This window comes from Saccoglossus kowalevskii, chromosome 5 (assembly GCF_978046115.1).
Source record: "Saccoglossus kowalevskii chromosome 5, keSacKowa6.1, whole genome shotgun sequence".
In the NCBI taxonomy this organism is placed as follows: Eukaryota; Metazoa; Hemichordata; class Enteropneusta; family Harrimaniidae; genus Saccoglossus; species Saccoglossus kowalevskii.
In genome coordinates, this window is record NC_140645.1 from 37,101,028 (window position 1) to 37,659,838 (window position 558,811).

The window sequence follows — 558,811 nt, forward strand, 5'->3', positions numbered from 1 at the left end:
TTTATGGTCCCGTTGGTGGCGCCATTTTGGCAACACTCGTAATGCCGGAAAAAACTCTAAGGTGAAGGGAGAAGAGGAGCGTGCCCGATTTTGGAATATCATTTGACTGTTTACCCAATTTATATACCCTTTTCACTTGATTTTTTTTTCATAATGTTTATAAATAAATTTTGCACACAAAAAAAAGTCAATTGGCCCAATTAAGTTACACTTTAAAATACAAGACTTGGATGCAAAGAATTCAACCAAATATTAATTCTTTATTACATTTAATTTCAACTCACAAAGAAGCAAAGTAAATGTTTATTTAAGCTTCTTTTTGGGACGCAGGTTGTTTGTGTGGCCACATTTCTTCTTGCGACAATTGGTGGCACGGGGATGTAGACGTGCATAACACCTGTGGGAAAAAAAAGAATAGAAAAGAGTTAAGGCAGGTGTGGTTTTATACAGCCACATAATCGGGTGTTTTATTTATGGTGACATACAGTAGATACAATCAGCAACCCAATTCTTATTCAGTCATGCATTGCAGCAGCACATGCACCAAAACAAGATTTTGAAATTCAAAATGCAACCGACTTACTTTCTACAGATCATCTTCTCACAGTTGTATTTTTGTGCCAACATACGTAAACTGGGTTCAATGATACCACCACGTAGACGTAACACAAGATGAAGTGTAGACTCTGAAGATAAAGCATATCATCAATGTTCAGCAATGCATGGACTAGTCAATTTACCTAACTGGAAGACCTTTCTTACAGTTAAAATGCCCCTCCCAACAATTTGTCAAGTTACATTGTTCCATCCTGACTGACAATTTAATTTTACCACGGCTGACACCTCAAAAATCACAAACTTTTCAAATACTGTAAAATATTTTATTTAATATTATTCCTTCAGCAAAAATAGCATTTTTATTACAGTGAAATTTGAATTTATCTGGGCTTTCCACTGAGAGTGAAAAAGTTTTAGCCATGGTGGCTCATACGAAATTGTATTCATTTAGACAAATACCAAAAGCAGAACATGACAGATCATAATATTTTTCTGTTTTATGCAAGTAGGAATATGTAGTAACATTTAGAGACAATATGACTTAATGTTTGAATTTTCTTTTTTTGGGGTGATGAACATCTAATCTGTTAAACCAAGACTTATTTATCTTTATCAGATGGGGGATATGGCATTTGGAATACATCTGATGCTAGAAATAATACCAACAGTGAAATAAATGTTCACTGGTACAAAACCATACTTGTGCCATAAGTATAGTAGATACATTCAACAGTTCTACATACCTTTCTGGATATTGTAATCTGACAGTGTGCGACCATCTTCTAACTGTTTACCAGCAAAGATTAATCTCTGTTGATCAGGGGGGATACCTACAGCAGACAAAAACAATGGCAGAATTTATTGGCATTCTTTAGAACCATCTTGTACTGAACAAATGGATAATGTCTGAATGTGATCCTATTATTTTTTCTATCTCGGCCAGACTTTTTTAATCCTTGTTTCTCGAGTTTTTATAAGGCAATTTTATTGAGAGCGAAAAAAAAATAAAATTAATTCTTCTTTTCCATTAAATTTGTGTGATTCTCAAAGAATTGTAAGTGAGATCATTGATCGGAGAGAAGAAATGAGATAAAATTTTATTCCATGTATAACCTTGTTTCTCATTTGCGCAAGACTTCGGTACTTTGATCATGATACAGTGTTCTCCCCAAAGCGTTTTAGCGTAGCGGGGCCGCTACTCCATTATTTATGCCGCTACTCTGAGAGATTGCCCGCTACTCTGTGGCATTTCCTGTTACTCTTTGTTTTAGCTTGTTAATACACATGCGAATCTGTTAGTCAGCGTCATCAGCGTCCGGTACTGTGAGCCAAATCAGGTGTGAATGGAAACATGTCAGTGATTACGCAAAGACAATGGACTAATACAGCTTCGTACTTCGACAATAAACACTTTCGCCCTATTTAATTGGGGTAATAGCGAGTATTTTCTCAGTAGCATATTTGGCTGGAAGAAGCAACGATGTCAAACAGCAGAAATATTACGTTGTGGTTCCGCGTAGAACGCCCTGCTGGGCCCCTGGTTGCGAGCGATAAACCCACCAGCAACGCGGTCACCGGTACCCCTGTCGGCAGTGGTACTAAACGTGTCCAAGATGATGTTACAACGAAAAGTGCAAAAAAATAAACTCTAGATTTGATGCACAATGGACAACAAAATATACGTGGCTGAGAGAAACATCCGATGGCAAAGGTAAAAAAAGTATTTATTTGTAGCGTTTTACTTGGAAGCGAGTTTTGACCTAGTTTAGTAAATTTTTGTATGGCTTCATTTTTTGCCGATCGTCGAAACATTTTTTTGGAAACGACCTTCTTTCTGGAAGTTCAAAAATTGTTGGCTACGATTTATCAAAGTAACTAATACTAGTATTGTGTTTTGAAATAGTTGGGTAAAGTTTATCGTGGCAATTTTTAAGTTTAGCGACTTTTCAAAATGGCGGCAGTTTGTTTATTTTCGTGTTGATCGTGACGATATTTTTTAAATACAAGTATTGATTCGCTCCTATTTCTTATCTTTTAGGAATGCTGTGACACATATGTGGAAAATTCAACTTAAAAACATCCAGAAATAGTTCTTTGGTATGGAATTCTATGCCATGTATAACTATTACGAAATATGCTATCGATAAACACGCACACTCGGAGATGCACAAGAACTTAGAAGGCCATGTCATTCGAAGTGGGATCATGGCGCTCTCAAAAGCTGCAGACCACTGGGCTTCCATGAAAGTCCGAAGAATGAACTTTACATAGAAAGTACACAACAGCAGATTTATTTAATCTTGTACATAAATTTGTTAAAAAATAAAGACACAATTTCATCCACGCAAGCCTGTTATTGTTTATTTCCAGACATATGCTAATGATATGAAAATTATATGCAAATTAACCACCACTTTAAGACATTTTTCAGGGGAGAACACTGACACTATCAGTGCATACACATTTTTTTTACTGAAAACATATTCAATGTTTAGGACTATGCGACAGGGCTGTGTGATTAATTTCCTAAAATAATGGCATTATCGTATTTACTCTATTAGCAGCTAATAGGTTATCAATTACCAAAATAAGTATTTTAATAATTCAGTATACAACAAACCATGGTATAGTTTGTTTATAGTAATATAGTTGGAACATAAACATATCAGAGATATCGATAATTTTTTAATGAGATGTGCTTCTAATAGAGCAAATACAGTATGGCAAATCTGATGGAACAACTTGTTATGCTACATAGTCATCATACACACCACAAGTATATTGCTGAGGAGAAAATGCTACCAGGGTGCCATCTTGTTCTCATTTCAAACAGATCGACTCAATATTATACCTTCTTTGTCTTGGATCTTTGCTTTGACATTTTCAATAGTATCTGATGGTTCAACCTCTAGGGTTATTGTCTTCCCAGTCAGTGTTTTAACGAAGATCTGCATGATGAAATCCTACAAACAATCAATACAACTGTATTAGCCAAGCCATGTACTCCACAATGGAGACATATATGGGCAATAAAGGGGTAATGTTTGATAACCCTTAACTATTGAGTTGCATACAGTTCAGTGATAAAATCATAAAGCCAGTCATTTCTGTCTCATTTTTCATTCTTGTGACTGTTTAATAAATATTACCAAATGGCGACATTTTTTATCATGTGATAGGAGAAAATAGTGTTCTTTCATTGACTTTTAATTGTTAATACACTTCTGCATTGCAAGCTGGTGGATGCAAGTCTACAAAATGGGCTGAGATACAATGTAGCTCTGGCTACAGTAAAGTATTTGGTATGTACAATTTGTATCACGAAAATTGTTTCAAGTGATTACTACATACCCCTATTCTACACCAATGCCACAGCATTTTTGACAGTATGATTTTTAAGCAATATTTCAACACTAAATGAGGACCCAGTGTGTTGACACCGGTAATTCAGGAATTACTTGTAATGAAATCGCTAAGAACGAGTTGAACACGTGCAAGACCTCATCATTGACTGTAAAGTCTAAAAATGTCACAGTTTGCTGGTCGATTGGCTCAACTCCCTGATTGACATTTGTCACGCTGTAAATACTGAACTGAACGGCGCCATCTTGTATTGTGATAAATATGGTCGCACTCGCTTTATTTTGGGGTTAATTTCATACGGAATTAATGCCATTCAAAGCGCAAGAAATGAATAAATGATTTAGAGAGACATCTGAAAGATATAATCAAAACCGAATTGTGATGAAAATTGTACAGAATACAATAAATACGCACAATTTGACAGTTTTTTCTACACTAACCTGAGACCTACACCAACTCAACACACACAGGTCAATCAAAAGGACGGGAAACTGGACGGGTTTCTTGATCTGACCTTTGACCAACCTTACTAGGTACCGTAGAGGGCGTATTTGTTGAACTATTTACAATGCAGTTCTTTTCATCCATCTGTTTTTATTTACTATTTTTTATAATTCTGATAATTCTAACTTCCCCATAGCTAAACATTTTTCATTTAATAGTTATACATTAACCCCTGGAGTAATCTGGAGGAATTTGATAGCAATTTATTAGAAGTGCGCCATCTAAAGTTAAAATTTTTTAAAACTTCGTTTAAGTTGTTATTTCCTGTTTGAGCCTGGATTGTTGTATTTGCGTTTCCTTCTTCGTATATGAACATGGAAAACGTCAATTACAGACTATCGACATCTAAGTTACTATTAGGGATCATCACATTTTAATGTGACTGTTTCCACGTCTGTCTTCCACTTGACATATCGCGTCGATTTACTTATATCAAAGGTAAGTAAAGTGTTGACACTGACAACATACCTTAATGAAGCATTATCATGTCGTGTAAACGTCGTGCTGTTTGTTTTATTCACGATTGTGTATGAATCATGGCAGCTCTACAATGACAACCAGGAAATATGTGAGAATACACATGAACAATAGTGGTCTTTTATCTCGTATACTTTGGGCAATATAAGGGTATCTTGATTACATGTATGCTGAATGTAAATGCAAACTTCTGTGACGCCATCAACCCGACATGTTAAAATTTTTAGACTTGAGACTTAACAAAAAATGTAACATTTTCTATTCTATTCTATTCTATTCTATTCTATTCTATTCTATTCTATTCTATTCTATTCTATTCTATTCTATTTATGCCCTAAGCCTAACTTATTCTATTCTATTCTATTCTATTCTATTCTATTCTATTCTATTCTATTCTATTCTATTCTATTCTATTCTATTCTATTCTATTCTATTACAGCCAATTGATTGGCTGGAACAAAGTCTTATAATTGGTACTAAAAGAGTTACGATTCTGCCCCAAAACTGAATAAACTAGTAAAATTAAGTAGAAGTCCACTTTGAATAAACTCAATTTTGCATAACCCTGATGGTAAATAAACCACCCTTTGTTATCTCTCTATAATAATTTTATTAAAGGGGGAAAAACTCTAGGATTTAATGTTATATTCATGCTCACTGATGCCTCTGGATAAAATATAATTAAAAAAATAGGTCATATGTATCTTTTATTGCTTCATTACACGGGTTTGAAAATGGGTTATTAAGTTGGTGGCAAGTCGCTGTTCTCAATGGCGAGATCTGGCCGTAGAGGGCTGAACAGTTGCGTTATCACACGTATACGCTGATAGTATCCCGGGACAGTATCAGCTCTCCACAACGCCCTTGTTTCGATGGAAAACTCCTGTGTTAGCAAATATGAAAGTGAAACTAAAATGGAATTTGACATGTATGGTACAGTTATAAAGCCATGCCAGTTTGAACCAACATACTGTGCAGGCAATGGTAAAAAATGTCTAACAGAAAGTGAAAGTTCTTCTGATGAATCGGAAGCCAGTGTTAATGTGGACAGACTGAATTGCAGAAAATTGGGTTTGTGTCAATTGCCAGTTGATGCCAACTGTACTGGAGTGCATTTGTTGCCAAGAAATATCGGGATTACCGTAGATTTATTCGTGGTCCGAATCGTGTCATGATCACATTTAGTATCATGGCTGTTATCAGTTACGATTATCATTCAGTATATCTTGCTTCCATTCTGGATAAACCAGGTCATTTTCAAACAATAATTACGTGAATGAGTGAACTTCTACAGTTACTCAATTGCATTGTGGTCTAATTATTATTTCTTTTTTACTAAATACATCCATGCAATTCAGTCGTCCTAAGAATGGACACTGCGAGAAATAACCAATTGTCATGTGCGTGGCGATGTGTGAAATTAATTGGTTCGCACCCAAGATGTGCTAAAATCTGGTCTGACTTGTGTACTTCTATGTACATTGCTATTACATGTATACACTGTTTTCTAGATATAGTAATAATTGAAACAAAATCCAATCAAAAAGATCGCACTACAACATCGGCAAATCTTCTACATGTTGCATTCAATAACATTAACATAGTATCATTAGTATGATAATTTGAACATGTTGGTACCATCCATCATTTTGATCGGTTAATTAGTGATTTGACCTATTAGGTAGATATTCTCCAGCATCGAATGTTTAATATGCAACCGGAATCATTCATTTACGTTGAAACTAAGTTGAAATTTATTTGCATTTCATTATAACGATGTCATATGACAATGCACAGACTTTATATGTTTTGGGTTAATATTCATGTATATTAATGACCTAATTTGTATATTTTTTGACTTTCTGCTGATATTTCAACTACTAATCATTACATTTCAATGAAACGTAGTACATAGATGCCCCAGGATATTGCACAGACCTGATTAGTTTTTGGTTGAAATCCTGTGCAAATTAATGAACTAATCTGCATATTAATTAGCATTTTCATTTAATTCTCAAAAATCATTTCAACGAATTTCAATGAATCTTGAAACACAGATGCTCCAGGATAATGCACAGACCTGATTGGTTGTTTGAAACCATGCATATTAATGACCTAATTTAAATAATAATTAGCAAATTTTAAGCATTTTCACTTGTTTCTCAAGTACCATTCAACAGATTTTAATGAATCATGGTACAAAGATGTTTAGATGACTATATATGGTTATGTGACCTCAATAATATGCATAACTATAATATCTTAAGTACTGTTGCAGATAGGGACATGCAACTGGCGATGTATCACATTATATATGATCATTATTCCATTAAATATTTATAATTAAATATATATTTTACATATTAAACCATAGCTAATTGGAACCAACCTGATCATTGCTTACAGTTACATGTATATTTTGAATTGGTGTATTTGCTCTATTAGAAACGCGTGTGATTACTTTAAATATATAATAAATATATAATAAAGTACATGTATTCCTTATTTGTACGTGATGCCGCCAATACCTTCAACATATGGGAGCTTTCTTTTATCAAAATATGGGGTAAAATTTGGCTGAAATCAAACATTCTTTAGATGTAGAAATAAGAGAACATATTGAAAACATTTATACAGCTATATGTAGATCCCATCAAAATTGTTACATTTTTACATTATTTTTTTAGAGCAGCTCCCAGACTATCGGGGATTTTTATACAATTCATGTTTTATTTCTTTATAATGGTTATTAGTCCCCATTCGGACATGCAGTGGTTTAGCGATTCGATTCAATATGGCCGGCTGGAAGCCATCTTGTTTTTTGAAAATGTTGTATTTTGGACATGCTTTGTCAGTTGTCATTCAAACTTGGTACATAGATTATACATGTTAGGATACATGTCCATGACGATTTATTTGGCAATTGGATTGAAGATGGTCGACTGACAGGCATCTTGTTTTGTTTTTTTATGCGGTATCTTGGAAGTGCTCTGTCATTTTTCATTCAAATTTGGCACATACATGTACTTTATACATGTTAGGATGCATGTCCATGACAATTTGTTTCAAAATCTGGTCAAGGATGGCCGATTGACAGCAATCTGACTTTTTGGCCTTACTACTATATTTCCACAATTTATGTACCATTTTCATTCGTATTTGGCATGTACATCATACGTATCAGTGTGTTTCATAATCAGATTAAAGATGGCCGAATAACGGCTGTTTTTATTTTTGGCCATATTACTACTACACAGAACATGTGTTTTGATGTAAATACACAATCTGTTGTATACGCCACTTGGAACTCAAGTTTCAAGGACACGCTCACGACCCCCCCCCCCCCCCCCCCCGGTTTAATATGACAAGCACAAAGAGAACTTTCAAAAATTTAACAAGGACTTTGTCATTTTCAATGACTTGTTGAAATTAATACAGCACATGTAACATTAATTGAGGAACATGAATATCAATTTAAACCACTGTGGCAGCCTAATTTGCATATAATTTGCATATCATTTACATAATAATAGAAATTGATCAAAGCGCATTTACACCCACACATAAACAACATATATTTTCAAAAACAAAGTGGCAGATATTTATTTGCTTCACAGTGTTATAAACACTTTTATTTTGGGCACTTTTGTAATATTAATGAGCTCCGTCACAGTGCAAATATTTTTTTGGGGGTTCAAAATATTAAGTTTCACAATTTAGAAGAGTTTGAATTTAAAAATGAAACATTCTCGAAATGCAAATGCTGCAGACTAAAAATAAAAAGGAAACAAATAAATTCTAAAAGGTTAAATGAAACTCATTTGAAACGTTTCAGTCAGGATTATGTTCACGACTTTCATGATCTTATTTATTACAAAATTCTCCTTCAAAAAATCGACCACGTAATTATTTGGCGAATTGCTGGTTAATATTCCGACCATCAGCTTCTACAACGTTTACATTTACAGTATTAGTGAACGAACAAATAGCACTTCCAAACGATCATCGAAGTTACGACGTGACATAGCTTACTTTGCAATGTTATACACCGGTTATACCAATAATTTCTCTTACTCAGTCATGATGCCATGCAAAAATTAAATACTTCTTTTTTTTATACGAAAAAAACGTAAAATTTGAACTAGTTTTAACGAGAGAAATTATTTTTGATCACTCGATCACACAGACCCACCATGATAGTTATGACGCATTCATGTCCTTTGACCCTGTGGGTCAAAAACGCCATTAACCAATCAGAATGCCGCATGGTAATGCCGGTAGAACCTGAAGTTTTCCGAATGATCGTGATCATAAAAATTACATTGCGGAAGTATAGCGATGTCGTAGAACGATGTGTAGGTGTGGATTTCAGATGAAAACTGCATGGTGGTTTTCGAAAGAGGCGATTAGCAATTTTTAAAAGGTAAAAGAAGTCTTGAAAGAAGAGTTTTTACATGATTCACGATGATAACAGTTCAAATGTATTTTACCCAATCACGCAATAAAACACTTTGTTTATTCTTGTAAACTGATCGTGAACTCCGCTTTTCCCATGTTACATCGGGTTGGAATTGATTTTGAAAGAATTTTAGCTTTCAATCTAAAGACTGCGTCTATCATCAGAAAGTATTTACTTACAAAGAGGTGCTAATTTTACAAAATTGACTTGTATTGTTTAAAGACGCTACCACATCGCGCGACTATGTCTATTGTTTACAAATTATTATCCACAACTGACAGGATGCGTGTCGGTTGGCATGCAAGTATAATAACAATATGACAATAGTCCTGGTCGGGCCGACCAGCGTGACGAGATCCCCAATGAAAAAAGCACTGTGGCGGCCTTGCTAATCACCGTGGCGGTGTCAGACCGGTGTGGCGGCAAAGAGAAGCACTGTGGCGGGACCACCACGCTGTTTACATCCTGGGGAGAACACTGTAATCTAATCTCAAATTTGTAATTTATTTATATATTTCCTATATCTGTTTCTTGCTTCCAATTTCCACAGCACATGGAAATTCTTTCTAATTTTTTTTTTATTTTCATTTCATGTTTCAGAGAACAGCACAATGGCTAGCTATATTCCACATAACACTGTACGAGTGTATCTATATAATTCAGCAGAGCCATTACAATTCTATAATTTAAATGGATTAACGGCCGAAAAACTCTGCTATATAGTAGCTGCTAAAATCAAGTATCATACATGTGTGTTGTCAAATAGAGACATTACCTCATTTCAACTGGCGACAAAAGATGACGTATCATGGCTTAGTCCGAGTCGGAAGATAGAAGGGAAAATGGATTTATGGTTCCGTTTACGCTACCAATTCAATCGTGATAAAGACTGCACTGGATTAGGTATAGCTGCAATGGAATACTACTACCATCAGTGTCGAGCTGACTTTCTTCAAGGTCGTTCATGGGACATCTTTGAAGATCAAGAGGTCATGGGATTGACGGTGATGGATATGATGCGCTACGCGCTTGAAAACGACATCAATAAAAACATTATCATGAAGAAAGTAAACTATAAAAATTATCTACCATATCCACTACCAGCACGATTAGATTGGGTGTTCAAGAAGAAGACTCTGAAGAAACGAATTAAGGAAGGTTTGTGTGAGTTTGCGCAGTCTAGCTGGCAGGTTGCTGACCTTAAACGTACCTATATAGCACACTTTGAAAAGAAACATGATAATCTAGGCATGGAAATATTTCAGAATGGGACTCAAAAGATTAAAGTCAGTGGAGATAATGGTGTAGAGATCACTGATGGAAAGGTAAGCTACTTTCCAGGGAATCATAGTGAGCACAATTGACCACAAAATATCTACTAAATATATATATATATATAACAATACATGTACCCTAGAGGGTAACACATCCATACATATTAACATGCAAGATGCCCTCTCCAGATCTTTTTTGGTTCCTGTTCAACCGCAGTCTGAAAGGGACTAATGGATTGACATCTGTCTGTCTGTATGAATGTAACATTTTCTCAGAACTTCTGCAGCAGATATCAATAAAACTTTGCATGTTGATGAACAATTATGTCTTAATTAAGTTCTCTGTCATTTTTCCCCCAAATCTGAATATCTGAAGTTGGTTCATTTTATGATTTTAACCCTTAATCACCTTTGAAAACCCATTAAAACCATTACTATTGTATAATTAGAATGAGATTCAAATCAGATACATGAAGTTAAAGATTTGGGATTCACAAGTTGTACATTGTATTTGTGATTTGAAATAAGTCTGACTGTGTACTATGAATAGAAAATACAGAGTTGTCATCAATGCAAAGATTGCCAGACACTGAATAAAAGTAATAATGAGCAACAAGTGTTTATGAATTCAAGTAACTAAATTAAATTATATGATTACTGTATAAATTATTAAAACAGTTTTATGGAAATAATCAATCTTTTTAAGAGGTAATGATTGGCATAATAAATCCTGAAAATCGTATTGGTGAATCATGTTTACTGAATCAAAGGACATACTAATCTGAGTCAGCTTAGTCTTATCCACGAAACGAAACGAAACCAAACGAAACACTAACCCTAACCCTAACTCACACGAAACACGAAATGAAACACGAAATGAATAGCGCCATCATTGTTCAACAATTCCAAAATGGCTGTCACGTCATGTCAACACAAATGAATCAAGCTGCAAAGTAGGCGGAAAAGAGGTGGAAACTAAATATTCTCGACAAATTTATTTCTGTGACGTGGCGATGTTTGAAGTTGTTCAAAATTTAAGATTGGGATTAGGGTTAGGGTTTCGCTTTGTTTCGTTTCGTGGAAAAGACTAAGCCATCTGAGTCTGTGAATATAGAAGTAACGCTGCATGACCTCAATGTGATACACATTTGCTTTATTCCACAACAAAACAAGACAACACAATTAATTTACTGTGGAATACTTTATTTTTGCTGGAATTAATTTTCGCTGAAAAGGCTTTTTGGGCGTTTTGTATGGAATTTATTTTCACTGATTTTTGATGAGTTTAATGTGAAATATAGAAAAAAAAGTATATTCGCTGGATTTTATTTTCACGGAATCATCGCTTCAGCGAAAATAGCAAAAATAAATTCCAAGCGAAAATAAAGTATTCTACAGTATGTTGTTGTTCTTTTTGCATGTTTCTGAATGTCAGCAGTAGAAATAACAAATTACATTGAGTGAATTCTGTTAGAAATGGAATTGCAAATTTAATAATAAACAACTGCAATAAAGAAGTAATCAAGATTCAATGCAAACTGAAATGTTGCCACCTTGTTTAAATTTGTATAGAAAAGAAAATCAGACTACATGTATGAGAGCACCTTCACACGGTTGTCCAAAAAACCTGGAACTAGAACCGGAACCGGAACGTAAAATTAAAAATATTTTGAAGCAACAAGGGCGTCACAGAACTTAAGTGTAACACATCGACCCAAGACGTGAAGTGCGCCCTCAAGCGGAAACATCGTAAACATGCGCTTTCTGCCTATTATTTCATCCACATTATTAGAATGAGTGTACCCACAACTACAAATTGCGATTATAATAAAATAAATAATATTAATAATATACAAGCTAAGTTCAATAATGCAATATTACTTATATTCAACAACCTGTATGTCGAAATATTTTTAATTTCATGTTCCGGTTCCGGGTTTTTTTAGACAACCCCTTCACACATCCTCCTGTTTTGAATTTAAATACAAATACAAATAAAAAATAAACTGAAATTAAAATTATTTCTGTTATATTAAATAATTATAGAAAGCTATCCCAAGGTGAATGTACTCTACAAACATGCATAACTACATTTTAAGATGGTTTCAATCTGTACTTGTATCTAAAATTAAATAGTTGTTGTTTAGAATCTTAGACTTTCCATCACTATACTGTATTTACTCTATTAGTAGCATATGTGCTTTTGTAAATTGTACTTTGAATTTGTTAGTGTCTGGTAATTTTTATAAAATCTCAATTTTTATTCTTCAAACATTATTGTTGTCATGTTTTGTTATGCAATGCATATGTGTTCTACGTGTACATTCTTGAACTGTGATTCTGTTTTGGGTTCAAAATGTTCTAAATTTCTTCAAACATTTCAGACAAAGAGCCTAAATTTTTTCTGTTAAATTTTCTGTTTTGCACCTAAAATATGGCAAATAATTAGAAATGCTAGTTGACATTTTGGACAAAATGTTGTAAGCTAATTTTAAGACAACTGAATTTCTGCATGACCTTTGCAATGTTTTATTTGTTCTTTGACTATTCATATTCTGCACCTAGAATATTTGACTCTCATTTGTGCTTAGATGAGTGCCCCACCCATAACTTTTGATCTTAAATGAGTGCTTCACCCATGACCTTTGACATGTGCTGGTATTTCAAGGATATATTAACATTTTTTACATTATTTCTTTGTAGTTGGTGAGAACGTTTGATTTCTGTGATATAACTGATGTAATGGCAGTTCATACAAGATTGAATGGTAAAATTGATGTCACAATTAACTTGCGTAAAGGACAACCAATTGTAAGTAAGACACTTAAATCTCATCAAAATCAGATTTCAATATATACTTTTTATAACAAATTGTTTTGTTATTTTTAGAGATCCTGTGAAATGGAGAGTGAGCAGGCGGAATCATTGATTAGTCTGTTAGATGGTTACTATCGGTTACTTGTCGATTATTACCATTTTCTTTGTGATGAGTACAAGTCACCAATGCTGGGCAATCTTCTAGAAGCAAGGTGTCATGGACCGATATCGTAAGTATTATTTTTGTACTACGCTATTAACCTAGCAAGGTGTCATGGAACGATATGGTAAGTATTATTTTTGTACTACGCTATTAACCTAGCAAGGTGTCATGGACCGATACCTTAAGTATTATTTTTGTACTACGCTATTAACCTAGCAAGGTGTCATGGACCGATATCTTAAGTATTATTTTAGTACTACGCTATTAACGTAGCAAGGTGTCATGAACCGATATCGTAAGTATTATTTTAGCACTACGCTATTAACCTAGCAAGGTGTCATGGAACGATATCGTAAGTATTATTTTTGTACTACGCTATTAACCTAGCAAGGTGTCATAGAACGATATCGTAAGTATTATTTTAGTACTACACTATTGACCTAGCAAGGTGTCATGGACCGATATCGTAAGTATTATTTTAGCACTACGCTATTAACTTAGCAAGGTGTCATGGAACGATATCATAAGTATTATAGCACTACGCTATTAACCTAGCAAGGTGTCATGGACTGATATCGTAATTATTATTTTAGCACTACGCTATTAACCTAGCAAGGTGTCATGGACCGATATCGTAAGTATTATTTTAGCACTACGCTATTAACCTAGCAAGGTGTCATGGACTGATATCGTAATTATTATTTTAGCACTACGCTATTAACCTAGCAAGGTGTCATGGACCGATACCTTAAGTATTATTTTAGCACTACGCTATTAACCTAGCAAGGTGTCATGGACTGATATCGTAATTATTATTTTAGCACTACGCTATTAACCTAGCAAGGTGTCATGGACCGATACCTTAAGTATTATTTTGTACTACGCTATTAACCTAGCAAGGTGTCATGGACCGATATCTTAAGTATTATTTTAGTACTACGCTATTAACCTAGCAAGGTGTCATGAACCGATATCGTAAGTATTATTTTAGCACTACGCTATTAACCTAGCAAGGTGTCATGGACCAATATCGTAAGTATTATTTTAGCACTACGCTATTAACCTAGCAAGGTGTCATGGACTGATATCGTAATTATTATTTTAGCACTACGCTATTAATCTAGCAAGGTGTCATGGACCGATATCGTAAGTATTATTTTAGTACTACACTATTAACCTAGCAAGGTGTCATGGACCAATATCGTAAGTATTATTTTAGCACTACGCTATTAACCTAGCAAGGTGTCATGGACTTATATCGTAAGTATTATTTTAGTACTATGCTATTAACCTAGCAAGGTGTCATGGGCCGATATCGTAAGTATTATTTTAGCACTACGCTATTGACCTAGCAAGGTGTCATGGACTTATATCGTAAGTATTATTTTAGCACTACGCTATTAACCTAGCAAGGTGTCATGGACTGATATCGTAAGTATTATTTTAGTACTACACTATTAACCTAGCAAGGTGTCATGGACCGATATCCTAAGTATTATTTTAGCACTACGCTATTAACCTAGCAAGGTGTCATGGACTTATAACGTAAGTATTATTTTAGCACTACGCTATTGACCTAGCAAGGTGTCATGGACCGATATCGTATGTATTATTTTAGCACTACGCTATTAACCTAGCAAGGTGTCATGGACTGATATCGTAAGTATTATTTTAGCACTACGCTATTAACCTAGCAAGGTGTCATGGACCGATATCGTATGTATTATTTTAGCACTACGCTATTAACCTAGCAAGGTGTCATGGACTGATATCGTATGTATTATTTTAGCACTACGCTATTGACCTAGCAAGGTGTCATGGACCGATATCGTAAGTATTATTTTAGCACTACGCTATTAACCTAGCAAGGTGTCATGGACTTATAACGTAAGTATTATTTTAGCACTACGCTATTAACAGTATTATTACTAGTGTAGGCATTTTAGTGTCAGGACGTTCAGGGGTCAGGAGTCATAAGGTCATTTTCAGTGGTTTGACAAATGTTTATTCTTCATTCTAGGAGACAAGTTGCTGAAGCAAAGTTGAAAGATGCAAGATTGTGTAATGGCACCTATTTAATCAGACAAAACCCAGAATCTGGCAAACTTGGGAGTTTCATTCTTAATTTGTGTTACGACAATCATATAAAGAATTTTCTGATTAACGTTGATTCAGGTGAGTTATGTCTATGGCTCAATTTTCGATTCCAACAGCAGGAACAACCATACAATAACCCATTTTCTGTTCATAGCGTGTAAGTGTGAAATTGAACGTAAAAACAAAAAAACTCAGCATTGTAGTGCCGGCCTTAAAACATTGAACGGGATTCGACAAGCAGAAAAGTATTTATTAGATATTTCCATGCATAATGTGATATACACATTTAATGATGGTTAATTTCGCTGGAGTAAGTGTTTGTCAATTGAACATTGAACTGTAAAAAAAGAAATTCAATTTCAAAATAAAATCATTTGCAGCAGTTGTTCAGTCAGCACCTTCTTTTACTCATACCCTACATAGGTTTACCATACCCTAGACCTTTACCAATACCATATAGCCTGTATCCATATTTAAACCATTCTATCTTTTCAGATAATCAAGTGGGCCTCACAGACATGAAGTTTTCATCCTTGAAAGAATTGATAGAAGCATATAGAGAGTCTAATGAAGATCTTGATGTGCCATTGAAAATTGGTGTATATCCAGACCCCAAAGGTGAATGATGTGTTTCATTACAAATTACAATTGATGTTCAGTACAGGCATGTGTATCACTTTAGACACAGTTTAAGGGTATAGGGATTGTGTTCTGTCTGTTCATTCATTCATGCATTGATTCATCTGTTCAATGGTGCACCCAGATGTCATAAAAAAATGTCATTGAAGGATATACATTAGACACACACATGGATGATTTTTCTAAGACAATGTAACTTTGATTGAAACAAACTGTATGAAATAGAGCACATAAGTGGAGAGCTGTGAAATGGATTGTCATTATAAAAGGGAGTTCTTAGTGCAAAGTTTATACTACTGTAAAATACATTATTTTAGCTGGAATTTATTTTCGCTAAATAGACTTTTTGGGTGTTTTGTATGGAATTTATTGTCACTGATTTTTGAATGTAAAATATAGAGAAAATAATATATTCATTGGATTTTATTTTCACTGAATCATTCCTTCATCGAAAATAGTGAAAATTAATTCCAAGCAAAAATAACGTATTCTACAGTAACCTGTGCTTTGAAAAATGCAGCAAATTCAAATATAAATTGGTTATCAATGTGACAGTGACATGTTTTCCTCTGAAAAAAAGTTTTTAAATTGAGTCTCACTACCGGTACTAGTAAACCATGTATTTGTGATTAACTTCTGTTGATCTTCTTAAATGAAATCTACAGAGAACTCCTTATTGGTCAGACGAGCTGGTAGTGGGCCGGATATTCAGCGTTCACCAAAATCTGGATTTAAACGAGATAACAATGGTGTATGGATACATGAAGATGATGTTAAGAAATTGGATTTTCTTGGAAAAGGAGTCTTTACTGAAATATACAAAGGGACGTATAAATATAAAACATCAGCAGATATGACTACATATGAAGAAAAATCAGTCGCTATAAAGTACATATCATCACATGAATATGAGAAGAAGTATGAAAAGGTAAAGATACAAAATGAAATCTGTAAAAGATTGTATAATTACATCAAGGATTTACAGGATAATGTACTGTAAAATACTTTATTTTCCTTGGAATTTATTTTCGCTATTTTTGCTTAAGGAATGATTCAGTGAAAATAAAATTCAGCGAATATATTTTTTTCTTATATTTCACATTTAACTTGCAAGAAATCAGTGAAAATAAATTTAATACAAAACACTCATGTGTTCTTCAGTATTGCTGACAGTATAATGTTCTATTTACATGTGTTCTTTAGTATTGCTGACAGTATTATGTTCTATTTACATGTGTTCTTTAGTATTGCTGACAGTATTATGTTCTATTTACATGTGTTCTTTAGTATTGCTGACAGTATAATGTTCTATTTACATGTGTTCTTTAGTACTGCTGACAGTATAATGTTCTATTTACATGTGTTCTTCAGTATTGCTGACAGTATTATGTTCTATTTACAGGTGTTCTTTAGTATTGCTGACAGTATTATGTTCTATTTACATGTGTTCTTTAGTATTGCTGACAGTATAATGTTCTATTTACATGTGTTCTTCAGTATTGCTGACAGTATTATGTTCTATTTACAGGTGTTCTTTAGTATTGCTGACAGTATAATGTTCTATTTACATGTGTTCTTTAGTATTGCTGACAGTATAATGTTCTATTTACATGTGTTCTTCAGTATTGTTGACAGTATAATGTTCTATTTACATGTGTTCTTTAGTATTGCTGACAGTATAATGTTCTATTTACATGTGTTCTTTAGTATTGCTGACAGTATTATGTTCTATTTACATGTGTTCTTTAGTATTGTTGACAGTATAATGTTCTATTTACATGTGTTCTTTAGTATTGCTGACAGTATAATGTTCTATTTACATGTGTTCTTCAGTATTGTTGACAGTATAATGTTCTATTTACATGTGTTCTTTAGTATTGCTGACAGTATAATGTTCTATTTACATGTGTTCTTTAGTATTGCTGACAGTATTATGTTCTATTTACATGTGTTCTTTAGTATTGTTGACAGTATAATGTTCTATTTACATGTGTTCTTTAGTATTGCTGACAGTATAATGTTCTATTTACAGGTGTTCTTTAGTATTGCTGACAGTATTATGTTCTATTTACATGTGTTCTTTAGTATTGCTGACAGTATAATGTTCTATTTACATGTGTTCTTTAGTATTGCTGACAGTAATATGTTCTATTTACATGTGTTCTTTAGTATTGCTGACAGTATAATGTTCTATTTACATGTGTTCTTCAGTATTGTTGACAGTATTATGTTCTGTTTACAGGTGTTCTTTAGTATTGCTGACAGTATAATGTTCTATTTACATGTGTTCTTTAGTATTGCTGACAGTATAATGTTCTATTTACATGTGTTCTTTAGTATTGCTGACAGTATAATGTTCTATTTACATGTGTTCTTTAGTATTGCTGACAGTATAATGTTCTATTTACATGTGTTCTTTAGTATTGCTGACAGTATTATGTTCTATTTACATGTGTTCTTTAGTATTGCTGACAGTATAATGTTCTATTTACATGTGTTCTTTAGTATTGCTGACAGTATAATGTTCTATTTACATGTGTTCTTTAGTATTGCTGACAGTATTATGTTCTATTTACATGTGTTCTTTAGTATTGCTGACAGTATTATGTTCTATTTACATGTGTTCTTTAGTATTGCTGACAGTATAATGTTCTATTTACATGTGTTCTTTAGTATTGCTGACAGTATAATGTTCTATTTACATGTGTTCTTTAGTATTGCTGACAGTATAATGTTCTATTTACATGTGTTCTTTAGTATTGCTGACAGTATAATGTTCTATTTACATGTGTTCTTTAGTATTGCTGACAGTATTATGTTCTATTTACATGTGTTCTTTAGTATTGTTGACAGTATAATGTTCTATTTACATGTGTTCTTTAGTATTGCTGACAGTATTATGTTCTATTTACATGTGTTCTTTAGTATTGCTGACAGTATAATGTTCTATTTACATGTGTTCTTCAGTATTGTTGACAGTATTATGTTCTGTTTACAGGTGTTCTTCAGTATTGCTGACAGTATTATGTTCTATTTACATGTGTTCTTTAGTATTGCTGACAGTATTATGTTCTGTTTACATGTGTTCTTTAGTATTGCTGACAGTATTATGTTCTATTTACAGGTGTTCTTTAGTATTGCTGACAGTATTATGTTCTTAGATAATCCGCACATCGTGAGAATTTACGGTGTGCGTAACTACATGATGGTAATGGAGTATGTGCAGTATGGTTCATTGAATACATATCTGAGTGGTCTTACAGACATCAAGATTGAGGAGTTATTCCTCACAGCCATTCAAGTTGCTGAAGCATTGGAGTACCTGGTGAGACTTTTGAAATCAATACCATCAAATTAAAATTAATGATTAAGGTAGAATTTTGGTTCTGAAATCCAAAATTTTTTCTGTCTCAATTTTTGAAATCCTGTAAATACCTTTGACCCATTGTCCTTCAACGATTTGTTTGTTAACTTTTGTACACTTTTACAAAATAGAACCCACATAATTTATCAAATTTAAAAAAAATTATGCTTCATGAGTCATCGTAATAATGAATGCATATAATAGACATGTTTTGTAATATTGTAAGCTTAGCCGATTATACGATGTACTATTTCATAAGTAAGAAAGAGAAAGAAAGAAATTCACTACGTTCAATTACCCACCATAGACTCCGGTCAGTCAAAATGACTTTTTGCCAATGACGGAGAGATAGAATCTAGGTCAGGGGAAGCCCCATGACCCCAAGATTCTTTTTCCTTACATCACGAACCACGTGAGGTCATATGGTGGCGCCATTGTGGCTGGCTATTTACTCTATCTTTATCTCCGCATCGACAGGGATGAAGTTTTAGCGGCTCTGCCTGCCGAGCCTGCTTTTTCCTGTCCGGGTTTTTGGCTTGGGTTGTTACTGTGTCATGGTAACCAACATTGTAGCTGATAGGATAAGTTTTCCTTGTCATTTTACCCTCGTGTCGATTTCCCCTTTGTGTGTAGCATTTTTCACAACAAAGTAACGAAACCCAGGGACATAACTTAATCACTTGTTGGTTTGGTTGCATCATCTTTTCCAACTGTATTTCGCTTCCCTCATGCATGTCGTGTTCATTTTATGCTTTATCAATGTATTTAGAAATGGATAAATGTTTTTCGAAGCGACTGTGCAGTGATTATAATCAGAATTTACCAGCATAGAACCCGCATCGAATGCTATTTTTGCTGTGGCTGCATGCAGGGTTCGAGGTTTTTGCCTTGAAGGCGTGTGTTTTTCACTGGAGTTCTGAGGCCTGGGATGTTTTTTTCAGAGCCATGCAAAATCGCTGAGACTGACCGCGTCGCTTGTATTTTCACAGCAAGGTCGCCGTCCAGTAAAAATAGGTTAAAGTGACTTCCGTGTTTGGCATGAGTGGAAAGTCTTCACGCTCGGCTACAGGTACTTTGTGTACTGGGATGTCGAGTAGGAGGCCCGATGGTGGAAGTATCGATATTTCTCGGTCTCCCTTGCTGATCGGAGGGCATCCTCACAGTCTGTGTTTTCAGGCGGTGGTTGACCCGATTTCACTGGCTACCGGCCTTTGTGGATTCGTCCTTGCACGGCACCGGATTTGCCTCCGAGATGAGGGCTTTAGTCGAAGGACTGTCGGGGCAAATTGCGTCCCTGGCAGGCCGTGTGGATCAGATGCAGTCGGAGCAAGCTGTCTCCACTGCAGCCCCTCGGTCGGCAAGCAGGAAGAAACACAAAAGCATCGCTCGCATTCAAAGCATGTCTCTTCCGGGGAATCCCCCATTCCCTGCTGCGACTCTCTCACTGATTTGGGTGAGGCCAAGGCTCAGGCTAGTTGCACCGGGTCTCTTCTGGGACCTCGGGCACTGAATGCCAACAGTGATGCTGGTAGCCAAGCCTCTGATTTCGGGGTAGGGCTTTTAGCCATTCAGGGTTCGTCGCGCGGTACATGTACAAGGATTTTACCCTTGAGTCCGGGCTCCCCCTGTCCGGCCGAGTGTTGAGTGGGGTGCAGGGCGCACAGATGGTGTTGATGGGTGGACGTTGGTCAGCTGCGGAGGAGGTAATGCTTTGGGCCCCCGCTGGACCAAACGCTACCCGCTAGCGTCAGGTGCCCCCCTTGAACATTTTCTGAGGGCAGGCTTCTGGAGAACGCAAACGTCTTTATCAACTACTACCTAAAAACACCCAATCCATTGAGGAGGGCCTCTTTTAGACTGGGTCCCGTCGTAGTAGGTCAGACTCTGGTTGCTGACCCAGCCCGAACGACCACAAGGGTCCCTGCGCATAGGCGATAAGTCGGTCTCAGCATTTTTGCGGACAGATTTCTCTACCATCAGCACTCCTTGGAAGTTTCCAGGTCTCATGCAGAACTGTTTTGGTCTTTACTTCGAAACCATACTATCCCCTACATTTGGTTTTGGGTCTAGCTTTCTCGGGCACACCGAACCCTGTCACTGTAGCAGCATTTTTGGCTTTTTGCTTCGGGGACAGTACAGACGAGGTAAGAAACCACCCTCTTTTGGGGTCTTAGCTAGGTGATGAGTGGTGGTGTATCGTCCCGGACTGGGAAAAGACTTTCATCATTGTCTGTTTGCTCGGAAAACCCGCCACCTATCGGGGTCTGACTCTGCCTACAGTTCGAAATAGCCAGCCGTAATGGCGCTGCCATATGGCCTCGGTCTCGTGGTTCGTGACGTAAGGGAAAAGAATCTTGGGGTCATGGGGTTTTCCCTGACCTAGATTCTGTCTTTCCATCATTGGCAGTATCGCTGATTAATATCTACAGTTTAAAATAGTCATTTTGACTGACAGGAGTCTATGGTGTGGATGAACTATGTGAATAGGCGGGTTCGGAGAACCCTCTGCCTAAATCCACTATATGGTCATCTAATTGATGCACACTCTTCCTCTTGCAAACACTCAAATAAAAAAAAGTTCAATATACATGTAATTCCATTAATTTAGTTAATTTTTATTATCAGGAAGATAAATCCATAGTGCATGGAAGCATTTGTGCAAAGAATGTCCTGGTTGCAAGTAAACCGGGTGATAGTCTATTTGTCAAGCTGGCTGATCCAATGTTTGGTACCAAATATTACTCGCTTAAGTCACAAAGTGACGCAAGACTTAGTAGGTATGTATGCATGTATGACATATGGTGTAAGAATTTAATCAGCAATAAGTCTGTAACTAGTTAGTCCCTGTTTCAAGCACAGCCTGAAAGGTGGACTATTAATTCTTATTTCCAGTTTCCGTCTGTGACGTCTCTTACATTTTCTCATTCTGCAGCAGATATTGATGAAACTTGGCAAGTTGATGAACAAGTCTCTGCCGAATATGCACGTAATTTTTTGTTTTCAGATCTGAAAATCCTAAGTGGGTCTTTTTCATGATTTTCATCCAAAACTACAATGTACCTCTCCCAACACCACTGAGATAATAACTGAGCATGCTCAGAATAAATAATTAGCTTAGATTGTAATGCTTGGGTTTTTAGAGATTTCATTTCTTGATTTGCTGGTTTTGAGTTATTGTAGGAAAGAAGTTAATCGTTTTATTTATTTTGTTCATATTGTCATAGATAAAGTTCATATTATATATGAGAGGTTAAATGCCTGTCCTCATTGTTAGTCCCCGTTCAGACGCAGTCTGAAAACGGGGACTCATGTTTTGACCTTCGTGTATGCGTGCGTGTGTGTGTGCGGACCTGTATCTTAGAAATGCCTGGACCAATCACAATCAAACTTCACACATACATCATACATGATATTATACATATGCACGTCAATTTGTTTCACGATCTGGTTCAAGATGGCCGAATGGCGGCCATTTTTTTGCTAAAAATCATCAAAATCAAGCATTTCCCAGCTGTTTACATGGATTTTGTTCAAACATTGTATATACGTTTGACATTTTAGGACCTTGATGCACATCGGCTGTTTACAGATGGATTTTGTTCAAACTTGGTATATACATTAGACATTATGGGACCTTGATGCAAATAATTTTGTTTTTCAGATAAGATTCAAAATGGCCGACTGGCGGCCATTTTGTTTTAATGAATGTGGTTCTCGTGCCATATCTCTGACTTGCTTTCATTGATTATGTTCAAATTTTTAAATATTCATTTTACATCATGTCATAGATAGACAGATGTATTGGTTTGACGATCCTATTCAAAATGGCCAAATGGTGGCCATTTTTGTGCTAAAAAATCATCAAATATCAAGCATTTCTGGCATTTATGGATGGATTTCGTTCAAACTTGGTACATACATTAGACGGGTTCCTGATGCACGTCATTTTATTTTTCAGATTGGATTCAAAATGGCTGACTGACGGCAATTTTGTTTTAATGAATGGGCTTCTAGACCTATATCTCTGACTTGTTTTGACTGATTATGTTCAAATTTGATATATTCGTTATACATCATGTTATACATGTATTCAAAATGGTTGATTTTGAATGCTGTTCCAGAGCAATATCTCTCAATATGGACAAGTACTTGTTTGACGATCAGATACAAATGTCAATGATTTTAATGTTAAAAAATCATATTCCTGACATGGTTATATTCCAGCTATATTACTATAAACAAAACTATATATCTTAAATTTGATAACTAACGGGAACTATGCCATGCATGGCTTGTTATTGTTGACTCTGTTGTAAAACTTTCTCTTATGGTTACAATAACGCAAACAGATTTTATTCAATTTCTTTCAAACTAGGATATGATATTAACCAGTTTGGGATCTTTTCTAAGTTTGAGTAATATTTTTCAAGATATTTGTTAAATTACACTTAAAATTGTCTTTTCTCTTGGTTACAATATATATATAAGGGTAAAATTTGACTGAATTAAAAGAATTTAGACGTAAAAATAAGTGTACAGAATGAAGACAATTATACTGCTGAAAACCTGATATTAGTATTATGCTCTCCAAGATCTGTCAATTACATAATATAGTAAGTTGTATAAATAACAAAAATGACAAGTGCAGTGTTCTCTGTCTTTTTCAAATCTGGCTATTATTTTATTATGCATTATGTAACATTATTTTATAAGGTACATTGAGACTTATACAGTATATGTAGTATTAATTGAGGAACACTGTCTAGTATTTTAGCTAGTATTTTCCCTGTCAAATTTTGCTTAGATATGTTGCTGTACTATTATTTGTTATTAACTTTTATACAAGTAATGTTATTCTATAAGAGACATTTAGATTAATACAGTATATGTAGTATTAATTGAGGACATTGGCCAGTAGTATTTTCCCTGTCAAATTTTGCTTAGATATGTTGCTGTACTATTATTTGTTATTAACTTTTATACAAGTAATGTTATTCTATAAGAGACATTTAGATTAATACAGTACATGTAGTATTAATTGAGGACATTGGCCAGTAGTATTCTTGCTAAATTTTGCTTAGATATGTTGCTGTACTATTATTTGTTATTAACTTTTATACAAGTAATGTTATTCTATAAGAGACATTTAGATTAATACAGTACATGTAGTATTTATTGAGGACATTGGCCAGTAGTATTCTTGCTAAATTTTGCTTAGATATGTTGCTGTACTATTATTTGTTATTAACTTTTATACAAGTAATGTTATTCTATAAGAGACATTTAGATTAATACAGTACATGTAGTATTAATTGAGGACATTGGCCAGTAGTATTCTTGCTAAATTTTGCTTAGATATGTTGCTGAAATATGATTTTTTAGAAATTTCTATAATTCAAGTTATGTCATTCTTTGAATGAAGAAAATAACACATGTAGTATTATTTGAGGAACATGAATATTAATTATTTTTTTTTTGTACTTATGATGACTTCATTATTTAGCCTGTATGTACTTTACAAAATGCTCAGATAATATATTATTGCATTGTTTCAGGACTTTTATACTCACTTTTGTCGTGCAAAGAAAAGATGTTACATTGTTAGTTTGTATCCATCCATCCATTTGTTATGAATGAATGAACTTTATTGTCCCCATGTAAAAAAAAGAGTAGGTTACATAGGGTGTTTGCAACAATAAAAAAATTTTGTTAACAAGACAATATTTTGAAAATAACTAGAATGAATGTACTTAACATTTACAAATAACTAAATATGTATAAAAATACATACACAAATAAATTATTAAAGAAATCTAATTTTGGTCGCAGCTAAAATAAAGTTTGATATCTCCTGATATTAATGTAGATTCTCAATAGACAAGGTTGTAGTAGTTAATGCTATTTTTTATTTTCAGAGTACCTTGGACATCACCAGAACATCTTGTGGGTGCAAAAAAAGTCACTTTAGCTTTAGATAAGTTCTCATATGGTGTTTTATGCTGGGAAATATTCACTAAGGGCAGAGAACCATTTAAAGATAACAGAACTGAAGATGTAAGTTTTTTTTTTTTTTTTTTCTTAATTAGTTTTTTGTGTGCCAGGCGACAGTTCCTGACATTGAATGTCACTGTCATCTAATGTATGTGCAAATTGCAAGTGCTACTGCTGACACATTTTGCCACAGAAGTCATATTCATGTTTGGGACTACTTGACAGGGCTGTGTGGCCATTTCTCTGTCAAAGGGGAATTTTAATGCGTTATCCTGGCATCAACCAGGCTCGATCGAACACAAGCACCTGCGGTCCTTAACCAAGGTTGCCCCAAAGTCGCATTCGTTAGTGAATGAATTTCGGCCAGTGGAATTGGCCTCCCCATTGAGTCTGTGGCACATTCACCCGGGGTAGGGGGGACCCTTTTGGTGTTCAGCCAAAAGATTTGAACCTGGGTCTATCGGTCATGAGTCTGATGCGACAACCATTAGGCTACCAGTGATCGTTTAGCTGAAGTCATGTGATACTGCATATTTTCCAAAACTAGAGTTTCCATACTTTTTTTTTACTTAAAGATATTTTTTATTGAGTCAAGTCTCTTAAAACATACATTTCATTTTTACTTAACAATCATATGAAATACTTTTACATAGTCATATATATAGTCAGAAATTGACCCCATTTCTTAATATGTGCTTTTAATTTCCCTTTGTTGTTGTCAATAACATATTCAGTCTTCTGAATAATTTGAACAAAAGGTTTAAGATGTTGGAAACATGGAATTTTTCCAATATATTTGCAGATATAAATAAAATTCTTAGATACTAAAAATAAAAATTAAGCAACCATGGCTCATGTGGATTGATTGAGTATTTCTCAACCCTATATGTTTTCCCCATCACTCAGAAAAGAGTGTCAAGAGGACAGCATATCAAAAGGTGCATACTAGTTTTTGCTTCCCCTTTACAGAATGTACACATTTTAGATGATTAATTTAATTAATGATAAGTGTTTTATTTTTAGATCAGACACAAATACATCATAGGTCAACGACCTACATTATCGATACTGCCCAGTGATATGTGTGATATTATCGATGCATGCTGGCACCAAGATCCCAAAGAAAGGCCTGCATTTAAATCGGTATTACGAGATTTACGAACGCTACTCAATCGTCTATGTAATTCAGGTAAGAATTATTAACTGGATTATTTGGTTCAGTCAAATGTATTTGGAAGCTTTCTTGTCATTAATGCTATAGAAGATAGGAAACAATGTACATCACATGTACGTCACATGTACGTCACATGTACATCACATGTCCTTCACATGAACATCACATGTTCTTCACATGTCCTCCACATGTCCGTCACATGTACATCACATGTCCGTCACATGTACGTCACATGTACGTCACATGTACGTCACATGTACACCTCATGTCTGTCACTTGTACCTCCTATGTCCCTTACATGTTATTATTATTCACTCGTTCAACGTTCTTTTTGCAGATAATTTAAATGATGCAAAAGAAACTTATAAACGTGCATGGACACGTTCTGTGTCCGAAACTTTGTACATGGATTGCAGCCAGTCTGCTCATGGTGAAAATGGTGACAGTGGAGTTGGTATAACACTCTCTTCTAATAGACATGATACCGTTCATCCTAGTGATGCCGACTCTGACATTGTCAATGGAGATGCCCATCTCTCGGTATGCTTTTGTTACTCACCTATACATATTGATTAGCTTGATTTGCATACTAATCAACCATTTTCTTAAAAATATCAGAATGAGGATAAGTACCAAATATTCTTTGAGATTACAACCTTGTTTTACTTCTAGACATCTACTTTATTTTTCAGGTTAAATTGTTTTTATATACATGAAAACTGAAAAAAATATTATGACCAACAAATTTTCAATAAAGCATTGCTACCTGTAGGATTCTTTGTGAGAAAATATCAAATCCCCCAGAAATGGGTTATTTAACAACATGACTTTGTTGACCATTTTTTCATTGGCTCAAAATCTATCTGTCACACTAAAACATGTCAACTTAGGGCAAAGCAGTATCCATTTTGCATGATAATTTAGCAACTTTCCACTGCTGTTGTGACACTTATTTTCTCTTGTAAACTTATTACCCCTGCGACTACCAACAGTCAACCATGTTTATTACGTCTTAATTTGTTGGCAGCCTGGTCCACTACCGGCAGAGGGACCAGTATTTGATGATATTGAAGAGGAGCTAGAGGATTATATGATTGCCCCAGATGCATTGGACATTGGTGACTCCATCGGAAATGTAAGCCATCTCAAACCACTATGTATTGAACACTTGCACTTACAGTGAGTGCAAAGTATGGGAGACAAAATGAACTACAGTCATGGTAGTTGCAATTACAGTTTCATACTTAATATTTGTAGTTCAACATAATCTGTTCAAACATGTATAGATTTTATTGGTTCTATTGGTGGAATGGTGGGGGATGTGCACAGGTTGAATGACAGGGATTTGTACTGGTTGAATGGCAGGGATGTGCACTGGTTGAATGACAGGGATGTGTACTGGTTGAATGGCAGGGATGTGTACTGGTTGAATGGCAGGGATGTGCACTGGTTGAATGGCAGGGATGTGTACTGGTTGAATGGCAGGGATGTGCACTGGTTGGACAGCCATGATGTGTACTGAAGGAATGGTGGGGATGTGCACTGATTGAATGACAGGGATGTGCACTGGTTGAATGACAGGGATGTGTACTGGTTGAATGGCAGGGATGTGTACTCGTTGAGTACCCGGTAGAAGGGATGTGCACTGGTTGAATGGCAGGGATGTGTACTGGTTGAATGGCAGGGATGTGCACTGGTTGAATGGTGGGGATGTGTGCTTGTTGAATGGTGGGGATGTGTACTGGTTGAATGGCAGGGATGTGCACTGATGGAATGGTGGGGATGTGTGCTTGTTGAATGGTGGGGATGTGTACTGGTTGAATGGTGGGGATGTGCACTGGTTGAATGGTGGGGATGTGTGCTTGTTGAATGGTGGGGATGTGTACTGGTTGAATGGTGTGGATGTGTACTGGTTGAATGGCAGGGATGTGTACTCGTTGAGTACCCGGTAGAAGGGATGTGCACTGGTTGAATGACAGGGATGTGTACTGGTTGAATAGCAGTGATGTGCACTGGTTGAATGACAGGGATGTGTACTGATTGAATAGCAGTGATGTGTACTGGTTGAATGACAGGGATGTGTACTGGTTGAATAGCAGTGATGTGTACTGGTTGAATGGCAGGGATGTGTACTGGTTGAATGGCAGGGATGTGTACTGATTGAATAGCAGTGATGTGTACTGGTTGAATGACAGGGATGTGTACTGGTTGAATAGCAGTGATGTGTACTGGTTGAATGGCAGGGATGTGTACTGGTTGAATGGCAGGGGTGTGTACTGGTTGAATGGTGGGGATCTGCACTGGTTGAATGACAGGGATGTGTACTTATTGAATAGCAGGGATGTGTACTGGTTGAATGGCAGGGATGTGTACTGGTTGAATGACAGGGATGTGTACTGGTTGAATGACAGGGATGTGTGCTGGTTGAATGGTGGGGATGTGCACTGGTTGAATGACAGGGATGTGTACTGATTGAATAGCAGGGATGTGTACTGGTTGAATGGCAGGGATCTGTACTGGTTGAATGGCAGGGGTGTGTACTGGTTGAATGGTGGGGATGTGCACTGGTTGAATGACAGGGATGTGTACTGGTTGAATGGCAGGGATGTGTACTGGTTGAATGGCAGGGATGTGTACTGGTTGAATGACAGGGATGTGTACTGGTTGAATGGCAGGGATGTGCACTGGTTGAATGACAGGGATGTGTACTGGTTGAATAGCAGGGATGTGTACTGGTTGAATAGCAGGGATGTGTACTGGTTGAATGGTGGGGATGTGCACTGGTTGAATGACAGGGATGTGTACTGGTTGAATGACAAGGATGTGTACTGGTTGAATGACAGGGATGTGTACTGGTTGAATGACAAGAATGTGTACTGGTTGAATGACAAGGATGTGTACTGGTTGAATGACAGGGATGTGTACTGGTTGAATAGCAGGGATGTGCACTGTTTGAATGACAGGGATGTGTACTGGTTGAATGGTGGGTGTGTGTGCTGGTTGAATGGTGGGGATGTGCACTGGTTGAATGACAGGGATGTGTACTGGTTGAATGACAGGGATGTGTACTGGTTGAATAGTAGGGATGTGCACTGGTTGAATGACAGGGATGTGTACTGGTTGAATAGCAGGGATGTGCACTGGTTGAATGACAGGGATGTGTACTGGTTGAATGGTGGGGATGTGTGCTGGTTGAATGGTGGGGATGTGCACTGGTTGAATGGCAGTGATGTGTACTGGTTGAATGACAGGGATGTGTACTGGTTGAATAGCAGGGATGTGCACTGGTTGAATGACAGGGATGTGTACTGGTTGAATGGCAGGGATGTGCACTGGTTGAATGACAGGGATGTGTACTGGTTGAATGGTGGGGATGTGTGCTGGTTGAATGGTGGGGATGTGCACTGGTTGAATGGCAGGGATGTGTACTGGTTGAATTACAGGGATGTGTACTGGTTGAATAGCAGGGATGTGCACTGGTTGAATGACAGGGATGTGTACTGGTTGAATGGCAGGGATGTGTACTGGTTGAATGACAGAGATGTGTACTGGTTGAATGACAGGGATGTGTACTGATTGAATGGTGGGGATGTGCACTGGTTGAATGGCAGGGATGTGTACTGGTTGAATGACAGGGATGTGTACTGGTTGAATAGCAGGGATGTGCACTGGTTGAATGACAGGGATGTGTACTGGTTGAATGGCAGGGATGTGTACTGGTTGAATGACAGGGATGTGTACTGGTTGAATGACAGGGATGTGTACTGATTGAATGGTGGGGATGTGCACTGGTTTAATGACAGGGATGTGTACTGGTTGAATGGCAGGGATGTGTACTGGTTGAATGGCATGGATGTGTACTGGTTGAATGGCAGGGATGTGTACTGGTTGAATGGCATGGATGTGTACTGGTTTAATGACAGGGATGTGTACTGGTTGAATGGCAGGGATGTGTACTGGTTGAATGGCATGTATGTGTACTGGTTGAATGGCATGGATGTGTACTGGTTGAATGGCAGGGATGTGTACTGATTGAATGACAGGGATGTGCACTGGTTTAATGACAGGGATGTGTACTGGTTGAATGGCAGGGATGTGTACTGGTTGAATGGCATGGATGTGCACTGGTTGAATGGCATGGATGTGCACTGGTTGAATGGCATGGATGTGTACTGGTTGAATGGCATGGATTTGCACTGGTTGAATGGCATGGATGTGTACTGATTGAATGGCAGGGATGTGTACTGGTTGAATGGCATGGATGTGCACTGGTTGAATGGCATGGATGTGTACTGATTGAATGGCAGGGATGTGTACTGATTGAATGGCAGGGATGTGTACTGGTTGAATGGCATGGATGTGCACTGGTTGAATGGCATGGATGTGCACTGGTTGAATGGCAGGGATGTGTACTGGTTGAATGGCATGGATGTGTACTGGTTGAATGGCATGGATGTGTACTGATTGAATGGCAGGGATGTGTACTGATTGAATGGCAGGGATGTGTACTGGTTGAATGGCATGGATGTGCACTGGTTGAATGGCATGGATGTGCACTGGTTGAATGGCAGGGATGTGTACTGGTTGAATGGCATGGATGTGCACTGGTTGAATGGCATGGATGTGCACTGGTTGAATGGCATGGATGTGTACTGGTTGAATGGCATGGATGTGCACTGGTTGAATGGCATGGATGTGTACTGATTGAATGGCAGGGATGTGTACTGGTTGAATAGCATGGATGTGCACTGGTTGAATGGCATGGATGTGTACTGGTTGAATGGCATGGATGTGCACTGGTTGAATGGCATGGATGTGTACTGATTGAATGGCAGGGATGTGTACTGGTTGAATGGCATGGATGTGTACTGGTTGAATGGCAGGGATGTGTACTGGTTGAATGGCATGGATGTGTACTGGTTGAATGGCAGGGATGTGTACTGATTGAATGACAGGGATGTGTACTGGTTGAATGGCATGGATGTGCACTGGTTGAATGGCATGGATGTGCACTGGTTGAATGGCATGGATGTGCACTCGTTGAATGGCAGGGATGTGCACTGGTTGAATGACAGGGATGTGTACTGGTTGAATGGCAGGGATATGTACTGGTTGAATGACAGGGATGTGTACTGGTTGAATGACAGGGATGTGTACTGATTGAATGGTGGGGATGTGCACTGGTTTAATGACAGGGATGTGTACTGGTTGAATGGCAGGGATGTGTACTGGTTGAATGGCATGGATGTGTACTGGTTGAATGGCAGGGATGTGTACTGGTTGAATGGCATGGATGTGTACTGGTTTAATGACAGGGATGTGTACTGGTTGAATGGCAGGGATGTGTACTGGTTGAATGGCATGTATGTGTACTGGTTGAATGGCATGGATGTGTACTGGTTGAATGGCAGGGATGTGTACTGATTGAATGACAGGGATGTGCACTGGTTTAATGACAGGGATGTGTACTGGTTGAATGGCAGGGATGTGTACTGGTTGAATGGCATGGATGTGCACTGGTTGAATGGCATGGATGTGCACTGGTTGAATGGCATGGATGTGTACTGGTTGAATGGCATGGATGTGCACTGGTTGAATGGCATGGATGTGTACTGATTGAATGGCAGGGATGTGTACTGGTTGAATGGCATGGATGTGCACTGGTTGAATGGCATGGATGTGCACTGGTTGAATGGCAGGGATGTGTACTGGTTGAATGGCATGGATGTGCACTGGTTGAATGGCATGGATGTGCACTGGTTGAATGGCATGGATGTGTACTGGTTGAATGGCATGGATGTGCACTGGTTGAATGGCATGGATGTGTACTGATTGAATGGCAGGGATGTGTACTGGTTGAATGGCATGGATGTGCACTGGTTGAATGGCATGGATGTGTACTGGTTGAATGGCATGGATGTGCACTGGTTGAATGGCATGGATGTGTACTGATTGAATGGCAGGGATGTGTACTGGTTGAATGGCATGGATGTGTACTGGTTGAATGGCAGGAATGTGTACTGGTTGAATGGCATGGATGTGTACTGGTTGAATGGCATGGATGTGTACTGGTTGAATGGCAGGGATGTGTACTGATTGAATGACAGGGATGTGTACTGGTTGAATGGCATGGATGTGCACTGGTTGAATGGCATGGATGTGCACTGGTTGAATGGCATGGATGTGCACTGGTTGAATGGCAGGGATGTGCACTGGTCGAATGGCAGGGATGTGCACTGGTTGAATGGCAGGGATGTGTACTGGTTGAATGGCATGGATGTGTACTGGTTGAATGGCAGGGATGTGCACTTGTTGAGTGGCATGGATGTGTGCTGATATCTCAAGAACTGTATGTCGGTTTTTGATGAAACTTGGTGTATAGATGCTCTGGGCCGATACTCAAATTTTATTAGATTTTGGGTTAAATCCATACATATTAATTACCTAATTTGCATGATAATTAGCTAATTTTTAGCTGTTCCATATCTGTTCCACTGATATCTAAAGAACTACTAGAAACTTGGTACATAAGCAGCTCTGGAACAATTACAAACCTGATAAATTTTTGGTTAATATCTGTGTATATTAATCACCTAATTTTTCATAAAGATTAGTCATATTTTGGTTAATCATCACATTTCAATGAAACTTAGTACATGGGCAGACCTGTTTAGGTTTGGTTTAAATCTGTGCATATTAATTACCTGATTTGCATAATTATTCATAATTTTGGGGCTTTTCATTGATATATCAAGGTACAATCACATTTCAGTGAAACTTGGTACATTAATGGTCTGTGACATTGCAAAGACCTTACTTGTTTTACATCTTGGTATGCAAATACACTAAGACAGTGCAACTGAATAGTTTTGGGTTTATATACATCCATAATGAATCTTCACATTATAATGAAACTTGGTACATAAACCTTATTAATTTGGATTGAAATCTAAGCATAATAATTGCTTAATTTATATAATAATAATCCATTTGTATTCAAAATACAATTATTGCATTCCAATAAGACTTGCTTTATAAGTGCCATGGAACAATGCATTAGTTTTGGGGTTAAAATTCAAGCATACTAATTATTATTATCTAACTTCTGGTATCTCATAAATCTGATTTAATTTGAACTTGTGGTAGAGGTGCTTTGGAATAAATCAGACTGAAAAACACAGATGTAAAATCAAATGTATTTTCTCTAAGTATTATAAACTTATTAGGTTTCCATGTTGTACATCTCAAATAGTAGACAAATATTAGTTGCCAAGCTACTAATTCATTTTTCATATTTCTCCATTACTCTCAGCACACTGAGTTCTTTGTAAGCGTTCTTTTATCCTAATTCTGTAATTTGAATTAATCAAAATCGACTTTAGGGTCATTATGGAGTGGTCTATAAAGCTATGTGGAAGCAATATCCGAATATACCTGAAATGAATGAAGAAGTAGCTGTCAAAACATTACCAATTTCCTACAAAAAAAGCCGTTCACATGTTGATGATTTCAAGCGAGAAATTATGAGTACAGTTAAGTTTGATTCTCCAAGGGTTATTCAAGTTAAAGGAATTTCTATTGGTAAGTATAAAAGGACAGTACCTAGGTTTGGTCAGTTCTACCTGGGTTTGGTCAGCTGTACCTGGGTTTGGTCAGCTGTAACTGGGTTTGGTGAGCTGTACCTGGGTTTGGTCAGCTGTACCTGGGTTTGGTCAGCTGTCCCTGGGTTTGGTGAGCTGTCCCTGGGTTTGGTCAGCTGTAACTGGGTTTGGTGAGCTGTACCTGGGTTTGGTCAGTTCTACCTGGGTTTGGTCAGCTTTACCTGGGTTTGGTCAGCTGTACCTGGGTTTGGTCAGTTCTACCTGGGTTTGGTCAGCTGTAACTGGGTTTGGTCAGCTGTAACTGGGTTTGGTCAGCTGTAACTGGGTTTGGTCAGCTGTACCTGCGTTTGGTCAGCTGTACCTGGGTTTGGTCAGCTGTAACTGGGTTTAGTCAACTGTAACTGGGTTTGGTCAGCTGTAACTGGGTTTGGTCAGTTCTACCTGGGTTTGGTCAGCTGTACCTTGGTTTGGTCAGCTGTACCTGGGTTTGGTCAGTTCTACCTGGGTTTGGTCAGCTGTACCTGGGTTTGGTCAGCTGTACCTGGGTTTGGTCAGTTCTACCTGGGTTTGGTCAGCTGTACCTGGGTTTGGTCAGCTGTACCTGGGTTTGGTCAGTTCTACCTGGGTTTGGTCAGTTCTACCTGGGTTTGGTCAGCTGTACCTGGGTTTGGTCAGCTGTACCTGGGTTTGGTCAGCTGTACCTGGGTTTGGTCAGCAAATGGTACAGTGTTAAGTGTGTTCACCTCAGGTAAATTGTTAGTATGATTCTAGTTGCATTTATTCACTTGCAACCAAAAACTTAATAACTTAGTCACTTGTAATATATTTTCAGATCCAAACTCTGTTGGACTCATGATGGTAATGGAATATCTACCCCTTGGTGCCTTAAATAGTTACTTAAGAAAGAATCCTCAATTACAATTAGAAACATTGTACAGATTTTCTAAACAAGTTGCTGAGGTAAGTACTTTAGACAGTTTCTGATTTGCCATATTTTGTTCTCAAAGCATGTAACGATTATGTTTATCCATGCCTCCATCATCATTTCTTGGAAATGCCTGGGCCGGACTGATGTTGTTCAAAGGTAATACAAAGCCAAGTCATAATGGGATTTATATAAAAAGTTGATTTTTTCTGTTTGGTCAACCTTTGACCAACTAGCAGCCATTTTTGTCCCAAAATGTCATCAACTGTTTCTTTGCGATTTCATTCAAACTTGTAACTGTCATCATTCATGGTACATGTACAATATTTGTGATTTTGCGACTATTTTGTGTATATTCAAATTTTTTGCCTATTTCTTATAGAGATTTTTCAAGATTCGGCTTAAAGTTAGTGTCCTTAACTATTTTTTGGATGTGCTTTTATAAAAACTAATTAATTATGAGTCAGCAATACCTCTTGTTGGCTTAGCATAACTACAATCTTTTTAAATATTGCACAAAAAATAAACCGCAGCACACCATAGTATAATTATAGATGTAATTTAATGTATTTTTTGTATGTTAATGGACAATGAATCTTGTAACTTGTATGCACTTTTTATCTTTTACTGTCTTTCACTTTTTAGCTCCACTGTTGAATTTGTCGAGAGGAGCTTATCATATGAGTGATTGTCCGTTGTCATCTGTCGTCGTTCGTCTCAACTACAATTGTTATTGCTTTGATACTTGGTGTATATGTACCTTGGGTAGACCTCTTTGTTAGCTTCGCTGTTGACTTTGTCGAGCAGAGCTTATCATATGAGTGATTGTCAGTCGTGGTCTGTGTCAACTTTTTATTTTTTCAACTTCTTCTGGAAAACTACAATTGTTATTGCTTTGATACTTGGTGTATATGTACCTTGGGTAGACCTCTCTTAGATTTGTTCATTTTGTGATGATATCTTTAATTCTCTAATGTTGGTGAGTATTCTTGTCATTTTTGGTAAAAAGTGATATTTTTGACTTCGTGTTGAAAACAGAAAGTCTGATTGCTTTAATATTATTATTATTTATTTCCATTTCTCTAAAGAAATACACTCCACTAACCTGGGGGAACAGGTTACAATGCATATAAAAAGAAAGTTACAAGCGTGACTTTAATTGCCTCAATAAAAGAAAATATTACAACTCATCTATTGGACTCACACTAACAAATTATATCTAATCTGAAAAGCTGTGTATACAAATCTTGCAAGAATTTTGATGATTTCATGGTTATCCTGAGAAAAAATATATATAGATTTACTGATAGGCCAAAGGAGCTCAAATTGTGGTTCAATGCAGTTAATTCGATCAAAAAGTGGTTTTCGAATATGGTTATATGCTGGACAAACTGCCAAAAAATGAGTCTCATCTTCAACAGCATCTATACATATTTTGCAGGTTCTATTTCCCACTGGAGTTCCATAATGTCTATCGATCTCAATGTGTACCTTATGATTAGAGCACGGAAGTTTAGTTAAAGCTTGTCTGTACAAGGGAACACAAACGATATCTAAATAATTCTCATAAAAAATATTTGTTTTAAATTGGCGAAACGTTCGTAAATTATTTCTACTCTTTGGGGACATATAGATCATTTCATAGTGATATATAGAGGATCTCCAATGAGTGACCGTGTAATATCGGATTTATTAAATGAGTGTAGTAATTAATTACTAGACTAGTAAGTGTAGTAATAATTAACTTGAGGATCGGCTGTTAGGCCCCGGGGTCACTAATCACTCTTGGGTGTGTGTTTACTGAGTGGAACAGCATTCGACCCTGCGTTTCACATGAGTGTAGTAATTTTCATATGTTCCGAGCCAAAGGTTCGGAACATATGAAAATTACTACACGAGTTTAATAAATCCGATATTACGCGGTCACTCATTGGAGATCCTATTTATCACATGTATTCTTTTTTGTTGTAATTCAAAGCCAAATGTTTCCACTGTCGTCGGCAGCCGAAATCGACAACGCAAACACTGGGCGCATTGATTCAGTCGAACAAGTAAAAGTGAAGAGTCATTGAAGAGACAAAAGCGATCAAAAAGAACTTTAATAAAAGTCCAAACACCAAACTAGTTAGAATACAAATAAACAAATTACATTATTTTTAACTTAAACACTTAAAGCGAAAAACGAAAGCAGTAAAAACTATTAAATACATCAAAAAGCTGTAGGAACTACAAGTATTTATCGGGGGTTTCCCTGTCACTCCATGACGTCATTGACATGGTCCTCGAGATCAAACATGGAAGTCAATGCTACGTCGATTGAAAGTTATTATTTAGTTCTCATCTGATGACTGAGAGGAATCAAACACATATATCCAACGTCTTTTCGGTGGAATTGTTGAGCTATCATTGTTGGCAATGTTGTAATGTACGTGTACATTAAATACTCCGCCGGAAATGGGGCCTTCAAATATCGGTGTGGATTGTGAACTCAGGGTCGAGGCCAGATGGCTGATATTGGTTGATGTCAACTGGGACGCGATGTTACGTTGTGGTTGAGGTTGCATAACAGAAGGTATTGATGTTTGGCACGGGTTTGATGTGCTATAGTTAGGGGTGGCTACTTGATGATTTAAAATGCCAGAAATTTCTCTGTGTTGGTTTTCTGATATAGTGCTGTAGGCATTGACGGACTGAATGTAACGATGACCGGAGATCTGCATTATTTGTGTCGGTGGTATATTTTGGTCACTTAATTTCTGGATGAGATGCTTTCTGGCACTATGATTTGTGAGGCGTTTGTTTGGGGGTAAATTTGCTGCAGTTGCCATATTTTTCATCAGGGAACCTATTTTATTAATTCCGATAGGCTGGTGACGGAACCACTGCTCACCCGGTCTGGGCAGTCCGCGAGAATGCGTGGCGATGTAGTATGGGTCGTCACTATTTGTGTAACCAGCTGGCCGTAGACTGAGGTATTTTTTGAAAATAGCAACTGGACATCTTCTGGGATTCGCAGGGACGTCCCATATCTTTGGCTTCACTTTTCTGGTATCCCTTGGATTTTCTCCAGTCCAAGTTTTAGTTTGCCGTTCAGAGAACTCACGACCGCTACTATCAGTACATAGGCTCACATCTCCCCAACACATGTTACGGTGCTCGGTATTACCCCTCAGACCAAAATGTACTGTGTTATAAAACCACATAGTATTTATTATGGCTTCAGGACTGTGGGACCCAAACTGTCCCGATTCCCACAGAATTTCGATTTCCTCATCTGTAGCCGCCTCAGCTGTTCGCGGTAGGTTGCCTTTACCATCTTTCTTTAATTTCTTCTGTTTTGCTTTTATTGTTTCCCGCACCTCATTAAACTCAATACTACTGATCAGTGAATACATGTATTTGTGTCGTTTCAGGTGACGTTCAAAGCTAGAAAGCATAGATCGTAAGGAAGTAGGCTCGTAGTCATCACCGCTTGGTTTACGGACACTGATAAAAAATTTGCATAAAATTGTTTCCAGTTCATTTGGAGGGATTTCGTGGATTTCTCTAGCTTCGTTTATTTCTGGTGTCTTCAAAAATTGGCCCAGTAATCTCAGTTTTCTTGGCTGTGTTTTTGTTTTGTTGAGTTTTGATTGTTCTTCTGACATCGTCATCGGTGACTGGCACAAATCTACATGGTCGTGAAGGCCCGGCCTCGGCGCCGTCGCTGTCAGTGGTCTGTGCTGTCGCTTCACCCAAGGAAGCATTTTCTGTGACAAAAACAAAATGTTACATTTGTTATTATAAATATAAAAATAAATTCATGTTGTGGAATCATTTTATTTAGTACTCGCAGTATTGTGATGTATTTTTACCCAATGCATTATGCGAGCATACAATACGCCCAGTGATCATGATCTCAGTTTATCAGTTCTGACGAAAGAAAAAACGTAAACGTACCTTCACTTGGTCTTTCTTGCTCATCATTCATAAATTCTGTCACGTCTATATCAAAAGTATTGACTAAGTCGCCCATATGTATCATGATTTCGAATGTTCGATCAGCTGAAGGTTTGTTTACTTTGAGATGCAAATTTGTACGATTGACAGCAGACGAAACATTATCATGCCCGAACTATTTTTGGGTTGGGAGAATTGAGACTGTGATGAATATCTTTAATATTTTGTTTATTCAACAGCGATAAAATCAGAGATTATATAGAATCTAAAAATCTAATAAGTATAATATGTAATAATTTCTACATAATTTGTCATTAAAATCTGCCTCATTATAAGTGTTGCATAATTCAGTACTAACTTTACTGATTAGGTCAAAGGTGAAATTAGCTGTATTGGCCTATCACATCACAGACTTAAAGTGTGACGTCACTTTCAAAGTGTGTAATACCAAAAATATCACACAGGTGTTATTACACCGAAAGTGCATGATACATGTGATAAATAATATCTTTTTTACGGAAAGCGTTTAGATATATTATTGAATTGTTCACTACTATTACAGTCAAACCTGTGTTAACGGCCAACTGAATACAGCAGGCCACCTGCCTATAGCGGTCACATATAAACAGTCCCTACGAATTTTACATGTAAAGTACCCTGTTTATAGCGGCCACCTGCCTAACGCGGCCAACGGCCACGCTTCAGCGGCCGCAGTGATCAGTTGAACTGCATATAACGGACATAGTTCCCGGATGTCTTGCAGACGACTGCCTCCCACCTCAGACAACGAATAAGCTCACAAAGGTCAAAGTTAGCACGTTTTCACATCTTTCATTCAACCGATGGCTTCGGCAATTATGTTTTATTCTTGTTTATAATTTGGTTTACCACAACAAGCACACCGTACCGATGGCTATGGAACGCCAAAAACATAATTAAGAATTTGAAAGTGCCTTGATAAAAAAACATGCTGTCATTAATGTTTTGTTGAAATATGTTTACCATGGGAATAACTTACAATTTTGTTCAATGAATGAATCGAGCAACCACAACGATGACGACCCGCAAAAGTTTTGTGAGTTGCTGGGACACAGTCACTGTTCCTATGCATGTGGCTGGGGTGAATCGGAATGCCGACGGTAAATCCCTGATCGAATTGATTACCAACAAAAAAACATAACAACTCACTTGTTATTTAGTATCGATATTTATTCACTTTGAACTCCTATAAATATCGATAAATATGCATGTAACTGGAACTGATAGCAAAAAGGAAACAAATCAACGCAACGGCCATGCCTGTTGTTTATCCATCCAAATAAATTATGCTAATTAGCCTTGCATATGTACGTTCTTGTTCTTATGATAACTCAAAAAGTAGAGTCGCTTCCGTTACTGCCTATCGATCACTGTGAGGGAATGTGTGCGCAGTATCGTCTCGTTGTCCAACTAAATTCATTCAACTATTTTGTTTTCTCGGTTGCTACTGCCTCGGTACATTTAACAATAGATGCTTTTAACAATGATGTTAAATTGACCTCAGTTCACTGGCCAAAGTCGCCAGGCATATTTCACATGTTTCTATTGTTGCATCAGTACAATAACATGGAAGTCGCACAGATTTTGATTGCGCAAAGTAATGTTTTGATTAGGGATCAACCATTTCGTAAGTGAGGTAGGTCGAGAAGATTTTTGAAAAAAAATGAACAAAATGTTATGGGAATTGTGATTGGGGATGAAACTTTCAAGTTGTCACGTAACTGGAAGGAGATCCATCACTACAATAGATAAGTGTTCTTTTCGTATACGTAACGTTTTAGGGATCAATAAAGCACTGCTAACTGTCCTTCTCCCTTCTCCTTGAAAGAATTTGCTATAGCCCAGAGACACTCCGATTTATTAGAACAGTTACCAGACACAATAGATATTAAAAGAAACATGCAAATTCAGAATAGCTAAGCAAAGAAAGCTGAGTGATTACAAATATTTAATTTTCATACTATTCATTATTGTGCACAGTTTACATAATACAATTTAAAATCAACATTTTTTATTTGTAATAATGTGTTTGGATACTGTGTACAGTAGTGTAATAGTGTGTGTCAAATGGGGTTTCGAGATCTGTTTTAATACATTGATTCAATGCCTAATTAATATTCATGAATAAATTAGTGAACCTATATAGAAAGGTCACTTGTCTATAAAGGCCAAAATTTTGAAGTCCCTTGGTTGACCGCTATAGACAGGTTTGTCTGTACAATGAAAAATAATATTGTGCATATTTAGTTTGTTTGTTCCCAAAAAGGAAACCTGTTGAATTTTGGGATTTCTGAAACTGAAAATCAGTGTAAACTGATTTGGCTGATTTTGCAATAGATTTCAATATTATTATAAGGTTATTACGAAGATACCTCAAAGTATGCACGAAGACAGTACAGTGGCAGTATCGACCAACGCTCAGCGGAGGTCACTGCGACAGCGTACTGTCTGAGTGCATACTTTGAGGTATCTTTGTAATAACCTTATTATTATACATCTTTTCCTAACAAGGATACATCATGGGAATGTCGAAATCTAAAAAGTTTAGAACAGAATCATCGAACTTCTTTGTATGGAGACCGGTCAAATCCTGGTGGCAGCCATGTTTGTTTTTATTATTAAAAGACACTTACGCACGTAATCATTCCATATTTGGAATTTGCATTTCCTTATATGGTAGGATGAAAATAACCTGTAAAATACCGCAAAATTACGGCATGCTGTAACTTATGGCGTTACGGTGACAGATGTATAATAATAATTTGTATGTTGACAGGGTATGCATTATCTAGAAGAACAAAAAGTGGTACATAGAGATCTTGCTGCTAGAAATATTCTTGTTGTAACATCAGATACTGAAGACTCAGATAAAGACTTGGTCAAGATCAGTGATTTTGGATTGGCTCGTGTGATGACTGGCAATCCACAAACTATGTATTACAGACAGAAGACTGATACTCCAAATCCAATCATCTGGTATGTATACGATTACATTCTTCTGTATTATGTTTTGTTTCAACAAGCAGCTATTTTAATTTCAAAATACTGTTTCAGCATAATATATGCCTGTTTGTATTTGTACACTTCTATATATAATACAATGGTGGAAACATGTGCACATGCATTATGTCAGTTTGAAAAATAACATGCCTGGACCAAAGCCTGCCACATTGTCTGTACCAGCGCTTGCCACATTGTCTGTACCATAGCTTGCCACATTGTCTCTACCATAGCTTGCCACATTGTCTGGGCCTTAGCTTGCCACATTGCCTGTACCATAGCTTGCCACATTGTCTGACCACAGCCTGCCACATTGTCTGTACCATAGCTTGCCACATTGTCTGACCACAGCCTGCCACATTGTCTGTACCATAGCTTGCCACATTGTCTGACCACAGCCTGTGCCTGCCACATTGTCTGTACCATAGCTTGCCACATTGTCTCTACCATAGCTTGCCACATTGTCTGGGCCTCAGCTAGCCACATTGTCTGTACCATAGCTTGCCACATTGTCTGGGCCTTAGCTTGCCACATTGTCTGTACCATAGCTTGCCACATTGTCTGACCACAGCCTGCCACATTGTCTGTACCATAGCTTGCCACATTGTCTGACCACAGCCTGCCACATTGTCTGTACCATAGCTTGCCACATTGTCTGACCACAGCCTGCGCCTGCCACATTGTCTGTACCATAGCTTGCCACATTGTCTGTACCATAGCTTGCCACATTGTCTGTACCATAGCTTGCCACATTGTCTGGGCCTTAGCTAGCCACATTGTCTGTACCATAGCTTGCCACATTGTCTGAACCATAGCTTGCCACATTGTCTGAACCATAGCTTGCCACATTGTCTGTACCATAGCCTGCCACATTGTCTGGACCACAGCCTGCCACATTGTCTGGACCACAGCCTGCCACATTGTCTGGACCACAGCCTGCCACATTGTCTGGACCACAGCCTGCCACATTGTCTGTACCAGCGCTTGCCACATTGTCTGTACCATAGCTTGCCACATTGTCTCTACCATAGCTTGCCACATTGTCTGTACCATAGCTTGCCACATTGTCTGTACCATAGCTTGCCACATTGTCTGTACCATAGCTTGCCACATTGTCTGACCACAGCCTGCCACATTTGTCTGTACCATAGCTTGCCACATTGTCTGACCACAGCCTGCCACATTGTCTGAACCATAGCTTGCCACATTGTCTGTACCATAGCTTGCCACATTGTCTGTACCATAACTTGCCACATTGTCTGAACCATAGCTTGCCACATTGTCTGTACCACAGCTTGCCACATTGTCTGTACCATAGCTTGCCACATTGTCTGTACCATAGCTTGCCACATTGTCTGAATCATAGCTTGCCACATTGTCTGGACCACAGCCTGCCACATTGTCTGGACCACAGCCTGCCACATTGTCTGGACCACAGCCTGCCACATTGTCTGGACCACAGCCTGCCACATTGTCTGGACCATAGCTTGCTACATTGTCTGGATCACAGCCTGCCACATTGTCTGTACCATAGCTTGCCACATTGTCTGGACCACAGCCTGCCACATTGTCTGTACCACAGCTTGCCACATTGTCTGTACCATAGCTTGCCACATTGTCTGTACCATAGCTTGCCACATTGTCTGAATCATAGCTTGCCACATTGTCTGGACCACAGCCTGCCACATTGTCTGGACCACAGTCTGCCACATTGTCTGGACCACAGCCTGCCACATTGTCTGGACCACAGCCTGCCACATTGTCTGGACCACAGCCTGCCACATTGTCTGGACCATAGCTTGCTACATTGTCTGGATCACAGCCTGCCACATTGTCTGTACCATAGCTTGCCACATTGTCTGGACCACAGCCTGCCACATTGTCTGTACCATAGCTTGCCACATTGTCTGGACCACAGCCTGCCACATTGTCTGGACCACAGCCTGCCACATTGTCTGGACCACAGCCTGCCACATTGTCTGGACCACTGCCTGCCACATTGTCTGGACCACAGCCTGTCACATTGTCTGGACCACAGCCTGCCACATTGTCTGTACCATAGCTTGCCACATTGTCTGGACCACAGCCTGCCACATTGTCTGTACCATAGCTTGCCACATTGTCTGGACCACAGCCTGCCACATTGTCTGAACCATAGCTTGCCACATTGTCTGGACCACAGCCTGCCGCATTGTCTGGCCCATAGTTTGCCACATTGTCTGGACCATAGCTTGCCACATTGTCTGGTCTAGTTACATTTATATTTCAACTTGATTGATTGATGGTGATCAATCATTGGTAGCATAGTAATTGTCACTAAGATATGGCATTCAGTTGTTCATAATGTCATTATGATAGAAAGTTAACCCTGTCATTTGGACTACGACCATGGCGGAAATGCACTATATATGCAACTAGCATGAAAAGACGAGATTTTCAATGCTAACTACTGTTACCTTGAACAAAAAGTTTTCAACAAAACATTGTACTTGATTTATAAAATAAAAACTGTAGATGATAGTCATGCATTACCTATAATGGGTTAAATATTTCATCTTGTCTAGGCATTGTCCGGAAGGAATTGAAGATAAGAAGTACACTTCCAAGGGTGATGTATGGGGATATGGAGTTCTGTTATGGGAGATATTCAGCTATGGATCACAGCCAAGGTAAAGTTTCACTCTTCACCTTGACATTCTTGAGACTACAATCATTTTAAATATTTGTGTGAATTGCAAATAATATGTTCTAAATTTCACTGATTTGCATTTCAAGGTTTCTGTTTTTGGTTTTAATTGTGCGTTTGAATTTCCCCTGTTAATGCTTTCAAATAGAATTCTGATTGCATGGGTTTATCAATTAATCGCTGCTGATCCAGATTAATGCACCAATACAGAACAAATCTGGGTGAAATATTTCCAATAGTAAGAACTCAAATTGTGGTAGCAGGACTACATCACAAAATTTTCTTTGTTTTTTGGACATGCACAACATTATACTGTATTTCTAAGAAAACATCTAAAGGTGAGAAAATAGCACAAACTCAACTTTGAGGCAATCCTGAACAACAAAATTGATATATGTTAAATATGTAGGAGTATTCTTGTCTCAGCAACTATCCTAAAATACAGTTTTCTGAAAGTTTTTGACTTTTGTTTTCATCGTGATGATTGCCAGGCAACATACAATAGGCTGCTTGTATAATTTGACCTGTGACCTTTTACATTATTGCACTTTTCTTCCAGATATATATACAAAAATAATGAAGTTCCTTGTCTGAATGTTATTGACTTTATTAAGAAAGGTCTTCGACTGCAAAAACCACAGCAATGTCCTGATAAAGTCTACAAGATGATGCTAGAATGCTGGAACATTAAGCAACAAGAAAGACCAACATTCAAGGAAATTACAGATGAAATATTACATATTTGGTTTGATGAGGAACACCATAGTGTGAAGTTCACATAGAAATAAACTGTGATATTTAATGTTGCATGTCAATTCTTATCTAATCATGTATTGCTCATATAGTTGATATTTGAAACGAACTGAAATGCAGTTATAGTTGGTGTCTGCTTACATACATTGCACCAGTATCTGGAAAATGTGAAATGTGCTGTATTTATTAGAAGCAATTTTAATCAATGCTAGATTATTGAAATTCAACGTTTAACTAACGCCACACCTCTGTTATTTACATAAGTACATATGCTGCTAATCCAAATTTAGTGGCATCAGTTACATCAACAATGTTTGAACTTATAATGCAATGAGAATGTCTTTTAATCTGATAAATTATTGCAATTGTATTGGTGATAATGGGTAAACTCAAAGACCAATCAACTGAGTTGCTTCATTATATATGCGCATATGGTCTTTTTTGTCAGATGAATATTGATTATGATTGATATACCTGGTGTAATTCATACAAAATTTATATCCATAAAAATATCTAGTTTGTGATCCAATTGTCTAACACTTAAAGCTTTAAATGCCAGAACTTATCCCTCCAAACATTTGTATGCATATTTCTATCACTTCTTGCTAGAGTTTGGATCAAATGGATATAATTTCCCAGTCTTGATCAAAACAATTTATGTGACAAAAGTCAACTTTGGTATAAAAAGGTGTCATATTTATTAGTGTCAGCCTTCAGTAGATGATGCAACTAAATATGTATGTGAAATGAATACTGTAAAATGACTAATTTTCGCTGGGTTTAAATTTCACTGATTTAGCATTTCAGGCATATTCTGTGGGTTTTAAACTCACAGTTTTATTATTTAGATAATGTGCTCTATCCTCAATTTTACATATTCACTGGGTTTTAATTTAGCGCATTTTCCAGTCAGCGAAATTAAAACCAAGTGAATAATTAATCATTTTACAGTACATATACTGTATTTGCTCTGTTAGAAACAAGCATAAATCAAAACTTGTGTTGGTGATAGAAAATGTATCTATTGTTAATATATGAATACTGTGGAATACTTTATTTTCGCTGGAATAAATTTTCGCTGAAAAGGCTTTTTGGGACTTTTGTATGGAATTTATTTTCACTGATTTTTGATGAGTTTAATGTGAAATATAGGAAAAAAAGTATATTCGCTGGATTTTATTTTCACGGAATCTTCCCTTCAGCAAAAATAAATTATTCTACAGTATATTACGCTAATTCAATCACTTGCAGATAACAAAACTAGTGTAGTTTTTCTGGACAGTGGTAAAGTTGTAAATAAAATGTTGTCTTTTTTTTACATATTGAGTTTATATTGTCAGTTTCAAGCCCTCATATTTATACACCTTTGATTGCATATAATTCTACATCTTAATGTGCGAGAGTTTTAAACTATTCATTGCCTTTCATCCATCTATCTATAATGCCAAGTAATTTATATATCACCGAGATCAGATTACCAAAACTGTATTCGTCTGTTCTTGTTATCGTAGTTGTCATCTCCAGCGTAAATTATTTGTTGTGGTTAAAGCAAGTTAATCCAATCTTTTTCAAACTTGGATATTTTATTAACTGGGGTGAAATCTTGGCATGTGTTATGTAGATTTTTGAAAATATTAAAATAAATTGTCAAACTAGGAAATTATGAGAACCAGTTAGGTAGGTAGTATTATGTTTTGTTAATTAGGTAGTGCAGTAACCCAATATTATTTTTCAATAAAAATTATTTTTGTCATCAAAAATTGACATGTTCTTTTCCTGCCAAAATGTTGACTTGTATTTTTAGAAACTTTTATACAATTCATGTAACATTTTAGGTTATTGACATTACTAGTAATAAAGTACATGTAGTATTATGTAATTACTTAACTTCATTGTTATTCATTTCTGGTCACAAATTGTATTTTAATGTAATTAGGGGCCCAAGCCTGTAGGGCGTGGCCCCTATTCTTATTGTTCGGTTTTTTCTTCATCTTCTTTCTTTCTTCCGTAACTTTTTTCGTCAAGCCGTTTGAGAAAACCGCTGAACGGAATGGTCTGATAATGCTCTATACTGATAGTCCCTAATGTGAACTGGTGCAACATGCTTTCAGAATTTTGATTGGCCAATTAGTTTGGCAGCCATATTGGATTGAAATAAAACCGGAAGTGGCTGTTTGACCACTTTCTGAGGGTCTAGGCGTCTAGATTTTTTTTATGGTATATAGTACAACTCATGTGTAATAAATATCAGAAATAAAAACTTGATTGATTGGCTAACTGCTTTGGTTTTGACTGAACGGTTGGCTTTCTAAACTCGCTGGCACTGTCATGTGGTCACACCCACTCTGGTTGAATCTATATAACAGTAAGGGTTGTCATACTTTAGTTGGATTGCGATTTCGCTTTCAAATATACCAGGGAAAGTGTTCTATTTTCTTTGTGTAATGATGTGTTCGTATACAGGAATTGTCCATGCAAACACGAGAAATGAGGTCGAATTTTATTAGCGGTTGGTTTAATGTTAACCCAACAAATCGTTTGGATGTGAAAATTTATTTTCTCCTTGATTTGTAGGCAACTGTTAGTTTCAATCAGTGTTCAAGATGGCTACCACCATATAGTAAATATCGGTGGATTAATCGCATTTATCATATTATCACTTGTACGCCAGCTGACTGGGGCCATTCTCAGGCAGACCAGGGAAACTACTTTCACATTATCACGCCTCGCGAAGCAAATCATTTAAGAGGAATCCAGACATGTACCAGGCTACGTAAAAGCATTCCATGTTCCCTAATGCAATATAGACTCGCCCAGAGTGGACGCAACCATGAGACGGCGCCAGCAAGATTCAAAAGCCAACTGTTCAGTCAAAACCCAAGCAGTTAGCCAATTTGCTAGCGAGTTTGTAAATTGGCTGCCCCAATATTTCTGAGACTTGCTGTAACACAGCTTTCAATTGACTCAATCAAAAAGTAATTCGCTCACCTAAAACAATATTCTACAGTATGCAGTATGTGTATCAAGTCGACATAAAACTGCCATATAAAAAAACTGAGCATTGCTGCTTGTAAAATGATTTGTTAAACAGCTTTATTCTGAAAATGAATGGGAATGTTTATGTGTTCATATCTCAGTGGTGCAAGTCTAAAATATTTATATGCGTTCATATCAGAGCAGTGAAAGTCTCAAATTCGTATAATAAAAGTAGAATAGGAAATGATATATTGTATTTATACATAATGTTTACTTGCAACATTTAAAGAGTATTTGAAGTGAATGATTCATGCAAGATTATGTGGTCAAATTGTGTTAATATTATAATTCACAAAAATATCTGTTGCGTTCAGGTGTACAAGGATATGGAAAACATGTGTTAACTATGAAAGACAAACGTCAACAGTCAGCCTTTGAAGTTCTCATGCGACCAAGTAGTATTCTTGGATTGATTGATGTACACATACTGATCAGTTTGTGAGGTTTCTTCATGATGGGGAGGGACTGCAAAAGGATTGTTTCTTCCCAGCATAACTTACTTAATAAGTATATACAAAATGTTACGAAACGGTCACAACTCCATCCTTCCGAGTGCTCAGTGGGTCATTTGTGTCAATGCCTGTATTTGATGTATACAGTCTATGAACTCAAGGTGATCACCAGACATTCCACATATGTGTTTAACAAGGATGATAAATATAGGGTGGAATGTTCATTGTAGCAACTATAAGTCATCACAGCTGTCAGTCTGCTATAGCCACACAGTGGTTTAGTGCCATGTATGATGCAGTATCATAAAACTTATTTATCAGGTGATCTGTATCGATTAGCTACTCTTTGTTGTTGTTTCAACACGCACTCTGACACTAGTTTATTCAACTCTGCAGCATTGTATCCTAATAGGTTCCGTAAATCACACACAAACTTGTAAACAAATCTTTTTCCATGTACTTTTGCAATCATATCCCCGTCATAGTAGTATCTCAGTGCTCGACTCAATTTCTCGTAGTTCATAGTGGGTTTGTTTTTCCTCGCTCCCCATTTCTGTGCCACCAACTCTGGATTATTCAATTTAAATTCCCCATTGTCACCGACCCAAGAAATGCAATCTTTCTCATCTTTGTCTGTTAATAACTCCAACAGAAATTGCCATAATTGTATCTGACCATTATTTCCTGAAAATAGAAGAAATAATTTGTCATACACCACTAAAAAAACGGCCCAGTGTTCCATCACAATAATGTAAGTCTCATTGTACACCAACTACTGTGTAGGGTACAATAACGTGGTATTTTCAACTCTTACCTGTGCGGTTACCGGGCGATGTACGTTCTTGTCCAGTTATTGTTGGACCCCTTGTTGTCTTTATTGCCATCGGTGATGTGACAACTATTGTTTTGATAGATGTTGTAGATGTAGGAATCTTGACACCTGGTAAACCAATTGACACAATTGTTACTTGAACTTGCCAAACTGTATACATCATCATTTAACAAGCTATGCATGGCACAGCCCCCGTTAGTTATCAAATTTACGATATATAGTTTTGTTTATAGTAATATAGCTGGAATATAACCATGTCAGGAATATGATTTTTTAACATTAAAATGATTGACATTTGTATCTGATCGTCAAACAAGTACTTGTCCATATTGAGAGATATTGCTCTGGAACAGCATTCAAACTCAGCCATTTTGAATACATGTATATATATAACATGATGTATAACGAATATATAAAATTTGAATATAATCAGTCAAAGCATTTAAGAGATATGGCTCTGGAACCCCAATCATTAAAGCAAAATGGCCGTCAATCAGCTATTTTGAATCCAATCTGAAAAATAAAATGACGTGCATCGGGAACTCGCCTAATGTATGTACCAAGTTTGAACGAAATCCATCCAGAAATGCTTGATATTTGATGATTTTTTAGCACAAAAATGGCCACCATTTGACCATTTTGAATAGGATCGTCAAACCAATAAATCTGTCTATCTATGACATGATGTATAATGAATATTTAAAATTTGAATATAATCAGTCAAAACAAGTCAGAGATAGGGCACAAGAGCCACATTCATTAAAACAAAATGGCCGCCAGTCGGTTGAAAAACAAAATTATTTGCATCATGGTCCCATAACGTCTAATATATATACCAAGTTTGAACAAAATCCATCTGTAAACAGCCGAGAAATGCTTGATTTTTAGGATTTTTTAGCACAAAAATGGCTGCTATTCGGCCATCTTGAATCAGATCCGCCGCAAGACCTCGGGCCGTAAAAGCCATATCCAGTCCATAAAGAAGAGAATGCCACACTGTATATGTCATCATTTAATAACAATGAATGCTAAACTGTATACAATATCAATTGATAACACAATGAATGTCACACTTTATAAGTGATCAATGTCACAATATATACATCATCATTTGATAACACACTGTCATACTGTATACATCATGTGATAACACAATGAATGCCAAACTGTACAAGTCATCATGTGATAACACAATGCCACACTGCATACATTATCATTTGATAACATAATGTCATACTGTATACATCATTTGATAACACAATGTCACACTGTATACATCATCATTTGATAACACAATGTCATACTGTATACATCATCATTTGATAACACAATGTCACACTGTATACATCATTTGATAACACAATGTCATACTGTATACATCATTTGAGAACACAATGTCATACTGTATACATCATCTTTTGATAACACAATGTCATACTGTATACATCATCATTTGATAACACAATGTCACACTGTATACATCATTTGATAACACAATGTCATACTGTATACATCATTTGATAACACACTGTCATACTGTATACATCATTTGATAACACAATGTCATACTGTATAAATCATTTGATAACACAATGTCACACTGTATACATCATTTGATAACACAATGTCGTACTGTATACATCATCATTTGATAACACAATGTCACACTGTATACATCATTTGATAACACAATGTCATACTGTATACATCATTTGATAACACAATGTCACACTGTATACATCATTTGATAACACAATGTCACACTGTATACATCATTTGATAACACAATGTCACACTGTATACATCATTTGATAACACAATGTCATACTGTATACATCATTTGATAACACAATGTCACACTGTATACATCATTTGATAACACAATGTCATACTGTATACATCATCATTTGAGAACACAATGTCATACTGTATACATCATTTGATAACACAATGTCACACTGTATACATCATCATTTGATAACACAATGTCATACTGTATACATCATCATTTGATAACACAATGTCATACTGTATACATCATCATTTGATAACACAATGTCACACTGTATACATCATTTGATAACACAATGTCATACTGTATACATCATTTGAGAACACAATGTCATACTGTATACATCATCTTTTGATAACACAATGTCATACTGTATACATCATCATTTGATAACACAATGTCACACTGTATACATCATTTGATAACACAATGTCATACTGTATACATCATTTGACAACACACTGTCATACTGTATACATCATCATTTGATAACACAATGTCATACTGTATACATCATTTGATAACACAATGTCATACTGTATACATCATTTGATAACACAATGTCACACTGTATACATCATTTGATAACACAATGTCGTACTGTATACATCATTTGATAACACAATGTCACACTGTATACATCATTTGATAACACAATGTCACACTGTATACATCATTTGATAACACAATGTCACACCGTATACATCATCATGTGATAACACAATGTCATACTGTATACATCATCATTTGATAACACAATGTCATACTGTATACATCATCATTTGGTAACACAATGTCATACTGTAAACATCATCATTTGATAACACAATGTCATACTGTGTACATCATTTGATAACACAATGTCACACTGTATACATCATCATTTGATAACACAATGTCATACTGTATACATCATCATTTGATAACACAATGTCACACTGTATACATCATTTGATAACACAATGTCGTACTGTATACATCATCATTTGATAACACAATGTCACAATGTATACATCATTTGATAACACAACGTCACACTGTATACATCATTTGATAACACAATGTCACACTGTATACATCATTTGACAACACAATGTCACACTGTATACATCATTTGATAACACAATGTCACACTGTATACATCATTTGATAACACAATGTCACACTGTATACATCATCATTTGATAACACAATGTCATACTGTATACATCATTTGATAACACAATGTCACACTGTATACATCATTTGATAACACAATGTCGTACTGTATACATCATTTGATAACACAATGTCACACTGTATACATCATCATTTGATAACACAATGTCACACTGTATACATCATTTGATAACACAATGTATACATCATTTGATAACACAATGTCACACTGTATACATCATTTGATAACACAATGTTACACTGTATACATCATTTGATAACACAATGTCATACTGTATACATCATCATTTGATAACACAATGTCATACTGTATACAACATCATTTGATAACACAATGTCACACTGTATACATCATTTCATAACACAATGTAATACTGTATACATTATTTGATAACACAATGTCATACTGTATACATCATTTGATAACACAATGTCACACTGTACACATCATCATTTGATAACACAATGTCACACTGTATACATCATTTGATAACACAGTGTCATACTGTATACATCATTTGATAACACAATGTCATACTGTATACATCATCATTTGATAACACAATGTCACACTGTATACATCATTTGATAACACAATGTCGTACCGTATACATCATCATTTGATAACACAATGTCACACTGTTACTCATTTGATAACACAATGTCACAATGTATACATCATTTGATAACACGTCACAATGTATACATCATTTGATAACACAACGTCACACTGTATACATCATTTGATAACACAATGTCACACTGTATACATTATTTGATAACACAATGTCACACTGTATACATCATTTGATAACACAATGTCACACTGTATACATCATTTGATAACACAATGTCACACTGTATACATCATCATTTGAGAACACAATGTCACACTGTATACATCATTTGATAACACGTCATACTGTATACATCATTTGATGACACAATGTTATACTGTATACATCATCATTTGATAACACAATGTTATACTGTATACATCATCATTTGATAACACAATGTCACACTGTACACATCATTTGATAACACAATGTCACACTGTATACATCATTTGATAACACAATGTCATACTGTATACATCATCATTTGATAACACAATATCATACTGTATACATCATTTGATAACACAATGTCACACTGTATACATCATTTGATAACACAATGTCATACTGTATACATCATTTGATAACACAATGTCACACTGTATACATCATTTGATAACACAATGTCACACTGTATACATCATCATTTGAGAACACAATGTCACACTGTATACATCATTTGATAACACGTCATACTGTATACATCATTTGATGACACAATGTTATACTGTATACATCATCATTTGATAACACAATGTCACACTGTATACATCATTTGATAACACAATGTCACACTGTATACATCATTTGATAACACAATGTCATACTGTATACATCATTTGATAACACAATGTCACACTGTATACATCATCATTTGATAACACAATGTCACACTGTATACATCATTTGATAACACAATGTCATACTGTATACATCATTTGATAACACAATGTCACACTGTATACATCATTTGATAACACGTCATACTGTATACATCATCATTTGATGACACAATGTTATACTGTATACATCATCATTTGATAACACAATGTCATACTGTGTACATCATTTTATAACAATGTCATACTGTATACATCATTTGATAACACAATGTCATACTGTATACATCATCATTTGATAACACAATGTCACACTGTATACATCATTTGATAACACAATGTCATACTGTATACATCATTTGATAACACACTGTCATACTGTATACATCATTTGATAACACAATGTCATACTGTATAAATCATTTGATAACACAATGTCACACTGTATACATCATTTGATAACACAATGTCGTACTGTATACATCATCATTTGATAACACAATGTCACACTGTATACATCATTTGATAACACAATGTCATACTGTATACATCATTTGATAACACAATGTCACACTGTATACATCATTTGATAACACAATGTCACACTGTATACATCATTTGATAACACAATGTCACACTGTATACATCATTTGATAACACAATGTCATACTGTATACATCATTTGATAACACAATGTCACACTGTATACATCATTTGATAACACAATGTCATACTGTATACATCATCATTTGAGAACACAATGTCATACTGTATACATCATTTGATAACACAATGTCACACTGTATACATCATCATTTGATAACACAATGTCATACTGTATACATCATCATTTGATAACACAATGTCATACTGTATACATCATCATTTGATAACACAATGTCACACTGTATACATCATTTGATAACACAATGTCATACTGTATACATCATTTGAGAACACAATGTCATACTGTATACATCATCTTTTGATAACACAATGTCATACTGTATACATCATCATTTGATAACACAATGTCACACTGTATACATCATTTGATAACACAATGTCATACTGTATACATCATTTGACAACACACTGTCATACTGTATACATCATCATTTGATAACACAATGTCATACTGTATACATCATTTGATAACACAATGTCATACTGTATACATCATTTGATAACACAATGTCACACTGTATACATCATTTGATAACACAATGTCGTACTGTATACATCATTTGATAACACAATGTCACACTGTATACATCATTTGATAACACAATGTCACACTGTATACATCATTTGATAACACAATGTCACACCGTATACATCATCATGTGATAACACAATGTCATACTGTATACATCATCATTTGATAACACAATGTCATACTGTATACATCATCATTTGGTAACACAATGTCATACTGTAAACATCATCATTTGATAACACAATGTCATACTGTGTACATCATTTGATAACACAATGTCACACTGTATACATCATCATTTGATAACACAATGTCATACTGTATACATCATCATTTGATAACACAATGTCACACTGTATACATCATTTGATAACACAATGTCGTACTGTATACATCATCATTTGATAACACAATGTCACAATGTATACATCATTTGATAACACAACGTCACACTGTATACATCATTTGATAACACAATGTCACACTGTATACATCATTTGACAACACAATGTCACACTGTATACATCATTTGATAACACAATGTCACACTGTATACATCATTTGATAACACAATGTCACACTGTATACATCATCATTTGATAACACAATGTCATACTGTATACATCATTTGATAACACAATGTCACACTGTATACATCATTTGATAACACAATGTCGTACTGTATACATCATTTGATAACACAATGTCACACTGTATACATCATCATTTGATAACACAATGTCACACTGTATACATCATTTGATAACACAATGTATACATCATTTGATAACACAATGTCACACTGTATACATCATTTGATAACACAATGTTACACTGTATACATCATTTGATAACACAGTGTCATACTGTATACATCATCATTTGATAACACAATGTCATACTGTATACAACATCATTTGATAACACAATGTCACACTGTATACATCATCATTTCATAACACAATGTAATACTGTATACATTATTTGATAACACAATGTCATACTGTATACATCATTTGATAACACAATGTCACACTGTACACATCATCATTTGATAACACAATGTCACACTGTATACATCATTTGATAACACAGTGTCATACTGTATACATCATTTGATAACACAATGTCATACTGTATACATCATCATTTGATAACACAATGTCACACTGTATACATCATTTGATAACACAATGTCGTACCGTATACATCATCATTTGATAACACAATGTCACACTGTTACTCATTTGATAACACAATGTCACAATGTATACATCATTTGATAACACAACGTCACAATGTATACATCATTTGATAACACAACGTCACACTGTATACATCATTTGATAACACAATGTCACACTGTATACATTATTTGATAACACAATGTCACACTGTATACATCATTTGATAACACAATGTCACACTGTATACATCATTTGATAACACAATGTCACACTGTATACATCATCATTTGAGAACACAATGTCACACTGTATACATCATTTGATAACACGTCATACTGTATACATCATTTGATGACACAATGTTATACTGTATACATCATCATTTGATAACACAATGTTATACTGTATACATCATCATTTGATAACACAATGTCACACTGTACACATCATTTGATAACACAATGTCACACTGTATACATCATTTGATAACACAATGTCATACTGTATACATCATCATTTGATAACACAATATCATACTGTATACATCATTTGATAACACAATGTCACACTGTATACATCATTTGATAACACAATGTCATACTGTATACATCATTTGATAACACAATGTCACACTGTATACATCATTTGATAACACAATGTCACACTGTATACATCATCATTTGAGAACACAATGTCACACTGTATACATCATTTGATAACACGTCATACTGTATACATCATTTGATGACACAATGTTATACTGTATACATCATCATTTGATAACACAATGTCACACTGTATACATCATTTGATAACACAATGTCACACTGTATACATCATTTGATAACACAATGTCATACTGTATACATCATTTGATAACACAATGTCACACTGTATACATCATCATTTGATAACACAATGTCACACTGTATACATCATTTGATAACACAATGTCATACTGTATACATCATTTGATAACACAATGTCACACTGTATACATCATTTGATAACACGTCATACTGTATACATCATCATTTGATGACACAATGTTATACTGTATACATCATCATTTGATAACACAATGTCATACTGTGTACATCATTTTATAACAATGTCATACTGTATACATCATTTGATAACACAATGTCATACTGTATACATCATTAAGATAACACACTGTCATACTGTATAAATCATCATTTGATAACAATGCCAAACTGTATAAGTCATCATGTGATAACACAATGAATGCCACACTGCATACATTATCATTTGATAACACAATGTCATCATGTGATAACACAATGAATGCCACTGCATACATTATCATTTGATAACACAATGTCATACTGTATACATCATCATGTGATAACACAATGAATGCCACACTGTATACATCATCATCATTTGATAACACAATGTCATACTGTATACAACGTCATTTGATAACACAATGTCATACTGTATACTTCGTCATTTGATAACACAATGTCATACTGTATACATCATCATTTGATAACACAATGAATGTCACACAGTACACATCATCAACAACCTGCATGACATGCTTCAAGTGATTCTGTGTAATACAAATCTTTCCTTTTAACATGTTTTTGGTACTTACCTTCCGTTACTATCTCACCAGATGCGGTCACCGCCTCTGTGAAAACAAATATTAATCGCATATTATTTCCACTAAAAAAAGGACAATTGAACTGAACATAATTCACATGTACATTTCATTCATACACAGTACAACACATCTTTTCAGCAAGCATCTTATTTTTACTTACTTAATTACCCTTTGAATTTATTAAATCATGTAGCTGACACTGTCATACATCATTCATATCATATCTTTGGAGGCTTTCAGTGGGAGATGTGTTAAACAGTCTTTTCCTAAAACAAGATTGTTGGAACTACAATCAATCATTTTGTTAAATTCATTACAACTCACCTTCTGCTCCAACTGTTGTTTCTATAGGAACTGTTGCAGTCTGAGCAGTCGCTACAAAGCAACATCAGAGATTGTATTTGTTAATTATTTAATAGCAGAAATATCAAATCGTTAAAGTCTTGTTTTTGTGCAATTATGTAAGTGAGGTTTTTCAGTGAAACTTGAAAATCTGAGATACATTCTTTTTCATTTTAAGCATTTTTCAATGCCTAATTCAAAGAGGTTTTGTCAGATGCATTAAGGATGTAGTAGATTTTCGTTGGGCAAAACAGAAAAAGTTTGATAAAAATAATAAAACAATTTTTACATGTTATTGCAGCCCTTGCAACACTATCAAAAAATTATGATAACAATAATGTCAACATTAATTACGTCACGTGACTGCTAAGCAACAAAATCGATTGTTCTGCTATTTTTACTGCTACTAGAAAACGAAAACAGTTAGGCAATATATTTTTATGAGAAAAAGAAGACTACAATGTTCTTAACAATAATGTAAAAGAGATAGTTTCTGAATTGTTTGGTTCTTTTACAAAGTGGTGGAGAAGAATTCTGTAATAAATTAGAGTGCTCTCTTTTCACAGGTCAATTAGTAATGAAATATTACTGATACTTGAAAAATATTTTACATTTTGTTGTCAATTGATCTTGAGTTCAATCTCTGAAAAAATCAATGGAATCGGACAAGAACTGTTCGCGTAATCGTGATTTTTGTGGTTTTATACAAGTTACGTTTCAAATGGCTGAAAAGACTCAAAAACCAAAAGTAGCACAGTCGAGAGGATATTTTCTGTTCAGCGCATCGTATTCAGTTATTTTTTGATGTTTAATATAGCTATTGTGTTGGTTTTATAGAAATCAGAAGAACACGTTTGGTACATGGCCGATAAAGTTATGAAAAAATCGATAATTTGAAAAAAGCAACGTGAAAACGAAGCATGGCCGCCTTTGAATAAACAGTGTAATCCCGTTATCAATTTAAGTTTATTTGCTTGACAAGCTTAGTTTCGAGTGTTATACCATATCACAACAAACTTGGCAATTGTTTATGTACAAACGTGATATGTGACCGTTAAACTTGAACACTGTTGTGTCTAACGCTCCTTTTCTCGCAACTTTCTCGTAAGCCACGGCACCTGAACTACATAATGAGACGCGAGTACTCGGTAAAGCCACGCTTTTTATTTTTACTAAATATCGGCGATGACACTTTTATTGTTGATTATCAATTAAAAATTGTAATTGAAGTAAAAATAGGCCTACTATTTGCTGACTAAATCCGCTTGAAAGCAAGTCAGTCAAGCTTGCCGACAGTACTGCCGTGAATTACAGGTCGTCATTTTTGCTCTATAACTCCTTACAATCGGAGTTTCGTTTAAGTTCAGTTTTGTCGACTTGCAGTACGATTGTTATAAAATTATTACCAGCACAAAACAGTTTTCATTTCCAAGAGCTAAGAATGTACGTGTAACTGCTTTGTCTACGAATCACCGATGCGTCACTGAAATTTGAAAGTCAGTCTGCTGTCCCACATGACACAATGGACCTGATTAGTCTATTTTTGACTACCTCGTATTCTTAGCCAATCCGCGTGCATGTGCTATGTTCGAAAGGTCGCATGTGCACCGGAAACTAAAGTAAGATTCCCATCCATAACGAGATTCTTCATGGATATTTATTTTTCCCTTTTTACACCGAGAACATTTACAGTGGTCAGCCAGATTCGAAATCAATATATCACGGTCGACGCAATGTTTATTTGCGGGATTAAGCTAATTACAAATGTTATTGTTTTGGCTCAGAAGGGCTTAGCTGAAGTGCACATTCCCGGGGTTTCCGTTAATTGTAAATTATTTTTTATTTTTTAAAAAGCCGTTTTTTTCTTGAAATAAAAACGTGATTTAATAAAAAAGCAAGGTCGTATGGCTGCCTATAGGTATAAGTCACCATTTAATGAAAGAAAAAAAAAATGAAGAAAAAAAATCACCACGAAAGTCTACTACATCCTTAAATGACATTTATATTACTTACATTTTCTAAGCAGCTCCAAGTGTGTCCAGAATATATCACCACCAGGCCTTGGTAGTTTCTTTACAAACTCCTCTCGTTGCATCGCACACAATTCTTTCCCTGATACTTTTAGACTATCAGTATCAGACGTGAGTTCTGTACTGAATTCTTTACTTGCCCAATTCAGCCAATGTATTGTCTGATTTGGAGTCCATTCAACAGGATCTAAGGGCAAGAAAAGAGAGGAAATCCTGTTATCCTCAAATTTTTTTTCCCGACCTCCACATTAAAGCGGAATCCTTATTTTGCATCCCATGATTAGTATGTTGCTAAGCAACTAAACCTTGTACAAAATGTGTAATATTATTTTAAAAGCACACACTTGTGGAGGGAGCAGATAATCAAATATAGTTTTAATCGTTCTGGTCAAGACATCACTTTACACAAATATAAAACCAACTGTAGGGTTTGGATCAGTGACAAGCTAGGGGAAAAGGTAGAGGTAAAAAAGACAACAGATAACAAATAGGACTCAACTGACATATGTAAAAAAAATGGTTTTGTGAACTTTTTGGAAAAATAACCATGTAGATATGAGACTCACTTACCGATAGGAATTGAAAGTTTTTCTTGTTCCAATCTGTAATTGTTGCAAACTATCCATCTAGTTACATGGTCACTCTCTTCTGAAAGTGGAATATTTTTCTCACTAACTGCTTCTGCCTCTACCGTTTGCGTTGTTCCACCTTCTGATGGTAAGGAAATTAAATATATAATAACTTTAAATAGCAATATTAGGATATGATAATACTGGTATTACTCATAGTAATGATTTGCTTGAAATTCTTAATTTCAAGAACTGTATGTGTTATTGGTACAATTTGTCAACTTATGGGATTTCAAGATATATCGAGGGGGGGGGGGTCTGTGTTATGGGGTCTATATGGGGTTATAGTTATGTGTCAACTTGTGGGATACAAGAGATGTCATTCATGGAGGAAGGGAGGGGGGGTTACTGCTGACGTATTTCCTTAAAATGATACATTTCACATTTTTTAGTTTAAAAAATAAACAAGTAAATTCGAAAAGACTAGTTCGACCATGTTTGTCATTGTCTGAATCATTAGTATATACAGGGTGAACTCGAAACCATTCAGTATGGCATTCAACTATAAAAAACAGGCATCCTAACTTCATGGTTTACCACACAGATTTCGTAAAATAGGGAACTGAAACAGCCAAATAAATGTTTCACTTCCTTTATACTTTCACATCCTGACTTGCAACATAGTAATATAACGCAATCCCTAGAAACTAATCTGTGCATCTTGATATCATATGTAAGTTTCCAAATTGTCGTAACACAATACCACGTATGATATACTGTACAGGGCTTAATTATCAACTGGGGTTTTATTTCTGGCTAAATGAACTAACTTAAAACCCATTGAATATGCAAATTTAACCACAGAATATATTGTTTCCTTCACAAACAAGTCAATTTAAAATCAGGAGAATACATCTGCAAATAAAGTAGTCTTTATTTCTTCTTTCACAGTAATTGATATGTCACGATTTAGACTTCACTTCAAACCTCACATAAGGGAACAATTATGGAATCACATAGCAAACAGGATCTTTGCATCATATTACAGCAAACACACATGACTATGCAACTTTAATAGGATCCGTTTCCAAAATGAAGCATAGCAGAAATTATAGATATAGAGAGATTTAAAACTTTTGAGATACCAGTAACACAACCCGGGTGTGGTACAGTGGTTAACGCATTGGCCTTACACTCGGATGTGGTACAGTGGTTAGCGTATTCTCCTCACATCTTGACATGGTACAGTGGTTAACGCATTGGCCTTACACTCGGATGTGGTACAGTGGTTAGCGTATTCTCCTCACATCTTGACATGGTACAGTGGTTAACGCATTGGCCTTACACTCGGATGTGGTACAGTGGTTAGCGTATTCTCCTCACATCAGGACATGGTATAGTGGTTAGCATATTGGTCTCACATCTTGACATGGTACAGTGGTTAGCGTATTCTCCTCATATCAGAACATGGTACAGTGGTTAGCATATTGGCCTCACATCAGGGCATGGTACAGTGGTTAATTAGCGTATTGGCCTCACATCAGGACATGGTACAGTGGTTAGCGTATTGGCCTCACATCAGGACATGGTACAGTGGTTAGCGTATTGACCTCACATCAGGACATGGTACAGTGGTTAGCGTATTGACCTCACATCCGGAAATGGTACAGTGGTTAGCATATTGGCCTCACATCTTGACATGGTACAGTGGTTAGCGTATTCTCCTCACATCAGGACATGGTACAGTGGTTAGCGTATTCTCCTCACATCAGGACATGGTACAGTGGTTAGCGTATTCTCCTCACATCAGGACATGGTACAGTGGTTAGCGTATTGACCTCACATCAGGACATGGTATAGTGGTTAGCATATTGGCCTCACATCTTGACATGGTACAGTGGTTAGCGTATTCTCTTCACATCAGAACATGGTACAGTGGTTAGCGTATTGGCCTCACATCAGGAAATGGTACAGTGGTTAGCGTATTCTCCTCACATCAGGACATGGTACAGTGGTTAGCATATTGGCCTCACATCAGGACATGGTACAGTGGTTAGCGTATTGGCCTCACATCAGGACATGGTACAGTGGTTAGCGTATTCTCTTCACATCAGGACATGGTACAGTGGTTAGCGTATTGGCCTCACATCAGGAAATGGTACAGTGGTTAGCGTATTCTCCTCACATCAGGACATGGTACAGTGGTTAGCATATTGGCCTCACATCAGGACATGGTACAGTGGTTAGCGTATTGGCCTCACATCAGGAAATGGTACAATGGTTAGCATATTGGCCTCACATCAAGACATGGTACAGTGGTTAGCGTATTGGCCTCACATCAAGACATGGTAAAGTGGTTAGCGTATTGGCCTCACATCAGGACATGGTACAGTGGTTAGCGTATTGGCCTCACATCAGGACAGGGTACAGTGGTTAGCGTATTGGTCTCACATCTTGACATGGTACAGTGGTTAGTGTATTCTCCTCACATCAGGACATGGTACAGTGGTTAGCATATTGGCCTCACATCAGGACATGGTACAGTGGTTAGCGTATTGGTCTCACATCTTGACATGGTACAGTGGTTAGCGTATTCTCCTCACATCAGGACATGGTACAGTGGTTAGCGTATTCTCCTCACATCAGGACATGGTACAGTGGTTAGCGTATTCTCCTCATATCAGGACATTGTACAGTGGTTAGCGTATTCTCCTCACATCAGGAAATGGTACAATGGTTAGCGTATTCTCCTCATATCAGGACATGGTACAGTGGTTAGCATATTGGCCTCACATCAGGACATGGTACAGTGGTTAGCATATTGGCCTCACATCAGAACATGGTACAGTGGTTAGCGTATTCTCCTCACATCAGGACATGGTACATGTACAGTGATTAGCATATTGGCCTCACATCAGGAAATGGTACAGTGGTTAGCGTATTGGTCTCACATCTTGACATGGTACAGTGGTTAGCGTATTCTCCTCACATCAGGACATGGTACAGTGGTTAGCGTATTCTCCTCACATCAGGACATGGTACAGTGGTTAGCGTATTCTCCTCATATCAGGACATTGTACAGTGGTTAGCGTATTCTCCTCACATCAGGAAATGGTACAATGGTTAGCGTATTCTCATATCAGGACATGGTACAGTGGTTAGCATATTGGCCTCACATCAGGACATGGTACAGTGGTTAGCATATTGGCCTCACATCAGGACATGGTACAGTGGTTAGCGTATTCTCCTCACATCAGGACATGGTACATGTACAGTGATTAGCGTATTGGCCTCACATCAGGAAATGGTACAGTGGTTAGCGTATTGGTCTCACATCTTGACATGGTACAGTGGTTAGCGTATTCTCCTCACATCAGGACATGGTACAGTGGTTAGTGTATTGGCCTCACATCAGGACATGGTACAGTGGTTAGTGTATTGGCCTCACATCAGGACATGGTACAGTGGTTAGCATATTGGCCTCACATCAGGACATGGTACAGTGGTTAGCATATTCACCTCACATCAGGACATGGTACAGTGGTTAGCGTATTCTCCTCACATCAGGACATATTACAGTGGTTAGCGTATTCGCCTCACATAAAAACAAAACATGTTTGGGATAATGGTCTTGAATTGATGAGGACTTAAAGTTGTCTGTTCCATGAGCTGTTCCCGTATTCAGTGTACATAAAAAAACACAGTATACTCCTCAACATGAGTAACAGATTTTCTGTGGGATTACCAAGCCAACCAATGGGGCTAGCTTACTTTGGTCTTCCAAATAAAGAAATGAAACATAAAAATAGAACACGATGAATTACTTTACACTCTGAGATCATTCATAAAGCTTTGTTTTACCAGGCACCTGGATGCCAAATATTTTATGGTCTGAATTTTGCTGGAAATATTTACTCTACATTTAACAACATTCAGCTGGTTTCCCACAAATCTCATAATTTGTATTCACAAGACAAAGATTACCTTTTGTTTTCAAACAAATTCTGACAGTTAATTAGAGCAAAGGAGAATCAGCCATTTATACAATTAAATATTTCATATATAAGCTTTATGAACATTCTCAGAGTCTTAAGATAATTAATGTTTGCATACCTTGTGGTGGTGGAGGTGTGGTGTCTACTGTAACTTCCATTGGTTCAACTATAGGTTTAACAATGTCTACAATATTTATACGTGGTTTGACACCTGTGAACATTTAACAATACATTTCAGACAATTTTAGATAAGCAATCAGCATGCATGTAATTTGGATCAACAAATCAAAATACAATTTGTGTCGAGCAAGAAAAATTGCTTTTTAAAGCTGTGTAATCAAGTCTGAAAATTACAGCATTCATGCGCTTTTGGTGCAAACACAACAAACATAGGAAGTACATACCGTATTTGTCTGACTAATTGCCTAGGGTACTGAGGAAATCCTGTCTTTTAAGGGTGGGTAATACCTTCCTCGAAAAATTATCTGAATGACAATTTTCAATTGTACACTAACTCTCCAAAGCAAAGAAATTTTAGCCATAATGTTTTTTAGCACGATTTTTCCTGAAGGTTAAGTCTGTTATTAATAAGAATCAGAATACTGTATTGTACTGATATTTTCTAAGAATTTCTGAAAATCAAAGACATTTTTATAAATTGCACTACGAATATAAATTACTAATGTTTGAATATAATCTGTTGGCACTGATTTCTAGAAAAAAAATAGTGAGTTTTTTTTTTTTAAAAATGGTGATAATACTGATTCAAAATTTTTGAAGGGTAAACCAAGCGTGGAAGAAGTGTGTGACACCTTTCATGGCCGTCAACAGTTGAATTATATGTAGTTTACCCATTCACACTGCATTCACGTTAAAAACATTGGACACTGTAATCAGTCAGAAAAATAAGAAGATGACTGGGTTTGATGTCTATGGGGTTTAATTTCAGCAGTGACTTGAGAGCAAAAACAAAAGTACAGAAAAAAAATCAAGTATGTCTGCTCATTAGTACTGTAATGTTCAATGCAGGCTTGTATACAGTGTTACCATGAGTGAAAAAGAGGGTTGGATTGTGGATGGTAATAACATTTATTTTTCAGAAGGGCAAACACAGAAATTCAAAATAAAGAATAAATAAAAGTTTACTGCACCTACAGTACCTTGTGTTGATATAACTTGACAACTAAACTGTACAGATCCTTCAGCAGTGACACCCTGATCTAACAAACTCTTAGTAGAGTCCAACTGAAATAAAAAAGAGTTAACTTTGTACAACTGACATTCAGTCAAATCATGGTTGAATCATTATGTCTTTGTTCAACCAGAATTACATTGTAATTAAATTATAAAACAAGCATTGACAATATTCAGTCTCAATTTTGTATTTAATGCCAAATTCCATCACCAGTAGCGTGGGTATATACATCAATGATGCTACTCAAAGTCCTATTGATCTGCAATAAATGATTCATTCACCGACTGCCATTTTAAGGATGACAATTGATTTGACAAATAACATCAGCTATGGTATTACCTATGAGTATAGTATGTGCAAACTTAAATCAGGCAATACATTAGAGAGGAATCAGCATGGACGTAACAAAAACAAAATTGTCACGAGTTGGCAATTTTTTTGGCTTTCAACCAGAGTTGAACAATTTGAACGCTGGCAACATTCCTTCCAATTTTAGCATTTTGTATTCAAATACAATTGTTTTTGAGAAGAAATCACACTATAATTTTAGTTTGAGGTATTTGCTATTATGACTCAACCCATGTAGTATTTCACATTTAATATAGTGATGTAATAGTATTACCGTACACTTACCAGTGCTGTATTCTGTAAGTACACTTCATGTTCTTCTAGATTGCACTGTAATCTGATTTCTAACAACTTCTTGAGTGTACTCAGTGGTTCAGCAATATCCATCATCTGAGTTATTATATTTGGTGATTGCAGTGTGACTGTCACAACATCCCCACCACTGTAACAAATCAATCACAATACAGATTGTAACAAGCCATGCATTGCACAGTCCCTGTTAGTTATCAAATTTAAGATATATAGTTTTGTTTATAGTAAGTTTTTGTTTATATAAGTAACATGTCAGCGATTTTGATTCAGAAGATGATGCTTATGATTTTTTAACATTAAAATGATTGACATTTTTGCTTGTGAAAGTACGGTCGCAGGATACACCGCATCACCCGCGAAAATAACTTCCATACGCAACGAAAGCCACAGGGAGGGTGTGGAGTTGTCATATTATTATATGAATGTGACAGTATAACCAGGGCTAAAAAACAGATGAATCTTTCAACATGAACTATAGACCCTAGATTAATATCTCTAAAAGACTCTCAGATCTATTTATGAATGTGACTAGATCTTTTATGGTGACTAGAGCTGGTTGTTACATCCCTTGTCTCTTCCGGCTCCAGTTAATATAGGAATTTAAATTAGATCATTTCAGTTTTCATCAGGATTCAAATTTCAGTTTTCATGTGTTGCTATGGCAAGTTAGGGGAATAAACAAAATGAGAATACATTTTTTTAATGCTACTACATGGTCTGTCGCAAAACCTTGGTGAATCCACAGTACTGTAAAAATTATCCATGGTGAACATGAAATTATGGGTCAAGTGATCGGTTCACTGCACATTACAATTTCAATTGCTGTGGATGCTTTTACACTGTATCACTGAAGTGTTTTTGCATTGTGCTGAAACATGCATTCATTTGCCTAATTTTTTCCATGAACTTTGAAAAATATCCCACAGACAAAAAATAAGTAGTGAGTGATGAAGCAGTCCTACATTTCCTATATAAATACTTGACAGAAACATCTCTTTGAATGTTATTTATACTAGTGGCAAATGAACTACCAGATTCAGAGTTGTAATGTCCTGTATTAACCAGGGACTACACGAACCAGGGCCCAGGGTCACAACATCTAGAAATCTTGATGGGGTTTGAACAAAAAACAAATACCAGTTAATCGTAACATTGTCACTCAAGGAGTGTTGAGACACCACAACTATGTAGTGGAATATACATTGACATAGCACAGGGTTAGCATGGAAAACACAACATGGAAATTCTCCCTCTCACAGTTAATGGTACCTGGTAGTTAACGTTGCTTCTTCGATTTTGGGTTTTTTGTTATCCTCCTCCAGAAGAGGATCACTTGCTCTCTTCATCCTGTATGACCAAAAAAGATCATGATTAGTTGAAATTTGATCATCAACCACTATTTCAATAGCCCCGATATGACGGTACTATTACTGTCATATGTTCATCAATGGGATTATGTTAGCTTTAACTCTATGTTGTAGGCCTAAGCATATTTTTTAAAATATCTGCATAGAATCAGAAAAGTGCTTTTTGTTTTTAGTTTGGCATCTCGGTTCTCTCGCAGTGACTTCTTATGGTTCACACATTATCGAACACCAAATAACGTAAATCAGATATACACGAGTACATTGGCAGGTATAAGCTGCATAAACTGACGAACACCTAAAAGCATCTAGGAAATCAGAAATATGTGTTCCAGCGCAAAAAAGGGTTAGTGTAATGTTATAATCAACAACAACACATGTAAACTACGTAGTTTTATTCTGTCTGCTGTGGTTTGAGAAGACGCGAAATCTGCCATATGAACGATTTATAATGAATTGCCCTTATCCATTATTTTTAAACAATCCTTGTTCACTAAACATGGCCAGAACAAACATAAAATGTACTTACCTGCTTACTATTGTGAAATCTTCGATGTATTTGGGAAAAAAAGAAGAAATTTCGAGCGGAAAGAGATCAAAACAGGAAACAGTATGGACGCCAGGAAATAGCTGTAATCACGTGACCGGATAATGGGGGTTTGGGAGAATTGACGAGTCGATCAGAGCGCTTGTACTCAATACTTTACTTGTTGAGCAAAGCATGGCGGTTTGTAGTTGGTTTGGGCACAGCATGGGCACAGTCACTCTAGTAGAGTGACTATGGTTTGGGCATAAACCCTACAATTTGGAGTTTTGTTTTTTGTTTTTACTTTGTTTTGCAAGAATATGTTCATATACCAATCTATCAAAGAAATGCTGACACAAATTTGAGTCTTTTAGTCATTGCATTTATTAAAACCAGTTTTGTTTTTCATAAATGTTGCATAAAACTGTTCACAAATGTAAGTACTATATGCTTCAAAGTTTATTTTGGGTATGTTTTTATTAAACATATTATGAAAAACTTCCTAGATAACCTAAGTTATTGTTTTATTGTGGTCCTACTAAAGATGAATACAGGTAACTTATTACAATTCAATATAGAAATGCAATTTAATTAAAATTCAATTAATCTCAATTAATTTTCAATTAAAGTTGCAATTTAATTACTATATAAATACACTCAATTAAATTATAATACTATATAGGTGTGAAATTTAATTACATTTTCAAATAAACTGTATCTAGTTAAAATAACCTAAACTCGATGAAAATTGACTTTAAATAAAGTCTTGATATTAGCATTAGGGTCAAAGGACAGGTATACAGTTGATATCAATCTAAACCCTCATCCACAGACACATATTTCTTTAAATTGACTTCAATATCATTTCATTTGCCTACATTTCTAATCTTTTTATTAGCTCTATGATTATTAAAAAAGTGTGAGTTTTGTGAATGTAAAAACATAGCCCCGCCCGAGGATATCAAAATTAGAGTGAGAACAGCAGGCAATGTGTGAAATAGAACCACTGTGGGATTGATCATTAGAGAAAATACTACAAGAGAATAAATCAATTTTAATATAAAAAAAATCCCAGGAAAAACAATACACTCTTAACGAATGCAACCCAAATCTAAGCGAAGGAAATGATCTATGTTCAGTTGTTCTACCATTCTATTCCTACCCCCTGAGTATCTATCCTCTAATTACAATCCCTGTGATAGATAGATAGACTGTGCTCAATCTGATTATAATCCAATGTAGGTATGAGGCCCCATTTCTTTTTCTTTTTTATATATAACCCTTTATATTATATTTATTTGTAATTTAGTTCGAATATGTAGTTTTTTTGGTTTTTCTTGCAGAGGCGACTGAGACACGATTTTCTAAGAACTGATTAACGGCAAGAAAAAACAAAAAATCGATATATTCAAACTAAAATACAAATAAATATAATATAAAGGGTTATATTATATAAAAAAAAAAATAATAAAAAAAAAAAATTGGAGCCTTATACCTACATTGGATTTTAATAAGATTGGACTGTGCTTTAATCCTAATTTACTGAAGTACATGATGTGCATTGTTAAAGGGCGGCCGTCGTCGCGCCGTGTCCTGTTCGATATGGGACTCATAGCGACGTATACAACGCGTGTAAAATACATTGTTTATTTACATGAAATAAGAATACGTGCTGCGCGACGACCACCGCGCTTTGACAGCAATTAAACCTCCATTCCCACGATCAATCTTACAATTCTGAGGTACAGGTAATACTAATATTCTATTGCATCTTTATGCCATTTCATTTCGCGTTGTGAAGCACCTGTTTACAAAACTTTTTATCATTGGCTTATCTCTATTTAGCAGGGAATTCAAGATCTGTCAGGATTTTTTGTTGGTCTAAATGTGTAATACATCTTCATTGTCATTTGGCGAGCATTGTTTACAAATTCTGTTTTCTAAGAATATCTTTGGCTGGGTATGCCTTCCTTTTTCAATTGCTAAATTGTGGTTACTTGTTCAAAATTAAGACATAATACTTCTTTGTAAGATTCAAAACTATAGTTGTTTTTCAACTTTGAATTTTCTTTCTTAGTATTTTGTACCCAGGAATTTATGTAGTTTTTTGTTAATGTTTTATAAATAGCTTCAGAATATCTGAATTTGTTGAAGCTAAAACATCTTTTTTTTTGTAGATTTACTTTTTTCAGTAAATTTTGCACGAATAGAATCCACAATAAATTTCAGTGCTTTTGTTCATGAAATGCTTGATTCACCAGACTGTGTCTAATTTTAACCTCAAATGGACATTTACTAATTATATTATTTTGGATTAGGCCGAAACAAACAAATTTTGTTGCCCTCAGCGACCAACCGAAAAATATGAAATATTGGGTCAAGTTTTTTTTTTTTTTTAATAGGCCCCAATATCAAAAACTCACCATTTTAAGCAGTAAAAATTAACGATCCAAGACCGCTGTTTTATCCCCAGGGTCCCCGGGGGATAATTGGCAACTTAGAACCTCAGGTTGATCTGTATTTCTCTGACATGTTCCGAATACTATGAAGTCCATATACCTAGGCTATTTACGATACTCTTAGTTTTTTTTTGGCCTTATCGTTGGTTTTTCACCTTGTGCTTGCATTTTTAACAATTTTGTTGAAATCTTCTAGGGCCTCATTAATTCCTTTGTTATATTCATTATGATTGTTTATAAATATTTTCATATGATGCCTGCAAAGGATTTATGATTATATGTACAACCGGATTATGCGAGTAAGGGTTTAGTAGTGTAAGTAGTAGTAAGTTAGAAAACAAGGTAACCACTCCTCACTGGCAATAACTCGTAATCTAAGCCTTCTTTCTCTAGTTGACAACCCATATCTCTAAAATTCAGGGTTTGACAGTGACAGTGGTCACTCCATGAGCTGTTTACTGGAATACATAAGCATGCATCACTAAAACTGGCACAGCCATGAAAACAATATCAATGAGAAGAGTAGTACAAGATTTTGTTTTGTGTTTTATTTCAGAAGACTTAAAAAGTTGAACAATAATGGAGCAAAAAACGTACATGAAAAACTAGAATACTGTCATTGAAAGTAAATATACTTAAATATACTTATATATGGCAGTCTGTTTTAATGTCATCACAGGTGATTGGTGGAATTTGCATACATTACTAACAGTACTACATAATTACCGTAATAAATCCAAACAAAACATGTTTAGTACTAATTAAAATAAAATTCATGACAATTTTCAACTGATATGATATAATAATATCTTAGAAGAAAGTCTTGTCTTTATAAGTAATGTTATTGCATCACTGTTTGAACGTCTGTGAAGAATACAGTTACTGACATGACAAGAGTTGAAATTAACTCAAGAAAATTAAAACTTGCCCCTTCGTCCAAGCATGTTCAATTAAATCCCATAAGACTCTCTGAATTGATATTTAGTTTTCTCAAAACTCAAAGTGAGAAAGAGTCATGTGAGGTTGATATATGTGCTAAGAAATTAAACAATTTTACAATTTTTCATCTGAAAAATAAACATTTAAATGGTTGTACCAGTAAACAGAAAAATGACTACTGTGAAATACTTTATTTTAGCTGGAATTAATTTTCGCTGAAAAGGCATTTTGGGTGTTTTGTATGGAATTTATTTTCATTGATTTTTGACGAGTTGAATGTGAAATATAGGGAAAAAAGTATATTCGCTGGATTTTATTTTCACGGAATCATCCTTTCAGCGAAAATAGCGAAAATAAATTCCAGGCGAAAATAAAGTATTCTACAGTATAAAGTACACTTATTTCAAGATATTACTTGGATGATGCTTTTCTAAAAACAGTTACAAATACAACATTATTTATAACATGTAACTAGGTTTGTTCACTCCCAACAAATAAAATTGTCAGCTGTTGAGAGCACCGGAGTACACTAAATCTCACATTTACAGGAAGGCTGAAATAACATGAAAGTTGCAACCTTCTTCATAATAAACATGTCATTCTCATAAACTGTGTACAATTGTAAGAAATGAAAAACATAAGTAGACACTTGTCAAGCATTATTGCAAGCATTATCAAATCCAACGGAACCACTTCAAAATACCAAGATATATAATCAAAAATTACGAGTCACAAGTTCGAAAAACTTTTAGCCAAACTGGTCATCAAGTCACTGTTTTGTCATCCATTTCAGATAGCCAAAATTAATTTTGTTTTGCATCTTACCAATAAATTTAGTTTTTGATGAATTGACAAATAGGTAGTGGGAGCCCTGGGTCAAATGCGACATATACAACACAAGTAAAAAACATAATTGGTGGTGACCGAGGCATTTTTCAAAAATTTAAATAATGTTGTAATCTAGAAATGTAATACAAGTAGATCTAAATCTGTCATTTCTCGAAGGAACAGCTGGCAATAATGAAGACAAATCATATAACAAACTTTACCAAAATAAACGACAAACAATCGATAGAACACAAAAATCAATTTTCTAAAAACGCCCTGATCGTTCTCTACTACGGCTCCGATGATCTTTATCTTTACTACGACTACGAGATCGCCTTTTATCACGACTTCTGCTGCGGGACCGACGTGACCTCTCACGACTGCGAGACCTTGACTTGCGATCCCGAGAACGCGACCTCTTTTTTGTTCTGACACGTCTTCCATAGAGTTCTCGGCGGAGTTCACGAGATATAGGCTTTAAGTGCATGAAGTTACAGAATCCTCCCCTGGTACATTCACTGAAATAAACATCATTTTTGTTAAATTCTGAGAAAATAATCACTCCTTGATTCATGCGAACACTAGTGGGCGATTTATAATGGACCAAGAGAGAATGCTTCCTTTCGAGTCGAGCTGCTGTAAACAAGCTCCTATCAAAAAAGGGACAGTGGTTTTGGCCTTCCCATTGAGTCTGTGGCACACCAACACAGGGTACAGTGGATTAACAGTTTCTATTGAGTTTATGGCACACTCTCCGAAGGGACAGTCGATTTAGTCTCTCCTTTTAGTCTGTGGCACACTCACCCAGGGTACAGTGGATTCAGCCTTACCATGAAGTCTATGGCACACTCACAGAGGGTACAGTAGATTTGGTCTCCCTATTGAGTCTGTGGCACACCTCATTCAGGGTACAGTGGATTTGGCCTTCCCACTGAGTCTGTGGCACACTCACACAGGGTACAGTAGATTTGATCTCCCCCAGGGTACAGGCATCCTCCACCTATTTTTCGAAATACTGTTTTCAACTCAAGGTAAGTTTGGAAGACAGAATATAGTACCAATCATGGGTCTGATCCAACATCTACTTTGCTACCAGTGACTGGATGTTGCTAACAGTTAACCTGAACCAAGAATATAATAACTTACCCCATTTCATACTGTCGACAACAAGCTTCTCTAAAATCAGTCACTGGAGACAACTCTGCTCTGATTGGCTGACCATTAAACCAACGATTATTAAGATCATTCACAGCTTTCTCAGCATCTTCCTCATTACGAAACTAAATTGTATAAATTAAAGGGACACATTCTGTAAGTAAGATCCGCTTTCATTTAGGTGAGGCACTTGAATAACATGAATAAAAACCGAGCAGCAGAAAGCTTCAAAGAAATGGTACATTCACTCTGTGAATCAGGTTGTGGGTTGGATTCTTGTGTCTACCTAAGCCACTAAGTAGCAGTCTGTCAGCTGATATAGCTTCACTGTTTGATATGCATAATGAGAAAGGAATATCACATCAATCAGTCTAGTCATATTCAAGATAAAAAATATTTACTAAAAGGAGAAAAAAACGAAATTTAGACAAGCATTAGATATGTTTGGTAACTGGTCAATCAAAAGCAAAGAAAACTCAATTAATGCGACCTGCATGCCAATTGAGGGGGTAGTAGAAGTCAAAAATAGCAATTTTTACCAAAAATGACAAAAAAATTCATCAAAGAGTTTGAAGAGCTGAGCTACACTTATACCAAGTATTGAAGCAAGCGGACTTGCTGTTTTCAAGAAGTCAAAAATGTTAAGTTGAAAATTTTTTTTTCAACACCTTGAAATTATTCCCGCAAGTCGAATCAGTGACCTATTTTTCACTCTCCAGCCAATTTTAAAAGAAAAGGCCTGATTTACTTTGTAAAATGTGACAAAAGTTTTTTTACCTTAACATACACATTGCCTACGAGATGATCTCCAATGTTATCACATACATTCATTTCTTCAATTTCTCCATATTTGTCATCAAGTTCAGTGAACACCTCTTCAAAGAAATCATCAAAATGCTTCTGCATGTCCACATCACTCATGCCCTTAACTGGAAAACAAATAAACATGTGTATTCTATATGAAGCAATCAAACAGATAATTAAACAGTTTAGCACCGGGTTTGGGGTAAAAAAAACACAAAAAACACCAGCTTTTCATTTCCAGATTACAGAATGTGTTTGGGTAACAAGTGGTTTAAATTGTTGTTAAAGACTAAATTATAAACTGGAATATCACAGTTGGTTGTTGAACTTTTCAGAAATTTAAAAAATAAACTGATGTGAATGATTAAACAAATTGTTAGCCAAAGTAGTCTACTAAATAGATCAAATAATTTGCAGTACAGTAGAACGTCGATTATCCGAACTGTTGGGGGGACATGCTTTTTGTTCGGTTATGCAAACAGTTCGGATATGCGATCTTGTGTGGGCGTGCTCAAGTTTACAGGCTCACGACACACAAATTCTAACGCACATGACTGTAATGAAATCAAACAATAATACATGTAAAGTACGTCATTAAAAACATTTTTATTTAATCAGTAATACATTGTAATAAAAATGTTGCATGCTAATGTTAAAAAGTGTTTCAAAATGTCCGTAAAATGTAGCGATAATAAAGTTCTTGGGAAAACCAAGTCCCGGAACCAAGTGAAGACGGATTTCTCTGAACGATCGTCATAGGCTGTTTTCGTTATCTTTCGTTTCAGTTCTGCACTTGAATCCATTTTACTGAAAAAATCCAGCAGCTTTTGTTTTGCCTTGATATCGGATATCATCGATTTACCAACACCATACTCGGTAGATAGATTGCTTGCGGTTTTGCCATGTTCTAGTCGATTTATAATTGACAAATTTGCGTCCAAATCAAGCACACCGCGTTTGCATTTCACTGGGGGGTAGCCACGCCAACGCTAGATAAAAGATGCTGATAAAGTAAACAGGTGAAAGGTCGCTTCGTATTCGCTGTGTATAGATCGGCTAGCAGCTCGATGTTACCAGATTGCTCGGGGATTTTCGAATGGTAAACTGCTACAAGATGTCCCGATTTTATTGGATTCAGCAAAGTTTTTAACACCTAGAACGATTGACATAATAAATTGTTGTAAAAATCCAGGTTGGCTACTGTGATCATCGGACGTAAACACTTCGACGCTGTGAACCATCAAACGGCCCGCCGACTGTGGTCGTTGGTTGCCGTTGTCTGCTGATAAACCATCGTCTCTCTTTTTCACTGCACTATTAAACTGGCGTCGCTTCTGTGGCAAGACATCCCAGAAGTTATTTTCTTTCTTTTTTATTCCGAAGAGGATGTGACTTCTCATACTGAACATTAAAATTAAAAATCGGAAAAAACATGGGATCGGCTCATGGCCGCGTTTCTTTGACGGCAGTGGAACCCCGTACAATTTTCCCGGGAAACGTATCCGAACTGCGGTGACTTACAACTTGGTAAAGTCATAGAGGGTCTATGGTAAAGTTAAGGATCTGACTGTAAACAGTGGAGAAGACATTTGATGAAGTTTGTGTTTTTAGGACATTTTTTATTTACAGTGGAACACTGGTGTGGCGAAATAGGCTTGTCTGAATTTAGGAAATTATTGGATACTGTAATTCGTTTCATTGTTTGCGCAGACACTGTAAACAATGGACGTACACGTGAAAGACGTCGGATTACATGTTGATAACAGCTTTATTGAAAGTGTTGCACCAGGAAATCACACAAGGCGACTGTAGTATTTATTGTTCACAGTTGACTTTTGTATTATACGGAACACAGCCAGACATGCATACAAACTTTGGGGGACACACAGTAGGTTCGGATAACCGATCATTTCGGATAATCGACGTTCGGATAATCGACGTTCGGATAATCGACGTTCTACTGTACTAATATTAATTGCTTGGAAATTAGTTTTTTACGCGTGTAAATCAATTCAATAAATAATGATATTTTATTTGCAGATAAATTTATAATTTATTATTGGCAGGGTGAGCAAAAAATGTATGTACATGATTGGCAGTGAAGCTTTATAGACAGTATGCAAATTTGTCAAAAAATAATGATGTAACATCCAATTTACCAATCAACCCCTCGCCCATGGTCGAGATTTTGGCAAGTGCGCAATCTTTTGGCTACACATTGTAACTGAAAATTTTATTTTTAGGTGTCCATTATATTTAGATAATAATATTTTGTGAAATTTGGAGAATTGTATGCCATCCTGTTTTGGTTGCACTAACAAAGATTGATGTGATATTGTTTGAAAGCCATCAGGGAACATATTTTACCACCTAATTAAATGTCATCTGACTTTTTATTCTTGTACCTACGGTTTGACTATAATTTAGACTTTAATAAAAACTAACACCATCGAGTAACTGTACATGTTAGATACAGTAGAAGAATGAAAACATTTTGTAAGCAATTATCTAGACTAGTCTTACACACAATAATAGCTTTCATTTCAGCATTGATTATTATTTAATCATGGTTTGCTATGAAATGTTTTAGAACACTCAATCGATTCTGTACAAAGCTGAGATCTGACTTCTTGAGCAGAAGCTGATCTGCCATGGTGTCCTTTGACCTAATTGGTCACGAATGCCATTAATTAACCAATCAAGACATTTATACAGCGTTAACTCACACGCCATAAGCTTTTTTGGCCATGAAACATCAACAATGATTGTGTTTTGATGCAAATGTTGCTTTCTGAACAAAGTATAGACAGTTCTTGAGCCACCACATGCCCAAAAATATGACAACTTCTCTTCCAAGAGATCACCTAGGATGGTATTGGACAGGTAGGATACGCCCAAAATGAGCATTCAGAAAACTAGGTGTCTTGTCAAAATAACTTAGACCCAATCAGTAATGCAAAATTAGACAACTGCAAGCTCTTAATAAGTTTGGACCGCACACAAAATTATGACACATGGTAAGCACTTATCAAAGACTTAAATTCATATATCAGGTTATTCATATATAAATACGATGAACTTGACCTTTCAACAACATGGCAACTTGTGGTTATCGCTTTTCAACCTGATGGTGCTTTCTATCAATGCCTGGTGCATCTCTCCCTAAATCAGTGCACACTGTATTCAAAACTTCATTGCTGAAGACTGTGTGTGCATGACATTCAGCAAACCTGCTGATGTTAGATCATAACATGGCAAATGTTATGTCTGTCAGTATCCATTTTCTGATTGTCCTTTTAAAATACAAAACAAATCACCACTGAATTGGTGGGAACTTATTTAAATATCATTTTAATTTGAGCACCTGATAATTTCTATTCTATCACATGAAAATAACTATTAAAATATCCTACTAATTTGCGCACTTGAAAAAACAAAATTTAATTATCTTTTGAAAATGAAGTGGGTTCGCAAATTAAGAAATCAAGTTTTACGGCAAGTTCAGTCGTATGCGTATAGTCCTCAAATTAACTGTCAAAGATAACTGGTTTAGCCAGATGTAAAATTGTAAAAGTGGAACAATCAATAGCGGCATTTTTTTATCAGATGAGCTAGGTAAGGTTAGACAAGTATTAGATAATGTTTAGTAACTGGTCTATCAAAAGCAAAGAAACCCAAAACTCCATCAAATGGCATCAATTTGGAAAAGCCTAGACCCATCTTCATCCTGCAAAAAATTTCTGATTTTGCAAACACTTGGCGTGGCATATAGCAATGGTCATAAAACAAAATAGTTGGATATTGAATTGCCAAAGAGGGTGCTGTTCAATACACACCCTCTGAACAGGATCTGCCAAGATCGAATAAATGGACTTTGACTGGCATTGACGATTGCAAAAATACATTTTATGTTTCTAATGTGTGTGAATGAAACAAACTAACCTGTACGATGTAATCCTGCAATATCTCCTAAGCCTGTTGAGATTACGAGTAAAATTTATAACCCTCAAAACCAACATGTTTGTTCAAATTTTATTGGACTCAAAAAAAAAGTCAATAAAGCCAAATTCACATTATACGAAACATTCTGCATATTGTAGTGTTTTCTCCAGCCCTATTTTGTTACAATAATTTGCATATCTGTGTTCCCCGTTATTCACTGATTTCAGGAAGATAACATGGACATGTTTTAAAAACATTGTAACCCAATATTTATGCTAATATGAGTATATTTAGTATCAAAATCTACAGAAGAAAGTCTGATGACCTGCATAGCCTGGAGGTTAGCTATCAATATATCTAAAGAAATTATTGAAAAAACAAAAGTCATTTCCCAGTTTTTATTTATTTATTTTTTTCCTGCTACCAATAAAAATGTTTTGTTTTGGAAAATTTGTTTTTATTCACCGCCACCACAAAACTTATTTGTACAACATTAATACAAATAAATCATTGTCCGAGTAGTAGACAGAAGTGAATTTCACTGTAATTTACGAAAACTTTCAAATGCCAGTGACCAGAACAAACATAATTTGTGAAGCCAACTGTGGGCATGAAAGGAAAGAAGATCTTGTGAGATCCATGTTGATGTTGGCGTAATACTATCATTTAATTGAGCTTGATTAGTTCTCTTCTGACTTTTTGTCAACCAGGCCAGAGGAAACACAGTATATACTCTTTTGAAAGGCTCTGAAGAGAACACTATTATAGCAAATTATATAATAATGTAATAGAATAGTTTGAAACACATTTTACAATACAGACACATGGATTCTGAAATTTCATCAGTTCCAACATTAACATAGAAATCAAAGAATGATTGCACAAAATATCATCATTATTGCAAAGAAAATGATGGCAAATTTGTTTGATAATGGCAGAAAGAAAAATACAATTGGCAGTTGATTTACACTGTTCCAGCCTAACCTCCAATATGACATCACAAGGGTACATGTAGGATGTCACCAGTCAATGATGTCAAAAAGGAATTCATTGATTTTGTCATCGAAAAAACATTTTCAGCCCCAAATTTGTCGCAAAATAGATATATTTTTTGAAGACACAATAATGTGACAATTAGAAGAAATTTAGAGAACATGAGGAACCAAAACATAGTCATACAATGTACATTATAAACTGCAGGATTATAGGATAGTGAATTTGTAAAGATACCAACCAATTAGTTACACCAAAATGTTATACTGAAAATTATGTACTGCAAAGGTGAATCATACTTACAATGAGTGCCCTCTGCAGTCTGTGCACTGTTCTGTGGATTTTGATAAACATTCAATAATACAATTGTTTGACTGAAGGTAGGTTTATTATGGAGACGAGAACAACGGTCGCCATGCCGACATGCTCCAATTTTAAAATAGAAGGAGCAGTTTACTCTGTATATAAAGAAAAGATAATATTAAATACTAGTAAACAGCAGTTGGTAATTTACTCAACAGAGGTGCATTCTTTGAGTAACTTACCTTGTATTATTTTTTTACAAAACGTGCATAAAAAAACATGTCATACAAAGACAAAAGTTAAACAATGATGTTGAACAACTTCAATTTCATTTCAAAGATTCAAATTTAACTTTATTACTCAACAGTAGTGGGTATAGGATGGTAAACATAACCACAACATTCAAAACTATCACACGACTCATAACATCACATGGTTCTCTCGTTCTTTGGATTGGTGCTTATTTATAAACTGTAGGTTTCAGGTATTAAGAAACTGCAAAACTATTCATCATAATTTTTACGAAAATTCATTTTTTCTATTATTATTCATATTCGAGCAGTCTTCAAAGAGTTGTTTTCTTTTTGAAAAACAGTCAAAACAACCAATTACGAAATGATTGGATTTGCATTTTTTGCACAACTTTAATTGAAGTTAAATTTAGAGTTTACAAAATACAAATTACAAAAAAAATGTTATTACGGCATTCACAAATCTAATCTTGATCGGTAGGTTCAGCTTCTAAACACCGACACGAGTTACGTCCAGTAATTGCATTTTTTATTCCAGGCGAAAAACCAAATGTTAACACCATTCTTTGTTTTATTGGCATGACACGACTGGGCACAACGTACAAAAATCCACAACAGACTGATTGAAACTTTTTAAATGAGTTAGCCAAAAAACGAGGAGCTCAAGTACTTGTCTGATCAGGAGGAGTTGTTTTTGCAAAGACTCAAGTTTCACTCAGTAACATACGTTCAACCAGAATTTTAAACGTTGTTCTTATGAATGCAACCAAACACACGCTGCCTACAAACGATTCGTACTGGTGAGAAAATCGTGTACTATGAGAATAAAAATTGTTATTTTGACCATTCTATGCTCGGGCAATTTATCTTTTAAATGTGTCCATATTACAATATACATGGTAGCCTACAAACTGAAAACTTACTTGTCTTTTTCGGTACCAAAAATCGACGCCAAGTACTCGGCCATGTTGAGATCGGCACTACACGCAATTTGATGACGTCATGCGCTTGTGGGATCTCCAATTTATTTGTTTTTTTTGTTTTTTTTAAAGCTGTTAAAAAGAGCGTGAAAGAATTGTGTTCTTGTGAAAAAGTAACAAGAAATCTAAAAACTGGTGTCCGACTATCAAACACTATTCTGTAAAAATGATTTTACTTATTATAATCTCGCGTGATTTCGCGAGATCAATAGTTCGGTGACGTATTTCACATACGCCGCCTACAGAGATACGGAAGTGGAAAATCTACGTCGAAGAAAACCCCTTGTTTTGGTTTACGTGAATTTTGAAAATTCAAACCCGATCGTTCAGCATACTATAGTTAAGTAAGTAGATATTTGAGAGTCTATAACACGATAAACAAGCACATCAGACAAAAACAGGTGTTTGAAAGCATAATTTTGTCTTCGCTTGTCGACGCTGTCACAAGTAAGATGAAATGAAACCCCTGCCTTTGATGCTTGGATTTAAAGGACGTCTGTCATTTCCGGGTCTACTTCTCATGTTTCTATCAGATGTTTAGGTTTAGGACTTTGATGAACATGAGAAATTAACCCTTATCGTAGTTAACATTATCGCGGACACAAATTGTGTTAAAATACGAGTGACTTGGAACATCCCCAGACACTTTCCATTATAAGGCGGACAACGGAGCCAGGTTTCAAATGGGTTTATTAACTTGTGAGCGTTCAGTTGAACATTTAACAAACAATGTTTTATTCATTATTATTATTTCATGTATACATATGCTCGTTATCAATTTAATAAGTTAATTATATTTTGATTGTTTTTTCTGAAAATAATAGATCCTTATGAATCTTTAAGGAACACCCCTAACATATAATTTAGTTTTGTATGTTTTTGATTTTGGACTCATCGTTAACCAAATCTATACAATTATTGCTATTCAATAGCAATGTTCTACATTTCCGTTTGTTGGATGTTCTGGAAAACTGGCAATGGGACATTCAATTATATGGAAAACTGAGAACATGACACTCACAACGCTCCTATTACTAATATAAACTCAATGACAACATCAAATAGCAACAAACTACCAATCAATGAAATTTACAATTATTATTCTAATTTTTATGTTCGTATTACATTTAATTGAAGTGTTTTTAACGGCAATATTTTTAACATACAATAGCAATGGAATAATTACACTATGCCATCCCATGTTCAGTGTTTTATTAATCAGTAAGAGTTACCCCAGTATTCAAGGATGTTGCAAAGCCCCTTGGTAATTGCCTACTAGGCACTTTGGTTGGGTGTATATAACTATTTTGTACTCCCCCTGAATTAAACAAACCTTGTTTGGTGAAGTAACATACCTTTATTATATGGGTGTTTTGTTTTGTTTTGTTTTCAAAGAAGGTATTGACATTAATAGTCTTGTACTATTTGCATTTCAGATTATTTGACATGGATCTCAAAAGAGTGGCGAATCCAGATAAATTGGATTTATGTAGAACTTATTACAAAGGTACATTTCTTTATGACTCTGAGATATGCATTAACAATATACTACCTTTCCATGATGGGTAGAGTATACTCTGGTTGTTCCTGGCTCATTATTCATTGTAAATCATTGTTCAATTTTTTTCACGTCCAATAATTTTCATTTTACGGTACACCATGAACATTTTCAGATACAATGGGATATAGCAAGTACTAAATTCTTTTATATTTTATTTGATCTGTTGTTGACTGGGTCGGGAAATTTTTTTTGTTTAGAATAGAGCCCCAATGAATAAAATTTTGTTATGTAATCAAAAATAACTGAAAAAATGTTGTTCCTTAGAGCAGTAAATACAGTCTTGATACATGGGATATTATTCTTAATGAATCCAATTATTTTTTAGCTATGTTGAAGCTAATCTGATTTTGTTATTACAGGAGGATTTTTCTGTTTACCATTTCTCTGGATTGTCAATTTTATCTGGTTTTTCAAAGATGCTTTCATTAAAGAGGAGTTTCCACAACAAAAACAAATGAGAACATGTGAGTACTCTTATGAATCTTTAAAAATATACATACTGATACTATACTATTATGTTCAGAAAATAAACACCTGTAAACTCACCTGTAAACACACATGTAAATGCACATGTAAATGCACATGTAAACGCACCTGTAAACGCACCTGTAAACTCGCCTGTAAACTCCACAGCAGTCCATTGGCACGAGTCTGATCCCTGTGAATTCATACTAATTCTACATATGTTTTGTTATTGGAGTAAGACAATTCAACATTGAGACAATAGTAATAAATCTTCTTTTATTTTATATTTTCAGATATTATTCATTCAGCAATAGGATCTGTGGTGTGGCTAGCCATTATAGCATCCTGGGTGGTTGTATATCAGATATATAGACCTATATGGCAGCCATTTGCAGACTATATTGCATTCATTATTCCAAAAGGGATTCCTTGAGTGATCTAATTTGACAATTACTATAAGAACGCTTTAGCCTTATGATGTATAATTCTCATTCAACAGTTACAGTGGTAGTTACTTGTACTACATGTTGTCATCATAGGAAACATGGAGACAATGTGATCACTGATGTAACCCTATTGTGTCAAACTGAGTGTATGGTTTCTGCAGCTGAATCACAGTCATTAATGATTCAGCACAATGTTCAATATGATTTGTGAAATTTCCTTTTGCATACATTTTAAATTGACCCCTAAAAAATAAAGCGGTTAACTGTAATTAACTTTAATAGATGATGACATGGAATCTGGTTGTGTGGTGCAAGGAGCCAGGAGGTGACAATCTGTGTGTGTGTTCTCCTCTACATGGTATTTCTCAAACTAGTCAGTGTATTTCACGACTCCATGAATTTATGATGTTTCCAAGCTTTTAACACGTCACTTCCTGAAAGCCTGTAGGGATAGCTAAAATGAATGAGAAAAATAATGTCAGCAGGCGTTATGTTAACTATATAAACCCGGAGTATAATTCAATATGGGGGTCAACATTTAAATGGTTTAGCCTAGCTCTACTGGCACATCTGCATTTTCAGTTTTTCTTTGTAACATTAAGTGTTTTTAATATTTATTTATAACTCATACAATTTATTGCTAACAAAACTGTAGACTAACAATTTTACAGTAGTAAATACACCAACATGTTTATTTTGAAGTAGTCAAACAACGGACATTAATGTAAGTGAAATTGGACACTACCATACTCCATTCAACATATTTGTTTCTTATTGTCACATTGTGTTTATTAAAGTGCAGGTCGTGTTCGAATTTCATGTAAATAAACAATGTATTTTACACGCATTGTATACGTCGCTATGAGTCCCATATCGAACAGGACGCGGCGCGACGACTGCCGCCCTTTAATATGAAGTTTATACAAATATGTAAATTAGAGCCAGTCCTAAAAAGTTGCCCAAATAATGGTGCAGTGAGAGCACTTTTCTTATTCATTTGTCCGATATTTTGGCAGAACACCTCTTCCCCCCCCCCCCCAAAAAAAAAAACGTTTTGAGTACCCACTGTTCACTGGACTCGCAAGACCAGAAAGAAACTTTTATCTTGTAATAGCACAGTCCTTGAAAACATTTACATAATTTACTTCATTTTACTCAGTAGTGAGTTTTATATACATATAATAAAGACTTGTAATAAAAATTGTGGTCGATGAAATTAATGTATATAAGATTGTGTGTTTATGTACTTGTTAAGTCTTAGTTTATGTAAGTTTATGTACTTGTTAAGTCATGGTTTATGTGTGTTTATGTACTTGTTAAGTCATGGTTTATGTGTGTTTATGTGCTTGTTAAGTCATGGTTTATGTGTGTTTATGTACTTGTTAAGTTATGGTTTATGTGTGTTTATGTACTTGTTAAGTCATGGTTTATGTGTGTTTATGTACTTCTTAAGTCATGGTTTATGTGTGTTTATGTGCTTGTTAAGTCATGGTTTGTGTGTTTATGTACTTGTTATGTCATGGTTTATCTGTGTCTATGTTCTTGTTAAGTCATGGTTTATGTGTGTTTATGTACTTGTCAAGTCATGGTTTATCTGTGTATGTTCTTGTTAAGTTATGGTTTATGTGTGTTTATGTACTTGTTAAGTCATGGTTTATGTGAGTTTATGTACTTGTTATGTCATGGTTTATGTGTGTTTATGTACTTGTTATGTCATGGTTTATCTGTGTCTATGTTCTTGTTAAGTCATGGTTTATGTGTGTTTATGTACTTGTCAAGTCATGGTTTATCTGTACGTTCTTGTTAAGTTATGGTTTATGTGTGTTTATGTACTTGTTAAGTCATGGTTTATGTGAGTTTATGTACTTGTTATGTCATGGTTTATGTGAGTTTATGTACTTGTTAAGTCATGGTTTATGTGTGTTTATGTGCTTGTTAAGTCATGGTTTATGTGTGTTTATGTAATTGTTAAGTCATGGTTTATGTGAGTCTATGTACTTGTCAAGTCATGGTTTATGTGTGTTTATGTACTTGTCAAGTCATGGTTTATCTGTCTATGTTCTTGTTAAGTTATGGTTTATGTGTGTTTATGTTCTTGTTAAGTTATGGTTTATGTGTGTTTATGTACTTGTTAAGTCATGGTTTATCTGAGTTTATGTACTTGTTATGTCATGGTTTATGTGAGTTTATGTACTTGTTAAGTCATGGTTTATGTGAGTTTATGTACTTGTTAAGTCATGGTTTATGTGTGTTTATGTGCTTGTTAAGTCATGGTTTATGTGTGTTTATGTACTTGTTAAGTCATGGTTTATGTGAGTTTATGTACTTGTTAAGTCATGGTTTATGTGTGTTTATGTGCTTGTTAAGTCATGGTTTATGTGTGTTTATGTAATTGTTAAGTCATGGTTTATGTGAGTCTATGTACTTGTCAAGTCATGGTTTATGTGTGTTTATGTACTTGTCAAGTCATGGTTTATCTGTCTATGTTCTTGTTAAGTCATGGTTTATGTGTGTTTATGTACTTGTCAAGTCATGGTTTATCTGTGTATGTTCTTGTTAAGTTATGGTTTATGTGTGTTTATGTTCTTGTTAAGTTATGGTTTATGTGTGTTTATGTACTTGTTAAGTCATGGTTTATCTGAGTTTATGTACTTGTTATGTCATGGTTTATGTGAGTTTATGTACTTGTTAAGTCATGGTTTATGTGTGTTTATGTGCTTGTTAAGTCATGGTTTATGTGTGTTTATGTACTTGTTAAGTCATGGTTTATGTGAGTATGTACTTGTTAAGTCATGGTTTATGTGTGTTTATGTACTTGTTAAGTCATGGTTTATGTGAGTTTATGTACTTGTTAAGTCATGGTTTATGTGTGTTTATGTACTTGTTAAGTCATGGTTTATGTGTGTTTATGTACTTGTTAAGTCATGGTTTATGTGTGTTTATGTGCTTGTTAAGTCATGGTTTATGTGTGTTTATGTACTTGTTAAGTCATGGTTTATGTGAGTTTATGTACTTGTTAAGTCATGGTTTATGTGTGTTTATGTGCTTGTTAAGTCATGGTTTATGTGTGTTTATGTACTTGTTAAGTCATGGTTTATGTGAGTTTATGTACTTGTTAAGTCATGGTTTATGTGTGTTTATGTACTTGTTAAGTCATGGTTTGTGTGTCTATGTTCTTGTTAAGTCATGGTTTATGTGTGTTTGTGTAATTGTTAAGTCATGGTTTATGTGAGTTTATGTACTTGTTATGTCATGGTTTATGTGTGTTTATTTAATTGTTAAGTCATGGTTTATGTGTGTTTATGTGCTTGTTAAGTCATGGTTTATGTGTGTTTATGTGCTTGTTAAGTCATGGTTTATGTGTGTTTATGTACTTGTTATGTCATGGTTTATCTGTGTCTATGTTCTTGTTAAGTTATGGTTTATGTGTGTTTATGTACTTGTCAAGTTATGGTTTATCTGTGTCTATGTTCTTGTTAAGTTATGGTTTATGTGTGTTTGTGTAATTGTTAAGTCATGGTTTATGTGTGTTTGTGTATTTGTTAAGTCATGGTTTATCTGTGTCTATGTTCTTGTTAAGTCATGGTTTATGTGTGTTTGTGTATTTGTTAAGTCATGGTTTATCTGTGTCTATGTTCTTGTTAAGTCATGGTTTATGTACTTGTTAAGTCATGGTTTATGTGTGTTTATGTGCTTGTTAAGTCATGGTTTATGTGTGTTTATGTACTTGTTAAGTCATGGTTTATGTGTGTTTATGTACTTGTTATGTCATGGTTTATCTGTGTCTATGTTCTTGTTAAGTCATGGTTTATGTGTGTTTATAGACTTGTCAAGTCATGGTTTATCTGTGTATGTTCTTGTTAAGTTATGGTTTATGTGTGTTTATGTACTTGTTAAGTCATGGTTTATGTGAGTTTATGTACTTGTTATGTCATGGTTTATGTGTGTTTATGTACTTGTTAAGTTATGGATCATGTGTGTTTATGTACTTGTCAAGTTATGGTTTATCTGTGTCTATGTTCTTGTTAAGTCATGGTTTATATGTGTTTGTGTAATTGTTAAGTCATGGTTTATGTGTGTTTGTGTATTTGTTAAGTCATGGTTTATCTGTGTCTATGTTCTTGTTAAGTCATGGTTTATGTGTGTTTGTGTATTTGTTAAGTCATGGTTTATCTGTGTCTATGTTCTTGTTAAGTCATGGTTTATGTACTTGTTAAGTCATGGTTTATGTGTGTTTATGTACTTGTTAAGTCATGGTTTATGTGTGTTTATGTACTTGTTAAGTCATGGTTTATGTGTGTTTATGTACTTGTTAAGTCATGGTTTATGTGTGTTTATGTGCTTGTTAAGTCATGGTTTATGTGTGTTTATGTACTTGTTAAGTCATGGTTTATGTGAGTTTATGTACTTGTTAAGTCATGGTTTATGTGTGTTTATGTGCTTGTTAAGTCATGGTTTATGTGTGTTTATGTACTTGTTAAGTCATGGTTTATGTGAGTTTATGTACTTGTTAAGTCATGGTTTATGTGTGTTTATGTACTTGTTAAGTCATGGTTTGTGTGTCTATGTTCTTGTTAAGTCATGGTTTATGTGTGTTTGTGTAATTGTTAAGTCATGGTTTATGTGAGTTAATGTACTTGTTATGTCATGGTTTATGTGTGTTTATTTAATTGTTAAGTCATGGTTTATGTGTGTTTATGTGCTTGTTAAGTCATGGTTTATGTGTGTTTATGTGCTTGTTAAGTCATGGTTTATGTGTGTTTATGTACTTGTTATGTCATGGTTTATCTGTGTCTATGTTCTTGTTAAGTCATGGTTTATGTGTGTTTATGTACTTGTCAAGTCATGGTTTATCTGTGTATGTTCTTGTTAAGTTATGGTTTATGTGTGTTTATGTACTTGTCAAGTTATGGTTTATCTGTGTCTATGTTCTTGTTAAGTTATGGTTTATGTGTGTTTGTGTAATTGTTAAGTCATGGTTTATGTGTGTTTGTGTATTTGTTAAGTCATGGTTTATCTGTGTCTATGTTCTTGTTAAGTCATGGTTTATGTGTGTTTGTGTATTTGTTAAGTCATGGTTTATCTGTGTTTATGTTCTTGTTAAGTCATGGTTTATGTACTTGTTAAGTCATGGTTTATGTGTGTTTATGTGCTTGTTAAGTCATGGTTTATGTGTGTTTATGTACTTGTTATGTCATGGTTTATCTGTGTCTATGTTCTTGTTAAGTCATGGTTTATGTGTGTTTATAGACTTGTCAAGTCATGGTTTATCTGTGTATGTTCTTGTTAAGTTATGGTTTATGTGTGTTTATGTACTTGTTAAGTCATGGTTTATGTGAGTTTATGTACTTGTTATGTCATGGTTTATGTGTGTTTATGTACTTGTTAAGTTATGGATCATGTGTGTTTATGTACTTGTCAAGTTATGGTTTATCTGTGTCTATGTTCTTGTTAAGTCATGGTTTATGTGTGTTTGTGTAATTGTTAAGTCATGGTTTATGTGTGTTTGTGTATTTGTTAAGTCATGGTTTATCTGTGTCTATGTTCTTGTTAAGTCATGGTTTATGTGTGTTTGTGTATTTGTTAAGTCATGGTTTTTCTGTGTCTATGTTCTTGTTAAGTCATGGTTTATGTACTTGTTAAGTCATGGTTTATGTGTGTTTATGTACTTGTTAAGTCATGGTTTATGTGTGTTTATGTACTTGTTAAGTCATGGTTTATGTGTGTTTATGTACTTGTTAAGTCATGGATTATATGTGTTTATGTACTTGTTAAGTCATGGTTTATGTGTGTTTATGTACTTGTTAAGTCATGGTTTATGTGTGTTTATGTACTTGTTAAGTCATGGTTTATGTGTGTTTATGTACTTGTTAAGTCATGGTTTATGTGTGTTTATGTACTTGTTAAGTCATGGTTTATGTGTGTTTATGTACTTGTTAAGTCGTGGATTATATGTGTTTATGTACTTGTTAAGTCATGGTTTATGTGTGTTTGTACTTGTTAAGTCATGGTTTATGTGTGTTTATGTACTCGTTATGTTATGGTTTATGTGTATTTATGTACTTGTTAAGTCATGGATCATGTGTGTTTATGTACTTGTTAAGTCATGTTACTTGGTAACCTGCCATATCCATCACATGACAGTGATTTATCTAATTTATATCATGACTGTTGTGATTGAAGCGTTTCGACCAATCAAATTGTTGATGTGAATATTCATAGCATTATTTGTCAGTACTTTGATCTGTCATACCTTATGTTCTTTTATTTTCATTTCATATTTATGTCTTATTTCATAAAATGTTATTCTACATACTGATGGAAACTTGTATTTCTAAAGATGTAATGAGTTATATTATTATTATTATTATTGTACCATGTCATAAGCCGGTTACAGCATATAACCATAGAAATTCCATTGTATTTTATTTTGGGTATTTGCCAAAAAACGCCTAAATGTCAGATTGTCCATGTATGGACATGAATTTATAACAGTGAGTTCAGTGTGAGTTTTGGAAGGACGGTGGATCTGCATGTTATTTCCGAGTGCATATTGAAGTAAATATCATGCATAGAGAATAATATTGACATAGATCATTTTACCATTTTGTTCAATTGCTTGCCAATATAATAACAAGAACTTTAGAAGTGGACAGTAACACGGAGAAGTAAAATAAATAAACACTTAAACTTAAGCCCTGGCATATCCTGACAAAAACAAACACTATTTCCTGCATTTTGAGAGCAAATTTAGCTGACACAAACGGTTTCCACTTGATTGGCGGGGGGGTCGCCGCCATAGTTCCTGGAAATTTGGTAGTGATGCTACCAAACAGAAAATCCCACACCCAATTTTCAAACTAGTGCAATTTTAACTCAAACTGACACCCTAGTTTTAGACATATACCATTTTTCACTACACCGCACCTGTGGACTTTATGTTCATTTAAAAATACCTATACAATAACCTAGTACAATTTATTTTCTTTCTTAAATTATGCTTTGAATACATCTATCGCATATAATAACAATAATCTTGCATACCCGCATTATAAACCCAAATATACTAGTAGTTTATACCAGAGAGCTCCTCAAAATGCGGCACATCCAGGAAATTTGAAAGTATTGATTCTATTTTGAAATTATTTGTTCATAGTTCAAATAAAAGAAAATATCAACCAACGGCAACGGGGTGAGATAACTCATTTGATTTAATAGAGCATTATGAAAAATTATTCCCGGAATTATTCTAAGGACAATGACACGGAAACGAGAAAATGCACGCAAAGGGTCAGTAATTCGTTGAGGGCGCTAAATATGCCCAGCATTCCTGTGCAATCATGGCGGCCACGGAGCAGAAAAACAACCAGACCACCACGAAAAACGCCCCATTTAACATCGCTGGCGAGTTCAAGACACTCCGATCATTATGCATCGACAACATCGAATACTTCCAAAGAAGCAAAAGTCAGTACAAAGACCGTTATTTCACTGCTTTCTGTGTTATAATGCAAACAGCTGATGCGACAGAGCCGTTGTTGGAAGGATTTCAACGCATCGTTCACCACTTCGATTTCGATGAAAACACACCCGGAAATGGATACAGAAGTCTTCTACACGTAGTGTTCTGCTGTATTAAAAAGCTGATCGAAACTGCCAAGTATATAAAAAATGGTAGAAGCGGTTTGATGTTCAGATCTTCTGTGTATTGTTGTGAAATCGAAGGATATTCTAATGTATTCGGACAACTGAAGCTGTTACTAGGGCAGGCACAGAAACTGTTAGGGGGATCCAAGCCCGGAGAACTCTTCCCTGATGAAGAACTTTTTCCGTTGATGGATGAAATGTTGGTAGAAGCAGAATCTCTCTACCGGGAATGCTTTTATGGACGATGTCTTGGTTTCCAGGTGAGAACAAAACTATATTTAGAGTCGTGACTCACCACGACCACACGATCTAACTTGTTCTGCACTCACAATGCTGTAAAACACTTTGAAAAAGCTACATCTAGTTTAGCGAATTTGGCTGAATGCATGAATTTTCAGAATCTTAATTTAGCTAAAGTAAAATGTACTTTCTTTTAAATTAGCTATAAATTGAGTTAACTAAATTATAGATTAGCTAAATTATCTAAAGGAACATGCTAGCTAAAAAGACCATTAAAAAGTGTGAGGGAGAGATGGTGGATTTTGACACAATTAATCTGCACAGAGAAAAAGTTTTAGAAAAAAAAAAAAACATTATACAGGAAAAGCAAACTAATATATTCATAAAAAACATGTTATACATACATGTATACTTGAAAGAGACATCATTGTAAAAAACTAGGAATGAGAAGATTTCTCCCTCAAAACTTTCTTATGGTTAACCCCTAAATTGGTCTTTTTTTTTGGGGGGGGGGGCAATAAATTATGTAACAAGTTAGAGAGGGTATGAAGAGTTCTTTAGAACCTGTACTTGCAAAACAGTCTAGGCAGCTTATCATATTTTCGGTTGAGTGAGTGGATGATATATAGACACGACATTCTCCGTACAGTTCAGTCTATGATCAGCCTAAGGTCACAGGTCACTGAAGTCACATAACAAGAAACAAAAACAGGACAAACAAAAGTGCACATAATAAGAGGTACATGTAACACACACAGTGCGAGTGGAATCCAGGACTGAATTGTTTGGTTTGGTTTGTTTTGTATCACAGAAAAAGTTTGTAATTATTATAACTCACTAATAATTCACTATTTGATGCCAAAGATCATGTCAAGGTTTTTATGTAAAAATTCACAAGAAATCTAATTTCTAAATTCTACTTCACAGGAACATGAGTTACATATGTATGAATTTCAGAAACAAACGTATGCTGATTCAGTATGGTGTAGAAACAAATCTGTGTGTTTTGAGTAATTAAATAAATCGAAAGCATGCTCCACTTTGCTGGTCCTCAGACAACTATTAGTTGACTGTGGCTGGTCTCAGCAAAAATACTGTAACTGAGGTGTTTAGTTTTGAAGCATTGATGAATGAGACTTCCAGTAGTTGTGATAGTTGTTTTTCACAACCATCCTGGATTCTGCTTTGGACATTTGAACATTCATCATCAGTCAGCTTCAATGTTGCCCTTTGGTGATGTCAGAAATTGACATTTCTATTTTCCCAGGTACATGTTTTATTTTTTTTTTTGGAAGGCTGGCAGACATGAAACAGGGATATTATTTTTCTGCATTAACAACTTATATTGAGAATTGATTACAATTACTTAATGTGGGGTGGGAGAGATTTTGGAAGTAAAACATTTTTTATTGGTAAAGAGAAAAAAAAATAAGAACGTTCATGACTGCGTAATGTAAAAGAAAAAAACATGAAAATAATTTTGTTGTCTGGCTAAATAATTAATAAATAAAAACTAAATCTGTTCTTATTTTTATTATATACATTTTGTACCCTGGTAGTACATTGTACATTTTTGAGTACCCGGTAGATAACTTACTATTACATGCTATATACTTCTTATGTTTTCACACTGGATTAATACTGTTATGCATTGGTTGGTTCATAGAAACAGACAGACAGTGAAATGATCTATAGTGTAGCATAATATAAATGCAATTCTATTAGAGATGCGCTTCTAATAGAGAAAATATGGTACTTAGTCACCAGACATTCATGAAACAAAATAGAATTTTTTTTTGAAAGTTATAATCATTACAGGAAGAATGCAGTATAGATATGTACAATAGAGTTACCTTGCGTGTCTGCGTCATTCATTGGTCATGTGACATTCATTGGTCATGTGACAACAATAATAGTAACATAACACATGAATGCCTTAAGTGTATATAATAGTCTAGTGCTGTACAAAACATAGCAATCCTCAAAATACAAAGGTAATATTTGACTGACTGAGTAATGTACACCTCATTAGTAACTCTCATAGCATTTGTGTCAGTGCTCTTCAAAACCTAGTGAATGAATGTATTTAAAAAGAAAAAAATATTATTAAACGCAGTAAATATTATATTTAACCAGATTTTCCATATCAATATTGTGTGTCGTTAAATATTACATTGATTATTGACATTGTCATTATTTAGATATTAATAGAGATGAATAAACTTGTCAGTTAGTCATTTACAGTGATATATGTACCTGGTGCTTAAAATTAATTAATTAGTATCAATATTCATTACCAACATTGCAATTTTTTTAATGTAAACTGTTAAATTAGAAATTTTGAACCAGTGAAAATAAAGAAGGTATTCAAAATCTTCTTAGAATGAAAAATACTGTTCATTCACATTTCCTTGGTAACAAACCTTGGAGTACACAAATAACACACCCAAAAACAATATCCAACGTCATGCTAAATAGGCTTTATTGCAGTTACCACAATGAAATACAGTTCAAATAAGATCTGAATAAAATAATAATATTGATCTAAATATGTAGTCTAAATATGAAGGTAATTTTATTGACACATATCTGTTTAAATTCACTGTAGACACCGCTATCATTCACTGTAGACACCGCTATCATTCACTGTAGACACCGCTATCATTCACTGTAGACACCGCTATCATTCACTGTAGACACCGCTATTATTCACTGTGGACACAGCTATCATTCACTGTAGACACCGCTATTATTCACTGTAGACACAGCTATCATTCACTGTAGACACCGCTATCATTCACTATAGACACCGCTATCATTCACTGTAGACACCGCTATCATTCACTATAGACACCTCTATCATTCACTATAGACATCGCTATCATTCACTGTAGACACTGCTATCATTCACTATAGACATCGCTATCATTTACTATAGACACCTCTATCATTCACTATAGACACTGCTATCATTCACTATAGACACCGCTATCATTCACTGTAGACATCGCTATCATTCACTGTAGACACCGCTATCATTCACTGTAGACACCGCTATCATTCACTATAGACACCTCTATCATTCACTATAGACATCGCTATCATTCACTGTAGACACCGCTATCATTCACTGTAGACACCGCTATCATTCACTATAGACATCGCTATCATTCACTTTAGACACCGCTATCATTCACTGTAGACACCGCTATCATTTACTGTAGACACAGCTATCATTCACTGTAGACACCGCTATCATTCACTGTAGACACCGCTATCATTCACTATAGACACCGCTATCATTCACTATAGACAACCGCTATCATTCACTGTAGACACCGCTATCATTCACTGTAGACACCTCTATCATTCACTGTAGACACCGCTATCATTCACTGTAGACACCGCTATCATTCACTGTAGACACCGCTATCATTCACTGTAGACACCGCTATCATTCACTGTAGACACCGCTATCATTCACTGTAGACACCTCTATCATTCACTATAGACACCGCTATCATTCACTGTAGACACCGCTATCATTCACTGTAGACACCGCTATCATTCACTGTAGACACCGCTATCATTCACTGTAGACACCGCTATCATTCACTATAGACACCGCTATCATTCACTATAGACACCGCTATCATTCACTATAGACACCGCTATCATTCACTATAGACACCGCTATCATTCACTGTAGACACCGCTATCATTCACTGTAGACACCGCTATCATTCACTATTGACACCGCTATCATTCACTGTAGACACCGCTATCACAAATGCCTGCACTACAAATAAAGTGAATATGGTAATTAATGACCCACTATTATTATACACACTGACTGATCTCTCAACTGGGTTAAACTACCAACTTAATATATGTACACATTTTCCATTTTTTTGTCAATTTACATCATGAATTATTTTCTTTATGTATAGGTACATGTAATTATAAAAATACTACAAGCATCTGCATCAGTTTGTTTTCTGCTTGACATTAAATCTGGATGATTATAAACTACATGTATATTATATTTTCTAATGTTTATTTTTTATGGATTCATGCATTTGCATTATATATCGTTCTTCCTAATTTGCATAACAAAGCTTACTGTTTATCATTGTTCACAGTGACACCAGCTGATTACAAAGAGACTTAGAAGCATTAGATTTTATTGCCATGTGCATGGTAGTGTGGTTTATATAGATGTATCCAATTTTTTCTATGCCATAGTTTTTTTTTTCTGCACAACTTTTGGTGTTAATTTTCATTAAATTCTGTGATTGATTTAATCTTTAAATAGAAAATAACTGCACAGGTACATGTGTGTGTCTGATATTGAAAGAACCACTTATTAGATTTTGATGAAACTTAGTACTTAGATGTTCTGGGCTAATGCGCAGACTTGATTAGTTTTTAGTTGAAATTTGTGCATATTAATTACCTAATTTGCATGATAATTCACCAATTTTTATCTCTCCATGACTGTTCCACTGATACAAACTGTATCTAAAAACTCATTTAATGGATTTTGATGAAACTTGGTACATAGGTGCTCTGGGCTAATGCACAGACCTGATTAGTTTTTGATTGAAATTTCTGCATATTAATTACCTAATTTGCATGATAATTCACAAATTTTAACTCTTCCATGACTGTTCCACTGATACAAACTGTATATAAAAACTCATTTAATGGATTTTGATGAAACTTGATACATAGATGATCTGGGACAATGCGCATAACTGATTAGTTTTGGATAAAGTCCTTGCATATTAATTACCCAATTTGCATAATGGTTAGTCAGTTTTTGGCTGATATTTCAACTACTAATCATTACATTTCCATGAAACTTGGTACCTAATAATTAGTTAATTTGCATAATAATTACTCAATTTTCTAACTGTATATCAAAAACCAGTTAGTATTTCAATAAGTATTAGTATATGAAATGCCTGGGAAGAATGGTGAAGACCTGATTAGTTTCAGATTGAAATTTGAGCTTACTAATTTCCTAATCTGCATAATGTGCATAATCATCGCACTTCATTGAAACTTGGTTCATAGATGATCTGGGGGTAATCCAGACATGATTAGTTTAAAGTTGAAAAACATGCATAGTGGTAGAGGTGTCCTGGAATAAATTAGAATGAAAACCCTGGATGTACAATCAATTTATTTTCTGTATGTGTTATAAACTTCAATAATGTGGCTCACATTGTTTTCGCATTGTGCATCTGCAATTGCAGACAAATATTAGCGGCCAACCTTCTTGTTTGAAAGGCTAATCTTAAATTTTTTTTAATTTCAAATATGTCTCCAGTACTTTCTAGCACATAAGAGTTCGTTCTAAGCTTTCTTTGATTTCAAATTTCATTTTTTGACAAATCGTAAAATGAACATTTGAACTTTGGAAAATAAATAATTACTCTGAATCTCTTACAAGAATGGAAACTATACTTTCAATGTCTTCAACTGATATTGTTAACTTAATGGACTTAATTTCCTATTAGCTATACATGTAGGTCTTGCAAAAAAATAAAAACATATTAATGTCATTTTTATACTTTTGCATTTTGCTCTACAACACAAGAATCATCATCTGTATTGCTGTCATCATTCTGTTGCATTGTGGGATGTCACCTTTGAACTCAATGGCATTGCTACATGTATGATACATTAAAACACATTGTTTCAGAATTTACATATTGTGTAATATTTAATAGTGACAAGATTGTGAGTTCAACTCCAGAGGTCAGCTGACCAAATGTGTGGCATAATGATTAGTGTGATTGCCTATCATAACAGAGATTGTGAGTTCAACTCCATCGCTCTCATGTGGTGTTCCTGTCCTCAATGCCTGTACAAATCCCAGTATTCTATTGTGAATTATCGTGATATGACTTACATGTACCTGTGTAATCAATAAATAAATAAATAAAAACTAAACAAAATTTCTAAATCAAATATTTCCCGTTGGCAGTAAAAACAGGTTTCAATGTCAATTCTTTGGGGAGTGGTAGATAAAGTAAAGGAATATTTGCACAAAGTAAAAAAAATACAGTGTACATACATGTATATGTATGATAAAATTTAATTTAATCAATGAATATTGTTCTGTTTTTAGTTGTTTTTTCAGTGATATTTTGAGTCCAGTGATAATGCTTGACTTATTCCAAACCCAATTTGCCTGTTATTCAATTCACCATCCTGTAGTGATAAAAGTGGATGAGTAAAATAAATAAAACAATGACAACAATTCTCTTTTTTACAGCATTCTCTTTTTCACAGCATTGCTGTAGAAAATGTCATACATAATAATATAAAAAAATAATATAAATATTTATTCTGCCTCATAGGCCATTGTGCCAAAGTACACAGCCTGTAATAATAGGAATAAATAGTAATAAGAAATGAAGAAAAAAATGAATAAGTAATTGAAAACACACGAAAGCAATTGGTAAAAGCTGCCTTACATTAATAGATATGTGTCTATCCAGACGTTTCACAAATGCATTTAATAGCAGGCCATCATCCTGTAACAACAGGCCAATAAAAAATAAAAAGGCTTTTGGCGGTGCGAAATGCTGTAGCGATACCAGCGTAGGTGGTCGGGAGGGGAGAGATCAGAAAAAAGACAGCCAATTTGGGCCATGGAAACTCCTACTATCTCAGCGTGTTGCACAAACATTGCTAAATAGCATAAAATGCATAAAATAAGATTTACCTTAAAGTATGAGTCTGCATTGTAACATTAATGTCATACAGTGAACAGCTGAACTTCCATGCTGGCTATCATCTAGCTTTGGCTTTTCTAATGCGCAACCAAATCTCTGGATTGGCTAAAATTTGGGGTTTTTAGCTCAAAAATAGTCACCATTTAGCTATCTTATGTTGAATTGGGTTTTGAAACAAATGCATGTCTTCGTTGATAAAATTTACATCTCTAATACTGTAAAATACTTTATTTTCGCTTGGAATTAATTTTCGCTATTTTCGCTGAAGGGATGATTCCGTGAAAATAAAATCCAGCGAGTATACCTTTTTTCCTATATTTTACATTCAATTTGTCAAAAATCAGCGAAAATAATTTTTTACAGTATTACTGGAATACATGTATGAGTGTTTTCACCCAAACACAGCAGATGGTTTTGCCTGATGCTACAGATGAAATGTTTTCCTTGTGTGATGGTACAAACACCAGTTTTTGGGCTGTAATATTTTTACTACTCACCTCTCAGATAATATTCATGAATTTTAATGCAATCTACTGTAGCTGAATTTTTGTGAGCATTGCCATCTTTAACATGTGTTAATTTTTTGCACCTTTGACAGAATTAAATTCCGACTGAAGTGGCTCATCTAATATTCTGATCCTTTTTGAGATTTCAGTTTTAAAATACAATAAATTTAGGAATCCAATATTTCATGTTTTTATTCTTTTCCTCAGTACCATGAGTCAATGCTGCAGCCACTTCAAGTTGTCGCTGTTGCCATGGCGTCATTTTCAGAAAGCCGGAAACAACATGAAGGAGGATTTGCCCGATTTGCATCCACGCTGATGAACAGGTAAGAGCCACTTAAGATTTCACTTTAAGATTCATAGCATTTGACCTTGACTCACAGACTGATATGTTTATTAATTACACTAATTACTGAGCACTTAACCGTTTGTCGTACTCACTATACAAGAAATGCATTTAGATTACTGTAGCAGTTTTGTCTCGATTTCATGTCATGTTTTCCAAAGTTCATGATATGAAGTGAAATCTTCATTGTATATTACTCATGTTGCATGCCCTTATCCTTATCTGCCTTTGATACTGTCTAATGTTTAAGTGATGCTATCATGAAAACTACACATTTGCATTTGGAAGGCTCTCAAAAACATGAGTTTGTACATAGCAACCTGTTGTTGAGAGCTGCTTTATGTGTGTAATAATTAGTGAAAATTGATAAAATGATGTTTTGGTTAAGTTATTAATATGTTTAAGCACATTCCTGTTCAGTATTTAACAAGAACTTCATTGATGTAATAAAAGTTGTATTTTCATATCTTCTTCTGTTTTCCTCATTATCATCTATCATTTTCCTTTCAGTGGTAAGTATATGATGGACTCGGCATTGAGAGCAGATCAGATCGTCAAGGTGACCAGGAATGCCGACATCAAATTTTGTAAAGAATTTTGGTCATTAACCGAGGGTGACATAATGCAGGTATGTTGTTAACACTAGTTTTCAAAATCTTGGTTAAATCAATTTAAAAATGGGGTTTCATAAAATAGTTAATGTTTCTTGTCAGCTTTTTAGCTCTGTTGTTATCAAAGATGATAGGTATTATTGTTGCTATAGTTGTCCGTCATCTTGTGTCTTGCGTCAACTTTTTTTAGCTCCGCTGTCGACTTTGTCGAGCTGAGCTTATCATATGAGTGATTGTCCGGTGTCCGTCGTTCGTGTCAATATTTTACTTTTTCGACTTCTTCTTGAAAACTACAAGCCTGAATGCTTTGATACTTGGTGTGTATAAACCTGGGATAGACCTCTCTTAGATTTGTTCATTTCATGATGATATCTTTAATTCTCTAATTTTGGTGAATATTTTTGTAATTTTTGGTGAAAAGTGATATTTGCGACTTCTTGTTAAAAACCAAAAGTCCAATTGCTTTGATATATAGGTACTACATGTGGACCTTTCTCAGATTTGTTCATTTCGTGATGATATCTTAAATTCCCTATTTTTGGTGAATATTTTTGTAATTTTTGGTAAAAAAGTGATATTTGCGACTTCTTGTTAAAAACCGCAAGTCCAATTGCTTTGATATTACATATACCGGTAGGTACTACATGTGGACCTTTCTCAGATTTGTTCATTTTGTGATATCCTCAATTCTCTAATTTTGGTGAATATTTTTGTCATTTTTGGTAAAAAGTGATATTTTTGACTTCTTGTTAAAAACTGCAAGTCTGATTGCTTTGATATTACATATATAGGTACTACATGTGGACCTCTCTCAGATTTGTTCATTTCATGATATCTTCAATTATATAATTTTGATGAATATTTATGTCATTTTTGGTAAAAAGTGATATTTTTGAATTCTTGTTGAAAACAGCAAGTCCGATTGCTATACATATTATACATATTGTTCATTTTCTAATGATATCTTCAGTTCTTTAATTGAAATGTGCATTGCTAACAGCGGAGCTATCTCAGCTGAAAGGCTGCTTGTTTTAATTTTAATTTTAGCAAATATTTTTGTCATTCTTGGTGAAAATGTGATTTCGTCTTGAAAACTGCTAGGTTATGTGTGAATTTGAACGTGAAAGCAGGTCAAACAAAGGTCATAGTGTTGTCAACACATTGTATCAAATTCACTCTTGGTGTTGAAATAATTGTATACAATGCCATATTCTTCTCTGAAACCTCTGAAATTCAGTATTGAACTATGAAAAAAGAAATTTAAATTCAAAATCAAATTATTTGATTTTTGCAGCAGATGTTCAAACTTTACATGCGTTATGCAAGATCTCAAAGTGAACTTGGAAATTGATAGAAAATCTGCTGATATCCTGAATTTTATGATGCTAATAAATTATGCTGGTGTGTTTTAAATATGGTTCTCATTCACATGTTATTTTATGAATGTTCAAACTAAAAAATATCAGAATACCGAAAATTGAAAAAAAAAAAAAATCAGGTCATCGGACAATTATTTTGAGTTTTTGGAATGGATAGTATTTGTTTTTATTTTGTTACAATGTATGCATGTATGTGTTATGAGTACTATTTTTTGATTGCAGGCTGTCCCTAATTTTATGTGTCCCTCTGTCAGTGTCAATAAACTGATTCAGATTCAGCCGCATTGCTTTGAAGTGCCCACAGCTGATGGTGATGATACACGGATGATAACACCGCCATGTGCACATACTGGACCAGGACCATCATTCATCAGATTGATATCTTGTGTACAGAGAGAAGGAGCTGTGAGTATAAGACACAACACAACCTGTCTAATCTGAACCCTGTCTAAACTGAACTCTATCTAAACCGAACCCAGTCTAAACTGAACCCTGTATAAACTGAGCTGTCTAAAACTGAACCCTGTCTAATCTGAACCCTGTCTAAACTGAACCCTGTCTAAACTGAACTCTGTCTAAACTGATCCCTGCCTAAACTGAATACTGTAAACTAATCCTTGCCTAAACTGAACACTATATCTTAACCGAACCCCTTGTAAACAGAACTCTTCTTGAACTGAACCCTGTCTCAACTGAACCCTGTCTAAACTGAACTCTGTCTAAACTGAACCCAGTCTAAACTGAACACTGTAAGGGAACTGATCATTACCACCAAGCCGGTTTCCTGTGAGTCTCCTGCGGCATGCGTTTCTTTACCGTACCGGCCGCTGCTTTACCGTACCGGCCGCTGCTTTACCGTACCGGCCGCTGCTTTACCGTACCGGCCGCTGCTTTACCGTACCCGAAGGTCATTAGCCGTACCGGCAAGGCCGTTACCGTACTGGCAGGAGGCAATTCACACTTCTGACAAGTTAATTTATGCATTGATTTTCCGGTTTACCGGTAAAATGCCGACCTGTTTAAATTTCAGTTTTATGCACAGGATCGCCTAAGAAAGCAAAACTGTAGAATTAATTTGAGTAGAATTTGTTTAGTTTGTAGTTATAGTCAGTTTATAAATCATTTTGTTCATGTTTGCTATGCAGTAGCTTTCGAGGTCAAATACACCACCAGGTCAATTTGTTGCGTCTTTTTATTTGTCAGAGATTAAACTTTACCATTATTATTGCATAATATTTACATTCAAGTTGCGCGTGATAATGCTACACATGATTTTTTTGAGACCATGGAGCTCCCAGTACGTCCATGTGAACTGTTGGATATGACTACAGACGGAACTGCGTCTTTATTTTATACGATATTTTTATTTTTTTTAAATTGGGATCAGTGCTCCCAAATCAACTGAGCCGACAAAGTGGGTTACAAAAATAACAGTTCCATGAAAGTGGCTATATTTGTGTATGATGAATCCTGAGTCGGTAGTTTTGGCATGTAACCTAATGGTTTTGGTTATTGTTAAAAATGCACAGTGCAGACGTAATTTTGTTTTCATTTTTTCACTTTATCTGGCGCCAGTGCACGTGTGCTTGGATGTTTTTTTATTCAGTGATTGGGCTAAATATTTGACGACGTTGCCAACGTATTCAACATACGAAAATAGCATGTGTGTGCGTTTGCGTGAATGATAGATGCAGACGAGATTTTTCGTCGCAACGCGTTTTATTAGTTTATTTCCAACGCGAGTGGTCGGCGCCTTTGATTGCGTTTAGTTTGTTCTTTCATTCGCAAAATCTATCGCTGGCACCGTTTATTTTGTTATGTCTCACAACTGAATGTCCAAGCTGACTTTGTATTGGCTGTAATTATATTTTTTTTGTAAAACAAAAAAAAGTCCCGACCTTTCCAGTCTAAATCGTATTCTGCCCCAAACCAAACAGCCCTTTTCAGGGCCAATCGCATGTTCCAAAAAGAGATATACCGGCACATTTGCACACTCTGTTTTGTTATAATAAAGTTACATTGGGGATTGTTGGAGGAGGTGTGTAAATATCGGGTAAATATGTTTGGACAATTCCATAAGCAAACTCACAAAATGAGGTCGAAAAGCAATAGAAAAATGTTGACCTAGAGCAAGGTCAAATTCCGTTTTACGCACTTGAATTTTATCTGGACTACGTGCACGCGTTGCGCGTGTTATTGTCAACAAAGTATCAAAACAGATTTTCGAACGCCCAAGCCCGAATTTAAATACATGTGAGCTCGGCCAAGCGAGTCACGCTGACACATTATGCAAGTATCATCGAATTCATGCGACAGGTTGAGACGTTTTATTTAACGTCGTGGGTAAGCTACGATGTAGGACTGTCGTTTTATAGCGTTACAGGCGATCATGAATATGTGAATAACACACATATATTGAAAAAAAAACATGAAATTTCAGAAAGACTTTTTTATTTAATTTATTTATTTGTATTTCGACGGTTGTCCGACTTTCTTTCCACTGTGTGAGCTACTGACAAATATAAACAAATAATTAACCCATCGAGTCCTCTAGTCGACTGGGACGTAACACTCTGTTGTACAAGTCATGTCCTTTTCAAATTATTCACTTTCAATGGGTGGGTAAAAAAAAATTCTTATTGTTTGCAAAATGCCCAATTAATTCATGCATGACTCACGGTTACCGGCAGGGCGCCGATCAGTTACCGGGGCTTTGTTTACCATACATTCATTAATCGAAGGTGATAAATAGTCGGTATTGGTCCTATCAGTACGGTAATTGTCCGGCCGGTACGGTAACGCAACGGTCGGTACGGTAAAGCAACGACCGGTACGGTAAAGCAACGACCGGTACGGTAAAGCAACGACCGGTACGGTAAAGCAACGACCGGTACGGTAAACCGAGTCAAACTCACAGGAAACCGGCTGGGTGGTAATGATCAGTTCCCTAAACTAATCCCTGCCTAAACTGAACACTATATCTTAACCGAACCCCTTGTAAACAGAACTCTTCTTGAACTGAACCCTGTCTCAACTGAACCCTTTCTAAACTGAACCCAGTCTAAACTGAACCCTGTCTAAACTGAACTCTTGTCTAAACTGAACCCTTTCTAAACTGAACCCTGTCTAAACTGAACTCTGTCTAATCTGAACCCAGTCTAAACTGAACCCTGTCTAAACTGAACCCAGTCTAAACTGAGCTGTCTAAAACTGAACCCTGTCTAAACTGAACTCTGTCTAATCTGAACTCTATCTAAACTGAACCCAGTCTAAACTGAACACTGTAAACTAATCCCTGCCTAAACTGAACACGGTAAACTAATCCTTGCCTAAACTGAACACTATATCTTAACCGAACTCCTTGTAAACAGAACTCTTCTTGAACTGAACCCTGTCTCAACTGAACCCGTTCTAAACTGAAACCAGTCTAAACTGAACCCAGTCTAAACTGAACCCAGTCTAAACTGAACCCTGTCTAAACTGAACCCAGTCTAAACTGAACCCTTTCTAAACTGAACCCAGTCTAAACTGAACCCAGTCTAAACTGAACCCTGTCTAAACTGAACCCTGTCTAAACTGAACCCTGTCTAAACTGAACCCTGTCTAAACTGAACCAAGTCTAAACTGAACCTTGTCTTAACTGAACTCTGTGTAAACCTAACCCTGTCTAAACTGAACCTTGTCTTAACTTAACTCTGTCTAAACTGAACCCCGTCTAAACTGATCCCTTTCTAAACTGATCCCTTTCTAAACTGAACCCCGTCTAAACTGAACCCTTTCTAAACTGAAACATGTCTAAACTGAACCATGTCTAAACTGAACTCTGTGTAAACCTAACCCTGTCTAAACTGAACCTTGTCTAAACTGAACCCTCTCTAAACTGAACCCTCTCTAAACTGAACCCTCTCTAAACTGAACCCTCTCTAAACTGAACCCTGTATAAACTGAAACCTGTCTAAACTGAAACCTGTCTAAACTGAACCCTGTCTAAACTGAATCCTGTCTTAACTGAATCCTGTCTTAACTGAACCCTGTCCTAACTGAATTCTGTCTTACCTGAACACTACCCTAAATGAACCCCTTTTATACAGAACCCTGCTTGTACTGAATTCTGTCTAAACTGACCTGTCTAACCTGAACTGTGAACTTATCCCTGGTTAAACTGAACACTGTGTGTGAACTGAATCCTGTGTAACTTGTACTCACCACCAGACTTTCTTGCCCAAATTTTTCTGCACTTTTTTTCTCATATTTTCTCATATTTTTGGAAATGAATAAATTTTCAGTTTTGACTAAAAAAAATTGACTATTTTCTGAAGGAAAGTGCAGACTATAAATGGGACTATTTTGTGAATTTGTGATGAAAAAAGGGAACTGGTGGTGAAAAGGTTAAACTGAACGCTATCTTAACTAAATCCTGTGTAAATAAATCCCTGCATGAAATGAACACTGTATGAAATGAATTGAAGCTTGTGTATAAGAAACTCACCGTATATGAAATGAAAAACAACTTCAGACGAACCATAGACCTCAGAGAGCACATACATGGGGGGGGGGGGGGCAACTATCATACTCATCCCTATATTTGATAAACCAAATGTGGAATGTTACTACGCAATGTGAAACACTAGTGTGCATCATTGAACTTCAAATTGATTCACTTAAATTTCTATTTTTTTTTGGTGATAAATCCTGAGTTTGAGGTCACATGAAGGTTTAGAGAATTTTGTGAGACAACGAAATTTTGTTGCTGTAAAATTGTGTCTTGATGAACGTCAAAATCATCTAATAAAATTTGTCTTTTATATTAAACTTTTTAATGCAGTTACCTTTATATTATACCATTATTTTTCGAATCAGTTTTGTACCTCATTTATTTCAGTTAATGGCAGACACAATCCATCCTCCCAATGAGGAGCCAGCACCCCCGCCACCTAATAAGAAGGTCGCTGCACTATCAAGATCCTTACTCATTCATATCCATGGTGGTGGCTTTGTGGCACAGTCATCAAAATCACATGAGGTAAGATTTATACAATGCTATATTAAAATATTGCAATCTGATTGAGGTAAAATTTCCAGTTGCTATACGACCTTCAGTGTCATCGGCTCTAACTACATCTGACCTATCAGCTCGCTTCATGCAGGATTTACCAACTACTGTAAAATTACTAATTTTCACTGGGTTTAAATTTTGCTGATTTACCAATTCAGGCATATTTAGTGGGTTTCAAATTTACGGTTTTATCATTTAGATAATGTGTTCTATGCAAAATTTTACATATTCACTGGGTTTAAATTTCGCTGATTTACCATTTCAGGCATATTCAGTGGGTTTTAAATTCACAGTTTTATCATTTAGATAATGTGTTCTATGCTAAATTTTACATATTCACTGGGTTTAAATTTCGCTGATTTACCCCTTCAGGCATATTCATTGGGTTGTGATTCACGATTTTACATATTCACTGGGTTTAAATTTTGCTGATTTACCATTTCAGGCATATTCAGTGGGTTTTAAATTCACAGTTTTATCATTTAGATAATGTGTTCTATGCTAAATTTTACATATTCACTGGGTTTTAATTTAGCGCATTTTCCAGTCAGCGAAATAAGCAAAATTAAAACCCAGTGAATAATTAACACTTTTACAGTAATCAGTGCACGTCCTATTGTAATGAAACTTAGGGACGACGTCAAAAGATTATTTCCTTATTTATTTCCTTTAGTTTGGGGGTGGGGGTTGACCTCAAAAAGTCAAAAAAATCTTGGAGTATTTGTAGTTTGTTTTTTTTCTATCGAATCATGGACAGAAATAACCGAAAAGGGAAAAAAACAGAAAAATGGTTTGGTTCGAGTGTAAATCTGTGCGTCAAATGAGGTGCATTTGTAAAATCTTTTTACACCCACCCGACAACCAACTGCTATGCAATACTACTGTCAAATTATCAATTTGTATTTAATGATGAATGTAGTCTGACGCCATGACCAATATTTATCAATTAAGTTTCAGTGGCAGGTAGGGGGGTTTGGAAAAAAACTAAAGGAATTAAGTTTTTTATCCGACATCGATCTTTTGACGTCGTTTCTTATGTTGCTGCAGAAAAAGATCTGTTACACAAGTTCTGATTTATTCCTTATACTAACAGATTTGATGGCTGTATATTACATCAATGGCGGTATAAAATAAAAGAACCGAACTCACTTAAATTCAATTTTATTTATATTGATTACATCAGTGTATGATATCCATCTATATAATTTGAAAAGATTTTGTTACAATTCTCAGTATACAGCAATTCAGCAGTGGCTTTCAAACTATCAAAACATTTTGCATTCTAGAAATCATTTGTTTACACTAGCAGCAGCAGTGTAGTATGTGATGGTGCTGTATCTCATTAAATTATTATTAGAAAAAGAAGTAGGTTATCATGAGAATACTGCAAAGTATGCACTCAGGCGGTATAGGATTGCATTAACATCTTTGGAGATATTTTCAATATAACTGTTTATTATATGTCTGTCACCATGCCGTAATTTTGTGGTATTTTAGGGGATATTTTCATCCCACCATATTAGGAAATGCGAATACCAAATATGGAATGATTACGTATGTAATTGTCCTCTAATAATACAAATAACATGGCTGCCACCAGAGTTTGACCAGAGTCCACACAGAAGTTCGATGATTCTGTTCTAAACATTTTGGATTTCGGCATTCCCATGATGTATCCTTGGAAGGAAAAGATGTATAATAATAAGGTTATTACGAGAATTATGCACTCAGACAGTATGCCGCGCATCAACCTCCGCTGTGTGTCGGTCGATACTCCAGCTGTACTGTCTTTGTGCATATTTTGAGGTATCCACATAATAACCTCATAATATTACATGAGATACCATTAACATTGTTTCCTTATTATAGGTTTATTTAAGAAGTTGGGCCAAAGAACTTGACATTCCTATCGTGTCTCTGGACTACAGCCATGCTCCTGAGCAACCGTTTCCAAGAGCATTTGAAGAATGTTTCTTTGCATACGCCTGGATTGTTAGAAATGCTCCTGCACTGGGTAAGAGTTCATGCTTGATGCTGTACCTTTATCATCACCATGGAAACACTTAACACTGTCTTGTGAAATGTTCACCAATTGGTGTCTGATTATTCCCTGCCAAGCCATAAAAATTAAAGCAGTTTTCAATAACACCTTGTGTATCTATGTGGCTCGTGCAATATGCAAATTACCTAATTGGCGAAACATAAAATAATGTCTGTCTTTATTAGTTTCTATCAATGTTTAATTTATTTGATATCTTCTATTCATTCTAGGTTCTTCTGGGAAGCATATCTGTTTAGTCGGTGATAGTGCTGGTGGGAATTTAGCTGTTGCCGTAGCAATGAGAGCAGCCAATTATGGTATTCGTATTCCTGATGGCATTGTCACATTCTATGCACCATTCCAAGTTCGTTACTCTCCTTCACCATCTCGTATCCTCTCTTTGATGGACCCATTGCTTCCCCTTGGTGTCTTGTCTTGTTGCCTAGCGTCATATGCAGGGATGAAGGAAGAAATGGTTCCCATGTCTATGCCTGATTATGTCAATTCACCAAAATCAGAGCCTTCAACCCCAAGAGATGCTCCAGAAGGTGCCCAGAGTTTGACTAATGATGAGGCAGTTGCTGGTCCACTGTCTACTGATAGTAGTGGTATTGAAAATAATGTGGATACGAAAACGCCGACTAGTGTATCAGTATCAGATCTGAAGGTTGATGAAAAAGATGGATCAGAAATGGAGGAGATTCCTTTATCTGATGATTCTCCAGTACAGGTTGTCAATAGCAACAATGAAAACGATGAGAAAGAAAAAGGGAAGAAGCCAGCACCATTGTATTTCAACTCTCCGACACAGTTGTACCAGAATATCACAGTAGGACCACCATATGCCAGTTCACCTATTAGGAAATACCGTAATATTCCCATTGTAAATAATCCATATATATCACCATTGGTTGCCGATGACGATTTACTGAAAGGTTTACCACCCATGTTTATTGTTGTAAGTACACAATGAGTTATCATCATTTTCATTATGCATGATTTTATATGTGATTACAATCATAGTTCTAATCTAATGCGTTCTTTTTTTTCCCTTTTTTTTTAAGGCATGTCAGTTAGATCCAATTCTTGATGACTCAATCACATTTGCAAAAATGCTGAAGAGAATAGGTGTTCCTGTTAAGGTGAAAGTGGTTGAGAATTTGTCACACGGCTTTCTCAACTTCAGCATCGTCAGCAAAGAAGCCAAGAGGATGTCAGAGGAGTGTTTGAAGTTTATCCAAGAAGGATTGTATGGGCCTACAGGAAAGGAACACTGGGAGGTCTTGGATGCTGGAGTGCAGACTGATCCACATGAGTTACGAGCCATGTATAAGGCAGAACAGAAAAGAGAAGCTGAAGGAAGAGTTGCTGCAGCTGGACAACCTCCTGCAGACCAAGGAATAGCGGCTGAACGACCACAGACAGCTGGAGAGGAACAGCCAAGCAGTTCCCAAGCTCCACACGGTTCTGTGACTGAGCATCAGCCAGAGAATCCCAGAAGACAAGTTAGGACTAGTGCTGCTGGAACTAAATATGAACAGGGAACGTCAACAGAAGTTCAGAAAGAAATTCCTGCATCATCAGTTCAGACTGTAGCAGTGCAAAATGTGGAGGCCAGAAAAGAAGTTCTCGAAGAAAAAGTCCCGGAAGGACCTGCTCAGGGAGATAAAAAGAAGACTGAAGAGGTTGTTGAGATGAATACGAATGTTGCTTCAAGTGAAGATGCAAAGAGAGTAGTTCCAGAACTTGTAGTGTCTGAAGTGAAAGATGAAGAAGCTGCGAAAGAAGTTGAAACACAAGAAGATGCAACGCCAGAGAAACAACCAGAGAATAAGACAACGCCTGAGGTTGAGCAACATACTGAGGCGACGTCAGAGGAACAACCAGAGCATAAGACAACCTCTGAGGTTGAGCAACATACTGAGGCGACGTCAGAGGAACAACCAGAGCATAAGACAACATCTGAGGTTGAGCAAAATACTGAGACAACATCAGAAGAACAACCAGAGCGTAAGACAACATCTGAGGTTGAGCAAAATACTGAGGCAACATCAGAGGAAACATTCCAAGATAAACCACAACATGAAGAAACCACAGATCAACCACAAGAAACAGAAAAGAAAACTTCTACTGAGGATGATGTAAATAATGTTGCAGAAGAAGATAAAGCCAACAATGCCAACCCTCCAGAAGGATTACAAAGAGGTGAAGGAGAAGGTGAGGAGAGTGATAAAGAAGACCAAGCTGACAATTAACAGATTGTTGGTCATAAAGATGAAACTGCCAGTGAAATAGAACAGACATATCTGTAAATGTTTACATTTGACAAGTCAACTTGTATTTAATATTCACTATTTTCATTGACGGATCAGAATTTACAGATTATGAGGATTATTGTAGAATATTTCAAAATGTATTCCTTATATTAAGTGGTCTCGGAAAGAATAAATTTTCATATAATTTGCATAAATAGGATGACATAGGATGCGTGTTTTTAAGTATTTATGTCTACTTCCATCACTTTATACCATGTTTGTTTTCTCGCTTGTCAGTATTCTTTTAAGAAGAATAATTTTAATAAAAAATGTACAAATTAGAAACCACTTAAAGTAGCAACAGGGTTGAAACAGGGGTCTGAATCACAGTTTAATTTTTAATGCATTTTTCACCTGTTGTTTATTTTTTCTTAGTTTCCATATATATCCCAAAAATATTTCTGATTTTTCATAATGTTGATTTTTATACACTGAAATTTTGCTTCAATTCGATGTGAATTGGAGTTTTGTCAGCTCTGCTATGTACACTCTGTACAAATGGCTATTGACATTGCCTAGACCCTGAAATGATGACGTATATTCGTAACTACGGCTTGTACACACGTTTTAGTTGTATACCCTGAAATGATGACGTCTGTAACTACGACTTGTACACACGTTTTAGTTGTATACCCTGAAATGATGACGTTCGTAACTACGGCTTGTGTACACGTTTTAGTTGCATACTCTGAAATGATGACGTGCATTCGTAACTATGGCTTGTACACACGTTTTAGTTGTATACCCTGAAATGATGACGTTCGTAACTACGGCTTGTACACACGTTTTAGTTGTATACCCTGAAATGATGACGTCCGTAACTACGGCTTGTACACACGTTTTAGTTGTATACCCTGAAATGATGACGTCTGTAACTACGACTTGTACACACGTTTTAGTTGTATACCCTGAAATGATGACGTTCGTAACTACGGCTTGTGTACACGTTTTAGTTGCATACTCTGAAATGATGACGTGCATTCGTAACTATGGCTTGTACACACGTTTTAGTTGTATACACTGAAATGATGACGTCTGTAACTACGACTTGTACACACGTTTTAGTTGTATACACTGAAATGATGACGTCCGTAACTATGGCTTGTACACACGTTTTAGTTGTATACACTGAAATGATGACGTCTGTAACTACGACTTGTACACACGTTTTAGTTGTATACACTGAAATGATGACGTGCATTCGTAACTATGGCTTGTACACACGTTTTAGTTATATACACTGAAATGATGACGTCCGTAACTATGGCGTGTACACACGTTTTAGTTGTATACCCTGAAATGATGACGTGCATTCGTAACTATGGCTTGTGCACACGTTTTAGTTGTATACACTGAAATGATGACGTCCGTAACTACGGCTTGTGTACACGTTTTAGTTGCATACCCTGAAATGATGACGTATATTCGTAACTATGGCTTGTACACACTTTTTAGTTGTATACACTGAAATGATGACGTCCGTAACTATGGCGTGTACACACGTTTTAGTTGTATACCCTGAAATGATGACGTCCGTAACTATGGCTTGTGCACACGTTTTAGTTGTATACACTGAAATGATGACGTCTGTAACTACGACTTGTACACATGTTTTAGTTGTATACCCTGAAATGATGACGTCCGTAACTATGGCTTGTACACATGTTTTAGTTGTATACACTGAAATGATGACGTCTGTAACTACGACTTGTACACACGTTTTAGTTGTATACCCTGAAATGATGACGTCTGTAACTACGACTTGTACACACGTTTTAGTTGTATACCCTGAAATGATGACGTCTGTAACTACGGCTTGTGTACACGTTTTAGTTGTATACACTGAAATGATGACATCCGTAACTACGACTTGTACACACGTTTTAGTTGTATACACTGAAATGATGACGTCCGTAACTACGGCTTGTGCACACGTTTTAGTTGTATACCCTGAAATGATGACGTCCGTAACTATGGCTTGTACACACGTTTTAGTTGTATACCCTGAAATGATGACGTCTGTAACTATGGCTTGTGCACACGTTTTAGTTGTATACACTGAAATGATGACGTCCGTAACTATGGCTTGTGCACACGTTTTAGTTGTATACACTGAAATGATGACGTCTGTAACTACGACTTGTACACACGTTTTAGTTGTATACACTGAAATTATGACGTCTGTAACTACATCTTGTACACACGTTTTAGTTGTATACCCTGAAATGATGACGTGCATTCGTAACTATGGCTTGTACACACGTTTTAGTTGTATACACTGAAATGATGACGTGCATTCGTAACTATGGCTTGTACACACTTTTTAGTTGTATACACTGAAATGATGACGTCCGTAACTATGGCTTGTACACACGTTTTAGTTGTATACACTGAAATGATGACGTCTGTAACTACGACTTGTACACACGTTTTAGTTGTATACACTGAAATGATGACGTGCATTCGTAACTATGGCTTGTACACACGTTTTAGTTGTATACACTGAAATGATGACGTCCGTAACTATGGCGTGTACACACGTTTTAGTTGTATACCCTGAAATGATGACGTGCATTCGTAACTATGGCTTGTGCACACGTTTTAGTTGTATACACTGAAATGATGACGTCCGTAACTACGGCTTGTGTACACGTTTTAGTTGCATACCCTGAAATGATGACGTATATTCGTAACTATGGCTTGTACACACTTTTTAGTTGTATACACTGAAATGATGACGTCCGTAACTATGGCGTGTACACACGTTTTAGTTGTATACCCTGAAATGATGACGTCCGTAACTATGGCTTGTGCACACGTTTTAGTTGTATACACTGAAATGATGACGTCTGTAACTACGACTTGTACACATGTTTTAGTTGTATACCCTGAAATGATGACGTCCGTAACTATGGCTTGTACACATGTTTTAGTTGTATACACTGAAATGATGACGTCTGTAACTACGACTTGTACACACGTTTTAGTTGTATACCCTGAAATGATGACGTCTGTAACTACGACTTGTACACACGTTTTAGTTGTATACCCTGAAATGATGACGTCTGTAACTACGGCTTGTGTACACGTTTTAGTTGTATACACTGAAATGATGACGTCCGTAACTACGACTTGTACACACGTTTTAGTTGTATACACTGAAATGATGACGTCCGTAACTACGGCTTGTGCACACGTTTTAGTTGTATACCCTGAAATGATGACGTCCGTAACTATGGCTTGTACACACGTTTTAGTTGTATACCCTGAAATGATGACGTCTGTAACTATGGCTTGTGCACACGTTTTAGTTGTATACACTGAAATGATGACGTCCGTAACTATGGCTTGTGCACACGTTTTAGTTGTATACACTGAAATGATGACGTCTGTAACTACGACTTGTACACACGTTTTAGTTGTATACACTGAAATTATGACGTCTGTAACTACATCTTGTACACACGTTTTAGTTGTATACCCTGAAATGATGACGTGCATTCGTAACTATGGCTTGTACACACGTTTTAGTTGTATACACTGAAATGATGACGTGCATTCGTAACTATGGCTTGTACACACTTTTTAGTTGTATACACTGAAATGATGACGTCTGTAACTACGACTTGTACACACGTTTTAGTTGTATATCCTGAAATGATGACGTCCGTAACTATGGCTTGTACACATGTTTTAGTTGTATACACTGAAATGATGACGTCTGTAACTACGACTTGTACACACGTTTTAGTTGTATACCCTGAAATGATGACGTCTGTAACTACGACTTGTACACACGTTTTAGTTGTATACCCTGAAATGATGACGTCTGTAACTACGGCTTGTGTACACGTTTTAGTTGTATACACTGAAATGATGACGTCCGTAACTACGACTTGTACACACGTTTTAGTTGTATACACTGAAATGATGACGTCCGTAACTACGGCTTGTGCACACGTTTTAGTTGTATACCCTGAAATGATGACGTCCGTAACTATGGCTTGTACACACGTTTTAGTTGTATACCCTGAAATGATGACGTCTGTAACTATGGCTTGTGCACACGTTTTAGTTGTATACACTGAAATGATGACGTCCGTAACTATGGCTTGTGCACACGTTTTAGTTGTATACACTGAAATGATGACGTCTGTAACTACGACTTGTACACACGTTTTAGTTGTATACACTGAAATTATGACGTCTGTAACTACATCTTGTACACACGTTTTAGTTGTATACCCTGAAATGATGACGTCCGTAACTACGACTTGTACACACGTTTTAGTTGTATACACTGAAATGATGACGTCCGTAACTATGGCTTGTACACACGTTTTAGTTGTATACACTGAAATGATGACGTCCGTAACTATGACTTGTACACACGTTTTAGTTGTATACCCTGAAATGATGACGTCTGTAACTATGGCTTGTGCACACGTTTTAGTTGTATACACTGAAATGATGACGTTCGTAACTATGGCTTGTGCACACGTTTTAGTTGTATACACTGAAATGATGACGTCTGTAACTACGACTTGTACACACGTTTTAGTTGTATACACTGAAATTATGACGTCTGTAACTACATCTTGTACACATGTTTTAGTTGTATACCCTGAAATGATGACGTCCGTAACTACGACTTGTACACACGTTTTAGTTGTATACACTGAAATGATGACGTCCGTAACTATGGCTTGTACACACGTTTTAGTTGTATACACTGAAATGATGACGTCCGTAACTATGGCTTGTACACACGTTTTAGTTGTATACACTGAAATGATGACGTCCGTAACTATGACTTGTACACACGTTTTAGTTGTATACCCTGAAATGATGACGTCCGTAACTACGACTTGTACACACGTTTTAGTTGTATACACTGAAATGATGACGTCTGTAACTACGACTTGTACACACGTTTTAGTTGTATACACTGAAATTATGACGTCTGTAACTACATCTTGTACACACGTTTTAGTTGTATACCCTGAAATGATGACGACCGTAACTACGACTTGTACACACGTTTTAGTTGTATACACTGAAATGATGACATCCGTAACTACGGCTTGTACACACGTTTTAGTTGTATACACTGAAATGATGACGTCCGTAACTACGACTTGTACACGCGTTTTAGTTGTATACACTGAAATGATGACGTTCGTAACTATGACTTGTACACACGTTTTAGTTGTATACACTGAAATGATGATGTCCGTAACTATGGCTTGTGCACACGTTTTAGTTGTATACACTGAAATGATGACGTCTGTAACTACGACTTGTACACACGTTTTAGTTGTATACACTGAAATTATGACGTCTGTAACTACATCTTGTACACACGTTTTAGTTGTATACCCTGAAATGATGACGTCCGTAACTACGACTTGTACACACGTTTTAGTTGTATACACTGAAATTATGACGTCTGTAACTACATCTTGTACACACGTTTTAGTTGTATACCCTGAAATGATGACGTCCGTAACTACGACTTGTACACGCGATTTAGTTGTATACACTGAAATGATGACGTTCGTAACTACGACTTGTACACACGTTTTAGTTGTATACACTGAAATGATGACGTCCGTAACTATGGCTTGTACACACGATTTAGTTGTATACCCTGAAATGATGACGTCCGTAACTACGACTTGTACACACGTTTTAATTGTATACACTGAAATGATGACATCCGTAACTACGGCTTGTACACACGTTTTAGTTGTATACACTGAAATGATGACGTCTGTAACTACGACTTGTACACACGTTTTAGTTGTATACACTGAAATTATGACGTCTGTAACTACATCTTGTACACACGTTTTAGTTGTATACCCTGAAATGATGACGTCCGTAACTACGACTTGTACACACGTTTTAGTTGTATACACTGAAATGATGACGTCCGTAACTATGGCTTGTACACACGTTTTAGTTGTATACACTGAAATGATGACGTCCGTAACTATGACTTGTACACACGTTTTAGTTGTATACCCTGAAATGATGACGTCTGTAACTATGGCTTGTGCACACGTTTTAGTTGTATACACTGAAATGATGACGTTCGTAACTATGGCTTGTGCACACGTTTTAGTTGTATACACTGAAATGATGACGTCTGTAACTACGACTTGTACACACGTTTTAGTTGTATACACTGAAATTATGACGTCTGTAACTACATCTTGTACACATGTTTTAGTTGTATACCCTGAAATGATGACGTCCGTAACTACGACTTGTACACACGTTTTAGTTGTATACACTGAAATGATGACGTCCGTAACTATGGCTTGTACACACGTTTTAGTTGTATACACTGAAATGATGACGTCCGTAACTATGGCTTGTACACACGTTTTAGTTGTATACACTGAAATGATGACGTCCGTAACTATGACTTGTACACACGTTTTAGTTGTATACCCTGAAATGATGACGTCCGTAACTACGACTTGTACACACGTTTTAGTTGTATACACTGAAATGATGACGTCTGTAACTACGACTTGTACACACGTTTTAGTTGTATACACTGAAATTATGACGTCTGTAACTACATCTTGTACACACGTTTTAGTTGTATACCCTGAAATGATGACGACCGTAACTACGACTTGTACACACGTTTTAGTTGTATACACTGAAATGATGACATCCGTAACTACGGCTTGTACACACGTTTTAGTTGTATACACTGAAATGATGACGTCCGTAACTACGACTTGTACACGCGTTTTAGTTGTATACACTGAAATGATGACGTTCGTAACTATGACTTGTACACACGTTTTAGTTGTATACACTGAAATGATGATGTCCGTAACTATGGCTTGTGCACACGTTTTAGTTGTATACACTGAAATGATGACGTCTGTAACTACGACTTGTACACACGTTTTAGTTGTATACACTGAAATTATGACGTCTGTAACTACATCTTGTACACACGTTTTAGTTGTATACCCTGAAATGATGACGTCCGTAACTACGACTTGTACACACGTTTTAGTTGTATACACTGAAATTATGACGTCTGTAACTACGTCTTGTACACACGTTTTAGTTGTATACCCTGAAATGATGACGTCCGTAACTACGACTTGTACACGCGATTTAGTTGTATACACTGAAATGATGACGTTCGTAACTACGACTTGTACACACGTTTTAGTTGTATACACTGAAATGATGACGTCCGTAACTATGGCTTGTACACACGATTTAGTTGTATACCCTGAAATGATGACGTCCGTAACTACGACTTGTACACACGTTTTAGTTGTATACACTGAAATGATGACATCCGTAACTACGGCTTGTACACACGTTTTAGTTGTATACACTGAAATTATGACGTCTGTAACTACATCTTGTACACACGTTTTAGTTGTATACCCTGAAATGATGACGTCCGTAACTACGACTTGTACACACGTTTTAGTTGTATACACTGAAATGATGACGTCCGTAACTACGACTTGTACACACGTTTTAGTTGTATACACTGAATTATGACGTCTGTAACTACATCTTGTACACACGTTTTAGTTGTATACCCTGAAATGATGACGTCCGTAACTACGACTTGTACACACGTTTTAGTTGTATACACTGAAATGATGACATCCGTAACTACGGCTTGTACACACGTTTTAGTTGTATACACTGAAATGATGACGTCTGTAACTATGGCTTGTGCACACGTTTTAGTTGTATACACTGAAATGATGACGTCCGTAACTATGGCTTGTACACACGTTTTAGTTGTATACCCTGAAATGATGATGTCCATAACTACGGCTTGTACACACGTTTTAGTTGTATACCCTGAAATGATGACGTCCGTAACTATGGCTTGTGCACACGTTTTAGTTGTATACCCTGAAATGATGACGTCTGTAACTACGACTTGTACACATGTTTTAGTTGTATACCCTGAAATGATGACGTCCGTAACTACGACTTGTACACACGTTTTAGTTGTATACACTGAAATGATGACGTCCGTAACTATGGCTTGTACACACGTTTTAGTTGTATACACTGAAATGATGACGTCCGTAACTATGGCTTGTACACACGTTTTAGTTGTATACACTGAAATGATGACGTCCGTAACTACGGCTTGTACACACGTTTTAGTTGTATACACTGAAATGATGACGTCCGTAACTACGACTTGTACAACCGTTTTAGTTGTATACGATTCAATCTTGATTTAGGTGAACCTTAAAATTTATATGATTATTTCCAACATTAAATCAATATAAAAATAATCTTTTTAATGAATTAGTTGCATCATGAACTATTCCAAATACAGGTCAGAGGTCAAAACTACTGTAATAATACCATGCTAGTTAAAACTTAGTTTAATATAATCATTCCCACACATCACATAGGAGTGATCAATTGCCTGAAATCATTTAAGATATTCGCTGATTTGTTTTACATTATGTTCTTCAATGTTTATGTTTTGATTCAGTAAGCAGATGATATATATATTATTAGGAAACCAAAAGTTTTGTAATATTTCTTATTGTTAAGGCAAGTTACATTAGAAGAAGTTGTGTTTTCCTTTTGTGTTGGTTAATGTCAATGTATTGTTATCCAATAGAAAGTTATGTTACATGAGATGAAACCATATTTTCTCAATATCTAGTAACAACATTTCTAATTGGTAAATTGTGTAGTTTATTGCAATAAATTTTATTTTGAAGAAGCAGCCTTAAAATTAGAGTGTATCGCTGTTGGATCCTTCCCCTTAACCCTTACTTAATCAAGTCAATGTAAAAGTACATTGGGCTGGCAGGATAAGGGTTAAAGAGGGTCTATTATATTTTAGTATAGATGCATACCTTTTTTACTCATAGATCATTTGACTGCATTTTGTGGAAATAATTTATTCAGAAAGCAAGTTCTAGAAGATTTTATTTTCTGTAACCTATATTCTAATCTTCATTTTGAGTTATCGTACATCTCTCTTTCATCAATTTCCTGAAAATCTTATTATGTTCTTCTTGATAAAGTTTCGTTTATTTCCTGAAAATCTTATTTTGTTCTTCTTGATAAAGTTTCGTTTATTTCCTGGAAACTGTTTCAAGGTGAATTGTTCAAAGTCATTGTTTTGCTATCTACCTATATATTTTCTGAAAGCTGCTTTAATCTAAACCTGGATTTTACCATACATGATATTCAGTATATTTGCTTATCGTTATCGACCAATGAATTTTTCGTTAAAAAAAAAAAAAATTATATGTGGGCAATAAAGTGAATGTTAATACAATTTTTTTAAATACACTGTAGCTATTTATACATTTCATGTATAACTTTGTTATGTATATACCATTACTTATCAGTTTTTAGTTTTTGCCTTGCATGACATTTAGTTTTGTTAAATATTTACATTGGTTTTATTTAACCCTATGAATTTAAAGTTTGCAAGTTTTGTGCTTGGTGTTAGTAACATGTTTATGGCAGTACGAGCCTTTTAAAATTTCATGAACATTGGCAGAAATTGTTCTTAATGTTGTCATTACACATGGCCTACTGCACATTTATTTTGGCTTTCAGTAATTGATGTGTTAGATTGTGTTTTTCTACTAACTATTAATCCATATAATACTGAAGCAAAATTCCTCTGTGTTACAAAAAAAGTAAACACGGGGTGTGAAAAATGCATTTTATTTTCCGTTTGCCTGGGTGCAATTTGCATATATGCAACATCTAGACACTTCACCTTATGTGGTACCTACCACAGAGGTCATTTTGATTCAGTTTTGCATGGTTTAAAAAATATGACAAAAATGCAGATCATGTCACATCACCTGCTTGAAAGCCGCTAAGGATACCCAAAATTGAATAGGGAAAAGCGAAAATCAATGTGTAAATTAGTTTTGTAAGTGAGTGGAACAAAAATAATCAACTGAACTTGATATTTTGGAAATTGTATTTATATACCGGTATTATCTCCAAAGCGTTAAAAAAACAAATGTTGGCCATTTTGGATATAATTGCTGACATTTGGGTAAAAAGTATAAAATTCCACAATGGTCGGTGTGACAATTTAACCCTTTAACAACATCTCAATGTTGGTTTCCTGTTTAAAGAATTAGATTTAGGATTTTCACTGTGTAGATATAACAACCGCTTTTATAAGCATTCGTCATCTTCAGCAAAATTAGTTGTTTTATCGCAATGTGTTTCTTGTATTAAATGTTAAAATTCTGATTTTGAAGATTAGAAATAATTGGAATCGAAATTCAACCAAAAAATTTGCCCACATGTTATAAAGAATTGGTTTTGAGGAGAGATGAAAGCAAATCAAAATGTTGTAACTGCCCTCAATGAGGGCGCTATTCTAAACTACTTTGAGATGTTCACACTGCATTGATGCCTGTACTGCCAGCTTTGCGCAATTTGACTTAGGTAATTGGAATATTAATTATCTTAATCAGCTGTTTATTAGTGTGTATGAAATTTTAATCTCAAGCTGCAATTTTATTTCCAAGATAAACTTTAAAAAATGTAAATGATTTCACAAAATTGTTATCACTTTGTAAGCTAATTTCTGATTGGGTTACATCATATGTATAAATGATCAATCAGGAATGAGTTTTTAGTTTCTTTGTTAGATTGCTACTGATTGGCTATTTAACCCAATCATCTGGCCTATCAAGGCACTCCTTATATGTTGTTGTTGGAGGTAACTTGTGATTGGTTTGTATTATATTCGTGAAATAGTCTTTTATTGTAAATTATTTAAATAATTTTCTGCCTGCTTACCAATTTTGATTTGTTGTTTCAAATGAGATATATTTAGTCAGTGTGTTTCCATGGCAATATGTATTTAGTGTACAGGTATTATTTTTTCCATAGAATATACAAGGATATAAACCATGCATGTAAGCCTTCTATATTCAGTATGCTAATTTTAAAATTGGATGAAAATAAACCGTTACAATTTGCATAATGTGTTTGAAAACATAGTGGTCCTCCTCTAGTTTTCACATAATGCATGATTGTAAAAGTGACCAAGGATCGTTTGATTTTTGACGATAAAATGAAAGAGTTAAAGTCCAACAGTCATTGTGTTACATAGTGTTCAATATCGGTCTGATTTGACATAATGGTAATACCACGGCGTGGTCTTACATAGTAGTCGATATCGGCCTCATTTGGCATATTCACCGTGGTGTGGTGTGGTGTTACATAGTGTTCAATATCGGTCTCATTTGGCCTATTTGTAACACCGTGGCGTGGTGTTACATAGTGTTCGATATCGGTCTCATTTGGCATAATGGTAATACCTCGGCGTGATCTTACATAGTAATAGATATCGGCCTCATTTGGCATATTCACCGTGGTGTGGTGTTACATAATGTTCAATATCGGTCTCATTTGGCATATTCGTAAAATACATTATTTTACATGAAACTTGAATGCGTTATTGTGATTCACACCATGTTGACTGTGATGCCTTAACAGAGATATACCACACATATTTAAATTATAATCAGAAATAGTTTTCACTGGTGTCTGAACCAAGGCAGGTTTGTTATTTTACAAAAAAGATGACAATTTATTTCAGTTTCTGTGAGAAATTCCATGACAAACCTGCTCGATGTTGTCGATACCAAAAACTTTTGTACTTGTGTAGACCTAATTATCTCATAAAGTGTAATCAATTTTTATAAATAATGCTAGAATGCATATTTGCTGTACAAATATAGAATGTCTTTTGTTCAAAACATTGAAATGATGTATCTTATATGGAAGTTACTTTGTGTGAATAAAAATATAAATATTATAATTGCGGAATTGTCTCGTAGAGTAAAAATGTTAAGTTTCACTGTTTTGAGTTTTCTACCGAGTTTTCTACGTGATTTGACCCAGGATGACCGTTCTATTTCATTAGAAATCGCTTCCTTGGATTGAACGCCAGGAATTGAATGGATTCCTGATGTGACCTCATCTTAATATTAATTGTATAACTATTGTAAATGAATAATTTTTGACTGGTCATTCACTCAATTATTGTAAATGCATTAATTATTAATTATTCCCTGGTTTCTAATTTCACTATTGTCACTGATAAGTAAAATTTGCTAAATTAAATCTACATGAATACGTGAAATAACAATAGAACTCATTGTTTCTCAGCCATGTTTGTGAAATTAAAACCCAGTAAAATTGGTCAAAACTTTAAAGCAGGGAAGTCGTCACCTGCACATGCATCAGATGGCTATAGCGTGTCATTGTTTACAAACAAGTGTCTACCCATGAGCCTTTGCATAACGTGTGTTATCGTCATTTGGGACGTTTGGGACGCAGGTGACGACCCTCCCGATTTAAAATAGTACAGTAAATCACAAGCTGTATCCCAAGCTAACATAATGCATGCTGGGATTACTCATTCCCTTAAGTAACCATAGAGGGCGCACTTGTATACCAGTGCGATGAATTAAAAATGCAGTAAATAGAACCCCAATAAACAAAGCTAAACATAGCATGTATTATTTCCTTTACAAACCATAGAATTTAAAACGTAGTGAATATCCCTACTTCATATAATCTACTCAATTGAACTCAATTTTTCCTACAATTTGTCCAATACTTGATTAGATCAGAAAAAAAAATGTCAGGTAATTTTGTTTTTTAAATAAATAGTGATTTTATTTTATTTTTTCTTGAATTCTGAACAAAAATCTTGAAAAAAAAGTTTTTGACTTGACACATGTTTAGATGCATTAATTATGCACTGGGTTTTATTTTTACTGATAAATTAAATCTTTTAAATTTAATCCACATGAATATGTAAAATAAAACTCATTTCTCCCCTAGCACATTTCCCAAACCAAGTGAATATGCTAAAAATATCACTGAAATTATTAATAAATATTTTAAAGTAATTTCTGGGCGTTGGGAATGTCACTTTTGTAAATTTAATCATGCACACAGTGACCATTCATATCAAATAAAGCAGACAGTCATAATTGCGACATGCTTTTTTTATTTCATTCTTAATATCCTTACAAAATGTTACCATTTTTGTGATAAATACTCTACTGTAAAATCTACTTTGTAACACAGAGGGCATCATACACTATCAATATTACACCACAGAGGGCGATCTACTGCAATGCCACTAATATCAATGTGTAAAATAAAACAAGATGCTGATATAAATTGAAATGACAAACAAATCCGCTTCACGAAATAATCAGTTTATGATCTCAAAAGAATGTATATTTTCAACCAGCAAGAATCAGAAAGCTTTCAGAATTAGAAAATAAAGAGAAAAACAAACTTTCACACAAACGTGCCACGATAGTTACAATATAAAAGAAAAACAGAGCCACAGGAACCAGAATTTTGAGTTTACTGAAATAAATATTTATGCATTTAAAATAAATTTTCTTTGTTACATGTTCGCCAGAAAAACTGAATATGAAAGATAAAAAATACATTTATTTGATCTGAAAACAAAAATTACACATGTTTCAGATGTAGCATTGTGCCCTTGGTTAAAAAAACAGATCTAAAAATCAAGCATTAAACAGTACAGTATAGAATCACATGCTGAATATTGATGAAAGCCACTCATGTTATTAGAATACTTTTTGATACAAATACTCAGGCTGTATTTTCTTCAAGATATGATGCGACTTACATGCATACCAATGAGACAGTTAACTTGATATGCAAATTGTTATGCTAATCATGCATGTTAAATATGCAAATTAATGCCTACTAATATGCAAATTGATATGCTAATCATGCATGTTAAATATGCAAATTAATGCCTACTAATATGCAAATTAATGCCTACTAATATGCAAATTGAATCCTACTAATATGCAAATTAATGCCCACTAAATATGCTAATAAAATATGCTTCCTGTTAAATTACTGTGAAATACTTTATTATTTTAGCTGGAATTAATTTTAACTGATTTTTGACAAGTTGAATGTGAAATATAGGAAAAAAGTATATTCACTCGATTTTATTTTCACTGAATCATTCCTTCAGGGAAAAATAAAAAAAATTAATTCCAAGCGAAAATAAAGTATGTTACAGTACCTTATTTAATTTTAATACTTTACATACGGTGGATGCTTTCAATATGCTAATAGGAAATCTAAAATATGCAAATATTATGCAAACTTTCTAAATATGCACATTAGAAATCTATGCATACCAAGTATACAAAATGACTGCAAACAAGATGTGTAATCTTTCAAAATATGCAAATTAGAGATGCATGCTTTAAATAAAATAAAATAATATGCCTGTGCCTATTAGATATGCATGTATTGAATATGTTAATAAGGTACAAAATCTTCTAAATATGCAAATTAGAGATTCGTGCATACAAGGTATGCAGATATGCATGCTTTAAATAAAATAAGATAAGATGCATGTGCCTATTAGATATGCATGTATTGAATATGTTAATAAGGTACAAAATCTTCTAAATATGCAAATTAGAGATTCATGCATACTAAGTATGCAGATATACATGCTTTAAATAAAATAAAATAATATGCCTGTGCCTATTAGATATGCATGTATTGAATATGTTAATAAGGTACAAAATCTTCTAAATATGCAAATTAGAGATTCGTGCATACAAGGTATGCAGATATGCATGCTTTAAATAAAATAAGATAAGATGCATGTGCCTATTAGATATGCATGTATTGAATATGTTAATAAGGTACAAAATCTTCTAAATATGCAAATTAGAGATTCGTGCATACAAGGTATGCAGATATGCATGCTTTAAATAAAATAAGATAAGATGCCTGTGCCTATTAGATATGCATGTATTGAATATGTTTATAAGGTACAAAATCTTCTAAATATGCAAATTAGAGATTCATGCATACTAAGTATGCAGATATGCATGCTTATAATAAAATAAAATAACATGCATGTGCCTATTAGATATGCATGTATTGAATATGTTAATAAGGTACAAAATCTTCTAAATATGCAAATTAGAGATTCATGCATACTAAGTATGCAGATATGCATGCTTTAAATAAAATAAAATAATATGCCTGTGCCTATTAGATATGCATGTATTGAATATGTTAATAAGGTACAAAATCTTCTAAATATGCAAATTAGAGATTCATGCATACGAGGTATGCAGATATGCATGCTTTAAATAAAATAAAATAATATGCCTGTGCCTATTAGATATGCATGTATTGAATATGTTAATAAGGTACAAAATCTTCTAAATATGCAAATTAGAGATTCATGCATACTATTAAAATATGCATATATGCATGCTTTAAATAAAATAAGATAAGATGCCTGTGCCTATTAGATATGCATGTATTGAATATGTTTATAAGGTACAAAATCTTCTAAATATGCAAATTAGAGATTCATGCATACTAAGTATGCAGATATGCATGCTTATAATAAAATAAAATAAGATGCCTGTGGCTATTAGATATGCATGTATTGAATAAGTTTATAAGGTACAAAATCTTCTAAATATGCAAATTAGAGATTCATGCATACTAAGTATGCAGATATGCATGCTTATAATAAAATAAAATAAGATGCCTGTGGCTATTAGATATGCATGTATTGAATATGTTAATAAGATACAAAATCTGTTAAATATGCAAATTAGAGATTCATTCATACTAAGTATGCAGATATGCATGCAATAATAAAATAAGATAAGATGCCTGTGCCTATTAGATATGCATGTATTGAATATGTTAATAAGGTACAAAATCTTCTAAATATGCAAATTAGAGAGAGAGAGAGAGGGAGCAAGTGGTCTCTGTTTGTCAGTGGATGAGGAATACCCACAGTAAATATATTGCAAAATATAGCTTAAAAAATGGCAGGAAAAGTCAGACTACAAAATATTGCAAATTAATGTATAAACCATTTGTCAAAGCATTAATGTAACTTAATGGTGCTTATATAGGACCATGAATCGTCACACGACCCCCAAAGGTTATACATGCCCCCCCCCCAAGGTGACACATGACTCAAAAGGTCACACAATCTGTTTTTCAGAAATATTTACTACAACAGCAATATTTCTAATATATACAATCCGATTGTTGCCTGAAACTCAGTTTCTGGTTGATAAATAATTTTTATCCATGAAAAAAAAGAACAGAATGTGTGATCTTTAGGGGTCATCAAAACAAGACCTTATCTGGATACCAACTCAGGACCTTATCTGGATACCAACTCAGGACCTTATCTGGCTACCAAAACAAGACCTTATCTGGATACCAACTCAGGACCTTATCTGGATACCAACTCAGGACCTTATCTGGCTACCAAAACAAGACCTTATCTGGATACCAACTCAGGACCTTATCTGGATACAAAACAAGACCTTATCTGGATACCAACTCAGGACTTTATCTGGCTACCAAGACAAGACCTTATCTAGCTACCAAAACAAGACCTTATCAGGATACCAACTGAGGACCTTATCTTAATACTAAAACAAGACCTTATCTGGCTACTAACATAAGACCTTATCTGGCTACCAAGACAAGACCTTATCTGGATACAAAACAAGACCTTATCTGGATACCAACTTAGGACTTTATCTGGCTACCAAGACAAGACCTTATCTAGCTACCAAGACAAGACCTTATCTGGATACCAACTCAGGACCTTATCTTGATACCAAAACAAGACCTTATCTGGCTACCAACATAAGACCTTATCTGGCTACCAAGGCGAGACCTTATCTGGATACCAACTCAGGACCTTATCTTGATACCAAAACAAGACCTTATCTGGCTACCAACATAAGAACTTTTAGTGGACTCCAATATGGTGAACATGCAAAGGATCTATGAACAATGTCGACCCCTTTGTAAAAGAGAATATTGGACATTCCCTTAAAGCGGGGGAGTCGTCAGCTGCGCATGCATCAGATGGCCATAGCGTGTCATTGTTTACAAACAAGCGTTTACCCATGTGTGTTGTTATCGTTTCTTGGGACTCAATTCCCGCGTGTGCGTAAGTGACGACCCTCCCGTTTTAACAGAAGGTATGGAGGAGAGTAGCAGTGGGGGGAGGGGGGCACAGTAAGAAAATTATATATTGCACAATAAAAAGATAATAAATAAGAGTTTTCTGTGATCAGTGATATGACAATTCTATTCACATGTTATTGACATGCGCACATTCTAGTGCACATAGTGACAATATTTTGTGTCAAAATCTGTCTATATTGAGTTATTTTAGTCAAATTATGTGGACCTTTTTGTTAAAATTATCAATCTGGTTTTTGAGAAAATCTGTCAAATAATATGCACTGAATGACAACTTACCCACCATCATTCATATACTTCAAAGAAGACACATTGATATTTAATAATTACACTTTTTGACAAAAACCTTATAAAACATTATAATTTGTTCTCTCAATGTCACTGAGCAAAATCATAAGATTTATAAGAACAAAGATAAAGTGCCAAAAAAAGCCATGCTCTTATCACTCCACTTTATACATCAATTTCTCTGAATACAAGGACCACATATTTTTTACTAAATCTTATGTAATAAATGCCACTATACAAATAAAAAGCTTTCTACTTTTAGATATAGTAGTATTATTTCTGTAAACAATAAATTGCACATTTTAGCGAATAATAAATCACTTAAGTAAAAAAAATTGCAAATAAATATTGCTGTATAAAAATATTTAAAATAATAATACTCACAAAGCTGCCTTAAAATCAAATTGTTCACAGTACGATGATAAAACCATCATTTTATGCTAAATTTCATGGGCAACCTTGTCTCTTTCTTAATTACACACAAATTCACCATGGTAATGGTATTTTAAGTTTTTATAACTATAATAAATTCCATCACAATAATGATATGACTGATGGTAATGATCAAAAACTTATTAAAGGTAATTAATTTTCAATCCCATAATGCAATTTTATAATGCCTATATGGTTGATATGTGGATATAATAAATTAGGTCAATTATTCAAAACACTATGTATGTTGATTTGGTGGGAACCACTATCTAATTGGAGATGAATGTTTTATCATAACGTTTATATGATTCTAAATGCTATAGTTGATGACCACTGCGTAATCAGCCTTCTATATGTTAATTTTGTATTTGCAATCCGTGCCCACCTATCTGTTATCATTGAGCATTATATCAGTGCTGATAACGAACTTGTCAAAACCAAATCAATAACTTACCAAAACTAAATCACTAACTTGTCAAAACTAAACCAGTAACTTATCAAAACCAGTTTGGTAATCTATCAAAACCAAATTGGTAACTTGTCAAAACAAAATTGGTAATCTATCAAAACCAAATTGGTAATCTATCAAAACCAAACTCATTTCACAACCTGATCCCTAAAGACTCAATTTGTTACGTACCTCAGATCTATAAATACTGACAAATTTGTTTTCTATTTTTTGAGCAAGGTACCATTCAACATAATTATCCCATGTAACATAGTAACTATTATTATGTGCTTACATAAAATAAGTTATATTTGAATAATTCAGTACACAGCAAATGGTTAATGAGTACTGGAAACTTTCCTCATAGCAAATACTGATATTTGCTGTCATTCATCACATTAGTTTATGTAATTTGTGTCACTAATTGGAGAAGTTAATTAACAAACAGACAAACACAAGTCACGAAAGAACAGTTTTTAAAAATACCAAAAGTGTAATAATTTATGCAAAAGTTCAGCATCAACACTATACATACACCGTAACACATCTCTATTATAACTGAAAATAATAAATAAATCTACAACATTTGAAAAACATCAAACAGTGTAATAAGAGTGTATGATGAGTTATCTACATAGTAAACTATCATCCAGTCAGATATACCACTCAAAATTATGATTTATTGCTAGCAAATTATACTGAAATATTTAGGTTTTTAAGAATAATCGTATTGACTTTAATATTTATATACCTCTTTCAAACTGACTTAATATTGGAATATGATTGTGCATCAGTTATTCTGACCAATCACAATGATACGTTTTAAACATGTGACATAACCTATATATAAATCTTTGTTATATATATATACATGTAGATATATATGGAACATCAAAATATTACCATTACCATGGTAACACAGTATAAATCATAAAAATGCCACATCATCAAGAATGATATTAACAAACAGTACATGGTAACCATAGTAAGGCACATCAAAATGAATGCTGGGTAAATAATGACACGTAAATTACATTTACCATGGCAACATAATATAGCAAAAACACTTAAAATTAATTCACTACTTAGTAAAAAAATCCACAATTTGTCCACTATCTAAATTAACTTTTGACAAATAGTGCGCACCATGCTGTTTAAACTTTGTGAGCTTGTGTTGATAGGCTATCCACCCTCTCATGCAAATGGTTGCTGCCAGTGACATTACTTCTCATTTACATATCCATTCCCATATATGGAAATGAGCAATCTTTATAAGTTGGTTATTCATAGGTAGTTATGATTTCTTGTTAACAGGAGGAGGTGCAAGTTGTATTTTAGCGAAACTGTCCTCAAGACTAATTGGATCCTCACCTGTAAAAAAAAAAGCAAATGAATATAACCTAAAAGCAGCAGCCTATCGGCTGAGATAGCTCCGCTGTTAGCAATGCACATTTCAATTAAAGAACTGAAGACATCATTAGAAAATGAACAATATGTATAGTATCAAAGCAATCGCATTTGCTGTTTTCAACAAGAAGAAGAAAATATCACTTTTTACCAAAAATGACAAAAATATTCATCAAAATTAGATAATTGAAGATATCACCCTGAAATGAACAAATCTGAGAGAGGTTTACCTGAGGTACCTATTATGTACAGTATCAAAGCAATCAGACTTGTGGTTTTTTACAAGAAGTAAAAATATCACTTTTTACCAAAAATTACAAAAATATTCACTAAAATTAGAGAATTAAAGATATCATCACAAAATGAACACATCTGAGAAAGGTCCACATGTATGTAATATCAAAGCAATCGAACTTGCAGTTTTTTAAGGGAAGTCACTCATATGATAAGCTCAGCTCGACAAAGTCGACAGCGGAGCTAAAAAGTCTTCTGTTTTTTTTTGTTATATTTATCCAACATATCTACAGTTCTGTGCAATAAAACCAGCTTGAAATATTTTTCTATATTTTCATACTAAGTAATCTGATCCTTGTCAGCAGTTCTTATCTGACTAACAATGCTCAAAACATATTCGCCGGTTTTAATACCAGTAGATATACAAATCCATATTTTAAAATATGTATATAATATCTATGGTAAAAAATACAATGTTTAGCATAACATCAGCAAAAAAAAAAAAAGTATTAATATAATTTGTGAAGAATTGTTAGCAAAAAATTTATATTATTTAAATACAGATCATGTTCAACAGCACTTTATGCAAATTATAATAGTGTTTCAACTAGTTGCTGGAGGTAGAATATACAGAATCTACATAAAAGACAAAATAGAACTTTTGGAGGTACTGAGGTAGAGGCCTCGAGCCACCAATATTCAAATCTAGTAGTATCAAAGCAATTCACCAAAAATGACAATAATATTCGCCTAAATTAAAAAATTAAAAATGTCAAAATTATATGTTACATATATACCAAGCATCAAACCAATCAGAGTGGAAATTTTCAAAAAAAAAAATATTTGTTAAAAATAGAGAATTAAAGATATGAGTTGCCTGCATGATGTCAGCCATCTTGAAGTATAATGAGCGAATACCATTGTTACATCATTAAAGCGTAAAACTCGGGGTCAAGACCAGCCCTTTGACTCCAAGCCTAACCCGAGTCAAGCCGAGATGTTTTTCAACAGTGGGTTAAAACAACAACAACAAAATTCAAGCCTGTCTGTTCTGTGATAAGTTTTTGGAACTCTGGGGAGGTGGCCCAGGCGCCTCTACCTTAGTACATTTCATAATTCCATTTTATCTGGGTTTTATAGAGTATATATTCTGAATATCCAATGTTTTGTAATATTCATGTCATGTGACTCACATGAATTAGTACAATCCCAGGTATTGAACACTTCTCCTTTAAAAAAAATCACCACGTAATAATGCTTGCCATAGTTAGACATGAAAGCAATGAATCAACCTGGTCATTGTAATTCAATCTCAGGGGATTCACTTAATCTTTTTTTATTCCATTTACTATGACAACCTAAACTGTTAAACAACCCTTGTGAAAATGACTTCAAAATAATTAACTTTGAGTTAACGATGATCTCTTTCAGTGGAGTAATATATCATCCTAGTTACCATAGCAACATGGTTGTTTCAAATATTTTGGATATACAGAATTATTTTAATTATCACTGCTAAGAACAAAATAATTTATATTTTTTTCTCAAATAAAAGTGTTAGTGTGTGAGTGCATTTGTATACATATTATTGATCAAATATTAGCTTGAGCACAGAGGATAATTTGTAGTGAGAACACTTTCTCCTTTCTTGAGAGCTCCAATGCCCATACTTGGAATGTAATATTATATTACATGTGTCTCAGATAATATCCATCAATATTAGTAAAACCCAGTCAAACTTTTGAGAGTACCGCTATCTTGGACAAGAATACTCTGCATAGCAACAGTTTATACAGATCATTCTCTGCATAGCAACAGTTTGTATCTGTGGCAATCAATACATGCTTCATTGTACTACAAAATACCCTGGATGTTGTAAACCTTGTGTATTTGCATGAAAGTAAAGTTGTTTAAAACCTCATATTATTGTTTATGTCTGTCTATCATACCTTTATATTTTCTTGCTGGTCCCGAAATGGTCTCAGGTCGGCTTTCCTTAAGGCCTGTAACTTTTTCTCTGTATTCCAACATTTGCGTTACTAAATCTGGTCGACAAATCTTTTCAAAAGCATGTTCCAAATAGTTAAAATTGTCTGTAAATGAAAAATTAAATGAACACGCCATAATTATCACATGATTCAACACAGAATATTATGTTCAGTAACCATAGTTACCGTTTTGCCTTTTGTGACGATAGTTACCCATGAAGTAGTAATAACCATTGTGGATTGATTGTAGTTATTCATAGTTGTTTTATATCTTACTTTAAGTTAATTAACTAGCTCTACCACTGTAGTTAACCAGTTCTACCACTTGAGTTAACTAGCTCTACCACTGTAGTTAACCAGCTTTACAACTGGAGTTAACTAGCTCTACTACTGTAGTTAACCAGCTCTACCACTGGAGTTAACTAGTTCTACCACTGTAGTTAACCAGTTCTACCACTTTAGTTAACTAGTTCTACTACTTGAGTTAACTAGCTCTACCACTGTAGTTAACCAGCTCTACCACTGGAGTTAACTAGTTCTACCACTGTAGTTAACCAGCTCTACCACTGGAGTTAACCAATTCTACCACTGTAGTTAACCAGTTCTACCATTGTAGTTAACCAGCTCTACCACTGGAGTTAACTAGTTCTACCACTGTAGTTAACCAGTTCTACCACTGTAGTTAACCAGCTCTACCACTGTAGTTAACCAGTTCTACCACTGAAGTTAACCAGTTCTACTACTGTAGTTAACCAGTTCACCACTGAAGTTAACTAGTTCTACCACTGAAGTTAACTAGTTCTACCACTGTAGTTAACCAGTTCTACCACTTTAGTTAACTAGTTCTACCACTGTAGTTAACCAGTTCTACCACTGTAGTTAACCAGCTCTACCACTGGAAGTAACCAGTTCTACCACTGTAGTTAACCAGTTCTACCACTGTAGTTAACCAGCTCTACCACTGGAGTTAACTAGTTCTACCACTGTAGTTAACCAGTTCTACCACTGTAGTTAACCAGCTCTACCACTGTAGTTAACCAGTTCTACCACTGAAGTTAACCAGTTCTACTACTGTAGTTAACCAGTTCACCACTGAAGTTAACTAGTTCTACCACTGAAGTTAACTAGTTCTACCACTGTAGTCAACCAGTTCTACCACTTTAGTTAACTAGTTCTACCACTGTAGTTAACCAGTTCTACCACTGTAGTTAACCAGCTCTACCACTGTAGTTAACCAGTTCTACCACTGTAGTTAACCAGCTCTACCACTGGAGGTAACCAATTCTACCACTGTAGTTAACCAGTTCTACCACTTGAGTTAACTAGTTCTACCACTGTAGTTAACCAGTTCTATCACTTGAGTTAACTTGTTCTACCACTGTAGTTAACCAGTTCTATCACTGAAGTTAACTAGTTCTACCACTGTAGTTAACCAGTTCTACCACTGAAGTTAACCAGTTCTACCACTTGAGTTAACTAGCTCTACCACTGTAGTTAACCAGCTTTACAACTGGAGTTAACTAGCTCTACTACTGTAGTTAACCAGCTCTACCACTGGAGTTAACTAGTTCTACCACTGTAGTTAACCAGTTCTACCACTTTAGTTAACTAGTTCTACTACTTGAGTTAACTAGCTCTACCACTGTAGTTAACCAGCTCTACCACTGGAGTTAACTAGTTCTACCACTGTAGTTAACCAGCTCTACCACTGGAGTTAACCAATTCTACCACTGTAGTTAACCAGTTCTACCACTGTAGTTAACCAGCTCTACCACTGTAGTTAACATGTTCTACCACTGAAGTTAACCAGTTCTACTACTGTAGTTAACCAGTTCACCACTGAAGTTAACTAGTTCTACCACTGAAGTTAACTAGTTCTACCACTGTAGTCAACCAGTTCTACCACTTTAGTTAACTAGTTTTACCACTGTAGTTAACCAGTTCTACCACTGTAGTTAACCAGCTCTACCACTGTAGTTAACCAGTTCTACCACTGTAGTTAACCAGCTCTACCACTGGAGGTAACCAATTCTACCACTGTAGTTAACCAGTTCTACCACTTGAGTTAACTAGTTCTACCACTGTAGTTAACCAGTTCTATCACTTGAGTTAACTTGTTCTACCACTGTAGTTAACCAGTTCTATCACTGAAGTTAACTAGTTCTACCACTGTAGTTAACCAGTTCTACCACTGAAGTTAACCAGTTCTACCACTTGAGTTAACTAGCTCTACCACTGTAGTTAACCAGCTTTACAACTGGAGTTAACTAGCTCTACTACTGTAGTTAACCAGCTCTACCACTGGAGTTAACTAGTTCTACCACTGTAGTTAACCAGTTCTACCACTTTAGTTAACTAGTTCTACTACTTGAGTTAACTAGCTCTACCACTGTAGTTAACCAGCTCTACCACTGGAGTTAACTAGTTCTACCACTGTAGTTAACCAGCTCTACCACTGGAGTTAACCAATTCTACCACTGTAGTTAACCAGTTCTACCATTGTAGTTAACCAGCTCTACCACTGGAGTTAACTAGTTCTACCACTGTAGTTAACCAGTTCTACCACTGTAGTTAACCAGCTCTACCACTGTAGTTAACCAGTTCTACCACTTTAGTTAACTAGTTCTACCACTGTAGTTAACTAGTTCTACCACTGTAGTTAACCAGTTCTACCACTGTAGTTAACCAGCTCTACCACTGGAAGTAACCAGTTCTACCACTGTAGTTAACCAGTTCTACCACTGTAGTTAACCAGCTCTACCACTGGAGTTAACTAGTTCTACCACTGTAGTTAACCAGTTCTACCACTGTAGTTAACCAGCTCTACCACTGTAGTTAACCAGTTCTACCACTGAAGTTAACCAGTTCTACTACTGTAGTTAACCAGTTCACCACTGAAGTTAACTAGTTCTACCACTGAAGTTAACTAGTTCTACCACTGTAGTCAACCAGTTCTACCACTTTAGTTAACTAGTTCTACCACTGTAGTTAACCAGTTCTACCACTGTAGTTAACCAGCTCTACCACTGTAGTTAACCAGTTCTACCACTGTAGTTTACCAGTTCTACCACTGGAGGTAACCAATTCTACCACTGTAGTTAACCAGTTCTACCACTTGAGTTAACTAGTTCTACCACTGTAGTTAACCAGTTCTATCACTTGAGTTAACTTGTTCTACCACTGTAGTTAACCAGTTCTATCACTGAAGTTAACTAGTTCTACCACTGTAGTTAACCAGTTCTACCACTGAAGTTAACCAGTTCTACCACTGAAGTTAACTAGTTCTACTACTACTGTCTGTAAGGATTAGATTCAAATGACAGATATGTACATTTTAAGTTATTTTCATCTTTTATTGGAAATCAACACTTTTATCTGAATAGTCTATCTTAAAATCTATGTTCCTATAGTAACCAAATATATGTTGCTATGGTAATGGAGAATCAAGCAAAAATCAATGAAAATGTCCATGATGAAACATAGCTACATTTGCACAATAAATCTGTGAGACTTGCACCAAATTGAGTACTGTTGTCAGGTGAAATAAATAACATTAAGATAAAAACAGTTGATGACTGAAATGCACTGAATTATTCAGTTTAACAAACACACATACTCTAGTCTTAAATTATTTGGTTTGCATTTATGTCTCAAAGTTGTCCTACCTTTACTTAGTTTTCCCATTTTTTCAAGATACTGGAATAAATCTTTGTGTTCCTTAATCCTTGCTTTGTCGCTGACTGGTATAACATCCTGACACGCTGCTACCAATGCTTTCAGTTCTACGTCAGATATATTCTCACTTAATTTCTCTAATAAATCACTGTAATTATCACCCATTATTGGAAGAAAGAAAGCTTCTGTAAAAAAACAAAAACAAACACCACTGATACAGGTTGTCAAGACAAACTTCAGAAGTACATACGTCTCATTAACTGTAATATGTAGACTTCACGTCTACCATGGGTTCATACAGTTACAACAAGAGACATTGCGATAGATATAGAGCTCTGCTGTAATTGACAAGGGCAGTGGATAGGAGAAATGGAACCTATGACAGTTTAGTAATTGTGGCAATGGTCACTGGACTCTGACTTCCACAAAAATGGAGATATCTTTACCAAACGAACAAACTTGAGAGAGGACCAGTCCATGTGTCTACATTATGAATTTCAAAGCAATGTGTAAAAATGCATTAAAAATAGACACTTGCATACGGTGGCATGAAAATAATAAGACTGAGTGTAATCCATGTCACCAACATTCATGCACAATTTCTAAGCAATCTGACAATTAGTTGTGGAAAAAAATAATTTTTAACCATAAATGACAAAAATATTCCAAAAAAATAAAGCACCATTCCAGGTAGGTGTGGTATGAATAGGCAATCCAGCTGACAGTTTTGGAGAAGAAGTTGTGTGAATGAAAAAAGTTGACAGACAACGGACAGACGACAACGAAGCTAATGAAAAAAGATAGGACCAGCTGAATAACTGATATTCACATTGCCACTTCAACCAGGGACTCAAGTGCCAGTCAAAAGAGTCAACTGTCGCTTAAAAACTAGTCCAGGGACTCAAGTGTCAGTCAAAAGAGTCACTTAAAAACTAGTGCAGGGAGTTAAGTGCCACTGGAATAATCCAATGAGTTTATAAAGTCAAATATCGTTTGATTATTTCAAACGGTTGAGGGAATCAAATGCCACTTAAATAATTTCAACTATTCTAGGGAATCAAGTGCCACTAGAATAATTTCAACTATTCTAGGGAATCAAGTGCCACTAGAATAATTTCAACTATTCTAGGGAATCAAGTGCCACTAGAATAATTTCAACTATTCTAGGGAATCAAGTGCCACTAGAATAATTTCAACTATTCTAGGGAATCAAGTGCCGCTAGAATAATTTTTCAATGGGAGTCAATGCTGCTGGTATAATTTCAACAACCCTAGGGATTCAAATGCAGCTGGTATAATTGCAACTAGTCTAGGGAGTCAAACACCTATTTGATTATTATAACAAGTTACAGTCCATCTATCCCTGGTCTGTAAAGCGTTTTTTTGTCTCAAACAGTGTTGCGGTTAAACAAACCATTCACACCCAGGCTAAGAAAGAAAGGAAGTCAGACAGATTACGATACCGTCAGAATATTTATTAAAATCGGTAAATTTACCGTCATGCAAAGCGCTTTGTGATCAGCAATAGATCTGCTGTGATGTTATTCGCAAATTGTTTTATTAACTGGACACATACATGAACATGTACAACAACGCCATTATTTTACTTTGTGGAGAGAACCATTAGTTCTTACCAACCAGTCATTGGATATGGTGTGGTTATAAATTTAGTCATGCATTTAGTCATGTTTCTGTATATGCAAACAACCTTTTCTAAGCATCCACTGTGTTCTGTGATGATCAAATACAGTATATGGATACAAGGTTATACAATTGAAACATTATGAAATGTGGGCGTGAGGGTAATGTCAACTATCATCACCTGATGTGTGGCTAGATTACAGTTCTATCACCCCAGGGTGTTGTCAACTATCATCACCTGATGTGCGGCTAGATTACAGTTCTACCACCCCAGGGTAATGTCAACTATCATCACCTGATGTGCGGCTAGATCACAGTTCTACCACCCCAGGGTAATGTCAACTATCATCACCTGATGTGTGGCTAGATCACAGTTCTACCACCCCAGGGTAATGTCAACTATCATCACCTGATGTGTGGCTAGATTACAGTTCTACCACCCCAGGGTAATGTCAACTATCATCACCTAATGTGCGTCTATATTACAGTTCTACCACCCCAGGGTAATGTCAACTATCATCACCTGATGTGTGGCTAGATCACAGTTCTACCACCCCAGGGTAATGTCAACTATCATCACCTGATGTGTGGCTAGATCACAGTTCTACCACCCCAGGGTAATGTCAACTATCATCACCTAATGTGTGGCTAGATTACAGTTCTATCACCCCAGGGTAATGTCAACTAACATCACCTAATTGTGTGGCTAGATAACAGTTCTACCACCCCAGGGTAATGTCAACTATCATCACCTGATGTGTGGCTAGATTATAGTTCTACCACCCCAGGGTAATGTCAACTATCATCACCTGATGTGTGGCTAGATAACAGTTCTATCACCCCAGGGTAATGTCAACTATCATCACCTAATGTGTGGCTAGATTACAGTTCTACCACCCCAGGGAAATGTCAACTATCATCACCTGATGTGTGGCTAGATAACAGTTCTATCACCCCAGGGTAATGTCAACTATCATCACCTAATGTGTGGCTAGATTACAGTTCTACCACCCCAGGGAAATGTCAACTATCATCACCTGATGTGTGGCTAGATTACAGTTCTACCACCCCAGGGTAATGTCAACTATCATCACCTAATGTGTGGCTAGATTACAGTTCTACCACCCCAGGGTAATGTCAACTATCATCACCTGATGTGTGGCTAGATTACAGTTCTATCACCCCAGGGTAATGTCAACTATCATCACCTGATGTGTGGCTAGATTACAGTTCTACCACCCCAGGGTAATGTCAACTATTATCACCTGATATGTGGCTAGATTACAGTTCTATCACCCCAGGGTAATGTCAACTATCATCACCTGATGTGCGGCTAGATTACAGTTCTACCACCCCAGGGTAATGTCAACTATCATCACCTGATGTGCGGCTAGATCACAGTTCTACCACCCCAGGGTAATGTCAACTATCATCACCTGATGTGCGGCTAGATTACAGTTCTACCACCCCAGGGTAATGTCAACTATCATTACCTAATGTGTGGCTAGATTACAGTTCTACCACCCCAGAGTAATGTCAACTATCATCACCTAATGTGTGACTAGATTACAGTTCTATCACCCCAGGGTGTTGTCAACTATCATCACCTGATGTGCGGCTAGATTACAGTTCTACCACCCCAGGGTAATGTCAACTATCATCACCTGATGTGCGGCTAGATCACAGTTCTACCACCCCAGGGTAATGTCAACTATCATCACCTGATGTGTGGCTAGATCACAGTTCTACCACCCCAGGGTAATGTCAACTATCATCACCTGATGTGTGGCTAGATTACAGTTCTACCACCCCAGGGTAATGTCAACTATCATCACCTAATGTGCGTCTATATTACAGTTCTACCACCCCAGGGTAATGTCAACTATCATCACCTGATGTGTGGCTAGATCACAGTTCTACCACCCCAGGGTAATGTCAACTATCATCACCTGATGTGTGGCTAGATCACAGTTCTACCACCCCAGGGTAATGTCAACTATCATCACCTAATGTGTGGCTAGATTACAGTTCTATCACCCCAGGGTAATGTCAACTAACATCACCTAAGTGTGTGGCTAGATAACAGTTCTACCACCCCAGGGTAATGTCAACTATCATCACCTGATGTGTGGCTAGATTACAGTTCTACCACCCCAGGGTAATGTCAACTATCATCACCTAATGTGTGGCTAGATTACAGTTCTACCACCCCAGGGTAATGTCAACTATCATCACCTGATGTGTGGCTAGATTATAGTTCTACCACCCCAGGGTAATGTCAACTATCATCACCTGATGTGTGGCTAGATAACAGTTCTATCACCCCAGGGTAATGTCAACTATCATCACCTAATGTGTGGCTAGATTACAGTTCTACCACCCCAGGGAAATGTCAACTATCATCACCTGATGTGTGGCTAGATAACAGTTCTATCACCCCAGGGTAATGTCAACTATCATCACCTAATGTGTGGCTAGATTACAGTTCTACCACCCCAGGGAAATGTCAACTATCATCACCTGATGTGTGGCTAGATTACAGTTCTACCACCCCAGGGTAATGTCAACTATCATCACCTAATGTGTGGCTAGATTACAGTTCTACCACCCCAGGGTAATGTCAACTATCATCACCTGATGTGTGGCTAGATTACAGTTCTATCACCCCAGGGTAATGTCAACTATCATCACCTGATGTGTGGCTAGATTACAGTTCTACCACCCCAGGGTAATGTCAACTATTATCACCTGATATGTGGCTAGATTACAGTTCTATCACCCCAGGGTAATGTCAACTATCATCACCTGATGTGCGGCTAGATTACAGTTCTACCACCCCAGGGTAATGTCAACTATCATCACCTGATGTGCGGCTAGATCACAGTTCTACCACCCCAGGGTAATGTCAACTATCATCACCTGATGTGCGGCTAGATTACAGTTCTACCACCCCAGGGTAATGTCAACTATCATTACCTAATGTGTGGCTAGATTACAGTTCTACCACCCCAGAGTAATGTCAACTATCATCACCTAATGTGTGACTAGATTACAGTTCTATCACCCCAGGGTAATGTCAACTATCATCACCTGATGTGTGGCTAGATTACAGTTCTACCACCCCAGGGTAATGTCAACTATCATCACCTGATGTGCGGCTAGATTACAGTTCTATCACCCCAGGGTAATGTCAACTATCATCACCTGATGTGTGGCTAGATTACAGTTCTATCACCCCAGGGTAATGTCAACTATCATCACCTGATGTGTGGCTAGCTCACAGTTCTATCACCCCAGGGTAATGTCAACTATCATCACCTGATGTGTGGCTAGATTACAGTTCTACCACCCCAGGGTAATGTCAACTATCATCACCTGATGTGTGGCTAGATCACAGTTCTACCAACCCAGGGTAATGTCAACTATCATCACCTGATGTGTGGCTAGATTACAGTTCTACCACCCCAGGGTAATGTCAACTATCATCACCTGATGTGCGGCTAGATCACAGTTCTACAACCCCAGGGTAATGTCAACTATCATCACCTAATGTGTGGCTAGATTACAGTTCTACCACCCCAGGGTAATGTCAACTATCATCACCTGATGTGCGGCTAGATTACAGTTCTACCACCCCAGGGTAATGTCAACTATCATCACCTAATGTGCGGCTAGATTACAGTTCTACCACCCCAGGGTAATGTCAACTATCATCACCTGATGTGCGGCTAGATTACAGTTCTACCACCCCAGGGTAATGTCAACTATCATCACCTGATGTGCGGCTAGATTACAGTTCTATCACCCCAGGGTAATGTCAACTATCATCACCTGATGTGTGGCTAGATTACAGTTCTACCACCCCAGGGTAATGTCAACTATCATCACCTGATGTGTGACTAGATTACAGTTCTACCACCCCAGGGTAATGTCAACTATCATCACCTGATGTGCGGCTAGATTACAGTTCTATCACCCCAGGGTAATGTCAACTATCATCACCTGATGTGTGGCTAGATTACAGTTCTATCACCCCAGGGTAATGTCAACTATCATCACTTGATGTGTGGCTAGATTACAGTTCTACCACCCCAGGGTAATGTCAACTATCATCACCTGTTGTGTGGCTAGATTACAGTTCTATCACCCCAGGGTAATGTCAACTATCATCACCTGATGTGTGGCTAGATTACAGTTCTATCACCCCAGGGTAATGTCAACTATCATCACCTTATGTGTGGCTAGATTACAGTTCTATCACCCCAGGGTAATGTCAACTATCATCACCTGTTGTGTGGCTAGATTACAGTTCTATCACCCCAGGGTAATGTCAACTATCATCACCTGATGTGTGGCTAGATTACAGTTCTACCACCCCAGGGTAATGTCAACTATCATCACCTAATGTGTGACTAGATTACAGTTCTATCACCCCAGGATAATGTCAACTATCATCACCTAATGTGTGGCTAGATTACAGTTCTACCACCCCAGGGTAATGTCAACTATCATCACCTAATGTGCGGCTAGATTACAGTTCTACCACCCCAGGGTAATGTCAACTATCATCACCTGATGTGCGGCTAGATTACAGTTCTACCACCCCAGGGTAATGTCAACTATCATCACTTGATGTGTGGCTAGATCACAGTTCTACCACCCAGGGTAATGTCAACTATCATCACCTAATGTGCGGCTAGATTACAGTTCTACCACCCCAGGGTAATGTCAACTATCATCACCTTATGTGTGGCTAGATTACAGTTCTACCACTCCAGGGTAATATCAACTATCATCACCTTATGTGTGGCTAGATTACAGTTCTATCAACCCAGGGTAATGTCAACTATCATCACCTGATGTGTGGCTAGATTACAGTTCTATCACCCCAGGGTAATGTTAACTATCATCACCTGATGTGTGGCTAGATTACAGTTCTATCACCCCAGGGTAATGTCAACTATCATCACCTGATGTGCGGCTAGATTACAGTTCTATCACCCCAGGGTAATGTCAACTATCATCACCTGATGTGTGGCTAGATTACAGTTCTATCACCCCAGGGTAATGTCAACTATCATCACCTAATGTGCGGCTAGATTACAGTTCTATCACCCCAGGGTAATGTCAACTATCATCACCTGATGTGCGGCTAGATTACAGTTCTACCACCCCAGGGTAATGTCAACTATCATCACCTTATGTGTGGCTAGATTACAGTTCTACCACCCCAGGGTAATGTCAACTATCATCACCTGATGTGTGGCTAGATCACAGTTCTACCACCCCAGGGTAATGTCAACTATCATCACCTGATGTGTGGCTAGATTACAGTTCTACCACCCCAGGGTAATGTCAACTATCATTAAGATAATCTATATACAAGTCTCACCAATTACACTATGATTGATCTGCACTGATTGTTCGTTCATGTGTACATCTGTCTATGTAGATAGAGATTGTACTGGTACTCTATTTCAAACTTTATTACACTTAAAAGATGAAACAAGCATTTTGGTTAAGATGAGACTTATTGCTCACATACTACAAATTAAATAAGGTACACATCTATATCAGTAAATAATGTCCACAATTACTCCCAGTGATTGCATACACTACATTGACTACATTATTCTAGAAACTCAAGACTATTTATTAACATGCAAAAAATGAAAATTCATAGAATATTTTATATTGATATAACATTTAGAAATTTACTGTTTACATGAGTTATAGATCTGTCTGTGTCTTGTAATATCAAAGTAATCACACAAAAATATTCAATAAAATTAGAGAACTGAAGATATTGTTCTAAAATGATCAAATCTGACAGAGATCTGTCTAAGGTATCTATCTAAAAAATATCATAGCAATTAGGCTAGCCATTTTCAAGAAGAATTCATAAATAATATTTTTCAACATAAATGACAAAAACATTCACTGAAATTAGGGAACTGAGGCTAAAAAACTTGAATGAACAGGATTTGATTGTGAATTTTTGAGTGATTTAATTGTTTAATTTGGATTTTATGAAAAAAAGGCTTCTTTCATCAACGCACTTGGCCAAGCTATCAAAACAAATATGGCTGTACACAGTGGAAGTTGTGTTGGCTTGGATGTCGAGGCAATACAGCGACGATATCGAGACATCATACAACTCACAGATATTCAGACCATTCAAGCTATACTTAGTTCCAAGTATGATGTGTTTGTTACTGCACTGGAAGTGGTAAATCATTATGTTATTATGCTTTACCGGCCTTGCGACCATCGAGTGTGGTAATAAGTGTTATCACCACTGTTGACTATCATGGAGGAGCAGGTGTTATAACTCAGAGCTCATGATGTCACTGCAACATATATGAAGCTGAAGATGAAGACATCAGAAATGCAAAATCGCAAGTGCTTTTTGGCAGTCCTTTGTAACAAAGCTTTCTATTGGTCAGTAAACTTTCTATTGCACAATTATGTGACATACACAGTTATGAATGAAGTTACCGCACAGGGTTGGGAAGGGAGGAATGTCCGAACAATAGATGATACAATGTTGGGTCATACCATTTCATTTATAGGGACGTATGGATGATTAGAATAGAGACAGGTTTATGCAATAGATGATACAATGTTGGGTCATACCATTTCAATTATAGGGACGTATGGGTGATTAGAATAGAGTCAGGTTTATGCAATAGATAATACAATGGTAGGTCATATTTTAGTTATAGGGATGTATGGATAATTAGAGCAGAGACAGATTTATGCAATACATGATAGACTGTTGGGTTATACCATTTAAGTTATAGGGACTTAACGATGATTAGAGCGGAGTCAGGTTTATGCAATAGATGATACAATGTTGGGTTATACCATTTAAGTTATAGGGACTTAACGATGATTAGATACAATGTAATAATAATTTTATGAAGACCTACAAATGAGGAGAAATTCAAATTTCTCGCTTTATTTTTAAACATGCTGTCATCTTGGAAATGTCATGTATTTGTTACTTATTTGGTATATACATGTAAATAGGTTACCTAAAAACAGGCATTACATGGGATGTTATCAAACACAAAATATGCAGAAAATGTCATACAGCAAACTTTCCATTCATTTTACATTTAATGGTTTTTAACATTAAATAGATATTCCCGCACAAGAATCATTTGCTTACAAAAAAATTGACTGTGGCACTTTAACATGAAAAAGATATTGCAACCACAATTAAACATTGAGATGACGCAGACAATGCAGACAACGCTGACAATATCATCACCATAAATCTTCCTTCCTGTTTTGTTTTTAGGGAAGATAAAGATGTAGTGATATTTATTTTTCAATTCATGGTGTAGTGCCTTGAATACATTCAACAATTGATAGATTGAGTAGAGGGTGAACGAAAGGACACATCACTATAGCAACAGTTCAATGACATCACATGACCACATAATACACTTTCAGAAATGTCAAGAGTTTTCCAGTTTTCTGTTGGTTGCTATAACAACTTACCTAATTAATAACAACCTTTCCTTTTTGCAGTTGTCTACTATATACATGAATCTACTTAGCAATCAGACAACTTTCTCTCACAGAGACTTAAAACAAAACAGCAGGGTGATAAAAGCATTGTCTCCCTGTCTCAGAAAGCTCAGGTATTAGACCGTAGGAAGCAAAATACTGTTCCATGATTAAATGGTGCATTTTGGAGGAATTACACAATCAGATAAAATTAAAAAAAAACTAAGATAACCGATTCAGAAACTTTCAACATTCATGTACACTGTATCATTCTCTACGTTGAAGCAATATATTGTAATTGTAGATCAAAAAAAATTATGTCATCAATCTAATAATAGTGATAGACTATTTAGTGAATATGCATTCCTGACAGTTGAGATAATTATCTGTGCAATTAACAGGAAATGGTAAAAATACTGTAGAATACTTTATTTTCGCTTGGAATTTATTTTTGCTAAAGGGATGATTCCGTAAAAATATATTTCACCTTAAACTCATCAAAAATCAGTGAAAATAAATTCTATACGCCCAAAAAGCCTTTTCAGCTAAAATTAATTCCAGCGAAAATAAAGTATTCCACAGTAGTGTGAATAATCATGTGAATAGTCTTGGATATTCAAACCGAGAAACAATTTATTTATTTCTAAATTTGATGATGATCAATTATACTGCCTTCCATCTTAATAACACATGGCACCACCTGCATGAATTTATAGGGTCAGACAAAAGTTACTGGGTCAGTACACACTCATATTCACCATGCCTATTAACATAGTCAACCCATTTTTTTTCCACACACACAAATTGTTGTTAGTCAGTGATAATTTTAAAGCTGCATGCAGTCATTACACTTACATTCTTTGTAGTAATTTTGAAACAATTGTCTGGGTGGTCTTCATGAAATTTGAAAATATCAAATAATAAACATTTTTGGTATCAAAAATTGAACACTAATATTTTAGTTGAACTACCACTCCCCCCCCACACACACACACACACACTCACACACTTCAATGACTTGAATGACATGCTTGTTGTCACTCAATGTTGGTGCATGATTGTATTTTTTTTTATAAATTTTCCATCAAACAAAATGTTTGAAAAAAAAGATGGAAAAAATATTTGTGACTTAAATTCCTGTTCAATATAGGACTCATAGCGACGTATATAACGCATGTAAAATACATTGTTTATTTACATGAAATTTGAATACACGCTGCGCGACGACCGCCACGCTTTAAGTAATTAAATTTTGAACATGAAGAGTCATGTCAAGATATTACTTCAAAACAACATTCATTTAATTCAAAATGTCCACCAGTTGGACACTTAGAATCTGATCTGATAATCATTATGACATGCATCAATCCAATAAACAAAATCTGTTTATTCATGACCAAGATCTGTTCCAGAACGACAAAAATGCTTGATTTATGCATTTTTAACATAAAAATGATCTCAATTTGACCATTTAAAGATATTTTTGTTTCTATTTCATGTATAAGCACCAAAAAAACTCACAAAATTTATAATTTATATTGCCCATTTTGAATTGATCTTTGTATCAGCTAGCTATCAGAGGAGAATGGCATTTAACTTTATTTGATAATAATCTCTAGTCAAGCTACAGACCACTAGGCATGCAAGTTTTAAATTTTTCTAGCATACCAGGAAAGTTACTCGTCTCAGGCAGACAGTAATTTCAAATTACGCCAATCACAGAAAATCATTTGTAATTTTGGAATTATACATATATTATATGGGGGGGGGGAGCTATATACACTGTACATACTATACATATATAAGGGGTAATAGTTTATCTAACAAGCAGCCTATCGGCTGAGATAGCTCCGCTGTTAGCAATGCACATTTCAATTAAAGAACTGAAGACATCATTAGAAAATGAACAATATGTATAGTATCAAAGCAATCGGACTTACAGTTTTTAACAAGAAGTCGAAAATATCACTTTTTACCAAAAATTACAAAAATATTCACCAAAATAAATTAATTAGAGAATTGAAGATATCATCACAAAACGAACAAATCTGAGAGAGGTCCACATGTAGTACCTATAGATGTAATATCAAAGCAATCGGACTTACAGTTTTCAACAAGAAGTCGAAAATATCAGTTTTTACCAAAAATGACAAAAATATTCACCAAAATTAGAGAATTAAAGATATCATTACAAAATGAACAAATCTGAGAGAGGTCCACATGTAGTACCTATATATGTAATATCAAAGCAATTGCACTTGCGGTTTTTAACAAGAAGTCGAAAATATCAGTTTTTACCAAAAATGACAAAAATATTCACCAAAATTAGAGAATTGAAGATATCATCACGAAATGAACAAATCTGAGAGAGGTCCACATGTAGTACCTATATATGTAGTATCAAAGCAATTGGACTTGCGGTTTTTAACAAGAAGTCGAAAATATCAGTTTTTACCAAAAATGACAAAAATATTCACCAAAATTAAAGAATTAAAGATATCATTACAAAATTAACAAATCTGAGAGAGGTCCACATGTAGTACCTATAAATGTAATATCAAAGCAATTGCACTTGCGGTTTTTAACAAGAAGTCGAAAATATCAGTTTTTACCAAAAATGACAAAAATATTCACCAAAATTAGAGAATTAAAGATATCAACATGAAATGAACAAACCTAAGAGAGGTCTACCCAAGGTACATATACACCAAGTATCAAAGCATTTAGGCTTGTAGTTTTCAAGAAGAAGTCGAAAAAGTAAAACATTGACACGGACGACGGACGACGGACGACGACGGACGACGACGACGGACAATCACTCATATGATAAGCTCCGCTCGACAAAGTCGACAGCGGAGCTAAAAATAGGTATCTTTTTGTTTCATTCAAAAATGTTTTTACCATTTTTTGAGGCAAAGTTTATTGCCCTGAAATATAGTATTAAATTTTTCAAGTTCAGAGTGCAAAGTGAAATATTTATTTTTCCAAGTAAAAGTCATTTTAGGACTTTTGAATTCTAAGTATCTAGAATATACCACATTTATTTTGATTCAGGATTGACAAATTTGGTGTTTTATACATAATATGAAATGCAATTGTTCGCTAGAATTAAGGGCTTGCAAATAAGCAGGAAGGACAATAATTGGCCATTAATATGCGATGAGTGTTATGGCTACTATTTTCAGTGTGGATATATATATATATAGTTACATTGTACATGTAATCTGACATGGATAAAAATACTGACATTCAAGGAATGCCAATATTCACTATCATATTTATTAGCTTACTGAAAAATACACAGCTTTAAAATATAAAATCAGAAATTATCACAATACTGTATTTGTTTCATTATTCCTAATAGAAGAGCATATAAACCAAAAATGTGTTGTATACTAAATCATTAAAATATGATATTATTTTCCTCATATAACCATAACTGTTACTGAATCAGAAGCATTTGCTTCTAAAAGAACAAATGTGTATCATATTAAGTTTTTTCAAGAGTTATGTTTTAAAATGAGCCTATTTTTTTAATTTATTCATACATGATTTCACGTTATACATTTATTTGCATAAATTCACTCTATGCGTTATGAGAAAATAACTTTTACATGTAACGCATTAGAAAGTAGCGTGCCGATACAAAACACAAAAAAATGCAATTCTTATTTGAAATAATTCATGATTCAATCCTGACTGTGAGTTGAGGCTTGATTTACAATTGGAATCGTTCAGCACGGGAATTAGTGAGGGAATATAAATGGGATATTTAAGACTGTTCATAAATAGGTGAGTGATTGGAGCTGTCGTTTCCAGGATTAAGGGATGCATTATATTACATTTACCGCTGGTTCACTCTACTATCAAGAGTTAAATTAACACCCATATCATATTCACTATTACTGTATTTAAACATTCCATTAATGCTCACTGTCACTTAGATCCACAAATTAATCTACAAAAAAATGTGAAAATACTAATTTGCTTACGACAAAGATGATAGTTGGCTTCTTTGTCTTGTTGATATATACTGTGTTTCCAAAATATCCAATTACCATGACGACGATGTTTGAAATGCTCTCGTGAGAACACTGATGACAATATTAAAATGAGTAAAAACTGACAAGATGCTGTCAGAGTAAATGAATTTATTATTTGTAATATGTAATGAGACAAAAATCATGTTATAGTGTTAATACATAATTATGAAAACAGTGAATATCTACAGTGTTTTTTTTTCTTCAAAAATTGGTGTCGCATTTGTTCACTTTGTGGAACAGTTTTATAACCTTCAATAAATTGACAACTTGTTATTTACTTTAAATTTTAATATCAGCGACTTCAATATATAATTTTTTTATATAACACACATTACACTGCTGTGATTTTTTGCCATAGAGGGTGTACTTTTATTGCATTCAAATAAACAGGATTGATTTTGCCCCTGCACAACACAATCAGAATGCTATAATTTTGTCACTGAAAATGATGACCAAAATGCACAATGACCAGAATGCTATGATTTTGCTACCGTGACGACCACAATGCTATGATTTTTCTACCGCAACGACCAAAATGCTATGATTTTGCCATTGCACATGTTGACCAGAATGCTATGATTTTGCTACCACGACGACCACAATGCTATGATTTTTCTTCCACAACGACCAAAATGCTATGATTTTGCCATTCCACATGTTGACCAGAATGCTATCATTTTGCTACCACGATGACAACAATGCTATGATTTTTCTATCGCAACGACCAAAATGCTATGATTTTGCCATTGCACATGTTGACCAGAATGCTATGATTTTGCCACCACGACGACCACAATGCTATGATTTTTCTACCGCAACGACCAAAATGCTATGATTTTGCCATTGCACATGTTGATCAGAATGCTATGATTTTGCTACCACGACGTCCACAATGCTATGATTTTTCTACAACAACGTGACGACCAGAATGCTATGATTTTGCTACTGCGACGACCAGAATGCTATGATTTTGCTACTGCGACGACCACAATGCTATGATTTTGCTACCATGACGACCACAATGCTATGATTTTGCTACCCTGACGACCACAATGCTATGATTTTGCTACTGCGACGACCAGAATGCTATGATTTTGCTACCGTGACGACCAGAATGCTATGATTTTGCTACCGTGACGACCAGAATGCTATGATTTTGCCATTCCACATGTTGACCAGAATGCTATAATTTTGCTACCACGATGACCACAATGCTATGATTTTTTTACCGCAACGACCAAATGCTATGATTTTGCCATTGCACATGTTGACCACAATGCTATAATTTTGCTACCACGACAACCAGAATGCTATGATTTTGCTACTGCAACAATCAGAATGCTATGATTTTTATCAGCGCACATGACAACCAGAATACTATTATTTTGTCAACCACATGACAACAAAAAACACTTATTTGTTATTGCCTTATTTAAGGTAGTTGGCTACAACTAAAACTTACCTGACTTTTGCCATATGGTTTCTTTTTATGCTGTTGCTCACAAAATCAAGATAAAAAAAAAAGGTCAATGAACTATTTCAATTTATGGTGATTTTTGAGCCATTTACCTCATATGACAACTTTTCGTTCAATCACATATAGGGAAAAAATAATATGTAGATGGGTCCATATGGTTGTCCCTAATTATTGGAAAATTCAGACATTCTATTTATTTTTTATTAAATACGACTTTAACACAAATTCTGAATTTCTCCAAAAGAATATTTTGCAGTGAGTGAAAAAATCTAAAAGTTTATGTCTGGTGTCTAAATCAACAACTAATTAGCATATTTATCTGAAACATCACTCAGGACAAAAGATCGCCCATGGGTTAATATTTTTAATGCCTGGGCAATCTTTTGGTGCCACAAAAACAAATCCTGTAAACATGGTAGTGAATATTTTTTTGTTTCAAGAGCAGAAATTATTAGGATACAAAGTGGCATTGGCAGGTTTAGCGAGAATTTCACACACACATCGATTGTGACGTTCTGATTGAGAAAGTATGCAAATCTGCGTAAAGTAACATCCAAGTTGCACCAATGATGAACATTTAAATAAACTAGGTACTCTTGTTTTCTCAAAAATATATAAAAGTTTGTTGTTCCTTTCTGAGCGATAATTTCTAATTTTACCTGCATTGATTGATGCAATGTTTCAATCTAGATGCATTGTTTCACCACCAGTTCCCTCTTTTCATCACAAATTCACAAAATAGTTTTGTTTAGTCTGCATGCACTTTCCATCATAAGATTGGGACAAAAATAGCCACATTTGTTTAGTAAAAACTGAAAGTGGACTCAAATTTTGTCTGTTGGCTCCAAAATTAGGATTTATTTCTAAGAATTTTGAAGAATTTAAGAAAAAAAGCAGAAAAATTTGGGCAAGGAAGTCTGGTGGTGAAAAAGGCTATAACTATAGTTTGGTTTATGTTGTCATGTTTTGTTGAATCGTTGCTGATACAATGTGCTGCAATGTCTGGCAGGGGTCATCGAAGATGACGCATACAATGTACATCAAACGATGACATTTTTGCAACACTGTTTTTTGAAAAGTTTACTTTATAGTATTGATTTCTGTGCTAGTGTTTTGCATAAATTGATAAAATACAAGTAATAATTAATTTTATCAGATGTGTGAATTGGTAGTTTTTACGGTACTAAAGGTATAAAAAAAATCAACCTTGGCTATGTTTAGATTATGGAGATCTCCCAAAATAGGACCAATTATCCAAAACATCACCCAGGAAGATCTTTCAGATAAATACGATAATACAATGTATGAAAAAAAAAAAAACATGATACTTTTCTCATTATTATTTAATAGATTGAGTCATGTAAACATCCATAATTCAGTTTATGATTAGAACATACACACTCATTATAGCTGTTCCTAAAAAAATGGTAGTTTTAATTTACAAGTAGCAGGCAGTCGATATCAGTTGAAATTTTCTCCGATCTCACAGAATATTGATTTAAACAGTCTGAAATTGATTAATCAATGTAGTTGTACATAGTGGCATGTACCTATTATCACATCAAATAGTGAAATGAATTCATTGTTATAAACAGAACTCCTAATGGCAACATTGTATACATGTATAGTTAATTTATAACACTCTGAAAAGCAACATTTTGGTTTTACAAGTCTCTTTTAATTTTGAACCAAATGCACATAATTTCCCACTAGCTACAGGTTTTGATAATATTTTTAAAACTAAAATTGTGTATATTTATTTAGTGAAAAATAATCAAAAGTGATTTTGGCATTAAAATGGTAAAAGTTTTGAAAAAAGATGGCTTCCTCATGTGTCAGCCTGAGTCAGATCTGTTATCACAAGTAATTTTTGGATTAAGTTAAGCCATGGGTCATGCCCAACAGTTTTGGATTCTTCATAGGCTGCATCGATGATAGAATTGTTATTCATGCAAATATCCAACATATTCCATTTGATTGAAAAACAATGCTTAGGTAATTATGAGATTTAACACAATGCAATTTTTTCATCTCAATTTCATCATCTCACCTGTTGACCAATAAACAGAAATACTGTAAAATACTTTATTTTCGCTGAAAGAATAATTCAGTGAAAATAAAATCCGACGAATATACCTTTTTTCCTATATTTTGCATTCATCTTTCAGAAAAATCAGTGAAAATAAATTCCATACAAAACACCCAAAAAGTCTTTTCAGCGAAAATTACTTCCAGCGAAAATAAAATATTTTACAGTAATAAACACCATGTCCATATTGTTGTATTTATCATGCCATCTATTGTGGGGCGAGTCCTATAATAAGCAATGATGTTTTAGCAATACATGACATGCACATTAATGACGCCGACACACAGTATGTGATTGTTACCTTGTACTTTGTACATGTCCCACACGTGTATATAGTGACTGTGTTGCCACATTTGTTATAGCATTGTAGCTTGTCTGAATGAATGCAATACATTCTTCTTCACTTCTATGCTAAAAGCTCCAGGTGACTTGAAAATTCCACTCGGGGAAATTAACTCATACGTGTACTTCCCAATAAAAAAACAACAACCAGATGTCTGTTGGCTGATAAATCCCCACAAGAGTTAGACAATAAGGGTAGTTGTATAGCTTACTATTTGAACAAATGAATGAAATCTTATCAGACTATATATAGTAAATATAAAGACCTCCCCCCAACACTCGAGAGGACACCCCCCCATGACACTTAAGGGGGCCCCTCCCCCCAATACTCACTGCCACCAACACACATAACCTCCCTCATGATACTCAACTCCCCTTCATGACATTCAAGACCTCCTCCCCTTTTGTGACACTCAAGACCCCATTGTGACTCTCAATAGCCCCTCCCTTTTTGTGACACGTGAGCCTACGCCTACCCCTGTGACACTCAAGGCCTCGTTCCTTGTTAATACCTTCTCCCTCATGATAATCAAACCCCCTCCCCTGTGACTCTCAAGAACTCCCCTGATGTTAATACCTTCTCCCTCATAATAATCAAACCCCCTCCCCTGTGACTCACAAGAACTCCCCTGATGTTAATACCTTCTCCCTCATGATAATCAAACCCCCTCCCCTGTGACTTACAAGAACTCCCCTGATGTTAATACCTTCTCCCTCATAATAATCAAACCCCCTCCCCTGTGACTCACAAGAACTCCCCTGATGTTAATACCTTCTCCCTCATAATAATCAAACCCCCTCCCCTGTGACTCACAAGAACTCCCCTGATGTTAATACCTTCTCCCTCATAATAATCAAACCCCCTCCCCTGTGACTTACAAGAACTCCCCTGATGTTAATACCTTCTCCCTCATGATAATCAAACCCCCTCCCCTGTGACTTACAAGAACTCCCCTGATGTTAATACCTTCTCCCTCATAATAATCAAACCCCCTCCCCTGTGACTCTCAAGAACTCCCCTGATGTTAATACCTTCTCCCTCATAATAATCAAACCCCCTCCCCTGTGACTCACAAGAACTCCCCTGATGTTAATACCTTCTCCCTCATGATAATCAAACCCCTCCCCTGTGACTTACAAGAACTCCCCTGATGTTAATACCTTCTCCCTCATGATAATCAAACCCCTCCCCTGTGACTTACAAGAACTCCCCTGATGTTAATACCTTCTCCCTCATGATAATCAAACCCCCTCCCCTGTGACTCACAAGAACTCCCCTGATGTTAATACCTTCTCCCTCATGATAATCAAACCCCCTCCCCTGTGACTCACAAAACCCCCCTCTTTGTTAATACCTTCTTTCTCATGACACTCAGTATTACATATCTCATTGGAAACTTATCTCTGAATTGATGTATCAACATGATTGCACTTATATCTATATAAATAGATCATCCAATTCCTATATAATAAAAACAACCTAAAAATAACTATTTTTCGTGAGAAATCAAAAATATCCCACATTCTGAAGTGTTTTTAAATCAAATTCATATTGAAATTATTGCTCGGAAATTAGACCAATTAGAGAAGGTGAAGTTACTGAGTCCCTAGTTAATCTTTAATTGATAAATGTTTCACTTCAGACTCCTTAACTATGTTTTTAACCTCATTTCAGCAAATACCTTTAATATTTCCACACATTCCAAAACATGCAGTATTACTGTGTTGTATTTTAACAGAAACTAAACTGTATATTACAACAATTAGGAAGATAGAGGAACATATTTTGTTACTATTGCATGATAATAATCGACAAAGATTGTTAAATTCAATGTATAAAATAATACTCTTATAAGATTTTGGTGAAAAACAACTCTACTATTACATAACAAAGACAATAATTTCTCAGCAATATGAACAACCAGAATTCTTTCCATATGTGTGTAATTTACCAAAGAAAATATTATCCTTGTAACAACAACAAAGTTGTAGCATTGCTATTTTCAGTTGTCTGCTCTAAGAGACAGGATTAATGTAAGTATGCATGCTATGTGCTACTGTTGGATTGGTTATCTGCAGATTTATATTGACATGTGGCATTTATTTCTACTGGTTTGTCATATACCGTATTTATTCTATTAGTAGTGCAACCGCATATAAATGATATAAACTTGAACCTTGATATACTGAACACCATCTATACACTGAACACCCATAATAAACAAAACACCATGTACATAACAATTTGTAATCCCTTTAGTTTCCAGATATTTTTTTTTTCATTATACATTGTAGACACTTAACAGCTTAATAGAAGCACTATAAGTGACTCTGTGTTCACAACCCCAGGGGAAAACACATGGTAATATGAAGTAGAACTAGCAATCTCCTTACGTCAATTGTAACCGCCTAGAGACAAGATCTCACACAACTCAACCAATACATGTATATTGTAGAGAAAAATATTCCCGTATATTGATTAGTTTAATTAATTACACATTACAGTTTATTTTTTAGATTTAATTGATTTCTTACAAAACTCATTTATTACAGTTTTTGTCATGAAAAAATTCAATTATTTTCATTAAAATTCAATATAAAAGCCTGACTTCATTGGCGATTTTAAATTTAATTGTAAAAAAATTAAAAAATATCCACCCAAACCGATTTTGGTTAAAAAAAATTGACCAGAAACATTCAATTTTTTTCTGAACAGAACATAAAGTAATCATCCCGAATTCATTAAAATTATTTGATTTAATTTAATATCAATTAATATCTTAAAGGTTGTTATTGATTGTATAAATTTCCCTCCATACAATGTATGTACCAATAGTTACAGAAATGTTTTTGGGGGGCAAGGCAAATTAATGTGTACACATAGTCCCATATTAAAAAACAACTTGTTAATATTTTGAAAAAAATAATTAATTATTATTTAATACGGTAATTCTCCAATTCAATGTTGTTAGCAATTTTGAACAGATAAAAAAAATTTGATAGTTTGGAAGAAAAAGATATTTTGCTAAAGATTTGCAAGAAAAAACATGTACTTTCGCATATAACTGATTATTAAACATACACTATACAAATAAGCCTATATAAATTATATAACAGGTTGAGATATTGGAAAGTTTGAAGTCTGTAATACAAGTAAAAGGGCATTATACAGAGAGGCACAAAGAAATCTCATAGACACAGATCAAGTGATACAGTATGTATCATGACATTTCCTTGAAATATATTTTTAATAGTTTCCATTCAACAGGATACCTGATAAACATGGATAACATTCAAGACCCTGGTAGATTAATTGAGTAAATGTTATAATTCACTGCTATCAATCTTTACATGACAATTTGTTCCCTCCAGTAAATAAATGAACTTTGTTATATTTTATGTAAATTACTAAAATAATAAATGAAGCAGATCCCAAAGCATATTACTGTAAAACCATTTATTTTCACAGACAGTCATTTCACTATTTTGATGTTTTGAGCATATTCACTGTGTTTTAATTTCATGAATTAGTCAAGTAAACAATGAGTTTTATTGTTATTTTACATGTTCACAAGGATTTAATATAGCAAATTTTATTTATCAGTGAAAATAGTGAAATTAAAACCCAGTGAATAATTAATGCATTTACAGTACTAAGAAGACCAACAACAAAAGTTCTGGTCAACTTATATTTCAAAATCAATTGTGTGTATGTTTCATATTTATTTTAATTTTGAAATTGTTATTATAATTGTGCTTTTATTTTAATATTTCCTGAATTTTTTTTTTTCATTCATTGTTCCTACACCCCCTCAACTTGTACATAATCAAGGCACATGAACAGCAATAATTATAGTTTTGGTTTGTACATTGTTATATTTTATGTGTTTTGTCATGTACCCTAGAGTCAACAAACTATTGCGTACCGATACACTTGTATTCCAAACAAATAAGTAAACAAAAATTGTTGACAAACATATTCATAATGAATATGGTGTTAAAATATTGTTACAAATATGTTATGTCAGTAAACTTTGAGATTCACATGTTACCGGTACCTACTACTGAATATTGTGGTCACCATGACAAATTACAAAATCAGTTGGTATGGCAACAAATGCTGAAATATTGGAGCAGTAGTACAGACGCAAGCAAGCACTGAAAGTCGTGTTGTCTAACAAATAAAACATAATTTTCATTATTGTAATCACCAATGGCTTCTTTCATGATTCTGTTGGATAACAAGACAATTTCTAATGAACTGTACACAATCCGAAACCCTTACTTTATCAGGGATTACTTTTCTGTAGATCATACAACGTGGGTATGATACTTCAATCACTGAACATCCATAACAATGTAAAACAGTTGATATTGTCTGTGTAAGCATTATCTACGTTTACAACAGTTCTATTTTTAGTAAATCAAACTACATGTAATAGTGACCATTGCCTTAGGGAAAATGTAGTGATATATCCTGTGTATTGTAATGACTTGAAAAATGACTCAATTTGAGTCATTTCACTTAGAGTCATCTCACTTAGAGTCATCTCACTTAGAGTCATCTCACTTAGAGTCATTTCACTTTGAGTCATCTCACTTAGAGTCATTTCGCTTAGAGTCATCTCACTTAGAATCATCTCACTTTGAGTCATCTCACTTTGAGTCATCTCACTTTGAGTCATCTCACTTTGAGTCATTTCACTTAGAGTCATTTCACTTTGAGTCATCTCACTTTGAGTCATCTCACTTTGAGTCATCTCACTTTGAGTCATTTCACTTAGAGTCATCTCACTTTGAGTCATCTCACTTTGAGTCATCTCACTTTGAGTCATTTCACTTAGAGTCATCTCACTTTGAGTCATCTCACTTTGAGTCATCTCACTTAGAGTCATTTCACTTTGAGTCATCTCACTTTGAGTCATCTCACTTTGAGTCATCTCAGTTATAGTCATCTCACTTTGAGTCTTCTCACTTAGAGTCATTTCACTTTGAGTCATTTCACTTACAGTCATTTCACTTTGAGTCATCTCACTTTGAGTCATCTCACTTAGAGTCATTTCACTTAGAGTCATCTCACTTAGAGTCATCTCACTTAGAGTCATCTCACTTAGAGTCATCTCACTTTGAGTCATTTCACTTTGAGTCATCTCACTTAGAGTCATTTCACTTAGAGTCATCTCACTTTGAGTCATCTCACTTAGAGTCATCTCACTTTGAGCCATCTCACTTAGAGTCATTTCACTTTGAGTCATCTCACTTTGAGTCATCTCACTTAGAGTCATTTCACTTAGAGTCATCTCAGTTATAGTCATCTCACTTTGAGTCATCTCACTTAGAGTCATCTCACTTTGAGTCATCTCACTTTGAGTCATTTCACTTAGAGTCATCTCAGTTATAGTCATCTCACTTTGAGTCATCTCACTTAGAGTCATCTCACTTTGAGTCATTTCACTTAGAGTCATCTCACTTTGAGTCATTTCACTTAGAGTCATTTTACTTTGAGTCATCTCACTTAGAGTCATTTCACTTAGAGTCATCTCACTTAGAGTCATCTCACTTTGAGTCATCTCACTTAGAGTCATCTCACTTTGAGTCATCTCACTTTGAGTCATCTCACTTAGAGTCATTTCACTTTGAGTCATCTCACTTTGAGTCATCTCACTTTGAGTCATTTCACTTAGAGTCAACTCAGTTATAGTCATCTCACTTTTGAGTCATCTCACTTAGAGTCATTTCACTTAGAGTCATCTCACTTAGAATCATCTCACTTTGGGTCATCTCACTTAGTCATCTCACTTTGAGTCATTTCACTCAGAGTCATTTCACTTAGAGTCATCTCACTTAGAGTCATCTCACTTAGAGTCATCTCACTTAGAGTCATCTCACTTTGAGTCATCTCACTTTGAGTCATCTCACTTAGAGTCATCTCACTTTGAGTCATTTCACTTAGAGTCATTTCACTTTGAGTCATCTCACTTAGAGTCATCTCACTTAGAGTCATTTCACTTAGAGTCATTTCACTTAGAATCATCTCACTTTGAGTCATCTCACTTTGAGTCATCTCACTTAGAATCATCTCACTTTGAGTCATCTCACTTAGAGTCATCTCACTTAGAGTCATCTCACTTAGAGTCATTTCACTTAGAGTCATTTCACTTTGAGTCATCTCACTTTGAGTCATTTCACTTAGAATCATCTCACTTTGAGTCATCTCACTTAGAGTCATCTCACTTAGAGTCATTTCACTTAGAGTCATTTCACTTAGAATCATCTCACTTTGAGTCATCTCACTTTGAGTCATCTCACTTAGAGTCATCTCACTTAGAATCATCTCACTTTGAGTCATCTCACATAGAGTCATTTCACTTAGAGTCATCTCACTTAGAGTCATCTCACTTAGAGTCATCTCACTTTGAGTCATCTCACTTTGAGTCATCTCACTTAGAGTCATCTCACTTAGAGTCATCTCACTTTGAGTCATTTCACTTTGAGTCATCTCACTTAGAGTCATCTCACTTAGAGTCATCTCACTTAGAATCATCTCACTTTGAGTCATCTCACTTAGAGTCATTTCACTTAGAGTCATCTCACTTTGGGTCATCTCACTTAGAGTCATTTCACTTAGAATCATCTCACTTTTAGTCATCTCACTTAGAGTCATTTCACTTAGAGTCATTTCACTTAGAGTCATCTCACTTAGAGTCATCTCACTTAGAGTCATCTCACTTAGAGTCATGTCACTTTGAGTCATTTCACTTTGAGTCATCTCACTTTGAGTCATCTCACTTAGAGTCATTTCACTTAGAGTCATCTCACTTAGAGTCATCTCACTTAGAGTCATCTCACTTAGAGTCATCTCACTTAGAGTCATCTCACTTAGAATCATCTCACTTTGAGTCATCTCACTTTGAGTCATCTCACTTTGAGTCATCTCACTTTGAGTCATTTCACTTAGAGTCATTTCACTTAGAGTCATCTCACTTAGAATCATCTCACTTTGAGTCATCTCACTTAGAGTCATTTATTTCACTTAGAGTCATCTCACTTTGGGTCATCTCACTTAGAGTCATCTCACTTTGAGTCCTTTCACTTAGAGTCATCTCACTTTGAGTCATTTCACTCAGAGTCATTTCACTTAGAGTCATCTCACTTAGAGTCATCTCACTTTGAGTGATTTCACTTAGATGACTATCTGGCATAGAGTCATCTGGCCTACATTCATCACACCTACAGTCGTCTTATTCGCCTATTCATTATGCCTAGAACAATTCACAAACTATCAATTACTATTCTGACATCACCCATAGAAAACTAAATTAATTAGATTCTATTTTAGGTTTTGTTTGACTGAATATCTTGCTTTAAAATAGGATAACCTTGAACATGAAATGTCTCATATAACAGAAAACATATACTGTAAAAGGGTGTAATTATTCACTGGGTTTTAATTTAGTTTATTTCTCTGACTGGAAAATGCGCTAAATTAAAACCCAGTGAATATGTAAAATTTAGCATAGAACACATTATCTAAATGACGAAACTGTGAATTTAAAAACCCACTGAATATGCCTGAAATGGTAAATCAGTGAAATTTAAACCCAGTGAAAATTAGTCATTTTACAGTAACATCAATTTACTGAAACCATAAAATTTGCTCCAATTTACATGTTATTCAAAGTCAACTAATGATTTGCTGATCACTGACAGCATATTTTATCACGAAATTGACAATTTGGGTAGAGGAGCAAACATTGTACATTGTATTACTTAGACTAGATTGTTTTCTAAATGTTTACTATTTTGGCATGACTGCAAAAGCTGATTTTGAAGTCAAATTAAAAAAAGGTGAAAAACTACTTAGACCAGACTTTTATTATCCCTTGTTTCGCGAACCCGCCGAATGAACAGGAGCCGAAAATGAAATAAAAATAAAATTTTATTTTAGCGTAAAATTTTCTCGCGCACGCAGACTTTTAAGTGCAAAAAAATTGCTAAAATTTTCCGCTCGCCGCATAACAAACCCAAGTTGCATTTTCGTGGGAGTATCATGATCGAAGTACCGAAGTCTCGCGCAGATGAGAAACAAGGTTATACATGGAATAAAATTTTATTTCATTTCTTCTCTCTGATCAATGATCTCACTTACAATTTTTTGAGAATCACACAAATCCAATGGGAAAAAAAAAAAAAAAAATTTTTTTCGCCCTCCTAAAAAAATTGCCTTATAAAAACTCAAGAAACAAGGAATAAAAAAAGTCTGGCCTTAACAGTAGATATCGCATTTTTGGTATATACTGTACAACAAAAAAGAAGCCCTGACTTTGCGAGTCTGCATGGTCATTGATTAAAACAAAAACATCATCGAAATGCTTTTGAGACATTTCAAGATTTGAGAGGCCAGCTTATTTTGTTTTGTAGTTATACTGCTCATCAAAACCAAGAAATACAAATTTCTATTTGTTTTAGAATTTTGGAAATTAATTGCTTGCACAAACAGCCAGTTTTATTTAACATTAAAGTGATATACCAATAATTCAGTAACTAATTTGCATGGAACATTAGCAGCCAGAGTATCTATTCATCTTGATTTCATCAATTTTTGTTTTTGCTTGAATTAACCAGGCTTCAATCAATGCAGTTATAGTGTATGGTTTATCAAACTCAATCAAATTCTATGAAGCTCTTTATGTTAATGTTCGTGTGTTACAAGTTTATGAGAAGACTTACACATTTAAATGAAGTATGTCATTTAAAGATCATAGAGACATATACTTTATGTATCTATTGTCTCAATTTCAGATTGGATTTGACTATTTTTATAATTTGATATTCGATGGAAAATTTTTCATTATTCATGTTTGACTAAATTGGCAATCAGCAAAATTACCTCCCAGCAAGTAGCTATAAGAGGTGCACCTTTTTAATTATGCTAATAGATGAAGAAAAAAATGATATTTAAGACATGTCATGTTATGGTCCGAGCATTACTTAACATTTAGCTTTGAGTTGACGCCATGTATCTAAATTGAGTACTGTAAAATACTTTATTTTAGCTGGAATTAATTTTCGCTGAAAAGACATTTTGGGTGTTTTGTATGGAATTTATGTTCACTGATTTTTGGCGAGTTGAATGTAAAATATAGAGAAAAAGGTATATTTGCTGGATTTTATTTTCACTGAATCATTCCTTGAGCGAAAATAGCGAAAATTAATTCCAAGCGAAAATAAATTATTCTTGAGTAATACATGTACATCTAAATATGTCTCATATTAGTGACATTGGTAAACACTACAAAAAATAGTTGAAATTATTGATGACAATGAAACACACTTTTAGAAATTGTAAGTTTTTATGAAAAGGCAAAGCCGGCATGAAGGTTAAGTTACAGCGGACTGTACTTTGTATGTATATAACAGCTTTTCAAAAATGTGGTTAATTTTTGTAATTCATAAAATGAGCTTTATTTTTGGCTTAAAATAACATTTTTTTGGTCAAAATCATGTTAGTTGTAATCATGAAAAAAAATCATTTTTATTTTTTTAAATAAGTTTGTATTCACTGATTTTTTTAACAATAATCAATCCAAACACATTTTCCTGTGACTGCCAAATACTATGAGATCCATATCTTTTACCTACCGGATGCAACTCACACTGTTGCAAAATTTTCTAGTGAGAATTTATACCAGAATATCTTATTTATAACAATAATATAAAAAAAATATAATTTATTCAAATAAAATGCAGCAAAGTATACCAATTAAATAATCAACAGATTGGGACCGAATATAATAGCATATGCGTTTACATTAATTACAGACTCAAATGTCCCAAAATTATCTTACAACATTTTGTCCAAAATGGCAACTAGCGTCAAGGGACAATTCTAATTCTTTACCATATTTTGGGTGCAAAAACAGTAAATTTAACAGAAAACACTTTGTCTGAAATAATTGAAAAAAATTAGGAGTTTTTGAAAAAAAAATACCAGCAAATTGCTGATGTCTGGGAGCATCTGAATCACTGAGAGATGTATTTATGGTCAAAATACGTAGTATTTTAATGATACAGTACATGTATGAAACAAATTTATTGTTATTTTAAATGCAATAGGTCTTCTATTGGAGATGTTCTTCTAGTAGAGCTAATAAGGTACATTGATTATATTGACTGTAATAGATTCAGTTTATTTCAGAAACCTCTACTTTATCTCAATATAACTGCCATGATGTGTCACATTCAGTTGCCATCTCAACTCAACTCAAAATTTCAAACTTGTGTTTAAATTGTTTTCTCAGAATTACATTGTAACATTTTTATAAATTTAATTTATTTTGTATTTAAATTAACCTAACAATTTGTCATGAACAAATTTGTTGGAATACAGGATATACATGTATATCCAAAAATATAACATGTAATTACCATTTCAACTATGTAAATTTTTTGAATAAAATAATTTAAATATGTCCTTCAATAATAATAATAAAAATTAAATTCTGACAAAAATTTTAATCCCATTTCCATGCTGTTCGTAAATGATTTTTTTGGGTATATTTATGTTTTCCTTATGTATAATACTGTAAAGGGGTTAATTATTCACTGGGTTTTAATTTAGCTTATTTCGCTGAGTGGAAAATGCGCTAAATTAAAACCCAGTGAATATGTAAAATTGGGCATAGAACACATTATCTAAATGACAAAACCGTGAATTTAAAACCCACTGAATATGCCTGAAATGGTAAATCAGTGAAATTTAAACCCAGTGAAAATTAGTCATTTTACAGTACTTTGTAACCATATTATGGAAAATAAATTATTATTTAAATTATTGATATAAATTATTATTAAAATTATCAAGCTCATTCAAATTCAGATCACTCATAGCATAGCGGTTGTTGCATTGTACTCAAGATTAGTAACGCCCCCCCCCCAATATAATAACAAATATTATTAATATTAATATATGTTAATGTTAATGATATTAATATATATTGCTAGTTCTGTGAGGGATTCATATATACTTTGTTTTAACTTATCATGTCTAAAGCCCAGAGAGTATTCACTAATGGGTGTGACTTTTGGATGCAAACATGTGTTCCAGGATAGCCTTAAATTGCAGTTTAGTTGAGAGATACATGGATACAGTTTCTATGGTAAAATGCACTAATGTCTGGTTAAAGACAGAAGAGACAACAGCAACAAAATGAAGTTACAGTTAATACCTGGTAGTATATTATACAAATAGTGTCTGACAATGCAGTCTGAAATTATAGGTATACCAGCATTACTGTAGCAAGTACACATGACATGGTGACTTTGAGGTCAGTCCAGGTCATTGAATTCTACAATAAAAGAAATTTCATCAATCATCAGCTATTTTTTACTTTTCTGATCGCAACATACCATATCACCATGGTGATACTGTAATCATTGAATTAAATGTTTGGTGTGCCCAAGAGTGGAGGGGTTATATAATTAAATTTGTAGATGTTCAGCAGAAAAAACACACATTTAAATAGAAAGATGAAGAGAAGAGAAGATAGTGAAGAGATACCGGTAGCAATCATTGAGTTGTACAATGTACAAGCTGTGGACTATACAATCAGAATCCTCATTGATGCTACGTAGAACATACCATTGATAATCTGATCACAGAGTTAAAACAGAACAACTTAAAAAATTGTAATTATACCTTGCAATTTACAGCTCCTAGTATTAGTGAGCTGCTTTTCCAAAAAAGTAGCATCAAATAATAATATATATCATTTAATGCATGAACGACAATACTGTATCCCCAGTACATAAAATATAAGTAATTTTAATATAGGAAAGCATTAATTTAAAGTTAAATAAATTAAATAAAAATTCACACTTTGTTTTAAAAATAACAGGTGCCTGGCAATTTAAACAAAATAAATATTGTTATCATATTTGAAAATTAAATAAATAGCATACATATGTTTTTGTTAAAATATTATTAACGTGAATTTGTACCCGTCTGTTTTGTTGTTTACAAAAAGTGTAACTGTATGTGAATACTCACTCACTTTATAACTTCACCGTCCTTTAAATGAACACAATATGATTTATATATTATTTTTACTCTAAACTGGGTGATGTAACCAATATAAGTATTATATCTGGTTTTAATACAACTCAGACACATGGTAGACAAAACACAGCTGCCTTTACAGAAACTACAGCCAGTCTTTTCAACTAAATACGCTTGGAGAATAATAAATGACATTGTCTTGTTTCCGTTACATTATATCAACCACAAACAGACGTGTTATTATGAGTATGGGGTTTACAAGAGAATATTCGAGATTAGAAAGGTGCGTACAGAATGAATGAAACAACTTTACTCACCTAGATCGGGCGAAAAGACGTAGATAAATTGATTAAACTTATACGGTTACGGTCCTATAACGCCCACATGCGAGTTTGTATCAGCAGCGATGATCCCGTACGCGAGATGCTCGGCTTTTGATTAGATCGCCCAGAAACATCAACACCACTTTATCTTTATGTTAATTTAATGACCCCCTAGCAAAATGTAGAAAACAACAGATATTTATTTATATATTTAATTTTTAGAATTTATCTGGAAGCATTAGAAAGCCGGTATACTAACACTGGATAAAAACAAAACATTATTTTAACATAATGGTAAATCCAGTTAAAATACTCACATTAATTTTTTTATAAATAAAAATAAGAAATATTTCAAATGTTAATAAAAATGTTATTTTGTGGCGTGTGTATGCATAGTCCCTCTATATAATGTACATGAATGTCAGTGTGGGATTTAAAACAATACTAAGTGTCGATATTAAAATATGTATAATATTTGCAGATGTAACAGTCAACTACCACGTCACGTCCCTCAAGGGACGGTGACCACGCTTACTGTCCCGCGTCACCTGGTCCCGCGTTTGCCAATTTCATGTCAAAACATTTAATGAATGAGTTAAGGGAGCTTTGGGATGCTGGTGGTATTTTCACATCGGTTTCGGATTCGATTTGCAGCAAAGTCAAGATAAGACAAATCTCAGCGACGACTACAATGCAATACAGATGTGAATAAAGACAAACAAACAATTAAAGTGAGAATAAAAATACACACAGGAAAATAAAAAAAATAAATAAATAAATAAAAAACAACTAGCAAATAAAAGTAGAAAAAAAAATAATGGTAAAGTAAATTGGATTGTTTTCCACATTTGTGTTGGTGAATGTTTAGATTACTATTGCATGTACATGACCTTATCTTGAGATAGCTGACTATAATGTTTTCAGTTTTTCCTCTCTTGTTTTGAAACAGTTCTCTATGTACTTTGCTATTTGTATTATTATTTTCTCATCTTTATTATTTAAAATATATTTTAATTTTTCTTTATTGTTTGCTAAGTGTTGGGGTGATAACAGCTGATAAAGTTTTTTTCTTTCTCTCGCGTAGAGATCACATGTTAAAAGAAAATGTTCTTCGTCCTCTATGGCGTTATTTTCACAACATAGACATTTTCTGTCAGATATATCTGTGTTGTTTAACAATAGTCTCCCAGTCTCTATTTGTAGTCTGTGAGCACTAATCCTCAATTTTGTCATTGATGACCTGTGATGAGTATTTTTGACTACGTGTAAGTAGTTTTCAAAGCCAAAGTCTGTTTTCAGTTCTCTGTAAGTGCGCAATTTATTTTTATGATTTTCCCTTTGTTATCATTGTCTAAAATCTGTTTACAATTTTTTTCAAACTTTGTTTTTAGTTTTTCTGATATTATTTTATTTATATTTACATTGTTCGCATTTTGCTTTTTTTCTTCCTGCCACAAATGGTCTATATCTAGATCAGTATATAAATAAGTACTTATTACAAGATAATATATAAAGATGAATATACAAACAGAAAAAAACAACTTAAGTGGAAGGCGAACACCATTTTATTACAACATTGCTCTATTTTTACATTTTTAGTGTTTAAATAAAAGGCAACACTATAAATAAAACAAACATTAAGCTTTCAACAACAACTCTAAAAATGAAGGTTTTCTGAAAAAAATATTAAATCGCGTCCTCTATTGTCCGTGTTGACAGTTGGTTCTATTATAATAATAATAATATAATAACTTTATTACACAACTGCACCATCGGTGGGTGCTGTATGGTAAGGATACAGATCAGAAAAAAAGTATAGCTTACTTGGATATTTCACAGTTGCCGACATTTTGGACCTAGCACACAAAACGTAAGAGACTGAAGAGAAACCAGCCCAGCAGGTATGTGACGTCATCAATGTATCTACTTTATTTCATTTCCATACAAGGAAATTGTATTCAGTGTCGTTTGGAGAACATACTGTAAAATGACTAATTTTCACTGGGTTTAAATTTCACTGATTTACCATTTCAGACATATTCAGTGGGTTTTAAATTCACGGTTTCGTCATTTAGATAATGTGTTCCATGCTAAATTTTACATATTCACTGGGTTTTAATTTAGCGCATTTTTCCATTCAGTGAAATAAGCAAAATTAAAACACAGTGAATAATTACCCCCTCTTTTAATATCATTTGTTGGTGTCAACAGTAATTTACAAATTGCGAACAAATTGTAAATTCAAGCTTATTCTTTCAAAAAATTGCGGTGAACAATAAAGTAGATCTACTGTTGAATATTACCGTGATAAGTAAGTATAAAATATATGATATATGTTATAGAATATTTATATACACGCGAGTAAATATACTCAAGACACCTCCTGGCAAGCGCCTCTTTCGAATCCGAATAGTAAATCTAAATTGAATCGGAATGTAACTTAAGTAGCATAACAAATATGGCGGTCATCGAAATAAGTTTCGAAACTGATTTCAGCAGATTTTAGTTGAAGGTAAGCATTTACCAACTTTGCAAAGCGTGTATAACGACAATAATAGTGTCATAGCCTTGTGCACATGTCTGTTGTTTCAGACGTAGGGACTGTGATTGTTGAATGATTTGTAAACATGAATTTCGTTTCACACTCTTTTACACACTATCGGACACTAATATGTGAAATTAACAAATTACGGGTGAATAGCGACGTGTATCAAACGAGAGCAAAAACATTCTTCTTTCAAAATAACACCGTATTTTTACTATGGGTCACCTGATTTTAGAATAAGAACGCAAGCAAGCGAGACTGTCCGATAGTTGGGGCCGTCCGATAGTTGGGCCAGGGAGTGTATTAGCTTTTTCTCCAAAATGGAAGAGAAAATCAGTTCTGGAGACTAACTCTTGACCGCGGGACATCCTAACTCAAAAGAGCTAGTTCCGTGTCCCATTGGATATTGTATGGCCCTCAAGATAACTATAAGTGTCCTCAAGCGAGCATACATGAGGGATATCAATTAAATAAATTACATGTATAAATTATACACAAAAAAAAAAGAGACACAATGTTTCACTCTATCGACAGTGCAAATGCAAATTTTCTGAATTTAGATATAGAATACACTCAGTCACACTTATTGTACTTTTAATTTACTCAACTTTCGCTTACTTAACTTTTAGTTATTCATTATTAACTTTATTACATTCTAAACACCAAATTAGAAATGTAAAATTAGCAGACGAAAAATTTGTTTATAAAATAAAAAGAGTTCGGTTGCCAATGGAAATACCATGTTCATTTGCATATCGACCATGAAAATACTATTGCATGGGTGATATGCAAATTAGTTGTAGTCAAAATAAGTGACTGCCTAAAAGTACCATTACTGTTGTTCAAATTTAATTTCACTTGGCAAGTATATTAATGTACCCCAAGTGTAAAATATCGTACTTCTAAATTATTTATTATTTATTTATTTATTTCTGCTATGTTTCGAAAAAACGGTACTCCTGAAGGGGGGACTACTTTGTTTGCTCTCAGACCTGATTTGCATATGGGGGTGTGAAAAGACCTATTTTGATTTCAGGGATGAATCAAAAGAAACTGCAGTACACATGTAATAATAGTAGATATACAAGTTTCTGAAATGAATTGGTTTTAGCAGAGAATGTAGTATTTGTCGGGATTTCTTGTCAGGCTAAATGATATTTATTAAGTAGTAGAAAGTGTAATTCATCTTCAACTTTATTTAACGAACATTGTTTACAAATTCTATCTAAGTGTGTCTTTGGCTGAATTTGTTTAGACCCAGTAATTTCTTGTGAAATTTCAAGTGAATTTTTCAGTTGGAGTCTTACCCAACTTCCCAATACAGTATCTGAGCGGCATAATAGGATTGGCTTTATGCAGCCCTTGAAGAGATGTACAAGTATACATGTTTCACAGTTACATAATACCCCAGACCATTCGTCCCGGTGTTATCGCTATCGCCACACGAGACTCCAGCTTGTCTCCTATACAATTTGACTGCGCACATCCAGAAAGTAGATGTAGCTGTGATTGGTGGAATACTAATGAGTTGAGTGTCAGTCAAACGCCCACGCTATCTTTAGTAAACAAAGTCACGTGACACGCGCCATTTTAGTTTTGATTAGTTCATCGGATCTGAGTGTCGGTGCTCGCCATCCATAAATCAAATCAAAATGATTTCTAATTGGAAATGGCATATTTTCATCAAACTCCTTTTCAACATCATGGTTGTTAATGTCCGTCACGTCGCTAAGTACATTTGAACTGCGGTCATCATTGCAAATTGAATGTGAGAAAGTTATGGAACGTCGTTTTGAACTTGAACGTGGTCGGGCAGGCGATTTCAAGGCAGCACGCTTAACCCTTTCGTTCACAGGTTGGGAGATATTAGAATGACTGACAATTTCACGCAACTGTTTTACATTATTGGCGGATTTTTCTGCGCTATCAATCTTTCTCTTACAAATTAGACATAGATGAGACGACAGAGTCGCTCCTTTCACAACGTCGCACTGGATCAAATTGGAAAGACGATTTCCATATGTTATCCCTCCTGCTTTTCCTGGCTTGAATAAATTCACACACGACTTTAACTGTCCACAAACTCGAAGACTACACGAACACAGTCTACAATAGTCGTCCGCAACAATATGTATGTATTTCTTCGGTGTACTGATGCACGAATGCACCGTGACACGGTGTTTCTCGGGTGTCGCCATCGCTGAGAATGCCGCCGGTGCAATTTTTCACCCAACTCGCGATTCTGTTTTGCAACATTTTATCAATATTCCCTTTGACAAAATCGCCGACAAAAGCACCGCTTTGCTGATCTTTTGTTCTATAATTCTTAATGCAAACACCGACCCTAGTAGTAATTAGTAACGTCGCCTAGTACATATGAACGGTCGTCATTGCAAATCGAACATCCTTTTGAAATTTGGACGTCGGGCAGGCGATTTCAAGGCACCGCACTTAAATATTAGCAACATATTTTTCTGAGCGGTTGTTTATTCTCTTTCAAACGAGACATAAATGTGACGACATAGTCGATCCCTTATCCACCGCTAAGAATGCCGCAATGTTTCGTTCGTTTTGCAACATGCCACAAATCGTCGAAAAAAACACCACTTCGACGGAAGCTTGCGTAATAAGGGGGTTAAAACAAGAAAACAAATGCCATGTTTAATACATATCGACCTATTTTACTTGCAAAAGATAACGGAACATGAACTCGTTTCGTGAGACTTCGGAACCCGAAGGAACACACCAACAACGTTGAATTTACCCGCTATCTTCCAAATATGGTATATTAATTTATTCAGTTGTTTATTTAGAGTGACGTCCGCGGTCGAATGCGATTGGCTATCGATGTCAGTGCAAAGGTCATATGAATAGTAAAATTAAGTGGGCGGAAGGAAAATTGTATAGGAGACAAGCTGGAGTCTCGTGTGGCGATAGCGATAACACCGGGACGAATGGTCTGGGGTAGTTACATAAATAATAATACAATAATTTGCTTCAGTTTGAATACCTCATAGGTAGCTTACACCACAGTCAGATGGCGCACGCGTGATAAAAAAATAAATGTGATATTTAGTATATGGGGGACACCATCTTGAATGCGACATAAAACTAAATAAGAGAAAAGTTGTGAAACACGTTTTTCGGATTCCTTCAAATCAGGACAAAAATGCCAATCTTTCACAGAAATAAGATCCGTTGGGGTAATATTATGCCAACCGATAACAAAATTCGGCCGAATTAGTCGTTTTTGTGTGGAAAAATCCCTTAAATACGAACACCTAATTACACGAAGAACATAGAACACTTTCCTGGGGTATTTGAAACCAAAAATTATTATTCCAGCTCAACAGCCAATCAGCAATGGCCTTACAGTTAGATGACAATTTTGGTATTTAATTTATATATACATTATACATATACATACATTATATATATAGATTAAATGAAATAGAACTAATGACACATCTTTGTTTGACTCCTTTTGTGATCTCAAATATTGGTGAAATTTGTGTGTTGTAGCGTTTACATCATTGTGTATTATAATATACTAGTATATGTATATGTATGTGCTAATAATAATTGGATGTGATCTGCCACCTTTATTAAAAATGTGAGATATGATACTAATATTCCACATTTCTGGTTAAATTCCTCGTTGTTTATTTTTGTATTTGACAAGAATTTCCACATCAAGCACGTTATTTGCAGTATACATGTATATAAAGATCAGTCACAGTTTATTAAGGATGTAAACATGTAGTTTTTTGGGGTGCTGTATCTGTTTTGGCTGCACTAGCCCTGTGACATTGTCAATATCTCGTCCCAATCAATGCACCACTATATGTGGGGTTAGTGTTCAGCTGTTCATGAAAGTAACTGAAAGTTCTGCAACATAGTTTTCAGAATTTCCGGATTACACAAATTCAAAAATGTCACACGCAACGTAATATTACCGTAATTGGTATAGTACAGGTGTGATGGTTCAAATACCAAAATGGCAACAGTAACAGAAAGACTTCCCTGGCGGCGATGATAAAATACGAACACGGAGCCAACAGATGAGGTTTCAACTGGTACTGGTATTATTATACTCTGTAAACATCAAGTACAATAACGCGGTAAAACTCCACTACTCCAATAACTAGATACTTAAACTCCAATACAATTCAACGAGATCTCCGATCTGAACTCAGTGCTGAACAACTCCCCTATATATACCCCCACTGTCTATAAATAGACCATTACATCAGCATACATAATGAGTCTGGAACTTACTACAAATTTCTAGAATGTTCCATTACCTTCTATTGCCTCCTACAGTGTTCTATTACCTATTTCCTAACAAATATAGAATATTCCACCCAGACACAGTACGGTTCTAGAACATTCTCAGTGACACGAAAGTGGTAAATAAGTCATATGCAACAAAAAGCAAAACTTACCTTTTTACCACTGATGTTTTAAATAGGTATTCTTCCAATAAAAACATTAAACAAAATCATAATCATTTGGGGGGGGGGGCTTCTCTGATAAACTGCAATTAGCGGTGAATGGGAAATTACTTTGATGGTTAAAATCCAGGCAGCAAAGATATCATTACTAGACTAAACTGTGTGTATCCATAGTAGATTTACAGCTTGACAACTGTATCAGTCACTCGCCTTTAGTTTACCGGTACCTACTGTGTTTTTTAGTATAGTTTCTTATTTCCTGTTTCCATCTGTCACGTTTCCTTTACATCTCTAACATTTTCTCAGAAATTCTGCAGCAGATATTGATGAAACTTGGCAGGTTGATGAACAAGTCTCTGTCGAATATGCACATAATTTTTTTTCCAAGATCTGAAAATCCTAAGTGGGTCTTTTTCATAATTTTCATCCAAAATTACCTCTCCCAACAACACTGAGAGAACAACTGAGCATGCTCAGCATAAATAATTAGCTTAATTTGTAGTGCTAGGGTTTTCAGTGATGTCATGACCTTGATCTGAATCATTGACAGAAATGAACCATAGTCTGGTTTTTGTTTGGTTTTATGAAAAATTAAGACTGAAATCTTGTAAAAAGTGGTCAGAAATGTTGTATAATAATATCTTTAAACTGTAAAAATTGCATTCCATTAAAGCCATCACTGAAATACCGGGTCACAAAGTTGAAGATCAGTGAAAACACTGCAGTTACTGTTTATAAATCTTGGCCAGGCACATTGACCCATGTGGTCTAAATATAGCCTCAGTTGTCAGGACTAGTGGATAAATGGGTTGTACCATTACGAACCTCAGTGGAAACTGTAGAGGGGTGTCAGGGCTACATTTTGATGGGAATTATAGTGGTGATACTGAAACAAATCGAGGTTCTGGTAATATACAAAGACCTGAATTAACAAAGAAGTCATGTTGTTATTAAAGGTACATCAAGGTTTACTCAGATTTATGAATGCAGGTTATTGAGCATGTACACATGTTTGAGACATAGTTTGGTTGCACTTGTGTACTCTTAGATTTTGGACATGGGTTAATGGAGTTTTCAGTTATCAGTACAATACTAGATTAAGGAAAATCACTTGATGATGAGTTGTACACACATAGAGTACTGTAAATTCTGTATTAGAAACAGCGGCTTCTATTAAGAGCATCTACACATATGAGAAATGGTGAATTTTTGGTTCTCAATTATTCAAAAAGAAGGGTGCGATTTCTATTAGGGATGCGGCTTCTAATACAGATTTTACGGTACATATTAATTCAACTGTTTGCAGATGTTCCATGTATTATTTTAACATGAGTATTTTATAATTAAATGACGGGGAATGTGACAGTCATATCTTGTTCTTATATAGTGGATTCATTCCCCTGATAAACTTAGTGGTATGGCTGACATGGGTCCAGGTGGGCGCAGACGGAGACGTCGTGGTGGGATAGCTGTTGGAAGTGTTAAAGAGCGCCCTTCAGAAAGAGATCGAATTGGAGACAGAGAGAAGCAAAGTGATAAAGAAAGAGTAACAGCAGATAGAGGCATCAGAGAAAAAGAAATGGTAAATAAAAGGAAAGCTACTACATTTTTCTGAATGCTGTGAATGTTTTTTTATAGAAATTTATAAAATATGCATCTTGGAAGACTTGGATTGAATTAAAGTTTTCGAAGTTTTCACTAACTAATCATGGGTAATTTACACAGAACATAGATCCCATCAAATTCTTTCAAACCACTTCAACTTAGTTATTTACAGATATGAATTCTGAATACATGTATCTTTAATTACAAGTAGTATCATCTTTACTAATCGCAGTAGAACGTTTAAATTGTAAAAGATGTTTATTTTGAAGGAGCAGGAAAATCATTGTTATGGTTCAAAGGCAGTTGTGACTATTGTGGGATTCTATACAGGTGATATTTATCTGTTAAGACTTTGTAATTGGCAAGTTCTTTTCAACTGTCTTTTGAAATTCATAAAAGATTTATAAATATTATATATAAAAAACATTCACAGTTGTCTTGTAAATTCTACAGGTGTTTTTGAAAGCCCTGATAATTTTCTTGAAATGATACAATTCTGTGACGTATCATTTTATTGTTTTTTGGGGTTGTATTTTGAGATGAACACAAACAAATAAGTTATTGGTGTTGTGACCCAATATGCATATAATCAGCCCAGGTAAAATTGGTTTTCAATCAAAATTGTACTGCTGGGAATAACAGGGCTAAATGACAGCTGTTTGACTCAAATTTGGTTAGTCACATTAAATTAAATGTTGGCACTGTCTTCCACAAACAGGCAATTCGTTGGCTTATTCCTACTGTACGGTTCATTTACCGCTTAGCTGACATATTGAGACGTTTAAGTTAGATGTTGGCATTGTCCACAAATTGTAACCATGCATGCATGAAAAATTAGGTTTTATCATGTTTTTAATCAAAGCATTTAACACTGAGACACAATGATGTCTGTTTCCAAATAAGTGAACACTTGACAATATGTTGTGTTATATCGTATATATTTATGATAATTACATGCAAATAGCAAGAAAATGAAATCTTCTTTGAACAAAAGTTAATTTTCCTTTGTATAACATGAACTTCTAAATATTCTACCCCGTATGTTTTATTTTGATACTATAAACATCATTTTGGCGCATTATTACATCTCAGTTCCTCTTCCATAATAGCACTTCGATTACATAGATTCAAAAAATACAAAATAAATTTAAATAAACAGTTGATGTTCATCAATACTATTTTTAACATTATTATTTATTCAGTCTGATAAAGAAAGCAGTGTAGCAGTACAACCAAGTAAGCCGCCGATTATACTAGCGAAACCACCCGAAAGAGTAAGTACATGTCATTACGTATTAACATTGTCTCATATAGATCATTTATCAACAAACCTTTCATATAACTGTGGTTGGACCCTCTAGTGACAAAATACTGATGCAATGTGTAGTCTATCATTTGAAATACTGTTGACAGATTTGCTGTATTTGCTGTACCAAAGTTACTTTCTCTAAAGGTTACTTGTACTTCAGCCTCATCTTGTATGCTAACATATCAAATGCCAGCCAGAGGGATTTTGTACGTTTTATCATTATATTATACTTGCAGGATTTATTTTTACCACCATGCTTGACCACAGACATTTTAAAGAAACAATTATGGAACAAAGCACAGTTCTATGTAAATATACCACTAGATATTGCACAATATTCACTCTATGTATGTACTCGCCTGTGCCTTGTGCATATATGAGTTGTGCAACATCTTGTTGTATACCCGACAACAGTGACAATGGTTCATTCCTATTATTTTATGTACCTACTTCATTTGAATTGTAATTCTGAGAAATGGAAAACCATGTCGAAATGTAATACAACATCTTAAAGGCCCAGGTATACTATAAATACGGTCCTAAACAATAGGGATTATTTCCTTGCTTGTCACGCTGTAGTAAACAGCTCCAGCCAAGCCCCGGTAATAGCGTGTTTTCTCGAACTTACAGGTCGATTATGTCATGCCAAAGTGGATGCATGCGACTATGAATATCACAGCAGTGACTCTGTGTAGTATTTATGACAATAAATAGTGTACGAGCTGAGATTTTGGCGGATAAAAGTCAAAAACTCAAACCGGGACACGCTACTAATCTTGAATAATTAACTACTGTCAATCAAAGTCACCTGATGTTGGACCACTGAAACGGGATGCATCATAGGCTATGCAAGTGATTAACAACACTCATTAGCATAGTCACACCTCCAATTCACACTTGCCTGGGGCAAGTGAATTGGGCCTTTTGCATTTAATTTACCATTGTGGTTGAATGAAATGGGTCCTACATGCAACTCGCATATAGAAATTATAGATACATCTAGCAGTGGTGCTAATTTGCACCCATGGTCTGGCATTGCAAACTTTATTTGAGTAGTTTCTTTGCAATTTTGATTTATGTAAAATCATCTTAGTCAACATAATTAAAAAAAAAACAGACGCTGATTAGTGTCGTACCTGTGATTATGTTTTTGGTATAGACAAAACTATTGGGTTCACAAGCATGGCACGCAGCGTAGCAATAATTCTTTTGCTGTCGTTTGCAGCATTCTGAAAATTTATGTTTTCTCAAGCATTTCTTTTGACTCAAAATACCCATGCAATTAGTTTTTGGTAAATATTTATGCTTATTAATCACCTAATTAACATAATTAATTAACACTGATATCTCAATTACTGATCATCACATTTGAATAAAATTTGTTACATAAATGCTCTAGGACAATAGACAGGCCTGATTAATTTTGGGTTAAAATTTGTTCATATTAATTCTCTAATTAGCATAATAATTCATAATTTTTTTTGTTCTGTTCTGTTCATATTAGTTACCTGATTTACATAATTAGTTTTCAGCTTTTCCATCAATATCTCATGTACAAGTAATTTTGAATTAATTTTGAATGTGTCTTCAATACTCTCAGCACACGCGAGTTCTTTCTAAGATTTCTTTGATTTCTGCTTGTTGTAATAATTTATTAAAGCGAACCTAAATGCGACCTTAATTTATAGTTGTGTATATTCTAAACTGTATTCGAAATAATATTGCAGTGGTTTAATTTTGTTTTAATTATAACTAGCTTGGATAGGCATTTGAAGTGCTTGCCATGGAGGCCATTCATGGAGGGAAATAATTAACGAACGAACATATTTAACATCCGGGTACTTTTCAAAGCAATGACGTTTTAGTATCTGATCGCATTCGTATACGCCATTGTACATAGCCGTTCATGCTGCTAAGCATTGTGTACTATTAGTATAAACTCAACTTTTATATGCACAATGTGCTTTTTAAAACTTGGGTTAGAGCCTTATGCGTTTGAAACACAGTATTCTGAGAGTGAAAGCCCAATTGCGTTAAAGTCCCGTACTTCCCCGATCGTAAGCCCCTCCAGAGTATGAAGCCCATCCCTATGTTTTTACTTGGTATTTATTTATTGGTTTTTACTGGGCGTCGACGATATTCTTTAAAATATGCGTGTAAAAGGTGTGTTTCATTTCATAATAATCGTGATTGGCATGTTAGTTTGGTTCATGCTTTTAGTTTTATGAGAAAACTCGCATTAATTTCAAGTTCAAAGTACATGGCGAACGTACACAACGTGATTCGCATCGTTTCTATTCTGTCATTTACTCAGGATAAACATCGATGTTGCAATTCTGGAGTAATCCATATTTCTTTGAGTAGTAGCCTTCGAAAAGCCAAAAATTTGATCGTCAAAGCGTGTACCTGGTTATTGGGCATGGTTTACTTTGAGACTATCATGAAAGGCCTAGGGTGAACGATGAGACATGTTGGCGACCGAGATAGGTGTTTAAATTCTTTCTCCACACTTAGTTTACCCACGGTTACTATTAACCGTCGTTTATATCTCGGAAATTGCGAATCGCCAGTTTTTAGGGGAAAAAATCATCTTTTTTTCGTTGCAATCAGTGCTACAGATCGCATTTTAACATTGCGGTAATTCACTTCCGCATTGCGCTAAAAAATCATCGTCAATAATCGGAAAATTTCATCATTACGACACATCATTTTGATTGGTTAATGAAAGACATGACCTGTTATGTCAAAGGAAGTTGTTCCAAGTCAAATCGTGCTGAAAAACCTCATGGTGGAAAATTGTTTTGCGTCGAGAGTTTGCGTACGATCGAAAACATACCAAAACGAAGATAATGATAAATGCCTTCGTCCACTGTTTCCTCACAGATCCTACCCATTATTTCACCGTAAATTCAGACGGTATGTAAATCGTATTGTAATAAAATGTGTGTGTTTTTTATGAACATGTTTGTTTCTTCATTGTAAGTATCGTTCAAATCAATGACGCATTTTTTTTCAAAAATAAGTATTATTTTCCCGAGCCCGGCGTGGTGAACGAATATTTTTTTTTGGATGATTTTTCGTTGTTTGCAAGATGGTTACAGTGTTTAACCCCAAAACAAAATCATTTTTTCTGAGTTGGTCCTCGAGTACAAGCTCATCCCTTACTTTTCCTTTACGTGTTCATGCCCCCGGGCTTATGATCAGGGAAGTACGGTATACTGTGAAGATTCAGATCAGTCCAGTGTGAGTGATGAGAGTATATCGTTGACGATGCCCCTTGTTCGGATGAAATTTTTTATTTCAAATTACACGGAAGTCTGTGAACAATCTGCTTGGTGTTCCTGTGACGCTTGTCCCATGATTTGCCAGTGCAGCCCCGTGAATACATGGACGAAAATGTTTCCACCACCACCCTACGAACTCAAGATTGCATACTCCAGCATCCATACTTTGAATAATTTGCACGCCGCACAGTGCAGTACTGGAAACAGCATTTATTAGACAGTTAGACAAAAAACAAAACAAAATGCCTGTCTCGATCAATCGCACATCCATAATGTTTGTATGATGATATGCTTGTAAATAACAGTAACGTAAAAGTCGAAACAACCTAGACTAGAAGTCAATTCACCAGTCCAGCCAGCTATGGCTCCCTAAGTTGCTTATATTTAATCAGATACTATTTCGTCATCATGCTTTGTTACCTTACCTGTTTATACCACATGAGGGCGTTTTTTTATGGCAAGATGGCGCAAACGGAAGTCCTTCGCAGGTTTATGGTTTCTCATATTTAAATCATCATAACTCTGAAGATAATCATTTTTTTAATTTTTTTTTTCAAATTTATAATCAATATACATAACTTGATAAATACAAACACCAAAATAGGCTCTATTTAGTTCCCCTTTAAGGAAAGGTTCAAAACTGTCCTATTTTCATTGCACGCTATAGTGCTAAAGCGTCTGAAGTGTTTGATTGTGACATTAAAGCGTCCAGTGTAAATGAAGGAAAGTGTTCAATTGTGACATTAAAGCGTCCAGTATAAATGAAGGAAAGGGTTCAATTGTCACATTAAAGTGTCTAGTGTGAATGCAGGAAAGTGTTCAATTGTCACATTAAAGCATTCAGTGTAAATGAAGGAAAGTGTTCAATTGTCACATTAAAGCATCTAGTGTAAATGAAGGAAAGTGTTCAATTGTAACATTAAAGCATCTAGTGTAAATGAAGGAAAGTGTTCAATTGTGACATTAAAGCATCCAGTGTAAATGAAGGAAAGTGTTCAATTGTAACATTAAAGCATCCAGTGTAAATGAAGGAAAGTGTTCAATTGTAACATTAAAGCATCTAGTGTAAATGAAGGAAAGTGTTCAATTGTAACATTAAAGCATCTAGTGTAAATGAAGGAAAGTGTTCAATTGTGACATTAAAGCATCCAGTGTAAATGAAGGAAAGTGTTCAATTGTAACATTAAAGCATCTAGTGTAAATGAAGGAAAGTGTTCAATTGTAACATTAAAGCATCTAGTGTAAATGAAGGAAAGTGTTCAATTGTGACATTAAAGCATCCAGTGTAAATGAAGGAAAGTGTTCAATTGTAACATTAAAGCATCTAGTGTAAATGAAGGAAAGTGTTCAATTGTGACATTAAAGCATCTAGTGTAAATGAAGGAAAGTGTTCAATTGTGACATTAAAGCATCTAGTGTAAATGAAGGAAAGTGTTCAATTGTGACATTAAAGCATCTAGTGTAAATGAAGGAAAGTGTTCAATTGTAACATTAAAGCATCTAGTGTAAATGAAGGAAAGTGTTCAATTGTGACACTAAAGCATCCAGTGTAAATGAAGGAAAGTGTTCAATTGTAACATTAAAGCATCTAGTGTAAATGAAGGAAAGTGTTCAATTGTAACATTAAAGCATCTAGTGTAAATGAAGGAAAGTGTTCAATTGTGACATTAAAGCATCCAGTGTAAATGAAGGAAAGTGTTCAATTGTAACATTAAAGCATCTAGTGTAAATGAAGGAAAGTGTTGAATTGTGACATTAAAGCATCTAGTGTAAATGAAGGAAAGTGTTCAATTGTGACATTAAAGCATCTAATGTAAATGAAGGAAAGTGTTCAATTGTGACATTAAAGCATCTAGTGTAAATGAAGGAAAGTGTTCAATTGTGACATTAAAGCATCCAGTGTAAATGAAGGAAAGTGTTCAATTGTAACATTAAAGCATCTAATGTAAATGAAGGAAAGTGTTCAATTGTAACATTAAAGCATCTAGTGTAAATGAAGGAAAGTGTTCAATTGTGACATTAAAGCATCCAGTGTAAATGAAGGAAAGTGTTCAATTGTAACATTGAAGCGTCTAGTGTAAATGAAGGAAAGTGTTCAATTGTAACATTGAAGCATCTAGTGTAAATGAAGGAAAGTGTTCAATTGTCACATTAAAGTGTCAAGTGTAAATGAAGGAAAGTGTTCAATTGTGATATTAAAGCGCCCAGTGTAATTGAAGGAAAGTGTTTAATTGTGACATTAAAGCATCTAGTGTAAATGAAGGAAAGTGTTCAATTGTAACATTAAAGCGTCCAGTGTAAATGAAGGAAAGTGTTCAATTGTAACATTGAAGCGTCTAGTGTAAATGAAGGAAAGTGTTCAATTGTAACATTGAAGCATCTAGTGTAAATGAAGGAAAGTGTTCAATTGTCACATTAAAGTGTCAAGTGTAAATGAAGGAAAGTGTTCAATTGTGATATTAAAGCATCTAGTGTAAATGAAGGAAAGTGTTCAATTGTAACATTGAAGCATCTAGTGTAAATGAAGGAAAGTGTTCAATTGTCACATTAAAGTGTCAAGTGTAACATTGAAGCATCTAGTGTAAATGAAGGAAAGTGTTCAATTGTCACATTAAAGTGTCAAGTGTAAATGAAGAAAAGTGTTCAATTGTGACATTGAAGCATCTAGTGTAAATGAAGGAAAGTGTTCAATTGTGACATTAAAGCATCCAGTGTAAATGAAGGAAAGTGTTCAATTGTAACATTAAAGCATCTAGTGTAAATGAAGGAAAGTGTTCAATTGTCACATTAAAGTGTCAAGTGTAAATGAAGGAAAGTGTTCAATTGTGACATTAAAGCATCTAGTGTAAATGAAGGAAAGTGTTCAATTGTGACATTAAAGCATCCAGTGTAAATGAAGGAAAGTGTTCAATTGTAACATTGAAGCGTCTAGTGTAAATGAAGGAAAGTGTTCAATTGTAACATTGAAGCATCTAGTGTAAATGAAGGAAAGTGTTCAATTGTCACATTAAAGTGTCAAGTGTAAATGAAGGAAAGTGTTCAATTGTGATATTAAAGCATCTAGTGTAAATGAAGGAAAGTGTTCAATTGTAACATTGAAGCATCTAGTGTAAATGAAGGAAAGTGTTCAATTGTCACATTAAAGTGTCAAGTGTAAATGAAGGAAAGTGTTCAATATTAACATTGAAGCATCTAGTGTAAATGAAGGAAAGTGTTCAATTGTCACATTAAAGTGTCAAGTGTAAATGAAGAAAAGTGTTCAATTGTGACATTAAAGCATCTAGTGTAAATGAAGGAAAGTGTTCAATTGTGACATTAAAGCATCCAGTGTAAATGAAGGAAAGTGTTCAATTGTAACATTAAAGCGTCCAGTGTAAATGAAGGAAAGTGTTCAATTGTGACATTAAAGCATCTAGTGTAAATGAAGGAAAGTGTTCAATTGTAACATTGAAGCATCTAGTGTAAATGAAGGAAAGTGTTCAATTGTCACATTAAAGTGTCAAGTGTAAATGAAGGAAAGTGTTCAATTGTCACATTAAAGTGTCAAGTGTAAATGAAGGAAAGTGTTCAATTGTAACATTGAAGCATCTAGTGTAAATGAAGGAAAGTGTTCAATTGTCACATTAAAGTGTCAAGTGTAAATGAAGGAAAGTGTTCAATTGTAACATTGAAGCATCTAGTGTAAATGAAGGAAAGTGTTCAATTGTCACATTAAAGTGTCAAGTGTAAATGAAGAAAAGTGTTCAATTGTGACATTAAAGCATCTAGTGTAAATGAAGGAAAGTGTTCAATTGTGACATTAAAGCATCCAGTGTAAATGAAGGAAAGTGTTCAATTGTAACATTAAAGCGTCCAGTGTAAATGAAGGAAAGTGTTCAATTGTGACATTAAAGCATTTAGTGTAAATGAAGGAAAGTGTTCAATTGTCACATTAAAGTGTCAAGTGTAAATGAAGGAAAGTGTTCAATTGTGATATTAAAGCGCCCAGTGTAATTGAAGGAAAGTGTTTAATTGTGACATTAAAGCATCTAGTGTAAATGAAGGAAAGTGTTCAATTGTAACATTAAAGCGTCCAGTGTAAATGAAGGAAAGTGTTCAATTGTAACATTGAAGCGTCTAGTGTAAATGAAGGAAAGTGTTCAATTGTAACATTGAAGCGTCTAGTGTAAATGAAGGAAAGTGTTCAATTGTGACATTGAAGCGTCTAGTGTAAGTGAAGGAAAGTGTTCAACTGTGACATTGAAGCGTCTGGTGTAAATGAAGGATTGTGACATTAATAACCTTGGAATTACAGTTTATTTATTTATTGTCAAATTCTATTATTTTCAGTGCTAGATGTATGATAATAGGTTATTGTTAATTATTAACAATGATTACAAAAATGTACAAATAACATTGTGCTATTATGCAAATTAACTGCCATGCTTGACCTGTTTGCTTTATTGTAAATACGTGCCATGATGTCTGTGTCTGTCAGCAATAATCTAATGCATCTGTCTATAAACAGAACACAAGCTGAAGTTTCAATGTCTTTCTTCCTTCCTTGTCTTCCTTATTTGAAAAACGTGTCATGTTTATGTCACATTCAAACACTTTTTGTTTGTTCACATTGAATGCAGCGATATTGAATTGATTCATATCACTGAATGCAAACAATCGCACAAACCTATGTAACAACACCTGTAGCTGATGGAGAATTCATTCACTTCAGTCAAAAATTGATAATTTATAAATGTATAGAAACCCGTAGCACCACTAATTAGGAGGCATAATTAATGGAAGTCATAGATCAAATGCAATGCAAGCAATTTAACTTAATTCTGATGTACAATAGATTATTTTCTAATAACCAGAAATATGGCAGTATTTTAAAGCGCAAATATTTCTCAATTGTTTACTCATTGGAACACTACTCAACCCTTAGGAAGTCTTAATAATCAAATATGGCAGAATTCTATTTCTGTAACTGTTATGACTACCGGCTTTCACTAACCCTTTGTCAGAAGCCAGTGGCTAATTAAATTTTGATTTAGCTGAAATAAATTATGCCCTTTTGCCCTCAATTGCTAAAAGTAATTTCAAATCATGAATAATTTTGAGATAATTACCATGCAAATGCAATAATTGTAAACAGAAAGTTGATTTAAATACAGTCAAACCTGTGTTATTAACCACTTTATATAAAGTCCACCTTCATATAGTGACAAATTTTAAGGCTGTCCCAAGGCATAATGTTTAAGTAACCTGTGTATAAATATCACCTTTATATAGTGACAACTTTTAAGGCTGTCCCAAGGCATAATGTTTAAGCAACCTGTGTATAAATATCACCCTTATATAGTGACAATTTTTAAGGCTGTCCCAAGGCAGAATGTTTAAGCAACCTGTGTATAAATATCACCTTTATATAGTGACAACTTTTAAGGCTGTCCCAAGGCAGAATGTTTAAGCAACCTGTGTATAAATATCACCTTTATATAGTGACAACTTTAAAGGCAGTCCCAAAGCATAATGTTTGAGCAACCTGTGTATAAAGACCACCTTTATATAGTGACAACTTTTAAGGTAGTCCCAAGGCATAATGTTTGAGCAGCCTGTGTATAAAGATCACCTTCATATAGTGACAACTTTTAAGGCAGTCCCAAAGCATAATGTTTGAGCAACCTGTGTATAAAGATCACCTTCATATAGTGACAACTTTTAAGGCAGTCCCAAGGCATAATGTTTGAGCAACCTGTGTATAAAGTCCACCTTCATATAGTGACAAATTTTAAGGCTGTCCCAAGGCATAATGTTTAAGTAACCTGTGTATAAATATCACCTTTATATAGTGACAACTTTTAAGGCTGTCCCAAGGCATAATGTTTAAGCAACCTGTGTATAAATATCACCCTTATATAGTGACAATTTTTAAGGCTGTCCCAAGGCAGAATGTTTAAGCAACCTGTGTATAAATATCACCTTTATATAGTGACAACTTTTAAGGCTGTCCCAAGGCATAATGTTTAAGCAACCTGTGTATAAATATCACCTTTATATAGTGACAACTTTTAAGGCTGTCCCCAGGCATAATGTTTAAGCAACCTGTGTATAAATATCACCTTTATATAGTGACAACTTTTAAGGCTGTCCCAAGGCATAATGTTTAAGCAACCTGTGTATAAATATCACCTTTATATAGTGACAACTTTTAAGGCTGTCCCAAGGCATAATGTTTAAGCAACCTGTGTATAAATATCACCTTTATATAGTGACAATTTTTAAGGCTGTCCCAAGGCAGAATGTTTAAGCAACCTGTGTATAAATATCACCTTTATATAGTGACAACTTTTAAGGCTGTCCCAAGGCATAATGTTTAAGCAACCTGTGTATAAATATCACCTTTATATAGTGACAACTTTTAAGGCTGTCCCCAGGCATAATGTTTAAGCAACCTGTGTATAAATATCACCTTTATATAGTGACAACTTTTAAGGCTGTCCCAAGGCATAATGTTTAAGCAACCTGTGTATAAATATCACCTTTATATAGTGACAACTTTTAAGGCTGTCCCAAGGCATAATGTTTAAGCAACCTGTGTATAAATATCACCTTTATATAGTGACAACTTTTAAGGCTGTCCCAAGGCATAATGTTTAAGCAACCTGTGTATAAATATCACCTTTATATAGTGACAACTTTTAAGGCTGTCCCCAGGCATAATGTTTAAGCAACCTGTGTATAAATATCACCTTTATATAGTGACAACTTTTAAGGCTGTCCCCAGGCATAATGTTTAAGCAACCTGTGTATAAATATCACCTTTATATAGTGACAACTTTTAAGGCTGTCCCAAGGCATAATGTTTAAGCAACCTGTGTATAAATATCACCTTTATATAGTGACAACTTTTAAGGCTGTCCCCAGGCATAATGTTTAAGCAACCTGTGTATAAATATCACCTTTATATAGTGACAACTTTTAAGGCTGTCCCCAGGCATAATGTTTAAGCAACCTGTGTATAAAGACCACCTTTATATAGTGACAACTTTAAAGCAGTCCCAAGGCATCATGTTTGAGCAACCTGTGTATAAAGATCACCTTTATATAGTGACAACTTTTATAGCTTTCCCCAGGCATAATGTTTGAGCAGCCTGTGTATAAAGACCACCTTTATATAGTGACAACTTTTAAGGCTGTCCCAAGGCATAATGTTTAAACAACCTGTGTATAAAGATCACCTTTATATAGTGACAACTTTTATAGCTTTCCCCAGGCATAATGTTTAAGCAACCTGTGTATAAAGATCACCTTTATATAGTGACAACTTTTATAGCTTTCCCCAGGCATAATGTTTGAGCAGCCTGTGTATAAAGACCACCTTTATATAGTGACAACTTTTAAGGCTGTCCCAAGGCATAATGTTTAAGCAACCTGTGTATAAAGATCACCTTTATATAGTGACAACTTTTATAGCTTTCCCCAGGCATAATGTTTAAGCAACCTGTGTATAAATATCACCTTTATATAGTGACAACTTTTAAGGCTGTCCCAAGGCATAATGTTTAAGCAACCTGTGTATAAATATCACCTTTATATAGTGACAACTTTTAAGGCTGTCCCCAGGCATAATGTTTAAGCAACCTGTGTATAAATATCACCTTTATATAGTGACAACTTTTAAAGCAGTCCCAAGGCATAATGTTTGAGCAACCTGTGTATAAAGACCACCTTTATATAGTGACAACTTTTAAAGCAGTCCCAAGGCATAATGTTTAAGCAACCTGTGTATAAAGACCACCTTTATATAGTGACAACTTTTAAGGCTGTCCCCAGGCATAATGTTTAAGCAACCTGTGTATAAATATCACCTTTATATAGTGACAACTTTTAAGGCTGTCCCAAGGCATAATGTTTAACAACCTGTGTATAAATATCACCTTTATATAGTGACAACTTTTAAGGCTGTCCCAAGGCATAATGTTTAAGCAACCTGTGTATAAATATCACCTTTATATAGTGACAACTTTTAAGGCTGTCCCAAGGCATAATGTTTAAGCAACCTGTGTATAAATATCACCTTTATATAGTGACAACTTTTAAGGCTGTCCCCAGGCATAATGTTTAAGCAACCTGTGTATAAATATCACCTTTATATAGTGACAACTTTTAAGGCTGTCCCCAGGCATAATGTTTAAGCAACCTGTGTATAAATATCACCTTTATATAGTGACAACTTTTAAGGCTGTCCCAAGGCATAATGTTTAAGCAACCTGTGTATAAATATCACCTTTATATAGTGACAACTTTTAAGGCTGTCCCCAGGCATAATGTTTAAGCAACCTGTGTATAAATATCACCTTTATATAGTGACAACTTTTAAGGCTGTCCCCAGGCATAATGTTTAAGCAACCTGTGTATAAAGACCACCTTTATATAGTGACAACTTTAAAGCAGTCCCAAGGCATCATGTTTGAGCAACCTGTGTATAAAGATCACCTTTATATAGTGACAACTTTTATAGCTTTCCCCAGGCATAATGTTTGAGCAGCCTGTGTATAAAGACCACCTTTATATAGTGACAACTTTTAAGGCTGTCCCAAGGCATAATGTTTAAACAACCTGTGTATAAAGATCACCTTTATATAGTGACAACTTTTATAGCTTTCCCCAGGCATAATGTTTAAGCAACCTGTGTATAAAGATCACCTTTATATAGTGACAACTTTTATAGCTTTCCCCAGGCATAATGTTTGAGCAGCCTGTGTATAAAGACCACCTTTATATAGTGACAACTTTTAAGGCTGTCCCAAGGCATAATGTTTAAGCAACCTGTGTATAAAGATCACCTTTATATAGTGACAACTTTTATAGCTTTCCCCAGGCATAATGTTTAAGCAACCTGTGTATAAATATCACCTTTATATAGTGACAACTTTTAAGGCTGTCCCAAGGCATAATGTTTAAGCAACCTGTGTATAAATATCACCTTTATATAGTGACAACTTTTAAGGCTGTCCCCAGGCATAATGTTTAAGCAACCTGTGTATAAAGACCACCTTTATATAGTGACAACTTTTAAAGCAGTCCCAAGGCATCATGTTTGAGCAACCTGTGTATAAAGATCACCTTTATATAGTGACAACTTTTATAGCTTTCCCCAGGCATAATGTTTAAGCAACCTGTGTATAAAGACCACCTTTATATAGTGACAACTTTTAAAGCAGTCCCAAGGCATAATGTTTGAGCAACCTGTGTATAAAGACCACCTTTATATAATGACAACTTTTAAGGCAGTCCCAAGGCATAATTTTTAAGCAACCTGTGTATAAAGATCACCTTTATATAGTGACAACTTTTTAAAGCAGTCCCAAGGCATAATGTTTGAGCAGCTTGTGTATAAAGATCACCTTTATATAGTGACAACTTTTAAAGCAGTCCCAAGGCATAATGTTTGAGCAACCTGTGTATAAAGACCACCTTTATATAGTGACAACTTTTAAAGCAGTCCCAAGGCATAATGTTTAAGCAACCTGTGTATAAAGACCACCTTTATATAGTGACAACTTTTAAAGCAGTCCCAAGGCATAATGTTTGAGCAATCTGTGTATAAAGATCACCTTTATATAGTGACAACTTTTAAAGCAGTCCTAAGGCATAATGTTTGAGCAACCTGTGTATAAAGACCACCTTTATATAGTGACAACTTTTAAAGCAGTCCCAAGGCATAATGTTTGAGCAGCCTGTGTATAAAGACCACCTTTATATAGTGACAACTTTTAAAGCAGTCCCAAGGCATAATGTTTGAGCAACCTGTGTATAAAGATCACCTTTATATAGTGACAACTTTTAAGGCAGTCCCAAGGCATAATTTTTAAGCAACCTGTGTATAAAGATCACCTTTATATAGTGACAACCTTTAAAGCAGTCCCAAGGCATAATGTTTGAGCAACCTGTGTATAAAGATCACCTTTATATAGTGACAACTTTTAAAGCAGTCCCAAGGCATAATGTTTGAGCAACCTGTGTATAAAGACCACCTTCATATAGTGACAACTTTTAAGGCAGTCCCAAGGCATAATGTTTGAGCAGCCTGTGTATAAAGACCACCTTTATATAGTGACAACTTCTGTGTATAAAGATCACCTTCATAAAGTGACAACTTTTTAGGCAGTCCCAAGGCATAATGTTTGAGCAGCCTGTGTATAAAGATCACCTTCATATAGTGACAACTTTTACGACAGTCCCAAATCATAATGTTTGAGCAACCTGTGTATAAAGACCACCTTTATATAGTGACAACTTTTAAGGCAGTCCCAAAGCATAATGTTTGAGCAACCTGTGTATAAAGACCACCTTTATATAGTGACAACTTTTAAGGCAGTCCCAAAGCATAATGTTTGAGCAACCTGTGTATAAAGATCACCTTCATATAGTGACAACTTTTAAGGCAGTCCCAAAGCATAATGTTTGAGCAACCTGTGTATAAAGATCACCTTCATATAGTGACAACTTTTAAGGCAGTCCCAAGGCATAATGTTTGAGCAGCCTGTGTATAAAGATCACCTTCATATAGTGACAACTTTTAAGGCAGTCCCAAAGCATAATGTTTGAGCAACCTGTGTATAAAGACCACCTTTATATAGTGACAACTTTTAAGGTAGTCCCAAGGCATAATGTTTGAGCAGCCTGTGTATAAAGATCACCTTCATATAGTGACAACTTTTAAGGCAGTCCCAAAGCATAATGTTTGAGCAACCTGTGTATAAAGATCACCTTCATATAGTGACAACTTTTAAGGCAGTCCCAAGGCATAATGTTTGAGCAACCTGTGTATAAAGACCACCTTTATATAGTGACAACTTTTAAAGCAGTCCCAAGGCATAATGTTTGAGCAACCTGTGTATAAAGACCACCTTCATATAGTGACAACTTTTTAGGGAGTCCCAAAGCATAATGTTTGAGCAACCTGTGTATAAAGACCACCTTCATATAGTGACAACTTTTAAAGCAGTCCCAAGGCATAATGTTTGAGCAACCTGTATATAAAGACCACCTTCATATAGTGACAACTTTTAGGGCAATCACAAGGCATAGTGTTTGAGCAACCTGTATATAAAGACCACCTATCTTGTATGTGACTACCCTTTCAACTATACATGTATTTTTGCAGATTTGTCTTTGTTTAGAAGCCAAAAAAATTTTCATTCAGTTAATTTTGATCAATAAATGTGTTTTTGTTGCAACAGTACTGTTATTATACTCGAAATAGTTAAAAAGCAAGACGTTTAAGGTACAACCAAAGTTTATAGAGGGACTGTGGTGCAATCAATCATGAGTCTGACAAGCATAGAATAAAATAGGCAGGTTAAATAATGAAAAAAAGACACTGAGGTTGTGGACAGCTAATTAGAGTGATGACATTGGGAATGCATAGAACTGAATATTAATGTCATTTGGTGTAAGGGTACTAAGTGTATTTGTTGATGCATAGTATCGTCACAATTGATAAGGTTTACAGCAGTGATAGTAATATCTGAGACACCAGAATGTGGTTTAGTACAGAAATGTTTAGCTAGTGCTAAATCTGTCTTAGTTTGCAGATGTACAGCAAATCTGTCTACCAGCTGACAATCCCCAATATATTGCTTTATAATATTTTTAAATTTGCTATTTTTTCTCTGTTCACAGTGGTTGAACAAAATGATAAATACCCAAGGCTAAGGCTTGTTCATCTATGGCAGAAGCAAAGAGACTTCTTAGCACATTGTTTATCGACGTCATTGGAAGCTTTCAACATGTTAAACTTTACAAAAGATTTTGACTGAAATTTAACAGAACATTATTTAATGCATTTTGAAATTTTGAAATGCCATACACATAATTATATTGTCTGATTATAATTTTTAAATATTTACTGTCAATGATATAAAAACTTAAAAACCTATGATTTATTGCAGAAAGATTCTAGTGGTATTGCTCCACCAGCTCTTGCTGTCTCTGATAAACCGTCTGTTGTGATGATTAAAACTAGGGATGAGGTAAAAACAACTTCTGGGACGGCAGCGATGGGCGCAACATCACAAGTAACATCTGATAGTAGCCATGGTGACAGCCACCAAGCTCCAGTTTATCATATTCATAGACATCATACTGCAAGTTCATCAGAAGGTGGGTACACATTAATAATGTTCTAACGAGCTGTTGAAAAAGCAAAACATCAGAAAATATAAAACTTACTTTCCCACAAAAATCATCAAGGCAGGTTGATCAGATTACTCCCAGGATAAATACAGTATTTGCTCTATTTCAAACACATCTCGAGGTATGTACGGTACCCTCTAGAAGGCATTTGAGACCAGTTTTGAGACTCTCCCACAGAGGAAGATGCCATTTGAAACCGTGTTTGAGACCGATTTAGAGACTCTCGGATGCCACATAGACCGGGAATGAGACCGTGTCTGAGACCAGCTTTAGAGACCGTCAATTCGCGCAGTCTGATTGGACAACCCTCTGACATCCGAAATTGTATTCTCTACTCTTTTCACCATAGATTTAGGAACAGAAAAATTGTTGACAGATTTGTTAGCTACGAGAAAATTAAGACGCTAAAAAAGAGAAAAGAAAACGTGAATACCTCATTTAGAGAATAGTTTGACGACATACAAGACTGTATTATTACACGGTTACTAGAAGAAAGTAACCGTGATTATTATGATGTAGTGTATTCTGAAACATGAAGCTCGGATTATTTAGTAACTGTGTTGATTGTTTGTAGAAGTTGACATAATCGTTAACAAACCCGGTATTATTCAATAAAACGGGCGAAAAATTCACCCAATTACCCAGTTAACGGGTAGTAACAATGGTCCGTGTCCATCGATAACAATCGTATTTGAATTGCAAGTGTTTTTTTATTTGGCAATGCTAGGTTGGGGCGAGTCATGGAGCTAAAAAAATTTTTTTTAGCTCCATGGGTGAGTGGGAGTACGTCATAGTTTAGAGAAAAGTTCCGCGATTTGCGTTCCTTAGTACTAAGTATCAACAGAGGTGCGTGAAACCGCAGCCACCATTGGCTGGCGGTGCCCAAAATAGTCGGCGTCCCGGCAACCAGGAGACGGCTGTTCATTTCCATTTATCTGTATCTAGTTCTTGGCGCCATTGAGCAGCGAACGAAATTACGTTTGTTGAACATTGGGTCGCATATGCACGAGTTCCTGTTTAGCGAGTTAACGTGTTTTTACCGATGATAACTACACCTCTGTGAATATTTCAACGCTGATATGCCCATTTTCATTTTAACGAAACATATTACTACTGGTTTATATTTTGTGTCCATCTCTAATTGTATTTATACAAGTTAAAATGGTTAGGTTGAAGTGCTCGGGTTCGTACATCTATTTAGCCCTAAACCTCAAACCCAATACACAGCCCCTCTATCCCGGTCAAGCAACGCCAGACATTTTTTTTGTGTTTCAATCCGGGTTGCGGTTAAACAAACTTCTTGCCCACGACAGGGATAGAGAAACTCGTCACAAAACATGTACTTTATTTCTTCATATATTCTATGACTTCGTGTTTATGGTTTATCTCGGAAATGTGTGCTCTGTGTCCGAACTACATCAGTAACAACCATCGTAGTTTTCGTGTCCATTGTGGCAAATTTAACACCTCTGTGAGGTGTGACTACTTTTGAAGCCTTCTATTGTTTTTACGTAATCGGCGGTGCGTGACGCAGGAATTCCTTTTTACAGGCGTGACTACGTATTTTTACTGACGTAAAATAAAATATTTACCATGGCTGTCTGAATTTATGACAGAAAATTATTCACACGTTCAGATGTTAACAATGTGTGACTGTTAGTGAACAAGAGACCGGGCAAGAGACAGATAGTCCTAAGCAATGATACAACTAATTAAGTTGTGAACTTGTGGATTTGATTGCCTGAGCTGACTACTTACTGGGAAATAACCTCATATTATGTTGAGATTTCACAATACCATGCAGCTCTAGTCGTCTACATAACAAGGCTTGTTGTAGAAATCCAGATTGCTTTGTAAATTTATGAAATGAGTATTCTTCCCATGAAATTTGATATACTTGTTTTATACAGTTAGCGTACCACAGCAGCAATTACCACGACTTGTATTACCTCCAGAAATGAGACACAGTATGAAACTTGTGGATGATTCCTTGCAGTGGTGTGATAACGGTATGGAGGTGAGATGTACACTTCTACTATGAATTATTTTATATATTTGCAAGAGAATTAAAAGGTATTTCATAAGGTTGGCCCTCGCCTTATATGGTAAATCTAACTGTATGGATAGGATAAAGCCAGAGTATGAGAAATTTTCTGGAATAGGACAGAGCCCCTATTCCTTGCATTGGTGTGATAACGGTATGGAGGTGAGGTGTACACTTCTACTATGAACTATTTTATATATTTACAAGAGAATTAAAAGGTATTTCATAAGGTTGGCCCTCCCCTTATATGGTAAATCTAACTGTATGGATAGGATAAAGCCAGAGTATGAGAACTTTTCTGGGATAGGACAGAGCCCCTATTTTTAAATTGACTATCCTATATAACATATATTACATAATGCATAAATTTGTAGTTGCGGTTTTCATTCAATTTTCATGCAGACGTTGTGGCAGGTGGACCATACACACAAGATATGCTTAATGATCAACTTCTGATTATTAATGATCTAACTTAGAAAATCATACAGTCTGAAAGCCAATGACTTGGTAGTGTCATCTTTCATGTCACATATATATATCTTTATTCAGTACTATAGGCCTTACATGTACAATATTAAATATTCTTGAAAATAAATAAATAAACCCTCCCCCAGTCATTCCTTAAGTTTTTGGCGTTTCTGTAATGAAAAGAAAATAAACTTGCCTAGATTTACTAATGTATTTGAATTACATGGTTAGTATGAAGGTCCTAAAACAATTTATGAGAACAAAGCCATATAGAGGTCCTACAACCAGACTTTGAAACAGGACATTTAGTGTAATTAAGGTCCTGTAATGAAGCATTCTGATTATGTTTATTTGTTACCTCCCTCTATAATCCCAATATAGCTGTGTTATTGTTTGTTTTTACATTCTACTCACATACCAGTTTTACCCAGGTGGTTATGAGGTACAGGTCCCTTTGTGGTTCATTGATTTGTCCTATGAGAGGCATAAATAAAATTATTGTCACAAAAGCAAACAGTTTTGTGCATGTACTGAATATTATACATTAATCTTATGAGAGACGAATTTTCAGATACAGTTTTTATAGCAGTGATTAATCAGAGCTGTTAATATGGATGATTGTCTGTCATCGTTCATCAACAATTCTATTTTTTACTTCTTGAAAACTACCAGCTCAATTGCTTTGATACATGGTATATAGGGTCCATGGGTTGACCTCCATGAGATTTGTAACAAGATCATAAAATTGTAAATACCATGGCAACAACCAAATAATCTACTGTGGTTGTGGTATGGCAAGAACATAATGGGAACACTAATAACCAGGGCAAATAGTCAATATCTCATCGTACAGAACATTATCAACTTTTGAGGTAGACAGTGGAGCTATTTGACTGTGAGGGCGCTGTTGCTGAGGTCCTAAAGACATTAAATCATCAAAATTCCCAGCAGTGAATATTAAATAATTTATAGTATTTTAACTGAAGTAATTTTTCTCTCCTGTTGGGGTATTTGTAGTTAGTATATGTCTATATATGAGTGTGTCTTTGCTACTGATATCCCAAGAATCAATCATCAGATTTCAGTGAAAGTCGGTAGTTAGTATATGTCTATATGTGAGTGTGTCTTTGCTACTGATATCCCAAGAATCAATCATCAGATTTCAGTGAAAGTCGGTACAGTTCTCGGATAAAGACATGGTTAGTAGGGTTGGTATTATAAACTTCAAAGATTAAATCTATTTTGGTCGCCAGGTTTTTTATTTATAAGGCTAATCTTAAATTTGTTCCCTATTATTTTTTAAGCTTTCCTAATTGACAATTAAAATTGGGTTGTCATGGCAATGCACCATATAAGACGAATAGGTTGCTAGACTAACTCATCGTTTGAATAAAGCCCAAGCTGCAACAACTTCTAGAAATTTTAGTTTTATTTATTGATAATTTGTTCCCGACAACAGTTGTAGCATTGAATCATGAAAGTCATTGTTGCCTCCCTGAGTTTGTGGCCTCTTCAAAATAGGATTTGAACTTGGGTTCTGCGATCTTAAATTCACTATGCTGATATGTTTCCAGCATATCTGCTCTGAGGCCTGGTGTACAGTCAGTTGCACCACGGTTACCATGGTTGCACCTGATATTATTAATTATGTACGTGTATAGAAGCTGAACTGTCATAACAAAGTCAGTTTTTAATTGGGATTCTTTGCTTATTATGCGTGTCACTGTTTTTAGTTAGTTGAAATGTACTTAAAAAATTTAACATGAGTGAGGAAATAAATTCTCTTCACATTTAAAAACATTCTTCATCAGACCTTTGACCCCCATTTGAATAGCACCACTGTGGAATACTGATAATCTTGCCAATTTGATCGTAACATCGTTTTTCACATGTAATTCCTAAAACAAGTCAAGAATCTTTTTTAAATATGTGATTCAGAAAAGTAGGAGGTGAAACTCATTCTCTTTGGGAATTATTAATTTCAAATGGAAAATGGTTGAAGTAGGCATGCAGATTCTAATAAAAATTCTGCCCAGGAACACTTTCAGTGCTATATCTGCAGTTTAACAACAAATGTTGCTTCATGATTTGCTATCTGTTTCACAGATGTTGATGGACCAGACTGATTTTCTTGTGGTAGGCGTTATGGGTTTACAAGGTGTGGGCAAGTCTACGTTAATGTCCATGCTGGCTGGTGGTGTCTCATTCAATGAAGGAACAAAGTAAATATATTGTCACTTTTACTATACGCACAATGCTTCTAAATCCAATCCTCACCACGATGTTGGATTACTGTAGAATACTTTATTAAAATCCAGCGAATATACTTTTTTTCCTATATTTCACATTAAACTCATCAAAAATCAGTGAAAATAAATTCCGCACAAAACGCCCAAAAAGCCTTTTCAGTGAAAATTAATTCCAGTTAAAATAAAGTATTTCACAGTACTTGATGTTAAAGTTTAACCAGACACAATTCATCTTTCAGTGAAAATAAATACTTCTACAATACTTAATTTCTCAATGGTGGATGTTAATTTTGTCAATCTGTCATAATTTTTTACAGAAAATACCCATTTCGTCCTCAAAGTAACGAGACCAAAGATATTGGTGGACATCAAACACAAGGCGTGGATTTCTTGGTGACAAATGAGAGGGTGATATTATTAGACACTCAGCCAATACTTAGTGCTTCTGTACTTGATCAACTCATACGACATGAGAAAATATTACCCGCTGAAATCACTACTGCTGAAAACTGTGTAGAATTACAGGTATAATACGCAGATAATTTAAATTCTTGATATGTCGCCAAGTGTTAAGCCGTACTCTGGCGCCATTTGAAATCATAATATGCAAAGTTTATCTAACTTCCATTTCCTGTCCACTCTCATATATTCTTTATTTACAATTGTATATATTTCAGTCATTACAGTTAGCGGCGTTCCTCTTCACAGTCTGCCATGTTATATTAGTTGTTCAGAATTGGACAGAGGATGTTAATATGTTGCAATTTATATTGAGAGCAGAGATGTTAAAACCGCCAACGCCATCACCAAACATTGATAGTAGTACTGGTAGTTGTGATGACTCGTTAGACTACTGTCCACAGATAGGTAAGGTTTGAGTTCTATGTGCCAATATGGGTGTCTTTGCCAGAGTGCAGGACATGGTTTACCCAATGTAGTAGAACAAAATTGTCTCTTTGTGCACAGGAGCATATTCATATTTGAATATACCACACTTAAATTCAATTTTAAAGTGATACTTTATTCTTTGCACCAATCAATATGATACTAAGCAGCTCTCTGTCTATACTTCAGTTATTCCAGTGCAGAATGGTCCATAATGTTAATTTAATACAATACGTTTATTGACACAACACTCACTTCTGAAAGTAAGGTCACTAAAAAACTGCAATTATAAAACTAAACTTACAAGTACAAAACTAAAGAAAGAAAGTAATACACTTATTAAAATTAATAATAAAAAAAATAAACAAACTACAAATATTAAAGGCAGATACACAAAAGTATAGGAAAAAAAAAAAATATTAATACCGTAAAATAATCTCAAATAGGTACATACATGTGTAGCAATGAAAATGACTACATGGTACAGTTGTCAATGAGAAAAAAGAATGAATATTTAATTATTCGAGAGGCATTGTTGTCTCTTTTCAAATGCATTTTTTAGAAATTGCGAAATAAAATAATAAAACTTTACCATGCTAATTCAAGACATAACCAGATGAGATGAAGACTCTTCTGTCTTGGACTTTACCATATTCCTTGACATTTTGTAGTTCAACAATTTGATGTCTTGCATGTATGTTGGGTTGAGTCAGGCATGCTGTGTATGAATTCTCAACAGGCCACATGACAATTGCCAAATGAGTGGGTCTTACAACAAAAAGAGTTTCAAAATACAACATACCGGTAGTAATAATTATAATATAATGATACTAATAATCTTTATTGCATAATCGTATCCTTGTTTGAATATTGATCCAGCTAAAGAAAATTACAATAAAGACGAAAAACTGAGGAAGTAACAAAAAGAAAGCGCTAAAATAGAAAAGAATAAAAAAAAAAATATTATTTATAGTATTCTATTGTGCAACGTTCTCTTACAGTTTTTGTACATAATGAAGCTAGAAGAGAAGATTTTAATTTAGGTAATATACAAAAAGCCAATAAAGTTATCAGCAGTGTTCTCAAACATTCCAAGTTGAAGTATAAAGGTGAGTCATGTGACTGGTCAGCAACAATGAGTATGTAAGTGAGTGCGTATTCAGATGAAGTGGGGTTGAATTTACAGATGGTATCTGGTAAGTCATGTGACTGAACAGTAACAATAATGAGTATGAAAGTGAGTATTCAGATGAAGTGGAGTTGAATTTACAGATGGTATCTGGTGAGTCATGTGACTGAACAGTAACAATAATGAGTATGTAAGTGAGTATTCAGATGAAGTGGGGTTGAATTTACAGATGGTATCTGGTGAGTCATGTGACTGAACAGTAACAATAATGAGTATGTAAGTGAGTATTCAGATGAAGTGGGGTTGAATTTACAGATGGTATCTGGTGAGTCATGTGACTGAACAGTCACAATAATGAGTATGTAAGTGAGTATTCAGATGAAGTGGGGTTGAATTTACAGATGGTATCTGGTGAGTCATGTGACTGAACAGTAACAATGAGTATGTAAGTGAGTATTCAGATGAAGTGAGGTTGAATTTACAGATGGTATCTGATGAGTCATGTGACTGAACAGTAACAATAATGAGTATGTAAGTGAGTATTCAGATGAAGTGGGGTTGAATTTACAGATGGTATCTGGTGAGTCATGTGACTAAACAACAACAATAATGAGTATGTAAGTGAGTATTCAGATGAAGTGGGGTTGAATTTACAGATGGTATCTGGTGAGTCATGTGACTGAACAGTAACAATAATGAGTATGTAAGTGAGTATTCAGATGAAGTGGGGTTGAATTTACAGATGGTATCTGGTGAGTCATGTGACTGAACAGTAACAATAATGAGTATGTAAGTGAGTATTCAGATGAAGTGGAGTTGAATTTACAGATGGTATCTGGTGAGTTATGTGACTGAACAGTAACAATAATGAGTATGTAAGTGAGTATTCAGATGAAGTGGGGTTGAATTTACAGATGGTATCTGGTGAGTCATGTGACTGAACAACAACAATAATGAGTATGTAAGTGAGTATTCAGATGAAGTGGGGTTGAATTTACAGATGGTATCTGGTGAGTCATGTGACTGAACAGTCACAATAATGAGTATGTAAGTGAGTATTCAGATGAAGTGGGGTTGAATTTACAGATGGTATCTGGTGAGTCATGTGACTGAACAGTAACAATGAGTATGTAAGTGAGTATTCAGATGAAGTGAGGTTGAATTTACAGATGGTATCTGGTGAGTCATGTGACTGAACAGTAACAATAATGAGTATGTAAGTGAGTATTCAGATGAAGTGGGGTTGAATTTACAGATGGTATCTGGTGAGTCATGTGACTAAACAACAATAATGAGTATGTAAGTGAGTATTCAGATGAAGTGGAGTTGAATTTACAGATGGTATCTGGTGAGTCATGTGACTGAACAGTAACAATAATGAGTATGTAAGTGAGTATTCAGATGAAGTGGGGTTGAATTTACAGATGGTATCTGGTGAGTCATGTGACTGAACAGTAACAATAATGAGTATGTAAGTGAGTATTCAGATGAAGTGGGGTTGAATTTACAGATGGTATCTGATGAGTCATGTGACTGAACAGTAACAATAATGAGTATATAAGTGAGTATTCAGATGAAGTGGGGTTGAATTTACAGATGGTATCTGGTGAGTCATGTGACTAAACAACAACAATAATGAGTATGTAAGTGAGTATTCAGATGAAGTGGGGTTGAATTTACAGATGGTATCTGGTGAGTCATGTGACTGAACAGTAACAATAATGAGTATGTAAGTGAGTATTCAGATGAAGTGGGGTTGAATTTACAGATGGTATCTGGTGAGTCATGTGACTGAACAGTAACAATAATGAGTATGTAAGTGAGTATTCAGATGAAGTGGGGTTGAATTTACAGATGGTATCTGGTGAGTCATGTGACTGAACAGTAACAATAATGAGTATGTAAGTGAGTATTCAGATGAAGTGGAGTTGAATTTACAGATGGTATCTGGTGAGTTATGTGACTGAACAGTAACAATAATGAGTATGTAAGTGAGTATTCAGATGAAGTGGGGTTGAATTTACAGATGGTATCTGGTGAGTCATGTGACTGAACAGTCACAATAATGAGTATGTAAGTGAGTATTCAGATGAAGTGGGGTTGAATTTACAGATGGTATCTGGTGAGTCATGTGACTGAACAGTAACAATGAGTATGTAAGTGAGTATTCAGATGAAGTGAGGTTGAATTTACAGATGGTATCTGATGAGTCATGTGACTGAACAGTAACAATGAGTATGTAAGTGAGTATTCAGATGAAGTGAGGTTGAATTTACAGATGGTATCTGATGAGTCATGTGACTGAACAGTAACAATAATGAGTATGTAAGTGAGTATTCAGATGAAGTGGGGTTGAATTTACAGATGGTATCTGGTGAGTTATGTGACAAAACAACAACAATAATGAGTATGTAAGTGAGTATTCAGATGAAGTGGGGTTGAATTTACAGATGGTATCTGGTGAGTCATGTGACTGAACAGTAACAATAATGAGTATGTAAGTGAGTATTCAGATGAAGTGGGGTTGAATTTACAGATGGTATCTGGTGAGTCATGTGACTGAACAGTAACAATAATGAGTATGTAAGTGAGTATTCAGATGAAGTGGGGTTGAATTTACAGATGGTATCTGGTGAGTCATGTGACTGAACAGTAACAATAATGAGTATGTAAGTGAGTATTCAGATGAAGTGGAGTTGAATTTACAGATGGTATCTGGTGAGTTATGTGACTGAACAGTAACAATAATGAGTATGTAAGTGAGTATTCAGATGAAGTGGGGTTGAATTTACAGATGGTATCTGGTGAGTCATGTGACTGAACAGTCACAATAATGAGTATGTAAGTGAGTATTCAGATGAAGTGGGGTTGAATTTACAGATGGTATCTGGTGAGTCATGTGACTGAACAGTAACAATGAGTATGTAAGTGAGTATTCAGATGAAGTGAGGTTGAATTTACAGATGGTATCTGGTGAGTCATGTGACTGAACAGTAACAATAATGAGTATGTAAGTGAGTATTCAGATGAAGTGGAGTTGAATTTACAGATGGTATCTGGTGAGTCATGTGACTGAACAGTAACAATAATGAGTATGTAAGTGAGTATTCAGATGAAGTGGGGTTGAATTTACAGATGGTATCTGATGAGTCATGTGACTGAACAGTAACAATAATGAGTATATAAGTGAGTATTCAGATGAAGTGGGGTTGAATTTACAGATGGTATCTGGTGAGTCATGTGACTAAACAACAACAATAATGAGTATGTAAGTGAGTATTCAGATGAAGTGGGGTTGAATTTACAGATGGTATCTGGTGAGTCATGTGACTGAACAGTAACAATAATGAGTATGTAAGTGAGTATTCAGATGAAGTGGGGTTGAATTTACAGATGGTATCTGGTGAGTCATGTGACTGAACAGTAACAATAATGAGTATGTAAGTGAGTATTCAGATGAAGTGGGGTTGAATTTACAGATGGTATCTGGTGAGTCATGTGACTGAACAGTAACAATAATGAGTATGTAAGTGAGTATTCAGATGAAGTGGAGTTGAATTTACAGATGGTATCTGGTGAGTTATGTGACTGAACAGTAACAATAATGAGTATGTAAGTGAGTATTCAGATGAAGTGGGGTTGAATTTACAGATGGTATCTGGTGAGTCATGTGACTGAACAACAACAATAATGAGTATGTAAGTGAGTATTCAGATGAAGTGGGGTTGAATTTACAGATGGTATCTGGTGAGTCATGTGACTGAACAGTCACAATAATGAGTATGTAAGTGAGTATTCAGATGAAGTGGGGTTGAATTTACAGATGGTATCTGGTGAGTCATGTGACTGAACAGTAACAATGAATATGTAAGTGAGTATTCAGATGAAGTGAGGTTGAATTTACAGATGGTATCTGATGAGTCATGTGACTGAACAGTAACAATAATGAGTATGTAAGTGAGTATTCAGATGAAGTGGGGTTGAATTTACAGATGGTATCTGGTGAGTCATGTGACTGAACAGTCACAATAATGAGTATGTAGGTGAGTATTCAGATGAAGTGGGGTTGAATTTACAGATGGTATCTGGTGAGTCATGTGACTGAACAGTAACAATGAGTATGTAAGTGAGTATTCAGATGAAGTGAGGTTGAATTTACAGATGGTATCTGGTGAGTCATGTGACTGAACAGTAACAATAATGAGTATGTAAGTGAGTATTCAGATGAAGTGGAGTTGAATTTACAGATGGTATCTGGTGAGTCATGTGACTGAACAGTAACAATAATGAGTATGTAAGTGAGTATTCAGATGAAGTGGAGTTGAATTTACAGATGGTATCTGGTGAGTCATGTGACTGAACAACAACAATAATGAGTATGTAAGTGAGTATTAAGATGAAGTGGGGTTGAATTTACAGATGGTGTCTAGTTTTCTTTCTTCAGCATACTTTTGCACCTTCTGTTTGTAGCTTTATGTAGTATATTGGACCATTTTTCCATTCACTATGAGATCCAGTGTGAAATCGTATATAGAACAGGACAAACTAAGGTTATAGCATCATAGTGGTGTAAAATCGCTCGTGGATTTCAATAAATTCAAAACTATTTTTGAGTATTTTCACGCATAACAATGTGCTATACACATTTGATAATGGTTAATTTTGATGAAGTAGGAATATCTCCACACCATATTCCTCTTTTAAAAATAGACATCTCGACATTGAACTATGAAAAAGAAGTTATTTGATTTTTGCATTCAACCTGTGTCATTCAGGCATTACCATAAAATCTGTATTAGAAGCAGCATCCATAATAGAAGTCGCACCCATTCTTTTTGAATAATTGAGAACCAAAAATTCATCATTTCTCATATGTTTAGGTGCTCTAATAGAAGCCACATCCCCTCTATTGCATTGTACCATTTAAATAGAAGCCGCGGTTTCTAATACAGATTTTACAGTACTCTTAGTGAATGATTAAGCAACAAAATATAAAATTTGTGTTATGAAAAACCACATTTGGCACGTAACAAAAACCTTATTAGCAGCTTTGTAAGTTTATCCTGACATTGTTGTATCCTTTCAGGTGCTCTGTCTCTAGTACAAAGCAAAGCACTTGCTAATATAACCAAAGATTTACCAGATACCGAAGCTAATTTATCCCTAATCCCGTTAGAAGAGTCCAGAAGAACTGTCAGTAAGTGTTAATTAAAGCGCGGTAGTCGTCGTTGATTTTCCCACAATCCAATGTGCTCTTCAAATGGAAATCACAAGTATGAGGTTTGACCTGGGCGCGACTTATACTGATTATCGTCGATGACTTCTTCTATACCTTCCAATAACATGAAAATTACTTAATTAAAGCTTGAAAACGTCTCAGTTCGCACTCGTTTATCTGCGCGACAGTCAAAGTCGCCATCTTTGTTTATATGAGACCCATATATCTCGCACGACGACTACCACGCTTTAAACTTTCTACATGTCTTTATAAAAAAAACATGAATCAAATTCAAAAGTTACGGTATTTGGATTCTGATTGGTTTGATTTGATACACATTTGTAGGTGGTTTAATTATTGAAATCATTTGTTTATATATATTCCATGTATGTATGGGGGTCTAAAAACTAACTCTATATTCTGTTCATCAATTCTATATTAATACTGCATTGTAATAATAATAAATTATAATTGTGGCGTACACAAAATGTTTGCAAAGAAGGTAAAATAGCAGGACTAAGCATTGTTTTTGATGAGTTTCTGTTGATATGAGATGTTTTTATTTGATACCATTACCAGAAAATGAAGGAATATCATCATTGTTATCTGATTACAAAGGACATCCTGGAATGGAAGCAATTATCAGATCTTTCAGAAATACCATATTTAGTGCAGCTAGACCACCATTAGCACATACGTCACTGACAGAGAAAAACTGGTGAGATCATATTTATATTATTATAAATTATCCAAAACTGGGGACTTATTGTTACACCTCCAAGCACTCATGTTTCTCAGACATGTGTAGGCCGTATACTGTACATTCCAACTTCACACGCGCATCACACATTGTGCCATATATATGTATATGCATTTGTTTTATGATCCAATTCCCAGATTCCATACTATTTCACAGATTGGTGACCATTTTAGTTCCTAAAAACCAATGTATGAACATCACACATTGTAAGTTACCGGGGTAGTTATTTTTGTTCAAAATAGTCAGCTGGCAGCCATTTTGTTTTAATTGTGTCTTTGTCTCAATCTACCTACAGTGCCCCCCCCCTAAGTCACAGGTGTCGGAATCCAAGCAAAAACCGTGACTTACGAAGGGGTCTCTGAAAGAGGGGTTTATACATTGAAAATGGGTTTATTTATATAGTACATTCACTTTATTGGACAACATCATAGCGTCCATGTTCGTATGGATTCAACTCATTGCAGTGAGTTTTATAGAGCTTTATCAAAGGGGAAAGGTCGAGAAGTACATAAAGTCGCGACTTCATACCCCTGTCAACACCTCAAGTAAATCACTGTCACCCTTTGTATCACAGTAATTTATGGTCAGTAGGTGTTAAGTTGTCTCCGCCAGCCCTTTAACGGCCAATTAAATACATGATGCAACAAAACATTAGTTCTTCTACTTCAAAACTGCCAGCAATACACAATGGAATTTTTGGGAGCCATCCAACTACCCGTGACTTGGCCAGGGGGTCACTGTATTTCTCACACACTCTGTTGATTTGTTTACAGGTTTCATTATGCTGCAAGGACATGGGATGGAGTCAAGAAATCTAACCTTGTATCAGAATTTAGCAGGTTACTCTGAAAGTTAGCACTGTCGTTTTTTTAACAGTTTCTAATTTATTGAAAAAATAAAAATCTGAAATGTAATTTTTTTTTACTACAATGAGTATTGTAGTTCTGACTGTACAATCAAATTACTTTTGGCTCCATGTATTAGTCAGTGTTGAATTAGTCGTCATGCCTTGACTGATTTCATTCAAAGTTCTACAAAAAAATCACATGCATGATCTGATCAAAGATGTCTGACAGACAGTTTACTAATAGTAATTGACAATAAAAATGTATGTCGTAATTAGTATTATTTTTTTCCAGATCTAAGATCACCAAACGTTTACTTAAATTTGTCAAAACGTGCATGTTATCTTCTTACACAGTGGATTCAAAATGGCTGCCTGACAATCGTTTGCATAATTTCTTAACATTTGTGTGCAATGACAAACTGGACATTTTCACATAGTTGAACTGTTAACTTCTCATTATCAATGTATTAGTGATTTTATTTATAATGTCTGCAATAAATATTGTACAATAAACAGAAAATGTTGTTCCGTAATTGTAAAGATTTCGAAGGCATATGGAACAAGATTTGTTGTGGCTTGGTGCCTTCAAAACAAGATGTAATAAATTCACAATTTTCTGACAGACAGATCGTCATTCATGTTGTTCATCAGACTCTCATCTTTGGCTGGTTCCCTCCTCAAGTGTCATGGCGTACCAAACCACAAGAGGCCGGTAACTTGTAACGGCATTCCGATTGGTCTGCCACTTTCTCGTTGCTTGTTTTATTTCCCTTAGTTACCTGACGTCAGCACTTACACTCGTGGCCCTAGAGCAGGGGCTTCCTTTTACTCTCGAAAGTTGGGCTGTTTTTTTTGTTATAAATTTGCAACGAAACAGTGAGAAATGCCAGAAACATCTCAAATCTAAGCAGACAAAATGTATGGGCATGGCATAATGAGGACTTGTTTACAGAAAACGAATATTAGAATGTTTTCAAATTACGTCACTCAGTCATGTGACTTCCGGTCGTAATTCCGGCCTAGTGGAACAATATGGCAATTGCTAGTTACCTGCGTCCTACTTACCATTCGCAAGGGACGCAGGGAACGAGCGAAACTTTCATCTTAGATTGTGTCCAAATTGCACTCACAAAAATCACATCTTGATCATCTGTAATGTTTTGTATTTATTGAAAAACTATTAATATATACACATACATTATATTGGAATAATGCTTAATTATTAAAACTACTGGATAGTTTGATCACATGATATTGAGATAAACTGCTTTGCTGGTTAATTATAGATACAATGTATTTGAAACAGCAGAAAATGATATTGAATGGAATATTTATTCACCTAATAGATCAACTGTATACATTTACTTGTATTCCATGCATGTAAATATTGTCTTGGTATGAAATCAACTGACAGCAAATTTGTAAATATCGATATATATATATATATATATATTTGGTGGTAATCTTTGACATGAGCTAATCATGTAAAAGGGAATCTTCATGATCAATTTCTTATTAAGTTAGTACTCCAAAGAAGTATATATTCATCTGTGTTCAGATGTTTACAGTACAGGAACACATAATGAATACATATAGAGCCAGATGAAAAATCAACTGATTACACGTTTTTAAAAAAGTTTTTCAATTGGATTGAGTAATTAAACTACTACTTTAATGGCAATGAACTGTCATTTCACTCCTCAGTCTGTTTAGAATATTAAACCAAGCACAATTTGAAATATGAATCAATAATATCACCATATAAACCAATTGACAGTTTTGACTATTTCCCATGATACTTCAGACTATTGTATCTCTAAAAATCCTTGGTGATCCCAATTAATTTTCTTTCTTTATTTTTGGAATTCTGATCGTATGAACACGCAATAATGAAAACATGATGTATACTCTTCAATTCGGCGCAAACCTCCTTAAAGTCAAGACATGTACTTGATGTCAAATTACAGTGTTATGGGTAGTGTGTGTACACAAGAAAGGGAAATACATCAATAATTTTTATTTGTCTTAAAATACACAAAACTGTTACAGGTTCAAAGCATTTGTACATATGATTCTATAGTAATAAGTGGATGGCATATTGTTATTGGACGGTGTCTAATTTACCCTACTCAGCTTGCACCATTATAAATTTGAATAATTTGAATACATGGAAATAAATGTCTACTTTACAAAATAACCTCAGTCTACAATGAACTAAATATGTCAATTGTATCGTAATGCCATTTTTTACCCAACTTTCAGGAATTATGACATAAAATGCAGTTACCACATGTCAACAGCTTGATTGCATTATTTTGACAACTTTTAATACTAGATATTTACACTAATGCACAAGACATACAAACAATTAATGTCATGATCAATTAAAAAAAAAAAAGCCAACCATGAAGTATGATAACTTTTAATTGTCAGTTTGATGGCAATACAAGTTGCATAAATACTTTCTTCAAATAATGTTTATATCTCTGCATTAACGTCTGTAATCGTTTATTCTGGTTGTGGACTGATCATCTGTGGTGTAGGGGGTTTGGGACTTGCTAAATCTCTTTCAACGTCTGGTTTCACAACTGGTGCTGGTGTGTTGAGTGGTGAGGTAGCCTGGAAACGAATAATTTTCTCATTGTGATAACTCGTATAAACATCAAGCACAGAAAACAATATTTTGTGTTTTGTAACAAGCTCTATTTGAATACATTCAAAATGTATTGTTCCAATATTCAAATTTTTTCCTCGTTTGGGGTAAAAGACGTTATCAACATTGCATTTTATGTCACATTTGAATATTTCCAATCAGTTGTCATCAGACATAGCAATAATATAGCAAGTGGTGAAAATAAAATAACACTGACACAACACAAGTAGTCACACATTTTTCACTGGAATTTTGGGGTGCCATTTTTAGCTCCGCTGTCGACTTTGTCGAGGGGAGCTTATCATATGAGTGATTGTCCGTCGTCCGTGTCAATGTTTTACTTTTTCGACTTCTTCTTGAAAACTACAGGCCTGAATGCTTTGATACTTGGTGTATATGTACCTTGGGTAGACCTCTCTCAGATTTGTTCATTTCATGATGATATCTTCAATTCTCTAATTTTGGTGAATATTTTTGTCATTTTTAGTAAAAAGTGAATTTTTAACTTCTTGTTAAAAACCGCAAGTCCAATTGCTTTGATATTACATATATAGGTACTACATGTGGACCTCTCTCAGATTTGTTCATTTTGTAATGATATCTTTAATTCTCTAATTTTGGTGAATATTTTTGTCATTTTTGGTAAAAAGTGATATTTTCGACTTCTTGTTGAAAACCGCAAGTCCAATTGCTTTGATATTACATATATAGGTACTACATGTGGACCTCTCTCAGATTTGTTCATTTTGTAATGATATCTTTAATTCTCTAATTGTTGAATATTTTTGTAATTTTTGGTAAAAAGTGATATTTTCGACTTCTTGTTGAAAACCGCAAGTCCAATTGCTTTGATATTACATATATAGGTACTACATGTGGACCTCTCTCAGATTTGTTCATTTTGTAATGATATCTTTAATTCTCTAATTTTGGTGAATATTTTTGTAATTTTTGGTAAAAAGTGATATTTTCGACTTCTTGTTGAAAACCGCAAGTCCAATTGCTTTTATATTACATATATAGGTACTACATGTGGACCTCTCTCAGATTTGTTCATTTCATGATGATATCTTTAATTCTCTAATTTTGATGAATATTTTTGTAATTTTTGGTAAAAAGTGATATTTTCGACTTCTTGTTGAAAACCGCAAGTCCAATTGCTTTGATATATTATACATATAGGTACTACATGTGGACCTCTCTCAGATTTGTTCATTTTCTAATGATATCTTCTGTTCTTTAATTGCCATGTGCATTGCTAACAGCGGAGCTATCTCAGCCGACAGGCTGCTTGTTGTTTTATCAGATTAAAAAAAAATGTAATTTGAGATAAATTGAATAATTCATTTAATGTTACGTACCTTGTCTGCACATTTTGGTGGAGTATTAACTGCTTCATACATCTTACGATCAAAATCTTCTTTTGTTGTTTCAATTCCATCTATGGCTTTATCAGAGCGTGCCATGTAGGATGTAACATTACCGGGTATTTTTCTTGGCATGTCCCATGTGCCTACAAAGTTACCCCATGGAGAAGACTGAGATCTGGGAACTCCTGATAAGAGATGTCCTCTGTCATTTGCAATAATTTGTGTGTATCCTTCTAAACTGGATGGTCTCTGGAATAGAGTCACAGAAAAAAAATCAGTAATTTCAATAAAAATAAATTTAAAACCGTGGGAAGTGTGCAGAAATATTTGTTCTTACAATAAAAAGACAAATACTGTAAAATCTGTAATAGAAGCCGTGACTTCTATTAAAATAGTATATTCTGACAGAGGATGCGGCTTCTATTAAAGAGTATGGGATAAGGTGATTGGTTCTCAATTGTTCAAAAAGAATGGGTGCGACCTCTTTTAGGGATGCGACTACTAACACAAATTTTACGGTAGTAGTTGCCACTACTGTGGCTGGGAATATGTTTTGCACACCTACAAGTAGCAAGCAATATTGTCGGCTCAGAATGGTTTATGCGTAAACAGAGAATGGAGGCAGGCACATGAGTAGTTTCATGCAGAATCAGATGTCTAAACACACAAGCAGGTCTTGAACTTTATAGTGGTATACAATACCCTGTTGTCTTCATACAAGTACACATGTAGTGCACTTGGTAAAGTTTGTGTCTGCATTTATGCAAATACAATGTGAGCAAGTGAGTCTTTACCTCTTTATATTGGTGGGGTACTGTCCAGTTCTGTAATCTGTTAGCAGCAAAGGCATCATCATACTGTAAATAGAAATTTATCTTTAATTGTGAGTCACGATATATATTTATGTATTTTTATTCTTTATTTTAAGTATAATACCCCAAAATGACAAAAAATGTTGTATTTCAGTTATAAGTAGGAAGTTCAAAAGTAAGTGACATGCGTATACTGTATAATAATATATAGGTAATTTCCAAATGTTTCAACATTGTGAATGGCCAAAAGATCCTTCGCGACTGTTGCTAACTATACCTATGACATCAAAGTGTTAATATTATAATATCTAGATATTACTAGGTAAAAAAGGGAAGTCAGATTTCAGAACAACGCAGGTAATTAAATGTTTGATAGCTTGATCAAGTGCTGCAATGTCAGCAAGTTTGCAGTGTCTGTGCAAAGTAGTGAGGTGCATAGTATTTGTCCAAGAAATGTTTTGTTTTTCAGAAAATAGGTTATTATTATTATGATTGTGTCAAATCTGTTGATATGTAGAAAATAATACACATACATGTAAATCATAAATAGGTATATGAGGTTTAACTTTTCACTATATTACCGGTACTCAGTTTATCTAAAATGGAGTCATGCTGGTTACAGGGCCCATTCTGATTTCACTATGGACACATTTACAATGCTTCATTGTAGTTTGCTTTCTGTTTCTCTAATTTTATAGGGGTGTTTTATCTCGAATAAATATACTAAAATTATAATGGTAAAAGTAATATTTCATTCATCTTTAGAAAAAAAACATTTCTATCAGTTGTTTGCAATAAATATATGGGTAAAGAAAACTAAAAAGTAGTACATGTACAAGTCGCATCAAAAAAAAAATATGCAATTTTATTTCATGTTGTGAAGCACCATCACACAGCCAGGTATACCACTCAGAATCACTGCACATACAATCTCACTTACACTCCTGTTATGCATCTGATATACCATGTCATCAATGGTTAATTACTTAAATATAAGGGCTTGGCCAGTGAAAAGCTATTTCTCATACAGCAGTACATTGCATAACAGTGTAAATGAGGTCATCTCAAGAATATCATAAAGGACAGATATTATTTACTTTATGGTGAAATAAAATATACATGTACAAATACAAAGATATGCATAAAACAAGTACAACGATTGTATTGACAAATCCGTCATTCCTCAGTAATGTTTTAATGATTTAAAGAAAATGCTCTTTTTTGGTCTATAAATCAACCTTGGCCAGCGCATAGACCTCACAATATTAATTGTAGAGTCTGTGGCTGGGGTCAATAAGCTAATACATGTACCTACACATGTTTTTAATGAAACTAAAACTTTTCTAATATGCAAATTGTCAAATTATTAATTACTATTTTTATGCAGTACCCATAATAATGATTTTGTTTATTGACATCCACTGTATTGACTAACTGCATATATATGCAATATATTTTCAGTACGTTTTCTTCTGTTCGAAGCAGTGTATAGTAAAGTTTACGTTATTTGGTCGGTGGTTGGTGTCGCGCAAGACGATCGTGAGTAAGTTACCTGAAAGGTACTGTAATTACGTAGCCCACGAACACTTGGGTTAAAATGAGAAGTTGTCTCCATAAGCTTAACCAGTAACACTACAGTATCGATCTCGTCTTTTTTGGGCAACGCCTTTATCATTATTAAATTTCTTACCTGGTTCGCATTGAAGTGTGTCGCCATTTTGTTTATGATTCCCCAAACGAGAGTTGTTAAATATTATGTCACCGCTGATCACGGAAACGCAGTGCTTCTTTCGCCGGTGTGAACTTTGTTTTGGCGTACAGCAGAGCCTGGGTGTAAACGATGATTGTTGCCCTGGTGACGTTCTATTGCGTATACAACAGCACTGTTCATTGGCCAATGAAGTCTCGTATGCGAGAGTTTCGAATTTCCTCAGTTTTATTACAATATTTCGCACTTAAAAAAGTCCTTGATCTGTAGTATGATTAAATAAATCAATTTTTTTTTGTCTTGTGCGAAAAATGTTCGTGAACGGCTGCTGAGGTTTATCGAACAGTAGATGTCACGTTTAACTCTCGCAACTCACACTAAAATATATCAAAACATTCACAGGGCAAAATAGTTTGCAAGTTACACTTCTTAAGTATGTAGTTTATTAATATATAAGCAATTTATAAAATGTTACATAAATTTAAAATAATTAATAATATTCCAAAGTTGTTATATTTTGCATTTTTAATGACAAAACTATCGAAAAACTAAGCTACAAATGCCACATACTACTCGGATTTCGAAAACAAAATGGCGCTTACTGCTTCACTTCGGACTTGCCATGTGCATCCTGTAGTTTTGTTGAGTATAGTTGACTCATATGAAAGACGAAATGAAGACGCTAAACGAGTTATTGGGACTCTTCTCGGTAAGATATAGATGACAGTGCTTATAGTTAACGAATGTAGTGCTATTCTTACTTAATTTCCGATATTGTCTGGCTGAGAAAATATAATCTCACGAAAGTGTCAATAATAATCTGGCATATGGCCATGTGAGAAGGTCTGACATAATGGTTTTGTGATTTGTTCCTCATGCTGTATGTCTAACGTTCGAAATTGTTTTATTCCATTTTATATATCGTATATACCGTGTATGTAATATTGAATTGTTTGCATTAATAATCAATATTATTATCACAAATCAATTTCAACACTTTTGCACCATAGTCTATCTAGAGTGTGATGAAATGGGAAGCAAAATTGGAATATTTGTTCGTAGTTGAATATGTTATCTGGATCACTGTCATCAAAACATTTCCCTAAAAATCAGAAGATATACCACCATGAATCCTGCTCTCGCAAAATGGTGTAGCAGGTTGATGCGTTTTGTCTTGATCATACACAAACTACATGTAGTAACTACCAGAACCGCAATTTGTCTCTTCAAATCTTAATCACACTTGAAATTTGATGCAATTTGCATTCAGTGTATTCTGTCAGTGTCGGCAGTCAATGCCCAAATATAAGTAACACCCGCTCTAACAATGCTTTGGATCCAGGGCTAGCTAAGGGTCCATAGCTCTTCGTGTGTCAGTCTTTAGTCTTTGTGATGGTATTTTAGTCATTTCTGAGATATTTGGTGTCATTAAATTTGTTATTTTCAGATATTAGGATTTTTATCGCCACAGAAACTCTATTGTTCCTCCCATAGACTTCATAAACAATAGATGTCAAATGATCATCTCTGAATTTATTCGTTTATATTTGGATGTTATATTTTTTCTGTTAGGAACAAACACCCTAGGCCATATTGAAGTGACAAATTGTTTTTCTGTGCCACATAATGAATCTGAAGATGAGGTAAGTGCAGACATGTTTTCATTTTGATGTTTGACTAATCTGTAAAGTTTTACTGTGATGTAAACTGTCCAGTTATAAATTAAGCCTTTGAACTAAGCGTAAAATAAATCGGCATACTTTTCAACAAAATTAGGATCTGCAGGCAATTTGAAATGACTATTTGATCCAAAATTAACAATGAAATTATTGGAATTTTAAAAAAAAATATTGCACAAGTATTTTGGCAGGACTAATTATGGCATTAACAATGCCGGAATTTTATTAAACAAGGGAACAGGGGCACAGCGCCCTCATGTCATGGCGCCCCCTTACCCTGGGAAGCAGATCCTCTGGCAACCATCAAATTCTGATTGACCAGGGATCACATGTGGCCACAGTCTTCAACTGTGACCTGTCTGATAGTAATTTTGGCCCCAAGGGAGCCATAGCATGCTCCATTTTAACTTAGAATTGTCATAAACTCCACACCCTGGTAGGGAGAACCCTATCTCCCCCACTTGGTGGTGCCGCTGAATTGCAGTGCTCCCTCTTGCAGTTTTTTTCTGGAGGTGTTATGAAAATTAGTCATACATGTAAAATTTGGTCAACTCAAATTGCAATGATGTAGCAAAGTAATTTATTAGATACTCACCATGGGCAACTACAAATGCCTCTATTCTTAAAGTTCAATAGCTTTTAAAATATAGTATATATTTAGTGTCTTGTTTTAGTCATTCAAGATAATTCTTCACATCACTATATCTTCTCATTACAGGTAGCAGTTGATATGGAGTTTGCCAAGAATATGTATGATCTGCATAAACGAGTCAACTCAGCTGAAATGATTGTAGGATGGTAAGGCCAAATATTCTGTATCATCCTTACCAACACTTGAGATAGAGAATTGTTTCAAATCCAGCAAACAAAAATGGTGTGCGTAATTATACACATGATTCTATGTTGGACCAAAATACAAAAAAAAACATATTTTGTTGTTTTCTGTACTGTGAATAGTATAATCTTTCTATAGAAATTTGAATAGCGTATTGTATATATTTACTCAGTAGGTATCAGAGTTCAAAATTAACAAATATACCTGGTTGTCCTGTGAGATAACCTCTCTAAAAACATTTTACTATATTTTCTGTATTTATTTTTGGCTCAACGGACCATAGGTCTGCTGAGCCTATGGGATGGGTTTCTGTCTGTCTATCTGTCTGTCTGTCTGTGCAAGACTTCTTCTCAAAAACCGCCGAACCATTTGACTTGATTTTTGGTGTGTGGATGCCTTGATGAGTGTAGATGGAAATTTGTTCATGAGAAGTCGAGCTGCCAGAAATTATGCAAGTTAGCCTCCCAAAACTCTACTGTGGCGGTCTATAGTGAGAGCGCCATCTATAGTATGGTGTTGGAATAACTTTGTTTATGAATAAGTCTGTGCGTCCCTGTGTCGGTCAGTCAAATTGTTTCCGTCTGTGTGGGCAGGTCGATTCTCCTGTTAAATTCCTTCCAAAGACTGAACTGGTTATGGATGTTGTGGAACTCTTGGGACAGACGAAATCGTGTTTGCATGGAATTTAGTGACTGGCAGAAGTCTTTTCCGAAAGTTGTGGTTGTGTGGATCGACCGCAGAGATTGCAGTCTGCTGTTGCCATTGTGTTGAACGAAACCGTGGTTGAACCTAGCTGCAGTTTTGTAGCTCACTTAGTTTCGATGTCGGTTATTTTGTTCGTCGTGATGTTAACGTGAAACCATGGAGCTACAGTTCCATTCTTTGCGAGTTACCCTATTTTACCGAACTGAAATCAGGTCGGGTCGTAACAGTTGTTTTTTTTTCCATTATTTTCGCCATAAGTTTCTACCTTAAAACTGTCAATGGGTCCAGAAACTATTTCATCAATTATTTTGAAGGCGATGATCCGAAATTTCAAGACGAAAACTGCGGGAAAACTACAGCGAAATCCCGGTGTTTGTTGCCATCTTGAATAAGTTATCGTGACGCCACAAGGCATCATAGTTTTCCCATTTCACACAGTTTTCATTGTGAAATCGAAAATAATGAAAAAAAACGGCCCAACCTGATTTCAGGTCAGACTATTTTAAAATGGTCATTTTTGATCAAAAATTCTATTTTCTACTTCTTCTTCAAAACCGGTTGACATCTGCTGGATTTGTTCATCCCGTGGCCATATCTTTAATTCTCTAATTGTGACAAATATTTTTGGTTAAAAATGGAATGCCAACTAACCACTATTTCCAATGCTTTGGTGTTAGGCATACATGTGTTTATTATCCCATTGACGTTGAGCAACAGGCCATTGGCCTATTTTTATGGTTGTCCAAACGGGCAACCAGTTTTTATATGCGGGTTCCCCACGACAAAAGTTGTTGTCCAGAACAACCATCAATTTTGTGGGTCTGAAATTATAGAATACTCTGTACTAATACATGTACATGAATAATGCACGTAACAGTTATGAAGACAGTGTCCTTTTAATCTACATGTATCTGTTGGAGTGTGAATATCATATTGTATGTATTAACTCTGTAGGTATGCTACTGGGTCTGAAATTACAGAACACTCTGTACTAATACATGAATACTACAACAGAGAATGTAATAATCCAATACATATAACAGTTGATACTATGTTGAAAGATGATAAACTGTCTTGCAAAGGATGGCAAAGGTGAGCTCAATATATTTGTCTATGGTAACGTTGGAAAAAATAAAATACTGTGGAATACTTTATTTTCGCTTGGAATTTATTTTCGCTATTTTCACTGAAGGGATGATTCCGTGAAAATAAAATCCAGCGAATATACTTTTTTTCCTATATTTCCTATTAAACTCATGAAAAATCAGTGAAAATAAATTTCAAGCAAAACGCCCAAAAAGCCTTTTCTGCGAAAATTAATTCCAGCGAAAATAAAGTATTCCACAGTAGGCTATTAGTAAAACTTTTTTATTTTCATTTTCAAATATTTTTATTAATTGTTCTTACAATTATTGTCAACAAGACACTGCAGGACATTTTTTTGGGAGAGTTTGATGTACTTTGACGGTGTACATACCGTGAACTATTGTGAACCGTTACCATGACAATTATTTGTAATTTGATGATTACAGATTTTTGAAGTGACATGAAAGTTAGTGTCTTTCCTACTTTTCACAAACTCTAAAAATTTGAGAAAAATGCCAAATTGAAGAGTGGCGTTTGTTACAACTTGTCATATCCTGTATGGTCCCATCAGATGTATGCATCAAAATATAAAGTGGTTCATAATAGCACTTGTTTATTGAGAGAGCCATGGTGCTAGAAGTGTCCTAAAGAGTTCTTCAGAGAGTCAACTTTTAATTCATTAGATGAGCTACTGTGCCCTAGTGTTAATACTGTGGAATACTTTATTTTCGCTGAAATTAATTTCCGCTGAAAAGGCTGTTTGGGCATTTTGTATGGAATTTATTTTCACTGATTTTTGATGAGTTTAATGTGAAATATAGGACCAAAAGTATATTCGCTGGATTTTATTTTCATAGAATCATCCCTTCAGCGAAAATAAATTCCAAGCGAAAATAAAGTATTCTACAGTATCTGTCATGTATACTCCTTCAGTCACCCTAAACAGTGTATTTCTTGTCATGTTTCTTTCTAGCCAATCAATGGGAGTTCCTGGAAAAACGAAAGGCACAATATTCACTCCAGTACCCATAGACACAATATTTTATGAACCAGAAAAAGTTGCAAGTATGTACAAATTTTTATTTCTACAGTCATAACTTAATTTTCTTACAATGAGAAATCCTTTTATTCAGATAGACATTTTTGTTATTAGTCTATATGCTATCACAATCACCTTTTAAAATGAAGGAAACTAAAAGAACTCCGACCTTTTACAATACTCATCCGAGGTTAGTCAGCTCACAAAATCTTGCTTTTTGGGGGGGGGGGGCACTCCACTTGAAAAATTTGCACCAGATTCAGGGGAATAGTACTTCTGTTTTGGTGAATTAAAGTTGCGAAATGAGTTGCATCGTTATTGAATTTCCACCACAATTTTACACATTTATCCAAATTATGCACATTTTTGACTCCCATGTGCGAAGCACAAAATGGGAGTCTTTGCAGTTAGTGTGTCTGTATGTGTGTATGTGTGTGTGTATGTGTGTATGTGTGTCCGACTGTTCCACTGCTATCTCAAGAACCATACATCGGTTTTTGATGAAACTTGGTGCATAGATGCTCTGGGCCAATGCGCAGATTTGATTAGGTTTTGGTAAAAATCCATGCTCGTTAATTACCTAATTTGCATGATAATTAGCTAATTTTTAGCTGTTCTATGACTGTTCCACTGATATCTAAAGAACCACTCATTGGATTTTGATGAAACTTGGTACATAGATGCTCTGAACATATGCGCAGATTTGATTAATTTTTGGTAAAAATCCGTGCATATTAATTACCTAATTTGCATGATAATTAGCTATTTTTTAGTGGTTCCATGACTGTTCCACTGATATCTAAACAACCACTCATTGGATTTTGATGAAACTTGGTACATAGATGCTCTGAACTAATGCTAGGTTTTGATTAGTTTTTGGTAATAATCTGTGGATACTAATTACCTAATTTGCATAATGATTAGTCAATTTTCGGTTTTTCCACTGATATCTCAAGTACTAATCATCACATTTCAATGAAACTTGGTACATAGATGTCATACGACACTGCACAGACCTGATAGTTTTTATGGTAATATCAGTACATATTAATTACCTAATTTGCATAATTAATTAATTTTCAGCATTTGATATAAGTAGTTAGCATTACATTTCAATGAAACTTGGTACTTACATACTCAAAGGACTATGCAGAGATTGATTGTTTTCGATAAATATTTGTGCATATTAATCACCTAATTTGCATAATTAGTTAATTTTCAGCTTTTCCACGGGTATCTCAAGTACTAATCATCGCATTTCAATGAAACTTGGTACATAGATCCTTTAGGACTATGCAGAGACCTGATTAGTTTTAGGGTAAATAATTGTGCATATTAATTACCTAATTTGCATAATTAATTTTCAGCTTTTCTACTGATATCTAAAGTACTAACCATCACATTTCAATGAATCTAGAATTATGCAGACCCAATTAGTTTCCGGTAAATATTTGTGCATATTAATCACCTAATTTGCATAATTAACCAACTTTCACACTGATATCTCAGGTACTATACATCACATATCAATGAATGTACGTGGATGCTGTAGGACAATAGACAGACCTGAATAATTGTGGGTTAAAATCTGTACATATTAATTACCTAATTTGCATAATTAACCAATTTTAAGCTTTCACACTGATATCTAAAGTACCGTAAAAACTCCAAAATTTCGACCGGTTTTAAATAATTTGTGTTAGAAATGTGACGTGTTTTTAGAGTCAAAATTAAGGTGCATTTTCGGACGGTCGAATTTTTCAGAATAGAAATCAGCAAATGAAAAAATGGGGATGATAGACAGTGTGCTTCATTAGTTTTTAAAAAATGCAATGTCCGTCAATTGACGTAAACTTCCTCATGTTTCACGGTAAAAGCAAAGGTCGTGGCCGAGTTGTAACTCAAAATCTAAACAAAGTCATCAATCAGTGAGTATTATGACAAGCAAAACAAAACATCAAGACGCGGAGAAGAGGTCAGCACAAAACTAATAGGTCAAAAGACAAAGCTGTCTCGCACTACCTAGGAAAACTTGCGAATGTTCGAAGTACAGGTACCCATTGGACAAAAGATACATGGAAGTTTAGCAAACTATCTCCCCGACCCGGTGCAATGTATCCGGTTAGAATCAAAGCTCACGTGTCCCTTATTTGAGGGACCAAATTCTGCCGTAAATTCGCCCTCGGATTAAAAAATAAAATGGGATTTAAGAAAATAAAATGGGACTTTTAAGGTGTATTTTGGCGTCATTTTTCGGACATTTCAATCAATCCTGCCGGCTAAAATAGAGTAAGTTTTACCGTAGTCATTGACGTCTGTCTATTCAAGAGTACACGTGTATGATTTTTATCGTGACTAGCGTGAGCGGGTAAGCTTCCTTTCAAGAATGAGCTGTTATCACTGTGAACAATGTTAAATTATTCTTCAGATGACCAGTTTATTTTTTAAAAACAACTAATTTTTTTATTTAAAAAAAATCATGCCGTTTTCGCATCAAAATCCAAGCCAAAATATCGTACTACAACATCAATCTCTTCCGCATTGCGTTCAACAACATTAACATATTTAAATAAGCTATGGTAATTTGAACACGTTGGCATCATCCAGCTTTTTGATTGGTTAATTAGCGATTTGACCTATTTGACCTAAGAGAACATGGCGGATATCCTACAGCATCAAACGTTTATACGAGACCGGAATCATTCACTTACGATGAAACTAAGTTGACTTTTATTTGTATTTCATAACCATTCAACAAATTTATTTTGTGTACATTATTATAATCACTACTGAGTACAGTAATAATCAACAATTCAGAAACGCAGCATGCCGAGATTTTTGTGTTTGTTTTTATTTGAAACTTCGTTTATTTAGAATATATTTTCGTTACCAATAAAATAAAAATCTCTCAGTCAATCAGAAACCCGGATTCATGCCTTCGAGGAAGGTCCCGTTTGAACGCTCACATCGTTGTTTTTTTCGTTTGGGGGAAAACTAAAACTGGTCGCAATTTTCGAATAAGAATGAGTCGGCAATTTTTGGTGGAGTCGAAAATTTGGAAGTAAATAAAACACCGAAACCCGGCAAATAAATAGGCGCACGAATTTTTAGAGGGGTCGAAATTTTGGAGTTTTCACGGTAGTAATTATTCCATTTCAATGAAACTTAGTACAAAGATGCTCTAGGACAATGTACAAACCTAATTAGTTTGGGGTAAAAATCTGTTCATATTAATTCCCTAATAAGCATAATAATTCATAATTTTTTGGTTCTAATCACATTTCAATTAAACTTGGAGACATAGATTTTCTGTTACATTGCGCAGACCTCATTAGTTTTACACTCAAATCTGGTCATATTAATTTTCTGATTTGCATAATTAGTTTTCAGCTAAGTAATTTCGAATTATATTTAATGTGTCTCCAATACTCTCAGCACATGGGAGTTCTTTCTAAGCTTTCTTTGATTTTACAATGTTATTTATGGTATAAAATCATTAGGGTCTGTGGGAAAGCAGTCAAAGTTAAAAGATTCATTAATTAGCAATTTTTGATTGGTAAACTGAATATAGAATAAAATATTTTTCGCCTTTCACCGTTGTTAACAGATTATTGTCAAAGTGTCAAATTTGCAGCATTTTGGGCGCTTAGCCAAATGCGAGTTTGAAAATAGCAATGCCCCAAAAGTGGGGTTTGGGCGCTTAGTCAAGTACGGTAGGTTGTATGCATAGGTAATTAGAATAGGATTACAAGAGTATGCACTGATTAACTCTTACATGGTAAATTCAGGTAAAAGTAGTACCGTACATAGTGCTGGCAGGATAAGGATTAAAATCTGAAATAGATGGGCACTCCAATCACTGCTATCAGCTATCCAACCTATCAGAAGTTTCATACTGTTTTCTAGGCACTTTTTGATTGGTTCTCGTCAGACAAAAGCTCCAAGCGATATGCATAGATAAATTGGTAGATGCGATTCATACCAGCAGTGACCCAAGTGTCAATCTACATAATATTTTTCCTGATTAAAGAGTAATAAATAAATCACTTTTTTTTACAGTTGATATGTTTATAGAAGGCAAGAATGCACTGCCGAATAAAAGAACGATAGATATAGTGACAGACTTGGAACATGTTGGTAAAAATGCTGGTAAACTTCGAGAACTACTGACAATTGTCATCAACTATGTTGATGATGTCTTGGTGAGTCTCGTCACTTCAATCTGCTAATGTTTTGGTTCAATTTTATGGAAATTGAATTTTCAGAAGTCAAGTCAGTGTTCTCCCCAGAAAAATTGCATACAGTGTCAACCATTTTGCATAACAATAGAATATGTTAATGACTTTTATTGCATTGTTATGCTAAATTGGTTTTATTTTTTATCCAAAATTTAACAGTTGGGAACTCTTACTCTAAAATGCTCTGGGGAGAACCCTGCAAGTCAGCATTTCACAAAATCTGTGTAATTTTGATCAGTCCCTATAGCAAAGGGAAATTACAACCATTGCATCTGAAATTGCTGAAAAAATTTTAGAAAATGTTCTACAAAAATCTTAGTGGTGAAAATGATCTTCCTTCATGTTTACCATATACAGTTATTAAATAATTACAGGAGTAGCGATTCTATATGATACATACAAGTGATATGTAAATGTTTATTATAGGGTGGTAAGATGGCAGCTGATAATATAATTGGACGATATTTAATGGATTTATTGAATACTGTACCACAGATAGAAGCTGAGCAATTTGAAGAAATGCTCAACAATAATATGAAAGTAAGTATCATTTACCTGTATCATGTCTGGGTGTAGTACTATATAAGCATATATCATTCACAACTTTGACTGATTTGGTCAATTTTTGTGTATTTGCGTGCACAAGGGACAACTAATTTTGATTGTAGCAATATGACAGCTTTTAGACCGAATAACAAAATTTGCGCATCAGATGAGAATGACGCCAACGTTAGTAATGTCAACTGACAAAAATTAGCATACAATTCATAATTAAGCATAGTTTCAGAAAATAACCATAAATTTTTTGGCAAATTAAAATATGCAAGAAAATTTTGATTTGAATGAAGTACTGTAGAATACTTTATTTTCGCTGATAGAATGATTTAGTGAAAATAAAATCCAGCGAATATACCTTTTTTCCTATATTTCACATTCAACTCATCAAAAATCGGCGAAAATTAATTCCAGCTAAAATAAAGTATTTTACAGTATTAATTCAATAATTTGGTTTAATAATTTCAATAATTAAAAAGAAAATATTTGCTTTTTATGTTCTATAAGATATTGACAAATTAAAAATCCCACAAGCATAATTCAATATTTTCCCCGAGAAGAATGCAAAAATGTTGGCTATTATCATTTTCGTGACTAAATTTTTTTTTTTTCAGGATCTCTTGATGGTTGTATATTTATCCAATCTTGTGAGTACACAGTTAGCACTGAGTGAGAAGATCAATATGTTGGATACTCGTGGCTTGGAGAAATAAATATATCAGAAGTCGTTGATCAATAAACCATTTTCCATTCACTGCGAGACTCTGTGTTATGTGTGAAATTGATTGTATAAAAACAAAAGAAACAAAGGTCATAGTTCAAAAACTTTGCATGGTATTTGACAAAAGTGAAAGTATTTCAGAGTTTAATCATGTGCTTATACATAATTGATGCATCTTAACACCATATTCCCTTCTGAGAGATTGTCATTCTGACTTTGAACTATTAAAAAAAAAAGCATTTGATTTTTTCGGTATACACCTTTCACACATTATGCAAGATTTCACATTGAACGAGTGATTTGGCGCAACCAATTCAGAAAAATCATTGTATGAAAGATTTTCAAAAACGGTTGTCAACATGTGACTACTATCATGTATAATTTAAATGTATCGAAAAGTCATAAGCATACATATACATAAATTGGCTTCAAAATAAAGTATTATTGATCAAGATTTGTTTTTCACATTTTACAAGTTGTTCTTTAGCACAATCTTTCTCTGAATGAAACATGTGCTAAATGCAAACCTTGAAACAATGAGTGAAATATAACCAAGTTGAATGTTTTAGTACTAAAATAACTATGGCATACTTGTAAGTAGCACTTTATAGAACAGTGAAATTAAATATTTCCCCTATTATCTTGGCTCATAAAATTGAATGAGAGGTCCTTTGGGACAATCAACAAAAGCATGAAAAAGGTCATCGATAGACATGATGCGTTGTTTGGGAAGTTGAGGCACTTATCTTAAAGTCGCAGTGATGCAACTACAAAGTAGAACTGTTATACCAATTTTGGACAATGTCTTATTGTATGTAGAAGTGAACTACCGATATATACAATTCAAACACCTGCATTTTTATAGATGAAAAAATATATACTACTGAAATACGTACTGCATTGAGCCTGCCAGCAGCTGTGAAAAGCAAAACCAGTCCGAGCACAAATTTGTTTAAGTAGGACAGCTGCCCTAATAACTTGCTAATAGATTATAACGCTCGCTTGACACCCTGACCCGTTAAACGTTGATCAAAGGGTTAAGGGATCACCGCACAAAATTCTCGTATTATTTTTTTAACGACTATGCAAATCAATTGGGATAAAATTCTGTCGCCACAATACAACTGATTTCATTATGATGTAACTAAATAAAATGCATCAAGAGTTAAAGAATTTTATTACTATATATATTTCAAATGACATTCAAGACCATGAAAATTTTTTAATAAGCATGGAAACGGGTGAAGTTCTATACAATATTTACAGTGCTTAATAATGTAACATAAATGCTTTGTTTTTATACAATCTAAACATTGCCCACTCAATATTCAATACAAGTGATATTTAAAAACATGACGCATTGGTCAAGAGAGTACCTCTATCATCCATCCATTGTTTCAATCTCAAAGATGACATTGTATCAAGACAATTCACCACCACATATACATGTATTCTCTATTTATATTAAAAACTGGGTTCCCTGCATAACTAGCAAATAAATGGATAAATGAAAAATCAGTGAGTGAACTGATAATAGCAATCATTAATGACATAGTTCCTGTTGTAATTGGTGGAAATGTTAATTATACCTAAGATAAAGAAATATGACCAAAAAACAAGATGGTTTTTCATCCTATCACAAATTGAATTGTCATAGATATGTATTGCTTCATGCACAATATATATATGCTTAATGTCAATGGGAACGCTTGTATCTGATATGCAATCAAATTTGATATGCAAATTACATTCCAGGTAAACCAATTCTGAATAAATTTGTATTGTATGGTGAGTAATTGAAGTGGGAGGGTCGTCACCTACACACTTGTGGGAATTGAGTCCCAAGCGACAATACCAACATACGTTAAAAACGCAAATGCTCATGGGTAGACAGGTGTTTGTGAACAATCACACGCTATGGCCATCTGACGCATGCGCAGGTGACAACTCCCCCATTTTATGCGTGAAAAAACATGCTTTTCGACCATACTACATTACAAGACTTATTTCATTCATATTTAGCAAATACATCATACATGTCTATATCAGCTTATTTCATAATCAGATATAAGATGGTCATCTGGCTTATGTAATAGTTATGGAGTCATCAGTCGTGGTAATATATCTAACTCTGTATAAGTTTTGTGGTTTCCACTCTCCAGGTGTTCTTTACTTCATCCATTGTCATGTCATCTACACGCATCCAAGTGACAAGGTTCTGAGCTGGTTGATCCCACCTATGTACAACACACATATCAAATCTAATTACAAACAAATAATGATAGTCTGATTGGACATGACCTCTTAAGGTCCACATCCTGGTACTTTCTTATCTCTAAAAGTCACACATCCTGGTACTTTCTGACCTCTAAAAGTCACAAATCCTGGTATTTTCTGACCACTTGAGGTCACAAATCCTGGTATTTTCTGACCTCTTGAGGTCACACATCCTGGTACTTTCTGACCTCTTAAAGTCACACACTCTGGTATTTTATGTGCAGACAATTTTACTATCAATCAGAGTCTCAATTATTTCTCACCAAAAAAAAATCCTTGCTCCAAACAAAACTTAATGGTGAAAAATATTTTAAAATATCACAGATTATTCAGAAATAGTATTGAAAGTTCATAATGGAATGCTCTGACTTTGCTGTAAATCACAAGCATAATGAATATGACTCTTTGGCTATAAATTGACAGCCTGTCATTAAAGGAACTAAGCTTGTTGAGCATTGTGCCATCCAATGCCTGCTACAACATTTTGTACATTTGTTTGATTAGAAACTGACTGTAAACAATCTTTTCTTACCAAACTGACTCCAGCTTCTTGATTTTTGATAATCTTTCCTTGGCTGGTGTAGTTTCAGACAATCTTTGTTTTAATATTGGTAATACACGTCTCTTATGTTCTCTATCATGTATTTTTATCTTTTCAGTCAGTGCTACAGATAAACAAATCAATAATGCAATGCTTGTTATATAATTTAGAGCGCAAGTTTATTCGGCAAGTTGGAAAATAAGGAGGGAATAATCAGTGTGTAATTGAGTGTGGCAACCACATAAAAAACAGTGCTTCATGGAAGGAGATGCAGAGACAATAATTTGGCTTAAATTATAGCAAGAGTGATATACAGTACACACTTTTGACTGATTGATGCCAAGATAACAGGAAATCATTGACAATACAAAAGCTAGCTATTGTACAGATGTGAACTGATTTTGCTAGATTACATCATTAAAATTACAGAAGAAATAGAATTTCATGAGAGTCTAAAGCGAGATTCAAGAATGCTGTGCTCATAAAGGCCAGAATAAGGACATTATTAAGTTTGAATGAAGAAACAGTGGCCTGTAAATAGCAGAAATATCAAACATCTTCAGAACTTTGTATGACTGTGCCAAGTTTGTCTAGAATTTTAAGTGTCTTCTCATTGAACTATTGATGTGTGTGTATGTAGTCATTTGATAGAGATATTCTGTGCAGAATCCATCAATGACATGTATTTCTGGATTGCAGGCTGTGTTAATAGTAATGGGCATTGGATGTAGCAGGTTTAATGCATGTATCTTTTGGATTGAAATAATTTGGTGTCAAAAATATAGCATAGTTAAGCAGGTCTGACTGCCTTTACTTCATTATTATATTATTGTTGATAAAGTGTTGGCACTGTTATCATTGACAGTGTGATATTTTAGCAATGTGTCTAGTTCAGTAAGGGATTGAGCAATGAAGTGTGTGTGTGTGTTATTAGCACTTGAGGTAGAAGCCTAGTCATAATTTTTGACAAAATTGATCACAAATCGCATGACAATGTTCATTAGTTTAGTATGTACAATCATGAAGGTAATGTTTCATGGTACAATGAAATAGCATTATTTTGTTTGTTACAGTTATGCTTTTTGAGAAACGTGTCCTAATATTTCTTGAAAATTGCTATTTTTAGAACAATTCCATAGAACACAATGTTAAAGAAAAATTGCATTTTTTGACACACTTTTTAAATAATTCAGAACAGCAAAAAATACTCAATCATTAACAATATATAATTTTTTCAGTCTATGTCACCAGGCTAGATTTTGAGATATTGCATAATATCTCTGCCATAGGAACCTGTGGTAAAAGTGTTATAATAGTGTAAAATGGCAACTTTCCACTAAAATACAATCATCAATTTCTTGAAAAAAGGTGACCCCAAACTTTTTTTACGTCAATATCCTTATATTGCCTTGGAGTACAATTTATTGCAAAATGAATAAATTCTGTTTTTTTTTAATTTATGAGTGGGCTTCTACCTTAAGGTACATGTAGGTTATGTTTGTCTATCCGGTATCAATCAATACTTTGGGTATTATAGTGCAGGTGTATTGTAAAGTGTTTTTTTTTATCAAGTATAAAGATAATAATTTATGCTTATATTTACAATGTATGTTCTAAGAAGTTAGTTACTGAACGTTTTTTTTTTCTACCAGCCTGGCTGACGCCAGGATAGCACATTAAAATGGCAATTTGATAGAAAGATAGCCAGACAGCCCTGTCATGTAGTCCCACAACATGAATATGACTTCTGTGGCAAAAATGCACTATGTGTCAGCACTAGCACTTGCAATTTACACATACAAGTCAAGTCAGGAGAGACAACAGTGATACTCAATGTCTGGAACTGTCGCCTGGCACAAAAAAAACATTTAAAAAAAAAGATACTGAACTTTTAATATCAGGCAATGCATTGGTTCATTACCCTGGCTATGTGTTAAAATTGGTCTGAATTCACTTTGCTTTGTTACATAGCTGACTGACCAATCTTGGACTTTAATTGTGCATGCAGGACAGGGTTCTAGCCCTGTGTATTTTTGGGTGGCCTGTGGAGTTATTGCAGTCAAGCATGATGAAACCCCAGGCAGCACACAGCATGAAAGACAATCCATTGTTAGACACATCCAGCATAGCGACAATATTAAGTTGTAGATCACAACAATTGTTCTAGCAAAGAGATCATTACCAAAGTTTGTGTGGAGTATGTTAACTGCAGACATCATGTATATCACATTTAATGTAACAAAAATAGTATAGTTCAAATATGAGTATTTGTGTCCACAGGCATGAAGAAGGCAGTACCGGTAATATATATATTACCATAAAATCTGTATTACCCCCGGTAGAAGCTGCATCCTTTTGAACAATTGAGAACCAAAAATTCACCATTTCTCATATGTGTAGATGCTCTAATAGAAGCCGCATTCCCTCTGTTGCAATTATACCATTTTAATAGAAGCTGCGGCTTCTAATACAGTTTTTACAGTACTGGGTGAAAGTGGGCATTGCATTGGAGCACAGGAAAACAGTTGCCATACGTTAAGGAAGATACTGTTCTCCTTGCACAAGAGTGCACACACCCATATTAGGGTAGTAATATTTTATAACATGCCTCTCGTATTATATATGTAAATTTTAGTCTAGAAAACTATTATTAATATCATATATTGAACAAGCGTTTTCTACAGAACATTGGTTCATACATGGTCAGTACAGTCAATACCCAGGATGTTTCTATTCTAAACCATGTACTGAATTTTTGTGAATATGTAGGCGTGTGATAATACGTTACTAAGATGTAATATAACTTACTCGCAATATCTTCTATCATATTATTAGAACTCATTCCGGTTATAGCTTTCTTGAGTTGTTCTTGTGATACAATGAAAGATGTCATATTTGCAATGTCTACTTTCATCTCTATAACATGCGGCAAAAGACACTCTGGTGCCTGCAAAGTAATTAAAAGTCGTATTATGGATGCTTCAAAACACTTTATATGCAAAAATATTACAGATAATGTCATATAAATTTATGTTAGTTTTTATTTAAGAGGTTGTTTGATTCAGAAAAATTATCAGTGATTAGAAATGTACTGTATTATACTGGCATCTTCTTTTACAGATGAATGTCAGTCCAGAGTAATATTAGTTCATAGTACTGGTCCATAATAGAGTCACTCCATGTCAGTCCAGTGTAGTACTGGTCCATATTAGAGTCACTCCATGTCAATCCAGTGTAGTACTGGTCCATAATATAGACACTCCATGTCAGTCCAGTGTAGTACTGGTCCATAATATAGACACTCCATGTCAGTCCAGTGTAGTACTGGTCCATAATAGAGTCACGCCATGTCAGTCCAGTGTAGTACTGGTCCATAATATAGACACTCCATGTCAGTCCAGTGTAGTACTGGTCCATAATATAGACACTCCATGTCAGTCCAGTGTAGTACTGGTCCATAATATAGACACTCCATGTCAGTCCAGTGTAGTACTGGTCCATAATATAGACACTCCATGTCAGTCCAGTGTAGTACTGGTCCATAATAGAGTCACGCCATGTCAGTCCAGTGTAGTACTGGTCCATAATATAGACACTCCATGTCAGTCCAGTGTAGTACTGGTCCATAATATAGACACTCCATGTCAGTCTAGTGTAGTACTGGTCCATAATATAGACACTCCATGTCAGTCCAGTGTATTACTGGTCCATAATATAGACACGCCATGTCAGTCCAGTGTAGTACTGGTCCATAATAGAGTCACTCCATGTCAGTCCAGTGTAGTACTGGTCCATATTAGAGTCACTCCATGTCAATCCAGTGTAGTACTGGTCCATAATATAGACACTCCATGTCAGTCCAGTGTAGTACTGGTCCATAATATAGACACTCCATGTCAGTCCAGTGTAGTACTGGTCCATAATAGAGTCACGCCATGTCAGTCCAGTGTAGTACTGGTCCATAATATAGACACTCCATGTCAGTCCAGTGTATTACTGGTCCATAATATAGACACGCCATGTCAGTCCAGTGTAGTACTGGTCCATAATATAGACACTCCCTGTCAGTCTAGTGTAGTACTGGTCCATAATATAGACACTCCCTGTCAGTCTAGTGTAGTACTGGTCCATAATATAGACACTCCCTGTCAGTCTAGTGTAGTACTGGTCCATAATATAGACACTCCCTGTCAGTCCAGTGTAGTACTGGTCCATAATATAGACACTCCCTGTCAGTCTAGTGTAGTACTGGTCCATAATATAGACACTCCATGTCAGTCTAGTGTAGTACTGGTCAACGATGGACACTCTATGTCAGTCCAGTGTAGTACTGGTCCATAATATAGACACTCCCTGTCAGTCTAGTGTAGTACTGGTCCATAATATAGACACTCCATGTCAGTCTAGTGTAGTACTGGTCCATAATATAGACACTCCATGTCAGTCCAGTGTAGTACTGGTCCATAATATAGACACTCCATGTCAGTCCAGTGTAGTACTGGTCCATAATAGAGTCACGCCATGTCAGTCCAGTGTAGTACTGGTCCATAATATAGACACTCCATGTCAGTCCAGTGTAGTACTGGTCCATAATATAGACACTCCATGTCAGTCTAGTGTAGTACTGGTCCATAATATAGACACTCCATGTCAGTCCAGTGTATTACTGGTCCATAATATAGACACGCCATGTCAGTCCAGTGTAGTACTGGTCCATAATAGAGTCACTCCATGTCAGTCCAGTGTAGTACTGGTCCATATTAGAGTCACTCCATGTCAATCCAGTGTAGTACTGGTCCATAATATAGACACTCCATGTCAGTCCAGTGTAGTACTGGTCCATAATATAGACACTCCATGTCAGTCCAGTGTAGTACTGGTCCATAATAGAGTCACGCCATGTCAGTCCAGTGTAGTACTGGTCCATAATATAGACACTCCATGTCAGTCCAGTGTAGTACTGGTCCATAATATAGACACTCCATGTCAGTCTAGTGTAGTACTGGTCCATAATATAGACACTCCATGTCAGTCCAGTGTATTACTGGTCCATAATATAGACACGCCATGTCAGTCCAGTGTAGTACTGGTCCATAATATAGACACTCCCTGTCAGTCTAGTGTAGTACTGGTCCATAATATAGACACTCCCTGTCAGTCTAGTGTAGTACTGGTCCATAATATAGACACTCCATGTCAGTCTAGTGTAGTACTGGTCAACGATGGACACTCTATGTCAGTCCAGTGTAGTACTGGTCCATAATATAGACACTCCCTGTCAGTCTAGTGTAGTACTGGTCCATAATATAGACACTCCATGTCAGTCTAGTGTAGTACTGGTCAACGATGGACACTCTATGTCAGTCCAGTGTAGTACTGGTCCATAATATAGACACTCCCTGTCAGTCTAGTGTAGTACTGGTCCATAATATAGACACTCCATGTCAGTCTAGTGTAGTACTGGTCCATAATATAGACACTCCATGTCAGTCCAGTGTAGTACTGGTCCATAATATAGACACTCCATGTCAGTCCAGTGTAGTACTGGTCCATAATAGAGTCACGCCATGTCAGTCCAGTGTAGTACTGGTCCATAATATAGACACTCCATGTCAGTCCAGTGTAGTACTGGTCCATAATATAGACACTCCATGTCAGTCTAGTGTAGTACTGGTCCATAATATAGACACTCCATGTCAGTCTAGTGTAGTACTGATTCATAATATAGACACTCCATGTCAGTCCAGTGTAGTACTGGTCCATAATATAGACACTCCATGTCAGTCTAGTGTAGTACTGATTCATAATATAGACACTCCATGTCAGTCCAGTGTAGTACTGGTCCATAATATAGACACTCCCTGTCAGTCTAGTGTAGTACTGGTCCATAATATAGACACTCCATGTCAGTCTAGTGTAGTACTGGTCAACGATGGACACTCTATGTCAGTCCAGTGTAGTACTGGTCCATAATATAGACACTCCCTGTCAGTCTAGTGTAGTACTGGTCAACGATGGACACTCTATGTCAGTCCAGTGTAGTACTGGTCCATAATATAGACACTCCCTGTCAGTCTAGTGTAGTACTGGTCCATAATATAGACACTCCATGTCAGTCTAGTGTAGTACTGGTACATAATATAGACACTCCATGTCAGTCCAGTGTAGTACTGGTCCATAATATAGACACTCCCTGTCAGTCCAGTGTAGTACTGGTCCATAATATAGACACGCCATGTCAGTCTAGTGTAGTACTGGTCCATAATATAGACACTCCATGTCAGTCCAGTGTAGTACTGGTCCATAATATAGACACTCCATGTCAGTCTAGTGTAGAACTGATTCATAATATAGACACTCTATGTCAGTCCAGTGTAGTACTGGTCCATAATATAGACACTCCATGTCAGTCCAGTGTAGTACTGGTCCATAATATAGACACTCCATGTCAGTCCAGTGTAGTACTGATACATAATATAGACACTCCATGTCAGTCCAGTGTAGTACTGGTCCATAATATAGACACTCCATGTCAGTCTAGTGTAGTACTGGTCCATAATATAGACACTCTATGTCAGTCCAGTGTAGTACTGGTCCATAATAGAGTCACTCCATGTCAGTCTAGTGTAGTACTGGTCCATAATATAGACACTCCATGTCAGTCTAGTGTAGTACTGGTCCATAATATAGACACTCTATGTCAGTCTAGTGTAGTACTGGTCCATAATATAGACACTCCATGTCAGTCTAGTGTAGTACTGGTCCATAATATAGACACTCTATGTCAGTCTAGTGTAGTACTGGTCCATAATATAGACACTCTATGTCAGTCTAGTGTAGTACTGGTCCATAATATAGACACTCCATGTCAGTCTAGTGTAGTACTGGTCCATAATATAGACACTCCATGTCAGTCCAGTGTAGTACTGGTCCATAATATAGACACTCCATGTCAGTCCAGTGTAGTACTGATACATAATATAGACACTCCATGTCAGTCCAGTGTAGTACTGGTCCATAATATAGACACTCCATGTCAGTCTAGTGTAGTACTGGTCCATAATATAGACACTCTATGTCAGTCCAGTGTAGTACTGGTCCATAATAGAGTCACTCCATGTCAGTCTAGTGTAGTACTGGTACATAATATAGACACTCTATGTCAGTCTAGTGTAGTACTGGTCCATAATATAGACACTCCATGTCAGTCCAGTGTAGTACTGGTCCATAATATAGACACTCCATGTCAGTCCAGTGTAGTACTGATACATAATATAGACACTCCATGTCAGTCCAGTGTAGTACTGGTCCATAATATAGACACTCCATGTCAGTCTAGTGTAGTACTGGTCCATAATATAGACACTCCATGTCAGTCCAGTGTAGTACTGGTCCATAATATAGACACTCTATGTCAGTCTAGTGTAGTACTGGTCCATAATGGAGTCACTCCATGTCAGTCCAGTGTAGTACTGGTCCATAATATAGATACTCTATGTCAGTCCAGTGTAGTACTGGTCCATAATATAGACACTCCATGTCAGTCTAGTGTAGTACTATAGTCCATAATAGAGTCACTCCATGTCAGTCTAGTGTAGTACTATAGTCCATAATAGAGTCACTCCATGTCAGTCTAGTGTAGTACTATAGTCCATAATAGAGTCACTCCATGTCAGTCTAGTGTAGTACTATAGTCCATATTGGTCACTCACCTTGTACAATGGGAATTTTAGTGTATTGAGTACATGTTGTATGGTTTGTCCACCACTATCTAAAGATGTATTATGTAGTCTATTGATTGACAAATTCCTCACAGCAATCAGTTCAGTGCTGTAAATCACAAGAAAACATTCATACATTGGAAAATTATCAAAAACGAAGCTAATACGTTTAGAACAACCTTATAATTACAACTATATACAAATTTGAAAGTTGTTGAAATACTAATGCTTTATTGATCAGGTCATAGCATTGTGGCTTAAGATCACACCGAGGTTTAGAATGGTTGGCATACACACTCTAAATCCTAAACTAAACTGAACTGAGCTGAGCTGAACTGAACTGAAAACTACCTCTGCCCGAGCAATCATAATTCCTTGGGGGAAGGGTGTCAGATTTGAAGTTACTGCATATACCAGAAATAGCTCTCGACAGAAGACACTTGCATACATACTGCATAGATGGCACCTATATTAAAAGTGCTGTGTTTTTTACACACTAACATTTGCTCTATTAGTAGTGCATGTCCTTAGGTAAATGATAGATGTGTGTCTATGACAGGAACCATAGCACCAAGAACCAAATGATTTCTAAGACTTTTTCCAGACCTTTTCCCAAACTTTCTTTCATTTTTCCAAGACATTTTGACCATTAATTCAGGCCAACATCATCACCTAAGCTCATCAAAGTTCTGAGGATATAGTTCCCTGGAGAAAACGAGTCTTTCTAAAATGAATTAATAACTATGAAGAAATTTAAAGACTTTTCAAAGATTTTTTTATTTTTCCTGTAATTTAAAAACAACTTAAAGACTCTCCAGACTTCTAAAAATCCAAAGACTTTCAAAGGATTTTCCCAACACTACGGACCCTGTATGATAAAAAATAAGCAATATGTTCAGACATCATCTGTGGATGCTGTTTTTTCCCCATTCATTCTATGGAGGCTTTTAGCAGGCAATGTATCATGCATACAATAAATGCAACTCTGGCTAACTTCCATTATAAATGCACTTTTAATAGAGCAAAAAGTTCACATGTAGTGACACTTTGTTGACTTACTCATCCATTGTTGTTAACATGAGATATGGTAATGACAATGAGCAGAACTTATCTACTTCAGATTTTACGCCATCCTTCAGTTGTGTTGCCAAGGCAACTGTTCCAACTTCTTGACTGCACAAATTGTTCTGGATGTATTGATGCAACTGCAAGAAATTGAAAATAAAACAACTTTATTATGTATCAGAGTGTCAGTCACCCGACACAGTAAAACCTGTAAATGACAAGTCGACAGGTGTGTATGAATATACCGGTACAGTGAAACTGATGTGGCATACATGTATACAGTACATAACACAATGAAACCCAGTTTACACAGTAGATTACACAAAATCCAAAACAAAAAATAGCATATTTTCAGCAGTCTTTTGATCAAAACAAACCAAAAATCATCCAAATATATAGTGAAAGACTTTCTTTTATTGTGACCAGCAATGAATTTAGGATATAGCTTTGAGATGTTTTTAGGGACAACACTGTATTTTGGTTGACACACACACGCAATATTGTTGTCTGTTTAGATTTGATTAAAGAACTCGATATTAGCAGTGGGGCAAGAGCTTTTATTTTTCAAATTAAATAGCCGAAATAAACTACTAAAAACATACCAAAAAAACCATGCAATTTTTACATAAACCAGGGGTTTTTCTAGAAAAAATGAACAAGAGAGAGCACACACAGGCGAGGGTGCGGAGCAACGTCATTTCGGAAGGTTTCTGTGCCGTTTTAACGGTGTATCTATTGCCATTGAGATAATTTTGGAGTAATTTTAGTGTATTTGGTGTCCAGTAACATTGTCAGCTAGGATTGCTGGGAAGTTTTCATGGAAAAAAATATATTTGAGAAAGATTTACTGTTGTACGGCAGCACGGAAGTGTGTAGCTCAAGAAATATATTTATGACTTGAAAGTTCAATCGGTAAGAGGGCAACAGCCAATAGTATTAGGGCGCTGCGCTCCTGTTCCCCGGTTTAGAAAACCCCTGCATAAACCATTATAAGTTCAAACCTAATGTTTTCTACACACATCGCGCAAATGCCACATTTATTTATTTGTGTTCACACTTTCTTACATATAGAATACAACTAGATTGTAAAAAACAAAATTCATACTGTACTTTTTAATATGCGTCCATATAATTAGTATGGACTCAAAGTAAAAAAAAAATTGCTGGGCCACAGAAATATTTTTAAGTAACAACGCAAGTTTCTGCATTGGTTTCTATGGTGACAGTATAGATACCTTGTTTGGTGATGGAAAAGTCAAACACCATATTTTATTAGCATATCATTCAAATAAGAATTATTGTAACATTCAGTACACCTCATTTACATATTAAGTGCATGCACTACTTACATAGAGCAAATACAGTATAGTTATTGATATAATTTTTATAAAGTATTTACATTTAGTTAGTATCCAATGAAACATGTATGCTATAATATCCAGTGGGAATTATAAATAGGCTAACAAATACTGGAATTCAGCTTGCACTATGACAAAAATTAAACACGTTTCAGTGCCACTGGTGGAATTTCATTGACATATGTACTATAAATTCAAAATGTGTGTGAAGATACACTGTTCATTATATTGAATGAATACGCCACATTTGTCAGTGTGAGTCACATTTGTCAGTGTACGCCACATTTGTCAGTGTGAGTCACATTCGTCAGTGTGAGTCACATTTGTCAGTGTGAGTCACATTTGTCAGTGTGAGTCACATTCGTCAGTGTACGCCACATTTGTCAGTGTACGCCACATTTGTCAGTGTGAGTCACATTTGTCAGTGTGAGTCACATTTGTCAGTGAGTCACATTTGTCAGTGTGAGTCACATTCGTCAGTGTGAGTCACATTTGTCAGTGTGAGTCACATTCGTCAGTGTTAGTCACATTCGTCAGTGTACGCCACATTTGTCAGTGTGAGTCACATTTGTCAGTGTGAGTCACATTTGTCAGTGTGAGTCACATTCGTCAGTGTACGCCACATTTGTCAGCGTGAGTCACATTTGTCAGCGTGAGTCAGATTTGTCAGTGTGAGTCACATTTGTCAGTGTGAGTCACATTTGTCAGTGTGAGACACATTTGCAGTGTGAGTCACATTTGCAGTGTGAGTCACATTTGTCAGTATGAGTCACATTTGTCAGTATGAGTCACATTTGTCAGTGTGAGTCACATTTGCAGTGTGAGTCACATTCGTCAGTGTGAGTCACATTCGTCAGTGTGAGTCAAATTCATCAGTGTGAGTCACATTTGTCAGTGTGCGTTACATTCATCAGTGTGAGTCACATTTGTCAGTGTGAGTCACATTTGTCAGTGTGAGTCACATTTGTCAGTGTGAGTCACATTCATCAGTGTGAGTCACATTTGTCAGTGTGAGTCACATTTGTCAGTGTGAGTCACATTTGTCAGTGTACGCCACATTTGTCAGTGTGAGTCACATTTGTCAGTGTGAGTCACATTTGTCAGTGTGAGTCACATTTGTCAGTGTACGCCACATTTGTCAGTGTGAGTCACATTTGGCAGTGTACGCCACATTTGTCAGTGTGAGTCACATTTGTCAGTGTGAGTCACATTTGTCAGTGTGAGTCACATTTGTCAGTGTGAGTCACATTCGTCAGTGTACGCCACATTTGTCAGTGTACGCCACATTCGTCAGTGTGCGTCACATTTGTCAGTGTACGCCACATTCGTCAGTGTGCGTCACATTTGTCAGTGTGCGTTACATTTGTCAGTGTACGCCACATTCGTCAGTGTGCGTCACATTTGTCAGTGTGAGTCACATTTGTCAGTGTACGCCACATTCGTCAGTGTGCGTCACATTTGTCAGTGTGCGTTACATTTGTCAGTGTGCGTCACATTTGTCAGTGTGAGTCACATTCGTCAGTGTGCGTCACATTTGTCAGTGTGCGTTACATTTGTCAGTGTACGCCACATTCGTCAGTGTGCGTCACATTTGTCAGTGTGCGTTACATTTGTCAGTGTGCGTCACATTTGTCAGTGTACGCCACATTCGTCAGTGTGCGTCACATTTGTCAGTGTACGCCACATTCGTCAGTGTGCGTCACATTTGTCAGTGTACGCCACATTCGTCAGTGTGCGTCACATTTGTCAGTGTACGCCACATTCGTCAGTGTGAGTCACATTCGTCAGTGTGCGTTACATTTGTCAGTGTGAGTCACATTCATCAGTGTGAGTCACATTTGTCAGTGTGAGTCACATTTGTCAGCGTGCACATTAACAATGTTTTGTACATGCTGTGTATACTTTGCATAGGACCCATATCAAACACAACTTTTATACTTAATATTTATATTCAGACTTTAAAAGTTCATTAGAGGTCAGGAAAATGATTTGCATTGACCCAGAAAACTCTGAACTTTGACCTGAGCAAGCACAACTACAGAAGTCATTACATCTCAGTCATCAAACAGCATCACGTAGACGGTAAGTTACTTCAGTGTCCACAAAGCCAAAATAATCCAGTCAATGTTGAGTAAATACTGGAGCATCTAGTACCAACAGTAGTGTCTCTAGATCTGTTCTACTGTGCAGAAATATCTTGACAGAGTTCAGATGTTTCAATAACTCTGCACCAAAATAATGTATAGGAATATCTTAAAGGTTCATGGCCAGATAACAAGCAAAATTACCTGACTTGGTAAAAAGTAAACAAGCTGATTATTTTTTTAAATATTCACGAGGTTTACATCAAACTCAGGGAGTTTTATTTCTTGGTCTAAAGCACATGGCTGCATATCAAAGTGATTTATAATACTGTCATGTTTGTATCTACTTTACTAGTATATTTTGTGGAATACATTTACAGCACTTTGTTACAGTTCATGACAATTACTTACTCATCAATGAAAATACCCAAAATTTATCTATTTTGAAATAAATTGCACTCTCGTTAATATAAGGATATTGACTTTAAAAAAGTTTGGGGTCAATTTTAGTGAATGGCGGCCATTTTAATTGCCATTATTAGAACATTTTAACCATCAGTTTTTATGGCGGAGATATTACCCCATATCTCAAATTGTAGGCTGGTGACATGTGGTTAAAAATATTGCAACTGATAAAGTACTTTTTATTATCTTGAATTATTTTTTTTCAAAAATTTAAAACTAATATTGCTTATAGATTGAATCTTGATCAGTTTTTCCAAAACTCAAACAAATATGATATTGAATAGCATTTGTCAGCATCTGAATCACTATAAACCTATATTGAATAAATAAATAAATAAAATAAATAAATAAAATAAATAAATAAAACCAGTCAGGTATGTGCATTGTCCTATGACATCTATGTACCAAGTTTTATTGAAATGTGATGATTAGTACTTGTCATGAGTGATCAGTGGAAAAGCCAATATTTGACTAATCATTATGCAAATTAGGTAATTAATATGCATGAATTTTCACCCAATACTAATTAAATTAGTCCATTAGTCTACAGCCTCTATGTACCAAATTTCATCATCCAATGAGTGGTTCTTTAGATATCAGTGAAACAGTCATTGAACAGCTAAAAATTAGCTAATTATCATGAAAATTAGGTAATGGATTTTAACCAAAACCTAATCAAATCTGCACATTAGCCGAGAGCATCTATGCATCAAGTTTCATCAAAAACCAACATATGGTTCTTGAGTTATCAGTGGAACAGACGAACACACACATACAGACACACTAACTGCAAAGACTCTCATTGTGTGCTTCGCACACAGGTGTCAAAAATAATTCTACCAGAAGGTTGCATATTTGATCTCAGTTAAATAGACAAATCTGAATAGCGTATCGCATGTAAAACACAAGGCCAATCAGAGTTGGTACAGCATATGAAAATAGACATAAAACAAAATGATGAAATGTTGATTTGCAAAAGAGGGTGCAAAGACTTGCTAAATAGAATCTGCCAAGGTGTACTCAACTTTGAAGTTAACCTGAGCAGCAGAATTCTTATATGTTGGACATGTAGGGGTAATCTTGTTACACTGTTCAGTAGAGTCTCAACAACTATCCCAAAGTACCGTTTTCTGGGAGTTTCGGCCTTTGACTTCACCGTGATGCCCGCCACCGAGGATAGCCAAATAAATGGACCTTTACTAGCAAAAATTATCGTTTTTTACAACAATGGATCCAATTAAATCATGTATTTATTTTATTCCAGTTTGCCATGGCGACATTGTTACCTGTGGCTGAGATTCCAATACTTCTAAATCACCTCAAGAAATGGTTACCTGACTGTAATCCTGTCTACTACCTTATAAGGAATTGTTACCAAAACAACAATAAATGGCCACGTGTTGGCATATACACAGACAGTCAAGTGGTTGATGATGTTACCAGTGTGGTTTGTTGTTATTACAACTTCCACAAAATGGGGATCAAGAACGCATACTTTATGTACTCAGACAATGCAATAAGGCTGAAGATGCTGCTTGACCAACCAGGTGTGTTATCTTTACAATACAATCGAGTATTCATCGCCGCAGTACCACTAAATATGTACAAAACCATAAAGGCTAGCATCATCAATCATGGATACAGCAAAATCTTCCTGGAAGAAATCTGCACAGTCTATACATTGGATCACTTGATCAAAACAAAGCCACTTCCAGATGGATTTACAATTGCACCGCTAAAGATAAAGCATGCACCTTTTGTTCACAGCAAATGGACATACGGGAAACTGCCACCAATGTTCAGAATAGAAAACTCAATACAATATATGAAAACTTTAGCTGTGTACAATGAAAAAAACCAACCAATCTCCTGGTGTATGAACAAAGAATACGGTGACATTGGATTTACAATCACGCTGCCAGAATACCAACGCAGGGGATTTGCTTGTATTTTAACAAGCCATTTAGCAAAGAATATACTGGAGGATGGACTATCACCTTATATTATCATCGATGACGAAAACCTTGCTTCTATTAATTTGCATACTAAATTAGGATTCAAAGGAAACCAAGACATTAAATTGATGTATGCAATACTAGAAAAATGTTAGGCAACAGTACTCATTGACTAGTGTGGTAGGGGCCATTTGATTGGATTAGAGTTGCATATTCATTGACTAGTGTGGTAGGGGCCATTTGATTGGATTAGAGTTGCATAATCATTGACTAGTGTGGTAGGGACCATTTGATTGGATTAGAGTTGCATACTCATCGACTAGTGTGGTAGGGGCCATTTGATTGGATTAGAGTTGCATACTCGTTGACTAGTGTGGTAGGGGCTATTTGATTGGATTAGAGTTGCATACTCATTGACTAGTGTAGTAGGGGCCATTTGATTGGATTAGAGTTGCATAATCATTGACCAGTGTGGTAGGGACCATTTGATTGGATTAGAGTTGTATACTCATCGACTAGTGTGGTAGGGGCCATTTGATTGGATTAGAGTTGCATAATCATTGACTAGTGTGGTAGGGGCCATTTGATTGGATTAGAGTTGCATAATCATTGACTAGTGTGATAGGGGCCATTTGATTGGTTTAGAGTTGCATACTCATTGACTAGTGTGGTAGGGGCTATTTGATTGGATTAGAGTTGCATAATCATTGACTAGTGTGGTAGGGGCCATTTGATTGGATTAGAGTTGCATACTCATTGACTAGTGTGGTAGGGGCCATTTGATTGGATTAGAGTTGCATACTCATTGACTAGTGTGGTAGGGGCCATTTGATTGGATTAGAGTTGCATAATCATTGACTAGTGTAGTAGGGGCCATTTGATTGGATTAAAGTTGCATACTCATTGACTAGTGTGGTAGGGGCCATTTGATTGGATTAGAGTTGCATACTCATTGACTAGTGTGGTAGGGGCCATTTGATTGGATTAAAGTTGCATACTCATTGACTAGTGTGGTAGGGGCCATTTGATTGGATTAGAGTTGCATACTCATTGACTAGTGTGGTAGGGGCCATTTGATTGGATTAGAGTTGCATAATCATTGACTAGTGTAGTAGGGGCCATTTGATTGGATTAAAGTTGCATACTCATTGACAAGTGTGGTAGGGGCCATTTGATTGGATTAGAGTTGCATAATCATTGACTAGTGTAGTAGGGGCCATTTGATTGGATTAAAGTTGCATAATCATTGACAAGTGTGGTAGGGGCCATTTGATTGGATTAAAGTTGCATACTCATTGACTAGTGTGGTAGGGGCCATTTGATTGGATTAGAGTTGCATACTCATTGACTAGTGTAGTAGGGGCCATTTGATTGGATTAAAGTTGCATACTCATTGACTAGTGTGGTAGGGGCCATTTGATTGGATTAGAGTTGCATACTCATTGACTAGTGTGGTAGGGGCCATTTGATTGGATTAGAGTTGCATAATCATTGACTAGTGTAGTAGGGGCCATTTGATTGGATTAAAGTTGCATAATCATTGACTAGTGTAGTAGGGACCATTTGATTGGATTAGAGTTGCATAATCATTGACTAGTGTAGTAGGGGCCATTTGATTGGATTAAAGTTGCATACTCATTGACTAGTGTGGTAGGGGCCATTTGATTGGATTAGAGTTGCATAATCATTGACTAGTGTAGTAGGGGCCATTTGATTGGATTAAAGTTGCATAATCATTGACAAGTGTGGTAGGGGCCATTTGATTGGATTAAAGTTGCATAATCATTGACTAGTGTAGTAGGGACCATTTGATTGGATTAGAGTTGCATAATCATTGACTAGTGTAGTAGGGGCCATTTGATTGGATTAAAGTTGCATAATCATTGACTAGTGTAGTAGGGACCATTTGATTGGATTAGAGTTGCATAATCATTGACTAGTGTAGTAGGGGCCATTTGATTGGATTAAAGTTGCATAATCATTGACTAGTGTAGTAGGGACCATTTGATTGGATTAGAGTTGCATAATCATTGACTAGTGTAGTAGGGGCCATTTGATTGGATTAAAGTTGCATACTCATTGACAAGTGTGGTAGGGGCCATTTGATTGGATTAGAGTTGCATAATCATTGACTAGTGTAGTAGGGGCCATTTGATTGGATTAAAGTTGCATAATCATTGACAAGTGTGGTAGGGGCCATTTGATTGGATTAAAGTTGCATAATCATTGACTAGTGTAGTAGGGACCATTTGATTGGATTAGAGTTGCATAATCATTGACTAGTGTAGTAGGGGCCATTTGATTGGATTAAAGTTGCATAATCATTGACTAGTGTAGTAGGGACCATTTGATTGGATTAGAGTTGCATAATCATTGACTAGTGTAGTAGGGGCCATTTGATTGGATTAAAGTTGCATAATCATTGACTAGTGTAGTAGGGACCATTTGATTGGATTAGAGTTGCATAATCATTGACTAGTGTAGTAGGGGCCATTTGATTGGATTAAAGTTGCATACTCATTGACAAGTGTGGTAGGGGCCATTTGATTGGATTAGAGTTGCATAATCATTGACTAGTGTAGTAGGGGCCATTTGATTGGATTAAAGTTGCATAATCATTGACAAGTGTGGTAGGGGCCATTTGATTGGATTAAAGTTGCATAATCATTGACTAGTGTAGTAGGGACCATTTGATTGGATTAGAGTTGCATAATCATTGACTAGTGTAGTAGGGGCCATTTGATTGGATTAGAGTTGCATAATCTTTGACTAGAGTGCAACATGCCTGATAACATGATAGCCTAGTATTCTCTTGCAGTGGCTTACAATCAATAAACCATGTTCAAATTATTAGTCAAAAAATTCAACAACTCACTTTCAAATAGTTTCAACCAGTACACTCAGTCACCATAGAGGGCACTGTACTATTGTAGCACCCTCAGGCAACATAATTGTACGACCATTGTCACCATACATATAGACAATCAACTTTACAATGGTAATGCCTTGCGTTAATCATCACATCACAATATTTAATATTTATTTATTAACACTTACTCACTCCCCAGAGAGAGTGGCAATGGTTACAGTGTTAATCATCACCCCAACAAACAAACAAAGCTGTGCGAACTATGTTTTATACATGCGCAAACAACACACATTTCTATTGAACTATAGAGACTGATAGTTAAATAGTTTGTTTTGATTAACATATCACCTGGTGATTAACATATCATTGTGGCGATGTGTTAACATACATTTATTTATAGTATACAAGTTTATTTTATAGTACTGACACGTTTAATGTATTCACGAGCATATATTCATTACAATTTATTTATTTATTCTGTTTTTTTAAACTTCATTCATCCAAATAAATCATCAAGCTTCTCAGCTCCCAGTTTTTCAACATTAAATATAGTATTCGGCAGTACAAAACACACATACGGTATTTTAACTTTGTTTACTATCTCCATAGCAACTGATGCAACAGAGATACTTGCGAGGCCCATTCTATGGTAAAGCTGGGGCACAGTATGCCATTGTAATCTCTCCATTTTCTCTGCATATGGACAATGCGACCAGCTCATCGACTTCATTATAAATTACTGATGACTGACAGTTTTTAATTATTTCTGTATAATTTGGATGAGGATAATCAATATATTTCCAGTTCTTTTGCAGCCATGGAATGATCCTTTTCCTAAAGCTGAAGGAAGTATCCGGTTGGCGTGCTCCTTCAACTTTTGTTCATCCATAAAAGATACCATTTGTAACCACTTTTTTGTAGATACTTCATATCCTTTCTGTGTACAGATTTCTTTCACGATGTCAATACTTCTTTCAGTTATTCCATCAAACAATAAGATGTTCTGTTTTTGGTCTATCACTCCAGCAGTATTCAGTACCTCTTGTAATCTGCTGTTGTTAGTTGAATATAATAGACATAGCGGTACCTGGTCGATGGAACAATTATTGGATATTCCTATGAATGTTGTGGATTTCTTAATATCGTCATTGTCAGTGTAAACATCAATAGTAGGCCACATATTGTTCGTGGCTAAATTGTTTTCATCATCCAATATATTGGATTGCATGCTGGCATCCATTCTTTCAATTGATTCAGAATCTTAGGTAGTTTACTCAAAGTCATTTTTACTGCCATGATGCTGGAAATAAACGAAAAAAAAATGGATTTTGGAGTCTAGTGATCACATTGTTTAGAATAAAAACAATGAAGTTTTTTATGTTCTTGAACTTATATAATACAATTTTAAAAATTTCACACACAAAAACAGAAATCAACTCACCTTTGGTGTAGACTCTCTAATAATGCTGCTGACGTGAAATTATCAAATGAAAAAATCAACTCGGGAGACAAATTCAAGTCAAGTAACCTCACTATAGTGTATACAATAATCAAATGAAAAAAAAACTGCGAAAATCTACTCTGGAGACAAATTCAAGTCAAGTAACCTTACTATAGCGTATACAATTACTGAGTATAATATGTTTTAATTTTACCGGTATAATCTGTTTAATATAATCTCTACAAGGTCAACTTTCAGAAAATAAAACCCACATAATTTTTTTCAGATTTGCTGTAGCCAATAGGAAATTGTGTTCTATTTTTAAACAACTTAAAATGATCAAAATTGTCAGCACCGTTTATCACTGTTTATGAATGATATGATAAATGCTTACTACACACTATGTTGATTTACATCCTAGGGTATAAACATCATAGACATAATACAAGATAGAATTAGTGAATCAATCAAGATAGATTCAATTAACTGTATTTCATTCAGTCGCTAAATTGTGGAATAGTTACCTTTATATATATAGAAATAAAACCAAAAGCACATTCAAAAAATTCGCAGTATATAATTATGTTGTTAAACTTTCTATCTACCAGATTCTGCCCTGGGCCGTTAAACAGTTTGGGTTTTAAAAAAAATAAAATGGGACCAAGACAGTTTTTTAAAATGTTTTTTTTAACACTGACGTCAATTTTCAGACATTTCAATTGTTTTTGTGTCAGGCGTCAGTTCTGTACATTGAGTGTCACTGTTGTCTCTGCTGACAAATTGCAAGTGCTAGTGCTGACACATAGTGTGTCTTTGGTGGTCCAACTGCCGGCGTTGAAAGTCCGCGTAGGTGGATTATTCGATGAAAATAGAAGTCCCAAAAAAATATTTGGTAATCATTTTTTTAAATTTTTAACCCAAAATAAGGGCGATTTTTTGGATGGGCCAATTTATGACAGAATACTGAAATAATATTATTTTATTTGTGGTGGAAGCTTTTTGTATTTTCTACAGATACAGTGTAATTCTTCATTAAAGGGAAAAGATTTTTTTTTCATTTTTTTTGTACTTTTCAATCATGCAGATGTGCAAGAAATTTCTTAATAAGAAATGAAAAACATTTTTTATTCATTATAATATTGGTTATTGTTATACACTATATAACTAGCATTCATTCCTAAAGATGCAATCATTTTATTATTATTTTATCAGATCAAATTAGTGTGATGAACTTCTTATCAATATCTACCACATCTTTTGGTGCTCCATATAGTTACCATAATATAAGAATATTACTGTGTTTATAGTGGGGCCCTGTCAACATTTTGTGCAAAGATCAAGTTCTACAATTCCATATAGTTACCATAATATGGACCTAAAATAGTAGAACCTGTTCCAGCAACAGAGCCCCTGTAATCACCTTGCCGTTTTTGTCAGTACTTTTTATCTTTTACTTTTAATCAACTTTTTTATTGTCTTGTAGTTTTAATGACCTTTATACTGCTGTACTTTCAAAAGTCAGTGCTGTGTCAATAAATAAGAATAAAAAAAATTAATAAATAAAGTAAACCTTTCAAAACTAAATCAGTAAATTTATATTACTAGTCAACTATGTACTGCTCACCAAGATTTCTCTTGCGAAATTGAAATGTTTTGTGGTAATGTTTGCTATGTGCTTCTAGTTTATGGAAAAATAGGCAAAATGCAGCTACAATCAAACTTACCTGATTAATTTCTTGTTCAATAAAACTGTGTCCGATAACTTATTGTAATTTCTAAGCCATCTACTTTATGTAAATGTATAACTTGTGTCTGTTTGTATAGGTTTGGACCTCGGTATTTTGACTTTTGACTTGGCAGAACAATACAATAATTAAAACCATCTGGACAGCAATTGAGTTGCATTGCTGTGGGAAACCTGTTTCAAATCATCTGGACAGCAATGGCGTTGCATCCCTGTGGGAAACCTGTTTCAAATCATCTGGACAGCAATTGAGTTGCATCGCTGTGGGAAACCTGTTTCAAATCATCTGGACAGCAATTGAGTTGCATTGCTGTGGGAAACCTGTTTCAAATCATCTGGACAGCAATTGAGTTGCATCGCTGTGGGAAACCTGTTTCAAATCATCTGAACAGCAATTGAGTTGCATCGCTGTGGGAAACCTGTTTCAAATCATCTGGACAGCAATTGAGTTGCATTGCTGTGGGAAACCTGTTTCAAATCATCTGGACAGCAATTGAGTTGCATCACTGTGGGAAACCTGTTTCAAATCATCTGAACAGCAATTAAGTTGCATCGCTGTGGGAAACCTGTTTCAAATCATCTGGACAGCGATTGAGTTGCATCGCTGTGGGAAACCTGTTTCAAATCATCTGGACAGCAATTGAGTTGCATCGCTGTGGGAAACCTGTTTCAAATCATCTGAACAGCAATTAAGTTGCATCTCTGTGGGAAACCTGTTTCAAATCATCTGGACAGCAATTGAGTTGCATTGCTGTGGGAAACCTGTTTCAAATCATCTGGACAGCGATTGAGTTGCATTGCTGTGGGAAACCTGTTTCAAATCATCTGAACAGCAATCGAGTTGCATCACTGTGGGAAACCTGTTTCAAATCATCTGAACAGCAATTAAGTTGCATCACTGTGGGAAACCTGTTTCAAATCATCTGAACAGCAATTAAGTTGCATCACTGTGGGAAACCTGTTTCAAATCATCTGGACAGCGATTGAGTTGCATTGCTGTGGGAAACCTGCTTCAAATCATCTGGACAGCAATTGAGTTGCATTGCTGTAGAAAACCTTTTCAAATCATCTGAACAGCAATTAAGTTGCATCACTGTGGGAAACCTGTTTCAAATCATCTGAACAGCAATTAAGTTGCATCACTGTGGGAAACCTGTTTCAAATCATCTGAACAGCAATTAAGTTGCATCACTGTGGGAAGCCTGTTTCAAATCATCTGAACAGCAATTAAGTTGCATCACTGTGGGAAACCTGTTTCAAATCATCTGGACAGCGATTGAGTTGCATTGCTGTAGAAAACCTTTTCAAATCATCTGAACAGCAATTAAGTTGCATCACTGTGGGAAACCTGTTTCAAATCATCTGAACAGCAATTAAGTTGCATCACTGTGGGAAACCTGTTTCAAATCATCTGGACAGCGATTGAGTTGCATCGCTGTGGGAAACCTGTTTCAAATCATCTGGACAGCAATTGAGTTGCATCGCTGTGGGAAACCTGTTTCAAATCATCTGAACAGCAATTAAGTTGCATCGCTGTGGGAAACCTGTTTCAAATCATCTGGACAGCAATTGAGTTGCATTGCTGTGGGAAACCTGTTTCAAATCATCTGGACAGCGATTGAGTTGCATTGCTGTGGGAAACCTGTTTCAAATCATCTGAACAGCAATTAAGTTGCATCACTGTGGGAAACCTGTTTCAAATCATCTGAACAGCAATTAAGTTGCATCACTGTGGGAAGCCTGTTTCAAATCATCTGAACAGCAATTAAGTTGCATCACTGTGGGAAACCTGTTTCAAATCATCTGGACAGCGATTGAGTTGCATTGCTGTAGAAAACCTTTTCAAATCATCTGAACAGCAATTAAGTTGCATCACTGTGGGAAACCTGTTTCAAATCATCTGAACAGCAATTAAGTTGCATCACTGTGGGAAACCTGTTTCAAATCATCTGGACAGCGATTGAGTTGCATTGCTGTGGGAAACCCGTTTCAAATCATCTGGACAGCAATTGAGTTGCATCACTGTGGGAAACCTGTTTCAAATCATCTGAACAGCAATTAAGTTGCATCACTGTGGGAAACCTGTTTCAAATCATCTGGACAGCAATTGAGTTGCATTGCTGTGAGAAACCTGTTTCAAATCATCTGGACAGCGATTGAGTTGCATCACTCTGGGAAACCTGTTTCAAATCAACTGGACAGTAATTGAGTTGCATCGCTGTGAGAAACCTGTTTCAAATCATCTGGACAGCAATTGAGTTGCATTGTTTTGGGAAACTTATTTCAAATCATCTGGACAGCAATGGAGTTGCATCACTGTGGGAAACCTGTTTCAAATCATCTGGACAGCGATTGAGTTGCATCACTCTGGGAAACCTGTTTCAAATCAACTGGACAGCAATTGAGTTGCATTGCTGTGGGAAACCTGTTTCAAATCATCTGGACAGCAATTGAGTTGCATTGCTGTGGGAAACCTGTTTCAAATCATCTGGACAGCAATTGAGTTGCATCGCTGTGGGAAACCTGTTTCAAATCATCTGAACAGCAATTGAGTTGCATCGCTGTGGGAAACCTGTTTCAAATCATCTGGACAGCATTTGAGTTGCATTGCTGTGGGAAACCTGTTTCAAATCATCTGGACAGCAATTGAGTTGCATCGCTGTGGAAAACCTGTTTCAAATCATCTGGACAGCAATTGAGTTGCACTGCTGTGGGAAACCTGTTTCAAATCATCTGGACAGCAATTGAGTTGCATTGCAGTGGAAAACCTGTTTCAAATCATCTGGACAGCAATTGAGTTGCATTGCTGTGGGAAACTTGTTTCAAATCATCTGGACAGCAATTGAGTTGCATTGCTGTGGGAAACCTATTTCAAATCATCTGGACAGCAATTAATTTGCATCACTGTGGGAAACTATTTCAAATCATCTGGACAGCAATTGAGTTGCATTGCTGTGGGAAACCTGTTTCAAATCATCTGGACAGCAATTGAGTTGCATTGCTGTGGGAAACCTATTTCAAATCATCTGGACAGCAATTAAGTTGCATCACTGTGGGAAACTTATTTCAAATCATCTGGACAGCAATTGAGTTGCATTGCTGTGGGAAACCTGTTTCAAATCATCTGGACAGCAATTGAGTTGCATTGCTGTGGGAAATCTATTTCAAATCATCTGAACAGCAATTAAGTTGCATCGCTGTGGGAAACTTATTTCAAATCATCTGGACAGCAATTGAGTTGCATTGCTGTGGGAAACTTGTTTCAAATCTGGACAGCAATTGAGTTGCATTGCTGTGGGAAACTTATTTCAAATCATTTGAACAGCAATGGAGTTGCATCGCTGTGGAAAACCTGTTTCAAATCATCTGGACAGCAATTGAATTGCATTGCTGTGGGAAACCTGTTTGAAATCATCTTGACAGCAATTGAGTTGCATTGCTGTGGAAAACCTGTTTCAAATCATCTGGACAGCAATTGAGTTGCATCACTGTGGGAAACATGTTTCAAATAATTTGGACAGAAATTTAAACCTATATCATTCACCTCATTTCCCAGCAATGTTTAAACCCATGAATTGGATTGAGACCATCAATACAGGTTTTTTTATTTTGAGAACAGGCAGTCATTTTAATTTTCTCTGTCTTGGTAAACATATAGTGCATATAAGCAGAAAATTAATTGTGTCGCCAATCAGCCAATCACAGAATGCCCCAAATACAGATCATGATGTCATCAAACAGACACTGTAAGCACATGCACATTGATAAAGGTAAAAACACTGGATTTTGGATATCACAAGTTCCAGTGAGATCTTTTAGAACACTCTGGAACAAATAAAAACTAAATAGTACCTGGTGCTGCTCTTCTTCAAGTTTTCTTTTTGAATCATTATTTTGTCTCAGCAATAACTGAATAATATTCTGATTTGTCTCCTGCATAGCGGATAACCAATATTATTTTAGTGAAAAAGTACACACATTAACAAATGTCATACAATGACAGTCCTAGTCTGTTTTAGTGTATGTATATCCCATGATAAACAAGGCATGTCACAGATATGTTGCTAAAACAGCATTCATTAAAAAAAAATAGCTACCAGTTGGTCATTTTGAATCTGATCTAAAAAAACTAAAATGACATTCATCAAGGTACCGTCATGTTCAATGTAGTATGTACCAAATTTTAACTAAATTTGTCTATGCAAGACTAGATTTGATTCTGGAATGGTAGAAATGTTTAATTTGATGATATTTTAGCCTTAAAATTGATGCGATTAGGCCATCTTGAATTGGATAGTGAAGAATATACATGTGCAAATGTGTTAAATGATATATAAAGTTAGAACATGATTGGTCAAGGCATGTCAGACAAAGATTTGTTATAAAAATGACCACCAGACAGCCATTATGAATCTTATATAAAAAAACAAAAAGGCAGGTATCAAGGTTCTGTTAAAGTCAACGTATATACCAAATTTGAACAAAATTCACCAAAACACAAACAAGCTCTGGTTTGATGATGACAGAAATGTGATTTTGATTAATTTTTGGCTGCTAATGAGTGATTTCAAATCTGTTCAATATACATGCATATTTTACATGAAAAGTTTCAATGAAATCAGTCCAGGCATGCCTAGGAGTGGTTGATGACATGTTTAAATGCTGATTTATCATGGATTTTTTTTATAATAACTGAAATGGTGACTAGTCAAACAATTATTTGACTTGTCTTTGTGTACACTCTAAACAAAATCAGTCCATCAGTCAAAAGCATTTTTGAGAAATGATGATGAAAACACCAATTTAGGCATCTTTAATTTCTAGCTATTAGAATGCTGTTATTATACCAATACATAGAAGCTGTCTGACTTGACATTTACATGAATTAAAAAAAGGAAAAATTATGCAAAAAAAACAAAAAACAGCTCATTACAATAAACCAGAATACAGTGTGTGAGAGTATAAACAGTTTGAAAATGAAACACTAAAAGTAAATGGTACTCACAACAACGACAGTAAAGTTTTGTATCTTCAAATATTTTTGAAGTAACATTCGGTTTGCTTCTTCATTTTCCTTGGCAGTTGTTTCAAGTTCAGCACATACAGATTCTAAATGGTCAACAACAGCTGTTTGCGATGCCAGATCTAGTTCAGTAGAAAACAACTCCCTGCACAAATACAATAATGATGATAATAATTGTATTTTGCAATGCACAGCCCCTCTTGTGTTAAAAACCATAAGTATATAGATTTTTGTTTGTTATAAATTGAGTAATACAAGTAGTTTTGGTGTGTGAATAAGAATAGAATAGAATACTGGGTAGGATATTATTACATTTTGTTTATGGTTATAGACATCAATGAATTTGAAATATTGAAAACATCAGTAAAGTATTAAGTCCAAAATTTTGTGATCTGACATATCAATTTGATGCTGATGAAGTCATTGAGATTAGATTGAAACCATTAATAGGAGATGGATTTGTAAAAAAATATGATTTAGTGCTTTTACACAAGAATTGAACATTGGGCAGTCATATTGAATCAAATTACAAAAATAATGTTCATGTTGATGTATCTATTGGTATACTGTCTTTGTACAAAATTTAAACAGAAACTTTCATTGCATTCAAGATAAAGTAACATTGGTACCATGAAAAACAAGATGGCCGCCAGTCGGCCATATTTGTTCGAATCACGAAAAAAAAATGACATGCACCTACAACCCAATATGTATGAACATCATACCAACTTTGATCCAAATCGGCCCAGTCATCTCTGAGAAACTGCTGCGGACACGTTTAGGTATCAGAAATAGCAAATTTTACATCCAAAATGGCCGCCAGTGGACCATTTTTGCTCCGATCATAAAGTAACTTGACGTGCATATGTATTGTCTTCATGTAAATGTTTGAATGAAATCCGTCAATGGGTGTCTGAGATATAGCTCCGGACGTACAGACGGACGGACTTGCTTACGTACGGATGGAACGAACCCAAATTAATAGTCCCCGTTTTTAAACTTCAATAGCAACATTAGACTATACTACTAGTATTTTGAATATAAAATTGGTCCTTTCACACATACTAGTACTTTGATAATAAATTTTGACATCATTAATCAGTGTTTGTTTTTTTACATTGAAACAAATAGTTTACTTAGAGCATATATAATTGTCTGATCTCTTGAGTGCATTATTTTCAAATTGATCTTGGTTGGTTGAGTAACGTAACTCCATGACAATGTGCAGAAATTCTATATTCAGTGTACAGTCTATCAATTGGTGTATTTCATCTTCTATTTGGTTGCAATGTGTGCATAGTCTCTTCCATTGGTGTTTTTGCACATTACTCATAAGCATTTGTGTACAAAGTAGTTTAATAAGTGTAATTTATATAGTCTAATTTCAACATGGCGGTACACCCATGATGTATTTGTGGTACCACAGTGTAATCCTAATGTCTGCATCTCGAAAACTTACTTGGCTAGAAGTAAGCAGCCTGGTTGGCCTCTGTAAACCATCATTAATTCATCATCAATCTGTTTCTGAATTTCAGTTAAGTTACACTTGACAATTACATTTTGCTTTGAATTTTTTTCACGCAATAAGAATCTGGAAATGTGCTCTTTCTGGGCTTCCTGAAATAAAACCACAGTGAAATGATTTATCATTAACATTTAAAATTAGTTTTAATTCCTTTCTCACATGGGCAATTGTTATTCATTCTGAAATTATCATATGTGATTACTGTGAAATACTTTAATTTCGCTGGAATTAATTTTTACTGAAAAAAGGCATTTTGTATGGAATTTATTTTCACTGATTTTTGATGAATTTGATGTGAATATATGAAAAAAAAGTATATTCGCTGGATTTTATTTCCACGGAATCCTCCTTTCAGCGAAAATAAATTCCAAGCGAAAATAAAGTACTCTACAGTATGCAAAATGTTTTTTGCATAAGGGTTTTAATTGCTGTGGTCAAGAGTACATTCTGTCCACTTGTCAGACTTGCTGCATTCAGGGTAGGGGATCAGGGACATCATACTGGACAAGGAGATAAAAACTGTTGGCCCTATGTGCTGTTTCTGTCCTCAGCACACATACAAAAATCAAAAGTATTCTTGTCTCAATGAGTAGTAGATAACCAAGAGACAACAGAACTTTATTTCAAACTTGTCTACTCCGCAAATAGTAGCTATGTGTGGTTACTGAGTATGAATACAAATAAATACAAATACCTCAAGTAATTCATGAACTGCATGAAGCATACTGTGTTGTTGTTGTGAAATGTCCTTTATATTACCTCTTTCATATTTAAATCTGAAAAAAAGTGTAACAGCAGTTAACAAATGAACATCACATTAACAGCTACACCACTCTGCACCATTTACTGCACTATTATCTTTTCTTTCCTCTCCTCCTTACCTCACAACACCCCTCTTACCCTCCCTGTTTTATACAACCACCCCTCTCCCTGCCCATCAGTGTCAGTCATCTACTGCACTATTATTTTTTCTTTCCTCACCTCCTTACCTCACAACACCCCTCTTATCCTTCTTGTTTTATACAACCACCCCTCTCCCTGTCCATCAGTGTCAGTCATCTACTGCACTATTATTTTTTCTTTCCTCACCTCCTTACCTCACAACACCCCTCTTATCCTTCTTGTTTTATACAACCACCCCTCTCCCTGTCCATCAGTGTCAGTCATTTACTGCACTATTATCTTTTCTTTCCTCACCTCCTTACCTCAAAACACCCCTCTTATCCTTCTTGTTTTATACAACCACCCCTCTCCCTGCCCATCAGTGTCAGTCATCTACTGCACTATTATTTTTTCTTTCCTCACCTCCTTACCTCACAACACCCCTCTTATCCTTCTTGTTTTATACAACCACCCCTCTCCCTGCCCATCAGTGTCAGTCATTTACTGCACTATTATCTTTTCTTTCCTCACCTCCTTACCTCACAACACCCCTCTTATCCTCCCTGTTTTATACAACCACCCCTCTCCCTGCCCATCAGTGTCAGTTATCTACTGCACTATTATCTTTTCTTTCCTCTCCTCTTTACCTCACAACACCCCTCTTACCCTCCCTGTTTTATACAACAACCCCTCTCCCTGCCCATCAGTGTCAGTTATCTACTGCACTATTATCTTTTCTTTCCTCTCCTCCTTACCTCACAACACCCCTCTTATCCTTCTTGTTTTATACAACCACCACCAGAATATTTTTGATTATGATTACTGATGTCACAATTATGATAATAAATTGCACATGTGTGGAGATGTGTGTTAAAGTAACGAATTTTTAGAAACGTGTCCAAATATTATTAAAAAATCACTATTTTTAGAACAATTCCATAGAACACAATGTTGAAGAAAAATTACATTTTTGGAATCTTTTTAAAACCCAGATTTTTTAAACAAGTCAGGACAACAAAAAGTACCATATCAGTCACAATATAAAATTCTTTCAGCCTATGTCACCAGCCTACAACCTATAGGTTAAAATACAGACAAAAATACAACCAACATTTTCCAGAAATTTAGGCTGGTCACCACTAACTTTACACCTAAAATATCTTGTATTGACCAAGGATATAACTGAATGCAATATAAATTAATTCTGGTTATTTGCATTTAATTCTACCTACATTATACATACACTCTGTGAGAAATGTGAGTATCACAGTTGTGATCATTGGATCTCACTTACTTTAGCTGTTCAATATCTCTCTGTACATTAATTTTAGGCTTCTACCTACATTATACATACACTCTGTGAGAAATGTGAGTATCACAGTTGTGAACATTGGATCTCACTTACTTTAGCTGTTCAATATCTCTCTGTACATTAATTTTAGGCTTCTACCTACATTATACATACACTCTGTGAGAAATGTGAGTATCACAGTTGTGAACATTGGATCTCACTTACTTTAGCTGTTCAATATCTTTCTGTACATTAATTTTAGGCTTCTACCTACATTATACATACACTCTGTGATAACTGAGTATCACAGTTGTGAATATTGGATCACACTTACTTTAGCTGTTCAATATCTTTCTGTACATTAATTTTAGGCTTCTACCTACATTATACATACATTCTGTGAGAAATGTGAGTGTCACAGTTGTGATCATTGGATCTCACTTACTTTAGCTGTTCAATATCTTTCTGTACATTAATTTTAGGCTTCTACCTACATTATACATACACTCTGTGAGAAATGTGAGTATCACAGTTGTGAATATTGGATCACACTTACTTTAGCTGTTCAATATCTCTCTGTACATTAATTTTTGATGCTTCTTCCTTCAAAGTATATACAGATTCCAGGGCATTGTCAGCTAATGATGACATCACATTTGCAGCAGTGTATTCCCGCATACTATCCTGTAATGAAAACCATTTCTGATAATACGGAGGCAACAAATTACTTCGTTGTTTGTATATATAAATAAATGCATGAGTTAACACACATCATCTGCTTTCCCATTCATTTTGGCTATCTATAGTTGCCACCATTCTACTAAATTTTGCAGGCTTACAGCAAGCGATGAGGCCCCACCACACTACTGCCGTTGCCACTATTCTACTCAATTTTGCATGCTTTCAGCAAGCGATGAGGACCCACCACACTACTGCCGTTGCCACTATTCTACTCAATTTTGCATGCTTTCATCAAGCGATGAGGACCCACCACACTCCTGCCGTTGCCACTATTCTACTCAATTTTGCATGTTTTCAGCAAGCGATGAGGACCCACCACACTACTGCCGTTGCCACTATTCTACTCAATTTTGCATGCTTTCAGCAAGCGATGAGGACCCACCACACTCCTATCGTTGCCACTATTCTACCAAATTTTGCATGCTTTCAGCAAGCGATGAGGCCCCACCACACTACTGCCGTTGCCACTATTCTACTCAATTTTGCATGCTTTCAGCAAGCGATGAGAACCCACCACACTCCTGCCGTTGCCACTATTCTACCAAATTTTGCATGCTTTCAGCAAGCAATGAGGCCCCACCACACTACTGCCGTTGCCACTATTCTACTCAATTTTGCATGCTTTCAGCAAGCGATGAGGACCCACCACACTCCTGCCATTGCTACTATTCTACTCAATTTTGCATGCTTTGAGCAAGCGATGAGGACCCACCACACTCCTGCCGTTGCTACTATTCTACCAAATTTTGAATGCTTTCAGCAAGCGATGAGGACCCACCACACTACTGTCGTTGCCACTATTCTACCAAATTTTGCATGCTTTCAGCAAGCGATGAGGACCCACCACACTCCTATCATTGCCACTATTCTACTCAATTTTGCAGGTTTTCAGCAAGCGATGAGGACCCACCACACTCCTATCGTTGCCACTATTTTACTAAATTTTGAATGCTTTCAGCAAGCGATGAGGTCCCACCACACTCCTGCCGTTGACACTATTCTACCAAATTTTGCATGCTTTGAGCAAGCGATGAGGACCCACCACACTACTGTCGTTGCCACTATTCTACTCAATTTTGCATGCTTTGAGCAAGCAATGAGGCCCCACCACACTCCTATCGTTGCCACTATTCTACCAAATTTTGCAGGCTTTCAGCAAGCGATGAGGACCCACCACACTCCTACTGTTGCCACTATTCTACTCAATTTTGCATGCTTTCAGCAAGCGATGAGGACCCACCACACTCCTGCCATTGCCACTATTCTACTAAATTTTGCATGCTTTGAGCAAGCGATGAGGCCCCACCACACTCCTGCAGTTGCCATTATTCTATCAATTTTGCATGCTTTCAGCAAGCAATGAGGACCCACCACACTCCTACCGTTGCCACTATTCTACTCAATTTTGCATGCTTTCAGCAAGCGATGAGGACCCATCACACTCCTGCCATTGCCACTATTCTACTCAATTTTGCATGCTTCAGGTATTTACGACCTAGAAATAGTGCCGTATGCGAGTACCAAGTTGCGAGTCGCAAGTAGCAAAATATGCCATATGCTAGTGGTAAAAACGGCATATGCGAGTGGTAAAATGTATCGTTTGCTAGTAGCAAAAAAGCCCTATGCGAGGGGTAATACAAAGGCTTGTAACGTTTGCTTATAATATAACAACGTACGTTCAATTGTGTTTTATCACAGTAAAATCAAATATTTAGCATGGTTATGAAATGATGTGTACATGGTTGGTTAAGATTGGCATGATGCTGTATCAAAAAGTTCGTTCAGTCGTTTGCATAGAATCGATGTTTGCTCTTCACGAAATTGCACAGGAAACGTGAAAGCACAATAATTTAATAAACGGCCATGACCAGCCAGCACACTCCGCATAACATGTGAAAATTGTTTTTTCTTTCGGTAAAATTAGTATGAACCCGTGGTCAGCGAATAAAGAATCATAAAATTATAATTGTAGTTAGTAACGGGTGCATGTTCACCGAAGGGTCACAGAATTCTTGTGTCACGCGCCGCCGTTTAAATGAAGACAATGGCAGGTTTCAAAAGTAGTCACACCTCGGAGAGGTGTTAAATTTGCCACAACCCAAGTGTTAACTAGCACACAATTCCATAATACATAGTATATAATAAAGAAATAAAGTGCATGTTGAGTGATAAGTCCGCATGTTTACGAGACGTCCCTCACACATGAAATGTATTTACACGCAACCTGGATCAAATTTGAATTGAAACAAATTGAAACAAAGAAGCGTCTGCCATTGCTTGGTCAGGATAGAGAGACAATTTTCATGGGTAAATGCTAGTAGAAGACCCTCAATGCCCCAAATACTTCGACCTAACCACTTTATTTGTACAAGTAGAAAAAGTGTTATGTTTCGTTAAAACATAGACCTTAGAAAAGATAATAACAATAAAAATATACAGTTCACATACATGTATATACTCTCAAGCAAAGATCCTGGCATAATTATAGAACTGGCCAATTATATTTACACAACACAAATATTTATTTAACATTTAAATCCTAGTTAAGTCCTTTTGTATTGTTTTTTGTACAATTCTTACATATATCTTATTATTTTAAAACTCTTTTTTGCTGTACTTATCCTATGTAAAACATTTTACACAAAGGCAATAAAGTTATTATTATTATTACTACATGCCCGGGGACTTTACGTTCAAGTATCCAACTTTCCAATACAAAACATGATTAGTATCAGCAATGTAAGCAAATAACACCGAATAAACGGCAAGGTAAAGACTATGTCTAATTATAGTAAATACGTACTGCGTGCGTGACTCGAACCAGCGCTCGCGTACGGCACCTAATCGCCTAGCTACACGCCACTACACGTCTTCCCCTCGGCCACCGGGCATCCCCAAAAAAGGATGCTTAATAACCGAGCTTATTACGTGCAGAGAACGTGAAACCCGTCCACGCGATGCGCGCCACACAGCATGGCCAGAATGCGGCAAAGGCCTTCAGATCTGGCTGTAGTAGGATGGTGAAAGTAATGGTACAGCATTTTAACAGTGAATAAGTACTGAGAAATTATTTTTAAACTCATAGTTGCTGTCGACATAGGAAGTAAAGTAAGCAAATAACACCGAATAAACGGCAAGGTAAAGACTATGTCTAATTATAGTAAATACGTACTGCGTGCGTGACTCGAACCAGCGCTCGCGTACGGCACCTAATCGCCTAGCTACACGCCACTACACGTCTTCCCCTCGGCCACCGGGCATCCCCAAAAAAGGATGCTTAATAACCGAGCTTATTACGTGCAGAGAACGTGAAACCCGTCCACGCGATACGCGCCACACAGCATGGCCAGAATGCGGCAAAGGCCTTCAGATCTGGCTGTAGTAGGATGGTGAAAGTAATGGTACAGCATTTTAACAGTGAATAAGTACTGAGAAATTATTTTTAAACTCATAGTTGCTGTCGACATAGGAAGTAAAGTAAGCAAATAACACCGAATAAACGGCAAGGTAAAGACTATGTCTAATTATAGTAAATACGTACTGCGTGCGTGACTCGAACCAGCGCTCGCGTACGGCACCTAATCGCCTAGCTACACGCCACTACACGTCTTCCCCTCGGCCACCGGGCATCCCCAAAAAAGGATGCTTAATAACCGAGCTTATTACGTGCAGAGAACGTGAAACCCGTCCACGCGATACGCGCCACACAGCATGGCCAGAATGCGGCAAAGGCCTTCAGATCTGGCTGTAGTAGGATGGTGAAAGTAATGGTACAGCATTTTAACAGTGAATAAGTACTGAGAAATTATTTTTAAACTCATAGTTGCTGTCGACATAGGAAGTAAAGTAAGCAAATAACACCGAATAAACGGCAAGGTAAAGACTATGTCTAATTATAGTAAATACGTACTGCGTGCGTGACTCGAACCAGCGCTCGCGTACGGCACCTAATCGCCTAGCTACACGCCACTACACGTCTTCCCCTCGGCCACCGGGCATCCCCAAAAAAGGATGCTTAATAACCGAGCTTATTACGTGCAGAGAACGTGAAACCCGTCCACGCGATACGCGCCACACAGCATGGCCAGAATGCGGCAAAGGCCTTCAGATCTGGCTGTAGTAGGATGGTGAAAGTAATGGTACAGCATTTTAACAGTGAATAAGTACTGAGAAATTATTTTTAAACTCATAGTTGCTGTCGACATAGGAAGTAAAGTAAGCAAATAACACCGAATAAACGGCAAGGTAAAGACTATGTCTAATTATAGTAAATACGTACTGCGTGCGTGACTCGAACCAGCGCTCGCGTACGGCACCTAATCGCCTAGCTACACGCCACTACACGTCTTCCCCTCGGCCACCGGGCATCCCCAAAAAAGGATGCTTAATAACCGAGCTTATTACGTGCAGAGAACGTGAAACCCGTCCACGCGATACGCGCCACACAGCATGGCCAGAATGCGGCAAAGGCCTTCAGATCTGGCTGTAGTAGGATGGTGAAAGTAATGGTACAGCATTTTAACAGTGAATAAGTACTGAGAAATTATTTTTAAACTCATAGTTGCTGTCGACATAGGAAGTAAAGTAAGCAAATAACACCGAATAAACGGCAAGGTAAAGACTATGTCTAATTATAGTAAATACGTACTGCGTGCGTGACTCGAACCAGCGCTCGCGTACGGCACCTAATCGCCTAGCTACACGCCACTACACGTCTTCCCCTCGGCCACCGGGCATCCCCAAAAAAGGATGCTTAATAACCGAGCTTATTACGTGCAGAGAACGTGAAACCCGTCCACGCGATACGCGCCACACAGCATGGCCAGAATGCGGCAAAGGCCTTCAGATCTGGCTGTAGTAGGATGGTGAAAGTAATGGTACAGCATTTTAACAGTGAATAAGTACTGAGAAATTATTTTTAAACTCATAGTTGCTGTCGACATAGGAAGTAAAGTAAGCAAATAACACCGAATAAACGGCAAGGTAAAGACTATGTCTAATTATAGTAAATACGTACTGCGTGCGTGACTCGAACCAGCGCTCGCGTACGGCACCTAATCGCCTAGCTACACGCCACTACACGTCTTCCCCTCGGCCACCGGGCATCCCCAAAAAAGGATGCTTAATAACCGAGCTTATTACGTGCAGAGAACGTGAAACCCGTCCACGCGATACGCGCCACACAGCATGGCCAGAATGCGGCAAAGGCCTTCAGATCTGGCTGTAGTAGGATGGTGAAAGTAATGGTACAGCATTTTAACAGTGAATAAGTACTGAGAAATTATTTTTAAACTCATAGTTGCTGTCGACATAGGAAGTAAAGTAAGCAAATAACACCGAATAAACGGCAAGGTAAAGACTATGTCTAATTATAGTAAATACGTACTGCGTGCGTGACTCGAACCAGCGCTCGCGTACGGCACCTAATCGCCTAGCTACACGCCACTACACGTCTTCCCCTCGGCCACCGGGCATCCCCAAAAAAGGATGCTTAATAACCGAGCTTATTACGTGCAGAGAACGTGAAACCCGTCTACGCGATACGCGCCACACAGCATGGCCAGAATGCGGCAAAGGCCTTCAGATCTGGCTGTAGTAGGATGGTGAAAGTAATGGTACAGCATTTTAACAGTGAATAAGTACTGAGAAATTATTTTTAAACTCATAGTTGCTGTCGACATAGGAAGTAAAGTAAGCAAATAACACCGAATAAACGGCAAGGTAAAGACTATGTCTAATTATAGTAAATACGTACTGCGTGCGTGACTCGAACCAGCGCTCGCGTACGGCACCTAATCGCCTAGCTACACGCCACTACACGTCTTCCCCTCGGCCACCGGGCATCCCCAAAAAAGGATGCTTAATAACCGAGCTTATTACGTGCAGAGAACGTGAAACCCGTCCACGCGATACGCGCCACACAGCATGGCCAGAATGCGGCAAAGGCCTTCAGATCTGGCTGTAGTAGGATGGTGAAAGTAATGGTACAGCATTTTAACAGTGAATAAGTACTGAGAAATTATTTTTAAACTCATAGTTGCTGTCGACATAGGAAGTAAAGTAAGCAAATAACACCGAATAAACGGCAAGGTAAAGACTATGTCTAATTATAGTAAATACGTACTGCGTGCGTGACTCGAACCAGCGCTCGCGTACGGCACCTAATCGCCTAGCTACACGCCACTACACGTCTTCCCCTCGGCCACCGGGCATCCCCAAAAAAGGATGCTTAATAACCGAGCTTATTACGTGCAGAGAACGTGAAACCCGTCCACGCGATACGCGCCACACAGCATGGCCAGAATGCGGCAAAGGCCTTCAGATCTGGCTGTAGTAGGATGGTGAAAGTAATGGTACAGCATTTTAACAGTGAATAAGTACTGAGAAATTATTTTTAAACTCATAGTTGCTGTCGACATAGGAAGTAAAGTAAGCAAATAACACCGAATAAACGGCAAGGTAAAGACTATGTCTAATTATAGTAAATACGTACTGCGTGCGTGACTCGAACCAGCGCTCGCGTACGGCACCTAATCGCCTAGCTACACGCCACTACACGTCTTCCCCTCGGCCACCGGGCATCCCCAAAAAAGGATGCTTAATAACCGAGCTTATTACGTGCAGAGAACGTGAAACCCGTCCACGCGATACGCGCCACACAGCATGGCCAGAATGCGGCAAAGGCCTTCAGATCTGGCTGTAGTAGGATGGTGAAAGTAATGGTACAGCATTTTAACAGTGAATAAGTACTGAGAAATTATTTTTAAACTCATAGTTGCTGTCGACATAGGAAGTAAAGTAAGCAAATAACACCGAATAAACGGCAAGGTAAAGACTATGTCTAATTATAGTAAATACGTACTGCGTGCGTGACTCGAACCAGCGCTCGCGTACGGCACCTAATCGCCTAGCTACACGCCACTACACGTCTTCCCCTCGGCCACCGGGCATCCCCAAAAAAGGATGCTTAATAACCGAGCTTATTACGTGCAGAGAACGTGAAACCCGTCCACGCGATACGCGCCACACAGCATGGCCAGAATGCGGCAAAGGCCTTCAGATCTGGCTGTAGTAGGATGGTGAAAGTAATGGTACAGCATTTTAACAGTGAATAAGTACTGAGAAATTATTTTTAAACTCATAGTTGCTGTCGACATAGGAAGTAAAGTAAGCAAATAACACCGAATAAACGGCAAGGTAAAGACTATGTCTAATTATAGTAAATACGTACTGCGTGCGTGACTCGAACCAGCGCTCGCGTACGGCACCTAATCGCCTAGCTACACGCCACTACACGTCTTCCCCTCGGCCACCGGGCATCCCCAAAAAAGGATGCTTAATAACCGAGCTTATTACGTGCAGAGAACGTGAAACCCGTCCACGCGATACGCGCCACACAGCATGGCCAGAATGCGGCAAAGGCCTTCAGATCTGGCTGTAGTAGGATGGTGAAAGTAATGGTACAGCATTTTAACAGTGAATAAGTACTGAGAAATTATTTTTAAACTCATAGTTGCTGTCGACATAGGAAGTAAAGTAAGCAAATAACACCGAATAAACGGCAAGGTAAAGACTATGTCTAATTATAGTAAATACGTACTGCGTGCGTGACTCGAACCAGCGCTCGCGTACGGCACCTAATCGCCTAGCTACACGCCACTACACGTCTTCCCCTCGGCCACCGGGCATCCCCAAAAAAGGATGCTTAATAACCGAGCTTATTACGTGCAGAGAACGTGAAACCCGTCCACGCGATACGCGCCACACAGCATGGCCAGAATGCGGCAAAGGCCTTCAGATCTGGCTGTAGTAGGATGGTGAAAGTAATGGTACAGCATTTTAACAGTGAATAAGTACTGAGAAATTATTTTTAAACTCATAGTTGCTGTCGACATAGGAAGTAAAGTAAGCAAATAACACCGAATAAACGGCAAGGTAAAGACTATGTCTAATTATAGTAAATACGTACTGCGTGCGTGACTCGAACCAGCGCTCGCGTACGGCACCTAATCGCCTAGCTACACGCCACTACACGTCTTCCCCTCGGCCACCGGGCATCCCCAAAAAAGGATGCTTAATAACCGAGCTTATTACGTGCAGAGAACGTGAAACCCGTCCACGCGATACGCGCCACACAGCATGGCCAGAATGCGGCAAAGGCCTTCAGATCTGGCTGTAGTAGGATGGTGAAAGTACCTTGCCGTTTATTCGGTGTTATTTGCTTACTTTACTTCCTATGTCGACAGCAACTATGAGTTTAAAAATAATTTCTCAGTACTTATTCACTGTTAAAATGCTGTACCATTACTTTCACCATCCTACTACAGCCAGATCTGAAGGCCTTTGCCGCATTCTGGCCATGCTGTGTGGCGCGTATCGCGTGGACGGGTTTCACGTTCTCTGCACGTAATAAGCTCGGTTATTAAGCATCCTTTTTTGGGGATGCCCGGTGGCCGAGGGGAAGACGTGTAGTGGCGTGTAGCTAGGCGATTAGGTGCCGTACGCGAGCGCTGGTTCGAGTCACGCACGCAGTACGTATTTACTATAATTAGACATAGTCTTTACCTTGCCGTTTATTCGGTGTTATTTGCTTACTTTACTTCCTATGTCGACAGCAACTATGAGTTTAAAAATAATTTCTCAGTACTTATTCACTGTTAAAATGCTGTACCATTACTTTCACCATCCTACTACAGCCAGATCTGAAGGCCTTTGCCGCATTCTGGCCATGCTGTGTGGCGCGTATCGCGTGGACGGGTTTCACGTTCTCTGCACGTAATAAGCTCGGTTATTAAGCATCCTTTTTTGGGGATGCCCGGTGGCCGAGGGGAAGACGTGTAGTGGCGTGTAGCTAGGCGATTAGGTGCCGTACGCGAGCGCTGGTTCGAGTCACGCACGCAGTACGTATTTACTATAATTAGACATAGTCTTTACCTTGCCGTTTATTCGGTGTTATTTGCTTACTTTACTTCCTATGTCGACAGCAACTATGAGTTTAAAAATAATTTCTCAGTACTTATTCACTGTTAAAATGCTGTACCATTACTTTCACCATCCTACTACAGCCAGATCTGAAGGCCTTTGCCGCATTCTGGCCATGCTGTGTGGCGCGTATCGCGTGGACGGGTTTCACGTTCTCTGCACGTAATAAGCTCGGTTATTAAGCATCCTTTTTTGGGGATGCCCGGTGGCCGAGGGGAAGACGTGTAGTGGCGTGTAGCTAGGCGATTAGGTGCCGTACGCGAGCGCTGGTTCGAGTCACGCACGCAGTACGTATTTACTATAATTAGACATAGTCTTTACCTTGCCGTTTATTCGGTGTTATTTGCTTACTTTACTTCCTATGTCGACAGCAACTATGAGTTTAAAAATAATTTCTCAGTACTTATTCACTGTTAAAATGCTGTACCATTACTTTCACCATCCTACTACAGCCAGATCTGAAGGCCTTTGCCGCATTCTGGCCATGCTGTGTGGCGCGTATCGCGTGGACGGGTTTCACGTTCTCTGCACGTAATAAGCTCGGTTATTAAGCATCCTTTTTTGGGGATGCCCGGTGGCCGAGGGGAAGACGTGTAGTGGCGTGTAGCTAGGCGATTAGGTGCCGTACGCGAGCGCTGGTTCGAGTCACGCACGCAGTACGTATTTACTATAATTAGACATAGTCTTTACCTTGCCGTTTATTCGGTGTTATTTGCTTACTTTACTTCCTATGTCGACAGCAACTATGAGTTTAAAAATAATTTCTCAGTACTTATTCACTGTTAAAATGCTGTACCATTACTTTCACCATCCTACTACAGCCAGATCTGAAGGCCTTTGCCGCATTCTGGCCATGCTGTGTGGCGCGTATCGCGTGGACGGGTTTCACGTTCTCTGCACGTAATAAGCTCGGTTATTAAGCATCCTTTTTTGGGGATGCCCGGTGGCCGAGGGGAAGACGTGTAGTGGCGTGTAGCTAGGCGATTAGGTGCCGTACGCGAGCGCTGGTTCGAGTCACGCACGCAGTACGTATTTACTATAATTAGACATAGTCTTTACCTTGCCGTTTATTCGGTGTTATTTGCTTACTTTACTTCCTATGTCGACAGCAACTATGAGTTTAAAAATAATTTCTCAGTACTTATTCACTGTTAAAATGCTGTACCATTACTTTCACCATCCTACTACAGCCAGATCTGAAGGCCTTTGCCGCATTCTGGCCATGCTGTGTGGCGCGTATCGCGTGGACGGGTTTCACGTTCTCTGCACGTAATAAGCTCGGTTATTAAGCATCCTTTTTTGGGGATGCCCGGTGGCCGAGGGGAAGACGTGTAGTGGCGTGTAGCTAGGCGATTAGGTGCCGTACGCGAGCGCTGGTTCGAGTCACGCACGCAGTACGTATTTACTATAATTAGACATAGTCTTTACCTTGCCGTTTATTCGGTGTTATTTGCTTACTTTACTTCCTATGTCGACAGCAACTATGAGTTTAAAAATAATTTCTCAGTACTTATTCACTGTTAAAATGCTGTACCATTACTTTCACCATCCTACTACAGCCAGATCTGAAGGCCTTTGCCGCATTCTGGCCATGCTGTGTGGCGCGTATCGCGTGGACGGGTTTCACGTTCTCTGCACGTAATAAGCTCGGTTATTAAGCATCCTTTTTTGGGGATGCCCGGTGGCCGAGGGGAAGACGTGTAGTGGCGTGTAGCTAGGCGATTAGGTGCCGTACGCGAGCGCTGGTTCGAGTCACGCACGCAGTACGTATTTACTATAATTAGACATAGTCTTTACCTTGCCGTTTATTCGGTGTTATTTGCTTACTTTACTTCCTATGTCGACAGCAACTATGAGTTTAAAAATAATTTCTCAGTACTTATTCACTGTTAAAATGCTGTACCATTACTTTCACCATCCTACTACAGCCAGATCTGAAGGCCTTTGCCGCATTCTGGCCATGCTGTGTGGCGCGTATCGCGTGGACGGGTTTCACGTTCTCTGCACGTAATAAGCTCGGTTATTAAGCATCCTTTTTTGGGGATGCCCGGTGGCCGAGGGGAAGACGTGTAGTGGCGTGTAGCTAGGCGATTAGGTGCCGTACGCGAGCGCTGGTTCGAGTCACGCACGCAGTACGTATTTACTATAATTAGACATAGTCTTTACCTTGCCGTTTATTCGGTGTTATTTGCTTACTTTACTTCCTATGTCGACAGCAACTATGAGTTTAAAAATAATTTCTCAGTACTTATTCACTGTTAAAATGCTGTACCATTACTTTCACCATCCTACTACAGCCAGATCTGAAGGCCTTTGCCGCATTCTGGCCATGCTGTGTGGCGCGTATCGCGTGGACGGGTTTCACGTTCTCTGCACGTAATAAGCTCGGTTATTAAGCATCCTTTTTTGGGGATGCCCGGTGGCCGAGGGGAAGACGTGTAGTGGCGTGTAGCTAGGCGATTAGGTGCCGTACGCGAGCGCTGGTTCGAGTCACGCACGCAGTACGTATTTACTATAATTAGACATAGTCTTTACCTTGCCGTTTATTCGGTGTTATTTGCTTACTTTACTTCCTATGTCGACAGCAACTATGAGTTTAAAAATAATTTCTCAGTACTTATTCACTGTTAAAATGCTGTACCATTACTTTCACCATCCTACTACAGCCAGATCTGAAGGCCTTTGCCGCATTCTGGCCATGCTGTGTGGCGCGTATCGCGTGGACGGGTTTCACGTTCTCTGCACGTAATAAGCTCGGTTATTAAGCATCCTTTTTTGGGGATGCCCGGTGGCCGAGGGGAAGACGTGTAGTGGCGTGTAGCTAGGCGATTAGGTGCCGTACGCGAGCGCTGGTTCGAGTCACGCACGCAGTACGTATTTACTATAATTAGACATAGTCTTTACCTTGCCGTTTATTCGGTGTTATTTGCTTACTTTACTTCCTATGTCGACAGCAACTATGAGTTTAAAAATAATTTCTCAGTACTTATTCACTGTTAAAATGCTGTACCATTACTTTCACCATCCTACTACAGCCAGATCTGAAGGCCTTTGCCGCATTCTGGCCATGCTGTGTGGCGCGTATCGCGTGGACGGGTTTCACGTTCTCTGCACGTAATAAGCTCGGTTATTAAGCATCCTTTTTTGGGGATGCCCGGTGGCCGAGGGGAAGACGTGTAGTGGCGTGTAGCTAGGCGATTAGGTGCCGTACGCGAGCGCTGGTTCGAGTCACGCACGCAGTACGTATTTACTATAATTAGACATAGTCTTTACCTTGCCGTTTATTCGGTGTTATTTGCTTACTTTACTTCCTATGTCGACAGCAACTATGAGTTTAAAAATAATTTCTCAGTACTTATTCACTGTTAAAATGCTGTACCATTACTTTCACCATCCTACTACAGCCAGATCTGAAGGCCTTTGCCGCATTCTGGCCATGCTGTGTGGCGCGTATCGCGTGGACGGGTTTCACGTTCTCTGCACGTAATAAGCTCGGTTATTAAGCATCCTTTTTTGGGGATGCCCGGTGGCCGAGGGGAAGACGTGTAGTGGCGTGTAGCTAGGCGATTAGGTGCCGTACGCGAGCGCTGGTTCGAGTCACGCACGCAGTACGTATTTACTATAATTAGACATAGTCTTTACCTTGCCGTTTATTCGGTGTTATTTGCTTACTTTACTTCCTATGTCGACAGCAACTATGAGTTTAAAAATAATTTCTCAGTACTTATTCACTGTTAAAATGCTGTACCATTACTTTCACCATCCTACTACAGCCAGATCTGAAGGCCTTTGCCGCATTCTGGCCATGCTGTGTGGCGCGTATCGCGTGGACGGGTTTCACGTTCTCTGCACGTAATAAGCTCGGTTATTAAGCATCCTTTTTTGGGGATGCCCGGTGGCCGAGGGGAAGACGTGTAGTGGCGTGTAGCTAGGCGATTAGGTGCCGTACGCGAGCGCTGGTTCGAGTCACGCACGCAGTACGTATTTACTATAATTAGACATAGTCTTTACCTTGCCGTTTATTCGGTGTTATTTGCTTACTTTACTTCCTATGTCGACAGCAACTATGAGTTTAAAAATAATTTCTCAGTACTTATTCACTGTTAAAATGCTGTACCATTACTTTCACCATCCTACTACAGCCAGATCTGAAGGCCTTTGCCGCATTCTGGCCATGCTGTGTGGCGCGTATCGCGTGGACGGGTTTCACGTTCTCTGCACGTAATAAGCTCGGTTATTAAGCATCCTTTTTTGGGGATGCCCGGTGGCCGAGGGGAAGACGTGTAGTGGCGTGTAGCTAGGCGATTAGGTGCCGTACGCGAGCGCTGGTTCGAGTCACGCACGCAGTACGTATTTACTATAATTAGACATAGTCTTTACCTTGCCGTTTATTCGGTGTTATTTGCTTACTTTACTTCCTATGTCGACAGCAACTATGAGTTTAAAAATAATTTCTCAGTACTTATTCACTGTTAAAATGCTGTACCATTACTTTCACCATCCTACTACAGCCAGATCTGAAGGCCTTTGCCGCATTCTGGCCATGCTGTGTGGCGCGTATCGCGTGGACGGGTTTCACGTTCTCTGCACGTAATAAGCTCGGTTATTAAGCATCCTTTTTTGGGGATGCCCGGTGGCCGAGGGGAAGACGTGTAGTGGCGTGTAGCTAGGCGATTAGGTGCCGTACGCGAGCGCTGGTTCGAGTCACGCACGCAGTACGTATTTACTATAATTAGACATAGTCTTTACCTTGCCGTTTATTCGGTGTTATTTGCTTACTTTACTTCCTATGTCGACAGCAACTATGAGTTTAAAAATAATTTCTCAGTACTTATTCACTGTTAAAATGCTGTACCATTACTTTCACCATCCTACTACAGCCAGATCTGAAGGCCTTTGCCGCATTCTGGCCATGCTGTGTGGCGCGTATCGCGTGGACGGGTTTCACGTTCTCTGCACGTAATAAGCTCGGTTATTAAGCATCCTTTTTTGGGGATGCCCGGTGGCCGAGGGGAAGACGTGTAGTGGCGTGTAGCTAGGCGATTAGGTGCCGTACGCGAGCGCTGGTTCGAGTCACGCACGCAGTACGTATTTACTATAATTAGACATAGTCTTTACCTTGCCGTTTATTCGGTGTTATTTGCTTACTTTACTTCCTATGTCGACAGCAACTATGAGTTTAAAAATAATTTCTCAGTACTTATTCACTGTTAAAATGCTGTACCATTACTTTCACCATCCTACTACAGCCAGATCTGAAGGCCTTTGCCGCATTCTGGCCATGCTGTGTGGCGCGTATCGCGTGGACGGGTTTCACGTTCTCTGCACGTAATAAGCTCGGTTATTAAGCATCCTTTTTTGGGGATGCCCGGTGGCCGAGGGGAAGACGTGTAGTGGCGTGTAGCTAGGCGATTAGGTGCCGTACGCGAGCGCTGGTTCGAGTCACGCACGCAGTACGTATTTACTATAATTAGACATAGTCTTTACCTTGCCGTTTATTCGGTGTTATTTGCTTACTTTACTTCCTATGTCGACAGCAACTATGAGTTTAAAAATAATTTCTCAGTACTTATTCACTGTTAAAATGCTGTACCATTACTTTCACCATCCTACTACAGCCAGATCTGAAGGCCTTTGCCGCATTCTGGCCATGCTGTGTGGCGCGTATCGCGTGGACGGGTTTCACGTTCTCTGCACGTAATAAGCTCGGTTATTAAGCATCCTTTTTTGGGGATGCCCGGTGGCCGAGGGGAAGACGTGTAGTGGCGTGTAGCTAGGCGATTAGGTGCCGTACGCGAGCGCTGGTTCGAGTCACGCACGCAGTACGTATTTACTATAATTAGACATAGTCTTTACCTTGCCGTTTATTCGGTGTTATTTGCTTACTTTACTTCCTATGTCGACAGCAACTATGAGTTTAAAAATAATTTCTCAGTACTTATTCACTGTTAAAATGCTGTACCATTACTTTCACCATCCTACTACAGCCAGATCTGAAGGCCTTTGCCGCTTTCTGGCCATGCTGTGTGGCGCGTATCGCGTGGACGGGTTTCACGTTCTCTGCACGTAATAAGCTCGGTTATTAAGCATCCTTTTTTGGGGATGCCCGGTGGCCGAGGGGAAGACGTGTAGTGGCGTGTAGCTAGGCGATTAGGTGCCGTACGCGAGCGCTGGTTCGAGTCACGCACGCAGTACGTATTTACTATAATTAGACATAGTCTTTACCTTGCCGTTTATTCGGTGTTATTTGCTTACTTTACTTCCTATGTCGACAGCAACTATGAGTTTAAAAATAATTTCTCAGTACTTATTCACTGTTAAAATGCTGTACCATTACTTTCACCATCCTACTACAGCCAGATCTGAAGGCCTTTGCCGCATTCTGGCCATGCTGTGTGGCGCGTATCGCGTGGACGGGTTTCACGTTCTCTGCACGTAATAAGCTCGGTTATTAAGCATCCTTTTTTGGGGATGCCCGGTGGCCGAGGGGAAGACGTGTAGTGGCGTGTAGCTAGGCGATTAGGTGCCGTACGCGAGCGCTGGTTCGAGTCACGCACGCAGTACGTATTTACTATAATTAGACATAGTCTTTACCTTGCCGTTTATTCGGTGTTATTTGCTTACTTTACTTCCTATGTCGACAGCAACTATGAGTTTAAAAATAATTTCTCAGTACTTATTCACTGTTAAAATGCTGTACCATTACTTTCACCATCCTACTACAGCCAGATCTGAAGGCCTTTGCCGCATTCTGGCCATGCTGTGTGGCGCGTATCGCGTGGACGGGTTTCACGTTCTCTGCACGTAATAAGCTCGGTTATTAAGCATCCTTTTTTGGGGATGCCCGGTGGCCGAGGGGAAGACGTGTAGTGGCGTGTAGCTAGGCGATTAGGTGCCGTACGCGAGCGCTGGTTCGAGTCACGCACGCAGTACGTATTTACTATAATTAGACATAGTCTTTACCTTGCCGTTTATTCGGTGTTATTTGCTTACTTTACTTCCTATGTCGACAGCAACTATGAGTTTAAAAATAATTTCTCAGTACTTATTCACTGTTAAAATGCTGTACCATTACTTTCACCATCCTACTACAGCCAGATCTGAAGGCCTTTGCCGCATTCTGGCCATGCTGTGTGGCGCGTATCGCGTGGACGGGTTTCACGTTCTCTGCACGTAATAAGCTCGGTTATTAAGCATCCTTTTTTGGGGATGCCCGGTGGCCGAGGGGAAGACGTGTAGTGGCGTGTAGCTAGGCGATTAGGTGCCGTACGCGAGCGCTGGTTCGAGTCACGCACGCAGTACGTATTTACTATAATTAGACATAGTCTTTACCTTGCCGTTTATTCGGTGTTATTTGCTTACTTTACTTCCTATGTCGACAGCAACTATGAGTTTAAAAATAATTTCTCAGTACTTATTCACTGTTAAAATGCTGTACCATTACTTTCACCATCCTACTACAGCCAGATCTGAAGGCCTTTGCCGCATTCTGGCCATGCTGTGTGGCGCGTATCGCGTGGACGGGTTTCACGTTCTCTGCACGTAATAAGCTCGGTTATTAAGCATCCTTTTTTGGGGATGCCCGGTGGCCGAGGGGAAGACGTGTAGTGGCGTGTAGCTAGGCGATTAGGTGCCGTACGCGAGCGCTGGTTCGAGTCACGCACGCAGTACGTATTTACTATAATTAGACATAGTCTTTACCTTGCCGTTTATTCGGTGTTATTTGCTTACTTTACTTCCTATGTCGACAGCAACTATGAGTTTAAAAATAATTTCTCAGTACTTATTCACTGTTAAAATGCTGTACCATTACTTTCACCATCCTACTACAGCCAGATCTGAAGGCCTTTGCCGCATTCTGGCCATGCTGTGTGGCGCGTATCGCGTGGACGGGTTTCACGTTCTCTGCACGTAATAAGCTCGGTTATTAAGCATCCTTTTTTGGGGATGCCCGGTGGCCGAGGGGAAGACGTGTAGTGGCGTGTAGCTAGGCGATTAGGTGCCGTACGCGAGCGCTGGTTCGAGTCACGCACGCAGTACGTATTTACTATAATTAGACATAGTCTTTACCTTGCCGTTTATTCGGTGTTATTTGCTTACTTTACTTCCTATGTCGACAGCAACTATGAGTTTAGTATCAGCAATAATTTCTAGTACTGCCTGGATAATTGCGTATTATTAGTTGACATTTTTCTTGTGGTGTTTTTCGTCAATGTATTAAATATAAGTGCGTTGGGAAATAGCATAATTATATTGCGTGAGTGAAAGAGGCTGGTGATACTGTGTCACAACGCCGTTGAATGCGTTCTATTTATTTCAAACGCGCGTGGTCGGCGCCTCTGATTGCGTTTATTTTGTATTTTTATTTTCGAAATGTATCACTGGCTGCGTTTTTTGTTACGTCTCGCAAATGTGCAAGGTCCAAGTAGTCTGGTTGAAACGTGCGTTCCCATTGGTCGACAGAATCAACAGTTTATAGGAGAATTTAGCTAAGGGCCTGTGCTTCATTACAAAGCTGTTGAAATACCACGAAATTATATAACATCACGTTATTCCTAATCAGCAAAACAGCGAGTTTGTTGTCCATGTCTTGTCTGAGACAAAATTGCTTTGAAATCAGCCATTGTTTCCATTGGCTCGCGTGTGAGTTCCTGTTCAGCGAGTCTACTTGTACTGATGATAACTGTACTTCTATGATTATTTCAATGCTAACATGTCCATGCTTATTTTAACGAAACATAACACTTTTTCTACTTGTACATATAAAGTGGTTAGGTCGAAGTATTTGGGGCATTGAGGGTCTTCTACTAGCATTTACCCATGAAAATTGTCTCTCTATCCTGACCAAGCAATGGCAGACGCTTCTTTGTTTCAATTTGTTTCAATTCAAATTTGATCCAGGTTGCCTGTAAATACATTCCATGTGTGAGGGACGTCTCGTAAACATGCGGACTTATCACTCAACATGCACTTTATTTCTTTATTATATACTATGTATTATGGAATTGTGTGCTAGTTAACACTTGGGTTGTGGCAAATTTAACACCTCTCCGAGGTGTGACAACTTTTGAAACCTGCCATTGTCTTCATTTAAACGGCGGCGCGTGACACAAGAATTCTGTGACCCTTCGGTGAACATGCACCCGTTACTAACTACAATTATAATTCTATGATTCTTTAATCGCTGACCACGGGTTCATACTAATTTTACCAAAAGAAAAAACAATTTTCACATGTTATGCGGAGTGTGCTGGCTGGTCATGGCCGTTTATTAAATTATTGTGCTTTCATGTTTCCTGTGCAATTTCGTGAAGAGCAAACATCGATTCTATGCAAACGACTGAACGAACTTTTTTGATACAGCATCATGCCAATCTTAACCAACCATGTACACATCATTTCATAACCATGCTAAATATTTGATTTTACTGTGATAAAACACAATTGAACGTACGTTGTTATATTATAAGCAAACGTTACAAGCCTTTGTATTACCCCTCGCATAGGGCTTTTTTGCTACTAGCAAACGATACATTTTACCACTCGCATATGCCGTTTTTACCACTAGCATATGGCATAATTTGCTACTTGCGACTCGCAACTTGGTACTCGCATACGGCACTATTTCTAGGTCGTACATACCTCGCTTTCAGCAAGCAATGAGGACCCACCACACTCCTACCGTTGCCACTATTCTACTCAATTTTGCATGCTTTCAGCAAGCGATGAGGCCCACCACACTCCTGTCGTTGCCATTATTCTACTCAATTTTGCATGCTTTCAGCAAGCAATGAGGACCCACCACACTCCTACCGTTGCCACTATTCTACTCAATTTTGCATGCTTTCAGCAAGCGATGAGGACCCACCACACTCCTGCCATTGCCACTATTCTACTCAATTTTGCATGCTTTCAGCAAGCAATGAGGACCCACCACACTCCTACCGTTGCCACTATTCTACTCAATTTTGCATGCTTTCAGCAAGCGATGAGGCCCCACCACACTCCTGCCATTGCCACTATTCTACTCAATTTTGCATGCTTTCAGCAAGCAATGAGGACCCACCATACTCCTACCGTTGCCATTATTTTACTCAATTTTGCATGCTTTCAGCAAGCAATGAGGACCCACCACACTCCTACCGTTGCCATTATTCTACTCAATTTTGCATGCTTTCAGCAAGCGATGAGGCCCATCACACTCCTGCCGTTGCCATTATTCTACTCAATTTTGCATGCTTTCAGCAAGCGATGAGGCCCCACCACACTCCTGCCATTGCCATTATTCTACTCAATTTTGCATGCTTTCAGCGAGCAATGAGGACCCACCACACTCCTACCGTTGCCACTATTCTACTCAATTTTGTATGCTTTCAGCAAGCGATGAGGACCCACCACACTCCTGCCATTGCCACTATTCTACTCAATTTTGCATGCTTTCAGCAAGCAATGAGGACCCACCACACTCCTACCGTTGCCACTATTCTACTCAATTTTGCATGCTTTGAGCAAGTTGTTATTATAAATGTTTTATTGCATAAAAGTTGTTGATTTCAAATGAACTCATCCCTACAGTAATTAAAAGAAAGTCTATTTTCATGATTATATCAGTCAGTTGACATTATATTCAGGAAGAAACCTGTGTTTGTGAAAGACTTCAAATGAATGAATTGAAATGTTCACAGATAATTATTCACGAAATATACGTCAAATATTTATATGTAATGCAACGATATTTTCTCTTACGTTTACGTCAACAGAGATGAGTAATTACCATCAGTGTTTTTTAATATAATATTTATCTAAGTAAAAATATCCACATATATGTACCACATGCATATTTCCACAGTCAAAAAACGAGAATGTTGAAAGTACCAGTACAACTAATGGTGATTTAGCACGACATCTTATGTACACTGTATGGTGTTTCTATAGATAGTTACTCCAATTCACTGGGATTTAATTCAGTTGATTTTGGAATAGGAAAGTGAGAAGTGAATGCAAAAAATTTTCAGCTGAATGTAAGGTCAATCTAAGTGATATGCATTTTTGATCTATTATGTATTGCATCATACTTTGGAGTTATGCATGTTATCCTTGTATTAGTATTAGGAGCACCTTCTTATGATGTAGCTGTAAAATAATAGTGTAAACCATACCTCTACTTTAGACCACAGGAAATTTCTCTTTTGTCGACTGTAAAAAAATTAGTTTGGGATTAAATATTACATATTGTAATAATATTGAATTAACTGCAAATGAAGCTCCATTAGATTCATGGGTAAAACACTTGGTTCAGAGACTAGACCACTGGATCCACAGGTAGAACATTTAGTTCAGAGACTGGATCACTGGATCCACATGTAGGCCATTTAGTTCAGATACTAGACCACTGGATCCTCATGTAGGCCATTTAGTTCAGATACTAAACCACTAGATCCACATGTAGGCCATTTAGTTCAGATACTAAACCACTGGATTCACAGGTAGGACATTTAGTTCAGAGACTAGACCACTGGATTCACAGGTAGGACATTTAGTTCAGAGACTAGACCACTGGATCCACAGGTAGGACATTTAGTTCAGAGACTGGATCACTGGATCAACAGGTAGGACACTTAGTTCAGAGACTAGACCACCGAATCCACATATAGGCCATTTATTTCAGAGACTAGACCACTGGATCCACATGTAGGACATTTAGTTCAGAGACTAGACCACTGGATTCACAGGTAGGACATTTAGTTCAGAGACTAGACCACTGGATCCACAGGTAGGACATTTAGCTCAGAGACTGGACCACTGGATCTGCAGATAGGACATTTAGTTCAGAGACTAGACCACTGGATCCACATGTAGAACATTTAGTTCAGAGACTAGACCACTGGTTTCACAGGTAGGACATTTAGTTCAGTAACTAGACCACTGGATCCACAGGTAGCACATTTAGCTCAGAGACTAGACCACTGGATCCACAGGTAGGACATTTAGCACAGAGACTGGACCACTGGATCTGCAGATAGGACATTTAGTTCAGAGACTAGACCACTGGATCCACATGTAGAAAATTTAGTTCAGAGACTAGACCACTGGATTCACAGGTAGGACATTTAGCACAGAGACTGGACCACTGGATCTGCAGATAGGACATTTAGTTCAGAGACTAGACCACTGGATCCACATGTAGGACATTTAGTTCAGAGACTAGACCACTGGATCCACATGTAGAAAATTTAGTTCAGAGACTAGACCACTGGATTCACAGGTAGGACATTTAGTTCAGAGACTAAACCACTGGATTCACAGGTAGGACATTTAGTTCAGAGACTAAACCACTGGATTCACAGGTAGGACATTTAGTTCAGATACTAGACCACTGGATTCACAGGTAGGACATTTAGTTCAGAGACTAGACCACTGGATCCACATGTAGAACATTTAGTTCAGAGACTAGACCACTGGATTCACAGGTAGGACATTTAGTTCAGAGACTAGACCACTGGATTCACATGTAGGACATTTAGTTCAGAAACTAAACCACTGGATTCACAGGTAGGACATTTAGTTCAGAAACTAGACCACTGGATTCACAGGTAGAACATTTAGTTCAGAGACTAGACCACTTGATTCACAGGTAGGACATTTAGTTCAGAGACTAAACCACTGGATTCACAGGTAGGACATTTAGTTCAGAGACTGGACCACTGGATTCACAGGTAGAACATTTAGTTCAGAGACTAGATCACTGGATTCACAGGTAGGATATTTAGTTCAGAGACTAGACCACTGGATCCACAGGTAGGACATTTAGCTCAGAGACTGGACCACTGGATCTGCAGATAGGACATTTAGTTCAGAGACTAGACCACTGGATTCACATGTAGAACATTTAGTTCAGAGACTAGACCACTGGATTCACAGGTAGGACATTAGTTCAGAGACTAGACCACTGGATCCACAGGTAGGACATTTAGTTCAGAGACTAGACCACTGGATCCACATGTAGAACATTTAGTTCAGAGACTAGACCACTGGATCCACAGGTAGGACATTTAGCTCAGAGACTGGACCACTGGATCTGCAGATAGGACATTTAGTTCAGAGACTAGACCACTGGATTCACATGTAGAACATTTAGTTCAGAGACTAGACCACTGGATTCACAGGTAGGACATTAGTTCAGAGACTAGACCACTGGATCCACAGGTAGGACATTTAGTTCAGAGACTAGACCACTGGATCCACATGTAGAACATTTAGTTCAGAGACTAGACCACTGGATCCACAGGTAGGACATTTAGTTCAGAGACTAGACCACTGGATTCACAGGTAGGACATTTAGTTCAGAGACTAGACCACTGGATCCACAAGTAGGACATTTAGCTCAGAGACTGAACCACTGGATCCACAGGTAGGACATTTAGCTCAGAGACTGGCCCACTGGATCTGCAGATAGGACATTTAGTTCAGAGACTAGACCACTGGATCCACATGTAGAACATTTAGTTCAGAGACTAGACCACTGGATTCACAGGTAGGACATTTAGTTCAGAGACTAGACCACTGGATCCACAGGTAGGACATTTAGCTCAGAGACTGGACCACTGGATCTGCAGATAGGACATTTAGTTCAGAGACTAGACCACTCGATCCACATGTAGGACATTTAGTTCATTTATTTCAGAGACTAGACCACTCGATCCACATGTAGGACATTTAGTTCAGAGACTAGACCACTGGATTCACAGGTAGGACATTTAGTTCAGCGACTAGACCACTGGATTCACAGGTAGGACATTTAGCTCAGAGACTGGACCACTGGATCTGCAGATAGGACATTTAGTTCAGAGACTAGACCACTCGATCCACATGTAGGACATTTAGTTCATTTATTTCAGAGACTAGACCACTGGATCCACATGTAGGACATTTAGTTCAGAGACTAGACCACCGAATCCACATATAGGCCATTTATTTCAGAGACTAGACCACTGGATCCACATGTAGGACATTTAGTTCAGAGACTAGACCACTGGATTCACAGGTAGGACATTTAGTTCAGAGACTAGACCACTGGATCCACAGGTAGGACATTTAGCTCAGAGACTGGACCACTGGATCTGCAGATAGGACATTTAGTTCAGAGACTAGACCACTGGATCCACATGTAGAACATTTAGTTCAGAGACTAGACCACTGGTTTCACAGGTAGGACATTTAGTTCAGTAACTAGACCACTGGATCCACAGGTAGCACATTTAGCTCAGAGACTAGACCACTGGATCCACAGGTAGGACATTTAGCACAGAGACTGGACCACTGGATCTGCAGATAGGACATTTAGTTCAGAGACTAGACCACTGGATCCACATGTAGAAAATTTAGTTCAGAGACTAGACCACTGGATTCACAGGTAGGACATTTAGTTCAGAGACTAAACCACTGGATTCACAGGTAGGACATTTAGTTCAGAGACTAGACCACTGGATTCACAGGTAAGACATTTAGTTCAGAGACTAAACCACTGGATTCACAGGTAGGACATTTAGTTCAGAGACTAGACAACTGGATTCACAGGTAGGACATTTAGTTCAGAGACTATACCACTGGATTCACAGGTAGGACATTTAGTTCAGAGACTAAACCACTGGATTCACAGGTAGGACATTTAGTTCAGATACTAGACTACTGGATTCACAGGTAGGACATTTAGTTCAGAGACTAGACCACTGGATCCACATGTAGAACATTTAGTTCAGAGACTAGACCACTGGATTCACAGGTAGGACATTTAGTTCAGAGACTAGACCACTGGATTCACAGGTAAGACATTTAGTTCAGAAACTAAACCACTGGATTCACAGGTAGGACATTTAGTTCAGAAACTAGACCACTGGATTCACAGGTAGAACATTTAGTTCAGAGACTAGACCACTTGATTCACAGGTAGAACATTTAGTTCAGAGACTAAACCACTGGATTCACAGGTAGGACATTTAGTTCAGAGACTAGACCACTGGATTCACAGGTAGAACATTTAGTTCAGAGACTAGATCACTGGATTCACAGGTAGGACATTTAGTTCAGAGACTAGACCACTGGATCCACAGGTAGGACATTTAGCTCAGAGACTGGACCACTGGATCTGCAGATAGGACATTTAGTTCAGAGACTAGACCACTGGATCCACATGTAGAACATTTAGTTCAGAGACTAGACCACTGGATTCACAGGTAGGACATTAGTTCAGAGACTAGACCACTGGATCCACAGGTAGGACATTTAGTTCAGAGACTAGACCACTGGATCCACATGTAGAACATTTAGTTCAGAGACTAGACCACTGGATCCACAGGTAGGACATTTAGTTCAGAGACTAGACCACTGGATTCACAGGTAGAACATTTAGTTCAGAGACTAGACCACTGGATCCACAAGTAGGACATTTAGCTCAGAGACTGAACCACTGGATCCACAGGTAGGACATTTAGCTCAGAGACTGGACCACTGGATCTGCAGATAGGACATTTAGTTCAGAGACTAGACCCCTGGATCCACATGTAGAACATTTAGTTCAGAGACTAGACCACTGGATTCACAGGTAGGACATTTAGTTCAGAGACTAGACCACTGGATCCACAGGTAGGACATTTAGCTCAGAGACTGGACCACTGGATCTGCAGATAGGACATTTAGTTCAGAGACTAGACCACTCGATCCACATGTAGGACATTTAGTTCATTTATTTCAGAGACTAGACCACTGGATCCACATGTAGGACATTTAGTTCAGAGACTAGACCACTGGATTCACAGGTAGGACATTTAGTTCAGCGACTAGACCACTGGATTCACAGGTAGGACATTTAGCTCAGAGACTGGACCACTGGATCTGCAGATAGGACATTTAGTTCAGAGACTAGCCCACTCGATCCACATGTAGGACATTTAGTTCATTTATTTCAGAGACTAGACCACTGGATCCACATGTAGGACATTTAGTTCAGAGACTAAACCACTGGATTCACAGGTAGGACATTTAGTTCAGCGACTAGACCACTGGATTCACAGGTAGGACATTTAGTTCAGAGACTGGACCACTGGATCCACAGGTAGGACATTTAGTTCAGAGACTAGACCACTGGATCCACAAGTAAGACATTTAGCTCAGAGACTGAACCACTGGATCCACAGGTAGGACATTTAGTTCAGAGACTAGACCACTGGATCTGCAGATAGGACATTTAGTTCAGAGATTAGACCACTGGATCCACATGTAGGACATTTAGTTCATTTATTTCAGAGACTAGACCACTGGATCCACATGTAGGACATTTAGTTCAGAGACTAGACCACTGGATTCACAGGTAGGACATTTAGTTCAGAAACTAAACCACTGCATTCACAGGTAGGACATTTAGTTCAGCGACTAGACCACTGGATTCACAGGTAGGACATTTAGTTCAGAGACTAGACCACTGGATCCACAGGTAGGACATTTAGTTCAGAGACTAGACCACTGGATCCACAAGTAAGACATTTAGCTCAGAGACTGAACCACTGGATCCACAGGTAGGACATTTAGTTCAGAGACTAGACCACTGGATCCACAGGTAGGACATTTAGCTCAGAGACTAGACCACTGGATCTGCAGATAGGACATTTAGTTCAGAGACTAGACCACTGGATCCACATGTAGAACATTTAGTTCAGGGACTAGACCACTGGATTCACAGGTAGGACATTTAGTTCAGAGACTAGACCACTGGATTCACAGGTAGGACATTTAGTTCAGAGACTAGACCACTGGATCCACAGGTAGGACATTTAGTTCAGAGACTGGATCACTGGATCAACAGGTAGGACACTTAGTTCAGAGACTAGACCACCAAATCCACATATAGACCATTTATTTCAGAGACTAGACCACTGGATCCACATGTAGGACATTTAGTTCAGAGACTAGACCACTGGATTCACAGGTAGGACATTTAGTTCAGAGACTAGACCACTGGATCCACAGGTAGGACATTTAGTTCAGAGACTGGATCACTGGATCAACAGGTAGGACACTTAGTTCAGAGACTAGACCACCAAATCCACATATAGACCATTTATTTCAGAGACTAGACCACTGGATCCACATGTAGGACATTTAGTTCAGAGACTAGACCACTGGATTCACAGGTAGGACATTTAGTTCAGAGACTGGACCACTGGATCTGCAGATAGGACATTTAGTTCAGAGACTAGACCACTGGATCCACATGTAGAACATTTAGTTCAGAGACTAGACCACTGGTTTCACAGGTAGGACATTTAGTTCAGTAACTAGACCACTGGATCCACATGTAGAACATTTAGTTCAGGGACTAGACCACTGGATTCACAGGTAGGACATTTAGTTCAGAGACTAGACCACTGGATTCACAGGTAGGACATTTAGTTCAGAGACTAGACCACTGGATCCACAGGTAGGACATTTAGTTCAGAGACTGGATCACTGGATCAACAGGTAGGACACTTAGTTCAGAGACTAGACCACCAAATCCACATATAGACCATTTATTTCAGAGACTAGACCACTGGATCCACATGTAGGACATTTAGTTCAGAGACTAGACCACTGGATTCACAGGTAGGACATTTAGTTCAGAGACTAGACCACTGGATCCACAGGTAGGACATTTAGTTCAGAGACTGGATCACTGGATCAACAGGTAGGACACTTAGTTCAGAGACTAGACCACCAAATCCACATATAGACCATTTATTTCAGAGACTAGATCACTGGATCCACATGTAGGACATTTAGTTCAGAGACTAGACCACTGGATTCACAGGTAGGACATTTAGTTCAGAGACTGGACCACTGGATCTGCAGATAGGACATTTAGTTCAGTAACTAGACCACTGGATCCACAGGTAGGACATTTAGCTCAGAGACTAGACCATTGGATGCACAGGTAGGACATTTAGCTCAGAGACTGGACCACTGGATCTGCAGATAGGACATTTAGCTCAGAGACTGGACCACTGGATCTGCAGATAGGACATTTAGTTCAGAGACTAGACCACTGGATCCACATGTAGAACATTTAGTTCAGAGACTAGACCACTGGATTCACAGGTAGGACATTTAGTTCAGAGACTAAACCACTGGATTCACAGGTAGGACATTTAGTTCAGAGACTAGACCACTGGATGCACAGGTAGGACATTTAGTTCAGAGACTAGACCACTGGATTCACAGGTAGGACATTTAGTTCAGAGACTAGACCACTGGATTCACAGGTAGGACATTTAGTTCAGAGACTAAACCACTGGATTCACAGGTAGGACATTTAGTTCAGAGACTAGACCACTGGATTGACAGGTAGGACATTTAGTTCAGAGACTAGACCACTGGAACCACATGTAGAACATTTAGTTCAGAGACTAGACCACTGGATTCACATGTAGGACATTTAGTTCAGAGACTAGACCACTGGATTCACAGGTAGGACATTTAGTTCAGAAACTAAACCACTGGATTCACAGGTAGGACATTTAGTTCAGAGACTAGACCACTGGATTCACAGGTAGGACATTTAGTTCAGAGACTAGACCACTGGATCCACAGGTAGGACATTTAGTTCAGAGACTGGATCACTGGATCAACAGGTAGGACACTTAGTTCAGAGACTAGACCACCAAATCCACATATAGACCATTTATTTCAGAGAATAGACCACTGGATCCACATGTAGGACATTTAGTTCAGAGACTAGACCACTGGATTCACAGGTAGGACATTTAGTTCAGAGACTAGACCACTGGATCCACAGGTAGGACATTTAGTTCAGAGACTGGATCACTGGATCAACAGGTAGGACACTTAGTTCAGAGACTAGACCACCAAATCCACATATAGACCATTTATTTCAGAGACTAGATCACTGGATCCACATGTAGGACATTTAGTTCAGAGACTAGACCACTGGATTCACAGGTAGGACATTTAGTTCAGAGACTGGACCACTGGATCTGCAAATAGGACATTTAGTTCAGAGACTAGACCACTGGATCCACATGTAGAACATTTAGTTCAGAGACTAGACCACTGGTTTCACAGGTAGGACATTTAGTTCAGTAACTAGACCACTGGATCCACAGGTAGGACATTTAGCTCAGAGACTAGACCATTGGATGCACAGGTAGGACATTTAGCTCAGAGACTGGACCACTGGATCTGCAGATAGGACATTTAGCTCAGAGACTGGACCACTGGATCTGCAGATAGGACATTTAGTTCAGAGACTAGACCACTGGATCCACATGTAGAACATTTAGTTCAGAGACTAGACCACTGGATTCACAGGTAGGACATTTAGTTCAGAGACTAAACCACTGGATTCACAGGTAAGACATTTAGTTCAGAGACTAAACCACTGGATTCACAGGTAGGACATTTAGTTCAGAGACTAGACCACTGGATGCACAGGTAGGACATTTAGTTCAGAGACTAGACCACTGGATTCACAGGTAGGACATTTAGTTCAGAGACTAGACCACTGGATTCACAGGTAGGACATTTAGTTCAGAGACTAAACCACTGGATTCACAGGTAGGACATTTAGTTCAGAGACTAGACCACTGGATTGACAGGTAGGACATTTAGTTCAGAGACTAGACCACTGGAACCACATGTAGAACATTTAGTTCAGAGACTAGACCACTGGATTCACATGTAGGACATTTAGTTCAGAGACTAGACCACTGGATTCACAGGTAGGACATTTAGTTCAGAAACTAAACCACTGGATTCACAGGTAGGACATTTAGTTCAGAAACTAGACCACTGGATTCACAGGTAGAACATTTAGTTCAGAGACTAGACCACTGGATTCACAGGTAGGACATTTAGTTCAGAGACTAAACCACTGGATTCACAGGTAGGACATTTAGTTCAGAGACTAGACCACTGGATTCACAGGTAGAACATTTAGTTCAGAGACTAGATCACTGGATTCACAGGTAGGACATTTAGTTCAGAGACTAGACCACTGGATCCACAGGTAGGACATTTAGCTCAGAGACTGAACCACTGGATCCACAGGTTGGACATTTAGTTCAGAGACTAGACCACTGGATTCACAGGTAGGACATTTAGTTCAGAGACTAGACCACTGGATCCACAGGTAGGACATTTAGCTCAGAGACTGGACCACTGGATCTGCAGATAGGACATTTAGTTCAGAGACTAGACCACCGGATCCACATGTAGAACATTTAGTTCATTTATTTCAGAGACTAGACCACTCGATCCACATGTAGGACATTTAGTTCAGAGACTAGACCACTGGATTCACAGGTAGGACATTTAGTTCAGAGACTAGACCACTGGATCCACAGGTAGGACATTTAGCTCAGAGACTGGACCACTGGATCTGCAGATAGGACATTTAGTTCAGAGACTAGACCACTGGATCCACATGTAGAACAGTTAGTTCAGAGACTAGACCACTGGATTCACAGATAGGACATTTAGTTCAGAGACTAGACCACTGGATTCACAGTAGGACATTTAGTTCAGAGACTAGACCACTGGATTCACAGGTAGGACATTTAGTTCAGAGACTAGACCACTGGATCCACAGGTAGGACATTTAGCTCAGAGACTGGACCACTGGATCTGCAGATAGGACATTTAGTTCAGAGACTAGACCACTGGATCCACATGTAGAACATTTAGTTCAGAGACTAGACCACTGGATTCACAGGTAGGACATTTAGTTCAGAGACTAAACCACTGGATCAACAGGTAGGACATTTAGCTCAGAGACTGGAATACTGGATCTGCAGATAGGACATTTAGTTCAGAGACTAGACCACTGGATCCACATGTAGAACATTTAGTTCAGAGACTAGACCACTGGATCCACATGTAGAACATTTAGTTCAGAGACTAGACCACTGGATTCACAGGTAGGACATTTAGTTCAGAGACTAGACCACTGGATCCACTGGTAGGACATTTAGTTCAGAAACTGGATCACTGGATTTGTGGATAAGGCATATGATCCAGGAGATAATGAACTGAGAAGAGGATTGCGGAATAACAGTTATTGGTATGTACTTACAGAATATGACTCTCAGTGAACTGGCCTTTTAGCAGTTGATGTCGGAAAGACGCAATAGCTTTACATGACTCACGAACATTTTTCTGTAAAATAATACATAACAAAAATCACTCATTTGTGCCAATGAAAAACCTACCATTTAGTAGTGTAACTTGACCTCTGATGAGCTATGTGTCTATTTACACCATTTTTACAAACTAATTACTTACCCCACATGCAGTTTCTAATGCTGCCGAGTTGTCATCTGGACTTCTCTTCTGTTTACTAAAGTACAAAGTGCTACAATGTGAATTGCTATTCACAAAAACAAAAAATAACTTTTAGTAAAATGAATCACATGGATTAGAGTGAGTTTACAACTGTAGTTTTTGACTATGAGATGTGATTAAATACTTATACAGTGAAGAATACATTTTTTTTAATTCACACAGATACAAAACATGTATTGTATGCTTTATCATTTGGTCATGATTAATTCGATACATACAAGTGTAACATTTGACATAGGCATGACGATAGGTCACATGAGTGGTATAAATAAAATTACTTTATTGTCAGAGCATGTATGGGGGGGCGTGAGGAATATCAAGTAGCCCAAGACCCCCATACCCTGTGAAAAATATGACCACTAAGATACCACTACTGTGAATCTCTTCCCTGACCATATGTAATACCTTTTGTTGTTTGGTGTACTTGTTAAATAAATGTAAAACTAATCTCAGTTTAAGCATCAAATTCTAAAGAGAAATGAAAAGCCTTTGTTGGTGATCCTGTCAGCTCTTGGTGTTTATTCTTCCATGGTTATGTTACAGGCTGTACATTATCCCAAAGATGTTGGTCCTGTCAGTTCTTGGAGTTTATTCCTCCATGGTTATGTTACAGTTGTACATGATCCCAAAGATGTTGGTCCTGTCAGCTCTTGGTGCTTATTCTTTGATGGTTATGTTACAGGCTGTACATTATCCCAAAGATGTTGGTCCTGTCAGCTCTAGGAACTTATTTTTCAATGGTTATGTTACAGTTGTACATGATCCCAAAGAAGTTGGTCCTGTCAGCTCTTGGTGCTTATTCTTCCATGGTTATGTTACAGGCTGTACATTATCCCAAAGATGTTGGTCCTGTCAGCTCTAGACACTTATTCTTCCATGGTTATGTTACAGGCCGTACATGATCCCAAAAATGTTGGTCCTGTCAGCTCTTGGTGCTTATTTTTCAATGGTTATGTTACAGACTGTACATGATCCCAAAGATGTTGATCCTGTCAGCTCTTGGTGCTTATTCTTCGATGGTTATGTTACAGGCTGTACATAATCCCAAAGATGTTGGTTCTGTCAGCTCTTAGCATTTATTCCTCCATGGTTATGTTACAGGCTGTACATTATCCCAAAGATGTTGGTCCTGTCAGCTCTTGGTGCTTATTCTTCTATGGTTATGTTACAGGCTGTACATTATCCCAAAGATGTTGGTCCTGTCAGCTCTTGGTGCTTATTCTTCCATGGTTATGTTACAGGCTGTACATTATCCCAAAGATGTTGGTCCTGTCAGCTCTAGACACTTATTCTTCCATGGTTATGTTACAGGCCGTATATGATCCCAAAGATGTTGGTCCTGTCAGCTCTTGGAGTTTATTCCTCCATGGTTACGTTACAGTTGTACATGATCCCAAAGACGTTGGTCCTGTCAGCTCTTGGTGCTTATTCCTCCATGGTTATGTTACAGTTGTACATGATCCCAAAAATGCTGGTCCTGTCAGCTCTTGGTGCTTATTTTTCAATGGTTATGTTACAGACTGTACATGATCCCAAAGATGTTGATCCTGTCAGCTCTTGGTGCTTATTCCTCCATGGTTATGTTACAGGCTGTACATAATCCCAAAGATGTTGGTCCTGTCAGCTCTAGGAACTTATTTGTCAATGGTTATGTTACAGGCTGTACATGATCCCAAAGATGTTGGTCCTGACAGCTTGTAGCATTTATTCCTCCATGGTTATGTTACAGTTGTACATGATCCCAAAGATGTTGATCCTGTCAGCTTGTGGTGTTTATTCCTCCATGGTTATGTTACAGGCTGTACATTATCCCAAAGATGTTGGTCCTGTCAGCTCTTGGTGCTTATTCTTCCATGGTTATGTTACAGGCTGTATATGATCCCAAAGATGTTGGTTCTGTCAGCTCTTAGCATTTATTCCTCCATGGTTATGTTACAGGCTGTACATTATCCCAAAGATGTTGGTCCTGTCAGCTCTTGGTGCTTATTCTTCTATGGTTATGTTACAGGCTGTACATTATCCCAAAGATGTTGGTCCTGTCAGCTCTTGGTGCTTATTCTTCCATGGTTATGTTACAGGCTGTACATTATCCCAAAGATGTTGGTCCTGTCAGCTCTAGACACTTATTCTTCCAAGGTTATGTTACAGGCCGTACATGATCCCAAAGATGTTGGTCCTGTCAGCTCTTGGAGTTTATTCCTCCATGGTTACGTTACAGTTGTACATGATCCCAAAGACGTTGGTCCTGTCAGCTCTTGGTGCTTATTCCTCCATGGTTATGTTACAGTTGTACATGATCCCAAAAATGCTGGTCCTGTCAGCTCTTGGTGCTTATTTTTCAATGGTTATGTTACAGACTGTACATGATCCCAAAGATGTTGATCCTGTCAGCTCTTGGTGCTTATTCCTCCATGGTTATGTTACAGGCTGTACATAATCCCAAAGATGTTGGTCCTGTCAGCTCTAGGAACTTATTTGTCAATGGTTATGTTACAGGCTGTACATGATCCCAAAGATGTTGGTCCTGACAGCTTGTAGCATTTATTCCTCCATGGTTATGTTACAGTTGTACATGATCCCAAAGATGTTGATCCTGTCAGCTTGTGGTGTTTATTCCTCCATGGTTATGTTACAGGCTGTACATTATCCCAAAGATGTTGGTCCTGTCAGCTCTTGGTGCTTATTCTTCCATGGTTATGTTACAGGCTGTATATGATCCCAAAGATGTTGGACCTGTCAGCTCTAGGAACTTATTTTTTCAATGGTTATGTTACAGTTGTACATGATCCCAAAGATGTTGGTCCTGTCAGCTCTTGGTGTTTATTCCTCCATGGTTATGTTACAGTTGTACATGATCCCAAAGATGTTGGTCCTGTCAGTTCTTGGTGCTTATTCTTTGATGGTTATGTTACAGGCTGTACATTATCCCAAAGATGTTGGTCCTGTCAGCTCTTGGAGTTTATTCTTCCATGGTTATGTTACAGGCTGTACATTATCCCAAAGATGTTGGTCCTTTCAGCTCTTGGTGCTTATTCTTCCATGGTTGTGTTACAGGCTGGACATTATTCCAAAGATGTTGGTCCTGTCAGCTCTAGGAACTTATTTTTCAATGGTTATGTTACAGTTGTACATGATCCCAAAGAAGTTGGTCCTGTCAGCTCTTGGTGCTTATTCTTCCATGGTTATGTTACAGGCTGTACATTATCCCAAAGATGTTGGTCCTGTCAGCTCTAGACACTTATTCTTCCATGGTTATGTTACAGGCCGTACATGATCCCAAAGATGTTGGTCCTGTCAGCTCTTGGTGTTTATTCCTCCATGGTTATGTTACAGTTGTACATGATCCCAAAAATGTTGGTCCTGTCTGCTCTTGGTGCTTATTTTTCAATGGTTATGTTACAGACTGTACATGATCCCAAAGATGTTGATCCTGTCAGCTCTTGGTGCTTATTCTTCGATGGTTATGTTACAGGCTGTACATAATCCCAAAGATGTTGGTCCTGTCAGCTCTTAGCATTTATTCCTCCATGGTTATGTTACAGGCTGTACATATTCCCAAAGATGTTGGTCCTGTCAGCTCTAGGAACTTATTTGTCAATGGTTATGTTACAGGCTGTACATGATCCCAAAGATGCTGATCCTGTCGGCTTGTGGTGTTTATTCCTCCATGGTTATGTTACAGGCTGTACATGATCCCAAAGATGTTGATCCTGTCAGCTCTTGGTGCTTATTCTTCCATGGTTATGTTACAGGCTGTATATGATCCTAAAGATGTTGGACCTGTCAGCTCTAGGAACTTATTTTTTCAATGGTTATGTTACAGTTGTACATGATCCCAAAGATGTTGGTCCTGTCAGCTCTTGGTGTTTATTCCTCCATGGTTATGTTACAGTTGTACATGATCCCAAAGATGTTGGTCCTGTCAGTTCTTGGTGCTTATTCTTTGATGGTTATGTTACAGGCTGTACATTATCCCAAAGATGTTGGTCCTGTCAGCTCTTGGAGTTTATTCTCCCATGGTTATGTTACAGGCTGGACATTATTCCAAAGATGTTGGTCCTGTCAGCTCTAGGAACTTATTTTTCAATGGTTATGTTACAGTTGTACATGATCCCAAAGAAGTTGGTCCTGTCAGCTCTTGGTGCTTATTCTTCCATGGTTATGTTACAGGCTGTACATTATCCCAAAGATGTTGGTCCTGTCAGCTCTAGACACTTATTCTTCCATGGTTATGTTACAGGCCGTACATGATCCCAAAGATGTTGGTCCTGTCAGCTCTTGGTGTTTATTCCTCCATGGTTATGTTACAGTTGTACATGATCCCAAAAATGTTGGTCCTGTCTGCTCTTGGTGCTTATTTGTCAATGGTTATGTTACAGGCTGTACATGATCCCAAAGATGCTGATCCTGTCGGCTTGTGGTGTTTATTCCTCCATGGTTATGTTACAGGCTGTACATGATCCCAAAGATGTTGATCCTGTCAGCTCTTGGTGCTTATTCTTCCATGGTTATGTTACAGGCTGTATATGATCCTAAAGATGTTGGACCTGTCAGCTCTAGGAACTTATTTTTTCAATGGTTATGTTACAGTTGTACATGATCCCAAAGATGTTGGTCCTGTCAGCTCTTGGTGTTTATTCCTCCATGGTTATGTTACAGTTGTACATGATCCCAAAGATGTTGGTCCTGTCAGTTCTTGGTGCTTATTCTTTGATGGTTATGTTACAGGCTGTACATTATCCCAAAGATGTTGGTCCTGTCAGCTCTTGGAGTTTATTCTTCCATGGTTATGTTACAGGCTGTACATTATCCCAAAGATGTTGGTCCTTTCAGCTCTTGGTGCTTATTCTTCCATGGTTATGTTACAGGCTGGACATTATTCCAAAGATGTTGGTCCTGTCAGCTCTAGGAACTTATTTTTCAATGGTTATGTTACAGTTGTACATGATCCCAAAGAAGTTGGTCCTGTCAGCTCTTGGTGCTTATTCTTCCATGGTTATGTTACAGGCTGTACATTATCCCAAAGATGTTGGTCCTGTCAGCTCTAGACACTTATTCTTCCATGGTTATGTTACAGGCCGTACATGATCCCAAAGATGTTGGTCCTGTCAGCTCTTGGTGTTTATTCCTCCATGGTTATGTTACAGTTGTACATGATCCCAAAAATGTTGGTCCTGTCTGCTCTTGGTGCTTATTTTTCAATGGTTATGTTACAGACTGTACATGATCCCAAAGATGTTGATCCTGTCAGCTCTTGGTGCTTATTCTTCGATGGTTATGTTACAGGCTGTACATAATCCCAAAGATGTTGGTCCTGTCAGCTCTTAGCATTTATTCCTCCATGGTTATGTTACAGGCTGTACATGATCCCAAAGATGTTGGTCATGTCAGCTCTTAGCATTTATTCCTCCATGGTTATGTTACAGGCTGTACATGATCCCAAAGATGTTGGTCCTGTCAGCTCTAGGAACTTATTTGTCAATGGTTATGTTACAGGCTGTACATGATCCCAAAGATGTTGGTCCTGACAGCTTGTAGCATTTATTCCTCCATGGTTATGTTACAGTTGAACATGATCCCAAAGATATTGATCCTGTCAGCTTGTGGTGTTTATGTTACAGGCTGTACATGATCCCAAAGATGTTGATCCTGTCAGCTCTTGGTGCTTATTCTTCCATGGTTATGTTACAGGCTGTACATGATCCCAAAGATGTTGATCCTGTCAGCTCTTGGTGCTTATTCTTCCACGGTTATGTTACAGGCTGTATATGATCCTAAAGATGTTGGTCTTGTCAGCTCTAGGAACTTATTTTTTCAATGGTTATGTTACAGTTGTACATGATTCCAAAGTTGTTGGTCCTGTCAGCTCTTGGTGCTTATTTTTCAATGGTTATGTTACAGTTGTGTATGATCTCAAAAACTCAGACTTTAAATCTAAGCCTGGAATCTATGATTGAATCTGTGGCTGAACTTTGAGGCAAGACTCAAAGGTTGAATCTGAGTAAAGACTTAATCCATGTCTGCAGTGTCTGAATGCGAGTCCAGAATCTGAAGCTGAACATCAATGTGAAACTGTGAAGTAAAGTTGAATCCCAAGCAGAATGAGACTGGAAACAAGGCTTGAAGCACAACCCGTAAGAGAGGTTAGCTCAACACTCAGATTGACAATTTGACATTAGAGTTGTTCAAAAAGTAGCATTAAACTTCAACCATAATATGACTATCAGGCCATGAAAATGTTTTGGGAAAATATGAAAATAACTGACCATGCCTGATTTTAAGTGCAGCATCCACTAACATACCGTTTATATTCCTTGTAACTGTTTGTTATTCCACTGACTTCCTGACTGTAATTTTCGGTTTTCTCACCAGCCACCTTACACCGACATGAATATGCAGTCAATAGAGCACTCCGATGACGACATTCAGAGATTGTCCTACAAGACTGTTGATAATCACTCTCTGTAAAAAAAAAAAATATTCACACTGAGAGGGAGGGAGCACTGTAAAAGAAAATTAATTTTAACTGGGATTTACTGCAAAGAGTTTCTGTGAAAAGTATTTAACACTCTTTGTTTTGTTTTTAGTATATAGTTTATCGCAGGAATTGGAGTGCGTTTACACCTGTGGGTATCATAGTTTTTATCAGCATTTTGCAAATGCACAAGGCCAAAGACTGAGTGTTTTTACGAGATGTTTACAAAAAATATGGCATTTACAGTTGTACACGCATAACGAGATGCGATTAACAACTTACAGGATGGAAATGATAAAATTGAAAGATTCAGCAATCATTTGCATTGCCAGTGTACAGCACTGAACGTATATTAATTTACATAAATACAAATTAGGCGAGGGTTCTTCGAACCCGCCTATTCACATAGTTCATACCCACCATAGACTCTGGTCAGTCAAAATGACTATTTTGAACTGTAGGCATTAATCAGCTATTCTGCCGCTGACGGAGAGATAGAATCTAGGTCAGGGGAAGCCCCATGACCTCAAGATTCTTTTACCCCTTACGTCACGAACCCATGTGACCGAGGCCACATGGCAACGCCATAGGCAGCCATCACTCTGGTTCCTTTCTTTCCGCCTCGAGGACTTAGACCAACACGACGGAAAGAGTGGGGAGGTTGGGGGGGACCCGGAGTCTATGGTGGGTATGAACTATGTGAATAGGCGGGTTCGAAGAACCCTCGCCTAAATTCACTACGTTCAATTACCCAATATAGACTCCGGTCAGTCAAAATGACTATTTTGAACTGTAGGCAGAGTCAGACACCGATAGGTGGCGGGTTTTTCCGAGCAAACAGAAAAAAAAGGAATGATGAAAGTCTTTTCCCAGTCCGGGATGAAAACAAACTTAAAAAGACCTAAGTTAAGACCCAAGAAGGGTTGTGTCTTACCTTGCCTGTGCTGTCCCAGAAGCAAGAAGCCAATGCTGCTGTGGTGACAGGGTTCGGTGTGCCCGAGAAAGCTAGACCCAGGCCGAACTCAGGGGTGATAAGCTTGAAGTAGGACCGAAACAGTTCACATGAGGGCGTAGGTCGACAGAAGCGAAACCTGGGAGCTTCCAGAAAGTGCTAGTGGAACAGACAATCTGCCCGCAAAAATGCAGAGACTGACTTATCGCCTATGCGCAGAGGCCCCTGCAGTCGTTCGGGCTGGGTCAGCAAACAAGGCCTGACCGGCTACGACGGGGCCTAACCTGAAGAGACCCTGCTCAATAGATTGGGTGTCTCCTAGGTAGTAGTTGATGAAGACGTTCTGCGTTCTCCAGAAGCCTGCCCTCAGAATGTGTTTGAGGGGCGCACCTGACGCTAGCGCTAGTGAGTTAGCAATCGCACGGACCTCATGTTCTTGTACTTGGTGTCTCTGCAAGGTCTGTGTTGAGGAGGATAGTGTATTATAGACCTCCAGTACAGTCGCAGTAATCCACCTGTGGATGGAAGTCGGGGAAACCAGCTTATCCCGCTTGCCAGGGCCGTAACACAAAAACATGTGTTTGGTTCCCCGTCTGGAAAACCTGGTACGGTTCTCGTAGTAACTCAGCGCTCGGACCGGGCAGAGAAGCAATTCCTCCTGATCCTCCGGACTGACAATATTTGCCCGCAGGGGGATGACGATCGTTTGAGGATCGTGTCCTGGGATTTGGTTCTTGGCGAGAACCCGATTCGTTTCTTAGTACAACTTGATCGCCCATAAAAGCGGCACAACCGTCCGCAAAGGATAGTGCGCGCCTAGCTTTGACCGGCGCCTACCTGAGGCGAGGGCCAGTAGGAAGACTATTTTCCACATCAACAAATTTAGTGGTGCTGATTGGAGAGGCTCAAAAGGCAGTCTGCTTAGAGCAGACAACACAGCCGATGAGTCCCAGTTGGGCGGCTCCCTTGTATGGGGTCTTGGCGTCTGGAAAGCAGTAAATAGTCTCCTAAAAATAGGACAATCGGCTAGTCTTGTTCCCGTACGTTCTGAGTGGTGGAGGACAAGACCGACCTGTAGCCAACGCTCGCTGCGTAGAACAAACCCACTTCATCAAACAGGTGGACGAAGGAGCCTGCTACCTAGCCAATAGAGGGATGGTATGGATCAATCTCCTTTCCGCTACACCAATCAGTGTATGCTTGCAGCCTAGAAATGTAGGCCGCGTAGGTGGAATCCCTGTTCGCCCTGGCCAGGACGTTGGCAGCCTGCTCAGTTAAGGCTTTCATATGTGCGGGTCTACTGAGAGCCTCTATGCGTGTAAGTGATACCTGCTGGGCTTGTTGGTAGTGCGCCGTCTGGTTGGGACGGCAGGTCCGGTAAGTCCAGAAGCACTACTGGCGCTTCGACTAGCCTTCCCAACAGAAGTGGAAACTAGGCCTTGCTTGGCCAATTGGGTGCAACCCATGATAATATGCGGGTGTGCACCTGTCGAAGCTTTTCTCCGGTGCCCTGTGAACTAGTGGGAAGGGAGGAAAGGCGTACACAACTAAGTGGGTCCACGGGGCTAGCAAAGTGATCCTGGCCCAGGCTCCTGGAGTCAGCAGGAGTGTTACGTACGTCGGGAGCTTAGCGTTCCGGGGTGCGGCAAAACGGTCCAACCTTGGACCGTCCCACAGCCGAAACAGCCTGGAGGCTACCCACTGGGGTATCAGCTACTCCGTGTTCTGGAGACGGAGTCGCCCTGAAAGGGCGTCGCCAGACTGTTCCTCACCCCTGGAAGGTGGTGTGCGGTTAGCTCCACATTGTATTCCAGGCACCAAAGGAGGATTTTGCTCCGCTAGGACTGACAACGATGGGGAACGCGTCCCCCCTCCTTCTTGAAGGAGACCACCGCTGCATTGCCTGTGCGGAGCAGGACTCTGTGGTCTCGAACTACGGGTAGAAAGCGTGGTAGTGCTAAGTACACTGCTCTCAGTTCGAGCCGGTTGATATGGTAGTCCCGAAACTAATGCGGGGGCCATATCCTTGGGCTTATTGGCCCAATAGATGCACTCCCCAACCCTAGGGGGAGGTATCTGTTACCAGAGTCATACCTGCGGCGAGCGGGCCCAAGGGGATCCCCTGTCCGAGGTTGGCCAGTGACGACCACCAGGGCAGGGCTTCCTTCACTTGGTCTGAGATCGAAACCCGCCTATCTAGTTCCCATAGGAGAGCTCGGCGCTATAACAAGCGTTATACCGGGCGGCTGCGTAGTGCGGCCTGGGGAACGACCCTTTGAACTGAGGTCATGATTTCGATGATCCGTGTTAGTTCACGGAGGGACACAGAGGGAACGCTGACTAGGCATTCGGCTAGGCTGCCTAGCGCTAAGCAATACGCCTGAAATAGCTAAGCCAAGCATACCTCTGTGTCAAAACTCCATGCCCGGGGACACCAACTGCACGTTGGGTCGAGGTGGGACTTGTCAATTTACCAATGAGCCCAACTGGTGAAGTAAATCCCGTGTTAGCCTGACACGTTTGGCTATTACCCCTTGCCCGGGTTGTTGGCAACCGGAAGTCTGGGTACGGATTGAGGTGTACCGACATCTGGTGAAGCTGCAGCACTACCTGTTTCATCACTCTGGTGAACACGTAGGGCGCTGTGCCTAACCCGAACGGTGAGGCACCGGAGATTCGAATACTTGGCCCAGCTGGGCGATTCAAAGGAGATGGCAACTCGCTGGGTGCATCGGTACGTGCAGGTAGGCCCCACTTAAGTCTAGCGGGGCTAGCCAGTCAAAACTGTGGATGGAGAGAAGAACCCTGAATGGTGTCTCCATGTGGAACCGATCGAGGAGCACGTACTGATTCAGTCTGCCTAGGTCCAAAACTGGACGCCTGCCATTTGTAGATTTGGTACTACGAACCCATTTGGGTAGAAGCCTGGCCTTAGCTCCGGCTGATGTACCCTGTGTGTGGCGTCTTTCCCCAGCAAACTGCTACTTCCTGTCTGATTGCTTCCGCCTTGCGGGAGTCCCCTGGCAGTGCCCAACAGGGGAGACACTGACGGGGGGAAAAGGAGATTTCAGCGGTATCCCGTAAACTGATGTTACCACCTGGAAAGGTCCAGGGATCGGTCACCCGTTGTCTCCAAACCGGACTACACCGGCGCAATCTGTGTTGACAGGGATATGTGGCCACGTGTTCGGCAGTTGCAAGGGGGGTGTGCTTCCTTCCCCCATGAGGTGAGTCCCCAAGGCCTGAAGTAGTCACTAAGTTGTGACCTGGCCATTCACCGAACACGTGCCTGTCCCCCCCGGTTGCAAAGGTGAGCGTCAAACATGCCTCCCCTGCTGCCGGGTAGACGTCCGCCCAGGGAGGGTGAGGAGCCACCACCTGGCTCTTACCTCCCTGGGGGCACGTCACTACCCTCCCCTCCCATGGAAGGGTATAAGCGCTTGCCTCCTGGCTGACTCCAGCTAGCGGACAACGCCCTAGGGCGTTGTGTTTTCTGTGCTTGGGGTGCCCTCCGATTGCCCATGGTAGGACCAACTGGCTAGCGGATTCAAACTGAACCCTCCGGTTCATTGCACTCCGAAGCTCCGAGACTGTACCCACCATTCCCTGAACAAAGAGGGTGGAGGGAGTCCAGTCTGCATCACTGAGGCGGGGACGTACCCCGGCTCAGCTTGTCGGCGAAAACACGTGCGTCTAAGGCCGCGTCTCGTAGCACGGTAGTGGCCCTGGTCAAGAGAGCCAGGCGACACTAGGGGGTGTCGCATGTAGATGTGCGGTGGCCCACCAGTAAAAATGTCGCCTGGTCTAGGAGGCTGGTGCGTTCTCGTTACCATTGTACCATTACCGCGTGACGAACCCTAGCTGGCTGAAAGTAGGGGGGGTCAACGTGTGCCCTGCCCTGAAAGCCCTGCCCCGAGATCGGAGACTTGGCTGCCAGCACCCCGTTGGCATTCAGTGCCCGAGGATCCAGAGAAGGACCGGGGCAATTAGCCTGGGCCTCGGCCACCCCCCAAAATAGTGGGAGAGCCGTGCCTGGGAACGGGGGTTCCCCGGAAGAGACGTGTTTGAATGCAAACATGCTTTCGTGTTTCTTCCTGCTTGCCCACCGAGGGGACACAGTGGAGACAGCTCGCTCCGACTGCGTCTGATCTACTAGGCCTGCCAGGGACGCAATTGCCCCGACAGTCCTTCGACCAAAGCCCTCAACTCGGAGGCAAACTCGGCGCCGTGCGAGGAAGGGTCCACGAAGAGACCCGCAACGGGCCCCATAGGAGGAAAGCCTCCAGGGGCACAGCCTCGCTGCAGCCGGTAAAATCGGGTAAAAACACCGCCTGAAAAAACAGACTGTGAGGATGCCCTCCGATCAGCGGGGGAGACCGAGAAAATATCGGTACCTCTGCCGTCGGGCCTCTTACTCGACGTCCCGGTACATGAAGTACCGGTAGCCGAGCGTGAGGACTTTCCACTCATGCAAAACACGCAACTCACTTTAACCGATTTGTTTACTGGACGTGCGACCTTGCTGTGATGCGGTCAGTGTCAGCGATTTAGATGGCTCTGAAAGAAAATCTCAGGCCTCAGAACTCCAGTGAAAAAAACACGCTTTCACGCAAAAAACCCCGAAACCCACACGTAGCCACGACAAAGTATCTCGGATGCGGGTTCTATGCTGGTAAATTCTGAATAAACCACTGTACGGTCGGCTCGAAAGACGAGGAAACCGGAAGAAAAAGGTAGCAAGCCTTGGAGCTGTCATTACATCAATATATTGCTAAATACATTAAAAATAAAAGAAGACATGCATGAGGGAGACGAATTACAGTTGTAAAAGGTGCCGCCATGAAATCAACATGTGACTATGTAGTGGCGCCGGATTTTGATTTCTTTGCTGTGAAAAATACTACACACAAAGGGGAAAACGACACGAGGGTAAAAAAAGACAAGGAAAACTTATCCTACCAGCTACCATGTCGGATGCCGAGCAGCGGCAACAACCCAAGCTACATGTATAAATCCGGACAGGAAAAAAAGCAGGCGATCCAGCAGAGCTCGCTAGATTTCATCTCCACTCGAGGCGGAGAGAAATTAAGAGTGATGGACGGCTGCCTATGGCGTTGCCATGTGGCCTCGGCCACGTGGGTTCGTGACGTAAGGGGTAAAAGAATCTTGAGGTCATGGGGCTTCCCCTGACGTAGATTCTATCTCTCCATCACCGGCAGATTAATGCCTACAGTTCAAAATAGTCATTTTGACTGACCGGAGTCTATGGTGGGTAATTGAACGTAGTGAATTGATGAAGTGTTTACTTTGTCATTTGCTCATGAATAATCAAATACATAACATTTGACATGGGCATGACCTTTCTAATATTTTTAGAATCCTCCATCAGAAATCCAATAGCTCAGTTATTACAGGCTCTACTTGCTGTAGTTGATGTTGTGGTTTGAATGCCTTACCTGGCCAACTTTTTCAATACATGAGGAAGACCTTGCACTGCAACTAAAGCTGCTCATTCCTAGCCACAGTGCAATGTCTGATTTACAATAACGATTTACAAAATATGCCAGAGCTACACCCATAGCTATATTAATACCAGAATCAATCTACAACATCTACATGTTTCATAGATTGACACCTGTAGCTATATCAATACCTGAATCAATCTACAACATCCACATGTTTCCTAGATTGGCACCTGTAGCTATATCAATACCTGAATCAATCTACAACATATACATGTTTCCTAGATTGACACCTGTAGCTATATCAATACCTGAATCAATCTACAACATCTACATGTTTCCTACATTGACACCTGTAGCTATATCAATACCTGAATAAAACTACAACATCTACATGTTTCCTATATTGACACCTGTAGCTATATCAATACCTGAAACAATCTACAACATCTACATGTTTCCTATATTGACACCTGTAGCTATATCAATACCTGAATCAATCTACAACATCTACATGTTTCATAGATTGACACCTGTAGCTATATCAATACCTGAATCAATCTACAACATCTACATGTTTCGTATATTGACACCTGTAGCTATATCAATACCAGAATCAATCTACAACATCTACATGTTTCCTACATTGACACCTGTAGCTATATCAATACCTGAATCAATCTACAACATCTACATGTTTCCTATATTGACACCTGTAGCTATATCAATACTTGAATCAATCTACAACATCTACATGTTTCCTAGATTGACACCTGTAGCTATATCAATACCTGAATCAATCTACAACATCTACATGTTTCCTACATTGACACCTGTAGCTATATCAATACCTGAATCAATCTACAACATCTACATGTTTCCTATATTGACACCTGTAGCTATATCAATACTTGAATCAATCTACAACATCTACATGTTTCCTAGATTGACACCTGTAGCTATATCAATACCTGAATCAATCTACAACATCTACATGTTTCATAGATTGACACCTGTAGCTATATCAATACCTGAATCAATCTACAACATCTACATGTTTCATAGATTGACACCTGTAGCTATATCAATACCTGAATCAATCTACAACATCTACATGTTTCTTAGATTGACACCTGTAGCTATATCAATACCTGAATCAATCTACAACATCTACATGTTTCCTAGATTGACACCTGTAGCTATATCAATACCTGAATCAATCTACAACATCTACAGGTTTCCTAGATTGGCACCTGTAGCTATATCAATACCTGAATCAATCTACAACATCTACATGTTTCCTACATTGACACCTGTAGCTATATCAATACCTGAATCAATCTACAACATCTACATGTTTCGTATATTGACACCTGTAGCTATATCAATACCAGAATCAATCTACAACATCTACATGTTTCCTACATTGACACCTGTAGCTATATCAATACCTGAATCAATCTACAACATCTACATGTTTCCTATATTGACACCTGTAGCTATATCAATACTTGAATCAATCTACAACATCTACATGTTTCCTAGATTGACACCTGTAGCTATATCAATACCTGAATCAATCTACAAAATCTACATGTTTCATAGATTGACACCTGTAGCTATATCAATACCTGAATCAATCTACAACATCTACATGTTTCATAGATTGACACCTGTAGCTATATCAATACCTGAATCAATCTACAACATCTACATGTTTCATAGATTGACACCTGTAGCTATATCAATACCTGAATCAATCTACAACATCTACATGTTTCATAGATTGACACCTGTAGCTATATCAATACCTGAATCAATCTACAACATCTACATGTTTCCTATATTGACACCTGTAGCTATATCAATACCTGAATCAATCTACAACATCTACATGTTTCCTATATTGACACCTGTAGCTATATCAATACCTGAATAAAACTACAACATCTACATGTTTCCTATATTGACACCTGTAGCTATATCAATACCTGAATCAATCTACAACATCTACATGTTTCCTATATTGACACCTGTAGCTATATCAATACCTGAATCAATCTACAACATCTACATGTTTCGTAGATTGACACCTGTAGCTATATCAATACCTGAATCAATCTACAACATCTAAATGTTTCCTATATTGACACCTGTAGCTATATCAATACCTGAATCAATCTACAACATCTACATGTTTCCTATATTGACACCTGTAGCTATATCAATACCTGAATCAATCTACAACATCTACATGTTTCATAGATTGACACCTGTAGCTATATCAATACCTGAATCAATCTACAACATCTACATGTTTCCTATATTGACACCTGTAGCTATATCAATACCTGAATCAATCTACAACATCTACATGTTTCATAGATTGACACCTGTAGCTATATCAATACCTGAATCAATCTACAACATCTACATGTTTCATAGATTGACACCTGTAGCTATATCAATACCTGAATCAATCTACAACATCTACATGTTTCCTACATTAACACCTGTAGCTATATCAATACCAGAATCAATCTACAACATCTACATGTTTCCTACATTGACACCTGTAGCTATATCAATACCTAAATCAATCTACAACATCTACATGTTTCCTATATTGACACCTGTAGCTATATCAATACTTGAATCAATCTACAACATCTACATGTTTTCTAGATTGACACCTGTAGCTATATCAATACCTGAATCAATCTACAACATCTACATGTTTCCTGGATTGACACCTGTAGCTATATCAATACCTGAATCAATCTACAACATCTACATGTTTCATAGATTGACACCTGTAGCTATATCAATACCTGAATCAATCTACATCTACATGTTTCATAGATTGACACCTGTAGCTATATCAATACCTGAATCAATCTACAACATCTACATGTTTCTTAGATTGACACCTGTAGCTATATCAATACCTGAATCAATCTACAACATCTACATGTTTCCTATATTGACACCCATAGCTATATCAATACCTGAAACAAACTACAACATCCATATGTTTCATAGATTGACACCTGTAGCTATATCAATACTTGAATCAATCTACAACATCTACATGTTTCCTAGATTGACACCTGTAGCTATATCATTACCCGAATCAATCTACAATACTGACAGTCATCATTACCAGTAGTTATATTGATATACAAGTTGAGTTTTCACCTGTTTTAATGACATCTGTCTCTAACCTGCTTACTTCACCTTCCAATACTTCCACATCTCTCCTATCAACATTCAATTTAGACAATAATTGTTTTTTCTTTTCAAGGAATTGTTCTCTTTGCCTGCAGTGTTCTTTTTTACCATGTCTTATAGATAAAAGTTAAGGAATTTCAGACATGACTGATCCTTATCAGAAGTGCCAATCCTCCACTTTTAGGACATTTTTATTTCTAAAAACAACATTTGGATTTACCAAAGGAGAAGGTAGAATTGAAAACATAACTGCTGACTTATCTAGTCAGGCAGGCGAACAATCTGGACATAGTGAACCAGTTAGCATGTTTGCAGGGTCCATAGCACCAAGAGCCAAATGATTTCCAAGACTTTTCTAGACCTTTTCTTAAACTTTTTGACCCTTAATTCAAGCCAACATCATCACCAAAGTTCATCAAAGTTCTGAGGATATGGTAGTTCCCTGGAGAAAACGGGCTGTTCTAAAATGAATTATTTAACTATGAAAAAATGTAAAGACTTTTCAAAGAGGTTTTCATTTTTACTGTAATTTAAAGACAACTCAAAGGCTCTCCAGACCTCAACAAATCCAAAGACTTTTAAAGGATTTTCCCAATGCTATAGACCCTGGTTTGTGCAGTGGTTAGCAGTCAATAAGTAGAACAAGCTGCTGTTGGACTTCCAAATTAATCATTCATGTGTGGTTTGGAGTGGAGACATTAGATATTTTGTTTTTATAAATTGTCACTTGTATTTAGTATTTTGTTGATTTTGGGTTAATAAAACATAGCTGTTTGAATACATCAACACTTAAATTGAATATGAATTTTTGAAATATGGTCATCCATATTAACAACTGCTGTTGCTGTTGCTGCTGCTGCTGCTGCTGCATGGTACAACTCACCATACCCCCCACCCCCACCCCACCCGTACTGAGCTGTGCATCATATTGTCAATCTACGAAAGGATACAGCATCAGGTTTCCTTGGACTTTTTGTACTGTTTGTCGAGACTTTACATTGTTGAGTACAAACTTCCAAATGTCCTGCATACTACCACGAGTAATCCTGTAACATTAAAAGAAAAACACAGTAAATTCAAAAATATACCAGTCGGCTGAGATAGCTCCGCTGTTAGCAATGCACATTTCAATTAAAGAACAGAAGATATCATTAGACAAGCAGCCTCTCGGCTGAGATAGCTCCGCTGTTAGCAATGCACATTTCAATTAAAGAACAGAAGATATCATTAGAAAATGAACAATATGTATAGTATCAAAGCAATGGGACTTGCTGTTTTCAACAAGAATTCAAAAATATCATTTTTCACCATAAATGATTGTGGTTTTTAACAAGAAGTCGAAAATATCACTTTTTACCAAAAATGACAAAAATACTGTAGAATACTTTATTTTCACTCAGAATTTATTTTTGCTATTTTTGCTGAAGGGATGATTCCGTGAAAATAAAATCCAGTGAATATACTTTTTTTCCTATATTTCACATTAAACTCATTAAAAATCAGTGAAAATAAATTCCAAGCAAAACGCCCCAAAAGCTTTTTCAGTGAAAATTAATTCCAGCGAAAATAAAGTATTCCACAGTATTCACCAAAATTAGAGAATTGAAGATATCATTACAAAATGAACAAATCTGAGAGAGGTCCACATGTAGTACCTATATATGTAATATCAAAGCAATTGGACTTGCGCTTTTTAACAAGAAGTCTAAAATATCACTTTTTACCAAAAATGACAAAAATATTCACCAAAATTAGAGAATTGAAGATATCAACATGAAATGAACAAACCTAAGAGAGGTCTACCCAAGGTACATATACACCAAGTATCAAAGCATTCAGGCTTGTAGTTTTCAAGAAGAAGTTGAAAAAGTAAAACACTGACACGGATGACGACGGACAATCACTCATATGATAAGCTCCGCTCGACAAAGTCGACAGCGTAGCTAAAAATAACAAATACCTATTTTTTGTTCATTGTATTTAACAGTTGACTTCCTTGCAGTCTGTTATGATTCTGATAAAAATAAATACTGATTGCATAAAACGAGAGATGAGCGCAAATAAGCTGTGACATTCTGCCTTCAGGACAACGTGTTAACCACTGTTTATGTAATTTAAATTTATTTTAAAGATTTTTTATCAGAATCATAACAGTCAGCAAGTCTACAAAAATGTATATTAAAGCAGAAATGGTAGTCTTTTTGAAATGTCGTGGCCCTGGAAAATGCCTTTTGGTTTGTGCTTCCTTGGTTTGTGCTTCCTTAGAAACGATTCAAGCAAATCTTATAGTATATTTTGCAATGTCACGCTGAAGACTGCTAACTTTTTTACCATTTTTCAGCACAGCTATTGCATTTTGTCATAAAAATTATTCTTCTGTCTTTATATATCCATATAGTGAGACATTCCAATCGCAGAAACTTGCTAATGATAACTTGGCCATGATTGATGAGCGTCTAGTCTGATAAGAAAGCAATGTTGACTTGACCTCTATGATGAAACACTAGTAGTGATGTCATTCTTAGCCAATCAGTAAAGCAGATACTTAAAGGTCAAAGATAATTGACAGACTGTAAACAAAAGCATTGTGTGCCAACGTAGCAGAGTCGTTTGCAACAACCCCATTTTTCTTGTCTCTTTATTCTGATTAGATGTGAATTAAAAGTGCCAAGCTGACAGACAGTGAAATCCGTTGATTAAAAGTGCCAAGTCCAAATTCACGACAAAGCTGTAAGGATTTTGTTCGATGGCAACAGTGATGCCGATTTGGACTTTGATGAAGATGGCAATGAACGTACAAATAGAGATCTGAAAAGTATTTTTCAAACAACTATGAACTTTCTTAATTTTTACTGTGGAAATTATTATTGATCTTGTATGAAAGTTGATCCAGTATTTGTCAAAACAGGAAATAATTATACGCAGTTTAACCCCAACATTTTAGTTCATTTTGAGTTCAACAGTATTTGGTGTGTTTGTCGGTGGGAAAATCCTAATTCAAATGATTCCTCACTATCGATTTTTATTAATTCTGGCTTATTTGTCACATTATAAGCAATCAATTATTTTTGTTAAACTTCTAATGTTGCATAGTATTCATTTAATTCCGTTGCATCTTTTCATTTGCCATTTTATTCCATGCTACAGTTTGATATGCGTGTTGTAAATTCTTGGCGCATTTTTGTTGTTTGCAGGGGATGTCCGGGCAAACGCCCACCCCTATTTTTTGGCAATTTTCCATGTTCAGAACCCTGGGCACTTACCCGGACAACTAGGGTATAGAGGATTTTAGGGGTGTGACCAGATACATGCAAGTGGCATAAACATATATGGCAGCAGTCATCAGAAGATACAGTTGGTGGGAGTCACCATTTTGGAGTGTGCATTTCTGCTGTTATCACATCAAAATTACATGAAACTTTTATCAGTTTTACCAGAGGCAACTGGGATTCTCATTAAAAACCCTATATGCATCCTATGCCAATGTCATGTTTGAAACCGCTTCCAGAACACAAAGATCGCATCCTTTAAACCCAATGAGGATCCCATTCCAAGATTTCCTGAACAAGGCTTGTTGACTGAACACAGTAATTTACACAAGTGATTAGAGTAACTATGCCCAAAATCTCTTCAAAATAGTATGAATAGAGGGAGGAATAATTATCTTTCTAGACTAGGGTGAGTGATGGGCAAATGATCTCTCCACACCTTAGAAATTAAGGTCTGCACAGGTATATGACGCATACTATCTTGTTTTAAATGTGGACAAAATAAATTGAGCACTTAAAGTGAACTGAAAACTGACTTTGGCTTTGAAAACTACTTACACAATTGTCAAAAATACCCATCATAGGTCATCAAAATTAAGGATTGGTGCTCACAGACAACAAATAGAGACTGGGAGATATAATAACAGAAATATCTCACAGAAAGTGTTTATTTTTTTAAAAGAATACCATAGAGAACAAAGAACATTTTCTGCTAACATGTGATCTTCACGCAGGAGAAAGAAAAAAACTTTATCAGTGGTCATCCCCCCCCCCCCCCAATATTTATAAAAAAAACAACTAAATATTTTTAAATTATAAAGATGAGAAAACAATCAATATAGCAAAATGTATAGAGAACCGTTTCAAAACCAGAGAAGAAAAACTGAAAACAATAAAGTCAGCTACTTCATGGTAAGGTTATATATATGCATTAGTAAACCAAATATTAAACTTTTTGTATTTCAGCATTCCCATGATGTATCCTTGGGTGGAAAAGATGTATAATAATGTTATTATGAGGATACCAAAAAGTATGCACTCAGATGGTACACAGTTGCATCAACCTCTGCTGCGTGTCGGCCGATACTTCTGCAGTACTGTCTTCGTGCATACTTTTCTGTATCCTCGTAATAGCTTCATATTATCACTATCCTAACTAACAAGTGTTCCCTGTTATCTCATCCCTTCCTGAAATCATTCTTTCCACATCACATCCAGATTTCATCCATCCAATCTGATTCAAAGAAATATGATACTCACCATGATAGCTGTTCCACAGTTGCCATTTTCATTCCTGGGTTTGTATGCAATCCCATCTCTTCTACAGCCCATGTATGCAAATATTGTGCCATCTCAATCGGAGTAGCATTTTTAAAAACGTCATCACATGATACAGACTTCTGTACTTTGTTCTTAGATGTGGCCATGGTTCTGAAGAATACAGATTGTTTTAAATAAGGATATAGACTACACCACATTATGAAGGAAAATAACTCTTAACTAACAGGACAGGCCATGGGGTTCTGTTACAATGTATATACCTAGATATATTAATAATAATTTAGCCCAGTTTGTTTTTAATTATTTAGTTTTTTGTTGGTTCCTTGTATTCTATAACAGTGAAAAGTATAAAGCTGTTAGTAACTTAGTTTATAACTCACTTATTCAAAATGAAGGGCTTGCTGATTGAATATTGAACTAATTCAATAATATTAATTAAAACTCGCAATAATATTGCCATATAAATTCTGAATTGTTCTACCAGTCATTTTGATTTGTATTTATTATGCCTTTCACTGTTTCACTACGTATGATAAGTGAAGTCATTGATGTTGCATACTCATATTGCAACTATCACTCCCCTTAGTATCAGTGGTGGGGAGGGGGCAATACATGGAATGGCAAATGTACTGTTAACAGCTTTGATTTTATAATTTTTTTTAAAAATTAGTACAGTATATGTCAAGTCTTTTTTTCAGTTCTAGTTTTGTGACCAAGTAATGATACCTGAAGGTGCGACTGCTTCTAAGCAAATATATTGAGTGAGAGTAAAAAATAAGAAAGTGGTGTGAGTAGAAATTGATGTCAACAAAGCGGCTGGGGACGAGGTCTCTCAATTGAACTAAAACATGATTATGTACATCGACTGGGGAACCGGGCACAACTCGCTAAACCTTCGGTGAAAATGATCTTGGGATACGGGCCTCCAACACCAACCACTTCTAGCACAAGCACAGGGGGGTGGGGGCCAACCCACTCTGGTCTGGGGTTGATTCACGGTTCCGGACGACAACACTGAGATCAAATTTGAGAAATAACAAAGATTGAGGACGACCACAACGTTGTTGTGCAAATAAACGGACATCTATACTATTGTTCAAATGTCACCCGGTGTGAATTACTACTCTACGCACACTGAAATTAACAATAAATACTTACCAAAACAACGAAATATTAAAACAAATCAGTGAATTTCGACGTCCATTCAAGTTTAGCGCCATATATGTGTTTGTTGATTCGCTTCTCCAACGACCGTGTCAGCAAAATGCAGGTCCGATCAAAGTGCGCCCCCTAGTGGTCAATATGCTGACAGTTTGTCTGGTTAGTCACTGAATCGGAATTTCCTGTCAAGCATTACAAACGACGACGTCACGAAATGGGAGGAGTTTGGCCATTTGGACGAAACAATGAAACTACCATATCGGGAGTAACTAGTACCAAGGGCAAACGATGAGATCATTTTCGACCGGGCCGAAAAATTCAGACAGTAAAACCAGACTGTCTACTGACCCCGTCTCATGGAGTTCCTTGGCTGAAAAGACCAAGTGGTGTTTGTTCATCTGCTTTCAGTTTAATAGTCGTGGGAACGCAAAAATGATTAAACCAAATTTTATTAAACAATATCACGCGTAAAGTAGAAAGCGGGGTCCGAGTTCTTGTTTCGTATTGTAAAAGTATTGGTTTGTTTCTGGCCTTCTCGACCAAAGTTTACTCGCGTTACCCAAGTCAAGTGCACATACAAGAGTTCACTGGTATCGATGTCTCGGAAAACCAAACACGACAAACTCGGTTTGTTCAGTATTTTGGAATTAGTCTAAGTCAATTTAATTTAATTTCTCGGCGTGTGTAAGCTTAACGTTTCAATTAACCACAGCAACCCACTGATGTTAACTGATTGTGGTCGGATCGCATTGACGATTAACTGTAAAAAGTGTTTTCATTTTGTTACTTACGTCGTACTCTTTAAATGTATTAACACTGATATATACAACTGGGTATCAATATGTCAATTAACCCACTTGCCGGAATACTTGTTGGCAAACTTTGACACGTAGACCGACCGTGCATATATTCCACCTGAAACAGTTACTATATGTTCCCAGATTTAGAGAAAGGTATCAACCATTGACCACAAAAAGACCACACGAAGCCTGGTCTTTACCGCAAACCCTCCAATATCGTAGCGGGATTACGTCAAAAATCATCCCTTTTCAGCCTGAGTGACCCGTTTTATTTTTTTAATTGTTGCTTTGCTACAATTAGGAGAGATCTGGTAGTTCTATCTGTCATTAGAATCGAGAACGCTGCAGTCAAGTTAGCGGTCAAGTTCAAATCGACACGCCGTGATGCAAACCTCTATCTCTCTGGAGAATAGGGTGTATAACACAATGCTATGTTTGATGGAAATTTCAAGCAAATTAGAAAATAATGAACCATAGGTCTACACACTACCACAGTATTCTACTTTTTTCTTTAACATTAACTTACTACTAGTATATTTTTAGCAATCATAGACTTTGAAGTATGGAGTAATATACTTGTTTGAACCATAGACCTTAGAAAACATGTTTTCTAAGGTCTATGTTTGAACACTTGTTTTACCATAAACGTTGGTCTGCTTATTTGACAGTAATGTTGAAGACCAGTTTGTCACAATTCAATTCGTCCCTTTCTGGAAAGTATTTCCAAATATTACGTGACTCTCGTGAACTACTAAATATGATAGTTTTTTACAATTTATCGAAAAATATAATTTGCACTCTACATATGTGGTTGGGTTTGCAGATCGAATGCTCCAGTTGGTTTAATGCTGAAGAGGATATGGTAATCAATCAGTTTGAAACAGGACACGTCTCATAAATTGACAACGTCATTTGTAATAATTGCAAACCCCGTAAGAAATAAATTGTCAATGGCATTTATCGGGCAATTAAAGATTACAGTAACGGGTTCTTATCTCTCGTTTTCAGATGGTGTAAAATGTCATCATCGTGCGCGAAATGTTATCGCAATACAACATTGGTGAGAGTAGAGACTTCATCTAGATCGCACTACGGGTTGTTAAAAGAGGCCAGCAGACAAAAATATCGCGATATCTGGCTAGGTCAGCAGACACGTTGTCTCGACATAAGAATGGCAGCCAATACCAAAAATAATCGCATTCCGCCCACGCCTCAGACAGCGGAGTGACTGCTAGCTTGTTTACGGAGGTCAGCGTACTGGACACCGCTCACTGGACACGGCTACGGTTACCAATATATTATTGGGACAATCGATGTTTTTAAACCATCCACGCTAATCCACCCAAGTATATCTTTAAATCAAAAGAAGAAGAAAATGTTAAACAAACTAAGTTGCTGTCATCAACTTCCGTATTTTTGTTACAACAAGCCCTTTCACCAAACCAAAATTTACTTCGTAGAACCACATCTACAATTGATAATTACATTGTCATTAGCATTACACTATGACACACGACTTGCACGTCCTACACCGCCGCATATTCCACAGTTTTCTCGATAAGACCATACACAATCGGTGGAAATCGGTGTCAAATTTGTGAAATTGAGTGTGATGATACGGTGTTATATCAAAACAACGCGTCAAAATTCGCACACTTCCAGTGTTCCGAATCTAGCCTAGCCTGGCCTTCGCTTCGTAGTCCCCCCCCCCCCAACCACAACCTAATGGTTCCTACACATACACTCAGGCAGTCACATCGAAACCCAATAGTGGTTCAATAAATTCCAATATCTGATATAAAATTGGCAATAATTCGTGTTAGGCTCGGGAGTATTTCGTGATATGTTAGACACTAAATAATAATTAAATGAAAAATAAAGCAAGTGTTTGATTTTTGGTATGCATGAATGTTAAGATTTCTGCTCGAAGGCATAAACATGTTATTCAACAAAATAAAATAAAACTACCACTGGGTCGTATAAACACTTGACAAAATCGTTCCAAATATCCGGAAAAATATATGTACTCGCCAACCATGGTTTCTGACAAGGTGACAAGGGCATCCCGAAGTTTAAAATAACCGCAATTTAGAGGATAACGCTATTGGGGAGATATGTTGAAAACATTCCGAAAACTTATTTATTTTTGAAAAATTTGGTAGAATTTGTAAATTACTCGGTGGCGACGCCGGGGGGGGGGCAAAGGGGGAGCCCCTCGAAAAAAATGTTGGTAACGTCGCCCCTCCAAAATCAAGCTTTTGTGTCAGCAAAATTTGCCCCTCAAAATGCCGGAAATAGCGTTTCAGAGGGAATAGATTTCAACATTTTTTAAGGAGAATCATGCCCGGGCGCCATAGTAAGGTCGCGAGGTTGGCGAGCAGATCTCACCCCCCCCCCCTCATGCAAATTTCGTGCCGCTACCTCCGTTTCTAAATAATTAAGAACGGTCAGGTTCAAAAAAGGTTCACATATTTTGAATGTATGTACTATGATTATCTCTATATTTTCGTAACATGCGTATTGGCCTACACATGGCGAGCATATGTTAATAAGCAGCACGTAAATCATACACATTTTCGAAAACAAATTACGTACATGACAAAATATGCACTTAATGACATTTAACTTGCTTATAACAAAGGGACGGCTAATCGGCAGGTAACAAATAGTTGGTCAGTCCATACTACATAAATTGAATAAATAAATACGGGAATTCCCGGGTTTGGTAATGCTACAGGTGAGTTGGTATGAAACTGATCTAGAATGGGAGTTAGAAAAGTCAGTTTTCGTTTTGGTTGGAGACATTGGTTTTAAAAGCGACTGATATCAGCACATTGAGTTGTAAGTTACGTAGAATGCGTATTGTAGTTGTACCTCTAATTTGAATGCTGCTAAAGATTAAAACTTAAAGCGGGAGGGTCGTCACCTGCGCACGCGCGGGAATTGAGTCCCAAGCGACGATAACAACACACGCTAAAAACGCAAATGCTCATGGGTAGAAGTTTGTTTGTAAACAATGACACACTATGGCCATCTGACGCATGCGTAGGTGACGACTCCCCCACTTTAAGTATCCATCGATAAATAAATAGAAACTGAGATAACCATAGTAACCATAGACCAAAGTCAGTAACAATTCAGTATTGAAATTCGAATCAAAAGTTACAATTTCTTAACGCTTTCGTCAGATCACACAACAACTGTTTTCATGGAAACACCATTTTGTATGTTTGGTTACTACTTGACATTCCACATTGTTTCAATATTGAGTTTACAGGTGCCTTCCTTATTACCCTGACCCTTGATCTCGTGTAACTTGGTTGTGACGGGCCCCATCAATAAATTGGTAGAACAAATTCTGATAATAGTCAGTCTCTAAAGATTCAATCGACCAAGGAATGCACACACTTTCTCGAGTTTATTGAATGTCGTGAACGGGAAACCCGTGTTCGGATGTTCATGTGTGTTTGTACAACCATGGAGGTCTGTTTATTATGGAAAGCCGTAGGGGACCCCCGATAAATATTTTTATTCAATTGAAAGGACACATATAAGGCAAAACTAATGGCAGTCACCATTTGTCGAGAAAACTTCGTTTTTTTCAACATCCGATAAAAATTAATTTGTTCCCGGTAGCAGAAAATAAAAGCCGGAATTTCTTTTTCGGAGAAAGATCCATCGCCGAGAATATTATTTCACTAATGTGATTGTGACGAGATTTTATTTTTGTATGCCGAGATTTTACTATTCCGTATCGGCCGAGCCGAGTTTATTTTCAAACAAATTCCGAGCTGGTTTTCATAACCATAAACGTATTCATTCTGACCAATTGCCGACCAATTGCCGCACGCGCAGTCATACTGATCATAAGCCGAGTTTTTTTTTTAGTCGTGCCGAGAAATTTTATTTTGCCGAGATTTTTCCCCCTAACGCATGCGCAATACAGCTGCGCGCGAGAACGCATGCGTCGTATTTATTATAGCGCGCGAGATCTGGAGTAGCAGTGAAGTCCAGGCCGTCTTTGAACTCGTCATCAAATTCAGTCACTGGTCGGTATTCGTCACAAAAGGAAAGGTAAGTTTATTGAATATTGCTTTAAGCCATGTTTTTACAACAATATCGTTAACATAAACACGCATGGGGTGGCGAGTGGTGAACGTCTGACGTGTTGGACGGCGGGGGGGGGGGCACTTTTTCACCTCGTTGTTATCCAGACTACTAAATCGTGACGTGTATTTTGTCAGTCATATCCTCGGGGGCGGACATCCGGGCACTTTCTACCGCCTGGCAACCCTCGCGGTGAAAACAAAGACCAAAAACTCGCAGAAAACGGTACTTTGCGATGGTTGTTGAGAGTCCCCTGAACAGTGTAACAAGATTAGCCCTACGTGTGTAACATATATGAATTTGGTTGTTCAGTATTACTTCAAAAATGAGTTTGTGTTGTTTTCTCGAGTTTTCACCGGCTCCACCGGCGTTCCACAGCAGCGCGCACAAAGCCCGTAGAAATACGTGGTACAGTGGTGCGCGTCTTAGCAACGTAGAACGTCCGTGACGTATGTTTGGCATCCATTGTTAACATCGCCCTCTCAGGCTAATCTAATCTATATACCGGTAATCGTGAGACAATCTATGAATATTGGACAAGGCAAACTGTCTGAAGTTGCAGGTGGTCTTATCCTAATTTTATAGTAATAAATAAAAGATTCATGATCATAGTTGATTGACCACAGATAATTTTGGTTAAAGTTACAGATTTGGGTAATTAGCTAATTTTTGTTATTATGCAGCCTTGTCAGAAATGGTTAGACTGGTCTAGTCTTGGCAATTTTATTGTTTTATATAATAATTTGTGAAGAACGAGTTTGTGGAATCTCCCACGTTGACGCAAAATTTCTGCAACTGTTTGTTATGCCGCACACCTACTTTCCTTTTTTTGGAAGTATTCCACTCCCGGGTTCCATATTGTCACTGCATATCATGAATAATTAATAACAATAAATATACCTCAGAATAAACCAGTCGTAGTAATTGTGCATCAAACCAAAATTTGAGAATTATAAAATTGCCATGGCTGGGTCAGTTGGTATAACTATAACCGCGAACTGACATCACAGTTTTTAATATAACCCTGTTCATGTGTCAGATGAAACACGCTGGTAAATTATTAGTGGCAGTAACATCGTGTGTATATACTACTGTCACCGCCATATTGTTCCGAACACCAAAACAGTAACATTGCCAGCTATGAGTTTGCAAATTGGCTGCCCAATACCTCTGAGACTTGCTGTAATAATAAACAGAACAAGCACACCGAGAGAAAAAACCACGTGTTAACTTGAGCTTACTTACACTGCCCACATTGAGTCGAGTGGCACCTCCTCTTAAAATGAGTTGATCCGAGGAGGTCAAGTAAGATAATGATCTTCAGACGCGCACACCAAAGCAGTCAGCAAGGTTTTTATCGACACAGAAGAGATTATTATGATATTATTGCGTAACACAAACGTTCAGCCCCAAATGGCATCGCAAATATAAGTTGACAAAAGCAGAATATTTTCTCGCATCACACCATTGAACCTAACGCTAATTGATAATATTAGTTAATGTTCTTTTTCCAGGGATTTATTGCTTCGAACCACATACCAGTGGCAGCCATTTTTTCAGGTCGAACAAGGACAATATGACGTCACTGGAGTAGGTATTTCTGCTAACTTGTTGGATACAGCCATAAAACGTTCTACTCGTCCTTGTTCGACTTCAAGAAAATGGCTGTCAGTAGAATTACGTACGGTTTAGCAAGCTAAATCTCGGCAAAAACAACTTCAAAACAGATCATTATTGTCACTGTTTTTGGGCTGGTGAGTGTTTAATAAACATACTATCGATTGTTAATAGCCATTTGTTGTCGCATGTTTGTGTTACGAAAGTATATGGGATGAATCATAGCTCTTCTGTGTCAAACAAAACCCTAATATCTGAAAATAGAAGATTTAATGACACCAATTGTATCACAAAGACTAAAGATCAACAAAAGAAGATATATGAACCCACAGCTACATGTATGACGTCTGCTAGGACTGACCATTTAGAAACACGACCTTGGGCACTTGATATTACATTAGTTCACTACTGTAAGATTTTAATTTTACTCTTTGATTTTATTTCAGATGTTCAACAGAAAGGACTTGGATAAAGGTATATTCATATACAATTTGTTAAATATACTTACAAGATCTTAATTGTGGAATTCAGAATTAAATTACTTTTTTGCTTTCTTTGTATAGAAAGTCTGGAGTCTTTGAAAAATTTGAAAACCAAATATGAGATGGAGGTGTCCAGGAAAAGGAAAAGAGTATTTGCGGATACATCTAAAGCAGTAGCTCAGGTACAAGAGCTTGCCTATTATGCTATAAATTGACTACTACATGCATTTGTGTGTGTCTGAAAGGAACAACATTGTGCACATCAGACTGTTCACTGATCTGTTTAGTATATACATATGTGTGTGTATATACTTATGTACTTGTGTGTTCACCTATACATATACTGCGTGTGCATTTCTCACTGATATAAATTTAATTTGTATATGTGTATTTATTCATACATATTTTCAGAATCTACGCATATATCCTCTCGTAAAAGAAAAGGGTATTATCAAAAAAATTGGTGGTTGTCTACCATCTTCCCTTGGTAAGAAAAATTATATAGGCATTGAAACTGAAAAAAACTCCAATGCAGTTCAGTGGGCGCAGTTGGCGAGTAGTCACTTTGAAGACGTGCACTTTGTTCCATATGAAATGAACGAAATTGGAGAGTATGTTATATTGGATGAGCCATTATTCTATAAATTAGAAGACTTACGCTTAAAATATAAGAAAAGCAAAACCAGTCCTGACAAATGGATTGTTGTGATGCTGGCTGTTGGACAAAGTAAGTGCTTATAATATAGGGATTTAAAGAAAAAAAACAGGCTCACATCAGGTGATACAGCATGGGGGTGTTACAATGTCCCAATGCAAGGGTCATACTGTTTGTTAGAATTCAATATTTGATTGTGATTGATGGGGAAAAAGGTGTTGCTTATCACCATGATATAAAACGTACAATGAGAACTTATAAATTAGCTTATTACATTATTTCTTTATTCTTTATTCTACTAGGTAAAGAATCTCTGAAAAATGCCTATATAAAAAAACAAAAACAGAAACTGAAACAGAAAAAGAAACAGGTATGTCATTTGATTTTTAGCTCCGCTGACGACTTTGTCGAGCGGAGCTTATCATATGAGTGATTGTCCGCTGTCATCCATGTCAATGTTTTACTTTTTCGACTTCTTGAAAACTATAAGCCTGAATGCTTTGATACTTGGTGTATATGTACCTTGGGTAGACCTCTCTTAGATTTGTTCATTTCATGATGATATCTTCAATTCTCTAATTTTGATGAATATTTTTGGTAAAAAGTGATATTTTCGACTTCTTGTTAAAAACCGCAAGTCCAACTGCTTTGATATTACATATATAGCTACTGTATGTGGACCTCTCTCAGATTTGTTTATTTTGTAATGATATCTTTAGTTTTCTAATTTTGGTGAATATTTTTAGCTCCCGTGAAACAGAGCTTATGTGGTATCGGTGTCTGTGACTCTGTGACTAAAATTTCTTCCACTGATAACTCAAGATCTACAATTTCAATTCAAATGAAATTTGGCACACAGCTAATATATGATGAGTAGATGTGCTGATTAGATTTTGGTGCAATTCCATGCATATTAATTAGTCAATTATTGCATTAATTAATTTATAACTTAGTCTTTAAAGTTTCTTAAAAAATATTTGACTAGGGTGAGTAGCCTAATTTGCATATTGCAATAACGTATTCTGTCGCCAAAAAAAACTGGTAATATTTCATTGGAAGGTCTGCAAATTTGCGAATTTTAGTATATAATGATTTATTATATCATGATGGATGTTATTTGAGCAGATACAGCAACTAAAAACATCAAATGTATGCGAGTATGGGGAGTACGCATGCGCAGTGACGCGGCCATTTTTTCAGTTTGACGAAAAAGCAGTACCCTTTCCGATTTTCATGAACACAAGTTCAATTTCACTTTGTGCGTCATATTCATCAATAGACAAAATCGAAGACAGATGCCGTACAACTTTCTGCCAATCTTGATTCGTAAATGTGCTGGTTACATGTACAGTGTTCTCCTCGGGCCTGCGTCGCTTAGACAATAGCCGCATAACTTTCGTTTCGCCCGCGATTCTGCAGTGTACTCATCAGGTCTTTTAAGGGTATCGGGTCCGATACTATTCTTTCTTTCCACGATACTGTTTCCCTCAAGCTGGGCCGTTCCCAGGCCATTGTTTTGCAATGATGAATCAGAACAGAACAATTCGTGTGAACTGATCGATCCTAACTTATTATCTGGATACTCGTATTCACCTGCGGATACTTCGGCCTACTTTCAAGCATGAATAAAGAAGGAAAGCAACAATTTTTTTTCAGTATCATTCCAGACTTTGCAAAAAATTTATATAATAATTACAGTGATCACTACTGTTGGGTTCAAAAATTATTTATGATCATTCAAAATATAGTGGCCATGGCTGTCGGTTCAACCCAGTACTGACCTTCACCCGCTATTGCGACACCACGAGCAGAGAAAAGGAAAGCTGAATTTCTGCGTCTACACTTAATCCATGTATAAGGCAAACACCCGACAACAACAGCAAGGAAGTTTGTCAGTTGTATTCAAGATATAAATTTTCTATTTTACGCATTGGAGCTACACAACTTGACTGAAAGCACTTCCAATGTGATCTAATTTGTAAACAATCTCTTTGCACATGACTCCCAGTGTCTTCTCCTCGAGCATACAGTAATGTTTCACATTTGTTTTCGGATAGTTTCCATCTTACTCAAATAAAACGAAGCAGTTGATTCCTATTTTACTTAGTGTTTATTCTTGTTTGATATTTTTAAACAATAATGCACTCATCGCGATCTTCGGTTTGTATCAAAAGCACGTCTCACAAATGAATTTTTTTTTTTTTTCGAGCGATAATTTGATAGCAATTAAACAAATTTCAATCGTTGGCGTATGTAAGGGCTGGATCACTTACTTTCAAGGGCTCAAAGTCCGGACGAACATTAAACTACGATGTTTTGATTTATCTGTTCTAGGTATGTTGTACAGACTTTTTAGTTGTACTATTTTGATGATTTAATTTCAAGAATCTGTCAAGGAAACAATCTGTTGTTACTTCACATGTTCACGTAGGTTTAATTTAGCAGATTTTACTTGTCAGCGAAAATAGTGAAATTTGCCCATTGCGTCAGGAAGATCTATCCCGATTTGCTGCACTGAGGTTAATTGCGTTTTTTACTACTCCATCGCTAATGACACAAATTACCAAGAATTAAAAAAAAACAAGGGAAATAAAATTGCATTGGGAAAAAAACCCATAAGAAAATCAAAGCAAAAATTATTCAACTGCAGGCGAGACAAACCCGACCTCTAGAAATACCTCATTCATAGAGTGCCTCATTAGTGCCTTCTGTTTACAAGTATAGTGTCCTTGCATGTTTTTCAAAATGCTCATATCAAAATCATGTGTTTCTATATACAGTATGTCATAGATTCTCAGACATCTTGATCAATTTTATTTTACATTCCAGAACCGGATCTCCCAGTCACCTTGTTGAAACTTAATACACATTGATCATCATGTGACCTTGATTCATATAATTTTGTTTTACAAATCGGATTCAAAATGGATTATTGGCTGCTGTCATAATAGAATAGAATAGATTTACATGTATTTCACCAGGAAAAAAAAAGAGGCTTTCGTACAGGCTTTTGTTTTAAGTTGTGATTCAAAATGGCTGACTTGTACCTGCTGTACATAGTAGAAATGAATGCTTTCTAGAACTATATTGAAATTCAGTCTTTCATGTATGGCTTTTGCTTATTCTATATGACCTTACATTGAAAACAAATATGGGCTGTGTCATGTATTGACTTGTAATATATATGTTTTACTATGCAGAGTGCCACCGTGATGAATAGTCCAGTTGATGATATCGATGTAATTATTGTAGATGGAGATGTATCTAGAGATAAATCTACTCTTGGTGATGTATCCAGAGATGAAACTACTGTGACCCTTAGTGATGTATCCAAGGATGAAACTACTGTGACCCTTAGTGATGTATCCAAGGATGAAACTATTGTGACCCTTAGTGATGTATCCAGAGATGAAACTACTGTGACCCTTAGTGATGTATCCAAGGATGAAACTATTGTGACCCTTAGTGATGTATCTAGAGATAAAACTACTGTGACCCTTAGTGATGTATCCAGAGATAAAACTACTGTGACCCTTAGTGATGTATCCAGAGATAAAACTACCATAAGCCTTAGTGATGTAACCAGAGATAATACTAGATCCGAACTTAAATGTGCTGGTGAAGATGTCATCCAGTATGCTGAAGAACAGGTTTGCTAATACTTCTTCACATCTACATAGAGTTGTCCCTGATAACAGATGTACCACAACTCCTGTCTTTGGTGCTTCTTTTTAGTTTCCATCGGACATAGTCAAGTCATAATGGAAGACATGTGCACATCAATTTATTTTTTATTTGGTTGACCTTTAGCGGACTGGTGGCCATCCTTGTCCTAAAAAAACACCAAAAATCAACATTTGGACATGTCATCAACCCTTGCTTGGACATGCCTTGGTCGATTTCATTAAAACTTGGCATTGAAATCAGCCATGGTGGGTTACTGATGCACATAAATTTTTTCCAGGATTCGATTAAAAAAGGCAGACTAGTGGCAATTTTGTTTTTTTATGAGTGTTCTGCTCATTTTACAGAGATGATTGTACAGATTTGGGTTAAATTTTGAACAAAGGCAAGATATAATGGGTTGAATGTTGTTTTCAGTTATTTCTTGTTTTCATTGAGATTTAGCCGAATGGCAGCCATTTTTTTCAAAAAACGAATAAAATTCCAAAATTCAAACATGTCATCAACCATTTCTTGGACATGCCTTGATCGATTTCATTCAAACTTGGCATTGACATTAGTCATATTGATTTGATCATGGTGGACTGGTGACATTTTGTTTTCTGTGTTCTGCTCATTTTACAGAGATGTTTGTACAGATTTGGGTTAAATTTAGTACGAAGGAAAAATATCGCTTTGTTTTATTTTGCTGATCTTCAACTGACAGCCAATTATTGTCCCAAAAATCAACATTTGAAAATGTCATTAACAGTTTCCGGGGTATGCATTGAACAATTTCATTCAAACTTTATACCTTTATACCTGTTTCATGCACATTTGTAGTAAAAAGGCTAAATACTATCCCAACATTTAAACATAATCTGACTATGCTTTACATTGTTTGACAAAGTCACTAAAAACATGACGGGGCTATGTCATTGACAATGACTCGTTTCCAACCTAGATCTGCTACCACCTATCTACTGCCCTGACTTGCCGTTTTCAGACTTTTCATATTTTTACTGTCAGTTGTAATTACTGCCTTTATAGACAGGCGAATTTTTCACTTTTTGTGCGCATGCACAGTTGCTGGTTGGCTAGAACCATTTTTATGCATTTGAAGATTAAAAAAATATCGTTGTTTCTATCATCCATATCATCCATATATTTGATTAGTTCCCATTCTAAATCTTTGATGGACAGATTTTGGTAAAAGTTGTTGCAATAGGCCATTTCAGTTTATATCTGCACCCCCCTGTTGATGAGATAATGATGGTGGAACGAATGAGCTCATCAACACCGTGAACCAGGACTAGTTTGGATTTCCATTATCAGATATAAAATTTTGAACTTGGTAAATTAGCATATGATGAGAGTTATATTTGGAAATCCTACTCTGTATGGTGTCACAAAGGAACTCATCAACACCATAAGTAGGACTTATAGTTTTGGATTTCCATTACTGTATGGTGAATGGTGATTTGGAAATAAAACTTTGTATGACTTATACACCCATGGAAATTATACCCTGTATGATATAAACACACAAACTCATCAACAGGGGGGTGCAGACATAAACTGGAATGGCCCAATGATAAGTCATAATGAAAGACATATAGTCAGTGATTAGTTTCCTGTTTTGTTAACCAATCAATGGTCACATTTTAATTTAGTATTAACATCAATATTTGAATGTCAACAGTTTGGTGGGTTACAGTTTCCTGCCAAGACATTTCTCTTTTGTCCAGCATTGCCCTAGCTATCCACTACCCAGATTTCTGTATCTCTTGAGCTTCTGCCAGCATATTCCAAGCTTTTTGTATTTTTGGCCAGATTTCGTCATTCTCTTTTTCCAAGAATTACAACCTTCAGCTTATTTTTTCATGCAGATTTCCTTGGTATTATACCATCTATCTCATCATTTCTACCCAGATTTCTATGTCCATCATGGCCAGCATTTACCACTTTTTATTTCTACCCAGATTTCTACATTTCTTCTGCAAAGCATTATTACCACCTCACTTTTACCCATATTTCTACATCTCTTCTGCCCAGGTAAAAAAGACAGAGCTTGTAATGGAAAAAAAGAAACAACGAAAGGAGGTTAGTTTCTTTTATTCTAAAACATCATATGCATAGCACATCTCATTGACATAATAAAGGTCCATTTAACTAAACTTACCAGCATAATTATTGAAATGGCTGTTCCTGTTTTCTGGAAAAGATGAAATAAGGTGTTGCCAGTTTTGATGAATAATAACTGAAGCTTCAAGAACTTGACTTGAGTCAAATGGTGTTTTTTTGAACTGTGTGCTAATAAGGTTTAATAATCATGTTTATACTGCTAAGCTTGCAGAGTTGTGTGATTCACTATTCTTTAATTTCAGACAGCACAAACAAGAATGTCACTTTTGAAGCTACCTGCAGTGAATGAACAAAGACGTCAAGTATGCGTTTTATTCAACAATCATGTAATTGAAAGACCATTTCGATACTCTGACACATTGAAGGTAAATGAACTACAGTATAGGTATTTTATAAAATGTGAGCATTTAGCCCTGTTAGTGTGAGTGAATTGCTAGAGCTAAATGTAGTTATCCATGTTTCTTTTAGACAAACCATTCTAACAAACATTACCCACAAAATATGTCCAAAATTTATATGACTCTTTTGTTATATTGTATATATACGATGATGTTGTATACACTGCAGGTTCATTGCACTTGTGTAATAAATAGTGCAATAATCATCCCTTGATGCTGCTACTGGAGTAAAGATAGGTTTATGTACACACGATAGATGATTGCCTTTATTTTCATGTTTATAGGATGTCTTTGACTGGGTATGTGAGAAGATTGAACCTGAACATCTTCCTGTTCATTTCTATTTATCTTGCTATGCACCTGATGAGTGCAAAGAACATACTTGCACACATGATTATCGTTATGACTGTGAGTCTGATTTCAAGTGTATTGAAGACCATCTGCCACAGATGTTGGTTGTTAAGGAGGCAAGTGAACCTATTATTCTGATTTGCAATTTAAAGATGAGTTTTAATAGCTTACCAATGAAAGTCATAGTAGAGGCAAATATACCCTTTAGGAGCTAACGAACTAGCAGACTGTTAGCTGAAAATGCAATCTGATAAAATCAAAGAAAGCTTACGTAGAAAGAACTCCCGTGTGCTGAGAGTATTGAAGACACATTAAAAATTAATTCAAAATTACTTGTACATGAGATATTGATGGAAAAGCTGAAAACTAATTATGTAAATCAGGTAACTAATATGAACAGAACAGAACAAAAAAATTATGAATTATTATGCTAATTAGAGAATTAATATTAATCAAAATTAATCAGGCCTGTCTATTGTCCTAGAGCATTTATGTACCAAATTTTATTCAAATGTGATGATCAGTAATTGAGATATCAGTGTTAATTAATTATGTTAATTAGGTGATTAATAAGCATAAATATTTACCAAAAACTAATTGGGTTTCTGCATAGTTCTCTTTAAAAGTTTCATTAAAATCCAATTTGTGGTTCTTTATATATCAGTGGAACATTATGCAAATTGGGTAATTAATATCCAATTAAAACTAATCAGGTGTCTACATAATCCTAGAAGATCTATGTACCAAGTGTCATTGAAATGTGATGATTACTACTTGAAATATTAAAAGCTGAAAATTAATTAATTATGCTAATTAGGTAATTAATATGTACTCGTATTACCCTAACAACTATCAGGTCTGTGCAGTGTTCTATGACATCTATGTACCAAGTGTCATTGAAATGTGATGATTACTACTTGAAATATCAAAAGCTGAAAATTAATTAATTATGCAAATTAGCTAATTAATATATACTGATATTACCCTAAAAACTATCAGATTTGTGCAGTGTCCTATGACATCTATGTACCAAGTTTTATTGAAATGTGATGATTAGTACTTGAGATATCAGTGGAAAAGCCGAAAATTTATTAATCATTATGCAAATTAGGTAATTAATATTGCACAGATTTTTACCCAAAACTAATCAATCTGCGCATTAGTTTGGAGCATCTGTGTGCCAAGTTTCATCAAAATCCAATGAGTGGTTCTTTAGATATCAGTGGAATAGTCATTGAACAGCTAAAAATCAGCTAATTATCATGCAAATTAGGTAATTAAGATGCTTGGATTTTTACCAAAACCTAATCAAATCTGCGCATTGGCCCAGAGCATCTATGCATCAAGTTCCATCAAAAACTGATGTATGGTTCTTGAGATATCAGTGGAACAGACGAACACACACAGACACACACAGACAGACACACTAACTGCAAAGACTCCCTTTTTGTGCTTCGCACACGGGAGTCAAAAAGAACTTCATTTGATTGTATTCTACTCAGGCTATATGTGCAATCAAGCACTGACAAGTGTATTAGTTTTGCCAGTGATGTATTTACTTAAATAGAAAAACAAAATGGTGTGGGTATCAGTAACCCACCAAACTGCTGACATTCAAATATTAATGTTATGGACTATTAATTTGGGTTCGTTCCATACGTCCGGAGCTATATCTCGGACACCCATTGATGGATTTCATTCAAACTTCACATGAAGACAATACATAATGTCTTACATATGCACGTCAAGTTACTTTATGATCGGAACAAAAATGGCCAACTGGCGGCCATTTTGGATGTAAAATTTGCTATTTCTGATACCTTAACGTGTCCACAGCAGTTTCTCGGAGATGACTGGGCCGATTTGGATCAAAGTTGGTATGATGACCATACATTTTGGGTTGTAGGTGCACGTCATTTTTTTTTCGTGATTCGAACAAATATGTCCGACTGGCGGCTATCTTGTTTTTCATGGTACCCATGCTACTTTATCTTGAATGCAATGAACGTTTCTGTTTAAATTTTGTACAAAAATAGTATACAAAAAGATACATCTGCAGAAAAATTAAATCGTCATTTTTACATGTCCAGAGCTGTTTCTCAGAGATGACTGGGCCAATTTGGTTCAAACTTGATATGATGATCATACATATTTGGTTATAGGTGCACGTCATACTTTTTCCGTGATTCAAACAAATATGACCATACATTTTGGGTTGTAGGTGCACGTCATTTTTTTTTCGTGATTCGAACAAATATGTCCGACTGGCGGCCATTTTGTTTTTCATGGTACCCATGCTACATTCTCTTGAATGCCATGATCGTTTCTGTTTAAATTTTGTACAAAGATGGTATGCAATATGGCTGCCCACTGTCCAACTCTCGTGTAAAAGCACTAAATCATAATTTTTTACAAATCCATTTTCTATTAATGGTTTCAATCTAATCTCAATGACTTCATCAGCATCAAATTGATATGTCAGATCACAAAATTTTGGACGGGAACTGTGTCATTAACAATGACTTGTTTGTTTTCAGATTGATGGTACTGATCCTGATGCTACTGTAACAAACTTTGATGAAGTTCTTTTTGATCTTGGTATTGGCTATTTTTGAACTCTGACTTGTTGCTGTTGTCATCAAAGACTTTGATACTTTAACATGCTAGTGTCAATAAAATTTATCAAATAAGGAGTGTTGTTATTTGTCTTTTTATAAAATGCAATCAAGCCGTTGATTAGATTTATACATGTTTATTCAATCTCTTATTTTCCCAATTTAAAGTTGTTTCATTCATTCGTTTTCTCTGCACTCTAAAATTTAGCATTGGCCACAAATTAGATATGAAAGTTGTAATCCTGAGATGTCTTTGCAAAACTTGCACATGGATCTACTACACAATATAACAAAATCCGACAATCTTAAGAGCTCTGCTGTCCCATAAGATTCTTGTGGTAGTCATGTCATAGGCTTCCACAGAAACTGTAGTTTGGTTTTGGTGAAATTCCTAATTTTCATATCTAATGCATAGCATGCAGTCATGTGTATGTACATGAGAAACAAAGTTACCAGGTTTTAATTTCCTGTAAAAACTGTAAAACATGTTGAAAAAGCGACATACTATTTTAGCGAATTGTGGTAAATGACTTAATAGCGAACTGTTGATTTAGCGAATCTCTCTCTTCTTTGTTGATTTCCTGTTTTCACAATACTTATCTGTCACCTGCCAAAATGAATGCGCAGTTATCATCGCCATAAAAACTAAGAAAAAATTACAAGTTTTAATAAGGAAGTGCTCCAGATTATTATGTTTCCTGTGTTTACAAAGTGTGGGTGTGTGGAGAAAAAGACGTTTGGTTGCCATTTTGAATTTATAATGAAGTCATTAGCAACATCTTAAATTAGTTCTTTCGCAAAAAAGACATGTTTTACAGTATATCGAAATGAGCAAGTCATCTGAAGATTGATGACACAGCCCCCACTTGTCAGATGTGATTATAGTTGGCTATGAATTATAAAGTTTGAATGCATAAAATCAGGTAGGAAGATTAAGTTGAAAATCAAAGGTACATTGTATGTTACTCAAAGTTAACAGCTGGGACATCTCTATTAAATATGGAAATTCAATTGAGTCAATATTAAATAGCAAATACATGAGCTATTTACAAGATATTAACAAAAATTCAAATTAGCTCATTAATTATGTTGAAAGTCAATATAGCATAGCACACATCTTATATTGACGGAACAAGTAAGTCTATACCAAGTTTGGTCTCATTCGAACAATTCACAAGATATCAACCAAAATTCATTAAATATGCAAATGAGATTGATAATTAAATTGAAACTCAATATTGCATAGCTTATATTGACAAATAAAGTCTACCAAGTTTGGACTATTTACAAGATATTGACAAGAATTCAAATTAATAATTAACAAGTCATTGTCAATGACACGTCCCCGTTCCGTTCATATTTGAGTGACATATACATTCAAAGCAGATCATGACCGAAATGCACCTGCATATGTACAACACATTGTGCTAAATCTGAACAAAATCCATCCATGCATGACTGAGATCCGGTTCTGGAATTGTGAAAATACGTGATTTTGATGCATTTTCGGCCTTAAAATGGTCATCATTCCACTATTCTTAAGCAGATCATGAAACAAATGCACATATCTATTTGTGACATGATGTACCATGTGTGTGTGAAGTTTGAACTTGATCAATCCAGACATGTCTCGGATACGGATCCAGAACTGAATTCTTTAAAACAAAATGGCCGCCAGTCGGCCATTTCGAACTTGATCCGAAAAAAAAAATGACGTGCATCAAGGTCCTATTATGTTTAATGTATGTACCAAATTAGAATGAAATCCGTCCATGCATAACTGAGATCCGGGTCCGAAATGGTGAAAATGTGCGATTTCAATGCATTTTCGGCCTTAAAGCGGCCGCCATTTGGCTATCGTTAATGAGATCATGAAACAAATGCACATACATATTTGTGACATGATGTACCTTGTGTGTGTGAAGTTTGAACTTGATCAATCCAGACATGTCTCGGATACGGATCCAGAACTGAATTCTTTAAAACAAAATAGCCGCCAGTCGGCCATTTCGAACTTGATCCGAAAAAAAAAAAGACGTGCATCAAGGTCCTATTATGTTTAATGTATGTACCAAATTAGAATGAAATCCGTCCATGCATAACTGAGATCCGGGTCCGAAATGGTGAAAATGTGCGATTTCAATGCATTTTCGGCCTTAAAGCGGCCGCCATTTGGCTATCGTTAATGAGATCATGAAACAAATGCACATACATATTTGTGACATGATGTACCTTGTGTGTGTGAAGTTTGAACTCGATCAATCCAAGCATGTCTCAGATACGGATCCAGAACTGAATTCTTTAAAACAAAATGGCCGCCAGTCGGCCATTTCGAACCCGATCCAAAAAAAAAAATGATGTGCATCAAGGTCCTATTATGTTTAATGTATGTACCAAATTTGAACAAAATCCGTCCATGCATAACTGAGATCCGGGTCCGGAATGGTGAAAATGTGCGATTTTGATGCATTTTCGGCCTTAAAATGGCCGCTATTCGGCTATAGTTAATCAGATCATGAAAAAAATGCATGTGCATATGTCCCATATAATGTGTGATGTATGAGTGAAGTTTGAACTTAATCGGTCCATGCATGTTCGAGATACAGGTGATCACGAACGCACGGACGGACGCACACAGGGCAAAACACAAGTCCCCGTTTTCGGACTGCGTCCGAACGGGGACTAAATATGCAAATGAGCTCATTGATTCCTTGAAAAGCAAAACAACGTGCATCTCTATGGGTGGTCACTCTGTCTTTGTCTCAACAAAATCGATCCAGCCATCTCCGAGGAATGATGAACACACAAAGAATGAATTTTCGAGTTAAAAATGGGTGCCAGTCGGCCATATTTGATCAAATCGGGAAATGAATTGACGTGCACATGTATGGTTAGCCACTGTGTCTTTGTAACAAGTTTCAAAAAATTGGTCTAACAATCTCAGAGAAATCACTCCAGACGAACTGACAAAGGCAAAACTACATGCCCCTGCCAGACTTTGTCCGGGTGGGGGCTAAAAATAGCAGTCCATAGTCTGTAGCCACAGAGTTGCAAGCGATTTGTGTTATTTATGGTAGTTTTCAAAACTTCAATCGATTCACACAGAGATACTGATGCTTAAAATACAAATTAGAGGATTTAAAATTCAGAAGGTGTGTTATATATCACAGATGCATGCATCTTTTTTTAAGATTTCAATCAACTATTTTAAAACAAACAAATTGAGACATTTTGTATCAATCTGAAAGTTCCTCTATTTTCAGTCCTGATGGCAAGGGATTGAAAGTAACATTTCCTTCAATAACTACCACTCATTTTTTTCATACACACACAAGGTTATTACTGTTTTGTAAATTTCATTATATGATATAGTACATTTAAAAAAAAAAGTACAATATGGTATACCAGTACAAGTACTGTAAGTAGTATGTATGTATGTATGTATGTATGTGTATATATACATGTACCATGATCCTGGCTTTAATATTTTGCCTGCAATAGCGGTCACTTTACATGCACATATAGGTTTGAAAACTAAACGAGTGTTGCTGAATTGAGGTTAAAGTCAGTAGAATTTATTTCAGTTCCCATTCAAGTTTGTGTGCATTTGCATTTCACTATGTCAAAAAAATTACATTGCCAAAAATCTAATAAAGCTTCTAAAAGTAAATAAAACATTTAAAATTGTAACTGCAAATAGTGATCACGGTGGTTTCAAGTGGCTTTGGTATAACTTTTACAAAGATTTGATACAAAATTATGACCATATTCAACGACTTCATATTTTAGTCAAATATTTTGTTATACAACACACTGTAGTACTGGTTGCATGTCCCCCAACTGCCACATTACTTAAAATATTACCGGTAGTTATGCACATTATCAAGGTCACATGACTACATATATTTGAGGTATTGAATAATCTTTAATACAAAAACAATTAAATAACATCACTAACATAATTTGTTTCAATTTTCATTGGGATGAGAAGCAAAATTTTTTTTCTGGCATCTGCCAACGTGACTGTGTTCAGAATGAGAATAGCATAACATGACTTACAACCTTGACCACCGAGAATCTAGATGGATGGATACAAGCTAACTATCTTTTTAAAAGTGAGTATAAAAGACATTTGAAACAATGCAATCTGAGAATAATACATGATGATAGACTTCTGAACATTTTGCGAGGATAATACTGGGTACAATTTAGATGGGACCAAAAATGAACGAACAATATAGTTACATGAATAAATAAATTGCTATTTATGTTTCTCAAACAATACTGCATGTACTGTATTAATCCCAATGTCCCTTGTAAAATAATATAGCATGAATTGTATAAAAATGTCTAAATAATATACAGTAATATTTATAAGTAAAATCTGGTGACAAAAATACATGCCAGATTTCACTACTTGTCATTTTTTTATTTGTACTACATTGAACTTGTTAGACATTTCATCTATGATGATACGGACATGGTAATAAATAGACATTGAATTTGATATTCACAACGTTCTGTCTTGCCTTTCTGAGATGGATAGAATGCACCTATTTTGAATCAAATCTAAATTACTCTATTAGTCAGTTAAGAATAACTCGTCCATGCAAGGGGTCAGCAAAAGAAATAAATCTCTGGCTTCTAATGCATTTGCGGGCTTGATCCAATTATTAAGACGACAGATATTTCTGGCCACAAGAGCAAAATCTTTATCTCCATTGTTATCAGTTATACACTGTGATTGACTAAACCTGAAGAGGTTGGAATCAACATCTACTTGGTGAATAAAATTTCTGCAATCTGGGCGATCTGAAAAAAAAGATAAAGTGCATGCAAGGCCAAACAAAATTCAATATTTCTCCTATTATGGTATTTACAAACTCGTGCTGCTGACTAGTGATTTGTGTACAAGACACATTTGGCTTGCATATGCGGTTACCATCATTCAGCTAAACGAATCAACAAAAATGTCCTTACATTGACTATTTATTCTGTTTTCCGCATTGTAGGGTGCTATGAAAGCATGATGATCAAAGATGGACTAATATCACAACATCAATATTCAATGTGAACCATTTTTTATTAGGATATATATTTTGAGATTAACACCAAGCTCTCAATTTTTTTTTCCTGTATTATAGCCATTATATATGTCCCTTGTAGACCATTATCGCTGTTACCAATGCATCCAAGTGAACATACTTTTATATATTTTTTAGGTTAGTTGTGTTGAGTGTGTACCCAAAGCAGAATTCAAAAAAGCAATGCATGGCAGGATTTGATTTTTGGCCAAGTTAACTCAACATTGAAAGGGCTTGCAACTACATGAAAGTTCTGCTGACAATACACCTTTATACTGGTAGGTGATGAATATAGTTTGACAAACAAAGATGGGTTTGCAGTGTGCATGGGATTTCAAATATTGGCATGGGGCAATTAAACTATTGCAACTTCTACATGAATATGTTTACAAATAGGTCAGTGTCAGCAAAAAAATCAGCAATTTCTAAGAACTTTCATTTAACTGTTTTGAACAACCTTAATTTGTTACTTGGTTAATCAAACTTATAATTAGGCTAATAACATACTTAGAAGTTCAGGACAATCATACATAATTTCCGGAATACCAGATACAGTGTCTCCTTTAGTTTGTTTTCTTATTCTATGATGATTCCATCTCACCACTACTTCATCAATTTCTGTCTGCAAAACTTCCATGTAACAATATTGCACTGACATGCTAAAAGTAGATACAAACACAAAATATATTGCACTAAATTTAAGCCATTATTATTAAAACTATAGGTCTGGGTTTTAAGTAATAAACTGAATGTTGTTCCACAACAAAACTCTTCAGAAACATTCAAGCATGGAATATGTCAGACTTGTTTCTATTTGAGAAGTCAATGTATCTTGTTCTCAAGTACCCATATTAAAACAACAAATTGACCAGGCAACTTTATAATTTGAAAGGTGGCCATCAAGAAGTTCTTTGTATTTTAATACAAAATATATAGATAAACCTTGCACTATAACCATTTGATTATGGTTTATTTCAATCCTGGAATTGCAGGCATTTGGGCAATCCCAGCCCTCAGTGGCCAAGAGAGCCATGTATGCCTTTTCTGATCTTGTTCGGTAACACTTATAATCAAAGTTAAACTGTAAATAGCTCCCATGTGATCAGAGCATGTATTATAAAGGTATTGGCTTTGCCGAATGAGTGAATGTAATTGCATGTAGGTCAATCCATCAATAAAATTGACCAAGATGTCTGAGAATCTATGACATACTGTATATAGAAACACATGATTTTGATATGGGCATTTTGAAAAACATGCAAGGACACTATACTTGTAAACAAAGGGCACTAATGAGGCACTCTATGAATGAGGTATTTCTAGAGGTCGGGGTTTGTCTCGTCTGCAGTTGAATAATTTTTGCTTTGATTTTCTTATGGGTTTTTTTCCCAATGCGATTTAATTTCACTTGTTTTTTTTTAATTCTTGGTAATTTGTGTCATTAGCGATGGAGTAGTAAAAAACGCAATTAACCTCAGTGCAGCAAATCAGGATAGATCTTCCTGACGCAATGGGCAAATTTCGCTATTTTCGCTGTGACAAGTAAAATCTCCAAAATTAAATCTACGTGAACATGTAAAGTAACAACAGATTCTTGAAATTAAATCATCAAAATAGTACAACTAAAAAGTCTGTACAACATACCTAGAACAAATAAATCAAAACATCGTAGTTTAATGTTCGTCCGGACTTTGAACCATTGAAAGTAAGTGATCCAGCCCTTACATATGCCAACGATTGAAATTTGTTTAATTGCTATCAAATTATCGCTCGGAAAAAAAAAAAATTCATTTGTGAGACGTGCTTTTGATAGAAACCGAAGATCGCGATGAGTGCATTTTTGTTTAAAAATGTAAAATAGGAATCAACTGCTTCGTTTTATTTGAGTAAGATGGAAACCATGCAAAAACAAATGTGAAACATTACTGTATGCTCGAGGAGAAGACACTGGGAGTCTTGTGCAAAGAGATTGTTTACAAATTAGATCACATTGGAAGTACTTTCAGTCAAGTTGTGTAGCTCCAATGCGTAAAATAGAAAATTTATATCTTGAATAAAACTGACAAACTTCCTTGCTGTTGCTGTCGGGTGTCTGCCTTATACATGGATTAAGTGTAGACGCGGGGATTCAGCTTTCCTTTTCTCTGCTCGTGGCATCGCAATAGCGATGAAGGTCAGTACTGGGTTGAACCGACAGCCATGGCCACTATATTTTGAATGATCATAAATAATTTTTGAACCCAATAGTTGTGATCACTGTGATTATTATATGAATTTCTTGCAAAGTCTGGAACGATACTGAAAAACAATCGTTGCTTTCCTTCTATATTCATGCTTGAAAGTAGGCCGAAGTATCCGCAGGTGAATACGAGTTTCCAGATACTAAGTTAGGATCGATCAGTTCACACAAATTGTTCTGTTCTGATTCATCATTGCAAAACATTGGCATGGAAACGGCCCAGCTTGAGGGAAACAGTATCGTGGAAAGAAAGAATAGTATCGGACCCGATACCCTTAAAAGACCTGATGAGTACACTGCAGAATCGCGGGCGAAACGAAAGTTATGCGGCTATTGTCTAAGCGACGCAGGCCCGAGGAGGCGACAGAATACGTTATTGCAATATGCAAATTAGGCTACTCACCCTAGTCAAATATTTGTTAAGAAACTTTAAGGACTCTAAGTTATAAATTAACAAGTCATTTAAAATGACACAGTCTCCGTTAAATTTTTGAAAGTTCTCTTTGTGCTCGTTATATTAAAGCGGAGGGGTTGTCGCAAGCGTGTCCTTGAAACTTGAGTTCCAAGTGGCGATTATTTATATACATCAAAACACGTGTTCCGTGTAGTAGTAATATGGCCAAAAATAAAAACAGCCGTTATTCAGCCATCTTTGATCTGATTATGAAACACATTGATATGTATGATGTATGTGCCAAATATGAATGAAAATGGTACATAAATTGTGGAAATATAGCAGTAAGGCCAAAAAGTTGGATGGCTGCCAATCGGCCATCCTTGACCAGATTTTGAAACAAATTGTCATGGACATGCATCCTAACATGTATAAAGTACATGTATGTGCCAAATTTGAATGAAAACTGACAGAGCACGTCCAAGATACCACATAAAAAAAACAAAAAAACAAGATGGCTGCCAGTCGGCCATCTTTGATCCAATTGTGAAATAAATCGTCATGGACATGTATCCTAACATGTATAATCTATGTACCAAGTTTGAATGAAAACTGACAAAGCATGTCCAAAATACAACATTTTAAAAAAACAAGATGGCTGCCAGTCGGCCATTTTGAATCAAATCGCTAAACCACTGCCTGTGCATATGTCCCACATAAAGTACTAGGCACATGCAAAGAATGAACAGAATCGGTCCAAGGGATTCTGAGATATGACTCCGGACGGTCGCACAGACGGACAGACGGACAGAGACCCAATTATAAGTCCCTGTTTTCGGACTTCGTCCGAACGGGGACTAATTAATGCAATAATTGACTAATTAATATGCATGGATTTGCACCAAAATCTAATCAGCACATCTACTCATCATATATTAGCTGTGTACCAAATTTCATTTGAATTGAAATTGTAGATCTTGAGTTATCAGTGGAACAAATTTTAGTCACAGAGTCACAGAGACCGATACCACATAAGCTCCATTTCACGGGAGCTAAAAATGGCAAAACTATATACCAGGTAATATACTCACACATGTACAGGATTTCCTAATTGCAAATGCCCATTTGTTACCAAAACCTGCAGTAAAATGTATCAAAACATTAACAAAGTCAAGCAATATAAATGCTAAAATAAATAAATGCAATATAGGATGCTAGCTAGCTGGCTGGCAGGTATTAAAAGTGTAAGGGAGCTAACATATTTTAAACATTTTAGCAACGTCACACTACTGTGCTCAGAAGAGCTCTTTTTAGCTCCAGGCTATTTACAAAACATGGATTACAAGTGAACGCATGTCCAAGTTATCACATTTTAAACAAACAAGATGGCCGCCAGTCAGCCATATTTGATCAAATTGCAATTGCATCCATTTATGGCATGCTAAATATCAATGAAAATGATACATGGGTGACAGAGATCTAGTAATATGTCCAAAAATAAAAACAGCCGTTTTTTGGCCATCTTTGATCTGATTATGAAACAAAGTGCCATGTATAATGTATGTACCAAATATGAATGAAAATGGTACATACATCTTGGAAATATAGTAGTAAGACCAAAAAGTCAGATGGCTGTCAATCGGCCATCCTTGATCCGATTTTGAAACAAATTGTCATGGACATGTATCCTAACGTGTTTACAGTATATGCCAAATTTGAACGAAAACTGACAAAGCATGTCCAAGATACCACATTTAAAAAAAAAAACAAGATGCCTGATAGTCGGTCATCTTTTATCCAATTGCAAAAGAAATTGTCATGGACATGTATCCTAACATGTATAATCTATGTACCAAGTTTGAATGAAAACTGACGGAGCATGTCTAAAATACAACATTTTCAAAAAACAAATCGCTAAACCACTGCATGTGCATATGTCCCACATAAAATACTAGGCATATGCAAAGAATGAACAGAATCGAGCGAAAGGATTCTGAAATGCGACTCCAGACGGTCGGACGCACAGACAGACACACGAATACATGTACGTTCGGAGGACATGTATCCCAACATGTATAATCTATGTACCAAATTTGAATGAAAACTGATAAAGCATGTCCAAAATACAACATTTTCAAAAAAACAAGATGGTTGCCAGTCAGCCATTTTGAATCAAATCGCTAAACCACTGCATGTACATATGTCCCACATAAAGTACTAAAGGATTCTGAAATACGACTCCGGACGGACAGAGACCGAAATATAAGTCCCCGTTTTCGGACTTCGTCTGAACGGGGACTAAAAAATAAATAAAAAGTTTTAAATTAGTGCTCATCATGTTATATTTTTAGTATACCAGCATTACCTTGAAGTGGTCAATCCACCAATCAGAACTGTGTATTCTAAAAATTCCCCACCATCTCTCAATGCGCTGTGAAAAAATGGAAAGAGCTGTAAGGAAGGTAACCTTTTTGCAGTCAGCCAATGCAAATTATTTATCCAAATGTTTTTTTTGGGAAACATGTTGCATACTGGTGTGAGCTGGCTTTTGGACTAGCAGGTACCAGTAAATCTCATGAACATAAAATACATGTCACTGCTGAGAAACTCTGTATTTTAATTTATTTTAATATTATCCCCTTTCCTCTTGTGTCATTGACTGAGTCTTTTATTTTTTTCCAGCATGTTTCATAAGTAGAATATTATTGCATACAATACCAATAATACTTGCACTGGAACAGGTGTATTTCAAAGTACACAAATACATATGGAACAGCCAGATTGAAAATCGAGTAGAACAAATTACACCATTGGTATAGTGTGTCACTTTAACTCGAATGAACAAACAGTACCATATCATGCTACGATGTATGTATTTGACTGTACTTGACTTCACTCGTTAAAGTACATGTATATAGTCCAAAACATGGATTTAAATGCATAAACACTGTGGCATGCCCATGCAAGCAGTATGAAATGTTTACAAGCCTAGATAATCACCGACCTGATTTGAAGTTGATGATCCATACCAATAGCTGTTATGAGAAAATACATCTTCGCCATTAGCTCGCAACATTGCCTGAAGTGTCATAATCACACCAGTCTCTGTACCCCTATCTGCTCGGATTATCCTAGGGCAACCTTGAAAGAAATACTACATGAATGTCATACAGTCCTGTGTTTGAAAAGGACATAAAAAAATAATATATACATATGGCATTTATACACCCATCTTCTGTAACAGCTAGAATTAGTCCACAGTGGAAATTATAATTGTTACCACTGAGCAGAAATCAACAGGAGCTATAAAAGACTCCAGACTGCTCTATGGAAACTGAGGACACTAAATTACCATGATAGGAAAATAAATGGTCAAACAACTGTGTCAATGTATTCTGTAGCAAACTGTTCTGCATCAGTCAGCACTTTCAATTTGCATATGAAAAAATAAGTTGTTTCTTAATAAGTTTTGGTAAGGGATTAACAGTGAAAATCAAGGAAAAGACCAATTCAGGATATTTTGAAAAATATTTAATATTATTCTTTATCAACATGCGAAGCTTGATTGATATCTGCTGCACAATTGCACATTCAGACAAGGAATCATTTTTGTATCTTATAAAATCAGGTTTAAACAAAATCTATTCATTGAATCCAGCACTAAAATGGGCAACAGTATAGACCAAAAAAAACTTATGTTGCCCTCAAGTCGGAAAACTAAAAAATTGGGTCGGTCAGTCGGATTTTTTAAATTAATTTGAAATTTATTAGTTGATCCAGCTTTTGCTGTCATGCACACAGCAAACGTGTTTGCCATCGCTGTACACATGTACATACACACGATGACAAACCCGGAAGTGAGAATACCGACAGCACTAAAACAACGTGCAAAAGCCATCGTTTTGTTTGTGATGTAAGCGGATAAGAGTTTTAATATAAAATGTCATGTTTTGTAAATTCAATAAAATTTTGTGCATTTCATGTATTAAAAATTATATTTACTACAACAAACATATTGTTTTTGATTCAAAATAATGTTTTTATTTAATTAAGAAAATACTTGGTGCGGCGATATTTTTAATATTGTGCACCAACTATCAGTCGAATCGTAAATGTCAAAATGGCCTGAAATGCAAAAGACTCTTGCAAAAGACTCTGAAATGCTCTTCAGACTTCATAGTATTCGGAACATGCCAGAGAAATACAGATCAACCTGAGGTTCAAAGTTGCCACTTATCCCCCGGGACCCTGGGGATCAAACAACTGTTTAAAATGGTGACTTTTCAATATTTGATATTATTATGTAGGGACAAAAAATGATAAATATCCTGATTTGTTACCTTTTTGTTTCTTCACTACCTCTAAATAGTACGCAGCCACTTTCTTTGGATCATGATTTGAAGCTCCTACTTTTAACCAAAGAATCTTCCGAGAAAACCTACAAAAATTTATATGAATTTGTAATAATATTGTTATAGGTACAATGCTGTTGCTACATGGAACAAATATTTATAAACTAATTGCGTCAACAGTAATTTCAGACAGTGTGAAGAGAAAGACGATACACATTTATGTATACTGGTGTAACTATCAGAATTTACTAACCCGTCAATGCAACCATAAATAGGTAAACCATATTGAGAAAGTTTGTCGTACCCATCTATTAATGATATAAAAAAAAAAATATATCTGTTCAAAGGTTGAGGTTTAAAAGGCATCATCATGCAAGGAACACAACCACTTGATTGCATGTAGTATAATTATATATAAACATAGCGTAATTATTACAACCTTGCCTGTTGAGAATCTATTTATTAAATAACAAATAAGAATGCAAAAACAATGCACCGATTGCCTGGTATCTTTCTTTTGCTCGGCAAAAGTGAGAATAAACATTCTATTAAACATTATATTCACATTAAATGCTAACGTACCACATAAGTGCTGGGGAATTCTCGGATAAATGCATTGTCACATTAGCGAGACCTTGCACACGTGTAAGTCAAAATTGACAACACCTAAATACAAATCAACATTCTGCACAAGATCAGAAGGCTGACCAAAAGCAGTGGCATGAATAAATTGGGATGAATTGACTTGTGAGATGAAAGTGAATTGACTAACAGAACATATTGTTCACAGACAATGTACTGATGCATAGTCCCAACTGGAATAGAAAAACATGGAAGTGCTACATCAAATTACATGTATTACAAATAAAATTACCAATGTGCCAGACATAATTTGGACCTTTACATCGATATTCCCGTCTTATTAAGCGACGACTATGACGCTGTTGCACTCCTACAGGGTCAATGATTCTAACCATCTCTCGTACCAAATCTCTGAAAAATAACAAATTTTAATGCTAACAAGCTTTATATACACCTTTATTTTCTAATTTAATTATTTCCATACTATTGTGCCTCTTGTGAGTGAAAAAAACTTCAAACTATAATCTAATAAAAACGAATAATCTTTCCCGGAACAATACAAAACTACAATGTACCAGTATATAGAATATTAATTTTGTTGATTATTTGTTATACTTTCTGTGAATTAATTTATAATAAAATTACAATATTAACACAATGCCGACTTACTACTTTTACTGATTTTGGCACTTACAAAATAGAGGTCCAAAAACAGTAGTCTAAGTATCAACGAATTCATGCACATCACTTTCATATAATAAGGTACTTGTACTGTTTCAGACTGGTGTACTGATTTAAGCAGGTAAAGTATGTTGTATATTTCTAGATGTATAACTATTGCATACATTTCAATGGTATACAGTTACGGCTGTTTTTATTCCACTTCTGTACATGAATTTAAACATTTGTTCATCAGAGAGAGGCTTTATTAACAGCCAATCAGATGGTAAGGCGCAACACTTGAATTCATATTTTCTCCAGTTATATAGTTCAATAGCTCTTTTTTGCATGCAGTGATTTCTGTCCCTACTTTGAATTGTATAATATTGTTCCAGTAAATAAAAGGGTATTCTCTGTAGAGATATACCTGCATCTACTTTTTATCAACTACATAGTACCTGTACCATGTTCTCCACAACATTTTATGAAAATTTGGTGTCATCTTAGTCTTTCTTTTGATCAACAAAAACACAAGTTGAATAAAATTACATATCGGTCAGGTTACACTGCCTCCACGAATAGTTGGAAACGCTATTGGTATAAAAGGTGTGAACAGTATGCTATTGATTTCTAGCGGATGTCGTAGTTTTGCATTTTTTTTTATATTTACTTCATTGAGTTGACATTGTCGTCATGTTAGCCCCTCAAACAATTATTTGTATTCACCACGTTGGATTAGGGGAATATTAAATTGTGGAATGAATGGGTTGCGATATTATTGATTTCCATAGCACTTTCACAAAAATGTTCACAAAAAATTATGCACATTTTATCAAAATATTTACATACCATCTGAATTTACTGTTTGAAAATGATTAGGGTCTGTTGGGAAACAGTCAAAGACAAGATTTTCGCCATTATTTTCATCATGGATTGTTTTTGGTGAAAAACCCCCAACTTGTTAATGTCAAAAATAAGGGATGGGTTTATGTACCAAGAAGGAGCTTATGATGGGGGAAGTATGCTAGTCGAAAGGAGTGTGGTTTTGGTTGTACATAATGTGTACAGCATGTTCATAGTAGTTTTGTCTCGTTATGGCGATGGCTGAAAATTAAATCTATTTTTGGCGAAATATTTGCATGTTTTTGAACCACTATTTTTCTAATGATAGTAAAAATTGCTGACATTATTGTCAAACAGTTGTAATTTTATACTGTATTTACCAACTATTGTACATGTATTTTCACTAAAACTAGTTTATCAGCAATACAAGTTTTGTTTTTCACTTTTGTACTAATGTTTGTCATGTCACGCCAATAAAACATAAAAGCAAAGTTTACAGAAGTTTTCACACGTGCAATATGAATTGTTATGTTCGTTGTTGACGTATAATGCAAGATGTATAAATTCAATCCCAAGTACCTAATTTAACGTTTATTTTATGCACCATTGATTCTCAAGAATATAAAATAGAAAATTACCTTGTTACTTTTAAACCATGCTTTATTCTTAATATTGCCAATATTTCATTTGCAGAAAGAATGCTACCAGCTCCAGTATTCATTTCAGTCTGAAATAGTATAAATTTAAAAGGATATTAATTAAACTCCTTATGTAAGTGAATTATGGTCCATTCAAAACTATACTGACACCTAGCTCTCAGGTTAGCAAAAGAGTACAGTATATAGAAGTGACTGAGGTTGAGCATCCAAAAATAATACAGTGGCTTTGAAGTGTGTGGACTTGTTACAGCATTGCAACTAGATACATACCATTATAGCTGCCAATATATCATTAAAAGGTGATAATGCCTTGTGGCCCCTTCTATAGAGCCCAAGATTACCAAGAATGTACCTTCGGAAATAAGAAAATCTGTTGAACACAAGAAGAAAGAAACAACGACACATATGTATACCTATATCCAGAAGCATACAATAAGAACATATGACATAATCATTTTAGATTATCAATTTTAATGAAAAGTGGGAAAATAGTAATTAATGTGATATTACTAAATGAACCTTTGCATGTATGTTATGTAAATGTAATTCTGACACAACTAGCTGTTGTGCCAGTTCACTTGCATTAAAGAGTGTGCAAATAACACCTAGTGAGAAGGATATATTTAATTGCAATGAAAACAAACATTGTTGGCTCACATGTGTCTTTAATAGCGGAAATACAGTAATTGTAATTGTATAAAGGTCATAAAGAGCAAACTACCTGAAATTAACTCCATGATTCTTTACCATTAGATAATAAATTAATGCTTGGGAATATCCATATGAAAAATATTTTTTCAACCAAGCTTGTTGCTCTGTAAAATAATTGGAGATGAAGTACATGTAGTAATTTAATAGTTTCATTTTGTGAATAGCCAAAAGTAAGTTTTTTATACAAATCTGATACTAAATACTTACCTGTACATGTACATTAATAAACATCATCCACATTGATTTGGATACATAAAGTAATATATGGACAAAGCACCATGACTAAATTAATATGCAGAGGTATGTGCTACAGCATATTATTTTTTTTATGTACAAGTTTCTAATTTAAAGATGACAAGCCATGCATGGCACAGTCCCAGTTAGTTATCAAATTTAAGATATATAGTTTTGTTTATAGTAATATAGTTGGAATATAACCATGACATGAATATGATTTTTTAACATTAAAATGATTGAGATTTGTATCTGATCGTCAAACAAGTACTTGTCCATATTGAGATATATTGCTCTGGAACAGCATTCAAAATCAGCCATTTTGAATACATACATATACATATACATATATATATATATATAACATGATGTATAACGAATATATAAAATTTGAATATAATCAGTCAAAGCATTTAAGAGTTATGGAAGCCCAATCATTGAAAAAAAAAAATTGCTGCTAGTCAGCCATTTTGAAACCAATTTGAAAAATAAAATGACGTGCATCAGGAACCTGTAATGTCTAATGTTATAAGTTTGAACAAAGTCCATCAATAAATGCGAGAAATGCTTGATATTTGAGGATTTTTTTAGCAAAAAAATGGCCACCATTCGGCCATTTTGAATAGGATCATCAAACCAATATATCTGTCTATCTGTGACATGATGTATAATGAATTTTTAAAATTTGAACATAATCAGTGAAAGCAAGTCAGATATATAGCACGATAACCACATTCATTAAAACAAAATGGCCGCCAGTCGGCCATTTTGAATCTAATCAGAAAAACAATATTATTAAGGTCCCATAATGTCTAATGTATACACCTAGTTTGAACAAAATCCATCTGTAAACACCCGAGAAATGCTTAATTTTTATGATTTTTTAGCACAAAATCGGCCATCTTGAATCAGATTGTAAAACAAAATGATGGGCATGAAGGTCCTAACGTATATACCAATTTTGAACAAAATCCATCTGTAAACAGCCGAAAAATGCTTGATTTTGATGATGTTTAGCACAATAAGATCATCAAACCAATATATCTGTCTATCTATGACACGATGTATAATGAATATTTAAAATTTGAACATAATCAGTGAAAGCAATGCAGACATATGGCACGAGAACCACATTCATTAAAACAAAATGGCCGCAAGTCGGTCATTTTGAATCTAATCAGAAAAACAAAATTATTTGCATCAAGGTCCCATAATGTCTAATGTATACACCAAGTTTGAACAAAATCCATCTGTAAACAGTTGAGAAATGCTTGATTTTTATGATTTTTTAGCACAAAAATGGTCGCCATTCGGCTATCTTGAATCAGATTGTAAAACAAAATGATGTGCATATGTATAATATCATATATGATGTATGTGTGAAGTTTGCTGGTGATTGGTCCAGGCATTTCCAAGATACAGGTCCGGACGCACGCATAGACACACTGAGGTCAAAACATGAGTCCCCGTTTTCGGACTACGTCCGAACGGGGACTAAAAACAAAGACAGATGGAAACCCAAAACATAAGGCAGACAAAGATGACATGCTCATTCCAGTGCAACTATTTTGTGGTACTTTAGTAATAATAGTAGAGTTAATGAAGAAAAGACAAAAACCATGGCAAAGCGATGCACAAGGACAGCAACTTTAAATAACATAATTCACTAGAGATGTACATGTACTTTCAAGTTGTTATTTGCACTTACCTAATGTTACAGTCATATTGGCGTTGAGGTAAAAGGCATATACCAGTTTTCGATTTAACTGAAAAAAACAAACAAACAGATTACTGAACTTGACTAACCCAGTACAGTATTTTTATATCCTTAGAACTCTCCAAAATTGCCCCCCCCCCCTCCAAAGTTTATATACAGTACCCAATGTAGCAAAAATGTGTCACAAGCTGGTGATGTGGAAACTAAAATTTCACTACAGTGATAATAATCCGGTAATAACAAATTAAATTGTTCAAATGAATTAAACACTTACCATGCAAGCAGTGGTGTTTTGAAACTTAAGTGCTAAAAAATATAAGTGAACCCACTTGGCCATGGTTGATATCTGTGTCATTACTCATATTTTCTCTATAAAAGTTCTTGAAGGACACACGGAAACAATTACCGCTTAAAGTGGTGACTGTTCTCCCTGTTATACCATGTGAACCATAAGATGTTAGTTTATTTTCTCTAACTTGACATACAACTGTAAATGGAACATTTGCTGGAATTCGAAGTAATTTAGTGAATACCACAGGAAAAGTACTTTTATGTCTTGCATTAATGACTGTTTGCCTGACTACTTTATTTTGATGATCCAAGATAGTTGCAACCACAGTGATAACTTCATTGGGATTACCGAATAAATTCACACCAAGCAGATTTGTTGTAGTGTCAGTTGCAAATGAAATCCGATCTCCCTCAAATTCTGATCCCTTCCAATTTGTTGGATTGTTCTCCACACAGAAACGACTTACCACATTAGCTCTCAATTCTGGAACAACATTTCTGGCAACTGTATTGAAAATATCTGATGCAAATGTATTGTCTATTTCTGGATGACTAACCATAGCCTGCAATAACTCATGAGCTTCTTCAAAACACAAAAGATTTTTCTCAATTACATTGTTTACAGCTTCTCTGCTCAAAGACAAAAACCTAATGTAAGGAACGAAATTCTCGAAACAGAAGGGAATGTCCCTGTCTTGAATATCAACGGCTCGCTCTTTTTTGTCGACCCACTTAAAAAGTGCATTCAGCACTAGATCTTCATTCACGGCTAAAGTAACACGTTCAATTATTTTTATTACATTTTCCTGTGTTAACTGGACAAAATCTTCTAGAGATCTGGCATTATTTAACAAGATCACAGCATTCTCATCAATTACATGTAGGCAATTGCCATACACAGTATGAAGCTGATAAGTTTCACTGTACTGCAAAAGTTCAAAGGACTCCATTATAAGTAATGTAGAGTTTATAAATAATTCACATTTCCTTTGTAAACTTCCAATGAGATAAAAACTGCATATCTCCACATAGTCTCGAACATTATCACCATTTAAAATGATATTGTCATAATACAAGTCATCAATGACTTTTTTCATCAGTTGAGAATCAAAGTTCATACATTTTATATTATGAATAGGTGTACTAGCTTTATCTTCTACTTCAGCCCATACCCCTAACTTTGCTGCAAAGACATCTGAGTAGAGTTTTAAAACCAAAGAATGTGCTCTTATTTCATTGTCATCCCTTAATTTTAATAGACAGTCATTTTCAGGGCCTCCTCTTCTATAGGATGCTTGTAAAATCTGAGCAAGTGACATTTTTATGCCAACTATGTCTGGAAAGAAGACAAAGACACCATTGCATATATAGTTTACTTTGGAATAATTGGTGCCACTTAGACCAGTACAGCACTGTGCTCTTACCATGTCTTATAATAGTAAATATTCCAGTTAGATCAGTTTCCATGTAGACTGCCAAACTTACCAGAAATAATTGGTGCCACTTAGACCAGTACAGTAGTGTGCTCTTACCATGTCTTATAATAGTAAATATTCCAGTTAGATCAGCTTCCATGTAGACTGCCAAACTTACCAGAAATAATTGGTGCCACTTGGACCAGTACAGTACTGTGCTCTTACCATGTCTTATAATAGTAAATATTTAAGTTAGATCAGCTTCCATGTAGACTGCCAAACTTACCAGAAATAATTGGTGCCACTTGGACCAGTACAGTACTGTGATGTGGTCTTACCATGCCTTATAATAGTAAATATTCCAGTTAGATTAGCTTCCTTAGACTGCCAAACTTACCAGAAATAATTGGTACCACTTAGACCAGTACAGTAGTGTGCTCTTACCATGTCTTATAATAGTAAATATTTAAGTTAGATTAGCTTCCTTAGACTGCCAAACTTACCAGAAATAATTGGTGCCACTTAGACCAGTACAGTACTGTACTCTTACCATGCCTTATAATAGTAAATATTCCAGTTAGATCAGCTTCCATGTAGACTGCCAAACTTACCAGAAATAATTGGTACCACTTAGACCAGTACAGTACTGTGCTCTTACCATGTCTTATAATAGTAAATATTCCAGTTAGATCAGCTTCCATGTAGAATGCCAAACTTACCAGAAATAATTGGTGCCACTTGGACCAGTACAGTACTGTGATGTGGTCTTACCATGCCTTATAATAGTAAATATTCCAGTTAGATTAGCTTCCTTAGACTGCCAAACTTACCAGAAATAATTGGTACCACTTAGACCAGTACAGTACTGTGCTCTTACCATGTCTTATAATAGTAAATATTCCAGTTAGATCAGCTTCCATGTAGACTGCCAAACTTACCAGAAATAATTGATACCACTTAGACCAATACAGTACTGTGATGTGGTCTTACCATGCCTTATAATAGTAAATATTCCAGTTAGATTAGCTTCCTTAGACTGCCAAACTTACCAGAAATAATTGGTACCACTTAGACCAGTACAGTACTGTGCTCTTACCATGTCTTATAATAGTAAATATTCCAGTTAGATCAGCTTCCATGTAGACTGCCAAACTTACCAGAAATAATTGGTGCCACTTAGACCAGTACAGTAGTGTGCTCTTACCATGTCTTATAATAGTAAATATTCCAGTTAGATCAGCTTCCATGTAGACTGCCAAACTTACCAGAAATAATTGGTGCCACTTAGACCAGTACAGTAGTGTGCTCTTACCATGTCTTATAATAGTAAATATTTAAGTTAGATCAGCTTCCATGTAGACTGCCAAACTTACCAGAAATAATTGATACCACTTGGACCAGTACAGTACTGTGATGTGGTCTTACCATACCTTATAATAGTAAATATTCCAGTTAGATTAGCTTCCATGTAGACTGCCAAACTTACCAGAAATAATTGGTGCCACTTAGACCAGTACAGTACTGTGATGTGGTCTTACCATGCCTTATAATAGTAAATATTCCAGTTAGATTAGCTTCCTTAGACTGCCAAACTTACCAGAAATAATTGGTGCCACTTAGACCAGTACAGTACTGTGCTCTTACCATGTCTTATAATAGTAAATATTCCAGTTAGATTAGCTTCCTTAGACTGCCAAACTTACCAGAAATAATTGGTGCCACTTAGACCAGTACAGTACTGTGCTCTTACCATGCCTTATAATAGTAAATATTCCAGTTAGATTAGCTTCCTTAGACTGCCAAACTTACCAGAAATAATTGGTGCCACTGAGACCAGTACAGTACTGTGCTCTTACCATGTCTTATAATAGTAAATATTCCAGTTGGATCAGCTTCCATGTAGACTGCCAAACTTACCAGAAATAATTGGTGCCACTTAGACCAGTACAGTACTGTGCTCTTACCATGTCTTATAATAGTAAATATTCCAGTTAGATCAGCTTCCATGTAGACTGCCAAACTTATCAGAAATAATTGGTACCACTTAGACCAGTACAGTACTGTGCTCTTACCATGTCTTATAATAGTAAATATTCCAGTTAGATTAGCTTCCTTAGACTGCCAAACTTACCAGAAATAATTGGTGCCACTTAGACCAGTACAGTACTGTGCTCTTACCATGTCTTATAATAGTAAATATTCCAGTTAGATTAGCTTCCATGTAGACTGCCAAACTTACCAGAAATAATTGGTGCCACTTAGACCAGTATAGTAGTGTGCTCTTACCATGTCTTATAATAGTAAATATTCCAGTTAGATTAGCTTCCATGTAGACTGCCAAACTTACCAGAAATAATTGGTGCCACTTAGACCAGTACAGTACTGTGCTCTTACCATGTCTTATAATAGTAAATATTCCAGTTAGATCAGCTTCCATGTAGACTGCCAAACTTACCAGAAATAATTGGTGCCACTTAGACCAGTACAGTACTGTGCTCTTACCATGCCTTATAATAGTAAATATTCCAGTTAGATTAGCTTCCTTAGACTGCCAAACTTACCAGAAATAATTGGTGCCACTTAGACCAGTACAGTACTGTGCTCTTACCATGTCTTATAATAGTAAATATTCCAGTTAGATCAGCTTCCATGTAGACTGCCAAACTTACCAGAAATAATTGGTGCCACTTAGACCAGTACAGTACTGTGCTCTTACCATGCCTTATAATAGTAAATATTCCAGTTAGATTAGCTTCCATGTAGACTGCCAAACTTACCAGAAATAATTGGTACCACTTAGACCAGTACAGTACTGTGCTCTTACCATGCCTTATAATAGTAAATATTCCAGTTAGATTAGCTTCCATGTAGACTGCCAAACTTACCAGAAATAATTGGTACCACTTAGACCAGTACAGTACTGTGCTCTTACCATGCCTTATAATAGTAAATATTCCAGTTAGATTAGCTTCCATGTAGACTGCCAAACTTACCAGAAATAATTGGTGCCACTTAGACCAGTACAGTAGTGTGCTCTTACCATGTCTTATAATAGTAAATAATCCAGTTAGATCAGCTTCCATGTAGACTGCCAAACTTACCAGAAATAATTGGTGCCACTTAGACCAGTACAGTACTGTGCTCTTACCATGTCTTATAAAAGTAAATATTCCAGTTAGATCAGCATCCATGTAGACTGCCAAACTTACCAGAAATAATTGGTGCCACTTAGACCAGTACAGTACTGTGCTCTTACCATGTCTTATAATAGTAAATATTCCAGTTAGATCAGCTTCCATGTAGACTGCCAAACTTACCAGAAATAATTGGTGCCACTTAGACCAGTACAGTAGTGTGCTCTTACCATGCCTTATAATAGTAAATATTCCAGTTAGATTAGCTTCCTTAGACTGCCAAACTTACCAGAAATAATTGGTGCCACTTAGACCAGTACAGTAGTGTGCTCTTACCATGCCTTATAATAGTAAATATTCCAGTTAGATTAGCTTCCTTAGACTGCCAAACTTACCAGAAATAATTGGTACCACTTAGACCAGTACAGTACTGTGCTCTTACCATGTCTTATAATAGTAAATATTTAAGTTAGATCAGCTTCCATGTAGACTGCCAAACTTACCAGAAATAATCGGTGCCACTTAGACCAGTACAGTAGTGTACTCTTACCATGTCTTATAATAGTAAATATTCCAGTTAGATCAGCTTCCATGTAGACTGCCAAACTTATCAGAAATAATTGGTACCACTTAGACCAGTACAGTACTGTGCTCTTACCATGTCTTATAATAGTAAATATTTAAGTTAGATCAGCTTCCATGTAGACTGCCAAACTTACCAGAAATAATTGGTGCCACTTAGACCAGTACAGTACTGTGCTCTTACCATGTCTTATAATAGTAAATATTTAAGTTAGATCAGCTTCCATGTAGACTGCCAAACTTACCAGAAATAATTGGTGCCACTTAGACCAGTACAGTACTGTGCTCTTACCATGTCTTATAATAGTAAATATTCCAGTTAGATCAGCTTCCATGTAGACTGCCAAACTTATCAGAAATAATTGGTACCACTTAGACCAGTACAGTAGTGTGCTCTTACCATGTCTTATAATAGTAAATATTCCAGTTAGATCAGCTTCCATGTAGACTGCCAAACTTACCAGAAATAATTGGTGCCACTTGGACCAGTACAGTACTGTGATGTGGTCTTACCATGCCTTATAATAGTAAATATTCCAGTTAGATTAGCTTCCTTAGACTGCCAAACTTACCAGAAATAATTGGTGCCACTTAGACCAGTACAGTACTGTGCTCTTACCATGTCTTATAATAGTAAATATTCCAGTTAGATTAGCTTCCTTAGACTGCCAAACTTACCAGAAATAATTGGTGCCACTTAGACCAGTACAGTACTGTGCTCTTACCATGTCTTATAATAGTAAATATTCCAGTTGGATCAGCTTCCATGTAGACTGCCAAACTTACCAGAAATAATTGGTGCCACTTGGACCAGTACAGTACTGTGCTCTTACCATGTCTTATAATAGTAAATATTCCAGTTAGATTAGCTTCCTTAGACTGCCAAACTTACCAGAAATAATTGGTGCCACTTAGACCAGTACAGTACTGTGCTCTTACCATGTCTTATAATAGTAAATATTTAAGTTAGATCAGCTTCCATGTAGACTGCCAAACTTACCAGAAATAATTGGTGCCACTTGGATCAGTACAGTACTGTGCTCTTACCATGCCTTATAATAGTAAATATTCCAGTTAGATTAGCTTCCTTAGACTGCCAAACTTACCAGAAATAATTGGTGCCACTTAGACCAGTACAGTAGTGTGCTCTTACCATGTCTTATAATAGTAAATATTCCAGTTAGATCAGCTTCCATGTAGACTGCCAAACTTACCAGAAATAATTGGTGCCACTTGGACCAGTACAGTACTGTGATGTGGTCTTACCATGCCTTATAATAGTAAATATTCCAGTTAGATTAGCTTCCTTAGACTGCCAAACTTACCAGAAATAATTGGTGCCACTTAGACCAGTACAGTACTGTGCTCTTACAATGTCTTATAATAGTAAATATTCCAGTTAGATTAGCTTCCTTAGACTGCCAAACTTACCAGAAATAATTGGTGCCACTTAGACCAGTACAGTACTGTGCTCTTACCATGCCTTATAATAGTAAATATTCCAGTTAGATTAGCTTCCTTAGACTGCCAAACTTACCAGAAATAATTGGTGCCACTTAGACCAGTACAGTACTGTGCTCTTACCATGCCTTATAATAGTAAATATTCCAGTTAGATTAGCTTCCTTAGACTGCCAAACTTACCAGAAATAATTGGTGCCACTGAGACCAGTACAGTACTGTGCTCTTACCATGTCTTATAATAGTAAATATTCCAGTTGGATCAGCTTCCATGTAGACTGCCAAACTTACCAGAAATAATTGATACCACTTAGACCAGTACAGTAGTGTGCTCTTACCATGTCTTATAATAGTAAATATTCCAGTTAGATCAGCTTCCATGTAGACTGCCAAACTTACCAGAAATAATTGATACCACTTAGACCAGTACAGTACTTGCTCTTACCATGTCTTATAATAGTAAATATTCCAGTTGGATCAGCTTCCATGTAGACTGCCAAACTTACCAGAAATAATTGATACCACTTAGACCAGTACAGTACTGTGCTCTTACCATGTCTTATAATAGTAAATAATCCAGTTAGATTAGCTTCCTTAGACTGCCAAACTTACCAGAAATAATTGGTGCCACTTAGACCAGTACAGTAGTGTGCTCTTACCATGTCTTATAATAGTAAATATTCCAGTTAGATCAGCTTCCATGTAGACTGCCAAACTTACCAGAAATAATTGGTGCCACTTGGACCAGTACAGTACTGTGCTCTTACCATGTCTTATAATAGTAAATATTTAAGTTAGATCAGCTTCCATGTAGACTGCCAAACTTACCAGAAATAATTGGTGCCTCTTGGACCAGTACAGTACTGTGATGTGGTCTTACCATGCCTTATAATAGTAAATATTCTAGTTAGATTAGCTTCCTTAGACTGCCAAACTTACCAGAAATAATTGGTGCCACTTAGACCAGTACAGTACTGTGCTTTTACCATGTCTTATAATAGTAAATAGTCTAGTTAGATCAGCTTCCATGTAGACTGCCAAACTTACCAGAAATAATTGGTGCCACTTAGACCAGTACAGTAGTGTGCTCTTACCATGTCTTATAATAGTAAATATTCCAGTTGGATCAGCTTCCATGTAGACTGCCAAACTTACCAGAAATAATTGGTGCCACTTGGACCAGTACAGTACTGTGCTCTTACCATGTCTTATAATAGTAAATATTCCAGTTAGATTAGCTTCCTTAGACTGCCAAACTTACCAGAAATAATTGGTGCCACTTAGACCAGTACAGTACTGTGCTCTTACCATGTCTTATAATAGTAAATATTCCAGTTAGATTAGCTTCCTTAGACTGCCAAACTTACCAGAAATAATTGGTGCCACTTAGACCAGTACAGTACTGTGATGTGGTCTTACCATGCCTTATAATAGTAAATATTCCAGTTAGATTAGCTTCCTTAGACTGCCAAACTTACCAGAAATAATTGGTGCCACTTAGACCAGTACAGTACTGTGCTCTTACCATGTCTTATAATAGTAAATATTCCAGTTAGATTAGCTTCCTTAGACTGCCAAACTTACCAGAAATAATTGGTGCCACTTAGACCAGTACAGTACTGTGCTCTTACCATGCCTTATAATAGTAAATATTCCAGTTAGATTAGCTTCCTTAGACTGCCAAACTTACCAGAAATAATTGGTGCCACTGAGACCAGTACAGTACTGTGCTCTTACCATGCCTTATAAAAGTAAATATTCCAGTTCGATCAGCTTCCTTAGACTGCCAAACTTACCAGAAATAATTGGTGCCACTTAGACCAGTACAGTACTGTGCTCTTACCATGCCTTATAATAGTAAATATTCCAGTTAGATTAGCTTCCTTAGACTGCCAAACTTACCAGAAATAATTGGTGCCACTTAGACCAGTACAGTACTGTGCTCTTACCATGTCTTATAATAGTTAATGCTTCAATAAATGACACAAGACACAAGGTTTTGGCAAAAGTGGAAGGGGGAGCGAATTGCAGACGCAGGCGTCGCAGCGAACAGCTCCATGATGCGACTCGCCTGTGAATTGCATCATGACGCCGAGCGCGTGGTACCTGGTTGCAACCTTCCACCAGCAGAGACTGTACAGGCGGGCGTCATGGCTGGCGTCCCCCTGGCGGGAGCCTGCAGATAGACTCACAACCCCAGGGGGATGGACAGCGTGGGTACCCGTGTAAAGTCTGCTTGGTCTGTGGTGGAAACCCCCTTTCCTGTTTATTGCTAAGGTTGTTCATGAGCAGATAAACATGAGTTACACTTGAGTGAGATCGGTAATGGTATAGAAATTGGTATATAGAGACCTTTGCATGAATGGGTGGGTGGGAGGTCTGCTGAGACGATGTGTATCGTACGGTGCGGCAAAATGAACTGATGCTTGAAGAGGATGCGAGCACGGATAAGCGAATGAACAGTCTGGTGTTAATTAATGTAAATCCGACTGAAGGACGAAATGTGAGCAAATATTGCATGAAGTACAATGTGGCATGGGAGGTGTCAAAATATGAAAGGGGGATGTCAGCTTGGTCAATGCATGTCATAATTGAGCATTAACACAGATTATAAATTATATTCATAATCATACTATAAATATTCCAGTTAGATCAGCTTCCATGTAGACTGCCAAACTTACCAGAAATAATTGATACCACTTGGACCAGTACAGTAGTGTGCTCTTACCATGTCTTATAATAGTAAATATTTAAGTTAGATCAGCTTCCATGTAGACTGCCAAACTTACCAGAAATAATTGGTGCCACTTGGACCAGTACAGTACTGTGCTCTTACCATGTCTTATAATAGTAAATATTTAAGTTAGATCAGCTTCCATGTAGACTGCCAAACTTACCAGAAATAATTGGTGCCACTTGGACCAGTACAGTACTGTGATGTGGTCTTACCATGCCTTATAATAGTAAATATTCCAGTTAGATTAGCTTCCTTAGACTGCCAAACTTACCAGAAATAATTGGTGCCACTTAGACCAGTACAGTACTGTGCTCTTACCATGTCTTATAATAGTAAATATTCCAGTTAGATTAGCTTCCTTAGACTGCCAAACTTACCAGAAATAATTGGTGCCACTTAGACCAGTACAGTACTGTGCTCTTACCATGCCTTATAATAGTAAATATTCCAGTTAGATTAGCTTCCTTAGACTGCCAAACTTACCAGAAATAATTGGTGCCACTGAGACCAGTACAGTACTGTGCTTTTACCATGCCTTATAAAAGTAAATATTCCAGTTCGATCAGCTTCCTTAGACTGCCAAACTTACCAGAAATAATTGGTGCCACTTAGACCAGTACAGTACTGTGCTCTTACCATGTCTTATAATAGTAAATATTCCAGTTAGATCAGCTTCCATGTAGACTGCCAAAGTTACCAGAAATAATTGGTGCCACTTAGACCAGTACAGTACTGTGCTCTTACCATGTCTTATAATAGTAAATATTCCAGTTAGATTAGCTTCCATGTAGACTGCCAAACTTACCAGAAATAATTGGTGCCACTTAGACCAGTACAGTACTGTGCTCTTACCATGTCTTATAATAGTAAATAATCCAGTTAGATCAGCTTCCATGTAGACTGCCAAACTTATCAGAAATAATTGGTGCCACTTGGACCAGTACAGTACTGTGATGTGGTCTTACCATGCCTTATAATAGTAAATATTCCAGTTAGATTAGCTTCCTTAGACTGCCAAACTTACCAGAAATAATTGGTGCCACTTAGACCAGTATAGTAGTGTGCTCTTACCATGTCTTATAATAGTAAATATTCCAGTTAGATCAGCATCCATGTAGACTGCCAAACTTACCAGAAATAATTGGTGCCACTTAGACCAGTATAGTAGTGTGCTCTTATGCTCCAGTCAATGTGAACCCCGACCCCTCCCACCTCGGGCAATACGGGACAAATGTGGGGCATTAGACAGGGTTTACCGCCAAACTGTGCCCGTGTAGGTAGGGTAATACCTGTGTTTCGTGTCGCATCATCGCTAGCTAGGCATGCGTATACATTCATTGAGTACTCTGCTGATAGCAAGCATGGCGGACAGTGGCGATTGGTGGGGAAATGTGAGGGGTTTGTTTTGGGTGGGGATTTGCCTATCCTTCTTGCTCTTGGAGGTGGGGCATTTGGTAAATTTTACAATAATAATCTCCAAATCCCCTATTAAACCCTGAGGTGGGGATTGACATTGACTGGAGCATTACCATGTCTTTTAACATAAATATTCCAGTTAAATCAGCTTCCATGTAGACTGCCAAACTTACCAGAAATAATTGGTGCCCTTAGACCAGTACAACACTGTGCTCTTATATTGAATACTACTAAATGAGATCAAATAAAGGCATTTATACTTACCGTACCAACTAATAAGCGGGGATGTATCCATTACTGACGACCCCATCGAAAAAAACACATACACAATGAAAATTAAATGTTTAATTTGGTCCACCAGAGGATAGTATTAAATATTCAAAATATTTGAAGACAAATTAAGTTTATTGAATTTAGAGAAAGATGTCACTAAATACAAACCAGATTCACTGAAAATAGAGTAATATTCTTAACTTGAATTCTAACTGGACCAGATATCAGTGATACATTATGGCACTGACATACAATACATGCAAATACCCATACAAATACATAGACAGGCCTCAATATGTACTACATCTGCCAATACTGGAGATGAAAAAAAAAACATAGTCCCTGTCTTTTAACAGAAATATATGGCCTTAAATTATGTCTTGTCTTTGTTGAACATTATGACAAATATCACCAAATGATACAAGCAAATGTTGCTGTACATGCACATGAGATACACTTCTAAAAGAGCAAATATTGTGTATATTTTATATAACAGTAAATTATATACATTGTATTAAAGTTAAGTACATCAAACACTGGTAATACTCAAAACAAATCAGGTCTATTTACCTATTTTACATGATTGTACAGCATATAAATGTAACTGACAAGAGTGATTTGAGAGAACCTCATTAACATAAACAGAAAAATACTTCAAATATCAAGATCAATCTTTCATGCATAGCCTGCCAGAGACTCAAAGCTGAGTGCATATGCTATAATGTTTTCAGCATTAAACTCAGCACATCATCGTCATATCAATTGTAGTTGTCATAACGTCAACAAAAACATGACCGCTGTGTAGTCATCAGGATTACAAGGTGAAAAAGTGCCCCCCCCCCCCTCCCGCCGCCCAACACGTCAGATGTTCACCAATCGCCACCCCATGCGTGTTTATGTTAACGATATTGCTGTAACAACATGGCTCAGAGCAATATTCAAGAAACTTACCTTTCTTTTTGTGACGAATACCGTGATATCGACTAGTGACTGAATTCGTTGACGAGTATCAAAGCCGGCCTGGACTTCACTGCAACTCTAGATCTCGCGCGCTATAATAAATACGACGCATGCGTTCTCGCGCGCAGCTGTATTGCGCATGCGTTAGGGGAAAAAATCTCGGCAAAATAAAATTTCTCGGCACGACTAAAAAAAAACCTCTCGGCTTATGATCAGTGTGACTGCGCGTGCGCCGTCAACAGCGTGCTAGCATATTTTTTTCGGCATGGCTGAAAAATAAAATCTCGGCAATTGGTCAGAATGAATACGTTTATATACGGTCAAGAAAACCAGCTCGGAATTTGTTTGAAAATAAACTCGGCTCGGCCGATACGGAATAGTAAAATCTCGGCATACAAAAATAAAATCTCGTCACAATCACATTAGTGAAATAATATTCTCGGCGATGGATCTTTCTCCGAAAAAGAAATTCCGGCTTTTATTTTCTGCTACCGGGAACAAATTAATTTTTATCGGATGTTGAAAAAAACGAAGTTTTCTCGACAAATGGTGACTGCCGTTAGTTTTGCCTTATATGTGTCCTTTCAATTGAATAAAAATATTTATCGGGGGTCCCCTACGGCTTTCCATAGTTTATACTTCCATGGTACAACATACTAGTACATTGCTAGTCAAATCAATGTAACTGCGCCGATCAAATATACACAAAAGTATTATTGGGAGTAACTGTAAACTGAAAGATTTTAAAGAGAAAAAAAAATGATGGGGGTTGAAGTCAAGGAAAATAAAAATTACACAGGCTCAATAGCAAGAAAAAAACTCTCTCGACGGACGGACATTCAAACGAGCTTATTACTAGTATTTGAAAATCTATATATGTACAGACATGCTCTCAAATCCCCATGAAAAGTTGTGTGAATAAAAACATTATGGAATTGACCAAATTTCCTCCAGCCTCCACCAAGATTTTAAATGGGTCATTGTGAAGCATAAAACGCGAGATTTTTTAAAATTCAAATCATATTTCTCAGGGATTACAGCCTCCTGACGATTGTGTCTTTTGTTCTTTAGTAACTCTACCACTTATGTATCAGACAGTACAGTTGTCAGGTTTATAGATAGAGAAACTGTGGTTTATACTGAAGTTTTTCTCGCGCGTTCCCTGAAAAAGTTTATTATTTTTCCCAGTAACCGTTAAATCGATGATCCAAATATTATGATGAATCGACTAAGCTGGACAAAAACTCATCTCATGATATAACTTTTTGAATTAGTTTCTGTTTTATGGAAATACTGTAAGATATTCCATTTTACGTCACGTTGTTAATCGTAGCTGAGTTAGTTGGCGTACATAAGACGTAAAATTAAAAAGCCGTGAAGTGCAGCTCTTTAGGAATTGTCCTAAAAACCAGCGGCACTAGTTTGGCGGTCCATTTCAAAGACGGTGGGCGTATACTTTATTTTATCTAGTTGTTTTCTTCTCTCTTGCGATTGCCGACTCCCGAGGTAAATCTAAGTGTGAGCGCGGCCGATAATTTGTTAAGACAAACAATGTTTCGGCGTCCAGTGAACATATTTTTCAGCGGCAAGCAGGTTTCCATCAATCACCTCGCCGAACACATTACGTATTAACACAAGTATGTGGATGAAAAACACCGCTGCCGACGTACAATGCGAATGTTGACAGTCGCTACCGACGTACAATGCAATGTGGACAGTCGTTAATCTCGTCAAAACTGACCGCTCACTAGTATTACCAGATGCATCGTGAAAGAGAAAATTGTCGGTCCGAGTATAAACGGTATGCCCTAAGGGGAAGTGCCCAGAGTTGTCGGCGATTAAGGCGGAAAGTCCGTCAAAGAAAGTAGTTCATTGTCAAAGGCAACCACGCGTGTCAGGGGAAGTATGTCAATTTCATGAAACTGTGTCTGTTTCAAACGGCTTGTTGTGTACTGTGTAACACCATTGGTCACGTTTTCATTTTAAATTTACCATGGTGACATGCATGAGGGGCTGAAGGTGAAATCCTTTTATAAACAGTTTATTTTATTGAGACAGAACGCAATATACATGTGAACATAATTGTAAAGTAATGACATGGGTCACGTACGATAATATGGTGACTGACCGACATACTATGATTTATATATATATTTAAGGCAATATGTATTTATATGTGAAATAATTATTTAAAATAACATTTTAAATTAATTATAGTAATAATTTTATGTTGTATTTCGAGTCGTCTTTGATTCCACCATTGTGAATCTGAAATGAATTCATATTTTATAGTAAAAAAATGTTTAATATAACTAAGTCTAATTAATGTCATTCTTATCCGAGGCGAACTATTCTAAATGCATTAATTAATTAATTAATTAATTAATTAGTTATTTAACTTTAGTTACGCTGTTCGCGATTATAATTACAGTATAATCCGTTGTTTCCATGGAAACCCGTGAATTCAAAACCCAGAGAATGTGATCAAAATAACATTGAAATTAATATCCAGTGAAAACTAACGATTTTGACAATATTGGTTCTTCTAGTTTACACCCATATCATTCAGTAAATCCGTATCGAACCCGTAAATAAATATTGTAAAATAACCCATGACATGATAATTACATGGGTGGGTTTGTATATTTTGTTAAATAAAATAAGTATTCAACTAGTTTTACCGATTTGTAAATTCACTAATCACGTATATATGTAGTAAATTCTGCCAAACACAGACTAGTAAACAGTGCCGGCAATTCCTCTATTTAAAAAAGACTTGTTCACGTGAATAAATTGCAGATTTAATTATGCCTTTCTTGGTCACGTGTTTATAATATATAACCGTTATATAGAATATAACTGACAATTTGAAAATACAGGAATGAAGCTGAATTTAGGGGTAAATTTCCAACTGGAATGAACATGAACGTGACCCGCTCTAGCAGTATTGTCTTTTAAGTGACCAAATATCCTCCCTGTATCTCTTTCAGGGATATCTTCGTGAGAAACATTCCTCCCGTTGGGACAACGGTAGTGTAAATCACCGTCCTTCAACGGACGGTGTGTAAATTGACCATTATGACGACAGCCAAATTAAAATTACCAACACTTATAACGACGGGTCTTACAATAAAGTGCGGTAGTTACGCAGAGCACGCCGAAGACCCACATACTTCTGAAAATGTTCTCATAATCTCATTTATTTCAAGATAATAAGAGAGGGATTACTTTTCACATATTCAGGTCAAATAATACAGGTGTGGCGTTTCTATAGAAACATATCATGAAAATGTCACACATTCATACAAAACGAGAAAGTTCAACACTCTTATTGATAAAATCAAATCGATAACAGATATTCATTTAATTAACCGCTTTGTGAAACACGTAACCAGTTTATCACTTGTGAATATCCCCCATGTGATCGATAAAACTACTGGGGCGGCATATTGCAAAACCAATTTATTTCAGGGCTCGCCTGTCACGTGACCACAAACAATGAGTCACCCCTTCGAGTCGGAGGTTGAGGACCCAGTTTACGATATCAATGTCAGTGATTCTGGATTTTCCCATTTACGTAAACCACCTTGATTTAGCCACGACCCTTTCAATTGGAACCACCAATTGCGAAATCGATTTAATCACTTAACATGAGAATAAATAGAATAATTACCTAGATGTTGTGTTATGCTCGTTTTGTGTTACATGTTATATTATAAACAATTTGAACAGGCTAAGAGGTCATGCTATATCCTTCTACAAGTTACTTCCCGAGTTTATCAAAATAATCCGTTTTACGCGGTTACTGATCCAGTACTTCACACCGAATTCAACGTGTCTGTCATGCACTCGAGTCATTTACAAGACGAAGAGTCGGAATGGTCATCATTGTCCAACCTCCAATCCCTGTCATTGAGTTTCTAATGGCCAACTTCTAAACAATTTGTTTTTGGTTGTGAAAACAAACCACACATATGTGAGTCCCATGCGGTAATCTAGATTGGGTGGAGACGGGGCGAAATGGACTACGCTGTCGCGCCATCAAGACGTTAGTCCTGCAACCACAATAAAACGCTTTAGAAAACCAAAACCTCAGATAATAATAAAAAGAAAACCAAACAAGTGTATTCATCTTCAAACAGGAAAACATTAGTTTACCAGGTGCCATATGGCTGCAAAACAGTCTATTGTAAAACATGTCTTTTTGCGCGAGCATGTCTTTTTCGCGAATTTAGCGAGATAACTGATTCGCTAATTCAAGATTTCGCTAATGACTTTATTATAAATTCAAAATGACCATCAAACAAAGAAATCAACAATGACAAGAGAGATTCGCTAAATCAACATTCGCTATTACGTCATTTTACCACAATTCGCTAAAATTGCATGCCGCTTTTTCAACATGTTTTACAGTATACCCAATAATAAGACAGATACATACAAAACCTACTCACTAAAACATAAGTGAAATCACGGCCTCTTTAAAGGGTGGTGGTCGTCGCGCCGCGTCGTGTTTGATATGGGACTCATAGCGACGTATACAACGCGTGTAAAATACATTGTTTATTTACATGAAATTCGAACACGCGCTGCGCGACGACCACCGCGCTTTAAGTATGGAAGGCGTGTGGTGAGACTTTATAAGTGAAAAGATGTCGTAAAAGCTCGTATGATGTTTTAATGGACATCCATATACAGATCAAATAAAGTAAATAGCAATTAGTTACCCGTTTGCTCCTGAGTGTTTTTATATAACTTCACACTGAACTGAATCAACAATGTAACATCATGATGCAAATACTGTGATATAAAAAATAAAAATTGTTCAGTATTTAGAAGGTCGGCAAGGGGCATTTTTGTAAGCTGTAATCGATTGTTTTTATTTTCGTTATAATAAAATTTAAATAAATAAAAAACGTAAATTCGTCGGCATGGGCAAGGTGTAAAATGTAATCAGCTATTTTATTCGTCCGTAATTTGTACAAAGATATTATTTTTTGTAAGCGTATAAAGCATTTTCCAAATTTAATGTCGTAGTTCGTACGCAATTTCCAATTTTGATTTTTTAAACACAAATTATCAAAAATATTATAAAAATGTACAATGTAATTAGGAATTTGCGTTATCTTAAAAAAAATATTTTTTACTGTAAATGGAACTTTCATTTTATTTCCTAAACGTAAAATGCCGTTTTTTTCTTTCCTGTAACCTGTACCAGCTATCCCCCTTGTCCCCTATTAGAAACACATAATCTGATTATCAACCCCGGGGTTATCAACAAGGTATATATTTCACTACAACCTAATAAATTACGGAATTTGGGGATGTGAAAATATCACAGCCGTGGGTACGAAGCCTCATACTTGTATGAAACCTACCTACGTGTATCTATTCTACTGTAACTGGAGATTTAGAGCGGACTGAGCCCCTTTTGATTAAAGTTTTGTTTTTCGTTACAAACCTCGAGCTTAAACCCTCTTCAAAAAGCAGGTGGTAACTAAAGGCAACCAACCTGTTAAAGCGTGGGCGTCCTAAAAGATGACATCACCATAAACAAGTTTGTGAAACTTTAATCCATGCGGGCGAATACCTGAAGCAATGCGTCATGGTACAGTGACCTACATGTTACGCTGTAGATGTCGATTTCTTCTAGACATAGAGACGCTATGTCATTTTTACAGTGTGCACATATTCTGCAGTGAAACCTACATGTAATTTGATTTTTAGGATATTATTTGTATGGGATGAACCACGGCCACTGTGGATGAACCCACAACGATGTAAACTTCCCTTTTTAGAAGATTTACCCTTTGTCCAGTGTATGTACGACCCATGACTGTGGCTTGCATAAAAACCATCGGTAAGGTCAGCTTTGTGACCCGACCTGATAAAGAACAAAATTAACTGCTGTACAACCATCCCATTAATTACTTTGAAATATGGGAAGTTGAAAACAAAATTAAAGGACGTGCCGCGTCCTGTTCGATATGGGACTCATAGACGTATACAACGCGTGTAAAATGCATTGTTTATTTACATGAAATTCGAACACGCGCTGCGCGACGACCACCGCGATTTAAGTACTAGTACTAACTTGTCTAGTGTCATAGTTGCTGAGGCTGAGGCGAATTTAAAATGTATTTCATCACACTGTAACATAGTATAGCATCATCGCAATGGAATGTTCAGTGTTAAAGGTAGTCAATCTGTTCAATGTCAAGTATAATCAACCAAAATGTATTTATACTATGTTTAAACATTTTAAAAGTATACCAACTTTGCTTTTTGTGAATCTAGCAGAGCTGACCTAAAAGAAAAAATTGCTAGACCGGGTCACGTACACGTACAACTTATTCGTATAATTTAAAATCATGCGATACTCGGTAAACTTTATTCCGACCATACACACTACATAGAACGCTATTTAGTGTTCTGGTAATGTCTAGATGTGTGCGTGTTGTCTTACAGCCTGATATGATATCAACATGAGTTTTCTCATTTTGTGCAGAGACATTCTGGAAGAGTGATATTACATTGATCAAAAATAATATGATCGACAAAAAACGCAGCCACGTTGATTTATTCAATGAGAATAATTACGTATATATTGTATAAATAATAATATGTATTGATTTCTTGGCGAATTATCCAGACAATAAAATATTTAGTATTACATTATGGCTTGGTACACGGTCACGGAATTAAGGAGTTTTGTGTGTGTAAAAGAATCTTTGTTGAATACTACTAGTTTATTAAAGGGCACATCTACTATAGTAAAGGGCTTGTCTACTATAGTTAAGGACACATCTACTATATTAAAGGGCACGTCTACTATATTAAAGGGCACGTCTACTATATTAAAGGGCACGTCTACTATATTAAAGGGCACGTCTACTATATTAAAGGGCACGTCTACTATATCAAAGGACACGTCTACTACATTAAAAGGCACATCTACTATATTAAAGGGCACGTCTAATATATTAAAGGGCACATCTACTATATTAAAGGGCACGTCTACTATATTAAAGGGCATTTCTACTATAGTAAAGGGCTTGTCTACTATAGTTAAGGACACATCTACTGTATTAAAGGGCACGTCTACTATATTAAAGGGCACTTCAGAATCTACTATAGTAAAGGGCTTGTCTACTATAGTTAGGACACATCTACTGTATTAAAGGGCACGTCTACTATATTAAAGGGCACTTCCACTATAGTAAAGGGCTTGTCTACTATAGTTAAGGACACATCTACTGTATTAAAGGGCACGTCTACTATATCAAAGGACACGTCTACTACATTAAAAGGCACATCTACTATATTAAAGGGCACGTCTAATATATTAAAGGGCACATCTACTATATTAAAGGGCACGCCTACTATATTAAAGGGCATTTCTACTATAGTAAAGGGCTTGTCTACTATAGTTAAGGACACATCTACTGTATTAAAGGGCACGTCTACTATATTAAAGGGCACTTCAGAATCTACTATAGTAAAGGGCTTGTCTACTATAGTTAGGACACATCTACTGTATTAAAGGGCACGTCTACTATATTAAAGGGCACTTCCACTATAGTAAAGGGCTTGTCTACTATAGTTAAGGACACATCTACTGTATTAAAGGGCACGTCTAACTATATTAAAGGGCACGTCTACTATATTAAAGGGCACATCTACTATATTAAAGGGCACGTCTACTATATTAAAGGGCACATCTACTGTATTAAAGGGCACGTCTACTATATTAAAGGGGACGTCTACTATATTAAAGGGCACATCTACTATAGTGAAGGGCACTTCTACTATAGTAAAGGGCTTGTCTACTATAGTTAAGGACACATCTACTGTATTAAAGGGCACGTCTACTATATTAAAGGGCACATCTACTATAGTAAAGGGCATGTCTACTATATTAAAGGGCACGTCCACTATATTAAAGGGCACGTCTACTAAATTAAAGGGCAACACATTGTAATCCATGTTCTATGCTATGTTAATATATACATATACAATGCACTGCCTTCAACAATTGTGGCATTTGCTTATTATAGGTGTACCATTACCAAAACAAGCAGCATCTCGGCTGAGATAGCTCCGCTGTTAGCAAGACACATTTCAATTAAGAACTGAAGATATCATTAGAAAATGAACAATATGTATAGTATGTATAGCAATCGGACTTGCTGTTTTCAACAAGAATTCAAAATATCACCTTTTACCAAAAATGACAAAAATATTCACCAAAATTAGAGAATTGAGAATTGAGAATCATCACAAAATGAACAAATCTGAGAAAGGTCCACATGTAGTACCTATATATGTAATATCAAAGCAATTGGAATTTTGGTTTTTAACAAGAAGTCGAAAATATCACTTTTTACCAAAAATATTCATGAAAATTAGAGAATGAAAGATATCATCACGAAATGAACAAATCTAAGAAAGGTCCAAATGTAGCATCTATATATGTAATATCAAAGCAATTGGACTTGCAGTTTTTAACAAAAAGTCGAAAATATTACTTTTTACCAAAAATGACAAAAATATTCACCAAAATTAGAGAATTGAAGATATCATCATGAAATGAACAAACCTAAGAGAGGACCACCCAAAGTACATATACACCAAGTATCAAAGCATTCAGGCTTGTAGTTTTCAAGAAGAAGTCGAAAAAGTAAAACATTGACACGGACGACGACGACAAAGTCGACAGCAGAGCTAAAAATAGTGTTTTCTGTTTGTGTTTTAGTTTGCCATGATGAATTTGCTGTATATTTTTCCACTGTGTGAAATATTTTTCCCTAAGATTTTGACTCAGTTTTTTTCTGTAATTGGACCCTGCAGGATTTCGTCCTTGAGATTTTATCCTGTTTTTTTTTTCCAAATTTGCGAACGGCCCCAAAGTATCTAATGGTCCAACACTTGAGAATACTGTAAAAGGTTTGATTATATTCACTTGGTTTGAATTAAGGATTTCCCAGTGAAACATTTTTTATTCAAATGTTATATGTTCACACAGATTTAATGAATTTCATTCATTGAATAGTAAAGTTTAAACTCATTGAATAAATTAATGCATTTACAGTTTTATTATACACAATTGGACCAGTCACAGCGTAGAGAGTAGAAGTATGTGCGAAAAAGGCACTCTGATGGGAAGGACAATTCTTGGAAATAGTACTGCACTGTCAGGGGTGGACCAATCATTCATTAATGAAGAAATGTTCATAATCATACACTTATACATCAAATTTACAAAAACATTTCATGTTTAAAATTCAACAGTTTTATTTGTTTCCATAGTAACATGTATGAAGATTTGTAAATAACAGACTTCATGTATGTACAAAATATTGGATCACAATAAAAAACCTGTTATACAAGGATTAAAACCCTGTACAGATTTGTGTGCTGTAAACCGAGCTACACGAACATGGGTCACTTTATATCTTGCCCTTTATATCAACTTCCAAATTATGATTTGTATCCCTTCACATATGAGCAATTCAATCATCATAAAGGACGGAGCCAAGACTTCCTATGTATTGTTCTAGGTAAATGATGCCCACGATAACTCAGACAAGATTTTCATAACCATGCTATCTCAATGTACAAATTTTTTGTATATTGGACCAGCCAAACACAGCCACCAGTGCCGAATTCCTGTCTGTTTCATTGTGAGGTATTTGATATATTAATACATGAATGAAAAACAAGAAAAACTATTATTTACTTAAATATAGAGTCACTGTACATATTTTATTTGATACAAAAATAAAAACTGTAACAATGCAGAAAAACTTTTCTTCAAAAAAATCTATCCGTACATATACACTAACTTGTCATCAAGACCTTGAGTAAACAAATAACAACCAAACATATCAGGATTGTCAGAAAAAAATCAAAAACGTTGATGCCAGCATCAGACAAATAATACAATCCTTTTTAGGTTGTAAAAACTGAAATAATATTTACAAAACAATACAAAAAAATTCTCTTTTTTAAGTAAACTCACATTCTGATACATGAATAAGGATGTAAATTCTCCTTACTTATTTTTTTCATCAACTGCTTTACAATAGCACCTTCAGAAACATTATGATGAGATCATGATTGTCTGTAAAATTCAAATTTTATTGGCAGTGTGCCAAACTCCTTATTATTGCTTGCCTTCTGCATTTACTGTCTGAACGCGTAACCTAACACTTGTAATAACCTACCAAGACCAGGTGTAACCAGACTCGATTAGCACAAATTTTTCAGCCTTACAACGTCAATCTTCTAAAATTGGGTTACATGACCCAGAAACTGAACTTGATTAGGCAGAAAATACAACACAGATGCACTGTTGCATCATGGGATATTGTTGCACATTTCCCGGTTGTGAAAGAGTTTTTACAGGTGAACCTGTATCTATGGCAACCAAGATTCACTCATCATCCTTGTCCAAAGGTCTGACTCCGACCATCTGGTGTATCTCTTCTGGAGTGTAACCCAGTAGACTCTGAAGATCACATACAAAGCGATAGACGTAGCGTTTTCCTGATGTTTTGTGGATGATGTTCTTGTCGTAATAGTAGCGAAGACCACGGCTCAGTTTTTCGTAGTTCATCTTAGGCTTGTTTTTACGCTGCCCCCAGCGACGTGCGATTTCATCGGGGTCTGAAAGTTTGAATTCCCAGCCATCACCGGTCCAGCTGATCAAATGTTGACATGCTTTGTCTGTTAACTTTTCGAGCAAAAATTGCCACAATTGAATTGGGCCGCTTCCTGTGAAGACAAAATACAATGAACTGATAAGACACTTTTCTATTGAAATTTCATAAATTTACAAAAAATATAAAATAATAAAAATCATATATTGTAATTGGACGAAAATAATGTGAACTTGACATACCTGAATAGCCAGCAAGAACGGCTGCTTGGATAACAGGGTTTGATGGATGTTCCACACTAGTAGTATTCGTAGCTGGTGAGTTGCTTCTAGAATTGCTGTAATTACTGCCAACGTCGGAACTGTCTGAACGTGATAGAGGCTTGGATAGTGGTACTTGTTGGAAACGACTGCCATATGCGTCAACTGCAACATCCAAACGACCAAAACTACCTGCGAGCAATAAAGTTGAATATGGTTAGTTTAAATAATCTTTGCTTTTTCTGATTAATATTGTTCAATAAATATTAATATTAACTGATCGTTTATACTTACTTGTATTCAAACTTTTTCCTTGGAATGTTATGTTTGGCTGTGGTTGATCTGAAAGCATATTTGTGTAGAAATCAAGTGCTTGACTGTCTGCGTAACTAGAACATGGTGATGAATCCTGGCTGTAATAGTCAGAGCTCACATCTTCTTGTTTGATGTTCAGTAGTTCTTCAGCATTGATGTCATTCAGCGTAGCTAGCGACTGTGTGTAGATGCTTTCTGTGTAAGCTGGAGGTGCGGAGGAAACAGCAACTGCTTGTGGTTGGTCTGGGTAATCTGCAAGCAAAATAAAAATTGAAAAATTGAAATATGACTACAATCGAATTGTGTGTGGTCTGTTACACGTACTATCCCTAGAGTTTCAATGAATGACATCATCATGTTTGGTGGTCCTACATTTCATTACTCCACCTATGGATGGGCCACCCAGGTTGGCTATTGTTCCATACACTGAATCAATGTACAGATTGATGTCTTATTTTCCCCGTTCATTTTCATGTTGTTCAGTTGACAGGGTTATCTAATTAAGCAACACAAGTTTGAACCAACATTGTTTATACACCATGTTGTCAAGTCAAGTGGCCACCCAGAAGCTTCATTGTAAGTATGACTTTTATAGCACTTTTGGATGACTGGATGACCAGTAAATAAGTTCAGGATACCCACATAAAAACCGCCATTGTTTTGAATCCCCATGACAACCAGCTGAGTAGATTATTCACAAATTAAATGGGTTGTAACTTCATCCAAGCATGGAACAATGTCAATAAAAGGTTCCAACCATGAAAGTCTACGTGATTTGGTTTCCGCTATTCGACAACTATTACAGTTTCTTACCTTTTGAGAGGAACGTTTCAAAGTCTGGCATACAGGTAGCTTCATAGAAACTGGCAGGAACCTGGTCTAGTGGTACGCTGTTAGTTGTAGAAGTGGTGGATAGGGAGCTAGCAAGTGATGACAATTCCCGATCACAGTCTTTTTGCAGAGACTCCAAATGTGCCCACAAGATGTCGCCAGCAAACGGTGGAGCCCTTGATAAGAATTCTACTTCAGACATAGCACAGAGTTCGCATCCTTTCATTGTAAAATGTGCAACCATTACACCTTCCAGGGAAAACTCAGACATCGCCCATAGCAACCACTGTACAACATGAGTTTCATCCCAAACACGTGGATCTGAAATAATTAAATAATTATTAAATAATTAGGAAGTAGAAAACAAGAATGAACAAAATCTATTGAAAAAAATAAAAAGATAATAAAAATACTAACAACAACATAGCTTGAGCCTTACCTTTAGGGATATTAAGAATCTCTCTTTCTTTGTTAAAGCTCTTAAAAGTTTCGGTGATACAGGCATTCATCAGTGCTTTAGTACGTGGGGTAGGAGGAACCTGAGATGGGTGCATCTCTGTAAAAGAAAAAACAAACAGAATTTAGAATTATAATTGAGAAAAGAAATAAAAAAAACAAAAAAACAATTGGAATAAGCATTACCATTAGAGTTTTTCTGAATCCAGGAATGACATTTGTTGAAATAAGTTGATGCATTTGGTTTCTGATAAAAGACATGATGGGTTGTCCAAATCTCTGGTTCTACAACAGTTGTCATGATTCACAAGTATTTGCCAAGTGTGTCTCGTTCAGTTGGGTTACTGTCTGACTGACAACCTACTCACTTCAACAGTAATTTATACTATGGGATATGAGTCATTTGCATACTCTGATTTCATAACCAATCACAGACAAGTTCTCATAATAATTTGCATATTGTTTTGCCTATATGGGCAGTGGAAACTTCCCCTGTTTTTTTCTGTTGACAATTCACACAATTAACAAAACCACAAATCAATAGAGTGGACTACTCAAGTTTCCTGTCACAAAAACATTCAGGTGTTGACCCCTACTAGTTGTGGTGAGAAAACAAGAAAAAAGTAATCTCAGATATTCAATTTGTTTTTAATCCATCCGGTAGTGCTCCCCTCAAAATTTAATTTTAATCAAAAATAGCTAATCCTGACTATAGGTGGACATTGATTCTGCTCAAACAGCATATTGTTTGATGCGAGTCATCATCAACATTCCATTTCATTTGGTAATTGTTACCCAAAGCATCCATGAAAAGAATGGAATTTAACAACAAAAGACTAAAACAGCTCAAAACACAGGTTAAAGCAAAACTAACAAAGAGGTAGAATGATTGACAATCTGATAAGACATTCCCTGGCTGGCCTCCAACAATATCAATGAAATATGCTTCTTGTTTACATGATAAGAGTTCAATGAACCTGACGAGTTGAGTGACTGGTGTGGGCGGATCAATGTTAATGATAATTAGGCTTGTATATGACTCACATATTTGTGTGTAATAGCGCCACCATCAGTTGAAATTGAGAAAGGTTAACAATATGACGAATTTATGGCAGCTATCAATGGGAGCAATGATGACCTGAATCATAGTACACCATCCTGGTAAAATTGTTATTATCTGATTGTTATTGTTATTAACTATTTTTTAACCAATTCAAATCCTCCATCATTAAAATGTGAATAACTTCAAAGAGGTCGATGAACTTATTTTTGACCTTGGGTAATTCAATGTAAAATAATAATAATACATTTAATAATGGATTAGTCTGTAGCTTAGACCCCCTCTGAGACCATTCTATGGATTTATTTAGTCAATTAGTGTATAGCTAATGAGCTAAAAGAAATACTCAAGCCCTATAGTTGCCTAAAAGGCTCATAGTTACAAAAAAACATGTTTTATATCCACTTTGAGGAGTAATTTATCACCTAGCTAGCAGAGCTGTTAGAATTACCGAAAATGAGGCTGCCTCATGAATATTAAGTAGCAAGAAACTCATTAGCATTGAATGAAAAGTGACATCATCAATGGATGTTTGCCCTGTAACCATATATGGTAATACTACTATACAGAATAAATGGGTTGGGTCAAAACATGACCCAGAATATCGCCAATGAATGAACTCTGTCCGTGCTGGGGCAGAAAAAGTTTTACTAGTGTTATGACACATGTCAATGGAGAAGCCAAAACAAAACTGTAACCTAAACACCAAAAGCGTCTGTATCTGTGAAGCACACAAGCTAAAAGGAAGGAAGAACTACCATAAAAATATAATGCTGAGAGTCACAGATAAGAAACACACTTCCCGCGGTTTTAATCCGGTAATTTATAAATAGCTATCAGGTAGATTTACTCCATGGGGCACCACATAGCATATGACAATTGTAGACCTATTGTTTCGACAACAGACATGAAACCAAAACTATGTCTGGAAACATGTCTGAAAAAAAATAGCTTTTCCCGTTTGAATCTGAAAATCGTTGCCTTGCGTGACAATATACTAGTATGGAAAAATATACAATATACTGGAAATGGAAAAACCTGAACTTAACTTGTACCAGAAGTTTTTGTACTAAGAAAAAATAAGCTTATGGTTAAAAATCTCCATGGATGGCTAACACTTGGCAAATACTTGAACAAAATGAAAAATAAAACAAAAAGAAATCTCACCATTGATGTCGTCCGGCAAGTCCAATCCTGTTGGTACAACTTGATAACTTGGTTCTCTGTAATGCATATAAACGTCAGAATCGTTCAGCATACTATTCAGTCTAGCAACTTCTGCTGCAAGTTCTCCGTTATATGCCTGGAAAATATAAATATGCAAATTTTAGGCCCAATCACAAACTTTCAGGAAGTTCCTAGAGAGAAGGCTGCCAACACTGGGTAGGATACGGATAGAACATGAGTGAAATGATTTTAGAAGTCGTGATTCCGAGGGAGTGATACGTGATGCCCGGGAGTTCCATGAAACGCAATAGAAAACGATTTCACCTAGCCTTGACCGCCCTCAGATATGTGTCATACACATAATCATGCCGAATAGCACGTAAATATACGCATTTTAAATATCGGTGACCTTGGGTAACTGAGCAACAGATGCGGGGCTCAATACGACACGGAATTTGTACTTATATATTCAGTGACCTATTGCGCAATAAACAACGACGTCACACGGTAAGTGTCAGCGCGTGGTGAAATGCTGTCACGTCGCAGTGTCCAATGTTTTGACAGCGTAAATTTAATGGATTATGAGATGTTTACTCAAGCTCTGAAAACACTTGTCATAACCAGTGTAAACAAGAATAGGGCCAGTATTGCCCTAGAAACAATAGAAACGTAATCTCGACGATAGCTCTAATAGGTCTTGATAATGACCGCCAACTTCACAAGAGCCGACCCGTTGACATCAAGGCGGCTTTGGGTTGAGTGGTGTAGCGCTGCTAGACAGCAGCAGGTTGCTAAAACTGGTAATATTTGACAGGCAAAACGTGGGTAAGCCAACAAATGGATTCAAAAGCGACACACGTACTGACGTCGGCTCAGTAAGAATGAATGGCCGTCCATAAACGTCGTATAAGATCAAAACGTACCTTATTGTTGATTTTCATGGGTTTTGTAGCCTCCATGGCAAACCTCTCTTCGTATGTTTCGCTATCGATCTTCATAGTTGCAAAAGGCACTTCTATTGGAGCCTAGGGAATAAAAATAGACATGTTACTCAGCTATGTTGGTCGACACATAAAATATACGGGTTAAATGCGCCATGTTGTTTATCAATGAAGATCGAATATGAACAAACGAGCGGCGAATGTCATGACAATTTGTCAAAGAACATGAGAAACGACAACACTACCCACCTTCAGTAAATTCGTATTTTGGTTGATGTAATACCCTGGCTTCACGACAGAATTATTCGCTCAACGGTGTAGTCGAATGATATCGGTGAAGACTCAGTCACGGTATACACGGTAGATATCACAATACGATAGACTCGACTCGATAAATAATTAACGCCAATATTGTATATGTAGATGTCCACAAGAGATCGCGATAATAATAAACAAGTTCGTATAAAAATATCAAAACGTAAAAAAAGGATCTTGGGTATTATCGAAGTGTGTTCATCTGGATGCTCGAGAGAACTGACTACCTGACTAGAGCGTGGGTTAGGCTTTATATCAGACGGGAGAGTCCCGATCTACTTTGCCATTCATATGGTTGCTATCCTCTGATTGGATAATCTGGGAGGCGGGGCCAATTCTCTCTATGGAGGTATTGTTTGTTGACGTCATTTGTTTTTCAAAGCGCCTTTTATATGTAAATAAAGGGCATGCCTTTCTGTGACGTCTGCCAATCAGAACGTGTTATTCCCTTCGTATTTATGAATGAACGTTTCGTTGAAACATACTACGACCTGCGTCAACTCAGTTCTCGGTAGACCATGCGTTGCGTTGGAGGTATGCCCATATAAGGCGTATGTAACCTTTCGCACTGATTCTGAATGGCTGAAACCTAATGAGTTCCCGCTAACTGAACAACGCAACGTTTCCACGAAGCTATAGCTACGTACGGTTATGAACTCGAATGAACCACGTACACTGTAGATCAATAATTCCTAAGTTAACTGATTCAAAGCTAATACCCGTTTGTTAAATAAAGTTAAGGAAACTAACCGGCCTACTTTGAAAACTGTGTGCCAGGGCTTTGAACCGAGACAATATTGGTTTGAATGTATCGGCATGCTGGCCGCGTGGCTGGTAGGTAAACGAGCTACAAGTCAGTGCCCCTCTCGGTCCTATACCACCACAAATTACATTGTACGTATCTCAAATACGTTAAATGGTTTGAAAATGAAGTATGAACATACTTTAATAATATAACTTGTTGAAGAAATAAATAATTATGGTGATACTAATACTAGTTACACGTATTATCTACAACTATTTATTTATTTATTTATTTATTTATTTATTGCTTCCCTTTTGTAACAGGGGCTCACTATGTAAACTAGGAGCTGCACCAAATAAAAAAAAACATTTCACTCAAAGACTTATGGATAAAAAAACTTTTGATAGACAAAAAGAAATTAACACAACTAACAACTAGTTATTAAACTTTATTTACTAAATCGCAGATGTATATTGTATATTTAGTGCAGCCATTACCATTACCAGCCAACAACGGCACCCCAACTTACAAACTCACTACCGTTCGTATTTTTTTTAAATAACCACAAAAGGTGCTAGATGAGTGTAATGTTCGCGGTTAACCATGGGCGCGAGTCGTCACTAACAGTATGTGTATATCTTCACTTTGTCCACGTGCCACGGAAATCGCAAGTATGGGGCAAATAGGGTGTTAAACGATCATAGTTAGCACTTATTTTTGGAAAAAGTGGTGTGATTGTCAAAGCTCCGACGATGTCAGATGTCCATTGACGGAGAATCACAATTTGACACTATCATACAATATGTTTTCTAAAAAATTGCAGTGGATGCGTTTTTATTTGCGAAAATAAAATTCTTGTTTCAGTTAAAAACTAGGTTACTCCTAAAAAAAAATGAATGCAAGTGCGGACAAGCAGAGCTTTCAATGTCGTGACCCAACATTTTCAGACTGCGTTAAGACACTGTCTGAAAAATCGCGACGTCTGTGTGGAGAAAATCTAGACAGGGGTGTCTGGTCGGCTATCGAACACAGATGCCTACAGTGTGTATTTAGCGAGTACAATGGCACGACGAATAACACACGTATCGTATCGTTGTCCACGGTGGGCCACTTTAAATAAAGACTAGACCACAGGAACGGAAGAAGACGTCTCGAATTACCACCCACGGATTTATGTCGTGTCTGTATTTAAAACACAATCACATATAAACACAAAACTACTAATAAATAATTGTCAAAATAACGAAAGAATACTCGGGTTGGGGTGACATATATACATATACGACGTATCGACTCATGTAAACTATTTTATTCCTAAAACTCGATTTCGATCAATTTTAGTGTGTTGTGTCATCGATTACACCACAAAACACGTCATCATATCAATTCCAAATACGATATCCATGACGATGACAAACGATCTGGGGACAATGTGGCAGTTAATGGTTCAATTTATGACGGAATTATCAATATATATATACTTCTTGGTTCTAATAACGAACCCCACAAAACCATTTCACAAACTCTGGACAATTAGTCCAAGGCACGATTTATGACACTTTTAAGGAGACACACACGTGTTAGGATGGTGTATAGTATATTTCAGTTGACATAATATAATGCAATACCTTATCTATACATAATCAATACGCAACCGGTATGCAAATAAAAATTAATACAATATACGAATACACGGTACGCATAGTTACTAGTATTGGTGTAACTAATACTAGTATAATGGTTATTTTATCGCCTTCATGGTCAGACCTATCATTGTACTGGTTGTGGATTTATTTCTATTTGTTGGTTATATCATTACTGAGTGTGTTTTTCGTGCCCAAACATCATTTAAGTATAACACCGTGGTATGGATGACGCGTTCACTATCGTGGTAATAAACGGGGGTCACGACGCTGGCCGTCACGATGTATAGTGGAATGGTTTCAAATTTCAAATGCTGGCTTCTTCCGGGTAACTTGTCACATTATTTATAATATAACTTTAAGCCAACTATCACTATTTGGTAAAATATCTAAATAAATTGAAGAAACGATCATTGGCGATGAAGAAAATGGCGTGCTCGGAAAAGTAATACATGTACTTCGATCAGCACTAATGACAAAGACCGTGTGCACATTATATTTTATTTTTAAGTTCAAGTCTGTTCAGGAATCTGTTTGTTTTTTTTAAATTCAAATTTCACCTATTGGCGTAATTGCGATATTTTCGAGAATTTCTCCAGATTAGTCTTCGACAGGGGTCGTAACTCGAATTCATGCTTAGACCCGGCCATGTGTAATACATCAAGGTTTCTTTATTGTTGTCCTTTTGTTAATACATAATGTACACTACTGTAACGGGCCAGTGTCTCTATAGGTATGCTGAGAACTGCAACATGTCAGCTTTGACTTACTAGTACATAAACGAGTTTGTAAATAGGGTAGGTGTTGGGCTGTACGAAGCCACAAAACAATGAGACACTAAACAGACGCATTCGGTGTCTTCTTTATGGGACCATATGGAGCATGTACTAGTATCTTATGACGTTGCATCGGTTGCTTGGATACGCCATCTTTATTGAACAAAAAGCTAGTTGCAAACACTGCAGTTCAAACCACATAAAAGTCACAGCCGACGAGTTGTTGCAGCTTTATGATGCCAAAGGCGTGATTGACAGCAATGCCATGGATTTAGCGGCGCGTTTGACTATTCCGCGTCGCAGTGCCTTGTCTCGGGCGATTGTTATAAATCCAAGATGGTCGAGTATCTATTGTTCTTGTATTCGTCTGATCTGCGCGTCGTGTTAATGTCTACCTGTTGGCTTCACGCGTCTATTCATACAAAGAGGGTCTGTGGTCTATCACATGGTCTCATCGTGACATGATTTGAAACAGACACCATTTCACTGAGACCTTTGTTTATGAGACACCCCCCCCCCCAGAGCGTGAACCTCAAGCACGTATCACAAACTAGAACATTGAGCATTGTAAAATACTTTATTTTAGCTGGAATTAATTTTCGCTGAAAGAATTTTTTAGGTGTTTTGTATAGAATTTATTTTCACTAATTGTTGACCAGTTGAATGTAAAATATAGAAAAAAAGGTATATCGGCTGGATTTTATTTTCACTTATTCATTCCTTCAGCGAAATGAGCGAAAATTAATCCCAAGCGAAAGTTCAGCATTGTATAGTAGTTGCTAAAATTATGAGTAAAAACCAGCATATTATACTTAAGTAAAATAAAATGATATTATTTTCAGACGGAACGTTGTTTAATGCTGAAGTCGTCGTTTGTAAAAAAAAAAAAAATGCAAAAATAATGAGACTCTTACACGACTGTCATGTGATACTGAGAGCAGTATCTCTACAGACTAAATTAATAAAAACAGATATACTTCAGTTACAAACAATATTTCAAGAAGAAATAGGTAACCGATAACCGATAGGAATATATAATATCCCAGTTATCGATGACTCGAAGCGGGAAATTGTTTACATGTTTGTTTACATGTTACATGCTTGATTTTGTTTTGAATTTTCGGCTGTAATCACATCTATCTCTTTCACAAAATAAGATATTTTCAATGTGTTTTGTAGCCAAGGGAAAATGATGTATATTTTACCTAAAATTAACAAACCAGTATCATGATAGAAAGTACATTAAAATGTGCATATCTTGCACCCTGATTTAAGCGGTAAAATACGGCATTGAAATAGTTCAGACTATCATCATTAGCAGACGTTATTTATTTGTGTTCTACGTGTGTCGTTTTGAGGTGCGTCTTTATGTACAGTATGATCATAGTCAATCTTGATAATATTAAAATGTCAACAATAGTGTTATTTGATGAATCGTAAACTCAAAAACCCAAGTGTCGCTTCTCAGGCACGGCTGCACGACATCCAGTCGAGCTAAGTTACTATTTTAGCAGTTTTTCAATGCTTTTGACTATGTATTGTAAGATGGCAATTGTTTTCAATCAAAGATGACCGCCTTTGTATTGTTCTTGCTTTTGTTTTTTGATTCCACAATAGACCTTTCAAATGAGCGCCTTGTTAATGTATACCATCTGACGGTTGCACCTAGACTGGCCACAGTCGGGGCGATTTTCTCAAACATAGGTGTAATTTTTAATTAATGAAATATGTTCCCCACTCGCCGCGAAATCTTTCGATTTTCTTCGCGGCCACGCTAGTTTTTGCGATCACGCTAAAAAGGCCAAATTGACAATTAATTATATTTTTTTTGCAAAACAAAAAAGAAGTCCCGACTTTGCCAGTCTGGGTTGCACCACATACGAAAAGTTATGAACTCAAATTTTTGCTGGAATTGAAATAAGTGCAACTTAAATATGACAGAATAGTGAAGAATCTCTTCGCGCATACAGTCAATATCGCAAGTTATCTTACGCCATGTTACAAAGCAATGTCACTATAGCAACACGTGGTTTATTCAAAAGCAATGTTCTACATTGTAGAACACTTCTCCCATAAATGGGAAATAATAATTTTCTTTCAAAATTCTCAATTTTCCCATAATAATTTTGATTCAATAACACGATTACATGCAATATCTGTACCGATGCCGGACTTTACGATAAACTCCACAAGACATACGATTATAATGATATCTGGTAATGGATAAAAAGTGGTTGAATAATTATAGAAAGCATACAATTTGTATTTTTCTTTAGTGTATATTACTCCTTCCCCCAAAACACTCACCACAATATCCGCGTTGTTTTTTATCTGTGTTCCCGGGCTGTTTAAGACACATGACTCCACGGACGCCCTAATAAATCACAATATTGATAATAAACTGAAAACCATGTTATTTATTGAACCTTGACCCACCGTAGCTTCGCAAACATGTGTCGTGTGTTATTTTTATATTTTCTTTTTATTTATTCGATACCATGAGTAAATTTTGACCTTCTCGTGTGACACGGTTCTTAGGTTAACTGCACACATTGTTATCGTGTACAAGTCATTTATAAATCGAGTTACATAGCAAATTAGAATTTGTCAACAACAAAAAATTACAGATGATCTTGTTTTTATTCTGTGGTATTACAAAATTGTCGTAATAATCATAGTGTTCTTTCTATTCAAACGCGGGTGACCAGAAACGAATCTTTCGTTCGGCGTGGGCGGGATAATACGCGAAACACCAGTTATCGCTAGTGCCATAGATTGACATACAATTTACGCCGTGACAACATCTGCCGTGATGAGACTGGCATGCTGCATTTCCGCTACTGGTGCAGGCGAGACACGTATTATCGCGAAGAAAAACCTGAATTTCGATAATAACGACGTGTGAAAAGTAGCGCTGTCTGTTTCACCTCAGACAACTAAAAGCTATTCTGTAGGTGTCTGGGGTTCTGGATAAACTCTCTCGCATGGAAGCTGTTTTCTGTAGTCTAAGAGTGGAGCACGTCTATCACTCTGGGTAACACCTAAAACAATGAAGGTATATATTTACTAGTATAGTTTAAGTGGCCAATTTGCCACAAAACATGGACAACTTTCCGACATACACCATGCAATGTACTGTAAATGTATTAATTATTCACTTGGTTTTAATTTCGACTCGGATGATTTCACCGAAACGTAAAATCCGCCATGTAATGTAAAATAGCAACAGAATTCCGGAAAATTAAAAATCTAGTGAATAAGCAAGTGAAATTAAACTCAAGTGAACATAAATGCCTTTACAGTGGTATCACCTACTCCCACGTGTATATAATACTGTAGAATACTTTATTTTCGCTTGGAATTAATTTTCGCTATTTTTGTTGAAGGGGTGATTCAGTGAATATACCCTTTTTCTTATATTTTACATCCAACTCGCCAAAAATCAGTGAAAATAAATTCCGTAAAAAGCACCAAAAATGTCTTTTTACAGTATATGTGTAGGAACTATACAGCAATAACCATAGTATGGAGGTGAAATAAACTCCATAGTTATACCATGGATGTAGTACATCCATGGTTATACCAATCACGGATGCAATTAACCCTATGTCACAACATGGATGTACTTAGTACATCCATGGTCACAATAACCATCTTGCAATTTTCAAACACAACTTATATTATCATCAATTCTAATGGTAAATAAGTATATCCCCTTCTGACTTTGACCATGAGTTCGAGAAGACACAGACATGGTCATGAGTCATTCGACAGTCAAGGCCCGTTTATTTGGTAGCAGAAAACTTGAATGGAATGTTGGTTGGTAATTCAGACGATGGTCGCGGCATGAGTGTGTCGGCCCTTTCTTTTGTTACTGATTTCTTTTGTTTTAATTGTACTTGCGCGAGGGTAGTGATATAGAGTTATCCTTTCCCGTATTTTTACATTGTTCCTATTGTTATTCAACGTGTTCTATTGTGTGATTTGCTTCGTTTGCACTTACCCACTCGGTTCAGTCATTATCACTCATCAGGTCACTGACCCTGTCAATTGTTGCAAACTCTCAGCAGGGGACAGCGTCAGTTGTTTTAAAAGGCTTCACCGATGCGTCATCAGTCGGTTAATCACGCCTCCAGTTTAGGCACCTCGTTATGTTAATTACCATGTACTCAGTACAGGACGAGATCGTTCAGCTGATTTGGCTGGGAATATACAAGTCAAAACCGGGCCGCAACATTCGATACATATACAGTCGTTTGTCCCATCCCAGTATTGTGGATAATCCACCAAAAAAAAAAAAAAAAACGGCACTGTGGCAGTTACGAATTGCCCCACGCAATGAACTGCCATAAACACAAAACACATGTTCGTCTGTTTATTGTAATCGACAACACTTTAGGTGATGTTGGTACAAGGATGTTGTTACCATGACAATGAACAATTCTGCACTGTCCCGTCATTGGCGATTCAGTTTGTTAGTCATGATGGGACGTGAATGGCGGGTGAATGACCGTAGATAAATTTACTGTAAAATGACAATCCATCATTGTTGTTTATTCATATGATGAACCGGTATTCTTAGCAAGTTGTTGAATCCAAATTTAGTGACAGAACACCATCGAAGCTACAGATGAATCATTAAGAGGCTCTGTAATTTTCGATCAATTACCGGCTAGCACCAATCACTCAATAAATAAATAAATAAATACAGACTATTATTATGCCATAACGACTCTTTATGTTGTAGTCGGGAAATTCCCTTCCATTCCCGGGTTTTATCATATCTGAACATTTCCCAGAAATATAGCAACACGTTATGTACTAGTATGTGGATGGAATGTGAATGATGTAAAACACGAGGAATACTTTGCTGCAAATCACGATGTCATTTGATACAGAGTGGGTCGACGTCCGGGTTTAGTATGTATTACTGCAAACTTTGTAATAATGTAATGGCTAGATGACTGATAACGATATCATAACGACTAGACTGGAGACGTGTTCCTTTTATTTGATATTTCTCGTTTGCATGACCGTTCTATTCTATTCTATTCTATTCTATTCTATTCTATTCTATTCTATTCTATTCTATTCTATTCTATTCTATTCTATTCTATTCTATTCTATATCTAGTAAGGCACATATTGAGAGGAATGACCTTTGCCCGCGTAGCTTGACAGTCATGGCACGATACGTTGTCGTACGATGGGACTGGTATTGCGAGATGACAAGTCTGGGCCGTGAATAGAAAAAACAGTCTCCATGATTATTTGTTAAAATATTCAATTGTGTTTTTATTTTTAAAAAGTATGATCAAAAGAAGGTCGGGTCATTTGACACATGGACCAAACATGATGAATCACCGTTTTCCCACTCCTCAAATCACCCGTATTGAGTCAATGAACTCTAGGTCATTGACCTCACAACTAAATCGCAAATTATATAACTGCAGGCAGTCGCTCGTAATTTAGCAAGTCCTGATTCGACTTCGTAGAAACCCGGAATTGACGTCACTCACGAAGGGTTAAAGATGTCACATTGGGAATCGCTGTGGTCACGGAACATAAACTTTTTCACTCATTATAACTAATTTATTGCAAATCCCGTCGTACATTGTCATTTATCTCAACTATGGTGTCACAATAGATAGTAGATCTCGTTTACGAACTCTGGTCTACAAATCATAAATCCAACAACTTTATCATATAGCCACTGAGGAGGGCCTGGCATGTCGGTGACAACAGAATAAATTGAACAGATCTATTTTCAAATTCCCCAAAATATGAGAGTTATACGTGGCTCCATTCTTTCCGTAATATTTTTAAAAATATTTCGAGGCTGTAACACGAAATTTTGCATGGGGGGGGGGGGGGTCTGCTTACCAACCTCGCGCTGAATGCGCGACCTTACTTCCGGGGGCATGCTCCCCCTTGAAAATGTTGAAATCTAGACCCTCTGAAACGCTATTACCTGCATTTTGAGGGGCAAAGTTTACTGACACAAAGGGTTTCAGCTTGATTTTTCGAGGGGCGATCGTCCCCCTGTGTCACCGCCACTGCCCGGCGCCACTGTATATCTATGTACCCCATGGAAGTACGTCCATTGTGTCATTAGCATACTACGCCAACCCAAAACATTTGTTCAGGCCTGGTGATGGCTATCGTTAACGTAGCCCACGTGGGCTCGTGATGGATCACACAAACGGCTCGTGACGTAGCCTTAGCATTGTCAGTAACATTGAATACCACTGACTATTTTAACCAAAATCAAAGAACACAGTTCCCAGCGAAATTGAATCACAAAATGACATAAAGTAACTAAAACACGCCCCAATAATAATAATTTAATCTGACCGTTCCAAGAATATAAGGAGACTTCACGCTGGTATAGAATATATTGTATTACGTTCCTAGTCCAACATGCACGAGGAAATTGAAGAACAAAATTACGCAACATTATATATAGAACTATCGTCGGGGGCGGAGCTACGTCACAAGACGTTCCACGTTGCTACGACGCGCACCACTGTACATGCATTTATATGGGCTCTGTGCGCGCTGCTGTGGAACGCCGGTCGAGCCGGTGAAAATTCGAAAAAACAAACTCAACTTTGAAGTAATCCCGAACAACCAAATTTATATATGTTACACACGTAGGTCTAATCTTGAATCGGTGAAAATGCCCGGATGTCCGCCCCCGAGGATACGTAGAACTAAGTGTACACCTATAGTATTGATAGTTTGATACGCGATACTCGGACAATAGACGGGTCTTCCATAATGAGTCATGCGTGTCCGTCAATACACCATCAGCACAGTTAACAAAGTACAAAAGTTATTTTCATAGTTCCATAAATGTCAAACTTGTAGTCACGTGATGATTTATGTGGGCACGAGAGTGGTTTATGTGCTGTAATCACCAAGATACCGTGATTTAACGATACGACCAATCAACTGCGAATACGTGTCGCAGTAGTAGTTAATTTGTCGCAGATTCTGAGTTGTTATTCACCATTTCGTATTAAACTAGGTTATAGCTTATAACCACGAAACCATTTGTAAATTCACGGTCGTGGCATATTTCATAAAATATTTGTTATCTAGTCGAGTTATGCGAAATAACACGTGTTTCATTATCGGCGATATGAGTCATATATGTTGGGTGCAATGACCACATACTCATACTAACTTAATTGGTAAGAGAGTGAAGAAAAACATGTATCTGCTACATATCGTGATCCAGGCTTATCTCATTAATTTAAACTGAAATGATCTCCACGAGGTCATTGAGGAAATCCCGGGGACACCTTTGAAACCTTCTATCTGTATCGTCATTTTTAGGGGTATTCCGATTTAAAGTCTAAAAATGGAATATTTCCGGGGAAAATGGGAACGCGCGTAGTATGAAGATTCAAAGTGGGATGTGGTGTTAACTTCGAGCTAAAAGTGAGGTGCCTCCGCCAGAAACACAAATAATTGCAAAATGTGAATGTGAATTCGAATGCGCTGATATTCATAGTTCATGCGCCGAACGGAGGCTCCCATAGTTTCGTAAGTTAGTTACAGTAGTAACCATAACCACCCACCCACACGACTGTGTGTGCAATCACCAATTTTTAATAGCGCATTCGTTCGTTATTATATAAAGATGCAATATGGACAAAAACGTAACATTATTGTTTTACACTCCATACTGTAGACTAAATCGGACTATGATTTATCATAAACGTTTCGCTAAAACTATTAACACACATGTGCAATGATTGTTGTTGCGCGAACCAAACAACCAGTGTCACACAGTACATATTTACATATTTAGTGAATTTCACTATTTCATCAAACAAAATGTTGGTAGGTGTTGGTTCTTGAATATCTAAACTTCGTCATCCTGTACTTCGTTTAGTAATTCGAACTTCCCAGTTTGCGTAAAAATTCGTGGTGTATTTTACCTCTAACCGGACCGGAATGAGTGAGAGTTTGTTAGTAATCTAAATATCCAAATATATTTTAGTATAAGATAGTAACTATTTCATCAAACAAATACTTAGATGTCTGCTACATGAACAAGGTTTTCACCTCGTGATATTTCAAAAGAATAGAATAATTACTACAGGAGATTTGTTTATTTGCAAGTTTAGAATGCAATTAACATTGCATTAATAAAGATATGTACAGAAAGTAATTAAAAACACTTCTTGAAGGGAGCGAAAAACTAAAAATTGCGATTAGTTGTTATCGATTCACATCGTATTCATTTCAATTACGAGAAAAGACTGTTCTGCTCAACTACAGTGCGTAATTAACATATAAATTCAAGGTGTAAGAGTTATTATAATCAAAGGCAGTTCAGATATATTTCCGTGTCAGCATATTCATCAACGTCATTTCTATGTTACCACCATCTCCATGAAGCATGTAGTCCGGGTACTCTAGTAGTTGTCCAACAACAGTGGATATGACATCATTGATGCACCAAAGCGATATAAAGTTATCCACAGAACGAATCACCATGTCGTAGTTGTATTGCATACTAATTACTTCAACAAAGTAAAGTAGGTTATATAACACTACAAAAGAAATCTCTTGAAAGGTTGACTTTGAAGTTCACAAAATGTTCAAAAATATGAAACACGTATTCTCAAGTTCTTTCCTATAGATTGTAGCAGGTCAAAATATCTTAGATGTAAGATATAAAAACAACCAAAGATTGGCATCCAGTTGGTGAAAACACTGAAGCAAACGGGCTCTAGAACGAGCGGTTATAAAATGAACGCCTTTTTGTCGTGGGCGCGCCCGGTAACGCAGCAACCGGGAACTCAGAATATGTCTATTATTTACATCTACAAATGTATTTCACCTTGTTCCTGTAAATACGTGGCGAAGATTATAAAACAAGTCGTGTCCTTGCATGAAACAGAATTCCATACAAACGTGTTGGATTATGACAACAGACTTTTCACGACTTAGAACTAAGATGAAATGAACCATGCTACTACTAATTTGTATGTTTTAAATATGTATGATGTTATAATAAATATGTGTTCTAGTTCAACCATTTTAATTCCTCCTGAGGAATTTTAAGTGTTTCAATAAAACTGACTATTATTTTGACCTCAAAAAATAATAAAAATAATAATATACTCAGAACCATGTCGCAGTGTTGCGCAATTTTTCTACATGTACCTTCGCATCGTATGGATTTCAATCTATCATGTACTCTGGCTCAATTCGATCCTGACAAATATCCGATCGTATATATGCAGGGACGGCCGTGATCGTAGGTGTACAGCGTCTCAAACCATACGTAATAAGACCAAATAAAATAAATTCCTACGTGCCCATTTCGGGGGAGGGAGGGGGTCCGAAAAATTTAATTTATGCGAATAAGCTTAAAATTATTCATTTCTATGCAAATTAGCAAATTGGTTACAAGCATTCCCCCAATGTTGTATTTTTATTTCATGGATTTTCTTTTTACTTGTATTCGGGAAATATATTCTGAAAAAAGGTTAAATGTAGTTAAATTACCACCTAAGAGTATTTACTCATTTGGAAAAGTAAAATAAAAATCCCTGTCTAAATACCCCGTATTTTTCTGACCTTCACCAGAAACACCAAATGTGTTTAATTTGGCTCAAACAAACACTCATAGAGGGTCGGCAAGGGGTATTTTCGTAAGCTGTAATCACTTGTTTTTTATTTTCGTAATAATTTAATTTAAATAAATAAAAAAATTAATCAGCTATTTTACTCGTCCTTAATTTGTACAAAGATCTTATTTTTGGTAAGCGTATAGAACATTAGATGTTTTAATTCGTAAGCAATTTTTAATTTTGATTCTTAAACACAAATTATCAAGTATATTATAAAAATGTAAAATGTAATTAGGAATTTGCTGGAAGTGTAAAAACTTACCTTTTTACTGTAAATGGAATTTTCCTTTTTATTTCCTGTGAAAACGTAAAATGCATTTTTTATTTCTTGTAACCTGTACCAGCTATCCCCCCTTGCTCTCCCTCTTCATAATTCACCCAGGCTATCGAGTCAGGAATAAATACAGTGATTTGATCAGATTACACGGCGAGTTCAAAACGAAAAGGAGACTAAGATCGCCACGTTAGAAATTTATTGCGACAGCGGGGATTTTAAAAGCTACGATATTCTCATCAATATTTCCAGCAGCGGGAATTTGGATTATCCATATATTACACTGTATTACATAGTGTCCGAGCCCGTGATTTCGGAATTCGGCATAGTTAACATTCTTAGATTCCCTTGTTACCCCCCTCCCATCGTTGAAACAGTGATTATCATTTACCCATTTAGTGCCTGCTCCCTTGGAATCAACTAACATCTCGACAGTTAAAGCGACATGGTCGTCGCATTTCACCGTGTTCACTGTGGGTCCCATGCTCTTGTGGGATCAACCAATATCACGACAGTGAAAGCGACATAGTCGTCGCATTTCACCTTGTTCACTGTGGGTCCCATGCTCTTGTGGGATCAACTAACATCACGACAGTTAAAGCGACATAGTCGTCGCATTTCACCGTGTCCACTGTGGGTCCCATGCTCTTGTGGGATCAACCAACATCACGACAGTTAAAATGACATAGTCGTCGCATTTCACCGTGTTCACTGTGGGTCCCATGCTCTTGTGGGATCAACCAACATCACGACAGTGAAAGCGACATAGTCGTCGCATTTCACCTTGTTCACTGTGGGTCCCATGCTCTTGTGGGATCAACCAACATCACGACAGTGAAAGGGACATAGTCGTCACATTTCACCGTGTTCACTTTGGGTCCCATGCTCTTGTGGGATCAACTAACATCGCGACAGTTAAAGTGACATAGTCGTCGCATTTCACCGTGTTCACTGTGGGTCCCTTGCTCTTGTGGGATCAACCAACATTACGACAGTGAAAGCGACATAGGCGTCGCATTTCACCTTGTTCACTGTGGGTCCCATGCTCTTGTGGGATCAACCAACATCACGACAGTGAAAGTGACATAGTCGTCGCATTTCACCGTGTTCACTGTGGGTCCCATGCTCTTGTGGGATCAACCAACATCACGACAGTGAAAGGGACATAGTCGTCGCATTTCACCGTGTTCACTGTGGGTCCCATGCTCTTGTAGGATCAACTAACATCGCGACAGTTAAAGCGACATAGTCGTCGCATTTCACCTTGTTCACTGTGGGTCCCATGCTCTTGTGGGATCAACCAACATCACGACAGTGAAAGGGACATAGTCGTCGCATTTCACCGTGTTCACTGTGGGTCCCATGCTCTTGTAGGATCAACTAACATCGCGACAGTTAAAGTGACATAGTCGTCGCATTTCACCGTGTTCACTGTGGGTCCCATGCTCTTGTGGAATCAACTAACATCACGACAGTTAAAGCGACATAATCGTCGCATTTCACCTTGTTAACTGTGGGTCCCATGCTCTTGTGGGATCAACTAACATCGCGACAGTTAAAGCGACATAGTCGTCGCATTTCACCGTGTTCACTGTTGGTCCCATGCTCTTGTGGGATCAACCAACATCACGACAGTTAAAGCGACATAGTCGTCGCATTTAACCGTGTTCACTGTGGGTCCCATGCTCTTGTGGGATCATCTAACATCACGGCAGTTAAAGCGACATAGTCGTCGCATTTCACCGTGTTCACTGTGGGTCCCATGCTCTTGTGGGATCAACTAACATCACGACAGTTAAAGCGACATAGTCGTCGCATTTCATCGCGTTCACTGTGGGTCCCATGCTCTTGTGGGACCAACTAACATCACGACAGTTAAAGCGACATAGTCGTCGCATTTCACCGTATTCACTGTGGGTCCCATGTCACGAACGTCAATGTATATTACCTCTATGGATGCCAGAGACATACTCGTAATATTACCCCTTTCAATACTACAGTCATTTTTGTTTCCATAACAATACCACACACACCGGTCAGATTTTTTTATTGTTAATAATAATTTGATTGGGAATTCGTGTACACTTTTCGAATGACGAAGCTAGCACGTGACATTTTTTTGGCCAAAATATGATTAATTACATACGTTTACATTTAAAATACACAAATGAGCTAAAATAGCGTCCACAGTGTATAAAACGTCAGCCATTACAACAAGTTGTTTGATCGATTTTTTCCATGTACATAGAACATAATTTCTAATATGTGCTTTACATTTACTTCATAAACACCGTTGTTTCTTAATCTCAGTTCAGTAGTAGAAAAACGAGACAGTAAACGAGATATGTTAAAAAAGATGTTGCCCTAGTAACCAGTGCCTCTCGGTTCACTCGTTACGACAGTAATGGCTCAATGTTTATACCTGTCAGTTTTTATCTCCATGGTGACCAAGAAGATTAGTGGCCCACGGCCTCAAGAAAACATCTTGATAATGTATTGCTTTCCCAGCACGCTAGTGATAATGTGTGATGCGATCGCTCAATGCTGGTATACATATCTTGACGAGATAGTATATCCAGCGTCCATCCATACTCGGCTCCCTGATGATAAGACATAGCATATTGTCTTACTTTGAAGTGATACGACCTTGAGAAAGCAACTGACACAGACAGTTACAGAGAAAACACTTTTATTTTTCCACGAAGACTGCTGCTGATTTAGCCTTGCGAGTCAGCTGATAAAGTGACGGTATAATGTCTCCACATTTAATTCGTTTACAACTGTCTCCCGACCGCGGTGAAATACGTCACCATAATTTTCGTCAGGAATTGCGTTAATACCGTTTGTCAAAATATGAGTGTGTCAGTAAGATTGCAGTGATGGTAGAGGGGAGGACACAAACGGTGGTGATAGGGACGTAGGCAATTGGAGGGGTGGGGTGAAGTGGAGGTTATTGGCAAGTCAATTACGATCGAAGAGATATTTGAGACTTAAAGCGCGGTGGTCGTCGCGCAGCGCGTGTTCGAATTTCATGTAAATAAACAATGTATTTTACACGCGTTGTATACGTCGCTATGAGTCCAATATCGAACAGGACGCGGCACGACGACTGCCGCCCTTAAATATAAATTAAATAATATAGTGTTTCAGATTATTACAGATCAGATTATTATGCAGATTAGATTATAACATACGAGCCAGTGTTTATAAAATCTGTGTCACTTGGTGAAAGTTCACTGGGCCAAGACATGAAAACAGCTGAGGCGAAAACAACAACTTTACTGCTTTGATCGAGTTTCCGAGTATCAAAGAGGCTAGTCAAGTACGTCACACATCTCATTAGGTGACGTCACTGGATGATCCCATTCGCATTGTTGGGTTGACGGGCAACAATGGTGCGATTGTAAACGAACCGTTATGCGGATACTCCGAAAACTGGCACACGCGCCGTCATAATTACGCCGATGACATACACAATGAATCGCTACAATTGGCATTCTATTCGAACGTTTCAGAAATTATCATATTATTATTTGACTATCTTCAGATATGAAGTCTATATTTATGAGAATTACCCATAAATCAATGCGACGTGGCGTGATTGCTTGCTGAAGACATCGCCGCATGCGCATGTGTGTCAGATCACGCGAATTAATCTTTAAAATTACGGTGTTTTTTTGCGTAGGTAAGAAAAAAACATACTCGCAATAAATATAAATACTAAATTTCAAGAGTCCGTTGTATATTGTATGACGTATATACAATTTAGCTCACGACTCCGGTTAACTGTTTACGCGTACTTTGCACACTTTTCGCTGCTGGGTTTGTTTTGTGACAAGCTAAACAACGTGAATGTCCTATCGATAACCTCTTAAATCACGTGACAACGAACAAGACTTGTACGTCGAAAAAATTGTTTGTTTCCAATTTTACAGGAAACTATAATGAATTCCCGCGTCTTTATTTTTGATGCAATCATGAATAAATTCTTTTTTTCCCCTGGAAATCAACATTCAAACTCGCACACTCGCGTGGGTAATAATTATGTAATGGTATTATTACGGGTATTGTCGTTGTCATGGTAACATAATTGAGACAATCATGTTTTAAAACATGTTTTGCTAGGCAGTTAAACGCGCGATTGTTGTGTGTGTGTGCAGACGAAAACCGAAAAGTGAGTATCGTGTGCATGTAGGGAGCCCAAAAAGTAGGTCCCGTGAACATGTAGTGAGCCCGAAAAGTGGGTGTCCTGAGGATGTAGGGAGTCCAAAAAGTGAGAGTTGTATGCATGTAGGGAGTCCGAAAAGTGGGTGTCGTGAGCATGTGGGGAGTCCGAAAAGTGCGTGTCGTGAGCATGCTAGGCAGTCCAAAACGTGGCTGTTGTGTGCCATATAGGGAGTACGAAAAGTGAGTGTCGTGTGCGTGTAGGGAGTCCAAAAAGTGGGTATCGTGAGCATGTACGGAGTCCGAAAAGTGCGTGTCGTGAGCATGCTAGGCAGTCCAAAACGTGGCTGTTGTGTGCATGTAGGGAGTACGAAAAGCCAGTGTCGTGAGCATGTACGGAGTCCGAAAAGTGCGTGTCGTGAGTATGCTAGGCAGTCCAAAAATTGGGTGTGTGTGTATGTAGGGAGTCCGAAAAGTGTGTGTCTGGTGCATGTAGGGAGTCCGAAAAGTGCGTGTCGTTTGCATGCTAGGCAGTCCAAAAAGTGGCTGTTGTGTGCATGTAGGGAGTCTGAAAATGGGTAGCGTGAGCATGTTGGGAGTCCAAAAAGTGGGCGTTGTGAGCATTTAGGGAGTCCGAATAGTGGGTGTCGTGAGTATGCTAGGCAGTCCAAAAAGTGGGTGTTGTGTGCATGTAGGGAGTCCAAAAAGTGGATGTCGTGAGCATGCTAGGCAGTCCAAAAAGTGGGTATCGTGAGCATATAGGGAGTCTGAAAAGTGAGCGTCGTGAGCATATAGGGAGTCTGAAAAGTGAGCGTCGTGAGCATGTACGAAGTCCGAAAAGTGGATGTCGTGAGCATGCTAGGCAGTCCAAAAAGTGGGTATATCGTGAGCAAATAGGGAGTCCGAAAAGCGGGTGTCGTTTGCATGCTAGGTAGTCCAATATGTGGCTGTTGTGAGCATATAGGAAGTCCAATCTTCCATAATATACCAACTAATACCAACGTCACCTATCGTGTCACAGAATCTTTCATAATATGACAACTAATACCAACGTCACCTATCGTGTCACAGAATCTTTCATAATATGACAACTAATACCAACGTCACCTATCGTGTCACAGAATCTTTCATAATATGACAACTAATACCAACGTCACCTATCGTGTCACAGAATCTTTCATAATATACCAATTGATACCAACATCAACTATGATTTAATAATTCCCAAACCAGTCGAACTGTTTAAGTAAAATACTATTAAGAAAATGTTATCAATCATGGATTTGAATATATTCGATAACAGACCAAACCAACTTCAAGTTCCCAAAATGTGAGTTTTGCAATCGTTGTTATAAGCTCCCCCCGTTTGATATTTTGCGAGTGAGGCGAATTAGAATGGCAGGTAGCGGTTAGGATGTTATGATATTTTTCAATAAAGAATTCTCTGTCTGTTATCTCATTCAAAATCATCAATTACAATATATTTTTTTGAAAGTCCAGATAAAGATGAACACATTTCAACATACTTGGTAGCTATTTGGTTATATAAGTCATGTGGCCAAATTCTAACATTTGTCAAAATGACAAAATCAACGATTTCCAGAAACACTGCACCCACTTGAATCCTACAAATCATAAGAATAGAAAAGATGACAAAAGTGTTTTTTTTCAGATTCCTGCAATTCAGAGAAAAACGCCAAAATTTCAAAAGCAAACCTTTTAGGTAAATTTAAGTCAACCGTTAACGACCAAATTCGACAGTTCTCCGAGTCCATAGACAAATTACCAACGGATTGTTTGGCTTTAAAAGTTTGGTATTTTTTTTTGAAGTGTAACGAAATTTAAGTTTAAGTCAACCGTTAACGACCAAATTCGACGCTTCTCCGGGTCCGTGGAAAAATTACCAACGGTTTGTTTGGCTCTAAAAGTTTGGTATTTTTTCTGAAATGTAACGACCTGATTGATTAAAGCCAACGCGATAATAACGCATATGACTCACTGGGCTGTCGAACTATGGGATCGGCCGAGATCCGGGTTTTGTAACGAAAACGCATCGGCTGAGGGAAAGGCGTAATTTTCTATGTAACGTAGATTCGCGCAGGACAAGTAAATATTGTCCAAGTTGAGAAGTCTGTTTTAAAATGAAAAACAATTTTCCCTTGAACTACGGGTTCAGGTTGTGTGATATCACTCGAACATTGTAGTGACCTTTAACCTTATTTCATCTGATTCTCCTGAGTATTTGTTCATTTCTTCCACAGCTGTTCATTTCAATCCCCGTTTCACGTTTATTGGCACGCTGCCAAAAAGGTTCGATGACCTGCAATCACCAAGCGGTCATTTGAGGACAGCAAAAGAAACTTTTAGCTTGATGTTTTATTGCTATATATAAAACAATCACTCCAAGTAAGTGGTGTTGAACATATGACTTTTTGCCTCATTTGAATACGCAAATCAAGTTGTTCAGCCAGCGGGGATGTGCAAAGCGTAATTTATTTCAGGTGTATTATTTTTTTGTATGCTATAAAAATACTTTATTTTATGTGGAATTAATTTTCGCGGAAAAGACATTTTGGCTGTATGTATGACATTTATTTTTTTACAGATGAGTTGAATGTAAAACACGGGAAAAAGTATTTTCACTCTTCACACAGGCTGATCCCGACCCAGGCTGGCCCAACCCAGACTGACCCAACCCAGAATGACCAAACCCAGGCTGGCCCCAACCCAGACTGACCCAACCCAGAATGACCAAACCCAGGCTGATCCCGACCCAGAATGGCCTCAGCCCAGGCTTACCCCAACCCAGACTGACCCAACCCAGAATGACCAAACCCAGGCTGGCCCCAACCCAGACTGACCCAACCCAGAATGACCAAACCCAGGCTGGCCCCAACCCAGACTGACCCAACCCAGAATGACCAAATCCGGACTGGGCCCAACCCAGACTGACCCAACCCAGAATGACCAAACCCAGGCTGACCCCAACCCAGAATGACCAAACCCAGGCTGGCCCTAACCCAGACTGACCCAACCCAGAATGACCAAACCCAGGCTGGCCCCAACCCAGTCTGACCCAACCCAGAATGACCAAACCCAGGCTGGCCCTAACCCAGACTGACCCAACCCAGAATGACCAAACCCAGGCTGGCCCTAACCCAGATTGACCAAACCCAGGCTGGCCCTAACCCAGACTGACCCATCCCAGAATGACCAAACCCAGGCTGGCCCCAACCCAGTCTGACCCAACCTAGACTGACCAAACCCAGGCTGGCCCTAACCCAGTCTGACCCAACCCAGAATGACCAAACCCAGGCTGGCCCCAACCTAGACTGACCCAACCCAGAATGACCAAACCCAGGCTGGCCCCAACCCAGACTGACCCAACCCAGAATGACCAAACCCGGACTAGCCCCAACCCAGGCTTAGACGTAATTCAAGATTAGGGATTAATCGAAATTGTCACTTACAACTTTATAATTAGCGAATATTGCTAGAACTGTCACAGAATGGTTTCCAGGTCATCAACATGTTAAAAATGCGCTTATTTTCCATTTATATACATAATATTTTTACATGGAAGTTTATTATTCCATTTTAACACAATATCATTATTATGTATTGTTCTATAATTTCAATATTAACTTTGAACCAATGAACGTATTTGTCTACAATTCTTGATTTTTTTTTGATTTTTTAATATGACAAACTCCATGCAGGTAAAATTTCTGAAAGGTAACAAATGTTGACTTATTGTTAACGACATATCCGGAATACCTAAGCCTTCCGTATATCTTGGAAAATAAAGAGAAAGTACGATCCCTCTTTTCATTGGTTCCAACTTTCCAGGAATTCAACAAAGTTGTCTCCCATTAACTGTAGTTATTGGCAAATCTTGATAGTAGCTTGAGGCAGATACGTCGCGTATTGTTATGGTTGTGCATGATACCCCCTAATTCTAAAGTTTAGAAAACTTTTTATTTCTCTTTTGCTTTCTTTCCACAAAACATTACAAAAAAAGTGATTGTGACGATTTTTTTAGAGAAGTGTTACAGTGCAGCGCGTGTTAATTTCGTGTAAACAAACAATGTATTCTACGCAGCGCGTTACATACGTCGCACGAGAACAAGGTCGAGCACGACGAATCGACATTGGTACTTTAAAATCAAAGGTGGCCTTGTTCAAATGGTAAATCACAGTGTCTACTGTCCGCTTTGTATGACGGGTACTTTGGATTAGAATCTGTATTTTTTCTAGGTAATGTAACTGAAATAATATCCCTGTTCAGAAACTATGATAAGGACTATATAACAGTCATCGGTAGAAAATGTATGATGACTATTGTTATAGAATGTATTTGATGCGTTCAATGCTTTAAAACGGATCATTAAAAGTTCAATATACGAGGTATGTGCAATCTCACACGATAATTGTTTAACATGTTGGTATCCAGGGATGGTTCACGATCTCAGCGTATTCTCAACCGCTGTAACGTTTTCTACGTCTCCCGCAATGTATAAGTTGTAACAAGCTACAAAGAATTTGAGAGACGGAGGTTAATGACCGCTGAATGCAATCCGGGGTTATGTGCAGCCAAATGCCATGGTTGCACTGAGTTAGACTTATTTGGAGTATATTTTAAAACTCAACAACTTAAAATCAAACGACATTTACGCCACATAATTCTGTTACCCCTGTGGTATATTAATTTATGGTAGAAACCTAAATTAGTGAGACAATTACATGTAGTAAAATATGGAAAACACTATTTAATGTTCGATAGTATATTTTAATATATCTGTTCAGTGGTATATTTCTCAACACTGGGCAGCATTCTGTTGTGTGATACAAAAATAAATTTAACAACATTTTATATTAATAATCTACGATGAATCTACATTGTAATGTTGATAGCAGTATCAAAAGAACACAGTGATACAGACAATAATAGTTATCCAAATACATTCAACAAATGATTGATTCAATCAATTAGTATCATTTAGTGTTTGCAAGACTTGAACAAAAGAAACTCAATCCCAATACCTGTTATCCGGCTTCATTGAATAGTTTATTTATATTACTATGCACTATGAACGAAGGCCGAGGTAACGAAGTAACTATATTTATGTGAACTGAAGATTGAAGTTAGTTTACAGCGAAAACACATTAGTAGTAGTGACCATCCACGAGTGATGTGGAGATAGAAAGAAGAGATGACAACGTCCGCGATACTTGAAAATGATTTTCATGTTATAAACTTTAATACATTGCAGTTATGTATGTGTAGATGGCATAGCATGAAACGCGCATATAGAGATTATGTCAACTCTATGTAATCCATGTAATGTATGTGTAGATGGCATAGCATGAAACGCGCATATAGAGATTATGTCAACTCTATGTAATCCATGTAATGTATGTGTAGATGGCATAACATGAAACGCGCATATATAGATTATGTCAACTCTATGTGATCCATGTAATGTATGTGTAGATGGCATAGCATGAAACGCGCATGTAGAGATTATGTCAACTCTATGTGATCCATGTAATGTATGTGTAGATGGCATAGCATGAAACGCGCATATAGAGATTATGTCAACTCTATGTGATCCATGTAATGTATGTGTAGATGGCATAACATGAAACGCGCATATAGAGATTATGTCAACTCTATGTGATCCATGTAATGTATGTGTAGATGGCATAGCATGAAACGCGCATGTAGAGATTATGTCAACTCTATGTGATCCATGTAATGTATGTGTAGATGGCATAACATGAAACGCGCATGTAGAGATTATGTCAACTCTATGTGATCCATGTAATGTATGTGTAGATGGCATAACATGAAACGCGCATGTAGAGATTATGTCAACTCTATGTGATCCATGTAATGTATGTGTAGATGGCATAGCATGAAACGCGCATATATAGATTATGTCAACTCTATGTGATCCATGTAATGTATGTGTAGATGGCATAGCATGAAACGCGCATGTAGAGATTATGTCAACTCTATGTGATCCATGTAATGTATGTGTAGATGGCATAGCATGAAACGCGCATATATAGATTATGTCAACTCTATGTGATCAATGTAATGTATGTGTAGATGGCATAGCATGAAACGCGCATATATAGATTATGTCAACTCTATGTGATCCATGTAATGTATGTGTAGATGGCATAGCATGAAACGCGCATATAGAGATTATGTCAACTCTATGTGATCCATGTAATGTATGTGTAGATGGCATAGCATGAAACGCGCATATATAGATTATGTCAACTCTATGTGATCCATGTAATGTATGTGTAGATGGCATAGCATGAAACGCGCATATATAGATTATGTCAACTCTATGTGATCCATGTAATGTATGTGTAGATGGCATAGCATGAAACGCGCATGTAGAGATTATGTCAACTCTATGTGATCCATGTAATGTACAGTTCAATCGGAATAACTTTATATTATTAGATACTTTTATGTGAATCATACAATGTCTGCACAGCGCTGAATGAACATGAATAAATGATTTACACATTACGCCTCTGTATTTTGCGTGGACATTGTGCCTATGGCAGAACACGTACAAGTTGTATGTAATGAATGAACGGTGACACTTGACAGAAAGCCCGAGGAAAAAGACTATGATAGATGGATCTGTTTATTTCAGCGACCTTCAATGAAGGACTAACTTTACAATTCATCAAACACGATACCTTAAGTTATTTACCTGGCCTCCAATTCAAAGACCAGATAGTCTCAAATTTTACCACAAAATTGTAGAAACGCACCAAAGCATTATTGATGCATTCCACTACATTGAAACTTCTTACAATGCTTAGCCTTGGATAAAAGTCACCCGGGGTCAAAATGGCAGCACCTGTCACATGACCTGACATCGGTGACATCACTATTTAAGTAGGGCGCACTATATCACATGACAGGTGGCAATTACCAGTGTTCAAACTGTTTAAAAGATAACAAAGAAAGATAAATCGAGGCCAACGATCTGAAATTGTGGTTTCGTTCTTTTATATATAACGTTTTGATCAACTTCATCATAGGAGAGAAATGTCCCCGTTTAGGAATGAAAACACTTATCATTAATAAAATTAATGTAACGACGTCGAGTGATTGTGTAAATATGCAAACAGTGTGTGTTGGAGATGGGTCCCATGCCACGTATACGCGCGAAAAATATGTTAGCACAAAATTCGAACACGCGCTGCCTTACGGGCCTGTAACACTGCAATATAAATACGAACACGTGACTTGAAACACTGAGCGACGTTTATAGATCAGTATAGAGAATTGTTAATATACGAGAGATCGTAAATAGAGGCATTGACGTATACATCATAAAATCTATATCCATTTTCTCGACAACTGTTGTCATCTAGCACAAAATACTAGTAATCCCTTTCCAAAATCAGCTATATATGGGTTTAAAAATGGTAATTATGGTTCAAAATTGTTTGGTTCAATATTTGTAACCTTCTATAAGTTTGTTTCATTGTAAATATCGAGAAAATTAAAGAAGATATATGCACGCAAACTTTGACTGGGAAACATTTTGGTGAAGTTCACCCACGTGTTGCACTGTGCGACCATCTTGATCATGCTGACACATCGGTCAGTGACCTTAACTTCAGGACAAGTAAATTTAACTCTAACAACATAATGAGCTATATGCTTGGTGATTTACACATCCAAGTTCAATATTATCGGTTATCGTGACCTTCAGATTGAACCGTCTCCAATGAGACGTAATCTGACATTGGCGTCATAAAATAAGTAATCACTTGTAGGGTTCCCAACCATATTTACTTCAAACACATTAAAGTCACCGGGGAGTATATTTTCTGAGCATCAAAGGACTAATCAATTGTCTGTCCAGGGTGTGAAATTATAAAAGGTGCATTCTCCCATCGTTTCATTTTATAGGCCTCGTTCGTCCTAAATGTTGTTAACGAAATTTGCATAAACACGTGACACGTTACTAGGTTTAATATTACAATGACGTCCGTCGATCAAAGATTGCATCATTGCACGCGCTAGAATTATCAGTTTACACAAATAATTCAAGTTGTGTCTGTTTTTATCAAAATTATTTTGATAGTTGTTACAAGAAGTAGTCGGTAAATTTCACTGCATGGTCAGTAAATACCATCAGAAAAAAACAAAAACAAACCTCAATAAAAATGGTCTGAATTAAAGATGAACGTTCAATCACGTGACATGACGTCAGTTTGTTGATGCCAGAAAGTCGTGGTGCAATAAAAGTGTGACGTTCAATTTTGAAATCGTAAAATTTATTTAGTGGAGAAATCGTAAAGACCGACCAGAGTCCATTGACCTGAGCCGATAACTCACAGTACTGTTATCTTTACACGTAAACAATCCAATCAAAAAGCTTCTTTGTTCTGCGCATGACATAAATTTATTATGGACGCGGTTGGTTGATTTTGGCGCCATGACTACAATGCCGGACCATGCGTTATTAGCTTCAATCTATAGTTTGAAATTTCATCCTTTGAGATGAAATTTACAACGACATGACACGATTATCGGCCGTACCATTATACTTGCGGGGGTAGAACTTTCAATGAAGTTTTATTTTTTATGCATATGGACACAAGTTAGAGGAAATCTCAAAACGAGCGTGATATGACATAGTAAATGATAGGAATGACATTGGTAATGAATATAGTTTGATTAAAACAGCTCAATTTGTCGTGAAAATAATGGTACGTTCTGTGTGCTGCGAACGTGATCGCAGGTTAGCGATATCTAATGGCCTACGCCGACTCTGTAAACATCATAAGGGCAAATTAGGTCAACTCATTATTGCTTATACAATGGATAACACATGGTTTTTTGTATGTACACTATTTTTTACTTGCTACGTCCTTGGCTCAAATTTTGTCCACATACAACACGTGTGTTTACGGTATCTCTAAAAGACATCGCCTGTTCTCCTACCCGCGTAACTTTGCTATATACTGAGCCTGAATTAGCCGTACATTAGAAAACGGGTGGGGGGGGGTGTTATGGTGGTGTTAGATTTAGTATAAAAAAATCCCCAGTGATAAATTATTGAAACAAATCATGCAGATGAAATGACAGAAAAAAAAAGCATTTATGTAAAAGACAAACTTTTGAAAACGAAAATTTTCTGGGGCATTATTCTGTCAAAAACAATAGTTTACACGGTTTTCTACTACCTCGCCTTACGGAGGTTTTGATGATCAGCCCCCTTGGATTGTTATCGTCTGCGTATTTTGGATGAGACTATTTTATTTAAATAAGATTTCAAGTTGGTCATGAGAATGTGACAGACGGGGGCAACAGAGTACCATTAATCCCTTTATCTGTTATTATTTCCACGCTAAAATTACTGTGTTTATGACCAAAATCCACTTGGATATAAACTCTAAGGAGATGGAATCCTATTAAGAATACTTATGTAAAGTTAGAATAAAGTACGGTAATTAAACCCGATCGATCGATATTCATGTTATCATGAGTGTTACTATCATGAACTCAGCATCGTTCGCTTTCCATCGCCCACTTCTAGCTGGTCATTAAACTGAACCTCTTCTCTTAAAGTGTCGCTCAATCTATTTTTATTATTGCGTGACAGAAGACGCCTGACAAGTAAATCTTAAGGAAAATAAAACAATAAAATCCCCGAGTGTATTTTTGTGTTAATCTAAGTGACCGTATTCCAGTGTTGTAGTTGTTCCTGGATGAGCGGGGTTTTGAACAATTTGCTCATATCTATTTAATCCGTAAAATTGAATCAAAATGTCACGTGGTATCAGTCGAATACGTGTTACTATGCTCCATCAATTTACATATTATTATAATAAACATTGCCATGTGTTTGTCCATTTAGTTTAATAAATATAATTTTGGTTCAAGTATTACAAAGATTACAAAATATGGAGAAATTGTGGAACGTTCAATATAAAAAAGTACAAAATATTGAACAATGTAAACCCGGACCTTAGATATTTGTTTTGACGAACGACGCAGTGGTCATTGTGGTCGGAATGTGAATAACCTAAGCTATGGGAAGTCTATTTTGACGTGATTGTGTATAATACACAGAGGCCAAGGAAAATACGAAAATTAGCTCGCTTAATAACACCCCGGTGTGCTATGCGATGGAGCTGGACTCGATTAACCGCATGACGAGGAGTTCAATGAACGATAGTCTTTCGAATTAATAAGTTGTAAAAAGCTGTTAACATTATGAATATTCAAATTAAAAAAAAAAAGATGACAAAATAAATTGTATTACTACTACTAATAAATTTTATTGAGAGGTAAATTAAAAAGGGGCAATAATAATTTGTTACCGTTGCCATGGTGACTGTCGATGCAGAAATAATATGACGAGTTTTCAGCAAAAGACCTTGATTCATATCAATAATTCGTGCTATGTTTGTTACACGCACTATTCTTTAAATACTGAAATGGGTTCGCTCAATACAGGGGACGATTATTTTGGTTCTACCCCTTTCATCATACTACACATGGACTTCTCTTGTAAATTCTTTTCGTGACGAGAATTTTAAGCTGTGTTCTATTGATATTGTGTAATCCAATCTAAAAAAAGGCTACTCCCCATTATTAATAATGGTTTATTCCTAAATACGCCTCTTTTTTCTACTTATAATATTGATTCTCACAAAATATGAATTACACCGCGCCATTAAATGTATTGTGATGTATAATACGATCCGACTTATATAACACATGTTGCAATGTATCATAAAACATATTCCATGACTCAATTATATTGACAATAAATACAGCAATCACAAATATATCACAAATGATATTACTACACGAATTATTTCCCGCCGAAATATTTTTCGGAGTTTTAATGATGCTTCTGTTGTTTTTTTGGTGAACTCTGCCCGGGCTCTGACTTATTGACTACTCGAAGTGAATTATTTAATGCGTTGAGGAATTTATCATGCTGACGTCCTAAACGTCAGATTTTGATTTTTTCTGATAAGTCGTCTGCGTAATTAACCTCAAAGTCAACCCAGATGTAATATAATTACCTCCCACGGAGCCGACCTTGAGAACGACGAACGTGCGAGTCGTATTCGCGCGCTGTTCTGACGTGTCCTTGACACAATAGTACAATGTGACCTGTTTAAGGATTATGAATATTTAACGGGTAGCCAATGGCGATCTGAGGTGAATGGCCGCGTGGTTGTTAAGCATGCGCATAACATTCAAGCTACGCATGCGCATAATATTCAAGCTACGCAAACATGAGAGGCGTCACATACGCCGTGAGTGACATATGTTGATATGACTCAATGACTCGGCTCAAACAGTTAGGTTTGAACCTCGTGATCCTCAGGCTTAAGTAAGTTATTAACGGAAAGAAATACACTATTATAGACTAGGTAGTAATGCTGGGAAAGTGCAACAAATAATAATAATAATAATAATAATCTGTATTGCATAATCGTATACTTATTTGGATATTGACAATAAAGATGAACAACAATGGAAGCGCTATTTTTTTTTTATCTAGGGGCAGCTGGTTGGTTTTTGAAATGATTTTCTCTGGCACTGAAACAGTTATAGATGTAGCTTGCTAGTTTTGTTAATTTTTGGCTGTTATTGCTTGTTAGCATTGTAATCAATTTATTTCCTTCAACATTTCAGTTCTCTCATTTTCATACAGCTTGCACTCAAGTACGAAATGTACGTCTTCAATCTCATTTTGGTCGCAAGCAATGCACTTTCTACCACTGCAAGGACTTTTTTGTATCGTCCTTTCTCTATTTCTAAATTATGGGCACTAATTCTCAATTTTGTCAATGCTGCTCGATGTTTTGCATTTGTTACTGTTGTTAAATAATTTTCATACTGGCAATTTTTCTCTGCAGTCTATATGTTCGCAGCTTATTCTTTTGTTTTTTGTTTTTATTATCATCATGCATTTGTTCTTGGCTCTTGTTTTCGAATACTGTTTTGAGTTTAATGCAAATTGTGTTGAATAGATTGGAGTTATAATTTGAATCATTATTTTCCAATGATTTATCCATTTCCAGATAGTGCAGAATGTTTTTGATACCAGATACCCAATTAAGTATGCCTTTACTATCCACTTCTATGCCAAATCTGTATGCTTCATGGACTAGCGTGTTTTCATTCTTTGTTTTTATTTTTAGCCAATACGTTATCATTTTATCATTTGTTTAGTATTAAAACCGTCGAGTTCGATATGAGTCCGAGAAGTCATATAAAACAAGGGTGAAATGCATTGTTTGCTTGAATAATGTGGCGCTTTACTATTTAAAGCGGGAGGGTCGTCACCTGCGCACGCGCGGGAATTGAGTCCCAAGCGACGATAACAACACGGGCTAATAACAGGTTTCACAGTTTATTTACAAAGCCTTTCAAGAAAAAAATAGTTGATAGTTTTGAATTTTATTAATATTAGTCTTAGTATTATTATTATTAAACTTATTAGTATTGATAAACAGTTTTAACACATTACATTTTACTTTTATATTGAACCGTTGAATGATCACCGTAACACAACAACCTCATTCAAATAAATACATTCACGGCATTGAAAAGTATTCACTCTCAGGAAATCTGACAATCAGTAACTTTGATGTTTCCTCCAAAAAAGTCGTGACAAATAATTGCTTCACAGTGCGGGGTGATTGCGATCATAATCTTTCATTATATGTGGGTGTTCATCTTCTAATACGAATGCATTCTTGAGGGTTCACAGCTTCATCCTTACCAAGAAACTACACCACAGCCAAATAAAACCGAAACCCCATTTCTGTAGAATCAGTTAAATAACAATGGTCTACACTCGTTCAGATACAAATCCCATCATTATAGAATAAGTTAGATAACAATGGTCTACACTCGTTCAGGTACAAATCCCAACATTGTAGAATCAGTTAGATAACAATGGTCTACACTAGTTCAGGTACAAACTCCATCATTATAGAATAAGTTAGATAACAATGGTCTACACTCGTTCAGGTACAAACCCCATCATTATATAGAATAGGTTAGATAACAATGATCCACACTCGTTCAGATACAAACCCCATCATTATATAGAATAGGTTAGATAACAATGGTCTACACTCGTTCAGGTACAAACTCCATCATTATAGAATCAGTTAGATAACAATGGTCTACACTCGTTCAGGTACAAATCCCAGCATTATAGAATAAGTTAGATAACAATGGTCTACACTCGTTCAGTTACATACCCCATCATTATAGAATCAGTTAGATAACAATAGTGGACACTTGTTCAGTTACATACCCCATCATTATAGAAGCAGTTAGATAACAATAGTCTACACTCGTTCAGGTAGTAACTCGATCGTTATAGATCAGTTAGATAACAATGGTCTACACTCATTCAGGTACATCCCCCATCATTATAGAAACAGTTAGATAACAATAGTCTACACTCGTTCAGGTACAAACCCCATCATTATAGAATCAGTTAGATAACAATGGTCTAAAGTATTTCAGGTACATACCCCATCATTATAGAATCAGTTAGATAACAATGGCCTACACTCGTTCAGTTACATACCCCATCATTATGGAAGCAGTTAGATAACAAAGGTCCATACTCGTTCAGATACAAACCCCATCATTATATAAAATAGGTTAGATAACAATGGTCTACACTCGTTCAGGTACAAACTCCATCATTATAGAATCAATTGGATAAAAATAGTCTACACTCGTTCAAGTACAAATCCCAGCATTATAGAATAAGTTGGATAACAATGGTCTACACTCGTTCAGATACAAACTCCATCATTATAGAATAAGTTAGATAACAATGGTCTACACTCGTTCAGATACAAACTCCATCATTATAGAATAAGTTGGATAACAATGGTCTACACTCGTTCAGGTACAAATCCCAGCATTGTAGAATCAGTTAGATAACAATGGTCTACACTCGTTCAGGTACAAACTCCATCATTATAGAATAAGTTAGATAACAATGGTCTACACTCGTTCAGGTACAAACCCCATCATTATATAGAATAGGTTAGATAACAATGATCCACACTCGTTCAGATACAAACCCCATCATTATATAGAATAGGTTAGATAACAATGGTCTACACTCGTTCAGGTACAAACCCCATCGTTATATAGAATAGGTTAGATAACAATGGTCTACACTCGTTCAGGCACAAACTCCATCATTATAGAATCAGTTAGATAACAATGGTCGACACTCGTTCAGGAACAAATCCCAGCATTATAGAATAAGTTAGATAACAATGGTCTACACTCGTTCAGGTACATACTCCATCATTATAGAATCAGTTAGATAACAATAGTGGACACTTGTTCAGTTACATACCCCATCATTATAGAAGCAGTTAGATAACAATAGTCTACACTCGTTCAGGTAGTAACTCGATCATTATAGATCAGTTCGATAACAATGGTCTACACTCATTCAGGTACATCCCCCATCATTATAGAAACAGTTAGATAACAATAGTCTACACTCGTTCAGGTACAAACCCCATCATTATAGAATCAGTTAGATAGCAATGGTCTAAAGTATTTCAGGTACATACCCCATCATTATAGAATCAATTGGATAACAATGGCCTACACTCGTTCAGTTACATACCCCATCATTATGGAAGCAGTTAGATAACAAAGGTCCATACTCGTTCAGATACAAACCCCATCATTATATAAAATAGGTTAGATAACAATGGTCTACACTCGTTCAGTTACAAACTCCATCATTATAGAATCAATTGGATAACAATAGTCTACACTCGTTCAAGTACAAATCCCAGCATTATAGAATAAGTTGGATAACAATGGTCTACACTCGTTCAGATACAAACTCCATCATTATAGAATAAGTTAGATAACAATGGTCTACACTCGTTCAGATACAAACTCCATCATTATAGAATAAGTTGGATAACAATGATCTACACTCGTTCAGGTACAAACTCCATCATTATAGAATAAGTTAGATAACAATGGTCTACACTCGTTCAGATACAAACCCCATCATTATATAGAATAGGTTAGATAACAATGGTCTACACTCGTTCAGGTACAAATCCCAGTATTATAGAATAAGTTAGATAACAATGGTCTACACTCGTTCAGGTACATACTCCATCATTATAGAATCAGTTAGATAACAATAGTGGACACTTGTTCAGTTACATACCCCATCATTATAGAAGCAGTTAGATAACAATAGTCTACACTCGTTCAGGTAGTAACTCGATCATTATAGAATCAGTTAGATAACAATGGTTTACACTCATTCAGGTACATCCCCCATCATTATAGAATCAGTTAGATAAAAATGGTCTACACTCGTTCAGGTACAAATCCCAGCATTATAGAATAAGTTAGATAACAATGGTCTACACTCGTTCAGTTACATACCCCATCATTATAGAATCAGTTAGATAACAATAGTGGACACTCGTTCAGTTACATACCCCATCATTATAGAATCAATTAGATAACAATAGTCTACACTCGTTCAGATACAAACCCCATCATTATAGAATCAGTTAGATAACAATAGTCTACACTCGTTCAGGTACAAACCCCATCATTATAGAATCAGTAAGATAACAATGGTCTACACTCGTTCAGGTACATACCCCATCATTATAGAATAAGTTAGATAACAATGGTCTACACTCGTTCAGGTACATACCCCATCATTATAGAATCAGTTAGATAACAATAGTCTACACTCGTTCAGGTACATACCCCATCATTATAGAATAAGTTAGATAACAATGGTCTACACTCGTTCAGGTACATACCCATCATGATAGAATCAGTTAGATAACAATAGTCTACACTCGTTCAGATACAACCCCCATCATTATAGTATTAGTTAGATAACAATAGTCTACACTCGATCAGGTACAAACCCCATCATTGTAGAATCAGTTAGATAACAATAGTCTACACTCGTTCAAGTACAAACCCCATCATTGTAGAATCAGTTAGATAACAATGGCCTACACTCGTTCAGTTACATACCCCATCATCATGGAAGCAGTTAGATAACAAAGGTCTACACTCGTTCAGGTACAAACTCCATCATTATAGAATCAATTAGATAACAATAGTCTATACTCGTTCAGGTACAAACCCCAACATTATAGAATACGTTAGATAACAATGGTCTACACTCGTTCAGGTACATACCCATCATGATAGAATCAGTTAGATAACAATAGTCTACACTCGTTCAGGTACAACCCCCATCATTATAGTATTAGTTAGATAACAATAGTCTACACTCGATCAGGTACAAACCCCATCATTGTAGAATCAGTTAGATAACAATAGTCTACACTCGTTCAGGTACAAACCCCATCATTGTAGAATCAGTTAGATAACAATGGCCTACACTCGTTCAGTTACATACCCCATCATCATGGAAGCAGTTAGATAACAAAGGTCTACACTCGTTCAGGTACAAACTCCATCATTATAGAATCAATTAGATAACAATAGTCTATACTCGTTCAGGTACAAACCCCAACATTATAGAATACGTTAGATAACAATGGTCTACACTCGTTCAGGTACATACCCCATCATTATAGAATCAGTTAGATAACAATAGTCTACACTCGTTCAGGTACAAACCCCATCATTATAGAATCAGTTAGACAACATTGGTCTTCACTCGTTCAGGTACATACCCCATCATTATAGAATCAGTTAGATAACAATAGTCTACACTCGTTCAGGTAAATACGCCATCATTATAGAATCAGTTAGATAACAATGGTCTACACTCGTTCAGGTACATACCCCATCATTATAGAATCAGTTAGATGACAGTAGTCTACACTCGTTCAGGTACAAACTTCATCATTATAGAATCAATTAGATAACAATGGTCTAAACCATTTCAGGTACAAACTCCATCATTGTATAATCAGTTAGATAACAATAGTCTACACTCGTTCAGGTACAAACTCCATCATTGTATAATCAGTTAAATAACAATGGTCTACACTCGTTCAGGTACAAACTCCATCATTATAGAATCAATTAGATAACAATGGTCTACACTAGTTGAGGTACAAACTCCATCATTGTATAATCAGTTAGATAACAATAGTCTGCACTAGTTCAGATACAAACCCCATCATTATAGTATCAGTTAGATAGCAATGGTCTACACTAGTTGAGGTACAAACTACAATTGTATATACTTGATATTTTTTTTTCTTGGCTGAATGAGAGCCTTCTTTACTATTTTTTTTCTTCTCGAAGACATGATTAATTGTTGACGACTTTGTGTTATTTAGTACATATTAAGGAATTATCCAACCTTCAGGCTATCTTTCATCATACCTGTTTTCAGATGAGATGAATAACCTAAAATACAATAAATAATTGATACGGTCACCTTGGTAACCAGTCAATGGTGTGTATTAGATATGTGTTTATGATATTCTCATACCAACAATTACGTTGAAAGGTTGTCATCTGTATACAAATGAGAACTGATGCAATATATCTACTTCTGAAAGATGAAAAATCGAATTTGAAGAGTAAATAACTAGAAATCTATATGATATGCTGGTATTTTGCAACTATATTGCAAAGTCCTACAGATGCCCAACGCTGACGCCACATGGTGACGTATACAGCTCAATTTGTATCGTCAGATGAAATATATTGTTTATGGTGCCGCCGTGGAAATCGAACCAACCAATCGATCCATGGATATAATTTTAGAAATATGACGTGAATAATTATGATATTCAACTCAATTTTACTTCGATTGCACGACTCGATCGATTGGTGCGGTTAGATTTTCTTGTTTCAAACAAAATAAACAAGTATTGAGTTAAAGAAACTATTTAATATGAACGATATTACATGGTTGTACCTTTCGTAGTCTGGGTGGGTTCAGGTGATAATCCAGGGATGTACCATTCGTAATCTGGGTGGGTTCTGGGAATATCTCCTCCATGTAGATATTAAAGCCTAACCGGGTTCGAAAAGTTAAATACAGTCAGAGATCACAGAAAATTAAAAAAAAAAGATTATTTTGCCCGTTATTTCCCGTGACAAGGATATATTTTACTATCTCACTGTTTTATTATATCGCAGTGTCGTACGAAGTACTAAATGCTATTGTACTTAAATCATTGGCATTATTTTCAGTGGGTTTTAAAAATGAAATATTGTCACCTATAGAATTTACCATGTCTTCAAGTACTTTTGTCTACAATAGTCCCATAATTTATTTACCTATAAATGTGTGAAGCCTATTACAATAAATTCACGAAACATTAAAATAATCAATACTGAATGACTGTACAGTTGAATAAAATTACTAGAATAATAGAAGACTTTAATATGAAGTTACTTCACTGGTGAAAAATATTATTTCCAAATTACATTATTGTAAAATTATTTCTCTGGTCTAGACTAGAAAAGAATACATAAGTGTGGTACTGTCATAAAAGAGAAATCTAATCTGTCACTCGATTATTGAAAATAATATGCTCTCAGCAATTGCTGTGGTTCAGTCTAATTTGTTTGAACAAAATAAGCAACCTCCTGCAATTGTTTTCAGGAAAATGATGAAAAGACAACTTGTAGGCAATTTGTCACTGTAAATGGATAGAGCAATGCTGAAATAAATCAGTAAATTAAACTGATTGCACACACATACTGGACGAGAAATGGATTATGTTTTTAAGTTCTCGAACTTGGCAGGAAAAACCATAAAATCACGTGCATTGCATTTAGCGAATTTTATTTATAAACGTAAAACGAAATTAAAAATTACAGTACTTCAAAGTTGTATTTACAACACACTAATACGGAGTGATGTCACTACTCTGGACTGAAACAGAAATGAATATAGAGTGATATCATTGGTCTAGATTGAAACAAAAATTAAAATGGAGTGATGTCACTGGTCTGGACTGGAACAGAAATTAATATGGAGTGGTATCACTGGTCAAGAGTGAAACATAAATGTATATGGAGTGATATCGATGGTCTAGACTGGAACAGAAATTAATATGGAGTGATATCACTGGTCTAGACTAAAACATAAATTAATATGGAGTGATATCACTGGTCTAGAGTGAAACATAAATGTATATGGAGTGATATCGATGGTCTAGACTAAAACATAAATTAATATGGAGTGATATCACTGGTCTAGACTAAAACATAAATTAATATGGAGTGATATCACTGGTCTAGACTAAAACATAAATTAATATGGAGTGATATCACTGGTCTAGAGTGAAATATAAATGTATATGGAGTGATATCGATGGTCTAGACTAAACATAAATTAATATGGAGTGATATCACTGGTCTAGACTAAAACAGAAATTAATATGGAGTGATATCACTGGTCTAGACTAAAACATAAATTAATATGGAGTGATATCACTGGTCTAGAGTGAAATATAAATGTATATGGAGTGATATCGATGGTCTAGACTGGAACAGAAATTAATATGGAGTGATATCACTGGTCTAGACTAAAACATAAATTAATATGGAGTGATATCACTGGTCTAGACTAAAACATAAATTAATATGGAGTGATGTCACTGGTCTAGACTAAAACATAAATTAATATGGAGTGATATCACTGGTCTAGACTAAAACATAAATTAATATGGAGTGATGTCACTGGTCTGGACAGATACAGAAATTGATATGGCATGATATCACTGGTCTAGACTAAAACATAAATTAATATGGAGTGATATCACTGGTCTAGACTAAAACATAAATTAATATGGAGTGATATCACTGGTCTAGACTAAAACATAAATTAATATGGAGTGATATCACTGGTCTAGAGTGAAACATAAATTAATATGGAGTGATATCACTGGTCTAGACTAAAACATAAATTAATATGGAGTGATGTCACTGGTCTGGACAGATACAGAAATTGATATGGCATGATATCACTGGTCTAGACTAAAACATAAATTAATATGGAGTGATATCACTGGTCTAGACTAAAACATAAATTAATATGGAGTGATGTCACTGGTCTAGACTAAAACATAAATTAATATGGAGTGATATCACTGGTCTAGACTAAAACATAAATTAATATGGAGTGATATCACTGGTCTAGACTAAAACATAAATTAATATGAAGTGATGTCACTGGTCTAGACTGGAACATAAATTAATATAGAGTGGTATCACTGGTCTAGACGGGAACATAAATGAATATGGAGTGATATTACTGCTCTAGACTGGAACAAAAATTAATATGGAGTGATATAACTAGTTTAGATTGGAACAGAAATTAATATAGATTGATATTACTGCTCTAAACTGGAACAGAAATTAATATGCAATGATATCACTAGTCTAGACTAAAACAGAAATTAATATGGAGTTATATCACTAGTTTAGACTAAAACAGAAATTAATATGGAGCGATATCACTGGTCTAGACGAGAACAGATATTAATATGGAGTAATATCACCAGTTCAGACTGGAACAGAAATTAATATGGAGTTATGTCACTGGTCTGGACTGGAACAGAAATTAATATGGAGTGATGTCACTGGTCTAGACGGGAACATAAATTAATATGAAGTGATATCACTGGTCTACACTGGAACATAAATTGATATGGAGTGATATCACTGGTCTGGACTGGAACAGAAATTAATATGAAGTGATGTCACTGGTCTAGACTGGACCATGCATTAATATTGAGTGATATTACCAGTTTAGACTGGAACAGAAATTAATATGGAGTGATGTCACTGATCAAGACAAAAACAGAAATTAATATGGAGTGATATCACTGGTCTAGACTAAAACATAAATTAATATGGAGTTATATCACTGGTCTAGACTGAGATAGAAATTAATATGGAATGATATTACTGGTCTAGGCTGGACCATACATTAATATTGAGTTATATCACTGGTCTAGACTGAGATAGAAATTAATATGGAGTGATATCACTGGTCTAGACTGGAACATAACATTATATGCGTGATATATCTGGTCTGGACAGATAGAGAAATTAATATGGAGTTATATCACTGGTCTAGACTGGACCATACATTAATATTGAGTGATATCACCAGTTTAGACTGGAACAGAAATTAATATGGAGTGATATCACTGGTCTAGACTAAAACAGAAATTAATATGGAGTTATATCACTAGTCTAGACTAAAACAGAAATTAATATGGAGTTATATCACTAGTCTAGACTAAAACAGAAATTAATATGAGGTGATATTATTGGTCTTGACTGGAACATAACATTATATGCGTGATATATCTGGTCTGGACAAATAGAGAAATTGATATGGAGTTATATCACTGGTCTAGACTTAAATAGGATTTAATAGTAAGTGATACCACTGGAGTGGACTTAAATAGGAATTAATAGTGAGTGATATCACTGATCTAGACGAGAACAGAAATTAATATGGAGTAATATCACCAGTTTAGACTGGAGCAGAAATTAATATGGAGTGATATAATTGGTCTAGATTGGAACAGAAATTAATATGGAGTGATATCACTGGTCTAGACTTAAATAGGAATTAATAGTGAGTGATACCACTGGTCTGGACGAGAACAGAAATTAATATGGAGTGATATCACTGGTCTAGACTGAGATAGAAATTAATATGGAGTGATATCACTGGTCACGACTGGAACATAAATTAATATTGAGTGATATCACTGGTCTAGACTGGAACAGAAATTAATATGGAGTGATATCACTGGTCTAGACGAGAACAGAAATTAATATGGAGTGATATCACTGGTCTAGACTGAGATAGAAATTAATATGGAGTGATATCACTGGTCGCGACTGGAACATAAATTAATATTGAGTGATATCACTGGTCTGGACTGGAACAGAAATTAATATGAAGTGATGTCACTGGTCTAGACTGGACCATGCATTAATATTGAGTGATATTACCAGTTTAGACTGGAACAGAAATTAATATGGAGTGATGTCACTGATCAAGACAAAAACATAAATTAATATGGAGTTATATCACTGGTCTAGACTGAGATAGAAATTAATATGGAGTGATATTACTGGTCGCGACTGGAACAGAAATTAATATAGAGTGATGTCACTGATCAAGACAAAAACATAAATTAATATGGAGTTATATCACTGGTCTAGACTGAGATAGAAATTAATATGGAGTTATATCACTGGTCTAGACTGGAACATAAATTGATATGGAGTGATAGCACTGGTCTAAACTGAAACATAAATTGATAGAGACTGATATCATTGGTCTGGACTGGAACAGAAATTAATATGAAGTGATGTCACTGGTCTAGACTGGACCATGCATTAATATTGAGTGATATTACCAGTTTAGACTGGAACAGAAATTAATATGGAGTTATATCACTGGTCTAGACTGAGATAGAAATTAATATGGAGTGATATTACTGGTCGCGACTGGAACAGAAATTAATATAGAGTGATATCACTGGTCTAGGCTGGACCATACATTAATATTGAGTTATATCACCAGTTTACACTGGAACATAAATTAATATGGAGTGATATCACTGGTCTAGACTAAAACATAAATTAATATGGAGTGATATCACTGGTCTAGACTAAAACATAAATTAATATGCAATGATATCACTAGTCTAGACTAAAACAGAAATTAATATAGAGTGATGTCACTGGTCTAGGCTGGACCATACATTAATATTGAGTTATATCACTGGTCTAGACTGGACCATACATTAATATTGAGTGATATCACCAGTTTAGACTGGAACAGAAATGAATATGGAGTGATATCATTGGTCTAGACTAAAACAGAAATTAATATGGAGTGATATCACTAGTCTAGACTAAAACAGAAATTAATATAGAGTGATGTCACTGGTCTAGGCTGGACCATACATTAATATTGAGTGATATCACTGGTCTAGACTAAAACATAAATTAATATGCAATGATATCACTAGTCTAGACTAAAACAGAAATTAATATAGAGTGATGTCACTGGTCTAGGCTGGACCATACATTAATATTGAGTGATATCACCAGTTTAGACTGGAACAGAAATGAATATGGAGTTATATCATTGGTCTAGACTAAAACAGAAATTAATATGGAGTTATATCACTGGTCTAGACTAAAACATAAATTAATATGGAGTTATATCACTGGTCTAGACTGAGATAGAAATTAATATGGAGTGATATCATTGGTCTAGACTAAAACAGAAATTAATATGGAGTTATATCACTGGTCTAGACTGAGATAGAAATTAATATGGAGTGATATCATTGGTCTAGACTAAAACAGAAATTAATATGGAGTTATATCACTGGTCTAGACTGAGATAGAAATTAATATGGAGTGATATTACTGGTCGCGACTGGAACAGAAATTAATATCGAGTGATATCACTGGTCTAGGCTGGACCATACATTAATATTGAGTTATATCACTGGTCTGGACTGGAACAGAAATTAATATAGAGTGATGTCACTGGTCTAGGCTGGACCATACATTAATATTGAGTTATATCACCAGTTTACACTGGAACATAAATTAATATTGAGTGATATCACTGGTCTAGACTAAAACATAAATTAATATGGAGTGATATCACTGGTCTAGACTAAAACATAAATTAATATGCAATGATATCACTAGTCTAGACTAAAACAGAAATTAATATAGAGTGATGTCACTTGTCTAGGCTGGACCATAAATTAATATTGAGTTATATCACCAGTTTACACTGGAACATAAATTAATATTGAGTGATATCACTGGTCTAGACTAAAACATAAATTAATATGGAGTTATATCACTGGTCTAGACTGAGATAGAAATTAATATGGAGTGATATTACTGGTCGCGACTGGAACAGAAATTAATATAGAGTGATGTCACTGATCAAGACAAAAACATAAATTAATATGGAGTTATATCACTGGTCTAGACTGAGATAGAAATTAATATGGAGTTATATCACTGGTCTAGACTGGAACATAAATTGATATGGAGTGATGTCACTGGTCTAGACTGAGATAGAAATTAATATGGAGTGATATCACTGGTCTAGACTGGAACATAACATTATATGCGTGATATATCTGGTCTGGACAGATAGAGAAATTAATATGGAGTTATATCACTGGTCTAGACTGAGATAGAAATTAATATAGAGTGATATCACTGGTCTAGGCTGGACCATACATTAATATTGAGTGATATCACCAGTTTAGACTGGAACAGAAATTAATATGGAGTGATATCACTGGTCTAGACTAAAACAGAAATTAATATGGAGTTATATCACTAGTCTAGACTAAAACAGAAATTAATATGGAGTTATATCACTAGTCTAGACTAAAACAGAAATTAATATGGAGTGATATTACTGGTCGCGACTGGAACAGAAATTAATATAGAGTGATGTCACTGATCAAGACAAAAACATAAATTAATATGGAGTTATATCACTGGTCTAGACTGAGATAGAAATTAATATGGAGTTATATCACTGGTCTAGACTGGAACATAAATTGATATGGAGTGATGTCACTGGTCTAGGCTGGACCATACATTAATATTGAGTTATATCACCAGTTTACACTGGAACATAAATTAATATTGAGTGATATCACTGGTCTAGACTAAAACATAAATTAATATGCAATGATATCACTAGTCTAGACTAAAACAGAAATTAATATAGAGTGATGTCACTGGTCTAGGCTGGACCATAAATTAATATTGAGTTATATCACCAGTTTAGACTGGAACAGAAATTAATATTGAGTGATATCACTGGTCTAGACTAAAACATAAATTAATATGCAATGATATCACTAGTCTAGACTAAAACAGAAATTAATATAGAGTGATGTCACTGGTCTAGGCTGGACCATACATTAATATTGAGTTATATCACCAGTTTACACTGGAACATAAATTAATATTGAGTGATATCACTGGTCTAGACTAAAACATAAATTAATATGCAATGATATCACTAGTCTAGACTAAAACAGAAATTAATATGGAGTGATATCACTGGTCTAGGCTGGACCATACATTAATATTGAGTTATATCACCAGTTTACACTGGAACATAAATTAATATTGAGTGATATCACTGGTCTAGACTAAAACGTAAATTAATATGCAATGATATCACTAGTCTAGACTAAAACAGAAATTAATATGGAGTGATGTCACTGGTCTAGGCTGGACCATACATTAATATTGAGTTATATCACCAGTTTACACTGGAACAGAAATTAATATTGAGTGATATCACCAGTTTAGACTGGAACAGAAATGAATATGGAGTGATATCATTGGTCTAGACTAAAACAGAAATTAATATGGAGTGATGTCACTGGTCTAGACTAAAACAGAAATTAATATGGAGTGATGTCACTGGTCTAGACTAAAACAGAAATTAATATGGAGTAATATCACCAGTTTAGACTGGAACAGAAATGAATATGGAGTGATATCACTGGTCTAGACTAAAACAGAAATTAATATGGAGTGATGTCACTGGTCTAGGCTGGACCATAAATTAATATTGAGTGATATCACTGGTCTAGACTGAGATAGAAATTAATATGGAGTGATATCATTGGTCTAGACTGGAACATAACATTATATGCGTGATATATCTGGTCTGGACTGAGATAGAAATTAATATGGAGTGATATCACTGGTCTAGACTGGAACATAACATTATATGCGTGATATATCTGGTCTGGACAGATAGAGAAATTAATATGGAGTTATATCACTGGTCTAGACTGAGATAGAAATTAATATAGAGTGATATCACTGGTCTAGGCTGGACCATACATTAATATTGAGTGATATCACCAGTTTAGACTGGAACAGAAATTAATATGGAGTGATATCACTGGTCTAGACTAAAACAGAAATTAATATGGAGTTATATCACTAGTCTAGACTAAAACAGAAATTAATATGGAGTTATATCACTAGTCTAGACTAAAACAGAAATTAATATGGGGTGATATTATTGGTCTTGACTGGAACATAACATTATATGCGTGATATATCTGGTCTGGACAAATAGAGAAATTGATATGGAGTTATATCACTGGTCTAGACTTAAATAGGATTTAATAGTAAGTGATACCACTGGAGTGGACTTAAATAGGAATTAATAGTGAGTGATATCACTGATCTAGACGAGAACAGAAATTAATATGGAGTAATATCACCAGTTTAGACTGGAGCAGAAATTAATATGGAGTGATATAATTGGTCTAGATTGGAACAGAAATTAATATGGAGTGATATCACTGGTCTAGACTTAAATAGGAATTAATAGTGAGTGATACCACTGGTCTGGACGAGAACAGAAATTAATATGGAGTGATATCACTGGTCTAGACTGAGATAGAAATTAATATGGAGTGATATCACTGGTCACGACTGGAACATAAATTAATATTGAGTGATATCACTGGTCTAGACTGGAACAGAAATTAATATGGAGTGATATCACTGGTCTAGACGAGAACAGAAATTAATATGGAGTGATATCACTGGTCTAGACTGAGATAGAAATTAATATGGAGTGATATCACTGGTCGCGACTGGAACATAAATTAATATTGAGTGATATCACTGGTCTGGACTGGAACAGAAATTAATATGAAGTGATGTCACTGGTCTAGACTGGACCATGCATTAATATTAAGTGATATTACCAGTTTAGACTGGAACAGAAATTAATATGGAGTGATGTCACTGATCAAGACAAAAACATAAATTAATATGGAGTTATATCACTGGTCTAGACTGAGATAGAAATTAATATGGAGTGATATTACTGGTCGCGACTGGAACAGAAATTAATATAGAGTGATGTCACTGATCAAGACAAAAACATAAATTAATATGGAGTTATATCACTGGTCTAGACTGAGATAGAAATTAATATGGAGTTATATCACTGGTCTAGACTGGAACATAAATTGATATGGAGTGATAGCACTGGTCTAAACTGAAACATAAATTGATAGAGACTGATATCATTGGTCTGGACTGGAACAGAAATTAATATGAAGTGATGTCACTGGTCTAGACTGGACCATGCATTAATATTGAGTGATATTACCAGTTTAGACTGGAACAGAAATTAATATGGAGTTATATCACTGGTCTAGACTGAGATAGAAATTAATATGGAGTGATATTACTGGTCGCGACTGGAACAGAAATTAATATAGAGTGATATCACTGGTCTAGGCTGGACCATACATTAATATTGAGTTATATCACCAGTTTACACTGGAACATAAATTAATATGGAGTGATATCACTGGTCTAGACTAAAACATAAATTAATATGGAGTGATATCACTGGTCTAGACTAAAACATAAATTAATATGCAATGATATCACTAGTCTAGACTAAAACAGAAATTAATATAGAGTGATGTCACTGGTCTAGGCTGGACCATACATTAATATTGAGTGATATCACTGGTCTAGACTAAAACATAAATTAATATGCAATGATATCACTAGTCTAGACTAAAACAGAAATTAATATAGAGTGATGTCACTGGTCTAGGCTGGACCATAAATTAATATTGAGTGATATCACCAGTTTAGACTGGAACAGAAATGAATATGGAGTGATATCATTGGTCTAGACTAAAACAGAAATTAATATGGAGTTATATCACTAGTCTAGACTAAAACAGAAATTAATATGGAGTGATGTCACTGGTCTAGGCTGGACCATACATTAATATTGAGTGATATCACCAGTTTAGACTGGAACAGAAATGAATATGGAGTGATATCATTGGTCTAGACTAAAACAGAAATTAATATGGAGTTATATCACTGGTCTAGACTGAGATAGAAATTAATATGGAGTGATATCATTGGTCTAGACTAAAACAGAAATTAATATGGAGTTATATCACTGGTCTAGACTGAGATAGAAATTAATATGGAGTGATATTACTGGTCGCGACTGGAACAGAAATTAATATCGAGTGATATCACTGGTCTAGGCTGGACCATACATTAATATTGAGTTATATCACTGGTCTGGACTGGAACAGAAATTAATATAGAGTGATGTCACTGGTCTAGGCTGGACCATACATTAATATTGAGTTATATCACCAGTTTACACTGGAACATAAATTAATATTGAGTGATATCACTGGTCTAGACTAAAACATAAATTAATATGGAGTGATATCACTGGTCTAGACTAAAACATAAATTAATATGCAATGATATCACTAGTCTAGACTAAAACAGAAATTAATATAGAGTGATGTCACTGGTCTAGGCTGGACCATAAATTAATATTGAGTTATATCACCAGTTTACACTGGAACATAAATTAATATTGAGTGATATCACTGGTCTAGACGAGAACAGAAATTAATATGGAGTTATATCACTGGTCTAGACTGAGATAGAAATTAATATGGAGTGATATTACTGGTCGCGACTGGAACAGAAATTAATATAGAGTGATGTCACTGATCAAGACAAAAACATAAATTAATATGGAGTTATATCACTGGTCTAGACTGAGATAGAAATTAATATGGAGTTATATCACTGGTCTAGACTGGAACATAAATTGATATGGAGTGATGTCACTGGTCTAGGCTGGACCATACATTAATATTGAGTTATATCACCAGTTTACACTGGAACATAAATTAATATTGAGTGATATCACTGGTCTAGACTAAAACATAAATTAATATGGAGTTATATCACTGGTCTAGACTAAAACAGAAATTAATATGGAGTTATATCACTGGTCTAGACTGAGATAGAAATTAATATGGAGTGATATTACTGGTCGCGACTGGAACAGAAATTAATATCGAGTGATATCACTGGTCTAGGCTGGACCATACATTAATATTGAGTTATATCACTGGTCTGGACTGGAACAGAAATTAATATGAAGTGATGTCACTGGTCTAGACTGGACCATGCATTAATATTGAGTGATATTACCAGTTTAGACTGGAACAGAAATTAATATGGAGTGATGTCACTGATCAAGACAAAAACATAAATTAATATGGAGTTATATCACTGGTCTAGACTGAGATAGAAATTAATATGGAGTGATATTACTGGTCGCGACTGGAACAGAAATTAATATAGAGTGATGTCACTGATCAAGACAAAAACATAAATTAATATGGAGTTATATCACTGGTCTAGACTGAGATAGAAATTAATATGGAGTTATATCACTGGTCTAGACTGGAACATAAATTGATATGGAGTGATAGCACTGGTCTAAACTGAAACATAAATTGATAGAGACTGATATCATTGGTCTGGACTGGAACAGAAATTAATATGAAGTGATGTCACTGGTCTAGACTGGACCATGCATTAATATTGAGTGATATTACCAGTTTAGACTGGAACAGAAATTAATATGGAGTTATATCACTGGTCTAGACTGAGATAGAAATTAATATGGAGTGATATTACTGGTCGCGACTGGAACAGAAATTAATATAGAGTGATATCACTGGTCTAGGCTGGACCATACATTAATATTGAGTTATATCACCAGTTTACACTGGAACATAAATTAATATGGAGTGATATCACTGGTCTAGACTAAAACATAAATTAATATGGAGTGATATCACTGGTCTAGACTAAAACATAAATTAATATGCAATGATATCACTAGTCTAGACTAAAACAGAAATTAATATAGAGTGATGTCACTGGTCTAGGCTGGACCATACATTAATATTGAGTGATATCACCAGTTTAGACTGGAACATAAATTAATATGGAGTGATATCACTGGTCTAGACTAAAACATAAATTAATATGGAGTGATATCACTGGTCTAGACTAAAACATAAATTAATATGCAATGATATCACTAGTCTAGACTAAAACAGAAATTAATATAGAGTGATGTCACTGGTCTAGGCTGGACCATACATTAATATTGAGTGATATCACTAGTCTAGACTAAAACAGAAATTAATATGGAGTGATGTCACTGGTCTAGGCTGGACCATAAATTAATATTGAGTGATATCACCAGTTTAGACTGGAACAGAAATGAATATGGAGTGATATCATTGGTCTAGACTAAAACAGAAATTAATATGGAGTTATATCACTGGTCTAGACTGAGATAGAAATTAATATAGAGTGATATCATTGGTCTAGACTAAAACAGAAATTAATATGGAGTTATATCACTGGTCTAGACTGAGATAGAAATTAATATGGAGTGATATTACTGGTCGCGACTGGAACAGAAATTAATATCGAGTGATATCACTGGTCTAGGCTGGACCATACATTAATATTGAGTTATATCACTGGTCTGGACTGGAACAGAAATTAATATAGAGTGATGTCACTGGTCTAGGCTGGACCATACATTAATATTGAGTTATATCACCAGTTTACACTGGAACATAAATTAATATTGAGTGATATCACTGGTCTAGACTAAAACATAAATTAATATGGAGTGATATCACTGGTCTAGACTAAAACATAAATTAATATGCAATGATATCACTAGTCTAGACTAAAACAGAAATTAATATAGAGTGATGTCACTGGTCTAGGCTGGACCATAAATTAATATTGAGTTATATCACCAGTTTACACTGGAACATAAATTAATATTGAGTGATATCACTGGTCTAGACGAGAACAGAAATTAATATGGAGTTATATCACTGGTCTAGACTGAGATAGAAATTAATATGGAGTGATATTACTGGTCGCGACTGGAACAGAAATTAATATAGAGTGATGTCACTGATCAAGACAAAAACATAAATTAATATGGAGTTATATCACTGGTCTAGACTGAGATAGAAATTAATATGGAGTTATATCACTGGTCTAGACTGGAACATAAATTGATATGGAGTGATGTCACTGGTCTAGGCTGGACCATACATTAATATTGAGTTATATCACCAGTTTACACTGGAACATAAATTAATATTGAGTGATATCACTGGTCTAGACTAAAACATAAATTAATATGGAGTTATATCACTGGTCTAGACTAAAACAGAAATTAATATGGAGTTATATCACTGGTCTAGACTGAGATAGAAATTAATATGGAGTGATATTACTGGTCGCAACTGGAACAGAAATTAATATCGAGTGATATCACTGGTCTAGGCTGGACCATACATTAATATTGAGTTATATCACTGGTCTGGACTGGAACAGAAATTAATATAGAGTGATGTCACTGGTCTAGGCTGGACCATACATTAATATTGAGTTATATCACCAGTTTACACTGGAACATAAATTAATATTGAGTGATATCACTGGTCTAGACTAAAACATAAATTAATATGGAGTGATATCACTGGTCTAGACTAAAACATAAATTAATATGCAATGATATCACTAGTCTAGACTAAAACAGAAATTAATATAGAGTGATGTCACTGGTCTAGGCTGGACCATAAATTAATATTGAGTTATATCACCAGTTTACACTGGAACATAAATTAATATTGAGTGATATCACTGGTCTAGACTAAAACATAAATTAATATGGAGTTATATCACTGGTCTAGACTGAGATAGAAATTAATATGGAGTGATATTACTGGTCGCGACTGGAACAGAAATTAATATAGAGTGATGTCACTGATCAAGACAAAAACATAAATTAATATGGAGTTATATCACTGGTCTAGACTGAGATAGAAATTAATATGGAGTTATATCACTGGTCTAGACTGGAACATAAATTGATATGGAGTGATGTCACTGGTCTAGGCTGGACCATACATTAATATTGAGTTATATCACCAGTTTACACTGGAACATAAATTAATATTGAGTGATATCACTGGTCTAGACTAAAACATAAATTAATATGCAATGATATCACTAGTCTAGACTAAAACAGAAATTGATATGGAGTGATGTCACTGGTCTAGGCTGGACCATACATTAATATTGAGTGATATCACTAGTCTAGACTGGAACAGAAATGAATATGGAGTGATATCATTGGTCTAGACTAAAACAGAAATTAATATGGAGTTATATCACTGGTCTAGACTGAGATAGAAATTAATATGGAGTGATATCATTGGTCTAGACTAAAACAGAAATTAATATGGAGTTATATCACTGGTCTAGACTGAGATAGAAATTAATATGGAGTGATATCACTGGTCTAGACTGGAACATAACATTATATGCGTGATATATCTGGTCTGGACAGATAGAGAAATTAATATGGAGTTATATCACTGGTCTAGACTGAGATAGAAATTAATATAGAGTGATATCACTGGTCTAGGCTGGACCATACATTAATATTGAGTGATATCAACAGTTTAGACTGGAACAGAAATTAATATGGAGTGATATCACTGGTCTAGACTAAAACAGAAATTAATATGGAGTTATATCACTAGTCTAGACTAAAACAGAAATTAATATGGAGTGATATCACTGGTCTAGACTAAAACAGAAATTAATATGGAGTGATATCACTGGTCTAGACTAAAACATAAATTAATATGGAGTGATATCACTGGTCTAGAGTGAAATATAAATGTATATGGAGTGATATCGATGGTCTAGACTAAAACATAAATTAATAAGGAGTGATATCACTGGTCTAGACTAAAACATAAATTAATATGGAGAGATATCACTGGTCTAGACTAAAACATAAATTAATATGGAGTGATATCACTGGTCTAGAGTGAAATATAAATGTATATGGAGTGATATCGATGGTCTAGACTAAAACATAAATTAATATGAAGTGATGTCACTGGTCTAGACTGGAACATAAATTAATATAGAGTGGTATCATTGGTCTAGACGGGAACATAAATGAATATGGAGTGATATTACTGCTCTAGACTGGAACAAAAATTAATATGGAGTGATATAACTAGTTTAGATTGAAACAGAAATTAATATAGATTGATATTACTGCTCTAAACTGGAACAGAAATTAATATGCAATGATATCACTAGTCTAGACTAAAACAGAAATTAATATGGAGTTATATCACTAGTTTAGACTAAAACAGAAATTAATATGGAGCGATATCACTGGTGTAGACGAGAACAGAAATTAATATGGAGTAATATCACCAGTTTAGACTGGAACAGAAATTAATATGGAGTGATGTCACTGGTCTGGACTGGAACAGAAATTAATATGGAGTGATGTCACTGGTCTAGACTGGAACATAAATTAATATGAAGTGATATCACTGGTCTACACTGGAACATAAATTGATATGGAGTGATATCACTGGTCTGGACTGGAACAGAAATTAATATGAAGTGATGTCACTGGTCTAGACTGGACCATGCATTAATATTGAGTGATATTACCAGTTTAGACTGGAACAGAAATTAATATGGAGTGATATCATTGGTCTAGACTAAAACATAAATTAATATGGAGTTATATCACTGGTCTAGACTGAGATAGAAATTAATATGGAGTGATATTACTGGTCGCGACTGGAACAGAAATTAATATAGAGTGATATCACTGGTCTAGGCTGGACCATACATTAATATTGAGTTATATCACCAGTTTACACTGGAACATAAATTAATATGGAGTGATATCACTGGTCTAGACTAAAACATAAATTAATATGGAGTGATATCACTGGTCTAGACTAAAACATAAATTAATATGGAGTGATATCACTGGTCTAGACTAAAACATAAATTAATATGCAATGATATCACTAGTCTAGACTAAAACAGAAATTAATATAGAGTGATGTCACTGGTCTAGGCTGGACCATACATTAATATTGAGTGATATCAACAGTTTAGACTGGAACATAAATTAATATGGAGTGATATCACTGGTCTAGACTAAAACATAAATTAATATGGAGTGATATCACTGGTCTAGACTAAAACATAAATTAATATGGAGTGATATCACTGGTCTAGACTAAAACATAAATTAATATGGAGTGATATCACTGGTCTAGACTAAAACATAAATTAATATGCAATGATATCACTAGTCTAGACTAAAACAGAAATTAATATAGAGTGATGTCACTGGTCTAGGCTGGACCATAAATTAATATTGAGTTATATCACCAGTTTAGACTGGAACATAAATTAATATGGAGTGATATCACTGGTCTAGACTAAAACATAAATTAATATGGAGTGATATCACTGGTCTAGACTAAAACATAAATTAATATGGAGTGATATCACTGGTCTAGACTAAAACATAAATTAATATGGAGTGATATCACTGGTCTAGACTAAAACATAAATTAATATGCAATGATATCACTAGTCTAGACTAAAACAGAAATTAATATAGAGTGATGTCACTGGTCTAGGCTGGACCATAAATTAATATTGAGTTATATCACCAGTTTAGACTGGACCATAAATTAATATTGAGTGATATCACTGGTCTAGACTAAAACATAAATTAATATGCAATGATATCACTAGTCTAGACTAAAACAGAAATTAATATGGAGTGATGTCACTGGTCTAGGCTGGACCATAAATTAATATTGAGTGATATCAACAGTTTAGACTGGAACAGAAATGAATATGGAGTGATATCATTGGTCTAGACTAAAACAGAAATTAATATGGAGTTATATCACTGGTCTAGACTGAGATAGAAATTAATATGGAGTGATATCACTGGTCTAGACTGGAACATAACATTATATGCGTGATATATCTGGTCTGGACAGATAGAGAAATTAATATGGAGAGATATTATTGGTCTAGACTAAAACAGAAATTAATATGGAGTGATATCATTGGTCTAGACTAAAACAGAAATTAATATGGAGTGATATCACTGGTCTAGACTAAAACAGAAATTAATATGGAGTGATATCACTGATCTAGACTAAAACAGAAATTAATATGGAGTAATATCACCAGTTTAGACTGGAGCAGAAATTAATATGGAGTGATATAATTGGTCTAGATTGGAACAGAATTTAATATGGAGTGATATCACTGGTCTAGACTTAAATAGGAATTAATAGTGAGTGATACCACTGGTCTGGACGAGAACAGAAATTAATATGGAGTGATATCACTGGTCTAGACTGAGATAGAAATTAATATAGAGTGATATCACTGGTCTTGGCTGGACCATACATTAATATTGAGTGATATCACCAGTTTAGACTGGAACAGAAATTAATATGGAGTGATATCACTGGTCTAGACTAAAACAGAAATTAATATGGAGTTATATCACTAGTCTAGACTAAAACAGAAATTAATATGGAGTGATATCATTGGTCTAGACTAAAACAGAAATTAATATAGAGTGATATCACTGGTCTAGACTAAAACAGAAATTAATATGGGGTGATATTGTTGGTCTTGACTGGAACATAACATTATATGCGTGATATATCTGGTCTGGACAAATAGAGAAATTGATATGGAGTGATATCACTGGTCTAGACTTAAATAGGATTTAATAGTAAGTGATACCACTGGAGTGGACTTAAATAGGAATTAATAGTGAGTGATATCACTGATCTAGACGAGAACAGAAATTAATATGGAGTAATATCACCAGTTTAGACTGGAGCAGAAATTAATATGGAGTGATATAATTGGTCTAGATTGGAACAGAAATTAATATGGAGTGATATCACTGGTCTAGACTTAAATAGGAATTAATAGTGAGTGATACCACTGGTCTGGACGAGAACAGAAATTAATATGGAGTGATATCACTGGTCTAGACTGAGATAGAAATTAATATGGAGTGATATCACTGGTCACGACTGGAACATAAATTAATATTGAGTGATATCACTGGTCTAGACTGGAACAGAAATTAATATGGAGTGATATCACTGGTCTAGACGAGAACAGAAATTAATATGGAGTGATATCACTGGTCTAGACTGGAACAGAAATTAATATGGAGTGATATCACTGGTCTAGACTGGAACATAAATTGATATGGAGTGATAGCACTGGTCTAAACTGAAACATAAATTGATAGAGACTGATATCATTGGTCTGGACTGGAACAGAAATTAATATGAAGTGATGTCACTGGTCTAGACTGGACCATGCATTAATATTGAGTGATATTACCAGTTTAGACTGGAACAGAAATTAATATGGAGTTATATCACTGGTCTAGACTGAGATAGAAATTAATATGGAGTGATATTACTGGTCGCGACTGGAACAGAAATTAATATAGAGTGATATCACTGGTCTGGGCTGGACCATACATTAATATTGAGTGATATCACCAGTTTAGACTGGAACAGAAATTAATATGGAGTGATATCACTTGTCTAGACTAAAACAGAAATTAATATGGAGTTATATCACTGGTCTAGACTGAGATAGAAATTAATATGGAGTGATATTACTGGTCGCGACTGGAATAGAAATTAATATAGAGTGATATCACTGGTCTGGGCTGGACCATACATTAATATTGAGTGATATCACCAGTTTAGACTGGAACAGAAATTAATATGGAGTTATATCACTGGTTTAGACTAAAACAGAAATTAATAAGGAGTGATATTACTGGTCGCGACTAAAACAGAAATGAATATGGGGTGATATCACTGGTCTAGACTGGAACATAACATTATATGCGTGATATATCTGGTCTGGACAGATAGAGAAATTGATATGGAGTGATATCACTGGTCTAGACTTAAATAGGAATTAATAGTGAGTGATACCACTGGTCTGGACGAGAACAGAAATTAATATGGAGTGATATCATTGGTCTAGACTAAAACAGAAATTAATATGGAGTGATGTCACTGGTCTAGACCAAAACATAAATTAATATGGAGTGATAGCACTGGTCTAGTCTAAAACATAAATTAATATGGAGTGATGTCACTGGTCTGGAAGGGAACAAAAATGAATATGAAGTGATACCACTGGTCTGGACGAGAACATAAATTAATATGGAGTAATATCACCAGTTTAGACTGGAACATAAATTAATATGGAGTGATATCATTGGTCTAGACTAAAACAGAAATTAATATGGAGTGATATCATTGGTATAGACTAAAACAGATATTAATATGGAGTGATATCACTGGTCTAGACTAAAACAGAAATTAATATGGAGTGATATCATTGGTCTAGACTAAAACAGAAATTAATATGGAGTGATATCACTGGTCTAGACTAAAACAGAAATTAATATGGAGTGATATTATTGGTCTAGACTAAAACAGAAATTAATATGGAGTGATATCATTGGTCTAGACTAAAACAGAAATTAATATGGAGTGATATCACTGGTCTAGACTAAAACAGAAATTAATATGGAGTGATATCACTGATCTAGACTAAAACAGAAATTAATATGGAGTAATATCACCAGTTTAGACTGGAGCAGAAATTAATATGGAGTGATATAATTGGTCTAGATTGGAACAGAAATTAATATGGAGTGATATCACTGGTCTAGACTTAAATAGGAATTAATAGTGAGTGATACCACTGGTCTGGACAAGAACAGAAATTAATATGGAGTGATATCATTGGTCTAGACTAAAACAGAAATTAATATGGAGTGATGTCACTGGTCTAGACTAAAACATAAATTAATATGGAGTGATAGCACTGGTCTAGTCTAAAACATAAATTAATATGGAGTGATGTCACTGGTCTGGAAGGGAACAGAAATGAATATGAAGTGATACCACTGGTCTGGACGAGAACAGAAATTAATATGGAGTAATATCACCAGTTTAGACTGGAACATAAATTAATATGGAGTGATATCATTGGTCTAGACTAAAACAGAAATTAATATGGAGTGATATCATTGGTATAGACTAAAACAGATATTAATATGGAGTGATATCACTGGTCTAGACTAAAACAGAAATTAATATGGAGTGATATCATTGGTCTAGACTAAAACAGAAATTAATATGGAGTGATATCACTGGTCTAGACTAAAACAGAAATTAATATGGAGTGATATTATTGGTCTAGACTAAAACAGAAATTAATATGGAGTGATATCATTGGTCTAGACTAAAACAGAAATTAATATGGAGTGATATCACTGATCTAGACTAAAACAGAAATTAATATGGAGTAATATCACCAGTTTAGACTGGAGCAGAAATTAATATGGAGTGATATAATTGGTCTAGATTGGAACAGAAATTAATATGGAGTGATATCACTGGTCTAGACTTAAATAGGAATTAATAGTGAGTGATACCACTGGTCTGGACAAGAACAGAAATTAATATGGAGTGATATCACTGGTCAAGACTGGAACATAAATTAATATTGAGTGATATCACTGGTCTAGACTGGAACAGAAATTAATATGGAGTGATATCACTGGTCTAGACGAGAACAGAAATTAATATGGAGTGATATCACTGGTCTAGACTGAGATAGAAATTAATATGGAGTGATATCACTGGTCGCGACTGGAACATAAATTAATATTGAGTGATATCACTGGTCTAGACTGGAACAGAAATTAATATGGAGTGATATCACTGGTCTAGACTGGAACATAAATTGATATGGAGTGATAGCACTGGTCTAAACTGAAACATAAATTGATAGAGACTGATATCATTGGTCTGGACTGGAACAGAAATTAATATGAAGTGATGTCACTGGTCTAGACTGGACCATGCATTAATATTGAGTGATATTACCAGTTTAGACTGGAACAGAAATTAATATGGAGTTATATCACTGGTCTAGACTGAGATAGAAATTAATATGGAGTGATATTACTGGTCGCGACTGGAACAGAAATTAATATAGAGTGATATCACTGGTCTGGGCTGGACCATACATTAATATTGAGTGATATCACCAGTTTAGACTGGAACAGAAATTAATATGGAGTGATATCACTTGTCTAGACTAAAACAGAAATTAATATGGAGTTATATCACTGGTCTAGACTGAGATAGAAATTAATATGGAGTGATATTACTGGTCGCGACTGGAAGAGAAATTAATATAGAGTGATATCACTGGTCTGGGCTGGACCATACATTAATATTGAGTGATATCACCAGTTTAGACTGGAACAGAAATTAATATGGAGTTATATCACTGGTCTAGACTAAAACAGAAATTAATAAGGAGTGATATTACTGGTCGCGACTAAAACAGAAATGAATATGGGGTGATATCACTGGTCTAGACTGGAACATAACATTATATGCGTGATATATTTGGTCTGGACAGATAGAGAAATTGATATGGAGTGATATCACTGGTCTAGACTTAAATAGGAATTAATAGTGAGTGATACCACTGGTCCGGACGAGAACAGAAATTAATATGGAGTAATATCACCAGTTTAGACTGGAACAGAAATTAATATGGAGTAATATCACCAGTTTAGACTGAAGCAGAAATTAATATGGAGTGATATCATTGGTCTAGACTAAAACAGAAATTAATATGGAGTGATGTCACTGGTCTAGACTAAAACATAAATTAATATGGAGTGATAGCACTGGTCTAGACTAAAACATAAATTAATATGGAGTGATGTCACTGGTCTGGAAGGGAACAGAAATGAATATGAAGTGATACCACTGGTCTGGACGAGAACAGAAATTAATATGGAGTAATATCACCAGTTTAGACTGGAACATAAATTAATATGGAGTGATATCATTGGTCTAGACTAAAACAGAAATTAATATGGAGTGATATCATTGGTCTAGACTAAAACAGATATTAATATGGAGTGATATCACTGGTCTAGACTAAAACAGAAATTAATATGGAGTGATATCATTGGTCTAGACTAAAACAGAAATTAATATGGAGTGATATCACTGGTCTAGACTAAAACAGAAATTAATATGGAGTGATATTATTGGTCTAGACTAAAACAGAAATTAATATGGAGTGATATCATTGGTCTAGACTAAAACAGAAATTAATATGGAGTGATATCACTGGTCTAGACTAAAACAGAAATTAATATGGAGTGATATCACTGGTCTAGACTAAAACAGAAATTAATATGGAGTGATATTATTGGTCTAGACTAAAACAGAAATTAATATGGAGTGATATCACTGGTCTAGACTAAAACAGAAATTAATATGGAGTGATATTATTGGTCTAGACTAAAACATAAATTAATATAGAGTGATGCCACTGGTCTAGACTGGAACAGAAATTAATATGGAGTGATATTATTCGTCTAGACTAAAACAGAAATTAATATGGAGTGATATCACTGGTCTAGACTAAAACAGAAATTAATATGGAATGATAGCACTGGTCTAAATTGGAACATAAATTGATAGAGACTGATATCACTGGTCTGGACTGGAACATAAATTAATATAGAGTGATATCACCAGTTTAGACTGGAACAGAGATTAATATGGAGTGATATCACTTGTCTAGACTAAAACAGAAATTAATATGGAGTGATAGCACTGGTCTAAATTGGAACATAAATTGATAGAGACTGATACCATTGGTCTGGACTGGAACAGAAATTAATATTGAGTGATATCACCAGTTTAGACTGGAACAGAAAAAAATATGAAGTAATATCATTAGACTTGATTGGAACAGTACTGTACTACCTTGATATAAAGTGACTTTATATATATAGACTTGACCAGTACTGTACTGATTTGATACAAAGTGTTTTTACAAGTATAGACTGGACCAGTACTGTACTGATTTGATACAAAGTGACTTTACATGTATAGAATTGACCAGTACTGTACTGATTTGATACAAAGTGACTTTACAAGTATAGACTGGACCAGTACTGTACTGCTTTGATATAAAGTGACTTTACATGTATAGACTGGACCAGTACTGTACTGGTTTGATATAAAGTGACTTTACATGTATAGACTGGACCACTGCTGTACTGCTTTGATATAAAGTGACTTTACAAGTATAGACTGGACCAGTGCTGCACTGGTTTGATACAAAGTGACTCTACAAGTATAGACTGGACTACTGCTGTACTGGTTTGATACAAAGTGACTTTACAAGTATAGACTGGACCACTGCTGTACTGGTTTGATATAAAGTGACTTTACATGTATAGACTGGACCACTGCTGTACTGATTTGATACAAAGTGACTTTACAAGTATAGACTGGACCAGTACTGTACTGCTTTGATATAAAGTGACTTTACATGTATAGACTGGACCAGTACTGTACTGGTTTGATATAAAGTGACTTTACATGTATAGACTGGACCACTGCTGTACTGCTTTGATATAAAGTGACTTTACAAGTATAGACTGGACCAGTGCTGCACTGGTTTGATACAAAGTGACTCTACAAGTATAGACTGGACTACTGCTGTACTGGTTTGATACAAAGTGACTTTACATGTATAGACTGGACCACTGCTGTACTGATTTGATACAAAGTGACTTTACAAGTATAGACTGGACCAGTACTGTACTGGTTTGATACAAAGTGACTTTACAAGTATAGACTGGACCACTGCTGTACTGGTTTGATATAAAGTGACTTTACAAGTATAGACTGGACCAGTACTGTACTGGTTTGATATAAAGTGACTTTACATGTATAGACTGGACCACTGCTGTACTGATTTGATACAAAGTGACTTTACAAGTATAGACTGGACCAGTACTGTACTGGTTTGATACAAAGTGACTTTACAAGTGTAGACTGGACCAGTACTGCACTGCTTTGATACAAAGTGACTTTACAAGTATAGACTGGATCAGTGCTGTAATGCTTTGATACAAAGTTACTTTACAAGTATAGACTGGACCAGTACTGTACTGCTTTGATACAAAATGACTTTACAAGTATAGGCTGGATCAATAATGTACTGCTTTGATACTAAGTGACTTTACAAGTATAGACTGGACCAGTACTGTACTGGTTTGATACAAATTGACTTTACATGTATATACTGGACCACTGCTGTACTGATTTGATACAAAGTGACTTTACAAGCATAGACTGGACCACTGCTGTACTGGTTTGATATAAAGTGACTTTACAAGTATAGACTGAACCACTGCTGTACTGCTTTGATACAAAGTGACTTTACAAGTATAGACTGGACCAGTACTGTACTGCTTTGATACAAAGTGACTTTACAAGTATAGACTGGACCACTGCTGTACTGGTTTGATATAAAGTGACTTTACAAGTATAGACTGAACCACTGCTGTACTGCTTTGATACAAAGTGACTTTACAAGTATAGACTGGACCAGTACTGTACTGCTTTGATACAAAGTGACTTTACAAGTATAGACTGGACCACTGCTGTAATGCTTTTATACAAAGTGACTTTACAAGTGTAGACTGGACCAGTACTGCACTGCTTTGATACAAAGTGACTTTACAAGTATAGACTGGATCAGTGCTGTAATGCTTTGATACAAAGTGACTTTACAAGTATAGACTGGACCAGTACTGTACTGCTTTGATACAAAATGACTTTACAAGTATAGACTGGATCAGTGCTGTAATGCTTTGATACAAAGTGACTTTACAAGTATAGACTGGATCAGTGCTGTAATGCTTTGATACAAAGTGACTTTACAAGTATAGACTGGACCAGTACTGCACTGCTTTGATACAAAGTGACTTTACAAGTATAGACTGGACCACTGCTGTAATGCTTTTATACAACGTGACTTTACAAGTATAGACTGGATCAGTGCTGTAATGCTTTGATACAAAGTGACTTTACAAGTATAGACTGGACCACTGATGTACTGCTTTGATATAAAGTGACTTTACAAGTATAGACTGGACCACTGCTGTACTGATTTGATACAAAGTGACTTTACAAGCATAGACTGGACCACTGCTGTACTGGTTTGATATAAAGTGACTTTACAAGTATAGACTGAACCACTGCTGTACTGCTTTGATACAAAGTGACTTTACAAATATAGACTGGATCAGTACTGCACTGCTTTGATACAAAGTGACTTTACAAGTATAGAATTGACCAGTACTGTACTGCTTTGATACAAAGTGACTTTACAAGTATAGACTGGACCACTGCTGTACTGCTTTGATACAAAGTGACTTTACATGTATAGACTGGACCAGTACTGCACTGCTTTGATACAAAGTGACTTTACAAGTATAGACTAGACCACTGCTGTACTGATTTGATACAAAGTGACTTTACAAGTATAGACTGAACCACTGCAGTACTGATTTGATACAAAGTGACTCTACAAGTATAGACTGGACCACTGCTGTATTGATTTGATATATAGTGACTTTACAAGTATAGACTGTACCACTGCAGTACTGATTTGATACAAAGTGACTCTACAAGTATAGACTGGACCACTGCTGTATTGATTTGATATATAGTGACTTTACAAGTATAGACTGTACCACTGCAGTACTGATTTGATACAAAGTGACTTTACAAGTATAGACTGTACCACTGCAGTACTGATTTGATACAAAGTGACTTTACAAGTATAGACTGGACCACTGATGTACTGATTTGATACAAAGTGACTTTACAAGTATAGACTGTACCACTGCAGTACTGATTTGATACAAAGTGACTTTACAAGTATAGAATTGACCAGTACTGTACTGATTTGATACAAAGTGACTTTACAAGTATAGACTGGACCAGTACTGTACTGCTTTGATATAAAGAGTCTTTACAAGTATAGACTGGACCAGTACTGCACTGCTTTGATACAAAGTGACTTTACAAGTATAGACTAGACCACTGCTGTACTGATTTGATACAAAGTGACTTTACAAGTATAGACTGTACCACTGCAGTACTGATTTGATACAAAGTGACTCTACAAGTATAGACTGGACCACTGCTGTATTGATTTGATATATAGTGACTTTACAAGTATAGACTGTACCACTGCAGTACTGATTTGATACAAAGTGACTTTACAAGTATAGACTGTACCACTGCAGTACTGATTTGATACAAAGTGACTTTACAAGTATAGACTGGACCACTGATGTACTGATTTGATACAAAGTGACTTTACAAGTATAGACTGTACCACTGCAGTACTGATTTGATACAAAGTGACTTTACAAGTATAGAATTGACCAGTACTGTACTGATTTGATACAAAGTGACTTTACAAGTATAGACTGGACCAGTACTGTACTGCTTTGATATAAAGAGTCTTTACATGTATAGACTGGACCAGTACTGTACTGGTTTGATACAAAGTGACTTTACAAGTATAGACTGGACCACTGCTGTACTGATTTGATACAAAGTGACTTTACAAGTATAGACTGGACCAGTACTGTACTGATATGATACAAAGTGACTTTACAAGTTTAGCCTGCATCAGTACCGTACTGCTTTGATACAAATTGACTTTACAAGTAAGACTGGACCAGTATTGTACTGCTTTGATATAAAGTGACTTTACAAGTATAGACTGGATCAGTGCTGTACTGTTTTGATATAAAGTGAGTTTACAAGTGTAGATTGGACCAGTACCGTAAAGTATGTACGTCGCAACAATTTTACCTTTTAATAAGCATATACATTCAATATGTCGGGGTGATATGATCAAGTGTCGTCATTTAATTGTGCAAAGTCTCACTATAAATTGAAACGCATGAAAAAGTAGTTTTAGGTACAGTGAATATCTCAAAAATAGTTCAGTACTGATGTACTAAGCATGCGAGGTGCATAGCAAATATTTACATGAGATAACTAGGTCATTAACATCAACCATTGTACGTCATCGTGCGCAGTGAGTTTGATGACGTGATTACTTGACAGGTACCTATATATAATTTCAATGTACGAACGTCGTACGGCTGGCGCCGTAAGCGGTTATATTACATACCCTACAATAACTTAATGTCGCCAACCTGGAACTCATTAAAATTTAAGTTTAATAAACAGTACACCTTTTGTTTAGGTTAGTGGAGTTGACAAACATATCATTCACTTTATAAACACAGTTAATGTCACTGACCTGTGGAGTATGATAACAAGCCCGGTTACGTGGGTATTTGGATTTATTGATTTAAATATCGTACTACGCATGCGCGTATGACGTCATTAGTGATCGCAGTGATCGCGCGACGGCTCGGCACATTGACCAATGGTTGATTTGATGAAATGTTTTCAACATCAACGTGAATGTTTTGAATTGAACCAAAATATCGAATATTTTAAGGTAAAGCTTATCAGAATGAAATAACTGGAATGTTGGTGATGATTTACGCGGGAAATGACATTGAGATTGTTAAGGGAACAGCAATAGAGCCAATAGGACTAGTCATTCTGTAGGGTTAATTTGAATTTTGGGACAGCATTTTTCCCCCCAATTATATACACGGCATATATGCAATTACAATCTGACCTACAACAATTCGACTCATCACGTTGAATGTCAGAAAATCGGGAATATGTTGCATGATATTTTGGCTAGGATTGTGTGGAACAGTCTGCAAGAAGGTACTAGTACTAAAGGCGAGTCAGATCCCGTGGACTAAATAGTGGTTGTCGGTCATTATGTGTATGCAAATGCGATATGTATGGTTATGAAAGGGAAATCGTAAAAATAAGTGTTTACGAAGAAACTGGTTAGTTGGAACTGTTTGCCTAAATAAGTGTTAACTAATGTTTGATTAATTGTCTGCCACAAATCAGACAATTTATTGTTGCTAATTACAACATTGTAAATTAGCTTGGTCGTTGTTAGAGAGGGGAAATTGACTATCAGATTGGATAGAAGTAACAACGAGGTCAACTACTATTTTACTTCCCTAGGTGGAGCTAATACGCTCACGGTATTGCCTGACAGATACTCATATAATTCCCAACCAAAGTTTCGTCACCAGTTCTGTTAAATCGGGTTTATTTATACGTGATAAAGTATTTAATTCGATTCTGTACAATTTATTAACGATGTAAGCAGTTATACCACACATTATATAGTGTATTAACAATATACAACTACCACAGTAAAGTTTTACTACACCGTATAGTGTATTAACAATATACAGCTATAACCGTAAGCAGTTTTACTACACGCCGTATAATGTATTAATATACAGCTATCACTGTAAGCAGTTTTACTATACACCGTGTAGTGTATTAACAATATTGTAGCGTATTAACAATATACAACTATCACTGTAAGCAGTTATACTACACATCGTATAGTGTATTAACAATATACAACTATCACTGTAAGCAGTTTTACTACACATCGTATAGTGTATTAACAATATTGTAGCGTATTAACAATATACAACTATCACTGTAAGCAGTTATACTACACATCGTATAGTGTATTAACAATATACAACTATCACTGTAAGCTGTTGCACTACACACTGTATAGTGTATTAACAATATACAACTATCACTGTAAGCAGTTGCACTACACACTGTATAGTGTATTAACAATATACAACTATAACTGAAAGCAGTTTTACTGAACATCGTATAGTGTATTAACAATATACAACTATCACTGTAAGCTGTTGCACTACACACTGTATAGTGTATTAACAATATACAACTATCACTGTAAGCAGTTGCACCACACACCGTATAGTGTATTAACATTATACAACCATCACCGTAAGCAGTTTTACTGCACACTGTATAGTGTATTAACAATATACAACTATCACTGTAAGCAGTTGCACCACACACCGTATAGTGTATTAACATTATACAACTATCACCGTAAGCAGTTTTACTGCACACTATATAGTGTATTAACAATATACAACTACCACCGTAAGCAGTTTTACTACACACCATAAAGTGTATTAACAATATACTATCACTGTAAGCAGTTTTACTACACACTGTATAGTGTATTAACAATATAAAACTATCACTGTAAGCAGTTTTACTACACACCGTATAGTGTATTAACAATATACAACTATTACTGTAAGCAGTTTTACTACACACCGTATAGTGTATTAACAATATACAACTATTACTGTAAGCAGTTGCTCTACACACTATATAGTGTAATAACAATATACAACTATCACTGTAAGCAGTTTTACTACACACCGTATAGTGTATTAACAATATACAACTATTACTGTAAGCAGTTGCTCTACACACTATATAGTGTAATAACAATATACAACTATTACTGTAAGCAGTTTTACTACACACCGTATAGTGTATTAACAATATACAACTATTACTGTAAGCAGTTGCTCTACACACTATATAGTGTAATAACAATATACAACTATCACTGTAAGCAGTTGCACCACACACCGTATAGTGTATTAACATTATACAACTATCACCGTAAGCAGTTTTACTGCACACTGTATAGTGTATTAACAATATAAAACTATCACTGTAAGCAGTTTTACTACACACCGTATAGTGTATTAACAATATACAACTATTACTGTAAGCAGTTTTACTACACACCGTATAGTGTATTAACAATATACAACTATTACTGTAAGCAGTTGCTCTACACACTATATAGTGTAATAACAATATACAACTATCACTGTAAGCAGTTTTACTACACACCGTATAGTGTATTAACAATATACAACTATTACTGTGAGCAGTTTTACTACACACCGTATAGTGTATTAACAATATACAACTATCACCGTAAGCAGTTTTACGTTTTACTACACACCGTATAGTGTAATAACAATATACAACTATCACTGTAAGCAGTTTTACTACACACCGTATAGTGTATTAACAATTTCCAACTATCACCGTAAGCAGTTTTACTGCACACTGTATAGTGTATTAACAATATACAACTACCACCGTAAGCAGTTTTGCTACACACCGTATAGTGTATTAACAATATACAACTATTACTGTAAGCAGTTTTACTACACACCGTATAGTGTATTAACAATATACAACTATCACCGTAAGCAGTTTTACTACACACCGTATAGTGTATTAACAATATACAACTATCACTGTAAGCAGTTTTACTACACACCGTATAGTGTATTAACAATTTCCAACTATCACCGTAAGCAGTTTTACTACACACCGTATAGTGTATTAACAATATACAACTACCACCGTAAGCAGTTTTGCTACACACCGTATAGTGTATTAACAATATACAACTATCACCGTAAGCAGTTTTACTACACACCGTATAGTGTATTAACAATTTACAACTATCACTGTAAGCAGTTTTACTACACACCGTATAGTGTATTAACAATATACAACTATCACTGTAAACAGTTTTACTACACACCGTATAGTGTATTAACAATATACAACTACCACTGTAAGCAGTTTTACTACACACCGTATAATGTATTAACAATATACAACTATCACTGTAAGCAGTTTTACTACACGCCGTATAATGTATTAACAATATACAACTATCACTGTAAGCAGTTTTACTACACACTATATAGTGTAATAACAATATACAACTATCACTGTTAGCAGTTTACTACACACTATATAGTGTAATAACAATATACAACTATCACTGTAAGCAGTTTTACTACACACCGTATAGTGTATTAACAATATACAACTACCACCGTAAGCAGTTTTACTACACACCATAAAGTGTATTAACAATATACTATCACTGTAAGCAGTTTTACTACACACCGTATAATGTATTAACAATATACAACTATCACTGTAAGCAGTTTTACTACACACCGTATAGTGTAATAACAATATACAACTATCACTGTAAGCAGTTTACTACACACTATATAGTGTAATAACAATATACAACTATCACTGTAAGCAGTTTTACTACACACCGTATAGTGTATTAACAATTAATTGATGACACGTCAAATGTCGGGAATGAATGTACGGTTTTAATGACACATTGGTCATCAACCTACAACCCACTGAAATTTAATTTTAATAACAGGTTCACTCTCTGTTTATATTTGTGGAGGTGGCAAAAATAACAGTCACTTCATGAATGCAGTTAATGTCACTGACCTGTGAAGTATGGTAAAGTCCCTGGTTACGGGGGTATTCGAAATTATTGATTAGCATATCGTACTACGTATGACGTCATTGATTAGTAATCTAGTGAATGGTGATATCACGATTACTTTGAGGTAAATTAAATCAGAATGAATTAGAGGAATGTTAGTGATGATTTACGTGCGAAATAACACATATTTGTCATTAAAGTTGATCAGAATGAATGACAACAATATACTATAAGGGATGGGCCATTCTTATTAATGGGGGGTGGTGGTGGTGGATTTGAACTTCTAGGTTTATTGTTTGTCGATTCCTTGTTAGTATAGTAGTTTGTTGGGTCAAATGGTTATTTAATCAAAAATTTGTGTTTTCTGATTCTAACCAAACCATCCGGCTATTAAAAAGATATATGACTAAATGTTCACAAGACAGAAATGGCAAACGATGAGTTGGAGTTCATGAAAAATTTACAAAAGGTTTTGCGGTGACGTATTCACGTGTTGTCTGTATGCATATCAGCAGGTGTACGTAAAGATCATTGACCGCGTATTGTTATGATATCGGGCTTATAATAATGAATTCTCCTTGCTACCAGGCTACCAGGTGTGCCCTATGAGCTGACTTGTAATATTCCAAACGTGTCACACGCTAATGAATTCTGTCTTAAAGGACACTTTATACGCGTGTTATTACAAATAGATATATTGTCGTAACCACCACCGTTTTACGGCACCCAGTGGTTACCCTGAAAATGTATATTCTTTATTGAGAGTTCGCGAAAAAAAATCCGAGCGAGAAAGAATGAATCGGCAATAAATACAATCTAGAGATTCGGGATACAGATTAGAATGATGAGAGCTTGGCCAACACGTTATTTCCTTACCAAACGCCAACTACATGTCTGTAATAGTTTCGGAATTAAACAATTACTCTTGTCCAGTTACGATGCTGTAAGGTCATTGAAAACCTTGATTTAGTAACAAATAAAAATATTTCGCTTGCAATAATACTGAATAGGCTCAAGTGCGTGAAGATATCGTCACACTAAAACTCTCATGGGATAAGACGTCATAAATCTGATATCAGGTCGTCGCCCTTGGGGTTATCTGTTTCCTTCACAGGTTTTGAAATCGGTCGAGGCGGTAAAATTACAAATCGTTGTAAACTGTCAGTTGCCGATAAAATGTCTCCGGTCATGTGCCCTTCGTTATAAGATTGAGGAACTTTCGATCAAAATTTTAATATGGAAAATTGTTTCTGATATCAACAATTTGTACATTTAACCACAGGGAGCCCAGAAACTATAATCAACTGTACACAGTCTTTATGAGCGGGGGGTATCGGCTGGTATCTGGTGTATATTTCTTACACTAGACACCAGCCGATCCCCCCCCCACGCTCCTGCCCCCCCCCCCCCCGTGATTTAACTTTGAATATCGCCGAAGCTAATAATCTTAACTTTCTTTACAAAAAAACAAGAGGACATTGACTTTAGAGTTTTAGACGTTATTTTTCTCCCTAGAATAGTACTATTGCCGAGCAATAGGGATGTGCCGCGGGTACCTCCAATCCCATAATTTTTTCCAGCCTTGCAAACCGTGAACATAGTATTTGACATTGATTATGTGCACGGCTGTTTTTCGCCGCACACTAGCAATTTGTAAGGATTCGTCAACGTTTTATATTCACTTTGAGGATTGAACAACAGTTATTATTCACAACAGTAATCAATAATGAACACTGGATTTGTAGATCTCTCTCACCAAAAATGCCCCATTCCCGACATTTTGGCTAAAATTCGGAGGAAAATTCATTTAGTACATGTTTTCATTAAATGCACCCCCCAAATCTCCCGAGAACTTCTCATCTGTCATTCGGGACATTATTTTCACGGGATTATCTTTTTTCGTGACAACAACAACAACAACAACAACGAGTTGGAATTAAATGTCATTGACACGGACAATGTCAATCAACCACCCAATCATTCCAAAATATACGCGTTACGCACGTGCAAATCTGCCGTTTCAGTACACAAACGACTACAAAGGAAACCCGCCCTCGCATTTTCTAATGTGAAACAAAGCAAACAACGTCTGGTATTGAAGCTTGGTATGCCCTCCGGTTGCGGGTTATTGTTATTTCAGTGTGGAATTTACTATAGGTTGTGTTATTGAAAAACCGCCCTATTTTTGTGGTTCGACCCCTCTTCCCCTGGCATACACTGACCTGATAGGATATATTAAGAATGCATGGAATGTTTTATTTTGTTTGTTTATTTGTTTTCGTCACTGACCGATGACAGATATGATGACTAGAGTCCATAACCTGAGTTGACACATCACGATACCTTACTACGGTTGTTTGTTTGTTTCTCTTTTCTCGTACAAAACCATGAATGGTACTCCTATCTGGCGTTGTGTTGTGTGCTGTTTCCTCCAATTATGAACCACTTTTCAATCGATTTTTGGTGACTGTTAGCGAATGTGTTTATTTGACGGGATTTGGTTAAGGCTGGGATTCAAACAACCGTCGTGTTTTGTCTGCTGAAAATATCCAGCAACAAACTTGTTCAAGGGAGAATATATAGAAATTTGTCACATCTGGTGCGTGTCATGATGCTTGGTTACGTAGCGATTTCGTGTTAGCAATGAAATAAAACACAATCAATACATTTCTTATATATTCTTATAATCAACCTTTTACAATTGTAGCATAGTCATGGCAATGTTTTTGTTTGGTTGGTTTTCGTTTTATAAAACTTAAAAAAGATTAGTACATTGAAAATAAGGTAGGAAATATGAAACTAAATTCAATACTAGAGACAAACAATTGACTTAAAATGTGAGGGAATAGCAAACAAACTGAAATATTAAAAAAATCCAGCTATGATGCAATCGACGAGGTATTCGATCAGGGTCGATGTTAATGTACTTTTTAATGATATTTTCTTCTTATCAAATGATTGATCGCTATTGAATGGAGCGACTCCATGCACTCACCCAAGAGAATGTACACGCCACTGGATTCGGTAGTGTCTTGGGCTTCTTATGAATGACAATATTCATTAACAACTCGAATGGGCTGGGAATATGGTAGATCTTGAAAAACATTTACGAGGAAAATTATGAAAACAATTTCTACATAAAATGTTATTAAAAATAATACTAATAAAAAGCGCATTCTTAGCGGAAAGCAACAAGTACATTTTTATAGCAACATAAACCAATTGATATAAGGGAATAACAATTTGGCAATGCACGATTTACCATCTCCACTCCCATAAATTCTAATTCTATAACCCTTAACTTATTACATCTGATCATTTACATGTTTTATTGCAATGTGAAGCTCATTCTGCCTCGGGGAGGGTAATATTCACTTTCGAACCACGTCAAAGTGAAGCTCATTCTGCCTCGGGGAGGGTAATATTCACTTTCGAACCACGTCAAAGGGATGCTCATTCTGCCTCGGGGAGGGTAATATTCACTTTCGAACCACGTCAAATGGATGCTCATTCTGCCTCGGGGAGTGTAATATTCACTTTCGATCAAAGTCAATGGGATGCTCATTCTGCCTCGGGGAGTGTAATATTCACTTTCGAACCACGTCAAATGGATGCTCATTCTGCCTCGGGGAGTGTAATATTCACTTTCGATCATAGTCAAATGGATGCTCATTCTGCCTCGGGGAGTGTAATATTCACTTTCGAGCCAAGTCAAAGTGATGCTAATTCTGCCTCGGGGAGTGTAATATTCACTTTCGATCAAAGTCAAATGGATGCTCATTCTGCCTCGGGGAGTGTAATATTCACTTTCGATCAAAGTCAAATGGATGCTCATTCTGCCTCGGGGAGTGTAATATTCACTTTCGATCAAAGTCAATGGGATGCTCATTCTGCCTCGGGGAGTGTAATATTCACTTTCGATCAAAGTCAATGGGATGCTCATTCTGCCTCGGGGAGTGTAATATTCACTTTCGATCAAAGTCAAAGTGAAGCTCATTCTGCCTCGGGGAGTGTAATATTCACTTTCGAACCAAGTCATAGTAATGCTCATTCTGCCTCGGGGAGTGTAATATTCACTTTCGAACCAAGTCAAATGGATGCTCATTCTGCCTCGGGGAGTGTAATATTCACTTTCGATCAAAGTCAAATGGATGCTCATTCTGCCTCGGGGAGTGTAATATTCACTTTCGATCAAAGTCAATGGGATGCTCATTCTGCCTCGGGGAGTGTAATATTCACTTTCGATCAAAGTCAATGGGATGCTCATTCTGCCTCGGGGAGTGTAATATTCACTTTCGATCAAAGTCAAAGTGAAGCTCATTCTGCCTCGGGGAGTGTAATATTCACTTTCGAACCAAGTCATAGTAATGCTCATTCTGCCTCGGGGAGTGTAATATTCACTTTCGATCAAAGTCAATGGGATGCTCATTCTGCCTCGGGGAGTGTAATATTCACTTTCGAACCAAGTCATAGTGATGCTCATTCTGTCTTGGGGAGTGTAATATTCACTTTCGATCAAAGTCAATGGGATGCTCATTCTGCCTCGGGGAGTGTAATATTCACTTTCGATCAAAGTCAATGGGATGCTCATTCTGCCTCGGGGAGTGTAATATTCACCTTCGAACCACGTCAAAGGGATGCTCATTCTGCCTCGGGGAGTGTAATATTCACTTTCGAACCAAGTCAAATGGATGCTCATTCTGCCTCGGGGAGTGTAATATTCACTTTCGATCAAAGTCAAATGGATGCTCATTCTGCCTCGGGGAGTGTAATATTCACTTTCGAACCAAGTCAAATGGATGCTCATTCTGCCTTGGGGAGGGTAATATTCACTTTCGAACCAAGTCATAGTGATGCTGATTCTGCCACGGGGAGTGTAATATTCACTTTCGATCAAAGTCAATGGGATGCTCATTCTGCCTCGGGGAGTGTAATATTCACTTTCGATCAAAGTCAATGGGATGCTCATTCTGCCTCGGGGAGTGTAATATTCACTTTCGAACCAAGTCATAGTAATGCTCATTCTGCCTCGGGGAGTGTAATATTCACTTTCGATCAAAGTTAATGGGATGCTCATTCTGCCTCGGGGAGTGTAATATTCACTTTCGAACCAAGTCATAGTGATGCTCATTCTGCCTTGGGGAGTGTAATATTCACTTTCGAGCCAAGTCAATGGGATGCTCATTCTGCCTCGGGGAGTGTAATATTCACTTTCGAGCCAAGTCAATGGGATGCTCATTCTGCCTCGGGGAGTGTAATATTCACTTTCGAACCAAGTCAAAGGGATGCTGATTCTGCCACGGGGAGTGTAATATTCACTTTCGAACCAAGTCATAGTGATGCTGATTCTGCCACGGGGAGTGTAATATTCACTTTCGAACCAAGTCAATGTGAAGCTCATTCTGCCTCGGGGAGTGTAATATTCACTTTCGATCAAAGTCAATGGGATGCTCATTCTGCCTCGGGGAGTGTAATATTCACTTTCAAGCCAAGTCAATGTGATGCTCATTCTGCCTCGGGGAGTGTAATATTCACTTTCGAACCAAGTCAATGTGAAGCTCATTCTTTCTCGGGGAGTGTAATATTCACTTTCGAACCAAGTCATAGTGATGCTAATTCTGCCTCGGGGAGTGTAATATTCACTTTCGAGCCAAGTCAAAGTGATGCTCATTCTGCCTCGGGGAGTGTAATATTCACTTTCGAACCCAGTCAAAGGGATGCTGATTCTTCCTCGGGGAGTGTAATATTCACTTTCGAACCACGTCAAAAGGATGCACATTCTGCCTCGGGGAGTGTAATATTCACTTTCGAACCAAGTCAATGTGAAGCTCATTCTTTCTCGGGGAGTGTAATATTCACTTTCGAACCAAGTCATAGTGATGCTAATTCTGCCTCGGGGAGTGTAATATTCACTTTCGAGCCAAGTCAAAGTGATGCTCATTCTTCCTCGGGGAGTGTAATATTCACTTTCGAACCCAGTCAAAGGGATGCTGATTCTGCCTCGGGGAGTGTAATATTCACTTTCGAACCACGTCAAAAGGATGCACATTCTGCCTCGGGGAGTGTAATATTCACTTTCGAACCAAGTCAATGTGAAGCTCATTCTTTCTCGGGGAGTGTAATATTCACTTTCGAACCAAGTCATAGTGATGCTAATTCTGCCTCGGGGAGTGTAATATTCACTTTCGAGCCAAGTCAAAGTGATGCTCATTCTGCCTCGGGGAGTGTAATATTCACTTTCGATCAAAGTCAATGGGATGCTCATTCTGCCTCGGGGAGTGTAATATTCACTTTCGAACCACGTCAAAGGGATTGTACTACAACTGAATACACGATAGTTCGTATAGTATAAAACGCGCGTGAAATACAAATTGTTTGTTTACACGGTATTCGAAGGCACGTTGCAGGACAACTGTGGCTTGTTTGATGTTAGACGATAACAAACACTGTCAGGAAGGATTTGGTTTAAATATCTGTGTCCGGTAAGATATGCTAGTCTTTAGAGACTACAGGTGTCACGTGACTGCTGATTGCCTGCACACGACAAAGTACCATTTTGAGACGATACACGACTGATATTGTTTATTATAGTTATTAGGAAATATAGATACAACAGACTTGTGAATTATACAAGAACGAAATAAACTAATTTCCGTTGAAACTAAAGTAGGTTTCAGACTGCGTTGAGTGCTTTATTTGATAAACCTATCGTAAGTATTAACAGACGCACAAATACGACAGAAAATAAAGGACATAACTAGCAATCGCTAACGAAATTTTATGTGTCGTCGATGTTTTGTCATTTATGTATTGATACCAGAAAATGTAACGTTTATTTAATAGAATATTGCCAATGTTACTTGCTACCAGGGATTGACCTGCATCCAACCATAAATTATTATAATATCAATTCAAGATCGTGGTAGCTTTAAAACTTCACAGTCTTTAGATCGTGTTTGTCATGGCTCCCACGTGACGTACGCATTGTACGTTTAAAATTTAACAATTTGTTCTGATCTACACAACATGACAGATTATGTTGTCCAGTCCGAATTCTGATTGTTATAAAAATGATATAAAATGTGTTTTCATGATCAAGAAAATTTGTTGAAATATCAAAATAACAATATAAATAGTGATGTACCCTCTTCGTGATATATGTAATTTTGGAATGAAGTCTGTTGTTTCAGTTGTGTAACATGAGACTACGAGAAGCGAACCACCTAAGTATTGAACGGGGTTATTTTATTGACACAAGTATTACCATGGTAACATATTGCTATAAGTTTTAATTATTATGATGTCTAAATATACTAAATTAATACCAAAAATTAAACCCTGTGATATTTATATTTTTTAACTTATATAATATCTTGTGTGTCATTTCTCCGGTAGGTATTAGTAACTGGAGGCAAGAGTCAGAGATTCACACCCGGGTTCGTGTCACCCCGACGTCAGATGTCACGAAAACGCAATGCACGATGGCCAAACTTGACACGTGTATCATTGATTTACAGAGTTAGAGCGGTTTGTTTGAAGTATATTGTCAAACAGTTATCATGTAATTAAAACGGTCATTTTTGTTCTCAGCGTGTTTGATAGGTGTGTTTTTAAAGATATTCTTGGCGTTGTTTCAACCTCAGTACTTGAACTTTGCCAATAGACCCTTTACACGCTCGGAATTGCGAACGCTGTTACTTACATTGGCGTTTTTTTCAAAATGTCGCTAAAATGTAATCGTCACGACGTGGATCACTAATCACCACATGTAGTGTCTTTATCAATGTTCCCCTCTCAGTCTTGAATATATCAGCCAGCATTCTACTTATCAAGAATGACTAACCAAAAACATGCGTCCCAAAATATAATTTAGCACCAGAATATTACCGTGTTCGTCGTGATCTGGAAATATCAGGATGGAATATATTTTAATCAAAACAGTGTGATCTGAGCTGTTTTAGTTGATGTTGTTGTCATAAATTGTCGGGATAAATCAGTATATACCCATAATGCACCAGGCAGGAAATGAGGTAGTAGGCGCGATAATAAATTAATTTCTGAGAGCACCAGTGTAAACAACTTGCGATTTTATATATGTATTCAATTACGATGCATTACGAGTTATGCAAATAGAACACGGCGTGTATAGATGATATGCATTCGGTGACACACTATTGTGCTCAGATACAATATGCTAATGAGAGAGTTTAGTCCTGCGTTTAGGAACTCTGTATAGAGGTCTGGATCATACGGACTGACAGAGTCAAAGGTCAATATTACTTAGAACTAATAATTTTGAGTTAGTTAACAGAATGTGATAGTCACGTTATGTTAGTTACGTTGATTTCGTACCTATTTATTATTGGGCGTGAGCAGCGTTGACTTGTCAATTAGTTTGGTATGTTAATTTAATTAATCATATCAAATGCCTGAATGCACACTTGTTAATATGCCATTGGTGATATGCCACATAAATAACACGATATGATACAAAGTACTAGTACTGTATTTCGAAAAAAATTCCTTAAACGCTGCGCCTGGCTCTTTAGTTAATATTGATGTTGATTTCATATAGATGGTATATAACGATTACGGGATACGACTGTTACATGCCGTCGTGAACAGCGCCCCCAATCACACCGCGAATATGGGCATACCAGATGATAATATTAAACTATATGATTTCAACACTTTGCGATGTGAATACACAATATATTATGTCCACTCACTCTTACTAGTTTTTTAATAATTCAGGAATAAAGTCTTACGTAAGTTTAACATGTCTCAGGTCCCTGCCACCTACACGTACGTGTGTAGACTGAATCTTTTGTCCGTACACTTTCTACTTTCGTGAGTCGACACCAGAGGGCGCAATCCCGTATAGTGAATTCATAATTCGTAGCATGTAGCGGGCTTACATCAAACAATTCATAAGGCGGCAATTGGGCTTTAATCTATGAATTAAGAAGACTACTACTTGTTATTGCATATACGCCGACATTGAATATAAATATTGTGTTAAGATATAGTTACAGACAGTATACACAGAACACTCTGACGTTTTTCTCCAAAGTAACTGGATAGTTACTAGTTGTCACGTGCAACATAACATCACAACACTGACACACCAGTTGTGTTTCAACGATAACTATTGTCCTATCTGATTTTTAGAATTTCCCCACCCAGATTAAAAACCGGGGTGAGTAGTTTTAGGTTACGTCGAAGAAAGACACACAACGACTGAAAGTCGGCAAAACGCGTTAAAAATCACTGGAATGTCTTTTTTGTTTCTTAGTACAAATACGCTCGCCCCTTTCATTGCATATTTGTGGTTTCACAACAAGGTAAAGTAAGACCGGCTCGCGGTAACGACCGCAGAAATATTCAGTAGTGAACCAATATTAACACAGAGAATTGGAATTAAAACGAAGTGAATTGTTTTCATCAACTTTGTAAAGGTCACAACAAAACATTGGTGGTTCCTTTGGCACGTGTATTCGATGAGAGAGTAACAAAAGATAGGGGGGTTCATTGGCCGATAACAAATCTTTTAAAATCCTAAATGAAATACGCTGAAATCAACTTTCATGAAAGGCTATCCTTTGCCCACGGACCCGCTACGCACAGTGTGCATACACGGATACTGCACACCAGGAAGAAATCCAGAGTTTTTTTCTTTGGTTGTTTCATTGTAAGCAACTATCTACGCTCAATCTAAAGGTCTTATATTAACCCACACCAGAGGCTTGGACCCTGAACGACTATGTATTATAGTTTTCCCGGGGGGGGGGGGGGTTAGACACGTTGGATATACTAGTATGTTGTTTGAAGCCAGTGTGCACTCCGTTTTGGGGGTGATTATTATTAGCTTCAAAACTACCCCCAAACAGCGACGTTTACGGCCTATGTGTGAAAACTATCATTGTTGACCATGAGCCCGAACTAGCTTTGTTTATGTTAATTCTCTAATTTTGGACATTTGGAATTTAAAAGGCATCATCACTTAGGGTGAGAAATAAACCTGCTTCAGCGGCACATACACTTGTAATGGGAGTTTCCAGTGCTATTTTTGTCGATGGGGCGATGACAGGTAGTCATGGTGAAACTATATTTATATCCTATGTTGACGTATATGGGAAGTCCGGATTTACGGTAAATTGAAGACAGAACAAGTTCTTTTAAATGTGACAATACGATAAAATATCCATGGTTGTGCTAAGAATGAAGCCAGCTTCTAAAATAGATTACGAGTATTAATTTGATAGCATATATGTTATCAGGGCTAACACGATTCAGCGGCTTATCTTCTTTAACCACTTTGAGAGGAAACCATAACCTCGTTTATGTGTTAGATAAAGTTTCAGTTCTAAACAGGTTGGAACAACCAGCTTTGTAATCTTTGGTATCAGGTGGTGGTTTTCTCGGGAAACGCCCGAAATGCAATCTCAGAGCTACAATTGAATAAATAAAACACACGGTAGTTGGTGCCGACTCGTTATTTAAGAGAAGAAAAAAAAAACACTCCCACAATACATTGCGGGATTCCACCACATCAACAACGCACAATAATATATGATTCAACAAGACAAAGATATGATATGATTCTCAATATGGCCGCTAGCTGGCGCACTTTGATATTCTCCTTTGCTCGCCCGCCGACGATGAAATTCAACTTCGAATTGATTACGACGATAATGTATATGGACCATATGGTAAATAATTTTGATGACTGCCCTTCAATTTGATGCGTGAGAAAGTTATTAAACAAATAATCTCCTGCGTAAGTACCAGTTCAATGACCGACTGGCCATTTACCCCAAATCCGGGACATCTTCAGTCACTTCCCGTACGACCACCACTAGCGGGGCAATCATGTATAACGACAACGCCGTCTGTGCGAAAGTTCACATACAGGAAAGTAGGTAAATTTGAAAAGAAAAACATTCTTTATTATTTTAAATAAGACATAAACAGGCGATGTCCTAAGGTCCAGTCGACGAACCCGTCGGAATGTCTTGGGCGACAATAGAAACTGACTCGCTCTGGTGAAGACAGAGGGCAGTGAACGTAGTGACAGCTCTCTCCGGTAGGGGTGGTGGTGGCGAACGCAGGGTCGCCGCGCCTGGTGTGTCCGTACTGCAAGTTTACCGCTTCTGAAACTTCTAAAATTGCACGCCGCCAAAGTAAATCGGAAGTAGGGGTGGGGGTGTGTAGTATACTGCTCTATCGTGAACCATGGTGTTTACTAACCTGTTTTGTACAAGTTATGCTAGCTACTTAATTTTAATTTGGCATTTTGAAAATGATTTTATCTCTTAATTGTATATTTAATTGAATGCTCCAATAGTTTTTTAATTAAAAATTCATTTTTTTGGGTGAAATACCCCACCCCCGTATCAAATAAGTAAGAACCGCATTGTCCCTTTGTTGAATTGCGTGTTAGTACAAGGACAAGTCCCTTTTTTATTTTATAAAGACATTTTCTGTTCAATCTAACAACAAGTGATTATTGGGGCCAAAGGCGGCCACACCGTCTGTGTTAGTTTTAAAAGGACATCGGCACGTTTCTAAAAACGATGATAGACATCGATGAATAGACCGTGAACGCACCTTGAATGCGAAGGTTACATTTGTTCAAATACTAATACAGTAATGTTACTATTGAGCCCGGATTGACGGATCTCGCCTAACGGACTCAGATGGATTGCGCCTAACAGGCTGACGGATTGCGCCTAACGGACTGGCGGATCGCGCCTAACGGACTGACGGGTTGCCCCTGACGGACTGAAAGGTCGCGTCACAGTCGTGTTCGTGAAAACAAAAACAATAGTTATTACACATCGTGAAGGTGAATGACCGAGCGGTCAATTGCATAATGTTACTGCAAATCAAAACATTATTATTTGTGATACTTTTACGATGTTCGTAGCGACCCGGAAGTGACCCGCCAAAGCATAACAGGAAGTTGGCAAACCAATGTCGGGATGCACCATGATGTCCTGTCTATGGTACTCACGTGACTCATGAATACAGCCCTAGACAGACAACTGTCTAATAATACAGTAATTTGTTGGTGATAATTGCCGCCCAAACAAATTTTCAATCCGAGGCCTGCATATCTAGTCAAACCAGTGGCGATTATTAAAAAATAAGAATTGACAGAAAAGTTGGTCACATGGCAAAATAAAGTTAATGAAAATACAATTAAAGTTTCAAAAATAATGAAATATAAAATGAGATAACTGATAATATAAATTATTTTGTTTAAATTCTGTAACAAGTAGTATGATAATCCAAAGACTATAGAGAAGACTATATAGTCTTTTGATAATCCAACTATAATATTGCGGTGTTTTGATTTATTACAAATGTAAATAAGTATAAATTGTTTTTGTTTTGTTATTAAATTATGGAGTTAATTGTCATGGTGTTGAATGTTGTTTCTTCTTTGTTGAATACTAGTAATTTACAGTTTATCAAATAGTGTTTGTTTTTATTTCCGAGCTTGTTAAATTCTTGAAATTATAGAAGTCATGGCAATCCCGCAATCCCACCTTTTTTACAGAAAAGCTTCTCGGGCCAATTGCAAATGAATTCTCCTATGAAAACGTCCCTGGGCAAAACAACACTTTTGAAGTTATAGATGAAATAATTTTCTCAATTTCTGACAACAGATTCTATGATGTCATGCTTTACCCACAATCCTTTGCTTGAGAATCAAGATGGCTGACTACATAATACTGATATAAAGTTGAATATCTAGAGAATGAAAAGTGATATAACAAATTGTAAATTGCATTCTCTTACATTTGTGGATTAGGGGTCATTAGGTTGTTTGGATTGATGTTTCCTTTAAAGGAAAACGTCTCCGTGTCTGTTGTAAATGCACTCTCCTGTGAAAACATCCCCGCGCTAACTGGAAATATATTCTCATGCGAAAACGACCCTGTGTCGGCAGAGAACATATTCTTACAAGAAAACTTCTTCGGACCCGTTGTAAATGCATTCTCTGTAAAAAAAAAAAAAAACGTTCTATTGCAAGCATGTTCTGAAAAGTTTCCGGGGCCACTAAGAGTGTTCATTCATGTCGAAACATCCATGAGCCCACTACGAATGTACCGATGCTTTTTGAAGGAAAAGTTTGTACCACACCATAATACTTACAAAAAAATCAATTTCCGCCGATGATTTCGTGTTTCTGGAAATTTCACGAGTTCTCGTTTCTGTAACGAAATTGTTTCACTGACTAGCAAATGAACACGGGGATCAAAAAGTGTGACTGTGTCTGTATTAACCCGTTGGGGGCGGGTAGATACAATTCAAGAACAAGTCATTCATATTCCCGTCATTTGCGGTGTTTGGTTCCTTTCTTTAACACTTATCCAGGCGCACATGCGGGGTTTGACGCCGTTGGTAGGTGAAAATACATTTCAAGCTTGAAAGCAGAGAAGGTTGAAGATAATAATTTGAGCAGTTTGTTACTGAAAGGTCTGTGGGGCTTTCACACGTGTACTATGTTTGTATGTTGTACATTCAAATCTCAGAATATTGACACATACATGAGTTTTTAATATTTGAGAATACTCGGCGACAATGTCATCACTAAGATTTCGTATGTCCCGCGGTCGAGAATATCAGGTCCTAAAGTGATTGTTGAATGATTTCGATGACGTCACGTATTTTCGACTCGTTGCCATGTGTATTGTTATCTATATGAATTATAACTTTGCATTATTTGCAGAATGAACACTGATTATTTATCACCATGAATATGATAAAATCATTTGGTTTGACCGCGAATCCCAAAGTATATTGAAACGTTAAAACTAGCCTGCACTGAAGCTCACACCATTAGGTTTAAATAGGCGTGAGCTCTGTGAATTAATTAGGTTTCTCAAACGTTCGATTGTTTTGATTACTGTTTGGAGTTTGTTTCCGTCAGGTTAATTGTAATCGATATCAGTGTAACTTAAAGTTGTCGCGAACGACTCCTTCAAACAATTCACCGATTGTTTTTACTCTGAGTCCAGTTGTATCTGGGCGGTACACTCGTTCTCACGCTCCGATATCGGAAACATTGTGCTGTTTTGAAATCGTGGAGACTAATTAATTTGATATGTTCCTCTGATCTCGTATATGTTACGCCGATTTTGGGATTGCGTGAAATTTGTTGTATCAATGTTTGTTTTTGAAAGACGGTACATCAAAATAAAAGCGTGTCCATGCTCGTAGGTTAGTAAGAATACTCTCCGTATCGCCGGTATCTATACTTTTTGGCTTCACCAATTACGGTTTTAGACATGTTCAGCCGAAAGTAGACCTTTCGGTACTGGGCCGGAACAGAAAAGATACCCCCACATGGCACTCCAACTGGTTCGTTTCGCTTCGAAAATTGTACTCATTCTGAGCAGGTTTGTGCTACAAAATCTAAGGGGTTAATCATTACAAATTCTGGGGGCGAGGGAGTTGAAAAGAAATGTATTGAAAAAAATTGCGAAAAAAAATCTGCAGAAGAAAAAAAATGTATAAAAATAAATTCCACGTACATTATCATGAAAAAACACATCTAACTCAAAGGAAAGCTATGATTGGACAACCATCTTCCCTGACAGATTTTTAATGGGCAACCCCTTATTTTGGTGGTCGCGACCATATTAGCAGAGAGGCATTGTTCTGTTGAGTGACTTTCATATTTTTTCCAACAAAATAACCATTCCCAATTAACTCCCCCTTTATCGGAATGGTATCGCCCACACATCGTTCAATAAGCGTATCATTTCCAAATCGGTCCTTCCGACATCCGGACTTCGAATGTTCTAACGACCGGCACACTCCCACCGGGTATAAATTCGCTCATATTTCCACGCGTGTAAAGTATGAGGGGGTATGGAAACTTAACGGATTTACTCTCTTCTTTAGTTACTCTGTCCGGGATAGTGGCTGCCACACGACCTACTCGTCTATTGGATTCCTCTTTCCAAGTATAACAAGTGTGCAGTACGTTTCTCCGGTGAGTACACGTTACCAACATAGTGAAAGTTTTTTTTTTCTGAAACATGGGACCACATTGCATCACTTATCAGCTCATCACATGCGAGTAACTTGTAAACATCCTATTAACTAGCACACGCAATCAATACATACTAAAGATCCAGATTTATCAAACATTGTATCCAGTTATTCGATATTTCTTTATGTCTTAGGGGAATTTGGGGGTCGTCTTACATACATGATTCGTATTTTCTCCATCTTTAAGGAATATTAAAATTTTCATGACAACTTACAATGAGGGTATTATATTAATTAAAAGTTGCTATTTATTGTTGACACACACCCGCCGGTATATCAAATATACAGTTCTACTCACATAGGTACATGCTGAGTAAACTAGTAGTTTCCGTTTCTTTATCCAGTTTCCCGCTGCCACGCCCCAATGACAGATAGATAGACAACTAGTAGCAGGTCCAATCTGCCGTATTTCATTATAAATTCTAGGTAACTTTGCGATGTACGGTCATATTTGGCTGTTCGCGATCGGTTTCGTGTGACGGCAGTGTTGTGCGCGTCTTAGACGATTTCCCCTGCTTATATATTCTAACTGGTTAAAAATATACATTGACTATACAGTAATAATTACGGCTCAATTCCAACGATTTCAATCATTATTATTCAAACTTGGACAGGATCGTTCTTATACCTCTGCGGCAACTAATGCTGTCATTGGCTGTAATTATTCTGTACAGAATACACAATATACCCAGTAAACTAATTCGAACACCGAAACATTTTTCTCGTCGTTGCCATGACAATACATAATCGTGTTGCTCAATTCCCTTATCAGGATTGCTGCAGTTCCTCGTTGAAAATACCGGCGCATAGTGGACAAAACAATGTACGTTACCAACATGACCTACAACCAGACAGTACCAGATGCAAATCAGACGGTACCAGATGCAAACGAACTTGATGAAGTAAGTACCATTCCTGTTTTTGGTCATCGCGCGCTTCGGTTATTGTGTGCACCATGTCCTTTTTTAATTTTTTCCCCCGAATCACATAAAAGAAATAACGCGCGCGCATCAATTTTGGAATTGACCAGCGAAGTATTTCTATTTGTCTGTGCCCTACTAAATACACTACGCGATCAATGTCCACTGTATCCTCGTATAATCGTTTCCTACCGAGTTGCCATGGTTACTTGAAGCTGTGTTCGAACGATGTTGAGAATTGTCAACTGTCTTATAGTCATAGGTTAATTAAATTCTCGTGAATTGTGATTTAAACAAAATAGAATTCAATTTTATCACCTCAGAATAAAAAAATCAAGTGCGATAGTGCGAGTTTTCTGTCTTTACGGTTATGGAAGTTATGACGTCACTCAATTACAATAGGCGATGATATAACTTACTTTATTGTCATTTCTGGTCTTATATGCCAAATCTGTAAGGATATGACGTAATATAACTAATATCACTAAAACAAATATAATTATTCATTTTGTGGTCCCTATAATCTCAGTGTATACCCGAATTGTGCACCGTTTTTGAGACGTGGATGCGTTACTTTATACATTATCGACGTTTTCTGATAAAGCGACGTCCCGGATTGAGTGATTATCGAACATAAGGCATTTGTAAAAAAAAAAACCTTGGTGAAGAATTAGATCAGTTGAATACTAGGATCACCACGCCAAGTCAGAGGTAATGCTACAACCCTGCTCTTTAACTTCTTAAGAATCCTGTAAAAAGTTGCCAGGTACTTTATTGGCGCCAAAGGAACGTAAACTGTTCATCGCACCAAGGTGTGAAAAAATAGTATTTTTTAGAACATTTGCCATCACAACACGAACGACAGCTCGGCACACAGGTCAGTAATTCAATGAAGCAACAATTCGTTTGTGCTGTGTTTCAAACTTATTATAATTAATCTAATACCAATACTCCTAAAAAAAATGATATTTATAATCATCACTGAACAAATTTTGAAACTTTTCATTAATATTTCGAACGAATCTGCACTGTTTCTAGCCGTTGCATTTTAAAACTGGTGTCAGTGGAAGACCGAACATCCGGTCGACTGCTTTGTATTATTGAGTGGCTGCAATCTTTCTTTACTCAACAATCATTTCATATAACGAAACCAAAACATATATTTCTGCAGCTATTCCAGTGATATCTTCTGATATATATATATATATATACATGTATATATATATTTTTAAGTGATTTTTTTTATATCCTCAGAAAAAATATCCTTATATAAAACATTGGCGTGAAACATTGGTAAAACTGCTTTTTAAAAACTTATTACTGCAAGCCAAACTTTCGAGGTTCACGCGAGACTAACCAATAATGCAGCGTGAATACTTTGAGATTTGGTGCAATATTTTACCGTTTTAAAGTGCATTAAAGGGAGGAGATGCTAGGACCACCATAGTAGACAGTCAAATAGACATACAGACATGATTTTATAGTAGCATTGGGAGACATCATTGCTGGAACTGGGTCATCAGACATATGGCTCTTTGTTCAACGTCGTTACAATAAAACACTGAGTTGATCGCTTTGCTGTAGTTAATTCAATTTGCATGGCGTTTTACGACAAACTAGGTGCAGACATGCGTGAAAACAAGACTCTTTGTGCTGTTGTTTGTCGGTGATCGACCGCGTTTGTCGCGTTTTGTGGCGGGTGTTTATATACTAGCCAAGTAGTTGCATTGATGATGTAGAAATAACACATTAGGTGTAAAAAAAACTCACGGATTGTATTCCCCGTCATTTATTTAGTATGTAGCGACGTGTTGGCTTCGTAGTTAACCACATCTTTTCTATAGTTTTCCGTTGTAATTATCGCATTTATTACATTCCCGACTGTCCTCGATGACCGTGGGAATGACAACGGTTACTTTCTCTTACCATTAAATAATTGGAGTTTGGCGCAATTCTCGGGGCGGACATCCGGGCATTTTCACCGCATGGCAGCCATCACGGAGAAAACAAAGGCCGAAAACTCTCAGAAAACTGTACTTTGGGATGGTTGTTGAGACTCCCCTGAACAGTGTAACAAGATTATCCCTGCGTATGTAACGCATATAAATTTGATTGTTCAGGATTACTTCAGAGATGAGTTCCTGTTGTTTTCTCGAATTTTTACCGGCTCTTCGCTCGGCGTTCCCCGGCAGCGCGCGCAGATCCCAGTGGTGCGCGTCTTAGTAACGTGGAACGTTTTGTTCCGCCCCGAGGATATGCGAATCCTCACGACGTTCGTCTAATTGCAAAGTATCATTGTATATCGGTATAGTTATTATACATTCAACATTGTATGTATGTGTGTATCATAGTATGTTTAGTGAACGGATTTGTAGGATTGGTTGAATCTACTCGAATACGGTGGGCGGGGTAGGTAATATCGACCGGATTTCTCGGGTATTCCTTGGTGGGTTACTTGTGATTCAATATGGCTGACAAGCGACCATGGTAGTTTTATTTTCATGTGTTCTCGACCATTTCTCTCAATACCTTGATCGATTCTGTCCAAAGCAGATACAAAAACAATGCACACTGATATTATTTTTTTTTTCGTTTCGATATTCTGTGCGCGGCTCGTTGGCCATTGTTGTCACCAAACCACTGAAACTTGGTGTTGTACCTAGTGGGTAACTCGTGCACGTGGTTCTCAATTTCACGATTTGTTCAAAATTTATGTGTTCTATCAATTTCTCATGGAATTGCAATTTCACTAATCTTGTGCAAATTTGGTACAAAGACAATACATGGTGTCAATAATCGTACACGTGGACTGGGCAAGTCTCATATAAATAAAGTTTATAATATGATATCTACTTTTATTCAGTTATTTAAAGCGCGGTGGCTGTCGCGCAGCGCGTGTTCGAATTTCATGTAAATAAACAATGTATTTTACACGCGTTGTATACGTCGCTATGAGTCCCATATCGAACAGGACGCGGCACGACGACTGCCGCCCTTTAAAATATCGAAGGCCATTAATTTCATTTTAAGGCGGAGACTGTGGCATCTATATTGATATATATTGTAAATTGTCTATACGACTTTCGCTCTACTGTTTCGCTTTAATCTCGTGATATACAAATGTTTCCGAGTCTCGCAAGTCATGGCAATTTAGTAGCAGTGAACATTCCACTCAGTGATTTTCTCAAAATTTCGTATCAAAATATAAAATCACGGAAATTGATAGCAGTGAACATACATTTGTAGGCAAGTTTGTGAACTCAGGTAATTTCAGTTCTTGTCGTAAGTACACTGGTGTGGACCACATGTTGCGCTAGACGAATAAAGGATATCTTTCACTGATAAATATTTCTGAGTTGAATCAGCGGCGTTATAATCCTTGCTTCTTCCGTGTTACTCTTTCCGTAATTAAAAACGGTGAAGTTATCGACCCAGTGTAGCTTTTGTTGGCGGTCACTGGAAGCGCGACACCGTGCAATGCTTGCAAGACACCGTGCACTTGTTGGTCGACAGGAAAAACGCGACACCGCGCAATGCAGGCAAAACATCGTGCACTTGTTGGTCGATAGGAAAAACGCGACACCGCGCAATGCTTGCAAGACACCGTGCACTTGTTGGTTGACAGGAAAAACGCGACACCGCGCAATGCAGGCAAAACATCGTGCACTTGTTGGTCGATAGGAAAAACGCGACACCGCGCAATGCTTGCAAGACACCGTGCACTTGTTGGTTGACAGGAAAAACGCGACACCGCGCAATGCTTGCAAGACACCGTGCACTTGTTGGTCGACAGGAAAAACGCGACACCGCGCAATGCTTGCAAGACACCGTGCACTTGTTGGTCGATAGGAAAAACGCGACACCGCGCAATGCTTGCAAAACATCGTGTTGGTCGACATGGTCACGAAAGGCGGAACGATCGCTGATGTCGCTGCCACCGGTACCATTGGCGGCCGACACGGTATTTACTGAAAGATGAATGGAGTTCATCGTTTTCTTGGACACACTATACCGTACATGAAGCTTGTGACAAGTTTACAATGACTCAAGTTGCACCCTTGCCCCGTATCCGATTCTAAGTCACTAAGCGAGTCCAAATACACCGTCTATAACCCCCACCCACGCCAAATTGTCTGTTTTTTATGCTAAGTTATTTGACCGCCACCCATCGCTTCATTCATTGGTTAATCGCTATCTTTGGACCTATTTTTTGTCTTACTGAAAACCCTCTCCATATACGGACTATATTCGAGGACTTTTACTACAGTGTAGGAAACAGAACAGTCGGCACGTTCTTTGATTGGAGTGTGTGGAAAATACAATTATTTGTTTTGACTTGACATGGATCTAAGCAGGGACATCTGCGACGCCTTACCAGTGAGTTATTCAAGTCTTATATTCAGGGTGTTCAAACATTACTGTATACCATAGACCTGCAGAAGAAGGTCGCCAATTATACTGTCGACCGTGTCGCGTTCTGGACACTGTCCATGTTACTTCCTGTTGTGCTTTTTAACTACATAAACGGGATAGTAAATTAGACGTTAATTAACGGAATGCACTGCTTACTTAACGCTTGAAATTAACATGGATTATGTGAGAAAAAAACATTTTATTTAATGGTTCATCTGGTTAATTTCTTTGATAATCTTTTGTTCTGCAAAAAACAACCCGTCAATAACTGTTGTCGACAACGGGTCTATATTCTTGTCGTAAACAGATTTGTGTTGTTCTTGGGCTGTTTTAGCACCAAGCATGAAATTAAAATATCAACTTTTGTTCGCATAACATTTTTAGTAAGAAATATACAATAATTGTTTTTGTTTGCCTTTCGCGCGTTTCTTTTGACTACTTACAATGAAATGGGCATTTAGATATTATGATTAGGATTCTGATAGAGATTACTTGTAACTTTTATTGGCAGTCGGAGATCGCGAAAATTGTAAAATACATTCGTGATGTTCTTTGCGACCGGACCAATCAAATTCTGTCTGATTATAATGGTGTATATCAACTCGCTCACTGACGGTTTGGTTGTTTGAGATTTAAAACAAAAGTAAATTGGCGCCTAGAAGGGAACTGTGAAGCGTAATAAATTCATGAAAATATTTATAATCCAGACATATTTTGTAAACATTGAATCACATATTATAATTAGAGTACAAACCGATGGATGATTCAAGTTTGTAGACTGAATGGCAATATTTCCTGTTGTGTTTTCAAATACACAGTATGCTGTGAACATGACTAATTTTGTGGTTCGTGTTTGTTTAGCAGCATTTTGAAAACAAATTACAAATTTGATTTTCGTTTTGTTTAATAGAAATTTAGAAACAAAATAATAAATTGATGTTGTTTTGCCACGTGTGTCCGTTACATTCAAGTTGGTAATTACAGCTTAACATATTGCAATACGTCGATTCAGATGTGGTTTAAAGTACGCATTATGCGTTTAATAATGCTAAAATAGGAGTATTTTCATATTTTAGCAGACTTTGAACTTAATGTGATTCGGGTGGTTCACTTGCCCCCGCTTCACAGTGTGTGGCCTCAAATTGGGGTTATCTGAATCTCTTTATATTACTATCAGGAGGGGGACTCGGAAATGCACATCATCGATAATTACATGTTGTATTGTAGTGTATTTCACATACCTGGTAGTTATTTGCACTGTACTATGTGGGTGATCCGATCAGCAGGTAAATAGATCACATTTCAATCAATAATAGGGGATTCAAGTAGAATACTGACTTTTATAAATGTAACCACGTGACTTCATACTGAAGAACGCGTTATAGATGTGCTGAACAGAAAAATAAAATCACGAACTTCAACCGTAAACGGACAAAGTTACGAAATTTGTTTGTAAACATGCAAAGCTGCTTAATTTATTCGTGAAGGGGCGAAATTATAAATTCAACTGAAAATTAACAAATAGAACCCGTAAACAAACAATTTAATAATTTCGACCGTAAGCTGTCAAAGTTATTACTTTCAACCGTGAGTGACAAAGTTACTAAATCCAACAGAAACCTGGCAAACTATAAATTCAACTATAAATTACCAAATTACAAACTTAAACGGTAAACGGATAAACTTATTGAATTGAACAAAATCATGATAGACAAACTTACTAATTTTTTTTATTTACGTGAGTAAATATAATCTTGTAATAACCACGTACTCACCCTTGCAGTTTATGTTTTTTTTTTCGAGAATAACACAGTTAGTTCGTCGTGTAATCTAACAGTACTCGTAAAACCAAGATGTGAACGTCTTTGACAAATTTAGGGTAATTAGATGAGCTACGCAAAATTATGAGAACGTGTGTTATTAGTATATACTATTGCGTGTTGCAGACTTGATCATCAGCGGCGAGGCTGAGCATCGAGTCTCGCTGTATCCGCGTCGAGACTCGCGATGCCCGGAATTTACACAGACTTGTTTGCGGTTTAAAACTAAATTAAACATCATGACGTCGCGATATACTACTCATTAATATTCACATTGTCAATTCCCTCAATTTCACACTTTTTTACTCCACGTCTTCTGAAATTAGTCAGCTAAATGTCGATGAACTTAAGATTGTAACAGTGCCAGTCCGGTTTACCCGGGATGTAGATAAAACACGATTTTGACTACTTTTTAAAATGTCAATGTCATGTGCACATTGAATGTCACACGTAACCGGAAATAACAGTTACAAGTGTCCATGCAGAAAACGGGACAAACGTCACTATCTTATGACGAGGCCTTAAAGATGCTAACTGATACATTTCAATTAAAAATAGGTGACACTCGTAAGATCGAGTTTTCCACGTTATCACACATCGGCGGAGCATCGTTCCCTATGGCGGTAATTTCAATGACGCACGAGTTCAGGGTAGTTGTTACCAAAATGATATTGGATATATTTTGTATTAGTTGATGAACATTTGAGAACGTTTTTAACAATTTTTCCTGTCACGTGTTATCTCAAGTCGCAATAATCCATATTATCGATGCACTCTACCAAGATTTCAACAGCAATGTTTTCCTTACAGCATCTGTCCAGCCAAATTGACTTAAAAAGAAACAATTCTAATAATCTAATTCTTTACAGCAGCTATATAATAACTGTTTAACTAACGCCACTTGCAAAAGAAAGAAGTGAACGTCTTTGACAAATTTATGGTAATTAGATAAACTACAGAAAATTATGAGAAAGTGTGTTATTGATAAAGATTATTGCGTGTTGCGAGCTTAATCATCAGCGGCGAGGCTGAGCATCGACTCGGAGTCTCGCCGTATCAGCGTCTAGAGCGATGTCCGGAATTCAGTTTTACACAGACTTGTTTGCGGTTTAATACTAAAATAAAAGCCACGGTTTATTAATAATGTAATAATTAGAAATATTTTTTTGAAATTAATCAGCTAAATGTCGATGAACTCAAGTTTGTAGCAGTGTCAATTTGGTTTACCACGAGATGCAGATTAAACAAGATTTCGACAGCTTTTTAAATAGTCAATGTCAAATTCAACCCACCAGTAACCAGTGCCCAGAAAACAGGACAAATGTCACTATCTTATGAAGAGGCATTAAAGATGCTAACTGATACATTTCAATTAAAAATAGGAGACACTCGTAAGATCGAGTTTTCCACGTTATCACACATCGGCGGAGCATCGTTCCTTATGGCGGTAATTTCAATGACGCACGAGTTCAGGGTAGTTGTTACCAAAATGATATTGGATATATTTTGTATTAGTTGATGAACATTTGAGAACGTTTTTAACAATTTTTCCTGTCAACCGAGGAGCATAACTTCTTCAAAGTCCATGTGTTGCTTCTAGTCGCAATAATCCTTATTATCGATGCACTCTATACCAAGGTTTCAACAGCAATGTTTTTTTCAGCATCTGTCCAGCAAAATTTATACAAAATAAAGCAATGCTAATAATAATCTAATTCTTCACCGTAAAAATATAATAACGAAATACGAATTAAATCATTCCTATACAGCCTATTAAATACAGAGCTATGGTCTCAACATTGCTATCAGACTGGCAATCTTAACTTGAAATTATTCCAGTCAATTCTATATCAATAAATTACACAATATAGATATATCTTTCAAATAATACGCTACGGATGAAAATAAAAACATTTATGAGTATGTTAGCATATCCCAACAAGGAACACAGTTTTACATAAACTATTAATAATAATTGTTAAAGATTATATAATTTAGTGGTGTACGTTGTGATGCATGCAAGGTATCCTGTATTTTACATAACCTCTACGAAGCCCGAGAGGCTAAACTAGACCGACAAAACTGGACTGCCTAACTGGACTGCCAAACTGGACAGCGAAACTGGACTGCCAAACTGGACTGCCAAACTGGACTGCCAAACTGGACAGCCAAACTGGACTGCCAAACTGGATTGCCAAACTGGACTGCCAAACTGGACAGCGAAACTGGACTGCCAAACTACACCAAATGACGTTTCTGTTCAGAGGCGCCATGTTCGACCACAAACGCACAAATGCGCAGTGCATTTGCACTGAGTCTGTGAAAAACACGGAAGCACACATTAACTTCCCGCGCTTAATATATGTATTAAAAGACAAAATAGAAGGACATACGGCAAGATAGCTGTTTATGTGTGTGTGTATTGAGACCTTGCCGGTGTTACCCGATCGACAAGGGTCAATGCGGACGTTTCTTAGTGATGAGTAATACAATGACTATGATTTTCAAACGATGACATTTCGTCAATAAGTTGTTATTTTGATGTCAGTGTAAGTTTATATTTGAAAAAAAACTTTCTTTCCATAGCAATACAGCAACAAACTTTGACGTGGCTTATGCCACTTTGCCAATTTGAGGAAGGTCAAACTCAGAATCGTCAAAATAATGTTAACACTTTGAGAGCTGAAATTGAACTGCAGTCATCATCCATACAATAGTTTACTTTATAGTCTGCTCTTTTACACAGACAATGTTGACGAAAATTTATATTTTTTTTTATCAAAAACTATAAGCAATGTCACATTAGGCCTGTTTGGTCCAAAATTAATAATGAATTCAGTGAAATTCACAGAAAATTTGAACAAATTTACTCAATTTTGAGCGGGAACAAAATTTGAGCTCAAAACTTAAATACGTTGTTGTGACTGGATCTTAACCTCTTTTAATTTGCGCCGCACAGTATTACCGTCTACTCATTGAATGTACTTCACAATGTACGTGTCATCGACTTGTTGTGAACTGGTGACTAGTTGGTTTCCCCGGTTTGCTTTATTCAACCTGACTCATACGAGTAGTTGTTATTGGTAGTTGAAGGAAAAACATAACAAAAAGAATTGAGATTGATTTTGTTGCAATCAGCACGGTGGACGATGTCGTCATTGATCTGGAACTTGTTTTCCACATTTCATGGCAACGAATTCTTACAAAGCAGTGACAGTGCCGCCATCTTGCTTTCCCCTATCCGATTCGATTTTAACGTTTTCGCTTGTTCGTCGCTATTTTTCAGTCTGAAAGTCCTTCAACTTCCCCCATAGCTTACTTCTGCGCTGTGTTCAATATTCCGAATGGGTGATATCTCAATATGTGATTGGATTTGAATATTTCGTTTTAAGCCATGTTTCCCGTGTCTATCGCAAATGTTACCGTACTGCATCGGTCATAGTCGGCTACCGCTTCGTGTAGCCTGGGACGAACTGATCGCTATGCGTAAAGCGCCTGGTCACAGTTGAGCACCCCTTGATAACTTGAAGTTTATAAGAATGGAATCAATGTTTTCCAACTACCATCGGCTATTAACAATCTGTTTTTATACCGACTGATTCACATGAGGTTCAAGCATGAATACAGTTAATAGGAACGGCTATCTGAAATGCCAGTGTTACTTAAACTGAAGGACTATGCTGAGGATATTAATTTATCGTCAGTAACAGTTACTTTTTTTCGATATGATCGACAGTTTTAACCTTTTATTTCAGTATCAGTAAAAACAAACTCATGATAGAAAACAGTACTTCAATGTTCGCCACACCCTGTGACGTCATTGTTTATGGCATGGTCACTGGTGTGCGCTGGTTTCATTCGCCATGAATGTTATAAGTTACGAGTACTCGGACTGTTACCTTGGTATCAATTTAATATCGACATTAAACTACATTTGGCTGCGTCATAAAAAGTTATTTTCTGGCATCAGACAAGGCAAAGTTTGTTTATTCTTCTTTAATATCATTTAATGGTTAATCAGTGATCGGAATATGCCTGTTGCTAGTAATTCGAAGAGACATTAGGAGACAATGGCCCCCAACATTGGGTTTCCAACCGCAACTGACTCCAGACTGGCGAGTTAGCTGCCGGGCTTAGTGCTACACCGCCCACGCAAACCTTCAAATCAAACACACCATCTTTTTGTCTAACTACACAAAATGCCAGATATATAATTGACCCAGGAGAGCCAAAGTCGACGAGATTGTAGAACTTAAAACAAATTTCGGCAAATGAGGGCGCAATTCGTGTGCCTGAAATGACACATCAACGCACAGTGAGAACACCCACGCATGCGTGTAGCACAGGAAGACAGTGGAGAATAAAACAGAAGTACCGGTCATTGACCTTCGTTTCTGATTGTCTGGGCAGTTTATTAAGGTGACTCAGTAGATGATTACGATTTAATACATCCAACATACCTTGATGATTTCATTACTCAGACGGACTACCATCATACACGTACCAGCTAAATATTTCACCTAAAAAATGACCCGCTCTGCTAATGAAGTAAGTCTTTGTTTTTGTTTGTTACCACCAACTCACGTAGCTATTTCTAGTGAAACGTTTTTGTAGAAAACTTATTCCCCCTGTATAATGACTCGTTGCCATTCCGCTTAGGAATCTACTATGTAAACTCATGCAGGCAGTTTATTGGCGTGGAGGTGATCTGACAAATGAAGTTTACAGACGCAATAAGTTACCGTTAAAATCACTTCAATGATGAAAAACATCGATGTGAATTATCACGGCGATTTACGTGCCATTTCATGAGCACTTTGCGATTAATCCGTACATATTACTATATGATGTCTTTGTTGAAACTTATGCACCGTATGGATTATAACTTCCCGGACTAGGTATGCCGGTACACTCACCGGATAATGGCTTGGGCTGTAAATAAAGCGTTTGCATCTCAACACAATACGAAGATATCAGCCTCGTTGTCAGTTTGGACAGAAAGTTCCAAAGTTCTACGGGACCTTCTCGCCCGGCCTGGAGACACATTTTTTAACAATAGCGCCCTCTAACTAACATTGGGAATAATTCCAAATATAAACACGTGCCATAACCATAACCTCATCCAAATTAAAGATGAAAATAAAGTCAATATAGGCTTCTGATAAATTAATTAAATACCCGTAATAATGATGAGACGGAAGATGGATAGATTGGGTTCCATGACAAAATCGTTTCCATTCCAACATTTTACTACTATGAAACATCAAAAAAAGTAGAATTCTGAGCATAGTTCTGATATCGCAGCTTCTATAATATCGTCATCTGATTAAGGTCCCTGGCTACCAACTTGATTTAACGACCAGCACTATGTTTACGTTTTATGTATTTAAAATGTCCTCACAAATATAATAATATAATGTACCATCACTAAAATTAAAACAAATATGTCGCTTTTCCGCCTTTACTCTGGTCTATTCATAAATAACTGCGTAAACTTGTTTCTGAGATTCCTCATTTATTTGTTTTAATTTGTTATAGCGTAAAAAAATTACTTAGAAAACTGAAAAAAGCTGCGGTAGTTTACACCGTCATTTATAAATGGGTACACTACAGAATCACTTTGTTGTTCAGAAGTCAAGCGTCATCAGCGACATGTGTCACGTGCTCGCAATGGGTTCTGATACGATCACACGGGTACGCATCGCAAGCCGACACATGCATGTAAAACATCATTTTTTGTTTTTAAATGCATGGTATTTTCTTGAAAAAGACTGTTTTTGTCAATTATCGTATATTTATTCATTGTCATAATACAAAATGGACGTATATGTCACTCAAAGCGCTGCAGGTGCTCATCACGTGTCGTTGTCCTGGTGATGACAATGGACGGTGCTCGACAATCACGTGCGAATCGATCTATTTTCATTGAAATTCACCTCCCAAAATGTCATTAAAAGTGCGTTCATTTCCGCGGTTATCTCATATTCATAGTGCATGTATAAATTATATTTCAACATTTCAGCTGTCCCGTCCCCAGTCTCATCTCAGATTTCTCAATAAAAACATAGTTTTTTAATATTTCATATTTTCGGATATTCGTTTATTTTTTATTTGTTCACGAATTATTACTATTTCACCAATGCCAAGACAATTGTTGGTAAATCTTAGTTGTCATAGTATTTTTATATATTCAATATTTCACATTGTACATTGTCAATGTCGTCGGCGCAATTGTCATTCACGGCTACATGAATAATTTCAGTCGGTTTATAAAAAAACCCACAGTGCTATGAATATAGTAAGCAATAAATGAAAGTTAAATTGTTTATTTTCGTCAATATTCTTTCGATAATACAAGTATGAACAAATAGAATACAGCGACTGTCATTACATCCAAATCAGAACACAGATTTGTGGGCCGTCTTAAATAAAATAATTAGATAATATAATAATATTAAATATAAAATATATACTCTTATTTTCAATGGTTTTCAGGATTAGACATATGCACCTTAATAAGACCAATTTCATAAATACAGACTTTGTGGGTTATGCGCATGCAGGTGATGACAACGCGCTTAGTACGAATTTAACAGTGCCATTAAAAATTAAATAATGGAATAATAGTGTGTATGTTCTTGCGAATATTAAATGGGTATGCATCATAAAAGTACAGTTGCACGTGTTGATAACCCAGCGTGGATGTAATGGGTGTGGGGCGTGGTACACATCAGTTAAGTAGTTCAGTTGGGCCAGCTCGTCATCGTATTTTTGTCAAAAGTGAGAAGACATTAAAAGATTAGTAAAACGGTTTCCAGGAATATTGTTGTCTCCCATCGGTAATGTTTCACATCTTTGTAATATTGAAGTTTGCGCGCGGATACAGGAAAGTTAGCCTAGTGACTGACCATTAAAATAAATAACTCGGGGTACCCAGACAAGTTTTTAATGTATAAATCTTCTAAGTACAAAAAGTATTTTGACTAACTTTATCAGTACGGGGTAAATCGCAATTTCATTGTTTCTATGGAACTACATCACAGAATTTCATGTAAATAACCAATTTATGTTGTACGTCGCGTTGGACTCACATATCAACCACGACTCGTCACGGCAACCACTGTCGTTAAATAGACATCTCATGATATTGCCTAACAAAATATGGCTCATTTTTTAGAATTCACGAATGATGCGATTTTTTACTACTTCGTTGAGGCAAACTCTTCTTAATTATGCGCATTTCTCATTTGTTGGTGAACATATTTTAACAACAAAATAACAAAGTATTTGTAATCTCATTTAAAGCACGTACCAGTGTGTTCAATTCAAAATACACCAACTTTGAAGCATAATATTAAGAAGTATTGCTGTTATAATTCATCATTACTAAAAATGACAATATAGGTCATGGGGTTGTACACAATTCCGACTGCACCACCGAAACGAACAAAATGTGCGTGGAATGTTTTTATTTTATATGTTCAATTGAAATTCAACATATCGTGTCGCTTTCATTGAGAGTTTGTTGTTAATTTCACATGGAATCAACTATGCATTTTTAGCGGAAACTGCAAAGGAAGCTACGGTCAATGAAAACGGCAGATGTATTTCTCATAAGGGTATTGCTGAAATGTCCCCTAATATGAGGTAGAATTGAATAACGTGATAACGTGATAACATATTTGCAATTCAATTTGAAACTACTACTAATTACGAAGCCGTTCGAAATCTTTATTGTGACTCGGGAGGGGAGGGGAGGTGGAGAGAAGGGAGGTAGTGTTATCATTCATTCAAATTGCACTCAATGTATAACACATCATGGCAAAGAAGTCCATTTACGACAACAGCGTGGTATTAGCATTATCATCTTACACTGTACTTTTTCATATATTAGAACATTTAGCCAACTTGGTTCAAAATTAACAATAAAAAATACAAAAAAGCTTTGCTGGGAAAAATTACCCGATTTGAGCCGAGTAACGTCTAGATTCCTTCACCTGGGACACTCACTAGCTCTTGCGCGGCGGCCTTGTATGAGACAGACTACTATTTTAAAAATGGAAGACAACTGGAAAGAACGGAAACGATTCCATCGTTTGCTGAGATTAAATTTCATGTTTTCTCAGTCGATTCGTCCCATAAAACTTAGTAAATTAGACAAATCATAGCTGACAGGAAGCACGAGAATGGTTTTATTGACGTGAAATATACCACATAATATATCGCCGCGATGAATTATGGGACATACAAGAAATTGTTTCTTGCCTATAGTTTTAGCATTGTATAGATAGTTGAATGTATAATTAACCGTATTTCATACAAATATACGATTAATGGCTGTAACAACTACTCAGTCCTGTAGTATCTTGTAATTGGGAACACGGCTTTATTTCAAATGTCCTAACTTGAATACGGCTACAACATGGCTACATATGCCGTACTCGACTTATGACATATATTACGATATTTCCAATTGAGATAGATACTGTATAATATCTTTCTATCAACTAATTAAAACGAAATAAGGCGAAAATTATGGTTCATTGGTGGAAATGTGAGTCCGTCCTAAATCCCAATTCTGCATTATTTGCATTTTGAAATCAATCAATCAATCAATCAATCAATCAATCAATCAATCAATCAATCAATCAATCAATCAATCAATCAATCAATCAATCGAACGCCGGGAAGTAACAGTATGATGAAATGTCCGTAAATTGACCGACCAGTTGCGGCATTCATATAAATAAATTCACTTAATATTGTAACAGATGAACGTGTCATATAAATAAAACCCATGTGAATTGTTGAAACGGGTAATGTTCTCTGAACGAAATTCAACTATGAAAGCTAGATATACAGCTTGCATGCATACTAGATGACTTCACGTAAGCGTGCAAATAGAAAAGTACTTTAGTATGTTTTAATCGTTATTAATTTGCGTCGATTCAACAATCAAAATCGCATAAAATGAATAGCATTGATTTGGATAAAACGGACAGGTGAAATGGAACATAATAACCGCCCAATTGAAAAGAGAGTTGAGTTTAAGAGACAGTCGGCTTGGCGGGAAATCACTCGGATGTGTCCTCCAATCCTATCGGTGATTTCAATAGTGCATGGCGGCAATCATAACTCCCGGACAACAATCAAATCATTGCAATCAAACAAAAACGTCGCGAGAATATTTGCGATATATATTGTCGAACGGCCATATTCAATTAAATGTATCCGAGCCGTTTTTAAAACGGAGCCGTGGGAGTGTTCAATTCGAACGCGGACAGGCCTGGCCGTTTCAATAAACCCATGCGCTTTATATGACGTTAAAACATAAATTAATGCATGATGTTGAAAAAGCATTTAAGTTAGTAGAAACACCTGCAACACAGCATTTCTACGGTGCCTGAGTTCCAATACAACGCGACACAAGCCAGGCGCCACTGTCACTGCTATTGTGTTCTCCGCTGACGTATGGACGGCCTCCTCTCAACGTTTATGGTGATGGCTTTGTTCTCACGCGCTTTCAGTATTAGCCTTTTTTAAATACCATTAAAAAAGTAAAGAAATTTACTTGTATGTCTTTGTGTAGCAGTGTACAGTTTTGTAAGACATATTCGCAGAGGTGAGAATCAACAAATTTTAATTTTGAGACGGATATAACGTCTTTCATCAACGTTTGCGATCACTTTCCAAAAGCTACAAAATATCAGATTCGTGCTGCTGTCGAATTTGAGTAAATCAATTTAGACGAGAAAACTATACAAACTGACTAATAAAAAGAGAATGAAATCCGCCAAAGAGTGTGCGTTTGCCACGTCAGTGAATAATACACATAACTTTTTTTATAATTTATTTATTTAATTTTTTTTGAAATACGGATAAATTATTATTTTGAATGTCCTACAACTTTTAGGTAGTCTAAGTGGTATACCACGATAAAATAAAATTGAGCAATGCTTGTTGATTTTTAACAAATAACGTGTGATTTGACTCTCTTCGATGTTACGGGGATATCCCCGGCGAATGTATGCTTTGGGTCCCATCCACTCCGATGTTTACAGGGATATCTTCGACGAAAGTCTGCTCGAGTACCCTTCCCTTTGATGTTTACGGGGATATCCTCCGGAGAATTTCTGCTTTCAAGTTGAGTCCCCCCTTCAATATTACGGGAATATCCCCGGCAAATGTCTGCTTTAAACTTCTCCTTCGATGTTTAAGGGGATATCCCCGCAAAATGTCTCCTTTCAAGTATAGCCCCCCCCTCCGATGTTCACGTAGACATATCTGCTTCGATTCCCTCCCCTTCGACGCTATATTCCCGGGCGGGCGAATGCAAGTCGGAACGTTATCATTTTTCGAAGCGCTATTCATTAGTTGTGGACGGACGAGTGGGTAATCCAGTCTCGATGTAACTTTAATGCTCTCTGTGATTCAATAGTTTTTACAATGATGATAACGCCCAGCTAAAGATGATCGTTCACTTCAAAGCAATATTAAAAAACCGGAAGAAGTGAATAATTAATGCAGGGCTTGATTCGTGGCTCGCAGGCTGATTTATTTGAGTGTTGCTTGTAGTTTCATTAATTTCTGTTACGGTTCGCCGAAACCACATGCCTTACCTATTCTCTGAGCTTGTTTAAGTACAGTGCAGCGACGGGTTCATGAATAATTCATATCTGCTATATTAACTTGTTTTGAAAATTCAATATTCTTGACGGAACGTACAATTTGTGACGAGGGGGAGGTTGGTATGTAAATGGGATGGATAAGAAAGGGAAAGTTAGTTTATAGTAAGTGTACTCCAAAATCTACCTATTATAGTTAGTCGCTGAAAAACAATGGGATATATATTATAACGTTAGCTGAGGAAGTGGAATATCCCCTCCGCATTAGTAGCTACCACCCCTATAAAAAGTAGCTGATTGGTCAGTTGTGGGGTCCTTGCAAGTGTGGGCTATAAAGGACCGGTAGTGACTAGGTATGCCTTAGTGGTCACCAATCAAAGCATCGCAGAAAAACTAACAGTGATTTTTCAAGATAGTATTTTGAAAGAAGGATATCTCACAAAAACACGGCAGAACGGAGGAAGGGGAAAGCGATCATTTTGTCATAATCAGCGTCCGTTTTCAACCGACAAGTTTGTTCCGATATCCGCGATGTCTTCAGTGCGGTATCACGTAAGTGCAACATTCCAATTTCTGAAAACAAAACAAACCCGACATTATATCATTAACCGCGTTTAAGTAATCACCTGCTGCCATGGGACACAGCTATTTCAATGTGACGCTACCCATGGGGGAAATGTGCCTTCATTTCACGTATGTAGTTTACAGGTGGGACGCTCCCTGATCACCGGCAAAAATAAGTGTAGGAAACATCCGTTCGATAGTAAGGCAGAAAATCAAAACACATAAAATCTCAACTCTCTGTTTCCTTTTACTTTTACCTCTGTATGTCGATGTAAGAGCCTGAAAACAGAACAACGTCCCGTTGAAATCATTTCCTTGTCACTTCCCGTAGAGTTGTACAGCATTTCCTTGATCAATTTGGTGCACGCATCGGTCCATATCTATCATGTTTTACGTTTCTTTTGCGAGTCAAGCGACTGTAGTGCCGATTTTTAGGAAAAATTAAGTTCATCTGCCACTCATTCACTCAGCTTACCGTTTATTTCTACGATTCGTTCGTATTCTGCAAAGTATATCAACAATCTGTCCTGTCAGTACATCTCAAATGTTTTTTCTACGGATATATACCCCTTAATTTTAATTGATCAGCCTCAAACAATTGACAGAAACATACAAACTGAGTGGCGACATAATGAATGATTATTTTCAAGTTACATCTAACTGTGAAAAATCCAAAAAGATGAGTTTGCGAATTCTTCAAATTCTTCATGTAAATCACGCTCTTTTCTTAGACGAATGTCACATCATAGTGTTCCGTCCATCCAAATTTCTGCCCGCAATGTAAGTACACATACTACGAGATCAACAAAATATATAAATATATGAATTAAAAGAAATGAGGGTAAATTGTATGAATCCAGTTGTTTTTGTTTAACAGTATTATACGTCGAACTGAATCAAATACATCGTAGTCAAATTCGAATGGGCAACGCGAGTCGTTCATTTATTGGACGCCGTTCCGGTTGTCCAGTAGTGAGTGATGACACTTTTTCCCCCGTTTATAGTAATACTTTAATTATGGTGGTTATATGCCGACACAATCAACAAACAACAAATTGCATTTGTAATTGCAAAATATCGAAACATCCATACTTAAAAATAATCACTTCAGTAATCCCAATGTTTTGCGCATACTGACGTGCGATCATTTTAGCAAAGAGGTCGGCGATCTTTGTTTATGAATTAAATACATGTACGAAAAACAAATTCATTGACTTGTAAAAGAAAGTTAGCACCAAGACTCTAAGAAAGTGTGCGTATTATTATTCTATGTTCGCTTCATCACACTAAGTCATAACGTTTTGTTTCCCGGCTCATACAGGCGTGTTTTTAATGTGTCTGTGTATATTTCAGGAAGCTTTGTCAGTGGTTTCAGACGACCAGTCTTTGTTTGATACGCAGTACCAACACAGCCCTCCTCGTAACGTGGCTATCTCACCCTCCAGTCATCTCCCACACAGTTGCGGTTCGGTCACTAAACTGAAAGCCCCCAGTCACCATCAACCAGAACAACATTGGACCATCATTGGGAGCAGGATGAAGCGAGAGATGGACACAGTTTCTTCGAGTACTGCTACGGGGGAGTCACCTCTTGATTGTAGCGTCGTCAAACGTCAGCGTTCTATGATTTCAAACTCAGGTCTTGGGACAGTGGGAAGCGAGTTTGCCTGCCCAGCGTACTCTGAACATCGTGAACAGCGACCACCATCGCCGCCACCACCCAACATGACAACACATGAAAGAAGGGTTATCGTGCCAGCAGGTCAGTTATGATTTTACGCTCATCTTCTCTGGTATACGTCCGCTGATACTTTTTCGCTTTCTCACAGTCCGCAAAGGTTTCGTAGTAGCGGAATAAAGTTGATGCATCATTTATACAATTTAAGAGTCAGTATTTGCCGTGCTGCGGCTAAATCAACGAATACTGAGTCAAGGCATACGTCGACGAAGTACCACAGTCCGCAAACTGCTAGATGTGAAAAAAAATTACATTTTCAGACTGTTGTCCAATATATGCCCTTGCACGATCCGCTCACAATCTAAACTCATTTGAATATTTTTTAATTACTAATACTTCAACAGGGCAATGATTTATTTCGCATCACAGTTTGCAATGCAAAATGTTACCGCAATTAGCGAATAATGTTTTTGATAAAAACATATTACTTGATTTTATTAAAATTAAAATTAAACCGAATAGTACACAGTAAGGCAATGTTGCTCGGAAGGGCACGGGCAATTGTACCATTTGTTGTAACACAGCCGACGTCTGGAAACACGCCTCTCTTGTTCTGCGTGTCCTCGCTTCCAGATAGATTCACTAATTAAATCCAATTTCGCTTAGTTTTCACCTCGTCGCGGTTTCTTTATTTTCGTGGGAATTTCGCTTTTCAAAGTGGTTTCAAATCTCGCTGGCAACATTAACTGTTTCGGTCTAAGAACAAGGACAATACCACCACTATGTCGCCGGCGCGTGGAGTGTACTCGCCTTCTAATCGGTCAGCGCACACTCCCACGAAGAGCCGACACACGTGTACTGAAAATACACCGAGTTCTCTACTTTCGTAGATCTAGCTTTCGCTTTCGTTTAAAAGTGTCTTATTGGCAAATCGCGTGCCTGATTTAGGGGATCTGAGTAACGAAAGTAAGTTACAGGAATTTAAATGAGTTTAACATTGTTACTGACGATGGTGCCGCACTCGACAAATCACTGCATGTTACCAATACCCTGAACATTATGGTAACAAACTGCAAAAACAGGTGAACATTATTAAAATTCAACCATAACGGAGAAGAGCGCAAACCTGACGGTCCGCAATTCATGTCTCTAAATTTTCAAATGTATCGTTCTTTTTTTAGCAGATATTTAAAAAAAATATGTCCAAATCCTAAGTATGCCTAAGAAATTGTTTTTAATATGAACAGGAAGAGTTTTGCATGTTTGTTTGATTGTAACACATGCCGTGGCACGCGACGGGATTTAAACTACAGGCGTTGTTTACATCATTGGCTGATGAACAACATTAGAAATTGAAACACACACTACATTGATCAGTTAGTAATTAATTGAATAGCGGCAGACAAAGCCACCTTTGTGTGTTCTGCTGACAGTTATATGTGCCATGCGCTCAATTACACCAATAATCACTGTTACATGTCCCCAGATAAATCGGTATACATTTCCTCAATTCGCAAGGTTATTTTAAGATAGTTTTACTTTTTCTGTCCACTGGGCTACTTACTAACTGCATCGTACACCCGAACTAACTTATTGGTTTAAACTACGCGTACGCTGTAAAACAGTCGGCGGCTTGTGTTTAAGGCGCACCTAAACCGCTACTACTAAGTCACTCTGGTGTCGGGAAAAGGTACGAATACGCCGAACAAGACGGGTATATCTCGTGGTGTCGTTGTATTGAGTGACTCAGCGCAGCAAACTCATAATAGTGTATGAGTACCGAGTTTTGACCTAAGCTTACAAGGATGCGTGTGCATGCCTTAATCATGTTACCAATATAAACAATCACCACTCACTCCGAGTAAACATAAAAACGTTGACAAATCTTGTTTCGGTCAATAATTAATAAGAAAGAAATACTAGTATATAGGAATCAAGAGCATTTACAGAGTGACTGGATCCCAACAATAAGACCGTGTTGTCCACTGCAAGTGTTAATTGTTTGTGGTCGCCTCGACTCGGAAACCGGACAAATAATAATTACTCGTTGTATTACTTTTAAAAACTATGGCGAGCATGACATACTCAGTGTTAGTTCGACACTGTAAGTCCGTACTGGGCTTTATGGTTGACTTGCAGCACACACAATTTAGTATCTGCTACATAAAGCTAGCATATGCCCATGTGTTATAATTTATAATTAATTATTTTTTCGTGAACAAAACAACCCTTTTTGTTAAAGATAAATATGATATCAACATGAAACATTTTTAAGGAAATACATTTATGAAAAATAATTCATGAAAACTGTCGATGTTTATTTATTTAATTAGATAATTGCGAATTAAAAATGATGAGCACGGCATTAAATGCCTCACAAATGATTAGAGGTTGTTAGACGTTAAATGACATATGTGTCTTGTCTCCAACTAACGAGTCTGGCAGTGTTCGCTCTAACTGGACCGATTTTCTAGGACACTCCGAGTCAAACTGGACCCCTAAATCAAATTTTCAACTAGTTAGATATTTTAAGATCACTATGTACATGAAAACATATCAATGTACAATTTTCTGTTGCCTCAACGACGCGTCAGTCAATTAGGATATGCGGCTCTATGTCTACCTTTTCGTTAGTGTCGCAAGTCATCTATTTTTTTTCCTTAAAAACCCATATCTCCAGCATTGCTTAGCATAAGTGTATTTGCTAGTGTACTTGATAGAACATGCAACCCTGGATTCACAAGAAAATAACAACCTGAAACTCGACAGTCATTGTGTCACAGCCGATTTCCTGTGAACAAACATTGTATTTACAATGCGTGTTGTTTAGTAGGTCCATAATGAACACTCGGCATGACTTAGGCACGGAACATGCTAAGATCTGAGCCCATACATAAAATGATAATTTTGCTCATACGATTGAAGATATTGATTTATCCATTCCCCTTATTATTATTATTATTATTATTATTATTATTATTATTATTATTATTATTATTATTATTATTATTATTATTATTATTATTATTATTATTATTATTATTATTATTATTATTATTTTGCCTTTTGCTTTTCATATCATCCAATTTGCCACTATGTTTCTTCACTGGAACTACAGACTTGACTAGATAAGTTGAATTATCGAATTGGTCCTCACCATGTTTATATTAAGTATACTTCTTTGTATAGTATTATTTGTTTCAACGATGGTGAAATAAATAAATTTATCAAATATAATAAAATAATCTTATTCTGTTCCTGTTAGCCCAAGTCGCGGGCGAGGACGTCACGTGTCCGAGGGACTCAAGTCACATGTTATAACAAGGTCGTTGTTTAAAGTTAACCATGTGCTTTTGCACGCAATGTTTGTACTATAAAGATGGACAATACTATTCAGCAGATTTCTAATTGTTTTCATCACTGTTCTCAGTCTAACAGTCTGGTCTGGGAATGTTCCGTACTGTCTCGCCAACTCACATTGTATGGTGTACCCTGCTCTAACGCGATATACAAACGCATAGGAACCAAGGTATTACCATTAAACCTATAAATTCAAAAGAAATATTATGATAATTCACCAGTTAGCTGAATGTCCCTCATCTTTATAAATATTCAATTTTTATAACTTTCCCAATTCGAACTAAAACGAAAGGTTTCTATTGGCCGATTGAATAATATTGTGACACTTTCAAATGACGTCGTTGCGCAATGTGCTCGTTGATTGGCGGATTTGATTCAACTCCATTGGAATTCATAAATATTTAAGAAGATTGTTTCGCCAAGAGTACACTAAACCGATTCTATCATCAACGATTGCTCAACAATGTTATTTGTCGATAACGTCTCTCCTCCCTTGATGTGGATTTCGCTGCTCAAATAGCGAACGTAACGACCAACAGTCGTTGAAACAAAATACAATTGAAATATGCGATTTGATATGCGATGGAACAGATGCAGTGTTTTGTAATTCACCCAAATTTTTAAACTGAACTACTTCAGATTTCTGTCATCGGGGAAATAAGGAGCAAACACAAGATGGCCACCAAGGCCGAGCAGGCAGCTTGCTCCTAGCAAAAGTGTCTCTATGGAAATGTCCCATATTCGCTGACGTTGTTCATGATGAAATGTACATGTCTTTGTTTAACTAACGTCGTGTCAGCTTTGACGGTTTTGAGATGTAACGGACTTCCTGTGACTTCCGATGTTCTTTTCATTTTGAAGCGATCTCGTGACAGCCAAATCTGCCGGAAATACGATTTTTGACAGATGACTGTACGAGATTAAAAAACGAATTAATTGAGACAATGAATTAACCGCGTCCAGGACGTATAATTTTCAAAAACTTTAAAATATCCATTTTCGATAGCTATAATTTTGTAAGGAAATTGAAAATAAAGGAAGGGGCGTATTTTGTGTGGATCATACCCGCATCGTTTCCACTAATAGCGATACACATTACTGACGAAGATTTCGCAAACTTTTAAAGTTACCTCCCGAATTGAATTTGAACAATCCCGTATTTACGAGAAAAGTCGAAAACTGATATTTGTATTTATTAGACAACTATGAATGGATCTATTGTGGGTGTGAGATGTGCTGTTTTTTTCAACGTGCAATAAAGCTGCTGAGAGCATCTATCATACAAATTACAACCACGTGACTCTCTGATGTCGGGTGGGCTGAAATATACATTAAAGTGCCACAGCCTCCACACCGCACCGTGTTCAACGTGGGTCCCATGTCCCATGTGTGTAAAATACAGTAGAGTGTTTGTTTACACAGATTTAAACGCGCCACGTGGCGACTACAACGATTTAACCCAATTCTGATTCTGTGATCTAATATCGCGTCGCGTGTGATGGAGGGATTCGCGCCCGTTTTCCACTTGCTTGAGTACTTCCAGCTTCAAATCATAGGAAACATAGGGATATCCTAATTCTTTCCCTCAGGTTTTCCGAGGACAATATCGAGGAAACGTGGTATAATAATAGCAGGAACTCAGAATCACTATTGAAAGTTTATTTTTATTTTCGTTCCTAAGCTGTCTTCCGTTGATAAGAAAGAACTATTTATAGATTTCGGTTGGTCGCTGATAACGATAAATAATAATATCGTCAAACACACACCGCCTACCACGCTGGGACTCATAATTAGCCTGACTGAAGGGCGGGTTGGTCAGACGCTGGTGCATTTCATTGTAGTTAATGCTTTCCCTACATTTGGCCTATTACTTTTATAGTTACTGTCTGCTTTTCTTACTTTCTTACGATTACAGGTAAACTGACATGTGCCTGATAATAATAGTATTTTGTATCAATATTCTTTACCATATAATCAGCAGTAATAATTTACCCATTTCATAAATTATCGAGTATCATCTCATCTCATTCGATCCTATCTGTTTTTCTATGCAATCCATGCACGTTTCTTCCAGCACATCCTGTCTCTTTCCAGCCTATCCATCCCATTCGAACCCTATCCCACCCCTCGCACCATATCCCACCAAATCTAAAATTGTCTTAACCCATTCGCTTTCATCCCATGTCTAGCACCTTTTCTTGACCCGTCCGGAGTTTAAGTTCCCTATCTTTGGAAGTCGGGTATATAGATACGACGGGGACTATGGTTACACGGTGACTGTAACTTCCGAAACTAAACTCGATATCAGACGGTGGATATGAGTAACTTTGTTAATTCTACACATGTCACATTAAAAAGACAGTGGCGGATCTAGGGGGTGGGTTCTTGGGGTCCGGACCCCCCGTTGAAAAAAATATTCAATTTGTTTTTGTATAATATAACAAAATCTTTAACTTAGTCTGTCGATTTTAAAGTTTGGACCCCCCATAAAAAAACTGTATCCGCCCCTGCAAGATTGCCTTTGTATACCGAAGCTGCTATTCGTTAAATGGACAATATAGCTTTGCCGACAGAGGGCGCACCATGCGAAATGAAGTACACGTACTAGTATGTGCGAAGAACTGTGAACAGACTACCAACAGTTCAAACATCCTTATCTCTGATATTAAATGAGAATTTAAAAATGCATAGTTTAACCATAGAGGGTCTATGGTTTAACATTGTGCGTATATATATATTGGCTCATTGCATTATTAATACCATGGCAACGACTTGACCTATTCGTTTGCATTTTCTCACATTAGATCCCAACATGTGGAACCACGACCACGTGATACAATGGTTGGATTGGGCCGTAAAGGAGTACAATCTTCACGACGTTGATACTCACCAGTTTACGATGGATGGCAAAGAATTGTGCAAGATGTCAAGAGACGATTTTTGTCGACTGACAAACCCCTACAATTCAGACGTCCTATTGGCGCATCTTCTGTTTCTCCGACAATGTGAGTGGCGCCATCTATTGGCGACTTTTTAAAGTTACATTTCTGACACAGAGGGCGGTATCATCATCTCCGCATAATTGGGCATAGACATAATGTATACGTCCGCCAGTGAAATATAGATCTCGGTAGAGTATGACTTACCAACATTTTTTATGGACGCTGGCATTAAACACACCAATTGCATACATACTTTTCTGTAATGTATAATCTCACTTACAGAATCATCAACATCTCGTTCTGTTCTATCGCCAATTATTCAGGGACAATTAAGAATTTTTCCCGCCACTAAATTAAATCATTTTCCCATTCACTTCCTTCACACACATCAATTACAAGATTGTAAGACGAACTCTTGAATCTACGAAGCACACTTATATCTGTATCAAACTTATATTGTTCCACACACCGTATTTAGAGAGTGTTTCACTGAATCGCTACTGTCTTCTTATGTCATGCAAAATTACTTTATATATATTTAGTTAAACTTGATAGCATATATGAACACTGTCTTGGGAATCTCTCTTTCTAAGCAGTTTTATAAATATACTGTAACAATAATATCTTTTTGCCAATTTTATCTTCAATTATAAAAAATGTTCAAACTTTTTTTTCTGCTTTCGCAGCTCCTCTGCCCAACCTGACTTCCGATGATGTTGATAAGGCGCTTCAGCCATCACCACGCGTACCACCACCAGCTTCCGGTAAGTACGCTTGTACACGGTTTGGCACCTTTTGTCCTATTGATGTACATATTTATTAGCATAATGATGAGGGGCCTTAGTATTATGATGTATTTATTGGCATAATGATGAGGGGCCCTAGTATTATGATGTATTTATTAGCATAATGACGAGGGGCCTTAGTATTATGATGTATTTATTGGCATACTGATGAGGGGCCTTAGTATTATGATGTATTTATTAGCATAATGATGAGGGGCCTTAGTATTATGATGTATTTATTGGCATACTGATGAGGGGTCTTAGTATTATGATGTATTTATTAGCATAATGATGAGGGGCCTTAGTATTATGATGTATTTATTGGCATAATGATGAGGGGCCTTAGTACTATGATGTATTTATTGACATAATGATGAGGGGCCTTAGTATTATGATGTATTTATTGGCATACTGATGAGGAGCCTTAGTATTATGATGTATTTATTAGCATAATGATGAGGGGCCTTAGTATTATGATGTATTTATTAGCATAATGATGAGGGGCCTTAGTATTATGATGTATTTATTGGCATACTGATGAGGGGTCTTAGTATTATGATGTATTTATTGACATAATGATGAGGGGCCTTAGTATTATGATGTATTTATTGGCATACTGATGAGGGGCCTTAGTATTATGATGTATTTATTGGCATACTGATGAGGGGCCTTAGTATTATGATGTATTTATTGGCATACTGATGAGGGGCCTTTGTATTATGATGTATTTATTGGCATAATGATGAGGGGTCTTAGTATTATGATGTATTTATTGGCATAATGATGAGGGGTCTTAGTATTATGATGTATTTATTGGCATACTGACGAGGGGCCTTAGTATTATGATGTATTTATTGGCATAATGATGAGGGGCCTTAGTATTATGATGTATTTATTGGCATACTGATGAGGGGCCTTAGTATTTTGATGTATTTATTGGCATAATGATGAGGGGTCTTAGTATTATGATGTATTTATTGGCATACTGATGAGGGGCCTTAGTATTATGATGTATTTATTGGCATACTGATGAGGGGCCTTAGTATTATGATGTATTTATTGGTATAATGATGAGGGGCCTTAGTATTATGATGTATTTATTAGCATAATGATGAGGGGCCTTAGTATTATGATGTATTTATTGGCATAATGATGAGGGGCCTTAGTATTATGATGTATTTATTGGCATACTGATGAGGGGCCTTTGTATTATGATGTATTTATTGGCATAATGATGAGGGGTCTTAGTATTATGATGTATTTATTGGCATAATGATGAGGGGTCTTAGTATTATGATGTATTTATTGGCATACTGACGAGGGGCCTTAGTATTATGATGTATTTATTGGCATAATGATGAGGGGCCTTAGTATTATGATGTATTTATTGGCATACTGATGAGGGGCCTTAGTATTTTGATGTATTTATTGGCATAATGATGAGGGGTCTTAGTATTATGATGTATTTATTGGCATACTGATGAGGGGCCTTAGTATTATGATGTATTTATTGGCATACTGATGAGGGGCCTTAGTATTATGATGTATTTATTGGTATAATGATGAGGGGCCTTAGTATTATGATGTATTTATTAGCATAATGATGAGGGGCCTTAGTATTATGATGTATTTATTGGCATACTGATGAGGGGCCTTAGTATTATGATGTATTTATTAGCATAATGATGAGGGGCCTTAGTATTATGATGTATTTATTGGCATACTGATGAGGGGCCTTAGTATTATGATGTATTTATTGGCATAATGATGAGGGGCCTTAGTGTTATGATGTATTTATTAGCATAATGATGAGGGGCCTTAGTATTATGATGTATTTATTGGCATACTGATGAGGGGCCTTAGTATTATGATGTATTTATTGGCATAATGATGAGGGGTCTTAGTATTATGATGTATTTATTGGCATAATGATGAGGGGCCTTAGTATTATGATGTATTTATTGGCATACTGATGAGGGGCCTTTGTATTAGGATGTATTTATTGGCATAATGATAAGGGGTCTTAGTATTATGATGTATTTATTGGCATAATGATGAGGGGCCTTAGTATTATGATGTATTTATTGGCATACTGATGAGGGGCCGGAGTATTTTGATGTATTTATTGGCATAATGATGAGGAGTCTTAGTATTATGATGTATTTATTGGCATACTGATGAGGGGCCTTAGTATTATGATGTATTTATTGGCATACTGATGAGGGGCCTTAGTATTATGATGTATTTATTGGTATAATGATGAGGGGCCTTAGTATTATGATGTATTTATTAGCATAATGATGAGGGGCCTTAGTATTATGATGTATTTATTGGCATAATGATGAGGGGCCTTAGTATTATGATGTATTTATTGGCATAATGATGAGGGGCCTTAGTATTATGATGTATTTATTAGCATAATGATGAGGGGCCTTAGTATTATGATGTATTTATTGGCATACTGATGAGGGGCCTTAGTATTTTGATGTATTTATTGGCATAATGATGAGGGGTCTTAGTATTATGATGTATTTATTGGCATACTGATGAGGGGCCTTAGTATTATGATGTATTTATTAGCATAATGATGAGGGGCCTTAGTATTATGATGTATTTATTGGCATACGGATGAGGGGCCTTAGTATTATGATGTATTTATTGGCATACGGATGAGGGGCCTTAGTATTATGATGTATTTATTAGCATAATGATGAGGGGCCTTAGTATTATGATGTATTTATTGGCATAATGATGAGGGGCCTTAGTATTATGATGTATTTATTGGCATACTGATGAGGGGCCTTAGTATTATGATGTATTTATTTTCATAATGATGTGGGGCCTTAGTATTATGATATATTTATTGGCATACTGATGAGGGGCCTTAGTATTATGATGTATTTATTGGCATAATGATGAGGGGCCTTAGTATTATGATGTATTTATTGGCATACTGATGAGGGGCCTTAGTATTATGATGTATTTATTGGCATACTGACGAGGGGCCTTAGTATTATGATGTATTTATTGGCATACTGATGAGGGGCCTTAGTATTATGATGTATTTATTAGCATACTGATGAGGGGTCCTAGTATTATGATGTATTTATTGGCATAATGATGAGGGGCCTTAGTATTATGATGTATTTATTGGCATACGGATGAGGGGCCTTAGTATTATGATGTATTTATTAGCATAATGATGAGGGGCCTTAGTATTATGATGTATTTATTGGCATAATGATGAGGGGCCTTAGTATTATGATGTATTTATTGGCATACTGATGAGGGGCCTTAGTATTATGATGTATTTATTTTCATAATGATGTGGGGCCTTAGTATTATGATGTATTTATTGGCATACTGATGAGGGGCCTTAGTATTATGATGTATTTATTGGCATAATGATGAGGGGCCTTAGTATTATGATGTATTTATTGGCATAATGATGAGGGGCCTTAGTATTATGATGTATTTATTGGCATACTGATGAGGGGCCTTAGTATTATGATGTATTTATTGGCATACTGATGAGGGGCCTTTGTATTATGATGTATTTATTGGCATAATGATGAGGGGTCTTAGTATTATGATGTATTTATTGGCATAATGATGAGGGGTCTTAGTATTATGATGTATTTATTGGCATACTGACGAGGGGCCTTAGTATTATGATGTATTTATTGGCATAATGATGAGGGGCCTTAGTATTATGATGTATTTATTGGCATACTGATGAGGGGCCTTAGTATTTTGATGTATTTATTGGCATAATGATGAGGGGTCTTAGTATTATGATGTATTTATTGGCATACTGATGAGGGGCCTTAGTATTATGATGTATTTATTGGCATACTGATGAGGGGCCTTAGTATTATGATGTATTTATTGGTATAATGATGAGGGGCCTTAGTATTATGATGTATTTATTAGCATAATGATGAGGGGCCTTAGTATTATGATGTATTTATTGGCATAATGATGAGGGGCCTTAGTATTATGATGTATTTATTGGCATACTGATGAGGGGCCTTATTATGATGTATTTATTGGTATAATGATGAGGGGCCTTAGTATTATGATGTATTTATTAGCATAATGATGAGGGGCCTTAGTATTATGATGTATTTATTGGCATAATGATGAGGGGCCTTAGTATTATGATGTATTTATTGGCATAATGATGAGGGGCCTTAGTATTATGATGTATGTATTAGCATAATGATGAGGGGCCTTAGTATTATGATGTATTTATTGGCATACTGATGAGGGGCCTTAGTATTTTGATGTATTTATTGGCATAATGATGAGGGGTCTTAGTATTATGATGTATTTATTGGCATACTGATGAGGGGCCTTAGTATTATGATGTATTTATTAGCATAATGATGAGGGGCCTTAGTATTATGATGTATTTATTGGCATACGGATGAGGGGCCTTAGTATTATGATGTATTTATTGGCATACGGATGAGGGGCCTTAGTATTATGATGTATTTATTAGCATAATGATGAGGGGCCTTAGTATTATGATGTATTTATTGGCATAATGATGAGGGGCCTTAGTATTATGATGTATTTATTGGCATACTGATGAGGGGCCTTAGTATTATGATGTATTTATTTTCATAATGATGTGGGGCCTTAGTATTATGATGTATTTATTGGCATACTGATGAGGGGCCTTAGTATTATGATGTATTTATTGGCATAATGATGAGGGGCCTTAGTATTATGATGTATTTATTGGCATACTGATGAGGGGCCTTAGTATTATGATGTATTTATTGGCATACTGACGAGGGGCCTTAGTATTATGATGTATTTATTGGCATACTGATGAGGGGCCTTAGTATTATGATGTATTTATTAGCATACTGATGAGGGGTCCTAGTATTATGATGTATTTATTGGACTAATGATGATGGGCCTTAGTATTATGACGTATTTATTGGCATAATGATGAGGGGCCTTAGTATTATGCTGTATTTATTGGCATACTGATGAGGGGTCTTAGTATTATGATGTATTTATTGGCATACTGATGAGGGGTCTTAGTATTATGATGTATTTATTGGCATACTGATGAGAGGCCTTAGTATTATGACGTATTTATTGGCATACTGATGAGGGGCCCAGATTGTATAAGTTTCTTATATAGCGCCTCCAATAGTTAGAAACAGGTAATCCAACGCACGCGCTGAAAGTAGAGGGATTACTCAGTCGCCTTTTCGAAGAAACGAAACGTTACATTAAACAGAATTTTTGATGAAAATTTTCTTCAAAAAGTCGACAGCAAACACTAGTGTATATCTGCGACATGAATAAACAACGAAATACGAGCTATATGTATTGTCAATTTCATGACACATGGACATTCATAAAGTGTGTGTCGATTTACCATGACAGTAACATCAACGCAGACATGACTGCATTATGTATACAACGAAACTAGTTTCATTGACTTGGGTTTATTTAACCTTCAATAAAACTACCCCATAAATATATAGTGAACAAAACCAACACACGTTCTGTGCGAAAGGCAAACGAAAGCTCGAAAGGGTAAACATGTTATGCCGATCGGCCTTGGTGAACCACGTTCGTAAAAAAAAGTAATTTCTGATTTAAAATGAGTTACAAATTAATTAAGTTACAAATTAATTAAGTGGTGGTAAGTTTGAAATTTGACTGTAAATCTGTGAATCTGTGTTCGACTGACCTGAAAATGACGTCATTATTTACTCGAACGGTGTGTGGACGATTTATTTCATTGCTAAGTTGAATTGACAGTAATTTGTGAAAATAATATTCGGGATCTGAATGATGATGGCAATCATTTTGAATTTCGGCGAATGTACTTTGAATGGGACTCCAGGCAAAACACAACATCGGGGTGTGACAGAGATTTTGCGCGTGAAATTGTCGCCAGCGAAGCGCGTGCACCATGCAGTCAGCTCAAATTCTGTAAATTGTCATCTAGTTTATTGTTATTATTATTATTATTCATGTCTATCCTTACGCAATGGCGCGCGAGTTGCCCTGGCAACTGCAATACACGAGCAATAAAGCAGCCTAAAAGTTGGTTGAATAATTAAAATACAAAGCTTTAGACGACAACTGCGAGCGTGTTTTCTATAGACCTCGGCCTGTAAAGTAGAATATCGCCGCGGTGTCCCAAGTGTAGTCAAACTGTGACGGCGGGGTAATTTACCGGAGTAAAGCGGCACCCCGCCATCACACACAAAACGCCCTCCGTCAACTGTGTTGTATTCATTCGCCTTCCAAGTGATATAGACGCGCCAATTATCGTAATATTGTTAATGCGAATAAATAAGACTCCAATTTTCATCGAAAATATGTTATTTTCCCTCACATTGACAGCTCTCGTTTTTTCTATGTTTCTTTGCAGTGTCTAGTAGCTTTGCATACCCGATGTCAAGCACCCAGTCGGAATCCATGACTCGAGTCCAGCGTCCCGGTGAGTAGACTATTATTTGACTCTATACTCGTAGCCGCAATTTATATTATTATTTTCCGACGTCGTTTGTGTAATCTTGTACGCACAGCGGCGTATTGATTCAATATTCTCAGTGCGTGTGTTGTCTACTCATGTGTAGTATAGCCGTTAATGACGAGATAGTTCCGATAGTTACATTAATGTAATATTTGGTACAAAAAGTGACTATCTGACAGTTCTTTGCAATTAATAGGAACCCCAAACACAATTATATATATATATAAAAAAATTATTTGGTGTCAGCTTTTACGACATTGTTAATAAGGACCATAATGCATTGTAAACTGAATAAATGTCTTTGTTCAACAAAATGATAAATGCAATACACGGCAAAACTGACAAGTCTTTTTCACAGTTCCACACGATTACGTCCTAATAATATTGAAATTCAAGAATGGAAAAATGCAATGTTACAGTCACCTCGACTCCGGCTCAGCATAAACTCATTGTATTGTTGCGTATTGTGAGTACAGATAAATATCCGTGTAAAATAGTTACACGAATGACACGGCCGGATATTGATTCTTTTGTTTTTATTGGTGACGATTTGTGATTATAATTTCTAATCACGGCATCGACGTCATTTTACCATGGCATACTAAGTACCCTTTATTCTCAGTTACGGTTATTATTTACTGTCGGGTGATCTCATTGTGATGTCACTGCTTGTTCTTGTATCGCATCTATATATAATCATTCCAATTTTTCACCGGGAATTGTTTCCTTTTGGTGAAGTAAAGAGATAATTTATACACGTCTTTGGGCAGTTCTCGTTACTTGGCTTCTATTGACAGTAACAACTTTCAGTATTAAATATTCTCATTAATATTAGTGTAGTGAATAATTGTCAAGGTGTGGAAATGTGGCACTTGGCAGTAATAGCAGTGAATACAGTCACAATGAATGAGTGTTCACATTAGATATGAATACTTGATAGACTCAAATTTACAATAATTACGTTTATTCTGATTTTCGCCTCCCTGACTCCGAATCGAAAGTAGTTGAAATTGGCAGGGTCATCTTCGTAAATATAATGACACAACAATGACGTCATTGCGCACAATGCGATTTACGCCACCTTTAAGCGACATGTTTCAGTGACGGGACTATTTCCCACAATGCACTGCATGTGTCGTGAAGGTGATATTACTCAAGTTATATTAAGGAAATTATAGGAAAATTGAATGGAAGATATCTTTGTTTAGGGAGGGGCTGCACGTTACCGGCATCTAATTTAGGATATCCCAATACTGACATATCATTTCCCACCAGACAGCGATATTCCAATACTGATATATCATTTCCCACCACACAGCGATATTCCAATACTGATATATCATTTCCCACCACACAGTGATATTACAATACTGATATATCATTTCCCACCACACAGTGATATTCCAATACTGATTCATCATTTCCCACCACACAGCGATATTCCAATACTGATATATCATTTCCCACCACACAGTGATATTACAATACTGATATATCATTTCCCACCACACAGAGATATTCCAATACTGATATATCATTTCCCACCACACAGCGATATCCCCAATACTGATATATCATTTCCCACCACACAGCGATATTCCAATACTGATATATCATTTCCCACCACACAGCGATATTCCAATACTGATTCATCATTTCCCACCACACAGCGATATTCCAATACTGATATATCATTTCCCACCACACAGCGATATTCCAATACTGATATATCATTTCCCACCACACAGTGATATTCCAATACTGATTCATCATTTCCCACCACACAGCGATATTCCAATACTGATATATCATTTCCCACCACACAGCGATATTCCAATACTAATATATCATTTCCCACCACACAGCGATATCTCAATACTGACATATCATTTCCCACCACACAGCGATATTCCAATACTAATATATCATTTCCCACCACACAGCGATATTCCAATACTAATATATCATTTCCCACCACACAGCGATATCCCAATACTGATATATCATTTCCCACCACACAGCGATATTCCAATACTGATATTTCATTTCCCACCACACAGTGATATTCCAATACTAATATATCATTTCCCACCACACAGCGATATTCCAATACTGATATATCATTTCCCACCACACAGCGATATTCCAATACTAATATATCATTTCCCACCACACAGCGATATCTCAATACTGACATATCATTTCCCACCACACAGTGATATTCCAATACTGATTCATCATTTCCCACCACACAGCGATATTCCAATACTGATATATCATTTCCCACCACACAGCGATATTCCAATACTGATTCATCATTTCCCACCACACAGCGATATTCCAATACTGATATATCATTTCCCACCACACAGCGATATTCCAATACTGATATATCATTTCCCACCACACAGTGATATTCCAATACTAATATATCATTTCCCACCACACAGCGATATTCCAATACTGATATATCATTTCCCACCACACAGTGATATTTCAATACTAATATGTCATTTCCCACCACACAGCGATATCCTAATACTGATATATCATTTCCCATCACACAGCGATATTCCAATACTGATATATCATTTCCCACCACACAGTGATATTCCAATACTAATATATCATTTCCCACCACACAGCGATATTCCAATACTGATATATCATTTCCCACCACACAGCGATATTCCAATACTGACATATCATTTCCCACCACACAGTGATATTTCAATACTGATATATCATTTCCCACCACACAGCGATATTCCAATACTAATATATCATTTCCCACCACACAGCGATATTTCAATACTGATATATCATTTCCCACCACACAGCGATATTCCAATACTGATATATCATTTCCTACCACACAGTGATATTCCAATACTGATATATCATTTCCCACCACACAGCGATATTTCAATACTGATATATCATTTCCTACCACACAGCGATATTTCAATACTGATATATCATTTCCCACCACACAGCGATATTTCAATACTGATATATCATTTCCCACCACACAGCGATATTTCAATACTGATATATCATTTCCTACCACACAGCGATATTTCAATACTGATATATTATTTCCTACCACACAGCGATATTTCAATACTGATATATCATTTCCCACCACACAGCGATATTTCAATACTGATATATCATTTCCTACCACACAGCGATATTTCAATACTGATATATCATTTCCTACCACACAGCGATATTTCAATACTGATATATCATTTCCCACCACACAGCGATATTTCAATACTGATATATCATTTCCCACCACACAGCGATATTTCAATACTGATATATCATTTCCTACCACACAGCGATATTCCAATACTGATATATCATTTCCCACCACACAGTGATATTCCAATACTGATTCATCATTTCCCACCACACAGCGATATTCCAATACTGATATATCATTTCCCACCACACAGCGATATTCCGATACTGATTCATCATTTCCCACCACACAGCGATATTCCAATACTGATATATCATTTCTCATGACATGGAATTTAAAATACAAAGATCGGAAATAAGAACTCTATAAATGCAGTTCCGAATCGCGCTTTTACCCGGCTCGGAAATCATGCGAATTGTCCGCTTCCCACGGGCGACATCAATTCTATGTTCGTGAAAATAGAACAAGTAATTGTCCTGTATTTACGGCGGGGTATAGTTAGTATATAAGTACTCTATTGCAGTCATGTAAATATTGGAGAAAATCACCACAATGGGTTTCCGTTTTCTGCATGAATGTTTTCAGCCGTACACCAATGCTCCAATGGCTACACAGAACGATGTCATATCCTAGTTTGTGCATTCACATTTGGCGACTTAATAATGTTTCATTACAGCGCGGAGAGGCGTGTCTTCCAGCTAAGTGACACCATGTTGATTGTCTTCCGCCTTATCCCTCAACGAAAACGATTTTTTTTTTATATTTTCATCGCTTCATCGGTTTGTTTTGGCAACATTTTCCAATAAAAAAAAAACAATGTTTTTTCCCCCGGGAAAATATTAAAAACGGTCGTTGATGGGTTGTCGTCTGAGTAGAAATATCAAAACTGTAACATTTTCGCACGGTCATATCGATACGCGGTATGGATCACTAGTTCGCATGGTCATCTGATAACCACACTTAAATACAATATTCTGTCATTCAAAAAAATATGGTTATGATTTCAACTTGTTGACGTATGTTTTGATGTTTTTCTCACATACAACGACATGATATATCAGCAGTAATGCTTCAGGCGCGAAGGCTTCAGCACAACACAATGAAGCTGTGCTGGATCGGAGACGATTTCCCTCCGTATTCCAATTATTTTTTGCAACTCACTCTTCTTTGTGACCTTTAAAACAGCTTATCATATCTTGCTGTTAGTTTATGATTGTAACAGCTCGCTTTTTGACAAAAACTGTATGCGTCCTGTGAAAACCATGTCAGCGCAGCTAATTCCGCATATTGGCCTCGTTTGGTGAAGTGAGATCGCTTGCTGTGAAGCTATTGGCAGTATTTTTCGTTTAAGGGGGCTCTATCCTAAATTAATTTTCTGCTAACAGCACGTCTTCACTCACACAGGAGGCTGTCCTTACAGTCATCCCTCCCCATGCTTATAATACATTTTCTGACAACACTGATTGTGTCGGCTACTTACACCCAAACGGGGAAAGCTAATGACTTCTCCCCACTGCGGGCACACGCCAAAGTCCTGCTAGTTTTCTCAATGCCGTCTCCGGTATTATTCTAATAAAAGATGGGGTTGTTGCGCAAAAACGCGGCTTAGAAATAAACTAACTAATTAATCGCCCCAACCGACCCTTTTAGCACGTATTGATGAGGTGCGTTGATCCGATGCATACAGTCTATTAAGAGAAATGAATACATTTGTTTTATTGGCATTATGAGAAAATGTGACAAATTATTCTTCAAAAGTCAAAAAGGCGGAGTTGGTCTTAAAGAACCATTAGTTGCTCAATGGCCACAGTATTTCCACTAAATCCAAAATGTTTAAACAATGTGACCATAATTAATAATTCTAATATACTTTCAATGGCGATTTTAGACACATCCGAATTGTACCGTTGGCGCAATAAACGCGGTCAAATCGCCCAGCCGTAAACGGGAATCACGGAACTACTAGCAGCTACTAGACGGTCGACTCGACTGTTGTGAATGTTTATCTCGCTCAGTTTGATCTAGATTATCTCGCGAAGAATAGTTTGGCTGTATTATTTGTTTTTCAGTACCAAATATTTTTTTCAGTTAAATTCCCTGTAGATTTTTAACGATTACCTGCCATCGCAGTCGATTTATAATTGCTCTTACGTAGTGGTGCTCACAGTGCAATATACGTTTTTTTAATTAATCATAGCCAAAATTTCTCGGTCTTTGTTTTCAAATATCAATAAGTCAGCGAAAGGGGGGGGGTATTCACTCCTAATTACAGCAATCCGGGCCATGGATGCGTTGATATTGTCCTTGTTTCGTTGAACTGGGAAGTTGCTATTGTTATCGGCTAGCATGTACTTGCAGTAATTCAACTGCACACGGAAACCCAGTAACGCCAAAACGAAGTAGACCAATTTTAGCAGTCGAGTAATAATCGTGTACATTCGTATTTCGTATTTCGTCATTTTAGCACCGTTTTTTTTAACTGCTATCAATAATTTTTGATCAACAGTTACTATTGTGCTGAAGCAAACTGCCTATTCTCCTTTGGCATAATTTTCGATTGTTAGCACACATCGTTATATGACGTATCAAATATTGTCGACGAATTTTTGCCAGAATTAAATTTCATTAATTCTATGTTGAACTTTCTTCTACGTTGTAACTTTAAGTTTATACAAGGTTTAAATTATGCTCATGTTATCCGTAAAAAAATCCAGGTGTATAGAATCGAATTTGTCTCAAAAGAACGAGTTAGATTGAAAAAACGATCGTTTTAAAAAAAAATATTTTACGGGTGGATCAACTTGAAGAGAAGCGTGACGTCTGCGAAATGCATTACGTATAAGTACACTATACTGGACCTATTTTTTTGGAGTCCGCTAAACAAACAGGCTCCGTTGCCAACTAAACATTATGCGAGATCACGGTGTTATCGCACGCAACACGTGTCTACAGGCACACTAGTGTATGCAAGGTTGTCATTTTCGGCGCAAAACGAGAGTTGCGTAAAAAAAGGTGTATATCGTGGATAAAAGTTTTTTTTTTTTTTAATTAAATTGAATTCGTATTACTAATGTCGCCCCGGCAATCTTGATTACATTGTATTACGTTGAATCGTCCATCCCAGCGTTAATTGGTACATTCAGATATTAATAAATCCTTATTTCAGTCACTTGATTTAATTACGAATCATTTATAATTGTGTTTGGTTAAGATGGATCCATTCGTTTTTTGTGTTGTTTCCGTTTCCGTGCTTCGCTGGTTTTAATATTCCTTCTCCGCTAATTTCCCACGAGCAACGCCCCGAAACAAACAAAAAAAGAATCTCTCTGAATATTGCAAGATAGTAAGCGTGTTCGCTTGACAATTTACGTATAGGTCACGTGACCCAATGGTGCGAACGACGTTTGTGCCGAGTGGAGCTACCACTACCTGTCTTCTCAAGCTAGAAATTAGGCCAGCCTCCGGGCGTAGGCTGCACAAAAAAACCTATTCTGTTTTGTTGAGAAGAGGGCCCATTTCCGCACGATGTTAACCCGCTGAGCGACGAATCGTTCTTCCTATGGCAATACACTCAACTTTTTGTCTACTTTTTGTATTCAGAGGCAGTACGCACAATAACAATATTAATAAAACGGCTTAGAACGTGAGCACATTGGGTCTTCCTTTTTAATCAAATTGGTCGCTTTCAATACCTTTCGCGGTATAAGCATATATTTTCATGATACCTATTCGGGCTTTCAATGTTTATCCCTTATCTCATCTATAATAGTTTATTTTAATTGCGTTAAAATGTCCAACTTTGGGTCATTAAATTCAAGAGCCGGGAACATAAAACACACAAAGAAATGACCAAGGATTGAAAAGCAGAAGAGCGTTATTTAATACTCTGTGTTATTAAATTTGAAGAACCACCGCTGTCAGGATATAAATATTTAATAAACATGTCCTATCCCAGTGAATTGGGTTGGGTATAGTAATGCATCATTTCCAATCTACTATTTACTCTTGTTCCCAAAAAAATAAAAATAACAATTTATAACTTTGTTTAAAAGTTGTACTTTGATACAATGATTTTTATCATAACTATCGCAGCAGCGTAACCATAGATACTGCATCGTTACACCACTGGGGAAATTCGACACGTTTCTCAATAATGCCGTCAATTCCTCTTCCTCATTATCCATAATGGCGGAACATAGACGGATAGACACTGGCCAATTTGCTGCCCCTTCCCCGGTAAATATAAGTTATTTGTTACATAGGGAAACAACAATATTTTGATTGGTTCTCATGGTAACAGTGGTATATTCGTTCATCCAGGACAAGTAAACGGTACAGCAACAGCCTATGGTGCCAAATTTGAATAATGTGTATTTATATTCGACGCCGCAGCATACTATTTTTAACGTTGTTAGTTTGTACATGACATTCAATCTTACGCGACAGTTTCTACAAAATACATGACATGAATTACATGTAGTTGAACTAAAATGATAAAATTAAAGGGCAGAACCAGTTTTATAGTATAATAAACACGTTTCCTCTCACAATTTTGCTTCCTGTTTTGTTACCGCCAACAAATAACAACATTACTTTTTTACCTCAACGTAGATTTTTACCTCAAGGACTTCGAGTTCTTTGTCAGTTTTTAAATATCTAGAAATAAGGACCTCATTCTAATATTCCTTAATTCAAAATGGCCTCTCTGACATTCGCTATACCAGTTTGCAAAGGAAAAGCTACCATCAGATTCTGGGTTTGCGCTGTTTAATCTAGTGCACTGCAAATATTAGTGATTTTTCAACTTCCTTCTTCCCCTGCAATATCTGTTTTTTTTTTAGTTTTTTTTTTGGTAAACGAGCCGCATGCATTAAGAAACGTGTTCGTGCGTCACTACCCTCCTCCTTATGTTTTTACTTTGAGACACGCCCTCTCCTCTTATGTTTTCATTATGAGTCCCTAGGCACCATCCTATTATCCGATGTCATTGCACAATTAAGTCAAACACCGGCGGGTTTGGTATGGAACAGAATATATGGTGTTTCTCCTGTAGTAATATATTGCACATGTAACTAAAATAGACTACGTGTGGTGGAGTAAGTTCTAACCGGGTTTCAATAATATGCAGGTTTCATTGGCTCGCTTTTATGCCATACGATTTTAACCAAAAAATAAATCCGCCTCGTTTTAATAATTTATTTAAAAATGATTCACCTAGGTTCAGCGTTCGATATATGTTTGAGTTTTAATTTGAATCTACTAAGTATGGTGAAACCTCATGATAACAGTATTGTTTTCGGGAACTATTTGGATGTGAACTGAGAACTATGAAAAGGAGACGAATATTATATGATAGCAGTACATGGCGGCTAGCGTGGGTGGGTCTGTTAGCTAGCACTGCCACAGCTCAGTAAAAAAACGGGCACGTGCACATGAGATAGGCACGCACTGTGTACAGCACGTGCAGAAAGAGTGATTACTAATGAGGGGATAGCGTGTTTATTGATGTACCTCTCTCTCTGCTTACTAACATAGACTAATTACTTCCAAAAAGTAATTGATCATTTTAATAATAATTGTCATTTCCTCGTGATTGGCATTTCTGTTTAGGTCAAAGTACATACGGGTATTTCTGTCATAGATGTGCCCAACTGTGTGAGTGGACCTGTTGAATTTTTGATACTGAAAAAAACAAACACATTTCTAAAGTAATTGTGTTGTAACTGTGATATTTTGAATGTTTGTTCGGTTTGATAAGATATTTAACTTGAAATAAACACCACAGTTACATGAATAAAATTAACTTGAACGCGCAAATAACTTTTGCGCGGGAAAATGATGCCAATAGAATGTGAATGGAAAAATTGTCTTTACTTCACATGCCATATTTCATTAATTTTTTTTGAATGAGTAAAATTGATATTGTTAAATTTACAATTATAATTTGGAACCAGGTTTTGTTGTTCTTATTTGTCTTCGTCTCGTTCTGTAGTCATTGTGTCCCATAATTCAGTTCGCTACTTCCGGTTCAAACACACGACCAAAGGCATTGTTGAAAAGCAAACTTATATTAAGTACTCGTCTCCGAGTTCTCTGTTCATCAAACAGAGAAGTTATTTCCGTTGGAGTCGCCATGTTTATTCAGTGCATGTCGGAGCTGTCAATATCAAGCATTCGCCGTAATTAACAAACGTCAAATGACGTAAACGAAAGAAGCAAAACAGTAACAAAAATCATTTATCATGTCAATTATACTGAGAAAACATATATTTAAAATTAATTGAATACCAATATTATGGAGAGACAATCGCCTCGTACAATGTGCAGATATATACCTACGCCTTTGTTTTAATTGTCTCGCATTTTGTTTTTGTTCTGGTGAGCGATATCTTGTTGAAAACCACATTATGACATGATCTTCAACAGCAAATTAGTCCGACGACACGAAAGCGGCATGTTCGTGCAGGTGCGGTCGGAAACGTGCAATTTGCCAGAAAACCTCGAACTAAGTGTCACCGTTTCCCCGGTGAAGCAACCCATCCATCGCGGGCGCAGAACAAATTTTGCGACTTGTTGGCATGACGACGTTATGCAAATCGTCAATTTGATGGAAGACAAAAACCGACGTCCATTCCCATCGGTAGGAGTATGTCAACAGAAATGAACACGGCGCTGAAAAGTAATTAAACCAAGTTAAAATAGGACGTAGTACACCACACCACTCCACTCCAAGACAATAGACAATGATTCGCTCAGAGGCTCTGGCGGCAGTTATCATTCGCTTTGTTGTGAACGTCGTGCAAAAAGTTTGATGCGCGTAAAACTTTCATCAATTTGACTAACCTCTGGAGATCGTAATTATTCTGCTTTTAATAAAAACATATTTTTTTCAATTCCCGGAAGGCTTCAAATTATAAAACGGTACAATGGTTCTTTTATATCGAGAAGGTTTCGTTTACGACCCACTGAGCCGGCTCGACAAGTTGCGTCAAAATAACAATTTTTATTTTATTTAGCAAATGCACATCCAACCGAGTTCCATGTTCGATCGAATTAGTCTAAACCTAGAAATCTAATAAAATTAATAGTATTCTGTAAAAAAATCTTTTTTATTAATTGTATGTGAATTTAGTGAGTTTCTGTTACATGTTCGTTGCTGGCCGGGCGAAGGAACTCTCATTTGCTGATGAGTGTATATGTACTGTTATTTTTATTTGACTGACCAGCGTTCGTTGCTGACTCCCTAGTGGGCAATCATATCTGGCAACGGTTACAAGCGTGTGTCCATGCACTCCTTAACTCGGTGATTAATGTGATGGAACTGCAGCACATTTAAATTATGAATACGTTTTGTTCGATTTGTGTTGGCAAAGTTTTCTTTTTATCACAATATTTTTAGCAGTTCTATGAAAAAACGTGTTATTTTATTATTAGCGATGCGCAGGGAGCTGCAATTTGAATACAATATCCAAACGCATAGTTTGTGAATATAAACAAAAATTCTGTCATATGTGCGATGATCCGTCGTCATTTGTTCACGATGTTTACATGAACAGAAAAGACTGGCGCCCGCAACGTCGCCACAATAACAACCAATATATGTTCACGCCTTAATTTATTCAAGTCAATTGTGCCATGATTCAGAGGAGTAATATCATAGACAATAGCAATGTGCACATTATGATACGAACCCTGAAACCATTAAAAAAATACAATACACCAATCAAGCTTTCTCAAAGAATTCAGCAATACTAAATCTAACACAAAAAACATTAATTCTTTCATTTTAAACGATATCATTATCCATTTTAAGATTTCAGCGACCCGTAAAACGATACTATAAACAACACACTGCAAATTAACCCATTAAACCTCAGACTAGTAATATAGTAGTAATGTATTACTAGTCTGAGATTAAAAAACTACTAAAACATGGGTTATCTTCTGCCCATTAGACTAAAACAACAAACACACAATATGTAATGATGGTCCACATACATATGACGAGAACAATCGTCATAGTACTGTTTAGCAGCCAACAAAATTATGTATATGCTTAAACTCTACTACTACCGTCTTGCATGTGCTGAATATAACGATGAGAAATCACATTCAAAACATTTAGTGTAATTGACAGTTAATTATAATAAATTGACTATAACGTGGAGTTGTAAGGTTTATCATGATTATAATATTCGAGAATTAAATCATTGCGCCGTGATCTGATCAAGGACAGAATCGTGATTCTATAAAGTGGTTGAAATGTTCTATGATCCCCATCTATATACACAAATTGTCATTGTTATAATAACATAAAGGGCTTTTACCGATAAATTACTTGCTTTGTAAAACTTGCGACAACAATACACTATCTTTTGTGCGCTCGGTCGTCTGCGCAGGCGCCATTTTACTACTAATCTGACGTTATCATTGTCAATATCATGTGACTAACGACTACTTTTCACTGAATTCAGAATGGTAAACGTCACTCGGCTTTCATGTCAAGCACCATCAATCACTCGCCCTATTGTAAATATCAATGTAATTAAATTCGTTCGTCCGATTCGGTATTGCTTCCTGGTGACTTCCAACGTGACTTCCCACGTGAGCCGTGCAGATTACCGCCAAAAGTTGAACATCACAGATTTAATAGTTGCACTAATTTAATTATTTTGATTTAATATTGATTTGATATTAATAAAACATCATTGTGCTTTTGATGTGTTCGTCGCAGCGAACCAGCATTGCATGTTGGAACAGTTTGCATTTCCAAGATTTATATAGTCTAAAAATACATGGCAAGACAATTTGAAAGACGAAATAAAATATCACAATCACATAACCAGAATGACTTGCAAAACAATAAGTGCTCAATTTTATAGTTCAGTGTCATTGCATGACACAGCGTAGCTGTATAGCGCTCCATAGTAACAATAGTCAAAGCACTGAATATTACAAATATTGTCATAAAAAATCATAAATCCAGGAATTCCTGTGTTGCGAATCACGACTACACTGACTTGTGCACAAGTCTCTCTATTCAGATATAAAATGCTCTCAACTCCGTGCCTGCTTCTATTAATTGCCAAATGATCATAGATTAAACAGTAAAACATAGATTACATTTACTCCGTGTTATTTATGCGGGTTACATGGGTGATATATTGGTCATGGCTATTACGAGATTTGTCAGATGACGAGACAGCGTCAAGTTCAGTTCACTGATTCGCCGCTTTATGTTTAAACCGCGAATATGTGAGATGTTAATACTCGGATCGGTATGAATAAGTACGGACATTCTGAACTTCGTGAACTGTAAAATGGTGGGAACATCGGAAGTCTTTAGAGCTGAGATGTGAACTTTCGAAAATTCTAATCAGTATAACGATTGCATCAAATTATAATAATATGAAAATAATTGCATGTGCTTGCAAATGAATTAATGCTAAATTTTACGGTGAGTTGATCTTTGCATATTAACTCAAAATTTGATCTGTAGTGAGAGTAGGTAGAACTTAGTCCCGTAAATATACTCGCGGCACGAGACTTCTCACTGTATCTACGCACGTTTTCTTTCAAACGTCCAATCAACTATCCTTTACCATAATCGTATTCATATATCACGTTCTCTGATTGGTCAACGGCACGCGTGACTCGTCCGTCTCATACGACGAGCATACACCCATTTTGGATTACAATTAGGGCACGTTGAACGTTAACTTCCGGTTTAAAACGGATACATAATTGTCTGTGTGACTGTGTGAGTGTCATATGTACAGAAAGGGTCCAAGGAAACGCATCATTTGATCATCCGGGTATTTAGAAGAAGTCTTCAACTCATCTGTACGCAAAGAGTATTTGTTTACCGACCACTGTGAAGAAACAAGTAAATGTCACGCGACAGCTTATAATTCGTCAATTTTAATAATACATTGATTTGGGACTTTTGGATCAAATACTCATTGGAATTGGACATCACCGACAGTATACATGCAGCGCATAGCTAACCACTCCACCTTGTCACCAGCAAGTGATTGCAAGTACTCCTGTTCAATGTTTCTAACAACCACCGGTATATATATCATTACATGTTTAACGTTGCGCATGACAGTGATTTTTTTTTTGGGGGGGACTCACCTGTGTATTTATTATTTTATTTGTATATTGTATAAGTTATCACACGTAATCTCGTTCGGATGTGAAAATATCGTTCAATGTGTAGATGCACCAGTAACTAAATTAAAATACACAATGAAACCATTTTTTTACAATGTTTAGTTTATTTACAATTACTTTATCGTTTAGTAGTTCCGATGTAATTGACTTTAATATTCCCACAGTGGACTCTGTTGATCGGTCCCAGTGCTCTTTAAATTCCAAGTGAAGGACGCTAATTGACATCAATGTCGGACTCTGCCAACCGCGGAATTCCACTTGAAAAAATAGGACAACAAGGGAGAATGTGAAATTTAATTTCAAATATGCGCTGTTAAATATTTTATTTTTTGTGGATTTTTTATGAGTGATTTTACGTGATACATTAACGCAGCCATTGACTAAAACAGTGAGAACATGTTCGCATGAATGCACGTGTAATCACGCATTATAAGGTGCCGTCATAGTTGACCACTGGTCGTTAATCCTCTTTACGTCCAATGTCGTGTTTTTATTGATTCTTGATTGATTCTCAGTGTTTAGGAGGACGGTCTTTACTCTTGAATGTGGCACACGACTGACTGTCAAAATATACCAGATGGCAGTCGAGTTTTCACACACTGAATATTTGCGATTTATCTGTTCCCATAAAGCGCCACATCGTTATGCCGCGTCGTGTTCAATATTGGTCCCCTACGACGTATCGAATGCGCTGTGTTCAATATGGTTTCCATACGACGTATAAAACGCGTGGTGTTCAATATGGGTCCCATGCGACGTATAGAATGTGTCGTGTTCAATATGGGTCCCATACGACGTATAAAATGTGTCGTGTTCAATATGGGTTCCATACGACGTATAGAATGCGTTGTGTTCAATATGGGTCCCATACGACGTATAGAACGCTTGTGTTCAATATGGATCCCATACGACGTATAGAACGCGTCGTATTCAACATGGGTCCCATACGACGTATAGAATGCGTTGTGTTCAATATGGGTTCCATACGACGTATAGAACGCGTTGTGTTCAATATGGGTCCCATACGACGTATAGAACGCGTTGTATTCAACATGAGTCCCATACGACGTATAGAACGCGTCGCGTTCAATATGTGTCCCATACGCACCATGTTCGATGTGTATATATCGTGTATATGATAATACATTGTTTGCTTACATGCAATTTTCGTAATGATTATTAGCTTTCAAATTATTGATATTGTCATGGTAACTTATTTCCCGGGCGGGCCTCATACACCTCCAAATCGACAAGGTGGTGTTATATCCAGCTAACAACGATGACTGACTGAGTTCAACAACGGCAAAGACACTTCAATATCAACATATTGTATCACGCCAAAGTTCTAGTACGCAGTATCCAGTGTGATAACTCCCAAAACGTGCATATGTATTCATTTTCCCACCGTGGGACTTATTGTTTTAATCTTCTAATTAAACCGGCCCGCCATCCCTGAATACGTCTTATTGGCAATTACTAAATTGCTTTCTAAATGGCGGGAAATGAGAAGATTTCTGGGGTATCTATTCATGTCATTGTAGTCTGTGTGAATTGATTTTTAGCAGTTGACGACACGTGTGGATAGATCAGTCCAGTTCCAATAATGAAATGTTAGTAATTATAGTTCGGTTTATCCATGTTTATCAAATCAAAACGATTCTTTCCCTTAAAAAAGCAATATTACGTCCAGAATTCGGTTCTACTTCGCCTTCTGCTACAGTGTTATGCGAAGGTTTTTTTAATGGGCACGGTTTTGGTTAGATTTCCATCGTCTACTCGAGTCACGTGACATGGAAATTATTTTGTGACACTTATTCAAGTTTTCGATTATAAAAGATTTTATTGATAACATTAATCTTGTTTATCAGTTTTTGTTGTGAACTTGAAATAATATGATCGAGAAACTAGAGTTAAAAGAGGAAAGAATAGATATAAGCAGTATTTGTAGTTCATTGACAAGTCTTGTTGAACAGTCAAGTATGCGACACAGGGCTTTTAATCGAGTCCTAGTGAAAAAAAAATCAATGCCGGATCCACCGCCATCATTAAACGAAATATCTCATGCCACCGTGACTCAACCAGATTTATAACCACTTATTTGCAAAAAAAAATATTACATAAACTAGAATAGATCTAACTGTCGATCCAAGAATTTCATCACGGTACAATGACAGGATTTATCATCCCCTGTGCGCTCAAACTAGTAGAAAGCCAGGTTAAAACGAAAGAAAAAAAAAACATACACAGAATAACAGAAAACTATAGAGATTAAAATTCCCACGTTTCGTGCACTTCTTAACTAATTAACCGGGCCTAGTTAATGTACATGATTGAATCGGGAGATTAAGAAATACGATTTGATGCACTAATCTTGCTGTCATTGACACCTGACTGCGTTGGTGACTTACAGGAACATATTAGCTATACGCTAATCATTTGGGCTCTGCAGTGTAGGGTAACTAGGGCCAAAAGCCAATTAAGCCCTACAGACGATTAGCACACTGGTAAATATGCAGAAGCGATTAGCTTATATGATATTAAACTGACAACGATGTATGGATTATACTAATCTACAATTACTGGCCAATTTCATTATTTTGTCGTTAATATCCAACTTATTATCAATTCACGCACCTGGCACGACCCTGGAAAGCGCGCAAATAAAACGAATTAAAAACGACTTCCCTTCAATCTTAGATCAGTTCCCAACTACAGAATTTCATTCAAAATTCTATCCCGGAATATTTTATTTTATTATGTATCATATGACGGCTACCGCGATACTAGTATTACGACAAAGGTTTAAGTTGAACCACGGTAACCTCACTATATCTGCAGGACCGTTCGATGCTTGTTTTTGCAAGACCTCGATAACCTCGCTATTATCACAGCTCGTGGTACGACATTGAATGAGCTTCATAAATTTAGTTAATATTGACTTTCATTCGTTGTTTTCTTTGTTATAGAACCCTCATATGACGTCCTCGTGCGGGAAAGACAAAACGCATGGAACAGTTCACAAGCGTCACAAACGAAAGGTAAGAATACAGATCATCAAAAGGATGTATATTAATAATTGATTACTTCACGTTTTAATAGTGTGTAAAGTCACGAGAAAAATGACATAATAAATTCGACGAATATCCATGGTTTCCCCTTTCACGGGAACGGAATCATTTATTGTGATGTGTAGAGATGCAGTGGAAGTGACGGTAATACGCCGTGCCGCCAACCGTGACTGGAGAAAGACGGTGAAGTCAGAAGCGTATGTTCTTGTTGAGGGATTACGGGACCGACAATTAGTACAATTCTATTGGTTTACAACAGACACAGATGTTGTAGATGAATTCAATTTAATCTAGATAGAGCTTTGCTTAAGCAGCCCTCATTAGTATACTATTTGATTCTAACACATCAACACAACTGATCAATTCCATCGGCCACTGCTCACACCTGTGTTGAAGACGGGTAATGATAGTGACGACAGCTGTCTCTCGACAACATCATCTCCGTTGCTAGGCTTCCTGAAAAGTCGAGGTTAATTGTTGGCGGTTTTTTAGTTTTTCCCTCAAAATTGAATTGTCGGGAAGTAAAAAGAATCCGATGAATGCATGCGCGCCGCGGAGAAAGATGACGAAACCATGTTTCATCGCTAAAGCGATCAGCATTAGAGAGGACACTATGGCGGTCGGTCGAATACAGCGACTGACTTTTTAGCGAAATTGGTCTAAAGCGGGTTGTATATGATACGTAAGCCAAAGCAAATTAGACCAACGACATTAACCGGAAGCACGAGATCCGAGTGGGAGATCTTTGGATTAGTCCCAATACTATTCAACGCACTAGCTTGATGAAAAGTCGGAACAGACAAACTTAAGTCGATTTATCTATGGATTTTCTCCGACACCAGTGGTGTGACTGGGCGATACAAAACCACCCACTTAAAAAAGAAAATAATGAGCTCCAAAAATCGCAATCATATGAGTTTAACGCTTCTGCCGATGGAGATCTGATTATTTGGATGGATATAAAGGGGATTAATTTTTGATTTGCTGGGAACGAGGCTGAGTACAATCCAATTTGCCGACAGCTGTAGACAGACTTCTCCCCTATTGTAGCGGTCTTATTTATTAATGCCAATTTTGGGATGAATCCGACCGAATTAGGACTGATTCAATCGGTTTGAGGGGATCCCCCATTCACTTGCCGATAAACTGTCATATTAAAAACGTGTTAAGATTGGGCTACACATGCAGCAGTGTCACATGGTCGTATCAATTCGTCTGCCCATTTAACAAAACAGATAAAAACACATAATAAACATCATTAGAGCAATGACTCAACCGTTTTGCCGGGGCAACGAATAAGATTTATGCGAATTGAAATAAACACAAAACGTGAAAAGTAAAACGTGTTTGTTTCCCGGATGTATAAGTGATATGCATTACAATCGTGGCTTATTCTTGTCGAATTGTTTGATTTGTAGGGTATACCCCGTCGTTCCCAAATGTTGGCAGATCGGCAGTGGAACCACATACGCACATCAAACCAGGTATGTTTAATTGGTTAATTAGTTATAAATTGAATTTGAAAAGAACAGTATTTGTTTTGATTTTGATTCTGATTTATCTGCAATTATACTAAACAGACCAGATTGTACATTTATTGTATTGCTTACGTTTATTTCTAGATCCTTACCAAATGTTTGGACCGGCGAGCAGCAGACTTGCTAATTCAGGTGAGTTCATAGTTTCATTTTATTTACAGAAATATCGTTTATTTTCATAATTAGGCATGTAATTTATTGCAACCTACGGCACTTTCCGGCCAGGCATCCCGGTTGTTTGTATATTCTGTTCTATCGAACTCCTCAAACTTATCCGCCATGCGTACTGCGTGGGAAGCGAGGCACGGGCACCGGGAAAATACACTGCCGCCTGTAATCAGTGGACAATCTTGCCGAACGCCGTTCCTTTAAAAGGATGAGCCCAGCCGCAAAATTGGGGACGTGGAATCAAAACGAGGCTACGGTCGGCCTGGGCACGTGACCTGTATGGGAGACTGAAAAAAAACAATACGACTGTCATGCTTGATATCGTCAATATCTATGGCAACGACGGGGAGCACCCAAAACGGCTATTGAAGTTTCATAGTCCGTTGAGTCAGGTTTCGATTCAATAAATAAACGTAAAATATGATAATAAAACATGTTGACTCTTGTAAACACGTAATATCTACCTTCCTAAAATGACCGTTTCAGTGAACCACGATAGAGGTTGCCAAGACAACGTTAACTGTCAAGAAAATCTACTATACTACGCAATCTCAGTTTCAAATTATCCTGAATGTATTGAAGAATTAATTAGTAACAGTTTTAATTATTAGCTGTAACTCTGGTTATGGATGTCAATCGGCTGCCCATAAAGGGTGTTAAAATTCCCATGTCACAATGTCATCCGTGAGAGGAGCCAAAGTTCCGTCAAATATCAGTGTTCTTTTGTTAGACGGCATGCCGCCGTTCAGCCTTGAATAAAAACAACAACATAACATTCAAATAAAAAAATGAAATGAACGAAGTTCAATGGTGAAACTGTTTTGAATCATGACGAGGTTGTTGCAATGCGTTTATTATTTCCTTAAGTCACAATCGTTCATCTTCTCGCTCGTGGTCAGCTACTCACTTCACGTACCACCAAATAATGTTACCGTTGTTCGTTTTACTAAATATTTTATCACAAAAAATATTTATTGTATAACCATGATTTTATTGATATTGTTTCTCAATTTGTGATTAAAAAAATGATGGATATTCGCAATGAATTGAACAAAACAGTACAAAAGATAAAAAAAAAATATTTAATAAGAGCTTACCCTGCAGCCACTTGCTGTTAGTGAGTGGAACCGACGTTGCTTGCAGCTACAACCTTTTATGCATTGTGTTATTTCGGGTACTTGCTACGCGATCTGATGGTAGTATGTAAACATTGTCAAACTAGGGATAACTTTACGGAAACAGGCACGACGATCGTCTCACCTCGCACCCGAGGCACACATCGTCACCGAAAACCAGCGTAGATGATACTAGTTAGCGCTACCGTAATTATAGAACCGTGCCCAGTACACCGGTTTCACAAACCATCACGCGAAAATAGAGACCCAACTTCCCTCGGGGGTATTCGTATAAAGTTGATTACTTTGTGAGAGAACATATATTAAAATTCAGTGTTTTAATTTTTTTCTAAAAAAAGTTTTTTTTTTTTTAACAGTTTATTCGAATTCACGTCAAATTTAATTCGTTTTAGCGAATGATTAAGTTTATCACCTTAACTACGTCTATGTAGGCCCTTGTTATTTTGGTACCGTAAGAGGGTTCTAGAGACAATTTTACGCACATTAACCCGCCCAAGTACACCAGACGCAGTTAGTCAAAGATACCACGCATGTGTCGCTATTATAGATTCATTTCTACTCTTCGTATAACTGACTTCCCTTGGCCTTATCTCTATATCCCATTCGTTGTTTTGTTCCCAGCAACAATTGTTTATTTTTAGCACAGTGCACCGTCGATGTGCAGCGTGGGAGAACTAGTAGTCACGTGGTTCATATGTTTGGGCGTTACTCCGTTCCTCACCAGTCCATTTCACCGTAACGCGGGTTATCCACAGTGTGTGGACTTCTGTTAGAGGCATGTTTAATTTTCAACAGAGAAATAAAAAAAAAATATAGGCAAAGAAAATATTTTGTCACATTTTTTATTCTGATATTTTTGAACGAACCAGTTAATTTCTTTGATTACATCGAACTATGTCGGGTCGAGATATTTGTAGCAAGTGTAGAGCGCACAATGAAGTCAATTTGTGTGACGACCATTTCGGTACCGTGGTTGTCTCGCGCATTTATCGATTTTCTTCATTTGTAGTTTGTATACTTTATTAGCGCTTAAATACCAAATATTGATCGGCGCATGCGCCTCAATCTACAAATCGATCTGCTCATGCGCAGAACATTCGAGCTAAGTGCTCTCTGCAAAGTCAACGAAAAGCTTTTCCGTTTCGTTTTTAGACCGACTTTACGCACCAATGCCGTTTCATTGAAAACAGTTAGAAAGTAATGGTTACGAGTACTCAGTTTTTTTTAATGAGAAAATGCTCAACGCTCAGAAAAAAAAAGAACTATCTTTCATTGCGGAGCGGGGTTTCCAGGGGCATGGGACTCCCATAATGCACTTCTCACCTACTCTACGCAATCCATACATATTCCTACATCTCCATGGCGTATTTACATGACATCGCAACTGAGAACAATAAAACAACAACAAACGACCCCCGCCTTCACCTTTGTCATTTGTTCCCTAGCACCCATCGATAGTTGAGTAGTTGCCCCACCCAAATGTGCGACACTTCTACAAGTGACATTTCCATGGGAACACTTGGCGACATCAATAGCATGGACCCTAAGAAATGAATGCTGTTGTTAGTAACATGCACACTATGCCGTAATGCCGTCATCGGTGTCGTTCCCATGCATATGTGAACGTACGCCTCCTCTACCCTCTCAGATCCCCTCACGTTGACAAGTACAATAACGCAATGATGGGGCGTACTTTTCCCAGCTTTGCCGTGACCCTCTGATCTTCGAACGGCTCCACTGACAATTATTGGCTGTCGAACTGCAGTACTTCTTTTGTCACTCTTACATTCATTCGCTGCTGTGTTATACCATTTGCAGATGAGCGCGCGCCAAACAAGTGTCGCCTACTAGACAGTGTGGCGACGGCCGCTCGTATGTTAGTGTGGATACCAAAGTAGGCCATAAAAACCCTACCTACGTTTGCTTTTCTCATAGCCCTTGGAATATACTGTTGCCTTGCCGCCATGTTTTTTTTTTACATATTTTGTGAGGCGTATGTTAGTACCACGTGAAACAACCTACTGTATTCCCTGTCCACACTGCGGTGGCCCGGCAACGAGCATCCATGATGCTAAAGTATACATGTATATCCGGAGTGCTAGCTAAAAAGTTATATTTACAAATTTGATTACGATAATAAAAAAAAAATATTAGTATAAATTATAAAAAAACATGAACTGGTAAAAGTAGTTAAAAAGCAAATTAAACCGAAAACTATTTCAGCGCTTATGGCGACATTAAGAATCCAAAAGCCAAGTATCACCCATGCAATCACACTCTTTATGTACTCCCTTCATCTCACTATTAAGACGGACACACGTTTCCGTTCCCTTGTTTTGATGAGATGGCAACCCTATTATCTCACTCGCTATCGTTGTGCGTTATTTCCTCCAATGCCTAGGGCCACTTCCTAATTACCGCTGCCCTTTTTTCAAGTTAACACGCCACTCGTTTCGCTTCTGTCCTTCCAAAAACAAATTAGAGCCGTTCCCATGGCGGACATTTCCGGCAATCCAACACTCTGTATTGAGGTCATGCTTCGGCAATTAATTAAATGTAACATCCATGTACAATGTAAAAAAACAAAAACAATCTGTATAAAAACTTGTCGACAACAACGAAAAATAAAATAAATATTATAATTCTAATAGATTTCTCGACCGATCACAATATATATATATTATTCACAACTTGGCATTCAACATCACGAAAAACATATTCTTAAATTCGACATTCTAATTATGGGTAATTAAGTTTAATTAAGCGCATAGTAACAAATTTTATTCACTTTAAATTATTCGTAAAATGTGAATTTTATAATTTCCCGCGAAACAAATTGTGCGTTAAATTGACCAAAACTGCTGCAATAGTACAATTACCGTGCTCCAAAACTTTGATAATGTTGCCTCCAACGATCCATATTCATTCATTTATTCGCCAATAGCTGTTTTACGAAAACATATTTTTTAGCTTTATTATTTTGCTGTATTGGTAAAAATTCCGTGCTAATTATTCTTATGATATATAAATCACAGAAAAGCAGGTATTTCGTTAATTTTCGGAATCATTGGTCGCAAGAGATTAAGTAGCTCGTCGCAGTCGATTAATCTTGTATGTGTCATCCTTAAATTAGCGTGCTGTGATGGATGTGTGTTTCTGAGTGTATGTGGATTGACTCACTTAAGCCTCTCTAGGCACGAAGGAAAAATCAAATAAAGCAATATCGGTCACGATATAGTCACTGATTTATGACGAACCTCCCGCGAATGTTATTATAACGTAGTCCCGTCTACCCCGCCATGTCATCTTTTACTGCCATTCAATTGAAACATATTACCCACCAGGCTACCTGGTGACGTCACCGCGAGTGTCGGGTGAAATCGACAAACTAAAACGTGCATGAATGCCAGATTACAGTAGATAAATAAATAAATAAATAAATAAATAATGTTCAGTATGACAATCACGAGTTACGCGATTATAATGGTGACATGAACACCTGTTGATCAACGTCGCTGAAAATATGATTTGAATATTGAATATTTACACAATAGCTGATGTATTCTTTTTTTGACATTTTAGGAAGCGGACAAATTCAACTTTGGCAATTTCTACTAGAATTATTATCAGACAGCAGTAACGCCAATTGCATCACGTGGGAAGGAACGAATGGAGAATTCAAACTCACAGACCCGGATGAAGTTGCACGACGATGGGGAGAACGTAAAAGTAAACCAAACATGAATTACGACAAACTGAGCCGAGCTTTACGGTATTACTACGATAAGAACATTATGACCAAAGTACACGGAAAACGATATGCCTATAAATTCGACTTCGGCGGGATTGCACAACAGTGTCAAATGCAGTCTGATCCCACAACGTACAAATACCAGTCAGATTTGTCGTACCTCCCCGGCTATACGCATGCGCATAAGCTGAACTTCGTAGGACCGCGCATACCTTCTTCTTCGACCAGCCTTTTCCCCACGCCCACATCATATTGGTCACCACCAGGAACAGGGAGTATCTACCCCTCGAGTCACGTGCCTCACACAGGCAGCCATATTGGACCTTATTATAGTTAAACTTTATAGATATATTGAACTCTCGTGATATATTGAACTCTCGTGATATGTATCCTGTACATTCAGGGCTTATGTTATCGTCCACTATATGTGCAAATGCCATGACTCCTGACATATGACCCGGAACTGTATAAAGTAACAAAAACCACATTTTATTGTTTTACCCCTTGCCTGGAACTGTATAAATATATACTTTATATAGCTTTTAATTTCATAAATATTATTTGCCAAATTCGGGTCAAAATGTACACTTTTTTTAAGCTTTATCACAATCATTTTTTATTGTTGCCAATATTGTTGGGGAGATTTTATTTATTTTTGTACACAATATTCCCCTTTTTTTTGTATTTCTTATTATTCTATTATCATGTTCTTCGTTTTTATTTAACTGTTTATTTTCCAAAAAAACCCAATAAGGTCAATAGTTGAGCCAGCTTGTGACGTCATCAATTTAATCCAGTGCCTTGTCATGTTACATTTTCCTACATCCGGGCACTTGCCGAGTCATTCCAAAGTTGTTTGAATATTTATACATTTTATTTTTAATGTTAATTGAAAGTTTCCGGATGTTGTTACTTAAAATATTTCCATTGTCCGAGTTCACTACTTATTAACGTTTTTTGTGTGACGAAGTTCTTACGTCACGTTACGTCACGTCAAAATAACACATGATTTGTAGCAGATTACTCAAATCTCGCGTGAATTGTAGGAGTTACTCTATTTGTCTGTTCCTGTGAAATAACCAAGCGAATATAATGCATGCTCAAATCTTATTTTTATCCGACCACCCTCATGTGCTCAATTTTAGTAATAGAGAAAAATTGTACTGTTGCAAAAGATTTATTGACAATCAAGACTGTTTTGTTGAAAAAAGATTATTTCTGATATATATTATTCTTGTATTTACAAGACAGAGTACACTTTATCCAATGTCTTGAAATTCCTTTTATTGTTGCTAAAAGTATTCTCGTTTTTATCTTGCAATAAAGATTTCTAACGTGAATAATCATTATTTAAATGTAATTATGCATTATTGATGTAGAATGGGATGTATCTAGATGTATCGTGTGTGTGTATGTCCGAATTACAGGTGGAGACAGACGTCAACAAATTAAGTCCCAGCTAGTCTCGTTAGATTCACTATTAGTTCTACAAAAAATTAAAGCACGTTTTCGACGTGCGTCCCAATGTGACGTGTACAACGCCTGTAAAATAAATCTGTATCGACACATAGCATAAAGGATCATGGGTAATGCTATCTTGTTCTCTAGATATTAGTCCCGTTTCGGACAAATACCGTACTTGGAAGTCCAAAATCTGGGACTATTAATCTGGGTCCCGTCTGTCTGAGCGCCCGGAGCCATTTATCAGACATGTTTCAGGCGTTCACATTCTAAATTAACACAAAGATCATGTATACAATTTGATAAAATATGGCGGCCATTTTGGTCTTCAGATTTGTTGAATTCTGATATTTAAACGTGCCCGGTACCGTTTCTCTGAGATGAACAGGATGATTTCATTCAAACTTATATCATGATTATTATGTAAATAGAGTTACAGGTACACGTAATGTTTGTTCGATATTCGAACAAAAAATGGCGGTAGCCATTTTGTTTTCACGTTTAAGCCAATTTCTCACTAATACATTGTCTCATAGTAGTTGAATGTTTGCACACCAATTAATTACCAATTTATTTCTTTTAATTTTTTTTTGTGATTCGAAATTTTTCGAATTTATGGCCAATTTTGTCTAGAATCCTAAAATTACAGACTTTAAATGTGCCCAGGACTATTTCTCGTGGACAAACAGGTGATTACAATAATATGCAGTTTTTGAATCATACAACATACATTTTTGAGATTCGAGCAAAAATACCTGACTGGCGGCCATTTTGTTTTTATTTATGCCCATGCCGATTCCTATTTAATTTATTGCATGATTCAATTGAATGTTTGCTCACAAGTATTATACTCAAAGGTAATACCATACGATGAGTCATTTTGTAACCTGTAGAATTGACAGCCATTTTGAGTAAAATCCCGAAATTACAGTCTGTAAACGTGACCGAGACCGTTACCCGGAGATGAACAGAGTGATTTGTATTAAATTCGTATTCATATTGGGTTATTGATCTTAAGTTGCTAAGCATACTATATAATGAGAGATGCATATTCGCTGAAACATGTTTTGTGATGTGATCCAATTATAGCCGTGTATCTAAGATAGTCTTCATAATGATTCTACATACAGGATTTTTGGTTGCACATTACATTTTTCAGTGTCTCAACCAAATATCCTCAGCTCATTACATAACAAGCAACGGCTGATCCCATCACAGCACTATATTGCCAAAAGTTCACCCACATTCCTGATTCGTTGCTAGTGATGGACGTTGACATTAAATACAGAATGTGATCACATCAATAACGGATAATCAACTCTCACGTCACAAAAATCAACAGTCGGTAACCACCTCTCACGTGATCAGAATTTATAATGGTAACCACCTCTCATGTGATCACATTTTATAATGGTAACCACCTCTCATGTGATCACGTTTTATAATGATAACCACCTCTCACGTGATCACATTTTATAATGGTAACCACCTCTCACGTGATCAAATTTTATAATGGTAACCACCTCTCATGTGATCAGAATTTATAATGGTAACCACCTCTCATGTGATCACATTTTATAATGGTAACCACCTCTCATGTGATCACATTTTATAATGGTAACCACCTCTCATGTGATCAGAATTTATAATGGTAACCACCTCTCATGTGATCACATTTTATAATGGTAACCACCTCTCATTTTATCAGATGTTATAATGGTAACCACCTCTCATGTGATCAGTTTTTATAATGGTAACCACCTCTCATGTGATCAGATGTTATAATGATAACCACCTCTCATGTGATCACATTTTATAATGGTAACCACCTCTCATGTGATCATATGTTATAATGGTAACCACCTCTCATGTGATCACATTTTATAATAGTAACCGCCTCTCATGTGATCACATTTTATAATGGTAACCACCTCTCATGTGATCAGATTTCATAATGGTAACCGCCTCTCATGTGATCAGATTTTATAATGGTAACCACCTCTCATGTGATCAGATTTCATAATGGTAACCGCCTCTCATGTGATCAGATTTTATAATGGTAACCACCTCTCATGTGATCAGATGTTATAATGGTAACCACCTCTCATTTTATCAGATGTTATAATGGTAACCACCTCTCATGTGATCAGATTTTATAATGGTAACCACCTCTCATGTGATCAGATTTTATAATGGTAACCACCTCTCATGTGATCAGATGTTATAATGGTAACCACCTCTCATTTTATCAGATGTTATAATGGTAACCACCTCTCATGTGATAAGTTTTTATAATGGTAACCACCTCTCACGTGATCACATTTTATAATGGTAACTACCTCTCATGTGATCAGATTTTATAATGGCAACCACCTCTCATGTGATCAGATGTTATAATGGTAACCACCTCTCATGTGATCAGATGTTATAATGGTAACCACCTCTCATTTTATCAGATGTTATAATGGTAACCACCTCTCACGTGATCACATTTTATACTGGTAACCACCTCTCATTTGATCAGATTTTATAATGGTAACCACCTCTCATTTTATCAGATGTTATAATGCTAACCACCTCTCATGTGATCAGATGTTATAATGGTAACCACCTCTCATTTTATCAGATGTTATAATGGTAACCACCTCTCATGTGATCACATTTTATACTGGTAACCACCTCTCATGTGATCACATTTTATAATGGTAACCATCTCTCATGTGATCAGATTTTATAATGGTAACCACCTCTCATTTGATCAGATGTTATAATGGTAACCACCTCTCATTTTATCAGATGTTATAATGCTAACCACCTCTCATGTGATCAGATGTTATAATGGTAACCACCTCTCATTTTATCAGATGTTATAATGGTAACCACTTCTCATGTGATCAGATGTTATAATGGTAACCACCTCTCATTTTATCAGATGTTATAATGGTAACCACCTCTCATGTGATCAAATTTTATAATGGTAACCACCTCTCATGTGATCAGATTTTATAATGGTAACCACTTCTCATGTGATCAGATGTTATAATGGTAACCACCTCTCATTTTATCAGATGTTATAATGGTAACCACCTCTCATGTGATAAGTTTTTATAATGGTAACCACCTCTCACGTGATCACATTTTATAATGGTAACTACCTCTCATGTGATCAGATTTTATAATGGTAACCACCTCTCATGTGATCAGATGTTATAATGGTAACCACCTCTCATGTGATCAGATGTTATAATGGTAACCACCTCTCATTTTATCAGATGTTATAATGGTAACAACCTCTCACGTGATCACATTTTATACTGGTAACCACCTCTCATTTGATCAGATTTTATAATGGTAACCACCTCTCATTTTATCAGATGTTATAATGCTAACCACCTCTCATGTGATCAGATGTTATAATGGTAACCACCTCTCATGTGATCACATTTTATACTGGTAACCACCTCTCATGTGATCACATTTTATAATGGTAACCACCTCTCATTTGATCAGATGTTATAATGGTAACCACCTCTCATTTTATCAGATGTTATAATGGTAACCACCTCTCATGTGATCAGTTTTTATAATGGTAACCACCTCTCACGTGATCACATTTTATAATGGTAACCACCTCTCATGTGATCAGATTTTATAATGGTAACCACCTCTCATTTTATCAGATGTTATAATGGTAACCACCTCTCATGTGATCAGATTTTATAATGGTAACCACCTCTCATTTTATCAGATTTTATAATGGTAACCACCTCTCATTTTATCAGATGTTATAATGGTAACCACCTCTCATTTTATCAGATATTATAATGGTAACTACCTCTCATGTGATCAGATGTTATAATGGTAACCACCTCTCATTTTATCAGATGTTATAATGGTAACCACCTCTCATGTGATCAGATGTTATAATGCTAACCACCTCTCATGTGATCAGATGTTATAATGGTAACCACCTCTCATGTGATCAGATTTTATAATGGTAACCACCTCTCATTTGATCAGATGTTATAATGGTAACCACCTCTCACGTGATCACATTTTATAATGATAACCACCTCTCATGTGATCAGATTTTATAATGGTAAGCACCTCTCATGTGATCAGTTATTATAATGGTAACCACCTCTCACGTGATCACATTTTATAATGATAACCACCTCTCATGTGATCAGATTTTACAATGGTAACCACCTCTCATGTGATCAGATATTATAACGGTAACCACCTCTCATGTGATCAGATATTATAATGGTAACCACCTCTCATGTGATCAGATTTTATAATGGTAACCACCTCTCATGTGATCAGATGTTATAATGGTAACCACCTCTCATGTGATCAGTTTTTATAATGGTAACCACCTCTCACGTGATCACATTTTATAATGATAACCACCTCTCATGTGATCAGATTTTATAATGGTAACCACCTCTCATGTGATCAGATATTATAATGGTAACCACCTCTCATGTGATCACATTTTATAATGGTAACCACCTCTCATGTGATCACATTTTATAATGGTAACCACCTCTCTTGTGATCACATTTTATAATGGTAACCACCTCTCATGTGATCAGATCTTATAATGGTAACCACCTCTCATGTGATCACATTTTATAATGGTAACCGCCTCTCATGTGATCACATTTTATAATGGTAACCACCTCTCATGTGATCAGATTTCATAATGGTAACCGCCTCTCGTGTGATCAGATTTCATAATGGTAACCGCCTCTCATGTGATCAGATTTTATAATGGTAACCACCTCTCATGTGATCAGATTTTATAATGGTAACCGCCTCTCATGTGATCAGATTTTATAATGGTAACCACCTCTCATGTGATCAGATGTTATAATGGTAACCACCTCTCATGTGATCAGATTTCATAATGGTAACCGCCTCTCATGTGATCAGATTTTATAATGGTAACCACCTCTCATGTGATCAGATTTCATAATGGTAACCGCCTCCCATGTGATCAGATTTTATAATGGTAACCACCTCTCATGTGATCATATTTTATAATGGTAACCACCTCTCATGTGATCAGATTTTATAATGGTAACCACCTCTCATGTGATCAGATGTTATAATGGTAACCACCTCTCACGTGATCACATTTTATAATGATAACCACCTCTCATGTGATCAGATTTTATAATGGTAACCACCTCTCATGTGGTCAGATATTATAATGAACCACCTCTCATGTGATCAGATGTTATAATGGTAACCACCTCTCATGTGATCAGATGTTATAATGGTAACCACCTCTCATGTGATCAGAATTTATAATGGTAACCACCTCTCATGTGGTCAGATTTTATAATGGTAACCACCTCTCATGTGGTCAGATTTTATAATGGTAACCACCTCTCATGTGATCAGATTTTATAATGGTAACCACCTCTCATGTGATCAGATTTTATAATGGTTACCACCTCTCATTTGATCAGATGTTATAATGGTAACCACCTCTCATTTTATCAGATGTTATAATGGTAACCACCTCTCATGTGATCACATTTTATAATGGTAACCACCTCTCATGTGATCAGTTTTTATAATGGTAACCACCTCTCATGTGATCAGATTTTATAATGGTAACCACCTCTCATGTGATCAGATTTTATAATGGTAACCACCTCTCATGTGATCAGATTTTATAATGGTAACCACCTCTCATTTGATCAGATGTTATAATGGTAACCACCTCTCATTTTATCAGATGTTATAATGGTAACCACCTCTCATGTGATCAGATTTTATAATGGTAACCACCTCTCATGTGATCAGATTTTATAATGGTAACCACCTCTTATGTGATCAGATTTTATAATGGTAACCACCTCTCATGTGATCAGATGTTATAATGGTAACCACCTCTCATTTTATCAGATGTTATAATGGTAACCACCTCTCATGTGATCAGTTTTTATAATGGTAACCACCTCTCACGTGATCACATTTTATAATGGTAACCACCTCTCATGTGACCAGATTTTATAATGGTAACCACCTCTCATGTGATCAGATGTTATAATGGTAACCACCTCTCATGTGATCAGATGTTATAATGGTAACCACCTCTCATTTTATCAGATGTTATAATGGTAACCACCTTTCACGTTATCACATTTTATACTGGTAACCACCTCTCATGTGATCAGATGTTATAATGGTAACCACCTCTCATGTGATCAGATATTATAATGGTAACCATCTCTCATGTGATCACATTTTATACTGGTAACCACCTCTCATGTGATCACATTTTATAATGGTAACCATCTCTCACGTGATCAGATTTTTTAATGGTAACCACCTCTCATTTGATCAGATGTTATAATGGTAACCACCTCTCATTTTATCAGATGTTATAATGGTAACCACCTCTCATGTGATCAGATGTTATAATGGTAACCACCTCTCATTTTATCAGATGTTATAATGGTAACCACCTCTCATGTGATCAGATGTTATAATGGTAACCACCTCTCATTTTATCAGATGTTATAATGCTAACCACCTCTCATGTGATCAGATGTTATAATGGTAACCACCTCTCATTTTATCAGATGTTATAATGCTAACCACCTCTCATGTGATCAGATGTTATAATGGTAACCACCTCTCATTTTATCAGATGTTATAATGCTAACCACCTCTCATGTGATCAGATTTTATAATGGTAACCACCTCTCATTTTATCAGATGTTATAATGGTAACCACCTCTCATGTGATCAGATGTTATAATGCTAACCACCTCTCATGTGATCAGATGTTATAATGGTAACCACCTCTCATGTGATAAGATTTTATAATGGTAACCACCTCTCATTTGATCAGATGTTATAATGGTAACCACCTCTCACGTGATCACATTTTATAATGATAACCACCTCTCATGTGATCAGATTTTATAATGGTAACCACCTCTCATGTGATCAGTTTTTAAAATGGTAAACACCTCTCACGTGATCACATTTTATAATGATAACCACCTCTCATGTGATCAGATTTTATAATGGTAACCACCTCTCATGTGATCAGATATTATAATGGTAACCACCTCTCATGTGATCAGATTTTATAATGGTAACCACCTCTCATGTGATCAGATGTTATAATGGTAACCACCTCTCATGTGATCGGTTTTTATAATGGTAACCACCTCTCACGTGATCACATTTTATAATGATAACCACCTCTCATGTGATCAGATTTTATAATGGTAACCACCTCTCATGTGATCAGATATTATAATGGTAACCACCTCTCATGTGATCAGATTTTATAATGGTAACCACCTCTCATTTGATCAGATGTTATAATGGTAACCACCTCTCACGTGATCACATTTTATAATGATAACCACCTCTCATGTGATCAGATTTTATAATGGTAACCACCTCTCATGTGATCAGTTTTTATAATGGTAACCACCTCTCACGTGATCACATTTTATAATGATAACCACCTCTCATGTGATCACATTTTATAATGGTAACCATCTCTCATGTGATCATTTTTTATAATGGTAACCACCTATCATTTTATCAGATGTTATAATGGTAACCACCTCTCATGTGATCAGATTTTATAATGGTAACCACCTCTCATGTGATCAGTTTTTATAATGGTAACCACCTCTCACGTGATCACATTTTATAATGATAACCACCTCTCATGTGATCAGATTTTATAATGGTAACTACCTCTCATGTGATCAGTTTTTATAATGGTAACCACCTCTCATTTTATCAGATGTTATAATGGTAACCACCTCTCATGTGATCAGATTTTATAATGATAACCACCTCTCACGTGATCACATTTTATAATGATAACCACCTCTCATGTGATCAGTTTTTATAATGGTAACCACCTCTCATGTGATCACATTTTATAATGGTAACCACCTCTCACGTGATCACATTTTATAATGGTAACCACCTCTCATGTGATCAGATTTTATAATGGTAACCACCTCTCATGTGATCAGATTTTATAATGGTAACCACCTCTCATGTGATCAGATTTTATAATGGTAACCACCTCTCATTTGATCAGATGTTATAATGGTAACCACCTCTCATTTTATCAGATGTTATAATGGTAACCACCTCTCATGTGATCAGATTTTATAATGGTAACCACCTCTCATGTGATCAGATTTTATAATGGTAACCACCTCTCATGTGATCAGATTTTATAATGGTAACCACCTCTCATGTGATCAGATGTTATAATGGTAACCACCTCTCATTTTATCAGATGTTATAATGGCAACCACCTCTCATGTGATCAGATTTTATAATGGTAACCACCTCTCATGTGATCAGATTTTATAATGGTAACCACCTCTCATGTGATCAGATTTTATAATGGTAACCACCTCTCATGTGATCAGATGTTATAATGGTAACCACCTCTCATTTTATCAGATGTTATAATGGTAACCACCTTTCACGTGATCACATTTTATACTGGTAACCACCTCTCATGTGATCAGATGTTATAATGGTAACCACCTCTCATGTGGTCAGATATTATAATGGTAACCACCTCTCATGTGATCAAATGTTATAATGGGAACCACCTCTCATGTGATCAGATGTTATAATGGTAACCACCTCTCATTTTATCAGATGTTATAATGGTAACCACCTTTCACGTGATCACATTTTATACTGGTAACCACCTCTCATGTGATCAGATTTTATAATGGTAACCACCTCTCATGTGATCAGATTTTATAATGGTAACCACTTCTCATGTGACCAGATTTTATAATGGTAACCACCTCTCATGTGATCAAATGTTATAATGGGAACCACCTCTCATGTGATCAGATGTTATAATGGTAACCACCTCTCATTTTATCAGATGTTATAATGGTAACCACCTTTCACGTGATCACATTTTATACTGGTAACCACCTCTCATGTGATCAGATTTTATAATGGTAACCACCTCTCATGTGATCAGATTTTATAATGGTAACCACCTCTCATGTGATCAGATTTTATAATGGTAACCACTTACGTAATCAGATTTTTAATGGATATTCACCTCTCACGTGACCAGGTAAATGTAACCACATCCCACGTGATCAAATCAATAACGGGTAAGTATTTTGAAATACAGTACGTGTAAGCTTGGCTATCTATATTAGGACGCTCATCTCAGTGAATTTATTAAGACGTTAGACATCGGTAGCATACTCAGAAAAAAACTCTTTATTAGCACCAAACCATTCTGTAAGGCTGATAATACAAATGTTGGCAATTTCTAGTCACTGAATTCATTTTCTATTGTAGTTTTCCATTGAATGATCAAAGTCCTTTTTTCAGATAACTTAAACATTGTCTATGTCTGACCGGCTTATAGGCGTGTTGTCAATGTCTGACTGGCTTAGGCTTGTTACGCGTCTTATTTAAAAGCTACTGTTATGCATCACTGCAAATAAAGGGTCTATCGATCTTATTGAAATGCCAATAAGATGATTAGAAACTGTTACTCGAAAGAACCATTGCTAATGAGTGAAATATCGTTGAATCCGCACTCGCGCTAAGCTATAAATAATAGTTATGCTGTTATGTATGGAGCAGTCGGGCATGGCCGTTAACATTCACGATGCGTCTGTATTAGGCGGATTACTATCAACCATTAAAATTGGTCTCATACATAGAGAAAAAAAGCAGACTCTTCAAATCATAAAATCTCGAGCAGGCCGGCCGGTAAAATAAGGAGACGTGACAAGTTTACGATACACTCATCGCGTAGCAAGACAAGAAAGTGTAATTGCGACACACCCACTATGTTCATTGAAAATAATAACGACACGCCCACTATGTGCATTGAAAACAATAACGACACGCCCACTATGTACATTGAAAATAATAACGACACGCCCACTATGTACATTGAAAACAATAACGACACGCCCACTATGTGCATTGAAAATAATAACATCACGCCCACTATGTACATTGAAAACAATAACGACACGCCCACTATGTGTTGTTTGAAAACAATAACGACACGCCCACTATGTGCATTGACAACAATAACGACACGCCCACTATGTGCATTGAAAACAATAACGACACGCCCACTATGTGCATTGAAAATAATAACGACACGCCCACTATGTGCACTGAAAACAATAACGACACGCCCACTAAGTGCATAGAAAACAATAACGACACGCCCACTATGTGCATTGAAAACAATAACGACACGCCCACTATGTACATTGAAAACAATAACGACACGCCCACTATGTGCATTGAAAACAATACTGACACGCCCACTATGTGCATTGAAAACGATAACATCACGCCCACTATGTGCATTGAAAACAATAACGACACGCCCACTCTGTGCATTGAAAACAATAATGACACGCCCACTATGTGCATTGAAAACAATAACGACACGCCCACTATGTACATTGAAAACAATAACGACACGCCCACTATGTGCATTGAAAACAATAACGACACGCCCACTATGTACATTGAAAACAATAACGACACGCCCACTATGTGCATTGAAAATAATAACGACACGCCCACTATGTACATTGAAAACAATAACGACACGCCCACTATGTACATTGAAAACAATAACGACACGCCCATTATGTGCATTGAAGACAATAACGACACGCCCACTATGTACATTGAAAATAATAACGACACGCCCACTATGTACATTGAAAACAATTTCGACACGCCCACTATGTGCATTGAAAACAATAACGACACGCCCACTATGTATATTGAAAATACTAACGACACGCCCACTATGTGCATAGAAAACAATAACGACACGCCTTCTATGTGCATTGAAAACAATAACGACACGCCCACTATGTGCATTGAAAACAATAACGACACGCCCACTATGTGAATTGAAAACAATAACGACACGCCCACTATGTGCATTGAAAACAATAACGACACGCCCACTATGTGCATTGAAAACAATAACGGCACGCCCACTATGTACATTGAAAACAATAACGACACGCCCACTATGTGCATTGAAAACAATAATGACACGCCCACTATGTGCATTGAAAACAATAACGACACGCCCACTATGTGCATTGAAAACAATAATGACACGCCCACTATGTGCATTGAAAACAATAACGACACGCCCACTATGTGCATTGAAAACAATAACGACACGCCCACTATGTACATTGAAAACAATAACGACACGCCCACTATGTGCATTGAAAACAATAATGACACGCCCACTATGTGCATTGAAAACAATAACGACACGCCCACTATGTGCATTGAAAACAATAACGACACGCCCACTATGTACATTGAAAACAATAACGACACGCCCACCACGTGTAGATTAAAAACAATAACGACACGCCCACTATGTGTGGTTTGAAAACAATAACGACACGCCCATTATGTACATTGAAAACAATAACGACACGCCCACTATATGTGCATAGCAACCCTTGACAGACGTTATTGGACAAAACAACAAATGGTACGATGATTTCATGAACGGAAATGGTGAAAACATATTAAACGACAGAAAGAAAACAATAATGTAATCGCAAAACATACTTTGATGGCATAATGTCTGGATAGAACGTAAGGAAACTTCAATGTAGTAAGTCGTAATTAAGACTGAATTTTGTGAGTTTTAATGAACTGAGTATTAAGATCATATAAAGCTGCGTTTCAGTTTTGCGGCGGTTTGACAACTTAAAAATCGGGATACATATTTACTGGAATCGGTGTTGTATTTCCACATACAGACATTTCATGTTATACCGATCCTGTTTCAAACTGACCCATGGTACGTACCGCCGACGTCTGAGACATCGCTACTTGATCTGACACCCATTATTTACGAGATCACAATGGCCACAGTTTCAGGCTATGTTTTAATAGGCAGGGATGCCTTTGTACACGACAATCACGATAACTAAGAAATTACAATGTTTAGATTCCTTTTTCTATATAAATATAGGTTTTATCTGATGTGTGGAGTAACGAAGGGAGGAAGTAATACTCCCCAGTGTGACTGTTATCAGACTACCATATGCGTGAGAATCTACCTACAAAAAAAAACCGTTAATCAAATGTTAAAATCTACGTGGCGTGATCAATATACCGCCACGGAACAGCGTCAGGAAGTCAATTTCGAAACCGTTCCCAGCATGACTCTGACGCACTATGCTAAGCCACTGGGTAAATCGTACTCTCAGTTGATTTTGGTTTTCCTGTCACTTTCCAGTTTTCCTGCTGCAAAGGAAACAAGACTTGCTTAAGGATATTTTCCCTCTTTTCAACTTTTCCTCTGATTGGAGATTTTTTACAATCAAAGAAGGAAGCGGGTACTGAATAATTTCCACTTTGCGATAATAAATACGTAAAGTACATCCACTCTATTTTCGGTGGGGTGTACTTCTAAATTACAAATCTTTGTAAATATGCTCAAATACATTCCAATTCAATATAGACTATGCTAGTTTATTGCTCAGTTTCAGCTAAAATAGCATTTCACTTTCAATTTATTATTATATTTACTATCCATTATTTGGATCGGCAGTGTCAATGCTACAATACAACTATTTATTCACTAAACGTGAACTTATATTTTAGGATTTTGTTGCGAGAATACAAATAATATAAACAATTTTATCAAAATACATCGGTTTAAGCTGTGCTTTGATTTTTGGTCGCAATTCGTTGAAATGAATAAGATCTCGAAGATTAAATGCCATTTACCCTAATATGTACATTATTTAATCCCTTTAAGATACCAAAAATAATAAAAAATGACTTCACTGTATAGTTTTCGAGAAACAAGCGACCGAAATGTCATACTAGTAATCAACGGTCAAAATTAGCATTTTTGCTCAGGTTTCAATAGCGAAGTTTGTTTGGGATCGTGGGATGGAAAAGTACTAGTTATTATTCAATCAATCAATTCAATCCTAATATTGTTAAAACATTTCAAAATTGGCATTTAATTTAGTTAGTTGTCAGTGTGATAATGATACACAACAGGAAGATGTTTCCCACAATGCATTGCATACATGCAAAATATGATTTCTGCAGGAACTACACGAAAACACGAAACGAGTTTAAAACCGGCGTCTCGGTTTATTTTAACAAATATTGCGTGCAGTGAATAAATCAATCAATCACATTTCATGATTATATTTTACCGTGATTAAAATAATACTCTAAAAGGTAAATCATTGGCGTATGCTGTTTCCAGTCGACTAACAAAGAATGCTATATCGAGTCCACGTCTTAATTATACACAACGGGGTCCCGTTATACATATTCACAGCTGATTAGCTCGACTATATTTCTCAAACGACTAAAAGTCAAAGTTTGGACTCTTGCCGTCAGCATTTGTTTGATCTTTGCCTTCCATGCGTTGTTTGTTGGTAACCATTGTAAAAAGCGCTCGCTTATCATAATTACTGCCTATATTTACTATATTGAAGCTTTTATTGAATATACGTAAAATTAATGGACACCCCACTGTGTATAGTACTCGTGTAGACCTCGACTCTCCACTCTACAATGCCAAATTTTAACTACTATTGGATTAACTCCTGATCACCGTCTGAATTTTAATTTTGTTTGGCAGACATTGAGATATTAACCATTAGTGGAAATGTCATTGATCTGTATACATCCAGATTAGTTTCAAATAAGTTTACACTTTAGTGCCTTGCGTGTTGTTGTGCTATAGTCACCAATATTTTGTAAAACTCGAGTTTCATAAATCAATCCTATCTAAGTGAACAGTATTATACACCCAAATGTGGTACACTAAAATGGACAACAGCGCCATCTCGGAATGGATGGTTTGGAAAAAAATAAATAGAGTAGGGGTTGTTTTCGTGGAATCTTCCGTTTAAATGACGATGAATGATAGATTCAAACATTAAAGTGGAAACTAGACTATATGATACGATGTGAACTTATTATTGTGATGGCTGTGTTCCAGATTTGGTTTTGACACAACTATCACGGGGGGGGGGAATTCTTCCCTCTGAGGGTTCTACACACTTGTCAGGGGGGAGAATCTCGTCTCGTTTCTATATCGCGTCTCCTTGAGGTACGGGATCGGGAAAGTCACTAAACTTTACAGTCAAATAGACGCACACAACAAAATACGTTTCAAATCTCGTCTTAGTCGGTCATTCGAGTACTCTATAAGACACAGCGCCCTGGGGAAAAGTCCCCAAGACTATCGCAAGGCTGACCCAAGACTCGCCCCAAGACTCTCTAGGACTGGACTGCGTCGTGGTGTACTCGCCAAGACCAACTAAAAACAACTTTTTTCATTTTCAAAACATTAACCAATTACAAAACGGTATTAAGACTCTAAGGCGTGGCCTTCACACGTTCAACTAATCACACTAAGTACTGAACACGTTATATCCTTTGATTAATCGTTCACTACATTAATAATTACGAATACCAACTGTCAGAAATAGTAGTCCGAATAGCGACGGTTATCTCGTAATTAGTTCCAAATCACTGAGCCAAGTTCCGTCCAAAACTTCACATGGCCTAAACGGTGCCAGACATAACGCAGCAATTCGCTAGTAATCAACTAAATAAGTCGGTCAACAGATACGCAAAAACAATTTCATCATACAACCTTGCTAAAGAGATGGTTGTATTCCAGGTGTGGTTATGACAACCTTGCTAAGAAAGTGGTTGTGATCCAGGTTTGGATGTGACAATCTTGCTAAAGAGATGGTTGTGTTCCAGGTTGGGTTGCAACACAACATGCCATCATATGTGTGACTGAAGGGTTGTTACTCTTCTAAGGAAATGAATAAAACACCTACATATAAATAGTTGAAGGACTGTTGTAGGGTTTGGTTGGAATACAAGACACCATCAAACGTGTGGTTGTAGCATTGCGACCGCTGTCAATTGGATGGCCGTGTTGTCCGTTTGGTTTGCAATGTTAGTTGTCAACTTATTAACTCATCTCGTTGTCAACTTATTTTAAATTCATGTAAACAAGTGTTTGCCGACGACCGGTAATAATCAAAATCACTGCAAAAAATAACAAATAATAATTGTGTGAGGGGCATTTTTCCTACGGGGGCGTTTGTCCGGGCCATTTGTCTGGCGCGATTGTCCGAGGCGGGGGGGGGGGGGGTGTTTGTCTTGATACCCACGTCGCCATATACGGGTTGTTAACCTTGTGAATAAGACTCTCATGGGTTCCCTGGTTCAGTGTTCACCATTGTGAATTGATTAGATTGAAAGACATCAAGCCATAGTGTGAATTATATGACTTCCCCCTGACCTGCACACAAAATTGTCGCCATATTTATAGGACCATTAGTAAAATAAGCAAAACAACCTGCTGTAAAGAGGTAATTAAAATAGTTGTGTGCTTAAACAGAAAAAGATCATCACACGCTATGGTAGTTTGAAACCTCGTTACATTTGCATAATTAACCATGACCCGGAACCACAACACAGTGATGTAAGCATCATTGACATTAACCAGGAAAAATAACGTCAATGGCATTTAGTAATTAGACATTAGTAATAAATAAATAAATAAATAAATAAATAAATAAATAAATAAATAAATAAATAAATAAATAAATAAATAAATAAATAAATAAATAAATAAATAAATAAATAAATAAATAAATAAATAAATAGCTGTGAAAGTAAAAACAATTTTCTTTCTCTGCAGATGAGTTGAACAAATATATATATATTTCTTTGCTCAGGTATGTAAAGATAATCTGTTTTTCCACAATAAAGTCGTCACCGGAGACTATACGTTTTATTATTACACCAGGATATGTAAAACGTACTTTAGTGTTTAGAATGTTTTGGAAGATACTCTCGCTTGTCAGTTTTAGGACATTGTGTCAGGATGAAGTGCATCGTGAAAAGTTTATGTGACTCGCGATGCGCTGCATTCGGGTTAATTTGCTACGGTCTGTCAGCTGATGAACAGATGGCCATTGGTTGGGTTACAAGAGAGATAATCGTTGCATGAGTTCGCATTTACTTATTAATAGTTATAATTAAGATGCTTCTTTTGCACTGGCAGTTTGAACGGTGAGTCTGTCTCAAATGATGGTTACTAAGGAACTGCTACCTGTTCCCGTTACCCTAAAAATAGTTCCGATAATTTTTTTTCTGTAAGTCTCCTTTTATTTTTGGGGCGAATGGAGTCCAGGTCTACTTAAATTATTTAGCTTTTTTAGATTTGTCCAATAAAATTACGAAAGAGTTGATAGTCGCCGGAGATAGTGATATGCATGTAATCCTCGTCGGTAATTTAGTGGCGGCCATCTTGATTTCACCCAAAAAGTGTCAATCTCCATTCCTTGAGCTTGTGTGTGGCAATTTACTGCAAAAGATCTCACGAAAAGTTGACAAATTACTTGTGAATAATTTTAACATCTTACGATAATCCTTTGGTGGTTCTGAATTAAGGATATCGAGCCAAACGTTTACACTGTCACCCACGGGAATTATAATAGTGGTCTTGTACCACGTTTATGAGGTTATCAAAGCATACGGTGCGATGCGTTCAAAGTCGAGATTCTTAGCCGACGTATACAGCACGCTTGTTGCATGTATCGGTTTGAATGGTCTCTGATCGGTCTGAGACTAGAACAGTTGATACTTCTTTGCGGTGATTTATGTCACCAATCTGGTGCGCCGAAAACACCCGTAACCAAATCTTTAGTGGGACGGGAAATCGTGCCCAAGTGTATTCATATTGAAATTATTCATAATTGTAATTTAATATTTATTCATCGTAGTTTGTATTCATGTGTTAGCAAAGTCTTTGATAGAATAATGAAAGATCTTCAAACACATCATCATTTTTAGAAAACAATTTTTGTTTCAAAGTTTGCAAAATTTTCTTTTTTTAGCAGTCCAGACGTTCTCGACGCCTCTTGTTAATGATTAGCTTATTCGACACATCGTGCAAACACTCAACGTTTTACACGAACAAAAGATAGTAATATTAGACTAAATATCAACTTTATCACTGCAGTTCGCCATATGCTAGATTAATTGCACACATATGATATGTTGTAGATATCAGCCGCGACATATGGTAAGGTTTATTAGTTCCTACCAACGTTAAATGATATTGATTTTAACATTTATGGCTAAAATCTAATAGGTGTTTTATATATTTTCAAGTAGCACGTGTTTTGTAATACAATCGCGTACATTATGTCAAAGTTATCGTCTGAAGCCATCCGTCATTTTAGGATTTGCTAGGGTCGTTTATTTTTCAAAAAAAAAAAACCTCGGAAATTCTGATACTTTCATGGGATAATTTTGATACAGAAACATTTGCCGCGACTATAAATTAACATGTCGTTGCATGTTGCGTTGAACGCTGTGAACAGGCGCCGACTGTGACAACATGAATTTTAGAATTAATCACACATGACGTTATAAGAGAAACAACATTAGTTCTGAAAAAATATAATTAGTAAGGATGTAACTTGTTGGCCGAACTATCTAAACAACCACAACTTAAGAAAGGCGATTGTCCAACACCAGTAGTCGTTCTTGTTATACTTATTATCGTGAGTAACGACAACATCGTGGTTTTGAGCCCACAAAATAAAAGCACAGTTCATAGATACATTTCCAGTAATAGACGGAACGAATAGACAGACAATGATGCAAAACACCGGAGAGGGAAAGAGGAAGTTGTCTTGCTGGAGGAAGTCACCTGACAGAAACAATTTTCAGAATTTATAAAAACTTCGTTGTAAATACTAAAAATATAAATAATTATGTCGGGCAATGCCGTCAAGTTTTAGTAATCGTGAAGATAATACGCGTTTAAATCATAATGAGGAATAATCTTTTGTGAGCTGAGCGTTGTCGATCATCAGATGGGCGGCAAATTGGCGGGATTTGTTATCGTTCTGTTCAGCAAACATCCAAATTTTAAGAGAAACAATACTTTTTTTCTTAGCAAAATAGCAACTTTTCACTCAAAATTTGATCAATTTGTGGTGACACCGCGAAGAAAAGAAAGGTCACGTGTCATTATGCGTAATATGAGAAGATTAGGGAATTTTAAAATTAACGTTCTGAAAATTTAGCAGCTCTTTCCGCGTAAATATTGGGTCGATAGTTTGCTTATCGTAAAAAAATGCCTTTTGAATGGAAATCATTGTGAATGTAAACTTTAATAAAAAGCGAGAAAATTGGGAGTAATTTCAGTGAGGAGGGGGAAATCTCTTTGTCTTGTTGGCGGGTTTTCTCATCATGTTGACTAGCGGCCAAATAATGAAACGTGGATAATGGGCAGTGATTGGTGAATGGAACTCTGGAAGAAATGAATCAGAAACGCAGTTCTGTACATTTCCTGTCATTATTGTGTACGATTTCGTTCTGTTATTACACTTGTAATTTCGAAACTGTTAAATTCGTTTACACGATTACGGCTCGCCTTTGATGAACACAAGCACGTATTCATTGTTGTTGGCGCCTTGATTACCACAATGGTCGATTTCCAATGTTTTAAATTGCCTCCATGCAACATACTCCAGGCGAGCTCGGTATGTACATTTTATTCGTGTATACATTTTAGAAATCAAACACTCCAAATGATGAAATACGACAGCGGATATTCCATCGTTGCGTGACAAACCAGAAAAAGCCTCTTTCCGCCTTGTCCGTTCCGGGAGAGCGTTTCCTGGCAACGCCGCCATTGTTGTTTGCTGAGCTTTTCCCGACTTTGAGAAGGGACTTCCATCGAGGAAGAGCTATGTCGGTAAAAATATACTTTTATGAAATTGGCGGATAGTACTAAGAGTGCTAAATTATCCTGACAAATAAAACTATCAAGTGTATGGAATGGTGTTGTGTAACGACTGAAGTGTACGATCGTTCACTGACAAGCAAATAACTTCAACCGCTGCCATATGTCTGAAATTCTAGAACCGGAGCCAATGGATTGGAACAATCGCACACGTCGGTTAAAACTATGAACGTCTATTTCTGTTAAAAAAATTGCCTTTCAATTAAAATAATAAAATAACCTTGCCTATTTATTTACACTTGGTACGCCTCAGAGTTAAATAAATAAATAAATAAATAAATAAATAAATAAATAAATAAATAAATAAATGAAAGAATGAATGAATGAATAAATAAATAAATAAATAAATAAATAAATAAATAAATAAATAAATAAATAAATAAATGAATGAATGAATGAAAGAATGAATGAATGAATGAATGAATGAATAAATAAATAAATAAATAAATAAATAAATGAATGAATGAATGAATGAATGAATGAATGAATGAATGAATGAATGAATGAATGAATGAATGAATAAATAAATAAATAAATAAATAAATAAATAAATAAATAAATAAATAAATAAATAAATAAATAAATAAATAAATAAATAAATAAATAAATAAATAACATATTTCATGTTTTACGTTTTAAGTACTCAGTCGCTTTGCTCTGGTTAAAAGAAACGTTCTGCAATAAACTTTTGTAGGTTTAGGGCGTAACGCGACACGTAAAGTTGAACATGTACGTCATAATATTGCATTCAGTCTCGTTCATAGCTAAGTTGTATTGTCGTCAGTAAAAAAATCTAACGCACCACTACTTGGCAAGTACTATGGAATCAGAGCATGCACGATACGCTGACAGTACGCGTCATAAACCAACTACGAACACCATATAAGTCGATGTCGTAATCAATATCAAACATTGTTTTGTAGTAAAAATGTTGCTTTGCATTATGGGACCAAGATGTCGAATCTGAGTAAAGCCCTCCCCGGGTGTCCGACTGGGAAACATATTATATGAAGTACATCGTTTTAGTTTTTAACATCCGTTTGGGAAAATTACCATGCATATATTAGATTAATAATACTATACGCAAAACAGGGTACATGTGCTCTGTGCCGCTAACGATAAAATGATTCCATCTGCGAGTTTTGTAGATTGTAGATCACCCACCGCCCCTTCTCCCTCCATAACCAAATATATGCCCACAGATTACGAATCACAATCCTTCGTAGGCTAGAAGAGCGAACGGACATGTTGTTTCTAATTGTATTGTACTGATTGGTTTTTATTGATATCGTTCCGTGTCTCTTTGCAAGTATTTTACATTGGTTTCGTGAAAAATCCCTTTTTAATTTGATTGCCGTCTTGTGTTGCTATTCCGGTATATGCTTAAAAATATAACCCAAATTAGTCTACAACAGTCAAATTTAGTGTCACATTGAATGAAATCCGTGATTTTATCGATTTGTTATCACTACATTGGTATTCATGTTGCCATGATAACACGGATGCTCCCCCGGGCCTCCATTCGTATAAGAGGACTAACTAAACATCGACGTTACTGTCACTACGTGCACTTTATCAAATCTACGCGTATTCTCAGGGCTGGGCTACGTCGAACGGACGCGCACCACTGTAACCAATCTCCTTCCCATAGGTCTTTGCGCTTTACGCAATAGTCAATCACCCAACTACGCGCGGCCATTTTCCCACAGTTGTTTCATTTGAAACCGAACTACAACAAGTGGGAAAAAATGATGTATCAACCAAACTATTTATTAATGTTGGACTTCAGTAAAAACGTAAATACGAACCATGTGCATAGTTAGGGAAAGAAACATTAAATACTAATGTCACTAAAAGAGATTCCCTAACATCTTCGTTCATCTTGTTTTTTGGTGAATATTTCAATACTATTTCTAGTTTGAACGGATTCTATTCTCTGCGTCTAGCAGTCATAAACACAAAGTTTCTAGTAAGTTTATAAAGGTAGTCATTTAGTATATAATCCAATGCCTTGATAATTTTGAAAGGACTACATTTTCCTAGCGTAAATCATGCATGTTTTAACTCAAGTAACCGAACATTTCTTTCAGATTTGTGGCGTAAAACGTTTTATTAAACTGATTAAAATAACCGGGTAACATACGCATAACTGTGTTAACCGACAGGGACTTGTAGTTCGAACATATTCACGTTCAGACAAAATAAAATGCCTTCCTTGTATTGTCAATAATTTGACACGATAGGTGATAGGGGAGAGCGCCCCCAATCAGTGATTTTAGTCTATAATGGTCGACTAGCAGCAAGCATCGCAACGGATAGCAACGACAGGTATATAAAGGTTATTTTATGGCGGGAAATGTCACAGGAAGTTTTTGTGAAAATATAGCGGACAATATTATTTGCAAGTGTATGGGCAAAAACTTGAACAACGTCTACTGAAGGTGATACCGATATAACCACTCTCACGACTGAGGGTGTAGCATAATTAACGGTTTTATATTTTATTCTATTCATTTAAAGTCAAAAATAATCCTTAACATAATTTAACATGAATTTATTGTTACCGATCATAAAAATAGTTTATTTCAAGCACGACAGACATATTCACTGTTTCCATGAGCTGGAAGTCCTATTTGAGGAAGTAGGTGAAAGGTCATACAGTTTGTCGCACATGAATACACTGATCCTCACATATCAACATTTGCCCGAATACACCAAGGCTACTTGACCTAATACCCCGAGGCAATATACCTAATACACCAAGGCTACTTGACCTAATACACCAAGGCTACTAGACCTAATACACCAAGGCTACTTGACCTAATACCCCGAGGCAATAGACCTAATACACCAAGGCTACTTGACCTAATGCACCAAGGCTACTTGACCTAATACACCAAGGTTACTTGACCTAATACCCCGTGGCAATAGACCTAATACACCAAGGCTACTTGACCTAATACACCAAGGCTACTTGACCTAATACACCAAGGCTACTTGACCTAATACACCAAGGCTACTTGACCTAATACCCCGAGGCAATATACCTAATACACCAAGGCTACTTGACCTAATACACCGAGGCTACTCGACCTAATACACCAAGGCTACTTGACCTAATACACCAAGGCTATTTGACCTAATACCCTAAGGCTACTTGACCTAATACACCAAGGCTACTTGACCTAATACCCCGGCGCAATATACCTAATACACCAAGGCTACTTGACCTAATACACCGAGGCTACTCGACCTAATACACCAAGGCTACTTGACCTAATACACCAAGGCTACTTGAACTAATACACCAAGGCTACTTGACCTAATACCCCGAGGCAATATACCTAATACACCAAGGCTACTTGACCTAATACACCAAGGCTACTTGACCTAATACACCAAGGCTACTTGACCTAATACACCAAGGCTACTTGACCTAATACACCAAGGCTACTTGACCTAATACACCAAGGCTACTTGACCTAATACACCAAGGCTACTTGACCTAATACACCAAGGCTACTTGACCTAATACACCAAGGCTACTTGACCTAATACACCAAGGCTACTCGACCTAATACACCAAGGCTACTTGACCTAATACACCAAGACTACTAGACCTAATACACCAAGGCTACTTGACCTAATACACCAAGGCTACTTGACCTAATACACCAAGGCTACTTGACCTAATACACCAAGGCTACTTGACCTAATACCCCGAGGCAATATACCTAATACACCAAGGCTACTTGACCTAATACACCAAGGCTACTTGACCTAATACACCAAGGCTACTTGACCTAATACCCCGAGGCAATAGACCTAATACACCAAGGCTACTTGACCTAATACACCAAGGCTACTTGACCTAATACACCAAGGCTACTTGACCTAATACACCAAGGCTACTTGACCTAATACACCAAGGCTACTTGACCTAATACACCAAGGCTACTTGACCTAATACACCAAGGCTACTTGACCTAATACACCAAGGCTACTTGACCTAATACACCAAGGATACTTGACCTAATACACCAAGGATACTTGACCTAATACACCAAGGCTACTAGACCTAATACACCTTGGCTACTTGACCTAATACACCAAGGCTACTTGACCTAATACACCAAGGCTACTTGACCTAATACACCAAGGCTACTTTACCTAATACACCAAAGCTACTTGACCTAATACCCCGAGGCAATAGACCTAATACACCAAGGCTACTTGACCTAATACACCAAGGCTACTTGACCTAATACACCAAGGCTACTTGACCTAATACACCAAGGATACTTGACCTAATACACCAAGGCTACTTGACCTAATACCCCGAGGCAATAGACCTAATACACCAATGCTACTTGACCTAATACACCAAGGCTACTTGACCTAATACACCAAGGCTACTTGACCTAATACACCAAGGCTACTTGACCTAATACACCAAGGCAATAGACCTAATACACTAAGGCTACTTGACCTAATACACCAAGGCTACTTGACCTAATACACCAAGGCTACTTGACCTAATACACCAAGGCTACTTGACCTAATACCCCGAGGCAATATACCTAATACACCAAGGCTACTTGACCTAATACACCAAGGCTACTTGACCTAATACACCAAGGCTACTTGACCTAATACCCCGAGGCAATAGACCTAATACACCAAGGCTACTTGACCTAATACACCAAGGCTACTTGACCTAATACACCAAGGCTACTTGACCTAATACACCAAGGCTACTTGACCTAATACACCAAGGCTACTTGACCTAATACATCAAGGATACTTGACCTAATACACCAAGGCTACTTGACCTAATACACCAAGGCTACTAGACCTAATACACCAAGGCTACTTGACCTAATACACCAAGGCTACTTGACCTAATACACCAAGGCTACTTGACCTAATACACCAAGGCTACTTGACCTAATACACCAAGGATACTTGACCTAATACCCCGAGGCAATATACCTAATATACCAAGGCTACTTGACCTAATACACCAAGGCTACTTGACCTAATACACCAAGGCTACTTGACCTAATACCCCGAGGCAATAGACCTAATACACCAAGGCTACTTGACCTAATACACCAAGGCTACTTGACCTAATACACCAAGGCTACTTGACCTAATACACCAAGGATACTTGACCTAATACACCAAGGCTACTTGACCTAATACCCCGAGGCAATAGACCTAATACACCAATGCTACTTGACCTAATACACCAAGGCTACTTGACCTAATACACCAAGGCTACTTGACCTAAAACACCAAGGCTACTTGACCTAATACACCAAGGCTACTTGACCTAATACACCAAGGCTACTTGACCTAATACACCAAGGCTACTTGACCTAATACACCAAGGCTACTTGACCTAATACCTCGAGGCAATAGACCTAATACGTAGACGCCAATTGACCTAATACACCAAGGCTACTTGACCTAATGCACCAAGGCTACTTGACCTAATACACCAATGCTACTTGACCTAATACCCCGAGGCTACTCGACCTAATACCCCGTGGCAATAGACCTAATACACCAAGGCTACTTGACCTAATACACCAAAGCTACTTGACCTAATACCCGAGGCAATATACCTAATACACCAAGGCTACTTGACCTAATACACCAAAGCTACTTGACCTAATACCCGAGGCAATATACCTAATACACCAAGGCTACTTGACCTAATACACCGAGGCTACTAGACCTAATACACCAAGGCTACTCGACCTATTACACCAAGGCTACTTGACCTAATACACCAAGGCTACTTGACCAAATACCCCGAGGCAATATACCTAATACACCAAGGCTACTTGACCTAATACACCAAGGCTACTTGACCTAATACACCAAGGCTACTTGACCTAATACACCAAGGATACTTGACCTAATACACCAAGGCTACTTGACCTAATACCCCGAGGCACTAGACCTAATACACCAATGCTACTTGACCTAATACACCAAGGCTACTTGACCTAATACACCAAGGCTACTTGACCTAATACCCCGAGGCAATAGACCTAATACACCAATGCTACTTGACCTAATACACCAAGGCTACTTGACCTAATACACCAAGGCTACTTTACCTAATACACCAAGGCTACTTTACCTAATACACCAAGGCTACTTGACCTAATACACCAAGGCTACTTGACCTAATACCCCGAGGCAATAGACCTAATACGTAGACGCCAATTGACCTAATACACCAAGGCTACTTGACCTAATGCACCAAGGCTACTTGACCTAATACACCAAGGCTACTTGACATAATACCCCGAGGCTACTCGACCTAATACACCGAGGCTACTTGACCTAATACATCGAGGCTACTCGACCTAATACACCAAGGCTACTTGACCTAATACACCAAGGCTACTCGACCTAATACACCAAGACTACTTGACCTAATACACCAAGGCTACTTGACCTAATACACCACGGCTACTTGACCTAATACACCAAGACTACTTGACCTAATACACCAAGGATACTTGACCTAATACACCAAGGCTACTTGACCTCATACCCCGAGGCTACTTGACCTAATACACCGAGGCTACATGACCTAATACACCAAGGCTACTTGACCTAATACACCAAGGCTACTTGACCTAATACACCAAGGCTACTTGACCTAATACGCCAAAGCTACTTGACCTAATACACCGAGGCTACTTGACCTAATACGCCAAGGCTACTTGACCTAATACACCAAGGCTACTTGACCTAATACACTAAGGCTACTAGACCTAATACCCCGAGGAAAGAGACCTAATACGCCGAGGCTACTTGACCTAATACGCCAAGGCTACTTGACCTAATACGCCAAGGCTACTGGACCTAATACGCCGAGGCTACTTGACCAAATACGCCAAGGTTACTTGACCTAATACACCAAGGCTACTTGACCTAATACCCCGAGGATACTTGACCTAATACACCAAGGCTACTTGACCTAATACACCAAGACTACTAGATCTAATACACCAAGGCTACTTGACCTAATACCACAAGGCAATAGACCTAATACACCAAGGCTACTTGACCTAATACACCAAGGCTACTTGACCTAATACACCACGGCTACTTGACCTAATACACCAAGGATACTTGACCTAATACACCAAGGCTACTTGACCTAATACCCCGAGGCAATAGACCTAATACACCAATGCTACTTGACCTAATACACCAAGGCTACTTGACCTAATACACCAAGGCTACTTAACCTAAAACACCAAGGCTACTTGACCTAATACACCAAGGCTACTTGACCTAAAACACAAAGGCTACTTGACCTAATACACCAAGGCTACTTGACCTAATACACCAAGGCTACTTGACCTAATACACCAAGGCTACTTGACCTAATACACCGAGGCAATTGACCTAATACGTAGACGCCAATTGACCTAATACACCAAGGCTACTTGACCTAATACGCCAAGGCTACTTGACCTAATACACCGAGGCTACTTGACCTAATACGCCAAGGCTACTTGACCTAATACACCAAGGCTACTTGACCTAATACACTAAGGCTACTAGACCTAATACCCCGAGGAAAGAGACCTAATACGCCAAGGCTACTTGACCTAATACGCCAAGGCTACTTGACCTAATACGCCGAGGCTACTTGACCTAATACGCCAAGGCTACTTGACCTAATACGCCAAGGCTACTGGACCTAATACGCCGAGGCTACTTGACCTAATACGCCAAGGTTACTTGACCTAATACACCAAGGCTACTTGACCTAATACCCCGAGGATACTTGACCTAATACACCAAGGCTACTTGACCTAATACACCAAGACTACTAGATCTAATACACCAAGGCTACTTGACATAATACCACAAGGCAATAGACCTAATACACCAAGGCTACTTGACCTAATACACCAAGGCTACTTGACCTAATACACCACGGCTACTTGACCTAATACACCAAGGATACTTGACCTAATACACCAAGGCTACTTGACCTAATACCCCGAGGCAATAGACCTAATACACCAATGCTACTTGACCTAATACACCAAGGCTACTTGACCTAATACACCAAGGCTACTTGACCTAAAACACCAAGGCTACTTGACCTAATACACCAAGGCTACTTGACCTAATACACCAAGGCTACTTGACCTAATACACCAAGGCTACTTAACCTAAAACACCAAGGCTACTTGACCTAATACACCAAGGCTACTTGACCTAATACACCAAGGCTACTTGACCTAAAACACCAAGGCTACTTGACCTAATACACCAAGGCTACTTGACCTAATACACCAAGGCTACTTGACCTAATACACTAAGGCTACTAGACCTAATACCCCGAGGAAAGAGACCTAATACGCCAAGGCTACTTGACCTAATACACCAATGCTACTTGACCTAATACACCAAGGCTACTTGACCTAATACGCCAAGGTTACTTGACCTAATACACCAAGGCTACTTGACCTAATACCCCGAGGATACTTGACCTAATACACCAAGGCTACTTGACCTAATACACCAAGACTACTAGATCTAATACACCAAGGCTACTTGACATAATACCACAAGGCAATAGACCTAATACACCAAGGCTACTTGACCTAATACACCAAGGCTACTTGACCTAATACACCACGGCTACTTGACCTAATACACCAAGGATACTTGACCTAATACACCAAGGCTACTTGACCTAATACCCCGAGGCAATAGACCTAATACACCAATGCTACTTGACCTAATACACCAAGGCTACTTGACCTAATACACCAAGGCTACTTAACCTAAAACACCAAGGCTACTTGACCTAATACACCAAGGCTACTTGACCTAATACACCAAGGCTACTTGACCTAAAACACCAAGGCTACTTGACCTAATACACCAAGGCTACTTGACCTAATACACCAAGGCTACTTGACCTAATACACCAAGGCTACTTGACCTAATACACCGAGGCAATAGACCTAATACGTAGACGCCAATTGACCTAATACACCAAGGCTACTTGACCTAATGCACCAAGGCTACTTGACCTAATACACCAAGGCTACTTGACCTAATACCCAGAGGCTACTCGACCTAATACACCGAGGCTACTTGACCTAATACATCGAGGCTACTCGACCTAATACACCGAGGCTATTTGACCTAATACATCGAGGCTACTCGACCTAATACACCAATGCTACTTGACCTAATACACCAAGGCTACTTGACCTAATACACCAAGGCTACTTGACCTAATACACCAAGGCTACTTGACCTAATACACCAAGGCTACTTGACCTAATACACCAAGGCTACTTTACCTAATACACCAAGGCTACTTTACCTAATACACCAAGGCTACTTGACCTAATACACCAAGGCTACTTGACCTAATACCCCGAGGCAATAGACCTAATACGTAGACGCCAATTGACCTAATACACCAAGGCTACTTGACCTAATGCACCAAGGCTACTTGACCTAATACACCAAGGCTACTTGACATAATACCCCGAGGCTACTCGACCTAATACACCGAGGCTACTTGACCTAATACATCGAGGCTACTCGACCTAATACACCAAGGCTACTTGACCTAATACAGCAAGGCTACTTGACCTAATACACCAAGACTACTTGACATAATACACCAAGGCTACTTGACCTAATACACCACGGCTACTTGACCTAATACACCAAGACTACTTGACCTAATACACCAAGGATACTTGACCTAATACACCAAGGCTACTTGACCTCATACCCCGAGGCTACTTGACCTAATACACCGAGGCTACATGACCTAATACACCAAGGCAACTTGACCTAATACACCAAGTCTACTTGACCTAATACACCAAGGCTACTTGACCTAATACGCCAAGGCTACTTGACCTAATACACCGAGGCTACTTGACCTAATACGCCAAGGCTACTTGACCTAATACACCAAGGCTACTTGACCTAATACACTAAGGCTACTAGACCTAATACCCCGAGGAAAGAGACCTAATACGCCAAGGCTACTTGACCTAATACGCCAAGGCTACTTGACCTAATACGCCGAGGCTACTTGACCTAATACGCCAAGGCTACTTGACCTAATACGCCAAGGCTACTGGACCTAATACGCCGAGGCTACTTGACCAAATACGCCAAGGTTACTTGACCTAATACACCAAGGCTACTTGACCTAATACCCCGAGGATACTTGACCTAATTCACCAAGGCTACTTGACCTAATACACCAAGACTACTAGATCTAATACACCAAGGCTACTTGACCTAATACCACAAGGCAATAGACCTAATACACCAAGGCTACTTGACCTAATACACCAATGCTACTTGACCTAATACACCACGGCTACTTGACCTAATACACCAAGGATACTTGACCTAATACACCAAGGCTACTTGACCTAATACCCCGAGGCAATAGACCTAATACACCAATGCTACTTGACCTAATACACCAAGGCTACTTGACCTAATACACCAAGGCTACTTAACCTAAAACACCAAGGCTACTTGACCTAATACACCAAGGCTACTTGACCTAATACACCAAGGCTACTTGACCTAAAACACCAAGGCTACTTGACCTAATACACCAAGGCTACTTGACCTAATACACCAAGGCTACTTGACCTAATACACCAAGGCTACTTGACCTAATACACCGAGGCAATAGACCTAATACGTAGACGCCAATTGACCTAATACACCAAGGCTACTTGACCTAATACGCCAAGGCTACTTGACCTAATACACCAAGGCTACTTGAACTAATACACCAAGGCTACTTGACCTAATACACCAAGGCTACTTGACCTAATACACCAAGGCTACTTGACCTAATACCCCGAGGCAATAGACCTAATACATTGACGCCAATTGACCTAATACACCAAGGCTACTTGACCTAATGCACCAAGGCTACTTGACCTAATACACCAATGCTACTTGACCTAATACCCCGAGGCTACTCGACCTAATACCCCGTGGCAATAGACCTAATACACCAAGGCTACTTGACCTAATACACCAAAGCTACTTGACCTAATACCCGAGGCAATATACCTAATACACCAAGGCTACTTGACCTAATACACCGAGGCTACTCGACCTAATACACCAAGGCTACTCGACCTAATACACCAAGGCTACTTGACCTAATACACCAAGGCTACTTGACCAAATACCCCGAGGCAATATACCTAATACACCAAGGCTACTTGACCTAATACACCAAGGCAACTTGACCTAATACACCAAGGCTACTTGACCTAATACACCAAGGATACTTGACCTAATACACCAAGGCTACTTGACCTAATACCCCGAGGCAATAGACCTAATACACCAATGCTACTTGACCTAATACACCAAGGCTACTTGACCTAATACACCAAGGCTACTTGACCTAATACCCCGAGGCAATAGACCTAATACACCAATGCTACTTGACCTAATACACCAAGGCTACTTGACCTAATACACCAAGGCTACTTTACCTAATACACCAAGGCTACTTGACCTAATACACCAAGGCTACTTGACCTAATACCCCGAGGCAATAGACCTAATACGTAGACGCCAATTGACCTAATACACCAAGGCTACTTGACCTAATGCACCAAGGCTACTTGACCTAATACACCAAGGCTACTTGACCTAATACCCCGAGGCTACTCGACCTAATACACCGAGGCTACTTGACCTAATACATCGAGGCTACTCGACCTAATACACCAAGGCTACTTGACCTAATACACCAAGGCTACTTGACCTAATACACCAAGACTACTTGACCTAATACACCAAGGCTACTTGACCTAATACACCAAGGCTACTTGACCTAATACACCAAGACTACTTGACCTAATACACCAAGGATACTTGATCTAATACACCAAGGCTACTTGACCTCATACCCCGAGGCTACTTGACCTAATACACCGAGGCTACATGACCTAATACACCAAGGCTACTTGACCTAATACACCAAGGCTACTTGACCTAATACACCAAGGCTACTTGACCTAATACGCCAAGGCTACTTGACCTAATACACCGAGGCTACTTGACCTAATACGCCAAGGCTACTTGACCTAATACACCAAGGCTACTTGACCTAATACACTAAGGCTACTAGACCTAATACCCCGAGGAAAGAGACCTAATACGCCAAGGCTACTTGACCTAATACGCCAAGGCTACTTGACCTAATACGCCGAGGCTACTTGACCTAATACGCCAAGGCTACTTGACCTAATACGCCAAGGCTACTGGACCTAATACGCCGAGGCTACTTGACCTAATACGCCAAGGTTACTTGACCTAATACACCAAGGCTACTTGACCTAATACCCAGAGGATACTTGACCTAATACACCACGGCTACTTGACCTAATACCTTAAGGCAATAGACCTAATACACCAAGGCTACTTGACCTAATACACCACGGCTACTTGACCTAATACACCAAGGATACTTGACCTAATACACCAAGGCTACTTGACCTAATACCCCGAGGCAATAGACCTAATACGTAGACGCCAATTGACCTAATACACCAAGGCTACTTGACCTAATGCACCAAGGCTACTTGACCTAATACACCAAGGCTACTTGACCTAATACCCAGAGGCTACTCGACCTAATACACCGAGGCTACTTGACCTAATACATCGAGGCTACTCGACCTAATACACCGAGGCTATTTGACCTAATACATCGAGGCTACTCGACCTAATACACCAATGCTACTTGACCTAATACACCAAGGCTACTTGACCTAATACACCAAGGCTACTTGACCTAATACACCGAGGCTACTCGACCTAATACACCGAGGCTACTCGACCTAATACACCGAGGCTACTCGACCTAAAACACCAAGGCTACTTGACCTAATACACCAAGGCTACTTGACCTAATACCCCGAGGCAATAGACCTAATACACCAATGCTACTTGACCTAATACACCAAGGCTACTTGACCTAATACACCAAGGCTACTTAACCTAAAACACCAAGGCTACTTGACCTAATACACCAAGGCTACTTGACCTAATACACCAAGGCTACTTGACCTAAAACACCAAGGCTACTTGACCTAATACACCAAGGCTACTTGACCTAATACACCAAGGCTACTTGACCTAATACACCAAGGCTACTTGACCTAATACATCGAGGCAATAGACCTAATACGTAGACGCCAATTGACCTAATACACCAAGGCTACTTGACCTAATACACCAAGGCTACTTGACCTAATACACCAAGGCTACTTGACCTAATACACCAAGGCTACTTGACCTAATACCCCGAGGCAATAGACCTAATACATTGACGCCAATTGACCTAATACACCAAGGCTACTTGACCTAATGCACCAAGGCTACTTGACCTAATACACCAATGCTACTTGACCTAATACCCCGAGGCTACTCGACCTAATACCCCGTGGCAATAGACCTAATACACCAAGGCTACTTGACCTAATACACCAAAGCTACTTGACCTAATACCCGAGGCAATATACCTAATACACCAAGGCTACTTGACCTAATACACCGAGGCTACTCGACCTAATACACCAAGGCTACTCGACCTAATACACCAAGGCTACTTGACCTAATACACCAAGGCTACTTGACCAAATACCCCGAGGCAATATACCTAATACACCAAGGCTACTTGACCTAATACACCAAGGCTACTTGACCTAATACACCAAGGCTACTTGACCTAATACACCAAGGATACTTGACCTAATACACCAAGGCTACTTGACCTAATACCCCGAGGCAATAGACCTAATACACCAATGCTACTTGACCTAATACACCAAGGCTACTTGACCTAATACACCAAGGCTACTTGACCTAATACCCCGAGGCAATAGACCTAATACACCAATGCTACTTGACCTAATACACCAAGGCTACTTGACCTAATACACCAAGGCTACTTTACCTAATACACCAAGGCTACTTGACCTAATACACCAAGGCTACTTGACCTAATACCCCGAGGCAATAGACCTAATACGTAGACGCCAATTGACCTAATACACCAAGGCTACTTGACCTAATGCACCAAGGCTACTTGACCTAATACACCAAGGCTACTTGACCTAATACCCCGAGGCTACTCGACCTAATACACCGAGGCTACTTGACCTAATACATCGAGGCTACTCGACCTAATACACCAAGGCTACTTGACCTAATACACCAAGGCTACTTGACCTAATACACCAAGACTACTTGACCTAATACACCAAGGCTACTTGACCTAATACACCAAGGCTACTTGACCTAATACACCAAGACTACTTGACCTAATACACCAAGGATACTTGATCTAATACACCAAGGCTACTTGACCTCATACCCCGAGGCTACTTGACCTAATACACCGAGGCTACATGACCTAATACACCAAGGCTACTTGACCTAATACACCAAGGCTACTTGACCTAATACACCAAGGCTACTTGACCTAATACGCCAAGGCTACTTGACCTAATACACCGAGGCTACTTGACCTAATACGCCAAGGCTACTTGACCTAATACACCAAGGCTACTTGACCTAATACACTAAGGCTACTAGACCTAATACCCCGAGGAAAGAGACCTAATACGCCAAGGCTACTTGACCTAATACGCCAAGGCTACTTGACCTAATACGCCGAGGCTACTTGACCTAATACGCCAAGGCTACTTGACCTAATACGCCAAGGCTACTGGACCTAATACGCCGAGGCTACTTGACCTAATACGCCAAGGTTACTTGACCTAATACACCAAGGCTACTTGACCTAATACCCAGAGGATACTTGACCTAATACACCAAGGCTACTTGACCTAATACCTCAAGGCAATAGACCTAATACACCAAGGCTACTTGACCTAATACACCACGGCTACTTGACCTAATACACCAAGGATACTTGACCTAATACACCAAGGCTACTTGACCTAATACCCCGAGGCAATAGACCTAATACACCAATGCTACTTGACCTAATACACCAAGGCTACTTGACCTAATACACCAAGGCTACTTAACCTAAAACACCAAGGCTACTTGACCTAATACACCAAGGCTACTTGACCTAATACACCAAGGCTACTTGTCCTAAAACACCAAGGCTACTTGACCTAATACACCAAGGCTACTTGACCTAATACACCAAGGCTACTTGACCTAATACACCAAGGCTACTTGACCTAATACACCGAGGCAATAGACCTAATACGTAGACGCCAATTGACCTAATACACCAAGGCTACTTGACCTAATGCACCAAGGCTACTTGACCTAATACACCAAGGCTACTTGACCTAATACCCAGAGGCTACTCGACCTAATACACCGAGGCTACTTGACCTAATACATCGAGGCTACTCGACCTAATACACCGAGGCTATTTGACCTAATACATCGAGGCTACTCGACCTAATACACCAATGCTACTTGACCTAATACACCAAGGCTACTTGACCTAATACACCAAGGCTACTTGACCTAATACACCAAGGCTACTTGACCTAATACACCAAGGCTACTTGACCTAATACACCAAGACTACTTGATCTAATACACCAAGGATACTTGACCTAATACACCAAGGCTACTTGACCTCATACCCCGAGGCTACTTGACCTAATAGACCGAGGCTACATGACCTAATACACCAAGGCTACTTGACCTAATACACCAAGGCTACTTGACCTAATACACCAAGGCTACTTGACCTAATACGCCAAGGCTACTTGACCTAATACGCCAAGGCTACTTGGCCTAATACACTAAGGCTACTTGACCTAATACACTAAGGCTACTAGACCTAATACCCCGAGGAAAGAGACCTAATACGCCAAGGCTACTTGACCTAATACGCCAAGGCTACTTGACCTAATACGCCGAGGCTACTTGACCTAATACGCCAAGGCTACTTGACCTAATACGCCAATGCTACTTGACCTAATACACCAAGGCTACTTGACCTAACACACTAAGGCTACTAGACCTAATACCCTGAGGAAAGAGATCTAATACGCCAAGGCTACTTGACCTAATACGCCAAGGCTACTTGACCTAATACGCCGAGGCTACTTGACCTAATACGCCAAGGCTACTTGACCTAATACGCCAAGGCTACTGGACCTAATACGCCGAGGCTACTTGACCTAATACGCCAAGGTTACTTGACCTAATACGTCGAGGCTACTTGACCTAATACACCGAGGCTACTTGACCTAATACACCAAGGCTACTTAACCTAATACCCCGAGGCAATAGACCTAATACACCAAGGCTACTTGTCCTAATACACCAAGGCTACTTGACCTAATACACCGAGGCTACTCGACCTAATACACCGAGGCTACTCGACCTAATACACCGAGGCTACTTGACCTAATACACCGAGGCTACTCGACCTAATACACCGAGGCTACTTGACCTAATACACCGAGGCTGCTTGACCTAATACGCCAAGGCTACTTGACCTAATACACCAAGGCTACTTGACCTAATACACTAAGGCTACTAGACCTAATACCCCGAGGAAAGAGATCTAATACGCCAAGGCTACTTGACCTAATACGCCAAGGCTACTTGACCTAATACGCCGAGGCTACTTGACCTAATTCGCCAAGGCTACTTGACCTAATACGCCAAGGCTACTGGACCTAATACGCCGAGGCTACTTGACCTAATACGCCAAGGTTACTTGACCTAATACGCCGAGGCTACTTGACCTAATACACCGAGGCTACTTGACCTAATACACCAAGGCTACTTGACCTAATACCCCGAGGCAATAGACCTAATACACCAAGTCTACTTGACCTAATACACCAAGGCTACTTGACCTAATACACCGAGGCTACTCGACCTAATACACCGAGGCTACTCGACCTAATACACCGAGGCTACTTGACCTAATACACCGAGGCTACTCGACCTAATACACCGAGGCTACTTGACCTAATACACCGAGGCTGCTTGACCTAATACACCGAGGCTACTCGACCTAATACATCGAGGCTACTCGACCTAATACACCGAGGCTACTCGACCTAATACACCTACACTACTCGACCTAATACGCCAAGGCTACTTGATCTAATACACCGAGGCTGCTTGACCTAATACACCGAGGCTACTTGACCTAATACACAGAGGCTACTCGACCTAATACACCGAGGCTACTCGACCTAATACACCGAGGCTACTCGACCTAATACGCCAAGGCTACTTGACCTAATACACCGAGGCTACTTGACCTAATACGCCGAGGCTACTTGACCTAATACACCAAGGCAATAGTCCTAATACGTCGACGCCAATTGACCTAATACACCAAGGCTACTTGACCTTATACACCAAGGCTACTTGACCTAATACGTCGACGCCAATTGACCTAAGAAGCCGAGGCTACTTGACCTAATACACCGAGGCAATAGAGCTAATACGTCGACGCAAATTGACCTAATAAGCCGAGGCTACTCGACCTAATACACCGAGGCTACTCGACCTAATACACCGAGGCTACTCGACCTAATACACCGAGGCTACTTGATCTAATACACCGATGCTACTCGACCTAATACACCGAGGCTACTTGACCTAATACACCGAGGCTACTCGACCTAATACACCGAGGCTACTTGACCTAATACACCAAGGCTACTTGACCTAATACACCAAGGCTACTTGACCTAATACATCAAGGCTACTTGACCTAATACCCCGAGGCAATAGACCTAATACGTCGACGCCAATTGACCTAATACGTCGACGCCAATTGACCTAATACGCCAAGGCCAATTGACCTAATACGCCGAGGCTACTTGACCTAATACGCCGAGGCCAATTGACCTAATACGGCGAGGCTACTTGACCTAATACGTCGAAGCTACTTGACCTAATACGCCAAGGCTGTTTGACCTAATACGCCGAGGCCAATTGACCCAATACGCGGAGGCCAATTGACCAAATACCCGAGGCCACTGCACTTGACCTAATACCCGCAGAGACATGACTTAATACTCCGAGGCCAATTAACCTAATACCTGAGGCCAATTGACCAAATACCTGAGGGCAATTGACCTAATACTGAAGGCGACGTGAATTTGACCTAATACCCGATGCTACACCCTGGACCTTGTATGTAAATATCTGAACTCCTAAACCAATACACAGGTTCTCACATGTAAACATCTGAACGTATTCACCAATGCACTGGTTCTCACATGCAAACATCTGAACTCATTCACCAAAACGCTGGTTCTCACATGTAAACATCTGAACATTTTCACCAATACACTGGTTCTCACATGTAAACATCTGAACTCTTTCACCAATACACTGGTTCTCACATGCAAACATCTGAACTCCTTCACCAATACACTGGTTCTCACATGCAAACATCTGATCTCTTTCACCAATACACTGGTTCTCACATGTAAACATCTGAACTTCTTCACCAATACACTGGTTCTCACATGCAAATATCTGAACTCCTTCACCAATACACTGGTTCTCACATGCAAATGTCTGAACTCCTTCACCAATACACTGGTTTTCACATGTAAACATCTGAACTCCTTCACAATACACTGGTTCTCACATGCAAACATATGAGCTCTTTCACCAATACACTGGTTCTCACATGCAAACATCTGAACTCATTCACCAATACACTGGTTCTCACATGTAAACATCTGAACTTCTTCACCAATACACTGGTTCTCACATGCAAACATCTGAACTCCTTCACCAATACACTGGTTCTCACATGCAAACATCTGAGCTTTTTCACCAATACACTGGTTCTCACATGCACCATCCTGGCGATCCCCTTCACTTTTAAGTTCACAAATTCTGGTACTTTTGTTTGAATGACTGTAACGCAGACGTAAATAACTGTGACGTGTTAGTGTGTATTTCTATTCCTAACAGAATCATTTAACTCAAGTAGCTAAAACAAATATTCAGGTCTAGGAAAATGCGATGAAATGTCAATTAAATAAATTCTTGACGACGATAATATCAATTCATGTTGACATAACTATGGTTTGTACTAATCCTTCCACATATGGTTTAGAAAACAGTCTGTGACGTCACGTCACGTGTTACCGTTATAAGGATATATACGAACGGGTTCTAGTTCCTAATGTCACTCCGGAGTAGAATATAGGTCAAAAAATGATCGCCGCTCACAAATTAATAGAGACGAGAAGCAATTTTGAAGGAAATATGATATTTAACTCTATATTACATGATTTTCAAATGAACTGACGCTTCAATGATAAGACAACAGTTATGATTTGGAGATACTTTGCAGTCATAGACGTTTTGTGCTAGCTAGCTTGGTGGTGGTTTAGTGGTGTCGTTGAGGTTTCCCTTTGGCAAGCTAGACATACATGCTTTCTATAAGTAAACACGAACCCAATCAAACAATCATCCGCAAAACTAACAGACTGATTTGACTAATCAGCCAATATATTGCTCGATTGATCCGCTATTAGTCAATCACATTGCTAATCAGTTTGATAACCTTCAAAACACACATATTGCAACAAAATTGACGCCTTCAAAAATATTACGAGCTTCTTTTGTATGTGGCAACAATTTTACGCTTACTTGATCTCGTTAGCCTTTTAATGGACATAGCGGTTTGTAGAGCCTGACAAAGGATTGAAAGAAGGGGTAAGTTAAATCCGTCTGCCCCGTCGCCTTTGATGTGACTTTTCCTTGTCAGGCGTGCAAATTCCCGATACACCGTGTACAAATGCAATGATCTGTAAGTGAAGGATTGCAACTCATAATCGAGCCACAGCAGTCAGCAAATATAGATGTTTCCTTTTTGATCAAGGCAGGTAGTTTGCGATACAATAGTTGTTTTGTAGCAACTGTCTGATTTTAAGTCACTCATTCCTTTGTATGGGTGCAACCAGTCGGTGACCTCTGAATGGGGAACCATTACGAAAAGTCACCAGTTGAAGCCTTTTTTCAATGGCCTCCTTTCAACAGTCTTTTAACTTTCACCGCGTCTCCGCGTTGATTATCATCGGTTCTGTTACTGCGGAAGTATTTGCTTTAGCCCTCATTATCATTGATTGCATAAACGAGGGTAAATGCATCGAGAATAAATGCTACCAATATTGACAAAATGCAGCACATCATGCGTGAGAACTGGCAGGATTTATAGCGGGGATTCTTTATATATGCATTGTCAGGGTCTAAAAAAGGGAAGCTTTTAGGGCAAACGTAGCAAAAAGTGGGTATTTGATGTGCTCTTGAATATTAAATTGATTGACTTTTCATTGCTACTGCTTTTATTAATGTAACGTCAACCGCGGTATGTCTTTTTTCATTTTCATCAAATATCTTGTTCCATATACTGAGGTGGTGAGTTTGCAAAGAATCTGTTTGTATTGATTGCTACAGTGTAAAATACGTTTGCTTACTTTGAAACTAACATAAAAATTCACTTCAACGTTTATAAACTTCATATCATTTCTAATTTTGGCAATTCATTTGTTGAGTTTTGTTGATCCTTACGTAAGTCCACTGTCAACCTGGCGATCTATAGTCGGGGAATAGAAATCGGTTTTACACACAGTACATATACAATCGTGAAGAGTTTAAAGATGCATTATGGATGAATATATACAATACATGAATATATATTAATAATTTTGTAGACCAAATATGATTATGATTTATAATAAACTAAAAATGATGCATTTACAGAACACGCAGCAGTATTCGTTCAAAGAAAAATCCAAACCACTAATATACATGTGCAGTGTTTGTTATTATATGCATGGAAACAAACAGTACACATGCTTATGAAAAACTGTCATAAAAGTATCAAGTTGGGAAACTTTATAATAAAATATTGCATTGTATCTAATATATGTTGTACCATATCTAATATATGTTGCACTATACCTAGTCTATGTTGCACAATACTTAGTCTATGTTGCGTTGTAGCTAGTCCATGTTGCACTATACCTAGTCTATGATGCACAATAATTAGTCTATGTTGCACAATACTTAGTCTATGTTGCGTTGTAGCTAGTCCATGTTGCACTATATCTAGTCTATGTTGCACTATGTCTAATATATGTTACTTATATTCACATTCACTTAGAACACAATCGTTATCTTCTTTTCAGGTGTATTTACTTCTGTAACACAAATACATATTTTGATTCATTTGTTTGAAATGTACTCGCATAATTTCATTGCAAATTGTAGCGGATTTCCGTGTGATGACTGTTCACATTTCTCGTGCTTCTTTAAGAAAATTAACTTTTTCTATTTTTGTATTTGTTGTTTGACGTTTCATGCGTTTTCGGGTTATCAGACTAAAATAATGAAATAAACATAACGAATTATTCACATTTTTTTTATGTATTTATAATGTTAATATACACCGAGTATGTTCATTTTCGAGTTTCAGTGTCGCGTGGTATTTTTGCTTCAGTAGATATCCACATTTTTTTCATCCTTGTTGACGGCTATTTGTATCAATATCATTAAAAAACCCATTCTACCTATAGATCAGGACTTTCAGGTAAATATTACATTTGAAATATTTCAAATTAAATGAATGAGTTCAATTGATGATGATTTGGTTGTGCATGGGCCGATGAATGTATAATTGATCATCGAACGAGGCAAAAACGTTGGTGACGTATTCGAACAGAATGTCGCGTGAATAGATGGTATCTAAAATTTACTAAAAATGCATACCTGTTTTGATATGCATATTTTAGACACTGGCGTGGTTCAAGTAAGTAGAATAACACGTATCTCATTTAAAACTGCATTTGCAGACTTCGTGGAATCCTACTCTACTGGATACGATGTTTAACATAACACAATTAGAATGACAATAATAATCGAGAAGTTACCACTACCTTCATGGATAACACATATTTATGTTCATAATTTCGATTCAGACAAATTCATCTCATAACATAAAGGGCGGTAGTCGTCGCGCCACAAATGCGCGAGATATATGGGTCTAATATAAACAAATATGGCGACTTTGACTGTTAGGTATTTGTGAGGTGATTGTAAGATATCGAAGGAGTCACCGGCGGTAATTAGTGCAAGTCGCGCCCAGGTCAAACCTCATACATATTTCCATTTGAAGAGCGCATAGGATTGTGGGAAAATCAATGTTCATCAACAAAAATGTCGCACATGCGCAGCGCGACGACACCGCCCTTTAAATGTGTTTTTTTCTTCTTGTCTTGTATCAATCTTCGCTGCTCGTCATTTTCTACCTGTAAATTACAAATCAGTAATTTGCCATTTCAACAATTTTTCTATCACAGTCCTTGAGTCTTAGGTGTGAAATGGGACATATGTTTGAAATTAATCAGACTCTGACACTTGCGTAAATCTACATAAACTAGGAAAGTTGGTTATAAGAAAAACGCAACTGATCAATTTTCGGTCGACGCTATTTATAGTTGTTCAATGCGTTCGGCGACAAATTCATTTTCAGGAATAAAAGAATTAGGCGCATCGCATCGGTTGATGTTTTCGATATGATAACTAATATAACAAAAAGATAACTATTCATACATACAAACTAGAGGCCAAATCATACGTCATGAATTGGTGATAAAAACAAGCGGCAAACACGTTCCAAAACGATGATTTCACAGTCTGTGTCTCACTACTCAATATGTTTTTATAAATCATTCGACCTTTATTTTCACGATCTAACCCTCTGGCGGCGTGGAAATATTTTCGTCATATCGTATAGACCGAATAATGGTAAAACAGTTTTCTTTTGCACAGTCGGTTTTCATCACAGCCTTATTCCACACTCCCCACGAGATCACTACGCACGTAGTACTACGACAATGCAAATAACTATCGGCGACCGTCCCGTGCTAGACACATAACGGTACAGTAATTATTTTACACAAATGTCTCATTTGACTTAGCCTCACCCGTGCTGAAACACAAAAACTCCCGACAATAATCGCTGCTTCCTTTTTTCCGCGGGAGAATCCCAACAAGGGATTCCCATCTAATTTTCCATTTAGCCGCGGGAACGGAAACGGCGAGCCAAAACGAAACCATTTGACTTGATTTGTCGAGTAAATTCAAGGAAGGATATCATCACGGGTGCTTTCCCTGTTGTCATAGCAACGGCAATATACTGATATCCTCGGCGGACATTTTTGAATTTTAGCGAATCCGAGATGACAGTACACGGAGTTGTGTTGATCCGTAACCTTAACAATAAGCCCCCCGGAAGATGACCCAGAGCGCTCTTACCACATGTCGGCCATCTTTCTTAATAAAAACGACAATTGGCTGTGACATTTATATTGAAGAGATGGGTCCGGAGGAAATTTGTTAGGAGCACAGCGAGAGTCTCCGTTCACAAAAAAACAAGATTGCTAAGGAGAAATCTCAGTCAACAAATATTACTAACTGTACCACGTGTGTAACGATAGCCAATCGTCGCGTTCTTGGCAGAACAACTCCAAATAATGGTGTTGCTACATAGTTTTGAGTCACGGTGAAATTGAATTTAATAACCTTGATATACATTGCATTACTGGCAACTCTTAACAACGTTTCAACAGATTTACTCTCAATTAAAGCCGCATAACTTAAGTATCCAATCATCGATGACTTCCTGTTTTGGTTCTTCTTGATTAGAGACACCTAACGATGCCGGCTGATCTAATCAACACCGGAAGCAGTCGCACTCATGTCACATGATGCAAAGTACCGACACACTCCAACAAGAACACAGTGAGATCTACTGTAACAATGATAGCCTGATTTTTTTACGATGTGATGAATTCACTGGTGACAAAAAATGAATACATGTTCTTTTTAGGTCTGGCCAATAATGGAGACACTTTGTCGAGTCTAGTACTGGTCAATTTTTGGGACACTCAATGCCAATCCATTGTATCATTGGTTGGTAATGGAAATACTCCATGTCAGTCCAGTGTAACCCTGGTCAATCATGAAAACGCTCCATGTCACTCATTGTAGTATTGGTCAATAATGGAGATACTAAAATTGTCACCCTGAATACTGCGAAATAGTGATTCACTTTTCAAGTTGTCACCCTGCATATGGCAAATAGTTTCAAGTTGTCACCTTGCATATGCCGAATAGTGATTCGCTTTTCAAGTTGTCACCTTGCATATGACGAATAGTTTCAAGTTGTCACCTTGCATATGACGAATAGTTTCAAGTTGTTACCCTGCATATGGCAAATAGTTTCAAGTTGTCACCCTGCTTATGGCGAATAGTGATTCGCTTTTCAATTTGAAGTTGTCACCTTGCATATGCCGAATAGTAATTCGCTTTTCAAGTTGTCACCTTGTATATGCCGAATAGTGAATCGTGATTCGACTACTAATTTCATTGGTTTGTTACATATACAAGTTGATACACGCAGCTGATATGACGTAATCGCAGCATAAATTTCTTTTCAAACAGAACTTGAACTGCCGGCTTGAAATCCTTTCTTCTGGTGTACATTTACACTCACGTGCTCACCACCTGTTTTATAACTCCTGTCTCCCGTACTTTTATAACAAATCTCGAAAAAACGAGATTAACTGGGATTAAAGAAGATATGAATTGAATAGCTGAAAATGGAAAGCATGCCCAGAAGCCGTTGGACAGCGTCGGTTGGTATTGTATGGACTAAGTGCTTCAAATATCCCGACTATACGGGGTCATGTCATAACGGTTTTTACCAATTGATTATACTGATCGATCTCCAAGGCGATGGCATCCGTATATGCCCACTCGTTCTTTTAAAGTATTATTTGCCAAGTAGCACACAGACAAGATCGTGGAGTTATTTTGTTTACGATAAATTAATTTCATTTTATATATTTCTCGAACATATCGCGATTTACATCCTAAATATGACATTTTGAAACAAACCTAAGCTGATTTGATTGGAAATCATCCTACTTCGAAACAAAGTTGAAATTAATTTTATTGTCAATTATTATTCTTTTTTTTTCGGCTCTTAATTTGTGATCTTTATTATTTGCCATAGTTTGTATATGATATTTTTTTTAATTTGCTTTGTAAATGAATGAATGAATTAATGAATTAATTAATTTATGAATGAATGAATGAATGAATGAATGAATGAATGAATGAATGAATGAATGAATGAATGAATGAATAAATGAATAAATGAATAAATGAATAAATAAATAAATAAATAAATAAATAAATAAATAAATAAATAAATAAATAAATAAATAAATAAATAAATAAATAAATAAGGAGCAGTGTCAACAACTGGAAAACTATCAAATCATATAAAGCAAAGCATTTACTTCTGCTTGGTATAAAAGAGTGGGTATTTTTTGATCGTACAATACGGACAAAAGCGATTGCATGTACTCCGCATCTGTGATAAGAGCTATATTAACATTAAGATTGGCAGTAAAAGAAATACAGGGTTTAAGCTTAAATGTGTATGTACTAAATAACAGATCTCCGCAGATGGTTGGTGTTTTCGATGTTTTGCCATCGGCTGGAATTGCATAGTCAGTGAGCAAGCGTCGCTATTGTGGGGCCTTCTGACAAGTCGTTTGTTGAAAACCTGAACGCGTGGCTTGTGCCTGTAGAAAATGAACAAGCAAACGAAAATAGCATGAACGTTTTTATAAAACGGTATAATCAGGGTTTAAGCTGTTTAGTTTTAAAGATAGGGTACATTGATCAGGTGTAAACAGTGGTTTTTGTTTGCACTTTGAAATACGTAAGCTGCCCCCTAGTCCCGATATGAATGTCCCGACTTAACTGTAGGTGTGTTGAATTTAATGTTGTGATTGTCCATTCTAACGTGTGACCCCCTGTTCATATCAACATAAGATTTCGATGTCAAAATTTGTAGATGTAGATATATATGTAGATATATGTGTGTTGGTTCTATATTTGTTCCGTGGATTCTACGATTTTCCACTCTTTGTGTATGAGATACTTAATATTATCCTACCTACCTAGCTAACTAACTAAATAACTATCAATTCCCCTGTTCCGCGGAACAAGACGAAAACTATATAATTTATTTTCCCTTCGACAAGCAAATGTACCAGATTCTCACGCTATTCACATTCGTTACAACTAACTCCATATGGTTGCGATGGGTATCCTGTACAATGATCAGCACTGATAGCATTAATTGCATGATTCGATTGAAATCAAATTGTAATCCAAACGGAAAACTAATGCTATACCTCTAAGCTAGAAAGTGGACCATTCAATACTGTGCCTATGTATTTATACTTCCACGTTTTAAATGAAAAACGACACGCCCGGCATGTAATCAAACCCCATGCTATAAAAAACAACATATATGTAGTATATTTATGGTTTTTTTTTTTTTTTACAAAATTATGATATAATGTCAGAACACGGATGACAAAATAACTACTATACTATCAAACATCCTTTTTTTCCTTTCTCACATTGCTTGTTTTCTGTTGTTTTATATTTTTTGGTGAAATAAATCAAATACTATACAATTCATATGGTTTATACAACATGGCACATTATACATTACAACCTGTCGAGATAATTTTTTTTTATCTTTGTTTATATAAGGACTAACAATAACTAAGTATGAAGGCATAACATATTCAAGTGTTGTTTCAGCAACACATACGGTCAGTTAAAAGTGTGTTTTGGTTGGATGTCTCTAAACTGTCGGCAAGTTTTACTTGAGAGTGACCGTGAGGTGGTATGTAGCTGTATACGTCTAGCCAGCGATATGTACAGATTTATCACAGTGTTTTGCCAGCCTCGTTCGACTCTCCTCTGATGTGACGTACCGTAACACCGCGGAACTAGAATGTGTTGACAGAGACGTCAAAATATTACAAAACATATTACGTATAGTTTCTAACACTTCTCGATTGTCATTAATTATGAAGACAGTAAATTCTGGTACAGTTAACTAGTACGAGAACAGATATAATGTCGTTTCCAGATCGGTTGATCCAAGACATTATCTTGACTTTTTGATGCACTGATCAATATCTCCAATGATTTGTTGGTCGTCTACCAATTCATATTCTATGAACTCTTTTCATATGAACATCCTAACAATGTACCTCATCACAACGTTCATTTTGTCTCTGTGTTATAGACTAACAAATCAGAAGAAAAATGTAGGTCATGCCCCTTTATTAATGCCACGTAATAAACGCAATGTTTATCAGTTGCTATGAAGTTTTGGTTATCGTCTGCACTTATTGTTATATTTTGCCCGTGAGAAGGAAAAAAATACCATATTGAATATTATTGAAACGTCTTTTTTAATTGTGTATTGTTTTCAAGAAAATTAAGCTTTATTCAAACAAGAATGGCGCTATCTCTTTCACACGCTTGTATCCGGCAATGTTTTGTGGCTCGTCAGTCAATTCAGAATTACCAAACAACCACACACGTCACTCAATACAGCGAATTACCAAACAACCACACACTCCGCCAATTTCTATTTACATACGAAGTTATTTTCTCACAGGCCAGAACAATAGCGGAACACATTTTCGATCACTTTACATTAAATAGATGGCTCCATTGTTTGCAACAAGTGTTTTTTAATCATACTTAAGCTTGTTTTAAAACACTTAATTGATGCACGTCGTAAACATTGTTCAGTTAGAAGAACAAAACTACAGTAATTCGGGTGTTTCAGGCTGTTGATAGCTTGAGATGCCATATTTGAGACTAGTTTCATTACCGTGCTTATTCTCGATATTGCCTAATCGTCAGACGTATTTGCCGAGTCTTGGTTCAGTGTTTGTTGATCCTGCAAAGACCCGTGCGAAATACAATTCGTGTTTTTTCACGGGATCCACCCACGGACCACTATAACAATATTGGGTCTTCCGCGTCATCTCATCTTTTATCTAGTGTAATTAAAATATTGAAAGGAAGGATATTTTTCATCGAAATCAATAAGGTGGTTCACCCCATTAAACTCCATAACCTTGAATTTGATTCCCATTCTGTTTTTTATAATAATACTATTGATATTGTAGTTGTACTTTATTGCGATACCTTAGTGTATCAGTGAAATAATAATGAACTTATATCCTCGTATATCTAACGTTTCCAGAGCTGTTTGCATACTATATGACACATTGGTTAATAAGTGACATCATAGTCATTGAAACTGAGAGAATTGTACATTGAACGTGTCACGAAGGCAGTGTTTAAGGTTGCGATCATCGCGTATGACGGTTAACCGCGTGATTTTCGCGACCCTAGCACACACTGACTGTACCGCTATCTATAAAGCGTGGTCATTAGGATGTTCTAAAGGGCGTGGTGGTAAATAGCGTACTTGTACGTTAAGTGGGTTCACAAAGAACGTGAATCAAGTGCAACTACGAACAATAAAAATAAAACTCAGTATCCATCAGTCTCGGAGATTTTTGGGTATCACGCGGAACGCCAAGAATTCAATGGGTAGAGAGGGTTCGTATTTTATGCTATTTGATTCTTCATGTTAACAACAAAATTATGCATGCAAATAATAGTCTAGGGTAGGTCTAGAAGTATTGCGTTGATGGCATTGAAATGAAATCAATTTTATCGTAAACCTATAATAATGTACGTTGATTCCAATACATAATCATACCACATTCTTGTTTATTATAGTAATGAAAAAAACAAAACAAAACATTCCATCAGAAAATATTCGGTTAATTGTCACGTGATTTTCGTGAAAGCCTGTAACCGCAATTTAAGTGACATGAATACCCAGACCCGAGGTACATCTAGTAAATGACACACGTGGGTATTCAAGTTCAGGGAACGACGGGTTACGGGAGAAAGCCGTTCCCGCGGGATGGGTGAACATCATCCTGACGTCGACATTGGAACACAGGATCCACATGAACGGAGAGAACAACCGGGCCATGTGTCCAGGTGCACGTGTCAACCGGTTCTATGGGCCCGGGGTGGGCGGAGGATCACCAAGACCCACGTGTGGACGGAGATACATACGGCCATATGTACGTCAAATACATCATACGTATATACATCGAACCTGTAGGGTGGACTGAGATACACCGTGCCCGGAAGCATCGGATACGGAGTCCTTGGCGCACTGTCCCCATGTTACATTAATACCGGGGAATCAAACATTTTTGAGTTCCATATATTATAATATTGTGACATGAATGGTAAGATAATTGAGATGTCGCACTGGAAATTGTGACGTGAATGCTGAAAACACTATTGTCAATAAGCGTGTACGATTGTTTTAAAACATGCATGTCGGTCAGAGCGCTCATAAAATCAGACGGTTTCAGATTTAGTCTATACTGACAACTAGTTTATACGTACCAGTAGTATTGTTCTGCTCATTACGATTACAATACCAAAACACTGTCCCTATATCCCGGGGATTGCGTCCAAAACAAAAGAAGTTTTCATGTACATTCATAATAACCACGACTGAATTCTTGTAGAAAAAAACACGTTTTGATTATTTGTGCGATATTTGAAAACAGGGTCATTTTTGATATAAATGAATAAATATGCCATCAATTGAGAGCAATTTCTTTTTTCAATTGTCAGTTTATATTTAGATCTGCCAGTTCTCGGAAATCTCTTGTAAATTCTGTATAAAATACGACCTCAACACCCAACACCCAGGAAAGTATTTTTTACAAAGGCACGGAATTATCAAAAATCATTTATCTGCTTCTATCC

General features: G+C 36.8%; 16 protein-coding genes and 1 long non-coding RNA gene across 26 annotated transcripts; 7 read left to right on the top strand and 10 right to left on the bottom strand.

Annotated features, from left to right (window-relative positions):
• Positions 1 to 240: 240 nt before the first annotated feature.
• On the bottom strand, positions 241 to 4,444 carry LOC100376269 (ubiquitin-ribosomal protein eL40 fusion protein). Of its 2 annotated transcripts, none has more exons than XM_006817641.3 (5): positions 4,362 to 4,444; positions 3,410 to 3,521; positions 1,302 to 1,388; positions 584 to 686; positions 241 to 397 (listed from the first exon to the last, which is right to left on the bottom strand). In XM_006817641.3, exons 2-5 carry the CDS (start codon positions 3,510 to 3,512, stop codon positions 304 to 306), a joined length of 387 nt encoding a protein of 128 aa, XP_006817704.1. In that variant the 5' UTR covers positions 3,513 to 3,521; positions 4,362 to 4,444; the 3' UTR covers positions 241 to 303. The 2 variants fall into 2 exon arrangements, with proteins under 2 accessions (XP_006817704.1, XP_077866203.1); XM_078010077.2 differs by having other exon boundaries at positions 4,336 to 4,413.
• A 235-nt stretch (positions 4,445 to 4,679) lies between these two features.
• LOC102806750 (tyrosine-protein kinase JAK2-like) lies at positions 4,680 to 47,710 on the top strand. 4 transcript variants are annotated; one of them, XM_085499387.1, is made up of 18 exons: positions 4,680 to 4,863; positions 9,962 to 10,686; positions 13,339 to 13,446; positions 13,525 to 13,682; positions 15,636 to 15,790; positions 16,208 to 16,330; positions 17,017 to 17,279; positions 19,476 to 19,676; positions 22,341 to 22,492; positions 25,631 to 25,769; positions 26,730 to 26,895; positions 27,218 to 27,420; positions 27,908 to 28,015; positions 34,263 to 34,461; positions 35,314 to 35,441; positions 42,161 to 42,360; positions 44,949 to 45,053; positions 45,630 to 47,710. In XM_085499387.1, the coding sequence occupies exons 2-18, from the start codon at positions 9,973 to 9,975 to the stop codon at positions 45,850 to 45,852; spliced, it is 3,345 nt and encodes a 1,114-aa protein (XP_085355513.1). In that variant the 5' UTR covers positions 4,680 to 4,863; positions 9,962 to 9,972; the 3' UTR covers positions 45,853 to 47,710. The 4 variants fall into 4 exon arrangements, with proteins under 4 accessions (XP_085355513.1, XP_085355514.1, XP_085355515.1 ...); XM_085499388.1 differs by lacking the exons at positions 42,161 to 42,360; positions 44,949 to 45,053; positions 45,630 to 47,710 and adding exons at positions 35,789 to 35,812; positions 38,820 to 39,205; XM_085499390.1 differs by lacking the exon at positions 4,680 to 4,863 and having other exon boundaries at positions 10,545 to 10,686; positions 13,527 to 13,682.
• Positions 47,711 to 48,891: 1,181 nt separating this feature from the next.
• LOC102808594 (GA-binding protein alpha chain-like) lies at positions 48,892 to 69,450 on the bottom strand. 2 transcript variants are annotated; one of them, XM_085499392.1, is made up of 11 exons: positions 69,297 to 69,450; positions 68,673 to 68,750; positions 67,377 to 67,533; positions 66,709 to 66,793; positions 65,667 to 65,759; positions 61,555 to 61,695; positions 60,968 to 61,171; positions 58,937 to 58,987; positions 58,604 to 58,639; positions 50,126 to 50,251; positions 48,892 to 49,995 (listed from the first exon to the last, which is right to left on the bottom strand). In XM_085499392.1, the coding sequence occupies exons 2-11, from the start codon at positions 68,747 to 68,749 to the stop codon at positions 49,622 to 49,624; spliced, it is 1,344 nt and encodes a 447-aa protein (XP_085355518.1). In that variant the 5' UTR covers position 68,750; positions 69,297 to 69,450; the 3' UTR covers positions 48,892 to 49,621. The 2 variants fall into 2 exon arrangements, with proteins under 2 accessions (XP_085355518.1, XP_085355517.1); XM_085499391.1 differs by having other exon boundaries at positions 66,700 to 66,793.
• Positions 69,451 to 73,308: 3,858 nt separating this feature from the next.
• LOC100379048 (splicing factor U2AF 26 kDa subunit-like) lies at positions 73,309 to 81,979 on the bottom strand. 2 transcript variants are annotated; one of them, XM_006813064.3, is made up of 6 exons: positions 81,891 to 81,979; positions 80,717 to 80,871; positions 79,421 to 79,453; positions 75,452 to 75,603; positions 74,666 to 74,799; positions 73,309 to 74,037 (listed from the first exon to the last, which is right to left on the bottom strand). In XM_006813064.3, exons 1-6 carry the CDS (start codon positions 81,932 to 81,934, stop codon positions 73,785 to 73,787), a joined length of 771 nt encoding a protein of 256 aa, XP_006813127.1. In that variant the 5' UTR covers positions 81,935 to 81,979; the 3' UTR covers positions 73,309 to 73,784. The 2 variants fall into 2 exon arrangements, with proteins under 2 accessions (XP_006813127.1, XP_006813128.1); XM_006813065.3 differs by lacking the exon at positions 79,421 to 79,453.
• A 181-nt stretch (positions 81,980 to 82,160) lies between these two features.
• Positions 82,161 to 85,016, top strand: LOC100378900 (gamma-secretase subunit PEN-2-like). Its single transcript, XM_002731993.4, has 4 exons — positions 82,161 to 82,291; positions 83,384 to 83,454; positions 83,868 to 83,972; positions 84,267 to 85,016. Exons 2-4 carry the CDS (start codon positions 83,394 to 83,396, stop codon positions 84,404 to 84,406), a joined length of 306 nt encoding a protein of 101 aa, XP_002732039.1. The 5' UTR covers positions 82,161 to 82,291; positions 83,384 to 83,393; the 3' UTR covers positions 84,407 to 85,016.
• Positions 85,017 to 91,748: 6,732 nt separating this feature from the next.
• LOC100376662 (hormone-sensitive lipase-like) lies at positions 91,749 to 111,464 on the top strand. Its single transcript, XM_002733182.3, has 8 exons — positions 91,749 to 92,326; positions 99,769 to 99,887; positions 100,418 to 100,535; positions 102,120 to 102,302; positions 106,780 to 106,920; positions 108,823 to 108,967; positions 109,225 to 109,952; positions 110,059 to 111,464. Exons 1-8 carry the CDS (start codon positions 91,760 to 91,762, stop codon positions 111,247 to 111,249), a joined length of 3,192 nt encoding a protein of 1,063 aa, XP_002733228.1. The 5' UTR covers positions 91,749 to 91,759; the 3' UTR covers positions 111,250 to 111,464.
• A 12,870-nt stretch (positions 111,465 to 124,334) lies between these two features.
• Positions 124,335 to 166,930, bottom strand: LOC144349272 (astrocytic phosphoprotein PEA-15-like). Its single transcript, XM_085499394.1, has 5 exons — positions 166,862 to 166,930; positions 166,358 to 166,534; positions 136,863 to 137,057; positions 133,159 to 133,302; positions 124,335 to 130,939 (listed from the first exon to the last, which is right to left on the bottom strand). The coding sequence occupies exons 3-5, from the start codon at positions 137,035 to 137,037 to the stop codon at positions 130,863 to 130,865; spliced, it is 396 nt and encodes a 131-aa protein (XP_085355520.1). The 5' UTR covers positions 137,038 to 137,057; positions 166,358 to 166,534; positions 166,862 to 166,930; the 3' UTR covers positions 124,335 to 130,862.
• Positions 166,931 to 168,784: 1,854 nt separating this feature from the next.
• Positions 168,785 to 205,967, top strand: LOC102804622 (nonsense-mediated mRNA decay factor SMG9-like). Its single transcript, XM_085499700.1, has 12 exons — positions 168,785 to 168,875; positions 174,750 to 174,944; positions 176,170 to 176,241; positions 191,500 to 191,710; positions 193,654 to 193,760; positions 196,362 to 196,477; positions 196,822 to 197,029; positions 197,182 to 197,371; positions 198,391 to 198,498; positions 203,605 to 203,715; positions 204,316 to 204,454; positions 205,270 to 205,967. Exons 2-12 carry the CDS (start codon positions 174,780 to 174,782, stop codon positions 205,343 to 205,345), a joined length of 1,503 nt encoding a protein of 500 aa, XP_085355826.1. The 5' UTR covers positions 168,785 to 168,875; positions 174,750 to 174,779; the 3' UTR covers positions 205,346 to 205,967.
• Positions 205,968 to 207,345: 1,378 nt separating this feature from the next.
• LOC100376510 (protein Flattop-like) lies at positions 207,346 to 212,030 on the bottom strand. Its single transcript, XM_002733181.4, has 4 exons — positions 211,869 to 212,030; positions 210,161 to 210,223; positions 209,358 to 209,615; positions 207,346 to 207,962 (listed from the first exon to the last, which is right to left on the bottom strand). The coding sequence occupies exons 1-4, from the start codon at positions 211,893 to 211,895 to the stop codon at positions 207,852 to 207,854; spliced, it is 459 nt and encodes a 152-aa protein (XP_002733227.2). The 5' UTR covers positions 211,896 to 212,030; the 3' UTR covers positions 207,346 to 207,851.
• Positions 212,031 to 212,462: 432 nt separating this feature from the next.
• LOC100376962 (eukaryotic translation initiation factor 3 subunit F-like) lies at positions 212,463 to 223,198 on the top strand. Its single transcript, XM_002733184.4, has 8 exons — positions 212,463 to 212,595; positions 213,459 to 213,529; positions 214,284 to 214,363; positions 216,060 to 216,197; positions 217,165 to 217,256; positions 221,290 to 221,432; positions 221,895 to 222,008; positions 222,638 to 223,198. Exons 1-8 carry the CDS (start codon positions 212,478 to 212,480, stop codon positions 222,734 to 222,736), a joined length of 855 nt encoding a protein of 284 aa, XP_002733230.1. The 5' UTR covers positions 212,463 to 212,477; the 3' UTR covers positions 222,737 to 223,198.
• Positions 223,199 to 223,904: 706 nt separating this feature from the next.
• Positions 223,905 to 308,015, bottom strand: LOC102804733 (uncharacterized). Its single transcript, XM_085498986.1, has 20 exons — positions 307,927 to 308,015; positions 306,748 to 306,918; positions 303,169 to 303,264; positions 302,186 to 302,331; positions 292,401 to 292,560; positions 286,039 to 286,123; positions 285,830 to 285,912; positions 275,868 to 275,904; positions 255,542 to 255,669; positions 255,156 to 255,162; positions 254,989 to 255,029; positions 253,507 to 253,588; positions 252,747 to 252,904; positions 251,270 to 251,432; positions 250,117 to 250,197; positions 234,343 to 234,488; positions 233,275 to 233,392; positions 228,371 to 228,509; positions 225,554 to 225,686; positions 223,905 to 224,981 (listed from the first exon to the last, which is right to left on the bottom strand). Exons 2-20 carry the CDS (start codon positions 306,912 to 306,914, stop codon positions 224,870 to 224,872), a joined length of 2,082 nt encoding a protein of 693 aa, XP_085355112.1. The 5' UTR covers positions 306,915 to 306,918; positions 307,927 to 308,015; the 3' UTR covers positions 223,905 to 224,869.
• A 4,647-nt stretch (positions 308,016 to 312,662) lies between these two features.
• Positions 312,663 to 324,837, top strand: LOC144355682 (uncharacterized). The gene is made up of 10 exons (XM_085498987.1): positions 312,663 to 312,803; positions 314,900 to 314,927; positions 315,017 to 315,117; positions 315,347 to 315,662; positions 315,893 to 315,960; positions 318,791 to 319,240; positions 321,309 to 321,356; positions 321,641 to 321,763; positions 322,081 to 322,263; positions 324,685 to 324,837. The coding sequence occupies exons 1-10, from the start codon at positions 312,663 to 312,665 to the stop codon at positions 324,760 to 324,762; spliced, it is 1,536 nt and encodes a 511-aa protein (XP_085355113.1). The 3' UTR covers positions 324,763 to 324,837.
• Positions 324,838 to 328,667: 3,830 nt separating this feature from the next.
• On the bottom strand, positions 328,668 to 339,637 carry LOC146746116 (uncharacterized). Its single transcript, XM_085499701.1, has 9 exons — positions 339,555 to 339,637; positions 337,706 to 337,824; positions 337,085 to 337,139; positions 336,820 to 336,917; positions 335,484 to 335,620; positions 334,845 to 334,910; positions 333,571 to 333,617; positions 330,354 to 330,505; positions 328,668 to 329,574 (listed from the first exon to the last, which is right to left on the bottom strand). The coding sequence occupies exons 1-9, from the start codon at positions 339,635 to 339,637 to the stop codon at positions 329,345 to 329,347; spliced, it is 987 nt and encodes a 328-aa protein (XP_085355827.1). The 3' UTR covers positions 328,668 to 329,344.
• Positions 339,638 to 342,536: 2,899 nt separating this feature from the next.
• On the bottom strand, positions 342,537 to 343,955 carry LOC146746117 (BTB/POZ domain-containing protein 6-A-like). Its single transcript, XM_085498988.1, has one exon. The coding sequence runs from the start codon at positions 343,953 to 343,955 to the stop codon at positions 342,537 to 342,539; it is 1,419 nt and encodes a 472-aa protein (XP_085355114.1).
• Positions 343,956 to 363,781: 19,826 nt separating this feature from the next.
• ets1 (v-ets erythroblastosis virus E26 oncogene homolog 1 (avian)) lies at positions 363,782 to 370,724 on the bottom strand. Of its 2 annotated transcripts, NM_001164962.1 has the most exon segments (8): positions 363,782 to 365,281; positions 365,409 to 365,618; positions 365,721 to 365,993; positions 366,555 to 366,893; positions 367,012 to 367,128; positions 369,256 to 369,391; positions 370,179 to 370,280; positions 370,446 to 370,724. In NM_001164962.1, coding segments are annotated over 7 exon segments (1,491 nt in total). In that variant the 5' UTR covers positions 370,254 to 370,280; positions 370,446 to 370,724; the 3' UTR covers positions 363,782 to 364,940.
• A 34,966-nt stretch (positions 370,725 to 405,690) lies between these two features.
• Positions 405,691 to 432,939, bottom strand: LOC146746118 (uncharacterized). Its single transcript, XR_014929581.1, has 2 exons — positions 432,902 to 432,939; positions 405,691 to 405,835 (listed from the first exon to the last, which is right to left on the bottom strand). It is a non-coding gene; the product is annotated as an uncharacterized LOC146746118 (long non-coding RNA).
• Positions 432,940 to 450,295: 17,356 nt separating this feature from the next.
• Ets (ETS transcription factor) lies at positions 450,296 to 509,981 on the top strand. 3 transcript variants are annotated; one of them, XM_085498696.1, is made up of 11 exons: positions 450,296 to 450,376; positions 451,808 to 451,898; positions 452,730 to 452,859; positions 471,653 to 472,061; positions 478,142 to 478,342; positions 478,966 to 479,043; positions 485,474 to 485,542; positions 501,932 to 502,003; positions 503,452 to 503,517; positions 503,656 to 503,703; positions 508,458 to 509,981. In XM_085498696.1, the coding sequence occupies exons 3-11, from the start codon at positions 452,779 to 452,781 to the stop codon at positions 508,961 to 508,963; spliced, it is 1,530 nt and encodes a 509-aa protein (XP_085354822.1). In that variant the 5' UTR covers positions 450,296 to 450,376; positions 451,808 to 451,898; positions 452,730 to 452,778; the 3' UTR covers positions 508,964 to 509,981.
• The last annotated feature ends 48,830 nt before the right edge of the window (positions 509,982 to 558,811 follow it).

Excerpts from the sequence above, each read along its gene's own strand:
- LOC102804622 (XM_085499700.1), top strand. The coding sequence starts at position 174,780 with ATGGCTGACATGGGTCCAGGTGGGCGCAGACGGAGACGTCGTGGTGGG. Across the intron at positions 203,716-204,315 it reads AGAGTCCAGAAGAACTGTCA|AAAATGAAGGAATATCATCA; the intron begins GTAAGTGTTAAT and ends TACCATTACCAG. Across the intron at positions 204,455-205,269 it reads TCACTGACAGAGAAAAACTG|GTTTCATTATGCTGCAAGGA; the intron begins GTGAGATCATAT and ends ATTTGTTTACAG.
- LOC100379048 (XM_006813064.3), bottom strand. The coding sequence starts at position 81,934 with ATGGCCGAGTACTTGGCGTCGATTTTTGGTACCGAAAAAGACAA. Across the intron at positions 75,604-79,420 it reads TGCAGGATTACATCGTACAG|TTAAGGGCATGAGTGATGTG; the intron begins GTTAGTTTGTTT and ends TTTGTTTTCCAG. Across the intron at positions 74,038-74,665 it reads TGTCGACAGTATGAAATGGG|TGAATGTACCAGGGGAGGAT; the intron begins GTAAGTTATTAT and ends TGTTTATTTCAG.
- LOC100376662 (XM_002733182.3), top strand. The coding sequence starts at position 91,760 with ATGGCGGCCACGGAGCAGAAAAACAACCAGACCACCACGAAAAACGCC. Across the intron at positions 102,303-106,779 it reads GTGTACAGAGAGAAGGAGCT|TTAATGGCAGACACAATCCA; the intron begins GTGAGTATAAGA and ends CATTTATTTCAG. Across the intron at positions 108,968-109,224 it reads TAGAAATGCTCCTGCACTGG|GTTCTTCTGGGAAGCATATC; the intron begins GTAAGAGTTCAT and ends TATTCATTCTAG.
- LOC146746117 (XM_085498988.1), bottom strand. The coding sequence starts at position 343,955 with ATGGTAAGAGCACAGTGCTGTACTGGTCTAAGTGGCACCAATTATTCC.
- LOC144349272 (XM_085499394.1), bottom strand. The coding sequence starts at position 137,037 with ATGGGTGATAATTACAGTGATTTATTAGAGAAATTAAGTGAGAATATA. Across the intron at positions 133,303-136,862 it reads AATGGGAAAACTAAGTAAAG|ACAATTTTAACTATTTGGAA; the intron begins GTAGGACAACTT and ends TTTCATTTACAG. Across the intron at positions 130,940-133,158 it reads ACCAGCAAGAAAATATAAAG|GTGAGGATCCAATTAGTCTT; the intron begins GTATGATAGACA and ends TTTTTTTTACAG.
- LOC102804733 (XM_085498986.1), bottom strand. The coding sequence starts at position 306,914 with ATGGCCACATCTAAGAACAAAGTACAGAAGTCTGTATCATGTGATGAC. Across the intron at positions 303,265-306,747 it reads ACTGTGGAACAGCTATCATG|GATTACTCGTGGTAGTATGC; the intron begins GTGAGTATCATA and ends TTAATGTTACAG. Across the intron at positions 253,589-254,988 it reads AGAGATATTGAACAGCTAAA|ATTTAAATATGAAAGAGGTA; the intron begins GTAAGTGAGATC and ends ACTTTTTTTCAG.
- Ets (XM_085498696.1), top strand. The coding sequence starts at position 452,779 with ATGTACGTTACCAACATGACCTACAACCAGACAGTACCAGATGCAAAT. Across the intron at positions 478,343-478,965 it reads TCTTCTGTTTCTCCGACAAT|CTCCTCTGCCCAACCTGACT; the intron begins GTGAGTGGCGCC and ends CTGCTTTCGCAG. Across the intron at positions 479,044-485,473 it reads CGTACCACCACCAGCTTCCG|TGTCTAGTAGCTTTGCATAC; the intron begins GTAAGTACGCTT and ends GTTTCTTTGCAG.
- LOC146746116 (XM_085499701.1), bottom strand. The coding sequence starts at position 339,637 with ATGAATACTGGAGCTGGTAGCATTCTTTCTGCAAATGAAATATTGGCA. Across the intron at positions 336,918-337,084 it reads ATTTATGGTTGCATTGACGG|GTTTTCTCGGAAGATTCTTT; the intron begins GTTAGTAAATTC and ends AAATTTTTGTAG. Across the intron at positions 334,911-335,483 it reads GATCATCAACTTCAAATCAG|CGCATTGAGAGATGGTGGGG; the intron begins GTCGGTGATTAT and ends ATTTTTTCACAG.
- LOC144355682 (XM_085498987.1), top strand. The coding sequence starts at position 312,663 with ATGCGCAATACAGCTGCGCGCGAGAACGCATGCGTCGTATTTATTATA. Across the intron at positions 312,804-314,899 it reads TATTCGTCACAAAAGGAAAG|ATGTTCAACAGAAAGGACTT; the intron begins GTAAGTTTATTG and ends ATTTTATTTCAG. Across the intron at positions 319,241-321,308 it reads TCCAGTATGCTGAAGAACAG|GTAAAAAAGACAGAGCTTGT; the intron begins GTTTGCTAATAC and ends TCTTCTGCCCAG.
- LOC100376510 (XM_002733181.4), bottom strand. The coding sequence starts at position 211,895 with ATGGCGACACACTTCAATGCGAACCAG. Across the intron at positions 210,224-211,868 it reads CACACTTCAATGCGAACCAG|TATGATGATGCCTTTGCTGC; the intron begins GTAAGAAATTTA and ends TTCTATTTACAG. Across the intron at positions 209,616-210,160 it reads TACCCCACCAATATAAAGAG|AGACCATCCAGTTTAGAAGG; the intron begins GTAAAGACTCAC and ends ACTCTATTCCAG.
- ets1 (XM_085498694.1), bottom strand. The coding sequence starts at position 367,329 with ATGACAACTGTTGTAGAACCAGAGATTTGGACAACCCATCATGTCTTT. Across the intron at positions 366,894-367,011 it reads GATTCTTAATATCCCTAAAG|ATCCACGTGTTTGGGATGAA; the intron begins GTAAGGCTCAAG and ends TAATTATTTCAG. Across the intron at positions 365,282-365,408 it reads CGTTCTTGCTGGCTATTCAG|GAAGCGGCCCAATTCAATTG; the intron begins GTATGTCAAGTT and ends TTGTCTTCACAG.
- LOC102806750 (XM_085499387.1), top strand. The coding sequence starts at position 9,973 with ATGGCTAGCTATATTCCACATAACACTGTACGAGTGTATCTATATAAT. Across the intron at positions 13,683-15,635 it reads AGGTGTCATGGACCGATATC|GAGACAAGTTGCTGAAGCAA; the intron begins GTAAGTATTATT and ends TCTTCATTCTAG. Across the intron at positions 25,770-26,729 it reads AAGATAACAGAACTGAAGAT|ATCAGACACAAATACATCAT; the intron begins GTAAGTTTTTTT and ends TTTTATTTTTAG.
- LOC100376269 (XM_006817641.3), bottom strand. The coding sequence starts at position 3,512 with ATGCAGATCTTCGTTAAAACACTGACTGGGAAGACAATAACCCTAGAG. Across the intron at positions 1,389-3,409 it reads AAAGATCCAAGACAAAGAAG|GTATCCCCCCTGATCAACAG; the intron begins GTATAATATTGA and ends TGTCTGCTGTAG. Across the intron at positions 687-1,301 it reads AGATTACAATATCCAGAAAG|AGTCTACACTTCATCTTGTG; the intron begins GTATGTAGAACT and ends CTTTATCTTCAG.
- LOC100376962 (XM_002733184.4), top strand. The coding sequence starts at position 212,478 with ATGGCGCTTACTGCTTCACTTCGGACTTGCCATGTGCATCCTGTAGTT. Across the intron at positions 212,596-213,458 it reads AGTTATTGGGACTCTTCTCG|GAACAAACACCCTAGGCCAT; the intron begins GTAAGATATAGA and ends TTTTTCTGTTAG. Across the intron at positions 221,433-221,894 it reads ACTATGTTGATGATGTCTTG|GGTGGTAAGATGGCAGCTGA; the intron begins GTGAGTCTCGTC and ends TGTTTATTATAG.
- LOC102808594 (XM_085499391.1), bottom strand. The coding sequence starts at position 68,749 with ATGAAGAGAGCAAGTGATCCTCTTCTGGAGGAGGATAACAAAAAACCC. Across the intron at positions 61,172-61,554 it reads AAAACTTTCAATTCCTATCG|ATCCTGTTGAATGGACTCCA; the intron begins GTAAGTGAGTCT and ends TCTTGCCCTTAG. Across the intron at positions 50,252-58,603 it reads TGGTGAGATAGTAACGGAAG|GTGTCAAGATTCCTACATCT; the intron begins GTAAGTACCAAA and ends TTGGTTTACCAG.
- LOC100378900 (XM_002731993.4), top strand. The coding sequence starts at position 83,394 with ATGGATCTCAAAAGAGTGGCGAATCCAGATAAATTGGATTTATGTAGA. Across the intron at positions 83,455-83,867 it reads ATGTAGAACTTATTACAAAG|GAGGATTTTTCTGTTTACCA; the intron begins GTACATTTCTTT and ends TTGTTATTACAG. Across the intron at positions 83,973-84,266 it reads ACAAAAACAAATGAGAACAT|ATATTATTCATTCAGCAATA; the intron begins GTGAGTACTCTT and ends TTATATTTTCAG.